This window comes from Stegodyphus dumicola, chromosome 4 (assembly GCF_044657685.1).
Source record: "Stegodyphus dumicola isolate Sdum_Otavi_A_Nest chromosome 4, ASM4465768v1".
In the NCBI taxonomy this organism is placed as follows: Eukaryota; Metazoa; Arthropoda; class Arachnida; order Araneae; family Eresidae; genus Stegodyphus; species Stegodyphus dumicola.
Genome location: NC_140771.1, coordinates 11,316,786 through 11,820,599, shown reverse-complemented (window position 1 = coordinate 11,820,599; position 503,814 = coordinate 11,316,786). Strand labels below are relative to the sequence as shown.

Here is a 503,814-nt window from a genome sequence, read left to right as displayed (position 1 = left end):
AAGATCTTTTACGTTGCCCAATAGCAATAGTGTGAGAACAGTCTAAATGTAAAGCCTCGTGGCAGATATATTAAAGAAGTTATGTAGCGCGAAACAGCAACGTTTTGCTAATTGGATGCTTCTAGAATCTTTATCCGTCATAATCTTTATCGTTTCTTATCCGTCAGTGTTGCTTATACAAGTTTTATTTGTGAAGAAAAACAATACGCCTTTCCGAAGATTAAAATTTATGCACAATTAAAATAATTTATGAAAATAGTTCATTAAGCTTTACACATCTTACGTATATTAAATGCATATCACTAGCTAAAGTGTATTTGGAGACCGAATTACCTTCATGTTTTTAGAAATAGTTTTTCTGATAAGTTTCAAAGAAATCTTCTTGTCAAATTTTCTTTGCATTATAACAGCAGAAGTAGAATAGCAATGTAAAAATTCATTTTTCGTTGGAAAGAGAAAATCAACGTTAAATTTCCTACAAAATAAGAGAGTTTTGCTTCTGAACTTAAGCTTTATATTTGCAAATCTTAATTATGATTGGTCATACGTGCCGTCCTCTCCGATCCGAGTAAATTGGTTACATAAAAGATGTATGTGATAAACGAGGTATGGGTATACACTGCACAGAAAAAAAAAAAGAGACAGTTCTATATCTTCCGTTCTACTGGGCTTATTGATGTAATTCAGCTTGCGTTTTTCATGTTTCGAAAGCACGACTTAGGATATGTATTCGATTTATATATAGCAATGTTCTAATATAGGTATTTTGATACAAAATCGGACTTTTCTGAAACGACATGCCGATTTGTTTTCCTTATTTTGATTCTACGACTCAAATTATGCCAAACTGCCAAGTTTTGCAAAAATCGAACGAGTAGTTTTTAAAAAATTAGCTCTCGAAATTTTAGCCCCTCATTGTTAATTGAATTTGATATATATTTATTAACATCTTTTTTTATTAAATTTGTAGGGATTTATATTTATTTTAAATAACCAATTTAATTTAATTTTATATTCTTTCCTATAAGTCTTCATTCCCCTAATTGTCAATGCCAGAATATTTAAATTTGGTAGCGTGCGTGAAGTAATGCCAATTTTACCTTGAGGAAAAAAGTTTAAATTCCGAGTTCTAGGGGGAAAGTTAGAGACCCACAGATGGCAACACGCAAAGAGATCACCACCTCGGCCGGCTTCTGAACTTTATTTTCTACTCCCTCACCAGTTTTCAAGGGACTTACTTGAGATATTCTTCTTCTTTTTCCTCCCTCTCCCTGTTCCCTCCATGGGATTCATCCAGGAACCTTTCAACACCATGCCCATTGTGGATTTCCTTCAGGTTTACAGAGAAGTACTGCGAACGCAGAAGAACCCCTGTATAATTACCTCTCTATCAACGTATCAAAGTTAGAGAGTTTTGGACAGTCGCTGTCTCCTCTGTAGAGTGAGCTTCTATCTCTGCATTAATTGTTAGTTCTTGCTATTTCAATTACTTCCCGAGTGAGGCGCAGTGTGTTAGCGTCAAATTGACGCACTGTGAATTTTAAAGAGTTTAATAAAGGGTACACTGTGTAGTATCTACACTCATTTACTACACGTACAGTTGTCACTTAGAAGATAAGCAAGTGAGTTCTTACAAACTTATTTGAGACTTCCTTTCATATTTCGAAATTAAGGTTCATTCCACATAAAACCTATTCATTTTTTATGATTTATTTTAAAATAATTTTTATAAATTTTTCGAAAACGTTTTGAATTATGACCTGTAAAAGTTTTGCCATCCTATTAAAATAGATGAATTTCAAACGATACCTGCAAAAAATGAGAGTTTCTTATTCAAAATTTCCTGAGATATATGTGAATTTACATTTTGACACGTTTTGAAATTTGGCGTTATTATAAGCGTTAATAACGAAAATGTGTTTTAAGCACATTGTTAAAATTATTTGAAAGTAAGAACGATGAATTTTTCCGCTCGTGGACAATGAAGAAAAAGGAAAGGAAAATAGGTTGCTATAAATTAAGAAGTTCGCCAAGTAAATTATTCTTGGCGCAAACTGAAAAAAATTCGCCAAGATAAGTTTTTAAATTTCTCCATAAATTTCTCACCAAATATTACAAAATTTAATATCTAGGCATAATTTGAGTCGTAGAATCAAAATGTGTGAAAAAATTTAGTATGTTATTTAAGAAAAAAGTCCGAATTCGTGTCAAAATACCTATGTTAGAACAAAGCTATATATAAATAAAAAATGAATATGAAAATCCTGTGGTACAGAACAGTGAGCAAGAGGATTCTTTACCTAGAAGACGAAAAGTGTCAGTGCGCGTTTTATTCTAATGGCAAAGATCGAAACAGGTTATCTAGCTCAACTTGCTGACATTTTAAAACACTATTCTTTCATTAACACAATGTATACATATGAACATTTAGCGACATGCTGAAAGAAAGATAAAATAAACCATTTTATGCATTCCCTACTTCTTACTGCTGAAGGACAACATTTATACAAATCTAGGAGAAGTCTTGTGAAGCAACACTGTGTTAAACAGAAGCATTCAACCTAACATATGGTAGCTAGCATCATTCGATGGTAAATATTTTCTTAAGCTAACAGAGTCACTCACTACGATAATTTCAAATAATATTTTGGAGATAAACTACTACTGAGATCAAGATTCCATCTGTGGCGTATTTTTAAAATACTGAAAGAACGGACTGCTTTTGAGAAGACAGTGACTAGTGGAGAAAATACACTCTGTCACCAAAAAATGTATGCACCGAGAAGAAATCGAGCCACGAAACTCGGCAGGTCTCAGAGAAGCAAGAAGTTTGTCGAACAGGCCACCACCTCTCGGAGCCATATGGTATTTGCTCCATGTTGGCCACAACTCAGTTTTAATTTTTAATTATTCTGCTTTCGATGTTCAAAAATTTCACAACGAAAACAAAAACTGGCATAAAAATAATGTACAGATAGAAATGCTTATGCTGCAGGCGAAAAAATTATAGCCTACGCAGAAAATCTAAATAAAAATGTATTAAGTTTTGAAACCTAAAAAATAGAAAACTGGACCATGTTTAGTATTTCGTAAAATGCTATTTTTACGAACTGCAGAAAGAAATAGATAAAACAAAATACAGAGGCTGTTCACACATATTTTACACGATGTATATTGTATTCAAAAAACTAAATTACATAAATTTCTTGTGTTTTAAATGTTCCATTTGACATCCCTTATTCTGAACTAGCTTTCGACACCGCAATTTCCAGGATAATAATGCCTTTTGAAGTAGCAGAAGAGGTATTCTATCCCATTCCTCCCGAACAGCTTTCCAGAGTCCTGTTAGGGTTTTGGGACAACGTTGGGATAATGCAGTTATTAAAAGTCCGAAAGCACAAAAATCTATAGGTGACACATCGGGAGATTAAGTAGGGATATCAGTGAAGGGTATGGCCTTGATACCAGTTTTTTGTTCCATTTCTTTTAGGAAATTTACAGTGGATTTTGATGTGTGACTGCTAGCTTTGTCCTGATGGAGTCTCACAGATGGATGGCACTGTGGGTAAAGCGATGGTATTTCATTCAGAAAAATTGCTATAAAATATATTCCTGATAGTATTTGGAGTTAATCTTGACATGTTTTTGCCCTCTCTTTATTTTTAACTTGCCATTATAAGAAAAACCAGCAACAATCAGGAATCCCTTAGAAAAACTTTCTTTCGATTCTCTGAACCATGTACTTAAATTTTTTCTCCCCTTTTATGATAATAAATGGCTCTTTTTTTGTTACAATCATTTAAATACACCCATGCTTCATCTATTGTGACAATTGTTTTCCATTTTTCTTTGGATGCGTGTTTCTCATATAGAAATTCTGCAGCGTGTCCTGCGTCGAGCGATATGCTTTGGAAGAAGACGATGCACATTGCGTTCTTTCGCTTTCTTAAGATTTAAATCAACGTTTATCATTTTGTTTACAGTGGACACCGAGCATTTTAATGGTTTTGCAACTGTCCTTTGACTAGGGGGATTTTCTTTTAACATTAAACAACGTACCTTTGCAATAGACGAAGATGTCCTTTTTTTCCTTGGATACTTGTTTGGAATTTTTGTCCCACTTGAGGCTCCAATTTGACGTTTTTTTTTCCTTTCTTGTTGATGATATTACCTATCGACGCTTTAGATATAACAAAACCATGACTCTCACATCGTTTCTGGATAACGGAGTATGCATATTTCTCTTCGGAAAGAGCGTAAATGTAGCCTTCGAACCACTGCTTTGTTAAATTCGCCGTTTTGAATAAAAACAAAACTTTCAAGCCACAGACGATAATTTTGAGTTTTAAAAACATAGTGCAATTGCAATTACTTCTTTTGCAGCAAACGATTTTTTATTACCGCTTACCAAAATCGTCTAAAAAATGTGCGAACAGCCTCTGTAAGACTATCGTTTGGACGATGTCTCGTCTCGAGAAAAGGGATGAGTGACGGAACTATTTCGAAAATGAAATGTCAACTGGCTTATGGTAAGTAACTTGTTCAACCTCTATAGCACTGAACTAAAGTGTCTTGAAGATTTACAATACATGCTCGAACAACATAACTTTCAGAATTAGTATTATTTACGTCTGCATGCCCAACACACAAGTCATTTATTGCATATTAGCTGACTGATACCACTGAGTTAGCATGAAAATCTCTTTTTAAGATATATGTTACAATGACTTCTTGAAAATGTCCTCTGTGGAAGATGACTAATTGCTCTCCGTCCCGTTAACACCATAACATAGTAGAAATACTCAGGTTAAACATAGCTTGAAGCTACTTCTATTAGACAGTACGACCACAGGGCAATTCGGTACGGTCTGCATAGCTATTTCTAATAAATTTTGGTGTGGAGAACATCGGAGTCTCGATATCAAGCCAGTAACATTCATAACGACAGAGTTTATAGTGACGGCGCTTTTCACTCTGATCTTCCCATCGCATAGGTTTTGGTACCTTCTGTGAAGTGGACTTTAGTGTGGGTTCAAAATGACATTCTTAATTAATTTACCTTTCCATTTTTTGCTGCCTTGCATAATAGCTTATTTTTATGGATTATAATATATTAATTCACAAAATTTACCTTCTACAGCACTTCTGATCTACTTTTTCGTGTCTGAACTCTGATATACTTTTTCGTGTCTGAACTCTGATATACTTCTTCGTGTGGAATAGTCATTGAGTTTCCTTAATTTCAAGTTCATGCTGAATATGTAATTTGCTCTAGCAGTGTTTGAGGGATGTTTATGACTTTGTCCGTACACTTGGACAACCTGCAATATATTTGTTACTTGGTTGTATCTATCCATCTGTCTACATCTGGAACTCCTGGACCGCTCAATGAAGAACACTGCGGGGAGAGAATTTTAAATTCTGTGCCTTAGTTGCCGAAGCAATTGATCAGCCATCCGCTCAGTACATGCAGCCGTAAGGCTGAGACCATTAACATTGATTAACCGCGCTCGACTGGATATTTGGCTAACCTCATTCATTCATGTAATATGATTAATTATTTGTAATCACCGTGACTTTATTTCCAAGTATGGACACACACTCTGCATTGTAGAATAAATCTTTCGCTGAAATTTTTGTTGCAAATCCTTAAAACGATTTGCTCTAATAATTGAAAGTAATGGACATTGCCAAATATAATGTTTAGCATCTGCTAGATGTGCTGGTGTATCACTAGATGGGCTGATGTATCATTAAGAGACTAATCTTATTGATAGTCAATTTTAGTGACAGTGATTAGTATAATCATTTTGAGATCTTGCATTTCTTCTTAAAAATCCCTGGAAATAAAATGAGAACGTTCCATGATTTCTTGCTAATTGTACTAGCAGGAAATTTCTTTTTATTCCTTTTAGGGATACTCGTGGGAAATATTCATGATTTAATCTTCCTATATCTGCCTCACCCCATCTTCTTTGCCGTTTTATTAAAACTTGTTCAGAAATTTTATTCTTGAAATATTATTCCTCTATTTTAATTTTACTTGATTGAATGTTGATCCGGATGCAGTCTCGTTGGACAGGATCTGTCTTTATCTTTAAAAGTTTTGCTACTCAGTACTAATCATTGTTTTGTTTGCATAAGTTGTTTAACTATTTATTATGCATTTTTTTGCCAGCCCATTAGAATGCTGGTAACTGATGAATCAACCCCCTTTCGAATCTTTGCCAACAGCCCAGCTACTTGAGTGTTCTTTGTTTTCTCTACGTGTAACTGAAAAATGAGGTAGTTTCTCTGTTTTAAAAAGGCTCTTAGGCAGATAACCTTCGTAGATATTATCATGCTTCAGCTTTTAAGATAAATGAACAAACTTCCTTGCTAATAATACATGTTGATATGTTTGATTATAAGAAACATCTTATATAAGCTTTTGCTTTTATCATAATTAATTATTTATATGCCTTACAACATGAGGGTAAATTGTTCTGTTATAATTTGCGTTTCATAATTTTGCTACCATAGGTTATTGATTCTAATGTTATAAAAGCCTTCTTGTAGTTTTTTAATTAAGTATCCTGACTTTTTAATGTAGGCTTATTTTACACTTATTAAAAGAAACCAATTTTTAACCCGTTTATTACTTTGGTTCACAAAAGTCAGTAAATGATTTTAGTGAATGCAGAAAAGAAAAGATAACTTGCTCAACTCACCCTGAAAAAAGGAAAATCTCAGTTGAGAAAGTTGCTTGCTGATTCTTTTAATTCCATTTCGAATTAAAGAATCAGCAAGCAAAATGTCATAAAGAAGGGATTTAAAATGTTCATAGAAAAGAATATTTCGAATTTCATCGGTTCTAAAATTATTTGAAGCACTTGTATTCAGCTTGTTAAGGCTGAGTTTAACTAGAGAATGTTTACAGAGCTTCATACGCATTTCTACTCACATTTTTCAACAGCGATAAGAAAACAAAGCACTAGTTTGTGCTTACGTCAGCCATTTTTTAAACCTTCTTAATTTGCCAACAGTTCGACAGATGGCGCGTGTCGAGAAAGAAGCAGCTGTCTGCTATTTTAAGCCTCATCTCGAAGGTCGCATAGAGGAATGATAGGAGGTTAATCTTCGCATATGGAAGAAGAAAAGAGTAAAACAGAAGAAATAGGAAGGAAGTAGTAAGTGAAGTCATTCCTTTACAAACTTTAAGGGTATTGCCAGGGAGAGGATGAAAAGAAGGAAAGAGAGAAAAAGCTCATTGTTTTTTGTTCGGAAGGTGGCCTGATGTTTCCCGCCCTTTCTAAATGGGAATATAATGGAGACATCTTGATTGGATAATATGTTTCTGTGTTTCTTAACTCATTCCGTCCTTGGCACAGTTACCCTTGCAAATAACGAATGGCACCATGCAATATGCGTCGAAAATTCCCTAACGAAAAATCCCTATTTCCAAAGCCTGAGCAGGGAAATACTCGAACTATTATTGACAGTAGCTCTGGGGAACACACAATCGACACTACAGAAAACTAATATTTAATTAATGACTGATCAAAATATATTTTCGAAAATGGCATCTATATGCAGAATATATAAAAAAAACTAATCTGGAAGATTTCAGATTTTAATGGTCACCCAAAAGGATTTGTTATAATCATTGTCATACTCTCGTTGAGGTCGCAGTCTACCAGTTTGCTGTTATACTCACTCCTACTAACCCATTTTATTTTTGCCTTTTTACCTTTATCATTAAGCGTAATTTTCTTCGCAGTTACGCCATATACAGCAAATTACAGAAAATTTAAAAGCAGCGTAACAGAATACTTTTAGAATTCCTGATGCAGCGTTAACTGTTACCATACACTTTTCTGTTATTTTCAGTTTTCTCTCATTTCAAGATATCAATGTTCAGTTTTCTCACTAAGATCGTTTTACAAAACTTATTTTAATCTAAAGGAGCTTTGTCCCTGAACGACTACTGTTTTCGTTTTGCGATTTTGCTTTGAATCACTATAAACGGCGAATCATTTTTCAAGCTGTTGCCACCGAATGTTAGAGTCCTGCATTATATTTGAAGAAATTAAATAATGAAAAATCTGCATAAATGTATGTATATTTTTGGTATTGTGATAAAACAACGGTACATAGAGCCATCGAAATTTGAATGACGTAATCCTACTGCGAATATGGGTGTGTGGGAGCCCAGACTTGAAATTTGGAATTTGTTTTATTACCGATTTCATATTTTGTAAAACTTTAACGAGTTTTTGATTAACAAACTCAAGGATTTCAAAGCGAGCAATGGCAACACTCTACGGGGGAAAAAATCCTTTTTATCTCCTGTGTATCGGAAATTCTAAAGATATGCTCATTCTAAAATTATTTTGCGACATTGCTATTGAACTGAAATGTATGTTTTAATTGCGAAGATCATGATATTTAATAAATAAAGGTAACACACAAAACCTTAAAAAAACGCCCTTTGGACGTAATTTAAAATCTGAAATCTTTCGGATTAAAAAAAAAAAAAAATTATTAACGTTATGTTTTCTTACTTTACACGTTCTTGGAGCTTACGCCACATAAAATTCGATTCAACAGCAAACTCATAAAATATTTAAAAACAGCATATCTTCAGAATTTCCGATAGACAGTCTCGCGTGCTGGATATAAAATTTTTTATTACGTACAATTTTGCCAATCCTCGCATTGAAATCATTGAGTTTGCAAAATCGAAAATTCGTTAAGTTCTACAAAATATGAAACAGATAATAAAACAAATTCGAAATTCAAAATTCGGTCTTCCAGGTAATGTTCGGGTGAAGGACTACGTTATTCAGAATTTGATGGCTGTAGGTATCGTTGTTTTTTTTTACAGTACGAGAAACATACGTACATTTGTAAGGATTATGTTAATTTTATTAACAGTTGAATTTTGAGTTAAACTTCCTTTCCTATCGCTTCTTAATTTCATCTTACCACTTCCGGCCAGAACGTAGGTTTAGAATTACGTCTGAGTGCTAATGAGGAAGAGCGGTATTGAGCCGCGAAGTTCTTCTGTCTTAGTGAGAGAGTACCAGATATTCTGCCTGCACGCGTCCGCCTTTTCAGGCTACGCTCAGCCGTACTTTAGGCCCTTGATAGCTTCGCAGTCAATTAGCGTTAAGGGGCCAACTCTGTTAGAATCTTGATTGCTTCGGCTAGATCTCTTTAGTTAATATTAGTTTAGTTTAATTCTTAGTTTCTCAAGTTGAAGCCTAAGGGTCGGCTTTATTGTACAACTCCAAGACGGAGTTCTGTTAAATCTTGATTGGAATAATAACGGGTTATTTTACCCTTCTATCTTGCTGTTTCCTGTTACACGAACTCAAGCGATTATTCGCTTATTAGTTCTTAAGATTCTTCACTTTCAACTGTAACTTAGGAATACACAGCGGAGAATCCTACACTTTCATACGCATTATTTATTATTTAATTTCTTTAAATATAACATAAGGTGATAATATTTGGTGGCAACAGTTTGAAAAGTGATATAACGCGTTTAAGTGTTTCGACACAAAATACCATTTTGAGAATAATATCCCGTTTGGGATTAACGTTTCTTTTGGGCTAATAAAATGCATAGATTACCTCTTTTATTAAGTAATGAACAATATGTATCCAATGTATGTATGTACGTATGTGAAAAATCAGCGGTTTCTGGAGCCAGCAAATGCTGAACACAACTAATCCTTTATCCGAACATGTGCATCTTGAAGCTAAAAGGAAAGCTCGGATAATGGCTGGAGCAGAACGGACGAACGACGACCTATAACATCCCAGATATGCTCAATCGCGAAAGATAATTGCAGGCAACGGTGGAAATGGGAATCAGTCTCCAGAATTAAACAAAAAAAAAAAAAAAAAAAAAACGAAAGTATTATTCGTTTATTTGTTTACACTGGTCATTCAAAAATTTTTGAGATAGAGCTAAATGGTAATGGTTAAACTAAGCAAATATTAGGTGCGTTCAAAGTGGTTTTCGCCAACATCAATGCACTTTGTTGGCGAATTTTCCGATGTTTAAGTGCTACCCATTTCCTTGACACCGACGAAAAAAATATGTTTTTATATCTACATTCGTCTTACCTACGGAATGCAAACGATGGTTTCGTAAATTTCGTTTTAGATTACAAAATAGCCAATGATCACGCGTAGCAAATCTCAGATGAATAGGGTAAAAGATTTTTTTCTGCTGTATTTCATGATGCAGACACCAAATTCTGTTAGTTTTAATTAGCTCGTTAAAAGAAGAAACGTGCAAAAAATCGTTTCAATATTGATTAAAAAAATTAAAATCGCATTTTGAAGACATATCGGTGCACCCCGTTGTGTTATCAGCCACAATTAATGTGCGTGCAAAATTTGAGATGGGTTGCGTTGTAGAGTCATTAGGATTTTTTTGAAGCCAGAGAGATGGAAAAGTAGCAACCGCCTTCGCCGGGAATCGAACCACGGACCTCTGGAATACCGGCCCAGCGTGCAGACCACTACACCACGAAGGCACGCTAGGAAGTGGGAGAAATACCTTATAGGGTGTCAGTAAAGAGTTTAAAAATTCGACGTCAAAGTTTTTGACCTTTGCTAATACGTCTTGTGTTAAAAAGTTTTTTTAAAAACGTCTAATTAACATTTTTTATCACTCTTGTTTTAAAAGAGAGGGACATTTGTTTTATAACATGTAAACATTTCAAATCGATACATTTTTGTATAGATAATATTGTTGCGTATTTCTCTTCTCTTCACGTTTGGACGGGTTTCGTGGATTTGCGGTGAATAACGACGACAGCACTTGATAAAGTATCAAAACACACTTTATTAGCCAGTATTATTCAAGACAGCTCCAAAACCCGGTTTTGCAGTTGTCGAAGAACTACTATAAATACGGTGAAACAATCAGCGACACAGCCTTCCCACTATCAGGCTATAACTGTGGAAAAAGCTTCACTGCAAAGCAGCAGAGTACAGCTCCCGACTCTACTCGATCGTTCTCGGAACTACACGTACTCTCGGGACTTTCCACGCTACAACTCGCGATGCACTCGACAACACACTAGAGTACAGCTCCCGACTCCTCGATTCAGTTGTTCCAGGAGCTCAGCACACTCTCTCGACGATGCACTAACCGCGATACACTAAGAGACTCTTTCGATGCATTCGACGACCAACTCGGCACTCGCTCGCTGACCGACTATCAACTCGATCGACTCCGCACGGACTAACTCTCTGCGTACCAGCAGGGTTTATATAGCTTTTGGCTTGTGTTCGAGAACATTCTGGGCTAAACCAGAAAGAATTCGTGTCAGAAGGTTCTCCATCCGTCTATGCCATATCGCCAATTTTGTTGCCAAATGTGGGAACCCTGCCTTCCCTTGCCGTTTTCTGGCAACCATAAACCTGCTTTACGGGGAAGCTAACTTACCGCGCCTGGACATTTCGTAACTATATGTTTGGATGCTAGAATTTAAGGTCCCATAAAAGAAAATAATACCCACGTACCACAATAAAATTAAGAAAATCATTTCGTTTTAAAGAGTAGCTTAAAAATGAAATGCGGAAAAATACATGTGGGATATCTTCCGATCCCATTTGAAAGATGGTGTTATCATCATCTTCTTGCTGAGACCACGTTTGCTGGGAACACATTCTCTGCCGTGGTTAGAGCCGTAGCTAAGGTCGCTCGTGAAGGAGTAAGATAGCAGGTTATGTGTAGATAGCCTCCGGTAATGCAGTCTCGTTTACAACTCAATTAGCTACTGCGAATAATTGTGCCACGAGAAGGTGTTAAATATTATAGAATTTAAATGTGCTTGTGGGCTTCAGTTATGATTGCATCTACTTTTTCTTCTATAAATCTGTAAGGTTTCAAACGCCCATTTTACATAAACTGTAATAAATCTACGTGTGGTTACAGGATGAATTTCGTCCTTAAGAATCTAAGAAGACACTCACATTTATGCAAATTTATGAAATGGAAAAAAAAAAAAATTGAAAACGAGAAGGTACATTTTATTGCGAGTAATTTTAATTGTAAATCATTCCTTAAACGGTATTGCTTTTGAGTTAGCAAATGCAGAAGTAATGAAAACCATGCGATGTAATGTCATCGTAATCTTGAAAAAGTTAAGTCTACAAGCAATTGGATGGCTGGAGAACCGATTTCCCCTCCTCTTCTACTGCTCCTCGCCCCTTCCCCTTCTCTTCTGCATTTTTTTTGTTTCGATGAAGATGCACTTCTACATTTTTTCTCCGTTATCTGAAATAGACTTCAATATGAACTGTTATTACCATGCACATAAAATCCGCCTCGTCAGTGAAGAAGAAACTTTCCATAAAATCTGGATCATGTTCCATGTGAGCAAAACACAGAATTTCATGCATCATTTTTGATAATTATCACTCTTTTCGCAATAAGTAAAATTTTAATGAATGCCACGTCCACATACTAAGAATGAGGTGAATTATAGTCTCACTAACTTAATTCGCATGATAGTGATTCAAATTTTCAGAGACTCTCTTCACTCATTATCAACACTATGAAAGTTTCAGTAATTCGCAGCACTTTATGATCCTTCATGGTGACTGTTTGCTTCAGCTTTTCAAATGATTTCAACAGAGACTGGGTCACTGTCTAGGTTGCTTCTGGTTAAATCTCTTTGTATTCTTTTTACTCATACAATTAGCAACTACCAGTATTAGCTTGCAATTGCTAGGCTGGCCGAAACGCGACGCTGATATCTCCGAGCTTAGACTGGGTTCGGTTGCTCGAGGCTCCAGAAAACAAAGGACATAATTTCTATCATCATTTTCAAGCAGAGCAGAAATAATAATGAATTTTGCTCTTTGAAGCCATTTGCCTGATAACACTGTAGGGTTTATATTTATTTTAACTAACATTTATTTTAAGTTTAAACTATCTTTCCTGTCAAGCCTTACTTTCCCCTGGAACTGCCAATGCCAGAGTATGTAAATTTTAGTAGAACGCGCAAGGATTCAAATTATCAGCGGAAGTATTCTGAGTTAAATAGAAAGGAAACGAGTTCGAGGAGTGCTGTTCTTACTTCACGAGCGCGGAGGTAGTTAGCCAGAAATTGAAGAACCCCGCGTTTCGGCCTGTGTGCTGGCCTGGAAGAATTGTTAATCGTTCAAGTGATCTTCAAGTTTGCTGAATTAGCAGCGGTATTGTAAAACGCGGTGAGGTTAGTTACTTTTAGAGAGCCTCGTAGTTAGAGTCTTGTCTTTAGTTTCTTTTCAGGTTATTATTTTTATTTGACCGCCGAGTTGGAGCAGTTTGTGAGCGTCAAGAGCACGCACTTGTAATTTATTACGTTGAATAAAAAGGGACTTAAACCCTTAACAAGACTCTGTCTTTTATCCAGTTTTCACAGTCACCTCTTGGTTGCGTGCAAGTGGGAGGCGCGCAACGCTACAACACTAATAACAACTCTAACATCGGTGTCTTCAAAAAATATCCGTTCTTTTTAACCAACAAAAATGGCTCTAATTTACCAACAAGGAAACTCGGCGTTGTGTCCTTACTCTCAATAAAGTCAATGAGATCAGTTTCTTTGATACTTTCTCTGCAAGTTGTTTTTTTTTTTTTGGAATAGCTGGTGTTTTAATTAATATGCCATAAACTTCTGAAAAGCTTATTATTATTAGTGATTTAATACAAAAATTAGTAAAATTAATAAAGTAAAGGAAATAATAAAATGCAAATGAATAATAACATTTTTGAGAATAACAAAACATTTATTTAATCGTCTGCCATTAAATAGAATTACTGACTATTATTTAAAGAATGGCTTTTGAAAATGGCAACGACGAGAGATCTGAATTCTAAAGCTGTAAAGATCAGTTGCGTTTACAGCATTTTTTCGTGTTGGCTCAAAATAAGATATTTGTGCTAATTTAAACGCATATATATTTTAGAAAAGGTTTGATAATTGAATTGGCTTGTAGGTATTTTTATTTATTTTAAATAATCATATAATTTTAATTTATGTTCTTTCCTATAAGCCTTCATTCCTCTAATTGTCAATGCCAGAATATTTAAATTTGGTAGCGCGCGTGAAGTAATGCAAATTCTACCTTGAGAAAAAATTTAAATACTGAGTATCTGCATCTTTTAATCAAGTTAGACATGGTGCAGACAATGAAAAAAACGACTGAACAGTAAAAATGGATTATAGATTCAGAAGCCACATCTCCCATTAAAAAAAGTAAAGAAATATTTACCAGTTTTAAAGACAGTTAACAAGAACAAATAATGGCAGCTGGAAAAGGAGCTATTATTAAGTCAACTGGTACAGGAGATATGAAAATGCAAACTGATGGAAATAGAGCATTTTAAGTGCAGAAAATCTTCTGCTAGTAACGAATCTAAACAGTGTCAGTACAAAAACAGTTAATCAGATTTAAAAATAATTTTTACCAGACTCAAACTGAAATGACACGAAATTCCTACAAAAGTGTGAAATTCAAAAAATCTGAAAAAAATTTAGAGTTATGGCGCATATAATTAGTTGGACCGATCGAGCAATCCGATCGATGTTGTGTTTTCTAAGAGTGGTAGATGATTACAATAAATTAATGTTTATTGTAATTAATGTTTGTGATTGCAAATGAGAAAAACAGTGAAACTGGACAGTCTTTCATATAGCTTATCGTTCAAGAATAACGACAAACGCGAAAAACTCAAAGAAATTTTCAGTGAAAACGATAATAAATTTTTTACTAAGATCACAAAAGAATTTTTTGAAAAAAAAAAAAAAAAGTGGGAATTAAACATGAATTTACAACAACTTACTCTTAGAGAAGAAATGGGAATGCTCTTTAATCGTACTATCATCAACACTGCTATAGTTTGCTCCATTTTGATTGATAGTTTGCTCCGTTAGGTGGCGCTCCGAACGTCTTGTCTCTGTTGATATTCTGTAACTTTAGTTTTGATGGAAGAACGAAGGTGTTAAGCCTAATAATGATGAAGGCGTGTGCTAAATAATAATGCTTGTAACTATTGTATTATATTGTAAATAAAACGTGTGTGTATTAATAACGAAACGGAATGATAACTTACCTCTGGAACTAATGCTCTCTGATAGTAATCGGAATTAGTTACTACAGCTATAGACTAAACATTTCGAAATTTGAACTTATGAGCATCACTAATGAGTCATAAACAACTAAAACAATTCACTTTTTAACCCTAACATATGCTGATGGTATTATAGGTTATAGATGTATTTTGATTCTCCATAGAAACCAAAATAACTGATACACCAAGCAAGAACTCGAATTTAATGCATCTTCTACGTACTTCCGGAATGTTACCATCGATTTCTTTAAACATTACTTATTGTAAACTGCGTATGGTGTGATCTTAGATGTAATTCTTTGCTCCATATATGTTCGTACAGACGATCTATTGACGTGAACTATAAATCTGATTAAGGATTAGGATAGCGCATTAAAATCTCCGTGTTGCTTTAAATTCTGAATTTTCGCAAAAAAATCTGAATAATTAATCTTAGCAGAGAGCATTATCTTGTTGAAAGAGGTAATTCTGATCTGAGAAAACTGTTCTTGTCCTCAAGGATGTTTATGCAGATGCTTCGCATGAAATTATGATTCATAAGAACAACTGGATTCAGAGTTAGCTGTACCCAAAATATACAAGTGTCTCAAATTCAATGTTAAAGGTGCTTTTCCGTGGTCGGATTGGTTATTGGGTGTCACATGACTTTATTCTTTATCGACATTAATATCCTATTGACCGAAGACAGTAACTAAATCTCTTATATTTTTATTTTACTATTTAATATTTCGATTTCATATTTTACAATTTAATATTTTGCAATTTAATATTTCAATTTCCAAAAACTAAGAAAGATTGGTAATTTTAAGAGCGACTACTTCGATCAGTCATCAAAATCAGAAGCTTGCTCACTAGAAGTAACAAATTTAATTGCCAGATTTTTACTATGTAACATATTTACAGTTAATTTTCAGATTGTTTCGATTACGATGTTATCCACGTTATACCATCGATTCAACATTTTATTTTTTTCTTCCAAAATAGTTACTATTTCTAATTACAATCAATTAGAAAAGAAGGAGTATAATTTTTTAAATATTTATGGGAGAATAAATATTTTGTTTTTACTCTCACTTTTGAACCTGCAATATCGTTTATTATTTTGAACCTAAAATATTGACCATTTTTAATTTTGACCTTCCCCCCCCACACCCATTTGAAAAACCTGTGTTCTTTCCTTCGTAAACCATTGTTCTTTCCTTCGTAATCTTTACTACTTTTACTTCCTTGTACGACTTAAAAAAAATATTTTAATTGCGAAAAATTTTGGGTTTCATATTTCAACGAATATATCCATTTTGACATTTCTCGAATACATTTAAAAGAAATTTTTGGCATGACATCTGTACGTACGGGCAGAATAAAAGATTTAATGGATTTAAAATGGATTCGGAAGGGTTTTTTGTGACGTCTGTACGTACGTGTATACATCTCGTGTAACTCGGAAACATTAGCCGTAGAACGTTGAAATTTTGTATATGGGAAACCTTAAACATCTTCTTGTGCACTTTATTACCAAACTTATATATATACCGAGCTCCTTACCTGGTTCGGTGAGCTCTGTATTTTTATTCTTATATGTTGGCAAATTATGCATTTTTTACTTTAAAAATGGTTGAATTATGTTCCGGTTCCGGTTTTTGTGCTTTTATTTAATCTGCATATAACAGTTATAGAATTATCACTAATTTAAAAGTGTAAGTAGTACTAAACCTAGCATGTCGACTATTTGTTTATATTTTGAAATTCTTAGTAGTACAGTGAATTAAGTTTGCAGTCGCACCATATTCAGTGTCTTTCTCCCCAGTGGCACCGGAAGTTAACTTAAACTATGGTGCATCGAAAATTTTATTTTTTTGCCCGATGTTCGAATTGCTTGCTTTTGGGTAGAAACTCTAATTTTAATTGGAAAAAAAAATAGCTGTTTTTAATTGTATACAGTGTTTTAGTTATTTTTGTATTTTACAATTTTTAATGAAGATGTTTTGAGTTTTTACGCATTTTTGCCTTTCCTCGGAGAAAGAGCTGAATTGGTTGAATGAAAAATATATCTCTGATGAAATTCGATGAAGTAAGTTTAAATAAAGTGCAGCGAAAAATGTGTGCAAGTTACTAGGCCGTTCTTCGTTTTTAAAATGTTATCCATTTTTAATTTACCTCAACTGAAGAAGAAGCAGTGTTCGTGAATGAATTTTGTGTACTGAGCAAAAATGCCAAATTGACTCCTAAGCGAAATTATTTATAGGGAAGTAAACTATTTGGAGATGCGAGGTAATAATCTTCAAGGTAAAAAAAAATTCTTGCTTATAATTGATTTTGGGGCTCCAGGATTCATTTTCTTTTCGTTTTGTTCTTCATATACTTCTGGGCTCCAGCCTAAAGAACTAATTTCCACCAGAAGGTGCAACAGACAGTTAAGTTTGGGTGAAAACACAGTGGCTATTTGAAATAATATGATAGAATTTTGTTTCCAGTTTTTGATTAAACTCTCGAATATTAAAATTGGTAGACCTGAAAAATTCATTGAGATTGATTGAAAGTCTATTCGTCACGAGAAAGGACAATGTAATTAAAGGTTTTTCGAAATAATGTGCTGTGCAAAGATAGAAATGTTACTTTGTGCAAATACTGCGCAGATGATCCAAATCTCTAATGGAGATGATAAAAGAATATGTATGTGTGAAGAAAGTATAACGTATTCGAATTGCTGGCGTACTTAGCGGGGTATATAAAAAAATTGAATTTCAACATTTTGCAGTGAATCCTTAATTCAGCTTTGTAGATCCAACACCTGGCACAAATATACGGAAAATCCAACGATCCTGGGGGATTGCCAAATATTTAAGATAATTTATTACCATTGGATTCATGTCTAGGTGAAATTATGCAGCGGCAATATGTGGGGCGAGAGAAAATATTTGATACTGTTGTAGTAGCATTTGCTGAATTACGGAATATGCAAAGATATATAAATGTATTCCCTCTACACATCAAGTTTGTAATGTATTTCTCCCTACTTCTTAGCATACCTTCGTGGTGTAATAATCAGCATGCTCGGCGCTTATTCGAGAGATTTGTAGTTCAAGTCCCGGCGAGGGGATTGCTCATTTTTTATCTCTCCTGCTTCAAGATAACCTAATGTATCTAAAAGTTTTTAATTTTTTTAAGTTTGCCATAGTGCTTTATAAATTTAACCAAACTTATTTTAAATATCACAATTGGTGGAGATTTTAATAAAAAAATGATTACTTTAGCTTCTTAATTGGTGCGTCTACAATTAATACCATCTCAAGTAAATCTAAAATATAATGATATAACTGATAAGACTAGCAAAGGATGATACTTCCATGCCTCAGGTTTATGCTTGAACCTTGACTTACCTTGAACTTTGTGTCTTTCGTTCGTATTGCGCGTAAGCTAATAGACCCAGGGCTACGAAATTTGGTATGTAGGTGCACCTAAATAACAGCCAGTGCACCTCGAAGCGATTTTTTTCAAAATTCGAATCAGGTTTTTTTTTATTTTATCTTTTCGATTTTATCGCATCATTTTAAATAATTTCATTCTTTTAGAAATGTGGTTTTGACAACAGGTTTTCATTAAATTGTATACTGGACTGCTGAAAATCAGCACTGTTGCGACTTAGAAAAATGAGAGAGATAATTCTGTGCAGTTTTTAAATTCAATGTTTCTCTTGGATACTGGACGTTTGTTGAGAGAAGGCAACGGGAAGTTGGTTAATTTATTTACTAGGATAATTAATATTTGTATTAAGGAATATTGCTTATTTCATTGTAATTTTGTTATATGTAATATATTTTTTTTGAAATTTGTGGGGTTTTTTTAGTCTAAGGGGGCTTTGTCCCTGAATGACTATTGTTTCCCTTTTGCGATTTTGCGTTGGTTCATTATAAATGTCCGTTTCACTTTTTAAACTCTTGCCACCAAATGTTATACTCCTGCATTATATTTTAAGAAATTAAATAATGAAAAATCTGCGTGAATGTATGTATATTTCTCGCATTGTGATAATACAACGGTACATAGAGCCATCGAATTTCGAGTGATGTAATCCTCCTACGAATATGGGCATGTGGAAGACCAAATTTGAAAGTTGGAATTTGTTTTATTGTCGATTTCATATTTTGTAAATCTTTAAAGAGTTTTTGATTAACGAATTCAAGGATTTCAAAGAGAGCAATGGCAACGTTGTTCATTTTTATCTCCAGCGCGTGTGACTGCGTATCTGAAATTCTAAGATACGCTCAATTTGAAACTATTTTGCGATATTGCTCTTGAACTGAATTTTATGATTTAAATTCGAAGAACGTGATATTTAATAAATAAAAGTAACTCACAAAATATTAAAAAAAACGCCCTTTTGGACGTAATTTAAAATCTAAAACCTTGTAGGGTTTATATTTATTTTAACTAGCATTTATTTTAAGTTTAAACTATCTTTCCTGTCAAGCCTTACTTTTCCCTGGAACTGCCAATGCCAGAATATGTAAATTTTAGTAGAACGCGCAAGGATTCAAATTATCAGCGGAAGTATTCTGATTTAAATAGAAGGAAACGAGTTCGGTGTGATATTCTTACTTCACGAGCACGGAGGTAGTTAGCGAGAAATTGAAGAACCCCGCGTTTCGGCCTATGTGCTTGGCGGGAAGTAGTGTTAATCGTTCAAGTGAGCTTCAAGTCTGCTGAATTAGCAGCGGTGTTGTAAAACGCGGTGAGTTAGTTATTTTAGAGAGCCTCGTAGTTAGAGTCTTGTCTTTAGTTTCTTTTCAGGTTATTATTTTTATTTGACCGCCGAGTTGGCGCCGTCTGTAAGCGTCAAGAGCACGCAATTGTAATTTATTACGTCGAATAAAAAGGGACTTAAACCCTTTACAAGACTCTGTGTTTTATCCTGTTTTCACAGTCACCCCTTCGTTGCGTGCAAGTTGGAGGCGCGCAACGTTACAACCTTTCAGATTTTTTTAAAACTGTCTTTATTGAGCATTTCTGGTGGAATTATTTTATCTGTAACGATGTTGAAAATTATAATTTTTTACTGTATATTACCGTTACCTCAAGGTCATCCGCAATACCTAGGGCGTATTCTTAAACAACTATAAAGCGAAATATTGCATGGTCAGCAATTCCCAACATAATCTTGAGCTGGCCTTTGTATGCACAGCAGTTGGCCATCTCTGAATTAAAGTACTCAGTCACTAAATTTGTGAAAAAGACTGATATTTTTTTCATTACGTTTGTTTATGTTTTTCTTGAAAGATATTCCACATTCTTGAAATCCTTCAAAAAATCCCTACCCCTCAGCGATGAAGAACAGAAAATCCCTCTTTAGCAAAAGACTTCATAACAGACGAGCAGTTCGTCTTCTTTTAACCCAGGTGAGAGGTGGCCGAAAGCAGTTGTTCTTGGATAAAGTTCAAAACGCATGGCTTCGAAAAGGTAGATACTAATCCTTATAACTTAAGAGTTCTCTTTGTACAGTAGAATATTCCGTTTAAGATGAACGTATTAAAAACAGAAATTTAGCTCTATATATCCTTTGTTCCCTTGCGACTTTTCAGCTCTTTAATGGAACACCTTAAGCATTATATGAATGTTTTTTTCTTTCCTTCTATTCACTTTAAACATTATGAAAGAAAATCCATTGATTTATCTCAGTTTTATTTACAGATTTAAAATGATTTTTGGAATCCCACGTGAGTTTAATAGACGGCAGTGTTTTAATACAGCTTGCTTAAATGCATATAACTTATGATTGTTGATGATTTAAGATCAAATAAAAAGGAATATGTTAATAATAAAGGACACTTATACAAACTGGAGTCAGTTGCTAAATATTGGTTTAAAAGGGGGCTCATACACCTTAAACCCTTATGATCATCGAATATTAGACTGTTGCAAGAACTGGGCTATTTTATTTTAAAAGCAATTACTTCCAACGTTTTACAGCTGACTAAATAATATAGCTGCTTCGGAAAGTAGTAGCCAGAAAGTTTGCGTTGCCACAAATATTTTTGTAATTTAATCCGCTTTGTGACAAATGTTTTTGTCATGTTTCGACCTTGCGCGCATAATATTTTAAAAATGGTTAAAGGTACATACTTGAAATTTGAGGAATTCTTTATATAGGCACTATTTTCTAATTGAACCACAAATTTTGATATTAAAAAATTTTATGAAAGAAAAAATTACAGATTTTTTTAATAAAATACATTTTGTAAACTCAACTCCAAATAAAACAAAAATTTAACATGAAATTTTTAGACTATTTGGTTCACAGCAGTTTCCAAAAATTATAAAAGCTATATATTAAGTATGGAATTAAATTATGCAACAGAATGTTTTAAACTGTGCGCGTAAGGTGGAAACATGACGAAACATTGTGCCACAAGGCGGATTAAATTATAAAAATACTTGTGGCAACACAAACTTTCTGATTACTATTTCAGAAAGCAGCTATATTATGTAGTCAGCTGTAAAAAGTTGGAGGTAATTGCTTTTAAAATAAATAAGTAATCTCAATTCTTGCAACAGTCACATATTTGAAGATGTTGTGGGTTTTAAGGCGTATGAGTCGCTTTAATTGTATATCGCGATTAATAGCTTTTTGGAAATCACAAATCATTTTCCTATTTTTAAAAGCGTATATGTAATCTTTATTATATTTGATAAGGTGTAAGTACTGTCTAACTTCAATACTGATTCCTTTGACATCATTTAATACGTATATTAACAGCATAGCTATAATTTGAAAACATATAAATTTATCCATAGGTAACACTATGATTTTTTTCAAATATCCCGATATTTGTTCTTCAAGTATTGGTCGAGCGTGGTCGATCTCATCGGTTATTTAGCCAATATATCATCGAGAATGTTGCCCAGGGTGGTGTGCAGGAGACAGATCGACCCTACACTCGAAAGAAGGGAGGAAGAACATTACAAACAGCCATGCCTTCTAAGGGATTTGAACCTGAGTCCAAGGTTATCCTATCAAAATGGCAATAGAATGGAATTTTAAATACATGATGCTGTGATTTTATTTTTTCATATATTGATATAGAAACGCAATATAATATATCAAGTTATCCTTATCGTAGAGATCATTACTGAAAGTAAATGATATATCTGAGAACATAATTGGAAATAGTAAAGGAGCATCATCAATAGTCGTATTTTTTAATGATATTACCTCCAAGACCAAAATTACTTGGAAACATCACTAGCCTGCTTAAGGAAGCTTCATTATACGTAGCATTGTATTAAGAGTAACATTATACATAACAAATTTAAAATACTTGGGGAATATTACTAGCATCATAACAGAATTATTTCTGAAAATGATTATGGCGAAGTATAGTATATAGCTAAAATTATAAGTTTTCTTCCTGATGTAACTAGTAGCACATCCGGCTAGCAAATAGATGATCCGAAGTTCAAATCTTGCAAAAGGCACAGATGATTTTCTAACTTTTCTCGCTCCAAAAATTCTAAAAGCCCTACAGTGACGTCTGAACTAAAACGATGTCTACGATAATTTATCGTGACATAGATGTGGTTAATTGACATGATAATGACATTGATGTTCGACTTGCTCTTCTCAGTCGCTTAAGTAGGAGAGAATATAAAGTATTACCCTTCGAAAAATCCCTACCCCTAAAAATCCCTATTCTTCCCTAAACTCCTCAGTGCATGCACTCGCGATATTACGTTGCTCTACATCATTATAAAGTGAAAGTTTACTGAAACCGTAAAGACAGTCAGAAGACGTATTCTCCCGTCTATTTTGTAACTGTTACTAAAATCACAATTGAAAGCAAAGTTTGAAATAAACCTCTTCATTAACGCCTCAATTTGATAGTTACACAACTTAGGAATGTAATGGAAACACAACCTTCGCAGCTTGCAGTGCAGAACAATGGTTCATGTCAATTTTAAATGTGAAATACACTTTAATATGCGCCAAAATAAGCCTTGTCTTAACCCTAAGAAATTGCAAAACAAGCACAACTTGCTGAAGCTGAATCCTTGTTGTAGATCATGGATTTTGAAATGGATGATCATGGATCATGTTGTGGATTTTGAAACCAAAATTAGTTTAAACAGCAGTGATACCGGTTACAGCCGAAAACGTCGCGGACGAAAACGTCGCAGAGAAAACAACGCAAGGCGAAAACGTCGTGCTACAAAAGGTCGTGGGAGAAAACATCGCAAAGAGAAAACATCGCAGTTCTAAAACATCGTGGCACAAAACATCGTCGTCGAAAATAAAGCGGTTCAAAAACTTCGCAGTTTGAAAACATCATCGTCGAAAATATCGTGGTAAAAAATAAAGTACCTACAAATCATCGCATGATGATAACATCGCAGATATGCGTTTTTCAGGCTTTAATAACTGTAAATAGATATACCCATAATGATTTGTGAGCGCAAGATGTAAAGAAGGATAATTTTTACTTTCACATTTTTTTTATTCACTAATAAATTTTTGCTGAAAACGTAAGAAGGAAACTTAAGCATAGAAAATTAAATGCAACTTATGGATTATACTTTATATGAACAATTACCAGTAAAAACTTTATAAAAAATGATTTATTAATGGTCTTTGTTGGTTAACTATGCCGGTTTAAAATTCTATTAAGTGCTATAAGTTGCATTAATTTTCTATGCTTAAGTTTCCTTCTTATTTTGTCAGCAAAAATTTATTAGTTAATATAAAATATGAAACACAATACTTGCGCTCACAAATTATTATGGGAATATCCATTTACAGTTATTAAAGTCTGAAAAAAGAATGTCTGCGATGCTATCGTCACGCGATGATTTGTAGATACTTTATTTTTTACCACGGTATTTTCGACGACGATGTTTTTAAACTGCGAAGTTTTTGAACCGCTTTATTTTCGACGACGATGTTTTGTACCACGATGTTTTAGAACTGCGATGTTTTCTCTTTGCGATGTTTTCTTCCACGATGTTTTGTAACACGACGTTTTCGCCTTGCGTTGTTTTCTCTGCGACGTTTTCGTCCGCGATGTTTTTGCCGCGATGTTATCGGCGGACACCGTGATACCAGATCTAACTCCACGGCTGTCTAACGCTGTAAACTCTGCTCTTTATTGCACTTTAAATCTGTTTCTCAACCTTTCAGTTTTGCGATCGAATGTTCAGCCATTATTTTCACCCCCCTAACACAATAACAGAGTATACAATAATAATGTATTTAGAGTATCTTGACGATAAACCAGCACTACTACCTTAACTACAACCTTACAAATAAACAAGAATCAATAAATTTATTAATGTTTGACAATACCCACTGCATTGGTAGAACCAGAACCTATGCCTCTGTATTTCTCTTTGTCTTACGTCCACCTGATCGAGTATTCTCACAGCTTCGCGAAAAATTCCGCTTTGTCTCGAACATTTTGGAACGCCTGCGGGACCGTGACGGAAACCTATGTAGTAGATACTGCACCTTATTCATTTCTAGCCAGTGTCAATTGAGTCAATTCTTTTGTCGAATTATCGTGAATGTATACATTGTAATTTGTTGTATTAATTAGAACTGATAGTATTAAATATTCATGGCAATAGATTTATACAATATCATGAACAAAGTTTTAAGTGGGATAAGCGAGTGATACTGAAGCCTCAACAATGCACAAACGAGCTTAGCTCTGTAAATGAAATCAAGAAAATATTCTCAAGAATACTTAAATTTTGGGTTTACCGGTGCTGAAGTTAATGAAGAATAAATACCCTTATCATTTGCTCAAACATTTCGCCAGGAAACAGCATGAAATCCACTAAACTACGTTCGGAAATGTTTCATAATGGGTGAGTTAACAAACCCCGAGAATTCTTCGAATTAAAATTTAAATCATATTTTTATGGATTTGGTATTTAAATATTTAATGTTAGTAGAATTATAAATAAAATTGTTTTATTCCCCTTGCAGTGTAGCGCGTGACGAATATTATGCGAAAACTAAGGCGGAAAAATTAAAAATACAAGAGCAAGTGCATTTACCATTTAATAAATGAATATATCTTTTTGATTTCGAGAAATTTCTAGAACAATCTCGCGCGTGATTTAAAAAGCTTATAAAAAGGAGGAAAACATCTCAGTTCACTTAGTTGCTGTTTTAAGAGTTTGTTGAGAAAACTGCTCTTGTTGACTGTATCGAATTCGCAGATTAGCTTTCTCTAGCGGTTTTAATTAAGTTCTATTAAACGTTTGAGTGGTTAAGAGATAACTACCGTGAGATATTGTAATACTGTAAGAATATCTGAGGAAATTTAAGCATTTAGTTTAATTTGTTGTAATAATAATAAATTTTTTCATTTTTCATCGGACTTGTGCATTCGATTCCTAACGAACTCGTACGCACGCAACAATATGAAAAGTAAAAAATCATTTAAAAAAAAAAAAATTGGTAAAAGTTTACACTTGGGTGCCCCTTGTTTTTTGGCGATTCTTTTTTCACGCCAAGATCGGCGCCAGGAAGGCACAATTTCAAGATGGCTGCTACACAAAACCAAAATAAGAAGTCAAAGAAATGCACAAACTCTGTGTCCATGTACACATCGATCTATTTTCACTTAAAAAAACATCCTAGAATTGCACAAACTAGGCATTGCGCACTGCCTTAAATTTGTCCATGTACACATCCATCTATTTTCATTTAAATAAAATCAGGAAGCTAAAACAAAGTTAAAACTATCATGGTAAACAGAAGTGAGGTTTCATCGCTACAATTTAAAAAAAAATTGTCGCTAATCGAAGGGGCACCCAATTCTACACTAGAGCCAAACATTTTTGTGAGTGAAAAAGTTTTATTTGCATCTTACAAAGTTTCATATAAAATAGCCAGATGTACAAAGTCTCATCATTGGGGATGAGCTTATGTTGCAAGCTGCAATTGAGATCACAGAAAGTATGTTTGGAAATAATTTTAATAGACAAATGCAGTTCATACCTCTGTCAAATGATACTATTGCCCATCGAATTCGTGACGGAAATGTACACCAGTAGCTTTAAGGGAAATTGCGTTAAAAATTGTTTTCAATTTAGCTTCATGATGCAACAGTTAACAATAAAAACCCTCATTTCACTGCCTATGTTCGATTTTGCAATTGTATGTCAGCAACAGAAGAACTATTTTTCTGCAAACTTGTAGATTTCTGAAAGTTAGTAGAATCCAAAACAACAGCATTCGCATTGTTTGCTATCTTGAAGGGTTTTATAAGCAACTCAAAGAAAGATTGGAAAAATTGCGTAGGCATATGCACGGATGGCACTCGTTAAATGTCTGGAAGATTCCAATGTATACAAAAGCACCTGTGAAACAAAAATCTCGACAGCGTGTCTGGGCACATGCTTGCGGAATCTCTAGCTTCCCAAGAAGTCATTTATGGTCTAAATATTTTGCTAACAATGGTTTTACTCATAGTAAATTATATGAACATGAGATCTCTAAAATAAAGAATCGTTTCTGTATTTCGAGTAATCGTTTCTGTATAACTCGATCCGAGGTTTGTGCTATGTCCACTAAGTATGATAAATGTTAGAGTGCAAAAAGGGTTTTGGCGGCGGCTCATGACTTCATTTCAATTTTCTTTGTGTGATGCATTTTACACACTTAGATGTTACACGTACATCACGAATTTATATTTATACAGAAATTCATTGTGACACATTCATTACCTTTAACTCTCCACTCTAATGCGCGTAACCTAATGTATCATTTAAGATAACTAAATATCAACGCAAAATGTTTATGGAGAGTTTACCCAATTTTCACTATATTTTTAATGCATTTCATGTGCACAATTCATTCATGTACAATAAGTTACCACTGTTTACAGTTCACATTACTTTAAGGTAGTCTGACTGTCAGCCTTATTAATATCACAGAAAAAAAACAGTTTTGTGGCCCCCAACATTTACACTAATACACAAAATGAACTTTCGCTTCATTTCGAAATGAAAGTTCTTCGAAGTGAAGAACTTCAGATTCGAATTCTTTAATCAAAGATATTAGATCCTACTTAAAATTAAAAAAAAACCTCTATTTGAAGTAAATCATCACTACTAGTAACTTCAATTACGCTCATAAAAATAAATGAAGACCCAAGTGAATAGAAAATAAATTTATTTATACTTAACCTTCAGTTTTTGCTTGCTCCTTCCTGTTACTGTAGTCAGCCATTTCTGTTAGTGACGAACTCGTCCCATGCTGGCCACGTCAACCTGTCTATACGGTTCTACTTGACTTCTCTTGTGGTTTAACATTGTTATCATTCTAGCGAGCCTTGTCCTCTATCTTTCCTTGTTGTTCTCATAATGTCTCGGATTGCAGCAGAATTTCCACGTCCTCTAGTCTTTGTTCCATCTTCTGGAAAATTGCCTAGGGATGTTGCCTTGCTATCCTCTGACTTCCTTCCACCTTAGAAGCGTACCACCCTCTAGTTTTAAGGAGGCTGTACGGCCTCCAGCAGGAGCAGATGAGGTTGTTCTAACCTGTACACTTAACGTGCATAAATCTGCCGGCATTTGGTTTTGCATGTCGGCCATTATTCGCCAAGGCAAAAGAGTGTCTTAACATAAAGGCACAAGAGAAGTACGTTGCACCGTTATTAAGTTCCAATTACATCTTGAACAAAGCAACTTTCATTAAGCTGGTAAAGTACCCAAGATATCGTCTTTACAGTAGCTGACTTGCACGAAAATGCCGGCATCCAGGTGACGGGGCGTGAAAGTTCCTCCTTTTATGCTATAAAATAAGGAATTAGAATAGGAATTTGCGAAGAGCCAACGACAACGTCTTCTTTATCCAGTTAACTGTGATTGACGAGTATACTCATTATGGAGAAGCGACACGATTTTGTGTATTGACGAGTATGCTCGTCATGCATATATTATGTTAATGAAATGGAAAGATAAGAGGGAGGTTTATTTAATAAGTACTGTACATAATGACAACGTAATAGAAACAGAGAAAAGAAAAATAATAACAAAGAAACCGGAGTTAGTGATTGATTATAATAAAAAAAAAATGGGTGGAGTGGATATGAGCGATGGAATTATCATAGCGTACTCCACGGCAAGAAAAGACTCAAAAAGTACTACAAAAAGATATTTCTCCATTTCTTAGACATTATGTGTCTGAATGCATTCATATTATATAAAAAAAATAATGGAACATTATCGCGTATCATCTTTTTGCTCAAATTCATTGAAGACACTTTTGCGACGTATCCAACTGAAAGAAATAAATCGACACAAACTCGGCCAAGATCAGGAAGGAATCGCGTTACTGGTGTTCAATTTGTAAGGAACCAGTGTGTATAGTACCCTGTTTCGCTGAATATCAGTCCACAGCAGGAATTTAAATTCTTACTTCTGTATGTATAACATTTAATTTAATTGATTGCGTTTTTAGTTTAATATGTATTTAATATATGCTTATGTTAACCAAATAAGTAAATCTTAGTAATAAAAGTTTCAATTTTATAAAATAAGCCCATCTTTTTCATCCAGTATCTTACCAACGCAACTTACTCTGTGATGGACGAATATACTCGTCATGGCTCGATTCTGGCGACACAAAACGGTGCGCACTCTTAAACGAGAGAGCCACAGTTAACTGGTTAAATGGTTACCGTCAGTTTCACTTCCGGTCAGGTTATCTGTCTTTCTTTAAAGTGATTTTTTTTCTTTCATTTTCATCGTTTTTTGCTGTATGAATTCTTGGACTTTGAGATTGAAATTGGTACTTCACTGCTATGTTTAAGCAGCACTTTCCAGCTATCTCAACTTACCCCTTGAACTGCAACCTATACATTGAAAAAACTCTTACATAAGCTCCCAAAGGAGGATCAAATGCTTGAAAAGAAAATTTGAGGCACATTGAATTCTGTGATTTGCAGAATCTTCACATGTGTAACAGAATGCTGATCCTAAGGAACTGGTTTAGCTCCCTTACTAGTTGAAAAAAGGCAGCAGCCTTCAGCAGGTAACTAAGCTTATCAGGTTCAATGCTCCTTCTAACCTTCCTCGGGAACATACAAGGACCTGACTCGGAACAGAGAGCTTACTAAAGCTATGTTCACTAATTGTGGTAAGTAGACAGGATACAGACGAAGGGTATACAAAACCCTTTATTTTTCTCTATATACAATAACTTCCGTACTTCGGAATACACTGACCCTCCACTCGGAGTCTAACGTAAAAAAGTATAAAAATAAAACTAAACTCTAATTTAACTTTAGAATAATACACGTGGAAGATTGGCCTTATAAACACAGGAAGCGTATGTAGCACAGAGACTGTGAACACTACAATACGTTTAATTTATCAAGAGGATTAAAACCTCTGGCCTGGAAGGCGAACAGAACTGCGTAACTTCTAAGGTAAGCGGCCTGCGTTGACTTACTGCTTCCTATCTTTCGCTTGGCAAAAAGGCCACACTTAAATACTTGGCGTTCGCCAGACAAACTTTGCATAAAAACCTTCACGCTTATAATTCTGGCCGGAAGTAGAAAATAAGAAATGATAGTAAAGATTTAAAATAAAATAAACGTTAGTAAAACTTAAGATCCTTACATACTTCCCGCCAGAGTTAATTAGTTTGAAACTGAGGTCTAAAACGACCTTGTTGAAAACTTTTAGCTCTAGAATCTAACGCGAGGCCAACCTTTTACAACCATAACTTAACTAGAAACTAGAAAATTTAAAAGAAAGAAATTTGTTACAATAGCAGCTCCCAGGATATACAACAATCTTTTTTTCATCTGTACTGCATCTAAACAGGAGCTTTATTCAATTCTGGTTCCTTCCAGAGATCTTTGTAATATTCGGACATCCTTTTCTGGGCCCAGTCTTTAAAGGTACTGCAAATAGTAGCTTGGTTTATCCTCCTTCTTGTACGGGCTCGCCCTTCAGTGTTTTCCTCTGGAAGCTTCCTTTTCTCACCAGTACGGCCACCCTTGAATACTTTCCTTTTCTCCTCTGCTTGTGGTCTTTGCCGTTTGATGGCAGCTGGTCTTGGCGGAACCGGGAAACTTCTGTCGTGATCCTGCTTGGACCTCGTTGTTGGCCGTTCAAATTTTTCTTGTACTTTTTCCTCCGCCGCTGATGGCCCTTCCGCAGTTCGGCGACTTTTGCTGCGGAGAGTTCTGTCGGATGAGTAGATCTTCCGTTTTAAAGCCGGGTTATAGTTGCCGTCATTTCTCCTGGTCCTCTTCACATACGTCGTCCTTCTCCCTTCTTCATTCTGGGGGTGTTCGTGAACTCTATTTTCTGGACGGTGGAACGGCTTCTTTTTCTTGTTACCTTCCATTTTTCTGCGGGGCAATTTTCTTTTCACTTGCTTCTGTCTCTCATTGGCTTGCCCTTGTACTTGTCGTTTTTTCACCTCAGGAACTTGTACCTGCGGTGTCTGCCGTGCCGGATCCTGCAAAAGATCTGAAACGATTTGCATTTTATTACGATCGAAGTAGGGCTTGATTTGATCAATGTTTGCGGAACAGGTTTCACCATTTCTGGCTTTTAACACTACAACAGCGTGAGTTATTTTTTCTATAACATATGGTCCTTCAAATCGTGGAAAAAATTTGCAGTTTTATCTTCTGGTGTTGAAGAAAGTGAATGCTTAATTTTTAAAACTTCATGCCCTACTTTATAAGTTACTCCCCGTCGTTTCAAATCATAATATAATTTCTGTTTTCTTTGTGCTACTTCCGTATTCTTTTTTGCTTCTTTTATTAGTTTTTCTATATCACCCATTTTAAATTCTGGGGCTCTTTGTTGCACATAAAATAGTTTATCTAACGGTGTTATAATCTTTCTGCCTAGAAATAACTCAGCAGGAGTTTTGCTCGTTGTATCATGTTTTGCGGTCCTAAGGGCGAAGGCAAATTCATTGACATAGTTATCCCAGCTTTTATGAAAATTTTTAACATAACTACGGATAATTTTCACTATATTTCTGTTGACGCGTTTCGCTATATTTGATTGCGGCCGATACGGGACCATTTTTAAATGACGTATGCCCAGTTTTTGGCATATGTCTTCAAATATATTACTTACAAATTGAGGACCATTATCCGATATAACTTTTAGGGGCGCCCCGTATTTTAAAATATATTTATTTAAAATAGAATCGGTAACCAATTTCGCGGAGGCTCGTTTTAAGGGAACAATTTCGGTCCATTTACTAAAATGATCAACCATAACAAGGAGATAGCGACTTTTATTTAACTGACTTTTTGGGAAAGGGCCCAATAAATCGATGCCAATTATTTCATTTGGAAATTCGGATTTAATACTATTTAGAAACCCGGCCGGGCGGAAATTAATATAATTAACGGCTTGACATGTTGGGCAGGACTGGACATACGCCCTTGTTAACTTTTGCAGTTCAGGAAAGTAGACTGCCTCGCGTACGCGTTGGATAGTTTTTCGAATACCAGCATGAGAAGCTAAAGGGCTGTCATGGAGCTCATGCAGGATATTTAATCTAAGACTAGCTGGGATAACAGGTCGAAATTCGTTGTTGGAATTCGCAGTTTTTGTGTAGAATAATAGACCATCTATTAGTTCGTAATGGGCCGCCCTATTTCTTATCGCCACAATATCTTGGTGGCTAAAATTTTCAGGATCCTTCAAATACTCATAAATACTTCCAAACTCAGGATCCTTACCCAGTTCGGTTATTACAGTTTCTCGGGAATTTATTGTACACGCTGTCAGCATTGCAACTTTTACGGTATTACCCTGTTCGTCTAATTTAATTCGTGATAGGGCATCTGCTACGATATTTTCCTTTCCGGGGGTATGCTTGATTACCAGATTATATTCTTGCAGCTTGAGTGCCCATCTTATTAACCTTGGGGATAAATTTTTCCCTGAGTACAATCTAGTTACCGCCGCATGATCAGAGTATACTGTTATCGGCGCCTTTCCAAAATAGACTCGGAACTTTTGCACTGCTAACAGAACTGCAAGTGCCTCTCTCTCGGTCGCGGAATAGTTTCTTTGTGTTTGATTTAAAGTTCGGCTAAAAAATGCCACGGGCTGCTGATTTTGCGAAAGTACCGCTCCTACCGCATAATCCGAAGCATCCGTGAAATTTCTAAATTTTCATCCTTTTCAGGAAATTTCAACACAGGGGCTTGCGTTAATGCTTGTTTTAATTTTTCGAAAGCACTATTGGCTTCGGCCGTCCACGAGAATCTTGCCTTTTTCCTTTTTAATTTTAACAATGGCTCAGCGATAGCCGCAAAATCTTTTATAAAGGACCTATAATATGAACAAAGTCCTAGAAAAGAAGAGAGCTTCTTTGCCGTGTTTGGAGTCGGATACTTTTGTACAGCGATTATTTTTGATTCATCTGTCTCGATCCCTTTTTGCGATATTTTGTAATCTAAATATTTTAATTCAGGGGCTGCAAATTTGCACTTTTCGATATTAACTTTTAGACCGGCCTCATTTAATAAAGAAAACACCTGTCTTAAATCCTGTATATGTTGGTCGAGATTATCACTAGTAATAATGATATCGTCTAAATAGATAAATGTAGACTTTCCAAGAACAGGTCTTAACACACTGTCCATGCATCGCTGAAATGTTGCCGGGGCGCCTGAAAGGCCAAACGGCATACGCAAAAATCCATAAGTGCCAGACTTGGTTATAAAAGCAGTCTTAGGCACGTCGTCAGGCCTCACCCCTATTTGAAAATAACCAGTCGTTAAGTCTAAAGTCGTCATAAATTTGGTTGATTTTATGTTCCTTAAAATTTCTTCTATGATCGGAAACGGATATACCGGATATTTCGTTATGGAATTTAATTTACGGTAATCAAGAGCGAATCTCCACCTTTTTGGATGCTCCAAAGGATAATCATTATTTTTCTTACATAAAACCACCGGGCTAGCATAACTACTTGAGATGGGCGTTATGATCTTTTTACGTAGCATATCGGTAATATGCCATTCTATAATTTTTTCCTTATTCTTATCATACCGGTATGGTTTTTGACGAACTGGCAATGCATCTCCGGTGTCAATACTATGGTTAGTAACCTGAGTAAATCCTGGAATATCACTAAATAACGAAGCAAATTCACTTACCACTTGTCGGATTCTAACTTGCTCGTCATTAGGCAGGTGGTCAAGATTTAACCTTGGCGGTTCAATCTTTTCTACACGCACTGGTTTCATTGTCAGCTTAAGGGACGCTTCATTAAAATCCAGTGTAGCTTGTGCGTCTGAAAGAAAATCTATTCCTAAGATTAAATGTACTTGCAAAATTCTTTACTATAAAAAACATCACCTTTACTTGTTCGTCCTTGATACGGATATACAAAGGTACTTTACCTACGCACTTACATTGTTCTCCTTGCGCCGCTAATACTGTCGTATTATCCGCATTATATATGCGGTATTTGCGAAAATACTTTCTAAAAAAGACTTCTGCCACACAGGAACACTGCGCGCCGGTATCCAGGAGTGCGGTGGCCGGGATATTATTCACCAAGACTTCAATCTTCGGAAGAGTCAAATTTTTCACCATTACTGTATTTAACTTGTAGGAAGAGGGGTTTTCGTGGCCTTCGGATTTCCGCACCCTCTCGTGAGCAGAAATCCGTTTTAGTTTAAATTATTTTTCCTTTCCGTGCTTTCCTTCTTTTTCCCCTGGCCTTGAGACTTTTTTCCTGGGTTGCTATTGAACTGTCGACGTTCGCCGGCTGTTTTTGAATGCTCGGATTTCCTTGCCCACTGATTCGCTTTTTCTCCGTAGCCATTTGCTTGAGTTTGCTGTAGTCTTGGCGTACCAAATTGGTTTCGCTGTTGATATTGGCGTCTTCTTTCGACGTCCGCCGTTCTTCTACTTTCAAACTGGATTGCTAGCTCAAATAACTTTTCCAGTGTAGTCGGATTTCTTAATTCAATAAAGTCTTGCACTTGGGGTAGTAACCTCGGCAAAATCACTTGAATTATTTCAGGATCCGGACGGTTTCCATACAAGAGCTTGAAAACGTGAATTTTCTTAAAATAAAGCTCGAGAGATTTTCGATTCTTTGTTGATATATACTAAAAAGTTCCGTTTCTAATTTCGCACGATCCCTTACAACAGGGAAGGCTTTTAGTAGGGCAGTCTTGAAATTTTCGTAAGTATAGGTGGGACTTCCTGCTTGACCCAAGAGACTTCTGCCGATACATTTGAACCAGTTAAGCGCTTGGCCCCTCAAAGCGCTGGTAGCTAAGGTAACTTTTTGAAACTCGTGCACGGGGTAGAGCATGAAGTGGTCATCCAATTTTTCCAAAAAACTGGTTACCGGTGAGTTTCCATTAAACGTTGCTTCTGGTTTCATCGAAGCGCGCATGGTCTGGACGATGTAACCGAATCCTTCCAGGGCGGCAGCTGGCATTTCTGGATTCTGAGCCGTTTCTGCAGGCAGCACAGGTTCTTCTTGAAACTCGGCCATGGTTATTCTTCTTCGTTGGGCGCCACTATCAGGTTCAATGCTCCTTCTAACCTTCCTCGGGAACATACAAGGACCTGACTCGGAACAGAGAGCTTACTAAAGCTATGTTCACTAATTGTGGTAAGTAGACAGGATACAGACGAAGGGTATACAAAACCCTTTATTTTTCTCTATATACAATAACTTCCGTACTTCGGAATACACTGACCCTCCACTCGGGGTCTAACGTAAAAAAGTATAAAAATAAAACTAAACTCTAATTTAACTTTAGAATAATACACGTGGAAGATTGGCCTTATAAACACAGGAAGCGTATGTAGCACAGAGACTGTGAACACTACAATACGTTTAATTTATCAAGAGGATTAAAACCTCTGGCCTGGAAGGCGAACAGAACTGCGTAACTTCTAAGGTAAGCGGCCTGCGTTGACTTACTGCTTCCTCTCTTTCGCTTGGCAAAAAGGCCACACTTAAATACTTGGCGTTCGCCAGACAAACTTTGCATAAAAACCTTCACGCTTATAATTCTGGCCGGAAGTAGAAAATAAGAAGTGATAGTAAAGATTTAAAATAAAATAAACATTAGTAAAACTTAAGATCCTTACAAGCTGGCTTCAAGGCTGGCGTTTAGTGCAAAGGGCCTGGCATCAAAAGAGAGCATAAGTTCAGACTTGCAAGCCAATCCCAGAAATAACAATATATCTTCCAAAATTTCAAAACTATGATACGAATCCTATCTTAAGGTTATGCGATGTATAGGTTGTAAGGAAATAACCATCTTGCATAACTTCATAATTTATAAAATGCTGAAAATTAGCTGTGTCATTTTTGTTGTGTTTTCCAAAAAAAAAAAAAAAAAAAAAAGGTTTTATTCATCCGGCCTAGGTAGTGACGTACGAGATCAGTTTTGAGGTTTCTGTGTATATTAACGTTTCTTATGTGCCATGGAACACCTTTGATGACGTGAAGAACTGTATTCTGTAGAATTTGAAATTTTAAAATATCTATGTCAGTTGTCGATGCGGAAGAAGCATACGCACAAATTGGACGGATGATTGCAATGTGGATTCCGTTTTCCTGCTAGATTGAGTTTCCAGTGGCTTAAGAGGAGATTTCAGGATAATATTCAACAGTTTTCCCTTTACTTGATTTACGTATTAATCTACCAGAATAGCTGTATCTTCAGCACAATACGCTAGCAATCCAATGTGGTCATGAGAAAACTTTTTAAAATCATGGAAATCAAATCTTTCATGATTATGATGTTAATATGTCCCCTACTTCTGATGACTTCTGTGCTTATATTATTATCATTTGCTGTTTGAAACGTTTAAGGATTTGTTTTGCAACAAAATCTATTCTGTCGTTTCAAGTTTTTTTTTTTCGTTTTATAAGTTTACATGTATTCTCAGCATTTCAGCTTAAAAGGAGATTTCTAAAATTTTATTCTTATCATGAAGGTGTTAAAAATTGAAGTATAAATTAAGATTTATATAATATGTTAAGATTTATATAATATGTAAAAATCTCCATGTACTTAGACTATTTTTCTTTGTGATCGTTATAGAATATTCACTGTAATCGAAATTATACTTTCTAGGGGATGTAAAGAATGGTTTCAGGAACGAACAAACTTCGAGAAAACTCTTCTATCGTTATCCAGTGTATTGTTACTCACCTTATGTTTAGTCATACTTTTTGGGATTGCTTATAAAGGTACGTAAGAAAGATTGTTTTTTATCATTCTCTCGCGTTTTGCAAATAACCAGAAGCTGCTATGCTTTTTATTAATAAATCTAAACATAAAAGTAATAGAATATTCTTTTATTATCATTTACCAAAGATAAGTAGTGAGTTTGCTAAAGCCATAAATTTTCTTTTCAATAGCAAAATGGATCTGGTTGTATATCTGGCTTTAGAGCTTTCCATAAGTACCATATAAAGACATAATTCAATTTAAATTTTTCCAAGTTTCATAAAGGCATATTTCCTTAGGTATGTAGCTCTAAAATACTTAATTTAATATATTATTGGTATGATGATATCATTAACCAGAGCATCTTAATCTACCTGATACTATTTCTGGTTCGCTTAGAGTGATAACACGTGCGTCTCAGTACATTCATTATTCCAATAAAGGTATGTAGATCATTTTATATAGTATGATAAATGACTTAAGTATTCCTATGTTTAAATGAATATACAAGTTTATCCCAAACGTGTGCGTAAGAATTAGAATTTTATTCATGGGACTAATTAAGCGCAAAACTTTTATCGCAGCATTTAACGATGAACTAACTGCTAATGTCCCATCATCTCCAATAAAACTATTAATTTAATGATTTTGTTTCAACACATGAAGAAAACTGCGAATAATAGTAAAACTATTATAAAATACAACACTTCCGGTGCTTGTTTAGGTTATAGTGGATATTCGTAAAATATTACAACCCCAAACTGCCTACTAAAAGATGCAGACTGTATTCAGAGTGTCGTTTTAAGGATGAATGGATCTGAGAGTATATCTTTCACAGTTGTAAATGATAAACTAGTGTTCTCGTCTGCATTGGAGCTGTAGCAGTCTTCAAAGAATATATTTCCTGTCATTGACATCAAAGCAGAAGAATCCCAATCGCAAAGCAAAATCCAACTTTTTTTTTGAAGGTAAAAAAGCAAAAAATCTTAGTAAAGAATTATCTGTTTGACAAATTTGTTTTAAGAAAGCATACAATATCCGGGAAACAACTACACATGCACATTACTTTATATCATGCACTATTGCTAAAAGTAATAAAGCTTTCAGTCATGAGGAGTTCGTTAAACAACGCATGCTGTAAGTTTAGGATGTTTTATGTCCAGGGAAAGGATTTTGAGAGTGTAAGCTTGTCTAAAAAAACGATGACTTCTAGGCCAGAAGCCATCAATAAAAATCTGACATTACAGTTAGAGTCAAACATTGACCATTCTGCTCTACAGGTATGGATGAAAGCACTGTTGTAAATGATACTGCTCAAGCAGTGCTATTTATAAGAGGTGTTGATGAAAATTTCTAATTACGGAGGAGCTGGCATGTTTACAGTCGTTAATGAAAAGCACAAGGGGGATTTCGAGAAAGAATATATTTTTTGTGAACTTCTGGAAAGGCTTTCAGATTTGAAAGTACCCATAAAAACATATATAATATTACTCACAGGCAATGTCCAAATTTTCTTCAGTGCATGCATTCTGAATACTCTGATGTGCTAAAGTCCGACGACTTAGTGCCCGATGTGTTTTAGAGTAAACCTGGCACCTTAAAGACGGCATTTTGTCATTTTGATGTGAGAAACTGTGTTCTATTGAGTGTGAAGATACGGTGTTGGAAGATACGGTATTTCGAACTTTGTATATTTTCACAGAATGGTTTTCCCATATGAACAACTTAGATGTCAATGGTCATTTTAAACCTTCTGATAAGGAATTGGAAGGTTAAACAGAAGATCTACATTAACCAATATCTTCGAATTCATGTAGTTTACTTACAAAACGTTTTCGAGAAATTTCGTGTTGTTTCTTGAGTCATGGGAACTAGACAATTACTAAATCATAAAATAAAGCTACAATATTATGTGCAACTTATAAAATGTTTCCGAGAAATTTCGTATTGTTTCTTGAGTCATTGGAACTAGAAAATTACTAAATCATAAATAAAGCTACAACATTATGTGCAACTTATACGTAGAATGTACGGAAGGATAAAAGAGTTTCGTTAGGTGCAAAATTTTTTACCAGATTTTTAAATATTGGGTAACCAACAAAGTTCTATATTTTTTCAGGAGTATTTGCGACCACAGACTAAAGGATTTTGCATGCCGTTAGTTGCGTTACGTAATTCACGAATAAGACTCACTATCCGGGGAATTTCAGAATTCAGTTCAACGTCTGCTGTTGGAAAGAGTGTTCAGACTTGTTATCTAAATGAATTGTTATTCGACAGATTTCATGAAACTTGTAAGATTAAGCATTTCATAATAAACTGCACATGTAAAAGATATATGAAAAAATTCCAATTTCAAATCGCTCGATAACAAGCCATGCTTCAGAAGGCTGTTATAAAGTAACGCTGAAGCATTACGGAGAAGGGTCTTTCCTTACACATCTGAAACTTTCGGAAGCAGGTATGAGTTTGTATCTGTAGTAGCTACAGCAAACAGAAGAAGACGGAGAGGTAAATATATGATGCACGATTTGACAGAAAAGAAGAAACATCATTACACTATCCGTCAACTCATCCCCATTGCAAATAGAAAAACTGCGTGTTTAGCTGATGTTTGATAAGGAATGGATGAATACACCATAAAAAAGGATAACGTATCATGGATTGCTGCGTATTGGTTTCTATTCACCGCCCGCCGGTAGTGGATAAAACTATTGAACGCTAACTGACAGGAACTTAAAAGTTGAATTTATCGGCTGACATATTTTGATTACCTCTCAGTGTTTTTTCAAAATCAAGAGCCCTAAGTTCAGAGAAATTCAGGATACTCATAATTTACATATTATCCTATTGAAAATCGAAGACCATCTTTCCCAATCCTGATTGCTTAACTTTACTTTCAGAGAACTAATGCTACCACCTTAAGGTGCATTGTAAGACATGAGAAAACCTCGCTATATTGCCGAATCTTTTGTCTATTCTCCGCACCGTAAAGCTTTCACTCCCTATCAAAAGGCGTATGGCATAGACAGCGGGAGACCATGAAGTCACCATTATGGACAAGGCTTACAATCGGTAACTCAAAGTGTTCAAGAACAATTTGCGGTAGACCATAAGGTCACCGTTATGGACAAGGCTTACAATCGTGATTCAAATGCGTTCAAGAACAATTAGTGGTAGACCATGAGGTCACCATTATGGACAAGGCTTACAATCGGTAACTCAAATGCGTTCAAGAACAATTAGCGGTAGACCATGAGGTCACCATTATGAACAAGGCTTACAATAGGTAACTCAAATGTGTTCAAGAGCAATTAGCTGTGGTGTACAGGAAACATATGCGATGCTTTCAGAGCAATGCCGAACCACAAACGACCTGTGATACAAATGTCGCTTTGTAAAATGTTCAGATATGCACTGCGTGTTAGGAATTATACTTTGTATAGAATATAAAGATCAATCAGGCAATGTATAAATTTTACTTACAGTTTCATCTGATATATGCTAATTGGCTAAAGTGGAAAATTACCCTATTTTTTAGAGAACCTATGGAGCGTATAATTAATTTTATTTCATACTGTGGTAACAATCGCTTAGATCTAAAATACTGCAAATTTCATTTTACAATGTATGAGCCTTCTGCTGAAAACAATTACACTTTTTATAAATTTTTATATTAGTAACTATGAGTAGGCATTCATTGCGAGTGCTCAGATACTATTGAGTAATGCATTTTGGTTCTCTGAATTATTTTGCCGAAATTTATTTCGGGCAGCAAGCAACGCTGGAAGAAATGTGACTATTTTGGTTTCGAAACCCCATTCGACTTCAAAGGGAAAGAGGCGGAGCATCTGGAACAATTTACAGATGAAGCATACGAGTCAAAACACTTCCGGTTTACCGACTATTTTGTAAAATCTTTCAAACTACATCACATAGCCAAGTACCTATGATAAGTGTCATAATGGTAACGACATTATGCAGGAACTGATATCTAAAATTTCATAAAAGATCTGTTTCGGTGCACTGAATGTAGAAAATTCTGCATTTAACAAAAATAAGGATATTTTCTCTGGGCATTAGGGTTTTCAAAATTCCAAAATGAATACCGACTGCTGATGAACGCGACAGTGGCATATCTTAATATGTTGAGCAGCAGACTATAGACAGTCTCCTACTCATCCCTGCACATAAAATTAAAAAATTAGATTCATGCTTCTCTTTACTATTCTACAACATTTCAATATTACGCATGCACACAATTCTCACATTAACTTTCACACAATCAGTGCTAAAATTTTGTATGGTGCTACATTTCGTATAAGGTCTTTTCATATTGAACACAGAGAAGTTTCCCAGCCTATGCTCAGTACGAACAGGACATCTTCCGTACTATCATTGCGTGACATAGAGATCTTACCTAATATTTGAACTTTAATTTCAACAAAGATGAGCCGATCACAATCACAACTCACATCAGTTGAATTTAAGTACGTATCTATCATTGCTGAAAATAATTGTTATGGGGAGAGAGCAAAGCAATGCTTTTGGATAATATCCTAATATCACAATAGTGCCTATAACTCAAACCTGTTTAATTGGACAATGAGATTTGTTTTATACCGAAACAACCCATTTATTCTTGCCCAGTCACATCGCATTTGGTATTTAAACATTCTAATGCTCTAGCATAATTCGGAAGAGAAGAAAATTCTATCGATTTCTGCTCTTTAATAACATTGTTTTGTTATGAAGAGTTTTACAAGCATTTATATGTTATTTTATTCATATATATACAACACCCAATAACTGAGTAAGAAGGATTTGGGCTTTTACTTCCTTGTACGAAGAAAAAGATATATTTCAACGAAAATACCCATTTTGGCAGCTATCAAATACAAATTAGCGATGTCTTTGCTTGACAGCTGTACGTAAGGACAGAACAAAGGATTCTTTTCCCGCAAAAAAATTATAAAACTGATTTAAAATGTATTCTAAAGAGAATTTTATTTTTCGTGGCGTCTGTGCGTACGTACGTACGTACGTATGTATGTATATATCTTACATAACTCAAAAACGAGTAGCCTCAGAACGTTGAAAGTTTGTATATAGGATTGCTATAACATGTAGATATGTACCTCACATTTTCGTTGTAATCGGCAGAACCAAAAATATATATACATGTAAAGAAAAATGAAGAACATATAAAAGATTAAATTAGCAACGTAAATTTCCCTTCTCTATTCTAAAAAAAAAAAAAAATCTGATACACCACATGACTTCCTTGTACGGAGTATTAAATTATACCCATTTTTTTCTTGCATTTCACTTAAACTTATTGGATTAATTCTACTTCGTCGATAACGCAAAAACCACAATAGAATAAATGCACGCTTTAAAATTCACTCTATTTGGTGCAATATTGTTGCAGTGATAATGATTTACGACCAATGGATAACATGTGCTTAATAGCATATTATAACGCTACAAATATTTTAGAAAGCTATGAGCTAAAAGTTGTCTAAAATCAAAAAACATAAATTGAAGAGTAATATTTTGAAAACTTTGTTGATTTAAATCACTTTGTCTAAATCCTCCCTTCTGCATGATTATGCGTCTATACTGTATTGTTATTTTACGCTTGAATGTGAAAAAAATATCGTTTTCAGATTAAATGTATGCTACATAAATGCTTTCTACTTTTTTCCTTCGCTAGAAATTGTTTAAGCTTGAAATATAAAAAGAATCAAATTCGATGTAAATTAAGGAAACTCAAATGTAAAAAAAGAAAAAAAAAAAAAATTGATGCTGGATTTTATTTTTATTTATTTCATTAATTACAATTTCCTTAACTTCCTTAACATAGTTTTAATTTTCATTCTTTTTATAATTTACTGAATTATACTTGATATCATTGAATATTAAAAAATACAATTTAAGATTCTAAACCTTCAGACATTTAAATTAGATGTGTTCGACAATTACTTTGAAAACTATGTTATATAAATTTTAAAAATCAATTTCAGTTACAAAATCAACGAACGTATTTTAAAAAGTGGGAAACGAGATGCATTTTACAATTTTAAGCATTATATTCCTTAACCTTGTGGCATCAAATGCTCAAATATATAAAAACATCCGAATATTTTCATTGTTCTTTCTTAGTTGAATAGTATTTATAAAATAATTTTATTTAAAATTTTAATGAAGAAAAAAATTGAAAATAATTCCGTTTTATAAAACAACAGTAAGAGCGTAATGTCACATTTTTTTCATAAATTATGATGGAAAGTTGTTCTGAGCTATATAATTATTATATGAAAGCAGTAAGAGCACTTTAAAATAATTTATTATTATTATAAAAATCTAGGTTCGAAAATGGAATGCTTTTCTGAGAAAGAAGACGTGGTGTGTAGAAGTAGAAACTGCATTATAACTGGTAAGAAAAGAAATTGATATTTTTCTATTTAAAACTGGCTACTCTGAGACGAAAATCATAATTTTTAGGCAAATGGTTCACTTATTCCTGAAAAATTGAAACATTATGAATTTTAAGAATGAGCTAATTGCACGGGTGTTTTAATGACGTTCCCTGTATATAATTGCTGAAAAGTGGTGGTTCCAGCAGGGCAAATATTGGCAAATTATTTAACTGCAAGATATTAATATTAACGGCAAAATAATTAACAAACAAGTTAATTAACTGCAGGATATTAATATTAACGGCAAATTAATTAACAAACAAATTAAATAATTAATTATTAAATTTCAAATTACTTAACTGCAAATTAAATAAGGAATTAACTGAAAATTAATTAACTAATTATTAAATTTCAAATTAATTAACAAATTAACTAACTAAATTAATTATTAAATTGCAAATGAATTAACTGCAAATTAAATAAGGAATTAACTAACTAAATTAATTATTAAATTGCAAATGAATTAACTGCAAATTAAATAAGGAATTAACTGCAAATTAATTAACTAATTATTAAATTTCAAATAAATTAACAAACAAATTAACTAAATTAAATGCAAATTAATTAATTAATTATTAAATTGCAAAATTATAAACTAATTATTAAACTGCAAATTAATTAACTGCAAATTAAATTAATTAAATTGCAAATTAATTAACTGCAAATTATATAACTAGATATAAAATATTTCCAGTTTTTCCCATGTGTATTATGAATATGAGCCAATTTCTCTCAAATATCATCTTTACTCTCAGGATGATGATTGTCGCTTTATTTGTCGAAATCCAAATAATCCAATCTCCAAGTATAAACGTAAATGCAAACTAGTTTTTCTTAGAATTTTCTCCACGAAGGCATTCCACTTTTAGGAAGATTCTTCACTGTGCCTGTAACAATTAACAGAAGAAACCATAGAAAGTTCTCTACAAATACATTCTCTTAAATGACAAAACCATCCAGTGCTTTGCCATAAATGAGTAACAAGACTCGAATTATGCATAAATGTAATAAAGGAATGAAATAAATTCAGATATATTTAGTGAATAACGGATAATTTTACTTTTGTGAGAAATTTGCTTTGAGTACTCAGTAAATATAAATATCAGTATATCGTTGTGTTTTAGGTTTTAGTTTGTTCGGAAAAAATGCATTCCTCTGTTGTGTTTTTGTGATTAGCACATGTAGTTGACGGTTAGGACAACGATGGTAGGCATACTAGAGGAGATATAATCATATTTCATTATTCTCAAGTACTATAAACAAACCTATTAGACTTCCAATTTTTCTTCTAAATGATGAATTAAATCAGCATTAAAAAAGTATTTCATTGCTGCAGATTCCATAAACGATTATGCTTGAAAGTATAATACGTAGAATTCATAAGAATGAATAAAATTAATGTTATCTTTTACAAAACACAAAGCAAAACCAGATACATGAATGAACGAAGGCAATGGAAAATACTCTTAATAAACTGAAAACTCTAAACATTGAAGTGTGTATTTACTCTGTTTCTGAATGGAGTTCAATGTTAAATTCCATAGCAGAAAGATCGCGCAGGATAATATTTCATTACATTCACCAGTGTCTAAACAGAAAAATTAATATATCATTATAAAATTTAAAGGAAATCACTATAATAAATTAACTATGCATTGACTATGCAGATCTAATTAATGTGAAGTGTTTCTGTAATACAAGTATATCAGAAATCTTAATACTATGTTACTTTTATTTACAATTATTTTTCTTTAAAAATCGGTAAATTTGATAAAGCTTAATATTGTTTGTAATGCATTATTTTCAAGATTCCAGTTTTGGAGTATTTTCTCGACATTGTTTGTATTCAAATTTTGCCAAGGTTTCAAGAAAGGACAAAGAACACAACAGATAGATTTTAATCTTAATAATAAAAGAACGATGATGGAAAATGATTCGGATCTCTCTTTCTCTGCATCACTGTATGGTATTTCTTGATAAAATGTCCTAAATTGAAAGTTGTCTTTACTTGTGAACCAAGTATTAATGATTAAAATATTTTATTGCTTTCATATTTCATAGGATAAAACATAATTTGTATTTTTTCAGCTTATTAAATCTTCTTCTTCTAATTTTATTACATTTTTGTCTTATAAGACTGATTTACTATGCTTTCAGCTGGACAGATACTTTCGAAAATGAATTACGATGTAGACCCTTGCTCCAACTTCTACAAATTTGCTTGTGGTAGATATGGAAGCGAAACAGGACAGGTAGATTCTGTAGCTCAGAGTTCTGTCGATTACGTTTACTTTGCGCTTAAAAGTAAGTAAATATCGGTAGTTTCAAATTTGTTTAAAATGATAACCTTTTAACCCATTTTCAGAGCTCAGTTTTGAAAAGAGAGTTAAATTTCAATTTTAAAGGGCTTAATATTATCATACACTATCAAACGATGATTTCCAAACTTGCCATATCACTTGGCTGTTGAGCCATTAGCCCTGATCTTGCTTTCCAATACTTAAGATCAATAGAGTTAAAGGACAGGTTAGCTTCGACAATGAAAAATAAGTCAGTGTCTTGAATGAGAGACTTTCATAATCTGGGTCTTCTTATTTTGAGAAAGACCACCGGCATTCCACTGCAAGTTTCGCAGCCCATTCTTGGCCATAATGAATTCAAATGCTCAAAAGAACAAGGAAGCGAGGTAACGCTGTGACAGATTTAGTTTTAACTAGAGTGCACCACGAGGAAACCTGTCACATTACACCTCTACTATATAATGTATGAAACTTATCTCTTTTATTTTACTTTCATTTTAAATTTGTTTTATACTTCCTTGTACGAAAAAGGAAGTATTGTAATCACGAAAAGTTTCAGACAGCATATTTCAACGAAAATATCCATTTTGACCGCTATCGAATACAATTTAACGATGTTTTCGTGTGATATCTGTACGTAAGGACAGAATAAAAGACTCGTTTCCTCCAAAAAAGTTATAAAACTGCTTTAAAATGAATTCTGAAGAAAATTTTTCGTGGCGTCTGTACGAACGTATGTACGTACGTACGTACGTATCTCGCATAACTCAAAAACGAGTAGCCTCAGAACGTTGAAATTTTGTATATAGGACTGCTGTAACATGTAGATGTGCACCTCGTATTTTGGTTGCAATCGGCCGCACCAAACGTATATAAATATATTTATATATATATATACACTCTGTAACCCAGCTCAGTGATCTCAGTTTCTTTACTCTTATATGTTTGTAAATTGTTTTGCTTTAAAAATGATTGAATTATGTTGTTCTTATCTTCCGGTTAAGGTTTTTATGCCTTTAGTAAATCTCTATGCAATATTTTTAGAATTATCAAGAATTTTAAAGTTGTTTAAGTGCCGCTAAGGCTTTTTTTTTTATGGCGGCCATTGATTGTTTACAATTGAAACAGTAGACTAGTGGTTTTGTTGCCAATCTAGAGAAACTCAGCTTCGCAACAACAAAGATAACGCCTTCGTTTATTATTGCCAATTAAATCAGGCTTAATCCTTTCTGGAATTTTTTCGAGGAAATAAGTTTTTAAGATTTACTTCGTAATTTTTAATATAGATATTTTGAGTTTTTATACATTTTTGCCTTTTCGCGAAGAGAGAACTGAATTAATTGAATGAGAAATACTGAATCGTCTGTGAAAAACTGTTTCTTTTTTGATTTATTTGCTTAATTTCTTTTATACATCATTCTAGCTTTATTATTTATTATAGTATTTGAATAGAACATGTGGCAACGATTATATAATTTTTCAAATGATATAAATTTTGTGCATTCTGAGTTATAATATGAACGAAATATAATACTGTTAAGTGAACCTAGCGCCAGAGTGTCGCTATGGTAAACAAATGGAATGAATTTTAAAGAATATATTTATTCAACTGTGGTTTATGCGCTGTCGGCGAAGTAGATTTAATTCAATCCAATACTTTTAAATGAAATGCAAGAAAAAATGCGTATAATTTAATATTCCGTACAAGGAAGTCATGTGGTGTACACACCAGATTTTTTTATTAGTTATGCTTTTTTGTGTGTTTATAGAGATTTTAAGCAGTTTTAATCTGTTATGCTGACGTTTAATATGATATATCAAGGTTAGTACACTTGGTTTCACTTAATGGCGTAAACTCGAAATTTTTATCCCTAAGCACGTTTACCTGTATCTGAGTCTTAAAATTATTGACAAACTTAAAAGACATAAATTGCAACACTCAAACAGAAATCTGTCTCCAGGAATTAATTCTGAGTTTATAAAAACTATTTAATATAAGGGATATAAACTATAAACCTTTTCATTATTTTGGAATACAATGAAAATAATTATATATTTATTATTTTTCTCCATATCGCCTTATGTAATTTTGCTGTTCATTTAAAATTTGTATAGCATTTGCTAATATATAACATATGATTTAGCTTTTCAATGTGTTAAGGTCACATTTTTTATTAGGACTCATGGAATCACCAGCTGTTACCGACGTAGAAGATTTCGATGCGGTAAAATCGCTGTATGACGTTTGCGTAAACTACAGTAACTATTTTAGCTTAATTACTCTGGTGATTTGGCTCATTATTTGGATCTAAATTAAAATGTCTTTTTTCTTTTAGGTGGTCTCAAAAATGAGTTTTCATATTCTATAGAAACAGTTCACTCTTTATTGTTACAATTTGGCATCGACACTTGGCCAGTGATAGATATTTTTTATGACGAAGATACAAATTTGTCAGTGGAGGAGAGATTGGTTGGTCTTAATTTAGTAGGAATTCCTGTTGTATTTCAGTTGGAAGTTATTACAGAAGACAACGTTCCAGACTCACACATTTTAAAGGTAAAATTTATCCTTATAGTTTGATTTCCACAATTACGCTCATTCAATATATGCGCTTATTGTAAATTTTAATTTGATGGTCTGTTATTTTATGCTGAGTCATATTTTGCAAATTTAATTTTCAATACGTTTCTTTTTATCTAATAGTTTAGAGATACTGAAGGAATTTTTCACTATGAATTCAATCAATTCTGAGAAAACTGCAATGCTTTAAAGGAAATAAAAATGAATTTCATTAACCTTTTACACGCCAATGTTCCATAAATGGAACATCGAATTTAATTCATTAACAATGACAAACAAATACCGTAAATGTCTCAATTTTATAGTTAACCAGGAAAACAGGGCAAATGTTAAAGTAAAATTCAACTATTAAATTTACACAGGTGGTGACAGACACACCGGAAGAAGGACCTCCGTCCCAGGTCCTCATTATGTGGAACCCATTCAGAGTTTGGAGTATCCAACGTCCGTGGGACTTCGTTCTAGCGGGTGCAACCCCCGCAGTCCCCGCCCGGCTTTTACTAAGCATTGGGCAGAACAGAAACGTTGCGAAATTAATACGTTGTCACATTGCCGCAGGGCACCCCTCCATCGGCAAAACCGTATTGTAAAAAGGTGCTCTGTCCGCTTTGTCAGTCCCCGCCACGAGAACTGAATGGGATCAAACCCCCGGGAACTCATTCGACAAATATACCATATAGCTCCTCCTCAGCCGAAGAAACAGACACGACAGTACCAGTACGGTTCCTGCCAAGCCTGAGCCAACCTGAGTACAATATTCGGGCTCTAGTCCTGTGAAATCAAATTATATACCCCCGTGGTTGAGACTGCCTAGGTACAAATCCTAACCAGTACTTCCCAGGCGTTCGTCTTAGTCAACCCCCGGGGGGGACATAGGTGGTGACAGATGAAAGCGAGTCCGGACACCCAGGCGGCTTATATATATTATTTAGGTGTTGTCTTGAGCCCACAACTGTCTAAGACAAGCAGCTCCTGATTCTGCAAGAGCACAACATCGGGAGTTCATTTAGAGATGTTCTAAAGCATACAATGCCACACAACGGCTAGATGCTAATAAATACAAAGGAATGGTATTTGTTTTATGCAGACAGATGGTATCTAAACAGGACATTTCAGGCATAGATATTGCAGGATGAACAAATAATACAGACACTTATGTTAACAGGCAGTATGTCACTAAGCATCAAATAATACAACTCCAGAGATAAATAATAAAACACTAAAATACTAATACAAACAAGCACTGTTACGAGAGGGACAAGCACTAATTATATAAATACTTTATGCATACTGTGGGCAAAGTGCGCTTATAATGTCTGGCGCAGGCCTTCTCACAAGTAATTATTGCTAACAAATTTAAACCCGCTTCAAGTAATTCACGCGCTGGGAGAGATTGTAGTGAGACGGTCACAATAGCTTTGAAAGTTAAAGTTCTCTCCCACATACGGATACGAATTGTGAAGTTACTTATCTGGCCCCAGAGGTGTGTTTAATATGCTACATAAGAAAATTAAGACTCTGAGGATACTGACGAGCTAGCAGATGAATCTCCGAGGACTGTCAAGAAAGTAATGCAAAGATGGGGAGATCATCTGTATTGCAAATGTGTACCAATCAGACGTAAAATGATGAGATACAAAAATCATGCGACTCAAGAAAATAAGTAAACGTCAGAAGTACATACCATATTGTGATACCTAAGTATGTGAGTAACTAATGGCCTTACCAAATTATCTCCTCGAGTGATTTGATAATTAAGGATTTCTGGAATTTTGTAGCATTACAGCTAGAGCTAGTTTTGAAGAAACAATTATTTAAAAAAAAAAATCTGAAATTTTTCAGATTTTAAATTACGTCCAAAGGGGCGTTTTTTTAACGTTTTAAGTGTTACCTTTATTTATTAAATATCATGTTCTTTGCACTTAAACCATAAAATTCAGTTCAAGAGCAATATCGCAAAATAATGTTAAATTAAGCATATCTTTAGAATTTCCGATATACACAGTCTCGCGAGCTGGAGATAAAAGTATTTTTTTTCTATATAACGATGCCATTTCTCGCTTTTAAAGCATTGAGTTTGTAAATCAAAAATTCGTTAAAGTTTTACAAAATATAAAATCTATTATGAAACAAATTCCAAATTTGGGATTTCAGATGCCCATATTCGCAGTAGGGTTTCGTCATTCAAAATTCGATGGCTCTATGTACCATTGTTTTATCACAATGCGAGAAATAGACAATCATTTATGCAGATTTTTCATTATTTAATTTCTTCAAATATAATGCAGGACTCTAACATTTTCTGGCAACAGTTTGAAAAGTGAACCGACGTTTCTGAGTCCGACGCAAAATGCCAAAACGAAAGCAATAGTCCTTCGGGACTGAAATCCCTTTGGACTAATAATGTGGTCCCTTATAGAATCGATTTTCAAGTCATTTCAGGTTCATTTTAAGTCTTCGAATCGGTTGTTTCTAGTTAGATAATGAAAATTTCCAGTTGCTCTCAGAATCTTATCCTGCACTACCTGAAGTTTGTGGAAGTCCGCATTTAAGGCTGAAGCCCGGGCTGGAAGTACGATGCATAGAACTGAGCTTATAATGTATAGGTAAATCCTACTCTTTTTGTTGAGATACAATATAGAGTAATTTCCAAGGAACACAGAGTGTTGGTTGGTGATACCACAAGGTTTTCCTATGACGTGCTTGATATGACAAGTCCATGTGAGCCTTTGATTAATGATAACTGCAGATAATTGACATTAATTATCAGCATACAAGTATTCATGATATACAAGTACAAGTATTCATGGTATACAAGTATCCTAGATAAGTAGAATTTATTTGGTGCTATTTGCGTAATCTAGCGCCTCCAACCAATAAGAGTTTAGACATTTAACTGATCTTCCATTTCCTGCACTAGACCTTAGTATTTAAAATAAATTTCCGAAATTTGGAGATGGCATTACTGAGTTAGATGGAGCTAATGGCTACCGGCGTAGCAAGCTAACATAGAATTATGATCCGGTTTGTCTCTCTCTCTAGCTTAAGTACTCTATGTTTAAATGCATTGGTTACAGGACATCGCAAACGAAAACGCCACGGAGAAGACATTGCAAGGGAAAACACCATTGTCTAAAACATAGTAAAAGAAAAGAAAGCAAGGGTAAAACATCACATTTCTAAAACGTGGTATGAGAAAGCATGTTGATCAAAAATAAAGCAATTAAATACATCGTCGTCGAAAAGACGTGGTAAAAAAAAGCCCTCACAAATTCTCGCATAACCAGAACATTGCAGATATGCATTTTTCAGACTTTAAAAGTTGGAAATGCTTAATTCGCATAATGATCTGCGAACGCAAGGTGGAATAAGAAATATCTTTATTTTTATATTTTTGAATTAACTAATAAATATTTGTTGTAAATTTAAGAAGGATCTTAAACATTGAAGAACTGAAAATGAATAAAAAGTTAATGCTACTTTCAGCAGTTAACAGAATTTTATAATTTTATAAATGATTACACAATTTTAAAAGAAGAATCACATACAGTTACTCTTCTTTTCTTTTCTACTCTTTTTTAGACTATATTTTTCATGAAAATTACCACTAATACTTTATAAAAGAGTTTAATTAATATTAACGACCTTTACTAGTTAATTATACGAATTTGAAATTATATTAACTGCTATACCCAGCATTATTTTTCTACTCATTTTCAGTTTTTGAATGCTTAAATTTACTTTCTTATTTCTTAAGCAAAATTTTATATGTTAATTCAAAAATATGAACTATAAAAGCAACAATATTCCTCATTCCTTCTTGCGCTCACAAATCATTACTCTTCACTAATTAATCATTACTTTAAAGCCTGAAAACGCAAGTCTGCGGTGTTATCGTGGTGCGATGATTTGCAGGTGCTTTAATTTTTACCTCGTTTTTTCGACGATGATGTTTTGAAACTGCGAATGTTTTCGAACCATTTTATTTTCGATGACAATGTTTTGCACCCCGATGTTTTCTCTTTGCTTGCTTTTTCACACGATGTTTTGTATGACGAGCATTCAGCCTTGCGTTCTTTTCTCCGAGACGGTTACGTGCATGATGCATTTTACGCGACTTTTACGACGGACACTAGTAATTTGCATTATGTCGATGTTTTGTATGACGAGCATTTAGCCTTGCGTTCTTTTCTCCGAGACGGTTACGTGCATGATGCATTTTACGCGACTTTTACGACGGACACTAGTAATTTGCATTATGTCGGGAACCGACGAAAGTAGAAATGAATGTGTAGGATTCTCCACTGTGTACTTCTAAGTTACTGTTCGAAGTGCAGAATCTTAAGAACTGATAAGCGAATAATCGCTTGAGTTCGTGTGACAGGAAACAACAAGATAGAAGGGTAAACTAACCCTTTATTATTCCAACTAAAGAATAACAAAACTCTGTCTTGGAGTATACAATAAAGTCCACACTTCGGCTTCAACTTAAGAGGCTAAGAATTAAACTAAACTAATCTTAACTAAAGAGATATAGCCGAAGCTATCAAAATTCTATCAAAGTTGGCCCCTTAAAGCTATTTGACTGCGAAGCTGTCAAGGGCCTAAAATACGGCCGAGCGTAATAATAGCTTAAGAGTATCCTGAAAGGTCATAGAAAACATCGCGTTGCTAATCAGAATATCTGGTGTCTCTCTAAGAGAGTAGAACTTCGCGGTTAAATACCGCTCTTCCTCACTTTGCATTCAAATGTGATTCTAAAACTACGTTCTGGCCAGAAATGATAAGTTGAAATTATAGGAAATGGAACTTTAACTCAAAATTTGACTGTTAATAAAATTAACATAATCCCTACAAATGTTAAGCAGAAATTATACGGAAATTCGTTAATAAGCATAAAATCTACAAATCAAAATGTTAACAATAATAATAATAAATTAATCAAATATATTCATTTCAGTATATATTTGTGTGCATTAATATAAAGCAACGACGCTTGTAAAGAATTAAATAATTTAATTTAAAATTTTTACCTTTTGCTATTTTTCTACAGATAAGGTATTTATTAAGGAATAAATTAAAATTATGACAATTTTTACGTAAACGTGTTCTTAGCTTTCATTCCATCCACTTTCAGCTCTCTCCGGGCGGTCCTCAAGACACAAGCCGTTCACCGGAGGACATACGTTCTGACCAAAGATTGAGATCTCGAATGATTTCTTTTTTCCTCTTCATCGGGGCTTCAGAATCAAGAGCACGAAAAGCTGCTTCTGATATCTTAGCCACTGAAAGTCACTTTGCTGATATTTATTGGGTAATGTAGATCTATGAGATCTGTACACATAAAAATATCATACTTTTTGTGTTTTTGCAGTTCATTTTGTACAACACAGTCATTATAGTGTACGTTTAAATTCGCTCATTATAGTGTACTTAGAACTGCAAGTATCCTGCGAATAGATGATGACTGATGACTGAGCAGAAAGAACAGCTCAGTCATCATCTATTCGCAGTGTTTACAGGAAAAAGCAAAATGTTCAAATTATCCATAGCTGGAATCATTTCTCTAGTTCAGAAGATAAACAAGTATCATAAATATTTACTGAGTAATACAAAAAGCAAAAAATTACTTTTCAAATTTACTAAAATTAAACAAGAGAACGAAAATAATTGCTCAAATAAACTTTGCTACGACCTTCAAAAGGGAACAATTGAGCATATTTCCAGTCCTTTTTTGTATTATTTAATAGGTTTTTATACCGTAATTGTTTTCTCTGCTTTTAATTAACAAGGGGAAAACACATAGAAATATTAATCGCTGTACGAAGAGGATCAGATACCTTTAGTTTCTGAAAACAACATAAAAAATTTATATAGCTTTATCATATATCTTTATCATATATGCGGCTTTATCATATATGCGGCTTAAGTGTCTGTTTGTCGCCGATACATTGTTCGTTGCTTGCGTAACTGTACTAGCCAATGGGGTGAAGTCGCCACGGCATTCAAATAGTCCATATACACTGATACCATACATGCAGTGGAGTTACGGGTTCAGTTAAACATTTTGTAAATGAATGTGATTTAACTTATGATATAAGACAAAAGTTTGGACATATTAATACATTTACTGGAAAAAACACTGAATTTGAATTTGCTAGGGAATTAATGAATTTTATTAATAATAATCATGTTAATGTCGGAATTTTGATTTAACATGTGTTTAGTGATTTTATGATAGAGCATGGTCTGTGTCTTGTGTTTTGTCCTTTTGTTTGGTTAGTTTCTAACTATTGTATTTATTTTAATTATTATTGTGCCGTTAAGGTCCATTAAGGTTATATCCTAATGGGCGTATTTTATTATGTGGTTTTTAACTTGGCGCCCCCCTGGAAAAGTCATAAAATCAAATCGATTAGGTGGATGGGGGGCTGCGCCTCTTTCTGTACCATACATGCAGTTATCATTGTTTTAATTAAATTATCATGGTATTTAAGAACATTTAAATATTTTAATTCATACAATTGTTGCTTATTATGCATTAAACTATATTTGCGTATGAATTACCTAGAAACTTGCAAACGATGAAAAAAAGGAGACGAAACCAACTAACGAGTTGTGCTTGGTACATCTCATCAGGTAGGTTTACCCAAACTCCTATGCTAAACATCATTTCGCGTAAAGAGTTTAAAATTTTGCCCGATTTTATTCCTACATTGTATTTTAAACTGAATTTTCAGCTGAACGCAAATTGAGTGTGTCAGGGGTAACGTGAACATTTGTTTGCATTTAGAAATCATCTGTTTATAATCAATTTATAATCATCGATTTATAATATCTAGAACAGCGGTCATTTCGTATGACCGCCGGCCTTTCTAGCATATAAATAATTGAACTACATGTTTGCTAAATCTCCTTTTTACATTGAATATTTTTGCAAAAATAAGAAAGCCTAACGCTAATACATACGCTTTTACTTTTAACATGTTTCAGTTCATGAATGTAATTTTTTCTTGAAGCCTCTTCATCATCTGAGTTCGTAACTGAAACTACACTGCTCAGAACAACTAGGGGATATTACGATTTTGGATTTAAACTGAGGATGGGGAAATGTTTTGGTGACCAATACATGATGCACATGTGTTGCAAGATATGAGAAAAGAAAAAGAAGTAACGAACAAGGAATAATTAAAATTTTATTAATAGTATTTATACGTGAATAAAAAATACAATTTGAGCATATTATACAAACAAACAAAAATCACAATCTCGGAAACACAAATATCTGGGGAAATGTTGTCCCCTGATCGAAAGCAATGTCACACACCTATAATCAATAAATGAGATTATCAATGAGGGACGGCTTTTTCTTTCCCACTCCTATGGAAGAAGGCTTTTGAATTGCTTAATAGTTTCTAGAGGTGATAAGCGACTAGAAACACTTTTTCCAAGAATGTCCCCATATATTCTATCATATCTGCAGAACGTGCTGGCCAATCCATTCGAAGGATTCCTTCGTCGAAAAGGAAATTGCGTACTAGCTGAGCACGATGTTCGCTGGCATTATCATCTATGAGAATAAATTCATCCCAGATTGCTGCAGCGTAAAGGATCACAATAGCTCTCAGGATCACCTATTGTCTCAGGATGACCATCCCTATACCTGGACCGCTAGTGCTCCATTCCTGATAATATGCAGGTCATTCGCCCATTGGAGAAATACCGAGCCAGACCATCACTTCGCTTCCGCTTAACCCTTTGCGGCACAGTGTGTCCGATCTGGACACTCCTAAAAATTTCCTTCTGTACGCACAGAAAAATTGAATGAAAAAGGATTTATAGGTTACTATAAGTTACTCTGAACCTTCTATATTTATAGTAGATGGCAGCTCGACACAAACCAGTCCATATATTTTAGCCATGTTTAGTTTTTCAAAACCCTCACTTTTCAAAGAAATCTTCCAGATTTTTTTTAGGGTATAAAAAGAATTCTTTGAAAAGAAATTTTTATGTTACTTTTTTGACTGTATGCTAATCTCCTTATTCTATATTAGTTTTAAATATTTACCTTGAAATCTTGCCTAAAATCAAACGGCGAACCGTAGGTCTGCCCAGACCGGGCTCACCGATAATCTAGGACAACTGAGAGTCTGTATTCTTTGTTTCTCCGCATCTCATCGGTCAGTTCATTGACAACAATATACGTTTCTGCACTCTTTTCGAAGCTCTATTCCAATCAGTGTGCCCACTTTGGGCACACCCACAGAATTAAAACGGTAAGTGCTATCCTCACAAAATTTTACTTGTGTATTCCTCTAGGCCTAATTAGACTGCCTAACTTTTTTTCAAAACCCCGAATTTAAAAGGTAGCGTGCCGGAAAAGGTTAACAAAAGGTTTAAATCTCTAATAAATCAGACTAGATCGGATTTAAAGTAATAAACAGAGAGTCTTATTCTATACAACTTTTTTTTTTTTTTTTCTTTTGTAAACACCAAAGGCAAACTACTACATTCCTAGATTCTTTTACAAATAAACACTACCGCCAGCATGAAACTCTAATTGACTAGTACGGACTAGCTGGTTATCATTCAGTGATCAAAAAAGTATATTTTACAGGGGTAAAGACATTTTCACCTTTTATCTAAAATGCCTTTAACCTTCCAGCACGCGCGTATGTGCAAAATTTACGAAAAATTGAGTGTTTAATGCACATTTTTCGCATATTGAAGCTGAGACGTCTGAAGGTCATTTCTCTTCCTCCTTTCTAGCCTTCCCCACATCATGAAATGTGCCAACAGCAAGTCATTTGACTTTTTTTTTAACTGGGCTTTTGTGCTACGTGGCAGCTTTTTCATAAAAGTTACGACACGCGCGTGGTCGTGTTTTAAAATTCGGAAAATATTTTTTTCCTCAAAGATTTTGTAATTTTGTGTTATTAATTGCCGTGTATTATTTTAATTTGAATACATTTGGCTCTGTAAATTTTATATCGGTTTTCATGGCAAAAAAGTATGTGCAACCAGCTGATTTTGCTCGGATTCTTCAAGAATTATCTCATGAAGAAAAGGAAGACAAGGAAACCTTTGGATGGGAGAACAATAGCGATTTCCATTCCTCATTTTCTTTCCATTCCTTATTTTCTTTTATTTCTATTTTTTAGAAACAAATAAAAACATTAAAGTTAGTTTAAAGTGCGTTTTTGTAACCAGTAAGAAGTAAATTTCCTTGCAAAAGTAAGTAATGCTGAACTTACATTTTTTCCTACCAAGGTTTTCCTTTTTTATTGTCTGTACTTGTCTTTGATGAATATTAAAATTATCTTCGATATTAAAATATAATTATTAAATAATAAATTAAAAATTTTCTATAATGGAATACATCATTGCATTTCCATCTCACTAACAGAAGAACTTAAAAATAATTTACTTATATTCGAATGCGATATCATTTGTATTTTGCAATAATAAGATTAATATTTTATTTCTTAACAAATTTATTATCAATATTCACTCATTTCTGTCGTTTTTCGTGCCAAAAACGGTAAAATAACGGATGTCGTAAAAAATACGATGCGCGTCTGCTCATGTAAAATTGCCAAGCGGCCGTGCTGGAAGGTTAAAGCGATTAAATGAGAACTGAATACAAAAAGAATTTAAAACGTGCATTGCATATTTATTGCTGAACCTAAGGTAACTTTATCATTATAGGAAAAAGATCAAAAGAGGTGCACCGGGTCGCATATTTTATCTTCTGAAGAATCTGTAAGTGAATTAAATAGATTCATACCTGAAGTAAGTGAATTTTAAAATGATTTACTTTAATTATTTATTTTTATTTTTCTCAGTTTCATCCCGTGTTAAAATCTGTAAGGTTGTAATTTATTAGAAATCTTATTTAGCTTAATAGTTAAAAAACCAAAAAATTGAAGAAAGCACTATTTTGGGGTGGTTAGGATAGATTCGAGATCTAAGATTTCGAAGTGAGGTATTTTCTGATATATATATATATATATATACTTTTGCTATTTCATTTAAAGTTTCAGTATTTTGGGAATTTTTACATGGAGAATCTTCAGTTTTGTGCGCAAAGAAGCTCACCACAGAAGAAAATATTATTAAAAATATTTTGTTATACATTTTGGAATACTAAATTGCGAAAACAAAAATTAGAGTAACCGAAACTTTATTGAGAAATAACATATTAAATTGAAGAATAACTTGTAAAATCGCAGATTGCTCTATAAATAGAAATATTTTGACGGACCTGTATTAAAAAATATGCTGTAAAACTATGTTATTTATATTTGAAAAATCGCTTTTACTCTTCATATTTTCCCTATAACATTTTTACGAATTTTCTACATAGATAGATAATTTTAGTGTAATTATATGTGAAATTTATTTATTTCTTTTGTATAATGTAACATCTTGCAAAAACATATTTGCGGAGCGAAGCTTGCGCAAAAAATTAGAATACAGAGAAAAGTTTATTTAACAATGAATAAATAGGTATCTCCGTAATTTGGCGCAAAATCGCCAAAAGTCGCCAAACTTGTCGCCCATTTGTTCCGATTTCTGTGTCACCGTCATTCTGTGTCATTCTGTGATGTATATTCTGTGCAGCTGTATATACTTTCCAGTAATTTCGAGAAGCAGAAAGTGCTAAAATATCTCGGCGATCAGGTAAAAACTGTATAAAGCCGGAGAAAGCATCAGCTCTCAACTGTTGTTAGCTACTAGTTCAGAGCGACTTAGGAGTATTGAAAGCTTCGCGTTTCAGGTGCGCTTTGCTTGCATTCTGTTGAACGTTCTTCGTAGTTTGAAGTTTGAACAACTGCCCTATGATACTGTGAACACATGTACCATTACTTCTGTGGAAAGTTCCAGAACTCTGAAGTGTTTCTTTTGATGAAATAAATTGTATCAACCTATCATCGGACCAGTGTGCATTCAATCTACTGTGAACCCATACGCAAGAAGTGTGATTTTGGTGTCAGAAGTGAGATTGAATGCCAGTGACAAGAGCGATGGATGAGCAATTAAGGCAGCTGGTGGCAGCCTTTGCTGCATTAAAAGAAGTGATGAAAGCTCTTTAAGAAGGGATGAAAGCGAGCCAAAAAGAGATGAATACGGGTCAACAAAAGATTGAAGCAGGTCAACAGGAAATGAAAAGAGAAATTACTGTCGAAATGGAAAGCACATTTGAAGCTATTAAAGAGAATAGACATGGTTGAAAACAGAGTTGGAAAAATTTAAGAAAGAATTTCTGCCTTCGAAGAAGAAATCAAACAAAAAATTGATGAGAGGGTTTCTTCTGCCGTCCTAAAGAAGTTGAGAAAGAAATGCTTAGCGACAGCAGAAAACAATTCTCGTGGTTTAAATTTTTAATCATACCTTCTCGTTTCTCTCCGAAGCTTTCCACATATAACGGTAAGACCTCCTGGTGAGTGTATAAAACACAATTGCCTATAGTGGCGGATGCAAATTGATGGATTCGCAAGCTAAGGCCTGTCATTTCGCCGCTTCTTTGCGAGCAGACGCAGCAGATATCTTTCAAAATTTTCCCCAAAACACAAGACTAGACTGCGAAGCTCTGTCCGGCGTGTTACAGCTGCGCTTTAGAATAAGGAGTTTAAAAGATTATAGAGGCTTCAATTTGTTGTATTTAAAGATTTGGTGTTTTTTGAAGAAACTCTGTCCGGCGCGTTAGAGCTGCGCTTTGGAAAGAAGGGTTTAAAAGATTATAGAGGCTTAAATTTGTTGTATTTAAACATTTGGTGTTCTTTGAAGAATCTCGAGAGTTACGCGTAGTGGTGATTGTAAAACCAAGGTTCTCTCCTACAGAAGTATAGACTGCACTACGTTGAAAAATTAAAAATAAAATTTAATCAGTGTCTTTCTATCCCTAAGATTTAACAACATAGATGAACAGACGTGTCAGATTATGACGCATTAATGAACTTATACGATGGATAACGTACGAATGTACTAGATTGGTACACTACGAATTGATCCAGCTGAACAGTCCTTTTCATATAGGCAGGTATATGGCGATGCAGATAGATAATCCAGAATGCTTGAGTAGATTCTTTTTCTCCACCGAACTATTCTATAGTAGGGCTTCTTGTATCACATTTCTGTGCCACGCTTAAGAGAATCACAGCGGATGGCCACGTCGGCAAACATCATCAGATAGACGTCGCAGGGAGGTCAGACATCAACACCATCAGAATCGGGAAGACAGACTACCCTTTCTCTGTTTGTTTCTCCTGATCGATAGAACCTTCCGCACAGCTATATAGTTCGTCTTTTCCGCTCAACGCAATCGCGGACGGGAGAAATGCGAATTTCTATCTCTGACACAATTAAAATTCCGTAAACAGAAGCCCACGAAAACACTCCACGAACTTGCTACCGGACTTCGAAAACCTGTCTCATCTTGCCCTATCAAAGTATCGCCAGAAACAACGGAAATCCTGTGCCTGCAGTACTTCCTTTTCCATTTGATTACATCAAATTAATGCATTACAAATGGCTGCTGAATTATGATGATTTGAAATCGTCACACTATGCATAATATTATATCATGTTAGAATATCTGCTATAATGAAAAGTGTTAATCTGCTTTATTTATTATACAGTAACTATATCTTATGCTATTAAGATCTTTATGATTTATTTAAATTTTATATTAACGATTCTATGGTAACTCTCTTCTCCGACACACATCAAAATATCATCTTTATAAAGTATTTTACTTTTTCGTATAGCTTACATTTATTGTTTCCTTTTTCAGGGCAGCAGAACATTTTTATGCTTCTGCAACATTCTACTTAGAAAAATATCCAGTTAATTATTTCTCATTTTAATTATTTCTATGTGATAGGAGTTATTAATTCACAAGCTCAAAGCATTAATGGTGACTGCTTTTATAATTAAAATGGGATAAATTCAATAAAAAAATTTAAATAGTAATAATCCTTACTAATATTAAAAATGCGAATGTGAGTTTATTTGTTTGTTTGTTTGTTACGCTTTCACGCCTTAATTACTTATCCGATCGTCATGAAATTTTCAAGAAATATTTTTGATATATTAGAAAAGTTTACAGGGTCATAAAATGTCTTCGTACGACTTTAATTTATCGCGATATTAATTCAAAACTACTTTTCCCCTTACTTTGATGTGTTTTTCCCTATAGGAAAGGGATTTGGCTATGCGCCAATTTATATTTTCACAAATATCTATGGAAGGGCGAATTGCGATAATTTTGAGACACATATCCCCTGATTCCAAAAATTCATCGGAATCCATCGATACCATTCTCATCTTCGTACGACTTTAATCAGCTGAGATAGTAAGTAAAAACTCTGAAAACACTAATTTGAATGCGACTTAACAGGGATATTAGGGATTTTTTCTTAGGTCTTCCCGTGTGGGTCCAATGAATTGGTGATACAAATTATAACTTTTGATCTAATTATCCAAATTTCTCGAAATTTTGAAACTTGTATTGCTCTCTGAATGATAGGAACAATGTTGGTGTAATGGTTTTTGTTGCTTAATTATTTCCAGCTTAATCACAGATGAAACAATACTTCGCTTGCTATTGTTAACAGGCTGCGATTGGAAAGCGACGGAGGGGTGGGGGTAGCTTGTATCCGGCCGACCGTTGGGTTGGCAAAAAGGTCAAAGTTCACGGATTTACACGTGGAAAATCATTTTAAAATTAATGACTTCTAATTCACTTACCGACTTGAAAAACTATTATCAACATTTCGACTTTTGTGAGATATTTAATGTTTTGTTTCGTATTTTTTAAAGATCTCTTCATTCGTGTTATATATTTCTGTTACTGTTGCTTGAAAAATTGCGTTTAAATTTTATATTTTTTACATTTTACTGTGTGTGATAAAAATATTTTTTAATCATATTAAGGGGCTCGAATGTTCTTTATTTCTAAAAATAACCCTTTGGTCAAGCGTAAATACAAAATATCCGCGGCCTATAGATATTGAAGAAGGGCAGTATTTACAGAAATTTTACGCTGAGTATATTTTTAAGATTCAAGCGGAGTTGAAACTTATTTAAGGATATCAACGCGAGCGAAACCGCGGGTAAAGCTAGTAAATAATATATTGTTACGAAATGTACAGGCGCGGTAAGATGGCTTCCCCGCAAAGCAGCTTTAGGGGTGCCATAAAATCACAATAAATGCAGGGTTGCCACATTTGGCAAGAAATCACCCATTTGGAGACAAAATTGGAGATATGCCATGGATGGATGGAGAACCTTCTGGAACGAATTCTTACCGGTTTAGTCCAGAATGTTTTGAGTTGACAGCCGGGCAGCGAGTGTCGAGTGTATCGAAGAGTCTCTTAGTGTACAGCGGTTAGTGCATCGTCGAGAGAGAGAGTGTTGAGCTCCGGGAACGACGGAACCAATGAGTAGAAAGCCGTGCTCTGTGTGTCGTCAAGTTCATCGCGAGTTGTAGCGTGGAGAATCTCGAGAGTACGTGGAGTTCCGAGAACAACCAAGCAGAGTCGGGAGCTGTACTCTGGTGCTTTGCAGTGAAGTTGTCTCCACCGTGATAGCTGGATAACCTGAAAGCTGTGTCGCTGATCGTGTCAGCGTGTTTATAACAGTTCGATGACTGTAAACGAGATTTTGTAGCTGTCCTGATTAATACGGGCCAATAAAGTGTGTTTCGATACTTCATCAAGTGTCGTCGTTATTCACTCCAAATCCACACGAACTCGTAACGAACATACCGAGTGAAGAAAATAACGTAACAATATTTGTATATCAATATCGTTTCCCTCATTTCTGGAGACAGTATTTCTATTTATTTCTTAAAATAAGCTTAACAGTCTATTGTGTATATTAGTGCCTTTTAAGCAATTAATGTTAATGGTTGAATTTTAAATGCGCAAAGTTGATCTGACCTTTTATTTTTAGTTGAACTGGACAAAAGTAATGAATGTCTTCTGGAAGGCTACGGGTATAGCAAGACCATACACGATGAAATTGTACTGCAAGGAAAAAATTCGGGATTACATGACACGTCTCCTCCAAAACCGAAACAGGTAGATTTTCACTTTGCAAAATTCGTAAAAGCGTATCTCTTTCGATGCATTAAGAGGATGCTAATATGTTTATACATTTTTTTTAAATATTAAAGTTTTGATGGAGGAATTTCAATTCCTTTTGGAGTGACGAAATTATGTAAGTTTCCTTTCATTCATTTGAATGTTTACGTAATTCTAAATATCGCTAATATCTTTCAACAGACCTTAAAAACTTTTCAATAATTTTAAAATTGATAAAACTAACACTTTTACTTTTTCACTTCGAAAACTCCTAAAGATAAGAAAATTATTCCCTTTAATGGAAGGTATTTTCCTTTATTTTACTTACACTATATATACCATTTCTGAAAAGGGAATGCTAACAATGACAACTTCGACGGGCTTTTCTATTTGCTATTGGTATTAGATTTTCACTGGTGATTAAAGCTTTCTTATACGTATGTTTATGCAATAAAGACAGTTTTTCACAAAAATGCTTTAATATTATCATGCTTTAGGTACTATCGGAAAACTTCATACATCAGAAAATATTGATTGAATGTTTTGCATCATGAAATGATTTCTTTCGAACAGAAGATTAAATATTTTCCATTTAAAAAACTTGATATTTTTCTTTCAATGGCCACATCGCCATTCTGAAAGGAAAGCTGATATGAATATAAAAGAAAAAATTAAAAGTTGTGTAGAATACATACAAGGAATAAGCTACGCTTTTGAAAAGCAAAAATTCATTTTTGAACAAACCGCCAATCTAGCGACAGCAGATTTTGTTACACGTTTCCATGATGCTGATTAGTAACAATTCATTTTCGAAAAAACCGTCAATCTAGCGACAGCAGATTTTGTTATACGTTTCCATGATGCTGAGTAGTTAATAGGTTTTTCGGAGCAAACCTAATCAAAAACTATTTTAAAGAACTCTTAAGATAAAGATAAGAAAGTTTTGAAGAATATGAAGTGATTCTGAAGATGAAAGCTACTTTCTCGAGACTTATAGAATGCATTTTTAGCTTCGACACTCTAGCCACAGCAGGACTATTAATTGTATCTGTTACCATCTAACACAACCTAGATAATTTAACAGTTTATAGGCAAGTCACTTTAAGGCACCATCGTCTGTGTCAAAACGTGTCCATCAACTGAAGAATAATAAGATTCATGACAATAGCAGTTCGACCCAGTTTCTAACACAGGCGATGGAGTTTTGGTGGCTTCTTCATGCGTAATACAAATATGAGCCAATTATCCTTTGTGCGATGTGGTGAGCGTTGTTTAGCGTAGTAAGAAATGAGATGCGTTATTAACAATATAATTTAATCATTTATTCTTAGCGAGAACAGAGACAGCGTTAATTCAGCGAATACATGTTGCGTGAGCGTTCTACTGCGTAGAAGAATAATATATCTCAGTTGCCAATTCTCAGAGACTAAACTTTACATTATTTCTCGTTGCCAGATGTAACAGATTAACATAACAAATGCACAATAGCAAAAATGCGACGGGAAAGTGCTCCGTTAGCCAAATGATAAAGTTACACGTACGGAACATCCTTAAAAGGCTATCGAGGAACTCATCACTTCCATCAGGCAGATAGCCTTATGTGCTTTGCCATGTACAGTTAATCTATACTGGTCAAACTTGTGTCCATAATTATACGCTCTTACTGCTATTCCTGTTTCTACTTCTGAAAAGGTGAACCTTTTCAAATTAATATTTTTATTCTTTGATTTTTAATGACAGGGAGGATAATAACAACAAGCAAAATTTATTTTTGGTATCATAAGTCATATAGATGTTCAAAATTACAACTGTTGCCAGTAATACATTGTATGCAGTGTTGTAAAACAGATTAGTAAATAGAAAATCTGATTTCAATGGAAAAATGTATTATCGATGGCATATGTCATGTCGGCCAGTGCCCATGGTTTCCTAGACGATTTTCTGAAAGTTGCCGAAGTCGCCTCCACAACGACTTATTATCTTCTTATTGTACGTTATTTTCTTCTTGTTGCCCTATCCTGCCATCTTTACATAACACACAAATTATTTGACCTCTTTATGATGGCGAAATTCTGTCCTCCATGGTCATTTCTGTAATTCATAAAACTTAAAATTTTAATCTCTCCATTGATAAAATTCTATTTTTCATCTGCTTTGTACCATATGCACTCTTAGTTTTCTAGTAACATTTTGGAAGTGCTCTTGTCTACTATTTCAAATGTAATAATGCCTGCAAGATGATGATGGAAAGTAATAATACTTACCTGCATCAGAATGCTTAACGTCCTTAACCACAATGTAGATATTTCACTTCAAATACTAAGCCCACTGGAAGCATTTTCCATCTCTTTCAAATGTTCAAAAGGAATATAGATTAATTTGGAACACTCTATATACGATACGTTTTCTTTCTCTCTTTTATAAGAGGTGCCTTAACCACATTATTTCTTTAATTAGATTTATTGCAGATTTTACATAATATTTGATATGACTTACTAGGGGTATTTTTGGATTGTAATATGCAGAACTCTTTTTCTTATATGTTTCTCATTTTACTTAAAAGTTCTATATACCTGCTACATATGTATACAGCTATCCATCCACATTTAATATGAAAAATATATCTGTAACCTAACGGTGAATGGCAACAGTCAGAAAAAGTTTAAAAAAAAACGGTTAAAAAAAAATACTAACAAGTCAACCCAGGACCGTTTCTATGCCTTTGCCTGCCTGCGTACTTTCCTGAGATTGACGCCTCCCAAATAAAAAAAAAAGGCTCGATTAATAAAATTTTTATTTCATATAGACAGTTTTCTCCATAAAGTACTTATATATGGCAAAGTGTATAAAAAGTACTTACATATTACAAGTACTTACAATGAATTTAAAACATTTAGGCGTGGTATCGCGAGAGTCCGGCCGCCCCTGATTTTGGTCGCCCGCGTACTTTTACGCGCTGCCCCCCCCCCCGCTAGGAAAGGCCCTGAGTCAACCGTTAGTTAGAGATTCGACGGATTTTTGCATGGACATAACTTTTCCTCTTGTCACAGAGTAAATTTCTTTATATTATTTTTTATTAATTTTGGCATGTAAGTTTCTTTATGAAGTGTTTGTGTTGAATCAAATTCCTTTTGTCAAATGTCCAAAGTTTGTTTCGGTTAAATTATTAACAGTTTTACAGCTAGCCGTGAATACAACGCCACAAATCTTATTTATTCCTAGTCTTTTACTCAGTATAATTAAATATTGCGATTTAAATCCCGTTTAATGCTGTTTAACTCCTTGTTTCGTAGGAATGACATTTGGGATAGGACTGTTGTAATCGTTCTAATTATTTTTAAAATAATATTAAAGGAGTTTTAAGTTTTAAAACTATAATGATTTTTAATATGGTAATTCTTTTACAGGTCGTGTTACAACTACCTTGGCTGGCGGTTTATAGCTCAGTTCTCCAGACATATTGAACCATCATTCCGCTTCAGACTGGACCCCGCCATTCCTAGATGGAAAGAATGCATTTCTTTATTGGAACAGTTTGCATCACCTTTTCTAGCAGAAGCACTGAAAAAAACAGAAATCAAACAAGAAATTCAGGATACGGTAATCAGTTTAAAATGTGTTCTGCCAGTGCCATTTAATGTTTCAGTTCTTATACCAAAATTAGCCTAAATGCTATATTTGTAAAAGCTTAACTTTGAGCCTATCAGGTGAAAAAACAAAAATCTACTATTGTGTTGACTGACAGTTAGTTCAGTGGTATGACATTTAGAAAATATACAGGAATTAATAAAATTAGGCAAGACAGCAATAACAGTTTACTCAAAATCTGATTAATAAGTTTCCATATTAACAAAATTGGTAAAAGAATGCTCCCTAAATGTTCATGAAGCGATGCACTTTGAGCATCGTATTCTGAAAAACATTTAGTTTCTGTTCAATGTTTGTATGTTCTTGTGCTTTAATTGTGTAGACTCTGTACTTGGTTTATTTCATGTGACAAATTAAAACCACAGAGTAAATGTATTCAATAAATTTACTTTTCTGTTATAATTCTAGTTCTTTTAAGTAAATCTGGGTTAGCCTTTTTATAGTTGCTTGCGTTCCAAAACCATTCTTTGGCAAATTTATATGGTAAATCACAAAAGGAACTTTTGACAATTTAAAGGAAATAAAAGAGAGGCGTTAAAAAAAAAGGCATCATTTCAGTCAGTGAAGTTCTATACAGCAATGTCGTTTTTGCTGTAAAGAAGCTAAATCATTCAATGCATTAATTTGAAATGTATTTTAAAATTCCTACTGAAAAACCTCTTCTAGCAATCCGATTTTTTTTATAACATTAGCAAGTAATTTTGGTTAAAATACACGCCGAATAATGATTATTGGAGAAGACAAACAACAAGAACCAGCGTTGTATTTGTAAATTTTGCAGGACAAGTTTCGATGGTTTAACTACAGAACCATCGTTCGTAGCTACCAAAGTGCAAATGAACGAGATAAGGTAGGGTGACTGGGCAGGATTTAAGATACTGGTACCATTTATTGATGAAAAAGAAAAACTAAAAAATAATTTCCTTAAAGGCTGAATGTAAATACGGGTTGGAGCTATGGTCGTTAACTAGAACAGAAAGATTTCTTTGAACGTGAAACACCTCTGGAAAATCTAATTCACCAATGGTAGATTTTTTAAAAAAAATAATTTTGGCTGCAGAAGAAAAGAAATGCGACTTTTGCTGTGCACTAGAGAACTTCTGCGGTTCCTTTTTCCTAAAATATGCCTTATGTTCTTAACCTCGAAATTTTAAGGATGTCTTAGTTTAACCAATGTAAATTAAACCACATTGACAAGGAATCCTGTAAATACCCCAGGAATTCGTATCCGGAATGGAGTCCTTAAGTATGGAACTGGGAATTTTATTGATGGGAGAATAAACGACCCGGAAGTTGAACTTCTGTAAAATACGCGCAATTTTACAGCTAATTGATGGAAAGAAAGGAATGACAAAAGAAGTTTTATAATCTCCTAAGAATAATTATAAAAGTGTGTCTTTTGGAACGTTGAGATGAGAATATTTTAACAATATTTTAACTAGTGGGTTAATAATGCTGAGTGAAAAGCCCCTGTCGGTAGCAACTGCTTTTAAATAATTTAGTTCTTAATTCAGATTAATAGAGGGGCAAACGTAAAGTGCATGTAAAGCAAAGGAATAAAATGAAGCTAGCTTCTGTTTAGTCGGATGACATGATTTGAAACATGGAAGGTAAACCGATGAAGGCTTATGGTAAACAGTGTTACAGAAACTGTATGTATTACGTGTGACCAAAATGTCGAAGAACGGAAGAGAACTGGATGTCTCAAGTTCAAAAGTGAAGTGAGCAGCAGGATCAGTGGAATTCATTATTGAAAGAATTTTATTTAAATCATCTTTATGACCGTCAAACAAGGTAAAAATATCGTCTACGTAGCGTAACCACACCGGGAAGTTTAAAGTTTCAAATCAATTTGATTAATAATAGTGCATGTGGATATCAGCCTGGATAGGACCAAGAGGGCTTCTCATGGCTAATCTCTCAGTTTGCTTGTAATACTAATTTTGAAAAACAAATTGTGTTTGTTTCAAACAGACTTGAGTAAGGGAAATTAGTTTATCAATTTCGATGCAGGAGAAATGAAATTCACCACTTTGGCTTCTAGATACCTTATTGCACCTTCCACTGGAACACTGGTGAATAATGATTTTACATCAAAAGATACCATGAGTAAATTTATAGGAGAAATGCTTTTTAACTTTTTAACAAACTCAATTGAATTTTTTATGATGTAAGTGTTATTAACTAAAAGAGTTGAAAATCTAGAAACTAAATATTTACCTAACGTGTACGAGGTAGTGCCTAAATTTGATATAATAGGGCGGAAAGGAATACCACACTTATGAATTTTGGCATGAAGACACTTATAAATTTTGGGCAGAGTATATGATCTGGCACAATTTGCAACAGATGGTATAAGCGATTGTTTTAAGTTGGTCGAATGGATTTATAAAGATATGATTTCGGTTTTTATTTTTGAGAGGTTCGAAGGTTGAAGTGTCCTTAGGGATCAGGTTATATGGTGCTTCGTTTAAAGGTTTACTGAAACCATCGATGTAAGTGTTTTTGTTCAAGACGACTATCTGGCTTTGAAATGATAATGGCTGAATTAGAATGAAGTTTGCCCATTGTAACTCTTTCTCAAGCGTTTATATTTAGTTTCAAAGGATTATTATTGAATTTCACATTATGGGCGATAAAACGCCTAATTATTTCTGAGTATTTGAAACTTTACTAAATTTGATTTTCGATAGAAGCCATAATCTTTGGAATCGAAGATTTTGAGGTTTGTGACAAGTTAAAATTATATTTCAGACGTCTCTCTTGTTCTTCTGATAAACTAACACTAGAAATACTAATTATTGGCTTAATGTTTACAATGGGAAGATTTTTTGAACTGTTTGAACTGGAAGACTGTAAAAGAGGTTTTTCGAATTTAACTGCAAGGGTGTTTTTATGACGGTTAACAACATTCTACGTTCTAGACCAAGACTTTTGTTCAATCTCAGTGAATTTTGGATATGAATTAGCGATATGAATGCAATTTTTGATATGAATGCAAGTGTGTTTTTATGACGGTGAACTGTATTCTTAGTTCAGTTCTCCAGTACTTAGTAAGTAAATTTAAATTTGCCTTATACAGCTGAGCTTCCAAAAGCCGAAATTAAAAGCTTTAGAGAAATATCTCGGATGTTTAAAAATTCGTATTAACAATAATTAATAAATAACTTAATTAATTAATAAAATCCTAACTAAATAATAAACCAATACTTTATAGTAATTATAGTGTGCATAAATGAGAAAACTAGTTTTATGAAGAAACTTAACATATTTAATATCAAGAATATCCAACATTTAATCATATATTTGCAATGGAAAAATATGACAGAAAAATTAGTATAGTGGCCTACAATCATATGGATCTGATGAGGAAACAATATGTTTTCTTGATACCCATGTAACAGAATTCCCTTTTAGTAGCATGAATGTCGAAGCACATTGATGTAATCAATGCAACAATAGTACATTTTTATAACATTACTTTTTATTTTCTTTTAGAAAATATTTAAACGTTTTAAAACATAGACAAAAAATGTAAACAATCAAAGAACATTAATGTGTTTTATTCTATTAAAAATGTAACCTGCTTTTCTTAAGATAATTTCAATCTTCTATTAAGTGCATTTTTAAGTACTTCCAAGAAAATGAGTACAGTAATAAGTTTGAATCGAGACGTTGCTAAGATCTTCCAAGGCCTTTACAACGTTAAAAAACACAGTGGTTACTTGGTTTAGCAGACTACAGGATATAATCTCATTAACTATGCAAAACTGATGTGCTGTTGAAGCTTTTCTCCGAAATTCGCATTTTTGAGTAATGAATATTCTTTTCAAGTTTAGATACTGAATATTTAATTCTTTGCCGAAAGGAAACCTTTAGTTCGATTTACGAAATTTTTGAATTATCGAAGCTAATGTTATTGAAATTCGACTATACGTAGAGGAAAGAAATATTTTACAGATCAATAATGTTTATTTAAGAGTATGCAATTAAATATTGCAGAGTAATAGTAAACGCTTAAAATTAATATTATAGAATAATGTTTATTTTAAGTGGATGAAAAATGGTGTGGTATAAATTATAATAAATATTCATTTCGTATTCTATATATCTCTTTCAACTTACACCTTTCTTGAAACTTGCATACACTGCTAACTTTCACATGCAACTTTTTTGTAGAAATTAAGACTTCGCACGAAATAGCTTTGATTCAAATAAACTTTTTTTTTATTTCCAAAGAATAGTCTTATAAACCAGTGTAATAAGTGAGTTTTGTAGTAGGCTTTTAACAGCACCTAGTTTTGAACATATTAATTACAAAATATATTAAGAAATAAGGGAACAGATTTTATTTCTGCTAAGAAATTGGTAATACAATTAGTATTACTAAATTTTATTGTGCTTGAATTATTAGTTGAATTGTGAATTTATACCATTATTATGTTTTTTATTTAAAAAAAAAACTCTCGAATATTAACTTTTAACACCGGAGAAGATCGAAAAAGTCTAGACAGTACAAGTACATAGCATTTCTTACTACTAAGTATATTTTTTAATTTTTCTGTCAGTATATTATCTGAGTTATTATTCTCTTTGCCGATCATGTATAAATACCATTAATAAAAACTACAAAACTATAGTCTCTTACATTAAAATAGTCATTTCAAGTCCGTTGCCCTCCCTATTTGCCATCGTAGCTCATGTCATTATCACAGCACAGCATTCATTTTCTCCACATCATTTGAGATTGTAGTTCGAGTCAGCTTTCATTCCCATACTTTCCATGAAGAAAACACACACTAAACGGATATGAAGTGAGGAAATAAAACTAACGAATCGATCTTTTCTCCCCAGCTGTTATTTACATGGTTGCGAGTCAAATAAGGCGACTGAAAATAACGAAGAATTTTCTATTTCAAGGTAAGAGACTGTTAGAGACAGCATTCTAGTTTTCCTTATAATTATGGTAAGTTTTTCGAGTTAATTATTTCGGGGAAAAGATTTTAAAAGTTTTTTTAAAGCAACTTTGACTGAGAACAATTATTGCACTACATAGGAATTATTGTTGGGGTACATAGGAATTATTGCTCTACATGGGAATTATTATTAGGGTACATAGGAATTATTGCTCTACATAGGAATTATTGTTGGCGTACATAGGAATTATTGCTCTACATAGGAAAAGTATTATTTGACTATACAGGAATTATTTTAGTGATGAAAAACAAGAATGAAACTTTTAAATTCATTCGTGCTAGGTTAGATATGAAAAGGCAAGTTTTTGAATTCTTAAGGTTTCTAGAACTGTATTGCCCTATACATAATTCTGTATTATCGTTCTTACTTTCATTACCAGGTTGAAAAGGTGTCTTCATCAATTTTTTCGAGCATAGATCGCTTGTTGTCCAAGACGAAGTGGATGAGTTCCAAGATAAAGAATCAGTTTCTTCAAAAGGTTTCTATTGTTTAATTATATACATACTTTCATATTTATAGTTCTCTGTATATTATTAATGTAACCAGTTTAAACTCAGGAATCAACTTTAAACAACCAGTTTAAACTCAGGCCCATTTTCAACTCTTCTAGGTAAACATGATGGATTTAAGATTCCCATTTAGGAAGGAGGAAAACATCAGCAGAACATTACTCTTTAAAACTTCCGAAGTAATTGTGTTTTTATTCTAGTCTTCTGAAGTGTAGTTTATAAATCATGTCTCTCCTTACATTATCTCTGTTTCTCTATATTTAGGGATAAAAAGCTGTAATGAGGAAAACAAAGTATGTTACCAGATCACTATAGTATATGCAAAAAATACGCAGAACGTGTTATTAAAAAAAATCTGAAAGTTTTCAGATTTTAAATTACGTCCAAAGGGGCTTTTTTTAACGTTTTGTGTGCTACCTTTATTTATTAAAAATCATGTTTTTTGCACTTAAATCATAAAATTCAGTTCAATAGCAATGTCGCAAAATAATTTTAAAATGAGCCTATCTTTAGAATTTCCGATACACAGTTCCGCGCCGCTGGAGATAAAAAGGTTTCCCTCCTTTTCCGTAGAATGTTGCCATTACTCACTTTTAAATCGTTGAGTTTGTTACTCAAAAATTTGTTAAAGTTTTACAAAATATGAAATCGATAATAAACTAAATTCCAAATTTCAAATTTGGTCTTCCACATGCCATATTCGTAGGAGGATTACGTTTTTCGAAATTCGATGGCTCTATGTAGCGTTGTTTTATCACAATGCTAGAATACACATACATTTATGCAGATTTTTCATTATTTAATTTCTTCAAATATAATGCAGGACTCTAACATTCGGTGGCAACAGTTTGAAAAGCGATTCGCCATTTATAATGATTCAACGCAAAATCACAAAACGAAAACAATAGTCCTTCAGGGACAAAGCCCCTTTGGACTAAAAAAAAAAAAAGAATAAAAAATAAGAGATAAATAAATATTAAATTGGAAAATTTATGCATCCATTATGTTGGTTATATCGAATAATTTCAGTATTCTCGTTATTTTCCCCATTGTGAAGGCTGTTAATAAGTAGATATGAGATAAAAGAATGACAGAATGCATAGTTTATGCATTAAAAAAATATGAATTAACAAAACAAACAGAAAGAAACGTAACTGAATTTAATAGAAAATTAAGAGAAAGAAATGTTATTGATCCTAAGTTAGGAGGTACTATTTTACAAATAAGATTTGCATAAATCTCTCTCAACTGTGCACATTATTTACACGAGAACTATTTATAAACCAAGGTTAAAAGTAAATATATAGTTAAGAAATGTGTAAATTAAAAATAATCTACAATACCAAAGCATAATTAAATAATAACGAGGATTGTATATAAATTGAAATTGAAGGCTATGTATTGCGTATTCAAACTATTTATCTGCAGCTTAACACACTTCTGTAAAGTACATTTTATATTCAAGAATATTTCACTATAAAATTCACTATTCTATGACTGAAAAGGTTTAGGTTTTATTTAACACGTTGATGGCGGCGCATATATTCATTGTTCTTATCGTGCGGCGACGCTTGAATTAGCAGTCCGTTTCATTATTCGTCCGTTTTGTGAATCCCCCTAGAGAAGTAATAATAACAAAAAAAGAAAAAATATTTTTTTAATTCGTACGAAGGCTCCGCGAGGAAAACGAGAAAGCGATGCAAAGAATGCTATAAACGCTTAGCAAGGCACTCAGTACGCTACAAATCAGAAAATAGCAGCATATTGTGATAATTGTAAGGGTAAGCTGGTACTTTGCTTAGCCTGCTTTAAAAAAATTGAATAGAAAATATCAATAATTATATTTAATTTAGAAGTTACATATTAAGTTATTTGTTTTGTATTGAATGTTTCATTATAATGTTGAAATGTTAATGTATAATGTTGAATAATTAAAATAAAATAAAATTTTGTACTACGTAGTTTTTGATATACAAGCATGACCCTTCGGTGAGCCAGCCCGCGGAACAATCAAGCATGACCCACCGGTGGGTCATGCTGTCCCTCGGAGCAGGCAAGTATGACCCACAGGTGGGTCAGGCCGGCTTCAACTTGTTAAGCTTCCTAGCACTCTTTTCACAAGTAAAGAAACGTTGTTAGGGTAGTCATAAGTGTTTTTTCTTTATAACTACTTTGTTTCTATCAGTACCTCAAAAGATATTAGTGGAGCTCCATTTGGTTGTTGTCGATCTATTCTATGACTGAAAAGGTTTAGGCAGATCTTATTATTCTGCTGCAATCATAAAACTCATACAGCGATAACTTCATCCGCTTTTCATTTTCGTTAACATTAGCTCGTAGATTTTAAACTATGATAGAGATAATCCGAATGATTCACTTCGGTAGAAAACAGGCAAACGTAATACCATCTTTACTGATAAGCTTCAAACATAACTTTTTTATCACATCACTGCGGGCTACAAGTGTGAAATGTTTGTTTTCAACGAGTACAGTCACAAAATACGTCTATTACTGACAAACTTGGTTTAGACAGTAATATTCAACACGCAAGTCAGGGACCTCTTTCCCTGATTTGTCTGTTGATTGATAAATGTCCCGTAATGATGAATGAAGCAGTTCGATGTGGGTGTTAGTCAAGAAATTGAATCTGAAATTTGAAAATCTCCATGGGGAAAATTCAGCTGCTACGTTTTTCTCTGTCCTCAGCAACAGAAAAATATCTTGGCGGTTTTTTTGCAGCAAAATCAAATCTGTGTATAATAAGAACTATATGTAATTCAGGCCGCCCAGACGGTATAGTGGTTAGGGAAGCCTGACTGCGATACCGAAGGGCCTGGGTTCCAATCCCGGAGAAGGCATGGTTGTAACTGTTCTTCCCCTTCATAGCAGGCGATGGTGGCCCACCTATTAGGTGCCTACGTAATAAAGAGACCACCACATCTGGCCTTGTATAGATTAATGGACTGGGTTACACTGTAACTGTTGACAATCTGCCATTGGAAAAAAATATGTAATTCAAAAATACCTCCCGGTTCTTTCTCTAACATTTTATAGTACAGCGTTCAGTTTTCAATTTTTTTTTCAAACCTCAGCGCTCAATTTTCACCTCAGTATACTCAGTAACTACTGCAATTTTTACTTTGTTAGGGGTTTGGCAGAAGTTTTGTATGAATGCTTTAGAAATAACATTTCATCTATGGGTATGATGACCGTTCTTACAGTGACCGCTATTTAGGGGGTTGCAGATCAATCTTTTTCGATAGAATTTATCGCGTTTTCTGTAAATGGGTGAAGTAGAAGATGACGAAAATTTATTTCATGGCTCACACTATACTTCCTAGCATCTAACGATTCTCAGTTTGCCAGTCTTATTTCACAATTCATTTCCAATGACAGCCAGTTAAATTACCAGCCATAAAATCAAGGGAATCTTAGTTCAAATTGCAATCATAAATTTTGCAAGAGAACAGTATTAAAACACCCTCTTTTACACCGATTGAAATGTTTAAAATTTGGTAAATGCGCACTTTTATTTATAAGGAAGAATTTCATTAAATCTGGTACTATTTGGTCCATTTCTTAGATATGCAGAAAGTGAGAACTGTGAATAATCTAAACAGTAATCTGAATTATCCTGCATTCGAACTCTATCTTTGGTAGTAAAAATAAGTTCAACTATAAAATTAGCATTTTTAGCCGTTAGGCTTTAATTTTAAACACGAAAATAATTGTCACGAAAATGCTTTGAATCAGCAATCAGATAAGGTATCGATGAAGTAAAATTCATGAAGTGTTCATACAGAAAAATAAAATTATTTGAAATGAAATTTGCCCTTGCTGCTTTATTAAGCTTTGCCCCAATTCATGAAATATCACATAAACCTGTGCATGTAATTTTAATTGTTTTAATTTCTAAAGTTATCAGTTTATCCTGTGTAAGCAAATGGATGTTATCCTTAATACAGATAGAACCTGAAAATTATTCTGGAATCGTCATTAATCTTTACAGACAGGTGATCATCGAAAAGTTGAAAAAACTCACGCCGACAAAGGATACAGTTGAAATAATTGAACCTGGGTAAGATAATATTTTTCTAGTCTAAAAAATAAACTTCTTTAAAATTATCACTATTATTTTATTTAAACAGCATCTGTTTGCTTACAATTATCAGAGGAAAATTTGAAACATGTCAAGTTATTATTTAATGATAGTTTGCTGCATTTCTAATGTTGAAAGCTGTGATCTGATTAGGAAACAGCAAAAAGGAAGCATTTCTTACTTTTACTCGCTTCCTGTTGAATTTTTAGATTTTTAATGAGAATGAAATGGTTAATTTTAAGAAATTTTCTCAAATATTCGAGGAATTATTTTCGATAGTTTTGTAGAATTACCGAAATAAACATTTTGTATATTTCATAAAATATATATTTTATTCAGTTTTTTAAACTTGTGGTCTTAATATTTTTAATTTTTAATTTAATGTACAAGCAGCCATCTTTGCGGTTCGAATTTTTATAAAATATAAAAAATTACCTGGAAACAGAAGGAAAATAAATGCTCTATAAAAGAATGATTTTGTTTTTAAAAATAATATAGCAATGAGCTAATGCTTTACATCTGATGTGTAAATGATCATTTGGAGTCAATCGAAAATTAACAGCACAGTTAACTAATTCTTAATGAAGATTACAGTTAAGTTATTATTTTACATGTTTTATAAGGATTTTCTAAAACACTGTAAATGTGTTTACTTTCATTCCTCAAAATTTTTACTACGATTTATATTTTCAAATCTAAACTTTCATTAATAGCTATAACAATAAACTCTTTGAAGTATTATTATTTTTAATTTCGATGAAATCCCGTCGGCAATAAATAGAAACCCTTGCGAAACCCACGGCAGGTAAGCTTCTTTTATGCCTAGTACTGTAAAAATGCAGTATTCACCGTAAAGTTAAGTTTATTGATTTTTTTCTGTATCTCTTTTAAACATTTTGCGTCAAGAATAATTTTATACCATTCGTATCATAAATAAAGTAGATTTATAACAACCTATAGATATTAGTTAAAATTGTTTTAATTTTTGTGCTGTAACATCTGCAAAGGTTAAGGTTGAGACGAATTTTGTTTAAGGTATAAATTCTCAGCCCTTGCAAATATTTTCGTATTTCGTCAATTTTATTTAAATGATAATATGCTTGTCTAACATTTTAATACCTTTCACATTATATCATTTTATACATTTTATATTTAAGAAAGGTACGCAAAATCAACCTCTGGAGCTTTTTTAATCTGAATTTTTTTTCGAGTGCCAAGCTTATTGAACAGTAAAGATTTAGTCTTGTCACTCTGTAATATTAGCTATTAAGCCTATTAAATTATCTTGAGACTATTATGCATAATTAAATAAATTCAATATCTACTGTAAATTAAGCATAATTAAAAAAGTTTAATATCTACTGTTTCTAACTGTTATTTATGTATAGTGTACGATATTGTATAAATAAGAGTGTTATTTATAGACAGTCTAAGATATCGTATAAAAGGAAATATTTGTGTTTGCCTTTATTTTAAAATTTTATGTTTCTTTAAGCATTTTATGATATATTCTTTTTTAAGATGTTAAACTGTAAGCTATAGTTTTCAGATTGCAAATTTTGAATTTCCTCTTTTTGCTGAATGTTAAACCAGAACGCAGGGAAGAATTAGTTTTTTCCTTATCCTTTTTTTAGCTACATTTTCTCACCCAATAAGAAGAACTTGAAGAACACAGGCATCTTGAACTGATTTTAAGAATTTTCAATAATAGCTCAATTTATTATATTTTAACATTGATTCATTATTTTCAATAATAATTCAGTTTTAGCATTTTGCGATATTAATTGAGTATTTTCATTAATAATTCGATCTTAGAATCTTATCATTTTAATTATTGGATATTTCAAAACTGCAATCTGATAATTATATGTGCTTTTACAATTATTAACAGCAACAAAAGGAAAAATATTTAGTTCAAATATGTTTTTGATTTCTAATTCTTTTCTGTTTAAGGGAATTTCAGCTAACATCAGAAATATCAGTTTCAGGAAATAGATCCGTAGTATTTGCCTTCTTTGACAAAATTCGGGAGCCTTATATTAGAATTTATGGACCGGAGTATGTATTTCCTTCTTTCATATACTTTCTATAAATAACATCTTTCCTTTTACTGAAACTGCAACTTTTACTTTTAACAGTATATCAGCATCTTCTGTATTTAAAAGACTTTCTTAACTGTGACCTTTTCCCCCTTAAGGGCGCTTAGTTACGGAGGCTTTGGCACATTTATTGCAAAGACAATTTCAAGAATACTAATCAGAGAAGGTAAAAAGCGTTTTTATTATATTTAATAGCGTAACAATTAGTTTTCAAATGATGAACTAATGAATATATTAAGCATGCAACTGCAAAACTAGCTTTTCAGTCCTTTGAGAAATAAATATCTGTTTTTACTCTGAACACAAATACGCATTTTAATGATTATACGCCGTGTCTGCAAAGCCCTCAGACCCTATTTTTGCTACCGTTGGTCGTAAACACTTATCTTCAATTACAGAAATGTTCTAAATTTGCATTACTGGAATTTTTTAATTTAAAAATATCAGTTTTGTAAAAATTATGGAATTTAACTTTTACGTATATTTCCGGTCCCTATATATATGTGTGTGATGTACCAGCTCTTGTTCGGAATAAATAGAGTGTTGAAGAAATATAGATGTAGTCGTAGCATAATTATCAGACGATAAGTTTAAAAAACAGGATCCATTTATTATTGGTCAGGAGAAATAGCAGTTACAAAAATCATATTTCCGGAGTAAATAAAAAAGAATTACTAATAACTTTTTGTATGAAGTTTACTGCATCGTTACATTAAAGAAAAGACCCCGATATTCATTTGCGAGTCCTTTTATAGCCTCTGGAAAGGCGGAGCTTCAAAGAAATGACGTCAGCCTCGTCAGCTATTCCAGTTCGCTTTAAATATCTCTAGAACATTCTATAACCGTACGTGTAGAAAAGGCGGGAAAAACAACTTGACTACGGGGCTGTGGATTTAATTCCACGTACTTTCAAATAAGAGAACGTCGCCATTAAAAATGAAAAGAACATACAGTTAGAATTTTAAGTGTATTCTTGACTATGGAATTTTATTATTACAAATATATATATATATATATTCCCAATCTCTTACCCTCTTACCTCGCTCTGTCAGCTTAGGTTTTTATTCTTATATGTTGGTAAACTGCGCATTGTTTACTTTAAAAGTGATTGGATTTCGTGGTTTTTATGATTCGAATAAGAATTTTATGCCTTTATTTAATCTGAATAGAACAGCTGTAGAAGTATCAATAATTTAAAAGTTTAAGTGATGAGGTAAGCCTGACGAACGGCCATTTGTTTACATTTGAAATGTAAGAGAGTAGTGAAATAAGTCAGTTTTTGCACTTTCAATGTCTTTTTGCCGAGTAGGATCAAAAGTAAACTTTCAGCTTAGTGCAACGAAAAATCTGCCTACATGCCTGCAGGCCAAACTGCTTGTCTCCGCGTAGAAACTCTAATTTTAATTGTAAAAATTGTTTTGTAGTCTAAAAGGGCAATTTGCCCAGAAGGACTATTAATTTCCTTTCGGCATTTTGCGTCAAAATATCGGTTCACTCTGCAAACTGTTGCCACAAAATATTACAGCCCTGTGCGAAATCGATAAATATGCGAACTTTTTTCAAAAATTGTTGTTTACGTCATAATCTATATATAAATGGGACGGAAGGTACAGCAATTTAAGAAATAAGGAAATTTTAATTAAAAAAATAGTTATGTAGATTAAAAAATAATAACGTAAGATATTAATTTTTTATTGTGGAAAATTAATGAAACTTATAATGGCATTTATTATTAAATTTTATTAATTTACTCTTTGTTGTACACTACGGATATTAATTAAAGAGTTAAATAAGAATCAAATACGTAATAAGATAGTATTAAAAATTAACTACATATTACATTTTGTGTGGCTTAGAAAGAAAAGACAAAAAATGTGAATAAATAGGTTCTGAATATTTGATAGCCGAAAATATCCAGAATTCTATTTTAAATAACAACCCATACTGTAAGTGCGCCTCGAGCGTCGGAATACATTTTAAATTGGTTAAAGAGATTGCACCATTCGGCTATACAGATATCTATAATAATAAAAGCAAGTGTAATGTGTCTGTCTGTCTGTCTGACCGAGCTCTCCAGCCAAATCTATCGCACGCAGGGACCTGGAATTTTTTATACGGAAGCACAAAGGGGCTGGCCACCAGACTTCGAAGCCCGATTTTCGATTTTTGAATTAGAAAAATTTAAAAAAAATTATTTATAATTAATTAATCACGGTTTTTTTGACTCACTGATATTATTATTTGTTTTCAAATAACGTTCGATTGTAACAATTGATTTCTTTATTCTAGCGTTAGTTTGCTGTTTTGACGATACATTAAATCGATTAATTACAATTCATTTCTTTTTTGTAGCTTGTGGGGGGGGGAAGAGAGAGAGACAGTCTACATGTCCTACACTACTATTCCTGCGCTATTCACTTATCTGCATTTTCTAAATGCACGGGCAACGCCGGGCGGGTACACCTAGTAAAACACTAAAGGAAACTTGAAAGATTCCTGGTTATGCATTTACAGAGGCTGTTCGCACATTTTTAGACGATTCTGGTAAGCGGTAATAAAAATTCGTTTGTTGCAATAAAAGTAATTGCAATTGTACTATGTTTTTAAAAGTCAAAATTATCCTCTGTGGCTTGAAAGTTTTGTTTTTATTCAAAATGGCTAATTTAACAAAGCAGTGGTTCGAAGGTTACATTTACGCTCTTTCCGAAGAGAAATATGCATACTCCGTTATCCAAAAACGATGTGAGAGTCATGGTTTTGTGATATCTAAAGCGTCGATAGGTAATATCCTCAACAAGAATGGACAAAAACGTCAAATCGGAGCCTCAAGTGGGACAAAAATTCCAAACATGTATCCAAGGAAAAAACGGACATCTTCGACTATTGCAAAGGTACGTTGTTTAATGTTAAAAGAAAATCCCCTCAAAGGACAGTTGCAAAATCATTAAAATGCTCGGTGTCCACTGTAAACAAAATGATAAATGTTGATTTAAATCTTAAGAAAGCGAAAAAACGCAATGTGCATCGTCTTCTTCCAAAGCATATCGCTCAACGCAGGACACGTTGCAGAATTCTATCTATATGAGAAACACTTATCCAAAGCAAAAATGGAAAACAATTTTCACAATAGATGAAGCATGGGTGTTTTTAAATGATTGTAACAAAAAAAAAAAAAAAAAGAGCCATTTATTATCATAAAAGGGGAGAAAAAAATTTAAGTGCATGGTTCAAAGAATCGAAAGAAAGTTTTTCTAAGGGATTCATGATTGTTGCTGGTTTTCCTTATAATTTCAAGTTAAAAATAAAAAGAGTGCAAAAAATGTCAAAATTAACTCCAAATACTATCAGGAACATATTTTATCGCCAATTTGTCTGAATGAAATACCATCGCTTCACCCACAGTGTCATCCATCTGTGAGACTCCAAAGCTAGCAGTCACACATCAAAATCCACTGTAAATTTCCTAAAAGAAATGGAACAAAAAACTGGTATCAAGGTCATACCCTTCACTGATATCCCTACTAAATCTCCCGATGTGTCACCTATGGATTTTTGTGCTTTCGGACTTTTAAAAACTGCATTATCCAAACGTTGTCCCCAAACCCTAACAGGACTCTGGAAAGCTGTTCGGGAGAAATGGGATAGAATACTTCTTCTGCCACTTCAAAAGGCATTATTATCCTGGAAATTGCGGTGTCGAAAGGTAGTTTAGAATAAGGGACGTCAAATAGAACATTTGAAACACAAGACGTTTATGTAATTTAGTTTTGGGAATATAATATACATCGTCTAAAAAATGTGTGAACAGCCTCTGTATAGGACAGCATTCTATTTTAAAATGGAATACTAGTATTTTAAGTATTTATAAGAAAGGTCGCGGTACATTTTAAATATTATAACTTTCATTTTTAGACCCGGCGACACACTTAAATGATGAAACGCACTTACTAGGCGTTTGGTCAAGCAATACAAATATCAGCAGCTGTCTAATCAACTTCATAGCTGATCGTTTACCTATCAGTGAGGAGGTAAGACATTATTAAAATGCATAAAATACAAAATAATATTTAAAATTTAAAAAAATAATATCCAAGAGCTATTGATATTGACTATTCACTACGCAATCTTTAAGTGTGTAATATCTATTCATTGACGGTTTCCCTTCTTAAATACTAAATTCTTCAGAAAAGTTTCATTTAATTCCTAATTATTAATTCCTAACAAAGTTATTAAGTTTTCGTAATAATCGTTGTGTAAGTCTAAAGCAATAATAATCAAGCGAGGTATTCTGTAGCAAAACAAATGTGCTAACATCAGTTAAATATCGGATTGAATCCAGACATCGATGCAGCCACATAATTAGACTTTATGAAAAAGGAGAAGAAGTATTTCTGTGGCACTCTAGAAAAATTCCTCTTAAGTCTTTAAAAATGCGTTTACTTCCAAAATATTACTAAGCTGGCAAAAAGTTACCAAAAGTCATGAGATTAACCGGAGAAATTGTTAAAGTCTATGGAAATGCTCTGAATTAAATTTCTTATTTTATTTAGGCCATTCCTTATAAGTTTAACATTAGTCAATTCTAAAACAGCTACAATATAATGCGTGAAATAAGTACTTATAAACACAATAAATGGCTGATAATTCAAGATTTAATAAAATATGCAACAAATAAAGTCATCATATAAAATGCTCTAAATACGTAAATAAGTAAAAACGTACAGTATATAAATATAAAGTATGAACAAACAAATGCAAAAGTTTACGAAATTTGCTACCAGTATCATCATTATTCTGCTGGGTCAGCAGCAAATGTAACTTATTTGGGAAGTTCGGAATTACAATAAGTGTTTTTGAGGAAGATCACGGTACTGAATACTTCTTCTGAACGGTCGCAGACTCACTCTGGTGTAAAATATTAATAAAATAAAATAGCCCTTAAAATTGTCACAATCTGATCGCGATACACTTATTAAATGATACAGAAAATTAAGAATTTTATGTGGATGATTGAAACATACAGGCTATTTCAATCACTAAATCATTTCTTATCTGCTATAAATTTCTTAAATGTCTCGCACACAATATGCAAATGACTGAAAAAGTTGGAAAAATTACATGTATCAATCACTTTTACAAAGAGATATAATGTTATTGAGTCTATAAAACTGCAGCTCATCAAAAGAAATTTCAAATTTTTGCATTTCTGTGAAAATCAGCTTGAAATTTCCGTTTCTGAATTGACATCTTTTCAATGCAATTTGTATTTCCTCGAAATTTGCATTTGGAAACTAAACAAGCATAGCTGTTTTTACAGAACTCATACGAAAGAAAGAAAATAAGCAAGTCAAAGATAATTACAAAATAGCCTAAGAGAAATTCATCTGAAATTTTTTCCATTATAATCGTCTTAATTATGTACTATATACTTGTCCATTGTTTTATTAGTGCTCCAATATCATTTGTATACATATCTTTCGATTGCTGTCCCAGCCACATACAGACTTTATCTTGAAATTTTCGTCATACGCAAAGCTTCTGCTTTCAAGATTTCTTTTATTGGAACAAACAGGCACTACTGTTGTTATTGTTGTGGTGTACATTTCATTTCTCGAGCCAGTTTCTCCAGCCTCTGCTCAATCTAAACAAAAGGCCTACTTTAGTTTTATCTCAGATTTTGTTCAATCTAAACAGAAGACCTACTTTAGATTTTCTCAAATTTTGCTCAATCTATACAGGTCTACTTTAGTTTTTTCCTCAAATTTTGCTCAATCTAAACAGAAGGCCTACTTTAGTTTTTTCCTAAAATTTTGCTCAATCTAAACAGGTCTACTTTAGTTTTTCCTCAAATTTTGCTCAATCTAAACAGATGGCCTACTTTAGTTTTTACTCAGATTTTGCTCAATCTAAACAGTAATCCTACTTTAGTTTTTTTCTTAAATTCTGCTCAGTCTAAAAAGAAGGCCTACTTTAGTTTTTTCTCAAATTTTGCTCAATCTAAACAGAAGGCTTACTTAGTTTTTTCCTCATATTTTGGAGCAGCCTTGAGAAATCATTTCACGTACTTATGCGTGGTTTTATGCTACAATTACTTTTCACCATGAGCAGAGAATATTTCTTTTATGAAAAATTTTTGCATGAAGTTCTTTTCCTACATCTCCCTTCAAAAAATGGTTAACAGACACTGCTGTCTCTTGTGCAGTCATCATCTACCAATAGCATTTTCAAACTGAACTACGCATGTGCGACTAGTAACTAAGGAAATAAATATCATGAAATAGGGCTGTTCTGCCGCCTATTAACACACATGAAAAGCACTAGCTGCTATTTCAAAATATATCATGCTAATTTTTGACTTACTTAATGACTTTTCCTGTGTTACTTAATGTCTTTCTCTCATGTTCTCTAAAAATTTTAATTCATGGCATCTAGAATCGTTTGTTATCGTATGAGAATATGTTTTTTCTGTTTAGTTTTATTAATTTGATTAAGAGAAACATTATCTCCACGATATTTTTCCTGTAAGGTGCTTTTCCTGATAAACTACGTATTTAGTTCGGTTCGTGGAAAACGTAAACTCACTTTTGGTTTCTTACAAACCTTTATTTTTTTATGAATGACCTGCGTTGGAAGAAAAGAAATATACGCTTCTTGAATAACTTAAATCGTAACATTTAGAGCCGCATAAATTGCGGCTCTAAAACAGGGACTTACATCATAATAATCCGTAAGTTTTTAATATTTCAATCTAGTTATAATACTCAGTTAGCTTACTGTGTTTATTTTAACTGTTTCCTCCTTGGCTAACGGAGCGTTTTATCTCAGACATGCCTTTAATGTCTTTATAGTCTTTATCCGATGTGAGGGAGCTCTTCCTTGATCAAAGTTCATTGGAGATAGCTTATGAGGTAAGGAATTAAGATTTAGAAGTCTTTTGGCATCTACGCGCAAGATATTATTATATACACTCGCGTGCAAAAGGAAGAGAATTTACAAATAATTGTTATTTTTACGAAGAGTATTGAACCAAAAGAACTAATTATGCTGCTGAAGAACTATGAAAATGTCTTGAATGTAGAAATAGTCGACTGCGGAGCTGTGATTGTAAAGGGGATACAAGAACTCTAGGGACTTTCGGCGATGTGTGCGTTCGTACTCCTTCACGATATTTTTATATTAGCTATCAAGTAAAGTGATTACTCACGAATGTATAGAGAACAGAATGAGACCGAGAACTATCCGCAGTTTGGAGGCAGATCAATCATAAGTGAAGGTGGCTACAGAGCTCAATATATCGTCTGTGATTTGTGGAAACAGTTTCAGCCCACTGGATCTGTATCTGGAAGACCTGGACGAGGTCGACCAAGATCCACAACGACGAATGAGGATCGTTATTTGGCACTTTCAGCTTATCGACACAGGACTGCTACAGCTACATAACTCTTCCGTGAGCTATATGCTACCACTAGAACCCGAGTTTTACTGTCTACAATTGCTCAAAAGCTTCATGAGATGTGGCTATATGCCAGAAGACTCGTTGTTTGCATCCCGCTCACTGCAGCTCACAAGAGAGCGCGCTTAACACTTTGCAGACAACAAGCCCCTTGAATCAGACTCAGTGGAGCACTGTCTGTTTTACAAATGAGTTAAGATTCACCTTGGACACTGATTCTCGGCGTACTTGTGTTTGGAGAGAGCCTGGAACACGATATCATATCTCCCTTATCAGGGAAAAGGATCATTACAGTGGTGGTGCAATGGTTTGGGAAGGCAACATGTTGGACAGCCGTACATCCCTCTTGTGTTTGATGAAAGCATTCTGACTCATGTGAAACATAGATAAAGATCTTAGTGTCCTATGTTCGACTTTTCAAGAGTTCAGCTTGTCCTGGGTTACTGTTAATGGACGACATCGCTTGTCGACATAGGGCTCAGCTGGTCCACGGTTACCTGGAAAGTAAGGCTATTCACCGCATGGATTGGTCAGCCAGATCTTATGACGTTAATCCTATTAAGAATATTTGGGACGCTCTTGAGAAAGCAATTTCATCTCCTCCTTTCCCTCCGAGAACCATCCCGGAGTTGAAATTTGCCTTGCTGCAGAAGTGGGATTGACTGCCACAAGGATTCTTCAGCTGCCTCCTGTTCAGTATGCCGACATACTGCGCGACGCATCTGGCTATGTGAGAGGACCATGCCATGTGTTAAACTCATTTTAGTTCGATACAACGTGACACAACGTGAATTACAACGTGAATTTTGCACATCGCTACACTGTGAGCTTTACTGATATTCATGCATATATAAAATGACATTTCAATGGTACCACAAGGTATTTCTCTCGCCTTCTTCGCATGCCTTCGTGGTGTGCTGGTCTGCACGCTCAGCACGTAATTGAGATGTCCGTGGTTAGATTTCCGGCGAAGGCGTTTCAAATTTTTCATTTCTCCTGCTTCCAAAAAATACCTAATGTCTCTACAGTGGCGCCCGACCTATAAGCGTGTTGGATGATGATTCTCCTCACCCAGGATTTGGCGGTTGTGTCTCCTAAACTCCCCAGTCGCCTTTAAAAGGGGGTGTATATAAGGTATTTCGCCCGCCTTCTTCGCGTGCCTTCGTGGTGTGGTGGTCTGCACGCTCAGCGCGTAATTGAGAGGTCCGTGGTTCGATTCCCGGCGAAGGCGTTGCAAATTTTTCATTTCTCCTGCTTCCAAAAAATACTTAATGCCTCTACAGCATATTTCTTTCTCTGTTGTAAATGTATATTCATACCTAATTTTGCTAAAATCTGTACATTAGTTTTTCAGAAATTCGACATGATATATAAATTCTCTTAATTTTGTACGTGAGTGTATATATTTATGTATATGTATATACATATACATATAAATTTATAAGTTTTTTCATATATTATTAAGTCTGTTCATCTATAATGTAGTATGATATAGCTATAAATTTATTTCTTATGTAAATAAAAGTCAGGTTTCTAAAATTAGGTTTATTTAGATCGAATCCCATATTAATTTTAGTCCGCAGAATTTCCTGTTGCTATGATATTATTTTAAAGCTGTTTTATCTCGAATCGTGTGATAAAATGAAAGAAAGCCAGTTGAATATCGGCTTTGGGGATATTTGATGACTGATTGGTGGGCACTAAATTTAAATTCGTGCATTTTTAAAAAGAAAAATGTATGAAGTCTTTCTCTTTCTTTTTTTTAAGAGTTTGAAAAGTAGAACAGAAGATGAAAAGAAAGCACTCCCAGGACTGGATATGAGTGAGGAACAGATGTTTTTCCTCGCCTACGCTCAGGTTAGTACTCTAGACCCCCTTGCGTCGTTCATAAAAATAGACTTGTGTTTATTATTCTCTAGGAGACTCGCTTTATATATGGGAATAATCCACTACCCAAAACGCTACTCCTTCAGAGAAATCTCAAATAAGTGTTATTTCAAAAAGTTAAATAAACTCAGTAATTTTACCGTATAAATAATATATAAAAGAATGAAAACGAATTTCTCTGCATGACTATTGAAAAGAACTGTAGTTGTGTTTCCTTTTAAGTCAATTAACATATCACATGTAATTAAGGACTTCATTTACAAAATTAGATGCATCGGAATCCTATGGAAAGCGTTAGGAACGGCAAATATAAGTTGATAAATAAAATAACAAGAAATAAAACAAAAGATAATGAATAAATTAAATTAAATACATTTTAATGAAATAAATAAAAATAATAATTTGAAATAAATCTCTACATATAATAAAACAAAGAGTATGTCTGTGTGTGTGTATGTGTGTGTCTTTCGTTCGCGCTGCGCGTAAGCTAATAGACCCACGGCTAAGAAATTTGGTACATAGGTGCATCTAGACAAGAGCCAATGCACCTCGAAGCGATTTTTTCGAAATTCGAATTCGAATTTTTTTATTTTATGTTTTGTGACGAAATCGCGTCATTTTGAGACATAATGGGCTATAGGAAAGCGAGATTTTACTCTACGCACTCCATTTTCACATCGTCATGAAACGTAGGCACTTAGCTATTTTACGAACTTAAAATAAATTTCGTGTTTCAATAAATCGATTCAATACGAATTTATTTAACAAAGTGAGCTTAGCACCTTTTCAACGGGATTTTTTCTTAAAAAGTTTATTTTTTAAAATGTACCGTTTATTTTTCTTTGATTTTTGGACACGTTAAACTTTTATCCTTGCGACTGCTTTTACAAAAGAATTTTGGAGAAATGATAATATTTTGTATTTTTTACAATTTTTTTAAATGAAGCTTCCGAGTACACTTCTCGCATCTCACATCTTTAAAAATGTGGTTTCGGCAACAATTTTCCTTTCTCATTGTTGTTGATAGATTTTTGATGAAATAGCATCATTTTGAATAGTTTCATTCTTTTAGAAATATGGGTTTGGCAACAATTTTTCATCGTATTTCTTATGTCACTGTTTTTAAGAGATTGGCATATTTCGTTGTTATTTTTTATACATATAATACATTTTTATTGATATTTTTTTTATGAGAATTGATTGAAGTTGCCCTGCAGAGTGAAATTCTGCGTGATTTTTTTTTTTTTTTTTTTTTTTTAAGTTTTTTTATGTTAATTTTTGCTTATTTCACTGTTTGTAAGATACTGAAAAGTTTTGCATGATTTGTTTTCTTCAACGGAAAGTTGGTTAATTTTTTTATTAGGATAATTAATATTTGTATTAAGGGATATAGCTTATTTCATTGTAACTTTTTTCTCTTGAAAATATAAGATAAAATATCATTAATTATACTTTAATTTTCAGAATTTTTTGTTTTTTGTATTCTTTTATGTTATTTATTGCTTATTTCACTGTTTTTAAGCTATTGAAAAGTTTTGAGTGATTTTTTTAGGAAACGAAGTTCTTAACCTCCTTTATACCATTTGAGTTCTTAAGATTTTGCAAAGGGAAGTTGGTTAATTTATTTGTTAGGATAATTAATATTTGTATTAAGGAATATTGCTTATTTCATTGTAATTTTGTTATACGTAATAACTTTTTTTATGAAGTTGTTCTGCAGAGTAAAATTCTACGCAGCTTTTAAATTTAACGTTAGGTTTCCCCTTCAGCCATTTTTCTGGTACATTTAAAAGCAAGATGAAGGCTGGCAGCGAAGCTGCTAGTTAACAATAAATTAAGGTACAGCAATTAACTTTAAAAATTAAATGATACAATATAACAGTGGAAAGTTTTATCATGCCTTGTAGAATTAATGATTACAAGGCTCATGCCTTGTAGAATTAATGATTACAAGGCATGGTACCGAAGATAAATGAAAGGTTGAACAAATTCTGAAAAACACTTTTCGCAATCAGATGAAAGTGCTTTCTAATTTATTTAAAGACGTGAACAATCTAATTTTATTGTGAAAAGGCGAATGAATATAAATATCCATATCACAGTACCCTAGTATTTCCTCTTCTTAATGAAATCATATTTCGTTGCGGAGAACGTTTTTCCCTGCGTGTTTTACTTTTCTGACGCCACACATTGAATAGATAGTGCGTCACTCAACTGCTGAAAGAAATGTTACTTTAAAAATAGAATTTTCCGTTAAATACTGGGATACAGTCACACAGTAAAATACCGAAGTTAATCTTATTTGGGTTTCTGTCTGAAACTATAATTTTACTCAAAAACTGAGAATTACCAGAGTCGGGTTTTGTTAGGTTCCAATTAAATTTAAGTTCTGAATAATTAAAAGACAGAAATGCTGTTTTAAAAGCAGGGAACAATATTCCTCTAAATTAGGGACCTTTCTAGCACGAGAGCCGCATCAATAAATTCGCAAAGATCCGCTAACCACTGTCAAAAAATAGTGTAGTCAGCAAATTTACATGAAAAAGGGAGGTTTGTTTTGCAAGACTACAATTGATTCCAAGCGAGGAGATAGTGTTACACATTTGTACATATAAATACAATTGGCTCCAGAAAGTCAAATGGAAATAGAATTAAAATCGATTGCAACATTTTTAACTATGAGAAAAAAGTATAAAGATGGTTTTACAGAACGATGTTACAAAATGCATTTGCAATAAAAATAATAATAATAATAATAATAATAATAATAATAAAATTAAAAAAAAAAAAAAAAACTTACATTATTGGAGGGAGATAGTTACTTTAGTTCTAATGTGAAATTTGACATTGTTTTTGCTTGATTAAAGCTTCAATATCATATTTAATCTGTGTTGTTGCAATTCGTAAAGTTTCCTCCGAATGTATGTCTGTCAGTCGTGTTCTTGTTTTCCATTTTAGGATTTTTCATTTTACTAAAACGTTGTTCACATATGTAGGTACTGCCAAAGTTAGAAAACATGAAGATTGCATGTTTACGAATTCCTTTATACCTGTCTTCGGTCACGTATTTCGAATAAAAATCAATTAATGTAGGATTTTGAAGAAACTTGCAAGTAACATTTTTGAAAAACTCGTTATTTTTAGAAAATTTTATCTCATTTTCGTTCATCATTAATATTAATATTTTCAGTTAGTTAATATTTCAATTAATATTTTTAGGGTATAAACGAAGGAAAATTTTTGCAACTTTGTCTATTGTTATTTGTAATCCAAAGAGCATATTCGAATTCTTGTTTCACAATAGATGCCTACATTACAATATATTCAAATTCCTATATATAATACAGGCTGAAGTATATTCCTTGTGTTTCAAACAGTGCATTTTGTAAATCATAATAACTTAAACTAATATTAGCAATAACATACTAGTTTCCATAATTTTACTAAAACATTACAACTAATTTTTCTTTTGTCTACCTTTGCAATTTTTGAAGCATTTGAAAATAATGTAAAAACTTAAAATCTATATTAGTTTAATAAATAAGAAAATAATAATTGATAATAAAAAAAAAAAAATACACAAGAACGCTGATTCGAAAAGCGAATCAATGTAAAGGAATGTATAATATTTTTTAACGATTTAAAAACTTGTTTTTTGTTATCAACTTAAGAACATTTTGGTTAAAAATTTGACAGTTTGTTAAAGAAACAATTTAACAAAATCAGTGTAAATAAATGCTAAGTACTTATTCAAAAAGTTTGACATATATCCAAAAGTACTACTTAAGTATTTCAAGAATTTAATGCGTATTAAGTACTTCATTTAAAACTAGATGGCGCCACACGCTTAATGCAATGTTTACAAAAATATTCCCACGCCCATAGATGAGACAAATCGAGTAGTGGAAAATATTTTTACTGTACAGCAGTTCCATATACACAAATATATTTTCAAAGATGGGAAATCAATAAAAAACCTTTCCCGAGCAAATTATTGAGCCTTAAAATGCTGATCGAAAATCGTATACTTTTGCTAAAAATCCGAATGCAGGAAAAAATAGCACCGAGCGTATTTTATCGGCTGAATTTTACCATTTTGTAGCCTACAAAGAACATTTAGATTTTCATTTAGATTTTAAGAATTACCAGCAGCTTGTTTTGTTCACTTTATTTCCTATCACGAAGATTTGCTGTAGCGTAAAAGTTGCATTCTTTGCTAACACATGTTTTGTGACATTCATTAACCGTTCATATTCATCGTACGCTGTTAATTTAAGTACTTTTAGATTACTATTTATAAGGTATTTCTCCCACCTCCTTGGCATGCCTTCGTGGTGTGGTGGTCTGCACGCTGTGCAGCGTATTCCAGAGGTCCGCGGTGCTCATTTTTCATCTCTCCGGCCTCGAAATAACCTAATGTCTAATAAAACAAAATTACATCTACTTCTGGTTGAGAGTCAAGGGTAAAAAGAAAATAGTAAGAAATACAATTAAATAAGAATACTATTGTACAATATATAGAAACACAATTAATATTCTAAATCTGTGACACTTAGTCTAGGGAAAAAATGGCCTTTTTTAGTTATATATATACATGCAATTTGACTTTAACAAATATTCTCTAATCCTAAAAAGCTAATATCAATTTAAAATTTAATTAAAAAATTTTAATTGCAAAAATAAAAAATTAATTATTGCTGCGAACTATTTTACACTATCATTTAAATTCTAAGAGCACATGTAAATTAAGTGCACCTATCTAAAACCATGAAAAAACATATAATATTAAAAAAAATTAATTTCAAAAAATTTTTAAGGAATTTTATAACCACATTAAACTGCACAAGTGAATAACTGTTCAGCAGATAGGAGACAGACTTATCAAGTGGAAGTTGCCTCCAAACCTAACTCTTCAATTACTCAATTCGTGTTTCGTCATCCATATAAGGAAGGTAAAAGTAAAATTCTAAACCAAATTTAGTTTCCCTTGGAAAGTCATCCACGAAGGCATCCCTCCCTTAGGCAGACAGCCCTCGTGTGCTTTGGCGCACTTAAATAAACCAAACCAAACCAATAAAAACCAAATTTTGTGAATTACTAAAAAAGAAATTTAAACTAGTAGGAATTTTGAGAAATTTAACAAGCAAAATATTAATTAAATAGAATAGAAGAGAAACACGTCAATGTGGTAATCAAAATCGCAATAACAACCTTGTATGTAGCGTACATATATTAAAACACTCAATCGATTTCGAGGGCAGCTAAAGCTCCCTCCTCATCAGGAGAACGAAATTACTAGAAAGGGTAAAAAGAAGAAAAATAAAGCATTGGCAAAAGAGTCTCAGAAACACGTGGTCGTTATCAGCACTGCACGTGGTCGTAATAGGATTTTGAATTAGATTTACACTGGCCGCCTACTTTTACTGAGCCAGGCCATCTGATCAAACATATAACACATAGACTATAACGCAAAAAAAAAATTAGCGAAGTCAAAAAAAGGGAGCGAGGGGCAACTGCACCTTCACGCACCAAATCTGAACCTCGGATAAAGCAAATTCTTTATTTTTTAGACCAAATTGTTTAGAAAACCAAAAAGTAATTTAAAAACTCTTGCCTACTGAAAAATTCCCCTATACGAATTATGCATGTAAACCTAAAATAAAGTATATACAATCTATCGAAATATAATAATAATAATAATAATAATAATAATAATAATAATAATAATAATAATAAGGCTAGTAAATAGCAGGTTTTAATTTAACTTACCTAGAACTACAATTTAACTTACCTTGTAAGGATTTTAAGTTTTACTAACGTTTATTTTATTTTAAAACTGTACTATCACTTCTTATTTTCTACTTCCGGCCAGAATTAAATGCTTTAACTTGTTTATGCAAATTGTCTTGCTAACGTCAAGTACTTAAGTTGTGGCTTTTTGCCAAGAGAGAGAGAGGAAGGAGTTATAGAAAGCAAGCCGCTTGCCACTGTAGTTTTACGAGTTTTCACTCTGTTGCTGGTTGCCTTTAAGGCCAGAGGTTTAACCCTCTCGTTATTTGCGAACGTTATTTCCAATTAAGCCAATTCCATCACGCGTTTCGCCGAAACAGACAATTGAAACTGTACGTGACACATTTTTCAATGAAATATCTATGTCAAAATCTTTAGTCACAATTCTCTGTTCCAATTTCCCGACGAGTCCGCTTACATAACACATTAAGGTGTAAAAAGGTAATAATTAAATAATGGAAAGGAAATGCCGATGTACAGAAAAAAAAATAATAATAAATAGCGATATGCTATTAGTCAAAATATACAAGATCTTATGGGGGGACCAGCGAGCTTAAAGAGTTAATACTTTGTAAAAGTACCGTAAATATATTTAAATCAAAACGGAAAAGATAAAATAACAGACGAATTGTAGCAAGGGTCTTGCCAAGACCTAGACATAATCATTTAGAGAAAAAAATTATTAAAACAGATCTGTACCATTGTCGTCTTCCTTGGCCAACGAGGAAACTCGAAAAGGGTGGGCAAACCTCGAGCTTTCCCACTGCTCTCCAACTTGCCGGATGACATAGAAAGGTGGGGGAAACAATGTCACTGGGAAATAGCCAATGTAAAGTGACTGACCGTTGGTAAGAAACCTGAGTCATTGAAAAGGGGGTTAAAATGTGTTGAAAAATGCGGAAAAAGTTCAAAATGGCGTCTTGTCAAGTAGTCTAAAGAAAATTGGACTGGGTAAAAGAGAAAATGGTTAATTCAACAAAATATTACCTAAAACGGCCTCTAAAGTAAGCAGAAATAATGAAAAAAATATTAATTTGTTAATTAAAGTCGTAATTCTTCAAGCTAGAGGGCGTTTAAGCTGCCAGAAACGAAATAGCCCATAAGTTAACAACAGAAATAGAATTGGCCAGCAAATGTTTAAAATCTATTAAAAATAGAATTAAAAGTATTGTGCCAAATTTTAAGAGGAAAAATAGACGTAGTGACAGGAATTATTTGTACATTTATACATTTGATCTTCAGAATTAGCCATCCACTTAGTACTGCTCAATTGATTAATATGAACATAAATTACAAGCTTTAGTATAAAATCTTATCTGGCTAGAAATATTGCAAAAAAATCACAAAATGCAAGTAGAATTTTTCTTTACCTGTTTTTGTTTTTTAAAATATGCTCAAAACAATTTTAGTGCATGAATTAATTATAATATATTTTCTAAAACGCTTATAATCATTATTAATATTAATTTGCCGTTTTATTCACTTTTTTAAAAATCAAAATTTGAAATTTTAACAGGCATAAAATATTTTATTTAAAACCACTCCAGCTTATGTGATTTCTTCTCTTATTTTAGCCATTTTTCTCGTATATAAATTGCATTTTAAATAATTTATGTGCATTTTAATTAATTAAAAAGTTTAATGTTTATTCCAGCACTAAATCAATAATGCTACAGTCAGAAATTTGATCACTTTCATTACATCACCTCTTTCTATTCGTGTCTAATCACAGATAATTTCAGTTTCTGAATAAGCATAGCAAAGTTGACTGGTAACACACATAAAATGATTTTCTGAGTTCAGTATAAATATATAAACCTGCCAGTAAAAATTTTTTTCCAACTTTAATTTGTATTTAAATAAATTAGTATATACACATAAACAGAGTTTTTTGATAGTTGGAGTCATATTTCATCACACTCCTTTTTATTTGCACTGATTTTTAGTAAGTTACTGAAAAAATTAAAAAGTAAAAAAAAAGAAAAAAATAAACACTGAGGGTTTGTGGCATTTAAAGGGGTGTCAAAATTTTTAAAAACCATTTTATGGCATTTATTATCGTCAGATCATTTCAAAATTTCTGTTCAGTGTAGTAAGGGTATTAAGGTACTTTTCCAGCAAAAAATTCAAAAATCGGTAATTTCATTGATTTTGAGGTACCAACTCCCCTTAAATTGCAATTTAACTTTTAATTTAAATTTGGGTTTTACTTTAGAAGTTTTTGATATTTTTTTAACTAAGGAATAATTCTTTCTCCTCTGTTTAGACGTTTCAAAGTATCAGTATGTATTTAAAAAAGTTTTTCGTTAAATGCAAAATTCTTTGCTATGTATCATTAAATTAACCTTTTGGGAGATGGCCTTCCCGACTACGGTTTTTAGTTTCGCCAAAGAGGCCAAACTGGCAACCCTAGGTGTCTCAGTTTCTAAAGGTTAATTTCATTGTTTCAAATTGACGTTTGAAAGGTTCTCTCAGTGTTATGTGTAAAAACAATTTTTGCTACAATGCAGTTTATTTTCAATTTAAAATTTGTTTACTGAAGGCATTTGTATTTTTATTATACGGATAAAAGGTAAGTTTTCAGTTTTGGAAATGGTTCATTTTTAATAGAGAAAATTATTATTAATGATTTTACTTTGTATTTTTGCCATTTTTCCTTGCTTCGATGAGGACAGAGTTCTCAAGTGAACTGTTAAGATTAAAAAAAATGTATTGGAGTGGTTCATCAGCTAATTCTGGATATTGAAAAACAGGAATTTTTATATGGAAGAGGAATTGTAATTAATTTCGACGTATCCTCCTCCTGAAGACGTTATGTCGGAGTTTATTGGATACCACTTCTGTTTTCTTTTACATCATTTATTTTCGGTCTTTTTTGAGTTGGTTTATTTTAATTTTCTTTTAACATTTTCAGAATTCTAATTCTTTATTAATAGGTTTATCGAAATTTATTTATTTGAATTTAAATTTTTGGTCGTTGTGAAAAGTTGGTTTTATATTTCTTTCTTTATGTATTTATTGATTAATTTTCAGCGGCATAATGCGCGAAAATTCTTGAAAGGATTTTATATTTTTCTTTATAATATTTCTTTATGTTAATGTAGTGTATATATATATGTATCAGCTTTTGTCCGGAATAAATAGATTGGTGAATAAATATAGATGTAGTCGTAGCTTAAATTATCAGACGATAAGTTTAAAAAACAGGATCAATTTATTATTGGTCAGGAGAAATAGCAGTTACAAAAATCATATTTCTGGAGTAAATAAAAAAGAATTACTAATAACTTTTTGTATGAAGTTTACTGCATCGTTACATTAAAGAAAAGACCCCGATATTCCTTTGCGAGTCCTTTTATAGCCTCTGGAAAGGCGGAGCTTCCAAGAAATGACGTTAGCATCGTCAGCCAATCCAGTTCGCTTTAAATATTTCCAGAATATTCTATAAATGTACGCGTAGAAAAGGCGGGAAAAACAACTTGACTACGGGGCTGTGGATTTAATTCCACGTACGTTCAAAAAGAGAACGTTGCCATTAAAAAATGAAAAGAACATACAGTTAGAATTTTAAATGTATTCTTGACTATGGAATTTTATTATTACACACACACACACATATATATATATATATATATAATTTTAACAAACATTCTCTATTCGTATAAAGCAAATTTAAAGTTAATTAAAATTTAAATTTTAAATTCTGAAATTTTAATTGTATATAAATAAATTATTAATTGTTGCTTCGAACTAATTTACAATATCATTTAAATTCTGAGAGTATATGTAAATTAAGTGTAAGTATCTAAAACCAAGAATAATATTCCAAAAAATTAATCCCAAAAAATTTTTCAAACAACTTTTTAAGACTAAATTAATTTGCATTAGTGAATAATTGTTGAGCAGACAGGAGACAGATCTTATCAAAGGGAAGTTGCCCCCAAACCTAACTCTTCAATTACTTAATTTGTGTTTCGTCATGCATATAGGTATGAGTATGGTAATATTCAAAACCAAAAGTAAATCAAATGTAGTGAATTTCTAAAAAATGCAAGCAAAAGGAATTTTGAGAAATTTAGAAAACAAATTGATTAAGAATCAAAATAATAATTAAATGTAAATTTCCCTTTGCCTATTTGAAAACTTCCCCGTCACGAATTATGCATTTAAATCAAAAATAAACTATATGGAATATATAAAAAACACATAAATAATACTAAATTGGCAAGTAAATAGTAACTTTTAATTATAGTTCAGTTTTAAAGCTTTAAAAAAACTCCTTCCAGATGTTTTTAAAAACAGATATCTGAAATTTAAGCAAAATGCGAAGCATATTTTCATTAATTTGCATGCAAATCATAATTTATCAATAATAGTCGTTTCTTTTGCAGACTATGTGTGGAGAAGAAAGTCAGTTAAATAAGAATCTGTACGTTCCAACAGAAGACAGGTAAGCATAAAATTAAGTAACTTAACTGAAAAGGGTAAAAGGGAAAAGTACTAAAATTATTCTTGATCTAGGATGTGTTATTATGCTTATTATGTTAAATTTTGAAAAGAAATATGACATTAAAATAAGCACAACACAAACATTCTTATAATCTCCGAAAATGAGAGGATGCTTTTGGATGTGTTGACACGAGAATATTTTAACTGCTTGGTCGAAGAAAATCTCTGTCACTAGCAACTGCTTTTAAGTAATTTAGCTCTTAATCAAGAGCTGATTTGGAAGAACCAACTTGAAATGCTTGTAAAATGTAGGAATAAAATGAAGTTAGCTTCTGTTAAGACGGTGTGGTGGAATGCAAACAGATGATTGTTTACGATAAGCTGAAGTTGACTGAAGTTGGACATGTTGCATGTGACGAAGATATCAAACGGAACAGAATTGGATGTCTAAATTTCGAAAGTGAACTGAATAGCACCATCAATGTAATTCCTTGTTGAAAGAACTTTATTTAAATCATCTTTAATACTGTGTAACATGGTAAAGGTGTCTTTAGCATAGCAGAATCTCATAGGGAAGTTTGAACTTTCAAATAACTTTTATTCGTACTAATGCATATATAAAGAGTGTCTCAGAAATGTAGCCACAAACTTTAGAAAAGGTAGGACCACACCTTAAGGATTGAGAATTGCATAGCTACCCATGATCGGAAACGTCGGGTGTAAGTAGTAGCAGAGGTAGAAGATCGGAAAGGACACAAGAAAGTGATTAATTTATTGGACATCAGGAGTACAAATGGCGTATGAGATGAATACAGCTCTGATGTTACAACAGATGCTAAAAGTTTGCACTGTCAGAAGTGCATGCCTGACCGCGACAAAACATTGATTACAGGATACGATCGAACACATCGTGAGTTTCTTTGATTGTAGCAGTAGCGCAGACACGTCTTGTCACGAGATCTATTTCAGACTCCACAGGATGGTCATACATAATAGCTATGAGGACTCTCCACAGAAGAAAACAAAGCATGATGAACCAGGTGAGCGTGGAAACTAGGGAACTGGTTCACCATGCCCAATCCATCGACTGACTTGTTCAAATTTCTACAGCCAGTCTAAAATGAGCAGGCTTTCATTAAGTCGGAACCACATGTTGCGCCTGACATTTGCTGGAACATCATCAAATAAGCCAGAAGAAACCTGCTCCATAAAAATTCGATAATTGGCGGCGGTCATGCGGGATAGTACGTCCCGACTAAGTAGTCGCCGACCAAACCTGCTCACATATTTACTGCTAAAGTGATGTTGTGACGCGTGGTGCCGCGCACCGTGGTGGCTCTCTATAGCCCATAATTACCCATTGAGCTGGTTGAATATGCCATCCTTATTGAATGTGATCTCATCAGTGAACAATACACAGGCTGAGAAATGTATATCTCGGTCACACTGTTTCAGATACTACTGTGCGAAATTAGTTGACATTAACAATAAAGACTGTAAATTATTCTTTGCCGATAATTGTATAGATCTATTCTCTACATATAATAAAAGAAAGAGTCTGTCTCTGTGTGTGTGTGTCTTTCGTTCGCGCAGCGCGTAAGCTAATAGAACCACGTCTACGAAATTTGGTACGTAGGTGCATCTAGACAAGAGCCAGTGCACCTCGAAGCGATTTTTTCGAAATTCGAATTCGAATTTTTTTTTATTTTATGTTTTGTGACGAAATCGCGTCATTTTGAGACATGGGCTATTTTGAGACATGGGACATTTTGAGATATGGGCTATAGGAAAGCGAGATTTTACTCCACACCATTTTCACATCGTCATGAAACGTAGACACTTAGCTTTTTACGAACATAAAATAAATTTCGTGTTTCAATAAATCGATTCAATACGAAGTTATTTAACAAAATGAGCGTAACCCCTTTTCAACAGGATTTTTTTCTAAAAACGTTCATTTTTAAAAATGTACAGTTTATTTTTCTTTGATTTTTGGACACGTTAAACTTTCATCCTTGCGACTGCTTTTACAAAAAGAATTTTGGAAAAATGATGATATTTTGTATTTTTAAAAATTTTTTTAAATGAAGCTTCCGAGTACACTTCTCACGTCTCACATCTTTAAAAATGTTATTTTGGCAACAATCTTCCTTTCTTATTGTTGTTGATAGATTTTTGATGAAATCGCATCATTTTGAATAGTTTCATTCTTTTAGAAATATGGGTTTGGCAACAATTTTTCATCGTATTTCTTATGCCACTGTTTTTAAGAGATTGGTATATTTCATTGTCATTTTTTATATATATAATATGTTTTTATTGATTTTTTTTTGATACATTTCTTCTGCCGAGTAAAATTCTGCGCGGAAGTTTTTTTTTTTTTTTTTTTTTTTTTTTTTTTTCCAGTTTCTTTCATGTTATTTTTTGCTTATTTCACTGTGTGTAAGATAGTGAAAAGTTTTGCATGATTTTTTTTCTTCAACGGAAAGTTGGTTAATTTTTTTATTATGATAATTAATATTTGTATTAAGGGATATAGCTTATTTCATTGTAATTTTGTTATACATAATAACTTTTTTTTTATGAAGTTATTCTGCAGAGTAAAATTCTACGCAGTTTTTAAATTTAAAGTTTGGTGTTCCCTTCAGCCATTTTTCCGGTACATTTAAAAGCCAGACGAAGGCTGGCAGCGAAGCTGCTAGTACAATATAAAGTAAAAAAATAATAAATAATATTTGTAATCTGTAATTATCGTGCAAATTATTAACCGCAGTCACAAAATATTAGAGCGACTCAGTTTGAATTGCTTTACGATGCACATTGGAATTTTGTGAGATGATTTCGGCTGCTAGGCGACAATTTCCACAATTGCAAGAGTTTTCTGAAAACCTCATATGCAGGCTATAGACGTTTTTGTTTGTAAGTGGTGCTTGATACACAGAAGTTTTCCCGAAGGCACACTAACTGCTATTCGACTGATGTTCGTGCTGGGACTTTGATCCTGGAAAACAGCACTGAGCATTCTTTCTTCTGCCAAGTGTATTCGCCCGTCATACTGCTTGCCTACGATTTATCCTGAGATTTCAAAGCAGCTCAATTCTCATAACCGCCAGTGAAGCCAATAAACCTGATTATTTTGCTACATATTTAGCTATTGTTTGAACAGTTGCTATATGTCCTGAATTCTCGACTGCTTATATGTAAATGAAAGACATCAGGAATTTTGGACAGAAAATTCTTAACTGATTATGCTTTCGGTAGGAATTTAACTAGTGCCTTCAGATTGCCATTGTAAGCCTTGCATATAGGAGAAATATTTTTCAATTCCTTATATTTCCCATTCTTAATTAAAGTGTGAATATCAGACAAAAAAACACACTCTAAAAATTCAAGGTTAACGAAGAATTATCGTCCATCGCTTTTAATTCAATAACACTTCAGAGATGAAAATTGAGAATTTTGGAGCAACAATAAATTGCGAGTAATTTATTATGTTTTCGCCACGAATCGAATCCGATCACATTAACGAAAAGAGTATGGTGACAACTATACCCAGAAATGCACAGTGAAAGAATGTCTTTAATTCTTTGCAATGGCATTTCGTATTTACGTAGTAAGGCAATTTCATCAGGTTAACATCATCCGTGCGGTTTATAGATCGTGCTCTTTGTTGCAGCTGTTATACGTAGTACTAACTAATAAAACTAATTGCAAAAAATATCTTGATTATGTGCTGACATATTTATTGTAGCTGGTATCCGTTCTGATTTGTTAATTCTCTTTTCTTCGAATTTTCGATTGCTAATCATTGTTGGACATTCAATCATAATTTTGACTTTTGGTCTTCAAAAAAGCTTCTTCAATTGCTGAATTGTATTTTCTTGAGGCTTTTCAGATTCACAAAAATTTATCTTGTTTAGTTAATGTCTCTAAGTCCAATTCTATCCTTCCTAATGCTTTTAAAATTCTGTAATTTAATATTTGAATTTCGTTAATTTTTGCCGATAGGTGGCACTGCTTTCTCCTTTCACTTTACTGTGGAGTGTAAATGCGACCGTTACGCTCACTTTTTTCCAGTTTAGCAGACTTCTTTGCTTCTGATGAAGAGGGACCTCTACCTGTCAGTCCTCGAAATCGATTGATATCTTGACTAAAATCTTTGCCAAACTCAAGGGTTGTTGTGTTACTAATTTTAGGTTTCTCTTATGCTTTAAAAAAGGACTGATTTCTAAGTTAGGTAGTTCTCTACCTCCCACACTTGTTTGATTAGGACGTGACACATTTTAGCTCTCGTTATTATGGATTTCAATGCCTTCAGTATGCTAAATATTGGCGTATATTTGCAACCATGTCTTCTTAATGTAGGTCATTTCACATTCATATAATTGGAGAAATATGAAAGCATGAAAATAAAGTATGAAAATAAAGCATGGAAATAAAGTATTAATGCTAAGTTTAATATTCTGAAGTTTTGCAAGCAGCATTCTTGAAATATAATGGGACAAAAGAAAAATATGAATTGTTATAATCTAATCTCTGAAACATTAGCAAAACATAAAAATAAAATAAAATAGAGCATCTTATCTTAATCAGTAGCACAAACTGATAGATATAAATTAGTAGTATCTTAATCAATAAATCAAACCTATACTTTATAAAGTCCTGATGATATTATACCAATAATGAATTTTTCATAAAAAATCAAATAAATTGCTCATTTAAAAAAACTTGAATTGTTTTTTTTCTTTTTCTTTTCAGGTTGAATGCAGTTGTCTACAATTCAAAGGCTTTCTCGGAAGCCTATAAATGTAATTCGTCCTTTAAGCAGTGTGAATTTTGGACATAATGTCTTCTTCCCTAAACTACTTTTTGTAAAACTCCATTTTTAAATAAAAGTGTGTACTAAAATAGTGGAATCATCAATAAAATCTTGACTTCCCTAATAATTTAAAAAAAAAAAAAAAATAAATAAATAAATAAAAAAAAAAATCTGAAATGTTTCAGATTTTAAATTACGTCCAAAGGGGCGTTTTTTTAACATTTTGTGTGTTACCTTTCTTTATTCAATATCATGTTCCTCGCACTTAAACCATAAGATCCAGTGCAACAGCAATATCGCAAAATAGTTTTAAAACGAGCATATCTTTAGAATTTCCGATACAGAGACTCACGCGCTGGAGATATAAATGTTTTTTCTGCACAACGTTGCCATTGCTCGCTTTTAAATAGTTGAGTTTGTTACTCAAAAATTCGTTCTTGCATCTCTATGGAAAGTTTGTGTAAGGTTTGTATGTTGTTTTTTTTTTTTTTTTTTTAATTTTAAGCATGATTGTAAGTTATCGTCAATAAGACGACTTCTCATTTTCCTCTATAGAGACATTAAGGTTTTTTTGGAAGCAGGCAAGAGGAAAAATAGCAACCGCCTTCGCCACCGGCCCAGCGTGCAGAACCACTACACCGCGAAGGCACGCTAGGAAGGCGGGAGATATACCTCATAACTCTTGATATGCTTCATGCTTGAAAATGATTATTTGCATGGATAATATAGACGCGAATAAGGAAAGAACAGCAAATGCTAGTTTTTCCAGATAGCTAAGACGTTCAAATTTCGAGCTCCATAATTCTCTGTTTTCTAAATCCAGAAATTGGATTTCAAAGTTGCCAGTGTCAATAGTAAAGGGGAAAAAACTTAATTCTGTTACAGAAGTATTAAAAAGTTTTTTTTAACAAAGACTAACTTCGCTTTGCGATTTTTAAAATTCTGAAATCTGCTGAGAAAAGTTTCTGTCATATTTAAAACTGTAGTTAAACTGTTGTTTTGAAATATCAAACACCGATATCGGAATTATTTTCTTAGCGATGTTTCAACAGGGTTGGAAAGTGAAGCAAAGTTTCTTTTTCAAAATTTTAAGCAGAAAGAGATAATTTGTTTTCGAATGAAAAACTTCTTCTAATATCGAAAAAATTGTGCTTTTTTTTTCCCTGTAGTCTTTGAGTACTCTGATTTAGATGAGACTTAACGTCTACCATGAAATAAAGTTTTGGACCCACTGATCGCTTATTAGTTCTGAATAATAAACACACTTTTCAAGGAGAAATGCTTTAATTCCTTTTAATAAGGTCGCAAAACGTTTCAAAAAGGTTTCGTCTTGATAACCAACGTACTTTGTTAGGCAGCAGAAAATCTGCACACTCAATCTCCATTTCAACTAAAAATTCTTAATTGGTTCTGGTGATGATTAAAAGCTTTAGCGATAATTAATAATATACCTTAATAATCAATTCCGTAAATTCGCAAATTTCTTTTGGAAATGTCTACCCACAAAGCGCTTCATGATGAATGATACAAAAGTAAGTAACTCGTAACTGATTTTTGATTGCTATCAGTATTATTCTTGTCGGTACAATTGTACTGAAATCAGTACGGCTCATTTATGAATACATAAGTAAAAATCTTACTACAATCAGTACAATGGCAATTTTAATTTGATGCACCAAATAACGTAAAAATGAAATTTCATATTAATTTTGAAGTCAAACAACAAAAATCGGTGTTATATATACTAATTTTCACAGGACCAGTTTCCATGGTTTCACGGAACCATCAGCCTCAGCTGCCAAAGCGCAAATGAACGAGATAAGATATAATGATTAGATAAGATAAGATAAGAAGGGCTGGACAGGAGTTAAGCTATCTCTTGAGAAAGAAGAAAACTAAAGCATAATTTTCTTAAAGGCTCATATATATAAGCATTAAAGATTTATTGAAATTTCATTATTATCTGGACGGACAGGATTTTACTGTGCAAACTGATCATTATGGGATCACTTGGTTACTATCTACCTAAAAGAAGGGATGATTTTATGGAGGACTTTTTAAGAGAAATTAGCTCTTGTGTATGTAATAGATAGGAATAACCACGAAAATTCTCATACAACCATCCCATTCACAAAGACTCGAACCTGAATCAAACTACTAATGTTCAGCAATTTTTTGGAGGGGGGGGGGAACTAAAATTAAAATAACGTGTCATTACCCTGCCCCTCCTTCCCAAAAAAGAAAAATAAATACATTCCTTTAAAAATTTATAAATTAATACAAAAATAAAAAAATTCATTAAGTAATAGTTATGCCAAAGTATTGAAATAAAAATGCCAAATTCCATCTCTTCACGTGTTGTTATATACCGTAAAGTAAACATTAAAATATTTCTGTATTCTCGTGTACTTCTATATAAAATACTTAATTTATAAACATCATGTTCAGACATAAAAAAATAAAATAAAATAGTGGTTTGAAAGGTGGATGAATTATTTCTAACCATGCAGTACTTTAATACACATTTCAACTTGTAACAGTACATTGTTTATTAGAGCAATCAATAGAGCTATTATACCTTTCAGTGGCAAAGAGGTTACCGATAAAATATCTGCAATTTGGATTGCAGCATCCGTGCAGCAAATTTGCTGTTATTTATAAATATCAGTACTATAATATACTACTAGTATAACAATGGGCAATTTAATGAAAAACCGTTGGCATTCTGGCAACACTGCATTATGCATCCGCAGCAAATGGAATATTGTAAAAAGGTACTTGATCGGAAACTCATCAAAACTTATACATCAAAGACATTGGAAGTTCTGATGGATATGACTAGAAATCTTGGTGCATTTGATCACGGCCAGATTGTCAGGGCTAGACATATGGCACACTTAGTCTGCACACTCATGCAGATACCAAGCCTTTAACAAGCCACCATGTTAATAATCTGCTGTGAATATATGGATTTTAATAAAACCGTCATTGCCAAAATAAATTGTCACGGCATAAAACCTGTGACGCTTTTGTGCGGCAGCTCAGATAGTAACAGCAAAGAGACAAGCCACAGTGCAGCAGATTCCTCAACAAATCAATGTTGAAGAACAATGAAGTGCGAGCAATCATAAAATCACCCACAATAAACTCCTCACTATGAGGTACCGTTATCTGTCTAAAAAAGAGAGAAAAAATACTGGACCGTAGCTTTGCTATTGCGGTAGATTCAAATATAATTCTAAGGAAGAAGATGATTTATTTTATAGTATAAGAATCTGCCAGTATTTTAGAGATTCTAGCAAATGTCTGTTTAAAGCTCCGAAACTTGTGCTACTAATTCAGGCGAATTCCACTGATACGTGTTTCAGTACCATTAACGTTTATTTTTCAGAGTGTAGTTCTAGCTAATATTGAGTTTGATAGTGTTTTTATTATTTTGAAAATCTATATGTACATTTTCATTCGAGCAAAGGTTTGTTGTTCTAAACTTAGATTATACACGTCTAATTATTGCTGTTTGTTTGTGTTATTGTGGGAACTGTAACTGTAACTAAGATTATGTAAGAGCGCCATCTAGATTAGGGTGTGGTCAGATGAGATGAGATGTGAACGATAGTGAGGACAGACGTGTCCAAAATGTTTTGACGATTATTCTTTTTACTTTTCTTTTCATTCTAATGTAAATAAATAAAGCTTAGTTTAATTTCATGAGTTGTAGTTATGTTTATCATCAATCCTTCCCCATATTATTATAAACGTAGAACAGTATTTCCGGAAAGGAATAATAAATACGTTTTCAATGTTAAACAATAAATTAAATGAAACTGCTCCTTGTGTGAAAAAGAAAAATGGACACGTATATATATATTTTTTATTACATTTTATACCTCAGACATTTAATCATAATTATAAATAACGTATCAACTGCAACCTTACAAACTTTTTATTAAAATTAAAATTATGCTACATATTTCCATGGTGGTAATCCGAGCTGAATGGCTTATTTTTCTATATTTCTAATATTTTTCTTATAGTTATATTGCATAGGCCTTTTAAGGAAAGACACTGCTTACTTTCATAACTAATATAATTTAACAGCTGATTGTTTTTATCATTTAATACTTCCAAACGTCTCCACCTTTCGAAGTAAGTTTCCCAATCTTGAATTCGTAAATTAGCACCGCAAATTATGAGTAAATCAACTATTCTCTGATTTAAATTTAAACACGCATAGTACAAAGGAGCATGTTAACTCTTTCGATGTCACTTCCAGAAATAAGGAGTTTTCGAACTAAAGTTTCGTGGTTTAATTCAACAGCAGCATACAGAGCAGTATGACCTTCAGGCCCAGGAATATTAACATCACATCCACGGTCTATCAAAATCATACATATAGATACTTTTGACCTGGATTGCAATGTGCTTCACTTCACAATTCCCGTTTACATCTTCCTATAGCATACAGCAGTGGCGTAACCTTAAATTCGTCGGCAGTATCAAGCTGACGAAGAAAGGTGTACATTAAAATATCATTTAAATTAAAATACTTGAATAAAAAAGTTTTAAAAAAATCTGAAAGGTTTCAGATTTTAAATTATGTCCAAAGGGGCGTTTTATTAACATTTTGTGTGTTACTTTTATTTATTAAATATCATGTTCTTCGCACTTGAACCGTAAAATTCTGTTCAACGGCAATACCGAAAAATAATTTTAAATTGAGCATATCTTTAGAATTTCCGATACACAGTCTCACGCGCTGGAGATAAAAATGTTCTTTCGGTACTTTTCCGTTTCGCCGGCGCAAATCTCGCCAAGCAGATTTTATTGGCGACAACATACAGTATACACATAAAAAATATTAAAAAATGTTAGTTATAAGAATTTTTTTGAAGGCCATAAACATTTTAATAAGGTTTAAAATTTTGTAAAAAGCCAATAAATAAAGACCAATAAATTTGTAAAAAGAATTAATTATGCTTTTAAGAATTTATTATGCTTTCATGGTTCAACATCCTGATTCACGGGTTCATATCACGTGACCCCAAGCGATCTGATCTCACGTAAACTACGCTACAAAAATCTAATTATCTCAGTAATTATCTACATTAATTTCAAGTTAAATCTTAATTTGGAATACAAGTTTTACTGCAAGAATTATTTCAATTCGTACGAATAGCTTACTCAGATATTATGTTAAACCACAGTGCTGTTTCGCTAGTGCATTCTCATTAGAATGGATGAATTTAACCCTTGACTTTGCCTTTTCTATATTTTTACCTTCGGGTGAGCGGCGTGATTACATCCTAATTGACTTAATGACCGCGAATGGCCTTAGGGCATAAAATTGAACTATCTGATAAAAATTCTATGTAATTGTATGCCAATATTGAAAGAATCAATCTGATAAGAAATGGCTGCAACTTGTTTTGAAAATGAGGAGTAAAAGGTTACCATTGTAAGAACCCAGCCTCAGTTGTTATTTTTCTTTTCATAGTTTGTCACTGTAAGAGTGGCAAAAATCTGATTTTTGTTGTAGTTTGTTGTAGTTTTAAGGATTTTGGTAATAAATATGACGCTTTGGAATTTTATATGTAAAGTTATTTTATTTTAAGTTTATTAGGAGAAAGGAGAAAGGTTCGTTCTTGCAAATCCCGAACAATTTTGGAGACAACGGAAGTGATCGGTAAAACAAGTCAAAGTAATTTTATTGGTTTTATCGAATTTAATTCTATTTGACTTGATTGAATTTATTTTTTATTGAAATGGAATCCTTAATTGAGAAACGAAAACCTGTCAGAGCGTCTTTTACGAGAACAATTACCGTATATACCCGCGTATAAGTCGACCCCGCCCCCACACTTCGACATAAAAAATTCGTAGAAAATAAGAAACCCGCGTATAAGTCGACCCCCCCACTTCCGAAATCGATTGAGAAACTTCGAAAAATTTTTTTAAGTACTACATTTATTCAAAATCATCTGAGAAAAAAAAGTAAATATACGATAAAAAATACCTTGGTAAATAAACAAAATCAAAATCCTTCAACTTCCGATTCATGGTCAGATTCGCCAAACATTTCATAGAAATCTTCTGTCGTCATTGGCTCGTCATCATACATATTTTCAGTCTCGAACTCTGTATTGTTACAATCACTACTAGAGCCTTCGTCGTCATTTTCACTTTCAAAAACAGTATCATATTCCGTGCCGTCTAGTTCGTTGCTAATACAACATTTTTTAAATGATTTTATAATCATTTCAGAGGGTATTTCGTTCCAAGCATCTTTAACCCACTGAGCAATTAATGTAATATCGGGGTATATTTATTATTGGGGGGCCGAAAATTCTTTGGTTTAATCGAAACTTACTCTAGTTAAAGTATGAAACTGTGATTAGTTCGCCACATAATTTAAGTCATGAAATTACTTCAAGTAAGTGACTTATTTGATAAGTCGTCCAATTTGAGTGCGAGAAGAAAACAACTGCATCATATAAAGAAATTTTTGAACTTCCGATTCTTTTAATTTTTTATGGCCCCGCGTATAAGTCGACCCCGCCACTTTGAAGTCTTTTTTTTGTCCAAAATATCTCGACTTATACCCGGGTATATACGGTAATGCAATTTTGCAGGAATTAGAAAAGGAAATTCCTCATGAAAAATCTCTAAAAACGAAACTTGTTACTTTAGAACGTTTATCTGTTTGTTGAACTTAATGCTTTTGATACTCAAATATTAAATTCGGAATTTTCGGTAGACGGTTGCACGGATTTTGGCGATTTTTTTTGGCGAGGGATACGACTTATGGTAAACCCTTATGGTTGTTGTCATTTTATTCAAAAAATAATGCCTTTTATGCATAAATTCCGTGTTTTTAAAATTATTTATGACTTCTAAATAATAAAAATGAATTTAATTTTGCTTTTTTTTAAATAAAAATTTTATTGTTTATGATATTTTATGGAATTTTATGTTGTGAATGATGTAATGTATGACGTCACATTATTTTAAAAGTAATTGCTTTAATATCTATAAATTTAATCTAATGTTTTAAACATTATTTATGGCTGGTAAATATTAAAATAAATTTAATCTTGCATTTTTTAAATATGATTTTATTATAAATGATTATTTAAATAATTTTAATTCTATGCATGATGTAATCAGCCTCTTCTTGATTGGTTACTGAATATTTGTGCATTACCGCGCCATTTTAAAATTTTATTTCTCATCTCTTCGAATTCCTCAGATTTCATTTTTCGATACTGTTAAAAATAACAAATGATTTTTAAACAAAGCGTAACCCGCATATGGTCATAGGGCAAACTTTGTTTTGCAAGGTGGACCGGGCTGCGCCCTAACAAAACAAAGTTCACACTAGTGTGAACACTAGACACTAATGAATAATATTGTTACGAATTGTCCAGGCGCGGTAAGATAGCTTCCCCGCAAAGCAGGTTTAGGGTTGCCAGAAAATCACAAGGAAAGGTATGGTTGCCAGGTTTGGCAAGAAATCGCCCATTTGGCGATATGCCATAGACGGATGGAGAACCTTCTGGAACAAATTCTTGCTGGTTTTTAGCCCAGAACAAAACACGCCTCGAATGGCGAATGATATCTCAAGTCAGGAAGACTCATGAAAGCGATAAATTATTTGTAAAAGTATTTAGAGGTAACACCCGACACAGAATTAACAGCCAGGGACATCTTGATACGCCCTTTTAATATTTTCTGTTATTTAACTCTCACTAACAAATCCTAAAATCAAATGACTTAAAAGGCCATGAATTCGGCTTGGATTAAATTACGAACAGATTGTGTTTTGAAGATAAAAGATTTTTAGGGCTTTGACACTGAGAATTTTTTGTTATCTGATATTAGGTGTCTAGGTGAATTCTTGGGCTTGCAAGTTAACAGTGAAAGCGTGTAGGAATTGAAGGGTCACAAAATTGACGTCAGCAAGAAACAGCTGAAGTACTTGCAGAAGGTGGCTACAAAAGATAGTTGAGGAAGTGTCTTCACGGAAAGGGGATCCGCAAAATTTCTGCAAATTGGGATAAGTGTAAACTTTCATGTAATGATATCACCTTGATAAATCAGTAGCAAGTTACAGCACAGCGTTTTCATTGACATGGTTTCCTTGAAAAATGCTTTAAATTGTAGCTAATAACAAATTATATTAAACAATTTCTGCGACGAAGTTCCGGTGAGGCTTGAGCAAATTTCAGTGTCATTAAGAAATAATAATTTAAAAAAAGATATAACAGAGTAGAGTTCAGACAAGTGTGAGGCAAATGAGGCACTTGCCACAAGTGAGACACTTCTGACGTATGCTGTCGCAAAGACTTGGCATAGTATTGGTGCCTGTGTCCCCCAGAAGAAGTGGTTAGTTTCAGTTTCAATGCATTTGATTGGATAATTAATAAAGCTGTAAAATTATTATTGGCTGTGTTAGTCCCATTTACGTCACCAGCGTTACGTAAAGGTTGCGTCACCAGCGTGATATGACTGATCTCGAAACGATGCAGTTCAGAAAAAGTTATTATATAATTTTCCCATTATTTTATATATTACATACATAATATTACATACATAATTTTATATATTACATACATATAGAGATAAGTATAAATTCACCAAAATTCTAAACATAACTATAAAATAACTTTCATGAGTTATGGTAGCGATTCGGATTTGTTTAATATTCACACATATTGATATATTTTTCCAAGTGCACTTATACGCTTTAAGCAGATACTTAAACGCACATTAAATTTAAATTCTTATTCTTTGATTCGACAGAAGATCCTTAAATCAAGTTTTATTAGCATCGCTTCTTTTCTATAAAAATTATCTAAATATTTTTCTGACATCGTGCCTCTTTTTTAAATATGCAACTTTGAAAAAAATCTTTGTATTTTTGTAAAATTATGAAACTTTTGAGCTTAAAATACAGTTTTAGTACTCCGAGTATCGAAGCTTTTAGCATCTGGTAATTCATTGAAGAAATTTTAGAAAAAATATCAAATCTTTCAGATTTTACATTATGCCCAAAGGGGCGTTTTTAACGTTTTGTGTGCTACCTTTATTTATTAAATATCATTTAAACCATAAAATTCAGTTCATCAGCAATGTCACAAGATATTTAAAAAGAGCATATCTTTAGAATTTCCAGTACACAGTCTTGCGCGCTGGAGATAAAAATGTTTTTTTTTTCGTACAGTGTTGCCATTGCTCGCTTTGTAATTATTGAATTTTTTAATCAAAATTTTGTTATAGCTTTGCACAATATGAATCCAAATTTGGGCTTCCAAATGTCCGTATTCCAGTGAAGGACTATCTTATTCAAAATTTGCTATCTCTAGGTACCGTCGTCTTTTCACAAGAGGACAAACATATCTACATTCGTGCAGATCCTTCATTATTGGATTTCTATAAATGTAATGCAGGGCTCTAATATTTGGTGGCAAAAATTTGAAAAGTAAACCACCGTTTTATAGTGGACGACGCAAATGCCAAAACGAAATTAATAGCCCTTCCGGACAAATTGCCCCTTTATGCTAAAAATAGATTAGCATAAATTGGATGTTGAAAAGGAGGATTTTTTGGGGCACCAGTCTAAAAGTTAGCTCCAAATTTTAAATGTGAATATCTCCGAAATGGCTTGTATAATTTTTACAGAATTTGGTTGTAATGCATAATTTTTTGAGGCGTGGAATCGAAGTAGGGAAATAAAACGCCATGGCATTCCAAAACGAAAAGTGTGATTATGTGTAAAAATACGCATGTTAGAGCAGTGCTATACATAAATTCAATATATGCTATGTGGCACTCTGAGGCATGAAATAATCGCAAGTTAAAATTCGTCAATCGACCTATTAAAAACGGTGCTGTAGACTCTTTTTTTCTTCTTTTTTTTTAGTTCATTGTACAGAAGTTAGCTATCTCTGCGCTATAACGTTCAATCATTTAATTTATTAAAGAATTCGGAAACTTTTATTTATCTTCTTTATTTGGAGCTTCCGCATTCCCAAAATCCCTTGAAAAATCCCTGTCGCTCTGATACGAAGCTCAGAAATCCCTCTCTAGCAGAGCGCTTCGTCGTGACAAGATCGCAGTTTGCCGTCTTTGATTGCATGTGAGACATCTCGGAATACGGCTGTTTTGGATAAATTCAAGACACATGGCGGCGATAAGGTAAATAGTAGTCCTTAAATGGTCTTAGATTTCTCTAAATGTACTATAGTAAAATCTTCAGTTTTCCACCAGCCTATTAGAGGAAGAATGTAACTCTTACCAATCTTCTCTAGCGAATCTATAACTCACCATTGCAATATATCAAATGTTTTAAGTGTTTGTCTCTACTATGTGATCCAAGTTGTGCTCTAGGCATAGGCCATATGGATAGTCACGTTTAGAGTGCGAAATTTCGAGAACACCATCTAAGTTGTTTTCTCGAACAATAAATATTCATAGGTATATTCCGTTTTCAGTTACAGACATGGTTAAATTGTATTTCGCGCCAAATCTATTGATTGCTTACGGTGACGAAAATACGAGACTCGTACATGATGTGATGTTTTGTATTTGCTCTTGTTCTAAAAAAAATCCAAAAGAATTTTACATCCAAACTTTGGTTGATTTTTTTTTTTTTTTCATTTGTGCTTAACAAGATAGTATTTTGTAAGCTGAGTTCGCCTTACTGAGGATACATTAACAGGTATTGCGGTAAATTTAAAATCAAATAAATAATAATAAGTTTAACATGAAAGATATCTCTTTGAGCTATAATAGTTGCTGAATATTGATTGCTTGTATATGAATATTATAATAACGTTTTAAAATAACGGATAATTTTTCAGTTTCTATGCGTGTGATTTTTCTTTTTTAATCTTATAATCTCACCTCAGTGCTGAGGTCTTCAATATCACTTCATATAACTTAACTATAAAGGCATAAAATTGTGTGTACGTGTAATATTTTCTTATATATGTTACTAGCATTTCACATATTCATAATAGGAGTACAATGTAACATCAAGCAGCGATCGCCTGCCGTAGACTATATTCTCTGAAACAGATCAGTGTTTCGGAGAATGTAATTAGGTAACGATATTGAGCATCACAGATAATCGTATTTTTAAGGATATTATTTTCCCAGCAGACCAAAATCTGTCGCAAACATGAATGATGTCTTAGGGGAGTTTCATTACGCTTTGTTTACAACGATTTACTGATAATTTTATTATAAATGCTAGTGTATTATAATGATGAACTGATAATTTTGTTACAAATGTTAATGGATTGTGATAATGTACTGATAATTTTATTATAAATGCTAGTGTATTATAATGATGAACTGATAATTTTATTATAAATGTTAATGGATTGTGATAATGTAGTGATAATTTTATTATGAATGATAGTGAATTATAATGATGTACTGATGCTTGTGGATACGCATAGTTTTGTTACAGAATTATTTTTATAAATAATCACGTCCAAATTTAATAATTTTTTGTTTTGTTTTTGCCATCATTTGTAAATTTTGATCAAATTATGAAACATTTTTAATATTTAATTACGTTTCACTTTTATTGATATGATGGATTTCAGAGAATTATTTTTTATAATAATAACAGGAAGTTCTCTTTCCGGTTTCTTACATTTAACAACAAAAAGGCCTGTTAATCAAATATGTTTAGGATTTTAACGGTGCTGGATTATTAAATATGCTGTATAGATAGCAATAAAATCCCATAACGCCGCAAAATGATTTTTTCCACGATACTTAATGCATTGAGGAAACGAAAGGCCTACAAACAGTAATTCTACAAGCATATTTAATGTGTAAAATTTACTATTATAAATAAACTTATTTATTTAATTGCATTTAATTAGTTCTTGTTTTGAAAGTAAGAATATATTTAGTGGCCTATTTGCTTCATGGATTCCGCTCTTTTTTCGATCGGGAAAAAAATACTTTTACAGAACATGAATATTTTCTATTTCTCTAATATAGATAGGTTAGACATTTTTGGCCATTTCGACAAATGTATCTGACGCTTTATGCCGAAAGATCTTGGTCGAATCTTCTTCTTCGTCATTAATCTTTCGCTTGTTACCTCAGAGGTCAATATATTTTGAATTAGCACGTAGTCAATTAACTTTCCCACAACGTAGCTAAAGGCGTAATAGTCAAGAATTTGGAATTCGCAAGCAATGCTCTTCTACAACTGTTTCATTTTTATCACCAGGAATTCAGGAATCTGGAAGGAGCAGGAGTAATGTATCGCTCGCTGTATGCCAGAATAACCAACAAAGTATCAAATTATCAAAGTTAGAGAGAGTTAGGCTATTGCCGTTAACTCTGTAGCGTGATTTTTTACTCCAGGAGTTATTGCTGGTTTACGTGGCATAGCAGTATTTATTTTGTTGCCACTAATTTCGGCGGTGGTTTAAAAAACAGGAAATATCTGAATCATGTAGTGAATTTCTACTACTTATGAATATCTGCGAATTTTTAGTTTAGTTTCTGGTTACTTCAGTTATCGCCCAAGGGATGCGTAGAGTGTTAGCATCGAGTTGACTCATTTTAAATTGTAAACAGTTAAATGAAAGGTACTTTTAACCCTTCTGTGTAGTTACTAACACGTACAATCAGGACCTAGAAAAGTTCTTTTTATCCCTAAGTACAATTGTCACTTAGAAGATGAGGAAGTGGACCCTACAAATTTATTGGAATGATAAACTCTTTAAGCTGAATAACTGAAGTTTCATAACGGTTTAGGCACATCCTCAAACATCTAACCTCGCAATAATAATAAAATATTTTACGACTTTTAAAATATAGCATAGACACAATAGTTAGTGTTGTGAAGACGTGTTTTATCTTCATCTTTGCTGTTACATTTGCGTTATATAAAATATAAAAGTGTTTGCCTTCTAACGTCTCTAACAGTTTAAATTTTTTTTATAAATCTAGTTTTGTCCGTTTTATGTTAAAGTTCCATTGAAAGATTCGGCTTGATTCGAATTGAATCTACTTACACAAATCTTACCTTTTTCTGATTCTTCACAATGAATGCTCATACTAGAACTTGTAAGGATAAAACTGAAAACTTTTATTGCTATGATTTGTTGACTTTATAAACGCAAATTCAATTTCATCCACTGCTTCCTGACAGGTATGACTAATACAAAATATTTTAAATTTAACAGTACATAATTATAAATAGAATTTAATCTATATTAACATCAAGTGTTATCCACGACAAGTTTAAAAAATGTATTTGAGCTTAAGTGGATAAATAAAAAGTATTTAATCAAAGATTGAAAATTAATTAATAAAGAATGAATTAAATAAAAAAAAATTAAAGTCAATTCCTACTTAGGTCAACAAAGAAAAATTTTAAAGGTACAAAAAATTTTTTAATTAAAAATTTTCAAAATGTTTAATATGTGAAAAAAATGTATTAGCGTAAAGTGTCATCCCCAACAAGTTTAAAAAATGTATTCGTACTTGAGTGAATGAACAAAAAGTATTTTATTAACGATTGAAAATTTGAACAAGATATAAGGAGAGCGTGAGCTAATAGTAGGAATTTAGAAAGAGGAAAAACACTAAATTTCTAGATACGAAAACTATGTGAAATGACTCTACGTCATCTGGTCAAAATAATAAGACAGTTTTCAAAATTTTTAAAAGCTATTTTACACAAATTCACCAGAAGAATAGTACGTACGAGAATTTTATTGGCAGTCAAGGGTCAAAATGCAATGGGAAAACTATTTCAGTAAAGGACTGTTGCTATTCTTAGAGCAAGAGGATCCATTTTCAGATGTTAAGGATAGTTTTTTTTTTCTTTTAAATCTGTAAAAGCTGTCATATTGTTGGTGTTAGATATGGTAACCCGTCTACTCAGAGCAACTCTCTCGTTTTCAGTTCGATTTAAATTAGGAGGTCGAGTTGTCCAATCTTTGTGCATATTGGTCTTTTCAAGATCAACCGATGATAATCCATTGCAGCTCATTCGACGAAAGTCTGTCTCGAGGTCATTCGTATAAAATGACAACAGCTTCGAATTGCCTTATTCACATTTAAAATAGGAAACCTCTGTATTTATGCTGCGATACATAGTTTGATTCAAGGTAGGTTAATTTGCAAGCGAAATGCTGACTATGCGTTACTTTGACGATTTTATTTCCAGTTTTGTCAAAACCACAGTATTTTGAGGTTATCTCAATTTACTTGATTTTTTTGCACGTTATTATAATTCATATATTAAAATTTGTACCTTCAGTTGCTTATTTCGAGTCTATTCCTTTATTTAGCTTCTGATCAATAATTTTTGGTTGCTTTTATTTAGAAATTTTCAGAGATTCTGATGTATAGTTCAGATTTTTTCTTCTATTTATAAACTTCGGTGGAGGGATTTGTTATTACACATGCATGCGCATTTTCCTCTAGAATAATTCCTCGCATCTGAATTTTCCAAGGCATGTAAACTATTTTTTTCAAATATTGTTAATTATATTTTATTTGTATCTACATGCTGCTGAACTTTAAACTATTATCTGATCATAGTCATTTTAAAGTATAATACACGTTACATATTAAAATGTTACCTAAAGTGCATTTAATTAGAGTGATCTTTTTCCTCTTGATTTTGTCACTGATTTTGAATATTCTACACACATTTAAAAATTTCGGACTTTCTGTTTGTTATTGTTGTTATTGTGACTTATCTCACTTGTTTGACAATAACAACAGAAAAAGGCCCACGAATTCAGCGGGGCAAGAAGTACAAGATTGCGTCTGACGTCAGCAAGAACCTTCAGCACGATACAGGTGACAGTACAACTTTGCTCAGCTTCGCCTCCAGTTTTGATGGATAGCATCGAAAATATCGGAGCCATGTTTGTTTGTTGTATTATACTCTAATTTCGAGTTCTTGGTATACACCCGGAGTTAATACTAATAATTTCTCCCACACTTGCAGGTTTCTGTTTGATTTCTTTTAATTATTCAAGCGAATATTATTCATTTTTTTTATTTTTTTATAATTTAGCTCTTTATTGATCTATAAGTTAAGAAGTTATTTTTGCATTTGTAATCACTTTCTTCCTGTATATGCGTGTGTGTTTGTGTATGTGGGTGTGTAGTGTAGTTTGATAAATACTATAAACACCGATAAGTGTAATTAATTTAACTGTCTCTTTTAAGAAGAAACTTTTCCTGACCAATTGATAGATCGAGATTTAATAATACCTTGAATGAAATTACTATGTGTATGAAATGACTTGACATTATCATTTGAATATTCTGGTTTAATTTAAGCTTTTAATGTATGTTGATAAACAAATTTGTTTTCAAATGCATACATTTGTTTTTATGATTTAGCTAATCATGTTGTCATTTTAAAAGCGATAGAAATCCCCTAAATTAATGGTTACTATTTTTAATAGTAGATGACAGCACCATTTACTTTAAGAGCGGAAATAAATTTTAATGACGAATTGACGAATTAAAAATATTTAACAATACTCCATACTAGAACATTTAAAAATATTTACAATCTTAATGAAAATATATGCGAATATATAAGATTTTAATTTAAATCCCTGCACGATAAAATAATATGGCTACTCTAGAAACATAAAAAGCAAAGTTAAATAAATTAAGAAATGCTAAATAATCCATAAATGCATCAGTTATATACTAAAGAATAAAATAGTGGAAGTGAAAAAAAATATTAACTATTTGCACATATTAAAATTTTAATAATAATAGTGAAAAAGCTTGTAATGCTTAAAGGTCAAATAAAAATAACGAAGCAATGTTAAAAGTAAATAGGGGATAGAAATATTTAGAAATCATTATTAATTGCAGGGTTACTAGTTGGAAATCATTTAAAAAATTATTTAGCTGAAAGCAAAAAATAAATTATAGATGATTCCGTGTTCGTTGATGGATCAAGTTTACTTTTCCGCAACCTATCCATCTGCAAACGTTTGGCACAAAGTGTGAGTGAGTTTAATGAGTCCAGTTTAATGAGTCCAGTTTAATGAGTGAGTTTAATGAGTCCAGTCAAAGTGTGAGTGAGTTTAATGAGTCACTTTTCAATGTGCAATGAGCTTAATGAGTCCAGTTTCCATTTTAAGTTGTTTTACAAATCGTTGCCATCCATAACTTTAAAATTAAGAATTATTAATTTAAATATTTTGACATTTTCAGTGTTTTCAAGCACTGAGTAAGTTTTTAAGTTAATAGTTCGTGTAAGTTTTATGAATAAACCTGCCAGAAGAGCAAAAAATTTAACCAAAAATGTGGAACCTTTTTCAAACTCCAAGCAATAACTATTTTTACAAGTAAAGATATCCGAAGCAAATCAGTTGGACACTTTACATCCATTTACATCCCAAATATAACTAGTATACCGAATACAAAAGTGTATGCCAACTCTTAACGTTCTGTGAAAGTGAACGACTTGCGCCCGTAACGCATATATTCGCCTTTTCGAATATAAGACTATTATGAAAATAGGCTTATGGGAACAATGATGAAATGCTATTGGTAACTAGTCGATGCTTAGTACGAGGGTGTGAGCTAATAATCAGAATTTATGCAATTTTCTGAATTCTTCTAAGCGAAAATAAATCTCTGTGTACATGGAGAGAAGAACAATACAAAAAAATTAAGGTTCTGTGAAAAATGTTTTATTTATTTATTTCAGCGTATAATTCTCATTTAATAATTTCCATTTTAAAATGGTAAAGCGCGCTTTCTTTTCGTATGTTGGTAACGTTTGCAAACTTATGATAAATATCGATAGTTTGGTAATCATTTTTAAAAAGTAGCAAATTCACCAACTTGCGCCAAGTAAATAATTTCATCAGTAAAATCCGCCAAATGGTACAAATATGATTGCTCTCATACATAAGTAACGATTTATATTCTTAAATGCGTACCCAATAATGTTTAGTAATATGCATTTTCCGAGACGACGTTTGGAAAAGGTATACTATTCCCTTAACAGCATATTAAATTCTTCTCTAAAATACATATTAAATTTCGTCATTTATAATTCCCGTAACTTTCTACGAATACCATGCTTGTTAGGCTAGTCAAATTCGTTTCTTCTTAATTTAATAAATACTGCATTAAATTCTTATATAAATACTATATTAATTCTTAAACACTGCATTAAATTCTTTTCTAAATTGCATATTAAATTTCGTTGATTAAAATTCCTATAACTTTCTACGAATACCATACTTATTATGCTAGTCAAATTTTTTTTCATCTGAAACTAATAAATGCTGCATTAAATTCTTATATAAATACTATATTAATTCTTAAATACTATAGTAAATTTTTCTCTAAAATACATAATACATAATTTCGTCATTCAGAATTCCTATCAGTTACTACAAATACCATGCTTGTTAGGTTAGTTAAATTCCTTTCACATGAAACTAATAAATACTGCATTAAATTCTTCTGTAAATGCCATATTAATTCTTAAATACTATAGCAAATTTTTCTCTAAAATACATATTAAATTTCGTCATTTAAACTTCCTATAACTTTCTGTGAACTATGCTTTTAAATTCTTTTCATCTGAAACTAATAAATACTACAATAATTCTTCTATAAATGCTATATTAATTCTTAAATATTATATTAAACTCTTCTTTAAAATACATATTAAATTTCGTCATTGAAAATTCTTTTAACTTTCTACGACTACCATACTTGTTAGGCTAGTCAAATTATTTTCATCTTAATTTAATAAATACTGCATTAAATTCTTCTATAAATACTATATTAAATTCTTCTCTAAAATACATATTAAATTTTGTCATTTAAAGTTCCTATAACTTTTTTGAAACTAATAAATACTTAATATTAAATCTATATGGTATCGGTTTATAGATTAATACATGTAAATGTAATAAATTTGAAAATGACCCCAATTATTATCATAAAAGGTTAAATATGCGAAACATTGGAAATTCTATGTGCATTTTGGAATGGTGATATTCAGCAGTTAGTTGTGCGCATAGGAACTAACTCAGCATCTTTGCAGAAATCAATGATCAATGTTTGACTGGGCAACTCAGAAGAATAACAAGATAATGAATTGGCAGAAATCAATAGAGGTGAATGGACAGTATTATTCCATTGCTACTATTTATATCCTGTACATAGTTTTGATTGCGTAGAATCGCAATCTCCTAATCTTTTAAGTACTTTTCGAAAAGACACTTTTCATGCTTCCCACATTAAGAACCATAGTATAATAATCTTGACTGATCTGAGATCTGAGATAGAGCAAATATATACTTCCTGAAGTCACTGTACTTGAAAGGATTTCAGGGTTCTAAGTTATTTGCCACCATTTTTCTTTATCAGTTTAATGGGTCATACTTTGGTTTCCCGCAAAGTTTGCCTACACAATTTTAATTCTGCATTCGAAGTTGAGAAGCGTTTTAATCAAGGTTTTCAGCGTTTGATTTTAAGTTGCTCAGCAACAGCGAAATACTTTATTCTCTTACTTAAGTATAATTCATCTTCATCACTCAGATCATATAGCTGCTTTCTTAATATGTTTTCTACCTTTGTATTTAGCTTATAAGGTATTTATCTTGCCTTCGTAGTGTAGTGGTTAGCACGCTCGGGGCATATTGGAGAGGTCAGTGGTTCGTGTCCCGGTGAGGGCATTGCTAATTTTTCTTCTCCCCAGCTTCGAAGTAATCTTGTAGAGACATTAGGATTTTTGGAAGCAAGATAGAGATGAAAAATTAGCAACCGCCTTCGCCGGGAGTCGAACCACGGGCCTCTGAAATACCGGCTCAGTGTGCTGACCACTGCACCACGAAGGCACGCTAGGAAAGCGGGAAAAATACCTTATATACTCCCCTTTGTAAAGGGCGACGACTGGGGTTTTTAGGTTACCCAATCGCCAAATGTTGGGTGTGGAGAGTCATCATCCACAACCCTTTTAGTTCGGGCGCCATTGTAGAGACATTAGGATTTTTGGAAGCAAGAGGGATGAAAAATTAGCAACCGCCTTCGCCGGGAATTGAACCACGGACCTCTGAAATACCGGCTCAGTGTGCTGACCACTACACCACGAAGGTACGCTAGGAAAGACCTTATAACCTAATGTCTCTGCAGTGGCGCCCGAACTAAAAGGCGGTGAATGATGATCCTTTATCACCAGGATTTGGCGACTGAGTCCCCTAAACCCCATTCGCCATTTAAAAGGGGGAGTATATAAGGTATTTCTCCCGCCTTCTTAGCATGCCTTCGTGGTTTAGTGGTCAGCACTCTCCAAGCGTATTCGAGAGGTCCATGGTTCGAGTCCCGGCGAGAGCATTGCTCATTTTTCTTCTCTCCTGCTTCCGAAATAACCTAATTTGTCTGCAAGTTATTAATTAAAGTACTGTGTGTACAATTGATTGCCAGTTGCTGGAAATTCTAATATTTTCAATAGTAAATGCATTAATATATCATCTGTTATTTTGCATTAAAGATTTTCTCCACGCAAAAGTTCAAGTTTCTGATATCTTCTGAGATTTTTGAAAGCATGTACATCTCTAAACTTTTAATTTAGCACGATTTTCAATAGACACGAAACCTCGTATTAATGATTTTTTCATTCATATGACTAATTAATGAGAAGAGTTCAGATTTAACAATTTCAGTATTAATATGACGGCAAAACTTGGCCCCTTTTCTAAGAATCAATTAAATCTGCTAATTCTGTTAAGAACGACATTTGAAATTGGTACATTAAATAATTGGTTTATTAAAACTTCTAAAATAGTTAATCAGCATGCCAAATTCTTAAAAGCGTTTGCACACATATCTACGTCTACAATCTCATAGACGAGAAAAATTTTAACTTCTGAAAATTCATCTAATGCTGTAACTGCTAATTTTCATTTTGGGGCATATGTTTTTACTTTATAGAATTAGAATTATATCTTAGTTGCAGTTATTTGTAATACTAAAAATCTAGATTTCAATTAGCTTTCACACTCCTGACCTCAGCATTTGAAAGCGAACATCATTTTTCATTGGACAAATCATGCTCTCAGAATGTTGCTCCTAGTAGCCAGTTCTTTACTAACGATTGTTTAAATATTCGTTGACTGGCTACATCTTCTCAGTGGTGCAGAAACGAATTCCAGTTTGTTATTTAATCATAATCTTTAATCGAAACCATGTTAAATTCCCCAGCTGTCGAAGCAGTATAAATGTGCCAACGTACTGATCTTCCTTCTAGTCTGTAAGAGACGATATACAGGGTGGTCATAACTGTCAACTGTATTTATACCACCGCCCGTGAACCCAGTCACATTCAGGGACTGACACAAAGTACCAGTTGAAGTCACACAAAGATGACAATAAACACGCCTGCTGGGCCTAGGGTCACACACCCCCGAGACACCAACAATTTTTTTAGGCTCCCTCTTTCCCACCGCTAAACACGGGCCAGTCAGAACCAACGTCCCAGCCAGAACGAGACCACGGTGGGGTGGGCTTGGAGCGATGACTGACCTTTCATAATGGCTACCTGCCAGCACTACACGGGATGCCCCTCTGATTAGGCTTTACATGGAATACCAAGGACAGCAGTGAATGAACGCTGAATGGCCAGGTGCTATTTGGCTACCAATACCCTGGTGGAGGGGACTAACACCTCCCGGCCCATGAAGAGTGAGTATAGAACCCACCCCATGGACCATCGGGAACCACCAAGTTCATAAATTTTATAACCCCGTGATCGAGACTGGTACACATCGTAGCCAGTACTTTGCAGAGTACTCTACGTCAGCCCCCCCCGGGGGGAAGGGTGGTCATAAAAACACTTCACCGGTAAATGAACTCCAAATAGCCTATTCACTCAACCAAACCAAAATTAAATTTCAGATTTGTTATTTGAAGGTATGCATTCTAGATTGAGATGATATAAAACAGTAGAGCCCTCATGGTTACAGTTACAATGAAAACATTTCGAACGGTAAAGCTCTCCTTTTTTTCTACGCAAATTGATCGGCGCATCGAAATTCCATAAATGGCATTGGAGAGATACACGTAAATGGCATTGGAGCGTATGGACGAAAACTGTCGGCGTAAAATATTTGCAAAGAACAGCGCTGTAAAGGACGGAGGACAACACAAGAGAGGAGATGAAAAAAGCTTTTATTAGAATTACGTGCTTTCAATATGCTCACCTTCGCGGACGATAATGCATTGCATGCGGGAGATTATTGACAACAATGACGATGGTAACATCGCTGAGGAATACGCAACTTCACAATTTATGGCATCTTTCGATCCTGACAAATCCCGTGGGTTTGATGCGTACACTTTAGATTTCAGATAACCCCAGAACCAGAAATCCATTGAAGTGATGTCGAGAACACCGGTGACCACGGAACTGAAAAGTTACGGGAGATGACTGTATTTTGAAACGTTGTACATGTTGAAAACTTAAAATCCCAATACCTTCTTTTCCCTCTCCTCTCTTGTGTTTTCATTGGCCTTTCACAAAGCTTTTCTTTGCAGACGTCTTACCTCGGCAGTTTTCGTTATACCTTGTATCGTTCCAACACCATTTACTTTTTTTCAATGGGCTGATCAGTTTGCACAAGAAAAAAAGGGGTGTTGCCTTTCGAACATGTTGAATTATGTGCACTGTAACCGCAACCGTGAGAGTTCTATTGTTTTAAATCATTGCAATCTCGAACACATACATTCAAAATAATAATATTTTAAATTTCCTTTCGATTTATTGAGCGGCTAGGTCACTAGGAGTTCATATGTCTGAGAAGTTTTCTTACCACCCTGTATTTAGGCAACGGTATTAGAAGGCTAGTTGTTGTAAGTACTGATGAGGCAATTTATAACAAATACTTACTCCTGCTTTGTTTCTATGGAATCAAATAAATCTTTGTATAATACTGAATTGTTGATGCAGGCACAAATAAAAATCCACTATCTACGCATTTCCTTTCTAGAAAATAAGAAATCATTGTTGATACCCCTAATAATTTTGAAAATTCCAAACATAATTTCGAACAGATATCAGCAGAGAAAAAATCTATTATTAAATTTAGGAAGTGGTTTTTAGTCCAAAGGGACTTTGTCCCTGAAGAACTATTGTTTTCGTTTTGCGATTTTGCGTTGAAAACTTTAAAAGGCTGCATCACTTTTCAAATCGTTGCCACCAAATACTATCGCCCTGTATTATATTTGAAGAAATAAAATAATGAAGAATCTGCATAAATGTATGTATGTTTCTCGCATTGTGAAAACACAACGGTACCTAGAGCCATCCAATTTTAAATGACGTAATCCTACTGCGAATATGGGCATCTGAAAGCCCAAATTTGGAAATTGTTTTATTATCGATTTCCTATTTTGTAAAACTTTAATGAATTTTTTATGAACAAACTTAACGATTTCAAATCGACCAACGGCAGCACTCTACGGGGAGAAAAAACCTTTTTATCTCCAGCTCCCCGCGGAACTGGTGTCGGAAATGCTAAAGATATACTCATTTTAAAATTATTTTGCGACATAGTTGTTAAACTTAATTTTATGGTTTAAGTGCAAAGAACATGATATTTAATAAATAAAGGTAACACACAAAACGTTAAAAAACGCCCATTTGGACGTAATTTTAAATATGAAACCTTTCAAATTTTTTCTTTTTATATCTTGACAGGAAAAGTAAATGTCATGGTAAATCGAGTATTTTTTGTAGATTTAAAGTTATCTTACATCATTTAATTCCAAGATCTACAAGTTCGCTCCTCAAAACTAATCCAAAGGTCTGCTCTCTATTCCTTTGCGCGTTTAAAATACTTAATATGAATTTTATGAATATTATTTCTAAGCAAATCAATATTTTTTTAATTTAAAAATTAAATTTAAAAATACGGTGCATTAATTAATGTAATACATTAGTTTTATGTAACCCGTGATATAATTATTTGAATTCATCTCTTCTTTTGAATATAAATATATATGCATCGTCAGCTCAGTTTAATATCTGAACTGAATTTTAATTCCATTATTATAGATTGTCATTTACAATTAAAATGCATAAAGTTGAAAAACGGAAATCACATTATTAGCCCAAAGAGCGTTAGGCCAGAAGGGCTATTAATTTCGTTTTGGAACTTTACGTCGAAATCTTCAAAAGTCTGAATCACTTTTCAAATTGTTGCCACCGAATAGCCTGTAATATCTGTAAAAAAATTAAATGATGAAGAATCTGCATAAATGTATGTCTATTTCTCGCATTGTGATAAAACAACGGTTCCTAGAGCCATCCAATTTTGAATAAGGTACGTCTCCTACCGAATACGGACTTCTGGAAGCCCAAATTTGGAATTTGTTTTATTATCTATTTCATATTGTCTAAAGCATTTATGAGTTTTTGATTAAGAAACTCAACAATTTCAAAGCGAGCCATGGCAACACTGTACGAGACAAAAGCAGCGCGCGAGACTGTGTATCGGGAATTCTAAAGATATGCTCTTTTCAAATTATTTTGTGATATTGTTGTTGAATTGAATTTTATGGTTTAAGTGCGATGAACATAATATTTATTAAATAAAGGTAACACATAAAGCGTTAAAAAAACGCCCGGCGCAATATAAAATCTGAAAACTTTCAGATTTAAAAAAAAATTAATTTACAAACACTTTATTAGAATGAAAGTACATTTTATGGAAATGGAGTGCTAGGCATTCTAACTTCTAGACTTTTCTTTAAAGCGTTGGTTCTCAGTTTCGTTTCATTTGTGAATTGGAGCAAAAAAAATGTTTAAGATCCTTTGCTTTAGGGGTTATTTTATTCTTATCATGAAGTAGTTAAGACTTGCTATATTATAAATAAACTTTTCAAGTCAATTTATAACCATTTTATTTTTGATTGATAAACAATATTCTCTAGTACGGAAGTTATATTTTTCAGGAGATGCAAAGAATGGCTTCAGGAAAGAACAAACTTCGAGAAAATTCTTCTGGCATTATCCAGTGCATTGTTACTCAGTTTTTGTTTAGCCATGTTGTTTGGGATCACTTACAAAGGTATGTAAGAAAGAATTCATCATTCTAATCTCTTTTTGAAAGCGTTTGATGATATGCTTTGTTTTCAGGAATCTAAATAACAGTAATACGTTCTTTTATCTACCAATCAAAAGTGCTCATTATGCTGATTGGTAATGCAAATTCTTGAATGTAAAATGGGTGGATTTCATAATAATTTTCATAACTTTCTGTAAGTGTCATGCAAAGATACGAGATATTATTTTCAAGAAGTTCATAAGAAATAAATCCTACATCATCGTAAGTCCTGTAACGTTAATGAATTTGACTTGGTCTTTGACTGGTATGATGGTCCCATGAACCAGGGCATCACGTTTTACTGTTATTTATTTTTAATTTTTTCATTTATATAAATGTCATATGCGTGTACGTACTTTCATGGTTTTCGGCGAACATATACTTTTTAGTGCACTTTATCATATGCTAATGACAAAATGATTAAGCATTCCTTTGAGTAATAGTTGAAACTATGTGTTTGACTGACCATACATTCCTATATAATTAACTATACATCTGAAACACGAGAATCAGAATTTTATTTTGGATTTAAATAGAAATCTTTCGTTATACCATTTAAAGACGAAGTCATTATTCATGTGTTTACATCTATCAAAAACAGCATTATTTGTTTTGGTTATCTGTTAGTATATCAAGAAAAAAATGTACACTGCAAAAAAAAAAAAAAAAAAAAAAAAAAAAAGATGAGACAGTTTTACACCTCCCGTTCTCCTGGGCGACTTGACGAAATTCAAATTGCGGTTTTCATGTCTCGAAAGTGTGACTTAGGATATATATAAGATTTATATATAGCATCATTCTAACATAAGTATTTTGACACAAAATCGGGCTTTTCTGAAATGGCATACCATTTTGTTTCCATATTTTGATTCAACGACTCAAATTACAGTAAGACCCCGCTTAACGCTGTTTCGGTTTAGCGCTCTTTTATTTCAACCCGGGGATTCTCCGAAATTGTGCGCAGCGCTAGGTTTCCAAATAACATATCCGAAACAGTGTAGTTGTGTTTCTTGCTTTTTAATCATTTGAAACAACATTTGTTGACATTATTGTAAGTTTAAATTTGCATAATACTATAACGATTAATTACAGTGACAAATAGTATGTATGATCTTTAGTTTTTATCATGGGTGATAATAAAAAACAAGAAAAGAAAGCAACCAGAAAAAGCATTTCACTGGAAACTCAAATGCAAGTGATTAGAAGATTAGATTCTGGTGAACGTCAATCTCAAATTAGTGCTGCATTGATTTTGGCAACTTCAACAATAAGGACAATTCTTAAGAATAAAGAAAAAATACTGTCATCGGCAACTGCAACTACGTCAAGCTCTGCAACTAGAATTACCCGTTCTAGAAATCACATTATAGAGGAAATGGAAAAACGACTGTCTATATGGATTGACGACGAAAGTGAACGCAATATGCCATTAAGCCAATCTATCATAATGCCTTCTTGACAAAAAGGCAGAAAATTGGAAACCCAGAATAGACTGAATGATCTGACTGAGAATTTTATTTGTTTTTAAAAGTATATGCGTTTATATTGTTTTTATTTTTGTAAGAAATAAATGCTTGATTTTATTTTTATTAAAAAAAACATTATTAAATTTAATGCCTAACCATTTTTCATCCGTCTTCCCCTAACCCCATTATTTACATGTTAAGACAGCCTCGCTTAGCGCTGTTTCGCATTACGCTCTACTTCGATGGAACGTATCCCCCGCGTTAAGCGGGGTCTTACTGTATGTCTAAATATAAAATTTTGTAAAATTTGGTGCGAAATTTACGGAGAAATCCAAAAATTAATCTTGCTGTATTTTTTTTAAGTTTCCGCCAAGAATAATTTTTTTGGCGAACTTCTTAATTGATAACAACCTATTTTCCTTTTCTTTTTTTCATTGTAGAACGAGGGGGGAGGGAAAGTCATCATTTGTACTTTCAAATAATTTTAAGAAAGAGCGTATTATCGTTTAGCGTTATTATCGCTCAAAAAAAATGAAGCCAAATTTCAAAACGCTCCAATATATAAATTCACGTATATGTTAGAAAATTTTGAATAAAAACACTAATTTTTTTAAAGGTGTATCTAGAAATACATCTACTTTAAGATGAGGTTAAAAATTTTATAGGTTATAATACAAAATGTTTTTCAAAAAAAATTATAAAAAATATTTTAAAATACAAATTTTAAAAATAAATCACAAAAAATGTGCGAATTGTATATGGATTAAACTTAAATTTCGAATTCTGGAAGAAGAAATCAAGCAAGTTTAATAAAAAAAAGAGATGTTAATAAATATATATCAAATTCAATTAACACCGGGGAGCTAAAATTTTGAGAGCTAAGATTTTAAAAACAACTCGTGCGATTTTTACGACACTTAGCTTGAGTCATAAAATCGAAATATAGAAAAAAATTGGCATGTTAATTCGAAAAAAGTCCGATTTTGAATTAAAATGCCTATATTAACACAACGCTATATATAAATCTAATACATATGCTAAGTCGCGCTTTCGAGACATGAAAAACGCAATTTGAATTTCGAATCGCCCCAGTAGAACGAGGTATAGAACTATCCCAATTTTTTTTTCTTTTTTTGTGTGTGTAGTGTACTTCTTTTCCTATATGTTCAATGCTGAACGCTTTACACTAGTAAAAAATTTATTATTGATTTATCTACATAATTACGAAGACGTTACAGTTGAATCTTTCTATAAAAGTCGATAACTCGATAAAACTTCGGTATGTTTTTAATAATTCAGGTTTAAAATTTGAGATATTTATGTATTGATTTTGAATAGCATTTTTTAGAGACATTCGGTATTATTTGGAAGCAGCAGAAGTGAAAAATTAGCAACGCCTTCGCCGGGAATCGAACCACAGACCTTTGGAATACGCGCCCAGCTTGCAGACCACTACACCACGACGGCACGCTAAGTTCCAGCTTTTTTTGTAGAGACATTAGGTTTTTTTTTTTTTTTTTTTTGGAAGCAGGAGTCATGAGAAATGTGCAACGCTTTTGCCAGGAATCGAACCACGGACCTCTGGAATACGCCCCCAGCGTGCAGAACCACCACAACCCGAAGGTACGCTAAGAAGGCGGGAGAAATACCTTATATACTCCCCTTTTAAAAGGCGACTGAGGTTTCTAGAGGACCCAACCGCCAACTCCTGTGTGTGGAGAGTCATCATCTACCACCCTTTTAGTTCGGCCGCCACTTGTAGAGACATTAGTTAATTTTTGGAGGCAGGAAAGGTGAAAAATTTGCAAGCGCCTTCGCCGGGACTCGAACCACGAACCTCTGGAATACGCCCCTAGTATACAGACCACTACACCACGCTAAGAGGTAGGCACGCTAAGAGGGCGGGAGAAATACCGTATAATTTATGCAGCTGAAACTCTTTCTTTACACTGTAAAAAGCAATGACGGCAGTCGTATACCTTTATCTCGAATAAAAATGCAATCGAACACTATTCGTTTAGTTCGGTAGCCTCTTAGTATAATATAGGGACTTTTATTAATATTTATGATATTGGTGATACGAATCGTGGCTAAGATTGATATTAAATTATGACCTAAATAATCAGGTCTTCATTTGACCTAAATAATCAGGTCAGTTGTAAATAACGCTGCGATTATGAATGAAACATTTTTAGACAGAAAAAAACTAGCATTCAGTTTATTTTAAGATTTAACTTAAGAATATTGTATGTTACTTAACAAAGGAAGCGATTAAATAAAGTTACTTTATTTACTTACCTTTAAATGTTTCTAAATTTTTCCCACTGAGGTTTGATCAGAAAGATGGTGAGCCATCTTACGGCAAATCGGGCTAGCTGTTGCTAGCGCTTTAATAAAAAGTGAACAAAAGGGAAGAACAAAAAAATACCATTTCATTGTGACAGTCTTGTCACATAAGAGGTATTTAACTTGATTAGATTCAAGGTCCCGCAAAATGTCATCTCATAATGAGCATTATCGTTTTATTATATAGTCTTGCATTGAAAGAAATCCGAATAAAACTTCCTCATTCCGCAACCACCGCAGCATTAGTTTCTAAGCAAACGGGGGTTTGCAAACAGTAGCAAAGAGATGTCTCCTGTGTTAGATCAATGTGTTTTACTTTTAATGGCTTAGATGCGACAAACTAAACATTACAGCTTTTATGAAAATATTTTATTTACAATCAATCTCCTTAACTGTAATGAGCGTCAAGCTGAGATTCCCGAAAGGTTATTCGTGATATTTTTATAGTAGTATGTTTAAGCAGTGCTCCTAGCGCTTTGTGCTTTAAGCTGAGTCACTTACCTTTCAGATATATGTATTAAATATATAGATAGATATATAATAATAGTAAGTTTTGTTTTCGGTTTGGTTTAGTAGATCATGGCAAAGCACACTAAGGTTATCTGCCTAAGGGGAAGGATGCCTTTGTGGTTAACTTTCTAAGGAAAACCTGCTGGTATACACGTTGCACATGGAAAAAAGCACGAAACCGCCCATGCAGCCAGCCTGTTAGTCTGGAATCGAAGCCAGGTCGGAACTATTAGTGTTCAGTGATTTTACCGCTGGTCGGTTGGTGGGTCATAACAGCTGTAAAATCACAGAACATTTTTTTCCAGTGGCAGGCACTTGCCTATAACGGCTTTGGACACTCCTAAGGCCAGAAGTGGAGGCCATTTTATCGTGTAGGCCCTTAATAGGCGGCCATCGCTACCACCTATAAAGGGACAGACAATTTTACATCCATGCCTTCTCCGGGATTTGAACCCGGGACCTTCGATATCGCAGTCATGCTCTCCTAACCACTATACCGTCTGGGCGGCCAGTGAGCATTGTTAATTTGACCCAAATTAGTAGAATAATGACAGTAAAGCTGGTTGTATACAGGGGGATTCTATGATCATTATAGATAGATGACACGATATGATCATCATTATAGATAGTCATGGGACAAAAGGGGTGGTTGAGCATACTAAAACCTGTATTATTTGTATAGCAATATAGAGTCTAATACACGAAGGCAAAAAACTACACGAGAGGAAAATTGAGTGTATTTACAAAATCAACGCAAAGCGCTTCTTTGCAGCAATACGGTATTCACAAGAAATGTTCAAAATTGTGATCATGAGCAGTAATATATGGTGGATAACGTCCAGAGGCTGTTCAGACATTTTTTAGACGATGTATATTGTATTCACAAAACTAAATGACATAAAATTCTTGTGTTTTAAATGTTCTATTTGTTATCCCTTATTCTGAACTATCTTTCGACACCGCAATTTCCAGGATAATAATGCCTTTTGAAGTGGCAGAAGAGGTATTCTATCGCATTCCTACCGAACAGCTTTCCAGAGTCCTGTTAGGGTTTGGGGACAACGTTTGGATAATGCAGTTTTTAATAAAAGTCCGAAAGTACAAAAATCCATAGGTGACACATCGGGAGATTTAGTAGGGATATCAGTGAAGCCTTGATACCAGTTTTTGTTCCATTTCTTTTAGGAAATTTACAGTGGATTTTGATGTGCGACTGCTAGCTTTGTCCTGATGGAGTCTCACAGATGGATGGCACTGTGGGTAAAGCGATGGTATTTCATTCGGAAAAATTGGCGATGAAATATGTTCCTGATAGTATTTGGAGTTAATCTTGACATTTTCTTGCACTCTCTTTATTTTTCACTTGCCATTATAAGAAAAACCAGCAACAATCATGAATCCTTTAGAGAAACTTTCTTTCGATTCTTTGAACCATGTACTTAAATTTTTTCTCCCCTTTTATGATAATAAATGGCTCTTTTTTTTTTTTTTTTTTTGTTACAATCATTTAAATACACCCATGCTTCCTCTATTGTGACAATTGTTTTCCAGTTTTCTTTGGATAAGTGTTTCTCATATAGAATTCTGCAGCGTGTCCTGCGTCGAGCGATATTCTTTGGAAGAAAACGATGCACATTGCGTTTTTTCGCTTTCTTAAGATTTAAATCAACGTTTATCATTTTGTTTACAGTGGACACCGAGCATTTTAATGATTTTGCAACAGTCCTTTGACTAGGGGCATTTTCTTTTAACATTAAACAACGTACCTTTGCAATAGCCGAAGATGTCCTTTTTTTCCTTGAATATTTGTTTGGAATTTTTGTCCCACCTGAGGCTCTAATTTGACTTTAATTCCTTTCTTGTTGATGATATTACCTATTGACGCTTTAGATATCACAAAACCATGTTTCTCGCGTCGTTTTTGGATAACGGAGTATGCATATTTCTCTTCGGAAAGAGCGTAAATGTAGCCTTCGAACCACTGCTTTGTTAAATTCGCCATTTTGAATAAAAACCAAAACTTTCAAGCCACAGATGATAATTTTGACTTTTAAAAACATAGTACAATTGCAATTACTTCTTTTGCAGCAAACGATGTTTTATTACCGCTTACCAAAATTGTCTAAAAAATGTGTGAACAGCCTCTGTACACCCATAGAAAAAAATCCACGCTGGATAAATCTGGCGAACCGGGTGGTCATCAGACTGGTCCTTTCCCGCCCCGTAAAATTTGCGCCCTAGTAATTCTTCCGTTGATGCAATCGAATCGCGGTTTGCGCTGCTTACTACAGCCCTCTACCTCCTTCATTGTTATCCGCCCACTACCGCCCTCATTGCCAGCCAGTCCCAGCTGTATTTCGTATTACTGTCGGTGGTCGTACATTTGAACATTTATTGTGAATACTGTAAAATTGCAAAGAAGCACTTTGCGTTGATTCCGTAAATAAACTCATTTTTTCCTCCCGTGTCATCTTTTGCGTTCGTGCCTTAACATGTCACTTTAGACCCTACATTTCTGTACACAAGATGCATAGTTTAGTATGCTCAACCACCCCTCCAAGTTTGTCTCATGATCATTGAATCACCCTGTATAATTTCACGAGTGTTCCTCTGTTTGGCATAAATACGAGCCAGTTTTCTACAATAGCTACTCCGCAAAGGCAGTTCCTAAAGTATCTTTACACTTAGGCAGATAAACCTCGTGTTTTTGCTGTATTTGTTAAATTTTTACCACTGATAGCATTCACAAAGAGGACTAAGCACAGAGAAAATACACTGTATAATTTTTATTTTTTACAATAATTCCTAGAAAGTTGCTCCTATATTCTTATTCAGAACCTGGAAGCACGAATACACACACTGTTTTTCATATCGATTCGCTTAGAAAATATGAACACTTGAACAACTCGTTAATAAGCGGAAGCTCAGAAACCCTGAAGATGTTCGATCGTGTGCTAACTAACAATATTTAATGCAAATGTAAATCTAGTTGCGACTTCCCCTGTAAGAGCTTCTCGCGTGAAAACAGAAATAATAAAAGTGATAAGTTCAAATACTATGAATCGCTGAAGCTGCAACTAATTAAACGAAATCTGAAACTATATGCATAAAGAACTATCCAAATTCTATATGTAATCTGTAGAAAAACTTTCTTTAGCATTGTGGCACACTTAAAAGAAATTAATATTTATATGGCAGACATTTTGAAATAGTTGAGGTTTGTTACAGTTAAATCTCACGGTCATTTAGATTTCAATATTACATCAAATTTATAAATATGCAAGCATTATTGAAATAAGCTGCATATTTCTTATAATATTTATAATATAAAAACATGATAAAATGTCGTAATATTTTAGTTTTAAACGATGCTCTAAATTCTTGTTTTAAAATGGTAGTTTTTACGTTAGAAGTAACCCTTGAAAGTTTTGATTTAAATATTTTAGTATAGACAACTTGTGAGGATCTTAAGTCTTACTAACGTTTATTTTATTTTAAATCTTTACTATCACTTCTTATTTTCTACTTCCGGCCAGAATTAAAAGCTTTAACTTATTTATGCAAATTTGTCTGGCGAACGCCAAGTACTTAAGTTGTGGCTTTTTGCCAAGCGAGCGAGAGGAAGGAGTTAGTAGAAGCAGGCCACTTGCCTTAGCAGTTTTACTCAGTTGCTGGTTGCCTTCCAGCAACTGAGTAAAACCAGTTCTCTGTACTACATACGGCTTCCTGTTAATATACGGCCAATCTTCTCGGAGGCCCTTGTTTGTTATTTCAAAGTTGAGTTTAGTTAATATTTTTATATTCTTACGTTCAGACCACAAGTGGTTGGTCTCTGTATTCCGAAGTCCGGAAATTATTGTAAAGAGTGAAAAAATAAAGGGTTTCGTATACCCTTCCTGTGTATCTTGTCTACTTCCCACATTTATTGAACATAGCTTTAGTAAGCCCCCTGTTCCGAGTCAGGTTTTTTGAATGTTCCCAAAGCAAGTAAGGCGGAACACCGAACCTGCCGAATTACGTCGTAGCAAATGACATAATTTTTTTTTCAATATGTTTTAACATTTAGCTATAATTCCTTTAATTTATTTCTTTAAATTAAGTTTCCTCATACTACCAGATTGATTCCTTAATTGCAGATCCAGAAATTTTTTTTATATATACTAGAGATTTCGGAAACAAATCAACTTCCTAATGGATATTTCAGAATAATGATTTTTCTCCTCAAGTATAACTCAGTATCTGTACATCAGTATAATATTTTGCTTGCAAAAATCAATCATTTAATTATTTCACTACGTTTATTGTCATGGTGGTTATAGTGAAAAACATCGCGGACAAAAAAAATGCAATGAGAAAATGTCGTGATACAAAACATCGTGGAGGTTGAGAAAAAAAGCAAAGAAGTTCTAACATAATCGTGGTACAAAATATCATCTTCGAAAATAAAGCAGTTGAAAAACTTCGTGGTTTAAAAACATCGTAGCCGGAAATATCGTGGTAAAAAATAAAGCACCTACAAATCATCGCATAACGGTAACATCGCACACATGCGTTTTTCCGGTTTTAAAAATTATAAATGCATATTCGCATAAATGTACTGATACACCTCTTCTCAGTATGACAGAGCACATTCAGTACTTACAACTTCAAATTACCAAAATGTTGAACACAAAGCAGTGCAAAGCGAAAGCTGGCTGCGACTACCGCAATGTGTCCTGCTGAATAAAAATGGTTCCCTAAAAGCAGTTCGCATAAAAATACATCAAGTGAGATTCTCAGAAAAGAAAATTTAACAAATGTGGAAGAGAGCAGAACATTTTCTACTAGGTTTGGGAGACCAAACAAAGGTCCTAATGAATTGGAATATGAGATTAAAGTCATAGTAAAGATGAAAATAGATACTCAAAATACAAACAGAGAATTCAAATAGAGACAAAAATATAGATATATATATACAAATACGCAATCTTTACAAATACCGACGTGCATGTATAGAGTTTACGTTGGAGAATTTAAATCTCTTAGGAGATGAGCAGAATAAGGACGTAATTCTTTATGCTCTTGTAGAATTTCATATTGAAACGTAAAACTCATTAGATGGTTACAAGTAATAGATTTCTTGTAAAAATTTCTATTGATTTCTTTAAGCTTTTAAGAAACTTATCAATAGTTTCAATGAAGTCTTCGTGCAATCATTGCTTCCGCACGTAGAAGTATGTGTTAGTATAGAACTACGCGTAGAAGTATGCACGTAGAAGTATGCGCAGATACTTATTTTGCACGTGTTGGAGTTTGAGCAGTCATTTTTGGTAAGCGTAGCCCAGCCGGTGAAGCATAGGTAAGGATTGGACGCACAACTGAGGCAATTTGGAATAATTGCAAATAATTAGAAAAAGGCAGTTGATCATTTTTATTGCATTGCTCCTAACATTTTCGATATGATCCTTCCAACTAAGTATGCTACGGAAAATGATACCAAGATTCGCGAACTTTTAGAATAATTTCATCAAAAAGAGTCAGATTTTTGTTAGGTAAAACATTCATGTGCTTTTTACGAATAATTAACAACTGAGATTTATGGTCATTGATGGATATTTTCCATTTTGTGCACCGGTCTTCAATTATTGGCATTATTTCTTGGTTTTCGTTTGCTGATTTGACTGCCAAGGCAGTATCATCGGCATAACAGCCCATAAAATAATTTAAACAACTTACTAGTTTGCGAAAGTCCATCACGTGGAAGAGGTAAAGGATAGGGCCTAAGATACAGCCCTGTGGAACTCCAGCTTTGATTTTTTTAAATCTTATTGTGCTTTACCAAAAGTAACTGTAAATGTCCTATTTGTAAGGAAGAACATAATTAAAAGTATGATTTCCCTAAGAAATCACGGTTAATTAATTTGTATATTAGTCCCTCATGGCGGACGCTGTCGAATGCATTCGCCACGAACAGCACGAGTAAGGCAACATTTTGACGATTATGAAGACTTGCGCCAGCAAACTCAACAAGTATTACGAATTGTTTAGAAGTATAAAGATTTTCTCCGAAGCTAAACTATTCAGGTGGTAGAAGTTCAAGATAAGGTTTCCTTCTGCACAGGATGATTCTTTCAAAAATTTTCCCTAAGCCTGATAATATGCTGATTGACCCGTAACCATCTGGCCTCGTTGTGTCTTTACCTGGTTTATGTAAAAGGATGATTTCGCACATTTCCACTCTTCAGGGAGGTAAGAATTATTCAGACAGGCATTAATTAAGCTAGTTAATTTGGTAATAACATTTTTTCGTAGGTTTTTGATTCCAACATTAGAAATATTGTCAAAGCCTGGTGCTTTTCGAAATTTTAATCTTTTAATGATATTGGTAATCTCGTTAGGGGTTGCAAAATCAGTTCGGTTTTTCACACTAGAAGCATTTAACCAGTCTCTTGCAAAGTAACTGACTTCGTATACAAACTTGACATCACAAGATGATACTTTTGAACTGATACTCTTTCCGGTCTTTATATAGTTTTCTCCCCGTCTGCGAAGAAATTTCGAGTACCTACGATTTGTTGAGATTTCTGAAATGCAGAGTTACAGTTACGTAAGGCCAGATACAGTTACAGTTACTTAGGGATCGCACCAAAATGTCATTCAGTGATCCCCAAGCTTGGGGATTTTTGGCGATTTCTCGTCTAATTTGGAGACAAAAAATAGACATTGATTAATTTTTATGACCTTCTGAAATTAATTTTTTCTTTCGCAATTTCATAAAAAATACCTGGTTAATGCTATTTAATAAATACAGGTAAACAGGATTTTTCATAAATATAGATAACACGCAAAAGGTTAAAAAAACGCGGCTTGGACGTAATATAAAATCTAAAACTTTCAGATTTTTTTTTCTTTCAAATTTAATCTGTCTGCTATTGACGAATAAACTAAGCTATTTAAATGCAACGGATGCAGTTTTTAAGAATATTATTTTTTTAAACTTTTCAATCTCATTCAGTTTTTTGAAAATGCGTTTAATTCATGATATACCTAATTAAGAATCTAATTAAGAACATTAAATACTTTTATAAAATTAAATTATATATTTTTCACTTTTCAAATGTAGAGAAGATAGAAAACGTTCCTATGCAAGTCTAAATGCATATTAATATTCTATCTTATGCCTCGCTATTTCACCCGGGCCATCTCTACTGATAAACCGCATAAAACTTTAAAAACAGCTCTTTTGTGGGGGAACTTTAAAATCTGAAAATTTTTTAGTTTTTGCTTTTTAATTATTGTTTTTTTTATTATTATTTTAAAGCTAGAATTGCAATAGATATTTTTGACTCTGCTAAGTCTTGCTTAAAGTTCAAAATTATTAAATCTTCTTTAACATTATGTACAAACATAAGCTATTTGTTATATTTAACTTTATGAACGAAAATAATGGAATGCATTTAAAAGATAAAGAGTGCTAAATTTCAGAGAGAAAGAACGAGAGTTTAATGGAGATAGGCAGTGAACAAAACAGGAAATTACAATTAATTTTGTCTGGAGTGTCTCCACTTCCAGCTATGTCGAGAGCGGTATTATTCTTTCCCGGAACTTAAGCCGTTGACGTTTTAGAGCTAAAATGAATAAAATCCATGACTTCATCAATAATTTGAGCAAGTCATACGAGCCGTCTTAAATTTATTGCTTCGATGTTTATTTGTTAGAATGGAAATTTTAAGGAAGATGAGTTCCACTCTGTGAATATGAAGTAGAACTGACACTACTCCCACGCGATTAATTCGTAATTGTGATTATTATATGTATATTCGATTTAATGTTAAATATAATTCTTTAATTTTGGCTGCTGTTTACAAAATAAATATTACTTCATACCTGAACAACTTTTGAAAAATGTTTAGCATTTTTGCTCGGCAATTTCGTTTAATTCGTAACTCAAATGTTTGTTTTTAGCTATTATATGTAACCTATATCCCAGAGAATAACACTCTGTGGGATACGTTTACGCCAGAAATTGAAAGTAGGATAAAATAAAATATAAGCTGATTTTTTTAAACAATTGAAACGAAATCCTTTCATATGTGATTATTGCTTTGTGTCTTGACCAAGTGAAAAGTATTGGCCACTTGAAAAAGTCATTTGTTGCAAGCCTTCTGCGGCAACGAATCATTGAAATAAATGTACAGCTAAATCTCCAGTAACGAATTCTTTCATTTGTTAATTAAGATCAGAAGTCTTCATGTTGCATATCGTTACGATGAAGGATCAAAGCAATTTCTTTCTGCCATTTTTTTAATTAAGAAAACAGATAAAAAAAAACTCTTCGTGTTCCACGAAGTATTCCACGAGGATTACAGATGCAAGTACGAATATATAGATCACAGTACAAGGAATTCAACAATAAAAACATAAAATCTAGGCCTGGAGAGATCAAAGAAAAAATATGTATATTAAATAAAAAGAAAATCTGAAAGGTTTCAGACTTTAACTTACGTCCAAAGGGGCGTTTTTTAACATTTTGTGTGCTACCTTTATTTATTAAATATCATGTTCTTCGCACTTAAACCATAAAATTCAGTTCAAGAGCAATATCACAAAATAATTTTAAAATGAGCATATCCTTTAGAACTTCGATACACAGCCTCACGCGCAGGAGATAAAAGTATTTTTCTGTAAAACGTTGCCATTGCTCGCTTTGAAATCCTTGAGTTTATTAATAAAAAATTCTTTAAAGTTTTACAAAATATGAAACCAAAAGTTTTTTTACCCCGTAGAGTGCTGCCGTTGCTCAATTTGAAATCGTTGAGTTTGTGAATCAAAAATTCATTAAAGTTTTACAAAATAGGAAATCGATAATAAAACAATTTCCAAATTTGGGCTTTCAGATGCCCATATTCGCAGTAGGATTACGTCATACAAAATTGGATGGCTCTAGGTACCGTTGTTTTATCACAAAGCGAGAAACATACATACATTTATGCAGATTCTTCATTGTTTAATTTCTTCAAATATAATAAAGGGCGGTAATATTTGGTGGCAACAGTTAACGAGCATTCAGAGTGATTCGACGCAAAATCACAAAACGAAAACAATAGTTCATCAGAGACAAAGTCTCTTTGGACTAAATACAAATACTATTATAGTAAAAATACTAAAATATACCATGAATAATTAAACTATGTTGATAATCATATGAAAGAAAATAAACCAACTTAAAAGAAGACAAATTAATAAAAATGAAATGATACTTAAAAATAATACTGATAGAAAGAAAAATAATTCTTCAATATTGCAAAACCATCATTGCATAACGTAATCTTACATAGACAATACGTAAAATAATACAATGAGACATAAAAGATAAAAATCCAATGATATAAATAATAATACTAAAATTTCAAAGAACAAATAATTTCTTGCAAGACTGCAAAGACCTTGAAACTCCTAACAAGATAATAGAAAATAGGTAGCCAGCAAACAGAGAGTTACCCTAAACTCGACTTTTAAATGCACTTCTGGCAGTCGCATGCAACCTACAATGCAATAAAATATGTTCCACTTCTTACACAGCATCACCGTAAGCACAGAATACACTAGTAACAATATTGAAACGAATTAAAAATTAAGTTCCAAAATTCCCATGAACGGTCAAAATTTGAGTAAGTTTTTAATTCGGTTGAAAATGCCTACGCTTAAGTCGTTGGAGAACACTTAAAAAAAATCTCTTTGCCCTCTGGGCCTTCAAAGAAGCAAGATATTCGGCATTCCAAGGATTTTGAATAGAGCGTTTTAAATATAAGATTGCACTTCTAGCCATTCATAAATGCTTAGCTTAAAATTGTTTCAGTTGTTTAACTAACACTCGCGTACAAAGATCAAATTGCAAGCGATTGCAAGTCTTGTAATTTCTATATTATTTAAGTATATTCGTTTAACAATAAATCGTTAGAGAAAACATAAATTATATCTGTTTCTGATCTTTTAATTAATAGTTTTAATTTAAAGTTGCAGCATTTGATAAGAACTTAAATTAAAATACCTAATAAGAACATTGAATTTCAAAAATTCAGTTATTACATAAAATATTAACAAAATTTAATCCATCGGCGTTCGTTTTTTTATAATTATATCATATTCAAAGCCTCATAAAATAGAATTCTTAATAATTAAATTAACTTCGAGAACAATGTGTATGGATTTTTGAAAAATCCATATAATTAATTTCTCTATAGGCCAAATACTGTTACATGTTTTGCTGTAAATGCAAATGAATTAACTTTCTTTTTTTTTTCTTTTTTTTATCTCAACGGATTTAGATAAAAATCACACATTCAGAATTATTCTTGTTTTCATTACACTTTCTTTTACACAGTGAAACAATGATATGGCTTTTGTTTACCTAAAGGTGAATACTGCATTAAAAATAAGATAATAAAATATTATTTGCATAAAACTAAAAGTATAACTTATTTTTATTAAAGAAAAATTCAACTGAAACTTGTTTTCTGTTGCAGAATTATGTACAGTACTTTTCGTTTATAATTAATTTGCGAATATTTTAAGTCTATCTACATGTCATATATTTTCATCTAAATTTATTTAATACTAAATATTCTTTTATTTTATGCTTATTTTATTTTATTTAAAAGGAAAAGAAAATTTTAAAAGTTTACAAATAAATTAACAACAATCTTAATTTTACTTGACTTAAAAAAAAGTCTATAAGGTTTCAGATTTTGACGGTCGCTCAAGAGGGTTTGTTAAGGTTTTTAAGCTTTCGTTGAGCTCGCAGTCTACCAGTCTGTTGTTGCACTCACTCCTACAACCAGCCCCCCTGTGTTTGCATTTTAGTTTTATTATTAAGCATCATTTTCTTCTCACGTACGCCATATACATTTCAATAGCAAAAGTACGAAAATTTTAAAAACAGCATAGCAATCAATATACGTTTAGAATTCCCAAGGCAGCGTTAAGTAATGGCATAAAATTTTCCTGTTATTTTCAGTCCTTTCTCGGTTTATCCTATCAATGTTCAGATTTCTTACTAAGATGGCTTGCAAAACTGTTATTTGTCCCAGTAAAGTTACAAAATATTTAAAAACTGCATACCTTTAGAATTTCCGATAGACAGTCACAAGCGCTGAAGATAAAAATGTTTTATTTTTCGTACAGTGTTGCCACTGCTCGCTTTGAAATCTTGAGTTCGACAGTCAAAAATGTGTTAAAATTTTACAAAATATAAAAGATAATAAAACAAATGTGAAATTTGAGCTTCCAGGAACCCATGTTCGGGTGGAGGACTAAGTTATTCAGAATTTGAAAGCTCTATTTACCTTTGTTTTTTCAAAATGCGAGAAACATTCAGATTCTTCATTTTTAATATCAAAATGTAACACGCAGCGATAACATTTGGTGGCAGCAACTTGAAAAGTAATACGCCGCTTATAGCGATTCAACGCAAAATACCGTTTCGAAACTAATATCTCATTCAGGACTAATGTAAAGTGGCCACATGTTCATTCAGACAAAGCGAGGCAAATGGAATGAAATGAAAATTGTAATTTAGTTATGAAAGCAGACAAATAATTCAAAAAAATATTTTTTATTTTATACATTCATGTACTTGTCTATAAATATACAAAAATAAATTTATTATTAACTATTGGTAACTATAAAAATATTTGCAAAAAACTATAATTTGAATACTATGCTTAATTAACTTAAAATTTTATTTAAAAAAAATTTTGATTTTCTTTCACGGTCATATTTTTATCCGAGTGAATACTTTGCAATAGATTCGGATCATTTATTAAAATGTCTTGAAATTTCTCACATGAATTGGTCAAATTATGTTTTACCCTTAATACAGATTTTAATGTTCAACTGCGGTTTTTCAATTATCCATATTTTATTGATACTAGAAAAAACACGTTTTGTTGCTGCATTTGTTCCTGGAAAGGAGAGCGCGTGTTCTACAATTTTCAAAATATTTTCATATGGAATATTATTCTGTTTAAAATGAAGGAATAACTCCGTCCATTTTTTACTTCCTCGTACGAAGTAAAAAGGAAGTATTGTAATCGCGAAAAGTTTCAGGCAGCATATTTCAACGAAAATATCCATTTTGACCGCTATCGAATGCAATTTAACGATGTTTTTCCGTGACATCTGTACGTAAGGACAGAATAAAAGACTCTTTTCTTCCAAAAAAATGATAAAACTGCTTTAAAATGAATTCCGAAGAGAATTTTTCGTGGCGCTGTACGAACGTATGTACGTATGTACGTACGTATCTCGCATAGCTCAAAAACGAGTAGCCTCAGAACGTTGCAATTTTGTATATAGGACTGCTATAACATGTAGATGTGCACCTCGTATTTGGGTTGCAATCGGCCGCACCAAACGTATATAAATATATTTATATATATATCCAGTCCGTTACCCGGCTCAGTGATCGCAGTTTCTTTCCTCTTATATGTTTGTAAATTGTATATTTTTTGCTTTAAAAATGATTGAATTGTGTTGTTCTTATCTTCCAGTTAAGGTTTTTATGCCTTTAGTAAATCTGTATGCAACATTTTTAGAACTATCAACAATTTTAAAACTAATTCAGAAGTCAAACAACAAAAATCAGCGTTATACCTACAAAACCATCGAAACTAGTCCTGTGAAAATTTTGTAGGTATAACGCTGATTTTTGTTGTTTGACTTCTGAATTAGTATTTATTTGGCGTGTTATTGTGTCTTAATTTTAAAACTGTTTAAGTGCCGCTAAGCTTAATAATGTTTTTGATGGCGGCCATTGATTGCTTACATTTGAAACAGCAGACTAGTGGATTTGTTGCCAATCTAGAGAAACTTAGCTTCGCAACAACAAAGATAACGCCTTCATTTATTATTGCGGATTAAATCATGCTTAATCCTTTTCGGAATTTTTTCGAGGAAATAAGTCTTAATTTAAAATTTACTTAAATTATTAAAAAATAAATTAAAATTTATTTCGTAATTTTTAATACATATATTTTGAGTTTTTATGTATTTTTGGCCTTGTCGCGAAGTGAGAACTGACTTAATCCAGGGATAAATACTGAATCGTCTGTGAAAAACTATTTCTCTTTTGTTTTGTTTGCTTAATTCCTTTTATACATCTTTCTATATTTATTGTAGTATCTGAATAGAACATGTGGCAACGATTAGATAATTCTTTAAATGATATAAATTTTGTGTATTCTGAGTCATAATATGAACGAAATATAATACTGTTAAGTGAACCTAGCGCCAGAGTGTCGCTATGGTAAACAAATAGAGTGAATTTTAAAGAATGCATTTATTCTATTGTGGTTTATGCTCTGTCGGCGAAGCAGATATTATTCAATCCAATAAGTTTAAATGAAATGCAAGAACAAATGCGTATAATTTAATATTCTGTACAAGGAAGTCATGTGGTGTACACATCAGATTTTTTTTGTCTGTTTCCACATTTGCAGATAACCAACATTTAATTTTTTCTTCAGTAACATATCTTTTTACCAATGACACCTCATCAAAAGGAAAATTTTTGCAAATATTATTTTTCGGAAAATGGTTACTACTAGTAAAAAGATTTTTCCATATATTTCCCAAAAAATCTCCTTTTTTAATGTCGCCTAATTCTTTTATTTTCGATTTCTGCGCTTTGACAAAAATTCTTCAAACTTTCAACACGCACAGTATATATATAAAAATACGAATAATTTTTTGCTATGATATTTTCAAGTTCCACTGGAAGTAAGCCAGATGCTGTTTGAATAGTACTGTGTAGAATGTGTGCTGGACAACCTACTCTAATAATTTATTGGTTCAAATGTTCGTTAAGTTTCGTAAAAACGTTATTGATGCCTCTTCTAGCTTTTTCACCAAAATTTGCTTCAGTGTTATCCTCACAATAGACAATAGTTTTATTGTTCAAATTATTCTTTTTTAAAATAGTACGCCCTCGGTAATGAAATAAAATAAAATCTAATATTCTAATTTTAATTCCTGTTTCTGGATCAAAAAGTCTAACAATTCTGGGAAATAATTTTAAATCTTTGTTGTTGGAAGCATCATAATATATGGATATAAATGTGCATTTATTCTAATTCTTTCTGCAATTGTGAAAACGAATATAGTGAAAAAACATTACAAAAAATTGCTTCGGTTTTTGTCCTTGCACGTGCATATTTTTTGTCGTACAATGTTTTGATCATTTACGACATACAATCTGAAACTTTGATTGTGGTTTAGGGTGTGGAAAGCAAATTAGCCCTTCAGCTAATGCTAGCTGTTCTTCCGTTAACAATACATATTCCTTGACGAGACGTAAAGACAATGATCGAACACCACCGAGTAAATCTAACTCGTTACATCGCCTAACTTAGTTTACTCTGCACGCATTTTATGTGTTTTTTTAAATTTATGTATTTTTTATTTCTTGTATGTAATTACTATACTAATTAATAAATAATAGGTAATATTTTTACAGTATATTTAAAATAAGAAATGCAGGTATTTTCTAAAAAGCTGGACATTTTTAAAAATCGGCGAGACGCGGGAGAGTCCTCTAAAAATCGGGATGTGTGGTCACTTTAGACTAATATCCCTTTTGGACTAAAAACGAATGTAACGAATGATCCGGGTAACTGAAGTTCCGAATATTACAGTCTACACAGCTGTGATTTTATTAGTTTTAGATTTCGCATTACTTATAACAAGAATGCAGCGTATTTTCCAAAGATATTGAACGATATGCTTTGAGTATATATAATTTTATCACATTTATTACTTAAGAACCTATATGCACTTCCCACGTAGCAGCAAACGGACATCATAATTTTTTTTCTTATAGTCCTTGAGCTTTGTCAAATGGCCTACTAAACCAATTCGTAAAATTACCTACTGAGCTAAGTCTGTGCGTCATTTTGGTTCTCTCAATTAGTTCAAGTACAATAAAATAACAGGATATTGTATTAAGACTTGCTTTGCTTGAATAAGAGAAGAAATTGAAGGAAGATTCCACGACATAATACAGATAATATTCTGTAATTCGAAACTATTCTGGGGTCGTGACCCTAAGATTCCTAGTTATGATTTGTGCAGCTGCGCCTCTTTTTCTTTCCTTCTCGTCTATTATCCTATTAAATAGTAATTCCTTACGAATCGGGCTTCAGAGATTGGACAGTTACGCATTGGGAGTGATCGAAAATTCTATCCTGCAATATCATTCTATCAAAATTTTATTCTATAAAATTTATTTATGTTTTGCATGGCTTTATGTACAGCATTCTTTAATCCAGTGTTGTAGAGAATTTTATGGAATCTCTTTTGGATGGTTGTATTTATTTACAACATATTATGAAATATAACACGCAATTCCATATGCTTATTTCTCTCTCTCTCTCTCTATATATATATATATATTTGTAATAATAAAATTCCATAGTCAAAATTACACTTAAAATTCTAACTGTATGTTCTTTTCACTTTTAATGGCGACGTTTTCTTATTTGAAAGTACGTGGAATTAAATCCACAGCCCCGTAGTCAAGTTGTTTTTCCCGCCTTTTCTACACGTACAGTTTTAGAATGTTCTGGAAATAGTTAAAGCGAACTGGATTGGCTGACGAAGCTGACGTCATTTCTTGGAAGCTCCGCCTTTCCAGAGGCTATAAAAGGACTCGCAAAAGAATATCGGCGGCTTTTTCTTAAATGTCACGATGCAGTAAACTTCATACAAAAAGTTATTTGTAATTCTTTTTATTTACTCCGGATATTTGTTTTTGTAACTGCTATTTCTCCTGAAATATAATAAATGGATCCTGTTTTTTAACCTTATCGTCTGATAATTTAAGCTACGACTACATCTATGATTCTTCAACAATCTATTTATTCTGGACAAAAGCTGCAACATCATATATATATATATATATATATAAATTTTAAATAAAAGTAATTAAAAGTAAATTAAAAAGCCTAAGACTTTCACTAAAGCTGCAAAGTAGTAAACCAATAATTCACAAAAATTTATAATAAGAAAACTTTCCATATACCATCTCCAAGGAACAGAAATTCAATTTAAAACCACGAATGAAAATGCTTTTTAGTCCGTATATTAATTTGTATTTTAAAGTAGTATTTTCTATACCTCTTTTGTTTTAAAATAAAAATCTGTCAAGAAAATTTTTGAATCGCAAGAATACCAAAATCAAAAGTAAAATTTTCAAGCATTGAAAATGTAGCTATTGTCATTGATCGTAGATTAATCGATTTGTCATGGGGATGAATCAATCTACCACCAATTAACAAAAACTAAATTAAGGGACAGTGTTTTATCTTACTTTCAAGTAAACATCAAATGTTTTGCTAGATTAAAATCATAAGCCACAATTAACACTCCATCGAAATAAAAACATTAGTCCATTAAGCCAAACGAATCCTGTCATGAACTCAATTTTAATTCCATTATTATAGATTCTCATTTACAATTAAAACGCATAAAGTTGGAAAACGAAAATCACAATATTAGTCCAAAGAGCGTTAGGACAGAGGGGCTCTTAATTTCGTTTTGGAACTTTGCGTCGAAATCTTCAAAAATCTGAATCAGTTTTCAAATTGTTGCCACCAAATAGCCTGTATTATATGTAAAGAAATTAAATGATGAAGAATCTGCATAAATATATCATTTCTCGCATTGTGATAAAACAACGGTACCTAGAGCCATCCAATTTTGAATAAGGTACGTCTCCACCCGAATATGAGCATCTGGAGTCCCAAATTTGGAATTCGTTTTATTATCTGTTTCATACTGTCTACAGCATTTATAAGTTTTTGATTAAGAAACTTAACAATTTCAAAGCTAGCCATGGCAATACTGTACGAAAAAAAAAAAAAAAAAAAAAAAAAAAAAAAAAACAGCGCGCGAGACTGTGTATCGGGAATTCTAAAGATATACTCTTTTTAAATTATTTTGGAATATTGCTGTTGAATTGAGTTTTATAGTTTAAGTGCGAAGAACATGATATTTAATAAATAAAGGTAACACACAAAGTGCTAAATATTTGCCCCTTTGGAAGGAATTTAAAATTTGAAAACTTTCAATTTTTTTAAAAAGTTTTTCTTCTTTTTAATTATATTATGCATTTTTTATCAGGCTAAGGAATGGAGAATAAGAAACATATGCTTTTAAATAATTTAAGTAAACAGCACTAAAAATTATTTATAAGTATATTTGTAGTGCGAGCCATATAATTAATTTAACTGGTAAATTTTCCAAATATTTACTTTACTAGAATACTTAATAAAATGCGTTATTTACGATGACCTACATTACGTAACTCTTCAACGAAATAAGTTTTATTTACATAAATAGTTTTTTTACTTCATTGTACGGAAGAAATAAAGGAAGTACTGTAATAGCAGAAAATTTCGGATATCATATTTCGACGAAAACAGCCATTTTGAATGTTCTCGGATCCATTTGAACGATTTTTTTGCGTAACATCTGTACATTCGGCCGAAATAAAGTAATTTTGTTTTGCCAAAAAGGATTGTAAAATAGATTTAAAATGGATTCAGAATATATTTTACGTACGGAAGTCAAGAAAATGTACGTATCCTAGCCTAACTCAAAAATGAGTGAATCTTGAAATTTTGTGTACGAAACTGTTTAATTGCGTACTTTCCTTTTTCATCGCAATCGGCCGCATCGAATGTACATATATGCATTCCCACTGTGCTATGTTCGTAAATCGTACTTTTTGGCTTTCAATCAAAGTGATTGAATTTTGTTGTCCTTATGCTCCGGTGAATGTTTTTGTGCCTTTATTTAATCTGCATGCAATGGTTATAGAATTGTCAACAACTTCAAAGTTTAAGTGATGCGTTAAATCTAATGAGGTCATCATTTGTTTACATTTGAAGCTCTTAGTAGAATAATGAATTAAGGCATTTGGTGCATCTGTGTTCCTTTGCCCGAAAGCATCAAAAGTGAACTCTCAGTTTTGTGCACAGAAAATTTTGTCTATCGGCTCAGGAACTCTAATTTTAATTGCAAAAATTGTATGTTAACTATTTAGTGTTTTGGGGGCTATAGCAAAAAAAAAAAAAAAAAAAAAAAAAAAAAAAAAAATGTACATAATTCAGTACGTCGTTCAAGGGAGTTATGTGATGTTCACATCAGATATTTTTTAATTTGGTAACATCTGCTAGAAAAATTTAATTATCTATAATTTTAATATGAACTTCATGCGTTTTGTGATTAATGTAGATTGAAAAACAACATTATTCATTTAGTCACATATAACAGAAATTGCTTGAGAAATTTCTGTTTAAAATAACTTTGTTTTCTAGAACATTCATAATCTGTCTGCACGCTAACGACTATGTAAAAGGTGCTTACGTATTATACCGTCAACCGTTAAAGATGGCCACCATTGAAGTAATTTTAGCCATTTTTGCGAGATCGTAAAGAAACTGACACCTGTTTAGACAATTAGTATTTGACAAGCTTTTTGCTTAAAACGGCTTTCGTAGATTTGTACTGTTTTATGAGGCCCTCATACTACTCTTTTGTACTGAAGAAAATCGTTACAAAAAAAGAACTGCTTTTAGATTTCTTGCTGATGAGTAATAAGGAGAGCTCGTTGATGACCATCGAAAGCTTAATGATAATGCTTAGCTCACTCAGCAGACACAAACGAACACAACTCGCATTATAAATTTACGACCGACATATGTGTGTATTTCGGAAGCAAGAATTGCTTAATCTGGCAACCGCAAAGTTAATGCGAAAGCTTCCTATTAGTCCCCTTTAATAGTAAGTTTAAATTAATTAATGTCTTGGGATTTTTAGTCCAAAGGGGCAATTTGCCCAGAAGACTATTAGTTTTGTTTTGGCATTTTGCACTGATTCACTACACGCGTTGTTTCACTTTTCAAACTGCTGCCACCAAATATTACAGTTTTATGTATTATATTTGAAGAAATTGAATAATGAAGAATCTGCATAAATATATGTATGTTTCTCGCACTGTGATAAAACAACGGTACCTAGAGCCATCCAATTTTGAAGTACGTAATCCTCCTGCGAATATGGGCATCTGGAAGCCCAAATACGAAATTTGGTATTTGTTTTATTATCGATTTTCTATTTTTTAAAACTTTAACGAATTTTTGATTAACAAACTTAAGTCTTTCAAAGTGAGCAATGGCAACGTTGTACAGAAAAACGTTGTTATCTCCAGCGCGTGTGTCTGTATCGGTAATTCTAAGGATATGCTCCTTTTAAAATTATTTTACAATATTGCTGTTGAACTCAATTTTATGGTTTAAATGCGAAGAACATGATATTTAATATATAAAGGTAACACATAAAATGTTTGGACGTAATTTAAAATCTGAAACCCTTCAGATTTTTTTGTTTTTGTTTCGTTTTTAATTATGTTTAATATTAGGATTAATCCAACACTCATTTAATGTATTTCATGATTTATAATGTATTTGCTCAAATTTCCTATTTACCTTTCTGTACCTGCATCTATATCATATCCTTAATATATCTGTATGTCTAACATGTACCATAATAGTGAAAAGTGTTCCTCTTAGTCCCCACCATGCACCTTCTTTCTATGTTCTGGTTCTTCTTTCTATGTTTTGGTCCTTCTTTCAATGTTTCTTGTCTAGCGTGGCCTATTCCCGGAGGACACAAAACTGAGGCCTAAATTTAATCAATTCCTGGAGGACATAACACTAAGCTCTAAATTTAATCAATTCCCGGAGGACATAACACTAAGCTCTAAATTTAATCAATTCCCGGAGGACACAGTACTAAGCTCTTTATTTTTTTATTTGTTTATTTATTTTTAATTCCATCGGCGGGATACAACAGGCTGAAAAGCAAGTAACCCAGTGGGCCGACCAACGAACGCTGGTTGTTCGACTTGGATTTGAATCCTGATAAAGGGGTTGTGTGCAAGTGCACTATTTTTGGTTTCCTATGTATAACGGCTCAACAGCGGCCGAGCCGTAAAGTCGCTGAACGCTGGTAGTTCGGTCCGAGGTTCGAATCCCGCGACGGGCTGGCTGCATGGGCGTTTTCGTGGTTTTCCCCGTGTGTAACGTAGAAACGAGCCAGTTTACCTTAGAACGTCCTCCACGAAGGCAACCCTCGCCTTAGGCAGATAGCCCTCGAGGCTTTGCCATAATCACACGCACCAAAAAATCTGATGTGTACACCAGATGACTTCCTTGTACGGAATATTTAATTATACTCATTTTTTCTTGCATTTCATTTAAACTTATTGGGATTGAATTAAATCTAATTCGTCGATAGCGCATAAACCACAATAGAATAAATGCACTCTTTAAAGCTCTATTTATTTACCATAGCGACACTCTGACGCTAGGTTCACTTAACAGCGTTACATTTCTCATATTATAATTCAGAATACACAAAATTTATATCATTTGAAGAATTATCGAATCGTTGCCGCATGTTCTATTCAAATACTATAATAAATCTCTAACAATGTATAAAAGAAATTAAGCAAACAAAACATAAACGAAACAGTTTTTCACAGACGATTCGGTATTTCTCTTGCAATTAATTCAGTTCTCACTTCGCGACAAGGCAAAAATAGGTAAAAATTCAAAATATCTATATAAAAAATTACGAAGTAAATCTTAAACATTTAATTCCTCGAAAACATTCCAGAAAGGATTAAGCATGATTTAATTCGCAATAATAAATGAAGGCGTTATCTTTGTTATTGCGAAGCTTAGTCTCTCTAGATTGGCAACAACTCTACTACTCTGCTGTTTCAAATGTAAACAAATATGTCCGCCAATATAAACAAATATATTATTTTAAAATTACACTTAAACGCATTGAAAACCTTAAACATATAAGGGTAAAGAACTGAGATCACTGAGCAGGGTAACAGATTGGATATATAATATAAATATATTCATATACGTTTGGTGCTGCCGATTGTGACCAAAATACGAGATGCACAGCTACATGTTACAGCAGTCCTATATACAAAATTTCATGGTTCTGAGGTTACTCGTTTTTGAATTATGCTTTCATACGTACGTACTCCCAGAACGCCATGAAAAATTCTCTTCAGAATTCCTTTTAAAGAAGTTTTATAATTTTTTTTGGAAGAAAAGAGTGTTTTATTCTGTCCTTACGTTCAGATATCACGCAAAAACATCGTTAAATTGCATTGGATAGCGGTCAAACTGGATATTTTCGTTGAAATATGCTGCCCGAAACTTTTCGCGTTTACAATACTTCCTTTTTACTTCGTAGAAGGAAGTAAAAAAAAAAGCACACAATGTAAAAAGCGAAAACATGACATTTTCCCACATAAAAGCGTTCCCGAAAGTATCCCGCATTTAGGCAGATAGATCTTGTGTACTTTGCTTTAATTGATTTTATATAAAATATAAACGTAAGTTCACTCCATGCACTACAGAGCCTCTAATCCTCACAATAAGCTTATGTTGCCCGCAGTGTGTGGTACAGGGCTTCATAAAGTCAAGTATTACAGAAGGAGGTTAATTCGAATGAGTTCATCTTTCCTTGCATAGGAAGCAATCAGCTCTGATAACAAGAAAAAGGGCACTTTTTTCAGAATAATGGAGAACTACATAGTGAAAAAAAAAATCCGTGAGACAATGGTCGCTTTGGAATGTATTGGAACATGCATTCTTCTTAGGAACTCTACACTATCTAGAACATAAAGATGGATGAAGCAAAGCTTGCATTTAACATGCAGTTTCAATGAAAACATATTAATTGGCAACAGTATAAAATTATCCTATTCTCAGAGGAGTCCCTGAGCAAATGATTTATTTTATTTCGTACCAGCAGCTACACAGCCAGCCTTCGTCTGGTTTTTAAATGTGCTGGAAAAGTACCTTTAGGGAACACCAAACGTTAAATTTAAATACTGCGCAGAATTTTACTCTGCAGTAACAACTTCATCAAAATGAAAATGTATAACATATAACAAAATTACACTGAAATAAGCAATATCTCTTAATACACATATTAATTATCCTCATAAATAAATTAACCAACTTTCCATTGCCTTCTCCAACAAGTGTCCAGTATCCAAGAGAAACATTAAATTTAAAAACTGCAAAGAATTATTCCCCTCATTTTTCCAAGTGGCAACAGTGCTGATTTTCAACAGTCAGCAGTCCAGTATAAAATTGAATGGAAAACAGTTGCCAAAACCACATTTCTAAAAGAATGAAACTAGTCGAAATGATGCGATAAAATCGAAAAGATAAAATAAAAGAAAAGAAAATCTTAAAGGTTTCAGATTTTAAATTACGTCCGAAGGAGCGTTTTTTTCAACGTTTTGTGTGTTACTTTTATTTATTAAATATCATGTCGTTCGTTCTTAAACCATAAATTTCAGTTCAAAAGCAATGTCGCAAAATAATTTTTAAATCAGCATATGTTTAGAATTCTCGAAACACATTTCCAAATTTCAGCAACATTCCACAGATTCCAAACAACTCCAAATTTCAAATTTGGGCTTCCACATGCCCGTATTCGCAGTAGGATACGTTATTCAAAATTCGATGGCTCTATGTGCCCTTGTTTTATCATAATGCGAGAAATTTACGTACATTTATGCAGATTTTTTGTTCTTTAATTTCTTCAAATATAATACAGGACTCTAACATTTGGTGGCAACCGTTTGAAAAGTGAAACGGAAATTTATAGTAATTGAACGCAAAATCGCGAAACGAAAACAATAGTTCTTCAGGGACAAAGCCCCTTTGGACTAAAAAAAATCTGATTCGAACTTTGAAAAAATCCCTTCGAGGTGCCCTGGCTGTTATCTGTATACCAAATTTCGAAGCCCTGGATCAATTAGCTTATCCGCAGCACGAACGAAATACACACTCTTTCTTTAATTATATGTACTCTTTCTTTAAATATATGTACTCTTTCTTTAATTATATGTACTCTTTATTTAATTATATGTAGAGATTATGGTAACCATCGCATCGATCAGTAATTCTGGAGTTTCTCATTTTACAATTTATGTATTTTAGACCGAAGAAAATTTCCTTTTAATAGACTTTTATCAGCTATTATTACGCATTCATTGAAAGCCAAATACGAGAGCTGAAATGCCTGTAGAATGATGAATATTTTGTCTTTCTTATTATTTTCTAGAATGCGATTGGGTTTACACTTTGTTTATTGTTTTCGATTTAGCACTTAATTATTAAGGGAGAATTTACTAATGCCTATTTTTTCTCATATTTTTGTAATTCACACATATTAATTCCTATAAATGTTTCGTTTAATTTTTTTTGTAAGCAAAACTAATGTACAACTCTGAATTCCTAACTCTATATTTCTGACTAAATAAAGATTACAATTATAAACAGAATTATAAACAGATGTTTTTCATTGTAATGTGTGGCTATGAAAGTCGCGATTTGTAATTACGAAATTGGGCATAAAATTGTCATAATTATCATTATTTTTTAAATTTCAATCACGGTTACGCTTGTTTCGAAGATACGTAATAAAGGTTTGCGATGTAACACATTTTTTTAGAGATATTTTATTGAACTGACATGACTAACTTCTTGGTCTTCATAGATTCATGTTGCAATAAAATCCCCTTTCTATAAATGAATAAACCCACCAGCAGCTGCTGAATACTGGTATTTCAGACAGGGGTTGGAATCTTGGCGAACGGTTGGCTGTATGGGCGTTTTTGTCGATTTTTTCATGAGTAAGTGCATATCAGCTAGTTTATCTTAGAACATTCTCCACGAAGGCATTCCTCCTCTTAGGCAGATAGCCTTCGGGTGCTTTGCGAGAGTCAAATAAACCAAACCAAACTAACGAATAAAAAAATCATCACCATCTCTACATGTCATAAAAGAAAGAGTCTGTCTGTGTGTGTGTGTGTCTTTCGTCCGTCCTGCGCGTAAGCTAATAGACCCAGGGCTACGAAATTTGGTACATAGGTGTATCTAGACAAGAGAACCTGAAGCGATTTTTTCAAAATTGGAATCAGATTTTTTTTATTTTATCTTTTTTTTTTTTTTTTTTTGATGAAATCGCATCATTTTGAATACTTTCATTCTTTTATTAATGTGGTTTTGGCAACAGTTTTTCATTAAATGCTTCGTATACTGGATTGCTGACTGTTGAAAATAGGAGATAAAATATTATTAATTATACACTCAACACGCACATTGCAATCTTCTTATTCTGACGCGCATGTGTCTCGCGAGGCACAGCAGAAAGAATTTCCTTTTTTTTTTCCCTCTCTCTCTTTATTAGCTAATGGCCAAGGGTTTTATATATTTTAAATTATGTCATTCACAAAGCACAATTTTGATTGGTTATTTATTTCTGACGATAGTTTCATTCTTTTAGAAATGTGGTTTTTGGCAACAGTTTTCATTCATTGCTTTGGATACTAGAATATGATACTGTTCTCTTGAAAATATGAGATTTATTGCTTATTTCATTGTAATTTTTATATTATGTTTTAATTATATATAATTTTAACTATATAAAAAGTTTTGCATGGTTCTTTTTAGGAAACAAAGTTTTTAACTTCCTTTATAGCATCTGAATTCTTAAGATTTTGCAACGGGAAGTTGGTTAGCTTTTTATTAGGACAGTTAATATTTGTGTTAAGGAATATTGCTTATTCTATTGTAATTTTTTTATAAATAATACATTTTTATTGAAATTTCTGTTTTTTCCTTTTTTTGTCGTTGTTTATATTTTTTGGTAAAGTTGTTCTGCAGAGTAAAATTCTGTGCAGTTTTTAAATTATTCCCTTTAGGCCCAATGTTTGGTGTTCCCTTTAGGCATTTTTCTGGTACATAGGCTGGCCGCGTGCACTTTGGTTCCGTAAAATTACAGCCTTTTGAACTTTGCACTTAAAATTAAAGATAATATTTTAGTATTTCTTTACTCCGTTTACACTTACTTTATGGCATGACAGTATTAAGCGCCTATAAAATTTGATATCATCTTTCACATATTAGTGTTAAGTTCTTCCAGAATGCTATATTTTTACAAGGTTTGTCCTGATGGAAGATAGGCAGCTTCTGCGCAGTACGAAAGGAATCGTCTTCCAAAAGTGTTTTCATCATTTCACCCATTGCTGTCGAGTAACACTGAGCCTTGACCTATCATTTGAGCTGTAATTGCTGCAAAGACAAGCCGCTCGCGAACAAAAAGCCCATCAATCGAATTTAGGTACCGCCGTCTGTCGCTGCTGAAGATAATTACTTTGGGCAGTGAAGAAAGAGAAGCGTTTCGACAGCGTTCTCATGCTACGACAGCGTCTCTAAATCTAGATCATTTAATCCGACAATGAGATTTGTTTTGCATAGAAACAACCCATTTATTCTTACCCATGTACATTGAATTTAGTACTAACGCTTTAACTCAAAAGAGATGAAATTTGTTTTTAATCCTGCTCTTCAGTACTATTGTTTTGATTCCGAACACTTTGTTTCAGCATTTGTGTTGTGTACTTTGCTTACGTTTTACGCGTACAATATGAATCATTAATAACAGTTAATTAGGGAGTCAGACTTCAGAATCATGGAGGCAGAGCCTAAAAGAACTGTAGGAGAGAAAGTTAAAGTTTTAAAGAAAAATACCTGAAAACATTTGTGAGTATGACAAAATTCATTAGTCTATCAACTTTAGGAGGTAATTTTCGTACTTTAGAATTCTTTTTAAAGAAAACTTAGCCTATTTAGATTAAGAAAACCACAAAACTGCCAGGTAACTAACTTGTTCGGGAAAACTGTTATTGCAAATGCCATACATTTACTTATTACAGCTGCAAATGATTAATTATGTAATTCATTATTTCTCTCTGAGCGGCCAGGGTTTTCGCTAAGAAAGCACAAATTTCCCGAAACTACTATGAGAACAAATTATTTTTTTTTATTTTAATGTAAAAGCTCTCCTGGTATTTTATACTTAGATTTGTGTACTTTTGATATACTGCCTTAATTTCTTTGACATATTTTAATACAGTCAAAAGTCTTTAATCCAGACTCGTCGGGACTTCGGCAATTCCGGATTATAGATCATCAGTTTAAATCTGGTAAGATGGCATGCAGAAATTATAAAATTAAAAATATGAAACCATGCTTTCTCTAAGATTCAAAGCCGGGCCCTACAGTATGGCAGCCACTAGCCACCATCCTGTTGAGTGGTGTTTATACACACACTGCCTTCCAAAAATTACAGAACAGCATGTTTTTCATAGCTCAGCACTACAAAAGTAAGTCTCAGTGAGATTTAAATTTCCAGTTTATAAGCCTGACAGTAATGAAGTTTAAGAAAGTATACGCAAAAACAATCGCTACCACTTTTATTTTACAGAAATGAATACTTTATGGGAGTTAGAGAAAAAATACAAAAACTGTAAGTTCCGTTCAATAGTGTTGATCATTAGTTGTTATTAGCAATTTTGTTGACAATTTCCAGGAGAGTCTATCAGTATCATTGAGAAGTCGTTTGCCCAACTGATTGAGGTGGCGGGCGATTGGATGGCTGGAAATGGGGATGTCACAAGCTGATGCTGCTAAACATCTAAATGTCTCTTGTAATGTGGTCCACTGACTATGGAATCAATCTGAATCCATGGATTCTGTGTCTAGAAGGTATGTTAAAGAAAAAACCACGAGTTACAACACCTGCGGGAGACCATTATTTAGCTCTTTCAGCTCGAAGGAGAAAAAAAAAATTACTGTGCCTCAGCTCATGGCAGATCATTTAGTAGCAACGGACTACAGTTGGCAAACACCTGCTCAATAAGGTCTGTATCAGGCAAGAAAATGCAAGTTGGCAAAAAAAGCTGAACAACGTGCGGACGCAAAATTACACAAAAACTAATTGTGCACGCGCGACCTCAAAAAAACACATTTTAATAAAATATCAACCTTTTAATATAAAAAGTATTAAACATGTACATATAATTAAACTAACATAATACTTGTACTTACTATTTTGCTATTAATTTTATCTTCCACTTGTAAAAAAAAATCAATAAATCACAAAGAGATTGTAATGAATTAACCTTCTTTAAGATGCTCTTTATGTAACTTAATTTAAAAGTTGATACCTGAATACTGAACACAACATTACAACACACTAATATATATATTTATGTTATATATTACTGCCCATTTTCAGGCAATGACAAGTTTTAGAGATAAAAAATATATATACAGTCAAAAGTCGTTAATCTGGACTCGTCGGGACTTCGGCGATTCCGGATTATCGATTTTTCCAGATTATAGATCATCAGTTTAAATATGGTAAGATGGCATGCAGAAATTATAAAATTAAAAATATGAAACCGTAATTTATGAAATAAAGAACAATTATGATCTAAAGGGTATCAAAATTTTAAAAAAAAACTTAATATTTATTTGTTTACTTTATTAAACATTTCTTTCAACGCGCGCATGCGTAAAGCGTACATTACGCGTAGTCGAAATTAGAAAATTGCAACCAGAAAACTATTTGATGTGTATTCGTGATATTTATAATGACGAGGAATTTGATTTAAATCATATCAAAGACGGAGTACATCGAAATGAAATACTACATGTAGTAAGGAATTATAAACCGAATAAAATAAAAACATCTGCCCTGAAGATAAGGATAGTGCTGATAGATCAACTTCCAGTTCATTGCGCGCCGCAACGTCCCCCCCCCTCGCCCAGAGCTGCGTGAAATTGATAAACAGATTTCGGAATGGTTAGAGAAACAAAGGAGCCTTTATCCATTTTTTGCAGCAATTCCACTTTTTGTTTGATGGGCATTCAAACATGTAATCCAGCATTGGAACTTCTATTTGACATAATCGAAAGTTTCAACTTACTTTTATAAAATTGCTCTAACAGTCTACAAAAAATAATAAGCCGGATCCAATTCGCTTATACCGTCCGTTATACATTAAACGCGCATGCGTAAACGTATTATGCGCATGCGTAAACGCATATGCGCATGCGTCAAGGCATTATGCGTTGACGCACGCGCAGAAAGTTTGTAGATTTGAGGTCCGGATTATAGATCATTTCGGATTAGTGCCTGCAGTTATCAGTATGTAAAAACTGCTATTAGTATGTAATATTCAACCTTACTTTGGAGTCTTCCCCGCCGTGATGGTATATAATTCCGTTTGGTTCATGTCCGTGGTCGGAAGCCATCGTAGGGGTGCACTCACTCACTCATTCACTCACTCACTCAAAATAAATTTCTATCAGTTTTGTACGGTGTTTCGGATTCAATCTCTCCATGAGATATCTCCCAATTGTACTTCTCAGTCCTGAAAAAAAAAAAAAAAAAAAAAAAAAAAAGAATTAAAGAAACAAATTTAAAAAATATTATAGATATTGCTACCTTTGCGGAACTTTTGCGCCACACTGTATAAACTCTTTGCAAAAATTAGTGAAGTCCGCTAAGAGGAAGCAGTTAAAATCAGGACAGCAGCAAGAACTAACTAGTTCTGTGTGTATTTATTTATGTTTGAAGAAGCTCATATTCTTCAGTTGTCATGAAATGCGGAATAATTTAATTTAATAATTATTTCACGAACACGTTTTTAAATTATATATATGGAAAGCTTCAATAAATCCATTGATTTCAATTAAGTCATTTGCTGTTTTAAGCGATAAAGTATTGCTTATTTTAGCTGCTTTAAAACCGAAAATTAATGAAGTCTTATGAATTTTTTTCGTCTTGTTTTATGGCCTAAAATTAGATTTCGGACACTGCTGCCACCGGAGATATAGATAAATTATTGTTTAGCGGCATTTGTTCTGAAGAAGTATTTGCTTTGTGGCTTTATAGAAAGTGAGTAGATTTAATCTTATTGCAACAAAAGCTGTCCTAATTCCAATTTTGGCTGCTGAAGAAAAGGCTGTTAATACCGTAGTAAATGAAACATGTTGAAAAATGCATATAATCTTTCAGAGAGGTAGAATAAACTTGAAATGACAGTGTAGAAAAGTTATATTTTATAAAATAATGCATAAAATATTAAAAAATACAGGCATAAAATATTTTGACACAAATCTACTTACAGATCAAATAATTATGAAGCTGTGAAGAATTACATTTTTCTCCCGCATATCCTTGCAAGGCTACTGGGCAAAAAACCAACTAGCAGTTGAAAATCTCGGGTTCCATTTCGCTTAGAAATATGAATTTTTCCATTGTTTTCTAGAACACGAATTCTATAAGATCCTAGAATAAGATTTCCATTTTGGAAAAGAATTATATTGATTAACACTTGTTACAATAATCTGCACAGAACTGTTTGTTACTTAATCTCTTAAGATCAGAACACTTTTCTTGACTAATATTTTATTTTAGTTACATGTACACGCAAACATTTCGCACTTCAGTTTGTGCACGGCTCCTAAAAGCTATTTTCGACTTTAATGCGAAATACTTCGAACAGTTATTTATAGTACTGCATAAAGCGTTTTGTGATGCGTGCTTTATTACGAATACAAAATTTTCCTAAATTTCCTAAACAACGGTACATAGAGCCACCGAATTTTGAACGACATACTCCTACTGCGAATATGGCCATGTGGGAGCCCAAATTTGAAATTTGGAATTTGTTTTATTAATTTCGTACTTTGTAAAGCTTTAACGAAATTTTGATTAACAAACTCAAGGATTTCAAAGCGAACAAGGGCAACACTGTGCGACCCCCCCCCAAAATTTAATCTCAAGCGCACGAGACTGTGTAACGGAAATTCTAAAGATATGCTCAATATAAATCTATTTTGAGATATTGTTCTTGAATTGAATTTTATGGTTTAAGTGCGAACAACGTGATATTTAATAAATAAATGCAACACGCAAAATGTTAAAAAAACGCCCCTTTGGACGTAATTTAAAATCTTCCAGAAACCTTTCAGATTTTTTTTTTTTTCATATATAGAAATATAACAGCTAATTTTATAGCTTTGCTTTTGAGATGTAGAGTCAACTATATCCTCCCCTCTCCGAAATTCAGTAATGTACTTCATATAAGTGCAGATTGCAGTTTTATTGGAATCTGATTAAAGATTTACGATGAAACATATCGAAAAACAGCAATACATACACACCAAAAAACCCCCAAAAAATATATTGCTAACTTGAAAGCACATGACTTTATAAAATGTTCATTTTTAAATCAATGTTAAATCGGCAACTGGAAATATATATTTATTATTATTATTATTATTTTGTGTTCCGTTCTAAGGCACTACACGGAAGGGAGGGATGACTTCGTAGAGGACTTTCTAAAGGTGTATTTTGGTGTATTTAATTATGGCAAAGCACACTAGGACTATCTGCCTAAGGGGAGGGATGCCTTCGTGGAGGACTTTTTAAGGGAAACTGGCTCGTATACACGTTACACATGTGGAAAACCACGAAAACACCCATGCAGCCAGCCCGTTCGCGGGATTCGAACCTCGGACCGAACTACCAGTGTTCAGCGACTTTACCGCTCGGCCGCTGGTGGGCCAACTTTCTCAAGGAAACTGGCTCGTATTAACCCGTTAAACATGGGGAAAACAACGAAAACGCTCATGGAGTCAACCCGTTCGCGGTATTCGAAACTCGGGTCGAAGTTGCGGTGTTCAGGGATTTTAGTTCGCTGGTACAGGGTGTTCTACAAAGGAGCCCCGTTTGTTTATTGAGACAGCTGTAAAAATCTAATACAAAAGTTTCACATTTAGCAGCAAAAGTTGCCAGTAGGTGGCGCTGTAAGATGTATTACCAAGAAGGAGTCCCTATAAAGAGTGATCTGAAGTCCAGAACGATCATTCTGTGGACAGTTCTACTGTTAAAACGTGGAAGGTTGTTGGGGTGTCGAAGCACGTGCATGAAATCATCTATTCCATGGAATAACGCGTATTTCTGGAAGTGGAATTTCACAGGTTAAATTACAGTCCTATGGCAACAAGGAGCAGTTTTCAACCCCGATTTAACGTTGCAAAAGATCCTGATTCGAAAACTATTCGTGTGCGTTTCGATAAATTTCAAAAAACAGGAAGCGAAGCTGATGAGTTAGTGGGGAATGTTGGTGCCCCGAATCTGCCTTAACCAGCGACCTTAACGCGATCCGATATGCCCAGAAACACGATACACTTGTTTTCGCTCAAGATCCAATGTCACCAAGACATTCCCGCTTCAGCCGTGCAACAGAGAGAAGACTTCGCGAACAAAATGCTCACATTGATAAACGGATTCGATGTTGGCTGCATATGGTTCCCAAATGAAGCACATTTTCACCTGAATGCTGTTGTAAACAAACAAAATTGGCGATTTTGGGGTGCTGAAAACCCCCATTTGTGTGAAGCACAGCCACTACATTACCCCCCCCCCCGAAAAGTTACTGCTTGGGCTGCTGTATCCAACAAAGGTGTTATCGGCCCCTTTTTCTTGAGAGAAACGATCACTTCTGACCGTTATGTTGAAATGTTTTAACAATTTGTCGCCACATTGTTAGCGTTGGAAATTGACCAGGCACTTTGTAGTTCATGCAAGAATGGGTGAACACACCGAACTGAACAGGTATTTCAGTTCCTTGAGGAATACTTCGGGGATAGAGTTATTGCTTTAGGCTATTCCAAATTTACTGGTATAGATTGGCATCCACACTCACCCGATCTTACCCCTTGTGACTACTTGTAGGGCACCTTGAAGAAGACTGCCTTTCAGAAGAAGCCTGCAACACTGGACGAGTTTGAAGAGTCGATCTGTGAGACATGTGCATCCATTTCTGTTGACACACTAAGGAAGAAGTGTGAAAATTTCGTTCTTCGCTTGCGCCACCTCTGTACTGCGAAACGTGGAAATTTTGATAACATTGTGAGGTAATTGTAACGACGGCTTGCAGAGGGCACGTTTGTTACATTTCTTTCTAGAATGTAATGTGCCTACAGCGCCACCTATTGGCAACTTTTGTAACTAAATGTGAAACTTCTGTATCAGATTTTTACATAGCTTCTGTTTCATTCTTCTATCAATCTTTGTTTTCGAGTTATTTAATTTGTTGGACACCCTGTAGAGAAGTCTACTAAATTTCTCATGCAGCGTTACTTTGGAGATTGCATGACATTTTAAGTAGTCGATAAGCTGCCGCGCGGTAAAGTCGCTAAACAGTGGTAGTTCGGGCCGGGGTTTGAATCTCAGCGAACGGGCTGAGTGAATGGGTGTTTTTGTGGTTTTCCCCATGTATAACGTGTATACAAGTCAGTTTGCGGTAGAAAGTACTCCATGAAGGCATCTCTTCTCTTAGGCGAGATAGTTCTCCAGTGCGTTGCCATAATTAAATATGCCATACCATGAAATTTTAAAATTTCGTCAGAAGGGTCGCCATAAGGGAACACATTCATCAAGTAGTTCACTATTGGTGATTGAAAAATTTCTGACATTTTATTTACAATGTTTTTTAATAGTCTATAGAATATAAGCTGTTTGATTTTCTTTTAAGTGGTTTTTTTTATTTTTTAATATTTTATTTTAAGTCATTTTTTCATCTAAGTGATTTTTTCCCCTTTTAAATATTTTTTTTTTCTTTTAAGTAATTTTTTTTTCTTCTAAGTGACTTTTTTTTTCTTTTAAGTGTTTTTTTTCCTTTTAAGCCACATTTTACTTCCTTGTACGAAGTAAAAAGGAAGTATTGTAATCGCGAAAAGTTTCAGGCAGCATATTTCCACAAAAATATCCATTTTGATCTTTATCGAATGCAATTTAACGATGTTTTTGCGTGATATCTGTAGGTAAAGACAGAATAAAATGCTGTTTTCCTTCAAAAAAATTATAAAACTGCTTTAAAATTAATTCTGAAGAGAATTTTTCATGTCGTCTGTACAAACGTATGTACGTACGTATCTCGCATAACTCAAAATTGAGTAGCCTCAGAACGTTAAAATTTTGTATATAGGACTGCTATAACATGTAGATGTGCACCTCGTATTTGGGTTGCAATCGGCCGCACCAAACGTATATAAATATATTTATATATATATCCACTCTGTTACCCGGCTGAGTGATCTCAGTTTCTTTACTCTTATATGTTTGTAAGTTGTACATTTTTTGCTTTAAAAATGATTGAATTATGTTGTTCTTATCTTCCGGTTAAGGTTTTTATGCCTTTAGTAAATCTGTATGCAATATTTTTAGAATTATCAACAATTTAAAGTTGTTTAAGTGCCGCTAGCCTTTTTTATGATGGCGGCCATTGATTGTTTACATTTGAAACAGCAGACTAGTGGATTTGTTGCCAATCTAGAGAAACTTAGCTTCGCAACAACAAGGATAACGCCTTCATTTATTATTGCCAATTAAATCATGCTTTTTTTTCGAGGAAATAAGTGTTTAAGATTTACTTCGTAATTTTTAATAGAGATATTTTGAGTTTTTATGTATTTTTGCCTTCTTCGCTAAGTGAAAACTGAATTAATTGAATGAAAAATACTCAATCGTCTGTGAAAAACTGTTTCTTTTTTGTTTGGTTTGCTTAATTTCTTTTATACATCATTATAGCTTTATTATAGTATTTGAATAGAACATGTGGCAACGATGAGATAATTCTATTCTTTAAATGATATAAATTTTGTGCATTATGAGTTATAATTTCCGTTATATAATTATTATATAAGTTAACTTTCATATAATTATTAATACTGTTAAGTGAATCTAGCGCCAAAGTTTCGCTATGGTGAACAAATACTAGAGTGAATTTTAAAGAATGCATTTATTCTATTGTGATTTATGCGCTGTCGGCGAAGTAGATTTAATTCAATCCAATAAGTTTAAATGAAATGCAAGAAAAAATGCGTATAATTTAATATTCCGTACAAGGAAGTCATGGGGTGTACACACCAGATTTTTTTTATTTTAAGATCAGCATATTCAAATATATTTCTTTGAGAAAAAATTGAGAATTCGAGGTTGGAAGACCTTTCTTATGAAGACTAGCATATGATTATGTGAAAGCAACAAAATCAATATTCAAAATAATTCATTGTTATTTTTTAATCTAGGTTCCAAATCGAGATGCAATTCTGAACAGGATGAATGTAGAAGCAAAAACTGCATCGAAACTGGTAAGAGAATAAATTAATATTTCTATCTTTAAAATTGTCAACTCGGAAATGAGAAATAATAACTAAATGGTTCGTTTATTTTTGAAAACTGAAATAAAAGCAAAAATTCTCATTGCTTAGGTGTTTTCGTGACTTTCGCAATGTATACCCGCTGAACAGTGGTATTTAGTTCGACTAGAGCTCATGTCTTGGCGAACTGCCTGGCTGCATGGGAGTTTTAGTAGTTTTTCTCCATGTACTCGTATAACGGGAATGGAAACCAATTTCCGTTAAATATTCTGCACTGGGGGTATCTTTCCTCCTAGCCAGACAGCTCTCGCGTTCATTGCCGAAATTAAAATAATACTATCCTGAAATGTAACGTAAATACAAATCAGCTTTTTTTTAGAAAGTCCTTTACGAAAGCACTGCAATTTTAGAAAAATTCTCCTTACATACTGTGGCTAAAACAATTTATAAAACTGCTCTGCGGGGAAGCCATCCTACCGCGCCTGCACATTTCGTAACAGTAATATTATACACATGTGTGCATACTTTTAACAAATATTTGCGTTGTTAAAAAGTATGTAACATTCTTCTTTTTCAAATGCATGTTTCTAATTTAAGACCATTTCATTACGCCCGTAAACAGACAAATTACATATGACATATTCAAAATTAAAAGGAAACCTCTATGAATTTTGTTGTTGTTGCTATTAATCTCCTCACTTGACTGACAATGGTCAGAACAAGCCCGTGACATTCATCATGGCAAGGAGTCAAATGCCCTTGTCATTGGCAGGAGGCTTGAGCACCATATAAGTAACAGTCCGACTTTAGCTCAGTTTTGTCCCTTCCCGGGGAGGACAGGTCAAAGGGCCTTCCACCCATCTTACCCTATCAGCAACCTCTTGAAAGGACATTAGGGTTGCTGCATATTTAGAATGCGCCGATGCCGCACAGACACTATACATTTACAAACATTCATGCCTTCACCGGGATTCAAACCTGGGCCCTTCGGTACGGCAGTCAAAGGTCAGGGTCACTAACCACTATGGCGGTTGGGTGGGTAATCTTCATGAATAAATTAACAATGCATTTTGCCCGCTAAGAAAACTGCAATTTTTCCATAATAAATCTATATTAGACGACTTTATACAAACTGAGCTATTTGATTTACAAATTGTTTCCTTAAGGGGACTCATACACCTTAAAACCCATAAGATGTTCGAATAGGTGAATGTTGCAAGAATTGGGATAACTTATTTATTTTAAAAGCAATTACTACTAACGTTTTACAGCTGACTACATAATATAGCTGCTTTTTGAAATAGCAATCATAAAGTTTGTGTTGCCACAAATATTTTTATAATTTAATCCGCTTTGTGACAACATTTTTCGTCATGTTTCCAACTTGCGCGCACAGTTTAAAACATTCTGTTTCATAATTTAATTCCATAATTAATATATAGCTTTTATAACATTTGGAAACTACTGTGAACCTAAAATTCTAAACATTTCATGTTAAATTTTTATTTTATTTTGAGTTTATAAAATGTATTTTATTAACAAAATTTGTAATGTTTTCGTCCATAAAATTTTTCAATAATGAAACATTCATCAGATTGTTGGTTCAGTTAGGAAATAGTGCCCATATAAAGAATTCCATCCAATTTCAAGTATGTACCATTAGCCATTTTTAAAATATCATGCGCGCAAGGTGGAAACATGGCGAAATATTTTGTCACAAAAAGGATTAAATTACAAAAATATTTGTGGCAACACAAACTTTCAAGTTACTAGTTGTCAAAGCAGCTATATTGTGTATTCAGCTGTAAAAAGTTGGAAGTAATTGCTTTTTAAATACATAAAATATCCCAATTCTTGCAACAGTCACATATTCGAAGATTATGAGGGTTTAAGGTGTATGAGTCCCCTCAAATCTCCTATAATTATATAAAGCTATGTATTATTTGAATGTATGACTTTCTAGATTCCAGTTTTGGAATAGTTTCTTAGATTGTGTTTGCTCAAATTCTGAACAGGCAGAGAATTTAGTCTTGAGAACAAATGAAAAGATGAACAAATGAAATTTAAAGAATTATTCCGACACTTTGTTTATTTCTTGACAAAAGTACTTAAGTTTGAGGAATGGTTTTACTCGTAAACTAAGTATCATGAATAAAGACTTTTTTATTTAGTGTTTTCATATTTTATAATATATATAATACGATTGGTATTTTTCCATCTTATAAAATGTTCCTCTTTTAATTTTACTGTACTTTCCGCGAATAAGAATCGCTTAGTATGCTTTCAGCTGGTCAGATACTCTCTAATGTGAAAGACGATGTCGATCCTTGCTCCAATTTCTATAAATTTGCCTGTGGTCAATACGGTATCGGAAGAGGACCCGTATCACCTGTAGCGCAGAACTCTCTCGATTATATTTACCTTTCACTTAAAAGTAAGTAGATATCTAAATTGTAAGAACTTGTTTTAAATAATAAACTTTTATCCAGTTTCTAAAACTAAATTTTTCAATTTGTTTCAATTTTGAAAAGAGTTTATCTTCAGATTTGAATGTTTGATATTCGGAAAACTTGCCAATAGTCTATTTCATTTTTTTACTATTTTAAATAATAATCGTATGTAATTTATAAATTGTAATTTTTCCCTAAGTAAGATATATGAAATTGGAATTCTGATCATTGATATGTCCGTATCATTCATTTTATTTCTCGCAGGTTAGTTCAACGTACGGTACTGAACAATGTATGAACTTCTATAAAGAGCTTATACAGTTTGACTTGCTTTTGTAGTATAAACTAATAGACTTAAAGCGAATTACGATTGTATCTGAAATTATCTGCAAACTGTTGCAAAGGCTCTAAAATAATCTTTTTTTTTAAATACAAAATTTGAACATAAAACTAACAAAATGCAGAAAATTACAAATCAACCACCAATTATGGTGATGTACTGCAAAAAATGACAATCAAATTCAAATAAACATGGACTAGTAGTCAAAGACTACACAAATAAATTTAAAGTGAAATCGGCACAAAACTCTAACCGCCATAATTTAAATGTCAGCAGCAAATAACGCAAAGCCGAAGAATTACAAACTTATCAGAGATGATAGAACTAAAACAACGTGGCTTCAAGAGGCAGAAACACGCTCTGTCTTGCAATCCAAAAACCTTGCATGAGTTCTAAACATTAGTCACACACGTAAAAGACTTGATGAGAGCTGCAACATTCAAACTGAAATCCGTATGCGGGAATTAATCTGAGTCGATATAAATATTTGAATGTTATGGATAGTATTATTATGAAAGATAACACATTCCAAATCAAACGTTGGGTGGATTATAAAATGAGTTGATTTCAGCTTGTGTTTTTTATATCTTGAAAGCAAGACTTAGGGTAAATGTTAAATTTACATAAACCATGGCCACTAAAGTCCTAATAGACCTTTAGTTTCAAAATCGTTGATCGCAAACCTATACTTTCAGTCGCAAAAGTGTTTCAAATGACGCCAATATTCTTGTTTTGGTATTATCAGTAACGCGGATCACCAGTGACAGAGCGGTAAAGATGCTGAACACTGGTAGTTTGACCTGAGTTCGATTCCAGGCAAACGGACTGGCTGCAAGAGGTTTCGTGATTTTCCCCATATGTGACGCGGATACGAGCTAGTTTGCCTTAGAAATTCTACCGTGAAAGTATCCTTCCCCTTAGGCAAATAGCCCTCGAGTGCTGAGCCATAATTACATAAACCAAAACAAAATTTTCCGTACCTAAAAGTGAACTATCGTTTAGAAAAATATTTCTGATAATAAGAGTTTACTTGGTGATAATTTTATACCAATTATTTTTAAGAATATTAATCGGTATTATTTTTTTTTCAAAATGGAGATCTTATTTATAGATTTCATAGAATATCAGTTCTAAAAATACTGGCACGTTTCAGTATTGGCATGCAGCCAACTCGTGATATCATTTGCATTATCTAAACATGAAAGATATTTCTACTTAAATGAATTTTTTTTAGTATGACCAGATTGAGATTCAAAAGTAATAAAACTGCATTAGAATATTAATAACATATTTTTAAACTTTGAAAGCTTTTAAATTACTTGCGTTAAAAGTTTTTGGCATAACAAATATAATAAAATTATAAATAAAGACACTAGTAAAATACAAAATAAATCCTTTAATGGCATTTAAAGAGGGGGGATTTATCCCAAATTATTCTAATTTATTTATCAACATACCCCTCGACTCAAACTCGAAATGACGTCAGACACCGCAAATTCTAAAATTAAATATCTCGGACAATTTTTGCCGTAGAGGACTAAATTTTTCTGTTTAATTTCCTAAATATTAGTATAGAGATAAGAGGAACGTATAAAAAATTATATTTCGTATTTTGTATACAATTATTTTTATTTTAATTTAAAAGTACGGAAACATAAATCTCTGTCATTTAAAACATTTCTATAGTTGGAAGTATATATTTGTGACCAACGACTGGCAGTATAAAGTCCTGACAAAGACTTTTGAGCACATGAGCGTATGACTCTGTTCTAACATGCAAAATCGGACTTCTCCTGAAACGAAATGAATTTTTTTTTTTTTTCATTATACTATTTTGCACGTAAATTTTTGTCTAAATAACATTTTTTTAAATATACTAGTTTTTTCGAAGTTTATTTTGTTTTAGCCGAAGCATTCTCAGCTATTAAACGCGCTCGCCTTTTTAAGTTGTAATTAAATGAAAGAGAAGTAAAACAAGTCCAAAACTGGAAGGAATTTCAAGGATGCTCTAGAAACTTGCAACGAGCCTTCTATAATAAAGACTGGAGAAAGAGGAAGAAGAAAACCAAGCAAAATCCTGTTTTTTTCTCGTAGTCAGTTACAAAACTGAGCGTATTTTACAGAAATTATGTTCCCTTTCCCTGTCCTCCTTTTAATAAAGTTTTTAGTTGTGTTCACTGACACGATTCTGAAATACGCAATTATGGTATGAATTCTTGGAGCATTCATGGTCTTCTTTGTTAGTGCGGTTTGATTAGCATTGGACAAACAGAAAAGATAAATCATCTAATGCCTACACTGTTGGACTACAAACCACAGATACAATTTTACTTCTGCCAAAAGCATCAAGGTAAATCTTCTTATGCCTACACTGTTGGACTAAAACCACAAATACAATTTTACTTCTGCCAAAAGCATCAAGGTAAATCTTCTAATGCCTACACTGTTGGACTACAAACCACAAATACAATTTTACTTCTGCCAAAAGCATCAAGGTAAATCTTCTAATGCCTACATTGTTGGATTACAAACCACAAATACAATTTTAGTTCTGCCAAAAGCATCAAGGTAAATCATCTAATGCCTACACTGTTGGTCTACAAGCCACAAATACAATTTTACTTCTGCCAAAAGCATCAAGGTAAATCATCTAATGCCTGCACTGTTGAACTACAAACCACAAATACAATTTTACTTTTGCCAAAACCATCCTCCAAACTCTCCTCATTTAGGAACTAAATTTCCTTCAGGATTTCAATATCCATAATAAGCTTTTTACACAGGCAAATGATTCAAGTACTAACCTAATTTTTCTCACCCATCTATAAAAAGAAAAATTTTTTGTTATGTTTTCCATTCTCAGATAAAAGCAATTGCTTAATTTCTCTTCTTGCCCTCTTTTAACCCTTTATTATAGAAAGCATTGTGGCCAGTTTCTAGCACTTTCATTAATCTTACTCAATTTGGTATTCTCCCTTCGTTTACTTTTACGGCTAAAGAACGTGATTGCATTATATCGGAAATATTTGACTTCGGTAAAATTTTGAAATATCGGAAAAATTTATCGCTAGAATTTCAATTGGTGCACTTCTAAATTACCTTAAATTTGAATTTTTTTTTAAAATCCGTCAGTGAATGAACACGTGATAAAATCTTTCAGAAACTTAAATCTCGGATTGTTATATGTATTTTAAACATCAAATTCTTATAATTTTCAAAAAACAAGTATTAGAATTATTTTAAACCACAAATTCATAAATACTTTGTAAGGATTATGTTAATTTTCTGAACAGTTAAATTTTAAGTTAAAGTTTCTTTCCTGTTAAATTCTTAACTTCAACTTACTACTTCCGGCCAGAACATAGTTTTGGAATCTAACCACGAAGTTACTTACAGAGGGAGAGAGAATCATAGTTTCTACGTGCGTCTGCCTTTTGGCCACTCTCTCTCTCTCAAAGCTGTTATTACGCTCGGCCGTATTCAGGCCCTTGCTAAGCTTCGTAGTCAAATAAGTTAAGGGGTCAACTCGATTTGAATCTTGATAGCTTCGGATATATTTCTTTAGTTAATCTTAGTTTTAGTTTAATTCTTAGTCTCTTAAGTTCAAGCCCAAGTGAGGGCTTTGTTTGTACACTCCCAGGCGGAGTTTTCTTAAATCTTATTGGAATAATAAAGGGTTAGTTACCCTTCTATCTTGTTGTTTCTTGTCACCCGAACTTAAGCGAATATTTACTTATCAGTTCTTAAGATTCTTCACTTCCAACATTTACTTAGAATTAAAAAGTGAGGAAATGTACAATTTAAGAAGCAAAAACGTAATATTTGGAGAAACTTGCAGAAAAGAAACTGTTCGAAATTCTATTTATTAGAGAAATTATTTTTTTTTATAATTATAGTGCTTCTATTTACCAGTACGTTTGCACTTAGATTTAAAAGGAAATATGCTTAAATATTATGTTAATCAGAAATATGTTTTTGTTTTGGAGGCGTATCCAAAATCCAGGAAATTAACGTAAGTGATTATTAAATTTAAATTATCCATGACAATTTTTGGTTTTTTACCATTTTGTCGATTACATTGAAATAATTATAAAATTATTAATAGTAATTACGTATTAATTATATGTTTTTCTTTTATTCACGTATCTTCCTATTCATTTGAAATTTGTGGAATACGTTCCTATATAATCTTATATATGTAATAAGTTGTTAATACGTAATTTAGATTTCTTTTTTGTAAAAGTTACTTTTTTAATTAGGACTATTGGAATCACCAGCAGTTACAGATGTAGAAGATTTCGATAAAGCAAAATCCTTATATAACGTGTGCTTACATTACGGTAATTAACACTTTTGGTTCATTTATTGTAACGATTTTGTTCATTTTTATTACCATTACATTTTAAGTGTCTTTTCCTTTAGGAGGTCTTAAACACGAATTTTCCAGGGGTAAATATACACTTCAATCTTTGTTGTCAATATATGGCGTCGATACATGGCCAGTGATAGACGATTTCTACGACAAAGATGCAAAATCGTCATTAGAGGAGAGATTAGCTAGTCTTAATCTAGTAGGCATTCCTGTTGTATTTAAGGCCGAAGTTATTCCAGATGACCGCATTCCACACTCGTATATTTTAAAGGTAAAACTCATTTGTCCTTAGCATTAAATTAAGAATATTGCGTTCTTTTAATTTATGTGCGATTGTAAATTGTAAATTTGACTATCATGCTCTGGTAATTTATATCCTACGATATTTTAGACATCTAGATTCTAATACCTAATTTAGAACTAACAATTTAGAGATTTTAAACAATGATGTCTCTGCGTATGAGTTGAAACTTCGGTAGCAGTTTTCTTCTAATTAAAACTTAATGAGTGTAAAAATACAAATTCTGGAAAATAAAGCACTTAGAGAAATAACCAACTTTCCTTAATTTACCAGTTGTACGAGACTATATAATATTCTTTAGCATATTAAAAAATAAAATGAATTTGTGTCATGAAGACAGGTATTAACTCCTTCACATCGAAGTCTCCAGAAACGCCCAACCGTTCAGACATCGGCCCTTCGCCTGAACGCACGAGTTCATTTTGTACCTCGTGCTTTCCCCCGTCAAGTTAGTGCATAACTCATTGCTTTCGGGAGTTGTTAAATGGCATGTCGGTCATTCTCTTTTGAAGCTACTAAAAGTAGTTCTGTTATTTGAACACACCTTCCCTCTCCATAGTTTAACTATTAATATTCGCGGTTGTAATCCTGTCCTAAGGGGAAGCTGCATACAGTTGGTGAAGCGGCATAAAGATCCCAAAAGAGAAGTAATCGCTTTACATAAGTAGGTTAATATTAACTCTGTACCATTCTACTTCGCATGTGGGAAGGATTTCCATCTCAAACATAATTCGTATTTACTGACGTTTCAGATGTTAGATAGAAACAGAATTTGGCCTCTACCGATGCGAGAGAGATGGCTGTTATTCGAAAAAAATAACGAAACGCAGTGAAAGTCCACATAGTCACCATCACTAAGTAGATGATTAAATCCGGGAAAGGGTGGACACAAGGATGGTCCAATAGCACTGATCGAAAAGCACAAGGACTCCAGATACGCCTCAAGAATCTCTGACAGTGAAGCACTGTAAAATCAAAGGTGTAAACTCAGCAATATTGAATACGTTAAAAAGTAGTTCGATTTTTGATTCGTTCCGGATTTCTACCCTCTTCTTTGACTCCATTTTCGTTTTTAAGCTTCATGACGTCATCCTCAGCTCTGCAGGAAATAGAAAATTCATATAACCTATGCAACAGGATGCAGATTTAAAGACTGAAATCCTTTGAAAATGAATTTTCCAAACTACGCATAACTTTCATGCATATGTAGCATCATAATTTCAGTTCAAAATCATAAACCATGAATGATCACAGCAAGGCCACGCTACCTAGACTTTACTCGTTTTCTATAACAAACAGTGTTGTCTTAAAGTTTCACCTTTCACATTTATAAAAGTTTAAATTCTTTTACCAGGTATACTTCTTTCCTACTCAAATAACTGCACCTGATTCCCGTTACTTGAATAGAAGCAAAAAGAGTTGCTTCCGAAATGTCAAAATGCTAATGTTCTTACAACTATTGTAAGTTTATCAAATGAAGCCCAGTGGCGCAGTGGCTAGAGCTTTGCGCAGAAGCACCACAGGTCCAGGGTTCGATCCCTGGGCTGGGCAAGTTGACTTCGCCTTTCCTCCCTTGAAACCAGTGGGTATCTTGGGGACTAAACACCGGGGGCCCTGCGACAAGCTGACCACTTGTTCAGGGAATATGCCCAAGCACCCCGGGGCCCACGGTCAGGAAAGCAAATTTCGGGCACTGAAGGCCTTAGCCCACTAGGGCTGTTTTGCCAGAGAGTTTAGTTAAAGTTTATCAAATAAGTAAATTTTTAAGACCTAATTTGCTTAATACTCAGTTCTCTCGGTGCCAGGTGCATAATATATGTCTTTAGTAACACTGTATGTAAGTATTTTAATTTACAGCAATGTATATAAGCAGTTGTAAATGTCAGTGTGTACTTATGAAAACAGAGTGACATGCAGTGATTAACGTAGTGATTACCTGATGCAGTGTATTAGACGTAATGTACATAAGCAGACGTAATTGTAAGCGTATATTGCAATAATAGTGTTCTGAATGTAAAAAATCTCATAAATGTAAATCAAGTGCTTTTTTTTTTTTTTTTTTTTTTTAAATTAAGGATAGTGTTTTAAAATATATTTTAATGTGTAATGTAATGTATATAAGCAGCTGGAAATGCAATAATTAATGTAGTGATTCGCTGAAGCAGTGTATTAGACGTAACGTACATAATCAGACGTAAATATAAGCATGTATTGCAATAATAGTGTCTTAAACGTAAAAGTGTTATAATTGTAAAACAAACAAGTAGATGTAAAAAAAAAGCAAGAGTGTTTCTAAAAATTAATGATTTTTTTTTTAATTTGTCATGTGTAATGTAATGTATGTATGCAGTAGTAAATGTAAGTGTGTACTCAAGCAATTAGATTGAAATGTAATAATTAATGCAGTGATTAACAGAAGCAGTGAAGTAAACATAATGTACATAAGCAGATAGCAGACGTAAAAGTAAATGTGTATTGCAATAATAGAATTCTAAACGTGAAAGTGTTATAAATGTAAAGCAAGAGCGTATTAGAAATTAATGATAGTGCTTTTAAAAAAGTTGTAATGTGTAACATAATGTATATAAGCAGTTGTAAAATGTATGTGTGTATTGCAGTAACAGTGTTCTAAACGTAATAGTGTTTTAAAGGTTAAACATGTATTGTCAAGTGCAGTAATACATTAAGCAAATAATGTCAATGCAGTTGTAATATGAATTACAAAATGTATCTCTAGATATAGGTGAACGTGGCGCTATACCAATTAACCTCAATGGTAGAGGCATGGTGCCCACGCCCTCCGTCGCATATCGCACTATGGCGATAAAAGCGTGATTGTAACAGCGTCTGAACAGTATGAAAGCTTAAGCGGAAATAGGAAGAGTGTCGCAGTACTTCAGAGGAAGAAGGAAAGAAGTCAAATAAGGTTTTGCTTTACAAATTACTTTGATTGGGCAAGAGATATCTGCATTAAGCATTACATAAGATCACATGATTAATTTGAATGACGCAGTTTAGACTTACAGCGCTATTTTTAGGTCAGAGATATGTGCTGTTGCTAATCCTCAAGTCCAGGTTCTGCTGGACGAGATTCACAAGTGTATTCACTTTCAAAAAGTCATAGACTACCACAGGAAACTTAACCAGGTCGTCGTAGGATAAACCCAGACACTTAAGGATGTGTACTGGAGAAGCCTGCTCATTGCAACATTTCGGAAAAATCGGGTGTGATTTTTTACCTCTCTGGAAGGCAAGGCTTCTTAAATGGCCTCTAAGAAAGCGGGAGAGTGCTGTCTGGATGCATCTGTCACAGTTCATAGCGAGGAATCCACCAGGGGATTCAACCCGGTACCAAGGTGTGCCGGAGGGTACAAGCCAAGTCATTTTTATTAGTACGTTTTCTGGAAGAATACAGCTCAAGGTATGTTATGAGGTCAGAGATATGAAATTCTCAAATGAAATAATAAACAAAAGAGGTTATTTTCTTCTACTTCTTCAATGGCCAGACAGCCCAGGATGGGCCCTTGCCTTTCTCAGAATCGAATTCCAAACTCTTCTATCCCTGGCCATGGACATCCAATTGGTTATTTTTAAAATTCTTAAGTCTTTTTCAAAACAGTCAAGCCACCTAAGTCTACAAGAAATTGCACTCCCCTACTATAGTACACTGTTCGGATATTCCAGGTTCCAAAGCGAAAGGTCCTTAGGCCATTTTCGTTTTGCAGTAGAAGCAGTCCGGCTACTTCTATCCTTGGATTTCTTAACAGTAAGATTTTTTACGGGATGGGGTAGTTGGCCCCACGCTCAACTCCCAACCTGGAGGACCAGTCCTATGATATAATCCCATGTTGCATGTTGCCCGGCTATACCCCCAGACGCTGGGTGCCCATTTTAGTCGCCTTTTACGACATGCATGAGCTACTTTGGGACTATTTTTTAACACCCGCTCACCAACGGGTGAATAAAAAAAAGAGGTTATAGCCAATTAAAATTAGAAGTTTTCTTTTATATTTTTTATCTTACACACACACATATATATAGATATAGATATAGATATAGATATCTTATATATAGAGAGAGAGATATATTTTGGTATATTAACATGCGCATGAAGTGGGCAATTCCATAAATCATACCTATGTAGTACCGGACAGCCCTTGCCATGTAAATAAACAGATATCATTCACATAAATCTAATAATATAATGTTTCTTTTGACTTGCAACATCGCACACATAAGCCTTCTTCATGACATCCCCTTCTTTGATATCTGTTCTGGCAGAGAGGCGTATAGGCTGTCCGCTTGAGCACATGCATGGTTTTCACCCGATTATGAAAAAGCTATTAAAAATGTGTATTCAAAGTTTTCATTCATTTTCAGCTCTCTCCTGGTGGTCCTGAAGAGGCAGGCCGTTCAGAAAGTGATATACGGGATGATCAACGAAGGAGATTCCAAATGATTTCTTTTTTCCTCTTCCTTGGAGCTTCAGAACCCAGAGCACGTGAAGCTGCTGACGATATCTTAGCTTTTGAAGCTGACATTGCTACTATTGATTTGGTAACGTATCGTGCAACAACATTTGTATATTTTTTTGGCAACACGTATTAGTACAAATTGTTTTGTTCGGATATTAAAAGCTCGCACTACATTCTGTACTTAAAGCTCCACTAATATAATATTATCTCCAACGCATAAGGTTAAATGCAAGTTTTAAATGCCTTTATTTTTATATTGCAAATAGGTGACGATAGAGTAGAAAGAAAAGTATTTCATCTTGGAGGTAAATGTAAATGGCATGATGTTCAGATTAGCCACATCTGCAAGTGCTTCTATGTTTAAAGATAATCAAGAAAATCTATTAATAAGAAACAGAGTCCGTTATTCTGTCCTTACGTAGAGATATCACACAAAAACATCGTTAAATTCTATTCGATAGCGGTCAAAATGCATATTTTTGTTGAAATATGATAGCTGAAATTTTTTCGCGATTGTATTACTTCCATTACTTCGTATGAGGAAGTAAAAATACGAAACGCCCAATTAGAATGGAGACAAGAAATCTTTGAGTGACGTGATTTAAAAATAAAGCATCTTTTTATGTTTGAAAATTTCATCAGTGTATCATGCGCAACTGTCACATTAATTAAAAATCAAGTTTTTGTGCAATTAAAATTTTATTTTGTTTCTGAAAGGTTGTTTGAATTTGTAATATTAATAATAATAATGATAAAAATTCTGAAAGGTTTCAGATTTTAAATTATATCCAAAGGGGCGTTTTCTTAACGTTATGTCTGTTATCTTTATTTATTAAAAATCATGTTCTTCGCATTTAAACCATAAAAATTCAGTTCAACAGCAATATCGCAAAATAATTTTAAAATGAGAATATGGTTTAGAATTTCCATTACAGAATTCCGGGCGCTGGAGATAAAAAGGTTTTTTTCCCCGTAGAGTGTTGCCATTGCTCGCTTTTAAATCGATGTGTCTGTTAATAAAAAATTCGTTAATGCTTTACAAAATATGTAACAGATAATAAAACAAATTCCAAATGTAGGTTTCCAGATGCCCATATTCGGGTGGAAACGTACGTTATTCACGACTGGATGGCTGTAGTACCGTTATTTTATCACAGTGCGAGAAACATACATACATTTATGCAGATTCTTCATTATTTAATTTCTTTAAATAAAATACAAGGCGAGAAATTTTGGTGGCAACAATTTAGTGCCACCAAATTGATGTCCAAAGTGATTCGGACATTTATGGTGAACAACGCAAAATGCCAAAAGGAAAATAACTAACCCTTTGGACTAATAAAGCGAAAGTTCCTTTTCAATGTTTCACTTAGAATACGGGGAAAAGAGAGAGGCAGAATGAAAATGATTACAAAATTTAGTTTAGTAGTAAACTTCAAAAAGAGAGTAATGAACCATGTTTCTCTTTTTTATTATTTTATAGTTATATATTATCTTTCATTAATAACCTATGTAGCACATGACGTAGCAAAGACGTTACCATGACAACTTTGCAACCTTTCGGACCCGTTTGCAACGTTTTTACTACGTCATGTGCTACTTGATAAAAGTCAGAACACCCTATACCGAAAATGCTTAAACTGACCATTTTCGATGCACCTTTCCTCAAAATATGCTACAGATATGCGTTTGAAATTTTATGTAATTAAAGCACACCTTTCCGATTACACTGAAATGAGCTTTTGAAAAATTTAATTTTACAGCAATTTATAGAATATTATATTAGGCATAGTAAAATTTAGCACATTTTTCACAAATGAAAATTGTAAACACTTTTTTTCTTAGTTTATCACATTTTAACAAACATTAGGAAACATAATAAGAAAGGCATAAAAAATTTACATCCGTGTGAACAGTAGTTTCTGAAAAAAGATACATCGAGTATAAAAAAATAACATTTGGAGAAAAAGCATTTTTATGTAAAAACATTTGATGATAAATTAAAACTAGAATTTTACAGTTTCTAATTTTCCTAGAGATTAAAGTATGGTATTTTTAGAAAGGTAAAAGTGTAGAGAATTTGAAAATGCAAAAATTTCAAAATATGAATTTTTGAAGATTTTTAGCTTCCAACACCCCTTAGCTTAATGACTCGTACAATAGGTAGTTTTCTTTGAAGCATGCTTTTCTTTAGTATTTTGTTTACGCTAATTACGTTTCCTGAACTAAACTAATGGGTCAAAAACTAATATTTTACCCCTTACGCAGGAAACCCTTGTCACAAAATTGATCGTTTATTTCTATCACAAAAGTGATCGTTTATGTCTATCAAAAAAATAATAACCGAAACAACTATTTAATTTTAAAAAAAATCTAAAAGCTTTCAGATTTTGTGTTAAGCCAAAAAGTATATTTTTTTTTTTTTTTTTTTTTTTTTTTTTTACTTACATACGCAAACACGAGCATTTGGGCTCCCGTTCCTTTGGGCTAAAAATATCTAAAAACTGCCTCATTTTAAAATTTTCAGTAGACAACCTCGTGCGCTGGAGATAAAAATGTTTTTTTCTGAAAAGTTTTGCCATTGCTCGCTTTGAAATCTTTAAGTTTGCTAATCAAAAATTCGCTAAAGTTTTATAAAATATGAAATACACTCTATAACAAAAAAAAAAAAAAAAAAAAAAAAAAAAAAAAAAAAAAAAATCGACGCACCAAGAAGGAACTGTCCGATGAAGACAAAAATTAGTAGATAGGAAGATTATGTACAGAATAAAAAATTTTTTAAATTTCAGAACAATTGAATGATTTATTTCAGAGTTACAGAGTTACAAAGTAACGAGCTAAATAAGGTGTTGACCTACCTGTAGCCTCGATGCAAGCTGCCACACAACGTGGCATAGACTGATAAAGCTGCTGAATGGTCTCCTGCGGTATTTCTCGCCAAATTTTCTCCAATTGACTGGCTAGGTCTGGAACATTCCCTGGTAGATGCAGTCGCCTTTCCATTATATTCCAGACATTCTCGATGGAAGAGAGATCAGGCGATCTGGCTGGACAAGGAAGTGTTTGACAAGCTGTAAGACAGTTCGTAGCAACACGTGCCGTATGTGATTTAGCATTATCTTGTTGAAAAATAAGGCCCGATCGTCGACATACAGCTGCGCTGTAAGTGTGCCTCTAATGATGACCAAAGGGGTCCAGCTGTCAAGAGAAATCGTACTCCAGACCATAACTTCTGGCTGAGAGCCTGTGTGGAGTGCAATAGTGAAAGCAGGATCGGCAAGTCGCTCTGAAGATCTCTGGAGATGCGCTGATCGTCACGACGCAGTTGGAAGCGAGATTCGTCGCTAAAGACTGTACGTCCCCGGTCAGCATCATTCCAACCTGATCAAGCCAAGCACCGCTGTAATCTTTCTCAACAATGTGCAGGCGTGAGTAGCAGGTGGCGTAATGGTCGGTACGAGAGTAGATTTCTCTCTATCAACCGTCTGTGAATGGTCACGGTGGACACTCGTGTGCGAGTCGCACAACCTGCCTCTTACGATCCAATGATATTACCTCTTTCAAACTGTGACAGTTGCTCGCAATGAGTGCAAATTCTGCGGCGAGACATTTTTTTTCAGTCGCTGAAAACTATCCTAAATCGCAATGCAACAGACTTTTTTAACAACAGTCTTATGTTAAGACAAAATAACACGCCGAACAAATACTAATTCAGAAGTCAAACAACAAAATTCAGCGTTATATTTTCAAATTTTCACAGGCCTAGTTTCGATGGTTTTACCGAACCACCACCCTCAGCTGCAAAAGCGCAAGTGAACAAAGTAGGATATAATGATTAAATAAGAAAGCCTGGACAAGAATTAGCAAGTGGCGCTATCTGTTGATGAAATCAGAACTAAAACATAATTTCTTTAAAGGCCGAAAGCAAAGATGGATTGAAATTAGGATAGTTAACTAGAACAGAAAGATTTCTTTGAATGTGAAATGCCTCTAGAAAATCCAGTTCTCCAATGGAAGATGTTTTTTGAAGAATTTTGGCAGCAGAGAAATTGAAAGTGTGATTTTCGGACCAACAATGTCGGGCACAGAAGACTTCTTTCTTTCCTTTTTTCTAACATATGCCTCATGTTCCTTGACGCGAAATTTTATGGCTCTTTTAGTTTGGCCAATATAAATTAAACCACACTGGCAAGGAATGCTATAATTACCCCAGGAATTTATATCCGGAATGGGGTCCTTGAGTATGAAACTCGAAATTTTATTGATGGGAGAATAAACAGACTTATGTCTTAACTTCGGGTAAGAAGCAATCGGCCTATTGCGGGCTTTACCAATATATTATTCTGACCTTTTTAAATCTTGAGAATCAAGGGAGTTGAATTCACTAGAATGGAAAGTACTTGTACACATGTGTTAGAAATCAGAGATTTTTAATGGAGGCTCCAGTGCCGCCATATGTTGAGATAAGTAAACTTAGAAGATACGAGGGTGCTCATGTGTCTCCATCTATTTTCGGAAATGAAAAGCTTCTTAGTAGGCTGGTGAACCGGTGGCGCCATCTCTTGTACGTTGCATCGTGAAGCATTTTTGAAAAATTTTTTAATACTATTCTTTGGATAAGCAATTATTGGCAAGTGATTATATGATGGAATAGCATAGTTTGTCACAGTAGAAAAAGGTTCACAAGAATAAAGCTATATACACACCATTAACAACAATCCAAGAATCTTATATACTGGATGAGCAGTTCCGATGCGCTGGATGCGAAACCGATGCATTATTCATTCATTGGACACTAAATTTAATCATTTCCATATTTGGTCAAAATATTTATCCATACGAAATTTCAAAGCAATTGGATGATTCCTTCCTGGCGCGTCGATTATTTTTTTTTAAATTGTTGTTATAGAGTGTAGATAATGAAGTAAATTCGAAATTCAAACTTCGGAAACTAAGGGCTCATGTTTGGATGAAGCATTACATTATTCATAATTTGATGGTTCTAGATACCGTTGTTTTTCACAAATGCGAAAAACATACATACATTCATACCGATTTTTCATTATTTAATTTCTTTAAATGTATTACAGGGCGATAATATTTGGTGGCAACAATTTAAAAAGTTGTTCGCCGTTTATAGTGAAATGCCACAAAATGTCGTTTTGAGACTAATAGCCCTCCTGGACCACCACCCCCCGTTTGGGCTAAAAAATTCTAATATTTTGTTTGATTAGTCGAACAATTAGAATTTGTCCGTTCTCAAAACATTTTTTATCGTTTCGGTGCTGATTAGTTGCATGCTTAATTATTCCTTCTTTCAAGTTCTTCAATTAGCCCAGCTTTGATAATTTCAGCTTTGTTTAAAAACACGTTGTCTTCTAATTTCATGTATATGCTTATGAAATATAACCGATGGTTTTTTTAATCTAGGTATTGAAATATTTTGAATAATTCAGTAAAATTAAACACTTTCTATATTCCCATATCTAGAGCAAAGTACTTGTGCTCTTGTAGAATTTGCAGCTATTATACAGACTAAAGTTTGTGGTGATGATATCAAACATCATTTTAAAATATAAGTATAATTTTACTGGTTCATTACATCAACAATAACCTTAAAATTACGGTTTCAGTGAACGACATGCCCTTGGATATCATAATTTTTCCTTTCGCCATATTTCATTGTTGAAATCATTTTCAGTTTCTGAGATTCTTCTTGAGGTGTTAGTTAGGCAACATCTGGGATTCAAAATTTTCTTTCATATAGATTCTAGGACACTTTGGATTATTATTGCCCTGTGATTACCAAGAGGAGATATACGAGAAATTTTGTGTAATGTTCCAGAACAACAAAGTGCTGCTTTTGGTAAAATAAATTTTATCACGCCATCACCAGTTTTGTGTGCACTCTATTTCTATTACAACCCCGTACCCGGGGAACCATATTTTATGCCACTTTACTCATTAAGTTAATCGTTTAAGTAGCGGAAGCAAATCAATGATAATAAAATAAAAAAGAAAGTCTGAAAGGTTTCAGATTTTAAATTACTTCCAAAGGAGTGTTTTGAACATTTTGTGTGTTACCTTTATTTATTAAATATCATAATCTTCTCACTTAAACCATAAAATTCAGTTCAAGAGCAGTATCGCAAAATAGTTGTAAATTGAGCCTATCTTTAGAATTTCCGATACAGTCTCCGGCGCTGGAGATGAAAACATTTTTTCTGTACAACGTTGCCATTGCTCGCTTAGAAATCCCTGAGTTTGTTAATCATAAATTCGTTAAAGTTTTACAAAATATAAAATCTATAATAAAAGAAATTCCAGATTTCAGGTTTGGGCTTCCAGATGCGCATATTCGCAGTTGGATTACGTCACTCAAAATTCGATGGCTCTATGTACCGTTGCTTTATCATATTGCAAGAAACATACATACATTTATGCAGATTCTTCATTATTTAATTTCTTTAAATATAATACAGGGTGATAATACTTGGTGGCAACTGTTTGAAAAGTGAAACAGACATTCGACGCAAAATCGCAAAACGAAAACAACAGTCCCTAAGGGACAAAGCCCCTTGGGACTAAAAAATACCAATAAATGTAATGATATCTAAACAATAAAATTTCTCTACAATTGTTACTTTCGTTTATATATTGGGTCAGTCCACAAATTGAGCATTTTTTGGTAAATTTTTAAATAATACAAAAAAACACAGGTTAACATTTTAATCAATTATATATTTTTCTCCATTATCTACAATGTCTCGCCATCTTACAGGCAGCATTTTTTATGCCATTGCTGTAGAAGGACTCTGGTTTTGATGCAAAAAACACCTGAAAGATCATTGTGTACATCCTGTTTAGAATTTAATTTTTTCCCAGTAAAATATTTTGTAAGGCACGAAATAAGTGAAAATCACTTGGGGCAATATCTGGGGAGTCAGCAGGATGCGGCGAAAACTTCGAATTAAATTCACTCATTTTTTGCAGCGTTGTTCGAGCCGTATGCGGTCTAGCGTTATCACGATGAAACAACACTCTTGATATTCACCCATCGTGGGCATTTTTTGATCCATTCTGAGTTTAGACGGCAAAGTTGTTCACTATAAACTTCTGAATGAATCGTTTGATTTGGTTCTAACAGTTCATAACGTCCCGAACGGGGTTCATCATCCATGCTGCTTTTTCCAACTTTAAATTTTTTAAACCATTTCTGGGCAGTCCTTACACTAATAGAGTGTTCATTATGTACACTATTAATTTTTATCGCTGCAAACCTTGCAGATTCACCGCACGAAAATAAAGAATGTAGCACAGCACGTTTGTACTGATTATCTATATTCTATGGCTACTAAAATGCGTTCGATATTTATAAAAGTTGGTGATGAACTGAATAATATGTTAGTCAAACGATGACAAGTTTCAACAGGTTCAAAATTGTATTGTTTTAGAAAATGCGTCATAGTGAACTCCACGCATACTCTTAATGCGCACGAATTCATGGACTGACGCAATATATATTTATTAACCTATAACCTAACTTATTTATCTTTATATGATGAGTTTAAATTATTTGCAGTTGTAATCAACAAACTGTTATTCTGCTTTGTGAAAAAGGTCTTTATCAACCTTCTTTGAAATGAGCTTATTTATAAAATCTGCTAAAATCTAAATTGAAATTTTACTTTGTTTTAAAACTCAAATTTATGTTCTTTTGTGCCAGCTAATTAATATGAACTAACTCGTATCATTAAAGGAAAAAATTACATATTTTACTGGGGAAAGGATCTTTTTTACATTTCATCCAAAACTCTCTTGAAAGCGGTCAAATTTTAACTAAACACAAATGATTTTGAAATTCAACTTATAACATCCGTTCCACATCATTGCTTAAAAGGTAACTGCTTTCTTCATTACAGAAAACAGATGAAAAGAAATGTACGGATTCCTATCTTTTATCTCCTCAAGAATCTCTGAGGGAATTAGATAAATTCATACCTCATGTAAGTGCATTTTAAAATGACTTATTTATTTACTAGCTGTTTTTCTCGGCTTCTTCGTGTAATAAAACTTGTAACGATGTGGTCTATTAAAAATCTCATTTAACTCGTCAGTTAAAAAATTTCCAGATCTGGAGCAGCCCGTTTTCTTTTCGGGTAGGTATTGAATCCTAAGATTTGGAAACACGTATTTCTTAAAGTATGCATACATTTTTCTCGTTTTATGACAGAAAGTGAGAAGTTCGCGAGTTTTGAGATTTTTACAGCAATAAAAACGCTTCAATTTTGTGCGGAAAGGAACTCAGCATAGTAGTTAATATGATAAAAAAAAATTTCATTTAATCGTTGTCGAAACGAACAGTGTTAAACTGCGAGTGAGAATGGTCAAAACTGCAATAAGAAATGACATAATTGAAGAAATATAATATTTCTTCAATTGAAGACATTATTATTAATTATTGAAGAAAAACTATTAATTATTGAAGAAAAACTATTAATTATTGAAGAAAAACTATTAATTATTGAAGAAAAACTATTAATTATTGAAAAAGAACTTAATATTGAAGAAAGTCTTATAAAATCGAAGATTACCAGATAAATAATCTTGAAGCCTTTCTTGATACATTGATGTATCAAGAAACATACATAATAATCTTGAAGTCTTTCTTGATATACGATGTTACATCGATATCCCATAATGTGTGTAAACACATATTTTTGTCCCAATATTTTCCTATGAAGTAAATAATCATATAATGGCGTAAATCGTTATGATTCAAGATATTCAAAATTACTGAATCGATTTATATTTAAATTTATAGAGTGAATAATGCGTGAAATGAAACCGTTTAATTAATTAAAACGCACTGACGATAATTCAATGTTTACGAAGTCTGCTTAATCATGTCTTTTATTAACTTTTTCACAGTGAAGGCGCCCGTAACACCCGTGCATTCAGACATCGGAAGGTCGCCGGAACGCCTGCGTTCATTTTCTACCTTGCGCTTTCCCCCATCACGTTAGTGCATGGTTTCGGGAATTGTTAAATAATGTGCCAATCATTTTTGAAGCGACTTCCCTGCCCCTTATTTAACATCAATGTTTAGCATTGATGTTCGCATTAGCAATGATATCCTAAAGGAAAACTGCACACAGTGGTTGAAACCGCACAAAGATCCCTAAGAGAGAAGTAATCACTTCACTTAAGTAGGCTATTGTTAACCCTATAACATTCTACTTGGTAGAGTGGGGGGGGGAGAAAATCCATCCCAACAGAAATTCGTACACACAGGCGTTTTAGATGTTTGAGGGGAACATATTTTGGCCCATTTCGATGCGAAAGAATTAATACCTTCAGAGCAGTAATAAAGCAGATTTTGAAGCCATTTTAACTTGTGGGGGAGGATTTAGAATCTCCTCGCACAAATGTTAATAGAAACAGGTTTAATTTCTATATAATACTGTTTCTTTATTTAAAATTTTTGAAGCCTTCCATGCGCTGAAGTTCCATATTACCAATCGATGCAGACCAATCATAATGTGATGAAATCTCAAAAACTATGGAACATCATTATGTATTTGGTTTCACAGACGACTTTATTGCTGTGCAGTAATGAATACTCGTGTATATATGTATAATTTACCTGTTGAAACTTCATGAGAATTTTAAATAGTTTTGCCTTTCTGATTTTCTTTTCTGCTCCTTATCATAATTAATTTTTTGCGTAATTGAAAGATGGCAATATGGGAAGTTAATACTATATTACGTATGTGTCGTAATGGTTTAGTTTTATTTAAAATTATATTTCCTAAAGTTAGTCGATGAGTACATATGTATGTTAATTTCTTTTAAACAATTAGTGAAACGTAATTATTGATAAATTTTTTCAGTTGAATTGGACAAAAGTAATGAATGTCTTCTGGAAGGCTGCGGGTACATCAAGACCATATGCGGTGAAATTACATTGCAAGGAAAAAATCCGGAAATATGCGGAACTTCTCACTTTAAGAACGATCAAGTAGATTTTGATTTTATAAAAGTTATTACTTATGTATATCTTTTGAAACATTAAATTAATGTATTTATATATTTCTAGAAATTATTTGAGTTTTGATAGAAAAATTTCAGTTCTGTTTCGGAAGAACGAAATGCTGTAGACTTTCTTTCAACCAGTTAAGCGATATTTAGATAGACCGCATTAAAATTAGATAGAATGCATATTTAGATGAATTGCATTAAAACATATCTCGAAACCATTTTTAATATTTTTTAAATTAAGACATTTTTTTATAACAATAAACTTGATTTTTCACTTCGCTAACTTATAAGGTATTTCTCCCACCTTCCTAGCGGGCCTTCGTGGTGTAGTGGTCAGCACACTGAGCTGGTATTTCAGAGGTCTGTGGTTCGATTCCCAGCGAAGGCGGTTGCTAATTTTTCATCATGCCTGCTTCCAAAAAAATTAACCTAATGACTCTACAGTGGTGCCCGAACTAAAAGGGTTGTGGATGAGGATTCTCCACACCCAGGATTTGGCGACTGGGCCTCTAAAAACCCCAGTCGCCCTTTAAAAAAAGGAGTATATAAGGTATTTCTCCCGTTTTCCTAACGTGCCTTCGTGGTGTAGTGGTTCTGCACGCTGGGCCGGTATTCCAGAGGCCCGTGGTCGATTCCCGACGAATGCGGTTGCTAATTTTTCATATCTCCGGCTTTTCCAATTAATCCTAATGTCTCAACAAACTTCTTAAGGAGAAGAAATTACCATCTTTTCTACCGTTTCTCGAAAGAATATGCTCATATGTTAACTGGAAGGGCTTTAAGTAGACTTCTTATTCGCTGTTAGTGTTCTGTTTTTATTTATACAATAAAGCGCTTATTTGGCATAATACCGTTTATTCTGAACCATAAAATTGCGCTAGATTTGCTTTGAACTGTAACCGTAGTCTCGCAAACTCCAGATAATGTAAACTGTGTGACTGTCGAGTTTCCGAAAAGTCGACTTTTACGGAATAAGACGTGGTTTTTTTCAGAAATCTTAATATTTAACTGAAAATTACTCTACGTATTTGTAGCATAATATTGGACACAGGAAAGTACAGCATACATTTAAATTAATGTTGCTTATTTTATGTCAACTTCTAGCACAATAAGAATAATAAAATCAACAAATATTCTAAGGTAATTGAATAAAAAAACTTACATACAAAAATGAAGAAAAATTATTAGTAGTTCTTGGTAGAAAAGAATCGTGTGATGGTAGATTATTTCTCGCACTCGTTAATATTACAACATATCTGGAAATTTCTTAGGCAGTTCCAAGAATTAATGGCACAATGCGAAAACGGCAAAAATTCAAGAAAAAGGACACTTAAATCTTTGAACAGAACAGGAAAGATATGCGTATAAATAATAATTATATGTGCTGTATGTAATATTTGCTCTTTGGCTTAGAGATATCTTAAAAGGGTTCCTAAGAAGTTGTCGAGTTATGTCGAGATATCGATATTATTAACAATGAATCAGTATGTTTATCTATTATGTATTATGTATGCTTATTATGAATCAGTATGTTTATCAATTATCATATGTATCATATATGTAAGTAAAGTATGAACTGTTCAGTTTGAACTAACACACGCCACGTCCAAATTACACACAATACAGATCATACTCAAAACACACTAAGCTTGATGTGTACAATTCAATATTTTTATGTAACTCAGAAATTGTGTAAAATAGTAAGTGTATGTATGGCACGGAACATTTCAGTAGTATGATTATGTGTCATGTATGCTCCTGTATTATGAATCAGTATCAGTAATCGTATGTATAGCATGCAGCAATTCATTTGAATGATTATGTATCATTTATATTTATCTATTATGAATCATTTTGTTTGTCGAGCTATAAGGTATTTTTTTAAAGCAGAAGTGAAAAATGAGGAAAGCTTTCGCCGAGAATCGAACCACGGACCTCTGGAATACGCGCCCAGCGTACAGACCACCACATCACGAAGGCACAATGCCTTATATGTTTACCTACAATTATCCTTCGTCTCATGTATGTAAGCAAGTATCAACAAAAAGTTTTCCACATACGACCAGCCCTTGTATGGCAATATTCAACCTTTCTGTTTTAGGGCGTTATTCTGGACAGTTGCGTGATTCGACAATACCCAACTTGTCTGTGTAAGCCGCCCGGCTGTCCGGATCCTGCTCTTAATTGTCAATTGTACTATTAACACTCTCAAGCAATTTCAGATACCAGAGAGTATTGATTGAAGTTTATTAACACTCTCAAGCACTTTCAGATACCAGAGAGTATTGATTGAAGTTTATTAATACTCTCAAGCAATTTCAGATACCAGAGAGTATTGATTGAAGTTCATTAACACTCTCAAGCAATTTCAGATTCCAAAGAGTATTGATTCAAGTTTATTAACACTCTCAAGCAATTTCAGATACCAGAGAGTATTGATTGAAGTTTATTAACACTCTCAAGCAATTTCAGATTCCAGAGAGTATTGATTGAAGTTTTGCACTATTTTATAATTCCTTTCTATTAAAAGATTAAATATGTTCCATGTAAATGTAACAGAAAAAGGCAAAAGTAGTGTAGAATACTAATAATATATACGTAGGATTACATTAGGCATCTGAAAAACAGCAACCCATTTATGAAGAAATTATCAATCTAGCCATAGCAGATTTTGTTATTAGTATCCATGATACTGTGGAGCTCTGAATACCGTGGAGTTCTTGAAACTGTGTTTCCGTGATACCGTGAAGTTCTTGACATTGTGGTTCCGTGACACTGTGGAGTTCTTAGCACTATGGTTCCGTGATACTGTGGAGTTCTTGACACTGTGGTTCCGTGATAATATGGAGTTCTTAGCAGTGTGGTTCCGTGATACTGTGGAGTTCTTGAATCTGTGGTTCTGTGATACTGTGGAGTTCTTGACACTGTGATTCGGTGATAGTGCAGAAGTTTCCTTGTTTTGAGCCGTATCAAAGATGACCTTTAAACCTCTCTTAGTGAGAAATTCTTGAAACATACTGTACATTATTTTCTCCCTCCTTTCCGCATGCCTTCGTGGTGTAATTGGAAGCATACTCGGCGCGTTCCAGAGCTCGAGTTCTATCATTGTTATAGTCTGCTTTGAATACTTAAAAGGAGTAAAATTACTTTTTGACATCCCATGCATTGTATTAGTCACTACTGCTTAAATTGGTTGACTTTATTATATGTATTATCCTTTATCTTAGAGTTCTTTTAGTTTTATTTATTACTTGGTGTAATTTATTAGTGGATTTTCTGGGGGCCTTGAAATTCTCAAAAATGCTGCCTATATTTATGTTTCTCGTTTACAAAAAGATTCAAAAAACCGTTCTGCTTTTATAAAGAAACTCTCCTACCTTTTTATGCAGCTATCCTTTGTTAACATGGAAAATAAACATTTTATTTCTATCTTTCATCCGCTATCATTACTTATTGTATTTTAAAAGGACCTCGTTTAGAAGTTGTTTGACTTAGGGCTTTGTTTTCCAAGAACGCGCTCTCAGCGTTAGATGAAAACAGCGGTATTAATTTTTAAAAGCACTATTAACGTCATTTGACTTAAAAAAAGACATAAAAAAGATTAACTATGGCTTTTTTTGTTAAAATTTTAACCATTGTTTGACGATAATTGTTTTACAGGTCCTGCTACCTCTATTTTGGTTGGCGCTTTATTTCTGCATTCTCCAGGCATATCGATCCATCATTCCACCTCAGATCAGGACAAGATCCCAACATTCCTAGGTGGAAAGAATGCATTTATCTATTGGAAGAGTTTTCATCCCCCCTGCTAGCAGAGGCACTGACAAAAGCAGAAATGAAGAGAGAAATTCAAGCTACGGTAGTCACTTTAAAATGCTTTGTGCAATATCGTTCAATGTTTTATTTCTTATTACAAAGTACGAGTACATTAAACTATTTATATTTAACAGCTTTCTGCGCTTCTCAAGTATGCAGACAGACACTAACATTGTATCGAATGTTAGTTCGTTCGGTGATACGACATTCAGAAAATACCTAAAGAATAATAAAATTATGTACTATAAGAATAGCAATTGCTTCAAAACCTAATTATTATGATTTCATATTACCATAATGGATGAAAAGAGAAAATTCCCTAAATGTTCATATTTGAGTAACATGTCGTGAAGACCTATTTCATTTAGCTTCTGTTCAATGTTTGCATTTTCTTGTTATTTTACTACGCAAATTCTTTATTTGGTTTATTTCGTATGACAACAACAAAACCCCGCAAATAATATATAAATATAAATATAATAATAATAATAATAATAATTTAATAAATTTATATTAATTTAACATTTATTTCGTTAAAATTTCAGCCATTTGTAATTAGGTATTACATATTCGAAGTAAGCCTTCTTATAATACTATGTTTTCCTAAAATATTATTTGCTAAATTCATGCGCTGAATCTAGAAGAAGTTTAGGTAGTTTAAAGAATATAAAAGATAGGCTTTCAAAACAAGACGTAATTTGATTTCTGTCAATGAGGCTCTAGTATTCATATAAATATATAACTCTGGAAAACCCAAAGTAACAAACCTGTATGTGAGGCCCTTCTGCCAATAAGAAAGCAATGTCAACTAAACAGGAGCTTTAGCAACATTCTGAAATATTGGCTTGTTTATCAAGTTACTGGAAATAAACTCCTGTAAAGCTGATATGCTGTTGAATATTCTTTCGCCGCCGCCCAAACGGGACAGTGGTTAGCGACTCTGACTGCTATATCGATCGGCCCGGGTTCGGATCCCGGAGAAAGCATGGATGCTTGTAAATATATAGTGTCTGTGCAGCATGGGGGCACTCTAAATATGCGACGAGCCGAAAGTAATCTAGAGAGGTTGATGGTAGGGAAAGTGGGGTTGGAGACCTTCGGATACGTCCGCCCCCCCGGGATACTCTCCATCGAAATTGAGAGGGGGGCGAAACTGACCACAGTCGTACTGTCACCTGCATGGAGTTCAAGAATCTTGCCAACGAAAGGAGCAATCTTGCACTCTTTACCACGATGAATTTTGTGGACTTGTTCTCATTCTGCTGTTAAACAAGTGAGGTAATTCAAACAGGCTTTTTCTCCGTCGTTGAGAAATGAATATTTTAGCTTTTGCGTAATACAGAGTATTTTGCGGATGTCAGACATTAGTTTGATATGTGAAAAGTTTGAATTTATAAATCTGGGTCATTATTACAGCTCTACTGTATGTAGATTGCAAAGTATTTAACTATATTAAGTGAATGAGCAGTGTTATGATGATATATAGAGATTGCAAAAAATATTTTTTTGCATTATGCAATATTTGTTTTATCTTTTTTTCTTAAATATATTCATTATGCATATTTGTTTTATCTTATTTTTTGTTGAATATATTCATTATGCATATTTGTTTTATCTTATTTTTTTGTTAAATATATTCATTATGCATATTAGTTTTATCTTATTTTTTCTTAAATATATTCATTATGCATATTTGTTTTATCTTATTTTGTTTCTTTATTTTTATTTTATCTTATTTTCTTTAGCCGTATATAGGCGTTGGCCACTAATGAGGTCAGAAACAGTGACCTCTTTATTATGGAGGAACTTAATAGGTGGGTCACCGTCGCCTTCTATAAAGGGACGGATATATTACATCCACGGCTCCTCCAGGATTTGAACACGGGTAATTCGTTATAGCTGTCAGAGTCACTAACCATTTTCCCGTCTACTCAGCTTATTTTATCTTTTAGGGTGATGAAAAATTCTATAAATTGCTTTTTTCACGCAAATGAGTATAGAATCTAAGCTATCGTATGAAATAGTTTAACTTGGAACACATTATATTGATTTTAACAACAGGATCTAAATATATCTAATTTTGAATATATTAATTATGAAATATGTTAAAAGTGGAGAAAATACTTTAAGTCTACCAAAAACTACCAATTCAAATTATAATTCCTTTTTGTATTTTGAAATAGTACTTTGAGTACTGATTTTTAATGGCAAGGCAAATAAAAAATAGCAGACAAGACATGTCTGCTACTTTTTATTTATTTATAATAATAAAGTGCTTAAATTTTCCATTAATTCTCTATCTGAATTAGCTTGCCATTGCCATTCATATATATCATAAATAAAAACTGCGAACTGGCAAATTATGCATTCTAATTTTTATTAAAATAATATTAACTATTTCGAGTCAACTACTTCGGTAAAATAATTTTGGTACGGTTTTTAAGCAATTTTAACTTGAACAGATTTCAAAATTTAAATTAAATAACAATCGAAAACTCGAATACTCAATTAATTTTGCATTAAACCCATTACGTATTATTTAATATAAAAAAATTCATTAAATCTATAATTACTAATAATCTAGGAAATTTATAGCACAAAATACACAATTGGTTGCAAATATACTTTTTAATAAATTTCCAATACGATTGTGTATTTAGCATAGTATTTTAAAAATTAGCATACAAAAATTATTCTATTGTTGAAAGAAATTGAAGAAATCCTTCATGGAGTTTTTAAACTTATTTGTATGTGTCTAGACACCTACTCAAGAATGAATCTGAGATTTCTAGAACTGCACATCCTTGTACTGAATTCTAAGTTAATGTTCTTTTCTTTATTATTAGGTAGAAAAAGTGTCTTCATCTGTACTTTCTAGCACAAATCGTTTGTTGTCCAAATCGAACTGGTTGAGTTCGGAGCTAAAGTATAGGCTTCTTCAACAGGTCTCTATCATTTTCTTTTACACACACTTTAATGTTTATACTTCTTTGTATAAATTACGACCGTTTGAAATCAGGCCCATTTTCAACTCTTCTAGGTAGAAATGATGGACTTAAGATTTCCATTCAAAATGGAAGGAAAGATCAGCAGAAAATTACTGTTTGGAACTTCTGAAGTAATAATCTTTCCATACTAGTCTTATACCTTATTCTATGCTAGTCTGAACTACGGCGTCTTTTAATATTTATGTTTAAATATATAAAGTATTAATTTTAAAATGCAAGAAATAACATTATGCATATTTGTATTATCTTATAAATTCTTAAATATATTCATTATGCATATTTGTTTTATCTTATTTTTTTCTTAGATATATTCACTATGCATATTTGTTTTATCTTATTTTTCTCTGAAAAAATAACGTACTAAATCAAACTAGAAAATGTATGCAGCTATTCTCTTAATTGCATAGACTGTTTTATGTATTATGTTTGATTTTTTTACTGCGAAGGTGGTTCGGAAGCAGAATTCAGATGTTTTAAATTAAATAAATGAAAGTAATCTAAATAATAATATAAAATTTATAGCTTGTAAAATAAAGAAAAATTAAAAGAAAGAAACGAAATAATGTTCCTCACTTAATTCAGAGAAGAAAAACTTGTGAGTTACTTAAATCTCTGCTGGAGCTTATAAATCAAAATATACTCAGTTGTATAAGTTGCCGTCTATTTATACACTGTGTGTGAAAGTAGGTACACAATTGCGAAACGTGTAATTTACAATATGAAAACTATACAGTTTTATTATACGAGACTGAATAGTTTGCAAAATAAAATTAATGAAATTTCATAAAAAATTGGAGTTAAGAACCCTCTCTTGCATGTTTTAACTATTTATTAGCACCATAAAGACCTTCTTATACTTTATAGTTTACGTTCAAGCATATTTTTCTGTAAATAGTTTTTATTGTTTTGATTACTTGGCACGAATCATGCGAAATGAAGCATGCCTGAAATCATGTCTTTTTTTATTCCAATATTTTGTTTCTAATAATACCTCAAAAAAAGAAATAGGTAGTGTTATAATAATAATTCGTTGTTTCCATCTTACTCTGAATACTTAAAGATACTACAAACGTTTCCAAATAAGTTAAGAGAATCGAAGAGTTTCAAGGGAGATTATCTCCAAAGGGATGGACACTATTCGGGTCCGAGCCTTGGGCAATCTCAAGCCGTAGCTAGAGATGGTCCTTTGACCATCTCGAAGCACCTCGGAAAATACTGAAATATCCAACTGAGGTATAATACTTGTCTTCAACGCTGTTCACCCGCAAGTATGATTATATAGTTACTAAGTTCGTACATGTTGCATACTCAAGGCAAAACTTTCAGAGAAAGAATCTCAGCCAGGGCAATAAACTACTCCGGGAAGGGCGAATCTGTAGTTGTAAGATTTATAGAACTGGATAGATGTTCAGTTGACTTTCGTCGACCTGATCGGCAATGACTGTGAAAATTTGGGGCATTGCGCAGTCCAGTAAATCTAGTACAAAGCTATCACTCAGTATATTAAGCTATAATATCAGTACTATCTTTATATCAATATTATTTTCTATATTAATACTATCTTCACTGAAGCATTTTCAAACCAGCTTGTTTTATAATGCAATCTGTAATGACTTCCTGGCTTAGAGTTTTGATATCAAGAAATGTAACATACAGCGCTGTAGATTTCCATTTGGGACGTTTTTGTTTATACCGAACGGGTTAATTAGGCCAATATAAAACCAACAGATAAATCAGGCACTTTCTTCCCTTCCCATGGAAGGACTTCGGATCTTAGAAGGCAGAATATGGAATTTGAAGGTACGTGCGGAGAATACTGCGTCCTTCATTCTCGTTTCCAACAGAGAGATTTCTTTGCTATAAAATAGATGCAAATATTTTCATACATAAAATAAAGCCACATGCAGCACACATTAATAACTTTCTCTTGCCTATTTTAACTATTTACTTGCACCATAAAGACCTTCTTATACTTTATAGTTTACATTCAAGCATATTTTTCTGTAAATATTTTTGATTGTTTCGATTACTTGGTACGAATCATGCGAATCGAAGCATGTCTGAAATCATGTCTTTTTTTATTCCGATATTTTGTTCCTAATAATACCTCAAAGAAAACGGTAGTGTTATAGTAATAATGCATTGTTTCCATTTTGTGCCATTTTGTTTCCTTCTTGAGCCAAAGATCAGTGCTAGTCACTTTGAATGAATGCCTGAGAAACTAACATTTACGCGTGTACTAGCAATAACAGGGCCCATTCTCTAGACCAGAGTTTCTTAAACTGGGGATCGCCAAAACTTTTAGCAGTTTTGATATTTCTTGAACCTATTATAATAATTTTGCAATTACCAAATATTTTTACACAATGTATCTGAAAATAGCTAAAGATAAGACGGTACAGACAAATAAAAAGCGAAAACGTTTCGACGCATTCTTTCTATAATATAAACGCTCATTTTACTTACATACTTAATATTTTCATATTGTTCTATGGCTTAAATTTATAAATTAAAGTTAATGACCTAAAACTGCAATAGTATATTACAGTACAAGTGAAAAAAATTGACGGTTTCACTCACACGTGTGTCTGATTTACACAATGCTTATGAGGTCCAGGGGTTGCGAAAAAAATCTCAATGATAAAAAGGGTTCGCGAATGAAAAACGTTTAGAAAGCCCCGTTCTAGGTGACTAACCTTTAAATGCATGTAGTTGCCGATTGGCAACATACTCGTATTTAGTCATGTAAATCAAATCTAAACACAAATTTTAGCTTACTGCATGGGGTAACGAATTGGATACATACTGATTACGTCTATATTTTTGAAAGTTTTAGTGTAATGGCACCACTGACTGTGTAACGGTCATTATTGTGAGTTGATGTGTCGGGCATAGACATCATTTGCATTTACGAATTTTTGATTTTGTGTTTGTTGTTATTTTGGTGTATTAAAAGTTTTAAAATTATTTGAACAAGTTTATAAAGTGTGTATAATTACATAAAATTGTTATCCCACATTTGCCAAGCATATTGTTTTTGCATAATATATTTGGCAACAATATTTTTTTCAAAACATTGCAATAAAAACTAAGTATTTTTTTTTTGGTATTTTTCCTATTTTAATCGATAACAGTTCTAATGTATTTTTGACTTAAATTTAAAAAAATAAAATAAAAATAAAAATGGATGCATTGAAGGGTTAATTGTCTGGCGCGTTACAGATCATCAGCCCTTTCTTATCGTTTCTTTTCTATAAACGGTTATCTCAGATGTTGGAAGCACGTCTAGTATCTCATGTCATTTCTGTTGACTTTCCCGATGCTTAGTTTACCAATATTACTTCAAAATTTCTTTACAGTGATTGCTGATTAAATTATCAGCTATGGTATCACAAGAATCAACTTGCAACTAACAGGAAAAAAAGAAAAACAGTAAGGAATATTGGTCACCACTTTCATCATAGAAGAAGTAGCATGTAGCAATTTATGAGTAGAAATTGCCCGTCCACATTTCTCTAGAGAAACACCTAAAATTTAACATACTCACCTTTCATATTGTAAGGTAGAGATTTACTAAAGAATACTTTTAAAATTTCTTCGAGGGTAAGAATTCCTGTTGTCGAAAAGGCTTACGGAACCTGAAACTCAAATGATTATATAAACCGTGTTAAAGAATGTGAAGCATTATTATGATCCACTAAGATCAAAAGCAAAAGTTTACGACGGCGCAGTCGTAAAGAAAACATTCATCAGCTCATACGTTGCTGTGAATGAATGATTATTAAGTCATATATTGAGTACAGAAAATAGAGTATAAAGATAAATTCAAACAAACGCTCTGCAATGGCATTCCATCCCTCCGAAATCGAGTACAAACAAGTACATGAATCCAAAATTGCAATGACCCAGAAAAATGATTGAAACAGAAAGATTTGAGAGATAAATATAATGTATCTACGCAAAAAAGTTAAACTCAGCTTAAAGGAACGCCTTTTCACACACCAGCCTTGTCTGCGAATTAAAAGCAAACAGCGTCTATCTGTGATTAGACTGGAATGTATAAATTTAACCTCAGCTGCCGAGCGGTAAAGTTGACTAAACGCACCGAGGACCGAGTTCGGACCGAGGTTCGAATCCCGCAAACGGGTTAGCTGCATAGACATTTTCGTGGTTCTCTCCATGCGTAACGTGTATACGAGCCAGTTTCCCTTAGAAAGTCCTCCATGAAGGCATCTGTCCCCCTTAAGGTAGATAACCTTCAAATGCTTTTCTGTAACGTAATACACCGCCTCAATTTGAGCCACGGCTGCAAATCATCTCAGGAAGAAGATTCAGTTGTGTTAGTAGGATGTCTTGAAGACAGTAATTAGCTATTAGTGATTCGTGTGGCAGTTATTCTGTATTTCGTTCTTGTACTGTTGCAAGCAGCTCTAAATTCAGGCAAAAGTAGTCCCATCATGATAGTAGCACTTAATGTCTTCTTTTGTGTATAAAATTCAAGATTTCGAGATATAAAGTTTAAAGCAGTAATGATCCTACATTTAAAATACGGGTACAAACGTGTACATACAGTACAAGATTTGGTAGCAGTTTCTCAGGGTCAGCACTTTGGCGGATAACCACTCACGTGACTGATCCCCGCGAATCAGAATCTGCTCTCCCGAAGTTTCTCTCTCTCCCTAATTGGCTCCCTTTTGTGCTACTCTTTTTAACTACACAACCACGCACTTTTTCCCCTCTTAGTTAAATGTAATTTCACTTCATACTCACCCGGGTCATCTCCTCACTCTTATCTTGCAGTTCCTAATTAAGGTTCTTCTATGATGTATGGTATTGTATATGTGTTTGCCCTAGCCGGGTTATTTGAGGTGCCAGTAACAGCTAGATAAAGTTCCAACTGAAACTGGAAAAAAGTATAGTATCATAGCAGTTTCCCATTTCTAAATTACAGGCATCAAATTCTATTATTGCAAAAATACTCCCTCAACCACTCAGCGGGTAAGGTCCACCAGCGGCCGAGCGGTAAAAGCCGCTGAACATTGGTAGTTCGGTGCGAGGTTCGAGTCCCGGCGAACGGGCTGGCTGCAGGGGTGTTTTCGTGGTTTTCCCCATGTGTAACGTGGATACGAGCCAGTTTCTCTTAAAACGACCTCCACGGGGCATCCCACCCTTTCCGTGTAGTGCCTAAGGGCGGAGCACGTAATAAATTTAAAAAAAAGCGGGTATAGAATAGCACATTTTATCGTACCATCTCGTTATCCCTTCGCATCACAGTGTGTCCGCTCTGGACACACCTAAAATTTTCTTTCTGTACGCACAGACAAATTGAATGAAAAAGGATTTATAAGTTACTATAGGTTACCCTGAACATTCTTTATTATAGTAGATGGCAGCTCAACACAAACCAGTCCATATATTTTAGCCATGTTTAGTTTTTTAAGACCCTCATTTTTTAAAGAAATCTTCCAGATTCTTTTAGGGTATAAAAGAAATTGTTTGAAAAGAAATTTCTATGTTATTTTTTAGGCTGTATACTAATCTCCTTATTCTATATTAGTTTTAAATTTTCACCTTGAAATCTTGCATAAAATCAAACGGCGAACCCTAGGTGCGCCCAGACCGGCTCACCGATAATCTAGGACAACTGAGAGTCTCCGCATCTTATCGGTCAGTTCATTGATAACAATGCTCGTTTCAGCACTCTTTTCGAAGCTCGATTCAATCAGTGTGCCACTTTGGGCACACCCACAGAATTAAAACGATAAGTGCTATCTTCACAAAATTTTACTTGTGTACTCCTCTAGGCCTAATCAGACTGCCTACCTTTTTTTCATTTTTTTTTATCAAAACTCCAACTTTAAAAGGTAGCGTGCCGGAAAAGGTTAACGTCCATTCAAAGGTAATCTAGGAGCACTCGAAACATATATCATAGCAACCAATCAAGTATTATTAAGTAGTATTTACCGGCATGTAAGATGACTTGTACAAAATTTAAACATCTTAGAAGCGGACACATTCAAAGAACTATTCTCAGAAGTAACAAGCAGGCATTTGATGCAAATAAAAGATTTAGATCTGAACTTTTGTGCACCATGTAAGGTGTTGACACAGGCTAACCATGCCTTTTCTTTCAAGCATTATTATTTGAACTGTGAGAATACAGCTACCGCTTTTGCGCATATTGTCTCCTCAAAACTTTGCTGTCATATGTCAGCACAGTCAAAGCAATGCATGCTTTTTTATATTCAGTTTCAAAAAATAATTTAATTAACTATACTATGAAACTAAGCTTATATGTCAAGTTTGAAAAACAGCCGCTTAATAAACAAAATGAAAATTTAAAATCCAAGAAGTGTTAGTGAAATTGCAACGGTCATAACTTTGTTTGGAAAATACTATGAAAAGCCAATAACTTAATAAGAAATACTGAAAATTATATATCGTGCAAAACATTAATGAGTCGTAGCAATTTTCCGGGAAAGCATGAAGACGAACATTTTCGACGTGTAAATCGTTCTGGAGTGAGAGTATGCATTTCTTTTAATCTGAGCGTTGTGAACACGAACAATGGTGCATCTGGTTCACTGCACATCAGCATGCCATGCAAAAATTATCTTCATAGTATAAGGTATTTCCCCCTCCTTCTTAGTATGCCTTTGTGGTGTAGTGGTCAGCACGCTCGGCACGTATTCGAGAGGTCTATCGTTCGAGTCCCGGCAACGAAATTTCTCATTTTTCATCTCTCACACTTTCAAAAAAATACCTAATGACTCAAGAAGTTCAACAGATACAAAAGACAGAAAATATAATTAGTCCAAAGAGACCATGTTCCTGAGAGAGTACAGTTTTCGTTTTACGATTTTGCGTCGAATCACACTGAATGTCCTTTTCACTTTTCAAACTGCTGCCACCAAATATTACAGTCTCCTGTATTATATTTGGGAAATTAAATAATGAAGAATCTGCATAAATATATGTCTATTTCTCGCATTGAGATAAAACAACGGTACCTAGAGCCATCCAACTTTGAATGACATAATCCTACTGCGAATATGGGCGTCCGAAAGCCCAAATTTGAAATTTGGAATTTGTTTTATGATCGATTTCCTATTTTATAAAGCTTTAACGAATTTTTTATTTACAAAATTAAGAATTTCAAAGCGAGCAATGGCAACGCTGTATAGACAAAAAACATTTTTATCTCCAGCGCGTGAGACTGTATCGAAAATTCTAAAGATAAGCTCAATTTAAAATTATTTTGCGATATTGCTCTTGAACTGAATTTTATGTTTTAAGTGACAAGAACATGATATTTAATAAATAACAGGTAACACACAAAATGTTAAAAACACCCCTTTGGACGTAATTTATCTTCCCCCCTTTTTTTATTTGTTTTACAATCGTGTTTCTAATTTGGTTCTTTTTCTTTGTGAAATACGATAAATTATTCTATTTATTTGCCGTCACAGGAGATCATCGAGAATTAGACTACTTATCCTTTGTTCTAATTTAGCCTGCCACAGCTTTCATTGTGCAAACTTTGCACATGAAACTAACGAATCAGTCATATTTTACATGATTCTAGAGGTTGCTTTAATGTGCAGTCTCTCGAATCGTGTAAAATACAGTGTATCGAGATGAGCTTTGTCATACACATTACTTTAGGATAACAATACTTGACTCTTGCTATAATATTATTTGATTCTTGAATTTTATCAGGTCTTTTGTGCTCCATCCCTGAAATTCTTTCACACAGCTCTGTCGCATTAACATATTTCATTATTTGCGTTTAAATATGACTAACTAATAAAACTGACGACATATAAAGCTATAATATTTGCTTCAAAATTATAATGATTTATAGCAACTATTTTTATCTTTAAAAATTTTAACTTTGCATCATTTCCCAGTGATCTCAAGCGTGAGACGTCTAATCTGATGACATGAAGCCCATTGATTATCTCTACAGAAAAAGGTGAAGAGTAGAAATAGTCTGAATTATTCTGTTTATACTCTTCCTTTTGATAGAGAAGCAAAATTTTTAATGAAGGGTGTGATAATTTTAAATGCGTTAGTGACTGTTGCAAAGAAGAGTACATTGCTAAAAAAGAATGGAACAGTTCCTATATCTCCCGTTCTACTGGGCTGATTGACAAAATTCAAATTATGTATTTCATATCTCGAAAGCGCGACTTAGGATATGTATTATATACATATATATAGCATTGCTCTTATATAGATATTTTGACACAAAATAGGACTTTTTCTGAAATGACATGGCAATGCTTTTCCATATTTCACTTCTACGACTCAAATTATGCTCAAATATTAAATTTTGTAAAATTTCGTGCGAAATTTATGGAGAAATTCGAAAATTTATGTTGGCATGTTTTTTCAGTTTGCGCCACTTAATGAATTTCTTAATTTGTAGCAACCGTTTTTCATTGTAAAAGAGCGGAAAACGTCACATCGTTCCTACTTTCAAATAATTTTAGCCTAAACCACATTTAATGATTTATCGCTTTCAACAAATATGCCGAATTTCAGAACGCACCAAGATACAAATTCCCATATATCTTCAGAAATTTCGAATACAAATATTTTGCAGGTTGGCTTAGAAATACATCTAATTTAAGAGGATGGTAAACATTTTATGGATTATGATTCAAAATTTTTTTCGAAAAATTTATAAAAATTATTTAAAAATACAAATTTTAAAAATAAATAAAAAAATGGGCGAATTTTATTTGGAATGAACCTAAATTTCGAAATATGAAAGGAAGAATCCAATAAGTTTAATAAAAAAAGAGGGATTAATAAATATATACTATATTCAATTAACAGGGAGGAGCTAAAACCTTGAGAGCTAATATTTTAAAAACTACTCGTGAAATTTTTACAAAACTTGGCAGTTTGCCATAATTTAAGTCGTAGAATCGAAATATGGAAAACAACCGGCATCTCATTTCAGAAAAAGTCCGATTTTGTGTCAAAATACCTATATTTGAACAATGCTATATATAAATCTAATACATATCCTAAGTCGCGCTATCGAGAGAAGAAAAATGGAAGTTGAATTTCGTCAATCGGCCCGGTAGAACGAGAGATATAGAGCTGTCCCCTCCTCTTTTCTTTTCTTCCCCACCGCAGTGAATAATCAGATTGTCCATATTGAACGAAATGTGTACTTCAGGGGAAATTCATATTTCCTGCATTTTTAGTCTCTGTTTTAATTCATAAAACATCCTACAAATCTGAAAACGCAATTTTAATTATCTTAATTTGTAAAGCTGTTTATTTATTTTGTGTAAACAAGTTGCTATTGTTCTTAATGCAGGTAAATACTGAATATTACTCTGGAATCGTCATTAATCTTTACAGACAAAGGGTCATTGAAAATTTAAAAAAGATATCTCCGACAAGAAAAGTAGTTGAAATAGTTGAACCTTGGTAAGAATACCTTATTTATTCTTTTAAAACATAAACTTCTAAATTCTTTATTATTATTGTTGTTTAGTTTAAGCAGTAATATTTTGATTACAATGCTAAAATTATGAGAGAAATTTGAAAGGTGAACCTTTATTACTTAATTGTCGTATTACTATAATTTAGAGTGTTAGTCCTCGCTCTAAGATCGAATACTGTGATTTAATTAGGAAAGGCCAATAGAACATTCGTAGCGTATTGAGAATATTCATTATTTTAACATGTTTCTTGTTAAATCTTTAGATTTTTAATAAGCTTTAAACAGTTGAAGAAATTTTTCCCAAAATTTTAAAACCTTACTTTCATTCGTTATATAAAAATATATATATAACTGTATTACGTAACTGTATAGGACTGTATTTTTATAAGGTGAGCTTTTTTATGTGGATAAGATTCTATATATAGCTCAAAGATTTTTAATGTTAATATCTGTGGTATTTTAAGAGATCATTTTACTTATAAGTAAACGGTTTCTCTGCTTTGAGTAATATCTATAAATACGAGACGAAAACTCAGTAAATAAAAATCTTTCCACAAATTTACTCTTAGTCGCATAATATCAAACGCTATAACGGAAATCTGGACTACAAAGTTAAAGGTATGAAAACTTTTATTTCTGAACTAAAATACGAAAGAAAAACTATTTGCAATAAAAGTCATCAAAGAAACAGCTTTGACGTTCTATCTTCTCAAGTAGCTCATCAGGAACTAGTTTCTACAAGGCAAGCAGGTATCAGCGGAAGCAAAAATTATCCGGCTCGCGGAAAATTATCTGGTTCGGAAGCAAAAATTATCCTGTTATACTCGCGCACTATGGTATATCCACGTCTAATCTTGTGACATTAAGGTTTGGGTAGAAAACACATTTCTGAACGTTCGTCATGTGGTTTTTTTTCTGAAACTATATAGAAGCTCCTAAGTCTAACTTCCCTCATGCATGCAGAACATGAAAAATTATTATCTTCACAGCATCTCCCCAGTGAGAAAAGTTTTCAGGGAAGCAGGGAAATTTCTCGGAACAATTCGTCTCAATCAAACGGAAACTTGTCACGATCAATCACATATAACCATGCAGTGCGTTAAGTCCCAATCACAAATGTTTAAGCGCCAGCTTAACCGCAGATACCTGCTTGCCTTGTGGAAACTAGTTCCTGATGAGCTACTTGAGAAAATAGAATGCCAAATGTTACGTCCAGTCCCGCTACGAGGGACTGGACGTAACGCAAGGAAGAATTCTTACAGCCTGCATATTTTCACGAGACTTACGTAGCTAGGTTAACTATTTCTACTTACTAAATAGACTTGAAAGCCAAAGAGAAATCGATTATCGCTCAGATTGGGATCACGTGATCCTACAGAAGCAGAATGTTCGTCTGATTGGTTAATCTCTACCCGGGACAGAGCTGCAGCCGAAACATTTTCATCGAGGTTTCAAAAAATCCCACGTAGCCGGTACATTGTTTCCGTAGCTAGACGGGACTTCGCTTCAGGCGGGGTTCTTTTTTCTAGGAATCCTCTCGTTTAAACCAATGCTACCAGAGTCTCGTTTCTCAGAAAAGTCCCGTCTAGTAGGGACCTTCGCTAGATGTGATAACCCCTTTAGAGTCTTCTTCCTTAAAGAGATTATCCCGCATGGCTACAGTAAACAGGATTATACGAAGAGGTACAATAGTAGATTGCGGATTCCCAGGCACTTGTCATGTCAGCGGTCACCCACCCACGTCCAGACCCCGGCAACTGCTTCTCGAAGATGTAGGTTTCAGACATGAAAGTAACATAGTTCTAATGATATAAAGTCTATAAACTTTATCACACGTAATTCAAAGTCTATAGTCCTGTTAATAATAACAGTATATAAGCACACCATGATTAGAATAAGGGAACCTGAATGCAGTATTTGTGATGTGGTGTAGTGGCCGAAACCGCTACGCAAACCCTGGGTTATGACACAGGGTTGGAATGAACTTCAAACTCAAGTTTTAACAATAACATGAATTTTAATAAAAATTAAAATGCTCTAACGTATTATGCACGAGGAATGATCGTTCTTGGAAGGCCAATATGCCCATAGCTCTAAACAGGAAATTTATTTCCTCCTCTCCATGATCCTTTCGCTCATACAAAACAAAGTGTGAATCTCTTGACCCTGCTGAAAAGACTTCTTTTATCTCTTTGTCCACTGGAGCGACCTTCGAGGCTGCAACCGGAATCATGAACAAAGGCACAGGATTTCACCACTGATCTGAAAATTATTGCACTTTGAAATCCCTCATCCTAGACAAAGAACCTTTATGCCACCTTATCACAGTGAATATAGGTAACACATTAGTAAACTGCGGATTAGCTGGCGCCTGTCGCATGAGTTTCCCCAACCCACGGTACAGACCCCAAAGATTGCTGCTTGAAAATGTATGTTTCCGAGGGCTTGAAAATGTATGTTTTTCTAATGATTCACAATCATGTGTTTGTTTTAACACATAATTTTAAATCTATAACCTTCTTGCGTATGAGCAAATAAGCACACTGACAGTTCATATATCTAAATATCGTTGTTGATAACAAGCATACAACTATGTTTGATAACAAGTTGATACAACTCTGGTCATGCATTTTCATTGACCTGCTTTTCCAGGTATCACGAGAATTCAAAGATTATATCCCGCTTTGCAAGGTGAAAATTAACTAATAATAAAATATTAACTCTGTTTACATTTAATAATATCATTGCTTGATTTGCTGTGTCGTAATTCACTCGGCCACGTCTAATTGTTTACACTTTGAAAAGATTACCAATTTAGATTGCCCATGCACAAGGAAATGTCCGCGTTTGATCTGCTGACATTAAAGCTTGGCTGGAAAGAATATTGCTGAACGTTCGCCATGTGACGTTTCTGAAGCTAAGTTAAGCCTAACTTTCCACATGCATGTAGAACATGAAAATTCGGCTGTTTTTACAGCAGAACTAAATTCTTATTTTATATATTTTAAAATTTTTTTCTTGAAACACTGTCCATATGCTTTCTTTCATTCTTCGATCTTTTTATTTACGCGATTTTATGTTTTCAAACATAAGCTTTTTTTAACACAAAGAAGAACTTCTTCAAACTGATATTACTTTTAATTTCAATGAAATCGTTAAAGAACATTCAATAGACATTCTTTGTCAGCTGATAACAAATCTCTTAATAGTATATTATAAATGATCTTTGTTATATACAACGTTGTTAATTATTTAAAAGGTAATATAATTATCTGCTTTTTAGCAACATTTTTCGATAAGTATTATTTTATGTGTCATAAACAAAATAGATTTTTAAGAACCCGTAAAGAAATTCTCATCTATATCCAGTAATATCTGGAAGTATCTTACCTTATGGCTGCGATGATATAAATTCTCCGACTTTGCATATATCTTTATTTAAAAAATAGACTATATTTGAAAATTATATTATGCTTTTTTATCCCATTTGATATTTATAAAATGAAAAATCAGCTTGAGTTGAATTTTAATTTTATTCAACGGTAACATTTTAGTTCTATCGTCTTTATAGATATTACTTTAATTACGTTAAGAATATGATGTACAAAATCGAAATTGAAATCGAGTGAATGGTTAGGCGGCATTTAGTAGCCTCTGCTACTTTAACCGTCTATGTTGGAGATATGCCCTAAGGCGTTGGGAAGAATTAAAAATTAAGGTGATTTACACCGCACCGACAAAGATGAAGCAGGGACATGTGTTAATGCACGTGAGTTGGTCAAGTAGACTTTGGAGAAGGAGGGTTCAAGCATCTGGCCGCCTTACAAGCTGTGATGTATCTTCACTAGTTGAAGAAAGATGATACGTCGACGCCAGTCACGTGGGTGGTCACCCACCCAAGTACTAACCCCGAGCTCTGCTGCTGTAAACAGGGGAACCTGTGTGTTGAAAAAGTGAAAGAAATCGTAAACATAATGAAATTCCCTCAAATGCTTCTAAGCTGGTGATTACTCTTCACTTTCAGCAAATCTCATCAGTGTCATGGCTGCTTTCAACCCGGCAGTAAACTTCTCAGCCGTGGTTTTTGCAGCGCGGATCTTCTCAACGTGCTCAACCATACTGTTCAGAATTTTTTTATTTTAGGATCTTGGATCCAGTTTATGATATCCTTGTACTCTGTGGGTGGGTTTTCCAATTTTTTCTTTACTCTATCACTGTAGAGAGGTTTCATCTGAGTTTTACTGCTGTCTTCCTCTGTTTCGATGAATTTCGGAAAATCTGCCGGCGTAGGGATCTTAGTTGCTGGCTTCGCCTGCTGCTTCTTTGCTTCATATCGCTTCTTGTACACGGGGCAACCCCTGTATGAACTTACATGCGGTAGTGAGCAGAAGATGCACTTAGGTTTTTCTTCTGGCTTTAGAGGGCATTCTTTACTTCTATGGTGCTGTCCACACTTGCAGCATCGCTCAGGATTTGAGCAAAGATGTTGCGAATGTCCATATTCTTGACATCTATAGCATTGAATTACGCGATTTTTCGGGGCAAACTTCTCGATCTTGACATTAACACTTAACATATTGTTGAGTCCATGAATTGCACGTCCTTCCTTCGTTTTCTTCAGCTCCAACAGGAAAATCGGAAGTTTCTCGATAGCGTCTCCTCTTCGTCTGGAAAACTGCTTGACTTTACTTATCGGGAATTTCCTTCTCTCCAGATCTGCCTGGATTATTTCTTCCTTCATCGTCGATGGGAGGCCCTTAAGAACAACCTTAATAGGTTTTTCGCTGAGTAACTGGAAAGTATGAAATGGTATATTTCTTCTCTGCAAAACCAGAGTTGCTTTTCTGTAATCGTCTACTGACTTTAAATTAACATATAGTAGTTTCATTTTCATATCGGCTTCGAATTCTTCACTGCAGGTATTGATAAGGATTCCATGAATTTTAGGCCAATCCACTTCGCTTTGCTGGAAAAAATATTAAGGGTGGAGTTTCCTCTTTTTCGGCTCCTCCTTCTTCTTCCATACCTTCTACTTCACTTAGCTGCTCAAATCGATTTTCCATCGTAACTTCCATTGGAGCTTCGTTTTCTGATACTTTCGCGGTTTTCTTAGGAGAAATCCATTCTTGTTCCCTTGCTGTCTGTTTCTCTTTCCGTTATCTGCCCTGGATAAAATTTTTTCGTGAATGTCTCTACATCCATCTCACCCTTAGTTCTTTTATGAAAGTAATTGTAAATTACGTCAAATCCAAATTTCGCAATCTGGTCCCGGATTCCTTCTTCAGAACATGACTTAAATTTTGGGATGTCCTCATCATTTCCCACTGATAAATCTTCTGGTGTCTGTTCATCAGTAGCTTCTCCATTCGGTGTTTGAATGTCTCTTTTTTCCTTACCAGGTTTAACATCTTTCTTCTTACTTGGTTGTTCTCTTTCCGTATCTGACATAGTTTTCGCTTTTTTTGCTTTACTTTTCTTTTCTTTGGCCATAAGTATGAAATCCTCTTTCTTCAGTGGATAGGTCTTGTTGGATTTGGACGAACGCTCGCTTCGGTAGTCCTCTTCATCAGAACTATTGAGTGGTGTCCTATAAAAGGACATTTTCTAGCCAAAGGTAATTAATCAGTCAAATAAACTTTTTCAAAAATCAAATTCTGATTATTCTTGATCAAATTCTTCAGAAAAAATCGTAACAACGAACTGAAAAGAACAAGCTCAAAACGTAAATATCTCATCGAATTCCACTATTCATACGACTTTCATATTATCTCATATTATAACTCAGAATGCGTGATGTACGATCCAGCTTAATTCAAAAAATACAACATCTACTGTTGCCAGGTAGTGTAATATATGTATATAATATGCGATATTGTATTAAGAGAAATATTTGTCTATTTCTTTGTATTATACTTTTTTATAAATATTTAAAGGTTTTGTAGTAAATTCTTCTTTAAGATAAGCTGAAGTATTTCCCAGTGAAAAGTTTAGCTCCCTTCCTATTAAATGTTAAAGTACCACTTAGACGAACACCAAAAGAAACTGGTTTTTTCTTATATTCTTTTGGCCTTTGCTTTCATATCCAATAGTTAAAATTGAATGATATAGGAGAGTTTTAACACATTTTTTTAAACGATTTCGATAAAGAATTAGAAAAAAAGCAAATACTTTACAATAAAAATTTTTGGCAACAGCTTATTATTTGAAGTATCGTCTATTACTTTTAAATTTATTCTTCTTTCAAAACGTCGTCACATGTAAACAAGCTGTGAATTAAAAGATATATTTTTGCGCTTTCCAAAGAGAATTTTTCCTGTTCCATAATTCATAAAAATTGCAAAATGCAACGTATTAAAATTCCCAAGTGCAAAATAAGCAACATTAATCGAAAAATACTTACATGGAAAGGAAGAAACCGTCAACCATTACTTCTACATAGAAAAGAAAACTCCAAACGAATATTCCAAAAGCTATGTTCTAATGTTTCTAAAGATTACTAATGTTTCGGCTGACGCAAAAATCAATCGAAAAGTCTTTAAACATATCTGTTGCAACAATAAATAAAATAATAAACTAACATTTGCGATTTAAAATAGCTAACAAACATAATATTCACTAGCTTTTGTTGAGACATGCGGCCAACGCAGATCAGTTTATAGAACAAAGTATGAAAATTATTTAGAGAGAGATAAATGGAAACACATTGTCACCCTTGAATAGGTTTAACTAAATTGCTGCAACCAAAAAAAGTATGTTATCAAAAACGAAGAGAAAAATATGTACAGAGCAGGTTCCGTCAACGCAAAAAAACTTTCAATAAGGAATTTATGATTGTGGCAGGAGTCCTTTGCAATAGGAAATTAAAAATATGAAAAATGGGAAAAAAGTGTTAAAATCAACTCGACGTACTGTCAAGTAATATTTTACATACGATATTTTGAGAAGAAATTATTTTTTTTATCCCAATGACTTTCATGTAATGAACGTTCTTCAAGAAATCATACTCCGAAAAGTACCACTGTATTCCTTGAAAAAATGAAGACTGATACAGGTATAATATATATGTACCTTTTCAATATATTCCTGAAAAGCCATTTCACCCATGGGTTGTTGCATCCTTGGTCGTTTGAAAAAAGCTCCTTCTAAGCGTAAATCCACCATGACGATAGAGTCTGAAGTAAAGAGGTATGGAAATGAGTAACCCTGGAAATTTTTCAAAAAGCCCTTCATAGAAATCACAACACAGACTTGTTCAAGGAAAATGGCTATGAGATCGAACACATAAAAAATACTGTACGTTTTAAATATCAATTAAACGACCCGAAATCGTTCTAAAAATGTGTAAAAACCCTCTATAATTCAAACTGCTCAGGTACTTTTGGATTTTTTTAATAATTGGAATAATTATTAAATGCTTATACTTTGTAATACTAATTCTGGGTGGCTGAGTATTTCAAGGCAACAAGAACTCTTATAATATGTGTTTCAATCAGCTTAGATAATAATATAAATAAAATTTAATTTATTTTAAACCTGTTTTTAATTTGAAATTATTTTATATTTAAGGGAATTTCAGCTAACTTCAGGTAGATCAGTTCCTGGAAGAGGATTGGTAGTTTCTGCCTTCTTTGACAAAATTCTTGAGCCTTACATCAGAATTTATGGACCGGAGTATGCATTTCTTACTTTTGTATGCTTTCTATGAAGTATATCTTTCCTTTTACTATCTAATTAGCACATTTTCTAAATACATTTTTAACTATATTAATGCATTTTCTTTCTTCAAGAGAGCTTAGTTATGGAGGTTTTGGTACATCTATTGCAAGAGAAGTTTCAAGAATACTTCTCAGGGAAGGTAAAAGCAGATTTTAATTTTATTTAACAACATTGTAATTAATATTCCGGCAATGAACGAAGAAATTGGGAATCTTAATCTATTTTCATTGTACATACTTCCCCATTTTCAGCATAAGTACAATACGAAAAAAAAAAAAAATCTGAAAGGTTTTAGATTTTAAATTACGTCCAAAGGAGCGTTTTTTTTAACGTTTAGTGTGTTACCTTTATTTATTAAATATCATGTGTTTTTCACTTAAACCATAAAATTCAATTCAATAGCAATGTCGCAAAATAATTTTAAAATGAGCATATCCTTAGAATTCCCGATATACAGTTCCGCGCGCCGGAGATAAAGAGATTCCCCCCCCCCGTAGAGTGTTGCCATTGCTCGCATTGAAATCGTTCAGTTTGTTACACAAAAATACGTTTAAAGTCTTACAAAATATGAAATCGATCATAAAACAAATTCCAAATTTTAAATTTGGTCTTTCACATGCCCATATTCGTAGAAATATTACGTGATTCATAATTCGATCGCCCTATGTACCGTTGTTTTATCACAATGCGAGAAATAGACATACATTTATGCAGATTTCATTATTTAATTTCTTCAAATATAATGCAGGAATCTAACATTGGGTGGCAACAGTTTGAAAAGTGAAACGGACATTTATAGTGGACCAACTCAAGATCGCAAAACGAAAACAATAGCCCTTCAGCGACAAAGCCTCTTTGGACATAAAAAGGGGGGCAGTTCTATACCTCCCATTCTACTGGGCGATTGACAAAATTCCAATTACGTTTTTCATGTCTCGAAAGCGCGACTTAGGGTATGAATTAGATTTATATATAGTATTATTATTATTATTTGTTATAGGTATTTTGACACAAAAGCGGACTTTTCCTGAAATGACATACCACTTTTTTTCTATATTTCGATTTTGCGACTCAAATTATGCCAATTTGCCAAGTTTTGTAAAACTCGTGAGAGTAGTTTTTAAAAAATTAGCTCTCAAAAGTTTAGCTCCTCAGTGTTAATTCAATTTGGTATGTATTTATTAATATATCTTTTTCATTACTCTTATTTGATTCCTTCTTTCACAGTTCGGCGCATACGAGCCAGTTGCCTTAGAAAGTCCTCCACGAAGGCGTCCCTCCGCTTAGGCAGATAGCCCTCGAGGCTTTGCCGTAATTAAATAACCTAACCTTTCACAGATCGAAATTTAGGTTCATTCCAAAAGCAATTATGCAATTATGAATGCAAAATGCAATTATGAAAACATTATGATAATGTTTAAAAGTAGAGTGTTATTTATTAACATTTCTAAAACTGTTGTAGTATAACTTTCTTTTAGACTCAGAGCTGCACATAAACGTTTTACTGGACGCTTGGGAAAGCAACATAGACGTCAGCAGTTGTCTAATCGATTTCCTCGATGATCGTTTATCTGAAGAGGTAAGACAAGGTTAAAATGCAATGTTACAAAGTAATTTTTGTGTTTTCAATTACGAATACTAAAAAACTGTCCATAGTATTTCTGATTATTCGCTATGCTGGATATAACCCTCTGAAATCCAGTCATTGTCTATTTCCAATCTTAAGACGTTCATTCCAAAAATTAAATTCGCTCTTTATAATTTTACATCGACCATTAAGCTGATTTCGTATCTCGACCAAGAAATCCCATTATGAGGATTATTTTATGAATCCGAACTGCGTGAATTTACGTCTGGGGCTGTATTTTAGCGTCATTACAAAGATGACAGCAAACCATTCAACGAGTCATATTTTTAACTCGAGGTCATATTTTTAACTTAATATTACTGCTAAGTGCTAAAACAGCTTGCAGATATTTTCGTGAGCCATGAAAGACCGATTTGGTGCTGAATGAATTTATCTTATGAAACGAAGAGTAATACAAGTAAGGAAAAGATAAAATAAGTAAAATAATATGAATATGATATTTATAAATAAGTTTTAATTAATTAATTAATTAATTAATTAAAAATAAATTTTAATTGCAACTCAGTGCGATACCTTAACTATTAATCTACATTAATAAATAAATTGAGAGCAAATTACTGTTCTGAGCAATATATTAACATAGATAATGCTATGTTAAGTACCAAATTAATGAAAAAAATTGCATACAATTTACGAAATATGTATTGGTACAAATAATTACCAGTTTAAACACTTTTTATACACGTGACAACTGATGGTGACTACGAAGCATTAGCAAGAATTGCCTCTACCCTATGTCAGGAGTTTATTATAACAAAACTAATTTGGACATGGGCAGCCAAGGGAGAGGTTGCATAAATGATACATTACAGATGATTATCTTTTCCTAACACATAATGAACACTTTGGTCATATAGGAGTTAAGCGTGTTTTCTAAACATGCAATTTTAAAGCATAACATACAAAATAACACTACTTAAACCAAAACTAATATTAAAATTAAACAAAAGTTATAGATTTACAATCACTAAATTACAGATTTACAATCACTAAAATTATAGATTTACAATCACTAAAATTATAGGTTTACAATCACTAAAATTAAAATTTGACAATCACTAAAATTAAAAATTAACTTAATAGTTAATAAAAAATACGAACCCATTTAAGCTTTTCAGGGCAAACTAGTCTTTCTCTTATACATTTAGAAGTAAAATTAAAAATTTACAATCACTAAAACTAAAAACTTATATTCACTAAAATTAAGAATTAACTTAATAGCTAAGACTAAATATGAATCCATTTAAACTTTTCAAAGCAAACGAGTCTTTCACTTATGCATTTATAAGTAAAACTGTACCTAAATATTTAAAATTATGTTCAGAGCGCACTTATAATAATAATTATAATCTAAGGTAAAATTGTAATTACTATGTTTAATAACTAAATGTCTATGTCAGTTCTTAGAATTTGATTGAAAGTTCTTTGGACAGTTATTTAGCACCTATTCTGTTGTAATTATCATTTCCTGATCAATATTATCTTCACTATTATCCTATCTTCACTGTTCACACATTTTATACAGCTGACGGTGAAAGCGGGTCCGGACTGTAGAGGTACGGACGGTAGCGGGTCCGGACGGTACTCCGGGCGGCTTACGTAGATTATTCGGGTACTGTCTTATGGCCAAAATAAATAACTATCCATAGCTCGAAAAAATTAGAGATAAAGCAAAATTCTTAATAAATATTGCAGCGATTATGGAACGAAGTATTCAATAGAAAAACAGTCGCACTACCCTGAATTAACGCAGTGGTCTGAAATAACTGACTATTCCAAGCTCCAATAGCAAGCCCATATATATTGTTTTCCACAAAGAAGATAATAAACACTTCTGGAACCTTCAAGGAAGTTCAGTTCTTAAGTCCTTAAGAATGCTTAGTCCGAAAACTACTAAAATGTGGCTGAGTTGGGGAAAACTCGCCAAATATTAAGTGTCGCCAAGTGTGTGGGGATGTTTCTTTTGATATCCCTGGTTTTAGTTGAGACATTCCCATTATTTCAATATCAGCCCACTCAGAATTAAAGAATCTGCATTATAATACACTTGCAAACAAAATATATGGCCATAAATTAAATATTAAATAAAATGAACATTTTAAAAATAAAATATGCAATTTTGATCATACTGCATTTATGTTAAAAAGTAGATGAAATTTAAATTTTCACATGAGCTTTCTTACATAGTGTATATCGATCAGTAAATCATTGAAATTTAAATTTCCACATGAGCTTCCTTACAAAGAAAGAAATGATTTGAAAAATGATTTACATCAATCAGTAAATCATTTCTTATCTACTGCAATGTATTTACAAAAAGTTTTCATAATATGCAAATAGAATCTGTACACATTAGCAAAATTATATGCTTAAATCGTTTTATTTAGAGAAAAAAAACTAATGTTAGTAGTTTTGTTGAACTGCCAAATCGTTAAATTCAGTATTTCGAATTCTATCATTTCTGTTAATAATAGTTTGAAATCTCCATTTCGAATTAAAAGCATTCTCAATAAAAATTATATTGTTCAAAATTTGAGTTAAAAAGTTTAATAGTATGGTTGTTTATAGCAGCAGTTAGGTATAGATGGTCTCAGTAAATTCTAATTGATTGTTGTCTCAAATACTTTTCATTATATGACAACAGATTTTCTTGTTTAATTCTATTTTATAGAAAGGGGTATTTTTCCTACATATTTTTTCTTTACTAGCTCCGTACTAAAATTCAAGAATCGTACTTTTGGTAAGTTTCATATGAAAACACCACCTCCAAAAAATTTTAATGCCAAACGATTTATTAAACTTATAAGGTATTTCTACCGCTTTCCTAGCATGCCTTCGCGGTGTAGTGGTTCTGCACACTGGGCAGGTATTCCAGAGGTCCGTGGTTCGATTCCCGGCGAAGGCGATTGCTAATTTTTCATCTTACCTGCTTCCAAAAAATACCTAATGTCTCTACGAAATATTTCACTAAATTACGTCAATCAAAATGAAACATCAACAAATAGAATGTTGATGATTTTCACTTCAAAAGAATGGTTACCGTTGAAGAAACCATAAGGTTATTTTAGAAGTAGGAAAGATGAAAATTGAGCAATGGCTTTGTCGAGACTCGAACTTGGACCTCTCGAATAAGAGCCGAGTGTGCTACCATTACACCACGAAGGCTTGCAGAAAGGAGGGACAAAATACCTTATATACTTCCCCTTTTTAAGGGCTACTGGGATTAGGGGACACTATCGCGAAATTCTGGTGGGGAAGAATCATAATCTACCATCTTTTTTCTAGTTCGGGCGCCACTGTAGAATGATTATGATTTTTGAAGTAGGAAACGCGAAGATTGATCAATGCTCTGGCCGGGACTCGAACCTGGACCTCTCGAATACGCGCCGAGTGTGCTACCGTTACACCACGAAGGCGTGCGGAAAAGAGGGAGAAAATACATTACGCCGTATGCTAATGAGTTGGCCTTTGGTAATTTGATGCTAATTCGTAAATAATGGCTACTAAGTATACTCTTTCGTACAGCATTTGACACCTATATTTAGTTACAATTTTACCAATATATGTGATATAATCTAAATTACTTATTACTCGGAAAGAAACTTAATACGTATGAAAGCTGGCCTTGTTTGATCCATTTTATGAACTGCAGTCATAAGAACTTAAACCAGAATCATTTAGATCGAGAATTCAATAAATCTTATTCGATTTGAATTAGGCACTTTTTCTAAAGCAGCCTTTATATTATGACTTAATGAGTGCTATAGAAACCGTGAGATTTAACTATATGTCTGTTATTATGAATTAGCAAAAAATTAAAATGTACAGTTAACAAATAAAGAATTAAGATAAAAAGAAAATGAAGTAAAATAGTGATGAATGAATAAATTGTTAAAGAAAATCAGGTTACTAAATAAAAGGTTCTATAGATATATTGTCATCATTTTGTTCAAATACACAAAAATATTTAATATGTCACTTCTATCAAAACGAAAACACAAGGAACATATTCTAAGACAAATATACCGAATTCCATACGATTTTAGACTTCTGTGGAGGGAATCATCTCAGAAAAGAGATTTTAAAAGTTAATATTACTTTTGTTCTCTGGAATAATGGTGACTTTCGAGGCGAAAAGCTGCCATGATCCCTCTTCTAATACGTTTTGTATAAGTCTCTGCAAAATATTTAAAAAGTAAAATACATAAATTTCGACTACTTCCTCACTATAATTGCAGCAATATTTTGGAGATCATGTTAAAGAAATTCTGACGGTTTCTTACGTTAGACTGAAACTTTCATTTATGTAGTTTCGTGTGAACATTTATGTAGTTTCGTTTGAACATTTATGTATTTTCATGTGAACACGTAGGCAAAATCCTGCGAAAATTATTAATGGAAATATCTATTCATGCATCGGTATATCTGTATGTTTATTATCAATGTACATGGCGCAAAAAAAAGGGGGGACAGTTCTATATATCTCGTTCTACTGGATCGATTGACGAAATTGAACTTGCGTTTTTCATGTCTCGAAAGTGCGACTTATGATATGTATTAGATTTATATGTATGATTGTTCTAATATTGTATTTTGACACAAAATCGGACTTTTTCTGAAATGACATGCCAGTTTTTTCCATATTTCGATTCGATTACTTAAAATATGCCAAATTACCAAGTTTTGTAAAAACCGCAAGAGGGGTTTTTAAAGAATTAACCTTTAAAATTTTAATCCTCAATGTTAATTGAATTTTATATATATATATTAATACCGCTTTTTTACTAAACTTATTTGATTCTTCCTTTCATAGTTCAAAATTTAGGTTTATTCCAAATAACATTCGCCCATTTTTTTATGATTTATTTTTAAAATTTGTATTTTTAAATAATTTTTATAAAAGAACTTTAAATTATAACACATAAAATTTTTGCCATCATCTTAAAGTGAATAGATCTATTTCTAAGCGTACCTGCAAAAAATTCCTAAATTTTTATTCAAAATTTCCTAATATATACTGAATTTACATTTTGGCGCGTTTTGAAATTTGGCATATTTATTATAAGCGCTAATAACGAAAATATGGTTTACACACTTTGTTAAAATTATTTGAATATATGAACGATGACCCTGAATTCGTGGACAATGAGAAAAGGAAAGTAAAATAGGTTGCTATGAATTACGAAGTGCACCAAGGGAATTATTCTTGGCTCAAACTTAAAAAAAGTGAGCTAAGATAAATTTCTAAATTTCTCACCCAAAATTACAAAATTTAATATCTAGGCGTGATTTGAGCCATAGAATCGAAATATGGAAAAACATTGGCATGTCATTTCAGAAAAACCTTTATTAGAACAATACTATACATAAATTTAATACATATCCTAAGTCGTGTTTCAGAGACATGAAAAACGCAATTTGAATTTCGGCAATCGGCCCAGTAGAACGGGAGGTATAGACCTGTCCCCCTTTTTCCCCACAGTGTACCTCTTAGCTTACTAGGTTCTCAGTAGCGCAAAATGTTTTACAAGTCCTAATTATTTCATAAAGTATTTGCTTTGCAAATAAAGAAATATACATTGATTAAACGACTGAATTCATAATATTTGATATTTATTTATTTCTAAATTTTACTAAATTATTATTCCAAAACTGAATTTCACATCATTGAAATTTAAAATGTTTGTATATTTGATGTTGTTTTTTTTTATTCTTCCACAATTGATACGTTTAATTTCAATCTTACTTTGAATATTTTACAGTCCTTAATATACAAGAAGGAGCTCTTCCTTGATCAAAGTTCATTGGAAATAGCTTATGAGGTAAGAATTTATAATGCACAGAGATGAAAAAGTCTTGCGGCATATATATTGTTACATTTTTTCCTGACACCAGTTGTTACGTTATTTTCTTCTTTTCACGATCGTACGGGGTTCGTGTGGATTTGGAAGGAATAACGGCGACACTTGATGAAGTATCGAAACACACTTTATTTACCAATATTAATCAGGACAGCTCCAGAACACTTTTACAGTCGTCGAAGATCTACTATACACACGCTGGAACAATCAGCGACACAGCCTTCTTACTCTCAGGCAATAACAGTGGAGACAGCTTCACTGGAAAGTACCAGAGTACAGCTCTCGACTCTGCTCGGTCGTTCTCGGAACTCCACGTACTCTCGAGACTCTCCATTCCACAACACGCGATGCTCTCGACGACACACAGAGCACAGCTCCCGACTCTTCGGTTCAGTCGTTGCCGGAGCTTAACACACTCTCTCGACGATGCTCAAACAGCGGTACACTAAGAGACTCTTCGATGCACTCGACGAACCACTCGGCACTCGCTGCCCGGCTGTCAAGCCGATCGACTCCGTACAGACTGACTAACTCGAGACACTAACTCGATACTCTAGACGAGGCACTCTCACTGACTGCGAAATAACAGGTTTTATATAGCTTTCGGCTTGTGTTCGAGAACATTCTGGGCTACACCGGTAAGAATTCGTTCCAGAAGGTTCTCCATCCGTCCATGGCATATCGCCAATTTTGTCGCCAAATGGACGATTTCTCGCCAAATGTGGGAGCACTGCCTTCCTTGTATTTTATGGCAACCCTAAGCTTGCTTTGCGGAGAAGCCATCTCACCGCGCCTATACATTTCGTAACAATATGTCAAGCTTCATATGTCTTCTCATACGCAGCTTGATTCTAAAACATACAGCAAAATGCAAAGGGGTCAGCATAAGATTTTCCAATTTTTGCAATAAATGCAAAGAAGTAAGCAGATTTTTTTAATAAAATGTGTGCCCGAAATGGCACGTTTAAGTGTTTGCCCGAAGGGTGGTATGAACAACACCATAGGTGAGACATATGAAGTGAAAAGCAACAAACATTTTAATTATTTAAAAAATCCTCTGATGGGCCACCATCGATAGTAACCCAGAATCCACAGTAGCGGCTTATGAATTCAAATACATTAGCCGATATCTCATACATCACACATACATTTCCAGTTTTAATTGGCAATTAAGGATTTAGGTCTTTACTGGATTCAGTGGATGTCTTGTAGGTGTCTTTTAATGCTGCTACCAGAAGATCTTTGTGAGACATGCATGCCTGATGCAAATTTTCCCCAGCTAATTTAGTAACCAAGGAACAGATCCTCACCGTACGACCAAGTGGAGGCCATTATTACCGTGAAGGTGATTTCTGACAATACTGTTGATGTTGTTTAATGTTCTGTTGTTCTGAAACCACATTCCTGTGCGAATTGCTGAGGAAACGTCGAAAAGAAGCACCTTTATACAGGACGCTAGAGAAGGATCTCCGTTCTAGTACTAGCCTTATCGGGGTTGAAATATCCAAACTCCAGAGACCCTTCAACTGGTCTTCGCAGACCCCACAGTCCCTGCCCGGCTTTATACATAGCCTCAGCAATAACGAAAACGTTGGAACGTAATACAAAAAAGAAGTCGTTTAATCATCTTTGCCTTGGGGCACCACTCCCTCACAATCGAATAGATTCGTTCTCGGTGCCTTGCCTTACTCTGTCAGTCCCCGTCAGTGCGACTCTGAGGGCCAAACCCCCATCGAAAAGGTCAAATCTATGTACGATATAGCTCCACCACAGCCAGTAGACTGACACGACAGTACCAATACGGTCCCTGCCAAGCTTGAACCAACCTGAGTACAATACTCGGTCTCTAGTCCTGTGAAGACAAATGATATACCCCCGTGGTTGAGACTGCCTAGGTACAGATCCTAACTAGTACTTCCCACGAATTCTCCCGGGGGGAAAGCATTTTTATGCAGTATCTTGCCGTACGTGCGGCAGTTCATGTGACGAGGACATGTATCGTGCCAGCTTAAAATTAAGAGAGCATTTTTCCCTGTGGGCATGGGATATCGCGCCATGTGGATTATCATCTGCTCAAAGGCTGAGAGCTGTGAGTGTTCAACATAATTGGACATAATGCCATCAGTGAATGAGACATTTTAGAAAGGGAAGTCATTTGTATAGCGCCCACCAGCGGCCGAGTGGTAAAATCGCTGAAGACTAGTAGTTCGGTCCGATGTTCAAATCCCGCGAACGGGCTGGCTGCATGGGTGTTGTCGTGGTTTTCCCCATGCGTAACGTGTATACGAGCCAGTTTCCCTTAAAACGTCCTCCACGGAGCCATCATTCCCATAAGGCAGATAGCCCTCGAGCGCTTTGCCGTAATCTAATAAACCAAACCAAACCAAACCATTTGTATAGCCTGTTATGAGTACCAGCAATAAAAATTGACGCGCAGTGTTTTATCAGCTGATTTCAAAGCCTGAACGCTCTGTAAATGATATAGATGCATTTCTTCTTTCTTTAAAGACCTGGAAACAGTTGGATGCCTCAAATCACGTCAATATCTATTGAGCTTATAGGAGGGTTATCCGTAAACACACCTATTTCAGCTTCTTCCCCTTGCAGGATATGCGATGATCCAACCTGCCCATACTTCGCCTACAAGTATAGAATGATCCCCTTCCACACAGCTCTCGGTTAATACATTCGAATGTTTGGATCTTCGGCGTCTATCTATTCGGGAATCGTTCTTTTTATATTCTCTGAGCATCTCATGACTTCAACGCATCATATATCCACACATTTTACTTCAAAATCTGCACGTTTCTGTCCCCTCTACTATCCTCTTTATATATTTGCCAGTTATTTTAGAATTAGGCTGTCTGTACCTCAAAACTGATAAATCATCTAGTAAATTCTATTGATATATTAGTATAGCGTAGTCATGAATTTTCACTTAACTTAATTACAAAGCATGATTAGGTTCATTTTAAATTGAATTCCAATTATATTTTAGTCATTAAAAATTATAGTTGGTCTTAATTTTCTCAATAATATATTGTTCTCTCGTAAAAGTTAAAGAACTCTAGTTAAACATTGGCTTCAGGTATTCTTGATGATTTCTTGATTAGAGTTAAAATTAAATTAAAATATCTGCAGTTTTAAAAAGAAAATATAAAGAATTTAATTTTTTCATAGAGTATGAAAACTAGAACAAAGAAAGAAGAGATAGGACTCCCAGGACCAGATATGAGCAAGGAACAGATGTTTTTCCTCGCCTACGCTCAAGTAAGTAAGCTAGATCTCCCTGCGTCATTCACAAAAAAATATATTTTGTAGTCTCTCAACCACAGATCACAGAAGTGCATCATCCTATACAGTATTACTTCGGTGAGATCTAATAATGTTTATTTCAAAACGTTAAATGAAATTAGTCATTTTAGTATGCACATATATCAAAGAATGAAAAGGAATTGCTTTACATGATTAGGAAAAAAATATTCGCATAGTTTACTTGTCGGTCAACTAAAAGGAGCCAAAGTTAAAGCTTGTCAAGTCAGTCGGTATTTTCACGGAGCAGGAAAGTTAGAAAAAATAAGCAGTGCCCTTTTCGCAATTCGAAGTCTTGCCAGCAGAAAGTGCTTCCAGTTGTAGGTACAGATGTAACTTAGGAGCACCTCTGTCGTATCTAAGGTAGTAAGGTATTAATTACTAAACCTAACTGACTGCTAAGATTTCGCATCAATTCTAGAGGGAGAGCACCTCCGGGAAGCCATCTGAACCATCAACTTCTCTTCCTTACCACTAGCCTCTCGAGAGGACTTTTGGCTAGCAGTGTATTTTGTGTTCCTAAACACACATGCCTTCTTATGGATATTCTCAGGCATTCTCCGGGGTTTGAACCGGGCCTTTAGGTATAGCAGTCAGCCTTACTAACCACTATCCTATCAGACTGGCTGTTTTTCTTCCTTATTTTTTCCCGTATCGATGCTAGGGATCGTACAGCACATCAAACACTCAGTACCAGGAAATTAGATGCACCTTACAAATTATATGCACATGCATTGTGACGTCATCTGCAATGTTTACGCTTGCAAAGCCACAATTGCTTTCTCTTTCCTTAACGCTGCAATACGATAATCAGAGGCTCATTGAAGAGCGCATAAGAAGCGTTAATTGAGCGACATTCTTTCTCTTATTTTTGTTTGCAATATCTCATGACCGTATCCACGCATGGAGGCATCGAGGAAGACGAAACTTCTTTCATTCTTTATCCTGACAGCAGCCCATCACCTGTATTGATGATATGGGGTGTTAATGGACGCCCATTTCACTCAGCTTTAGTTTGTATATATGGCACTTTAACCAACCACTGTTGCATCATTAATCAAAGTTTTAATGCCCACGTCTATGCCGTATCTTCGGGGTCTCCTAACCTCATCTTTCAACAGAATGTAAGCCAATGTAGGTAGAATATGAGATCCCTTGTTGCCTACTCTATTTTATGTTTCTTCAATACCTAAGGCGACTGTAGCCTTGACGGACGAGTTCTCCATATCTCTTACCAGTTGAAAACTTCTGGTCAGTGGTTGCAGAAACAGTGGTACGACAACAGAAAAATTCTGGCACATAATCGTAACCGCGTAAGCTGCAATACTCGTAACTGCCATCCAATGTTTGTTCAATGCCTTTCTCAAGTGTATAACAGCTCGTGTTATTCCATACCAGACGCTCGAATATTGCTATGTGCATTATCAGGGTCAATGTTCCTTCTTACCTTCTTCGGGAACATACAAGGACCTGACTCGGAACAGAGAGCTTACTAAAGCTATGTTCACTAATTGTGGTAAGTAGACAGGATACACATGAAGGGTATACAAAACCCTTTATTTTTCTCTATATAGAATAACTTCCGTACTTCGGAATACACTGACCCGCTACTCGGGGTCTAACGTAAAAGTATAAAAATAAAACTAAACTCTAATTTAACTTTAGAATAATAAACGTGGAAGATTGGCCTTATATTAACAGGAAGCGTATGTAGTACAGAGACTGTGAACACTACAATACGTTTAAATTTATCAAGAGGATTAAAACCTCTGGCCTGGATGGCAAACAGCAACTGCGTAACTTCTAAGGTAAGCGGCCTGCTTTGACTCAACTGCTTCCTCTCTCCCGCTTGGCAAAAAGCCACAACTTAAATACTTGGCGTTCGCCAGACAAACTTTGCATAAAAACCTTAACGCTTATAATTCTGGCCGGAAGTAGAAAATAAGAAGTGATAGTAAAGATTTAAAATAAAATAAACGTTAGTAAAACTTAAGATCCTTACATACTTCCCGCCAGAGTTAATTAGTTTGAAACTGAGGTCTAAAACGACCTTGTTGAAAACTTTTAGCTCTAGAATCTAACGCGAGGCCAATCTTTTACAAATATACTTCGCTAGAAACTAGAAATTTAAAAGAAAGAAATTTGTTTTTACACAAGCAGCTCCCAGGATATACAACAATTTTTTTTCATCTGTACTGCATCTAAACAGGAGCTTTTATTCAATTCTGGTTCCTTCTAGAGATCTGGAAGGAAAACTAGTTTAATGAAATGTTACACAATGAAATGGCAAGTAACATATACAATTATACTTCTCTTAACATTCTTATTTCATTCATGACTATTTTAATTATCTCTCCCCGTGCTCTCTGACATGTGTTGTAAAAGAACACCAAACACGAATGTGTTTCTGTCTACGTGTTCCACACTTCCTCCTACAATCAAAACACTAACGTGTTAAAATTCAACATAACAAGACCTCTTAACACACACTAATTTCAACTCTAAACCCTGAGGTACTATTCTAAAAGTGGCTAACTCTAAGGTGTAGCGTCAGAGAGCCTAACTACATCATTCAACCTTTAACACATATTCGCCATGCTTTATTCTTTTTACAGTCACACGAATAAAAAAAATTTTAACATTACTTTCACTTTTACCATATCACGGTATTTCTTAACATTTAAAATAACAGTTCACATTGTATATAAGAACATATTAACATGCCGTTAATTTTACACATTTGGAAACATACATTAGTAGTACATTGTTAACTTCTATTCTTTTCAAAGCAAGTGCCAATTCTTTCTACATTGAAATACTACATTTCAAAAAGTCTTTCAGACTAAAACTTCTCTCTTGCTAGAATGTTTTAAATAAAATTTATACAATAACTTTTTTTTTCAATATTTAAGTCTTTACACAACGCTATTATACATCAACTTTAGTTTTACGCGCGAGTAATTTAAAAACATAATACGAAAATCGCTAACAACTCATTTCTCGCCCTTTTGGCGATAAAGGTAGACCTCGCATGAGGTAAAACTTCTTGAAATCTGCCACTTGCAGTAAGAATGAAAGATTAACTTAAGTTTGCAAAGTAACATAAAATTTTACTTATCTTTGTGATATTCGGACATCCTTTTCTGGGCCCAGTCTTTAAATGTATTGCAAATAGTAGTTTGATTTATCCTCCTTCTTGTACGGGCTCGCCCTTCAGTGCTTTCCTCTGGAAGCTTCCTTTTTTCCCCAGTTCGGCCACCCTTGAATACCTTCTTTTTCTCCTCTGCTTGTGGTCTTGGGCGTTTGATGGCAGCTGGTCTTGGCGGAACCGGGAAACTTCTGTCGTGTTCCTGCTTGGACCTCGTTGTTGGCCGTTCAAATTTTCCTTGTAACTTTTCCTCCGCCGCTGATGGCCCTTCCGCAGTTCGGCTACATTTACTGCGGAGAGTCCTGTCGGATGAGTCGATCTTCCGTTTTAGAGCCGGGTTATAGTTGCCGTCATTTCTCCTGGTTCTCTTCACATACGTAGTCCTTCTCCTTTCTTCATTCTGGGGGTGTTCGTGAACTCTCTTTTCTGGACGGTGGAACGGCTTCTTTTTCTTGCTACCTTCAATTTTTCCGCGGGGCAATTTTCTTTTCACTTGCTCCTGCCTCTTATTGGCTTGCCCTTGTACTTGTCGTTTTTACACCTCTGGAGCTTGTGCCTGCGGTGTCTGCCGTGCCGGATCCTGCAAAAGATCTGAAAATATTTGCATTTTATTACGATCGAAGTAGGGCTTGATTTGATCAATGTTTGCGGAACAGGTTTCACCATTTCTGGCTTTTAACACTACTACAGCGTGAGTTATTTTTTCTATAACATATGGTCCTTCAAATCGTGGAAAAAAATTTGGCAGTCTTATCTTCTGGTGCTGAAGAAAGTGAATGCTTAATTTTTAAAACTTCATCCCCTACTTTATAAGTTACTCCCCGTCGTTTCAAATCATAATATAATTTCTGTTTTCTTTGTGCTACTTCCGTATTCTTTTTTGCTTCTTTTATTAGTTTTTCTATATCACCCATTTTAAATTCTGGGGCTCTTTGTTGCACATAAAATAACTTATCTAACGGTGTTATAATCTTTCTGCCTAGAAATAACTCAGCAGGAGTTTTGCCCGTTGTATCATGTTTTGCGGTCCTAAGGGCGAAAGCAAATTCATTGACATAGTTATCCCAGCTTTTATGAAAATTTTTAACATAACTACGGATACTTTTCACTATATTTCTATTGACCCGTTCCGCTATATTTGATTGCGGCCGATACGGGACCATTTTTAAATGACGTATGCCCAGTTTTTGGCACATGTCTTCAAATATATTACTTACAAATTGAGGACCATTATCCGATATAACTTTTAGGGGCGCCCCGTATTTTAAAATATACTTATTTAAAATAGAATCAGTAACTAATTTCGCGGAGGCTCGTTTTAAGGGAACAATTTCGGTCCACTTACTAAAATGATCAACCATAACAAGGAGATAGCGACTTTTATTTAACTGACTTTTTGGGAAAGGGCCCAATAAATCGATGCCAATTATTTCATTTGGAAATTCGGATTTAATACTATTTAGAAACCCGGCCGGGCGGAAATTAATATAATTAACTGCTTGACATGTTGGGCAGGACTGGACATACGCCCTTGTTAACTTTTGCAGTTCAGGAAAGTAGACTGCCTCGCGTACGCGTTGGATAGTTTTTCGAATACCAGCATGAGAAGCTAAAGGGCTGTCATGGAGCTCCTGCAGGATATTTAATCTAAGACTAGCTGGGATAACAGGTCGAAATTCGTTGTTGGAATTCGTAGTTTTTGTATAGAATAATAAACCATCTATTAGTTCGTAATGGGCCGCCCTATTTCTTATCGCCACAATATCTTGGTGGCTAAAATTTTCAGGATCCTTCAAATACTCATAAATGCTTCCAAACTCAGGATCCTTACCCAGTTCAGTTATTACAGTTTCTCGGGAATTTATTGTACATGCTGTGAGCATTGCCACCTTTACGGTATTCCCTTGTTCATCTATTTTAATTCTTGATAGGGCATCTGCTACGATATTTTCCTTACCGGGGGTATGCTTGATTACCAGATTATATTCTTGCAGCTTGAGTGCCCATCTTATTAACCTTGGGGATAAATTTTTCCCTGAGTACAATCTAGTTACCGCCGCATGATCAGAGTACACTGTTATCGGCGCCTTTCCAAAATAGACTCGGAACTTTTGCACTGCTAACAGAACTGCAAGTGCCTCTCTCTCGGTCGCGGAATAGTTTCTTTGTGTTTGATTTAAAGTTCGGCTAAAAAATGCCACGGGCTGCTGATTTTGCGAAAGTACCGCTCCTACCGCATAATCCGAAGCATCCGCTGAAATTTCTAAATTCTCATCCTTTTCAGGAAATTTCAACACAGGGGCTTGCGTTAATGCTTGTTTTAATTTTTCGAAAGCACTATTGGCTTCGGCCGTCCACGAGAATCTTGCCTTTTTCCTTTTTAATTTTAACAATGGCTCAGCAATAGCTGCAAAAATTTTTATAAAGGACCTATAATATGAACAAAGTCCTAGAAAAGAAGAGAGCTTCTTTGTCGTGTTTGGAGTCGGATACTTTTGTACAGCGATTATTTTTGATTCATCTGTCTCGATCCCTTTTTGAGATATTTTGTAACCTAAATATTTTAATTCAGGGGCTGCAAATTTGCACTTTTCGACATTAACTTTTAGACCGGCCTCATTTAATAAAGAAAACACCTGTCTTAAATCCTGGACATGTTGGTCGAGATTATCACTAGTAATAATGATATCGTCTAAATAGATAAATGTGGACTTTCCAAGAACAGGTCTTAACACAATGTCCATGCATCGCTGAAATGTTGCCGGGGCCCCTGAAAGGCCAAACGGCATACGCAAAAATGCATAAGTGCCAGACTTGGTTATAAAAGCAGTCTTAGGCACGTCCTCAGGCCTAACCCCTATTTGAAAATAACCAGTCGTTAAGTCTAAAGTCGTCATATATTTGGTGGATGTTATGTTCCTTAGAATTTCTTCAATAATAGGTAACGGATATACCGGATATTTAGTTATGGAGTTTAATTTACGGTAATCAATAGCGAATCTCCATCTTTTTGGATGCGTCAAAGGATAGTCATTATTTTTCTTACATAAAACCACCGGGCTAGCATAACTACTTGAGATGGGCGTTATGATCTTTTTACGTAGATTATCGGTAATATGTCATTCTATAAATTTTTCCTTATTCTTATCATACCGGTATGGTTTTTGACGAACTGGCATTGCATCTCCGGTGTCAATACTATGGTTAGTAACCTGAGTAAATCCTGGAATATCACTAAATAACGAAGCAAATTCACTTACCACTTGTCGGATTATTCCTTGCTCGTCATTAGGGAGGTGGTCAAGTTTTAACATCGGCGGTTCAGCGTTTTCTGTACGAACTGGTTTCATTGTCAGCTTAAGGGACACTTCATTCAAATCCAGCGTAGCTTGTGTTTCTGAAAGAAAATCTATTCCTAAAATTAAATGTGCTTGCAGACTCTTTACTATAAAAAACATCACCTTTACTTGTTCGTCCTTGATACGGATATACAAAGGTACTTTACCTACGCACTTACATTTTTCTCCTTGCGCCGCTAACACTGTCGTATTATCCGCATTATATATGCGGTATTTACGAAAATACTTCCTAAAAAACTCTTCTGCCACACAGGAACACTGCGCGCCGGTATCCAGGAGTGCGGTGGCTGGGATATTATTCACCAAGACTTCAATCTTCGGAAGATTCAAATTTTTCACCATTACTGTATTTAACTTGTAGGAAGAGGGCTTTTCGTGGCCTTCGGATTTCCGCACCCTCTCGTCAGCAGAAACCCGTTTTAGTTTAAATTATTTTTCCTTTCCGTGCTTTCCTTCTTTTTCCACTGGCCTTGAGACTTTTTTCCTGGGTTGCTATTGAACTGTCGACGTTCGCCGGCTGTTTTTGAATGCTCGGGTTTCCTTGCCCACTGATTCGCTTTTTTCCGTAGCCATGTGCTTGAGTTTGCTGTAGTCTTGGCGTACCAAATTGGTTTCGCTGTTGATACTGGCGTCTTCTTTCGACGTCCGCCGTTCTTCTACTTTCAAACTGGATTGCTAGCTCAAATAACTTTTCCAGTGTAGTCGGATTTCTTAATTCAATAAAGTCTTGCACTTGGGGCAGTAACCTCGGCAAAATCACTTGAATTATTTCAGGATCCGGACGGTTTCCATACAAGAGTTTGAAAACGTGAATTTTTCTTAAAATAAAGCTCGAGAGGTTTTCGATTCTTTGTTGATATATACTGAAAAGTTCCGTTTCTAATTTCGCACGATCCTTTACAACAGGGAAGGCTCTTAGTAGGGCAGTCTTGAAATTTTCGTAAGTATAGGTGGGACTTCCTGCTTGACCCAAGAGACTTCTGCCGATACATTTGAACCAGTTAAGCGCTTGGCCCCTCAAAGCGCTGGTAGCTAAGGTAACTTTTTGAAACTCGTGCACGGGGTAGAGCATGAAGTGGTCATCCAATTTTTCCAAAAAACTGGTTACCGGTGAGTTTCCATTAAATGATACTTCTGGTTTCATCGAAGCGCGCATGGTCTGGACGATGTAACCAAATCTTTCCAGGGCGGCAGCTGGCATTTCTGCATTCTGAGCCGTTTCTGCAGGCAGCACAGGTTCTTCTTGAAACTCGGCCATGGTTATTCTTCTTCGTTGGGCGCCACTATCAGGTTCAATGTTCCTTCTTACCTTCTTCGGGAACATACAAGGACCTGACTCGGAACAGAGAGCTTACTAAAGCTATGTTTACTAATTGTGGTAAGTAGACAGGATACACATGAAGGGTATACAAAACCCTTTATTTTTCTCTATATACAATAACTTCCGTACTTCGGAATACACTGACCCGCTACTCGGGGTCTAACGTAAAAGTATAAAAATAAAACTAAACTCTAATTTAACTTTAGAATAATAAACGTGGAAGATTGGCCTTATATTAACAGGAAGCGTATGTAGTACAGAGACTGTGAACACTACAATACGTTTAAATTTATCAAGAGGATTAAAACCTCTGGCCTGGAAGGCAAACAGCAACTGCGTAACTTCTAAGGTAAGCGGCCTTCTTTGACTCAACTGCTTCCTCTCTCCCGCTTGGCAAAAAGCCACAACTTAAATACTTGGCGTTCGCCAGACAAACTTTGCATAAAAAACTTAACGCTTATAATTCTGGCCGGAAGTAGAAAATAAGAAGTGATAGTAAAGATTTAAAATAAAATAAACGTTAGTAAAACTTAAGATCCTTACAGCATGACCTATACCTCAAAATTGCCTGAAATTTTAATTAGTTGACCATTGTATTAAACTATTGCTCATAGTATACCACAAGTGTATCAGTAACTTGCTTGATGTGTTGGTGGTGTATGGAAAATTATAGAAATAATCTTTAATTTAAATCCAAATTACTCAAAAGAGGTTAATTAGGTAACTTCACAAGATTTTTCGAGTTACTGGAAACCTACTTATGCCTGTCAACAGTAAAATAACCATCAGAATATGAAGTAAAGGACGTAATTTGATGAATTTAGATTTGTAAAAGAGAAAAATAGGTTAATTTATTGATTAATAGTAGAAATTAAACGTTATATTCTCTTAAGAAGAGACGCAATGCATGACAGTGCGTCAACTACTATTCTCAATCACGTTTCTGCGTATGCAATTTGAACCTTATATAGTTTAGGAAAGTAATTAGCACAGAAGAGGAAAGTAAAAGTTTTGCTTTAAAGTACATTTGATACTTCAGTTCCGGAATACACAAGTAAAAACAATATCATGTAAAAACAATAATACAATACTAAAGCAGTTAAAGTTTACGCGAAAACCTCCTGTAATAACTACTAAACAATATAATCTATAAAAACAAAATTGGAAATTAGAAAAGACTAAAAAAATTTTTTTAAACAACCTAAAAAACATCAATATTGTTCGCAAACAATCAAAAACATTTTAAAGACAAAGAAATTATATATACAAGGAATTGGAATAAATGGTCAGTTAGCCCAATTCGAGGTTTCACACAGACTTATCAAGGGAAAAGCATGAGAAAACTCCAATTTAGCCAATACCATGAGCACGTTTCGTCAAACGAAACAATTGAGACTGAAAGAGGTAATTCATTAATAAAGTTATTTAATTAAAAAAAATCTTATTTCAGTAATATCTCAATAGCTTCGTCTCTTTTCTCGACGTGCTTGCGATTTAAATTAAAATTGAGCTTAAATAACCAAAAATAGAAAACAAAAAATCTTTTTGAAAAAAAAATTAACTTAAAACGGACGAAAGAAAAACCAATACATGGTAGCCTGAGTTGGCAGATGTACAATTAAAATAAACAGCTAAAAAGCTATTAGTCAAAACTTACATTATTTTAAGGGTAAGCCCTATTAAATCGAAGAATAAAAACTTTGTTAAAAAGAAATAAAAATACGACACAAATGGGTCTTGCTAAAACCAAAGGTAAAGAAAACTAGAAGGAAAAAATACTGACATACATGCGTCCTCTGCGATTGCTTTTTCAGATTAAAGTGAGCAAATATCGCGAAAAAAGTAGATGAAGTCCTAACAAACGTTTCCAGAATTGCAAAGCAGTCAAATTTCACCAATTGGGTGAGATGACGTAGAAGGGGAAAACAAACGTTTTATTGCTGTAGCCAATGGTATTAAACGGTCTGTGGGGGGTAAGGAGCCAAAAGGGAGGGGTAAGGATGGTTGAAGAAGGATGCAACTCTTACAGAATGGCGTCTTGTTCAAGACTAAGTCGTTTTAAAAAGTGAACGCTATAACAAAATGGCGGCAATCAAAGAAAGTGCTAATCTGGCCAAAAGCATGTAGAAGTTGGAAAAAAATCAGCAATTTGTTAGTATAAAGTCGTAATTCTTCACGCTAGAGGACTAACAAGCGAGTTCGAAATGAAATTGGCCTTAAAATTAATGAAAGGATAGGGTTGGCCGGAAAATAGTGATATTAAATAATAAATTTAATAAACTAACTGAATTTCTGTGCCAATTCAAGAGATAGAAAAAAATGTTGATGCAGTATAAAGAAACTATGTTACATTTTTACATTAGATCACTTGATTTAGCAATCCATCATCTACCTTCCTATCAGATTTGGGTAAAAAATTTCATATCTCCAAACCAAATAATCTAAAATAAAAGGCAAATGCCAGCTTTTTTTAAGGAATTTTTAATGATTATTTCTGGAATAAGATTGCTTTGAAAGATTTTAATGAAGTAAAGTATTTCCTCTCGGAGAAGATCTGTGTTATTACAGATTCCTTTAATTTTAAGAAGTTGTGAATTAACAGTATCAATAATAACCCTTTTAGAAATGTTAGAATTCCATTTATTGCGTTTGAGTGTAAGAAAATTGAAATCTTTGCGTTTGTCAAAAATTCTAATAAGATTGTAATTTAGAATTTAAAGATATAGGTAAACGATATCATCTTGTATTGCGTTGGTATTATTAAGCCTAAGGCAACTGGAATAAATATTTGCATTTTCAAGTTTATTGAAGTTGTTAAAGGCAATAACGTCATCAATATATCGCAAGATGTGCTGGTAATATTTGTGTTCTTCATTCATTAAGTGAACTTATAAATTTAAATTCTTGAGTGAGAAGGAAGAGTCCACAGATTGCAGTCGAACTATTAGGCTTAGGAAAGTAAAATATAATTAACTAATAATAATCAGTGTAAGGTAAAAACTGTTCATCTCTTTCTTAATTGACTTACAAAGTAGCTAAAACTGAAGATAGATGCAGAAATGTGGATGAAATTATAGGTATAAAATGATGAAGTAATTGATATATATGAAAATTCGTAAATAGTTGTAAATTTTCTGTTTAATTAAAAAGTGCAAAATTTATGTGTAAGTTACATTTTTTTTTTCACATTTAAAGAATGACTGAGAAAGCATGAGAACCAGTCGACCAAATCTACGTGGTGATGAATTATCGTCCACATATTTTAGTTCTTGCTCTCTGCAGACGAGAATAAAATACTGGGAAATTTCGAATACGATGGCATTGGTCATACGAAATCATAGCGAATCGAAGCGATTTTTCTCCACAAAAATTAATGAAAAATGAATTAATTTACTTCTAGACCAAAAATAATTGCTTGTTTAAACTTTACAACAGTACTTTCTTTACAAAGTACTTTCAACAGTACTTTGTGCACAAGTTTGAACATAAGATCAATGGTACAGAATAACCGGCAAATCAAGTAGGCTAAAATTTAATTTAATTTTACCGCACCTCTATAAAGGAGAAATAAATTAGTTTTAGTTTGATTTTCGCTTTAAAACTCCTTCTGATAAGCTTTAGTTGTATCTTGGAAAGATCCATAAATATAAGAATCTTTTTAAACTTTATTAGTTTTAGGCAAACTATCTGGTTTTAATATTTGAGGGTACATAGTGAGCACTTTTTGTTTCAATATTCGGTTTTTCTGATAATAGTTACCAGAACCAGTTATTATTATTATTATTATTATTATTATTATTATTATTATTTTTTGGCCAGCAAAGAATGTGTCGCATTCCTGTCCCATTTCTCAGATTTTAACCAGCTATCACCTTCTTCTACTTACATATGACTGGTGTCATGTCTCGTACACAGTTCATGACACCCAGATAAACTTTTTCGTATATTTACAACATACTAAGTAACTCATATACGTTTTATATAAAAGGAAACTATATTAATAGAAACTGAGTTGCTAAACATATAATTTGCTCTACCAAAGTTTATCTGCCGCCGAAAGCCAATCTCCCACTATTTCTTATCTTCACCAAGCGGGAGCTACTCACATAGAACTAGTAACTAAATAGAGTGTGAAATACAGGGTGTTTATAAAGTCCCGGACCCATTTTGGTGTTTAATAACACATAAAATAATGAAGATATAAACAAACGTATGGCATTTATTGATAGAATTACTTATATATTTTCCTTTTGAAGTTTGAATATCTTTACTTTTGTAAATATCGTCTGCGCGTGTGGTTGATTTCAGATGATCTCATTTTCCAGTCTAAACATCTGTACTTTTCTAAATATCGTCTGCTTAGTAATTGCAGTTTTCTCTCTTTTGTTTTTTGACAACTATTGCAATGTTATGTTTACTTTTGATGTGTTTGTTCTAGTATTTTTGTATGTGATGTTTTATTAGACCGGATATTAAGGAGAATGCATACACCGCAACACATGCTTGCCGGTACCTGGCGTGAAATTGAATATCGATTTGATATTCTCCGTGTGACGAAGGAGGCACACGTGGAAGTTCATTGACAAGAGTCATGAAACTTTTTGAGTCTATCTAACCATTTATGTTATTAATTTTAATCTATTTTTATTATTTTATGAGTTATTAAACATCAAAATGGGTCCGGGACTTTATAAACACCCTGTACATTACAGATGCTATTTAGTTACAACGAACTCAATATGCTTTTCATGGAGTTTCAAATAGTACATTTTGCAAACAGTAACGGACTTGTATTTAGTACTTACACAGCAGTTTCCGTTCTTTTAACTAGACCTTCGCATAATATTATCTTTATTTATTTATTTATATGTTGGTTCCCTTATAACTTCTGAAGTACTTGAAAATAAGGCGAATACTAAATTTATTTTTATATTAATATATACAAAAATAATAAAGAATGCTGAATAAAAACACGAATCAGTATAAAATAATATGTAATACTTTTTTTAAGCATTTTTCCTGCAGAAAAGAATGTATAGTATTTTTTTTTTTTTTAAATATTTAAATAGTGCTTTGGTATAAATAAGTAGATTTTACAGAAATTTGTCGTAAAAAAGTGTACTTAGATAAAATATTTACAAAGATAAAATGTTTGTACAATATTCTTGACGTATTAAAAAAAAAAAAAAAAAAAAATTAGATATCACATTTCAAGAACTAGACGTATTTTAAATACTTCATTGAAAACCAGATGGCGCCATCCGCTTCGTATAATGCTTAAAATACTTCACTACCCGCGAGATTCTGTTAATGTATTAATTACTAACTGCATTTCCTGCACTGGTATTTTATATCTTTTCCATTCCAAAAATTCTGTGGTTTTAAACTTACGTTAGCTAGATGAATTGAGCAATAGAAAAATATTTTTACTCCTACTGTACTGCAATATCATGTACACTTTCCAAAAATGGATAACAATCATGCTTTCGTTCATATTATTGAACATGGAACACATATCCAAAATGAGAATATATATATGTTCCTGCAAGGGAAAAAAATTGCCGGTGATAAAATTTGTATTCCTAGAGCCGAGGATATGAAAAAGAGAAATATGGCTGTATTTATTTTATACTGAATTTAATTTACAATTGATTGCATCCCAAAGGAAGCTTTTTAAAAAATAAGCCAAAAATGTAAATGTAATGTGAAGCATCTTTTCCTAATTCACGTATAAATTACGATTTGTAAATAATTTTCTTTTCTTTTGCAGACTATGTGTGGAGAAGAAAGTCCATTAAATAAAACTCATTACATTCCAGTGGAAGACAGGTAAGATAACTGAAAAAAAAAAATAAAGGAAAAAAAGATTTTAATCCAAAGATCTACCGTTAATTAGTATTAAGTTAAATTTTGAAAAGAAATACGAAATTATCTGCACTTTTATCTTTTAGATTATCAGTGGAAATATTTTTAATTCTGATTGCTTGATTGATAATTGTCTTCATTATTCATTTTTTGAAATGCTGGAATGTCATTATATTAGTTTAATAATTGTAGAATTTAAGCCTCCTTTCGTCCACACATTTTATCTGATTTGATATAAACTTTAACGTATAAATAGTCTACTTCTGCATCTTTATCCGTCGTTTTATAATTATTTATTATCATTGGCTTAATTTCAATCTCCTTGTAATTATTAATTGCGGTAATGTCAACAGTATATCTAAACATGAGTTTAAATAAATCAGGAGACTCAAATTCTTAACAGAACTTTATTCCTTAACGAATGGCAGAATTCTTAGTTCCTTTTGAAATGCTTGAAAAAAAAAAAATTAATTAATTGTTAAAATTGTGCATTTTATTCAGCTTGTTATATATTTTTAATTAATTGTATTTTCATTTGCCAGAGAAACCAGATATACAGTTCAATGAAACGTTTGAAAATGTCATTAAGAAGGTATGCGAGGTTCTGAAACTATAACAATTAATATTTAAAATTTGATTTTTGGTAATGGCTTGAATAATTATATATACCTACCCTGCTAGGATGTATTCAGGCTAAGTCTAATACCCTGAAATTCTGCAAACACTATTCTTCAGCTATCAAGAAGGAAACAAAAATCCTGGAATGTTAAAACTAATCACAAAAATTCGGCAAGAAGTAAAATAAAATACTCATTTATATTAATGAATAAAGCGAAATGATTGTTTATAAATTCCTGGTAATATCTTAATCAATAAATCAAACCGATAATTTATCAGTTCTCATTCATATTATGGTACTCATAAGGAATTTTTACACAAGCAAGCAAATAAATTGTTCATAAGAGAAAATCTAAAATATATTTTGTTTTCTTTCAGGCTGAATGTCGCTGTCTCCAATTCAAAAGCTTTTGCAGAAGCTTTTAAATGTAATTCGATATTATCTTCTAAGCAGTGTCAATTTTGGACATAATTTTCTTCTTCCTTAAGCCATTTTTGTAAAATTCCATTTTTTAATAAAAGTATACACTAAAATAGAGAAATCATCAATAAAATCTTGGTTTCTATTGTGCCACAAGGTTTTTCCAAACAGGTCAGAGGGAACATGAGTTCAGACGAAGTACGACTCCGCAATGGCGTTCATATCCATCTTTCTCCAAGCCTTTAATTGATACTTCGCTGACAACTTTTAAAGAAACTCTATGTAAAATACAACAAGTCATTGCATTAAAAATTTAAAATGTACTTTAAATTACTCTAATCACATTCTCATATAAAACAAGAAGTCTACGGAATGTATGATTTCGGCTAAAAGATTACACATTCCTTTTCCTAAGTCCGAGATAAGGTGAAACATTGTTTCCATAAATCACAAAAACAAGTTGTTTTGAACATGCGATTTAATAAACTAACTTTTTTCTGAACTATTTGAAAATTTTACGTTTGATACGCGAGTTTAAAGTTAAGAAAAACACCGCTTTCTTTCTTGCGTGTTTTTATATTTTAATATTTCTTTAAGAAAATTTTACTTTTGTTAGTCACACCATCAAACTGCTAAAATTAGATCTGTGACTTTCAGTAATACACTATCATAATATGTCCCGTCTTAATTACGATTAGCTATGAAAATGTGTTACCGACTTCTAAACACACGTTCTGGTAATAAATTGTAAGCTGAAATTAGGATGAACAGGAAAGTAGTTTTAACTTAAAATAACTTGTTAAAAACTTAAGATAAACCTTACAAGCACGGAAATACATTATAACCGCTAGTAATCTTCAAGAATTTGGTTTCCATTCTTCATAACTGCTTACAAATATGTGTTCAGATGCTCTTAAATTTTTTCTAAAACATATGTGTTTCTAGACTTTGAATCTCTCCTTCTAATCATTATTAGAGTCATCTGAATGTCTCAAGTGTCTCCTCTAACCAAAGAAACTGTATTTCGAGACAAGAACTCTACATTTAAGCTGTTTTCTTTTCTCTTTTAGAAATAATAACAATACTGTGAATAATAAAAGGTTTTTCTACAATTTAACCAGATATTTTAACCAGACTTACATTTATCATAAATTTTGATGCAGAAAGAGACTCATAAAAGAATATATTGTGTGACCTCAGCTTATATTTCATTGTAAAGATTAAAATCATATGAAACGTGAAGAGATTGAAAATGGTGTTTAGACCAAGTTTAAAAACATTATATTGATTTCGAAGCTGTAGATATTACTGAATTCTACTGATTGAAAACTCGTTTACTTGTCCCCTCTTCTGACAAAAAGTTGCTTAGTTACTACTGGAATTTCTTCACATCCAGAATAAAGTTCAAAATAACAACTTTTTTTTATTATTATAATTATTTATTGCTGCAAAAGTTTCGGGCTAAGCAAGAACATTGCTATCCGTGCGTTTGAGGTAACCATGTTAGAGATATCGAATAGGTAAACTGTATTTGGAAGAAAAAAGTGTACTAGTTCTTTAATTTATAAATCAATATACATATTAATTATAGTGACAATATTAAATTATGTAACGTACTTTTTTATCACATAAGTTTACTTCGAATGACAAAGTTCGTTATTCAGCACTAGAGGATTTTTTATTGTATTACGAAAGTGTAATCGAGAGACAATTGATATTGTTTACTATGAATTATGTATGAATGTTTAACAAAACACGTAACTAAAAACTAGTAACAGGTTTAATCATTATCCAATAAATAATATACAAAAGCACTAAGTATTCTGATAATTATGATCACATATTATAGATTATATTGATGACATATTATGAAATAATGATCACATATTATGAAATAGGTATGATCACATATTGTGAAATAATTAAAATCACATATCATGAACCATTAATAATTAATAATTATATATTATAATAAATATGATCACATATTATGAAATATGTATGGTCACATATTGTGAAATAATTAAAATCACATATCATAACACCATTAATAATTAATAATTATATATTCAAATAAATATGATCACATATTTTGAAATATGTATTTATACGAAATTCGAATAAAGGACTAGAAAGATTTAAAAAACTGTTCTTCAAATAAAATTTAAGGGGCTTTTCTGTGTAGTAACAAAAAGAAGAAATAGAAATTCATAGCCGTTACTTAAATACATAATTACATATTAAATTATTTATAATTATACGTTAAAAATATTTCATGCACTATTGAAATTACATCAAATGATTAATTTATAAACTCTGCCGAAAAGTGCTATTCTTAAATTTGAATTAAACTAAATTGTAAAATGAGTTCAATTCAAATTCTGATCAAAAAAGCTATAGCTGTTAATATAGTTAAGAAATATTTAAAGCTGCGGAAGAGGTATGACTGAAAAAATAAATGATTTTTTTTAACTTATAATTTGGTTTAAGATAATACATCACACTCGAAATGACATCAGTCTGAAGATGATTTTTTTAATCATTAACTTCGATTTCTTGTTTGATTAACATGGTTATTGACTTACGTACAGTACATACTATACAACTAAGTGTATATTTAATCGTTATCTTTAAAATAGCATATAGTATAGTAATAATAATTTAAAATGTTATTTATGATTAGAAATGTCTGCATGAGTTTGAACGAATAATCTGTGCTCTATACATTAATAATGCCCATTTTACACAGTTACTCATAAATAATATCTCGCATGTGTCAAGGAATATGAAATTTGTTTGAGTCTTAGTAATAGCTTTCTTTAAGAAGCCATCTGTCTAATTATCCAGGGTAAAAACTCTGAAACCCTTGTGAATACTGTATATCTACCAGGCAATCCGCATTGTCCACTTACACCGAAACTCACAAGTCCTTCAATAATGTACCTTGTGCTTCTTCCGTCATAAAATACCATTGGAGATCCACTGTCTCCTGTACAGACACTTGAACGACCTTCTTCGAATCCTGCGCAGAACATGCCATTTCGGATCTGTACAGGAAGATTTTGATTTGCATAGGCGTCCATACAAGCATCATTGGAAAGTACGGGCAGATTAGCCATTAAAAGCTCATCAGAGGGAAGGAATTTTTCGGTAAGTCCCCAACCTGTCACCTGAAAATAAAAACATGGCAGCTTACTTAATTTTTAACAAAATCAAATTACAGCAAACTACTTTCAGAACACTCTATTTTTAAGATTACTTTTCCTGTCTGATGTCAAAGCAGCAAAATATAACAAGAAAGATCTTTTGACGTTTGCTTCAACGTTTAATTTTTTTGAACAGTGAGACGAATCAAATATAAACAAGATAGTTTGATAATTTGAAATTTAAGGAATTAATAGTAAATAAAAAGAGTTATTGCTCTCAATGTTAAATCTAGAAATGAATTGCCAAGTGTACTTAGAGAGTTACTTGGCAGCATACTTAGATTAAAATGATGTTTCATCAAATCAAATGCCTTTTCAGTTTGTTTGACGTCTACACTGAAATCTCTCATCATAATAACAGGAACATCTACATCTACAATAAACTCTTCATTGATCAATAATGTAGTCATAGAATATTTCATCAATGCGCTAAACAAGAACTTTTTCAAATCTCATGAATTGACAGTTGGATAAACATGTACGAATGCTAGGATAAATCTTGGCTGTCCATTAACAGTTATCCATCAACCATCAACCATACAAATCATACAACAACCGTACAAATCCATCAATCATGCAAATATCCATCAACCATACAAATATCGCCTGCTTCTGGATCCTGAATTCTCTTACGCTGCTTAACAGTGAATTCTGCTGGTACAGAATCTGCTACACTCGACAAATTTCTATAAATCGCAATACCACTAGCTTGGCAAAATAAAATAAAATACAGCAAATACCACAACACATCAAGTGTCTGCGCGCAACTGTCTACCAGACGAAATTGCCACTCACACGCGGTCGCGCATGCGCACGGAGCTCTGACTTCACCAAAATTTCCCTATTTTTAAAGAGTTACTATGCGTATATCCTTTGTCCTATTTTGTGTGTTTGCTAATGTGCTCTTTCACCTGTATAATGATTTAGATTGATTGTACCATTAGTAGTTGATATAAACATTCGCGCGCAACTCAAATAGAGTCTTAATTTTTAATCGTTGAATTGCATTCGACAGCGGTCAAAATGGATATTTTCGTTGGGATATGCTGCCTGAAACTTTTCGCGATTACAATACAAGGAAGTAAAAAGTGAACAAATAAATAAGTAAAATAGCAAAATTTTCATTTATCGGTAATGATATTTTCAGTATTATTAATTGCAAAATAATGGAGTTTATTATCACAAAACAACACCCTCCCCGGAACAAAAACTCATAATATTAATTCTGGAGATCTTGTACGTCGATGTCCATTGGGAAACGTTCTGTTTTGGACACGTAATTGCTCCTTCTTAATTGAAACAAAGACCACGTGAAAAGCTGCACCAATCTCGTTGAAATTATGATTATTTGAAGTCTACTTTAAATCGTTATAAGTTGTTAGTTTCATTAGTTAAAATGTTATATGTGAATTCATTAAACAGCCTTGTACGTAACATTTTACTGCATTTTGTATGCAACATAATCTCATCAGATCTTGCATACTAATTATAAGAATTTCATCGGATAACATTTACATGCTAAACACACGTTTTATATATATATATATATATATACAGAGGCTGTTCACAAATTTTTTAGACGATGTATATTGTATTCACAAAACTAAATTACATAAAATTCTTGTGTTTTAAATGTTCTATTTGACATCCCTTATTCTGAACTATCTTTCGACACCGCAATTTCCAGGATAATAATGCCTTTTGAAGTGGCAGAAGAGGTATTCTATCCCATTCCTCCCGAACAGCTTTCTAGAGTCCTGTTAGGGTTTGGGGACAACGTTTGGACAATGCAGTTTTTAAAAGTCCGAAAGCACAAAAATCCATAGGTGACACATCGGAAGATTAAGTAGGGATATCAGTGAAGGGTATGGCCTTGATACCAGTTGTTTGTTCCATTTCTTTTCGGAAATTTACAGTGCATTTTGATGTGTGACTGCTAGCTTTGTCCTGATGGAGTCTCACAGTGGGTAAAGCGATGTTATTTCATTCAGAAAAATTGGAGATAAAATATGTTTCTGATAGTATCTGGAGTTAATCTTGACATTTTTTTGCACTCTCTTTATTTTTAACTTGCCATTATAAGAAAAACCAGCAACAATCATGAATCCCTTAGAAAACCTTTCTTTCGATTCTTTGAACCACGTACTTAAATTTTTTTCTCCCCTTTTATGATAATAAATGGCTCCTTTTTTTTTTTTTTTTTTTTTTTTTTTTTTGTTACAGTCATTTAAATACACCCATGCTTCATCTATTGTGACAATTGTTTTCCATTTTTCTTTGGATAAGTGTTTCTCATACAGAATTCTGCAGCGTGTCCTGCGTCGAGCGATATGCTTTGGAAGAAGACGATGCACATTGCGTTTTTTCGCTTTCTTAAGATTTAAATCAACGTTTATCATTTTATTTACAGTGGACACCGAGCATTTTAATGATTTTGCAACTGTCCTTTGACTAGGGGGATTTTCTTTTAACATTAAAACGTACCTTTAATAAACGTACCTTAAAATAGTCGAAGATGTCCGTTTTTTCCTTGGATACTTGTTTGGAATTTTTGTCCCACTTGAGGCTCCAATTTGACGCTTTTTCCTTTCTTGTTGATGATATTAATTACCTATCGACGAGATATCAGAAAAACCATGACTCTCACATCGTTTTTGGATAACGGAGTATGCATATTTCTCTTCGGAAAGAGGATAAATGTAGCCTTCGAACCACTGCTTTGTCAAATTCGCCATTTTGAATTAAAACAAAACTTTCAAGCCACAGACGATAATTTTGACTTTTTAAAACATAGTACAATTGCAATTACTTCTTTTCCAGCAAACGATGTTTTATTATAGCTTACCAAAATAGTCTAAAAAATGTGCGACCAGCCTCTGTATTAATACTACAGTATCTGAAAAAATACGTAATGAAAAATACTTACAAATCCTCTTTTTCCACTAACTAAATTAGCTGCTGTACTTTCCGGTGTAGGAAGGCAGATAGGCTGGATTCTGTCCGTAAAAGCAATGCTGGGATTAAATCTTATAACTGCAATGTCCGAGTCATAAGTCTCATTATCGTAGTTAGGATGAATGATTACTTGGGTACTCTACACAGATTAAAAATAGGATTCTCGCTTTATTTAGTTGAAATGAATTTACATGGTTAAAACTTAGAAAATTATATTAAGTGCTACATTAAAAAATAAATTATAGCATTAAAATATAATATTATATGCGGAAAAAACATAAAATATTATAAAAATATTTTAATAACTGTTATTATAATTACAAATAATGTTTGTATGTCATATAGTAATGATAACCTCAATGATATAAAATTTTTGCTGAAACGTTTACAATAGTCTTGCTTTGTTATAGCAGATTAGTTGACGTATTCTAATTAAACATGATGGCATATGATGAATTGAGTTTAATATGAATAATGTCTCCCTTTGCAGTCAGTCCTACAGTTTCAGTTTAATTAAAGCTGGGGTAAAAAAAGAAGAAACTCTTTGTTTATGTTCTCACTACTTCTGTTAGTTGATCAAAATCCTTCTTAGTTAATTTGCAGTTGCAGTCTTCTTAGTTAATTAAATTAATAATCGTTTGTTTGCATTTTGATGTATTTTATTTTTCATTTAAATAAGTATCTTTTTGAAGTCTTAATTAATTTTTATAATGTGTTGGATGTGTTTGAAATAAACTAGGGCCAAGTAACAGGCAGCTTCTAGTTTTGGATGGTTGATTCATCCCGTTAATAGATGCAACAGTAATCATTATGAATCCTAAGTATAAAAGTATTATGAATCTTAAGTAATCATGCTCGATATCATCATTTGACGCATACATGGAGCTGCAGGCATATATTTAGCACTCAGAAAGGTAAAACTCACTACACTAGAACGGGCAATGTCTTTTCTGTATCACAGGTAACAGCAGCGACTGTGCACTGGAAATATGTCTATTACAAAAAAAAATTGATGCCTCATAGAAAATGCAAGCTTCTATAAATGTTGCTAAAAAGAGCATTGACTCAAGGTTAGTAATTGTAAAAAAAAAGTAAAAGCTTACATTCAGTTACATCGCAGTTCACTTTGGGTATTGCTCATGTTATCTTTTATAGCTCTACACATTGTACGCCGATGAAGCTTGCGATTAAACTATATTATCTTGGTCCTCAACCCATTCAATCAATTTTACTAATGACAAAGGTAATGCCTGGATGAAAGAACAGCATCTACAGGACCGCTACAAAAAGAAACGGTGCCCGTAACTGGATGAACCATGTTCTTCCTGTTTCCAAATACGTATGGCTTCGTGAAAATGGGAGTATGTGAAAATATCTTTGGTCCTCAACCAATTGAATCAATTTTACTAATGGCAAAGGTAATACTTGGATCAAAAAACAGCATCTACAGAACCACTGTAAAAAGAAACGGTGTGCTTAAATGGGTGAATCAAATTTTCCTGTTTCCATGTCCGTATGGTTTCGTGAAAAGATGAGTATGTGAAAATACCTTCGTAATGAATGCTTTGGGCAAAGCACATTAAGAAGCCACGTCTCTTTGATCAAATATACCAGAGTTCAATGAATAATTCGTTCTTTGATTATCATTAGGAAGAGCTGTACTAAAATAGTTCCATGCAGACATTTCTTAGGGATGGGGACTTGGAAATGCAACACTGCGAACTTCATTTGCTTCTGCAAGTTTTAATTTGTTCTGTCGCTTTTCTCAAGCTGGGCAGGACATCTAAGCCAGAACAGCAAAAACGATCAACGAAAAGGAAATACCACAAATGAAAGATCTCGTTATGATTGTCATAATTTCTTCTTTACTGGCGAAAAGAAATGATTTGCCTGATGGAGAAAAGAACCCGTTCCAATCTTCCTAGAATCCATAGAAAATTTTTATGTAAACATTATCTATTAAGATTAAACTGATATTAATTTTACGTTTCAAATCAGTTAGCAAGATTAGTTAGCTATCCTATAATCATGAATCTTGGAGAAGAATTCGAGATTAATAAATGAAATGGAGAATTAAGAATTCTGCTGTAATCAAAAGAGTTCACCTAATAACACACTTCAAGTTACTTTAAACTTCTGAAGATCTGAACAAATGCAAATGAAAAACTCGATATTATAACTAAACGTGAAAAAAAATCTCAAAAAATATTTTAAGCATGCCATTTACAATTTCTCACTTTAAATTTCCTTGGCTTGATTTAGAGTTTTTAGAATATTCATTATACATGCAAGGTATGAAAGCAAATTTTGATACTCATGATACTAAATAAAGACCTTGTATAACAGTAGTCAGTAATGTTTCAAGTTATATTTGTATTACATCTTTGAATTTGCTGAGGAAGGTTTTAATATCGTACTCATTGGGGACTAACTCACCGTTCTGTTGACAACTTCAGGATCATCTTCACTATTTCTGCGATAGTATTTGCCGAAGTACAGAATGAATCGCCTTGAGCTATCCAAACAGTGGGCTGCTGTTAGAACTGTTCTTCTATTTAACAGAGCGCCCCCGCAAATTAACAGAGGAGCACCATTCCTTTCAGCCGCAACAGCTACCGTCCAGGGCCATTCTCCTGCAACTGTCTTTGTACCGTGGAGGATGCGACGAGTAGTTTCTAGAAAATTACGCCCACAGTCTGAAAATAAAAGTAAATCTAAATGCAGCGTTTACAATGTACAGAATTAAATAAAAGTATTAGGGGTATTGAATGGTATCTAGTTCCAGATTATTTTCAATAATCACAGAAGGCTTTTTTATTTTTAATTTTGTTAAAATTATGGTTATTAAGCTACATAAAGGTTTCTAAAACTTCCAAAATTTCCTTTTAGGAAATCTCTAGCTTAAATCTTTCAGTTAATTATAATATTCTGATCTAGGCAATTAAACTTTGCATCAGAAATCTTTTCGTATAAAAGAGAGGCGATTTTGTTCCCAGTAACTTACAAAGTCACTCCAAATGCTTGAATTCCAAATTAAGTCTACGAAATTATTGGTACCAGGTGTGCTATTAGTCTCAAACCTGAATTTTCTGTCTGTTTCACTTTTCAAATGTTATCGACATGTATTATTTTTTAAGAAATAATGTGATAAATATATATAAAAAAGTTTGATAATTCTTAAAGCTTTCTGAGTAATTATAAAGATATCGATATATCCAGTCAGGATTATCCTTGATATCAGTTGCCATATCACATCAGATAAAGCAGCCTTTATTACTGACAGGCTGAAATACACCAGAGCTCCAAAGAGCACTAGAGACATCATCCCAATGATACACACTCGGTTAATAACATTTAAAGTTTAATTAAAGTTTTTGCAGATGATATTATCTCTAGGACGAAAAATAAGAAGGATGCAGCTGGCAAATCAACAGGGAGTAAACGAAATGTCCACTCGACCTCATGGACTTCATTAAAAAGCGTAATGCAGCTGGAAGAAAATATCAGCGAACTAAAAACCTAAACCTAACCTAAACCTATCAGCGAACTAAACAAATAAGCAAGCCAAACTCGACTGGTCTAATTATATCGTTTCTCTTTCAGCTGATCACAACTCTCCGTGGAGAGCTCTGTCTCGATATAAGAAATGCAACAACTCCATTCCACCACTTATAGACCTCCAAAGGATCCACTAAGTCGAAACTGAGAAAGCAGAACTTTTAACACAGCAAATGGAGTCTCAGTTCTCCACGAGCAATATCATTGACGCAACAGCAGAACGTTCAGTTTCCGTTTTCCTCTCCTACCCCCACATTCTCAGTCACAGACAATATTACTGCAGTCTCACTGTCAGTATTAAGAATCCTCGAGACAAAAAATCCCTGGGATTAATAGAATCAAGAATGAGATGATTAAAAAACTTCCGCCCTTAAAGAACGTCTACTTAAGTCGATTTTCATGCTAATCAAGATCATAAACATTGTTTTTCAGAGTTAATCTTATGCTAAAAATTCCACCAGAATCTTAGAGACCAATTAGTCTATCAGCTTCCTTAAGTTAGATCTCTAAAGCTGTAATACTAGATAGAATTGATTCATTTATGAACAAAAATAATATCCTTCTCCCTAACCAGTTTGCTTTCTGATGCGAGCTTTCTACTTCACACCGCTGGTGCAAAGTTTGGGAGTATATTTCAAATGAAATACGGAATAAGAACACTACTATAGGACTCTTTCTAGATATAGCAAAAGCTTTTGGTAGCGTCTGGCTGGACGCACTTATGTACAACATGCACAGCTTCGGTTTCCCTGGTTACATCAGAAGCATTAATAAATCCTACCTAATTGGTAGATACTTTGCAAGTTTGCATTTCTAATACACATTCTATACTTCGTGCTATTCAAGACTTCATTGCAAGGGGTTCTCTCCTCAGGTGCACGTTATATAACATTTATGTGAAACACATTCCACTGACACCAAACAACACACTAGCAATGTACGCCGATGATACAGCGATTCTTGCACAAGATACATTTCTAGGGATAGAGCATGCAACATTTACAAAATCACATACATGAACGCACTTACGGCTTGGCTAATCAAGGGCAAAATATAAATAAATCCTGGAAGGTCACCTGTTCGAAAGGAGAAGAAAGAGAAACTGGAATCTACATTTTTATGGGAATACTTTCGCGTAGAATAAGCAAGTTCCTTTTTTTGGGGTGATCCTCGCTAATACTTTCAGATGGACACCATACACTACACCTATTATTCAGAAATTTCGAAAGCGTAAAGCTAGCCGCTTTCCCCTAGCCTAGCCGCTTGCTTGAAACAGCCTTATACAGTTCCAACATGGCCTTGAACAACATGCTAACAACTCGTTTGCAAAACCATTTTGCGTCCTATGTTATGATATACTTGCCGTGTCTAGGCGTATTTATGTCCTGCCACCGAGAAGCAACTAGAGAATCAAATTTGCAACACTCCACGATAAGTGTTGAGCAACAAAATCCATGAATAGCTCAACACGGTTCAAATCTGAAGTAGTTAGGCTAAACAATTTAATGAAAATTTATGGAAATCTTTTTTAATTGACAATAAATGCATTAATGCATTTGATTACAATGCATATGATTTAAATAATGCAAAAAGGCAGGATAATTCTAAATGAGCATATTATTTAAGGATAGTAACATTAGTTTGTCTTGCTTGCCTTCTATGAATGTTTACTGTTCAGTTATGAATTTTCGTCTCCTAGCCTAAGGAACATTTTATGAATATTCTTTTGGACATTTTACGGAGTTCTAGCAACGAACATTCTTTTAACAGACATAATTCGGAACGGCAGTTTTATTTATTCGACAGGGATAGTGTGCACGTAGACAGGAACAGTGTGCACTAAATCGTGGACGTCGCACCATTCTACTCCGATGGAAAAAAAAAGACATCTGATATAAAAACACTTTTAATTTCCCTTCTCCGGTTTGTTGCTATTTGTCGAAATGTCAGATATTAAATTTTTACTTTAGATTTAATCTGCTTGTTATCGATTAACAAATGAAATTATTTAAGAGCAATAAATGCAGTTCTTTATCTTTCTTATTAATTATCAGCTAGACCAGCGAAGTTACATTAGATGGGATTATTAAAAGTATTATATACTTTTTTAATAGTTACTATATTAGGCGACTGGCTGAGCCAGCAGCTATTTATTTGAAAAGTGGAACGGGCAACAAAAGAGATTTGCACAAAATTTAGGTTGAACAATAACAGCTATTCTTGGCTAAATATATATGGCAACGTTTAAAACTCGAGAATTTTAAAGGTATGCTTTTTTAAAAAATTTGGGATTTGCTTCTGAATTTTATAAGGCATAAGTGTGAAAAGGTGGTGTTTAATATTAAAGTTAACAGTCAAAATATGTTGTGTCAACAGAAGTGAATCCAAGAGCAGATAGATGAAGAGCGAGTTCAAAAAGAGCACAAAATCTATATCAAACTCTTTGGTGCGACGTTAAAATCTAAATCCCCTCAGATTTCTTTCCTTTTTTTTAGTAATTCATTTAGTTATTTGCCTTATTGGACGAATGAACATGCTGTTGATGCCATTGTCTTGAGGAGTCGGATACCTTCAAAAAGTCAAAATCAAATGAATTTAAGCATTTACAGAAATTTGTATCACACTATCCTTACATAATCCAACACTGGCGAAGTTAACCGTCATTATCAAAACAAGATGTAAGTCTATTGCTATGCACTTTAGGTTTAGAAGAAGTTCCTTGAATACGCACCACGAGTTTCTTAATCACATGAATTGATCCCAGTTTTGATATTTGCAGCTCGATGAAGCTTAGGGTTCCACAACCAGACTAGATCTCCCTTTTTGAATTCGCTCTTCATCGTCTTGGTATCACATCTCACCCGAAAGTTTCATCATCCGAAAGTTGAGCTGAGTGCATTCACTGCCGAAGCGATGAATGTCTTCTAAACGATCTGCAGATCTTCTAGATAGTGCTCAGGCGAAAAAGGCATGCCCGGCGGCAGTGCGAAGAGCATGTCACACAGCAGACAAAGATTACGGCCAAAAATCATTTGCGATGTACACCCAGTGCTGTCTTCAATGACATATTGATACACCAGCAGGATTAAGAACACTTTCTGATTTCAATCCTGCTGGTTCCAGGATAAGAATCCAGGATTCCAATCCAGGATACGAACAGAGAATTATGAGTCAATATTGTTCATTTAAATTTCGCCGTCATGCTATCTCACTGTGGATGTGAAGGAGAGAGAGACTTCTCCCTATCGAAAATTCTACATTTTCCTTTAAATATGACAGATATGAATTTTAATCCTTAATCAGAATGAATAAGAAGAGGCCTATTAAATCGTGAAAACTATTTTTCTACTAAGACTTCTGCAACGGTTGACGCTACTTTAACAGGGATGGCATAAGATCTCGGCCACCTGTTAAAGTAAGCTGCGACAACTAAAATGCAGTTGTTATGCTTACAAATCCAGATCGATCCTTTCGAACGCTAATTCTACATCACATCGCTGTAATCCTTTTCGTGCATGTGATGCGGCTCTTTTCGCCCACTACGTGTATCACAGGATTTACCCCCGTTTTTGCATCTGCTTTAGTCTTGCCCTAGAAGAAATATTCACAGATTTTATGGTGTGTCTTCATAATACTAAAATGACTTGCAGTATGGCTACTGTAATGCACTGACAGAACTACGGACTCTAGATCTCGGTAAGATAATTTGTCATTTCAAAGCCGTCAACTTCGTTTTTGTGAACTCCATCTCGCAGGGGCAGACAATATCATAAATCTCAGTATCTTTCTATTGTCGGCAAAGGTATTAGATAGAATCATTAACTGGTTAAATGAGCACAAACTAATCAAATCAGACTCCCAAACAATAGTAATGCTAATATTTCCAGGCAAAATGCTCAAGCGTACCTCTTATGCCCGTCTACAAGACATGAATATACAAGTAGTCAGGCAACTTAAGTATCTGGGTGCCATCATGGATGCTGTAGGCACTAATGTACACCAATCTAAGAGACAAATGGCGCTAGCTACGCATCTAACTGAGTATTTAACTATGAATATAAATCCACATCCAAATTTCTATAAGTGGTGGTTCAGTTATGATTCTATGATCAAAGTACTCAATATAGTTTTAAAAGGGATTTATTAAAATACTAAACAAATTAATCTAATCTAATTTTACATCTCATCAGCAGCGTTTAAGCTGCCTCAAACGAATCGAAAGTCAAGTTCTGACTGTTGCCATTACGAGGCAGAGAAAAGTTTCTAATCAAACCGGAACATCGGCAGAGAAAGGTTTCTAATCAAACCGGAAGATCCCGGCCCCCGTTAAACGATTGTCCAACATCATTTGGAAATGGGAGTGGACTGATATTACAGACGGCTCGACGAAAGATTCCATTTGAAGTCCTGAGGTCTACGACTCTTACTAGTCCATCTGGACCAGGAAAGGTCTCTAGTGCGAGCTAGTGTCCACTTCATGGGTGTCTTCTTTTTATCCTTATAACAAGACTAGTTGTCCTGCCTTGAGATTAGATTTCACTTGATTCCATTTTGAATGGGTCTGCAAATGATTAAGATAGTCCCCGCTCCAACGGTTCCAGAAACTAATTCTAAGTTTTTGAATTAAGGTCCATTAGAAGATAAGGACAAAGAATCTACAGAATAATTTGGTTCTGGTATCGACAAAAGTAGAGCTTCCATCAGGAAATGACCTGGAGTCAAAGGCTGATGATCCGTTGAATCAGAGGAAATAGGTGACAGAGGTTGAGAGTTCAAACAAGCTTCTATTTGTGTAATTAATGTATACAGCTCTTCAAAGTTGTAATGTTGCGCGCTCCCAACCTGCACGCAACAATAGTGGTGACTGCTATGAACTGGAAATTACACAAAGTCTTGAGAAGGGTTTAAATCCCTTTTTATTCAACTTTAGAAATTACAGATGCGTGCTCTTGACGCTCACAAACTACGCCGACCCGGCGGTAAAATAAAAATAAGAAACTAAAAATGAATAATAACAAGTGACTACCTACGAGGCTCTCTAAAACGTAACTAACCTAACCGCGTTCTAAGATACCGCTGACAATTCAGCAAACTTCTGAATATTAGGTTGGAAGATTTAACTATCTGCCGAGGTAAGCACACAGGCCGAAACGCGTGGTTCTTCAATTTCTAACTAGCCACCTCCACGCTCGTGAAGCAAGAAAGCACACTTTCGAACTCGTTTCCCTTCTATTTAACTCAGATTACTTCCGCTGACAATTTTGAATACTTTGCACGTTCTACTAAAATTTACATACTCTGGCATTGGCAATTCCAGGGGAAAGTAAGGCTTGACAGGAAAGATAGTTTAAACTTAGAATAAATGTTAGTTAAAATAAATATAAACCCTACAAAATTTAAAACTGTTGTTTTCGCGACCTTTGTCAAAATTATCTTCATTAACTTTATATTAGCCTTCCATATTCCGCCAAATGCGGAGAAGAAGGAGGAATAAATTTCCATATTCTACCTTCTTCGGAGCTAAAGCGTTGAATAGGATCCGATCTACAAATTCTAAGGAATTTATCAAGAATATTCTTTGTTCTCTTGAAATTCGCAGTATTATCACTTGAAACAATGGATGGTTTGGATCGCCTGGCAATAAACCTTCTAAGACATGCTATAAATGCTTCAATAGACATATCCGATACTATTTCTAAACGAATAGCCTTTGTACTTAAGCTGGACCTGCAAAGTTCAGTCCTATTTTTTCGAATGGTATAGTTATTACAACTCTACCTCTAGGTAAGTCTCCCATCATTTTGGTTTGTGGTTTGGTTTCTTGTCCGAAAGCAAGTAATGCATTTATTTATAATATGTCTAATTCTATCTTCTTCGGAAGGTATCCAGGATAATTGTCTAATAAGAGAAAGTGTTGTTTGAACTCCCAAATGAAAAGATCTTTTTATGATAATAATGAGTAATTCAGTGAAATGATGTCTTTGGGGTAAAAGAAGTTGCTGTTTCTGGACTTCTAAAAGATTGGAGAGACTCAATCTCCCACCAACTTGTAAAAGTTTTATTTTCATGAAGAAATACATTTAAGGATAAAACCTTACTATTACTTGGAACTGATCGTTTCGACTGCAGAAACTTAATTTCAGGTTGAAATTCAGAATGTTGTACACATTTGACTAGCACCTTTGTTGCATTCTGTAATTCGGAAGCACTCAAAATCTTTCTGTCCTTAATGGTGGATTAGTTCTACAGTTGTTCACAAACCGTAAACACCATGCAATAGATCTAATCAATTTGCTAAATGATGAATACCTTTTAATGAATTCGTTCTCAACGGAATTTTCACCTATAACTGTTGAGTTCACCACAGCTCCCTTTTGAAGTTCAAGCTCTTCATTATCTTTGAAATTTTCTACTGATTCTGCAAGTTTAGGTCACGAATCGATGCTCTGAAATAGCCACTTAGATCCATGTCACCACATGTCACTATTTCGTAGTTCAGCTAACGTTATTCCTTTCGTGGAATTTGTCTTCGTTCCTCTGGTGAGCCGGATTTTTATCTCCAGGGCAGAACACCATGACCAGGACCCTCGTTCCGGAGTAGTGAAACTGCCATACAAGGTTGAAAAATCCGAGCCACGGTGGACCCCTCAGTGACGGCGCAGGCCCCACAGTCCCTGCCCGGGTTTATTCACAGGCTTGGCAGGACGAAGAAGAAGAAAATCACTATGATGAGAAAAAATGCTATGACTACCATTGCTTCGGGGCACCACTCCCTCAGCGCCGTTCGTCGCTTGGTGCCCTGCCTTACCATGTCAGTCCCCGTCACTGGGACTCTGAGGGCTGAACATCCATCGAGAAGGCCACTTATATCTACGAACCATATAGCTCCACCACAGCCGAAGGAACAGACACGACAGTACCAGTACTGTCCCTGCCAAGCCTGAACCTACCTGAGCACAATACTCGGGTTCTAGTTCATGAAGACTGTTTGTATACCCTCGTGGTTGAGACTGCCTAGGTACAGATCCTAACCAGTACTTCCCAGGAATTCTCCTGAGGCAACCCCCGGGGGGTATCTCCAGGGCAATAATTCCAGTACTCGGGTGATGTTTTCTCTCGTATTTCCATTACTCGATGTTGGCTGAATGGCTTCCCTTTATTTAAATCTCCCGTTGTCCAATGTAAGTCATAGAAGGGTCTGACAAAAAATATACATTCATCTGGAGCTTTTTCTCTGTTCTTTCACGTTTGAGGCTAATCATGCTCCGATGAGTGCCCCCATCACCTCTAGTCTTGCTAGGGACAGCTTCTTCAGTGGAGCTGCTCTGGTTTTGGAAATGACAAAACTACTTCCTATTTCACTGTCTTTCGTGACGTATCGCAGGTATATCACAGCTCCATATGCCTTATGACTCGCGTCAGTAAAGCAATGCATTTGGATATCTCTCAATTCAGACTTCTTGTATTTCGAGAGTAATGTCGCGGAATGTTTAAATCCTGAATCGCTGACAGTTCATTAGACCACTTTTTCATTCTGTTTTCAAAGTCCAATGGTAGCGGATCATCCCAATCTATCCCAAGTTGCCAAATTTCCTGCATTAGTATTTTTGCCCTAATAGTGAATGAACTTACAAATCCAATGGGATTGCAGTAATAGTGAATGAACTTACAAATCCAATGGGATCGCAAAGCTTTTCAATGGTTTTAAGTACTTTCTCTTTTTGTCATTAGCTTTATTTACCCTTGAGCTTGTTTAGTTAGATTTTGTGAGTCTATCTTCAAAAGATTTTCCTTGTAATACCATTTATATACCAATACCTTCTGTTTCAGAACTTTCTGGATTTCACCATTTTCGTATTCGTCAAAACCTTCCTGCAGATTCGTACAATTTGTTTTCCATTTTCGCATGTTAAAACAAGCAGCCTTCAATATATATCTACTATCTTAATGTATGAGTTTAGCTTCGTTTTCGTCTTCATCCCCACCTATTAAATCGATTAATTTCTTCAGCTATACCCACTTTTAAATGTTGTTGTTGTATAACTGAGTGATACTACTGATGAAGCAGTGGATCATTTCTCAGCCTTTTAACCAGTTTATTAAAGCGAGCTTCTGCATTTAAGTAATTCGTTTTTAACTCAGACGAATTTTCATTCCAAAGAAATTTAACCTCGTAACCTCTTTTCTTTAAATTTGATAGTACTGTTAAAAATTCTCTAAAATGTCATTATCTATTTTAGTATTTCCTTCCCTTGTTCAATTCCCCAAACTACTTTAACTGTATTGAAATCAATTTATCGTCAACAATAATGTCCATGTTTAACAATTTACCTTTAGAATCAGTCCGGCCTTGAAGGCATCATCCAAATATTGTTTCAAAATCTATAAGTTTATTTTTAAAACGTTTAAGTCTGCCTGTTATTAATTGATGATAGTAATCTACTCCGATCAAAACAGCAATGTTTTTGTCACTCTATTCATAACAACCAGCTAACTGCAATCCTATTATATTTGATGATTGGAATGTCTTTTACAATCCAATTTAATCTGAATCGTTTTATTCCTCATGATATGAATTCCTTTCCGAATTCACAGCTTTGATTTTCTATTCATTTTGCGAGAGTTTCACAATTTCTGAAACATTGAAATAATATTTTTCCTCAAAATTCTTAAAGGTTATATGAATAAAGAGGTTATCATATATGGCTAAAGTTCCTGCTAGATGGGATTCTTCTGAGAGACGAGATTCTGGTAGCACTGGTTTAAACGGGAGAATTCCTAGAAAAAAGAGCCCCGCTGGAGGTGATTCTTCCTTGGTGGCGCTCACTCACTGCCTAGTTACGGAAGCAATGTTGCGGCTACACGGGATTTTTTCAAACCTCACCGAAAACATCTCGGGTCACGGATAGAGACAACCAACTAGACGAAAGTTCTGCTTCTGAAGGATCACGTGATCTCAATTTGAAAGATAATCGATTACTGTTTGGGGTTCAAATCTTTGTAGTAAGTAAGAATGGTAACCTAGCTACGTGTGTTTCCTGGAACCGTGCGGGTCTTAGAATTGTCCCTTTCGACGTCCGAAGTCCCGCGTAGCCGAAACTCATAATGTGATTGAGACCTAAAAGTTTTAAAATATGTGATGATATGTCCTACACATGCGTGATTATTATCAAACTCTTATTAATACAGTTTCATATAATATGTAAAACAAATATAAAAGAAAAATATTTTATTGAAGCCCATATCTACATTTTAAACAAAAATCTTCTTATCCAATGTTTAATGAATTATTAAGTCACAAAGTTATCTATTTAAATTAATTGTAAAAATTGAGAATTAATAAGGAGGTTTATAATTATGACATTAAATATTATTGTTGAGATCAGTTATGAAAAGTAAAACTTATTTATGTTAGAATTCTAGTTGGAACAGTTTAAAAAATCATCAATTCACAAGAAAGGATTGCCCAAAGCGAACACCTGTTAGTTTGAAAGTATCAGTAGGAAAAAAAAAATTTTAAAAACCCTATGCTTGAAACGCTGATATGACCGCAGTGACTTAAATGAAATTATCATTTCAGAATCCTTATTTTATGCATGAGGCTTGCTTCAACTAATTACATTTCACAAGAATCTTTTGATTTCGATTGCTAAAATAAAGGTAACTATCCTTTGTTGATTCCAGTTGCTAAAATAAAGTCTGTGAAATCTCAACGAATATTACTATGAATTAGGTAATAAATGCTTAGATGTTGACTTTGGATCTTAGACCTCCTCTCATATTTCTTGCTATAATTATTCCTGGTATTACTTCGGAACAAAAAGTGTGGCGTTTAAAAGGTACCTCCAAAGCAGGAAGGAGGGTCCGCAGACCAAAATCCAGTGTCTTCACATAGCAGAGTAGATGCTCCTCGCAGAAGAAATCCTTCTTCGCAGGAATATCTGATGCGAGTTCCTTCTGGATATTCTGGATCAGTCAATTCTTCTGGTCTTTGGCGTGCGTCTAGATCAGAGAACATAACCGCACGTCCATTGGAAATTGGGCCAGGATTTTCACAGTATACCAATTCACCATCGGAACCTGAAATATTCAATTCCATATCACAAAATAATAGGCAACAGCGCAAAAACTCAGAATTATCACTGAAGACAAAGCATTTTACTTAAAAGCATTTTAGACAAAGCATTAACTACCATGCATTTGTATTTACTGTTTTGCATATCAATGGATTTGAAAATATAGTTTGTTAAGACACATATTTCTGAGTTTTGCTTTTACAGTGTCTCAAATATGTCTCAAATTGCTTTTACAGGGTCTGTTTCTTTAAATATTAAAGTTAGTTAGACAAGAACTTTCATTTCAAGGCTTGACTTCTAAAATAAGAGTCCTGAAGCTCTATCGAAGATCGTCAGCAGATAAAGATAAATAAATGAATTTACAAAAAATAAAATTAACAATGGGTAGTTGTATTTAAATAAAATTAAACTGAGATAAATAAAAGATTGGTAAGTTATTCAAATTAATGATATGAAATACATGTGATACACACATATATATAACCATAGAGAGAAAGAGAAAAAAAGACTCAAATAAGTGAAATTCAATAGCAATAAATTTCAACATAAATATACAAAATAAAAACTAAAGAAATGTGAAATATCAATGAAGCCAAACTGGCAATCCTTGGCTTCTGATATGAATCTAACGGTTCTGATTAGTGTTTCGAAATTTTTACCTTGTTTACGGTGTTCTTTCTTCATTTTTTGTAGATTCTATTTCTAATTATAGATTTTAATAAAAAATTTTAAATTTTAATCTTACATAGCGTAAACCTGATTCACTATTTAATTTATTCAAATTTGGAATTTTCTTCAATTGGCTGTGTTTACTATTTTTCACTAACGGATTGCTATTTCGTCCTCTAAGTAAGTTTTTATTCAAATTCAGTGAAAAGGTCTAATTTTATTTTTTTACTTGATATGACATTGAATTTACCTTACGTCGAGGAGGACTTCAAAATTTTTGGATGAACTGTTACCAAGTAAAAAACTTTAGAATGGATCAATCAGTTGATTTTGGATATAGAAACGCAACGGTTTACAGTGGAAGGGAAATTACAATTGAGTCTGATGTATCCTCCTCTTGATAACGTTACATCAGATTTAATTGAGTTCCTCTTTTTTATTTATTTTTCTGGTTTTGGTATATTTTTAGGTTTTTATAATGCTTAGGTTTTAATTTCATATTTATTTAGTTTTTATTTTGCATATTTATAGGATCTTTTGAAATTTATCGGTATTGAATTTCACTTATTTGAGTTTTTGTGTAAAACGGGTTCTAAATGTCTTACCTTTCGCTACACTGATCAATTATCAGTATAGACAAAACGTAAGACTGATAATTATCAGTATAGACAAAAAGTATTCATCAGTATAGACAAAAAGACGTACGTGTACGTGCCTATACTGATCAATTTTCAGCAGCATATTTCGCAAAAATACTTTAAATAATCATGTTTTTATAAAAAATATTTTTTGATATTATATATATATATATATATATATATATATATATATATAATAAATTAAATTATAATAAATGTATCATAAAATTTAAATGAAGCAAACAAAAAGTGAGTATATTAACGATAGTAAGAGATGTTACGAAGGATTAAAAAAAAGAGAAGGAAAATGTCTTGAGCAATTTTTTTTTTTGGTTCATTAAATAAGTCATTTAAAACGTGACTGGATGGGTATGTTTTGTAAATATTCTACCTTTTGAAGGTATTGAATTTCGATATGAGAATTTTTTTATTCTTAAATACTGAGTATCTCTCACGTATTTTGCTAAGAAAGTTAACATATATTCAGTAGTTAATATCACTATTAGTTTCACCAAGTGTGAAAAACGTTGCATTGTAAGATATTTATGCACCAAAGTGCCAAACGTAGGCTGAATCACTTAGATTATAATAAAGAACGTGAGAGTTATCTGTCTATAGTAAGAGATGTCTTCGTGGCGGGATATAAAAAAACTATTTGGTATTCATTTAGACATGGAAAAAAGAATGAAATTTACTGTGAAGGTAACAATGTAGTCAAGTCGTGTTATTTGTAGTTTAGACAATAAATATGTCTGGAACATATTGAATCTAACTTAAAATGCTAATGAATAAAAGATAGAAAAACAGAAGATACAAATCATTTTGTTACACAGGTACAGTACATTTCTACGATAGAGCTGTTATTACTTTAAGCAAAATGCTTCAATAGAATTACGTTTTGAATACTTGACAATTATCAAATGATTAAAACTGAAATTATATTAATTATTTTAGTTTATGATGCAAGTATCCATTCTTTAAATAATAACTACATTAAATCTATATTGATTCAAACGCTATCGAATGTAACTTTATTTTTAAACTAACCTGATGAACGAGGTATCTGCTCACATGTTGGAGCGGAAGAAGACCATTCTCCAGTCAGTAAACAGAACAGAAATTCTTCCCCTTGTAATTCGTAACCATCTTTGCAGGAATAACTGAGCTGGCTGCCTTGGGGAAAAGTATTTGTTCGGCGATCCACAGATACAGGAATCTCTCGTTCCCCATTAGGATCTGTCCCAGGATCGGGGCAGAAAACTAAATCAGATCTGGGGCTCTCTGTAAAATAGAAATTGTCATAAAAACGTGTTTATGCAACAATATACAGGATCTGTCCTAGGATTGGGGCAGAAAACTAAGTCTGACCTGGGGCTTTTTGTAAAATAGGAATTGTCATGAAAACGTGTCTATGCAACAATATACAGGATCTGTCCTAGGTTTGGGCCAGAAAACTAAATCAGATCCGGGGCTCTCTGTAAAATAGGAATTGTCGTGAAAAACCTGTCCATACAACAATATACAGGATCTGTCCTAGGATTGGGGCAGAAAACTAAATCAGATCCGGGGGTGTCCGCCGATAACATCGTGGCAAAATCATCGCGGACGAAAACGTCGCGGAGAAAACAACGCAAGGAGAAAACGTCGTGCTACAAAACATCGTGGGAGAAAACATCGCAGTTCTAAAACATCGTGGAACAAAACATCGTCGTCGAAAATAAAGCGGTTCAAAAACTTCGCAGTTTAAAAACATCGTCGTCGAAAATATCGCGGTAAAAAATAAAGTGTCTACAAATCATCGCATGACGATAACATCGCAGACATACTTTTTTAAGGTTTTAATAATTGTAAATGGATATTCCCGTAATGATTTGTGAGCGCAAGATGTAAAAAAGGATAATTTTTACTTTCACATTTTTTAAATAACTAATAAATTTTTGCTGATAAAGTAAGAAGGAAATTTAAGCATAAATAATTAAATGCAACTTATAGCTTATACTTTTCATGAAAAATTACCAGTAAAAGCATTACAAAAATTATTTATTCATGGCCTTTGTTAGTTAACTATGTCGGTTTAAAATTCCATTAAGTGCTATAAGTTGCATTAATTTTCTATGCTTAAGTTTCCTTCTTATTTTCTCAGCAAAAATTTATTAGTTAATAAAAAAATATGAAAGTAAAAATTATCCTTCTTTCCATCTTGCGCTCACAAATCATTATGGGAATATCCATTTACAGTTATTAAAGAATGTCTCCGAAAAGCATGTCTGAAAAAAGCATATCTGCGATGTTATCGTCATGCGATGATTTGTAGATACTTTATTTTTTACCACGATATTTTCGACGACGATGTTTTTAAACTGCGAAGTTTTTGAACAGCTTTATTTTCGACGACGATGTTTTGTACCACGATGTTTTAGAACTGCGATGTTTTCTCGTTGCGATGTTATCTCCCACGATGTTTTGTAGCACGACTTTTTCGCCTTGCGTTGTTTTCTCCGCGACGTTTTCGTCCGCGATGTTTTTGCCGCGATGTTTTCGGCTGTAACCGATCCGGGGCTCTCTGTAAAATAGAAATTGTCATGAAGGCGTGTTTATGCAACAATATACAGGATCTGTCCCAGGATCGGGGCAGAAAACTAAATTAGATCCGGGGCTCGCTGTAAAAGTGGAATTATCGTGAAAACATGTGTATGCAATAATATATACTGGGAATTTGCATAACCGAATAATCCTTAAAAGATTGAACAGAAAGGAAAGTAAATTAGGAATTTTAAGGCTCGATTCACAGCACAGCAAAATGTTTTTAAAAAGCCCATTTTGAAATAACATGCAGTGAGTATTGCATCATTTAAAATAAGCCATACTCTAGTAAAAAACGAAGGCCTTTTTTTTTTGACGCAAAATTTATAGAAAAAACTTTCTGAGAAATGTTAGATTAATTTTTTTAATGATTTTAAAAACAAGACAATTTATTTGTCTTTATTTTTTGTCTGCTGCGAATAGAGATCTATATTTGTCTCGAAGTAGTTGGATGCAGCGAACTGAGATCAAAAAATTGAAAATATAGGAGCACAATTACATAATGACATTAATGAATGTTCTGGCTTGCTTCATCAGACATTAATGAATGTTCCGACAGATATAAGTTATACGGCACAATCGCGTATTTTTATTCGTATGTTTATTTAAGGATTAAATATCTAACTAAGAATTGTTGGGTATGATTTCTTTGAAAAGAATAACTACCAGTTTAAATACATTCAGCTGTTTTTGAAACTTCCTCACTACCACTTAGTAAATTAGTTTCAATAACAACAAATGGAATCGAAGCAGTGACAGGTTGTAAAGAAGAATTTGTAATTTTATGCCAAAACGATGATAAACCTTTAACATTTTTAACTACCACTTCATAATTCACCAAGAAATATAACTATCAAAAGATTATATAAATGAAATAATGGATACAGGGGTCAAAACTGTTAATTCCATTCGGGAAAAATTGAAGGAAGTTTCCTCAAATGGTGTTCCTACCAACTGCAACATGCCGAAAGATAGTCGTCACTATTATTACATATCGATGTAAAGTGGCTAAGTAGAAGTAAATTTCTGGAATTATTTCGTGATTTATTAATTTATAAATATTCTTGGAAGAGCAAAGATGTGCAAATTGAAAGGATAAAAGTAGGATAGCGTTTCTTAAAGATTTTATCATCGAATTACTAGAATTGTAAAGAAAAAGCAAGAAAATAATAGAAATGATCATTAGTGCATATAAAGCAAAATCTAATATGCTAATATATAATAAATTATTTTGCAGTTATAACACTGTAAAGTTTGTTGAAGAAATTTAAAAGTTGATTAAAGACTTCAAATTTCACGATTCAAATATTTTAAAGATCAGATTTCACGATTTTAAAAAAGTTAAATTTATTGTGTAGTACCTGTATTTTCCTTTAAAAAGGGTGTAAAAAACATTATGGGAAATATTTCTAACACATTCAGTAGTAAAAAATGGCATTAGAAAACAAAATTATAGCACTCCAACTGATCTCAAACTCGTCTATCGAGAAAATGGCTCCAAATCATCAAATTTATCAAACATATCTATTCCTCTTTTGGATCTACATACTTATGTTAATTAGTGTTTTCCTACGGAAATTAGTAAATAAGGAGCAATATTTAGCTCGCGGAGGCTAAATATTGTTCCTTATTTACTAATTTCCGTGCTGAAGATTCATTACCATTATCTTTGTCTGGATATACATAAAATGACGAACACATGGTTGGAACCCAAATGTAGACTCACCATTAATGATAAGATTATAAAATAAAATTTAATCTGTCAACAAATGTCATTAATCAAGTATCATGCTGGTTAAATAATTCCTACCTTTTTGTCAGTTATTGGTATACAAAATACAAATTAGAATTCAGTGTTAAACGTCAAGATTTTAGTAGGTACACATTTACATTTAAACGTTACTACACATTTAAAACAAATTGATGATATACATACAGAATGTTGGCCACCTCTGTACTAGAGGAAAACTTTCAACGAGAAATTGCTTCTTATCATGAAACTACTTATTATCTTTAGATTTAGTAAGTAAAGCTTAATGCTATCAAAAGCTCCAGAACCTTATTTCATGTGTTTCGATATTTTGTCCCTAATATATTCCATTCATTTTTTACACGAATTTAAAATTAAAATCTTCATAATAACTGTTAGTTGCTTCTATTGAAGCAGCAAAAAATTAGATTGTTTGCGGTAAATCACTCATTAGTTGTCTTCCTTTGAAGGAATGCATTCGTGGACAGAAAGTGCCTCCTCTTCACAGTAATTTTCGGAAAAAAAAAATCTGATGTGGACATCACATGACTTCCTTGAATGCTTATTAAATTATTGACAATTTTTGTTACACTTCGTTTAAACTCATTTTGATTGAAAGTGAGATACAATGTTCCAATTAAAAGTGCCCTTTTGAAAGCGTACTACTGACTGCAATAAAAAAAAAAACATACAAAAAGGTGCGCAGTTAAAAGTTACAACAGTCCCTTATACAAAATTTCAACATTCTACTGCTAATCGTTTTTGATAATATACGTATATACGTATATACGTACGTATGTATCTAAGTACAGACGTCAGACCGAAGTAGTAAAAAAGCCCAAATACAAAACTTCAACAACTTACGTCTAACCATTTTTGAGCAATGCGACATATGTACATATATATCTCAAGATGGAGCATGTCAAATCAGATATTTCCATTAAAATCTGAAAACCCAAGTGTTCCGCGATTACAGCACATCGTCCAAATGACGCATAAAATACACAGATCCTATGGAGGTAGCTTGTTTAGTCCCTTTGAACCAAAATTGAAGTGAACTACCCTCCATTTGGTCCCATCAGCGGCCGAGCGGTAAAGACGCTGAACACTGGTAGTCCGCTCCGAGGTCCAAATCCCGCGAATGAGCTGGCTGCATGGGCGTTTTCATATTTTCCCCGTGTGTAACGTGTATACGAGCCAGTTTCACTTAGAAATACCTTTACGAAGGCATCGCTTCCCTTAGGCAGATAACTCTCGAGGCTTTGCCATAATCAGGCAAACCAAACCAAACTTTCCATTTGGTCAATTTTAGGCTATACTTTTACATGGTTATTAATGCTAAAAATTTGGAAAAATAGTGATAAATTTAAAATTGAAATTCTGAATAACCAGGATAAATTATTAAATTCATTTAATCTGTAAGGTATTTTATGATTTTATGATGGTTCATTTTTCATGTAATTCTGAACTTGCAAAATAGCTGTGGACTCTGCATAATCAAAAGTACAAAATTCTGTACTCTAATAAATTATGCATTACATTCCAAAATTAGATGTTTGGAAATAATGATAAAGTAAACAGTAGAACTTTCAAAGACACCTAAGCATTAATGATCACAATTTCCATTATTTCACTGCTCTTAGGTGTAGGCGAATGCATTCAATGAAAATACTTTATTCAATCGATTTATCGAATCGTCTTTAACGAGTTAATAACTGCAGAAAAATAAATAGTTATTCAGTTGACAAAATGCTTTAGGAAATGCAATTATAATTTTCATAATTATTTGTCACTTAACGACAATAACATATTTCTTTGTTTTAATATAAATAATATATTTAATAGTTCAGAAATCCTTCCTTACCAGTACTGGTCGTAGTAGGAGGGCTGCTAATGAGTCTGCAATAAGGCCTGGCACTAGACCACTGTCCAGACGACAAACAAGACAGTATACTGGATCCTTCAAGGGCATATCCAGAAAAACAAGTGTATACTACAGACTGTCCAGAGTTATACCTTTCTGTCCCGACAGAGGGACTGCCATCAGTATTTAGTCGCTGACCATTGGATATGGTTCCTGGATTACGGCACATATTTTGCCCGACTACTTGAAAAAAAAGTCTAAGAGTTAATTTGTGTGCATGTATACATGTTATCATAAGACATACAGATGAAGGTTAAGCTCGATGACATAGATGAATAAAATAAAGCATAGTTTACTCGTCTTTCATGAGACAATCTAAATACGAAGTACATTTGAAAAAGACGAAATCCAGAATGGCAGTGCAACATATAATAAATGTATTTTAGCTGTGCAGAATACTAGAACTATGAATCAGAAAAAAATCAGAGCTCTTTAGCTCTAATGAGCTCTAGCTCAAGTTTAGCTTTCAGTCAGTCAGTAAGCGATAGTCTGATTATGGAAGAAACGTTTTTATTAGTTAATCTTCTTTTAGCCCATTTCTTGAACCATTCTGTAGAAATATTCACTAATATTTGTTCTGTAAAAACAAATTCAAATATTTATTCACTCCGTATAAGCTTTGAACCCTTTTGAAGTGTCTTGATTTCAATTGTTTCCTGTTATTCAAGGTGTGATCTTTTCTGTTCTGCCGACGTATGCACAAAATGAAATAGTAAGCCGATCATTATTTGGGGGGAGGGACATTTCATTAATCGTCTTTAATAGCTGCATTTCTCATAGCATGTGGTGGAATATGTGATTGGTTTCATTAATGTTAAAAATATCTTTAATCGAATATTTACCCCTTTTGTCCGAAGCACATGTTAAACTACATTAACCATTTCCGCCACAGTGTGTCCATACTGGACACATACTGGACTGGCCTAACAATTTCCATCCGTACGCACAGAAAAATTGAATAAAAAAGGATTTATAGGTTAAATTTCTATGTTATTTTCTTGGTTGTATGCTAATTTCCTTATTCTATATTAGTTTTAAATTTTTACCTTGAAATCTTGCCTAAAATCAAACGGCGAACCCTAGGTGCGCCCAGGCCGGGCTCACCGATCATCTAGGACAACTGAGAGTCTATATTCTTTGTTTCTCCGCATCTCGTCGGTCAGTTCATTGACAACAATGCTCGTTTCAGCACTCTTTTTGAAGCTCTATTCAATCAGTGTGCCCACTTTGGGCACACCCACAGAATTGAAAGATAAGTGCTATCTTTACAAAATTTACTTGCGTACTCCTCTAGGCCTAATTAGACTGCCTACCTTTTTTTTTTTTTTTTTTTTTTTTTTTTAATCAAAACTCTAACTTTAAAAGGTAGCGTGCCGGAAAGGGTTAAAGAAATTCTGGAATATTACCATCTTACCACCTTTAAATATCTTGCCTTTTTTCAAGATATTGCCGTCTCCTAATATATTTTGCCTTCTCCATTATCATGCGCCTGTTTAGTAGAATAGTTGATGCGCGGCACTGTGTGAAAAACTTCAGGAAATATCCTTAACTTTGGTGGTTTTCCTCTTGGATATGCATCTTCTTTAAAAATGACTTTTTGCTAACCACAGCTACAAACCTAATTGGTGTAATGGTTAGCCATACTGACTGCCATATCTGTGGGCAAAGGTTGGAATCCCAGCGAAGGCACTCGATATTTGTCCGTGTATTCTGCGCTCTATGGAGGACGTAAAATACTGATGAGCCAAAAGTTGTCTAGAGTGGTTTTATTGTAAAAAACGAGAGAAGGGAGAGTCATTTTATCATCCCACGGGTTCGGATCTCCTCGAGTTTCCCGGGATGTTCTTCATCAAAACTGGGCAGAACTGCACAGTTAGCTCTGTGGGACACAATCAGTTGTGAAATTCTGGTATTCGCCAAGTTCTAACTGTACTTGCACAATCATCTGCTAATTCTTTTATTTTCCTTCTTCCAGAAACAGTAGTTTCCAGTGCCGACAAGGGAATAAAATACTTTCATCCGAATATTCAGTTTTTATCAATCCTGTATTCTTGTCATTCTTTTGAAATTTTCCTTTTTAATAACAGCACTTTTCATTCTCGGAACAAGTTAATAATGAAGAGAACACTACAAAGGAGAAACAGCTGTATGATTAAATGCAGTTGATGTGGGGCCTCAATATTGAGACTCAACCTATAAGCAAAACTGCCTTTCAATCGACTGTCTTGTTTATTTTACTTATTCCTGCAAGCGAATAACGACTCATCTATTTATTAATTGGATTTTCAGTCTTTTAGAGATTTGAGATACCTCACAGCTAGTTTCCTCCTTTATGCTCACATACAACTTTCTAAAGACTGCCGGAGAGTCTGTTAAAATTGTATAAAGAAATATATGGGAAAGAATTAATGGCAAAATGTATAACTGAAATTACGTGTCGTATAAATGAAATATTTGGTTATGACCATGAATAAGAAAAACTCACAGATGAAACGTTAACTAAATGAGAAATGTATAAGTGACACTTCAATTAGGAAACAAATTAAATATTTCAGTTATAGCGAAAATTTATATCAATTGGTAATAGAATGACGTCATTCTTTCTTTACTTTTTCTTTCTTTCTTTTAAATACTGTACTACGTGCATTTCTCATTAAGGAAAGATATAAATACATATTTTTAACTACAACTAAATCAAAGGGAAAAAAGGAAATGGATTGCTAATCAGCATCCATAACATCTATCTGGACATTAAACTGAAATTTATTTGTCGAGTAATGATACAAATTTACCGAATTAAGGTTTAAAGGAAAATAAAGAAAAGTTAAAATTTTTAATGTTAACTAATTAAAAGTATTTTTTTATTTTAGAGAAATGATAGCCAATTTTATCTCTTTTTTTTCTCCCAATATTTATGCTTTATTAAAAATTTTCTTTTAGCATTCTTGCGTGTGTGTAATATTCAATATAGAAAATGTAAATAAAAAGCATGCTTCTAATGTGATATATTTATTCGTTGTCAGCTTTATGCTATTTGAATAATTAAAAAGTAGAATCACGGTGCTCGAATTAGCAGTTAAATGAAAAAGTAGAACATCATCAAACCACTGTCAGTTTAGTTGATTATCTGATAAAGGGAAGATATTTAAAGTTTACTATAAGAGTTCTATCTTTTGAGACCATTACACATATAGAAGAAATATGATCTACTGAGCAGAAGAAAGGGTTTAACTTAGTTGGCTTAACTCATTTAACTCATCTTGGGGATGTTCAAGTCAAGGCGAGCAAATGCAATTGCATAGATTTAAGATGATATACATTTAACTAACTATTTGCAGACAGAGAGGGAAATAAATTTAAATCGAGGTAAGTGATTAATTTTAAAAATATAAAAAATTAAAAATAAAATAACCTGAAGGACGTACGCAGCGAGGTCGTGAAGCAGACCACGTGCCATCTGACAGACAAGTCAAAAGACTGGAACCTTGGAGAGCATATCCTGGCCGATTGCAAGAGTAGACAACCGACTCCCCTTCCCGGAAACTTCTGGCATAAGCTGCTGGAGTTCCATCACTGTTCATTCTGTCCCCTTCAGAAACAAATCCAGGATCCGGACATGACTGTCTTTCTCGCACTACTACAAGAATGAAATGCATCGAAAATCAAATACTTCAAGAATACTTTTACGCGTAATCAAACATCTAATAAAATCTCGGTCAATAGAACAATGCTTGGCTCTGCCTTACTTAATTATTTGTACAGAAAATGTTGGTCGCCAGTAAAAGGAAAAATAAAATTCACTATATATTGTTGCGTGTTTCTTTTCTCGCGTCAGTTGTTACGATATTTTTCTTTCTTCACATTCGTACGAGGTTCGTGAGTATTTGGAGTGAATAATGACAATACTACTTGATGAAGTATCGAAACACACTTTATTTAGCCAACGTTAATCAGGGAAGCTCCAATAATACTTTTTACAGTCGTCGATGAACTACTGACGCTGACACGATCAGCGACATAGCCTCCAGGTTAACAGGCTATCACGGTGGAGACAGCTTCACGGCAAAGCACTAGAGTACAACTCCAGACTCTGCTCGGTCGTTCTCGGAACTCCACGTACTCTCGAGACTCTCCACGCTAAAGCTCGCGATGCACTCGACGACACTCAGAGCACAGCTTTCGACTTTTCGGTTCAGTCGTTTCTGGAGCTCAACACGCTCTCTCGACGATGCACTAACCGCGATACACTACGAGACTCTTTTGGTGTACTCAACGACCCACTCGGCACTCGCTGCCCAACTGTCAACTCGATCGACTCCGCAGGGGTTGACTCGCTAGACAAGACACCAACTCGATACTAACTATCTCGCACTCTATGCGAGACACACACTGACTCGCCCTCTCGACAAGGCACTCGCTCTCGTCCTCTCGACAAGGCACTCTCCCTGACTGCGGACCAGCAGGTTTTATACAGCTTTCGGCTTGTGTTTTTGCGTATTCTGGGCTAAACCGGTAAGAATTCGTTCCAGAAGGTTCTCCATCCGTCCATGGGGTATCGCCAATTTTGTCGCCAAATATCGCCAAAAGGGCGATTTTTCGCCAAATGTGGAAACCATGTCTTTTCTTGCTATTTTATGGCAACCCTAAAACTGCTTTGCGGGGAAGCCATCTTAGCGTGTCTGTACATTTCGTAACAATATTAAATTGCGTTGCATATTTAAATTTTATTAGGCTATTTCATAATTATTGACGGTTTTGACAGAAGTAAACAAACATTAATAACAAGCGAAGAAACGAATTTTATTTATAAAATTATGTCTTGTCGAGAACAAGAGACTGTAACCAACAAGCTTTCAGTGAGGCTAACCAACAAGCTTCAGTGAGGAAATTCCACTGTGGAAGAATGCACGTATTGGTTTGAAAAAAGCTTGAATAACAACATTCTAATCGCCAAAGCGTTTGCTTTAAAAAAAATAGTCTAAATATCAAAGCATACGATCTACTTAGCACTAATATGATGTGCTAAAGTACGAATTACTATGATGGAGCCAAGTCTGTTGAATATGCAAGGTAAAAGAGGATCTCTATCCTAAGGCTTATTTTTACCCTTATTTTTACCCCTTTAGAAAAATACATATGGTTATTCTCTACTTTGCGAAAATGTGGAGCGCTAAACTATTGACAAGTGATAGTTGTTTGATATACAGTTTCTGGTATTAGTTGATGACAATGCATATCAGTTGTAAATGTTTCACCATGTCACAAATCTCATTAATGTTCCACAGTTTCACCAGTCCACCACACGAAGATCAGAAGCTTTTCTGGATGAAACTCAGGTACATACAATCGTTTCGGCTTTCCCCTTTTATTAAGATAGTATGGTATCAACTTTCTATTCTCACTTTCTACAAGTATGATCCGTGAGTTCGAGTAGAACCCAGGTATCCAATTTTAAACTTTTCCATAACTGCAACCAGCTGTTGTCGCTTATGAAACCATAATTAAACACATTGAACTCTTACATGCTTTTGCTGTAATATGTCACACCCAATCAGATACTGTTTCCAGACTTGGTGGGTGTCAGCCACCCGTAGCGAACTTCGAAAACGCTATACAGAAAACCAAATAGTAGAGAAACGTACCAACGTAAAATTTACGGTTACGCTAAACTAAGGTCGCTTTTCTTCTACTTTTAAAATAGTACGTGTATCGATACTCATGATGTCGATACATTCATCTGATGATACATCATTCCCTTCTTTATGATGTTGTTACGATATTAGCAGCCGTTTCCAATACACTACATTCATTTGAATTCATGCAAAATCCCTAATCTCACATTTGTTGCTCTATGATGTTTCTTTGCTATTATCTGAAGTAATTTTTTAATGTGTGGGGTAAATCCATTCACTTTACAGAAGCATATGATCATTCATACTGCAATGCGCCAGAAAATTAGCAGTAAAAATAACCCAGTGGTAATAATAACTAAAAAAGGCTAATTGTTCATCTATATGTCTGCAATATGTAATCTTAAATTATACATTTGAAAACTCTAAATCAGGGGTTTTAAACCAGCGGGGATTTCATAGTTTCAGGAGGGGAATGCAATCAGCCTCTTATTTAACTTTTAAATATTTAATTTTATTTTATGAATATAAAAAATTACTTCTATTCGAATTAACATTTTCTATCTTTTCCTCAAATGATTTATAAAACACATTAAAAAATAAACTAAACCTAAATTACTGTTCATGCATTTTTCGAGTTTTGGAAAGGAGGAGAAAATGAATGTCTAGCAATAATTAAAGGGGTGTATCGTGCATGAGGCAAAAGAGGTTCATAACCCCTGCTCTAAATTAACTTCGACTTCTTTCATTATAGCTCTGTGCATTAACTATTATCACTTGCATTAATTATTTCATAACTTTTATTCCTTGATTTTTATAACGCAGCTTCTAGCCTTTAGCATAAGTATTATACACTCGAGTGCAAAATTAAGAGCATTTGCACATTATGGATATTTTTACAAAATGTATTGAACTAAAGGAACTAATTATGCTGCCAATAAATTATACAAATATTCCCAGTCGAATGCATAAGCGTATACGTGCCCGTGATTGTGAAGGGAGTTGTGAAGCTCCGAGGGGTTTTCCGAGAATTTCTGTGCTCATAGTCCACTACGACATTCGCCGTGTTTCTCGCAAGAGTTGAGTGAATATTATAAGGTATCAGGTTAAATGATGAATCATGAACGGATGGATGACCGAATGAGATGGAGAATTGCCAGTAGATTGGTGACAAGCCATTCACACGCGTAGATGGTTGCAGAGTTCAATGAAATGCTCCCACTGTCGTTTAGAATTTCTGTAAACACTTTCAGGACACTGGATCCATATAGAGAAGACCTGGACGATATTGACCAAGACCCACAGTGATGAAAGAGGATCGTTATTTGGCACTTTCTGCTCCTCGACACAGTACTTCTACAGCTTCATACTTCTCACATAAGCTGTATGCTGCCACTGGAGCCCAAGTTTCACGGTCTACAGTTACTCGAAGGTTTCATGAGACAGGGTTGTATGCTAGAAGATTCGATGTTTGAGTCCCGCTTACTGCAGCAGACAAGACAGCGCTTTTAGCATGATGCACAGATGAGCCTAGATTCAACCTGGACACTGATTCTCGGTTTCTGTATCTGGAGAAAGTGTGGAACACAGCATCATCACTCCTTCATCAGATAAAAGTATCATTACAGTGTTAGAGTTGTAATGATTTGGGCAAACATTATGTTGGACGGTCGTACATCCCTGCATGTGTTCCTCCATGATTGTTATAATGGCTTTAGTGTAGAAGTGGGTGCCCCTTCGATTAGAGACAAATTTTGTTCCGTTTTGGCGATGAAACCCAATTTCTGGTTACCATGGTAGTTTTTAGCTTCCTGATTTTTTTAAGTGAAAATAGATCAGGATGTACGAGCATGGACAAAGTCAAAACAGTGCGCAATATGTAGTTTGTGCAATAATTTTTTTAAGTGAAAATAGATCGATATGTACAAAGACACCGAGTTTGTGCAATTCTTTAGCTTCTTATTTGGGTTTTGTGTAGCGGCCATCTTGAAATTGTGCCTTTCTGACGCCGATCTTAGCATCAAAAATGAATTGGAAAAAAAAAAAAAAAAAAAAAAAAAGAAAACAAGGAGCACCCAACTGTAAACTTTTACCGCTATGATTTATAGAGAGCAGATCTTACAGCCCTATGATTCGACTTTTCAGGGGTGCAGATGGTCATGATCTCTTCTAATGGATGACGACACACCCTATAGATTCCACATTCTTACAGAATATGCCTTGGAAACTCTTGGGAGGGCAAATTCATTTCGCTATTTCCCTTCAAAAAGCATCCCGTAATTGTAAGCTGCCTTGCTGCAGAAATGGGACAGACTGTCACAAGGAAGTCTCAGCTGCCTCTATCTAATATGCTGTGGTATTTCGTGACATGTCTGCTGTTGTGAGAGGGGACCACACCCCATATTAGAGTCATTTGCAGTTCGATATCCCAACGTAGATTTTGGACGTCCCTGCACTGTAAGCTTTACTGATAGTCATGTGCAAATATAATGACTTTTGAATTGTTACATCTCTTTTTCCTGTTATCTATGTATATTCATACTAAATTTCCTTAAAATCTCTCCATTAGGTTTTCAGAAATCCGATACAATATGCAAATTCTCTTAATCTTGCACACAAGTATACATGCAAAAATTGAGAATATACGTAATTAGGAATAAAAATAATATAAAAAGTTTTAAGAAGAGCTAATTTTGTTACAATTCCATGAATAATTTCAGCTCGAAGTTGATGAAAGAGGAAAAGCTCATATTTCCCAGTATTACTAATTTAAACAATATTTATTAGAATCGCTTAATTAAATTCGATATTTCTCAAACAAAATTTGTTTTTTCTCATTCACACATCAAGTTGACAAATTAATCCAATGTTAAAATGAGTGGCGAAGAAGATTTTCTTCGTATTTAAATTAAAAAAATTCCTGTTCCCTCACATTGTTATTTCGATGAAAGATGCACAATCTTTCCTCAAAGCAATGCGTTGTAAATGATTATTACAGTTATAAAATATTAATATTCAGATCATCTATAAAAGTATTTTCTTAACATAAATTATATTTTATGGAATGGGAACATTAATGCGAGTCAAAAAACACTTTGACAGTTACTAATTTAAATTAATGACAGTTAATGAAGTATTTTTCAAGAAATAATTAAAAACACAATCAGTCACTTAAAAATGATGAGAGGAAATTAGTTTCAAAATATGTTGCTAAGCAAACATTTAGTTAACTCTAGAGTGGATATGGAATTTTGACACTCAAGAGTAGATACATGAGGAAGTTGGCTACTTCATTTTAAAAGCAGTTATATCATAATGTAAGTATTTAAAAAATTCTTTTCAAAAGATGTGAAAATGTTTTCAAAAGATGTTTGGTTCTACCTAACTTTGAATGATAAGACAAATGCCAAATTAAAAAAATATTGGGGTAATAGACAACCTCTGTAATGCATTCTAGGGTTAATTTACAATGCGTTTCAGCATTCTAAATAACTGAAAATACTGAAATGCATTCTAAATAAATTTACAATGCATTTCAGTATTCTTTAACAAAACCAAGAATAAGGTAAATGACATTTTTAGAATTAAATAGTAAGTTTTATTACTGGTTTCGCAGTAAATTCCTGTCCTTCGTGGAGGGCATATGCAGTTTCCACGCTCGTCACAGCTGCCACCATTTTGGCAACGACAGGTTTCTGGAAAAAAGGAAAATAGATTATTCTAAGAAAATATAGAATCGCAATAATATGTGGTTTAGGAATATTAGGTTAGTGCAAACTACTTATTTGAAAGGGCTGCCTACGTCATCGCTCTCGTTCTCTTAGATAACATTCAGACAGCAATCTGAATCCAAACCATTGCTGAACATATTAATGTTTGCATATTAATTAATGCACAGTTGGAAGTAAAAGATGCACACACGAAATTTAATTTTATTGCATGTAATGTACATACAAGACCGCAGTCACGTGATAGAAATATGAAAGTTAGTTCATGCCAAAATTACCTTACTGCGTAGAACGTTTTAGTAGAAATTTGCTATGAGATATAATATTAGTTGAAGGCTTCAGATGTAATTCTTAAATGAGTATGTAATGTATTATAAAGTGTGCAAATGAAAGTCTTAACGCAGCCTTTATTTTCGCAACCGTTGGTAGCAGACGATTGTTTCCAGTAGCAAAAATACTTTAAATAAGAAAAATATGAATGTTATGGTATTTTTAAATTTTAAACATGAATTTTATAAAATTTGTGAACCCTAAATTTTTATACCATCTCCTGGTCCATATAATGTACGTAATGAAGCAAAAATGCTCACTCATTTAAAAAATGAAACTCAAGAAGTTTGACTTACGATAAGAAATGACTAAGTAGTTGTGAAGCTATAGTAAATATAATTTTACTGAAAATTCAGGGGTCTGAAGCAAATTGAAAAAAATAAACTTAAAGTTTGTGCATAACTAACAAAAATATCGGTTGAAAAAAAGTCTTTGATGTTAACAGATTAAGTGAGAAGTACTGATATGTAGACAGTCGTGAAAAAGTTTTGATCGGTATATATATATATATATTTCAAAAACGAGATTTAATTACAGAATCTTATCGAGTTCGCGTTTTAGAAAACAATGACAAGCATTAGTGCTGGCACAGTGCCAACCAATAACACTATTTGCATAAATTAAAAATGAAAAAATGAAAATTATTTCTAGCTTCCCTCACCTTTCTTTTTCTTTCCTTTTTATCTTGTGTGATTATCAAATAATGATCCTAATGTAATAAAACTTCGTGCGAATATTATTAAATGTATTTTTCATATTTTAAAATTTATAAATTACTTATATGAAAGCGCTTTCAGTACACCGAATGTAACAGAACTATAAATTAAGGCACGTGACACATTCGTAAATCACAAAAGAATATCACTAAAGGGCAACAAAAGGAGAAAACCGAAACCTCGAATTATTCTAATTTAATTTTAAACCCACCTGTGAAGAAGAGCTAAAAAAAGCAAAAGAAAATATACAGCTAAATTTTCCAAGGTTTTAAATTAAATATCTTGGACAGTTTTTTTTTTTTTTTTTTTTTTTCCCGTGCTTGTTAAGTAGTAAAATTGAACTTAAAAGAAATAATTAAATATGAATATAAAAAAAATATAAAACTACTTCCGGTGACGGTGTAGGATTCTCCACTGTGTAATTCTAAGTTACCGTTGAAAGTGAAGAATCTTAAGAACTGATAAGCGAATAATCACTTGAATTTGTGTAACAGGAAACAACAAGATAGAACGGTAAATAACCCTTTATTATTCCAATCAAGATTTAACAGAACTCCGTCTTGGAGTTGTACAATAAAGCCAACACTTGGGCTTCAACTTAAGAAACTAAGAATTAAACTAAACTAATCTTAACTAAAGAGATATAGCCGAAGCTATCAAAATTCTAACAGAGTTGGCCCCTTAACGCTAACTGACTGCGAAGCTATCAAACGCCTAAAGTACGGTCAAGCGTAATAATAGCTTACGAAAGAGTAGCCTAAAAAGGCGGAAGCGTGCAACCAGAATATCTGGTATCTCTCTTACTAAGACAATAGAACTTCGCGGTTAAATACCGCTCATTAGCATTCAGACGTGATTCTAAAACTACGTTCTGGCCGGAAGTGGTAAGTTGGAATTAAGAAGCGATAGGAAAGGAAGTTTAACTTAAAATTTAACTGTTAATAAAATTTACATAATCCTTACAACGGATTAATTAAAATCGCATTCTTGCCATCGATCTCTAAACTAATTAACTTTAAAATTTGTAAAGTACTAATAAGTGTAGTCCTCTCTGGTGTCTTTGATATATCAAAATACCTTTACCGATTAATTCCCCTTTCACTCAAAATCTTAAATGGGTATCTTTATATTTTGTGAAATAACTGTATTACATACTTAGTGAGAATATTTATCACATAAATACAGTTCCCAAGGTTTTCTAAAATGTAACGTAATGTAATGAATTTATCATTACATTTCGAAGAAGAAACATTTCCGTTTTTAATGCAACGGATAAAAATGCGTCTTTTAAAAGAAAGTTGATATTCTGAATTTCTTGATTTAAAAAGAACAAATTTAATTGTTTTCTTATGTTAGACAACTTTTAAGTGAAAAGAATTTAAATTCGGCAGTGAAGTTTACAACAAAGTCTTGCAATATTTGCATGCCTTGCAATTAAATCTTGATCAACATTTCCCACAATACGATGATGATAGTTCTTAGATTCGAAATTCCTTCACAACCAGAGCTAAGTCGACAGATATGACCACAGCTGATTTCGAAAAATTAATCGATTTGACAGCTGATTCCAGTATAAGAAATTTTTTTAAAATCCGTTAAAGGAATTGTGAATAACTTTTTTAGAAGAACATCGAAGCTTATCAAAATAGGCTACTCATATTTACTCCAATTTTCAACAATATATTACTAAGATTCAGGTTTTCACTTTAAATAAAATCCAAATGTAGAAAACTGAAACTGTTTCCTCTTTTTAATACTATTTTTGTTTCACTGAAAAGTTTTATGAGGCGTTGTTTTTCCAAAATTAACCTGAAAAACATTTTTTGTCATAGGTATGATATGAAAAATTATAACCAATGTTTATTTTGTTATTTTGTTTAACTAATATATTTGTATCATCATTTATTATAACTAAAAACCGAAATTTACTCAAGCGTTTCTTAAAATTTTTAGAACTTAAAAAGCGTTCCACAATGAGAAAAGTTTGGGAATTAACTGGTACAGATTCCGAGAAAAACACCATGGCATGCTGACATGCAACGAAGATTCTGCGATGAATTATCTAAAAATGCGAGTGTTTTTTTAACCGACACTGCTTACCAAAAGGTAATAAGAAAATAGAAAACATGACTACCAAAAACGAACCACAGAACTATCGGCTGCTGAATCATTATGATGTGATATTAATGCAAGCAGACATCTTTGTTGAGAATAAAATTAAGTCATTTTTAAGGCAAGCACTTCTAGTTCAACAACATTATTGTTAAGTTTTGAATGAGTTACTTTTGTAATATTATTTCCTTATTCATAGTCAAAATGAAAAGACTAAAGAAACGTTTCCTTCTCGAAATACTGAGGCTTTTGATCTTAAATAAAGAATTTTGTAATGTGTGGTCAGTGATATACCCATGAATAACCATGGGCGAACAAAAGAAGCATAGTATCCTTAGTCAAAGACTTTGAACAACATTGGTGGCAACATGTTTTTATTCATTACTATCTGGATCTAAAGACAACTTAAGAGAAGAATGAGACTATATGGTATGATGATATACAAGGATCTTGTAGCTTTGTTCTTCTACCAGCAATGACTCGCAAAGGCTTGCCAACGAATTTTACGTACTTTTCCATCAAGTAAACGCAAAAGTCCAAAAACGTCCATGTTTTATCTGGGATTCGAACTTTGGAATTTGTTTCAAAATTATTTTAGACAACTTAGATTTTAAGTAATAACATATTAATCGCATAATAACGGATAACGAACTTGTGTGCACTATCTATATCTAAATTCTGCTTAGAAACTGCAGAATTAGGAACATAAAATCTCTGTTAAAAATAGCTAAAACTGAAATATACCTGAAGGTCTCACACAACGAGGGAGTGGGAATGACCATGAACCATCTGGCAAGCAAGTCAGCATAGGGCGGCCTTCAAGAAATGTACCACGTCGAGTACAAGAGTAGACGACTGTTGATCCTTCTTGAAAAGTTTCAGGATAAGATGCTGAGGATCCATCACCATGCGCCCTTTCCCCATCAGAAATAAATCCTGGATCCGGGCACGATTGCCTTTCCCTGACAGCTAAAAATAAAATAATATCAGCTTGTTATTTTTGGAAACGAAGAAAATTTGAGTGCAATATTTAGTTTAAATTCAAACCGAGAAGTAAGACAGTTACTTCTAGGTTTATTAGTTTCAGGTTGTTAAAGTTATTAGTTTCAGGCAGACATGAAAGATTTCGTAAGCAGCTTTCTCATCTGTGCTGACATTGACTACTTCTGATGTATTCTAATTCTAATTTTATGTATTCATTTATGTAATCTGATTTATATTTTAAATACTCACTGAGAATGATATTATCTATTTTTCCTGCTATAAATGACTATTATAGCTAACCAGTCGTGATAATATCTTATACATTATAAAAATATATAAAAGAGATTTTGGATGTAAAAACAAAGACGCAAAATGTTTTCTTTGTGATAATTACTGTATCTTCAGAAAAAATGGATACATTTAAAATAAATGTTCATGAATTCATGTAGTTTGCATTAAAAAAAAAACCTTATATATTCAGCATTTTCTTCAGAAAAGAAAATAACTGTAGCAAAATTATTAATATTCTACTTTTCTGTAATAATTTTGACATATATTATGATTTATTTGGAAATGAATTGCATGGAGTCAGTTTGGGTAGGAAAACATTATATTTATACCTCTGTGTGCAATAGTTCGCTATGAAATTACAGAAACAACTTGCAAATTAAAGAAAACTCTGCGTCAATGAAATGCATAACACGAAAGGAAAAACATAAGTGAGTAGTAAGAACAAAAACTGCATTCATTTTCAAACTTTTAACGTGCGTAAATTAACGTAAAATGTGTGAAACGTGCAAACTGATGTAATACAGGGTAAAGGTAAAGGTAAAAGTATGGGGGACACCAACGATGTACCATAGGTCAACTGATAATGCCTTCCCATACTAACTCTTTGAGAAAAAAAAAAAAAAAGGAGGGGGTAATTGCAAGTTTTATAAGAATTTGTATAAACTGAAGCTTTTCAAAAGGTCTAAAGTTTGCCTATTATGGTACATCGTGCAATTCCACAGTACGCCCCGCATCCAGTATTTATTAAAAATAATGGTGTAGGGCATAAGTAGATTACAAAATAGTAGGAATACAATTTGAGATTCACAAGATAAATTGAACATCTGATTTGGTGCAACAAAAATAGGAGATAAACATAATTAATAAACAAATAAACATAATGAGATAATTATAATTAGTACTGGCAACACAATGTTAAATGAATTGTTATAATAATGCTAAAGAGGTAGGTGTCCATGGGTTATTTCAGATATATTGGTATATTGCAGTTTATAAAGTTCAGTTCACGAGCGGATCCATTTTGTCCATAATTACAGCATGTAAAAGTTCACTAAGTTTAAACTGTATGTGGATTTACACTTGACAGAGATCTACGCCGTAGGAAGAGAGTCGTTGCATAATTTTCTGAAACTTTGGATATTGATGTTTATCTTTAATTAAAAATCTTTGGAATGCCAGGAGGTCAGTTCTTGGGAATTTTATGTGAATATCCTCAGTTAAGGGGCATGAGAAAACGTAGTGATCAGGAGTTCCCTGTTCCCCACATATGCAGATGTCAGAGTTTGCCAAATTTCTTGCGTAGAAATATGTGGGGAAGGGTCCATGTCCTGTTATAAAGTAATTTAGGGAAGGATTCGAGTTCAGAGATGCTAAGCTTACATTGGGCATCAAGTTATATGTGCGTCTTCCCTGTGGAGCATTGTTCCACAAATCTTGCCAAGATTTTGAAGCAAGTTGTTTTAGTTGGTACTTGAAATTCGAGCGAGGCCACGGAATGATGATTTCAGTACTATCTTGATTAATAGCTGCTTCTTTGGCTAATTCATCTGCCTGATCATTACCAAAATGGCCACTATGTCCTTTGATCCATGAGATTTGAATTTTGTAGTATGGGATTTTTCCAAGAAGAGAATTTATGTCGGATATCAATGGAGAGGAAGGTAAGGGATTTTTAATAGCTAGAATAGCTGCTTGGGAGTCAGATTTTATGCTAAATTCGTTGAGATTTTTGAGAATGGCTATTTCAATCGCTGCTTTTATAGCTGACAATTCTGCTTGGAAAACACTATTATTATTATGGAGATGGCCTTTCCATTTGATGATATTTGAGGGGGTAATTTGAAAAAAGACTGCGGAACCAACCTTTCCTTCAATTTTTGATCCATCAGTATAAGCAATTGGAGATGAACTTGAATTTTCTTCAGACGTGGTGAATATTATTTTGCTGAAGCGAAGCGCTGGATGGATAAGATTGGGGTTAATTTTCTTTTCATAGTTGGATGGCCAAAAGGTTTGGTTGTTGAATTCTGCGGCTTGGTTAAGTTGGAGAACTTTCGTATAGGTGCATTCCATTTCTGCACTGATTGATAACGGAAGAGTACCAGCTAGAGTATCAAGTGCTATATTTGAAGTTGTGCGATACGCCCGAGTAATGCAAAGAGTAAAAGGCCTTTGAATTGAATTTAAACATTTAATCTTTCTTACTGTCATTGGTTGTGCCCAAATTCCGGCTCCGTAATTTACCATTTTTGAGATGACTGTTTTTAGAAGAATACGTGTTATATGCGGATTTAAGCCCCAGTTATATCCATGCATACGTCGTAGGCAGTTATCTATTGATGTTGTACGAAGTTTAATATTTTGTAGATGAGAAATCCAGGAGAATTTCTTGTCGATTGTTAAACCGAGGTACTTGATTGTGTTCACAGATTTGATCTTTTGATTGTCAATTTTTAGAGCTAAAGCTTTAGTTATATTTTGTCCTGGTTTATGGATCACTAAGACTTGGGGCTTACTATGTGAAATTTGTAGTTTTTGAATTTTGCAAAGTTGGTTAAATAACTGGAGTGTTTCGTTGCAATTATTCTGTAAAATGTCTCTGGTACGGCCACTTGTAATAAAAGCTACATCATCTGCAAAAGCTACAATTTTTGAGTGATCTGGCCATGGATAGGCAATGATATTGTTGAAGCTAATATTCCAGAGATCTGTACTCATGCAAGACCCCTGAGGACATCCTCGGACTTGATTACGCACAATTTCAGTGTTGTTGTAAAGAATCATACTTTTTCTGTTTCTGAAGTAATCTTGAATAATTAGAAATAAATTTTGAGGGCACTTAAAGGAACGCAGCGCATGTAAAACTGCTGGCCACCATAAAGAATCAAAAGCTGATTTTAAGTCGAGACATATTATTGCAGAATGAAGTTGGTTGATTTTATTGTTTCTGACTTGTTCAAGAGCTGCATTAATTGCATGACTTGTTGAAAGTAGGCTTCGAAATCCAAACTGGTTATTGCTTATTAATTTTTTGCTGTAAACATGAAATTTTAGACGACCAATAAGACATCTTTCCAAAACTTTTCCCAGGGCTGGGAGAAGATTTACCGGACGATAAGATTTAGGTTCATCGGAGCTTTTATTCTTCTTATTGAAGAGTATTATATTACCAATTTTCAGGCAATCAGGAAAGGTAGAGAGTTCTATACATCGATTGCAAAAGCTACAGATTATGTCAGGATGGGCTTGATGGATTAATTTTATAATGTGGTTATCGATGCCATCTGGGCCTGGTGCCTTTTTTAAAGTTAGGTTTTTAATTATTTGCTTTATTTCTTGTTTTGAGAACGGAATATCGTTGTCTGTTTGTGGAATGTCATCGCAGTTACGGATTCTGGTTTGAGTAGGCGAATCTTCAGCTGGATCATCTTTTAGAAAGACAGAGTCAAGAATCTCATTTAGGGTTGAGAGAGTGGCATCCTGAATTTCAGCAGAACTTGAAAGCAAATTTGAGGGAAGTTGGATTTGTGACGGTTTAAATATTTTACTACTGGCGATCTTGTATAAGGTGCCATAAATTTCTTTATTGTTTGAACAATATTTGTGCCAGCTTTTTAATTTAGATTCGAGAATCATCTTTTTGTAGTTTGCATTTTCTTTTTTGAATTTGAGCCAGGCTTGGTGTCTTAATTCATCGTCAGTAATCGATTTCATTTTCCGTTTCAATGCTCTCGCCTTATGCTTTTGAGCGCGTAACTCTTTAGTCCACCAATTTATATGAAAGTAAGGTTTTGCAGATCGTATTGGAAAGGTATTTTCACATATTTCTTGGATTTTTTTTATAAAATCTTCTGTAGCTTTATTTAGATCTTCTTTTGTTGCACTTAGTTGGAAGGAAGAAGTCATTGGAAATGCGGATTGTTGAATTTGCTTAATAAAGTTCTTTTCTTTCGTTTTAGTAATTTTAAAACGTTTCATTAAAACTGATTCTGAGTTCTCTTTGATTTCAAAAGTAATATATTTATGATCTGAGTGAGAGTTGTCTTCTTCAATTTTGCGATTTGAAATCGAATTAATTAGGTGATGGGAAGTAACTACGAGATCTGGCCACCCTCTCCCATACATTGTTCCGAAAGAAGGTAAATCCGAGGCTTGGTTATGAATGACAAGATTATGCGAATTGAAGAATTCCTCAAGGGACCTTCCTCTTGGACTTGTGGAATTGTAGCCCCAAAGCTGGTTGTGTGAGTTGAAATCTCCACAAATTATGTGTGGACTTCGGAAGGAAAACAAGATGGATTCTAAATCATGAAGCAAAGGAGAAATATCCTCGGAGGGAGATGCATAAATACTTGAAATAAGAAGTTGAGAGTTGGAACTATTAAGACTGATTGTAACTAGGTCTCTTTTGGCTGTAATTAGAATTGGGTGCCAGCTATGATTAAAACTGATGATAGCTGCTCTGGGATGTTGATTGGGCGACTGAGGAGAATATTGAAAGACATTCCAAGACGTTGGAATGCTACTTACTTTCCCTTCGATACAATAGGGTTCTTGGATTAAAACAAAGTCTTTATGGTTATGAGTTAAGAATTCTGCTAGATGAGCAGAAGCCGTTTTTGCTCTTTGTAAATTGATTTGGAGAAAACGAATTGAAGAAAATGGAATCGAGTTTTTTAGCAAGGTTGGGGGTAGATTATTTTGTACATCACTGTCCACGTTATAATCTTGAGTTGAAGCGTTATTCTTTAAATTGCGCTCTTGCATGTTAATATCAACTGAAGAATTATTAGTTATGGATGATGGCAACATGTGAGGTTGTGGCTTTGTCCGGGTACAATAATTTGTTGAGCTGACTCCTGTACGTCTGGCATGTTCTTTCATGAGCACCGTGATCAGTTGGTAACGAAGAACCAGTTTCTTGGTTACTTCGCACACAATTTACACAGAGTTTTACGTTTGAGGTACACTCTCTATGGGAATGTTGTTTTGCGCAGATGGAACAGCAGGGAGGATTTTGACAGCTTCGACTATTATGTCCAAGACCCTGGCAATGAACGCAACGGGGAAGTGAAATGTAGGGACGGAAGGAACACGAGTTGAATCCAATGAAGACTCTTGACGAAGCAAAACAGTCACTAGAATCTGAAGAAATTTCTACAATCCAATTATTTGTATTTTCAGATCGGTGAACTGGAGAACACGAAATATCAAGATTCTTATTTGATGTAATTTTCAGAAAAGCCGATTTGATATCTTCAGCAGCCACTGAAGATGGTACATTAAACACTATGAGTTAGGTACTTTTGGGTTTTGAAGTACGAATAGTTACGGAGGCTTGTAGTTGTGAATTTTCAACGATTGAGCGGTGTAAGTGTTCTAAGTCTGCTTTCTTTTCGACACCGATTAAAAGCTCATTAGACTTAGTAGTACGAATATTATTGATATGAATACCCAGTTTTTGTGGATTAAGTGTCGAACTTAGTTGGTGTCTGATATCTTCAGGTGTTCTCTCTGAATCTTTAGGTTTCAGGAGTAGAATATGATCTCTGAATTGACTTTTTGGAGTCTGTTTCAAAGAAATGTTTTTGGCGGCAGCAACGGCGTAGGAATTTGGGGTTTGTTCTAGAAACTTTGTTTCGAATAATTTTTTAACTTTGTGTTGTTGTTGCTGCAAATGTTCCTTCACTTCAGAGATAACTGTAGTATTTGAACGCTGAAGGGACAGTTGCTCTCTCAGTTCCGAAATTGTATCTTCGTGCTTCGCTAGAGTAAGTTCTTGGTCTGCCACTATTTGACGAAGAGCTGTTAAATGGACAGAAATATCTTTATGTTCTTGGGTATTAAGTTTTCCATTTTTTCCGATGTTTAGAATATCTTTAATTTTATCAGTAATTCGTAGAATATCATTCAATCTGGAGGAGTCAGCATTTTCAGAATTGCTAGTTAAAGAATGGGAGATGTTTAATAATGATGGTGAGGAAGACCTATCTTTAGAAGCCATCGATAATAGTTTACAATTTCATAGCTCACATAAAACAAAAATGACAAAAATTAGAAATTATTCATAAGCAGAGCAGAAAATTACTAGTACATGAAGTTAACAAAAATAAATAAATAAGTAAATAGTAGTGAATAATTGCTTATTAGAATAAATGCTATTACTCACATAAATTCTGACAAAAATAATTATAAATTCAGGTGTTATGCAGTTCCAATGTTTCTTAGGAAAAAGAATATATATATAAAGAAAGAATCTCAAATTAAATAAAAATACAGAATTATCTGTTGGTAATACTATATTATGTCAAGTCTTAACCAAAGGTTAATTAATTAGATAACTGTGAGTTGTCAGACGTACATTATATTAAGTCGTTAAGAGGAGTTCTAAACCTTATTCAGACAGGTATTTCTGCAAGTGAGTGTTAAGTAATCAGTATTATACTTAGAAAACAGATACAACAGTATGTAAAAACTTTCCAGAGTTAGGCAAAACACACAAAACACAATGTGATAGGATAGGGGAGTATAAATAAGTATGAAAAGATACACTAGTTACATTAACACATGTACATACGATTCTAAATACCAGATAATAATAATAAGAATAATTGTAATGAAAATAAAATAATATTAAAATGAATTTTAGAAAAAAGTATATTTTTTCTTAAAGTACTAGACTGCAGGAGTTAATAAATAAACCGTGAAAACTGGTAAACTGTGCAGAGTTCTGCTTACAAGTGAATAAAAATAGTAATTCAATAATTAATTAACTAAAAGATAAGCGCATGGTATCAAATTGATAATGTGATGATCTGTGAAGATGCAGTGACTGACTTATTTGATACCTGAATATTGTGTTAGTTTGTTATGGCTGGCAGCAAGGAAAACGATGGAAGAAGTTGCCCTTTCATACAGTCAGTTGCAATGGACTATTGGTGAGGTCCTATTAGGCCTTCTTAACTAGGACCTACAGAGTTTGCAGTGATAGATATAAACGGAAGTTATGTTTGATATAATTTTCAAAAAATATGCTTGCAGTATGTGAATAATAAATAGCATATTCAGCCGTAGATGGTTTCTCTCTTGTTTTGTGCATTACCTATAACCATTTAAAATGTGTCAATCGGTTCTGTTTCTTCTAAACAATTACAAGAACTTTATTTTTAAATGTTTATTTATCCATAGCATGGCAAGTTCCTACATTCCTCCAAGTGTTTGGCAATATTGATTAACAGTGCAGAAATCAAATCATCAAATAAGCATATATTATGAAACTATTTCTTAAATGAACAAAAGTAAGGGATTTTTATGGAGATAAAAGCGGGAGTCTCGACTACCCACCACGCCTTGAAGGAGGAAATTGAGTACTGTATCAACAAAATTAAGCCATATTTACGCAAAAGGGTCATCAAAATTTAAACAGTGCAAGAGTGCGTATATGCCAGCAAAGTTGTAGAGGCCATTTATCCGATATACATAACCCTACACTGTGTACTTCATTAATCAATAACAAATTTACAATTTTTAATAATAAACCTCAGTTTTCTATATAATTGTTTCTTGAGTGAATTTCGAAACACCCTTTGTAAGAGAAAATTTCATCTAAAATTTGTTAAAAAAAAAGGGGGGGATAAAAAACAAATTAAAAAAATCTGAAATCTTTCAGATTTTACATTACGCCCAAAAGGTCGTTTTTTATATTTCCACATATATACACGTTTCGAGTGCATTTGGGGTAAAAATATTTAAACGGAGTATACCTTTAGAATTTCCGGTAGACAGTCTCGCGCGCTGGGGATAAAAATGTTCTATTCCCTGCGGTGCTGCCACTGCTCCCTTTGAAATAATTGAGTTTGCTAATCAAAAATTCCTTAAAATTAAAAAAAATATATAAAACAGATATTAAAATAAATTCCAAATTACGGCTTCCAGATACTCATATTCGGGTGGAGGACTACGTTATTCAAAATTTGATGGCTGTAAGTATCTTTGCTTTTTCACTGTGCGAGAAACATGCATACATTAATGCAAATTCTTCATTATTTAATTTCGTTAACTATAATACAGGGGGATAATATTTTAAGGGAACAATTTGAAAAGTGATACAGCCTTTTATAGTGATTCGACGCAAAATACCGTTTCAAGAGTAAAACCCAGCTGGGATAACGCCACTTTGGGCAAACAGTAAATTTTGCGCTGCAATAATAATTGTAAACAATGGTGATAATTTGTATTCTAAATTCTGAAATTACATCTTTGAATTTTAAAAAGAATTTATTACAAATGGAGAGGTTTCGAATATCTGGAAATTTCCATGCACTAAAAGTGTAATTCTCAGTTTACATTTGAAATAACTTTTACTATTAAATGACTCGCCTCTGTTAAATACTGAAGTTGGAAGATTATATAAGCTATTTTTTAGAAAATATGTGCATACAAATTTAATATCTTCATTAAAGGATGAAATTCAGGAATCCGTTGAAGGCCTAAAATAGAAGAAATGTTAGATAACGGTGTAAGTGATCATTATTTTGTAACTCACCAGTTTCGCAAGAATTTCCTGTCCAGCCGTCAGGACAGACACAATAACCATCTTGGTCACAACTGCCGCCATTTTCGCATCGACAAGGATTACGGCTGTCAGCAGTAATTTCTAAAAATCAAATATAGATTTTTTTATACACATTTCCAAACTTTCATTTGTTTTAATGACGAATGAAATTAATATTTCTTAATTCTATAATACAATGCGCTCGTTGATTTGAGCATGCTAATTACAATACTTTACAACAGAAATATTTTACGGTTTTCAATTTGCCTAATTTTGAGGTAGATGCATTTGAGGAGGGCTATATAAGGAACTCTGGCTCGTGTTCACGCTATATGTGGTGGGAAAAGGTAAGCTAACCGAATCGCGTATAGCTAACCAGTCGTGATAAAAGAGCAACGCAGAATCTGTTTGAGTTCGCCGATCTTACCCATTAAATCAATGATAGGCCTGAAACTTAGAATTAACTTTAACAAAATTTTACAGACCTTAGTTCTCACATTCAACCACTAGAGCAGTTATGTTAGTTTAAAAATGCAGAAATTAGCTTTTCCTTTCCCTGCGAAGCTAATATATTTTTAGCAGCCCAAAATTAAATCATCATATAAGGGCATACACTGACTACCAATAAGTATTTGGACACCTGTGATAGAAAAGAAAAACTAACTTTATTCAAAATCAATAGTTGGTAGAGCTTCCACGAGAGGTGTTACAGCGTGGACCCTCCGGGGCATACTTTCCACAAGTCTTTGTATGACAGCTAATGGTATTTTCTTCCACTCGGCCTGGAGAAGACATAGATGTTCCTTCATCGATTTTGCACGGGTAGTGCACCCCTGAATTCGGCGATGCAACTCGTCCCAGAGGTTCTCGATAGGGTTCAGGTCTGAACTCTGGGCAGGGCAGTCCATTCGATGAACTCCATTGGCAACATACCAAGCTTTGGTTAACGCCGAAACATGACAACTGTATTGTCGTCCAAGTAACAGGGGTCCAACCCGTGCCCCAACGTAGGAAGCACATTGTCATCCAAAATAGTGCAGTAGGCATCGGAGTTGAGCTTACTATGAATGGGGACCAAGGGTCCCAGCCCATACCAGGAGAAACACCCCCAGACCATAATTCCACTTCCGCCGAACTTGACTGTTGGCACAATGCATTCTGGTAGGAGACGTTCTCCAGGTAGACGCCAGACCCAGACCCTGGCCATCCGAACGGTAAAGGGTGAACCTTGATTCGTCACTCCAAAGAACCCGTTTCCACTGATCTACGGTCCAATTTCGATGTGCTTTGCACCACATTAACCGAGCAGCGCAGTTGGATTTTGTGATCAAAGGCTTATGGGCAGCAGCACGACCATGAAAACCAAGCAGATGTGCTTCCTTACGAATGGTATTCATTGAAACAATACTCCCGGATGCCTGTTGAAACTTTTCGCGGATGAGGGCCATCGGTTGGGTGCGGTTCTTCCGAATTTCTCTGGACAGCACTCGTCGGTCTCTATCTCCCAGTTTCGTTGGCCTGCCGACTCGGGGCACATTCCGACAATCACCGCTCACCTTCCACTTTTTAATCACATAGGCCACTGTCGATTTTGGGTACTTCAGATCGCTAGATATGTCCCTTAAGGATCGGTCACATTTGTAATGCCCGATAATTATAGGTATAGGTAACGGGGAGCACGGGCACTGTCCCTTTACCATAATGGTTAATCGGTATTGCACCGTGCCCACCACTGTCTAGAGCCAATGTGTAGGAGCCACATTTGCGCCCAGCACCAAAAGCCGAGGCCCAACGCTCGGACCATCCAGAGGGCAGTCAAACGGACCAAAAACGCCCTCCACACAACGCTCACCCAACCGTCCAGGCATTAGTACATATGATAGCAAATACTGAGATTCTCTGACGATTATAATACAATGTGCAATTGGTACATAATGAAATTGCAATTATAAATATACTGCATAATACAAGTCCAATAGTACAATATCAATGTAAAAAGTAAGATATAATTACAAATGCAAATATTTCGTGAACCATAAGTGCAAAATAATAGTAAGTTAAAGGACTACTGCTACAAATATTAGTACATATGATAACAATACTGAAATTCTCTGACAATTATAATACAATGATCAATTGCTACATAATGAGATTGTAAATATAAATAGACTGTATAATACAATACAAGTCCAACAGTACAATATATATATATAAACATTCTTATTGAACAAAATTCAACGAAGATTCGATGAGACAAATACCTATCCAAGCATGTGATAAGTTGACATATGGAAATAGTAGATTAACACTAACATTCAAAACCGTGAAAAACAACCTTATATTTAGCGTAGGTATAATGAAACACTCAATCGATTTCGAGGGCAGCTAAAGGTCCCTCATACCTACGCTAAATATAAGGTTGTTTTTCACGGTTTTGATTGTCACATTAGCGTGTTTCTCTTCTAGTCTAACACTAACATGTATGCGTACAATATACTAAAATTGTAAATTATGTTACCAAGCACAAGTCAGTACCATAGGAATGAAGTATTTCCATAATTTTGATCAGTTTTTTAACTAAGTATTTTTGTTTAATTAAAAACTTACAAAATGCACGAGTGTTAGTATTTGGTATGGGAATGTGATAATCTTGTGTAATAGGACACTGAGTCACATAATGTTCAGGATTTCCAAGTTCACCACATACACACATATCAGTATTTGAAATCCCATGTCGATAATAGTAAACTGGATAGGGTCCATGCCCTGTAATATAACGTACCAAATGATGATTGGTAACCTGTCTATGTATATCAACATATGAAATATGAAAATAAGTACGACGACCTGTGTCGGAGTCATCCCAGTTTGTTTGCCACGCAGAAATAGTCTTGAGTAAAATTTCCTTTTTAAAATACGAAATTGGCCATTTTACCATTAGATTTTCAATTTCACCAATATGATCAATACTTTTTTGGGCAGCTATTTTTGCAAACAAGTCTGCTTGGATATTGCCAATGTTATCTGCATGACCTTTTGTCCAGGCCATCAGTATTTTAGAATTTCCGGACATGTGCAATTCCTGCTGAATGGCAGAGATAATAGGTGAAGAATGCCTTGGATTTTTAATTGCAAAAAGAGATGAAAGGCTATCCGTTATTATTATACCTTCCATCTCGCCGGTTTGTTTAAAATATTGAACAGCTTTAAGAATAGCCATCGCTTCTACTTGAAAAACGCTGTTTTCAGCAGTAAGATGTCCTAACCATTTAAATATTTGGTCTTCATTGTGATAAGCCACAAGGGCACAACCAGTTTGTTGCTCAATTTTCGAACCATCAGTGAATATCTGTAAGTGAGGTAGTTGTGGCAAATTGTCACATTTCAAAAAGACATTGAGTCCATATCCTTGTTGAGCAGGATGATTATCCAAATGCTGTGTTTGCTTTTCATAGTTGGTTGGAAGAAATATGTCATCATGAAAATTTACAGATTGCTGCAATTGGCGAACTGTTTGATAAGCTGCCTCCTGTAGAGTGCGTAAAGGCAATGGAATAATGCCTGCAAGCACAGTCAAGGCATTAGAAGAAGTTGTACAAAAAGCGCGGGTAATCTGTAATACAAAGGGTCGTTGTAAGCTTTGCAATAGTCTGGCCTTACGACCCTGCATAGGGTCGGCCCAGACTGCAGCTGCATAACCATCTTCTCGATTACAGTTTGATATAATATTTTTTGTATGTACGGGCTAATACCCCAATTGTGTCCATACATACGGCGAAGATTAGTTGCAATGATAGTTGTTCTTCTTTTCAATTCCTGCAGATGCAAAATCCAATTTAATTTCTCATCAAATACTATACTGAGAAATTTGAGCTGCCTTTTAATACCAATTCTGGTACCATTTATTGTAATTCTTGGTCGTCGATTTAAAGATTTTCCTTTCTTTGGGACAAGGAGAATGGTTGACTTTGAAGAGGAAATTGTAAGTTTGATATTATTACATAATTCATAAAAAAGATTACAAGTTTCTGTGGAGTTAATTTGCAGTTCATCTCTTGTTCGCCCTGTGACAACAAAAGCTGTGTCATCAGCATAAGCATATAAACGGGTATGTGCTGGCCAAGTGGAGGATAGAACATAATTAAATGTTACATTCCACAAATTAGGGCCAGCACAGGAACCCTGGGGACAGCCACGATTTTGTATCTTGGTTATTACTTCCCGGTTAGTTAAATACATTAATTTTCGTTCAGATAGATAACTTCTAAATACCAAGAATATATTCTTAGGGCAATGAGCTTTTCTTAATGATTCCAGAATTGCTGGCCACCACAGCGTATCAAAAGCATTTTGAAGATCAATACTAATGAAAGCGCTGTGGTGACCACTGATTCTATTAGATTGCATTAAAAGGGTCTCGACCCTGTTTTAGGAATAAGACCACTCTGCCAATTTTAAAAGCCCTAGGAAAAAGTCCTAAATGGAAAAGTTTGTTGAAGAAGTCCTTGAAGAAATAAGGATGAGAATTAATAGTTGCTCGGATGATAACATAATAAATTCCATCTGGCCCTGGCGCTCGTTTTTTAGGAAGATTTCGTATTGTAGTTTTAATTTCGTCTAAAGTTATATCTTGATCGTCTGCAGTATCAGGAACTGTTAAGTTACTTCTAATTTCTGTCTGGAACTGAGAATCTGTGGAAGGATCATCAGATGGAAACACGGTGGTTAAAATTGATTCTATTGTGTCTTGTGTTGGGTGCTCAGTCGAAGTAGAAGATGCTATTAGATGAGTTTGCGAAGGTTGAAAAATTTTTGTCCTTGCAATTTTGTAAGGAAGTCCATATGGATCATGATTTTGAGTGCAATATTGCTTCCATGCTGTTAATTTAGATTGAATAATCATACGTTTATAAATTGCTTTTTCTGTTTGATAATGTTGCAAAGTATTTGAGGTGATACCATTTCGACGGTCAGATTTTAATTTTCTTCTAAGCGCTCGACATTTCTGTTGTTGAGTTCTTAATTCACCGTTCCACCAATGGAGAGCTGAAAGTTTTTTATTTGTTTTCCTTGGAAGAAGATCTTGACAAATATCTTGGATTGTAGTTAAAACCAAGTCCGTAAATTGTTCCAAGGCAGCTGGAGTTGTTTGCAAAGATAGTTGTCTTCTCAGTTGGTTCAATTTTCCTCTAATTTTTCTCGTAAATTGACGATGTTTACGACCTGGGAGATTATACCTAATGAGAATAGGAACTGAGCCATTGTTGGTTATTTCAAACGTAATGAATTTATGGTCCGATAAACCTATTTCATCATGAATAGTCCAATTATGAACCAAATGTGCAGTATTTGCTTTAGTAAAAGTTAAGTCAGGCCATCCAATAGCATATGTTCTATCAAAGGTAGTCTGGTGAGTTAAAAAGCACATAATTTTTTGAAGATATAAAATCCTCCAATAGGCGACCCTTAGGATCAGTTGTTGTATAACCCCATGCTATTGAATGGGCATTAAAGTCCCCACTGATGATTTGGTGTTTATTACCAATAATGCTATGATTCTCTTCTAAAAAGGCAATAACTGGGGTAATGTCATCCGTAGGAGGAGAATAAATTGAATAAATAACAACTATTAAATTTCGAATTTCTAAAACTACAGCAACTTGATCTCTATTAATTGATAAAATTGAGGGAGAAATTTGTGTATTACAGTTAATAATGGCTGCACGTGGAGGTGCTAAAGTGTCTGCCTTGGAGAAGGTTGTACAAAGAAGAGGAAAACCAGCAACTTGACCGTCTCTAGTATACGGCTCCTGGGCCAATATGAGATCAATGTGATTTCTTAATGCAAATTCTATTGTCTGTGCTGTAGCTGCCCGAGATCTCTGCATGTTTATTTGTAAGCATCTAAATGATTGCAAAGCACTCTGTGATACATGAATCGCACCTTTAGATATATGTGGTATTCTGGCGCATTCGTTCGACTTGTTTCTGATAGCAAAAGCATGCGTTGGAGTTGGCGGTATGATCAACTGGGACTGGGTTTCTGGAATTCTTGTTTGCGTCGAGACAATTGATGCAGGCTGCAAAATCCGAGGAACAGTCTTGGGAGTCGTGTTCACCGGCACAGTATGTGCAGTAGAAGTTGCTGCGATATTCCCGCTGCAAATGTCCAAATTGTTAACATTTATAACATCTCTTGATGTTAAAATGTTCTGTGATTTTGTGAGACTGCCATCCAATATGGAGTTTGGGGTATCGCATAATTGTATTGAAAGCTGCGGGCTTACATTGGAAGATCCACTTAACATTTTTCTTTTCTTTTAATAGAAAAAGAGGTTTTATGTCCTCTGTGTCTAAACCAAATTCAGTAAGAAATGCTTCCCCTAAATCCTCTTGAGGAAGATCTGTAGGAATGTTATGAATGGCTAGTAAAGGATTTTTTAATGTTGGTTGCTTGATAATAACTAGTGAGGAAGCTCTCTCAGATGTTAAGGTATCTTTTAGTTTCTTCTTATCTGACTCTGTTGAACAAACAACAGCAAGACCACCCTTTTTAATTGAACGTATAGCAGTTACCTGAGCTCCAATTTTTGGAAGTGGGAACTCCTTAGCAAGTTTATCCTTCAATTTACGACTAGTTGTCGTATCTTTTGGATATATTAGCAACGTCGGTTGAGGAGCTGCTGGAAGGATGGAATGCTGCACTGCAGCAGCGTAAGAATAGCCTGCGAGTGGAGGTGGCAAATTTACTGTATCTTGCACAGGAAATGAGATATCTGAAGCCTGTTTATGATAGGCAAGTTCACAACAAATAACAGTCGAGGTATTGCTACCAGTATCAGTTGTGGGAGGCTTAGGTACAAAATCTGGGCCTTCTTCAGCTAATTGTTTGAAGGCGTCTAAGGATTTACAAAGAGGTTCTCTTAAATTTGAGGGAAGGACAAATTTGCTTCCTTTATATGTTACTGCTATAGTATGGATAGTTTCATATAATACCTTTATTTTTTCATGATAAGAAATGTCTGAATGTATCAATGTAAATGGATCCAAATCACTTATTGAAGGAGTTTGATTACTATCAACAGGTATTACAGAAGGGCGAGACATTTTACAAAAAGTAATGTAGCATAAACACCATTAAACATATATATTAATCAGCTGTATAATGAGTAAAGATAAAATTGTACCACAGAATTATGCAATTTAACAAGAAGTATAAAGAGCAAAATAATATAATACAAGTAAATTTACCAATACTGCATAATAACAACAATATTTAAACATAAAGTATATTAAAACATCAATTAAAATGATTTAAAACAGTTTAAACATTAATTACTGTTACAATAATACATATAGATAGTATTCAACACTTATCGAAATAAGAGTGAAAGTGTCGTAATAACACTCGTCATCGAGTTCAAATAACGACGAAATATAGGGCAATTCAACAGAGTCAAAATTATTGTAATTTCAAAGAGTCTAAGTCAGAAGGACGAACCCTTTGGCACTATTAAATATTTAGCTTGAGAATATGGGTTTCATAGTAAAATGATTGCAAACCAATTAATAGAACAATAGAAATTTCAGTTAAAAGATCAAGTCCGAAGATACAATAGTTAGCAATAAAAGAACTGTACAGAATAATAGATCATGAAAATAATACCTTTTTCCCGGAAACCAGGTAAGCCTAGGTGCAACTGGAGGTAAGATATGATTTTTTCAAAATTACACACCAATTTCGGGACTTAGAAAAAATTGAGCACTTTTCTTAGCCCTACCAGGGCACCACGTGGTAAGCTGGCGGAAGGCGACCGTAGCAATGGTGGCATCACACATGAACAAAAGTCCGGCACTTTTGCAGCGGCCTAGAATTCTTTGTTTTCGGCACTAAAACACTAATAACTAGAGAAATACTTGGCGCACACGCAAAAATGATATATCCTCGGATGCAGCGTATATTCACACACAATTTAAAATAAACAACACACTTCCGGCGGCACTTTTTCCACCAAAAATCTCAAAAATACAGGAGCGAATCGAAACGACGTCTGCCCTCGATGACGGTCCACACGGCTCACATCCTGGGTGGATAGACCTTTCTCGAAATCAGACAGCTCCGAACTGCGAGGTATCCTGCATGCGACTAAAGCTGATGCTATTTCCTACACGATATATACCGGCGGAGTCCGTGGCGTACCTTAGGACCACAGATATCGTCATTTATTTGCATAGGTGTCCAAATACTTATTGGTAGTCAGTGTATAACAAGCATATACTCATATAGTCAAAACTGTTATATTTTCAAAAGTGCCCCTTTCTCATCTCTTTAAAAGTTAAAGAGAAATTTCACTTTTATAATGGGAATATTATATTCGGACAACTGAGCACAGAAAAATAGAAACAAAAATATTATTTTGATATTTAAGTCAATAAAATCTATGAAGTATAACTACATTTAATAATCTACCAAATCTATCTAATCATTGAATAATCTATTTTAAATCTATAAACTATATTTAATAAATTTATTCCAATCAACACAAAGAAACTAACGCTCATTTTTTCCAGCAAGGCACATAAGAAAAGGTAGAAAATGTGCTCCAAATTATGTTCATGTCTAATATGCAAAATAAAACAAAAACAATTAAATAAATTTGATCGAAGTACTTCTAGAGCGTAATAGTAAGATCATTGAAACACTAATAATTAAAGTTTTAAGTTTTCTGACATTAAGATTTTAAAAATTAAGTGAAATTAAAGTGGACAAACTGTATAAAAATGTAAATATATATTATTTCATAAGGCATTTTTCCCACCTTCTTAGCATGCCTTCGTAACGTAGTGGTCTGCACGCTGGGCGCGTATTCCAAAGGTCCGTGTTCGACTCCCGGCGAAGGTGTTGCTCATTTTTCACATCTCCTGCATCAAAAAAATCCCAATGTCGCTACAATTTATTCAAGCCCAGCAAAGCAGGTGGATATAAGCTAGTATATATATATAGAGGAAATTCTGGCATTGTTATTGCAGAGCTCCTTCAAAATACTAAATTATTTACTTTTTCCAGTATTGTCAGCTCTAGTTTACACTATGGAACATCAAGTGAATTGAGTAGCTGATAACGTCTATCTTAATTAAATTTTAGTACAGATTTAAAAAACAGAAAGTGCACATTGTGGTGTAGTGGCCGAAACCGCTATGCAAACCCTGTGCTGTGACACAGGGTTGAAATGAACTTCTAACTCAAGTTTTAACCATAACATGAATTTTAATAAGATGAAAACCTTAACAGTTGCATATCTTGACAGTATAGCACTTGGATATCTTTAGTCCCTTGATTTCAGAATTTTGTTATAAGAAAAATGCTCTAATGCATTATGCTCGAGGAATGCTCGTTCTTAGCAGGCCAACATGCCCATAGCTCTAAACAGGAATGTCTTTTCTGTCTTCTCAGGAAACCACCTTATATATCTCCCTGTGTTTACTTGCGCTGAACTTTCTCATATTTTTTCACTCATACATAACAAAATGTCCACCTCGTGACCCTGATGGAAAGACTTCTTTTACCTGTTTGTCCACTGGAGTGACCTTCGAGTCTGCAACCGGAATCATTAACAAAGGTACAGAATTTCACCACTGATGTGAAAACTATTGCACTCTGAAACCACTCATCCTAGACAAAGAACCTTTATGCCGCCTTATCACAACATAATTATGATAAAACCTACTGCTGGATGCAAAGTAATTAAATTTTATGTAAAGTATATATCAAAGAATAAATATAGTACTTTTCATCCGCCCCGGGGGTCGACGTAGAGAACTCTGCGAAGCTACTGGCTAGGATCTGTACCTAGGCAGTCTCGGCCACGGTGGTATAAAATTTATGAACTTGGTGGTTCTGAAGGCTCTGGGAAAGGTCACTTATTGGCCGGCCTCGGAGTCTGGCACGTCCTAGCGCGGCGTGGTGCTAGTAACCCGGGGGGATTTCCCCCGGGGTCGCTGGGTAATGTCCCGCCGCGACGGGCTCCCCGGGCGACTGGCAGGAGCAATTGACGACCGGTGCTGCCCGGTGACGTATCCAGGTGGTGCGCGGCTCTGCTGGAGGGTAATAGTGGAGGTTGAACCTCCACGACGTGCCCGAAGGCAGAGTCGACCTGTAGTGAGCTAGTTCTCGGAACAGGGAAGCCCAAAACCTATAGTACTTTTCATTCTTTTGAAATTTTTGGCAAAGAATTTAATCTGAAATAGCACCGAAGAAAATTAGGTACATGAAATTTTATAAAAAGAAAAAGCAGTAGATCATAAACGAATTTTAACGAATAAAAAAGCTGATAATCAAACATACTTATATTTTTTTTTTCTGATTTTGTTTTAAATATTGTACAATTTTTCTGCATTATATAATTAAATGCTACATTATAATTAAGAGCATATAATACATCAGAAAATATGATATATATAAAACAACTTAAAGTTCACGATAAACAATCTGAAACAAACTGAAAACAAAACAAAGCAAAACGATCTCCCTCCCGCTTTTTAGCTATCACAAGCTGACGCTTCTTAAAAGAGTTCAAGCGAGTATCAAGTCAAGGCGCTAGATCAGTTAGATCAAAATCCCGTACATAGATCAGCTCCGCTGATGCCATTGAGAATAAAGTAAACGGACCTTAAAGATAGAACGGTAAAAGTAAACGGACCTTAAATATTCTTCTATAGAAGAGCGTTCTCTGGTTATAATGCTGTGACGTTATTAGAAATTTACTAACTTATTTGTAAATTTGTTCTTAATTCTCTATTATAATTATAAGTTTCTGACTAAGGAAAGAAATCATAATAATAACCAGAAACGGATACTATATCACTTTCATGAAAGTAAAAATTCGGTGCTATGTCTTGTTTTTGTAAATGAAACTCATTACCCATGAATTTTCACTAAATTGTTAAATAATTTACAAGAATCTAATGTAGTTATTTTATGTAAATTATAAAGGTTAAAATACGCATGCCTTTTTACCCTAATGATTTATGTACAAGTACGTGTATTTTAATCACTATAACCTGTAAGCGTATTTATATGCATTTTAATACTTATAATTTACAAACACATTTAGATAGATTTTAATCCCTTAATTTTGGTGAGATATTTGGGAAGCGATTAAATATAACTATAAGTATTTAATGATTAAATATAATTATAAGTATTTAATGATTAAATATAATTATAAAAGATAACACTCTTACAAGAATTTAAAATGGGATGCATAATATTAACCATTTGTGATTCGAGAGAAATTTTAAATTATTATTATTATTATTATTATTATTTTTTTTTTTTTTTTTTTTTTTTTTTTTTTTTTTTTTTTTTTGGTAGGGATCCAGAATAGTGAAAAAGCTTTTTCTGAAATTTTCGTGAGATGATTACCCTTTGTTTCAGATGATTTTGATCTTACACAGAGCTCAGTATCTTATAAACTTTATCATATCTAACGATATTTATTTCTATTTTCAGAAATATTAGTCATTTTAAGAAATGACTGTATCAGAGAGAGTCGTTAGGAAGAGTTGCAACTTCCACGCGTATATTTTTTCTCAAGCATATGGTGATATGAACTATGTATGCGGGATTTTACAGTGTCAGTATTATTTGTATGGATATTCATGACTGCGAGATGCTTTCTCATTTCTTGTGAATGCTGATTAATGTCGCCTCTACGTATACATATATGGCGAGTCACAGAGAGAGAAAGATGACTTAATAAAATGCCATCTACACGGTAAATCGCTAAACTGATAAATGTAATTATATTTCGACATGCATATCGTAATACCTCTTGAAGTTATGCAGTATTGCAAAACATAATTTGAAGCCATTAATTTTAATACTTACATTCATGAAAATTTTAAAGAGTTTGAAATATAACTCTAATAACTAAAGAATATATAGGAGGTATTTGTTTATATTAGTAAGGTTATCTCTATAATACATCTCTCTTTGAAGTCATTGAAAAAATGTTTTAATAAAAACTAAACTGGAAAATTGCATTAATAAATAAACAGGAAGTTACACATGAGACTTTTGAAAGCAAATCTCTAGAAAAAGAAGAACAACTAATGTAAAATGTCTATTCAAATTTATTCTATTAAAAAAAAAATTCGAAAAGTAAATGAGGGCCTAGCTGATAATTAGGATTAGAAATGCGCTAATATTCTTGGCTGAAATCAAATCATCAACTAATTAAAGAATGGTAAGCTGATCCAAAAGAATACCTTTAGGACGAATGCAATATGGTAATGGAGGTTCCCAGTTCCTTCCAGGGTAACAGAAGTGTCTTCTAATTTGCCGTCCACTGCAGATGACATCGCAGCGAGTTCCTGTTACACCAGCAGTACAATTGAAAGAACCGCCGCCAGACAATTCAAGATCACAATATCCTTCGCCTATTAGAAGACACAAATATTTAATTAAAGAGGAACACCAGCTTCTCACACCGTTAAACACTGCACTCCAGAACATTTTCCTGTAATCACCATTTTTCCTTTTCAAACTTAGTAACAAAAAATTGAAATCGTACAAGACAGATAGATGACAGACGTGCATGGCGCGGTAAATAACTCTGTACCAAAGTACAAAAAAACTCTGCTATCGGCATTTTTTTCTAAGGAAAATTATTTCTTATTTATTCGACACTGGAGAAACTCTAAACATTAGCCAGAAACTCGTACAAAGGCCGAGCGTGGTTAGGTTAATATACAAAAGTTCCAAAGGGCTATCTGCCTAAAGATAGAAATGCCTTCGTAGAGGACTTTCTGAGGGAAACTGGTACGTATTCGCCTTGCACATTGGGAAAAACATGAAAATCAACCATGCAGCAAGCCCTTTCGAATGGAATCGAAAGCAGGTTGGAACTCCCAATACCCTCAACGGTCTTAATCTATGACCGCACTTCCACTGATGGAACTAACGAGATGAAAATCATTAGCAGTAGGGAACGAAAGAAACACTAAACAAGATAAAAATCCGAAGTTTTATTTATGGGGTTTTCATTTCTTATCTTTCCACAGAATGAAGATATAAATTTTTCCAGGTCATTTTATTTGAAAAGTTGAGTTAGCTATTACTAGGTAATTTTTTGATATTCAACAGATACTTGACCTTCATTTCTACGATGGGATCACAAACTAGTACAAAGTTAATACCTTGAACACAATTTCGTTAAGTGTTCCTACACGTATTCTTGATTTATTAATAACGTAAACTTAACAATCTCTTAATGGCATTTGTGTCTGCTTCAAAATACAGGTATGTAAATATCATACATATCTCGAAATACTTAAATCCTCTTAAATCCTTATGTGTTGTCTGAATATAAGCATTTAATGCATATAAATTAGAAAACAGATAAATTGTCTCATACGATGTGAAATATTCTTGCTAATATTCAAAAGATATAAACAATGGAATCACCATAATATCATACGAATTTTTTTCAATTACTAAAATGCAACAAGCATTTGTTTTCATGTTTTTCATAAAATCATTCTGGTGCAGAAACATAACAAAACTAATACTGTAAATTAGGAGGAATACTCCATTACTGTTAACATTGCAGAAAATAATAATGTCTCACGTGCAGATATATGTATGTCATATTACGATGAAAGTAAATCATACTGTCTGCTTGGTATTTTAATTTTCCACTTACTTATCCATTGAGAGGAAACTTTGCACAGACCTTCTAAAAATGGCAAATGTAGATCGCTAAAATATATATCAGCGTTTCAGTTGCCAAAAGCTTTGTAAAATATACAACAGTGTCTTTTTAAACACTCAAAAATAACAACTAGTACTATTGCTATCAAAACATATGAAACATGGATAGAGGAGTGGTATGGAATAGCATCATCAACTCTACTCTGTTTTCAAGCTACATATTTAGACTACATATTTAGATAGATTTAGGTTTTTTCTATGTCACACATCGAGTGTATGTATATATGCTATATTACATTTTCAGCTGTTTTCATTTATCATATTATGTACAGATATTATTTATACTATCGGAAATGAACACACCAGGAAAATTCTCAAATTAAGACCCCGTTCTCCAAAATTCATGAAAATTGCTTTATTTTATTAGTCCAAAGGGGCTTTATCCCTGAAGGACTATTGTTTTCGTTTTGCGATTTTGCGTTGATTCATTATAAATGTCCGTTTCACTTTTCAAACTGTTGCCACCCAATGTTAGAGTCCTGCATTCTATTTGAAAAAATTAAATAAGGTAAAATTTGCATAAATGTATGTATATTTCTCGCATTGTGACAAAACAAAGGTACATAGAGCCATCGAATTTTGAATGACGTAATCCTACTGCGAATATGGCCCAAATTTGAAATTTGGAATTTGTTTTGTTATCGATTTCGTATTTTGTAAAACTTTAACGAATTTTTGGTTAACAAACTCAATGATTTCAAAGCGAGCAATGGCAACGTTGTACAGAAAAAACATTTTTATTTCCAGCGCGTGAGACCGTGTATCGGAAATTCTAAAGATATGCTCAATTTAAAACTATTTTGCGATATTTCTCTTGAACTGAATTTTATGGTTTAAGTGCAAAGAACGTGATATTTAATAAATAAAAGTAACAGACAAAATGTTAAAAAAAAAAAAAACGCTTCTTTGCACGTCATTTAAAATCTGAAACATTTCAGATTTTTTTGTTTTTTCTTTCCTTTATTATTATTTATTATTATATTATTATTGCTACATGAGAAGTGATGTTACAAAATATTTTCGATTCTAGGCAAGTCGAGAAGGATATACTTATAGAATTCCTTTACGCAGAAAGAACTGAAGGTTTTATATGATAAATAATGATTCGATTCCGAAAAAAAAAGAGTTAGTTGAAGAAAGTTTGCATGTCAAGTGAATACAATTGATGAAATGCATTTGATACCAAAACCTGAATACATACTAAAAGCAGTAAATCAATTTCAATGGGCAGCAACAGGACCTCGCGGATTTCAGTAAAGGAATTTTCCAGATAATTGAATATATATTTATATGTTACTTCCTCTCTCCATTCCAATTTTCTTCATGGTGTAAATAGATAGCACGTTCGGCTAGCAGTCGGGAGGCCTGGTGTTCGAATCCCAGCGAAAGCAGTGTGGATTTCTTCATATTTCTCAGTCAAAACATTCCGCAAAGATTCTACAAATGGCGCCTTAACTAAAAGGCGGTAGACGACAATCTGCCACCACCAGGACTTGGCTACTAGATAACTTTCTCACCAGTTGGCTTTTAAAATCGAAAGCATACAAGTATTTTCTCCCTCCTTATCAAGGGCCTTCGTGGTGCAAAGTGGATAGCACACAGAGCTTAAATTGTGCCGGTACTTATTAGTTTTTCGGATAAATCACAATTCTAGACGGAGAGCACCGGAGCTCTAAATAAGAAGGCTCCGGCACTTCTTTTATGTAACCATGTAGAAACATTAGGTATTTTTTGGTAGTAGGAGGGACGAAAATGAGCAACGCCTTCACCGGGAATTGAAACACGGACCTCTGGAATACGCGCCCAACGTGCGGACCACCACACCATTAAGGCATGCTAGGAAGGCGGGAGAAATACCTTATAACGGAACAAAAATTTCAGTAGAAATCGGATCTTGAAAATTTTATTTTTATTAATAAAACTAGCAGCTTCGGTGCCAGCCTTCGTCTTTTCAATGTAACGGGAAAATGGCTGAAGGGAACACCAAACGTTAAATTTAAAAACTGCGTAGAATTTTACTTTGCAAAACAACCTCATAAAAAAGTTATTACGTATAATAAAATTACAATGAAATAAGCAATATCCCTTAATACAAATATTAATTATCCTAATAAATAAATTAACCAATTTCCCTTTGGAAAATCTTAAGAACTCAAATGGTATAAATGAGGTTAAAAACTTTGTTTCCTAAAAAAATCACTCGAAACTTTTCAATATCTTAAAAACAGTGAAATGTGCAATAAGTAACATAAAAGAATGCAAAAAATAAAAAATTCTGAAAAACAAAGTATAATTAATGATATTTTATCTTATATTTTCAAGAGAAAAAATTTAAGCTATATCCTTTAACACAAATATTAATTATCCTAATTAAAAAATTAACGAACTTTCTGTTGAAGAAAAAAAATCATGCAAAACTTTTCAATATCTTACAAACAGTGAAATAAGCAAAAAATAATATGAAAGCAACTCAACATAAAATTTCGCGCAGAATTTTAATATGCAGAACACCTTTATATAAAAAAATCAATAAAAATGTATTCTATATATATATATATAAATGGCAATGAAATATGCCAATCTCTTAAAAACAGTGACATAAGAAATACGATGAAAAAGTGTTGCCAAACCCATATTTCTAAAAGAATGAAACTATTCAAAATGATGCGATTTCATCACAAATCTATCAACAACAATAAGAAAGGAAAATTGTTGCCAAAATCACATTTTTAAAGATTTGAGATGTGAGAAGTGTACTCGAAAGCTTCATTTAAAAAATTTTTAAAAATACAAAACATAATCATTTTTCCAAAATTCTTTTTGTAAAAGCAGTCGCAAGGATGAAAGTTTAACGTGTCCAAAAATCAAAATAAATAAATAAACCGTACTTTTTAAAAAATAAACCTTTTTAGAAAAAATCCCGTTGAAAAGGTTTTAAGCTTCCTTTGTTAAATAAATTCGTATTTAATCGATTTACTGAAACACGAAATTTATTTTAAGTTCGTAAAATAGCTAAGTGCCTACGTTTCATGACGATGTGAAAATGGAGTGTGTAGAGTAAAATCTCGCTTTCCTATAGCCCAATATGTCTCAAAATGACACGATTTCGTCACAAAACATAAAATAAAAGAAATTCTAATTCGAATTTCAAAAAATCGTTTCAAGGTGCACTGGCTCTTGTCTAGATGCACCTATGTACCAAATTTTGTAGCCGCGGGTCTATTAGCTTACGCGCAGCGCAAACGAAAGACACACACACAGACAGACTCTTTGTTTTATTATATTGTTGCGTGCGTACGGGTTCGTTATGAAATGAATGCACAAGTCCGATGAAAAATGAACAAAAATTTATTATTATCACAACAAAAATGCTTAAATTTTCTCAAATTATCATGCAGTATTACAATATCTCACAGTAGTTATCTTTTAACTACTCAAATGTCCAATAGAACGTAATTCAAAACAGCTAAAGAACGCTAATCCGCGAATTCGCTATAATCAACAACGGCAGTTTTCTAAACAACAACAAACTAAGCAACTACTACAAACTGAGATGTTTTCCTCCTTTTATAAGATTTTAAAATCACGCGCCAGAATTTTCCAGCACTTTCTCGAAATCAAAAAGAGATATTTATTTATTTAACGCACGCGCTCTTGTATTTTTAATTTTTCCGGCTTAGCTTTCTTTTAATATTCGTCACGCGCTGCACTGCGCGAGAAATAAAATCATTTAATTTATAATTGAACTAACATTAGCTTTTTAAATACCAAATTCGTAACACTGCCCCCTTCCCAAGGACTGCACGTCCCGGGCAGTACAATCCCTGGACAGGAAGCTAAACTTACAACTGTGGCATAAATGCAACTGAGGCATAAACATTACATTACAATATCAAACAATATAAACAATAAATGCAATAACTAACTTAAACAAATCAAATGCTATCAAATACTAAATACAAAACAAATACTAAATACAAATCAAATACTAAATGCAAATCAAATACTAAATACAAATCAAATACTAAATGCAAATCAAATACTAAATACAAATCAAATCAAATACACATTTATAAACAAAAAGGACCATGGTCTGATACTATTTACAATTATTTACATTACGTATTATGGCCATAGTAATGAGCTAACCTGTCGTAATGAACGACTTTAGGTTTAGAGTTCGAAGACTTACGAATCCGAACCACGACGTCATTCAGCCTTTTTAGGACTGTATACGGGCCATCCCAAGGTGACTGTAATTTCGGACAAAGTCCTTTCCGTCGAGTCGGATTCCACAACCACACCTTGTCTCCTTCGTGGAACTGATGTTCAGTAGCTCTTGTGTCGTAGCGGGTCTTCATCTTCTCCGTCGCCAAGTTGACTCGCTCTCGTGCAAAGTTGTGCATCACTTCAAACTTGAATATATTCCTCAGACGATGAAGGAGCATCCGGAGGGCGGCCAAACAATAGATCACAAGGCAGACGAAGGTCACGACCGAAGAGCATCTGTGATGGAGAATAGCCGGTAGTCTCGTGGACAGCACTGCGGTAAGCCAGTAAAAAGAGTGGTAATTTCTTGTCCCAGTCCTGTTGGTTTCTGGAAACCACTAATGAGAGGTTATTAAGGATGGTTCGATTGAACCTCTCTACCATGCCGTCCGACTGGGGATGCAATGGCGTCGTTTGAGTTTTGTCAATGCCGAGTAGTTTGCATAGTTCTTTGATTACTGCCGAGGCAAAATTCCTTCCCTGATCGGAATGTAACTGAAGAGGCACTCCGAACCTGGAAATCCAGTGCTGTATCATTACCTCAGTTACTGTGACAGCCTCTTGATCAGGAATAGGATAAGCTTCAGGCCACTTGGTGAAGTAATCAATGACAACGAGTATGTATTTGTTGCCATCAGCAGTTCGTGGCAGAGGTCCCAGGATGTCAAAGGCGATACGTTTAAAAGGCGCCCCTACGTTGTAACGTTGCAGCTTGCCTCGGCTGCGTCTCCTCGGTCCTTTCCGACCTGCACAGGCATCGCAAGATCGGCACCACTTTTGCACGTCATCCTTTGCATTATTCCAGTAAAAGCGCTCACGAACTCTCTGCAAAGTCTTCGTTATTCCAAAGTGACCTCCAGTAGGGGTGCTATGTAACTCTTTAAGGACATCAGGAATGCGGGATCTTGGAAGTATAAGTTGCCATCGGAACGTCTTCCCATCATCCGATTCGAATTTCCGGTATAAGACGCCGTTTCGAATGTGAAGTGAATCCCAGAGTGCCCAATATTGTTTGGTTGTAGGACTACAGATAGAAATGTCCTGCCAGGTAGGTTTTCTGTTTGATGACTCCATTAAATCAATTATGGGTTTAATGTCGCGGTCTTCCAGCTGGTCTTTCCTGATTTCATCATCACTCCAAGATCCATCATCCGGTTCTCGATCAGCCGATGTTGATGTTGTAATTTGACTTGCGACCGGAGTCAGCAGCTCGTATTTCGCTTCCACCCTGGAACAATATCGGCAGCTTTCTTGGCAAGGTCTTCTAGACAGGGCGCCGGCGTTTCCGTGTGATGATCCCTTACGATGACGGATAGTGATGTCATATTCTTGGAGTCTCTGTATCCACCTGGCTATTTGACCCTCAGGATTCTTGAAATTTAAAAGCCAGGTCAATGATGCATGATCGGTGCGGAGCAGGAATTTTCTGCCGTATAGATAGTGATGGAACTGTTCTACAGCTTTGACTATGGCGAGCAACTCTTTCCTGGTGACACAATAATTCCTCTCCGGTTTAGACAGGCACTTGCTCCAGTATGCCACTACACGTTCTTGGCCGTCTATTTCTTGGGACAAAACAGCACCAACACTTTCATTACTCGCGTCGGTGTCGAGAATAAATGGTCGGTCAAGCTGAGGATACGTCAGGATTGGAGCAGATGTTAAAGCCTCCTTTAAGTTGTTAAATGCATCCTCGCATTCTTTTGTCCACAAGAACTTTTGGTTGCTCTCTGTCAGCTTGTGTAGGGGTCTTGCAATGGAAGAAAAGTCCTTCACGAATCTCCTATAGTAGGTGCAAAGCCCTAGGAAGCTTCTCAGCTGATGGACATTTTCGGGACGTTTCCAGGATTTAACGGCTGATACCTTTTCAGGATCCGTGCGCACACCTTCTTCAGAGATGACATGTCCCAGGTAAGTCACTTCCTTTCGGAACAATTTGCATTTAGCGGGACTCTGCTTCAGATTGGCTTCTTTCAGTTTCTGAAGCACATTCCTAAGATTTTCTAAATGTTCTTCAAAACTCTTTCCGACGATGATGATGTCGTCCAGGTACATCAGGCAGGCTTCGTAGGAAAGGCCTTTCAAAACAGTTTCCATAAGACGTTCGAATGTTGCCGGCGCATTACACAGTCCAAACGGCATCACCTTGAATTGCCAAAGCCCTTGTCCCGTAGTAAATGCCGTCTTTTCTCGGTCTTCAGGCTGTATTTCTACCTGCCAATACCCACTCTTTAAATCAAGTGTTGAGAACCACTTGCTGCCAGAAAGAGTGTCTAGAATGTCGTCAATTCTAGGAAGAGGGTAACCGTCTTTCTTCGTAGCCTCATTCAACCGGCGATAGTCGACGCAAAATCTTGTTGATCCGTCTTTCTTTCTGACTAGGACGATGGGAGATGCCCATGGACTTACTGAAGGCTCGATGACATCGCTTTCTTCCATATCTTTTAACAGTGTTCGCACCTCTTCCTGTTTAGCAAACGGTAGACGTCTTGGATGTTGCTTGATCGGGGGATGATCGCCGGTATCTATTCTATGTTGTGTCAAACTAGCTCGACCCACGCAGAAGACGAGCGGGAGAAAACAACTTGAAGATCTTTAATGACGCGATCGGCAGCATTCCTCTCTTTATCGTTTAATTGTGCATTCTGCAATAACTCCGATGTAATTCTCTCTGAGGACACGGATTCTTGGATGTTACTCTTTCTTTCAACGGTGGTTACTGGAGTACATGCTGCAACCACTTTACCTTTCTTAATAATTCTCCCCTTCTCAGTTACATTGGCGACTCTCACCGGGATAACCATTCTCGATAGGTCGACGAGTGTTGAGGCTACTAGTACTCCTTTCGGGCTATTACAGTTATTGGGATATTCTATGATGCCGTAGCGGAAATTTCTGTTTTCGGCTATGGATCCAGGAAGTAAAATTTCTGTTCTTGCCGGTATTGTGATATTGTCTTGTGCTATGATTTTATGGACAGATTTAACTTCATCATTGACTCCAAATAACACTATGTCCTCAGATGTAGAATGCAATTCGTTATTTTTAAAAGTCCAAGGAAAAATTGTATTTCCTTAGAAAGTCCAATCCGAGTATGCAAGAATCAGTGATCTCTGCTACATATGCTGTGTGATGGTAAGCGGCACTTCCAAACGTGATGTTAGCATTTACTTTTCCATCGATGTTGATCTTCTCACCGGACACAGTCTGTAGGGTAACGCAGGGCGGCGTCCAGATAAGTTTGCTTCCCAGTTGTTGAGCCAAATCTTTTCGGATGATGGTAACGTTGGCTCCTGTATCTATCGTCATATTGCAGGGAACTCCATTAATATGTCCTATTATGAAAAGTCCATTACTGCCGCCTGTCACTACAGAAATCTGAAGCGCTTTAAACTGGGCTTTTCATGATCTGGCAACCTCCGCCCCGCGAGATGGCCACTAATTAGTTTCCCTGCTGTTTGTTAGGAGCGGTCTTAGCATCCGTGCCCTGGGGTGTTCTGCAGTTTCTTCGGATGTGTCCTTCAGCACCGCAGTTCCAGCACTTTACGGTCGGTTTCTTCTCACCAATATTCCGTCTCAAGGCGTTCAGTTGTCTAGTTAAATCGTCAAGTCGAGCGGTGACTTGATCCCCTGGCTCCTGGACTTGAGCAGCTCTGACTGGGTGGCGGTCTCGACGAGTGGCTTGCTGGGCTGCCTCAAATTTCATGGCGTACACTAGAGCACTTTTTAAATCTTTTACATCCGCCATTCGTAGAGCTTTCTGTATTTCAGTATCTCGGATGCCGTCGATAAAGTATTGCAAGGACAGGATTTCCCTTGTTTCTGTCGGGCATTCCGAAAAGGCGTGATGTGACAGCCTTTCAACATCCGTGGCGAGTTCCTGAAGTGTTTCGGTGAGCTTCTGTTGACGGGATTTTAATTGGAGCCTGCTGTAGTCTTTTAAACATTTCTCCCCGAAGCGCAGCTCCAAGGCGCCGGACAGAGCTTCGAATTCTAACCTTTTGTTTTCGGGAAGAGTCTGAAGGATATCCGCTGCGTCGGCTCTTAAAGAAGCGGCGAGATGACAGGCCTTAGCTTGGGAATCCCATCCATTCGCATCCGCCACGATAGAAAATTGTGTCTTATACACCTGCCAGGAGGTCTTCCCATCATATGTCGATAGCTTTAGAGAGGGACCAGCAGGCATGGGTAGAAATTTTAAACCATCCGAAGTGCTCCCTGCCGTCGCTACGAATTTCTTTAATGTGTCAACTTCTTTGGCGACGACAGCAGAAATTCTGTCTTCGATTTGTTGTTCAATATGTCCTTGGACGGCAGAAACTCTTTCTTCAATTTGTTGTTGGAAGGCCGAAACTCTTCCTTCGACTTGTCGCTCCACAGCCGACACTCTATCTTCTATTTCATCTTTGACAGAAGAAACCTTTTCTTCAATTTGCCCAACTTTATTTTCAACCACATCTATTCTACCTTCCATAGCATCGAATTTGGTTTCTATTATGCAGGCAATTTCTCTTTTCATTTCGTATTGACTTTCTTCAATCTTTACTTGTACGGCTTTTATTTCGTCTTTAAAAGTTCATTGACCAGCTTGAATGGCCTTCATCTCTTCCTTAACGCATTCTTGGCCCAGTTTCATCTCGCCTTTAATTTTTTCTTTAACGGAGTTGACGGCTCCTTCCATCTTTTCTTGGAAAGCAGCAAATGCAGTCATCATTTGCCTGAATTGTTCTTCTATCGCTCTTGTTATTGGCATTCAAATCCCACTTCTGACACCAAAAATTGTTGCGTGCGTACGGGTTCGTTATGAAATTAATGCACAAGTCCGATGGAAAATGAACAAAAATTTATTATTATCACAACAAAAATGCTTAAATTTTCTCAAATTATCATGCAGTATTACAATATCTCACAGTAGTTATCTTTTAACTACTCACATGTCCAATAGAACGTCATTCAAAACAGCTAAAGAACGCTAATCCGCGAATTCGCTACAATCAACAAGAGCAGTTTTCTAAACAACAACAAACTAAGCAACTCTACAAACTGAGATGTTTTCCTCCTTTTATAAGATTTTAAAATCACGCGCTAGAATTTTCCAGCACTTTCTCGAAATCAAAAAGAGATATTTATTTATTTAACGCACGCGCTCTTGTATTTTTAATTTTTCCGGCTTAGCTTTCTTTTAATATTCGTCACGCGCTGCACTGCGCGAGAAATAAAACCATTTAATTTATAATTGAACTAACATTAGCTTTTTAAATACCAAATTCGTAACAATATGTAGAGATTATAATAAAATCGCTTATTAAATTTTAATTTATCTCTGTACAATTAATTTTACCACTTTAATCTTTAATTATTTAATTATTTTAATGACTAATAATTAATTAGTTATTATTTAACAATTAATAATTAAGTAACAATGTAAGTGTTAATTATTAATATTAATAATTATTAATTGATTTATTAATAATTAACTATTTAATTTTTTACATTATTAATGATTTTAATGGCCCTTTTAATTATTTATTCACTCTTGTTCCTCTTCCCTGACGGTCTTGCATAGGGGTCCAGCACTTCCGGTGCCGGGCACTTTTAGAAATTAAGCCGTCCGTGTAGCAAATCGGGAGGTCCGGTATTCGAAAGCTGGCGAGGGCATAGTACATTTTTCATGTCTTCTACATCGATAAATCTGATGATTCTACGTATTTCTGGAACTTGTTTATGCTTTATGATACCATCTGTAAAAACTGCAACATGCGAAGTCAGCCTGCCATGTTTTTTATCTACCGGCCACAATTAAATAAATAATTTGGAAAATCGTACAGATTGTTTAAAATTAAAATACAAAGATATGATTTCATACTTCAAGAAAGCAAAACTAAACAACATTTTAAAATTACTATATTTATTGTCACATGAAACTTATGAATTTCTTAGTGTCATAGCTTATAACTTCGAATGCCTGCCTGACTAAAATCTCATCAGCGTAATTTTAAAAATTTGCTCTTTGTACAATGAAGTTCATAACATCATGTGCTGACAGAGATGAAGATTTTTCGGCAAATCTGAAGAAAGCCTACAATCCTTCATCAGCTTTCTTCCAAGTAACTTTCTTGCTCTAATTTTCTACTTCATTTTGCTTCATTCGCTTCCGAGCTCCAATTCTTTGAAGCTCTTTATGCTTCATTTTCATACACTTGCTACTACTCATCATTTAACTTCTTTCCCAGTACATGACCGATTTATTCATCGTCATCTTGAAAGGATGTGACGGAAACCGTATTGTCTCCATTCACCTAATCCTGCGCTTCCTCTTCACTAATACTAACTTTCCCTGAAAATGTAACTAAATCCAAGATGTCATCCATGGGTACTAAGTGTGTTTATACACGGCCAACTGGATTTCTCTATTCACGAAGGTCATGGTTTATGTCACAAGGCACTATTCGAGTGCATTGTGACATAAACACATCAACGTAAATTGCAGCAACGTAAATTCACATAATTCAGCAATGTAAAATCACAGCAGCAAACAGGAATAGGTTTTTAAGGCCTTTATTCCTCTATTTCATACATTTTCATAATTTAACATAAATTACCCTAATTATATTATAAATGTTGTTGAATTAAATAAAATTCAGTATTTATATATCTTAAAATAATTCTCTTTGCAAGAAATGTTATTTTAATTAATTGAATTATTTAATTATTGCCTAATCCATTGTGATTAAAATAACACATTGTTTCAGCAAATTTGTTAAAACATCTGCGTAAAACATATAGTATTTCACTCGGTTTTAGTTTTCAAATTACTCACTTTCACATGCAGGGAAAGAGGAAAGAGGCCTCCATCTTCCACGTTGACAAGTTAGCACAATATCATCTCTTTCACCATTTTCAAAACGATAACCCGGCAAGCATGTTCCTCGACACGTTCTGCGATAAATAACAGTTCATTAGACAACTACGTATAGATCTAACAGAATAACGATATACAACCATTATTATTAGTCTCAAAATGGCATTTTGCGTCGAATTACGTTTCAAGTTCTTGCCACTAAAATATTATCGCCCTGTATTATATTTAAAGAAACTAAATATTGAAGAATCTGCATGAATGTATATAAGTTTCTCTAAGTGTTGCCAATAAAATATTCTCATCCTGTATTATATTTAAAGAAATTAAATATTGAAGAATCTACATGAATGTATATAAGTTTCTCTCACTGTGAAAAAACAGCGGCACCTAGATTCATCCAGTTTTGAATAACATAGTCCTCCACCCGAACATGGGCACCTGGAAGCCGGAATGTGTAATTTGTTTTACTATTTCATATTTTGTAAAACTTTAACGTATTTTTCATTCAAAAACTGAACGATTTCAATATTTTATTTTACTTTATTTTGACCTAATTACCTTTAAATAAGATGCCTTTAAAAATCGTATATTTAACGGTTTTTAAGTTACTCAAAAGCTTCAAAGGATTTTAGAAGGCCGGTGGGGTATCTCAAAAGTCACAAATAAATTATTACGGTTGGCCCGCATTTTTTCATCAGAAATTATATTGGGTCAGTCCATAAATTCGTGCGCATTTTTTGGTAAATTTTTAAATAATATAAAAAACACAGGTTAACATTTTAATCAATTATATATTTTCCTCCATTATCTACAATGTCTCGCCATCCTACAAGCAGGTTTATTATGCCATAGCTGTAGAAAGACTCTGGTTTTGATGAAAAACTTAAAGTTCATTGTGTACATCCTGTTTAGAATTTCTTTTTTTGCCAGTAAAAAAGGCACGAAATAAGTGAAAATCACTCGGGGCAATATCTGGGGAGTCAGCAGGATGTTGCAAAAGCTCCCAACTAAATTCACTCATTTTTTGCAGCGTTGTTCGAGCCGTATGCGGTTTAGCGTTATCACGATGAAACAACGCTTTCTTGATATTCACCCATCGTAGGCGTTTTTTCATCCATTCTGAGTTTAGACGGCAAAATTGTTCACTATAAACTTCCGAATGAACCGTTTAATTTGGTTCTAACAGTTCTGAACGGGTTCATCATCCGTACTGCTTTTTCCCAACTTTAAATTTTTTAAACCATTTCTGGGCAGTCCTTACACTAATAGTGTGTTCACCATGTACACTATTAATTTTTATCGCTGCCAACCTGGCAGATTCACCACACGAAAATAAAAAATGTAGCCCAGCACGTTTGTACTGATTATCTATATTCATCTTCTATGGGTACTAAAATGCGTTCGATATTTACGAAAGTTGGTAATGAACTGAATAATATGTTAGTCAAACGATGACAAGTTTCAACAGGCTAGAAACTGTATTGTTTTAGTAAATGCTTCATAGTGAATTCCGGGCATACTCTTAATGCGCACGAACTTATAAACTGACCCGATAATTTGACTATTGTCTGTATTAATTGGGGAAAACTAACCACGGACGTGAAGATTTACATTGTGTCTTTTCTACACTTTTCATAATTGTTGTGTATCTTTGATTATATGCTTTACTTAAAGCATTTAAGGTCTTCGTGGTAACTCGCTGAAATAATATTCTTTAAAAATTATCACCTGAGAAAGTATGAGAAAATGATTTCAAGAGAATATAAAACCATTTATTGCAGTTTTGGAATTTCTATATCGCTTAAGATTTTTATCTCTTCTGGTAAACACTACCGATCAAATTGGTTAATGCAAACTGTTACAGCTGAGACATTTATTACCCTTTCGCATTTCACCGCATTCAAAACATTTAGATTGCATCGCAGAAGTTTTGAATGCATTATTTTGATTGTGTTAAGGCTTGTGACACGATTCAGATCTCGGTGGAATTGTAAGGAACGAGTTAGCTTATGAACGTGCTTAACATACTCTATTTCAAGGACAGCGAAAGAAGTGGAAATTCCTTCGCTACCATCATCCTGTTGATTTTCATAGTTTACGAGACATGAAGAAAAGTTAAGAAGCTCTTTTAACTTATCGCTAATCATTTTATTTAACGTAACTGGTTTAGAGAAATAATATTACTCCTACATTTATATTTTTCTTAGATTTATTTTTCTTCATTTTAACTTAACACAATTAATCTTTGTTACCTTGACTTAACTTGAATCTTGAAACAACTGTTATTATTATTTGCATTATGACCACTAGCTTTCCGGCATGTCTCCTCGTTCACTCGACTTAAATCTCTATAATTTCTGGTTGTGAGGATTCCTAAAAGACAGTGTTTATGGAGGAGGAATTAACACTTTACCTGAGTTAAAAGCAAGCATTACACGCCATCTTGCTGGTATCCCTCCAGAGTCACTTCGCGCTACCACTGAACACGCTATAATGCGCTTTCAACACGTAACTGATGTCAATGGAGCTCACATTGAGCACATTTTGTAACTCTACTGGTCAAAATTTGAACTATTTTTACTTCCTTGTACGAAGCGAAAAGGAAGAATTGTAATCGCAAAAAGTTTCAGGCATTATTTTTCAACGCAAATATCCATTTTCAACACTATCGAAAGCAATTTAACGATGATTTTGGGTGACATCTGTACGTAAGGACAGGATAAAGGACTCTTTTGCCCCAAAAAAATTGTAAAACCAATTTAAAATGAATTCTGAAGAGAATTTTTCGTGGCGTCTGTGCGTATGTATCTCGCATAACTCAAAAACGAGTAGCCTCAGAACGTTAAAATTTTGTATATAGGACTGCTACAATATGCAGATGTGCACCTCGTATTTGGGTTGCAATTGGCCGCACCAAAAGTATATAAATATATGTATATATATATATCCACTCCGTTACTCGGCTCAGTGATCTCAGTTTCCTTACTCTTATATGTTTGTGAATTGTGCATTTTTTGCTTTAGAAAAAATGATTGAATTGTGTTGTTCTTATCTTCCGGTTAAGGTTTTTACGCCTTTAGTAAATTTGTATGCAATATTTTTAGAATTACCAACAATTTAAAAGTTCTTAAGAGCCGCTAAGCCTAATAATATTTTCCATGGTAGCCATTGCTTGTTTACATTTGAAACAGCAGAATAGTAGATTTGTTGCCAATCTAGAGAAAGTAAACTTCACAATAACAAAGATAACGCCTTCTTTTATTATTGCGAATAAAATCTTGCTCAATCCATTCTGGAATTTATTCGACCAAATAAGTGTTTAAGATTTACTTCATAATTTTCAATACAGACATCATAAGTTTTAATGTATTTTTGCCTTGTCGCAAAGTGAGAATTGAATTAATTGAAGGAGAAAAACTCAATCGTTTGTGAAAAACTGTTTCTTTTTGTTGTTGTTGTTCTTTGCTTAATTTCTTTTACACACTGCACTATATTTATTATAATATTTGAATAGGATATGTGGCAACGATTATCTAATTCTTAAGATGATATAAATTTTGTGCATTCTGAGTTAAATAATGAACGAAATATAACGCTGTTAAGTGAACCGAGCGCCAGAGTGTTGGTATGGTAAACAAATATAGTGAATTTTAAAGAGTGCATTTATTGTATTGTGGTTTATGCGCTATCGACAAAGTAGATTTAATTTAATCCAATAAGTTTAAATGACATGCAAGAAAAAATGGGTATAATTTAATATTCCGTACAAGGAAGTCATGTGGTACACACATCAGATTTTTTATTGCAGAAATTGTATAACATAGTAGTAAGTAGAACGGGTTCTAGTGTGATCTGAATAAACTAAACTAAACTCTGTGGCGTAACAGCCCTAGTGGGCCAAGGCCTGCAGTGCCCCGGACCTGTAATGCTGCTGCGCATACCGTTAGCCACTGTGCCACCGGGCTTTCAATGTGGTCTGACTAGGGTCACTTAATTCTAACCACCCTGTATTTGGGAAAATCTTGGATTCATCTCTATTTTCCAGCAATACTAGCTGTTACTGGAGCATTATTTTGTTTATTTTTTCCTTGTGGTTTTAAGGCGTGAAAGAAATCACGGTTTCTACAACTAAAACAAACCGCATCGCTAGTAAAATAACGATAAATGGAAATCTGAAATATATCGTAAGAAAGCTAAAATTTCATGTATCTCATAAGAAAACGAAAATAATTCCTCTTTTATGAAAAAACAAACAAACAAATACAGGTCCTGGACCTGGGGATCATTAGGCGAAAAAGGAAAGTGGTAGTCATTGTAATAGATTTAACGCTACCCAGGCTGCCCCAGGAGAAAACGTGCTACCTAACATCCGGCTACCTGCATCAATTCTTTTCCAGAGATTCAATTTCCAGAGATTTTTCAGGACCATCCGTACAGCATTCAGCGTCGCCAACCACTATATGTGCTGAACCACTAGTTCCTCTTTTATGGATCTCATTAAGTAAAGAAATAACGAATGGAATTTTCTGCACCTTAAAAAGAAATTTCATGCACAACCTTTCGTTTATATTTCCTCTCTTGATAAATACTTTAAAATCCATCATTCATTTTTTTTTTTAATTTTAAAAATTAAGCTTTGAGATTTCACTCAGAATGTAAGCTTTAATTTCATGCATTTCACTGTTGTTGTCTTGTCCATGTATTTCATGGAAGAATGGTTGCCAGAGCATCAAGGAAGTTGGACTTCTACCCCAATTTTCAGAAACCATCCCGGGGGATGGTCCGAAGGTTTGCAATCTCTCTCCCCTACCACCAACGACACGAGAGGACTTTCGGCTCGCATTATATTCCCCATGCCGCATAGACACTATACATTTACAAACATCCATGCCTTCTCCGGAATGGGAACTCGGCCCTTATCTACTGCAGTAGGCTCCCCTAACCTATAAGTGAGAGTATATATACTTTTATTTGTTTCGGAATATATATGTATGTAAGTGTGTATATATCTATATCAGAGTTGGTATTTATGTATATATACATATATTTTGATTGTACTCTTCTTCAAGTGCTTTGTATGCACATGTATATTTCTTTTTTGCATTTTATAAAGGTCGTCTGCTCAGTCGGAGCTGCCCAGGGCTGCGGCCTGGCAGCTAGTTGACTCCTGAGTTGGTAACCAATTCTGCATGGATATATCTATACCTGGGTCGGAAGCCAACTCAGCGGTTTACTCCCCTAACCACTAAACCGTCTGGGTGGCCATGCACGTTTTAATTACATTATTATTATATTATCTGAAAACAATAGCAAGTTTTCAGCAGTAACATTACTGTCTGGCTACCACGAGCGCTACTTTTTCGAGTATGACTGGAGGCCTTCGCTATAGTTAAGGTTCTTAAAGATTTCAAGCAGAGGTTTTGGTGTATGTAATTACGGCAAAGCCTCGAGGGTTATCTGCCTAAGGGAAAGATGCCTTCATGGAGAACTTTCTAAAAGAAACTGGCTCGTATACACAGTATGCATAAGGAAAACTACGAAAGCGCCCATGCAGCCAGCCCATTCGCGAGATTTGAACCTCGAACCGAACTACCAGAGTTTAGCGACGTTACCTCTCCGCCGCTGGTGACCTTTCAAGCACAGGTGAAACAAGCGAATGTCTAATTGTTATTTTGTTTTGGAAGAATTGCTAGTCATGGGAACTAACATATTTGAAGCAAAAAGGATAAAAACGTATATGGCAAATTGATCACTTAAATTCATTTTTGCAAGACGCCGCGACGAAAAATGCATCAGAGCTAGTTTTACAGAAATACACAGCAGTAGACATTCTATGAGGAAGTTTTCTTGGGGTAGACAATTATTTATAACAGAGTTTCATAATATGCTCAATCAATAATTTACTATAATAAAAATTAAATTAGCAATTTAACTTTTTTTCTTGTTTAAACAGAGAAATTTTAGGCACATAATCTATGGTAATAAAATATTCAACTATATAAACAGTTTTACCGTATGTTTCTTTCTTGGTTACATCTTATGGATCCTAACTTTGGACTTCCTAACTCTGGACATGGATATCCTAAAAGAATAGAAAAACATCGTTTACTGTAATTGACTGAAATCTTAAAAATATTCCAAAAGTACTTGTACATTTGCCTTTTTAATGGTTCAGTAACATGGCAGCTTTATTGTCTGATCTTTGTAGGTACACAGCGAAAAAAAAGGAGGAAACAGTTCTATATCTCCCATTTTAATGGATCGATTAACGAAACTCATTTTGCCTTTTTCATGTCTCGAAAGCAAGGCTAAGGATATGTATTAGATTTATATATAGCATTGATCTAATAAAGGTATTTTTGACATAAAATCGGACTTTTCTGAAATGACATGGCATTTTTTTTCCATATTTCGAATTTACGCCTCAAATTATGCCAAACTTTCAAGTTTTGTAAAAAATCGCACGAGTAGTTTTTTTAAAAAAATTAGTTTTCAAAATTTTTACTCCTCCATGTTAATTAAATTTGGTATATATTTATTAATATCTCATATTTTATTAAACATATTTGATTCTTTTTCTTTCACATTTAGAAATTTAGGTACATTCCAAAAAAATTCCTCCATTTTTTTATATATTTTTTTAAAATTTGTATTTTAAAAACGTTTTTGTAAATTTTTCGACAAAAATCGAATTAAAAGCGTATAATATTTTCACCATCATCTTAAAATAGATGTATTTCTAAGCATATCTGCAAAAAATTAGAGTTTTTTTATTTAAAATTTTCTAAGATATACGTAAATTTGCATATTCGCGCGTTTTGAAATTTGGCATATTTGTTATAAGCGATAATAACGCCAAATGTGGTTTATGCACTTTGTTAAAATTTTTTGAAAGTAAGAACGATGACGGGGAAAAAGGAGAGGAAAATAGGCTGCTATAAAAATCAGGCACAAACTGAAAAAAAAAAAAAAAAAAAAAAAAAAAAAAATGCAATATTTTTTTTAATTTCCCCATAAATTTGTCGCCAAAAATTGCAAAATTTAATATCTAAGCATAATTTGAGTCGTAGAATCCAAATATGGAAATAAAATTGGTATGTTATTTGAGAAAAAGTCCGATTTTGTGTCAAAATACCTATATTAGAACAATGCTATATATAAATCTAATACATATCCTAAGTAGCGCTTTCGAGACATGAAAAAGAGAAGTTGAATTTCGTCAATCGGCCCAGTAGAACAGGAGATATAGAAATGCCCCCCCCCTTTTTTTTTATTTGCGCGGTGTACATATTTTAGTTCTTAATAATGCAGAGTTAGTGATCTAGTGTGTAGACATTTAAAAATATGAAGAAACATGGATAATTTCATTCAGGCGGAGAGAAGACGGAGTGACATTACAGTCACTAAATTTAAATTTTTAAATACCGCTAGTAATTTTCCATCACTGCCAATATTTTACAATTTAAATTTTCTGATATCTCATTTCCTTAAGAGAAGTGTTTCATTTGCATCTGTAGATAATAAACAGCAATTATTCACTTTGCCGTAGTTTGGAAAAGGACGGGTAAATGACTTTCTAGAGATTGGAAAAGGGGTGCATGGAGAAAAATACTTTTGAATAGATATAAAATGCGTTAGCCTAGCTTTCTTAAGTAAAGAATGACTTTGGAAAGAATTACTCTCAATGGAAGTGTCAACGATTAGAAATACGATTATCCGTTTTTTAAAAAAAAGTTGAAATTTTTGATTTATTGGAATACAAATTATAACTATCATGTTCTATGCGGAAAAGATGCTGAACTAATTCTGATACAGTTTCCTCAAAATATCAGTTTGCATAAGAGAAACAAATTAAATAATGGGAAAAAACTGTAGTTGCTGATTAAAACTGTCATGTTCTATGCGGAAAGGATGCTGAACTAGTTCTGATACAGTTTTCTCAAAATGTCAGTTTGCATAAGAGAAACAAATTAAATAATGGGAAAAGAAAACTGTAGTTGCTGATTAAAACTATCATGTTCTATGCGGAAAAGATGCTGAACTAATTCTGATACAGTTTTCTCAAAGTTTCAGTTTGCATAAAATAAACAAATTAAATAATGGGAAAAGAAAACTGTAGTTGCTGATTAAAACTATCATGTTCTATGCGGAAAAGATGCTGAACTAATTCTGATACAGTTTTCTCAAAATGTCAGTTTGCATAAGAGAAACAAATTAAATAATGGGAAAAGAAAACTGTAGTTGCTGATTAAAACTGTCATGTTCTATGCGGAAAAGATGCTGAACTAGTTCTGATACAGTTTTCTCAAAATGTCAGTTTGCATAAGAGAAACAAATTAAATAATGGGAAAAGAAAACTGTAGTCGCCAATCTCCTCTATGTTTTTCTTTCCATATTTCGTAACTCATTTTTCTGTATAGAATGGTCGAAAAAGGTGGCTGCCGATTTTATCCTGCAATAGACGATTTTATTTCCTTATATAAATATGTGAGACGTCTACTTCCAGTTCTAAAATTTTTCAAATATAGATAAAGAATTTCTGAAATATTCTGGCAGTACTGCTGAGGGGAAAATTATGTGAACACAAAAATCTAACAGTTTTATATCGCCCAAGCAGAGCAAATATTTCAGCTAATAAAATATCCCTTACGTTTTCATACGCTGTGAAAACATACACTCAATATTCGCAAATATATTCCCAATTAATGTCGTTACAAAATGTCCAGCCTCGGTAAGATAGCTTCCCAGCAAAGCAGGTTAAGGGTTGCCATAAAATGGTAAGGGAAGGCCTGGTTGCCATATTTGGCGATAAATCGCCCATTTAGCGACACTTGGCCATATGCCTAGACAGATGGAGGACCTTCTGGAGGGAATTCTTACAGGTATGGCCCAGAATGTTCTGGAACACAGGCCACAAGCTATATAAACCCTGCTGGTATGCGGAAAGTCATTCAGTGTCTTGTTTAGCGAGTCGATCGCGAGTCTTAACTGAACCGAGTAGTCGAGTCAGCTAATAGTCAGTGAGCGAGAGGGTCAGCGAGTGAGCGAGTCAGTAAGTGAGTGCTGCGGCATCTTGAATAATATTGGCTAACAAATTGCGTTATAGTGAATAACGACGACACATGATGAAGTATTCATCAAGTGTCGTTGTTATTCACTATAAATGCATGAACAAGTGCGTACCTAAAGGAAAACGTAACAATATTTTGCTGGGGCAAATAATAACACACGCAAATAATAATTTCGCAAATAATAATTTCACAAATAAAAATTTCACAATAATCTGCAATAACGAAAATATTTATTTTTGCAATTGCTTCTTAAGTTTGGTCGAATAATCTTAAACTGCTATTTATAACAATATTTAAAAGAGATTTAAATCAACAAATTCACTCTGTAAATTTCTCTTAAAATTTTATATGCGAACGGCATGAATACTCATTAATTTAATACGAATTTTTAAAGGAAACATTTTAATATTTTGGTTACTTCTAATAAAGCATACTGCATGCTTTAGTGATTGGGAATTCTGCTGTATGGGAAACGTAAATATAAACAGATTTTGAATTTGTAGTAACTTCATTTCAGTTCTAGAGTTAAAACTTTTTTCATAAAATTCTTTAATTTATTTTGAGAAAACAAGTTAGAGGTATAGATTTTATTTTCTTAAATATTTCTTTCACGATTTAAAAACTAAAACTTTTACTACCTTTTCGACTTTTCTGTGCGACATAGTCTAAACATTTTCTTTATCTAATTATTTCCTTTTTTTCCTAAGTTTATTATTCCTTTCATTAGCTAATTCGTATTTATACTGAAGACCAAAAGTGATCTTTTAACACAAATTTTTTAAACACCTTTAATTAAAATTTGAAGTTTCATACAGATTTTATAAAAATTAAATAAATAAAACAATAAAAATTTCATTTGGTATTAATCACGGAAAAATACCAAATAATTTAATTTTAAAAGGTTAAGTAAAATAAAATACAGAGCTTTAAAAAACATTAATTTAAGAATGAAATTAATTACCAGGATATCTCTGTCTGGCATTCGTAACGCTATATTGCCGTTTTGTGCGAAGTAATCTTTTCTCTGCATTCTCTGTAAAAAAATAAATAAAATGAAATAAAATATTTTTTTTTTTAATCTTAAAGCTTTCGGATTTTACATTACGCCCAAGGAGACGTTCTTTTTGATTTATACACACATATACGTTTCAAGAGCATTTAGGCTAACGCCACATCGTGCTAAAAATATTTAAAAACAGAATTCTTAGAGTTTCTGATAGTCTTGCGCGCTGGAGATAAAAAAATATTTAATTTCCTACGGCGTTGCCACTGCTTGCTTCGAAATTGTTGAGTTTCTTGATGAAAATTCGTTAAAGTTTTACAAAATATGAAATAAAAAATAAAATAAATTCGAAATTCAAAATTCTGGCTTCCAGGTGTGCATATTCCGATGGAAGACTGTGTTATTCAACATTTGATGACTCTAACTACGCTGTTTATTTGCGATGCGAAAAACATGCATACATTTATGCAAATTATAATGCAGAACGATAATATTCGATGGCAACACTTTGAAAAGTGATTCAGACTTTTATAGTGATTCAACGCAGAATCCTGTTTTGAGACTAATAACCCTTTTGTCTAACGCTCGTTTGGGGGAAAAAAAAAAAAGTTGAACTAAAGGCACATTTAGAAACTGAAGGGACATAAGAGGCAATCCTTTACCGATGAAGATTTAGATTAAGTTTTAATTAAATAAAAGTAAATTATGCATTTTGTCTTATTATTTAATACAAATGCAAATAATGCAAAAACAATAGAAATGATAATAAAACAAATAATAAATAAAATAAATAATAGAAATAATAATAAAATAAATAATGAATAAAATAAATAATAAAGCAATAATAAATAATAAAAATAATAAAATACAAAAAATAAAAAATATACAAATACAACGGAAATTCCTTATTTAATTTTAATACAATAAAAATAAAAAAAAGATTATGAGCTTAGTTTTAGGGCTTACTTAAATGAAAATAAATTTCATTGCTTTGTTTTAATTACGATGAAAATGCGTTATGTATTTAAATAAAAAAGAAATAATTTCAATCCTTCATTGTGCCGAAAAAATTCAAATTCATATTTCGTTTTACAAACGTAGAAATGTTTATTATTTAATAACATTTATTCCCTTTTATTATCGTAAATACACACGTGACCTTTAAAAAAATTTAGTTATCAAAATAACCTATTATTAGTCTGTGCTTGCAATAAATTCGAATATCTGAAATTCTTTCATATAAATAAAAAAGCCAGTGAATTTTTTAGCGACGGCAAGCCATCTATAAATTTGCTTATTCTTAATAATACCATTTACTGGTGAATAAATTAATATTAAAAAGAGAGAAAAATTATTTTACCTTCATTTATGCAATCAAACTTATTTCTGCAGATTTCGCAATGAGTTAAGTGTGCTTTGCATTTTTCACAAACAGAGTAAGTTTGACAGAAATGTTCTTCATCTGTTAAAGTGGCTGCACAAAACCTAAATAACAAATTTTTTAAAAAAATTATAAAGTGCAAAAGCTTACTTAGATTAAAATATTTCCTTGATGTTTGTTAGATAATTTTAAGTTAAAAAAAAGCTCAAATATCATCATCATCATAGAGGTCAACATAATAGTGCTAACTAATAAACTGGTTATGAGTAATACCGTGTGCCGTTATAAGACTAATACCATTCATTCACCACTAGATATCTGATAAGGGACGTTTTTTAACATCTTAAAAACATTTTTTTATTAAATAAACAAACTTTTTAACATTGTTACCTTTATTTATTAAATAGCATGTTCTCCGCACTTAAACCATAAAATTCAGTTCAACAGCAAAATTGCAAAATAATTGTAAATTGAATTATCTCTAGAATTAAATTATCTTTAGAATTTCTGATACACAGTTTCACGCGCTAGAAATAAAAATGCTTTTTCTGTGCAACGTTGCCATTCTCGCTTTGAAATCCTTGAGTTTGTTAACCAAAAATTCGTTAAAGCTTTACAAAGTATGAAATCGATAATAAAAAAATTCCAAATTTGGGCTTCTAGATGCCTATTCACGTCATTCAAAATTGGATGGCTCTAGATACCGTTGTTTTATCACAATGCGAGAAACATACATGCGTTTATGCAGATTCTTCGTTATTCAATTTCTTCAAATATATTACAGGGCGATAATATTGGGTGGCAACAGTTTGAAAAGTGAAACAGACATTCAGAATGATTCGATGAAGAACGGCAAAACGAAAACAATAGTCCCTCAGAGACAAAGCTCCTTTGGACTAAAAATAAAAGTATTTATTTTTATCCTTTATTATCAGTTTGGAACTTGGCAAAATGTCATTGGCGGTGTACCATAATATAGAATGAATTACAGAAGTATTAAATTAGTTTGTAATTTGCGTATGTATCTGCATGATAATTGCATAAGATGTTTAAGCAATCAGCGTAAAAACTTCTGAGAATTCCATCGCCGTGTATAATTCATTACAGTTTCCAAAATATTTCCGGTTTTATGCAATGATATTCCGCATGCGGATATGTGCTAATAATTTGATATTTCTGGTTAATGACACTGAAAAAATAAAATATGTTCCTTTTAGGATGATTTTAAAAAATTGTGTTATGAAGAAAATTAATCAAATTGTGAAATATTTCAGCTTTTTAAGTAAAGCCACTTTAATTTAATTCATTTATTTGTTCGCTCATTTTTCTTAACTGCCATTTCACTGGTATTAAAATATTCATAAGGAAAAAGAAAGCTGCTTCAGAAATAACAAAAATTTCTTTAAATCTGCAAAGATGAACACTGTAAATAATTATCACACTTGTTTAGCTTTTGTGAAACACATGAGCAACCTTTTTGTATAAGACCTATGCAGGCTTATTTTAAATAAAGTGGTCTGATTTTATTCGTATTAAACTGCCATAGTATTTAATACCACCATTTTAAAAATATTTACAAAGAAGTAATCAATGAAATAAATATATCTTCTTTTTAACAGATTAACAATATATCTCTAAACATTAAATATGAAACATTTTAATCTTAAAATTTATGTTTACTAAAATCAAGTGCTTCTGAAATATTTACGAAAAAGTAGTCGTAGTATGAAATAAATATATCTTCTTTTCACGGATTAAGAATATATTTCTAAATCTAAAATAGCATTTTAATCTTATAATTTATGTTTCTTGAAAGCGCATGTTTCTAAAATATTTAGGAAGAAGTAGTCGTTGAATGAAATAAACATATCTTCTTTTCGCCAAATAAAAATATATTTTTAAACCTTAAATATGAAGCATTTTAATCTTATAATTTATGTTTACTGGTATCATGGACTTCTAAAATATTTACAAAGAAGTAGTGGTAGAATGAAATATATCTTCTTTTTGCAGATATATTTCTAAACCTTAAATATGAAGCGTTTTATGTTATAATTTATGTTTACTGATATATTTATGTTTACTTCTAAAATATTTACAAAGAAGTAATTGTAGAATGAAATAAACATGTTCTTTTCATAGATTAACAATATATTTTTAAATTTTAAATATGAAGCATTTTGATCTTAAAATTTATGTTTACTGATATCACGTACTTTTGAAACAGCTAAGAAAATTAAATTAAATATAATACTAGTATAGATGTACTGAATTAAAGAAATTTACTAATGTATAACCAGTGCTTACCAGTAAGCATTATTTGTTTCAGGCAATGTATTTTAAACTGTGTACCCTATTTTAGTTGACTGTATTACAATATAGTGAGGAATGTGATGGTTTTTTTTCTGCTGAAGCAAGTGCGTATATAATATTTAAGAGCTGCATACTTTCTTAAACAACAAAAACTATTCATGAGGTGAGAAAAAATATCTGAAAATATAATTTTATTTAAAAAACCGTGTTGACTTCTAACATGTTATAATTTAAGAGATAAGATCGTTATTTACTTACGTGAAGTTCCTCTTTGGTGAATCGCATGAGCATGTCACTGAATATGGACAAAGAAAAGTTGAATCAACGATTAAAGCTGCTGATAGGCCATAAAAAAGAAGAGCTAAAGAAAAGATAAAATTAGCAACATTTAAATTACATACTACTTTGGCAATATATGTGATTACCCAACCTATATCAATAACAAATGCAGTTTGTAATAACGTTACTTTCGTTTAATCTCTTTTAAGATAAAAAAAATAAAGATAAATAAGAGATAAGTCTTTAAGATAAATCTTTTAAGATAAATTTTCTCTTAAACTATGCTTTAAAATGCCCAACTTATTTAAAACGGGTAAAGAAAATGCAGAATAATGCTGTATAAAGTCAGAACCCCCAAAAGTTGATAAAATTGAAAAAGAATAGAAATATTTCTGAAGTTCTAATTAGTAATCTTATTTAAAGGGAAGTAGTTACGAATACAATTCACTAAAAAGTTTCACAAACATGTTTCTAGAAATAACAGAAGTCATTCTTAAAAAGTTAATTAAATTAAGAAACTGTGGAATGAAGATGTAAAAGAGACGTCGTCTTGCCATTTAAACAAAAATTATCAAAAAGCAAACGAATATCACAAAAATTGTTCGGCAAATAATTATCACCAAGAGTTCTTATATTATTACAATAATTAAAATGATATCGATAATTTAGATTCGGTAAATGTGTTGGTCATAGCACTGTTATTATTTACATTATTACTATGTATCATCATTATAATTTGCCTGTTTTTAATAGTAACACATTTCTTCTTTGATTTTCTTACTCACGTACATAGCATAAGATTTTAACAACTCCTAAAATTTTGTAAACATGGTTGTTTGTGTGTAATCACAAATGTTTTGAGTCAACAGCTTTTACGCAAGCTTAAAAATTCAACGTTGTCCTAACAGGTAAATAGACAACTAGAGCTGGATTGTCGTGATGACTACATCTGGAACCATTATGTGAAGAAATCTTCTAATTTCTTGTGTTTTCTACATAGAATCAACTTCCTGAATATTATTATTTAAAAATTAATTAAAAAAACTTTCAGTTATTCTATTTATTAACTTCAAATATTCCGTATAATTCTGAAAACAAGCATTTTAATAGTATTATGCAAAAAAACGAATATTTTTATTTTAGATATCCATATATAAATTTCTACGAACTGATTTTGTGTAATTTACTTTTAAGTATTGTACAGCCGAATATTACATTTGAAAATGAAATTTTTCAAATGATATCCTTTAAGATGCAAAGATAGTCGGTGCTGACTTACCTGCTGAAAATGACATATTCCTTTGTTTACTAAGAATTCATAAGGAAGGAATCTAGGCTGAAGATCCGCTTCAAGATCAAAGCATCTACTGCTAATAGAATTTTTACTCAAGACGACAGTAACCGCTACGTCATTTCCGAATGCTGATAGCGAATCAAGGAAGTTTAAAATCCGTTCTAGCAAAATACTAGACCCAACCTCCTAACTGGTCATGCCGGTGCTCAATCGTTTACCCACCGCATGCTCAGAGCTTCTGTCGCCAAATGGCCAAAGGTCGTGCAATGGCCGTGACCTTCAGACCCTGCGGCTTTGGGGGGGGGGGGGAAGAACAAATCACAGTCCTTTTGTTTGTTATCTTTTCTAACAATTGGTGATGGATAACATGCAAACGTAGAACATTTTAAATAAACTTTATGAATAAAGATGTTCGCCTGCGAGGTAGCGTGTAGAGTCGTTCTTTAAGAACATTCATGGTAATAGTTTGGTAGAAGGTAAATTTTTTTACGGGAAAGAGAATAATTGCTCTATATTATCTACAGATGCAAATGAAACACTTCTCTTAAGAAAATGAGATATCAGAAAATTTAAATTGTAAAATATTGGCAGTGACGGAAAATTACTAGCGGTATTTAAAAATTTAAATTTAGTGAATGTAATGTCACCCCGTCTTCTCTCCGTCTCAAAGAAATTATCCATGCTTTCCCATATTTCTAAATGTTTTTTACACACTAGATCAGTGGGCAGAATACTTAATTTGTAGAAACTGTACACGAAAGTAAAATTAGAAATGCAAAATTAAGAACTTCGAGAGAAGACAAAGTTAAAAATTTTGTATTCTCTTAAGCTGTCTTAAGTATCGCCAAACAGACATATTGAAGAAGTAAAACATCTTGATAAAATTTCGTTACCCTTTAAAATGGAATGTGGAAATTCAGAAATATGAAATTTTATGGTAATTTGCTTAACACATTTTACACGCGCTTCTTTCGCTTTAATACGTTTGCAATGTTGCAAACCCTCGAAAAAGGAATAATCAAAGAGATGAATTAAACTGAACTTTCATTAAAAACATTAGAAAGAAATTTTAATTTTTCTTCAGCATGAATGACAGTATATTTCGACGAACATAACAACAGCATTGAAAAGAAACTAATAATTTAAATTTAAATTTCGTACTTACGGATTGCATTTATGAACTTCATTCACTTGTTGAATCAAAGGTTGAATATGATTGATGATGATTACAGGTAATACCGAAAAATTCCATCATTGTTCTCTGCAATAACCGAAACTCTTTATATATGATAATGAAGTCTATAGAAGTTATTGTTGAATTTCTGAGAGCGGATTTTACGAATGACAGCAAAACAGCTAATTCTACTGGACATCATTAGTTGATTCTACATTGTTGCACGAAATTATGCAAGAAAGGAAAAGCGTGACGGGAAATTTCCTGTGAAATGGAGAATATTGTAGCGCTATATTTCGAATCATTTTTAGTTACTAAGCACTTTTCTCCATCAAGGGAAAAATTTATAAAAACGATTTATAGAATTTCCCCAAAATTTGCCTGGTGTACACTATACTATATTATAATACTACACTGATTATCATAAATTAAGGAAAAAACATGCATGACAGCGTGTAACTGTAATGCGAAGCTGCCAGAAGCTCTAATTTTAAAACCCGGGTCTGTTTTAATAAACGGATAATGTTTTTAGAGGCATTTCTAAATTTTTGGATTAGAAAGAATTAAATATATCTAAAGAGTTTACAAAACAGAAAAAAGAAAGAAAAGAAACCCTATAAACCTGTAACAAATGGGCAGAGAAAACAAAAAACACAATAGCAGTATCAGAAAACGCATAACAAAACGTTGATTCTAGCTCGGTGCTGCCATCTATGTATTTTTTTAAGCAAAAGTTCAGTATCTGAAAAAGAAAAATTGCTGTAGCTCAGAAGCTGAGCGTCATTCGGACTTTCTAATCCTAAAAGTGAAAGTGTTAAACAACTCATTTGTTATAAATCCAAACTGACATTAAAACCATATTGACACAAACTATTACTGATTATAATTTCTGCCTGAATAAACAGAAAAGTGTTAAAAACGTCAGATTGAGAAAAATTGTATTTATTAATTTCTCCTTTGGGGGGGCAGGAGATTCTTGATTGTATCCCGGGCAACTACGCTTGTTGCCTGGGATACTTTTTCGTTTTCATCTGCGATCAGGGCATGGCTCATTCCAGACCTACTTACATAGATTTGGATTTCTGGACAGCGAATTATGTGAATGTGGGGCAGTGGGTTCACCGGACCACCTTGCCTTCGACTGCCCGTTAACTAAATGCCACCACCTAAAAAGACCCTCAGAGGGTTACTGAAGGAATGGACACTTCATATCGTGACATACCCAGCAACACGCACAAAACTCATCAAGATGCTACAAATTTGCACTGAAATAGAATGTCATCCACTTAGCATTTAATCTGCATTGTAACAATATTTCACCTCTGGTAAACATTTGCTTAATTAGAAGAACTTCCTGTTTGTCCAAAGACTAATTGTCAGTTAGAACTTTGAGGAAAGGTGTTACGGAAATCCCCTGGTGCAGTTTCCGGACATAAAGGATGTAGTAAATGGCCTCCTCCTAAAGCATTTCCTCCTAAAGACCTTTTAACAAAAGGGAAAGAAAGGGGCTTTTGTGTGAGATTTTTATGCAGTGAGGGACTTGAGAGAAGACGCAACCAGCGTCGTAAGCCGCATCCAGCGGCCATTGTTTTGCATTAGGCTGTAATGTGTTGATTATTTTACTTAGGATTATTCAAGAAATTCTTATTAATTTTTTAAATACATATTTAAAAGACAACTGCTCTTTCCCTTTTCATCCATCACGGGTGTTCAGACGTTACAGCATAAAGTATGTGTAAATTCTATTCTATTTTAGTCCGTCTTCTAATCTGCAAATGTATGCAGTATCCTACTATGTTTTCTCATTTGAACAGTATGCATTCTATCTGTATAGAACAGTATGTATCTCTCTGTATCACGTAGTAAATGTACGTTACCTCGATATTGCTCTTCCTTGTATATACTCATGTCATTTCTTCAACTATTCTAAGTAATCTCTGACAGCGCATGTTGAATCTGTACTCGCTGATATTAATGTATCTTATACCGTACGGTATACTCAAGCAATGTAATTTATTCTTTACTGTATCGTTTCCTCATTTGCATATTTTAAATGTAATGTAAACTTCACATGTCAAACTGTAAACTGCACACTAATCAATGTATTGTACACCGCACTGTATCCTCATGTGTAATGTAATGTATCGTATTCTGTACTGTTTTATCATCTGTATAATTTAAATGTAATGTAAGTGCAGTGTTATGTAATGTAACTTCGCTGTCTAGGCAACGCAATTTTATTTTGTGCAACATAACATCAGCGAATTGTACGCAGCATCAATATGCAAGACGTTTACGGTACTCAAAGAGACAACAGTTACCTCGGTCTAAGCTACAAACATCCGGTCGGCCAGGTTCTCTCGAATTTCCTTCTGAGTTAGCGTTACTCCGCATGGTTTGTCCTTAGGACGGAGGGCCTACTCAGAGGGCCTACCCTTTACCCCTTCCCTCCCCTCGGGGTGCTCTCCATCAAAACTGGGTAGCTGAAAATTTGTTGGGATACAGAACACTCATTTTCATGTTTGCTCATTAGAATGAGGAACAGCACGCGAGGGTTTCGCTTAAAGGAAGGAATATGTTTATATGTAACATTATACGAGGGTTGCTATTTATATTTCTGGCCTAATAATGAAAAAATAAATAGCCACTTCTTCGGGTGTCGCAGATCCTTGACCACGTAATTTATTTTTGATGTGCGGGAATAAAAAGTCATTGGGTTTCAAATCAGGGTTGTACGGCGGATGAACCGTCAGTTTGATGTTTTGACCCGTCAAAAATTCCTTTGTTTGAGCCGATGTGTGAGAGCCCGCATTTTCATGATGAAGGATGGTTCGCATCTTCTGCTTTTCCGAATATCTCCGATGACAAACAAATGGTCGTATACCATTCGAAATCGATCGCCATGAGTTGCTCTAACGCCACTGTAACCACGTGACTGGTAATGCCGAAGAAACAGGCAACCATTTGCTTGGATGTGCTTCTTCCGCAAACAGCTTTAACTAGAGTCGGCTTGTTTTGGAAGATTTATGCAGTTAACTGCTGTTTTCTTTCGCGCTCATATGCATGGATCCATGATTCGTCACCTAACACAGTACACAGCCTTTGATGCACCTTGAATGTATATTTCCCCCATTTCTTTGCACCAGTCGGCAAGAGCCTTCTTTTGAGCGTTTGTCAGATTACAAATGTTCATGTAATATCAATGCTTGTCATAACAATGTCCAAAGATGCCTCAATCTCAAGGTATGTCACATGACGATCTTGCTTTATCAGTTCATGCACAGCATCGATAGTTTTTGGCACAACAACCAATTTTGGACGACCTTCACGGAATTCGTCCTAGAGCGAACTTCGATCGCAATTGAATTCGTTATACAGTTTTTTACAGTGCTGTAGGATGGTGCTTTATCGCTGTATTAAGAATTCAGTTCGTCGGAGTACTCTTGTATTGATAATCCACGTCGAAATTTATGAAAAAAAACCGCAGGAAAATGTTCCCGAGTCCATTCCATTTTTTGCCGGAGATAAATTTTTCATTTTACTGTAAACAGCACAAATCACGCTAAAATGGCAAAACGTTCTAAAGACGTTATGGTTAAAAATATCAAACTTTCGATTGGAATCGCTTACGTTCACCTAGTCACACTTAGTATTGCCAATGCCACAAATATAAATAACAACCTTCGTGTAAGACATTTCAAGGAAAATTTATATTCTCTATTGTTCCACATACACTAGAATAGACCCTATAATGACCTGGCGAATTCTAGCATAGGCGTGAATGAAATTACTTACTCAGACGAAGGGTAAAAATAAACCTTTATTAATTCAAAATAGTTAACAGAAAGGCACGGACTTTGTGCGCTACCAAAACCCCATCAATTTCCAGTGAAACACTAAACGTAGAATATGATGTAAGTCAAACCTAAAATAAATAGGGCAAAATAGCACTTAAGTTACGCTTAAGAGGTGGACTCACAGAAACCTAACCGGCGTGATACTAAAATCTGATAAGACTAAAAGGCTTACTAGCGTAGCAACAAAATGAGCGCTTGGCTAGAGAAACACCCTCTGAAAAACTCAGATATTCACCCGTTTAAATAAGCACTTCACTTAACTTTAAATTGACATCCTGGCGAGAGAATGTGAGGGGAAGTTGAGAAGTCTAGAATAGTCAAACTAGAAGTCAAACTTAAAATAAATTTGTTATGCAAAATAAGGAAAACCTTACAAACTGGCTAATATATAATTAAACGTGCATCTCATGTAGGAAAAAAAAATGGAAAAGGACATGCCAAATTTCGAATTCGAATCTAAATATCAGTGCTCTTAATGGACTGAGGTATATTTAGTTAGAATACCTGTGACACTAATCTCTTTCTACCGTTTTGTAAGTGGCGATAAAATTAATACAATAAAGATTTTCAAGAAAATTAGTAATCTTTAGATAGTTAAGATAACTAGTAACAATTTATGAAGTAATATTTTGCATCATCTTACCGCCATGTTGTTCAGAATCTATAACTGCAAATTTAGAGTAAAAATGAAACTTCCAAAATTAAATTTTTGCTAAAAGATAAATTATAAAAGACATTTAATTGCTTGCTAAAAGATTACCATTATGTAACTAAAACGCAGTGAGCTAAGGGAGTATAAAGAATATCTTTTGAATGTAACTATGGTGCTAAAGTTTTTAACTAGAGCAGTTGAGCTTAAATAGCAGTAACTTTCTGTTACACAATTGACATCTAGTTTTTAATTACCTAAAAGCTAACCAAAATTTCTTTGTAACTAATTAATGTAGGTTATATCACACATTAAAATTTCTTTTTTACGTATTTCAGATTTGGAGTTTAAAATACTTTTATTCGTTTCTCTAAAATACAGAGAATCTGAAACATTAACACATCAAGCAACAAATAGCTTTAAGGAATTTAAGTAAGTCAGAAGAATTCAATGATTTTTTTTTTTTTTTTCCACTTTTTCGATTTAGATGTACATGATTCTTCCTACCTTTGTACATTTCGGTGATATATGAGAAAGCGGAATTGAATCTGTAAAGTTTCATCTCAGAAGAGTTACAAGGAAGACGGGCGCTCACAATTGAAGAGCCGGTTATTTTGCTTGCGGAAGTAGACTGTTTTAAATACCAGGCCTCTAATTTCCATGACTTCAAATATACAGTAGAACCTCGAGATACGAGTTCAATTGGTTCCAGCATTGAGCTTGTATAGCGAATTTCTCGTATTTAGAAACAAACTTCCCTATTCCCCAAAAATCTCATTAGTCGACGAATCTTCAGTCGACGTATCTGAGGATCAGATACGTCTTCAGTTGTTCTCCGAACAGTTCAGTTCCGAACAGTTCTTCAGTTCGGAGAAGAGTTCATGTATAGATTCATAGCCTTAGCGGAAATGATAGCTTCTAACACCGAATCGCTTTTTAAATGCCATCTATTGTGGGTGTGGATCTATCTACTAGCTTTTGTTGGTGTGGATTAACAATCTATTACTAGCTTTTGTTGGTGTGGATTGTTGTTAATCCACACCAACAATAGCTTTTCAACATCTTCTAGAAGTTTTGGACGGTGCTTGGAAATAACGGTAACTCCTTTGGCCACTTCAAGTTTCTTAATTTCTTCCTTCTTCTTCAGAAAAGTGCAAGTTGTCTATGTCGAACGGCCGTAAATCTTCGCCAATTCCTTCAATCTTACGCCACGATTATGTTTATCTATGATTCCTTTCTGATTTTCAACGGCATGGCTTCCTTCTTTTTCTTCGCAACACTATCTGAGGAAACAATCTTTTTGGGAGGCATCGTGAAATAATTACTTTTACGTTAAATGTAAAAGACAATTAACTCACAAGCGCGCAAACACGTACATCAAAGAATAGTGAGTAATCTGACGAAGGCAGTCCTTGAGTTGAGCCGGATCGGGAAACGCACCACGCACAACCACAGCCTGGTTCGTTGGTCGTTACTCGAGTCAATGCTCGTATTTAGAGACGAATGCTCTCCTCGTATCTGGAATTTCTCGTATATAGAGGTGCTCGTATCTGAAGGTTCCACTGCGTCTAGATGTACTAACCCCTTCTTTCCTTTTAGGAGAAACTATTATAGGTGTTCCAGAATATAGCTGCACCACTCTTCAAGATCTTTGTTCCAGTTGCAATCTAGTGCAAAAAAATTGAACAGGGATTCTGGATGAGATGGTTCAGAGTGCACCTACCGGCCATATTAACATCACAGGTAATGAGAACGCAGATAAACTGGCAAAGGAGGCTCGAAATCTCAAGGATAATAATAACGTAAATGTCACACTCTCGGGCGTAAATGCCATATGGCCAAATACAGACTGAAGAAATATTTAGTCCCAATAAAGCACTCCATAACATCATGGAGACCGACTTAGAACTAAAACCGTAGTCATGCTTAGAACTAGCCATTACAGAGGATTGAAAATTGACAGTGGGGGAGGGTAACCTACAGAAGCTGTGATAACTGCTTGGACACAGTTGAATTGACAAGAATTGACAATTGCGCACTTTTTTGACTATCCAGTCTTCTTTGTTGAATTAATAAAAATTAGGGTCTTGTTTAAGAGAATAAACCTCTACGATGATAACATGTTGCAGATTGCCGGGACACTCCATCTTCACCCATAGCAGTATTTGGAGAGGCTTCATCATCGAGGCGAAAACAACAGCAACGTCAGTTCTTATTAACAAAACTGATTTTAATCAGCACATACATAAAATTATAATACGAAATAGGCTTTACAAAACACAAGATACAATTTAAAGAACTGACGAAATTCTAGTCAAATGGTCAGCGGCATAGCTGGAGAGGTTGTGAAGATGCGACCAGCTCCGTTACATAATTTGGTTCGCCCTATTTTGCGTGTGAAATATAGTGGCGTAGCTTTAGTTTTTACCACCCCGGGCGGTTCATTTGCCGTTCTTCTCAATGTACAGTGAAAAATCAAATTTACCAAATGTCGAAATGACATCTAGGGAAATAAATAAATGCTCTGTGTTAATTTTTTAAATAAAGCTTTAATTCCAACATTATAAAGTTCTGTTTTGCTTGTTTCTCTGTAAGCAAAAGCGTCTATGACGTTCTATAAATTTGTTTCATGACTCCAGTTGCTTTCCAGTAGAGAGTATACTTTTATTAAATACTTTTACGTTTTAGATGTTTCTTAACCAAATTTAATCTAGATAAACTCTCCTTAAAACAAATAATACATATAGCAATTGGGAAGAAAATTCGAAATAAAATTTCTGCGTTTAGAATTTCTTTTAAAAGACTATATTTCGGAATAACTTGTAAAATTTCAAAGCGAGAGCTCTTCCATTTCTCCGTTTTCCTCTCCAAGTAACAAAAATAAAATTCTGATAGATTTTTTTCTCAGTGAGAAGCTTTTCCTTCTCTTCGTCGTTAGGATTAAAATTTATTTGTCTTTTGAATTTTCCGTTCAAACATTTTGATGGAGTAAAGAAGGTATATAAAAAAAGTGAAACTATTGAAATCTCTTCCCAATTCCTTTCAGCATTCTATCTAGTGTAAAAGCAATTCGCCATCTCATGATTCCTCACCTTATCAATGACCGAGTGGGAAGGTAGCTGAATACTGGTACTTTGACCCTGGCACAAATACCAAACAACAGTTTGGTTACTTTACGGGGTTTACCTTAGCTGTAACTTAGGGCATGAAACCTTGCATTCACATGACTACAAAATAGCGCCCTTTTCATAAAGTAAATATGAGCCAATTCCTATCTTTTACAGCCTTCTCAGAGAGGTATAGTTCTCCACGAAAGCACACCGCCCGCCAGGATAGATTATATTAGTGAACTTTTCTGTAATGCAATAAATCTCAATTAGTCTTCCTACTCACAAGATCCATGTAGTTAACTCTTATAACATGTTTCGCATGAAAAACACTGCCTCAAAATATATGAACCCTCCTTCCATCCCTCCTTAGCTACGCCCACTGGTGGATCGTCTAGTAAGGTGTAGAATAACGGTATTCTGAATTGTACTATGGAAATAAACCGGAAAAAAAAACTGAGTTTGACACTACAATAAAGTATTCAAACAAATCACTGCTAGATTTCAAAAACTACATACTCTTATTTTACCTTTTTACTCTGCCCAAACTTTTAAATGAAAAATAGGATAGCTGATGCTTTAAGGGGTTATCACATCTAGCGACAGTCCCTGCCAGACTGGAATTTTCTGCGAAACGAGATTCTGGTATAACTGGTTTAAACGGAAGGATTCCTAGAAAAAAAAGCTCCGCTGGAAGCGAAGTCTCGCCTAGCTACGGAAACGATGTACCGGCTACGTGGGATTTTTTGAAACCTCGCCGAAAATGTTTCGGCTGCAGTTCTGTCCCGGGTAGAGATCAACCAATCAGACGAAAGTTTTGCTTCTGAAGGATCACGTGATCCCAAACTGAGCGATAATCGATTAGTGTTTGGTGTTCAATTCTTTGTAGTAAGTGAAAATGGTAACCTGTGGGTTTCGTGGAAATGTGCGGTTTCTGAGAATGTGCGGTTTCTTTCTTCCTTTCGACGTTCAAGCCTTCGTAGCGGAAACATATGTGATTGGGACTTATGAATACAGTGACATTAAAAAGAAAAGAAAAAAAAAAAAAAATACCCTTGTTAGAAAGAGAGTCGTTCAGATTTTATTTCTATTATTGCTAGAGGAAACAAAATGCGGATGCTGAAAGGTGTCCTTTTGAACTTTTGCGGTTTTTTCTAAAATGTAAACTCCAGCAATTGCTTGAAATATTGTAATACTGCTGCTAAGATTCCTTACAGTTCCTGTACGTATTCTCAAGTGAAAGAGAAGGTTTCTAAATAAAAAATCAATTAAGAAGTATTTAAGACATACAAATGTATATTTTGCATTAAAAAATATATTTCGATGCTGTTTACGTAACAGGCAACTGGAACAGACTTCCACAATTCCATCCTGGTTTTGGCAACATAAAAACAAATAAATTAATAACGCATTATTAAAATGCTGAAATCAAAGTTCTAAATAAACGTAGAATTTTAATTCATTTTTGTCCATGTCATTTTTGCCATTTTTTTTATTACTTTGCTCATACATTCAGAAGGGCAGCATAAGCTTTGGCTCCATTACCACTGTATTAATGATACAGAAGTAATCGAAGGAAAAAAAATATATATATATTTATCAGCTTTTTTTAATCATTCTACTTCAGACTCAGTTATTTGTATTTTCTTCATTAAGTTACTCGAATATGAAATATATAGAACTGTAATATGGACTGTGATTAAAAGCGTGGTAAATTACGTATTAAAACGTATTAAAGATTTTAATGAAATGAAAAATCTGAAATTTGGTGGCGCCATCTATACTAAACTTTCGGTACTAAATTGAATATTTTAAATTTAGACAGAGCAAATAAAACGGCACTTTAGCATTGATTAATCGATATTCATTCAAAGCATGTGAATTTAAAATATTATTAGTATTAACATCTTAAATACACATTTGTTTCTTCTACAAGCCTCATACTTGTATTTTACTGCAGGAGACTTAATGACGTTAAAAATAGTTAATAAGTATTCTTGCTTTTCAATTATGTTTAGTGTTGTCCTCTTTAGTAAACTACTACGCATGCATAGAGAAAAATATAGTAAGTTCCGTTTGTCCATGGTTGTTTTGATAATGAATAATAACCGAAGGATTGAAATAAATGAAGAAAGAAATATAATCATTAAAAAAATCTGAAAGCTTTCCGATTTTATATTATGCCCAAAAGGGCGTTTTTTCTAGAGATTTGTGTGCTAACTTTATTTAGTAAATATCATGCTTTTGGCACTTAAACCATAAAATTCAATTCAACAGCAATATCACAAAGTATTTCAAAGAAGATAACTTTAGAATTTCTGATACACAATCTCGCGTGCTGGACATAAAAAATCGTTTTTCTTATTTTGTTTTCTTTTGGAGCAATGGCAGCACTGTACTCAAGGAGCAATGGCAACACTGTATAGAAAAGTACAGTGTTGCCATTGCTCCTTGAGTTTCTTAGAAATAGATAATAAAAAATTTACAAATTTCGAATTTGGGCTTCCAGATGTCCATATTCGGGTTGAGACGTATGTTATTCGGAATTTGATGGTTCTAGGTACTGTTGTTTTATCACAGGGCGAGAATATAAAACAGGGCTGTAATATTTGGCGGCAAAAATTTAAAAAGCGATTCACCGTTTACAGTGAATCAATGCAAAATGCCAAAACGAAATGAATTGGGCAAATTCGGATAAAAATGCGATGGAAATTTAACTGATTTAGTAGATATGTGCTAGAAATGCGTAAATATGTAGTTTTATGTAATAATTATTGTGTAAAAAATTAATTGATTGATTAAAATTAAAATATTAAGTGAAAATAATGCGCCACATAAATTTCAATTCAGTAGCAAAATCACGATATATTTAAAAACAGCATATCTTCAGAATTCCCGGTTCCCGTACATATTTTCATATTCGCTGTATTATTTCTTTAAAAACTAGCTACTCAGGCGGCTGGCAACCTAAAACAGTTTTCATAAAGAAAATTAAATAATGATTTTAATTAATACAGTTAGTGTAATTTCATAAAGTATTGAATATTTCTAATTAAACATCTTATGATGTTAATACACGTTTACGTAGTTCAATCACGTTAAGAAGTAAAGAAAAATATTAAGAATTGTGTTTATTGCTTTTAAATCGTTTAAATTATTATTCAGTAACTTTCCAGATCAAATATGAAGGTATTTTAAGCTTTATCGAATGTCAACACGCTGTCGCGTGAAAGATAAAAAACATTTTATTTTCGGTGGTGGCAACACATTTTCCTAGAGCTGAATAAGTTGTTGAAGGGTAAATATTAAAATTATATTGGTAAATTTAAATTGAATCTTATATTTTTCCGAATGGCAATAGTCTCGCATAGAGACTTTTATTGTTGGAGATAAACATGTTTTATTTCGAACAGTATTGGCACTGCTCGCTTTCAGATCATTGTGTTTCTTAATCAAAAATTCATTAAAATTTTACAAATATGAAATAAAAAATGATAAAACAAATCTGAAATTCAATATTCGGGCTTCCAAGCGCACAGGGTCGGGTGGAGGACTACGTTATTGAAAATTTAATGGCTCAAGATTACGTCGTTTTTACTTCCTTGTACGAAGTAAAAAGGAAGTATTGTAATCACGAAAAGTTTCAGGCAGCATATTTCTGCGAAAATATCCATTTTGACCGCTATCGAATGCAATTTAACGATGTTTCTGCGTGATATCTGTACGTAAAGACAGAATAAAAGACTCGTTTCCTCCAAAAAATTATAAAACTGCTTTAAAATTCATTCTGAAGAGAATTTTTCGTGGCGTCTGTACGAACGTATGTACGTACGTATCTCGCATAACTCAAAAACGAGTAGACCTAGAACGTTGAAATTTTGTATATAAGACTGCTATAACATGTGGATGTGCACCTCGTATTTGGGTTGCAATCGGCCGCACCAAACGTATATAAATATATTTATATATATCCACTTTGTTACCCGGCAAAGTGATTTCAGTTTCTTTACTCTTATATGTTTGTGAATTGTGCATTTTTTGCTTTAAAAATGATTGAATTGTGTTGTTCTTATCTTCTGGTTAAGGTTTTTACGCCTTTAGTAAATTTGTATGCAATATTTTTAGAATTACCAACAATTTAAAAGTTGTTTAAGTGCCGCTAAGCCTTTTTTTATGGCAGCCATTGATCGTTTACATTTGAAACATTTGACTAGTGGATTTGTTGCCAATCCAGAGAAACTTAGCTTCGCAACAACAAAGATAACGCCTTCATTTATTATTGCGAATTAAATCATGCTTAATCCTTTCTGGAATTTTTTCGAGGAAATAAGTGTTTGAGATTTACTTCGTAATTTTTAAAGATATTTTGAGTTTTTATGTATTTTTGCCTTCTCGCGAAGTGAGAACTGAATTAATTGAATGAGAAATACTCAATCGTCTGTGAAAAACTGTTTCTTTTTTGTTTTCTTTGCTTAATTTCTTTTATACATCTTTCTAGTTTTATTATAGTATTTGAATAGAACATGTGGCAACGATTCGATAATTTTATTCTTTAAATAATATAAATTTTGTGCATTATGAGTTATAATATGAACGAAATATAATACTGTTAAGTGAATCTAGCGCCAGAGTGTCGCTGTGGTAAACAAATACCAGTGTGAATTTTAAAGAATACCATATTTATTCTATTGTGGTTTATGCGCTGTCGGCGAAGTAGATTTAATTCAATCCAATAAGTTTAAATGAAATGCAAGAAAAAATGCGTAAAATTTAATATTGCGTACAAGGAAGTCATGTGGTGTACGCATGAGATTTTTTTTAATAGTACAGGGAACGTGCATGCATACATGGAGATTCTTCATCGTTTAATTTCTTTAAAAATAATACAGGTTATGGTGTTTAGTGACAGCAATTATAAATGTGAAACGCACGTTCATAGTGAACCAAAGCAAAAAAAAAAAAAAAAAAAAATCTTTTATATCTCAAAAGCTCTATTTGGGCTAATAATTAATTGGCAATGGATTGCTAGCAACTATTATACAATATAAAATTCGTCATAAAGAACAACTGTTCATTTGCCTATGCTGCTGTGATTCATGGTGTACTTAATTTTGATGTGGTAGACTCACGTTTCTTATCAAATTCCAGTGTATGTCCAACACATTCTTACAGATTATATTATTTACATTCAAATGCTTATGCGTAATTTAATTTTATGCCTATTTTTGCAGCCAGTACGATTTTGTGAGATTGACAGTCCACTGCATGCGGAATTCTTCTTCGGGTACGCTTCATCAACTGCAAAAAGAACAAGCGAAAGAGGGCAAAGTTTCCAAAGCAACAGGCAAATCATTCACTAGTGAATCATACAGGAAACCCAATTAAATTAAAAAAAATCTTATATTCATACAATAAATTCACAAAGGAGCGGTGGCCCAGAAGAATTTAGTCACCAAACGTCATTTTGCGACGTTTCGCTATAAATGGCAAACCACTTCTTAAGTTGTTACCACCGGAATTAAATAATGAAGAATCTACATGAATGTATGTATGTATGTTTCTCGCACTGTGAAAAAGCGACGGTACGTAGAGCCATCTAATTTTGAATAACGTACGTCTCCGTACGAATATGGGCATCTGGAAGCTCGAATTTTGAATTTAGAATTTGTTTTATTCATTAATGTTATTGCCCGAATTTTGAATTTAGAATTTAGAATTTGTTTTATTCATTATTGTTATTGCCCGAATTTTGAATTTTGAATTTGTTTTATTCATTATTGTTATTGCCCGAATTTTGAATTTAGAAATTCTTAATTTAGAATTTGTTTTGAATTTAGAACTTATTTTATGTTTATAATTTGAAATTTGTTTATTATTATTTCCTATTTTGTAAAACTTTAACGAATTTTTGACTAACAAACTCAACGATTTCAAAGTGAGCAATGGCAACACTGTACCGAAAAAAAAAAAAAAAAAAAATATCTCCAGCGAATGAAATTGTCTATCGAAATTTCTAAAGATATACTGTTTTTAAATATTTGCTAATATTGCTGTTGAATTGAATTTTATGGTTTAAGTGCAAAGAACATGATGTTTAATAAATAAAGGTAACACACAAAACGTTAAAAAACGTTCCTTTCGGCGTAATATACAATCATTTTTCTGAGACAAAAATTAGAAATGGCAAACTTCCTTTGTTTACAAAATAACAAAAAATTAGAGTATTAAGTGTAATTTTTTACTGAACAATTGTATAGTAAAGAAAAGTAAAAAGAAATTAAAACACATCTGGAAACTTTAAACGAAAAGTGATGTTTTTATTTTGACTAACTTCTTTTTTAAATCCACATCCTTAACTGCTCATTTAACTGTTGCGATACAGTTATCTTGAATTAGGAAAGATTATATCCTGAATTGAACGGCCTGTGGCTAAAGCAAACTGAATGTTCTAATAAGAACGAATTATTTTATTTTTAAAATGATAATTTTAAATGAATTATTTTATTTTTACTTTTAAATTTATTTAGTTCGTTTAATTTTATTTAATTTTCATTTCGATTAAAACTAAATTATGGTAAAAATTTTAATTCTTAATTATTATATAACTAAGAATTTTTTAAATGTTTATATCCCAAAATCTTTTCTTATTATTAAACTCTAAAATTTTTGCAATTCAATATGTTAAAATTATGATTATTGTTAGTCTAATATATAGTGCTTAAAGTACTAGATATAACATGTAAATAAATAATAAAAATACAAATGTTAAGTTTTATTTATATGCTAGCAACTTAATTTATTTATATGCACAAAATAATTTAAAAAGAGCCTATTTTTAGAATTTCTGATATGTTGGCCAAAATTGTGGACACTTTTGGAAATTTTTATGTTTTTGAACTTTGTATGCTTATAGAAAATCATCACTATCTAATGTATATCGATAACTATTATCGTTTAACTTTTCTTTGTATTGTAAATGATTTAATTTTATGTTTTGTATTGAATTCAGTAATAAATTCTCTTTAAAATGATATATACAAGTTTGCATTTCGTGAAACGTAACTTATAGAAAAAATAAGCATACAAAGTCAAAACCATAAAAATTTCAAAAAGTGTCCACAATTTTGGCCACCACAGTATAGTCTCGCCTACTGGAGGTTAAATGTTCCCGCCCCCTTTGCAGTATTGCCACTGCTCGCTTTGAAATCGCTGAGTTTGTTAATCAAAAATTCGTTTAAGTTTTATAAAATATGAAATAATATTAAAAGGAATTCTAAATTTCAAATTTGGGCTTGCAGATGCTCATGCCTGAGTGGAGGACTATGTTATTCAAATTTTGATGTCTCTAGGTACCGCAGTTTTTTCTCAGTGCGAGAAGCATTGCATATATACATTCACGCAGATTCTTCATTATTTAATTTCTTTAAATATAGCGCATGGTTCTAATATTTGGCGACAGCAGTGTGAAAACTGAAACGTGGCTTATAGTGAACGAACCCAAAATGGGAAAACGAAATTAATAGCCATTCTGGGCTGTAACGCCCTCTGGGTTAATCATTAAAATAAGCATTTCTTATCAAATAACATTAAGCTCATTATAACTAAGGTAGATTTATAACAGGAAAACGAATAGTAATAACCTAAAAATAGAACAATATTTAAAAATAAGATATAGAATCAAACTGAAAAAAAAACCTTGAGTAAAAATTTGGATAGTCATAATTAGTAAGCAGTAAATAACGACGAAGAATCTGATGACAAATTAATCGGAAAGTATATAAAAACACTTTGATGAACACGAAAAGCGTACTAAAAGTTTAATCCAGAGTCAATAATAAATTCTATTCTAGTACATCTCAAAAATACATCCAAAAATTAAATGCATTTGTGTGGCTAATTTATGTTGTTAATGAAGCAATAATGTGTAATTAATTCTAATTTCAGTTCCTCGTGTCTCACAAAGTATACCACTAGGCTTACACAAGTGTTGTCACTCGTCTCGTTGTCTGATATCACAGCAAGCCTACGAAATTCATCGTGGCGCAAACACCAGACGTCGTTGCCAAGGGCCATGGACACCACACAGATGACAGCGACTTTGCTCAGTTCTTCCCCCAGTGTTGAAGGAAAGCAATCCGTGTGGACAGGTCCGAATAGTCTCCTACCACTTTCTTCCCTGCCATCAATCTCTCGAGAAGACTTTCGGTTCGGCGCATATTTAGAGTGCCTATATCCAAATTCCAAATTTGGGCTTCCACATGCCCACATTCAGGTGAAGACGTAGATTGCGGAGGAAAAAAAAAAGAATAGTTCTTTATCTCCTGTTCTACTCAGCCAATTGACAAAATTCAAATTGAGTTTTTCATGTCTCAAAAGCGCGGCTTAGGATGTGTATTAGATTTATATATAGTATTGTTCTAACATAGGTATTTTGACACAAAATGGGACTTTTTCTGAAATAAAATACCAATTTTTTTTCATATTTCGATTCTACGAATCAAATTATGCTTACGCATTAAATTTTGTAAAATTTGGTGCAAAATTCTCGGAGAAATTTAAAAATTGAACTTGTCGAATTTTTTTCAGTTTGCATCAAGAATGGCGGCGAAGTTCTTAATATATGGTAAAATATTTTCCTTTCCCTTCCATTGTGCAGGAGCGGGAAAAAATTCACATTCTTTCGCATATTACTTTCGAAAAACATGCCAAGTTTCAAAAGACGCAAATATGTACATTCGGGTATATCTTTGGAAATCGAATAAAAATCTGTAATCTTTTGCAAGTATGCTTAGAAATACATCTACTTTAAGGTGATGGTAAAAATTTTAATTCAAATGTTTTTTCAAAAAATTTATAAAAAAAAATATTTAAAAATACAAATAAAAAAAAAAGTCATAAAAAATTTGCGAATTGTTTTTGGATTAAGCCTAAATTTCGAATTCTGAAAGAAGAAATCAAGTACGTAAGTTTAATAAAAAAAAGGGATGTTAATGAATATATATATTGTTACGAAATGTCTAGGCGCAGTAAAATAGCTTCCTCTCTCTTTTTTTTTTTTTTTTTTTTTTCCCCGTGCAGTATTGGCATTGCTCGATTTGAAATTGTTGAGTTTCTTAATCAAAAACTCATAAATGCTTTACAAAATATGAAATAGATAATAAAGCAAATTCCAATTTTGAGCTTCCAGATGCCCACATTACGGTGGAGACGTATGTTATTCAAAATTTGATGGCTCTAGGTACCTTTGTTTTATCACAATTGGAGAAACATACTTACATTTATGCAGATTCTTCATTATTTCATTCCTTAAAATATAATACAGGGCTCTAATATTTGGTGGCAACAATTTAAATAGTTATTCGCCGTTTATAGTGAATCAACGCAAAATGCCTAAACGAAATTAATGGGTAATAAAATAAAGAGAACTCGGTATTCTAAATTCAGAATGAAATTCCGGAAAGTAGAAATTGTCTCTTTTGTCCGTAAAAGTTCAGAAAAATTGGTGGCCAAGGTACAGACATGCGTATGAAGCAACAGAAGCAATGCAGCCAGATCTGTTTAGTTTCTTTCGTATGTCTTGATCACATGGTATGATTCAACTAGAAGTTTAATAATAAAATTATTTAAATTAAACGGAGTTTGGCATTAATTTAATTATTAATTATGTGTATATATAAATAGCATTTTTTAATTTCAATAAAAAGAATTATACCTAATACCCATTTATAACAAGCAAAAAAAGTCTATTTGCAAGCATAAATAAACAAGCACCTATATATTGTTTTTGGCTAATAACACATATGAATAAAATATTTGACAAAACTGGTAAAGTTTAGTAAATGGTTATAAATTCAGAAATTTTGCTTTTATTCTAAGATTTTAAATAATTTTTGTCATTTAAAAGCATTCAGTTTTGGAAACCAAGATTTTAATTTATAAATCTAAAAATTTCAACCACTAATATATTTCTAAAATTATTTAGGGAGGTATCTCTGGGGCAATATAAGTAATTTCAAATTATTAAAATTATTAATATCCTACAATTATACAGTACAAGATTATGTTTATACTAGATATTAGTTCAGATTTATCCCATACAAGAAAATTCCCCATTCCTCCTTAAGATGTCCAAACTTCAACAATTTGCTAGCGGGCTGTGGCCAAAGCAAAATTTATAAGTTCTATGTACAGCTGGGAAGAAAATGCATAAAAAAATTCAATATGAATGAAATCAGTTCATTCCTTCCAAGCAACAAACAATCTGCAAATAATTTTTCGTTGCCAAACCAGGAAATAATAACTTTTGATACTTTTCAGGTTAATAAGTAGGACACCAAGATTTAAGTTTAATGTAATATAATAACATTTTCTCAAAATCAATAAAAGAATTAACATGGATCTAACATACCGTATCAGTTATTATAACCTGAAACAAAAAAATTGCCAACAGTTGTTATTTATTTAAAATGCTCATATTAACGAAAAATTTTCGACATACAATGACGTCACATGCAATTCGCGTGCTTTTTTCAGTGTCAGAATATGGCCTTATATAATAATAATATAATTAATGTTTGGCAATACTATTTTCATTTCATATTTGGTAAAACTTAAAAAAAATTTTCATTAAGAAACTCTACGATTTGAAAGCGAGCAGTGGCAACACTTTTCGAAATAAAGCAGATTTTTATCTCCAGCGAGCGAAACTGTTGCCACTCGGAAAAATGAGAGCGAAAATAAGCGTTTTTAGAGTTTTTAATTTATATCTCGGCTAATCAAAGTCGTACGAAGATGAGAATGGTAGAAATGGCTTCCCGCGAATTTTTGGAATCGGGTGTAGTAACATATTTAATGTTTGGGTAATGCTATTTTTATTTCCGAATTTTTTTTTAAGGAACTGTAGTAATTGAAAACGAGCAGTGGCAACACTTTTCGAAATAAAGCGGATTTTTATCTTATCTTCAGCGTTCCAGACTGTTGCCACTCGGAAAAAATGAGTGGAAAATTAGCGTTTTCAGAGTTTTTAATTAACATCTCGGTTAATTAAAGTTGTACGGAAATGAGAATTGTCGAAATGGCTTCCCACGAATTTTTTGGAATCCAGAGGTATCTTTCCCGAAACTCAACTCCCTGCCGTTCCGGATGAGATAATGTCGCAAACAAGCAAACAAACAGAGGTACGTAGATTTTTATAGTATAGATTACTAATTCCAGTAATCATATTCTAATACCCTCATGTGCTTTAAATATAGCCGATGACGGATAATTTCAGCAAATTTACATTAGAAGATAGGAGAATTGACATGAGCCCTTCTAGCTAATCAACTCCATAAATTTTTCTTTATGTAATTTTTTTAAGAGAACGGGAGATGACACGTCCGAGAATTCATCCTTGGACGAACAAGTTTCGGTCTCCTCAGTTCGTCGACTCAAGTGAACTTTGAAACGATCAACAAACGAATTTCTACTGAAAGAACAACTTCTTTCGGGACATTTCAAGTCGCTGCCCTGTCTGAACTGCATCCCCGGGGCTGGGTTTCGAAATTTTCAAACTGGATTAAGTCTCACTTATCAGATCGGAAGGCACGTCCTGTTCATCGGTCACTGCGGAAATCTGTTGCAAATGATTGGTGTTGGATACTTAATTTCAGATACGGTTGCGAAATTTTCGAAGACTTCCAATACATTCACCAGGCTTGCAAACTTGATCTATGCAGACCACGTAAAGGTTTCCAACTTCCGGATGCTTTTTAAATCAACAAATATTGTGATATATTGCACTTAAAACTAATGTTTCTTTTTTTTTTTTTTTTTTTGTTGTTGTTGTTGTTGTTGTTGCAAAAAAAATTTCAGAAAAATAAAGTAAAGATTTTGAGATTCTATAATAAATAACTTGTTCCGCGTGGTCCAGTTTGACGTAGAAGGGGAAAAAATAGGCGATAGGTATGAACAAGCAATTTTCCAATTTCGTGAAGCTACCCGCACGCAAAATATTTTTCTTCTCTTTCAGACTTCACAAAGTTCTCAGTTTCTGACAGGACATTTAATAATTCCCCTCCAATCTTTTCTAATGTTGAGAGATTATTGATAAATTTTATTATAATTTTAATCATCAGAAAAATTGTTAATATTTAATTTTTAAGGTTCTGAAGTGCATTTTTGATATTCTTTGGCATACAAATGACGCTTATAGAAATCGAGAGAAAGAGAAAATATTTTAACCAAGGCAATATTTGAATAGTTTCCTTCCTGAAATTTGGAAGATTTGCATAGTATAACATCGGCTAAAGACACGTTAAAGGCATATAACGCCAGAAAAAAAAGTTAACAATGTGCCAAAGAGTGAGAAAAGAAAAGTTTTCGTTGAATAAAATAAAAGCAAGAAGAAATCGTGTAGTCAGCTAATAACTACAAATTTTAATTTTCGAAATATTGTTTAGTTGATCTAAATATTGTATGTTAACAATGTACTATGTAAATTAACAAAGTGAAAATGTTAGTAACAGGAAAAAATAGCTTTACCAGAATAAAAATAAATAAATAAACATACTAACAAAATAAAAAATAAAAACAATCCGGAAGGGTTCAGATTTTATATTATTACGTCTAAATGGGCGTTTTTTTAACGTTTTTTGTGTTACCTTTATTTATTAAATATCATGTTTTATATACTCAAACCATAAAATTCAATCCAATAGCAATATCGTATAATAATTTTAAAATGAGCAAATCTTTAGAATTTTTGATACAGAGTCTCGCGCGCTGAGGATATTTTTTTTTTTTTTTTGCTTCCAAGTACAGTGCTGCCTGCCATTGCTCGCTTTGAAATCGCTGAGTTTGTTAATCAAAAATTCCTTGAAGTGTTACAAAATACGAAATCGATAATAAAACAAATTTCAAATTCAAATTAGGGCTTCCACGTATCCATAATCTATGGAAGACTACGTTACTCACATTTTGATGGCTCTAGGTATCGTTGTTTTATCACAATGCGAGAAACATACATACATTCATGCAGATTCTTCATTATTTAATTTCTTTAAATATAATACAGGGTGAAAATATTCGGTGGCAACAATAGTCCTTCTGGGAAAATTTTCTCTTTGAGCAAAAAATCTGAAAGCTTTCAGATTTTATATTACTCCCAAAGGGGTGTTTTCGTTTTTCATTTACACACATATACTCATTTCGAAAGCATTTGTGCTAACACCATTTTGGGCTAAAAGTGTTTAAAAAGAGCACAGCTTTAGAATTTCCTATAGTCAGTCTTGCGCGTTGGAAATAAAATATTTTGTTCCGTATGATGTTGCCAATGCTCCTTTTGAAATCGATGAGTTTTTTCAATCAAAAATTCGTTAACATTCTACAAAATATGTAATAGATATTAAAAAAATTCTCAATTCAAATTTCTGGCTTCCAGGTGTCCATATTCGTGTGGAAGACTACGTTATTCAAAATTTAATTGCTCTGGGTACCGTTGTTTTTTCACAGTGCGAGAAACTACATACATTTATGGAGATTTTTCATTATTTGATTTCTTTAAATTAATACAGGACGAATATTTGGCGGGGACAATCTTAAAAGTCATTAAACGCATTTACTAATTTGATGCAAAATGCCATTTTGAGACAAATAGCCCTTGTGAGCTAACTCTCTTTTGTGTTAATTATAAAGAGTTAGAAATCAGATAAGAACTATATATATAAATTTACGAAATACTCTTGAAATACGGTTAATCTAAATGTTCTTTCAGGGAGATTTTAGTAAAATCAAATATAATAAGAATTCACGTAAAAATATACAGATAATAACACATTTAAACAGTGATGCAGAAATGAACGAAAATCGGTAAAATATTAAAGACTGCACAATAGTAATTAGAACACACAATTTCTTGAATGGAAGTGAAAGGATCCAACTTATTAGTTTACGATAGCTTTGAATACAGATCATACTGCTAACAGTGCTGAATGTCGTTCTGTATAAGATAAATGTAACTTACAAAGTAATAGCAGATTGAGCTTTATTCCACGTGATGAAATTCATCACAGGTTAAAAGGTGAGAATTTTGGTCTGATTGGTACAAAAAATTCTAAAATGTACAACCAAATTTTAGACATTGGTCCTTTTCTTGCCATGGTACATACAACTAACCAACTGAAAATAGTCAAACACATGCATTTTCTCAGAAATTTTTTCTTTGATCTCGCAAAATATGTTTAAAATCCTCCCCTCCCCACAGTTCTGGCGTTTAAAATCATGTGCAGAATAACAAAATACCCTTTTAATTAAAAAAATTTGAAATTAAATCATTATTCAATCAGCAATTAAAAAATGAGATTTTAAAATAGGTTTTTATTTAATTTGCAAAAGAAAACCTCATTTATTAAGACAGGATTATCTCATAATCGTATTACAATTTCATTAGTTTTAAAACGCTGCATTTTTCTTGATAGAATTAACAAGTGGTTATACTTTTCAGAAGTTCTTTATGTTTTGAAACATTTAAATGTAGTTAATTTATAATAAAAAAATTATGTATGTTTATATTTTTCACATCGTTTTTATGTGCAATTGTAATAGTAGCGAGCAGTTTAATCAAAGTTTTCAAACAACAATTTAATCGGGTTACGAAGACCAACAAGCGGCTGAGAGGTTTTAAGACCCTGAACACTGGTAATTTGGTCCGGGATTTAAGTTTCGGCGAACGGGCTGGATGCATGGACGTTTTCGTGGTTTTCCCAATGTGTAACGTAGATACGAGCCGACCTCCGTGAGGCAACCAACCCTCCGTTCCATGTAGTGCTTAATGACGGAGCAGGTCGTAAATAAATATATAAATTTGTTAATAAATAATGTCTAGATTTAACCCGGTCTTTTGTTTTTAGTGTCATTTTTACTATTATGTGCAACTGCTCATAGATCTTCGTGTGTGGTGCAGGCTTCGAAATAACGGATTTAATATTTTATTGAACATGTATACATATATATATATAAAATTAAAAGCTTAATGACACGTGTGAAAGGAATGAGAGTAACAAGAAGAAACAAACTCAGACTTGAATGCATTTACATAACAGGAATTTATTGACTTGGCCTTGTCCTTACATACCCTTGAAGAGTTCTAGCCGTCAGAATTCTGGGGTACCTGCCAATAACAAAACTGAAACATAAGGAATGTCACATATTCTTGTTTCGTACGGTATTTGCAGAAGGACGTTGCAAGGACGTAATCTATATTTTACATATGGCAGAGAACGAAGTCTAATCGTACACAAAAAACATTTTAGATTTAAACATACTGTAATTTATATTTAACATACTGTATTTAATATTAAAACACACTGCGACAATATTATTCTGGCCAATAAAAGGGTTTCTAGTTTAAAAGATGCATATGTTACCGTGAAAGACCGAAATTGGAGAATGTCGACTTTCACCGGAGAATATCAACATTCACCAAATACGTCGGTGAAAGACCGAATATTTCACTACATTCTTGTATATTCGGACCCTCACCTGTGTATGTCGACAATCACAGATATGCTCTGGTGAAAGTCGAAAAGAGGGGTCATAAAGTGCCATAATAGTTTAAGTTGTTGCAATAAATAAGATTTGAATCACATAATTTAGTAAGTTTTTTATGACTGTTATTTTATTTTCTCATTTAGAACGTACTGTATAATTAAGTAAGTTTTCAACTTTCTCATTTTGAATTTTTTTTTTATTATTTTCCTTTCTCATTTTGAATGTATTGTGTGTTTTAGGTTCTCATGTTCTTAAGTTCTTATTTCAAGTTTCAAGTGCGTTTATTCGCGACTGAATTACGGAGAAGAAAATATAATATTGTTATATGTTTAACATTCACCATTAGTACATGGTGAATGTCGACATTGACCGGTGTAAGTCAGAAATAAGAGTATTTGGAAAATATTTCGGACATACACCAAGAGACTATGTGAATGTTGACATTCACCGGTGAAAGTCGACATTCTCCAGATTTCGGTGTTTCACCGTAACACATATACGACACATACGACTTCTGACAGTCAGTGGTCGATATTAATAATACAAAGTGGACAGCCTACAGAAAGCTTTAATGGACTTGTTTTATAAGAATCGTGTTACTTTACATCTGTAAACCTTGTGCAGTGGCGTAGCTAGGGTGGGGCAAGGGGTGCATCCGTCCCCGGGCGCAGCATCGAAGGGGCGCCAAATTGATGATACACCTTTCAGAATGAAATGTTTTCCATTCTTGGAACACAGAAAGGGGCGCAAAAGCTTTAGGTGTCCCCGGACGCTTGAAATCTTAGCTACGCCTCTGGCTTTGTGACAGATTTTTCCCCCTTATCTTATAGATTTAAAAATTCTGTTTTATTTAAATATATGAATTTGTATAAATAATCAGTTGAAAACCTTTCAGACAAGTATGATATTTGATGTATGGCTAAAGTTCTGCCTCAAAGTCGGATCAGTCTAAAACGTAACAATGTAAATGTCACACGGATACGTTTGCCAGATCGATTCATCAGTGAATGTTCCACATTCTACATTTACTTCAAACTGCTTCGTCACAGGTCGCGAAGCATCGAAACTAACGTTGTACCTCAACTGAACTATTTGAAATAAATTTGATTTGTAAGGTCACCTAACTAAAATATTTACAAATATTCCGAGTAAACTACTCTTTGCTCGGATATTGAGCACTGCGGTCCAGACTCACTTTCAGTGCTTTTGTCACATCTAAAGAGTTTTCTTTGTGCTCTGGAAATGTCACTTTCAGACACACGCCCGCGCTGGTCCACCTTCTGCCTAATGATAACACTCTGAATGCTATCGGCGTCGGAAGATTCGGAGGAAGAGGAATCAAAGGATTCTTCATGATTTGCAGTGCTGTCAGAAGTATCCAACTCAGACGTTCCATCCGGAGTGGCAGAGCCGTTTTCATAGGCTAGAATGATATTAATCATATTTTTGTTGATCACGGCTCTTGCTGAAGGTTTCTCGTCGTCTTCTAGCTCACACTGGCAAAGATCCAAATCTTCGTCACGACAGTTAATGAAGGGAGTTGGCGTATCGCAGCGACGACCTCTGGTTTCCTCCTCTTTGGGACAAGGTGGATCAAACAGAGCAAGAACTGATGGACGGCGAAATACAAAATCATCCACAGCGTTCGTCGTTACTGAATTCAGAGATTGTCCAGTTGAAGAGTAGGATGAAAAAGGACTTGAAAAAGAGGTAGTTGACGAAGGTAAGCTAAGAAGAGTAGTGTAACCTGCACTGCCATATCCCTTTCGCAGTGAATCCACTTCGAGGGGCTGCAATGATTGAAGGCTAGGGAGATTTGCGGGACTCCAACGCAGGCGCTGTGGAAATGGAGGCGCTCTGAAAGGAGGAAACGGAGGATATCCAACTTTTGCAATATTTGACTCGCCAATCTGCATGCGGAAGCCTCCATGATCTGCAAGAAAAATTATCCAAGTATTAAAATCATTAATATACTGGTATAGGTGAAAAGCAAATTTGCAGATAATTTTAAGAATCATAAACTTCATCAGTAACAAAGCTAATAGTTTGTACCAAGTTATAAACTGTATCTCATGAAAAAGAAGGCACAAAAAACTACATTTAGTAAATGCCATGTAGTTTCCAACAAAAATGCTCAAACTTTCAAATTCGGACCAAACTGATATTTTCATAATTAAAAATTAAAACTGCATAAATAAAGGTGATTGGAAGTCGTCCTCTCCTCTCAGTTACTTTAAGTCAGGAGAATGCTCTGTTAGGAATTTTTTATATTTGTGTGAAATTAACGTATAGACGATATACGTATAACGTATAGACGACTTCTAACATATAGACGATGTACGTATAACGTATAGACGAATTTTTTATATTTGCGCGAAATTATACGTAAAATTGCAGTATCTTTTGTATAATGTAACATGAAAATCTGAAGACGCGAATCTTTGCTTGAAAAATAAGAATATAAAAGCAAGTCTATTTACCATTGAGTAAATGGCTATCTTGCTAAATTGGCTAGATGTCGCCAGGCTGGCGACGATTTTTTAGACTAATTTCTGTCTCTGAATTTGGCGAGAAAACGTCAAAAATTACCAAACTTGGCGATAATTTGGAGACATTTTGGTACGGTACCTGTATAACTGTAACTGTTACTGTAACTGAATACAGTTACAGTTACTGTATATGTAACTGTCAATTACTGTATGTAAATGTAACCGCATCTGGACTGTATTCTATATAATTTTTACCATCACTTTAAAGTAGATGCATTTCCAGGCATAGTTGCAAAAACTTAGTTTCTGTTCAAAAGTTCCAAAGATATAGTGAATTTATATATTAATTCGCTTTGAAACTTGGTATATTTACTATAAGCGATAATAACGCTAAATGTGCTTTACGCCCTTTGTTAAAATTATTTCAAAGAATGAACGAAGTATCTCTTTTTCTGCTCATGCACAATGAAAAAAGGGGAAAGGAAAATAGGTTCCTATAAGTTATGAATTTATCCAAGTGAATTAATTATTCTTGGCCCAAACTGAGAAAACTGCTGAAAGATAAATTTTTAAACTTCTCTGTAAAATTCTCACCAAATTTTACAAAAATCTAATATTTAGGGATAATTTGAGTCGTAGAATCGAAATATGGAAAAGAAAATCTGCATGCCATTTCGAAAAGCTTCCGATTTTGTTTCGAAATACCTGTGTTAGAACAATGTTATATATAACACTAATATATAACTATAGTCGTGCTTTCGAGACACGAAAAACATAATTTCGTCAATCGGCTCATTAGAATAGGAGTCCCTTTTTAGTCCAAAGGAGCAGTTTGCCCAGAGGAACTATTACTTTTGTTTTGGCATTTTGTGGCGTTTCACTACAAACGGCGTTTTTTCAAATTGTTGCCACCAAATATTATTTTGAATAACATAATCGTCCTGCGAATATAGGAAGGAAGACCAAATTTGAAATTTGGAATTTGTTTTATTACCGATTTCATATTTTGTAAAACTTTAATACATTTTGATTAACGAACTCAAGGATTTCAAAGCGATTAATGGCAACGTTGTACAGAAAAACATTTTTATCTCCAGCGCACGAGACTGTGTACCGGAAATTCCAAAAATATGCTCAGTTTAAAATTATTTTGCGATATTGCTGTTGAACTGAATATTATGGTTTAAGTGCAAAGAACATGATATCTAATAAATAAAGGTACACACAAAATGTTAAAACAAAACGCCCCTTTGGATGTAATTTAAAATCTGAAACTCTTCAGATTAAAAAAAAAAAAATTATTTATTTATTTATTTTTATGGAGAGTGTACATATAGCTGGCATCCTGATGTTGTTCTCCAATAAAATTATATATTCCTGACTAAGTTCCTAAATAACTTAGCCTTGGCTAAGTTTCCACTAAATTTAGAACAACATTAACAAAGAATTAAATGGATGAAGGGTTGGCATTCTGAAAATAGTTTTAATGACTGTTAAAACTAAAAAAGAATCAAACAAGAAGGTCGAATTCTTTTTCAGTTACTATAAGTAATGCACAATTAAATTAATGAGCAGTTTTTATTAAATCGTTCAGCTTCACCGAGTCCCACTCATTATGGTGTACGTTCACGTTTTTCACGGTATGACTGTAAACGTTTTACATACATGGTTAAAAGTTTTACATTACATTAGATTAAATTCTGTTATCAAAAAAGAACAAGTGAAAATATCACGTAAACCCTGGTAGTTTCTTCCAGGTTTCTATCTGGCTGCTAAGCTGGTTAACTAAGTAAAATTTTCATGATTTTCCCTGTATAGTTAATTTTGTAAGGAAAATCCAACATTAATTCCTGCGCTCCTAGGCAAGTTGCCTTCGTGTCTTTTGCCGTAATTAACAAAACTTTTACGGTGATGAGACGTTTTCCGTTAATAAGCATAAACTGGTACTAATGATGTATTAGAATTTGTGTTCGTAAATTTTCCACTTGTCGCTCAGATGGGAAAGTGGTTAGTGAATCTGACTGCCCTACCGAATGGCCCGGGTTCGAATCACGGAGAAGGCATCAAAGTAAATTGTCAGTGCCTTTATAGAAGGTAACTTTGACCCAAATATTATGTGCTTCTATAATAAAGTGACCACCGTAATAAAGTAGTGGCCAGTGCCTGAAACGGTTAGTAACCGCCATTGGAAATAAATTTTCCGCATTCAGTCCGTTTTTTCGTGGGACATAAAGATGTATAATAAAACACCCAAAATTCATATCATTTAGCATTTAATTATTTTGTTCAGCTCCATGTGTTCACTGGATTGTATTATCAAACTTGTCAAATTAAACTTAATGTTTATTCCTACTTCATTGTTAAATAAAGCAGGTGTTTAATTTGATTTTGTTTATTTGCTTATTCATTAAAAAAATTCTTTTTATTAAATTCCTACTATTAGCTCACACTGTCCCTATATCCTTTTTCAAATTTTCAATAGTTAATAAAATATTTTTTATTCATCCACTCAAGTTCAAATACATTTTTTGAACTTGTAGTGGATGACGCTTGATGTTAATATAGTTTTTTTTTCACATATTAAAGCCAATTCCTACTTATTTATTCCTGTTTATCGGAACTAAAGATATGCTGTTTTTATCAAATATATTATAAGACAATTATTACAAATACTGAGCGTTTATTAGGAATTCTCACGTGCTGTAAAAATTAATTTTATAACAACTTCTAAATAAAAGTGCATGACTGTGATTAATGGGATTGTAATATGTTAAAAAAAATGGGCGTAATTTAAAATCTGAAACCTTTCATATTTTATTTTCCAGGTATTTTCTAGTACTTTTCTTATCACTCTCTTTTCACGCACACTTTTCATGCCATAATGTAAATCAGATATAGAGCGTTTATTCAGATTAAGGTAGAAAAAAATGCTGTTTAAGGAAAAGTTTCGGAAGTTAGTGTTGGAACGTGTCTGCCTATTTCAGGCCACGTTGTGCCGTGATTATTAGCGGTTTGATTCTGTGCCGTTGAATGCTTCTAGCCATTTAGCCCTTCTCGCCGGTTTTCTACAAACCAGTGCCTTTCCTGAGCGTCAGATTATTCTGCGAGTCATTAGGCTAATCTACCACATTTGAATTTGTTCAGCGTTATGTATTTCTGCTATGCCAGAAGTGCTTGAAGCTTGTGTAACCCAAGTTGAATCTTTGTTAATTTTTGTGTTCGAATGAAAGGGTTTTATACACCCTTCTTCTGACATTTTTTTTGTTTTACAAGCCTAGAAGATAATTAATTTTTCAATAGTCTTTTAAAGTCTGTAGTAATTATTAATTCTTAGTGAAATTATATTAGTTCTAAAACTTATTCTGTAAGTATCGCGGTATATTTTATGGAGGAGGAGACAGATTCAAAAAAAGGCAGACTTTTTTGACTTAGTTTATGTCTTTTATTTATTAGCCCAGAAGGGATACTCATTTTGTTTTGGCATTTTGCGTTGGTTCAGTATAAATGTCGGTTCACTTTTCAAATTGTTGCCATCAAGTATTACAGCCCTGTTTCAAAGAAATTAAATAATGAAGAATCTGCATAAATGTATGCATTTTTCTCGCATTGTAATAAAACAACGGTGCATAGAACCACCCAATTTTGAAAAACGTGATCTTCCATTGAATATGGGCTTCTGGAAGCCTGAATTTGGAATTTAAAATTTGTTTTATGATCGATTTCATATTTTGTAACACTTTAACGAATTTTTGATTAACAAGTTCAAGGATTTCAAAGCGAGTCATGGCAACGTTGTACAGAAAAAAACATTTTTATCCCCAGCGCGCGAGTCTGTGTATCGGAAATTCTAAAGATATGCTCATTTTAAAATTATTTTGCGATATTGATGTTAAATTGAATTTTATGGTTTAAGTGCGAATAACATGATATTTAATAAATAAAGGCAGCACGCAAAACATTAAATACGCCACTTTGGGCTTAATGTAAAATCTGAAAGCTGTCAGATTTCAGATTGCAGCCCAAGAGGTAGAGTGGTTAGGGGTGTCTAATGCGGTACCGAATGTTCCCGGTTCGAATCCTGTAGGAGGCATGGTTGTAACTATCCGTTCTTTCATAGGCCGCCTAAAATGGGCCTCCAATAATAAAATGGCCACCATTTCTGGTCTTAGGAGTGGTCAATGGTTATTAGGAAGATGCCCGACATTGGAAAAAGAAATGTGTTTTTTAATTCACAAAGTTCAAACTAAATTACTGTATAGAATACGTTAACGCGTTAAATAAAGTTACTGCATAAAAGTTTGATAAAAATGAAATAAAATTAAAATATTTTAAGAATCCTGCATTTAACAGATAACTCCACTCTAAACATAATTTCAAAGAGAGTAGAATAATTCATTTTCGGTTTTTTACTTCCTTGTACGAAGTAAAATGGAAGTATTGTAATCGCGAAAAGTTTCAGGCAGCATATTTCAACGAAAATATCTATTTTGACCGCTATCAAATGCAATTTAACGATGTTTTTGCGTGATATCTGTACGTAAGGACAGAATAAAAGACTCTTTTCCTCCAAAAAATTATAAAACTGCTTTGAAATGAATTCTGAAGAGAATTTTTCATGGCGTCTGTACGAACGTATGTACGTAGGTACGTACGTACGTATCTCGCATAACTCAAAAACAAATAGCCTCAGAACGTTGAAATTTTGTATATAGCACTGCTATAACATGTAGATGTGCACCTCCTATTTTGGTTGCAATCGACCTCACCAAACGTATATAAATATATTTATGTATATTCAATATCTCAATCGCTGCTGACCGTGGATTTTCTCCCGTGATTATTGATAAAGCCGTCAAAAAATTTTCAGATTCCCATCAAAGAAGACATTCCACTGTTAGAAATAATATCAATGACCTTGTAGTGCTTCCATTTTATCCTTCTTTTAGCTATAAAATTGCACGGATTCTCCAGAAATTCAATTTTCAAGTCGGTTTCTCCCCTATTAATAAAATTCACCCTTCGATTCTAAAAGATTGCGTTTCTGTCTTGAATTCTTGGGGAATTTATAGTATATCATGTCAGTGTGGTTTAAGATATATTGGCCAAACAAAAAGAGCGTTGAAGTTTCGTATCAAGGAACATGAATCTTATGTCAAAAAAGGGGAAATTAACAAGTCTTCAATAGCGTATCATAGCTGGACTTTTAACCATAATTTTGATTTTGGGTCTGCAAAAATCATCCAAAAGGCTTCTTCCATAGGCGAATTGGATTTTCTTGAGGTTTTTCACATTCACAAAGATTTAGAAAGTTTAGTTAATGATTTGAAGTCCAATCCAGTCCTTCCTAATGCCTTTAAAATTCTACTGTCTTAATTCAATTATTTTTGCCGATAGATGGCGTTACCTCCTCGCACTTGGTACTACCAGAGGGTATAAAAATCCGTTCAGTGGTTGCTTTCCATTATTTGAAGTTCAGATTTTGAGCGTAATGTGCATTTGCCCCTCGCTCCCTATTTTAACTTCGCTAATATTTCTTTATGCTTGATCAGACAGCCTGGCTGAGTAAAAGTAGGCGGCCAGTGAAACTCTGATTAAAAATCTAGTTATAACCACGTGCAGTGCTGATAAGCACCACGTGTTTCTGTGATTCCTATTTTCTTCTTTCTATGTATTTCTTTCTCCTGATGAGGAGGGACCTTTAGCTGCCCTCGAAATCGATTGAGTGTTTCATTATACCTACGCTAAATATAAGGTTGTTTGTTACGATTTTGATTGTCACATTAGCGTGTTTCTCTTCTAGTCTATTCTACAGTTATCTACAGACATCATTCGCTTGTTATTAATTAAATCATCTTCAAACACGAAACAAACAAATTTCTGTAAGAAGTTTGGCGATGCTGTGAGCTGTTGTTACTATGAAACAATACGAAGATAACATTCTGTAATAGATTTCGTGTCACAGTTGCATCACAAGAATATGTTTGCTCGCTTTGTTACTGAACCCTAGAAAAACTTGACCAGAAAACAGATTCTAACTAGGTTACGCCCATCTCATTTACCATTCCGGCGACCTATAGTTTATGTTTCTATTATTGAAACACAAAACTGACCTTAAAAGATCGAAAGTTTTAGAGCACACAAGAGGGTTCAAGGAGAAATATATCAACGTTAAAGGCAATGTAACAAAACACAGTCTTTTTTTCTCTAATACGATCGTTAGACTAAGCTTTCAAGCCAATCGAGGGTGTGATTATTTAACAATTACGAATTACTTGAAAAAGATGTAGATTTGCATTAGCACTGTATTTTGTATAAATCTTTTTAATTTTTTATACAGTTCGGGATTTTTTTATTTTTTAAATAATAGATGGGATGAGTAAAACTGAAAGAAATTATAGTTATATGATACATGCTTAGTGAAGCAAAAGGTAAAAGAAAAAATCTGATGCGTACACCACATGACTTCCTTGTACGGAATATTAAATTATACGCATTTTTTGTTTACATTTCATTTACACTTATTGGATTAAATTAAATCTACTTCGCCGACAGCGTATAAACCACAATAGAATAAATGCATTCTTTAAAATTCACTCTATTTGTTTACCATAGCGTCACTCTGGCGCTAGATTCACTTAACAGTATTATATTTCGTTTATATTTTAATTCAGAATGCACAAAATTTTTATCATTTAAAGAATTATCTAATCGTTGCCACATGTTCTATTCAAATACTACAATAAAGCTAGAGCGATGTATGAAAGAAATTAAGCAAACAAAACAAAAAAAGAAACAGTTTTCACAGACAATTCATTATTTCTCATTCAATTAATTCAGTTCTCACTTCGCGACAAAGCAAAAATACATAAAACTCAAATAAAAATTACGAAGTAAATCTTAAACACTTATTTCATCGAAAATATTCCAAAACAGGATTAAGCATGACGCGTTATCTTTGTTGTTGCGGAGCTAAGTTTCTCTAGATTGGCAACAAATCCACTAGTCTGCTGTTTCAAATGTAAACAAACAATGGCCGCCATAAAAAAAAATATTAGGCTTAGTGGCACTTAAACAGCTTTAAAATTGTTGATAATTCAAAAAATATTGCATACAGATTTACTAAAGGCATAGAAAACTTAACCGGAAGACAAGAACAACATAATTCATTCATTTTTAAAGCAAAGAGTGTAAAATTTACAAACATATACGAGTAAAGAAATTGAGATCACTGAGCCGGGTAACTGAGTGGATATATACATAAATATATTTATATACGTTTGGTGAGGTCGATTGCAACCAAAATAGGAGGTGCACATCTACATGTTATAGCAGTGCTATATACAAAATTTCAACGTTCTGAGGCTATTTGTTTTTGAGTTATGCGAGATACGTACGTACGTACCTACGTACATACGTTCGTACAGACGCCATGAAAAATTCTCTTCAGAATTCATTTCAAAGCAGTTTTATAATTTTTTGGAGGAAAAGAGTCTTTTATTCTGTCCTTACGTACAGATATCACGCAAAAACATCGTTAAATTGCATTTGATAGCGGTCAAAATAGATATTTTCGTTGAAATATGCTGCCTGAAACTTTTCGCGATTACAATACTTCCATTTTACTTCGTACAAGGAAGTAAAAAACCGAAAATGAATTATTCTACTCTCTTTGAAATTATGTTTAGAGTGGAGTTATCTGTTAAATGCAGGATTCTTAAAATATTTTAATTTTATTTCATTTTTATCAAACTTTTATGCAGTAACTTTATTTAACGCGTTAACGTATTCTATACAGTAATTTAGTTTGAACTTTGTGAATTAAAAAACACATTTCTTTTTCCAATGTCGGGCATCTTCCTAATAACCATTGACCACTCCTAAGACCAGAAATGGTGGCCATTTTATTATTGGAGGCCCATTTTAGGCGGCCTATGAAAGAACGGATAGTTACAACCATGCCTCCTACAGGATTCGAACCGGGAACATTCGGTACCGCATTAGACACCCCTAACCACTCTACCTCTTGGGCTGCAATCTGAAATCTGACAGCTTTCAGATTTTACATTAAGCCCAAAGTGGCGTATTTAATGTTTTGCGTGCTGCCTTTATTTATTAAATATCATGTTATTCGCACTTAAACCATAAAATTCAATTTAACATCAATATCGCAAAATAATTTTAAAATGAGCATATCTTTAGAATTTCCGATACACAGACTCGTGCGCTGGGGATAAAAATGTTTTTTTCTGTACAACGTTGCCATGACTCGCTTTGAAATCCTTGAACTTGTTAATCAAAATTTCGTTAAAGTGTTACAAAATATGAAATCGATCATAAAACAAATTTTAAATTCCAAATTCAGGCTTCCAGAAGCCCATATTCAATGGAAGATCACGTTTTTCAAAATTGGGTGGTTCTATGCACCGTTGTTTTATTACAATGCGAGAAAAATGCATACATTTATGCAGATTCTTCATTATTTAATTTCTTTGAAACAGGGCTGTAATACTTGATGGCAACAATTTGAAAAGTGAACCGACATTTATACTGAACCAACGCAAAATGCCAAAACAAAATGAGTATTCCTTCTGGGCTAATAAATAAAAGACATAAACTAAGTCAAAAAAGTCTGCCTTTTTTTGAATCTGTCTCCTCCTCCATAAAATATACCGCGATACTTACAGAATAAGTTTTAGAACTAATATAATTTCACTAAGAATTAATAATTACTACAGACTTTAAAAGACTATTGAAAAATTAATTATCTTCTAGGCTTGTAAAACAAAACAAATGTCAGAAGAAGGGTGTATAAAACCCTTTCATTCGAACACAAAAATTAACAAAGATTCAACTTGGGTTACACAAGCTTCAAGCACTTCTGGCATAGCAGAAATACATAACGCTGAACAAATTCAAATGTGGTAGATTAGCCTAATGACTCGCAGAATAATCTGACGCTCAGGAAAGGCACTGGTTTGTAGAAAACCGGCGAGAAGGGCTAAATGGCTAGAAGCATTCAACGGCACAGAATCAAACCGCTAATAATCACGGCACAACGTGGCCTGAAATAGGCAGACACGTTCCAACACTAACTTCCGAAACTTTTCCTTAAACAGCATTTTTTTCTACCTTAATCTGAATAAACGCTCTATATCTGATTTACATTATGGCATGAAAAGTGTGCGTGAAAAGAGAGTGATAAGAAAAGTACTAGAAAATACCTGGAAAATAAAATATGAAAGGTTTCAGATTTTAAATTACGCCCATTTTTTTTAACATTTTGTGTCTTATCTTTTTTTATTAAATATCATGTTCTTCGCACTTAAACCATAAAATTCAGTTCACAAACCATAAAATATCGCAAAATAATTTTAAACTGAGCATATTTTTAGAATTTCCGATACACAGTCTCGCGCGCTGGAGATAAACATGCTGTTCCTGTACAACGTTGCCATTGCTTGCATTGAAATTCTTGAGTTTGATAATCAAAAACTGGCTAAAGTTTTTCAAAATATAAAATCGATAATAAAACAAATTCCAAATTTCAGATTTGGGCTTAGAGAGGCCCATAATCGCAGCCGGATTACGTCATTCAAAATTGGCTGGCTCTAGGTACCGTTGTGTTATCAGAGTGCGAGAAACATACATGCATTTATGCAGATTCTTCATTAGTTAATTTCTTCAAATTTCAGGGCGATAATATTTGGTGGCAATAGTTTGAAAAGTGAAACCGACATTCAGAGTGATTCGACGCAAAACGAAAGCAATAGTCCGTCTGGGACAAAGCCCCTTTGGACTAATTAATTAGTTAACAATAAATAGATAAACCTCACACTATGACTCCAAAAAATAAGGTAATGGAAGAAAAGAAAGAAATTGAAAAATATTTAGTTATTTTTAAAATAAATTAATATTAATAAAAGATAAGTGCTTAAAAATTTATGTGTAGAATAAAATTCCTGAAAGCAAAAAGGTTTCTTTAATTCTAAATCTTTAGAAGCATTGGTGGCGAAGATACAGAATGGTTCTTTAAATTAACTTAAAATATCTTCCTTAGCTTGGAACTACTAAAAATGCTCATGGTGAATATGATTGGCATTTTCATCGCCGCTACAGCAGTTTCAAAACAGATTTAGAGAAAGTTTAAATCACTTTAAATAATGCTATAAATTGCCGTGTTCAAAAAACATTCACGTTAATTTAAAATTTGGTGAAACTGGTTCATTTTTTACTCTGAGAATTAACTGCAGAGAAAACGCTTTTGTCCATTTCCGCTTTTAGTTAAGCAAGTCAGTACCTGTTATAAATGTAGGCAGCATCTTTCGCATAAACGCACTTCCAACGAGCGAAAAATTAATCATTAACAGACAAATTTGGCAGTTATTTAATTGATTACATCTTTCTAATTTGTACATCTTGCACTAAGAGAAATGAGACAGCTATCGGGTCAGTCCATAAGTTCGTGCGCATTAAGAGTATGCGTGGAATTCACTATGACGCATTTACTAAAACAATACAATTTTGAACCTGTTGAAACTTGTCATCGTTTGACTAACATATCATTCAGTTCATTACCAACTTTTGTAAATATTGAACGAATTTTAGTACACATAGCATACACAACAAACAAACGTGTGTCAGTACAAAAGTGTTGTGCTACATTTTTAATTTTCGTGTGGTGAATCTGCTAGGTTAGCAGCGATAAAAATTAATAGTGTACGTGGTAAACACACTATAAGTGTAAGGACTGCCCAGAAATGGCTTAAAAAATTTAAAGTTAGAAAATGCAGCATGGCTAATGTACCCCGTTCAGGACGTTTTGAACTGCTAGAACCAAATCATACGATTCATTCAGAGGTTTATAGTGAACAATTTAGCCGTCTAAACTAAGAATGGATCCAAAAACGCCCACGATGAGTGAATATCGAGAAAGTGTTGTTTCATCGTGATAACGCTAGACCGCATACGCTTCTAAACAACGCTGCAAAAAATGAGTGAAATTAACTAGGAGCTTTTGCCACATTCTACTTACTCCCCAGATATTGCCCCGAGGGATTTTCACTTATTTCGTGCCTTACAAATTTTTTTACTGGGAAAAAAATTAAATTCTAAACAGGATGTACACAATGAAATTTCAAATTGTTTTACATCAAAATCAGAGTCTTTCTACAGCAATGGTATAAAAAAGCTGCCTGTAAGATGGCGAGACATTGTAGATAATGGAGGAAAATGTTAAATTGCGTTTTATTATATTATTTAAAAATTTACCAAAGAATGCGCACGAATTTATGGACTGATCCAATATATATCTCCCTTTCTACTGGGCTGATTGACAAAATTTAACTTGCAAAATTTGCATTTTTCATGCCTTGAAAGCTCGACTTAAGCTATATATTATATTTATATATACAGCATTGTTCTAACATAGATATTTCGACACAAAATCGAACTTTTCCTGAAATAGCATACTTTTGTTTTTCCATATTTCGATTCTATGACTAAAATGAAGCCAAAGTGCCAAGTTTTGCAAAAATTGCAAGAGTAATTTTCAAAAAATTAGCTCTCGAAACTATAGCTCTTCATTGTTAATTGAATTTGGTATATATCTATTAATATCTCTTTTTTATTCTACTGACTTGATTCCTTCTTTCAAAATTCGAAATTTAGGCCCATTCGATATAAAATTCACAGCTATTTTCTGCTTTGTTTTAAAATTTGTATTGTTTAGTAATATTTATAAATTTTTCGAAAAAATATTTTAATTATAACTTATAAAATTTTTGCCATCACCTTAAAGCATAACTAGTTCTAGCCATGCCTGCAAAAAATTAGAATTTTTTAAGCAAAATTTCCGAAGATATAGCATATACGTTGGCGCGTTTTGAAATCTGGCATAATTTTATAAGCGATAAAAATAACGCCAAATATCGTTTTCGCACTTTGGTAAAATAATTTGAAAACATGAACGATGCATCTTTCATTCTGCGCGTGCGCGATGGAAGGGAAAATGAAAGTATATCCATTCTATTGCGGGCAAAGGGCTTTTTAAAATCAAGATCCAAAACCCTGCGTCAGACAATTTCTTCTCGTGCATCACTTTTGAAAGCTTTGATATAGATTGCATGATTTACTCCATGACCTGACTGGGTGCGTCGCTCAAAGTGACATACTTCCGTTTTAACCTAATTTCAATTTTAATGAGGTAATTGGTTCTAATACTCCAGGAAAAGCCATTGCTTTATTGCTTTTGAAACACAAGTAGACTGCATTCTTTTGAGCTCTGTAGATGAATATTTCTTTTTTCATGAAATGCGATTGATATTGATTTCAGTGAGTATAATGGAAGATAATAAGACATCTTAGATGCCTCGAAATAAGCTACATGTTGGCTTTTAAGTAGGTTTCGAAGGAAAGTAAAGCAAGAGTTTTAAAATGTATATATATATGTATGTAATATTTTTGAAGCATAGAAGAGGAATCAGCTTGCAGTCGCTGTGGCTAAGGGTGAAGGCTTGAAGATGAAGATAAGAAAACATGAACCTGAAGAATTCACAGTCTTTATTTCCACGCATATAAAATCATCTCAGTAGATATTTATTATCCAATCATAATGAAATCCGATACATTTTTAAAATTCAATCATAATGAAATATGATCGATTTCTATGTCCATTTTAAAAAAATGAAGCAGGCATTTTAAAGAAGCGAAGAGAGAAGCTATTAGCAATGTAAAGCTTGAGTGGCCAGCAAAAATTTTTGAGAAAATGGAAACATTTAAACTGTGGAATTAAAATACCATTTGATTGATAATTATTGAGCTTAAATAAAAGTAAAAAAAAGTAGAAAAATTATTTTTCAAATATTTTATTATTAGAAAATATTGCAGAACACACAGATGAATATTTGAGCCTGAGTAAACACTTTAAGGCCAACATAGAAAATAACATATAAGAAAAAGATTGCAAATTCTTAGAAGGTTGTGTAGGAGCCATTTCTTCGAATTACTTCAAATATTCTTGTTTTCATGGATGAAACGAAATTTTGACAAAGGGTGGGGTCGGTTTTATACCAGTCATCTTCGATAGTAGATTTCAGCTCTGTTGTTGATGTAAAATGTCTCCCATTTGCATAAACGCTTCTTGCTAAGTCACCCCAAAGGTTCTCGATTGGGTTGAGGTCAGGTGATCTAGCTGGCCATTTCACAGTTTCAACATTGTTGACTTGGAACCAATTTTTTGTGCTGTTACTCGAATGGATCGAGGCATTGTCTTGCTGATATTTCCAATTTTCTCCAACAAGACATTCAGCATTTGGAAAAAGATAATTTGTTAGGACATTTTGGTATCCTTGTGAATTCATTCTACCTGAAACGAATGCAATTGAGCCCACACCATGGTAAGCAAACAGCCCCAAGTCACGACAGACCCTCCACCTAGTTGAAGCTTGGAAAATATTTCTTTTTCATTTCTTATATCATGTCAGTAGAAATTCCAGCCATCTGGTCCATACAAATTCCATTTTTTTTTTTTTTCGTCAGAAAAAATAATTTCTGTCCATTGGTTGTCCCAGGTCATGACTTTCTGGCCAAAGTTCAAACGCTTTATTTTGTGTCTCTGCAGTAACTGAGGCTTAGTCAATTTTGCTGTATAAGTGAATCTTCCAGACCTCCTAATTGTGTTATAAATCGTTTTTTGACAAACTTATAAACCTGTCGTCGGAATCAGTTTCATGGTTGAGTACTTTCCAGTAGATACAAGTTGGCAAACTCTTCTTTCATCACGCGAGGACAGGGCTTTAGGTCATCCCCCAGTATTCTTTTATTCTTTTTACCATAATTTTCTTTCAATTTAAAAAAAAAATGTTGACTACAGTCTTTGATCTTCTTATCTTTATCGCAATAGCACGATTACTCCTTCCTGTTGAAGACAAAGCTACGATCTCTCTTCTTTCACGATCAGTTAACTTTTTACCCTTCGCCATCTTCACAAAGATCACCAATACTTCAAAGAAACGTATGACAAATATGAAAATTGCATTGTTGTCACAAGCTAGTAGTTGCAATGGTAATTACACGATTATATTATATTTATTTTTTAAAAAATGACTGGTGGCCTTAAAGTTTTTATTCAGGCAGAAAGACTAACTTTGTAAATAACCACGTTTCTCATAATTATGTATTTACAAATTATGTTTATAGCATTTATTTCTTATCAATGAACTTTAATAATTAATTTTATTTGAATCCCTTTTATTTCATTTTACACTTTCTGAACAATTTTTACTGGCCTTAAAGTTTTTACTCAGGCTGTAGAAACTACCAGAATAATGACGTAATTGACTCGCTAATAGGTAGGAGTAGGTACCAAAGTAGGTGCGATTCTAGAGACAAGGTATGATTGGTTAATATTAGTTTTAGTTGCTCTTTTCCAGTTTTTCTTCGCCGACTGATGTCGGCTAAAGGTAAAGGTAAAGGTAAAAGTATGGGGGACACCAGCGATGTACCATAGGTCAACTGGTAATGCCTTCCCGTACTAACTCTTTGAGAGAAAAAAAAAGGGGGGGTAATTGCAAGTTTTATAAGAATGATGTCGGCTAAGTGAAATATCCCATTCTACCATCTCGCTTCTTCTTATTTTTCTTTTGTTGTTCCAGACATTCTTTTATCTGAAGCAGAATGACAGCGCGCTGTTGCGTGCTGTCACTCTCTTTCCATTCGACGCAAGTTTTCCAGTAGTTGCACTTGACTGATTGGAATAATGTGAGGGATAGTACAGGTGCAGACATCCTCAAAAAACTAAAACAACTTTCCCTTTCTCATCGGATCCACTTTCAGTGGATTCCATCCCATTTCGACGTTGCTGGAAATGAAATTACGGACAGCTTGGCTGGAACTGGCGCTAGCGAGACCACAACGCCTGCCGCTCCTATTACTAATATGGAACTATTTTCTAAATGTAAGGCAAAGAATAAGGCCATTTGGATGGTCCCACCAGTGCACCCATGGTATTAGAGTAAGTGCCCTGGTGGATCTTTGGTTCAGAGCAGCAATAGACAAAATCAAACTGGATTCCTTAGTGGCCATCTGTTATCAACGACTTTTGTCGGTGGTCATAAACACTTTGAAATATGCATTAAGTATTCTACCGCACAGGCCTCTCCTGATCACATTTTATCTTGTCTGGGGCCTACCAGACAGGATCTGGTTCAAGACCCCCTTTTTGTACTGGACCCTTTAAGGGTGAATGGGCTCATGGACATGATCTAGTTCTGCTGGTCACGGGGATGAGAAACAACAACAACATGAAGCTAGTTCCTCACTTAAAAGCTAATCGACAAACTATATTCTGCTTGCTCGGTATTTCGAAGCGAGCTTATTGCAGTTCTGGAAGGTCTGGACTCCATAATGTGGCTTCCTCAGTTAAAAGATATCTGGGTCTTTTTGTATAGTAGAAGTGGCGTCCAGCACTTGGCTGACTGGCATAATGTGAGGGATAGTACAAATGCAGACATCCTCAGGAAACTAAAACAGCTTTCCTTTTCTCATCGATCCACTTTCAGTGGATTCATTCCCATGTCGACGTTGTTGGAAATGAAAATGCGGACAGTTTGGCTGGAGCTGGTGCTAGCGAGACCACAACGCCTGTCTCTCCTCTTACTTATAGGGAACTATTTCCTAAATGTAAGGCAAAGATTAAGGCCGTTTGGATGGTCCCAGCAGTAAACCAATGGTATCAGAGTAAGTGCCCTGGTGGATCCTTGGTTCAGAGCAGCAATAGACGAGATCAAACTTCACTTATTAGATTCCTTAGTGGCCATCTCTTATCAATGACTTTTGTCGGTGGTAATAAACATTTTTAAATATGCACTAAGTGTTCTACCTCACAGGCCTCTCCTGATCACATCTTCTGTTGTCTGGGGCTTACTAGACAGGATCTGGTTCAAGACCCCCTTTTTGTACTGGACTCTTTCAGGGTGAATGGGCTCATGGACCTGATCTAGCTCTGCTGGTCACGGGGATGAGAAACAACAACAACAACAGCGATCTCGAATTTGGGAGAACAGATTAATTTAGGGGCATAGCGCCAAATCTAGAATGTTAATTTTGAAGTAGTCAATTATTTTTAAAGCAGTTATCATATTTTGCTATATCTTATATATATATATCAATTAATGAATCTTAAAAACATATTAACAAGAGTATCCAGTTGTGTAAGCAAATCGTAATACAGAAATCTTACATTAAAATATATTATCTAATGTTCTGAGATTTTATTCTTCTGCCTGTACAGCAAAGAGATATGTGATACACAGCATGAGATTAATTTATCATTTGAAATAGCTAAGTAGTAACTTTACTTTGCTGGCCATATCTTTACTTGAATTGTGAAACAACTATTTGTTAAGTTCAGACTGTATCAATGACAAGACTCACGAAGGGTGAAAAGACTTTTTATTCGACTCACAAAAGGTTTATAAACGGTACTCCTAAATATAAATATAAAATTAAGTCCAAGTTAAATAATCAATCGAAGCTGCACGGAGATAATTAACGCAAGTTAGCTCTTAGCCTTACTACCGACGTACACAAACCGCAATCAAAATGCACGGCCGCAAAATAGCAAGCTTAAATATCAGCGAAACAACGTGGTCAAACGACAGAATAAGTTCTGTATGAAAAGTAACTCAAGACACCCGCTCAAATAGAGTTTTCCTATCCTACACTGCACATTACGGGAAAATGAAATATCTTTCCGGCAGGAAATGGAAACGAGGGAAGATAGAAAAGCTAAGTAACTGAAGAAAACTGGTTAGTTTAAAACTAAAATAACACTTCTACAATATTATAAATTCTCTTGAATTTCAAAACACCAGTGAAATCTGATTTGCTTCATTGCAGTCTGTAGTAATTACTCAAGAGATAATAAAGGAAAAATTAAAGGAAAGTGGCTTCATATTTGATCAACATGCGTGATTTAATCGAAATTGTGCAATCACCTGAAAACGTTTTCTCTAGGAAACATCCCATTAACGGGTTTTCTACCGATCGTGAGAAAGTATCGTTTTGTTAGATTAACCTCATTCTAAGATGTCCACATATTTGTTGTTATTTAAAATACAATGGAAATATAAAAAACTGTATTATTATTAAAAATGTTTGAAGAATGACATTCTACTAAAAAATCTATTTTTTTTAAATTAGTTCACGATTAAATTTGGATGTATTACACTAATTCCGCTATTAACTTTCTTTATTAGAAGTCCGTTGGTTCGGTTTAGCTTATATTGTAATAACTACTTTTCATACCTTATTCTAAGATTTCTACATATTTTCTATTACTTAAAATACAATGGAAATATAAAAAGAGTGTATTATTATTAACCTTTTTTTTAAGAAAAACGTTTGTCAATGACATTATGCTAAAAAATATAAATTTTCTGAATAAGGTCCGAATTAAATTGGATGTATTACACTAATTCTGCAAATAAGTTCGTTCGGTTTAGTTTATACCGTAATAACTACTTTCCATACCTTATTCTAAGATTTCCACACATTTTCTGTTATTTAAAATACAATAGAAATATAAAAAGAGTGTATTTTTATTAACCGTTTTTTGAAGAAAAACGTTTGCCAATGACATTTTGCTGAAAAAATTAAAACTTTTCGAATAAGATCACAATTAATTTGGATGTATTACGCTAATTCCGCAGCTAATGTTCTTTATTAGAAGACCGTTGGTCCGTTTTAACTTGTACTGCAATAGCTACATTTTCGTACACTTATTGCAAAATATACAATGTTGATACTTTCGTTTCAGTCCGGAAACGATACAAGGAAAACAATCGCCATTTCAGAAAGGGCGTCAGAAACAATTGAAATCTTCAGAGCTCAAAAAATAAAAAAATAAAAAAATTGCCAAACACAATAGCTACAAACCCTGACACGAAAGCCATTCTTGTCTTACTTCAAGACAACATTCCTTCCAGAATGTATTTAACAGCGGAAAACGTTACATAACGGGATGGATGTAAATGGAAAAATAGGACAAATACGGCCGTAAAACTGACGAAAATAAATAAAACCTTTTAATTAGACAGATGATCGTTCTATAACGAAATCCCAGGATTACCCTGAATTTAGCTTTTTTATAACGTTAATCTCCACCTTTTTTAAATGCACCACTTAAAATATATATTGCATAACTAAATAATATTCCTGTATTGTGCAATTTTTTTATCCTCGACTTCTGAGAACTCAGAATAATATGGCCTACATGAGAATGGTTTAAGAGCAGTAGTAATGATTATGTTTCTACTACAAACAATTACTTTTGTAAATATTTATAAAGAGTTTGTAATAGATTTGTTTCCTTATCTGCAACTTTATTTCCGCTTTCATACATAATACAAGCATCAATATGAAGGAGAGATGCCTTCGTGGAGGACTTTCTAAGCGAAACCGGCTCGTATCGACACGTTACACATGGGTAAAACCATGAAAAGGTCCATGCAGCCAGCCTGTTCGCTGGATTCGAACCTCGGACCGAACTACCAGCGTTCACGGACTTAACCTTCGGCCACTTTGTGGGCCTTGCCAATATTTTGACATTTTAAATACGAGTAGGTTTAACGTGATACATGACGCTGCGATGACTGGAATTTTCGGGCAATGAACGTGAGGCAAACAGCATATATAGGAAATACGTTTGTAAGAGTAAATCATTTATAAAATACTCAAAAGATATAAAATGGCAAAGGATAAAGAGCATGACAGACATTATTTGTTGTATGAAGTTGGTAGATGCACTACTGCAGCATGCAGAAACTTTCGTCAAGAGTACAAAGAAGATGCATTTGATGATAGCCTATGTGGTAAATGATTTCGGAAGTTCATACATAGAAGGAAGGAGAAGCTGCAAAGATCAACTGCTTCTGGACGTCTATTAAAAAGCCCAGCATATAACTGTTGAAGAATTAGCAGACCCGCACATGGAATGATAGTTGAAAGATGAATGCATGCTCTCGAGTTCATCACAAAGGTGAATCAGTGAGTTCCACATCAATTCTCCGGAAAACAACGGCAAGGGAAATCAAGTAGCTAAATTTTCTTTGTATTCTTTTCCACAAGTGGGCCATTTTTGTAAAAAAAAAAATATAACGGATGATGAAATACGCACTCTACCGTAATGTCAAACACGAAGGAAGTGTGTGCCGCGTAGTAAATCCTATACAACTCATTTCAAGAAAAAACATTGCATCCCAAAAAGGTTTTAAACGTAAAAAAATGAGATATGAAAGCAATATTCTTCTGAGAACGACTCCCACATAATTGAGTTATTAATACTGACATAGACTGCCATGTAATCGCAAAAAATTTAGGGCATTATATTTCAACAAAAATATCCGTTTTTACCGCTATCATATACAATTTAACGATGCTTTTAAGTGACATCTGTACGGAAAGACAGAATAAAGGACACTTTTTCCCCAAAAGGATTGCAAGAGAGATCAAAAATGGTTCAGAAGAGATTTTTTTACGTGACTTATGTCATTTCACTCAAAAACCAGTACCCTCAGAACGTTGACATTTTGTATATAGGACTGCTATAACATGTAGTTGTGCGCCTCCCTTTTTGTTTGCAATCGTCTGCATCTCGTCTATATATATGTAATATTCTGCCAGCCAGGCACTGGAAATGATGTAGCTTAACAATCCGGTCACTTCAGAGTCTGAGTGTGGTCGTGGCAAAAGTGGAAAACATCAGAATTGAAGACAGGGAAGAATTTAACTTTTTACTTCATCTCTTTATTCAATGTAAATGGCAAATCACTCAGAGATTACATATGCGATAGTAATTTGAACTAAATAGGATTAACTTTAAATTTACAGCCTCATACTATTCGAACAAAGGGAGACAGATGGGAAGAGCCGCAGCAAAGGTCTAATAGCAGCAGGAGGAGAAAACAGTCTCCTGACGCAAGATGGCGCGAATTCCTCATTTATAGCAGCGGTTACGTAATATACTCGAATGTTCTCGAAAGAACTGGTCTAGGGGGAAGATCCTGAAATTGCGGAAAGTTAATTAGAGGTTGCTTGTTCGCATAGAGCAAAGCCATTGTATTTTTTATATTTTACATATATATATATATACTCTTTTGTTACTCGGCTAGGTGAGCTCAGTTTTTTTATTCTTATATGTTAGTAAATTGTACATTTTTTGCTTTAAAAATGATTGAATTACGTTGTTCTTATGATCCGGTTAAGGTTTCTATGTCTTTAATTAATCTGCATGCAATATCTGTAGAATTATTAATAATTTAAACGTTGTTTAAGTGCGGCTAAGTCTAACTTAGCAGCCATATTTGTTTACATTTCAAACTTAGTAGATAGTGAATTCAGTTTCTGCACCTTCAATGTCTTTTTACCGAGTGGGACTAAAAGTAAATTTTCAGTTCTGTGCACCGAAAAATCTGCCTTTCTGCCCACTGGCAGAATTGCTTGTTTTTGCGTAGAAACTCTGATTTAAATTTTTAAATTGTTTTCATTGTTTTAATGTTTTTTGTGTTTTATGTTTTTCAATTTTTACTGAAGCTATTTTAACGTTTCATATATTTTTTCCTTGCCGCGAAGTGAAAAGCGAATTAACCGAATGAGAAATGTATCTAGAATAAAATTCGTGGGAATATGTTTAAATGAAATGCAGCAAAAGATGCAATTTAATAGGCCGTACAAGGAAGTCATGTGGCGTCCGTATCAGATTTTTTAAAATCTTAACTAAAAGATGTATATATCGTCGAGGAATTAATCGAGTGGAAAGCATGTGGAAAAAGACCGAATTAAGTGATGACAGCTACGTACATGCATTGAAATGCTTTTTAGAACAATTTACTATTTATAAATTGGGAGAAAAAATAGCAGAATAGAGCTATAAAAAATCAGTCAAACAGTTAGACGAGGTTGCCATTAATATTTCAAAAAGTTAAAAAGTATTTACAAAATTAAATATTATAAAATTTATAAGGTTAAAAAACAATTGCGATATAATCTTAGTACACGGATTTCAGTTTAAGCCAAATCGTTAAGACAGACTTATAATTTAAGAATTAATCTGTTGCAAATTAACATTAGGAACGTAAATTGTTATGTTTAAATTAAGGTGTCTAAAATAGCAATGCCAAATTATAGGTAAAAAAGAACTGCAATGCTATTTCGTTGTAAGTTATAGGTATAATTTACGATGAAATACTACTGTAAGTGAAATTATTAGGATGATATACTGTAACTCTGTATTTACTTTCTTGAATCACTACGCACAAGGGCTTGCAGCAAATCTTTTCACCCTCTTTTGCCTGGCCATGAAATCCGCGAAATGAAATCAGCAAACTCTTTGAAGAAATTTCCTTGGAGGTATTTAATGAAAAGAAATAAAATCTGTTTAAATTATTTAATCAATAAATTATCCGTTAAAAATTTTGCCAATTAATTTACGCTTGTCTCTTCAGTTGCAAAATCTTAGATCATGAATAAAGCTGTGATTTTGTATCTGAAGGAGCATTTTTTTTTACAGATAAAGTTTTCTCAATTATCAAATTCCTAATTTCTTACATCTAAAGATGTTTTCTTGAAGCATCTAATACAGTGTGATCAATACTAAACTAGCCTGCAAAAGTGTTTTCGGCATTTCGTCAAAACGAAATTGCGAAGAAATGATGTTCAATAATAAACCTAAAAAGACAAAAAAAAAATTAATGAGTCAGCAGACTGGCAAACTGGGATTTCAACGAGAGCGTAAACAACCTTAACAAACCCTTATTAGCGACGTTAAAATCTGGAACCTTTGAGTTCCTTTTTTTTTTTTTTTTTTTTTTTTTTTGTCTTCTTTTTTAATCAAACTGTTCGATGAGTATTTTCCACAAACACAAATGTATCAGATTCAGCTTGAAGGCAAACTGATTTTCTGTATCCAACCCTAAGCTGCAATTACAGACTTTTTGCAAGACTAGTTAAATGTCATAATTACATTGTATTAAAAGATTCTTGATTGGGTTTAGAGACCTTTCGGGGACTTAATAGAAAGTAAACGACTATATTTCATAAAGTCTATTTTGTCTAACGAGACAGATTTAGACATGACGAAGCAAAAATCGTACTAAGGTAAAATTTAAATTGAAATATAGATCAAGAGTAAAGAATTTTCAGGTAGTATATTGCAGCAAGTCATCGTATTCATATCAGTGGCGTCCTTTAACATCCTTTAACATTCCTATGAGTATGATTTTTCGTATTAATAACAATTTGAATTGTGTAACTATATTTTTCTACTTTAAACTCTGAATCTGGATGCTTTCCACAGTGTACGTTCTTTGCATTCTAGCACAATAAAATTTCTTCTCGTTTTTGTTTAAAATTAGAGCGCATAAACAAAAATGGTTAAATATATTTCCTAAAATATACAAACAACTATACAACAAAATTATACTTTTATTTATATAAAAATATATTTCTTTATATAAAAATACAGTTTGGTTGGTGTCACAAAATCCTTCATTGTTTTATAAAATTCTTAAAATTTATGCTTTTGGAAACTATCTTTTTCACACTTTTATTTTAAAAAGTATTTTCTCTTGAGATCTCTCAGAAAATAGCTGGAAATAATGCCAAATTCTGAAAAATGGTGTGGTGTTTTTTTTTTTTTTTTTTTTTTTTTTTTTTAAATTTCAAATTTTGGAATCATTACATTGTAGAGAGATCAGTTATTTTTGGAAAAGCCAGAGAGATGAAAAATGAGCAACGCCTTGGCCGGGAATCGAACCACGGACCTTTGAATACGCGTCTAGCATGCAGACCACCACACCACGAAGGCACACTAAGAAGGCGGAAGAAAGACCTTATATACTCCCCCTTTTAAAGGGCGACTGGGATTTGTTTTTAAGGGGACCCAATCACCAAATCCTGGGTGAGGAGAATCATCATCTAAAACCCTTTTAGTTCGGGCGCCACTGTAGAGACATTAGGTATATTTTTGGAAGCAAGAGGAATTGAAAAATTAGCAACGCCTTCGCCGGGAATCGAACCGCGGACCTTTGGAATACGCGCCAAGCTTGCAGACCACCCCACCACGAAGGCATGGCCAGAAGGCGGGAGAAATACCTTATTACATTAATCAGACTATGAAACCAAAAGTTAATAACTGACTTTTTATTCTTTAAACAAATGTCATTAATATAATCATTTTAAGCTTAAACATCGTGAAATATTTTAATTAATATTCTCTTAAAAATTAGAGAAAACAGGAATTTATTGCTTCATGCATGTAATAAACGAGGCATTTTCAAGCTCCACGATACTTTCGCAAAGCTCGACACTTTCGTATTCTCTCCACGATACTTGAGTATTAATTACACGAAAGCAAAACCCAAAATTAATGCGAGATGCCAAAACCCCCGTTTCGTTATTGTTCTCATCTTTTTTCCAAATTAAAATTAAATGAGGTTACGAAGATGGAAAAGAAAATACAAAACTTAATGAAGATTACTCCTTTTTTTATGAATTCACGTCGAATTTGAGGAGATAAATGTGCTCTACTTTTACTTAGAATGTCTAGACTTTAATTTCAAGGCCGTGGTGTTCTTATGTTCAGATGCTGAGCAGTCAAGGTAACGTAAAGTAAGGGTTGTCGAGAAATTTAAAAAGCACACTACGTCTGCTTCTTGATTTTCCGGACATTTTTAAGTGATTCCGTGCGTAGCAGAAGATAAATAACTTATCCGGTATTTTCTCCCACCTTCTAGCATGCCTCTGTGGTATACTTGGAAGCATACTCGACCCGAACTCGAGTCCTGCGAGAGCAATGCACATTTTTCAAAAGTATCCTGTTTCATTAAAAATAAATAAATAAATAAATAAATAATAAATAAAAACTCTACAAATGCTTCCCAAACTAAAAGGTTGCGGTCGATAATTCATCAACACCAGAATTTGGCGAATGGTTTTCCTCATCTCCAATAGGCCTTTAAAAAAGGGAGAGCATATAGGGTATTTTCTCCCTCCCTTCCGTAAGCCTTTGTGACGTAACTAAAAGTATACTCAACGCGTATTTGAGAGGTCCATGGATCGAGTCCCGGTGAGGGTGTAGAGACATTAGGTATTTTTGGAAGCTGGAAAGATGAAAAATATTCAACGCCTTCACCGGGAATCGAGCCACGGACGTCTGGAATACGCGCCCAGCGTGCAGATCACCACACCACGAAGGCATGCCAAGAAGGCGGGAGAAATACTTTCTTTATAAGGGCGCTGCACATTTTTCATATCTCTCCTTCAAAACAACCTACTGATTTCACAGGATGACGACGGTTAAGAAATCTCCTGAAGATAACTTTTAAAATGTTTAACGAAGCAAGAAAGTATATTAATCCAATAAGGCACAATTCTCAATTACTTTAAAGAAACAAAATACAGATATAAAATACAATGTTGGAAAGCAGACTTGCATTACTCAAGCGAACATAATATAAGTTAACAATGGGCAAGAAATCTTTTCGAGATAACTTTTAAAAATGTTTAACTAAGTAAGAAAGCATATGAAGGCAATAAGGCATAATTCTAAAATACTTTAAAGAATTAAAATACAGATACTAACCTGATAGATGTCTGTAAATGCGTCCTGGCTGTCGCAGCATGTTACGTAGTGCACTCCTGTGGGGCATATCTGCCAGCAATAAAACACAAGGTACCAAGAGACCCTGAACTAAACGCAACCATACGATACTGTTATCCAACCAAGGAGACCAAAATGTTGGAACTGCCATTCCAAGAGAATTTAGAACCTGAAAAATTCATATTTAAAGTGAGTAGTTCAAAGACAAAATAGTCTATTAGATCACCATCTATTAAATGTTTTCCGATTATATATTTTCATTATCAAACCTTTATACCCATGAAATCAGCACCTATAGAAAGCTAGTATAGCAGTATAAGTTATAACAAAGAATATAATTAACTATTTCAACAAATCCTTGGTAATTCTTCCAAACTAACGTTAGTAGCTTTCTATTTCTACCTCTGTAATATAAAAATTATATTAAATCTGTAATAATGTTTGGCATATTTCGGTCAAATTCAAAGAAGTGTGAAAATAATTATTTATTATTCTTAGAAAGCACAAGCAAAGCTGCTGAAATGAGTTTTAAGCAAATTAAATAAAATTTGCCATTTTGCTATCTGTGTTCGCTTATAAGAACAGCAATCGATTTTTATTATCTGGTACATTAATTTTTGTTAAAGTTATGTTCCAGAAATGTGTACATTCTTAAACTGTTACTTCTCAATCATTTGAACGCAACTACTATTAGGTATCACTGTATTTTTAAATAGGTCAAAATAGGCTCTTTGAAAGTCAAAACGCCCGAAATAGCCTTTTATTCAAACGACCGCAACCGCCCAAAACGGCCGAGATTAAGATGTTTTTTTCCCTTTCCTCTAAGCTATACAGTAGCAGGTTCAGTTTCCCTTATTACATTGCATCAGTTTATTACAGGCAGCTTGTCCTAAAAGGCTAACGAAAGCTTCTTTGTTAGGAAGTAGAAGGGATGTCATTTGGAATTTTCACACCTTTTTGTGCGTTAACGGACGGAGAGGGGAGGAAATGAACGGGATAGGTAATGGACGAAGATAGACATTTCGATATTTTAAGCATATAAATTAGTGAAGGCTTCGCTTTTCTAAGAGTTAATACAAATGAAGCAATTAATGTAAAACCTTTATTGTACAATTCTAAAATGGTGTATTGTAAAATAATTAGTCGAGTTATTTTAAATGGGCAAGCTATGAATGTTTTGTTTAAGTTAAGAAGTATATTGCAGCACCGGTAGTTAATATAGTAAACAATTTCTTTTTTTTAAAAAGGCATTTAATAATCTATTGAAGTAGTTTATAAAACTCTGTAGAAGCCAAAAATTCAAAAATTATTTTATTAATTGTTCTAAAAATGGCAAATTTTATTTTATCATGACTGACAATCGCTAAATTTCCTTAATATAACGTTTTAAGGAATAGTACGTGTTTCTGAACTCAGCAGTTTTGCATGCGCTTTATTATAGCATTATTGAGCAAGTAACATTTCTTACCTCGTGAGAATTCTGTCCGAAAACGGATATGATTTTGATCAAATCAAAAGTTTATTTGATTAATTTGACTATATTTTCAAAAATTCGAACCTTTCAAAGTGAATATTTCCATAAAATTAAACTTGTCCATTTAAAAATAACAAATTTTAATCCCTAATGAACTTCATTACTACATCATTAAAACAAAAAATTACTGTCATTCATAAAATTATGTAAAACGAGTAACTTTTAGAAGTCACACGTTTAGAATTGCTTCAGATGTGCAGCAAACTACATCTATAAAAGCTATTCATTGTAATGGGTTGGCAAGGAAATAATTTTTGTTTGCACAAACAGATGGTGTTATTTTCGTTCTGTTATTCTTCTCTCAAATCATATATTTTTCCCCGCTTTTGAGATTTGGCGGGAATATAGTGCATATTTATTGACATTTATAGTCATTCGCCTTTATAATTATTCACGTGGACATTTGGATGGATATTTGGAAAATGGATATTTCTGTTGAAATCTGATAACCAAAATTTTTCGCGGTTACTATATTTCCTTTATTTCATACAAGGAAAGAGAGAAAAATAATTTATTTTCAAAAGTAATTTGTATTAAAGTCACATGCATTGGCAGTTGATTTTAATTTCTAGTTTTTAAATCAGGTCATTAACTCCAGACCGATGAGAAATTGCGACAAAAACTGATAGGTGCATGTGCGTGAGATTTAATATCTTCTTTCATTTACATTCTACCCTTTTAGTACATTTACAAAGAAGCATTGTCACAATGCATCAATCGTAACTTAAATGAGCTGAAAAAAGGATAATAGGTCAAGATGTTATTAACTCATACTTATTCTTTTAGCGCAGTTGGAGTTTTAAATAATAACCATGCTTAATTGTAACCTCTTCCCAGCAGAAATAAGGACTTTGTAAACAAATAAATAAAGATCTTTTTAAATGCTTTTTATTAGCCCTGAAGGGCTATTACTCCCGAAACGGCATTTTGCGCTGAATCACTTTTCAAATTGTTGCCACCAATATTATCACCCTGTATTGTATTTAAAGATATTAAATAATGAAGAAACTGTATGAATATACGAACGCATCTCGCATTCTGAAAAAACAGCTGAGCCAAAAGCCATCAAATTTTCAATAGCGTAGTCGTTCACCCGCATATGGATGCCTAGTAGCCCGAACTTTGTATTTGGAATTTATTTTATTAACTATTTCATATTTTGTAAAACTTTAACGATTTTTTAATTGACAAACTCGACGATTTCAAAGCAAGCAATGGCAACACTCTACGAAATAAATAAATAAATAAATAAATAAATAAATAAAAAAAAAAAAAAAAAAACATTTTTACCTCCAGCGCGTGAGACTGTGTATCGGAAATTCTTAAGTTGTGCTCATTGCGAAGAACCGGATATTTCCTAAATGAAATGTAACAACAAAACGTTATAAAAAGTCCCTTTTGGGCGTAATATAAAATCTGAAAACTTTCAGATTTTTTTTTTAATTTAAAATTCTTCTAAATTTTTTGTTCAGTGAGTAAGGAAGAACGCCCACACCTTTCTTGTGCGTAGATTTCTCTACGTTTTATTTTTATTTATTTAATTTTTTTAAAGAAACTTTTTATTAAAATCAACACTTTTCGTGGGAATGCATAATGCCTCTTTCTTTAATTTATCTTTAGTGCATTTTCTAATTTACGACAATAAATAATATACATCATTAAAAATGGCATGCAACTGCTAGTTGAGTATAAATTGAGTTAAGGTCAAAGGAGCTACTTTATCTACGCCTTAAAAGCCGCCTGTAAAAATACACGACCTACGTAGGTGGACATTACATATCTGAGTAGAAGCCTCAGATCGTTTAGATGTGGTAGATCCTAAAACGTTCAACAATTCCCCGATCCTCGTAACAAATTATTGAAAGGCAGAAACTTTCAAAATTCATAAACAATAGTCAAACTCCTACACTATTTTAGAAGCAGTTGACCCGGTACGACCTTAGCCGAATACTTCACGGCAACTCTTTGCCTGCTCCACGTGCTTTTATAAAAAAGACACATACTGTCATGTATCTGTCTTGGTTCCTCTGAGCTTTTGTAGAATAAAAAAGACATTTTTGGTGTCTTGTCTTTTAAAATGATATTCAAATAGTAATCAATGCACACTTCTAGCATACCTTTATGGAAAATCCAGCTGATGGTCTGTTTCATTCATGATCAGGCTTTCAATATTACCGAGGTGATTTCATTAGGGCTGTGTAATATTTTGCATCTGAATTAAGTTCTTGCGTAAGTATGAGAATGCAGTACCATGTTTTATAAGAACTTGCATCTTAACATGGAAATTTTTTCAGTTACCCGTTTGATGCTGTGATTCAAACCATCAAAGATTTGCCTATATAACCAATAATTCTGAACGTTATTAGAAGTTCAACCAACGGCAATCAGCGTTAAATTGCATAAATTTGCAATATTAGTTTTGAAAGTTTTACTACAGATCATTCTTCTGCAGTTGCAGGAGTGAAAACGACGGTCGGTGATATTCAGTTTCATTGGTATCGCGTGAGTACAAGCTAGTCTTTTATCAGTTTCATTCTTGCAGCAGAAGAAGCTTCCGCAGTAAAACTTTTAAACTAGACCCTGAAAATTTATGAAAACTAACGCTGATTGCTGTTGTTTGAACTTCTAATATTCAGAGTGTAAATCTTAATTTAACTTACAATACGTATAACATGTACACTTTCTACTGCAGTAGACTTGTAGAGAACTTAGGTTATTTTTGAAACAGCAAGAAGTGAAAAATGAGCAACTCCTTGGCCGTGAATCGAAACACCTGGATACGCGACCAGCATGCAGGCCCCTACACCAGGAAGGCACGCTAAGAAGGCGTGAGAAATACCTTATATACTCCCCCTTTTAAAGGGCGACTGGGCTTTTTTTAGGGAACACAATCGCCAAATCCTGGGTGTGGAGAATCATCATCCAACACCCTTTTAGTTCGGGCGCCACTGTAGAGATATTAGGTTATTTTTAAACAGATAGAATGAAAATTAAACAATGCCTTCGCCTGGAATCGAGCCACGGACCTCTGGATACTTGCCCAGCATGCAGACTACTACACCACGAAGGCACGTTAAGAACGCGGGAGAAATACCTTATAGACTGACAATGCTTAATACAGCATTTCGGTAACATTTCATGTCTCTTGCATCTGATGACAACTTGCTTTGTTAAAGAGATCTTAGAAAAATTTTAAAAATTGAAAACCATTCATGGAACCAATTTAACAAGAATTTTTGGACTTAATTATCAGTGAAATAAAATGTAAGCTGATCTTACTCTGTTCATTCTAATTATCATCTGATTGTGCAATTGAGAAGTAAAAGAAATTGAAGTTAAATTCTCTAAAACTTGTAATAAATTAGTGAACTATTAACCAATCTTTCTTTAGAATTATAAAAACCGGGAGCCACCCAAATTGGAGAGTAGTTAGTGATACTCATTACCGTACCGAAGGCCCGAGGTTTGTATCCCAGAGAAGGCATGGATGTTTGCATAGTGTCTGTGCGGCACAGGAGGTGCTCTAAATATGCGGCGAGCCGAATGTTCTTTCGAGAGGTTGATGGTAGGGTAAAAGGAATGGGAGTTTCTCGAACCCGTACCCGAGGATTCTCTCAATCAAAAGTGGGGGCGACCCGAGCGAAGTCGTACTGTACCTGTATGGTGCTCAAGTCGTTCACCAACGACAGGTGCAGTCTTGCACTCCTTACCACGACGAATTTCGTGGGCTTGTTCTGATATTAGAAAAGTGACATAAGTCCCAATAACACAACAACGAACTGGGAAGAAAGAGGTAAAACTGATTTATCTTTTATAAGAAATGTTCAAGACCTGTTATATAGCGTGGACTGCATTACGAAAGTCCTCCGCCAGATTTTGAAGAACATCAGACGTAAGGTAGAATGATTGGTTAGCCATCTTGTTTGGTTATTTCTTTATTTAATAATTTATTAAAGCGCCGTCCAGTCGGTATGGTGGTCAGGGAAGCTGACAGCGACGCCAAAGGGCCTGCGTTCGAATCCCGGAGAAGGCATGGATGTAACTGTCCGTCCCTTCATAGGAAAGGCGACGGTGGCACACCTATTAGGTGCCTCCATAATAAAAAAGACTACCACATCCGGTCTTGTAAAGATTAATGGACTGGGTTACATTTGTAATTCTTCCGAATCAGCCATTGGAAAAAAAAATTATTAAAACTTTATTTAATTTTGTGCCATGGTGTATGGAGCAAGCAATACAAGTTGGAAGTGCGTAAGCAGAATACTAACAGCATTTATGTAATGCCTATGGTTTTTAAATTCCCCTGAACTACCTAACTTGCATATATCGGAATTGTTGTTGTTGTTACTTATCTCCCTTTAGTAACACGAGAAATTCATCGTGGCAAAAAGTACAAGACTGCACTTGTCGTCGACGAGAGCCTTGAGCATTATGCAGATGACAGCTGATGACAGCATTATGCTCAGTTCCGCCAGCCAGTTTTGATGGAAAGCCCTTCGAGGAGGGGACGTGTCCGAGTGTCACCCAATCCTCTTCCCATACCACCAACCTGTCGAGAGACTTTCGGCTCGCCGCATATTTAGAGTGCCCCCATGCCGCGCAGACACTATATATTTGCAAACATTCATGCCTTCTCGGGATTCGAACCCGGTCTCTTTGGGGCAACAGTCAGCATCGCTAATCGCTATCCGGTTGAGCGGCTGTCTTGGATAATAAAAGATGCTGCTTTATTACTTTTACATGTTTTGTTCTTTAAAAGCAATAGTGAAGTAATGCATCAAAATCCGTGGAAAATTCATTCCTAGATCTGCCGCTTCCATGTTAAGTCCTGCTCCTTCCTGTAAAAAAAAAGCTGACTAAATGGCCCTAATACATAAACAATTGAATTGGTCTCTATAGCCCACGGAAAATGTTAAAGGATTCTGATAGCTTAGCTAATAACCTTGTAGAGCCATTAGGTTATTTTGAAGCAGGGTATGTGAAAAATGTGCAATGCCCTCGTCGAGAATCGAACCTAGACACCTCGAATATGCACCGAGCGTGCAATCGCTACACCACGAAGAAACGCTGGACGGATGGAGAAAATACTTAAGATACTCTCCCTTCTTAAAGGGTGACTGGGAAAGAGGTAACCCTATAAGGTATTTCCCTCGCCTTTTTTAATGAGCCTTCGTGGTGTAGTGGTCTGCACGCTCAGCGCGTAATTGAGAGATTCGCGGTTCAATTCCCCGCGGAGGCGTTGCTAACTTTTCATCTTGCCTGCTTCCAAAAATGCCTAATGTCTCTACAGTGGTGCTCGAACTAAAAGGGTGTTAGTGATGATTCGGATTTGCCGATTGGGTCTTCTAAAAAATTCCAGTAGCTCATTAAAAGGGGCATTATATAAGGTATTTCTCCCGCCTCCTTAATGAGCCTTCGTGGTGTAGTGGTCTGCACGCTCAGCGCGAAATCGAGAAGTCCGCGGTTCCTTTCCCGGCGAAGGCGTTGCTAATTTTTCATCTTGCCTGCTTCCAAAAATACTTAATGTCTCCACAACTCTACCGCCAAATCTTAGTGGTAACGAATTATCGTCCACCACCTTTTTGTTTGGGTGCCACTACAGAGTCACTAGGTTATTCTGAAGTAGGGGATTGGAAAAGTATGCAACGGCCTTGCCGGCACTGGAGCCTGAACCTCTCGAATATGCGAAGGCATGCTGGACGGAGGGAGAAAATACAGTATAAGCTTTAAAGAAAGGCCGAAAAAAGGAAAAAGTACTGTAATTAAATTTTGTAGTGTCATACAAAATTTCAAGAGAATGCAAAGTCAAGTCATAAAAATCATGTTTTTCCATCGCAGTGCTCCATACGAAGCGAAACATCGATCTGAATCGCGAACATGTATCTGTGCTTATGGTGGAATTTCCGTGGAAAGGCAACATTAAATACATTTGTGGTGTTGCATTTTTTCATATTACAATATTTTTATACCTTTAAATAACGTATTCATTTAATTTTCAAACTTTTTTTTAAGTGACTTTAGCAGCATAAATGTGCTTTTAATTGCTTATATACTGAAGACACAGAAAAATGTAAGAATATTCGCATAAACTCGCTTTGCTTATGGTTAACAATCGGCAAGGCCTGATATTATATATGGAGTCTTTGAAACAGAATTCGACCTCGCATTCAATTTCTTCACTATTCAAAATCGAAAGGGCTAAGACCTTGCAAAGGAATGATTTTGAAAGGAAAACATCTTCCAGAGTTTCTTCGTCGGAATGTTTTTGTTTTTTTAGCGCCCGAATGCTTTTCGGCGATTTCGAATTTTAGGTCATGCATGCTTCGAGAAACATTGTTGCCTCCGGCAACATTGTTGCTCTAAAGCAAGGGTTGAACAAGGATTGTTGAAAGCAAAAGTGTTGGTTTTTCAAATTATGAAATTTCCACCATTGAATGTAATAACTGAATGTTCAGTATTCGTTCTTAATTTTACTTCACGTTTTAAGAGCAAATTGGTCCTTCGAAGACCCCTTTTTTTTATTTTTATTTTTTTTTCTACAAGCCGACTTACGCTTGGCCGCTACTAAGGCCGGATGTAGTGGCCATTTTATTGTGAAATCACCTAATAGGTGGGCTACCGTTACCCTCTATGAAAGGACAGACAAATACAGCCATTTAATAAGTAAAGGTAACGTAGGTTAAGAAAAGTCCCTATGGACGTAAGGTAAAATCTGAAAGCTATCAGATTTTTTGAAATTATTATTTTTTATTTTTTATTTATTTCATTCTTGAAACTATTTGTTTATTTCTGTTGTATTTGCCTATCTGCCTTTTCGACCCTTATGTGTAAAAAATTTGTCATAATCGAGTTCTGTCGTGTATTCTACCTTCGTCAGTTGAAGTGTAATTACATCAGTGGGGTTTTCGTCTGATATTTTCTACCAAAAATGTTATTTTAATAATAGACAAACCTCAAGAAACCATTCTAACTTCTGAAAGCATGTTTCTCTTTGCCTAACATACAAACTCTTCAACAGAGGTTTGATCCTCTTAAAGGAAATAAATGATTTATATGAATGCAATGATTTAGAAGAACGAGAAAAGTTTTCATTTCCAAAAATGCAGGGGAAGTGATCATGTCCAACACTAGTGACTTGCAACGGAAAAACAAAACGCTTGAAAACATTTTAGAACTATAATCAAATATGGAGAACGAAAACTGTCACCTGCTCAGAACCATACATTTGTTCTCAGATTCGGAGGAATTTTTCCCTCTCTCACATTCTGCTTCAGAATTAGAATTATATCGGATGTGCACCGTGGTTTGAAAGTGTTCGATTTTTTTCCCTCCTTCTTTTCATACCCACACATCTTTAAAGTTTTCTTCAATAATCTCCTGTTATTCTTTACTCTTTTGTTGTTCACTTTTCATTTAAGTTATTTTTTATTTTTGCAATGAAATTTTATTTTAGCCAGTGCCTCAAATATGACGATATTCGACATTTTGTGTTGCTATTTAACTATTTCTCAATAATTTAATAACTTATTAAATTTTTATCTCTTAGCCCAGAACGGTTATTGATTTCGTTTTGACATTTTTCATAAAAAAATTTAAAAGTCTGAATCACTTATAAATGTGTCTATATTTCTCGCATTGTGATAAAACAACAGTAGCTACTGCCATTAAATTTTGAATAACGCACATCTCCACCCGAATATGGGCATCTGGAAGCTTAAGTGTGGAATTTGGAATTTGTTCTATTACCTGCTTCATATTCTGCAAAGCAGTTATGAATTCTTGATTAAGAAACTCAGCGATTTCAAAGCGAGCAATGGCAACACTGCATCGGAAGAAGAAGATTTTTATCTCCAGCGCGTGAGAATGTGCATCGGAAATTCTAAAGATATGCTATTTTAAAATTATTTTGTAGAGACATTATTATTTTTTTTTTTTAAGCAGGAAAGGTGAAAAATGAGCAACACCTTCCTCGGAATCGAACCACGGACCTCTGAAATACCGGCTCAGTGTGCTGACCACTACACCACGAAGGCACGCTAGGAAGGCGGGAGAAACACCTTACAAATTTTATTGTCCCTTCCTAGCGGCCTTCCATAAGGCTCCGTCACTTCCAATTTAAGAAATTCTATTTTAGAAACTAAACCCTGCTATAATCTCTACGATTATAGAAAGATTTAATTACATGTTATAGGTTATTCCTATAAGAGAAATAAGAAATTAAACTCTTGTCATCTGATACGAAACTTAGAGTAGGGTTTAAAAAAACTGAACATTTCTTAAATAACATTAGTATTATTTTCCCGTGCTCACAAATTATTCAAGGATAATTTTAGATTTCCCGCACTGCTTTGTTAAATTATAGATTACTTAAGATAGACACCCAGCTATTTTACATCAAAGAACTCGAAGTTCGTCTGCAAAGGGGTGCCTTCTTGGAAGAGTTTCAAAAGAGCGTTGCAAGGGAATCACATTATACCCGAAGAAAACCACGAAAATGAGATCATGGAATAAATTGTACGATAATCTGTTAAGGCTTTAAGTAAAAGAAATCCCTTCGTGTTCATTAAGCATCATTTAAGCCTTAGTTCACACAATACACTAGTCTTCCTAACAAACCTTTCAAAAATGATTTACCTTAATATTTTGTTCGTTCCCAATTCAAAGCGTTTTATCGTGCATATGTTTTGTAACAAGTCTGATGTTTTCGAGTTTATTATTGGACTATTTTGCTCCTCTGTATCTATCACTCGTCATAAGATTGTTCACATGTACTGTTCATACATGTTTGTGTTGTTTTGTCAGCCGCAATAAGCGATACAGACGCCTTGTCTTATCTCCAGCTCCATTCTCTTCTCTCGTTAACCCGTATTGTCTTAGAACCTTTATCAATTTTCAGAGCTACTGAAGCGGTAGATCTGAATGCAGAACCATTTTTTCTTTTCCTGAAAGCCCCCTCGGGCGGCGTCGGGGATGTTCGGATGCCAAAGCACAATGGGAGCAGATACGATCTCTTGACGATTGTTTCTGAAGAAGATGACCGGAAATGCGGGCTTCGTTGGTGGATCAGAAATAAATGTGTGTGTCTTTTTCTCGCCGGAGAGCAATTAATCGTTATTTTCGGGGACTCTAACTCTCGGCCTTGCACCATTTTTATTCCACGCTAGCTGATGAAGCCGAAATGATATCATGTTGTTGGGTATTGAGGAATGATATCCTGTATCAATTGAGCATGATAACCGTAATACGTGTGGCGGGAGGAATTAATTTTCTGTAGCAAAGACTTATCGTTGCAATAAAAAGAACATTTTTAGACTATGTTACCTCCGAAACAATTATTCTTCGTTAGCAAAAATATTTTAATGATCTGTAGCTATTTAATTAAAGTATTTATTGTTACTGATATATTTTTTGCTTTAAATAGATTTGAGATATCCGTCGTTATTGTAATACAGAATCCAATTTCACAATGGCTTTGGAACAGAAAACGAAATGAATGCTAAATTTTGTTTCGGCTACTAATAAGTGCCTTAAAACTATGAGATTTATAATCGCAGCAAAACATTCTGCGTATTGGTAACAAACGCAAAAATGCACAAACGCAGAACGCAGTGTTACGTATCTGTTACTAAATCGACGGTTTGGTTTGATTTGTTTGATTATGGTAAAGCACTCGAGAGCTATCTGCTTTAATCCTTCCCGGCACGCTACCTTTTAAAGTTGGAGTTTTGATAAAAAAAAATAATAAAAAAGTAGGCAGTCTAATTAGGCCTAGAGGAGTACACAAGTAAAATTTTGCGAAGATAGCACTTATCGTTTTAATTCTGTGGGTGTGCCCAAAGTGGCACATTGAATAGAGCTTCGAAAAGAGTGATGAAACGAGCATTGTTGTCAATGAACTGACTGACGAGATGCGGAGAAACAAATAATACAAACTCTCAGTTGTCCTAGATTATTGGTGTGCTCGGTCTGGGCACAACTAGGGTTCGCCGTTTGATTTTAGGCAAGATTTCAAGGTAAAAATTTAAAACTAATATAGAAAACGGAGATTAGCATACAGCCCAAAAACATAGAAATTTCTTTTCAAAAAATTCCTTTTATATCCTTAAAAAAAAAAAAAAAAAAAAAAAAAAAAATCTGGAAGATTTCTTTGAAAAATGAGGGTCTTAAAAAACTAAACATCGCTAAAATATATGAAGTGGTTTGTGTTGAGCTGCCATCTACTATAAATAAAGAAGGTTCAGAGTAACCTATAGTAACCTATAAATCCTTTTTAATTCAATTTTTCTGTGCGTACAGAAGGAAGTTTTTAGGCGTGTCCAGACCGGACACACTGTGCCGCAAAGGGTTAAGGGAAGGATGTCTTTGTGGAGGACTTTCTAAGGGAAACTGATTCTACACAGGAACCCTCTACGCAGAGGAAAAAAACACGAAAACGCCTATGTACCCAGCCGTTCGCGGGAATCGAACTTCAGACCCAACTCCCAGAGTTCAGCGACTTTGCCGTTCGGCCACTGGCAGGTCTACTAAATCCACGGAATAGTTAGTAAAATAAAGTAGTTTCATATTCCTAATTTAAATTATGAATTCACGAATTATTTTCAAGTCTTTTGCATTTTCTTTTAGAGGGATTTATAAAAGATCTTTTCCTGGGCATATTTTGAGTAAAACGTTTTGCATTTAAACTCAAATATAAACCTGGGGTAGAAGAAAATTACCAACTTGAAGCATGCATGATCTTCAGAGATTCTTATTTTTTATTATTATTTCATCAGGGATTTATAGAAGTAAAAAATGAGAAATGAAATTTTTTTCACATCATGCTAAAATTTGACGCCTATGAAACACATGCCTTGCAGTTAAGACAAATTATAATTAAATTAAAACCGTATTGAAGCTAGAAAATAATGAAGCTAATTTTGCGATTTTCAACAAGTAAATATTATAAGAAAAAACTTAAAACAGGGAAGAGTTTTATTTTAAAGAATTTACATATAGAAAATTTGTAAAGTTTAAGAATTAGATGAAATATTTATGCCGTTAGAATTTATGCCGTTAGAAGTAAATTTACTTTCGATTTTTTTCTTCTTTCTTATTTAGATAATGCATTTCGGAGTGATTATATTTTGTTATCAGAGAAAAGCAGTCACAGTTTTCGTCATAACAACACTCATATTTGGAATAATTTTTGCATAAGATCTCAAGCCTCATCTTAGTAAGAATAGAATATAAGGTATTTTCTCTCTCCTTTCTGCATGCCTTCGTGGTGTAGTGGTCAGCACACACGGCGCGTATTCGAGAGGTCCAGGTTCGAGTCCCGGCGAAGGCATTTCGCGTTTTCCATGTCTCTTTGCATTAAGATAACCTAATGACTCCGCAAGAGTTCTTAATTAAATGGATAGTGATAAATAGGTTAGGATGTGGAAAAAAGAAATATTCTTCATAAAAGTAAAACCAAGCAGTATAGTGGTTAGGGGAGCCTACCGTGGTACCGAAAGATCCGGGTTCGAATCCCAAAGACATGGATGTTTGTAAGCGTATGGTGTCTTTGCGGCATGAGGGCACCCTAAATATATGGCCAGCCGAAAGTGTTCTAGTATGGATTAATGTTAAGGGAGAGATGTGGAAGACCCTCGGACCATCCATTGGGGTACTCTCCCTCAAAACTGGGGTGGAAATAGCATCGAATCACCTTGAGGCTCTGGCAACCCTTCTTCCAGAAAATTCATGGACTAGAAAACAGCAACATGTATTTATTTACAGAAAATGCAGGTTCGTTATTTAGTTACGGTTTCACAGACCGCTATCTTACGAGAGAAGAAGAAGACTCTGTTACCAATCCGTTACAGCCAAGTAAGGGCATTAAAGGTTGTGGCTCACGAATAAGTCAAGTTTCATTGATTATTATAAGTAAGAGTCAAAAGTTACCCCGCTTCTATTTTCCCAACAGTTGGTCGTAAACATATACTTCTATTTGAAAAAATAAACAATTTGAACATGCAGTTAGAAGAGAAGAGAGAATTTTTAATGGTTGCATCAGTTTGAAATTTTAATCTTCATTAATTTTATGAAGTTTGCTTCCGAAATAAAGATTGAAAGGTGAAGGTGCCGCCCAACGGGCGACGCTGACTGCCATATGGAAGAGCTTGGATTCGAATCCCACAGAAGGCATGGATGTTTGTAAATGTATAATGTCTGTGAGGCGTGGGGGTGCTCAAAACATGCGGCGAGCCGAAAGTCTCTCGACAGGTGGGTTGTACGGGAAGAGGGGTGGGTGACCCTCGGACTCGTCCCCTCCTTGAGGTGCTTTCCATCAAAATTAGCAAGCCCTAAGTGCTCTCGAGAAGTTGGTGGAAGGGAAAGAGAAGTAGACCCCCCAGGCCCATTCCACCCGAGGTGCTCTCCGCCAAATCTGGAGACGGAACTGTCAACTGCAGGGTCATACTGAAGTCGTACTGTCAACTGCAGGATGCTCAAGGGTCTTGCCAACGACAGGCGTAGTCTTGCACTCCTTGCCACGACAAATTTCGTCGGCTTGTTCTGATGTTAATGTCAAGCAAGTGAGATAAGTCACAACAACAACAGCCACAAAGATAAAAAATGGTTCAAAATGAAAAGTGCTTGAAAGACGTCGCTATTATAATACACATTTTGGTAATTGCTGTTACTAATCTCATCTACCTGACAATGGTCAGCAAAAGTCCATGACACTCATCGTGGCAAGGAGTCAAATACGTCTGTCGTTTCCATGAGCCTTGAGCACCATATGTGCGACAGCACGGCTCCGTTACGCCCCAAATTTTGACGGAGAGCACCTGGGGGAGAGGGAGGACCAGGTTGAGGTCTCCTACCCTTCTTTCCTTACTACCAATTTCTCTAGAGAAATTTCTTTAAGCTCGCCGCATATTTGGAGTATCCCCATGACGCATAGACAATACACATTTACAAACCTCATGCCCAAGGTCCGTACAGTGAAACGTACGGACCTTGCCTCATGCCATCTTCAGCATTCGAACTCGGGCTCTTCGGTACGGTAATCATAGTCACTAAAGACTACACTAGTTCGACGGCATGCACAATTTTTCAATGAAATGACTAGCGCTGCAGCCTATTTTTAGTCCAAATGGATTTGAATCCCGAAGGACTATTAGTTTCGCTTTGGCATTTTGCGTCGGACTCATAAATGTCGGTTCACTTTTCAAACTGTTGCCACAAAATATTAGAGTCCTGCATTATATTTGAAGAAATTAAATAATGAAAAATCTGCATAAATGTATGTATATTTCTCGCATTTCGCATTGTGATAAAGCAAAGGTACATAGAGACATGGAATTTTGAATGACGTAATCCTCCTACGAATATGGGCATGTGGAAGACCCAATTTGAAATTTGGAATTTGTTTTATAATCGATTTCATATTTGTAAAACCTTAACGAATTTTTGAATAACAAACTCAACGATTTGTAATCGAGCAACGGCAACACTCTGCGGAGGAAAAAAAAGCCCTTTTATCTCCACCGCGCAGAACTGTGTATCGGAAATTCTAAAGATAGGCTCATTTTTTTAAAATTATTTTGCGACATTGCTAGTGAACTGAATTTCATGGTTTAAGTGCAAAACACATGATATTTAATAAATAAAGGTAACACACACACAAAACGTTAAAAAATGCCCCTTCGGACGTAATTTAATATCTGAAACATTTCAAATTTTTTTTTTCGCAAAAAATTTATACGCGTTACTTATCAACTCATTTTCTGTATAACGATTTGCTGCTCGATCAGTTACAGAAAGAGGAGAAAAATGACATATATAATGTACTCGGTTGTACGATGTACTTGACAAGGCCTGCGTGGACCTTTAATATACAGATATACAGAATCCTGCTTGTGATTAAAAATTGGACCTACATACATTCATATTTGTGCTAGGAAGACGAAGAGAGAAAGCATCAAAATGTTCAGCAAAGCGTTGGATTTTGACTTGTGGGAACCATTGCGTAAGGTGAATCGACTATGCAGTGAAGGATTTCGATGTATTTATCTCACAGAGTTTTTTCTAACCGGTAATGAAGAAAGAAAGGGATTAGAATTCTTCAAACCACGGCCTCGAAATACCAGAAGGCTTGAGAATTGAGGCGATATGCTTCAGAGAGCATTCGAATGAAACGACTTCATCGAATGGGGTTAAATATCTCACACCACGCTCGTCGGAAAAACACTTTTATATTTCTCGAAATTCTGTGATGTCAGAATTGACCCCTTTCTTCCATTTCGATCATTGAACAACAAAGTCCTCTCAATAATAACAGTAAAGTAAGAAAGCAATCTGAAGTTTTCAAAAGTTGTAAACAAGTTTCGCTTTCAATCGGAAGAGAAGCTCTTCAGCGTATAATTTAAAATTAGGAAAAAAAAAGTAACCGTACTGGCGTATGTTTTGAATAAACTCTGTCAATTTTAAAGGCAAACAGATGTGGGTCTCTCTGCTTCATAAGCAGATATGAGGGAGATATCTCACAGCTCCTCGGAAATCAACAAAATTTTACTCAAAATGTACATTTGTAGAGACATTAGGTAATTTTTGAAAGCAAGAGAGATGAAAAATGAACAATCGCCTTCGCCGGGAATCGAACCGCGTACCTCTGAAGTACGCGTCCAGCGTGCAGACCACCACACCACGAAGGCATGCTTAGAGGGTGGGAGAAATACCTTATATATTCCCCCTTTTAAAGGGCGACTAGGGTTTTTAGGAGAACCAATCGCCAAATCCTGGGTGAGGAGAATCATTATCCACAACCTTTCTAGTTCGGGCGCCACTGTAGAGACATTAGGTAATTTTTGGAATCAAAAGAGATGAAAAATTAGCAACGCCTTCGCCTCAATCGAACCGCGGACTTCTGGAATACGTCCCCAGCGTGCAGACCACCACACCAGGAAGGCATGCCAAGAAGGCGGGAGAAATACCTTAAAGTTATTTTTTCTCCTAAGTTTACATTTATACGTCTATGAATTTGGAAAGTAATACGTCTATGAATTTGAAAAGTAACGTAACATTAAGTTCAGCATGAAAAAGAAATCGGGATTTTTTTACCATTCTTTTATCTTCCTAGACATCATTTAAGAATTCTTTCAAAGCAAAAAAAAAAACTTTTTTTTTTTTTTTTTCCGTTGGCAGAGAGATTATTACTGGCATATCATGCAAAAGAAGTCTTATATATGGCATGTTTAATATATCTCTATTGCACTTTTTTCCAATAAAATTATTTACAGTAGTGTTTTCTTTAGTAAAAATCAGTACTTTTTTAACCCTTTTTTGCTTTTTTTCTTCCACGTACCTCTAAATACAGTGGCTTCCAGAAGTGTTCGGACACTTTAAGTATTTGTAGAAAAGCACTGTAACCCGGAATTGAATTGGAATATAAAGCTCATTATTTTTACTTAATTGTACGAAGTAAAAAGGAAGTATTGTAATCGCGAAAAGTTTCAGGCAGCATATTTCAACGAAAATATCCATTTTAACCTCTTTCGAATGCAATTTAACGATGTATTTCCGTGATATCTGTACGTAAGGACAGAATAAAACACTCTTTTCCTCCAAAAAAATTATAAAACTGCTTTAAAATTAATTCTGAAGAGAATTTTTCGTGGCGTCTGTACGAACGTATGTACGTACGTATCTCGCATAATTCAAAAACGAGTAGCCTCAGAACGTTGAAATTTTGTATATAGGACTGCTATAATATGTAGATGTGCACCTCGTATTTTGGTTGCAATCGGCCCCACCAAACGTATATAAATATATTTATATATATATCCAGTCTGTTACCCGGCTCAGTGATCTCAGTTTCTTTACTCTTATATGTTTGTAAATTGTACATTTTTTGCTTTAAAAATGAATGAATTATGTTGTTTTTATCTTCCGGTTAAGGATTTTATGCCTTTAGTAAATCTGTATGCAATATTTTTAGAATTATCAACAATTTTAAAGTTGTTTAAGTGCCGCTAAGCCTTTTTTTATGGCGGCCATTGATCGTTTACATTTGAAACAGCAGACTAGTGGATTTGTTGCCAATGCAGAGAAACTTAGCTTCGCAACAACAAAGATAACGCTTTCATTTATTATTGCGAATTAAATCATGCTTAATCCTTTCTTGAATTTTTTCGAGGAAATAAGTGTTTAAGATTTATTTCGTAATTTTTAATATAGATATTTTGAGTTTTTATGTATTTTTGCCTTCTCGCGAAGTGAGAACTGAGTTTATTGAATGAGAAATACTCAATCGTCTGTGAAAAACTGTTTCTTTTTTGTTTTATTTGCTTAATTTCTTTTATACATCTTTCGAGCTTTATTATAGTATTTGAAAAGAACATGTGGCAACGATTAGATAATTCTATTCTTTAAATGATATAAATTTTGTGCATTATGAGTTATAATATGAATGAAATATAATACTGTTAAGTGAATCTAGCGCGAGGGTGTTGCTATGGTAAATAAATACTAGAGTGAATTTTAAAGAGTGCATTTATTCTATTGTGGTTTATGCGCTATCGGCGAAGTAGATTTAATTCAATCCAATAAGTTTAAATGAAATGCAAGAAAAAATGCGTATAATTTAATATTCCGTACAAGGAAGTCATGTGGTGTACACATCTGATTTTTTCATACCATTTCCATGCGATTTTGAATAATCAAACTTTTATTTTTTTTTTTAAGGCAGACCTTTTTTTTTTCTACAATGAAATGTAAGTACGCATAGATAAGACACACGACAAAAGGGATCGTACACCAAAACATTTTTGTAAAATTTTATAAATAAAATATTATGAAACGATTTTTTTTCATTTTGATAACGTTTACAAATTCGTTTGCCTTTATTCTTTGCTTATTTTGTTATAATTTAATTCATATTTAAAAATTTTTCGTAGTCGTAAGAAATGCTCTGACGAAGAAAATCGGAGGAAAACTGAAGTAAGAAAACGTCGTAATTATCCCCAAGTTTTAAAAACACCATCTCACTCACTAAATTAATACCGATAAAACGCATTTAGAGAAGATACAGGTTAGAGTACGAAGATGCGACATAAAATCATAAACCGAACTAAAAACACGAATAACAGGAAAATGGGGAAACATTGATGAAGATATTATAAAAAAAAATTCTGGTGAATTATATTCGACGATAGGCTTGTATCGTAAACTTCATTAAGACTTTTATACATAAAATATTATTAATCATGAAAAGTAAAAAAATTGCATAGATTTCGAAAACAGTAGAAATGAATCTGATATTATAAAACTTCAAACTCGGTGTGAAGTAATTAACAGTTTACCCTTACTCAAGGTTTAGCAAGCAACAATAAATAAATCATAAATGAGTTAATAATAGAAACAGTAAGGAAAGTAGGAAAATAATCAATTGACAATTCCCACGTAACTTTCAGACAAACGCGTCACGCGCTACTTCTTAAGAAGCTTTCTATATAAAATATAAAAACTGAATAACTAACAAAACAATGGCTAATACAATATAACCTACTATTAAAAGAGAAGCAAAAATATATTACTTTACAAAATAAAAATAATATTATTACGTGCGTACGCCTTTGTAATAGACTGAATGCACACAGGTCCGATGATAGGAATGATAAAATTTATTTTATCAAAGGCAACACTTCATAGTGCTGGAACTTTCCATGAAATTAATCGCATAACTCTTCACAGCATCACAAAGTACAATCAGTAGTTACACTTCAAACTACTAAGAAGGTTAAACACAAGGGGATGCAAAGCGCATCTAAAGAACGAAACTAACCCGCAGGTATCTTAATACTCCGAAGTCAACTTTGAACTAAACAACTCATAGCTACTATTCAAAAAGCAATACTTCCTCCGGTCTTATTTAGTTTCTCCCCGTCTGCCGAGATATTTCTAGTATTTTCTGCTTCTCAAAATTATTGGAAGGCATATGAGAGTCGAATACGGTTACAGTTACACAGAACATCAATCACAATTATTCAGTTACGATGCCCATTACAGATAAATAACGATCGGAACAAAATGTCGCCAAATGGTACCGACGTTTGGAGACTTTTGCGAACTGTCGCCAAATTTGGCGACAAAAATTAGTCACAGAAACCTTTGCCAGTTTAGCGATATGTCGCCAGATTACAGAGATAGCCATTTAATCAATGTTAATAGGCTTTCACTAAAATTACCCCTATATGTACGAAATTCGTAACAATATTAAGATTTTTGTACATAAATTATTCTTTACATTCAAAGCACACACTGAAAGATCAAAAGATATGCGATAGGTATGTAATAAAGGTTAGCTCTCTTTTAGTTTTCCCGCGAAGAAGAAGAAAGTCAATTGCATTCAAGTATTGAAAATTAAGTTGCCGGTACCTTTCCCTAGGGATAGCTGTCAATATGCATTCGCTATAACTGTACCATATCGCTTGTAAAATGAAAGCAATTTGAGGGACGCAGAATATCACAATAGATTTTATTAACCGCATTACTACACACAGTTTTGCTCACTTTCACATTTTTATAACTACACGCACACTTTTGTAACTTTTCACTTTTATAACTACACACAATTTTTCTCCCTTTCACACTATTTTGCTATTCATAGCGTCCCTCCCCTTAGGCAGATAGCCCTCGATATAGCATTTGCCATAATCACAAACACACACACGCTATTCATATCGTTTTGGAAACGGTAGATGACGAATTATCTCCTGGTTTTTCTTAATTAATTGGGCCTTTTTTTGAATACAATTATTAAAAATAGGCATTTTTTTAAATACAATTATTAAAAATAGGCATTTTCTTAAATGCGATATGGTTAATTGCAATAAAGCGATGATATTCTGAAATGTAACTCTGTAACTCTGGTTTCCTAGATCATATACTTGCTTTAATATATCCTATACTTTTTTTTTTCCATTTTACCCTGCAAAAATTTTCAAAGGATAGGTTATAACTTTACGGAATAAAATCTTGATAATGTAATGCGATCCATTGCTGGATAGCGAAAGCAGTGGATCTCATTATCTTGTTAAAGTACGCCTTTGTCATCAAGATCGTTGAGAGTACATGTAGGTATTCTGATGAGTGTTGATTCATCTCAGAGCAACGTACATTCAGAAAAATAAATTGCAGAGAAGTGTTCATAGATTCATGAGCCTACCTCCGTATTTAAAGCACTACTAATTACGAAACAACTATAGCTTCGATTAAACAGACCATAATGCTCAGCCACTTTTCTCTAGTATATCTATGATACTTTCGAAACTCGATTTCAGTCATGAATTTGTGTGATATTATGCTAGCAATAAGATACGATCTTCCAGATCTAAAGCAGGTATAAGCGCTTATGTGTAAATGCTATCAATATAAGTATAAAGTATTTCCCCCTTCCTTTTTCTGCATGCCTTCGTGGTGCAACGGTAGCACACTCGGTACATATTCGAGAGTCCCAGGTTCGAGTCCCGGCGAGGGCATTGCTCATTATTCAGGTCTCCCACATGCAAAAAACCTAAGGTTTCTACAGTGGCACCCGAACAAAAAGGCGGTGGATGATAATTCTTCACCCCTTAGGATTTGGCGTTTAGGTTCCCCAATCCCCGGTCGCCCTTTAAAAGGGGGAGTATATAAAGTATTTACTCCCTCTTTCCTGCATGCTCTCGTGGTGTAATAGTTAGCACGCTCTTCGCGTATTCGAGAGGTCCAGGTAGAGACCCGGCGTAAGCATTGCTCATTTTTCACGTCTCCTACTCCAAAATAAATAAATAATTAATTAAAAATAAATAATCTGAAAGGTTTCAAATTTTAAAATTACGTCCAAAGGGGCGTTTTTCTTAACGTTTTGCGTTTTACTTTTATTGATTAAATGTCATTTTCTTCGCACTTGAACCATAAAATTCCGTTCCACAGCAATATGGCAAAATAATTTTAAAATGAGCATAACTTAAGAATTTCCGATACACAGTCTCGCGCGCTGGAGCTAAAAATGTTTTTTTTTATTTCGTAGGGTGTTGCCATTGCTTGCTTTGAAATCGTTGAGTTTGCCAATCAAAAATTCGTTAAAGGTTTACAAAGTATGAAATCGATAATAAAACAAATTCCAAATTTGGGCTTCCAGATGCCCATATTCGGGTGGAAGCGTACGTTATTCAAAATTTGATGGTTCTATGTATCTTTGTTTTATCACAATGCGAGAAACATAATACATTTACGCAGATTTTTCATTAGTTTCTTTAAATATAATACAGGGTGTAATATTTGATGGCAACAATTTGAAAAGTGAATCGGATATTTATAGTGAACCAACGCAAAATGCCAAAACGAAAATAGAGCTAGGAAATAACATAGTCTGCGCATGGCTTCCTGTCCTGCAAAATCATTATATCTGGTCATATAGCTTTCATATATCATACAGCTTTCATAATAAGTTAAAAAGCTATAAGTTAAAAATTCATAGCATAAAGCTACACTTTATGAACAATTAGTCGGAAATTAACGTTAGGCTTTATTCTCTCAAGTATTTCATCAAGTATATCAATTCTATTTAAAGTAAGAATCTCTTATTTTCTACTTTCCAAAATTTGTTTTACAAAACTTTTGGCCTTCTGTTACTATTTGCTATAATTTTGAACTTAAAAACCATTTTTAGTAATTTTAAAGTCGTCGTAATAAAAATCTTCTAAATCGTTCTTCTTGCAGTTACGTAGGCTATTTAAGGCGGTTTTATGGTATCTGACCCTTGCAACAAATCCTGAAGCCATCACAGTAAATTTAACATTCTGTCACTGTATTCCTTCTTCTAGATTTGCAATATTTTGTTGTCCAAGAGTGTCACAGAAGGAAATAAAGACACCAATTTGCTCCATTTGTACAAATCCTGCAATTTATAACAGTTTATGACGGAGCGGTTATTTTTCACGCATCAGTGCGTTAGATATGTTGCAACATTGCTTTAGAAAATAGTAGATTCATTTTAAAGGAAAAACTTAAATTCTTGTTCTTACAAGTTAATAAATCTAAACCAAGAAAGGAAATCTAAAGAATTAGAACAGAGTTGCTAGTTACAAAATATTTTAATATTCCTGCTGGCAGTTTCCATTTACCATTGTGAAGATAGATAGTCAAAGACACGTGTACATCAAGCAGTTAAAGAGAAATTTTGCTTTAAAAGATAAATTTTGCTTAGTGTGAAAGAACATATTTTCGTATCTTTCTTTGGCAATATAATTCCTCACCGATTCTTCGCTTCCTCTCCATTGCACGGGTACAGAATGACAAATAGGGCAACTCCATTCATGCGACATAATTATCCAGCAAAACCACACTCTGACACTATCTCAGTTAAAATGCAGCTTCACTTTTTAACAATTGTTTTAAATCAACAGCCTTTTCATACACCTTTATTATCCTCTTGCGTGTCATGAGCCTTTCGTTCATACCCTGAGGTTATAGCATACGAAGTCATTTCAAAAGTCTACGTTTAAGCTTTGAAATAATCTTTAGCGCAAAGTGTAAGCAAATATAATTCTGTAAACACATTTTACATTTTAAAAATACACAGCTATTTAACACTTTGCGGCACAGTGTGTCCGGTCTGGACACACCTAAAAATTTCCTTCTGTACGCACAGAAAAATTGAATGGAAAAGGATTTATACATTACTATAGGTTACTCTGAACCTTCTTTATTTATACTAGATGGCAGCTCAACACAAACCACTCCATATATTTTAGCCATGTTTAGATTTTAAGACCTTCATTTTTCAAAGAAATCTTTCAGGTCTTTTTTAGGGTATAAAAGGAATGGTTTGAAAAGAAATTTCTGTGTTATTTTTTGGCTGTATGCTAATCTCCTTATTCTATATTAGTTTTAAATTTTTACCTTGAAATCTTGCCTAAAATAAAACGGCGAACCCTAGGTGTGCCCAGACCGGGCTCACCGACAATCTAGAACAACTGAGAGTCTGTATTCTTTGTTTCTCTGCATCTCATCGGTCAGTTCATTGACAAGAATGCTCGTTTCAGCACTTTTTTCGAACCTCTATTCAATCAGTGTGCCACTTTGGGCACACCCACACAATTAAAACGATAAGTGCTATCTTCACAAAATTTTACTTGTGTACTCCTCTAGGCATAATAAAACTGCCTACTTTTTTTTTTTTTTTTTTTTTTTTTTTTTTTTTTTTTTTTTTTTAAATCAAAACTTTGACTTTATAAGGTAGCGTGCTACATATAATAAAAGAAAGAGTGCGTGTGTCTTTCGTGCTGCGCGTAAGCTAATAGACCCAGGGCTACGAAATTTAATACATAGGTGCACCTAGACAAGAGCCATTGCACCTCGAAGAGAGTTTTTCAAAATTCAAATCAGATTTTTTCTTATTTGATCTCTTTTGATGAAATCGAATCATTTTGAATAGTTTCATTCTCTTAGAAATGGGGTTTTGGCAACAGTTTTTCATTCAATGCTTTGTATACTGGACTGCTGACTGTTGAAAATATGAGATAAAATTCTGCTTTTTTTCTTTCGATTTTTGGACACGCACATCGCAATCTGCTTATTCTGACGCGCATGTGTCTCGCTAGGCAGAATAGAAAGAATTTCCCTTTTACCCCCTCTCTCTCTCCTTATTAGGCAATGGCAAAGAGGTTTGTATATTTTGAATTATGTCATCCACAAAGCATAATTTTGATTGGTTATTGCTTTCTGACGATAGTTTCATTCTTTTAGAAATATGGTTTTGGCAACAGTTTTCATTCATTGCTTTGGATACTGGACTGCTGACTGTTTTCTCTTGAAAATATAAGATTTATTAATTATTTCATTGTAATTTTTATATTATGCTTTAATTATATATAATTTTACATATGTAAATGTTTTGCATGATTTTTTAGAAAACAGAGTTCTTTACTTCCTTTATAACAGTTGAACTCTTAAGATTTTGCAACGGGAAGTTGAGTAATTTATTTATTAGGATAATTAATATTTGTATTAAGGGATATTGCTTATTTCAATGTAATTTTGTTATATGTAATACTTTTTTTATATTTTTTTTATAGTCCAAAGGGGCTTTGTTCCGGAAGGACTATTGTTTTCGTTTTGAGATTTTGCGTTGAATCACTATAAATGTCCGTTTCGCTTTTCAAACTGTTGCCGCCAAATGCTAGAGTCCTGCATTATATTTGAAGAATTTAAATAATGAAAAATCCGCATAAATGTATGTCTATTTCTCGCATTGTGATAAAACAACGTAAATAGAGCCATCGAATTTTGAAAGACTTTATCATTCTACGAATATGGGCCTCTGGAAGCCCAAATTTGAAATTTGGAATTTGTTTTATGATCGATTTCATATTTTGTAAACCTTTAACGAATTTTTGATTAACAAACTCAAGGATTTCAAAGCGAGCAATGGCAACACTCTACGGGAGAAAAAATCATTTTTATCTTCAGCTCGCGGAACTGTGTATCGGAAATTCTGAAGATATGTTCATTTTAAAATTATTTTGCGACATTGCTATTGAAAAATTGTAGGTTTAAGTGTAAAGAACATGATATTTAATAAATAAAGGTAACACACAAAACGTTAAAAAAACGTCCCTTTGGACGTAATTGAAAATCTGAAACCTTTCAGATTTTTTTTTTAATACGAAGTTGTTCTGCAAAGTAAATTTCAATTTTTTAAATTTAACGATTGGTGTTCCCTTTACGCATTTTTACGGTACATTTAAAAGCCAGACGAAGGCTGGCCGCGTAGTTGGTAGTTGCATATAAATGGAAATATTTCTCGAAGTTTTTTTTGGTGCAGCAAATAATGAGGATTATTTGAAAAGTAGAATTAAATTTTCAACATTTATTAAGTGATGAAACAATTATGGTTAAGACTGAAAAGAATCTACAGAAACCATAATCATTGAAATGTTAAACAGTTGCAGTTTACTTGTGTCCCTAATTTATATATCGATATCATGAGATAATATCTTACAAGCATAACAAGGAAGAGACCTGTGATAACAAGAAATTTCTTCCCAGTAAGAAGACAGTACTTAGCCCAACATTATCCAATCTTCATATCAAATACAAAGGAAGGACGTCATTAAAATACATACATTAAAATTTATCATATTGATGTAACTTAGTAAACATTTCAACTTAAACTGCACTCTCTATTATTTGCAGAAAATATTTGAAGAAAATATCTCCCAAATTTCATGCAAATATTTTTTCTGGAATTAGTAACATGAAAGGCTGAGTCAACCTTGCCCGGGGATCGTGTCCCGGACCTGTGGTGCAGCTGCGCGACATGCTAACCACTTCGCCACCGGGCGGTCTTCAAATGTATATATTAATGGATAATTTTCCAGTAAATATTGTTAAAAATCTTTAACGATGGGAAATATTCTCAAAAAAATTATCATAAAAAAACTAAATTCACGATTATTAAAACTGAAATTCCCAACTAAATAAATAAAAGATTACAAAAATTGTCCATGATGATAATTTATGGACTGTATTCCTCTGATTTAATTTTAAGATGATTATTAAAAGATTTTAAATTCTAGGTATCCGTTCTTCAAGAGGGCAAAGAAAGTGATCTCTTAACGAACAAGTGGCAGCACGTAGTAGTATTCATGTCTCAACTGTCACGTTTAGTTAAATACGGGGTGGTCGAAGGGTGACAGGCACCCGTTTCAGAGATGGAGGTCACGTCCAGAGATTACCTAAGGCGGTAGCCATGAACGAGACCTTCCTGTTGGGCAACTTGCATCTTTCAAAAACATTCTGCCGTGGCCTGTTATTAACTTCGGAACCTAGGGGACAATTTTTATTTTCAAATTCTGCAAAGAGACTTCGTAATTTGCTCTTCAGAGATTAAGAGATTCAAATGAAGCAGTTTTTGTAAGAAGATCATGCTTAGAAACCAGACTGAAAATGTGAGTTTTCTTTCTCCTCTTCTTCCCCTTGGGGTTATTACGAGTAACTGCAGCCAAGAAGGTTATAACACGTCGCTTCTTCTTTCTTGGTTTAAATATAAAGGACTGAGACATCGCAGTTGATGTACAACGAAAGCGACTAAAAGACATATGTTTACTCTGACGGGTAGTTTCTTTTCAGTTTGAATAATTTAAACGCTAGCAGAAAATGAAAATCAAAACCCAGAAACCCAAACAGTTTACAGCAAATGCAAAGTAATGATCTTTCCTTTAAATAATATAACTCTAATAATTTTCACTCTGAGTTAAAATGAGTCAAAATTCAGAGCGGCGGTTTAAAAATAAATGAATTCTTTGCTAGTAGTTTACCTTTATTACTTATTACTTCCGGGAAATTCATCAAGTGACTTTCATGAATGTAAAATGAGCAAAAACTGAGTAGTTTCATTTTCAAAACAGCCGACTGGTTATTTTGAAAATGAAATCCCGTCATGTTTTTCTTTGTTCGTCGAGTTACTAAACTAGAAGGTCGTTATTATTTTAATAATTAATATGAAGTTCTAAGAAATCAGATTTCATAATGAAACTTAAATACAGTGGCAAATCATGTTCGGCTTGCAAAAAAAGAAAAACGGAAAATGTTCAAACTGCCAAAAGATGTTCTCGAAAATACGGTTTTTCATGAATGTTTTTAATGACTTCACCGTTTTTCACAAGAGAGACTCATCGATTCAAAAATTATTAGAGTTAACGACGTCACACACTCATTCATAGTTAAATGTGGCCTGGATCGTTATCCCCGAGAGACACTCGTCACTTGGTGTTTTCCAATTCCCCAGAAAGCAGCAAAAAGAGACGATTTATGGCTTAATTGTCACGATCTGTCCACAGCGGGGCAGATCGTACAAGTGTCAGTTCACTTATAAAAATGGAAAATAGAAATGGAGTTCCGTTTTCTACTTCAGCTGGTAATGCAATGGAAATACTACTCATTTAAAAGCGTGCTTTTAAAGGATCGGTTTGGTTAATTTTCAAATAAGAGCCTAAAGAACACAAAAGAAATTTTTCTCCTGGGTAGGCAGGCGAGTAGGTAGTTTTCAAATAGGATCTGGCAGCTTGTGAAAGTGGGAGAAAATATTTCTGAGTCCTGTTTCGGGGGCAAAAAGGTTTACCTGTGGAGGAAAACAAAAGAAGAAAATATTTGAGATTCATAAGACTGTGAAGTGGTTAAAGCGAATTTAACCCTCCTTCCAAAGAAAAAATAAAATGAGATATTTCCCAAATGTATAGAAAAACAGTTAGGGTTAAGGGAACAAACCATGTACCATTCTCAATTCCTAACTTTTGTTTCAAAAAAGATGTAATATTCCGTATCTAAAAAAAACTTTCAGGCATTAAGCATTCGTTCAAACATCAGAGATATTAATTCGTTACTAACTGATTCATTATTAACTTACTGATTATTCATTTTCTAAATTCTACTCTGTACTTTTCTTTCTAAATTCTAGTTTGTACTTAAACTACCTTGTGAAAAGTCAAATTGAGTTTCTTTATCATTCAAGCAACACAGTTTTTTTTAAGCAGCTGATAGAAATTATGAAATTAGAATAAAAAAAACAGAACTCAGATATTTCAGATCCTTTTACTCACATCTATTGGAATTAATGATTTCATATGGATATATACAATATATTGATTACAATATCTTTACAAGGTATTAGTAGCAGTAACTTCTTCTACACTTAGAAATTACATATGTTTTTCGAGTCATTTGCACTGCAAAGTAAAATCTTTAAAGTATTTTACGCTAAGTACACATATTGTGACAAAATCAATTTTAAACGATAAAGTATTTCTCCCGCTAGGAAGCGGGAGAAATACTTTATCGTTTAGTGATATAGTGGTTCTGCACCCTGGGCCGGTATCCAAAGGTCCGCGGCTCGATTCCCGACGAAGGCGTTATTAATTTTTCATCTTTCCTGCTTCCAAAAATATACCTAATGTCTCTACAGTGGCGGCCGAACTAAAAGGGTGTTGGATGATGATACTCCTCACCCAGCATTTGGCAATTGGGTTAGCTAAAAACCCCAGTCGTCCTTTAAGTCCAGTTTTCTCTCGCTTCCTAGCGTGCCTTCGTAGTGTAGTGGTTCTGCACACTGGGCCGGTATCCAGAGGTCCGCGGTTTGATTCCCGGTGAAGGCTTTGTTAATTTTTCATCTTTCCTGCTTCCAAAAGTATACTTAATGTCTCTACAAAATGTTTACTTTCATGCAAGCACGCACAAAGGGATAATATGAATGCAATCTGTTTTCCGCTTTTAATAAAAAAAAAAAAAGAAAGCCGCTCAACCAAGGTAATGGTTAGTGATTCTGACTGTCGTACCGAAGGGTCCGGCTTCGAATCCCGGAGAAGACATTTTTGTTTGCAAATCGTCTGTGCGACATGGGGCATTATAAATATGCAGCGAGCCGAAAGTCTTTTCAAGAGGTTGGTTGTAGGGAAAGAAGAGTATGAGACCGTTAGACCTCGGGCTGTTATATTTATGATGCTCAAGGATCTTTCTCACGACACGCGCATTTGGCTCATGTCGTGGGCTTGTGCTGACCATTATCAGATAAAAGAAATTTTTAACAGCAACATTAAAGAAAGAAAAGGGAAAAATCCTTTTGTTCTAATTAATTATTTATTTATTTTTTAAATTGAAATTGAAATATAGCATGGAATAACTCACACATTATATAAAAAGTAATCAACTAATAACCCCATAAAAATAGTTCCTATTTGATAGCAAGTTCGTCCTTTAAAGCATTTTATAACACACCTTATTTTCGATTAGATTAAATTCAGAAGATTTACTTTTAAATAACAAATTCTAATTTCTCTGACTTCTACTGTTTTAGTCACCAAAATTATTTTCAACAGAAGCAGTATGATGATCAGTATTTTGCATTCAGCAAATTTGCATGTATAGTAAGGTAATTTAAAACATTGTGTCCTAAATTTTTCGAAGACGGTTTAATTAATTTAAATTTTCCACTAAAAATAATTACTCCAAAACTGGGTACTGTAAAAATCTCATCATGTATGCATATAACGATAGATTTTTCAGGCCCTGCACTGCACCCACACACTTTTGGTTACATGAAGCTTTTCGAGAGTATCACATATGAATGAATGTTTCAATTTTTGAAACATGAAACGCAATAGTAATAAAGTATGGAGCACTTAATTCGAAATAAAGAAATATCTTAAAATATAAACTATACAGCCGTCATCAAAACTTGAGAATAACCTTCAGAGGCTTTTCACTGCATAAAGCTTAAAAGAGTTACCAAATAAGACTAAAAGACTATTAAAAGAAATAATAAAAGAAATCAGTCACTTTAATATAGATACATTAGGTTATTTCAAAGACCAAAAGTGAAAAATGAGCAATGCCCTCGCAGGGATTCGAACCACGGACCTCTCGAATACGCACCGAGTGTGCTGACCACTACACCATGAAGGTATGCTAAGAAAGCGGGAGAGAAATACCTTATATACTCCCCCTTTTAACTCTCTGACGGCTCAATTTGCGGACCGAAATCGCTTCCAAAATTGTGTAGTGTTTTCTTCTTCCTCTTTTTTTTTTTTTTTTTTTTTTTTTTATCATATTTTAAATTTATATATATTGGACAATTGAAAAATGCACTTTTTCTTTCTAGAAAATATTTTTTATATAGATTTTTATCATGAGAAACTAAGTTGCCAGAAAAACCAATTTCAGATGTTATCACCAAAAAAATCTTTTTTAAAAAATAAATTTTAGTCTAATTACAGTTAATTTCTATTTATTGCATAATATAAAAAATTAAAATGTATAAAATTTAAGAAAATATAAAGCGCTGAGTGTAAAATACCTTAGAAATGCAGTTTAGTATGATAGACTTCAAAACAGGATTCAAGTCAAGTTAAACTTCCAGTTTTTGCACCAGATACAATAAATCTAATTAATAATTCAACAATTTAATTAAATAATCAAGATAATCGCTGAATGCTTTCTAGCAGCCATTTCTGTAAGAAACAAATGGCAAAAAGTGAAGTTTGAGCGCTAATACCAGGTGCCTTCAAATGCCGCAATTTAGTGGACTATTAACGATATGTGTTGTCCTAAATGTAAACTAAACGCCTAGGCCTATTGTAAACGCCTATTAGGCGTTTAGTTACCAATAATTTAGAACAACCAATACTAAACGTATTGGTTTATTTAGAATAAACCAATAATTTAGAACAACCAATACTAAACGTATTGGTTGTTCTAAATTATTGGTTTATTCTAAATTAGAAAAATATTTATAATTTTCAGTTAATACTACAAGCAGAAAAAAAAACAAAATCTTATTTTGAGATTATAATTGAACTTATGAGTTAAGTGAGGGTTTCGTAATGATGGGTTTTGCTGCTAATCCTGGTATTCAAAGGTTCCTTAGGTCAACTTCCCAAGAACTTAAACCTAATCGGCTATTGCGTAACAATATGTTAGAAAACTTCTTCCTAAGAAAACCGTCTATCTGATATCACCAAAACTGCTCTTTTTGCGTGGCGAAATCAGGTCATAACAAAACAAAACCTTTCCACTTTTCCATGGCTAAGTAATTGCTAGATACCATCGTGAGATTACTAATCTTCGTTGCTATTGTGAAGACCGTTGATTAATTTCTCATTGTAAAATGGAATGGATGTCCCAAACCTTTTGTTTCGAGAGTGAGAGAACATTTATCCTTTATCATGCTATCAAAGTAACACATACTTTGAACTCACAAATGTGCATTGTTGAAAAATGTTTGGTCAACATTTTAGACCCATATCAATTTTTTAGGGCGTAAAGAATAAAAAAAAATTACATCCATCGATTTTCGTTTTATTTTTTTCTCTCTCTTTATTTTTTAGGCATTCATTAATATTGTTACAAATTTAATACATATGTAAATAATATTAGTAAAATTATATGTAATACCGTAGTTTTTTTTTAATCTAAAGATGCGAAGCTATGCTCAAAAGTAATAATACATTGACAAGTCTATTTAACATTGAGTAAATGGCTATATCACTAAATTAGCGAGATATCACCAAGCTGGTGACGGTTTTGGCGGCCAACATTCGTCCTCAAATTTGGCGTGAAATTGCCAAAAATTGGCAAACTTAGCAACCATTTGGAGACATTTTTGTCCCCTCTATGTATAATTGCAAATGGTATTGTGATTGAACAAATGTAATTAATCTAAATGTGCAATTGTAACCTTGTCATGCCCTCATATGCCTTCGAGTAATTTCAAGAAATGCAAGGCATTAGAGATTTCTCGGCGGCCGGGAAAAACAATATAAGAGCTGTCACTACAAACCTAGATGCCTAACATGGGCACAATTCACGAAACGTATACATGTACGGAAATGAAAGAAGATAATAAACCTGCTACCTGTGCCTTATGTGGCGAAGCACACGTTTCATCCTACAAAGGTTGTGCAAAAAGCTACTGAAGCTGCAAGAAACCAAAAAGAATTCTTAAGATCAGGAAACCAAAATAATTTTACATTATCAAACGAAGAATTCCCTTCTCTACCAAACACCAAAGAACAAAATTGCTGTGAAAAAGCTTCAGCCTGGTTTAGAAAGAAAACCCAGTAAGTCATCAAAGAAAATGAATTATCCTTTTTTGAATGGGTAAAAATTCATTTACAGAAATTTAAAGAATTCTTTGCGAAATTCAAAGCTGCCAAATCTATTTATTATGAATAAACCTAAAGTAGGAATTTCTGCAGTAGACTATTTTTCAAACGTTAGTTTAAATTTCTAGTCTATTAACTTTATGGTGACAACTTAATTCGCTTCAACTGCGGTATTTTATCCTCATCATCATCTCTTTTGAAAGGACTTTTTATTTTATCTTTTAATATTTTGTAACGTTGCGCGCCTCCAACTTGCACGCAACCAAGAGGTGACTGTGACAACTGGATAAAATACAGAATCTTGTGAAGGGTTTAAGTCCCTTTTTATTCAACGTAATAAATTACAATTGTGTGCTCTTGACGCTCACAGACTGCGCCTACTTGGCGGTCAAATAAAAATAATAACCTGAAAAGAAACTAAAGACAAGACTCTAACTACGAGGCTCTCTAAAATAACTAACTCACCGCGTTTTACAATACCGCTGCTAATTCAGCAGACTTGAAGCTCACTTGAACGATTAACACTACTTCCCGCCAAGCACATAGGCCGAAACGCGGGGTCCTTCAAATTCTCGCTAACTACCTCCGCGCTCGCTAAGTAAGAATATCACACACCGAACTCGTTTCCTTGCTATTTAAATCATAATACTTCCGCTGATAATTTGAATCCTTGCGTGTTCTACTAAAATTTACATATTCTGACATTGGCAGTTCCAGGGGAAAGTAAGGCTTGACAGGAAAGATAGTTTAAACTTAAAATAAATGTTAGTTAAAATAAATATAAACCCTACAATTTACTTTGTGTATTTAAACTTATCATTTTTCATTTTGTATTAACGCCTCTGTGCGATGATGCACTTTATAAATAGTGCATCTTATTTTTGAAAGCAAATGTTAATGTGATACAATTATTTATATACTGGTCAAAGCTCTTAGAAGTTGTATGCCAGCAGTAAAGTGATGATACCTGATACATAGTTTCAGAGTTGTTTAGTTCAGCGTGAGTTTGGAGTACTGAGAGTTCTCCGGAAAAGGTTCGCCTTTCTAGATGCGCTTTGCATTGCTTTGTGTTTAACATTTTCTAAGTAGTTTGAAATGCAGCTTCTTATTATGCTATGTGATACTGAGAAGAGTCATATTAGTATTTTTGTGGAAAGTTCCAGAAAAGTAAAGTGTTCCTTTCTGGAAAATAATTTTCATCAAGCTGCAATTTGTTCTGTGTGCATTCAATCTATTAAAAACACATACATGCTACAATATGTTTTTATCTTTCAAAATTTTCAAATGAAAACAAAGGTTACACTATCTTTCAGATATGATGGTTACTTTGAAGCAATAATTTAGAAATTCAAGGACCACGTAGCTTTATTTAATGCACATAAAATTATAAAATAGTTTCAATGAGAGAAATAACTTACGAGGAAAGGACCATGATTAACCATGTAAGATAACCAGCAAATGCAAGCAACGACAGCCCATTCGAGATCACGTGCTCCGTCGCTCGAAGCACCACTGCTGCTTGTTGCTGAATCTCTTGACCAAGATGTCCTGTAGCTGCTTCGAGAGCGGAAACGTCCAGCATGTACTGTCACACAGCATGCAAAACCTGCGTAAATAAAAAAGGAAAAAAACTCTTACATGTATCGAAATTGATTTTTAATATGAATAAGTTAATCTTCCATCTAAAAAAATCCACTAAAACATATCGCCATCCTCTTGGCATTTTCACGTAAAGAGCCAAATTTTCTTCAGTTCTTCAACGTGTCTCTTGCATACTTTCAACAAAACGTATGCAAACGCCGGTATTTTAGCCCAAAGGAACGTTAATTCGGAAGGGCTATTACTCTTGAAACGGAATTTCTGGTTCAATCGCTATAAACGAATGAATTAATGTTCAGCTTCCCACCAAATATTATCGCCTTGTATTATGTTTAAAGAAATTACACAATGAAGAATTTACATGCATGTATGTATGTTTCTAGCATTGTGAAAACGTGACGATACATAGAGCAATCAAATTCTGAATAACGTAATCCTTTACCCAAACATGGCCACCTGGGAGCCCGAATTTGATTTATTATGTATTTCGTAATTTGTAAAAATTTCTGATAAACAAACGCAACGATTTCAAAGCGAGAAATTATAACACTGTGCAGGAAAAAAACATTTTTATCTCCAGCGCGCGAGACTGTTTATTGGAAATTCTAAAGATGTGCTGTTTTTAAATATTTTGGAATATTGCTGTTGAATTGAATTTTATCTGGTTTAAGAGCGAAGAACATAATATTAATAAATTAAGTTAACACACGAAACGTTAAAAAAAAAAGCCTCTTTGGGGTAATACAATATCTGACAGCTTTCAAGTTTTTCCTCCAAAGGGGCAATTTGCCCAGAACTATTAATTTCATTTTGCCATTTTGCGTCGATTCACGATAAGCGTTGTTTAACTTTTCAAATTGTTGCCAACAAATATTATCGCTCTGTATTACATTTAAACAAATTAAATAATGAAGGTATGTATGTTTCTCCATTGTGATAAAACAACGGTACCTAATGCCATCAAATTTTGAATAACGAACGTCTAGTCCCGAATTTGGGCATCTGGAAGCCCGGATTTGGAATTTGAAATTTGTTTTATGATCGATTTCATATTTTGTAATACTTTAATAACAAATTTTTTATTGGCAAACTGAACGATTCCAAAAGCGAGCAATGGCAACACTGTACGGATTTTTATTTCCAGAGCGCGAGACTGTTTATCCGAAATTCTAAAGATATGCTCATTTTAAAATATTTTGCGATATTGCTGTTGAATTGAATTTTATCGTTTAAGTGCAAAGAACATTAATTTAATAAACAAAGGTAACACACAAAATGTTAAAAAACGCCCCTTTGAGCGTAATATAAAATCTGGAAGCTTTCAGAATTTATTTTATTTTTTTTAATTATATTCTGTAGTTGCTTTAATTTTACTTTACTTAATATTTTTGAATGATCATGATCAGTGTTTTCAAACCAAACGTATATTCTAAATAGAGTGAACCCTTTGTTGGTTGTCGATTCTAAATAGAGCAAACGTGTTAGACAAAGCCTTAAAAAAGTTACCATTGTGTCTGTCAATGTACATAAATATCGTCACTGATAGAGTAATACTATTTACGAATATAAGCATTCCTATAAAATATGTAATATAGCCATTACTGAAATATTTAATTTTCTATGAGATTAAAATATTTTACTAAATGAAACAAGAAATTATCAAGTTCTAGAACTTTATATGTAAAAGCAAAATTACATTTATAGAAAACAATAAATAAGCATTTTTAACAATTAATTTTACGCTTTTCTAGCGTAATAAAATTTGTCGTAAGACTTGTTTGTGACGTAGTATACTTTAAATGCTATCGTGTTCTTAAATTGTTAATACTGATTCTTTTTTTTATTTCCTGTATGCACTACTAGTGACATACGACAAATTAATGTTCATGTGGGTACCTAAGTTCAATCTTGTTTTCCACGAATTTGCTATCAATCATGATCATTTGGATTTCGATAGCTCATGTATTAGCATCGTATTCAGAGTTTAATTTCGTAAATTTTAAGTCGTTAAAATTAGCTTAAGATATTTCAACGACCTTAGATAAAAATTCGTTTTAAATACAATGTAAAAGCATTAAACTTAGAAGGGAAGTGTGAAAGTTGTTGAAGTGGCGGTCTACCACAAAGAACGTTGTTAGAAAAGCATGGTTGTTAGAATTAACGAAGTATTTTATTTCTGAAGCTTTCTCTGATTGTTTTAAAATAGAATGTGATTGACAAGAACAGGAAATTTAGTAAGCAAACTACATTCAGTATACACTGTTGGCCATTCAAAATGCTGTACTATGAATGAATCGCCGAAGAATTAAAGAATGAAAAATCTGCGTAAATGTATGTATATTTCTCGCATTTTTATAAAACAACGGTGCATGGGGCCGTCGAATTTTGAATGACGTAATCTTCCTACGAATATGGGCATGTGGAAGATCAAATTTGAAATTTGGAATTTGTTTTATTAGCGATTTCATATTTTGTAAAACTTTGACAAAATTTTGATAAACAAACTCAAGGATTTCAAAGCGAGCCATGGCAACGTTGTACAAAAAAGCATTTTTATCTCCATCGCGTGAGACTGTGTATCGGAAATTCTAAAGATAGGCTCATTTGAAAATTATTTTGCGATATTGCTACTGAACTGAATTTTACGGTTTAAGTGCAAAGAACATGGTATTTAATAAATAAAGGTAACACAGAAAATGTTAAAAAACGCCCCTTTGGACGTAGTTTAAAATCTGAAACCTTTCAATTTTTTTTGGGGGGGATAAGGCAGTAATGCCACTTAGATGTACCATAAAAAGAGAGAACAGCAGATGATTCTAAGTAATGGAGTTGGAGTAGTGCGATTTTCAGCTTTGAAACTTCAGTATGCCTCATAAAAAAATCTAATGCGGATACCACATGACTTCTTTTTTGCGGCCAATTATATTATACTCATTTTTTTTATTCACTTCATTTAAACTTATTTCCTCGAATTATTCTACAACAGATTAGATAGTTAACAGATCCCTCAGGGCAAGATTAAAATGACATCAAAAATTACAAACTTTAAAATCAAATATCCCGGTTAATATTCTTCGTAAGGGAGTCAAACTTCTTAAATTATTATTTTCTCATAACGAGTGTAAAACATTGCCAAAACATAAGGGTAGGAAACGGGAGACCGCATTAAAAGAGACATTTCGTTACTTGTCGAAAATTAATTTATTTTTAAATTTCACATTCCCACAACGTGAATATTTTCGCCATTTAAGACACTTCTGTAACTGGAAGTATGTGACTATGACCAAATAAAGGTCGGGTAAAGACATTTAAGCCGGGTAAAGGGGTATGTGTGTTTAAGTACTTTTGGTAGTACCGATTGTAATGAAAACGAAGGAGCTGCACAGATGTCTTATCAGTCCCATACAGAAAATTTCAACACTCTACGGCTAATCTTTTTGAATTTTGTGAGGTACGTACTTACGTACAGATGTCATTATAGAGTTCTCCACTTTGTAAATGCTAAGTTACTGTTTAACGTGAAGAATCTTAAACGAATAATCGCTTGAGTTCGTGTGACAAGAAACAACAAGATGGAAGGGTAAATAACCCTTTATTATTTAAATAAGATTAACAGAACTCCGTCTTGGAGTGTACAATAAAAGTCGACACTTGGGCATGAACTTAAGAGGCTGAGAAGTAAACTAAAACAAATCTAAACTAAAGAGATATAGCCGAAGATATCAAGATTCTAATCGAGTTGGCCCCTTAACGCTAATTGACTGCGAAGCTATCAAAAGCCTAAGTACGGCCGACCGTAATAATAGCTTACGAGAGAGAAGCCTAAAAAAGGTGGACGCGTTAAGACAGAATATCTGGTAACTCTCTCTAAGACCGAAGAACTTCGTGGTTTAAATACCGCTCCTCCTTATTATGTATTAAGACGTGATTATAAAACTATGTTCTGGCCTGAAGTAGTAAGTTGAAGTAAAGAATTGGACAGGAAAGAAGTTTAACTCAAAATTTAACTGTTAATAAAAGTAACATAATCCTAACATCATTAAAAAATCGTTTTTGAATCTATTTTAAGTTGATTTGGAAAAAAAAAAAAAAGATCCCTTATTACGTCCGTACATACAGACGTCATGCAAAAACATCTTTTAAAAGTATTCGGGTACGGTCACACTGGATATTTCAGTTGTAATAGGATACCCGAAATTTTGCGATTACAGTATTTCCTTTGCTTCGCACAAGGAAGTAAAAAGACAGTCATTTCAAGCAAAATTCGGAATTTAACATGGCAAGAAAATTATCTTACAGTGACGGGGAGCTATCCTTGCGAAAACTGCTGCACATGTTGAATGAAATCAAGTAAAGCGCATGTGACCCGATGAGCGGATGGATGAGAATTGTAATATTTTGTTATTTAACAAAGAACTATATTTATTATAGGAGTGGCAACGCCATATTTGTAACATGCAACCGTTGCTCAGCAACGTAAGAAATTGTTAAAATTGTTATTCTAAACGTTTTACCAGCTAGTAGATGTATGACAATTTTTTACACTTAAGATTTGTATCCAAATTATCTATCTCTGTAAACTAAAAATAAAATTTATGTTTTACTAAAAAGATTATCTGTTTTGTCAATTTCTGCAAAATACATTACAGAATATTAGAATGAGCCTCGTTACACCACTGAATAAAAGAACAAGCTTGATATGATCATGGCAATGACGGATAGCGCAGCAGCGACAGGATCCCTCGCATAAGAATTAGGATCTCTTCCACAACAGCCTGCATCAAGGCGTTCCATTCAACATTTTCTGCAGAGGACGAGAACGACTGCGATGCGCCCATTGCTGCGATTACCGTTGACCTTGCCACAGGCATATGCGGCTAGAATAGTTTGTTGAACTCAGTATAAGAATTTGAAAACATCGTCAAGAAGTTGATTTTTGAATCGAATTTCGATTCTGCCTGAAATCCTGTGATGGAGGGACTCCATCACGGCTCCTGCAATCCACGGTATCCGCCGATAACATCGCGGCAAAAACATCGCGGACGAAAACGTCGCAGAGAAAACAACGCAAGGCGAAAACGTCGCGCTACAAAACATCGTGGGAGAAAACATCGCAAAGAGAAAACATCGCAGTTCTAAAACATCGTGGTACAAAACATCGTCGTCGAAAATAAAGCGGTTCAAAAACTTCGCAGTTTGAAAACATCGTCGTCGAAAATATCGTGGTAAAAAATAAAGCATCTACAAATCATCGCGTGACGATAACATCGCAGACATGCTTTTTTCAGGCTTTAATAACTGTAAATAGACATTCCCATAATAATTTGTGAGCGCAAGATAGAAAGAAGGATAATTTGGTTTTCATATTTTATATTAGCTAATAAATTTTTGGTGAGAAAATAAGAAGGAAATTTAAGCATAGAAAATTAATGCAACTTATAGCACTTAATAGAATTTTAAACCGACATAGTTAGCTAACAATGACCATTAATAAATCATTTTCTATAAGGTTTTTACTGGTAATTTTTCATAAAAAGTATAATATATAAGTTGCATTTAATTTTCTATGCTTAAGTTTCCTTCTTACTTTTTCAGCAAAAATTTATTAGTTAATAAAAAAATGTGAAAGTAAAAATTATCCTTCTTTACATCTTGCGCTCACAAATTATTATGGGAATGTCTATTTACAGTTATTAAAGCCTGAAAAAAAACATATCTGCGATGTTATCGTCATGTGATGATTTGTAGATACTTTATTTTTTACCACGATATTTTCGACGACGATGTTTTCAAACTGCGAAGTTTTTGAACCGCTTTATTTTCGACGATGATGTTTTGTACCACGATGTTTTAGAACTGCGATGTTTTCTCTTTGCGATGTTTTCTCCCACGATGTTTTGTAGCACGACGTTTTCGCCTTGCGTTGTTTTCTCTGCGACGTTTTCGTCCGCGATGTTTTCGGCTGTAACCGCAATCCACATACCGGTCAATACCCTGTAGTTATGGCTTGGGGTGCCAACGGATTGTATTTCCGCTCCTGCCTAATACGAATTGCTGATACACTCAACAGCCACAACTACATACCTGAAGTTTTGATATCTGTTGTAATTCTTTATTTCAAAGGCTTACCATAGGCTAAGTTTCAAAAAGACACCGTACGACAACACATAGCGCGAAATGTTGAAAAATGAATCTTTGTCCACCAAACTGGCTTGCTGTCTTGTCTCTTGCGTTCACTCAGTATGACATCGTTCAACATGATTAATAGATGATTGGCGAAAGAGTTGCTCAACATAAACCAAACTTGGCTGCGTTAGGGCAACTTATGCAACGCATACAAATAGCGTGGAATAACATAGCCCAAAGTACATATTGTCAGCTACATAAAATACTGATTTCTTTGTGTTCTGCAAATCGTATGGTGTTGCAGTTTTAATCACTTTTCTCTTGTACCTTATATGATTTGTTTAGTAAATATGGCACTGATATATTTTGTTTTCAGTAATTCCGCGTTTTAGATTATCAATAGCTATTTTAATAAACAGAGATTTTTTTTATAGTGCTTAAGATTATTATTCAAGTTGTAAGGATCCTAAGTTTTACTAACGTTTATTTTATTTTAAAACTGTACTATCACTTCTTATTTTCTACTTCCGGCCAGAATTAAATACTTTAACTTGTTTATGCAAATTGTCTTGCTAACGCCCAAGTACTTAAGTTGTGACTTTTTGCCAGGAGTTAAGGAGAGAGAACGAGATTTAGGAAGCAAGCCGCTTGCCACTGCAGTCCTACGAGTTTTCACTCTGTTGCTGGTTGCCTTTAAGACCAGAGGTTTAGCCCTCTTGATATTTGCAAACGCATTGTAGTTTCAACAGCTGGGCGTACTACATACGTACCTTTCTTTAAATAAAGGCCAATCTTAGTGCTAGGCACTTGTACACTAATTCAAAGTTAGTTTTAGTTAGTAGTTTTTATATTCTTATGTTCAGACCACAAGTGGTTGGTCTCTGTATTCCGAAGTTCGTAAGTGCCTGTAAATAGTATTGAAAATAAAGGGTTTCGTATACCGTTTCTGCTTGTGTCGTCTGTTATACACAAATCTTGAACATAGCTTGAGTAAGCTCCATATTCTTATTCAGGGCATTCCATGTTTCCAAAGCAAATCAAGAGAAACACAAGTCCTGACAAAGTGTTTACCTTCCCATATAACAATTCAAAAATTATTTGCTTATTGCCTTTTATTACATTATTTACTTCCGATTTTCATAAGTAGTGTATAATTTTATGAATATAGCCGTAAAAAACAATTTTTAGAATTTACATTAGAGTTTCTACGGAGGGAAGAAAAAAAAAAAAAAAAAGAAAGAAAGAAAGAAAGCAGTTCCGCCAACGAGCAGGAAGACCAAACTTTCGATTCACCGAATTTAAAGTTAACTTTCGCTGTGCTGAAGACACTGTGCTAAAAGACAGTTGAAAGACATTTCAGTTGGTGCTCCAACTGACTTAATTCACTTTTCTAATAAGGGTTTTAAATGTAAACAAACGGCGACCTTGTTAGGCCTAGCGTCGCTTAAATTTTTAAATTTTTTATAATTCTATAATTATCCCACGCTTATTAACGAAAGGCATAAAAACCTTTACCGGAACATAATAGCAACATAATTCAACCACTTTTAAAACAAAAAAAAAAACAAACAAAAAAAATCACAATTTATCGACATATAAGAATAAAAATACTGAGTTAACCGAGCTGGATAAAAAGGCGGAAATAGATATACATATACGTTTGATCCATCCGATTGCAACAAAAAGGGGAGGTGCAGAACTGCATGTTATAATAGTCCCACATACAAAATTTCAACGTTCTACAGCTAATCGTTTTCAAATTCTGCGATATACACACACATACGTGCGTAAGTATAAATGTCACGAAAAATTCTTCTGAATCCATTTTAAATCCCTTCTAGAATTCGTTTTGGTGAAAAGTATTTCTTATTCTGTCCGTACGTGTTGATGTTACACAAAAAATCATTCAAATGAATTCAAGAGCTGTCAAAATGGTTATTTTCTTTGAAATGTGATACCCAAAATTTTTTGCGATTACAATACTTCCTTTAGTTCTTACAAGGAAGTAAAAACAAGGTTTAGAAAATGTATGGAAGTTAGTTGGACTCGACAAAGTTTCTTTCAACAGAAGACTTTAGTTTTCCATGATATCTTTCAGTTTTAATAATTGTGGATTATTAGGATCTAAAAAGAAAGTATTTCTTGGGATACATTCCAAGGGAAATCGGCTCATATTCACATTACACATGAGAAAAATCACAGAATGGCTCATGCAGATAGCCTGTCCGCAGGATTTAAGCGTAGGTATTGTTACGAATTTGGTATTTAAAAAGCTAATATTAGTTCAATTATAAATTAATTGGTTTTATTTCTCGCGCAGTGCAGCGCGTGACGAATATTAAAAGAAAGCTAAGCCGGAAAATTGAAAATACAAGAGCGCGTGCATTAAATAAATAAATATCTCTTTTTGATTTCGAGAAAGTACTGGAAAATTCTAGCGCGTGATTTTAAAATCTTATAAAAGGAGGAAAACATCTCAGTTTGTAGTAGTTGCTTTGCTGTTGTTTAGAAAACTGCTGTTGTTGATTATAGCGAATTCGCGGATTAGCGTTCTTTAGCTGTTTTGAATTACGTTCTATTGTACATTTGAGTAGTTAAAAGATAACTACTGTGAGATATTGTAATACTGCATGATAATTTGAGAAAATTTAAGCATTTTTGTTGTGATAATAATAAATTTTTGTTCATTTTTCATCGGACTTGTGCATTCATTTCATAACGAACCCGTACGCACGCAACAATTTTTGGTGTCAGAAGTGGGATTTGAATGCCAATAACAAGAGCGATGGAAGAGCAATTAAGGCAGTTAATATCAGCCTTTGCCTCATTTAAAGAAGAAATGAAATTGGGCCAGGAATCCGTTAAGGACGAAATGAAAGCCGTTCAAGCTGGTCAAGAAAAGATTGAAGCATGTCAAGAAGAAATGAAAAGAGAAATCACCTACATAATAGAAAATAAATTTGAAGCTATGGAAGGCAGAATTGACACAGTTGAAAATAAAGTTGGACAAATTGAAGAAAAAGTTTCTTTCGTAAAAGATCAAATTGAAGAAAGAGTTTCTTCGGTGAAAGAAGAAATAGAAAAAAAAGTTTCTTCTGTAAAAGAACATATAGAAGGGAGAGTTTCGGCTGTGGAGGAACGAATTGAAGGAAGAGTTTGTGCCGTCCAACACCAAGTCGAACAACAAATTGATGAGAGAGTTTCTGCAGTTGCCAAAGAAATGGAAACGTTAAAGAAATTCGTAGCGACGGCAGGGAGCAAGAATGATGATTTTAAATTTTTACCGATGCCTGCTCGTCCATTTCTGAAGCTATCCACATATGATGGGAAGACATCCTGGCAAGTGTACAAGACCCAGTTTTCTATCGTTGCGGATGCGAATGGATGGGATTCTTAAGCTAAGGCCTGTCATCTCGCCGCTTCTTTAAGAGCCGACGCAGCGGATATCCTTCAGACTCTTCCCGAAAACAAAAGGTTAGATTTCGAAGCTCTGTCCGGTGCTTTGGAGCTGCGCTTTGGCGAGAAATGTTTAAAAGACTACAGCAGGCTTCAATTAAAATCCCGTCAACAGAAGCCCACTGAATAACTTCAGGAGCTCGCCACGGATGTTGAAAGGCTGTCACATCACGCCTTTTCGGAGTGCCCGACAGAAACAAAGGAAATCCTGTCCCTGCAATATTTCATCGATGGCATCCGGGATACTGAAATACAAAAAGCTCTACGAATGGCGGATGTAAAAGATTTAAAAAGGGCTCTAGTGTACGCCATGAAATTCGAGGCAGCCCAGCAAGCCACTCGTCGAAACCGCCACCCAGTCAGAGCTGCTCAAGTCCAGGAGCCAGGGGATCAAGTCACCGCTCGTCTAGACGATTTAACTAGACAACTGAACGCCTTGAGACGGAATATTGGTGAGAAGAAACCGACCGTTAAGTGCTGGAACTGCGGTGCTGAAGGACACATACGACGAAACTGCAGAATACCCCAGGGTACGGATGTTAAGACCGCTTCTAACAAGCAGCAGGGAAACTAATTAGTGGCCATCTCGCGGGGCGGAGGTTGCCAGATGATGAAAAGCCCCAGTTTAAAGCGCTTCAGATTTCTGCAGTGAGAGGCGGCAGTAATGGACTTTTCATAATAGGACATATTAACGGAGTCCCCTGCAATATGACGATAGACACAGGAGCCAACGTTACCATCATCCGAAAAGATTTGGCTCAACAACTGGAAAGCAAACTTATCTGGACGCCGCCCTGCGTTACCCTACAGACTGTGTCCGGTGAGAAGATCGACATCAATGGGAAAGTAGATGTTAACATCACGTTTGGAAGTGCCGCTTACCATCACACGGCATATGTAGCAGAGATCACTGATTCTTGCATACTCGGATTGGACTTTCTAAGGAAATACAATTTTTCCTTGGACTTTAAAAATAACGAATTGCATTCTGCGTCTGAGGACATAACGTTATTTGGAATTAATAATGAAGAAGTTAAATCTGTCCACAGAATCATAGCACAAGACAATATCACAATACCGGCAAGAACAGAAATTTTACTCCCTGGATCTATAGCCGAAAACAGAGATTTCCGCTACGGCATCATAGAATATCCCAATAACTGTAATAGCCCGAAAGGAGTACTAGTAGCCTCAACACTCGTCGACCTATCGAGAATGGTTATCCCGGTGAGAGTTGCCAATGTAACTGAGAAGGCGAGAGTTATTAAGAAAGGCGACGTGGTTGCAGCATGTACTCCAGTAACCAGCGTTGAAAGAAAGAGCAATATCCAAGAATCCGTGTCCTCATCAGAGAGCATTACGTCGGAGTTATTGCAGAATGCGCAATTGAACGATGAAGAGAAGAATGCTGCCGATCGCGTCATCAAAGATTTCATGTTGTTTTCTCCCGCTCGTCTTCTGACGTGGGTCGAACTAGTTTGACACAACATAGAATAGATACCGGCGATCATCCCCCGATCAAGCAACATCCAAGACGTCTACCGTTTGCTAAACAGGAAGAGGTGCGAACACTGTTAAAAGATATGGAAGAAGGCGATGTCATCGAGCCTTCAGCGAGTCCATGGGCATCTCCCATCGTTCTCGTCAGAAAGAAAGACGGCTCAACAAGATTTTGCGTTGACTATCGCCGGTTGAATGAGGTTACGAAGAAAGACAGTTACCCTCTTCCTAGAATTGACGACATTCTAGACACTCTTTCTGGAAGCAAGTGGTTCTCAACACTTGATTTAAAGAGTGGGTATTGGCAGGTAGAAATACAGCCTGAAGACCGAGAAAAGACGGCATTTACTACGGGACAAGGGCTTTGGCAATTCAAGGTGATGCCGTTTGGACTGTGTAATGCGCCGGCAACATTCGAACGTCTTATGGAGACTGTTTTGAAAGGTCTTTCCTACGAAGCCTGCCTGATATACCTGGACGACATCATCATCGTCGGAAAGAGTTTTGAAGAACATTTAGAAAATCTTAGGAAGGTGCTTCAGAAACTGAAAGAAGCCAATCTGAAGCTGAGTCCCGCTAAATGCAAATTGTTCCGAAAGGAAGTGACTTACCTGGGACATGTCATCTCTGCAGAAGGTGTGCGCACGGATCCTGAAAAGGTATCAGCGGTTAAATCCTGGAAACGTCCTGAAAATGTCCATCAGCTGAGAAGCTTCCTAGGGCTTTGCACCTACTATAGGAGATTCGTGAAGGACTTTTCTTCCATCGCAAGACCCCTTCACAAGCTGACAGAGAACAAGCAAAGATTCTTGTGGACAAAAGAATGCGAGGATGCATTTAACAACTTAAAGGAGGCTTTAACATCTGCTCCAATCCTGACGTATCCTCAGCTCGACCGACCATTTATTCTTGACACCGACGCGAGCAATGAAAGTGTCGGTGCTGTTTTGTCCCAAGAAATAGACGGCCAAGAACGTGTAGTGGCGTACTGGAGCAAGTGCCTGTCTAAACCGGAGAGGAATTATTGTGTCACCAGGAAAGAGTTGCTCGCCATAGTCAAAGCCGTAGAACAGTTCCATCACTATCTATATGGCAGAAAATTCCTGCTCCGCACCGATCATGCATCATTGACCTGGTTTTTAAATTTCAAGAATCCTGAGGGTCAAATAGCCAGGTGGATACAGAGACTCCAAGAATATGACATCACTATCCGTCATCGTAAGGGATCATCACACGGAAACGCCGACGCCCTGTCTAGAAGACCTTGCCAAGAATGCTGCTGATATTGTTCCAGGGTGGAAGCGAAGTACGAGCTGCTGACTCCGGTCGCAAGACAAATTACAAGATCAACATCGGCTGATCGAGAACCGTGGAGTGATGATGAAGTCAGGAAAGGCCAGCTGGAAGACCGCGACCTTAAACCCATAATTGATTTAATGGAGTCATCAACCAGAAAACCTACCTGGCAGGACATTTCTATCTGTAGTCCTACAACCAAACAGTATTGGGCACTCTGGGATTCACTTCACATTCGAAACGGCGTCTTATACCGGATATTTGAATCCGATGATGGGAAGACGTTCCGATGGCAGCTGATAATTCCAAGATCCCGCATTCCTGATGTCCTTAAAGAACTACATAACAGCCCTACGGGAGGCTACTTTGGAATAATGAAGACCTTACAGAGAGTTCGTGAGCGCTTTTACTGGAATAATGCAAAGGATGACGTGCAAAAGTGGTGCCGATCCTGCGATGCCTGTGCAGGTCGGAAAGGACCGAAGAGACGCAGCCGAGGCAAGCTGCAACGTTACAACGTAGGGGCGCCTTTTGAACGTATCGCCTTTGACATCTTAGAACCTCTGCCACGAACTGCTGATGGCAACAAATACATACTCGTTGTCATTGATTACTTCACCAAGTGGCCTGAAGCGTACCCTGTTCCTGATCAAGAGGCTGTCACAGTAGCTGAGGTAATGATACAGCACTGGATTTCCAGGTTCGGAGTGCCTCTTCAGTTACATTCCGATCAGGGAAGGAATTTTGCCTCGGCAGTAATCAAAGAACTATGCAAACTACTCGGCATTGACAAAACTCAAACGACGCCATTGCATCCCCAGTCGGACGGCATGGTAGAGAGGTTCAATCGAACCATCCTTAATAACCTCTCATTAGTGGTTTCCAGAAACCAACAGGACTGGGACAAGAAATTACCACTCTTTTTACTGGCTTACCGCAGTGCTGTCCACGAGACTACCGGCTATTCTCCATCACAAATGCTCTTCGGTCGTGATCTTCGTCTGCCTTGTGATCTATTGTTTGGCCGCCCTCCGGATGCTCCTTCATCGTCTGAGGAATATATTCAAGATCTCCAGGCCCGGTTTGAAGTGATGCACAACTTTGCACGAGAGCGAGTCAACTTGGCGACGGAGAAGATGAAGACCCGATACGACACAAGAGCTACTGAACATCAATTCCACGAAGGAGACAAGGTGTGGTTGTGGAATCCGACTCGACGGAAAGGACTTTGTCCGAAATTACAGTCACCTTGGGATGGCCCGTACACAGTCCTAAACAGGCTGAATGACGTCGTGGTTCGGATTCGTAAGTCTTCGAACTCTAAAGTTCGTTCATTACGACAGGTTAGCACATTACTATGGCCATAGTACATAATGCAAATAATTGTAAATAGTATAAGACCATGGTCCATTTTGTTTTTAAATGTGTCTTTGATTTGATTTGTATTTAGCATTTGATTTGCATTTAGTATTTGATTTGAATTTGATAGCATTTGATTTGTTTTATGTATTGCATTTATTGCTCATGTTGTTTATTATTGTAATGTAATGCTTATTAATGCATTTATGCCACAGTTGTAAATTTAGCTTCCTGTCCAGGGATTGTACTGCCCGGGACGTGCAGTCCTTGGGAAGGGGGCAGTGTTACGAATTTGGTATTTAAAAAGCTAATATTAGTTCAATTATTAATTAATTGGTTTTATTTCTCGCGCAGTGCAGCGCGTGACGAATATTAAAAGAAAGCTAAGCCGGAAAATTGAAAATACAAGAGCGCGTGCATTAAATAAATAAATATCTCTTTTTGATTTCGAGAAAGTACTGGAAAATTCTAGTGCGTGATTTTAAAATCTTATAAAAGGAGGAAAACATCTCAGTTTGTAGTAGTTGCTTTGCTGTTGTTTAGAAAACTGCTGTTGTTGATTATAGCGAATTCGCGGATTAGCGTTCTTTAGCTGTTTTGAATTACGTTCTATTGTACATTTGAGTAGTTAAAAGATAACTACTGTGAGATATTGTAATACTGCATGATAATTTGAGAAAATTTAAGCATTTTTGTTGTGATAATAATAAATTTTTGTTCATTTTTCATCGGACTTGTGCATTCATTTCATAACGAACCCGTACGCAATTTTTACTAGGAAAGGGAAAAACAAAGTTTCCCTTTGCGTTTCGTTTCTCTCTATATATTCTGAGAACCTTCACTTTGTTATTATCAACTAACACCGAAAGCGTCTTTAGATGTTCCTCTTTTTAATCCATATTTGCAGTTTTCCTTCGTTCATTATTTTTTAAGTCAAAACTTGCGTTCATCATAGTCCTTCAGCTTCATTTTCCGGTAGCTAGATCTTCAGGTTCAGCACTGACCTTTTATCTTTTCGACCTCCATTCTACTATTTTCCATTTCTGTGTCACAATGTAACTTTTCTAACGTCATACATAGGGTTCACCTGTTTTTTTTTTTTTCATTCTTTTTTATTTTATTTCTTTTTTCTGCGCAAATAAGCACTTTGGGGTGTAATACAAGAAGGTAGTTATGCATGTTTTCCCCAACATGATTTTTTCTTGCTGTCCTTATCATGTTGCATTCTATATAATTGATTATCTTAAGAAGTTGAATTTTATTATATAATTTTATTTGTAATATAATCTATGCCAGTATATTTTTTTTAACTTTTTTTGTGTGTGCGTATGTGTGATTTTTCCTTATCATGTTGCAGTCTGTATACCTGTTATTTTTTAGCTAAATTGACTACTTTAAGAGGCTGAAGTTTAAGATAAAATAACACACCGAACAAGTATTAATTTAGAAATCAAGCAAAGAAAAAAAATCAGCGTTATATTTGCAAATTTTCACATTACTAGTTTCATCTAAACTACTCAAACCATCATCCTCAGCTTCCAAAGTGCAAATGAACGAGTTAAGATGTAGTGATTAGATAAGATAAGATAAGTAGCAAAGCCGTAGCTATTAACAGGGGCTTTTCATCCAACATTATTAATCTAGCAGTTAAAAAATTCTCATGTCAACACACCAAAAGGCACACTCTTGTCTTTAGGAGTTTGTAACATTTCTGTTGTCATTCCTTTCTTTCCATGAATTAGCAATAAATTTGCACATATTTTGCAGAAATTTAACTTTCGGTTCGTTTATTCTCCTATCAATAAAATTCCAAGTTCCATACAGAACAACTCCATTCCGTATATGAATTCCTGGGGTATTTACAGGATTCCTTACAATGTGGTTTAATTTACATAGGCCAAACTAAGAGAGGCTTAAAATTTCTTGTTCAGGGACATGAAGCATATGTTAGAAAAAAGGAAACACAAAAGTCCTCTTTTTATCTTATTATTATTTTCAAAATATCGCTTGTTTCGTTCTTTTCTTTCAACAGCTTTGTAACTGTTCCTTTTTACAGCATTTCATTATCTTCTTTCAATAAATCGTTCTTTAAATTTTCTGCTTGTCTCTCGCTCTGTATTCTTAGTGCATCTTTATTTGTTGACATTTTATATTTATTTTTCTACAAATAAAATCAATATATCGCTCCCACGGCCGCTCACCATAGATTCAACATGAAATTGAACGGTGTCGTAACCTAATTCAAGGGCGCGAATTTATTACGTCATTAAAATATTGCGTATTTTCGCCTAACTTTGAAACTCTACTGTGTTAGCCACAGTAGAGATATAATTTTTAACCCAAAGAGCTCAGGAGTGCTATTAATTTCGTTTTCGCATTTTGCATTGATTCACTATAAATGGCGAATCACTTTTTAAATTGTTGCCACCAAATACTAGAGCCCTGTATTACATTTAAAGAAATTAAATAATGAAAAATCTGCATAAATGTATGCACGTTTCTCGCGTTGTGATAAAACAACGGTATCTAGAGCCATCCAATTTTGAATAAAGTAATCCTCCACCGAATATAGGTATCTGGAAGCTCTAATTTGAAATTTTTTTTATTATCCATTTCATATTTGGTAATACTTTAACGAATTTTTGATTAACGGAATCAAAAAGCGAGCAATAACATTATTGTACGGAGGGGAAAAAATTATCTCCATAGCGCCGAGAGCGTGTATCGGAAATCCTAAAGCTCATTTTAAAATTATTTTGTGATATTGCTGTTGAATTGAATTTTATGGTTTATGTGCGAAGAACATCATATTTAATAAATAAGGGTAACAGACAAAACGTTAAAAAAACGCCACTTCGGGCGAAATCTAAAATCTGAAACCTTTCAGATTTTTTTTGAGGGGGGGCGGGGGGAGAATCCTTTGAAACCGTCACTGAGAAACGTAGTCCTTCATTAAAAAAAAAAAAAAAAAAAAGAAAAAGAAAAAGAAAGAGGCGAAGGAAAGAGAAATGAACCCAGCTATAATTTACAAGAAACTAATATTAACCATGTACACTGCTCAAAAAAAAATTTGAATAATATCATCTGTAATTTTTAAAAAAATAGCTTTTCATATAGTATTAATAAATATTTATTACGTATCATTGAGGGAAAATATTTCATACAATTAATTCTCCGTAAAATTTTACTTGAAATTTAAGGTTAAAAATAGCTGTGGCAATTCACTGTAGCAAAAATCCATAAACCACATTTGGCGTTATTATCGCTCAAAAAAAAAGATGCCAAATTTCAGAACGCGAAAATATGTAAATTTGTGTATATCGTAGAAAATTTTGAATAAAAAAGTATAATTTTTTGCAGATATGCTTAAAAATACACCTACTTTAAGATGATGGTAAAAATTTTATAGTCAAAATTGTTTTCGAAAAATTTATAAAAATTATTTAAAAATAGAAATTTAAAAAATAAAACACAAAAAAATGGGTAAATTTTATTTGGAATGAACCTAAATTTCGAAATGTGAAAGGAAAAATAATAAAAGTTTAATAAAAAAAGTGATATTAATAATTATTTACTAAATTCAATTAACATTGAGGAGCTAAAATTTTGAGAGCTGATATTTTAAAAACTACTCGTACGATTTTTACAAAATACGTACGATTTTTAAAAAATATTGATGAGTTATTTCAGAAAAAGTCCTATTTTGTGTCAAAATACCTATGTTAGAATAGTGCTATATATAAATATAATATATATCCTAAGTCGCGCTTTCGAGACATGAAAAACGCACTTTGAATTTTGTCAATCGGCCCAGTAGAACCGGAGATATAGCACTGTCCCCTTTTTTTTGTTTTTTTTTTTTTTTTTTTTTTTTTTTTTTTGAGCTGTGTACATGCATTTTCAAAATGTTTTAAAAGAAGAATAAATTCATTTGGTGGTGTAAATTAAATCAGTATAGAAAATAAAAGAGTACCTGAAATTCATAGAAAAAATAATGCCTCAGAATTTTATTAAAAAGAAAATTAATTGAGATGAAGAATACTAAGTTATAAATTGCATTACTTAACAAGATTTAGTAACAGAGCTTAAAGAGCAAGTATTATTAATAATGTTTAACAATACAATAAAATTGTGCACTATTATTTTATAAAACAGCTTCCAGATATTTAGACAATTATCTGTTTAAATGTTGCTATCTCAAGCCATGACAGCAGACGATTTTATTTTTATACTTTCCGTTGAACCAGAGAGTAGAGAACTGCACGTTTGTCAGCTAAAATGTTTCATAGAAAATTTTGTTTATACCCTGATGATTTTTGACAGTAAATTTTACATGCTTTCATGATTATTTTAACTTTTTTTAGATAGCGTCCGATTTATAGGAAATTGAGTTATATCGAACCTAGTTTAGAGAAGGGAAAATGCATTTTAAGAAGCTGAAGCTGTTTCATTTTAATGACCCTAGAGATTTTCTTTTCGCTACATTTATAATAATCATGTTATTCCTTCAATCAGTGTTAATCGCCTTCTTCGGTAATACAAACACTGACGTTAAACAAAATTATGAAACGAAAATTCCTGTTCACGCAGTTGTTATGGAAAGTGAAACAAATTGACATCAGGAAGTTCACGAAAGTTACCGAGAATACATTTAACCGAATTCCTTTTTTTCTTTCCCATTCGCCAAGCCCATCTCTTAGCACATTAGGAAAAACGTTCTTCCTCAAGGGAAGAATTTCATGTTTGCAAAACAGAGCTACAGGCATTTCTTGTTCGCTGTGGACTCATCTAATAACTTAAAAGCACGTTTCTAGGATATGTGAATGAAAAGTTCTTAATTCTAAAATCGTGCTTTTCTGCAAAACGACTAAATATTGGATAAGGAAATGTAAGAGGAAATGAAAGCTTTGATTTTGTTGCTTCGGAAATTATATTAAAACATTGAGGTAAATTTTTGAAATATTTGCCAGATTTGTGTTGTAAAATAAAACACAATGGGATTAGTTCTCAAATGAAATCTGTTAAGGATTACTATTGAAAAAAAATTTTGATACTTTTTGTTCTACAACTCGGGAAGATATTCGATTATACCATATTTTCCTGGCAGAATTGGAAGTTATTAGTCGCCATTCAAATCAATAAGCGATCGTTAAAAAATTGCAGCAAATTTAACTGGAGATATCCTATGTTTCCAGACGATGTAAATATCTCTTTCATTGCTAATAATGAGTTTTAAAAAGTAGGGTTCTGTGATGTTTCCTATGCCGATTATACACAGCACTAATGTAAAATAAATCTGTAAATGAAATTCAAATGTTATATTCCGTTCTAAAGAGGTTTTATTTCTCCAGGTATGAATTATGTTATTCAAAAATGAAATATAGTCAACAGATCTTCTAAACATGACAGAACATCCGTTTTCAATAACATCTTATGAGTTAAATTTTAAAAACCAGTTGTTTAATTTATTGAAGTTTGTAAGATCGTAACTTTGAGATGAAATAATCTATATATATATGCAATAATAAAATCATAGTCAAGAATACACTTAAAATTAACTGTATGTTCTTTTCATTTTTAATGGCGGCGGTCTCTTATTTTTGAAAGTACGTGAAATTAAATCCACAGCCCCGCAGTCAAGTTGTTTTTCCCACCTTTTCTACACGTACAGTTATAGAATGTTCTGGAAATATTTAAAGCGAACTGGATTGGCTGACGTCATTTCTTGGAAGCTCCGCCTTTCCACAGGCTATAAAAGGACTAGCAAAAGAATATCGGGAGACTTTTTCTTAAATGTCACGATGCAGTAAACTTCATATAAAAAGTTATTAGTAATTCTTTTTATTTACTCAATATCTGATTTTGTAACTGCTATTTCTCCTGAATAGTAATAAATGGATCCTGCTTCTTAAACTTATCGTCTGATAATTTAAGCTACGACAAAAGCTGGTACATCATATATATATATATATATATATATATATACATATATGTATGTATGTATATTGTAGGATTCCCCACTGTGTAATTCTAAGTTACAGTAGAAAGTGAAGAATCTTGAATCGCTTGACTTCGTTAGACTATAAATAAACTTGGAAAGGGTTAAAAGATCTTTTATTATTCAAATAAGATTTAACAGAACTCCGTCTTGGAGTTGTACAATAAAGCCGACACCTGGAGTTGAACTTTAAAAACTAAGAATTAAATAAAACTAATTTTAGCTAAGATATAGCCGAAGCTATCAAGATTCTAACGGAGTTGGCCCCTTAACGTTAATTGACTGCGAAGCTATCGAGGGCCTAACGTACGGCCGATTGTAATAATAGCTTACGAGAGAGTAGTTTAAAAAGGCGGACGCGTGCAGCCAGAATATCTGGTATCTCTCTGACTAAAACAGCAGAACTTCGCGGTTAAATACCGCTCTTCCTCATTAGCATTCAGACGTGATTCTAAAACTACGTTCTGGCCGGAAGTGGTAAGTTGAAATTAAGAAGCGATAGGAAAGGGAATTTAACTCAAAACTTAACTGTTAATAAAAATTAACATAATCTTTACAATATATATAAAGAAAAATGTCTAATTTTTTGCGTGTAATTCATACAAATCTAAAATTTTATTCCTATGTCGAGGAAATTTTCCACACTTGACCTTCAAAACATTAGGAATGTCAAAACACATGACCTTCAGACAAGGGAAAGACCACACTCTACGTGCGATTTCGAAAAATCTCCCCAAGGGGTTCACATTTAGGTCATTTATATTATAACACTGTGCTCACTATACCAGTCTTTAGTTTTAGGCCGCCGTTGTTGTGTTCCTTTGTTAGTGGAAGTCATACTACAATTATCAGTAGAAGTCATACAACAATTATCAGTGGAAAATCATACAACAGTTATCAGTGGAAAGTCGTACAACTGTCGTTCCTGCTATCAATGGAGTTCATACATACTAAACAAGGAATTTATAATTTTTTTACTTCCTTGTATAGAGTAAAAAGGAAGTCACGAAAAATTTCCGGTATAGTTTTTTTCAACGAAAATATCCATTTTGACCGCTATCCAATGCAATTTAATGACATTTTTGCTTGACATCTGTACGTAAGGACAGAATAAAGGACTCTTTTCCCCCAAAAAAAATTATAAAATTGATTTAAAATGGATTCTGAAGACATTTTTCTCGTGCCATCTATACATACATACGTTACGTATGTGTGTATGTATCTCTCATAACTCAAAAACGAATAGCCTTAGAAATTGAAATTTTGTGTAGACTGTTATAACATGTAGATGTGCACCTTCTATTTTGGTTGCAATTGGTCGCACCAAAAGTATATAAATCTATGCATGTATATATATATCCACTTTGTAACTCAACTCAGCTCAGTTTCTTTATTCTTATATGTTTGTAAATTGTGCATTTTTTGCTTTAAAAAGGATTGAATTATGTTGTTCTTATCTTCCGGTTAATGATTTTATGCCTTTAACTAACCTGCATATTATAGTTGTAGAATTATCAACAGTTTAAAAGATTTTAAGCGCGGCTAAGCCTAATTTTTCCCCCATAGCCGCCATATTTGTTTACATTTGAATCTTAGCAGAATAGTGGATTTGTTGCCAATCTAAAAAAAAGCTAAGCTTCGCAACAATAAAGTAACGTCCTCTTTTATTATTGCGAATTAAATTATGGTTAATCCATTCTGGAATTATCATTGAAGTTATTAAATTATTCCATATATTGACTCAGTATAGCGTTCTCAACAAATTAAGTCAGTTCCTACGCCTTCAGTGCCTTTTTGCCGAGTGAGACCAAAAGTAAACTTTCATTTTGTGCACCGAAAAGTATATTTTCTTTCTGTCTTTCTGAGTCTCTGATCTTTCCGTCATTCTGAGTTATGAATTAGAAGCAACGCTGTTAAGTGAGCTTAGCGCCAGAGTGTCGCTATGGAAAATAAATATAGTGAGTTTTAAAGCGTGCATTTATTCTACTATGGTTTAAGCGCTATCGCCCAAGTAGAATTCAATAAGTTTAAATAAAATGCAGGGAACAAATGCGTATAATTTAGTATTCCGTATAAAAAAAAAAAAAAACATGCTGTGTACACATTCACGTCACTCGTCTTAGATTCACATTGGCGTTGTTGCGATCTTTGCAAAATGATTACAAGTTACAATATGATTTACCTAAAAGTCATTTCCTAAAAATGATATAATAAATAACAAAGCAAGTATCAATTCTTATTAAAACCATTGCATGGAGCCGTGTTAATTAATTCTACACCGCACTACAGTTTTATTCCAGCATGGTAAATTTATACACAATTCACTTTAAATGAAAGTAAGAGGAAAATCACTGTCTATATGAGATTTCGAAGGAACTACTCCCATCCGTCCAACTGTCTGCGTAAAGCCCGGATGAAGCCGGGTACTTCAGCTTGGCACAAATAAAATTTCATCACAGAATTATGTTTTACTATTTCCCGTACTTATGAAATCTCATCTAGATGTGCGTATAAAAAGACGGAGAAATAATTAATGTTAAAACAGCTGTGTTCTAAAGTATTATTTGTTGTTAATTAAAATATTTCTAGAATTAAAATACATGTGCATATCAATGACTACTTGTTATAATTTTAGTGTTGCCAACGTGAGCTACTATAATTAACTAGCGACCAGATGCTATAAAGTATATTAACACTTTTAAAATTTTAAATTATTTAACTAGTTGCTTGCCTATTTAATCATTTTATTATGTATGTATTATCATTCTTAAGATTACAATATATATATATATATATATATATATATATATAATGTATTATATATATATATATAATGTAAGAAAAGCTTATGAACTAAACAAAAAGGACTTGTGAGGTCAAGAATTTTGCGCATGGAGTTCCAAAATTTGAAAATAAAATTAAAACGTAATTCTTCAAGCTATGGCCTACGTGTAAAGTGATACTTCGTTCCTATGCAAATAAGTATAAACACATAGTAAATATCTGCAATATAAGTTGTAAAACATAGAATGTATGAAAAAATAAGAAAGAAAAATCTAAAGATGAATGCTTAACTTGATTGGAATTTAAAAGTTAAAAACGTAAGTAAAATAAAGTGTAAGCTATCTCATTACATATTAGAAAAAATGCAACAAAATATCATATTAAAAATAATAAGAACCACAAGCAGCGGTAAACGGAATAATTAGTCTAATTCGAACATCATCATGGACTTTTCAAGGGAAATGCATATTGATATTCGAACTCTGCTAAATTCCAGAGCGCGTTCCGTCGAACAGGCATTGAAACTGATAGCCAACAAATTACTTATTATAAAAAGTCCCAATATAAATTTAAAACAGTTCTCAATCCCTGTTCCATTCTAAAATTTAAATTAAATACATATTTTAATTTTAACTAAAGAGTTAGCAATAATAAAATTGTTCTGCAAAAGCAGTAAACTGTTGTGAATATAGAAAATGAGTCCAGTTTTGAAATTTGCAGAATCATTAGGTTATTTTCATGCTGGAGACGTGAAAAAATCATATCCGTCACGATCCAGACCATGAATTTGATATTTAAAAGATGTCATAAAAATTAAATCAAGCAAAGTAATTCATTAAAGAAAATCTCTAAAAATACTATGATTAATCTAAATAGTAAAAAATTGCAATCTCAGGATAGTCATCCTTCAATAAGTGTTTATAGCTGGAAACAAAAATTAAATATCTAACTAAAAGAATTGTGTCAATTATTAATAACTCGAATAAATTAACTATAGTAAATAAACTATATAAGAACATATGAACAAAATTAAATACATTTGAGTTCGAAGAACTGCAATAAGCTAACTCTTACATGTGCATTGATGCAAAAGCGTTTTGGCTAGGTGTTTTAGACTGTCCTTTGAAATCAACAGTGGTATACTTGGTATATAAGTATTTTAGCAATTTTTAACTGTCTTTTAATGGATCACTAGCGATCTCACACTCTGAAGCACGTAAGATTATAATTTTTTAATTTATTGATATAGTTTATTATATTCGTGTAGCAATTAATAAAAATTAGTTTTATTGAAATTTTATTATAGTATCCGAAGGTATTTTATTTTATTTTATGTGCTGGCAAACACTTCATAAGTACGATCTGCATTTTTTACCTTTTACGATTCTCCCTTCTTTCAATAAAATGAGGGCGCGTTAGCCCAAAAGGGGCATTAGCCCCTTTAAGCCAAAGGGGCATTAGCCCAAAAGGGCTTTTATTCACGAAACGGCATTTCGAGTCGAATCATTAAAAAGGTTGTATCACTTTTCAGATTGTTGTCACCAAATATTATCGCCCTGTATTATATTTAAAGAAATAAAATAATGAAGAATCTGCATGGATGTATATATGTTTCTCGCATTTTGAGAATACGACGGTACATAGAGCATATCAAATTTTGAATAACGTAGTCCTCCATCCGAATATAGGTACCTGAAAGGCCAAATTTGTTTTATCATACATTTCAAATTTGGTTAACAAACTCAACAATTTCAATGCGATCAATGGCAACAATGTAAGAAAACAACATTTTTATCTCCATCGCGAGAGACTATCGGAAAATCTAAAGATATGCTGTTTTTAAATATTTTTAGCCCAAATGCTCTCGAAACGTGTATGTGTGTTTAAATGTAAAACACGGTCATTTGGGCTTAATATATAATCTGAAAGTTTTCAGATTTTTTTAAAAATTTAAATTGAATCCGGAAACAAAATTTAGTAAGACAACTGTATCCAAATTTCAAAAATCGGTTTCCGTAAGTCAGCAGATACATAGAAATTAGTAAAACGCAAAGATTAAAAAATAATCTTTGATAAATCATTTTAAAGGACAAGAAATTGCAGTACGACATCTAGCATAATGTACTTGTACTCACCTGTTAAAAGTAGAAGGCCATAAACACAAGCCAGGAATACCGAGAATTTTATGTCCCATTCTAAGGGGTGGAGAGAACAGTTGCTCGTAGAAGATGGCAGACGAGCAAAGACAGACGTCACTCCAACAAACACAGAGATGACCGCCAGAACAACGATATGATATCTCACCTGTAAAGGAAAAGAAAAATGTAATCATAGAACACTACAGTTCGCATAACGCATAATATAAATATGAAAAATTTCCAGAATGCTTATTTCATTTTCATTTTCTATTTATTTATTAACTATTTATTTTCTATTTACTTATTAACTGACGAGCCTTAGGAACTTGAAACATTTTATAGAATGGAGTTATAATATACCAGAGTATTTCCTAGCATATAAGACATAACTGGAAAGTTGAGAGAGCAACGAGTGTTTCTTAATAGAAGGGAGTGTAATAACCAGACTGGTAGACTGCGACACTAGCGAGAGCATGAAAAGCCTTAATAAACCCTTTTGGATGATCGTTAAAATCTGAAAACTTTCAGATTTAAAATTATTTTTATTTTTATATGTATTTATTTTTATAATTTTTTAACTTATTAATTCTTGGTGTGGTTTTTGGTTTGAAATAAAATTAAAAAAATCTAAGAGAGCTTCACTTTATTTTCTCTTGGATGGATCAACATGATTCTTCAATACACTAAATTTCATTTTTATTGAAATTACTGCAAAAATTTTAAAAAATTTGATGTGAACACATGGCTTCCTTGTACGGAATAGTAAATTGTACCCATTTTTCTTGCATTTTATTTAAACTCATTAGATTGAATTAAATTTACTTCGTCGATAGCGCATAAACTACAATAGAATAAATGCACTCTTTAAAATTGTATATATTTGTTTACCCTAGATACTTTGGCGTTAGTTTCACTTAACAGCGTTACATTTCATTCATTTTAAAACTCAAAATGTACAAAATGTATATCATGTGAAGAATTATCTAATTGTTGCCACATGTTCTCTTCAAATACTAGAATAAATCTAAAGCGATGTATAAAAGAAATTAATAAAAAACAAACAAAAAAGAAACTGTTTTTCACAGACGGTTTAGTATTTCTCATTCAATTAATTCAGTTCTCACTTCGCACTTTCACAAGGCAAAAATACATGAATACTCAAAATATCTATATTAAAAATTACGAAGTAAATCTTAAACACTTATTTCCTCGAATAAATTCCAGAATGGTTTAAGCTTGATTTAATTCGCAATACTAAAAGAATGCGTTATCATTGTTGTTGCGCAGCTTTGTTTCTCTAGATTGGCAATAAATCCACTATTCTTCTAAGTTCCAAATGTAAACAAATATGGCCGCTATGGTAAAAATAATTAGGTTTAGCCTCACTTAAACAACTCTTAAATTGTTGATAGTTCTACAAATATTGCATGCAGATTTATTAAAGGCATGAAAACCTTAACAGGAAGATAAGAACAATATAATTCAATCATTTAAAGCAAAAAAATGCGCAATTTGCAAACATATAAAAATAAAGAAACCGAAATTACTGAGCCGAGTAACAGAGTGGACACATATATATTCAGAATTCATTTTAAATCAGTTTTACAATTTTTTGAGGGGGAAAAAATAGTCCTTTATTCTGTCTTTACGTAGAGACGTCACACAAAAGACGTAGTTGAATTGCATTCGATAGCGGTCAAAATGGATAGTTTCGTTGAAATAGGATACCCGAAATTTTTCGGGATTACAATACTTCCTTTTCACTTCGTACAAGAAAGTGAAACGGAATTAATTACTCATTATAATCCAAATAGGTATTTAATAGAAAAAAAATTTCTGTATTCATTAAGACTAAACTATTTTGTTAAAAATAAGCACTGTCTAAAAGTACATTTTTGAAACTACCTTAATTTTTCTAATATAATTTCGAAAGCAAAATTTTGTATTTAATTTAAAATGAAGTAGAATGAAAATTGAGCACTCTGATGTCATATTTAGAATGCGCTGACAATGAGATAGGTATGCCTAAGTTCTTGTTACATTTTGAGCCCTTAAGTTTTGTGTGAGAGAGATGGAGATGAAAGAACGAGAATAAGATTTTAATCAAATGCCGTAGAAAAGCAGAGATAAAAATGAGATAAAATGCTTCAGCAATGTAAAGTGCGTAAAAAAGTTACCTTGTATCCGGTTTAAATGCTATCTATCTATTCCTAACAATTTACAAATAAAAGCATCACTTGTTTTGATTTTAAAGAAAGTTTTGTTTCTCAAAAAAGAATTATCAAGAAGTTCCTTTTCATAAATCCTTGAATGAGAGCCACGACTATGAATTAGTTGCAAATGGAAAAGAAAAATACTGCAGAATATCTCAAGGTCACCCGTCATGTAATCTGTATTCTTTATACATATTGATTTTCTCCACATTATCTACCATCTAGGCTTTCTTTGAAACGCGTTTGATGCTATTCAAATGATAACACATTTTCTCACCCATTCAAAACTGCTTGTTGCAAAGTCCTTCACATTATTTTGTTTTGCAACGTTTTTTAATCCTCAAAAGCGTGTGATCGAGAGGGGGGAAACTCTTAATATGCATTTCTTCGCAGTCCCAAATTTCCTTTTATTAAATTATTAAGTTTATTACTTTTTTAACTTACATTTTTAGAGGTATATATTTTTTTCAAGTGTATATTTCATTGATTAAAATAAAAGTTAAACAACTTAAGTTGGGATTATTTAGTAGGTGAGGATAATCTAGTGTGGGATAATATTTTTAATCTATTTTTTTTTTAAATTAGTTTTTCTTTTGGTGCTCCATTTGAATAACAAATAATAGAAACAGAATAATTTAATGGGTAATGAACAGAAATATATGTTTTCAGTTTTTTAATTCTGTGTTTTACTTTTCGTATATTAATACAGATGAACCTTTAGTTTGACAGTCATTTTAAACGAAAGCGTTCTGGGAAATTAAAATTCAAATCGTATACCAAATTAAAATTAAATCCGAGAAATTTAAAAGAAAATTAGTGAAAAAAGGTTATTCTTATATTTTACCTGAAACTAACAATGAAGTGAAGAGATACATGAAATACTACCGTTTATTGGGATGAAAACAATGCAGATTAATAATTAAAGCTACTTTACTAAGTTTGCTTCTAAATATTATCTGTTAATTTTCTAGTTTGTAAAGAATGCTTTGTACACTCTGCACAAAAAAAGGGGGGACGGTTCTATATCTCCCGCTCTACTGGATCGGTTGACAAGATTTAATTGGGGATTTTCATGTCTCGAGAGCGCGACTTAGAGTATATATTAGAATGAAATGCGGCTTTTCTTCTAGATTTCAATTTTAAATCTCAAATTATGCCTAAATATTAAATTTTGTAAAATTTCCTGAAAAACTCAAAAGGAAATTTAAAAATTTATCTTCGATCATTTTTTTAACTTTCGCCAAGAATAATTTATGACAACCTATTTTCCTTTCTTTTTCACTATGAACGAGCGGAAAAAAAGGCGCATCATTCGTTCTTTCAAATAATTTTAACAAAGTATGCAAACCAGGCTTTATTATCGCTTCTAACAAATGTGGCAAATTTCGAAACGCGATAGTATATAAATTCCCATATATCTTGTGAAATTTTCAATTAAAAAAAAACTCTAATTTTTTGCAGGTATGCCTGGAAATAAACCTTTCGGGCACGGTAACAAGTTTGTAAGTTATAACTCAAAACATTTTTCAAAAAATTTATAAAAATTACTGAAAAATACAAATTTTAAAATTTAATCAGAAAATATCTACGAATTTTATTTGGACTGAATCTAAATTTTGAAATGTGGAAGAAGGAATCAAATAAATTTAATAAAAAAAGAGATATTAGTATATATAATAAATTCAATTAATATTGAGAAGCTAAGGTTTGGAAAGCTTATAAAAAACTAGTCTTGCGATTTTTACGAATCATGACACTTTGGTACAATTTGAGTAGTAAAATCGAAATATGGAAAATAATCAGAAAACGTCCAATTTTGTATCAGAATACCGATGTTTGAAAAACATAATATATAAATTTAATATATATCCTATGTCGCGGTTTCAAGACATAAAAAATGCAAGTTAAATTTTGTCAATCGACTTAGCAGAATGGGTATTATATTACTGTCTCCATTTTTGGGGGGGGGGGTGCATAACAAATAATTTATTCATTCCAATTTCCTAAAAGAACAAAAAAAAATAATAATAATAATAATAAATAAATTAACATTTGGAGTAGATATTACTTTAAACTCATGCCTCAAAAACTTTATCTTCTTCTTTTGATATCCTAAACATATGTTAAATTTGTTCTCAAATAACCATAAAAGTAAATTATAGAACTGATTAAAATTTATGCAAAAATTCAGAGCATGCTTACTGCACAACTGAAGAATGTTTTCTTAAACTTGAGATAAAAAATATAATTATAATTTAAAATCCAACTCATAGCAACATATGTTTTCAGAATAATAGCTTTCATTAAAGCATATTTTACTAACAAATTACATTAACCTTCTTTGATATTAATGTTAAAGAAATCACCGTGTAATCATCTTATGTATGCTTCATAAGAGGAGGAAATAATGAAAAATAAATAAGGAAAAAATGGAGTAAATAAACATTGCTATTAGAAAGTTTACTTTCTTCAGTTCACTTGTTCGGGTAAGGGGTCAGAATGTAAATATTTAATTTGAAGCACTAAGACTGGAATACTGGGAAATGGGAAAAGTGGCATGTTAATAATGATTGCTTTCGCTTTAGATTTAAAAAAGTATTCGCCGCTTTGTTCGATAATCTTCTGGAAAAAAAAAATCCGACGCAAATATTATTTAAGGATTTTGGTTTTTAAAATATCAAAACCGTAACTGAAATTTAAATCATAAATTATATTTGATTACACTAATATTTAAACTTCGATGCTTAAAAAAGCCAGCGTCCGAGAGGTAAAGTCGCTGAACAAGGATAGCTCGAATCGAAATTCGAATTATGCGAACGGTCTGGCTCCATGGGCGTTTTCGTGATTTTCGCCATGTGTATACGAGTTGGTTTCCCTTCACGAAGGCCAACCTCCTTTTAGATAGCCCTCGAGTGCTTCCGCATAGTAAAATAAACAAAATCAAACTAGATAATTTTCTGTTAGTAATATAGTAATATGTTGATATCCCAACTCCTCTGTCACCAGCCGCCAAGCGATAAAGGCGTTGAACAATGGTAGTTCGGTCCGAGGTTCGAATCCCGCGAACGGGCTGACTGCATGGGCGTTTTCGTGGTTTTCCCCATGTATAACGTGTATACGAGCCAGTTTCCCTTAGAAAGTCCTCTACGAAGGCATTCCTCCCCTTAGGCAGATAGCCCTCGTGTGCTTTGCCATAATTCAATAATCCAATCCAATCCAATTCTGTATTTAAATAAAGTGTTGGGAGTTTGGTGGCAACAGTGTACTGACATCTGTTTGGTGATAATAGCTTGATGATATTCCTAGAGTTTAACTCTTTTATTACATGAGGTACTACTCCCGCCTTCCTAGCGTGGCTTCGCGGTTCTGCAAGTTGGGCCGATTCCAAAGGTCCGTGGTTCGATTCCCGGCGAAGGCATTTGCTAATTTTTCCTCTTACCTGCTTCCAAAAAAATACCTAATGTCTCTACAGTTATTTAGAACAGGGTTTCTTAAACTTTTTTCAGTCGCGACCCCTTTTTTATCACTGAGATTTTTTCTCGACACCCAGGACCTCATAATATTTATAAAAATTTTGCGGGATCCCCATAAGTATTGCGCAAATCCGACACACGCGTGAGTGAAACTGTCAATTTTTTTCACTTGTACTGTAATATACTGTTGCAGGTTTGGGTCATTAACTTTAATTTCTAATTTTAAGACATAGAACAATGTGAATATTTTAAATAAGTAACAGACGAAATGACAGCGTCATGCGCAAAGCAAGGAAAATGAACGTTTATTTCCGTTCCTTGTTATTTATAACAAGAATGCATCGAAACGTTTTCGTTTTTTTCCTTTGTCTGTATTGTCTTATCTCTATCTATTTTCAGATACATTGTGTAAAAATATTTGGTAATTATAAAATTATTATAATAAGTTAAAGAAATATCAAAACTGCTAAAATTTTTGGCAACCCCCTGCTGCAGGTCCCGCGATCCCCTTGGGGGTTGCTACCCACAGTTTAAGAAACCCTGATTTAGAACATTATTTAACAAGTTATGAAAATATAAACTGTTTCTAAAACATTTTTATAACGATAAGCGTAGTCACACACAATATATTTCGCTCACAGATTGCTAAATAATCAAAAACTTACCGCTGATTTTAGAACCATTTTTAGAAAGTTGTTATTGCTTCAAATGGTTCAACGCTTGCAATTTGCATTGGTCAAAACATATTGAGGATTTAATCGTCTCATCAGCGAGTAGCTTACCGTGGGTCCACGACAACGCGACGACCAATTTGCGTTTGCTAAGAAGGGAAAATTATGTCCCAGTTTTGATGAATATCATCCCGAGAGTTTCCTGAGGGTCTTCTGCTCCTGTTCATCAACCATTTGAGAGATTTTTGAGTCACAACAATTTAAAAGTCTCTATGCCACAAAGACGCTATAAATGGTCATACTTTCTCCAAGACCCAAGGTTATAGCAGCCGGCTATCTTACCCCCAGAACAATATTGCGACGTTTTTAAATATTCATGTATCATTGTTTTAATTTATTGCTTTAGACAAAACTTTTCTTGCCTTGAATTTTTTGTTATGGATTGCGACATTTGGCTAAATTTATTCGTTTATCTTTAAAAACCGTTACGTTAAAGAAAAAGCCTTTGAAAAAATGCATTGTTATAATTTTGTTAATTCTGAATGGCCATTTATTATATATACTATACTATATATATATATATGTAGATGTATATTTAACTTTGTAACACATTCTTAAGTTGTATTCATTAACAGGGACAGGGAAACAGAGAAATTAAGTTTTCTGTACTTTCCCGCAATTATGCATTTACTGCGATAAAGACTATCTGAGATCTAACATCAGCAGAAATATATACATTTATTATCTGTAAACAGTATTATCTAAAACGTCCACTTTAATAGTTTGAAATAAAAGCTCTTGCTATTATATTACATTGCAAATTACTTTAACACACAGTTTGAAGACTTTAATGAAAAACGTTTCAATAAAATTCCCTTCTTACGATAAATAATAAAGAAAACATATTATTTGTAAACTAGTATTGTAAAGTGATATATTTGAATTTTATGTCAATTTTTTTTTATTTCTAAAGCGAATAAAAGTGATTTCTATATTAAGAAAAGCTGTTTTTATCATATAGCACGATTATTACTCAGGCATATGGATTGTAAAACGAAACCCACTTGTCTATTAGTCAAATTTGATCTACCAAAAAAAATTAAAAACAATGTCATTAATTACCATTTTCAGAGACTAGCCGTTAACGAATAATTTGAGGATTCTTCTCACTGACCTAAAGGAACTATGAAAGTATTCACACAGTGTCAAAGTACTCTCACAGCACCTAACGGAACTGTGAAAGTATCGCGCAGGATTAAAGTACATTTACAACGCCTAACAGAACTGTGAAAGTATAATACAGTATTAACGTACTTTCACAGCATCTAAGGTGAATGTGAAGGTATCACAGAGTATCAAAGTACTTTCAACTTTGAAAACAAAACAACAACAAAAAAAGTACTTTCAACTGTGAAAGTACTTTTAACTATGAAAGTATCACACAGTCTCAAAGTACTTTCACAGAACCCAAAGAAACTGTGTCAGTATCACACAGTATAAAGTACTTTCAGAACACATGGCGTAATTGTGAGAGTATATTACAGTATCAAAGTACTTGTATAGCAATGGAACTGTGAAAGTATCACACAGTATCAAAGTACTTTCAACTGTGAAAGCATCACACACTACCAAAGTACTTTCACAGTACCTAGCGGAGATGTGAAAGAACACACAATATCAAAGTACGTTTATAACATTTAATACAGTATCAAATTACAGAAATTAATACAGAATGTGTAATACAGTATCAAAGTACTTTCCCACTATCTAAGGGAACTGTGAAAGTATCATACAATACCAACGTACTTTCAACTGTGAAAGTACTTCTGGCTATAAAAGTATAACACAATAGCAAAGCACTTTCATAGCACCGGACGGAACTGTGAAAGTACCACACAGTATAAAGTACTTTCGCAACACATAACTTACACATATTTTCACAACACATAACGAAACTGTGAAAGTATAATACAGTATCAAAATACTTTCCCAACACATAACGTAACTGTGAAAGTATAATACAGCATCAACGTACTTTCACAGCATCTAACGGAACTGTGAAAGTCTCACACAGTGTCAAAGTGGTTTCACAGCACCTAACGGAACTGTACGATATCAAAGTACTTTCACAGCACCTAACGTTAACACTGAAAGCATCGCACAATATCGAAGTACTTTCACAGCACCTAAGTGAACTGTATATCATACACAATTACCTACAATAAAAGCACTTTCACAGCACCTAATAGAATTCCGAAAGCACCACACAATATCAAAGTACTTTCACAGTTCTTAACGGACCTGCACAGTATCAAAGTACTTTCACAGCATCTAACGGAACTGCGAAAGTATCCTACAGTGTCAAAGTGCTTTCACAGCATCTAACATAACTGTACAATATCAAAGTACTTTCACAGTACCTAACGTTAACATTGAAAGCATCACACAGTACCGAAGGACTTTCACAGCACCTAATGGAATTAAGAAAGCATCACACGATATCAAGTACTTTCACAGTTCTTAACGGAACTGCACAGTATCAAAGTACTTTTACAGCATCTAACGGAACTGTGAAAGTATTAGTGATCGATGAAGTCCGTTAATAATCAAGTTATGATAACTGACAAATTTTACCCCTTGAACCTTGTACATATGATTTGGCAGGTATGCAGTAGATAGCAATAACTCTGTAATAAATAACGTAATAAGTAATCCTTACAGATATCCAGCAAAAATATGCATACAGTTTATGTAGGGAAGATTGCGTAAGTCACAATCCACTGAGAAAAAATAGGTATAAATCTTAGGATCTATGAAAAAAAAAAAAAACTTATGTGGGGTAGTAAATGTAAATAACTTTTTAAAAAATAGTTTAATCCTCCAATAAGAAATGGCTGTATTAGGATGTTGCAGTAAACTGGCACTTCGTTTTTGCAAGGAAGACCCAAAAACCACAATGGCCAGGCACCCACTGGAGAACGATTTGTTTCCCCTTTAAAGAGAGAGTTCTGAGGAATTCTTGACATTGCAAAATTTCAGGTCTTGGGTGTTCAACAGAGTTAATCGACTGAAAGGATGCGTGAGAATCAGAAACAATGACTGCATTTGCAAACTTGTAATGGATAGCTAATAATTGCTTTAGGGATATACATATGGCTACAATTTCATCATCGAAGAAGGTACCAATGCAGGGGCGTAAAAAAAAAAAAAAAAAAAAAAAAAAAAAGATCCGAAAACACACCAGCCCCATTTTTAAAAAGGCAGTCAAACTGGGAATCATCGGTAAAAATATGCAGCTTCTGAGTAGGATATTCTTATGAATGAAAATACATATATTTCAAATTTTATAGACGAAGAGTAGGAAGACTGGATACCTTAATAACTGGATAAATATAAAATATATCAGATAAACATAGAATTGGATTTTTAGCGATTAGTGCAAAACCCTGTGAATTGCAAAAACTTTTGCAGCATTTTATGGTTTTGCATTATTTCATTTAACGGAATACGTCATTTCCAAACTTTGCAAACAAAAGCCCATTACGTAATCCTGTCGTCTTGGGAAGAAAACCTGAAGTAACGTAATTTCATTGGTAATTACGACTTCAGAAAGGCTATTGTTTTTAAAACAATAATGCATGTTAGGCTCGGTTATTTGAGTATGACAAAGCCCACGGGGGCTCCTTTCCTAAGGGGCAGGATGCCTTCGTGGAGAACTTGCTAATAGAAAATGGTCTCTTATTTACGTTGTACATGGGAAAATTCATATTGCCAGCCCATTTGCTTGCGTTTGAAGAGGAATTATATCTTAGTTTAAACAACCATTCGTTTTATAGACAGTTTAAAACGTCATTTCTCAAGAATTTTGTAAACTTATTACAAACTGAGATAATTTCATGTATTTAATACAAAAATTCCTCATCTTCATCTCAGATAAAGAAATCTCATTAAAGTCCTTGTAAGTATTATAATTTTGAGTTAAACTAATAAATTTTGAGTTAAACTTCCTTTCCTACCGCTTCTTAATTTCAACTTACCACTTCCAGCCAGAACATAGTTTTAGAATCACGTCTGAATGCTAATGAGGAAGAGCGGTATTTAACCGCGAAGTTCTACTGTCTTAGTGAGAGAGATACCAGATATTTTAATAAATTTTGAGTTAAACTTCCTTTCCTACCGCTTCTTAATTTCAACTTACCACTTCCAGCCAGAACATAGTTTTAGAATCACGTCTGAATGCTAATGAGGAAGAGCGGTATTTAACCGCGAAGTTCTACTGTCTTAGTGAGAGAGATACCAGATATTCTGGCTAGTACGCGTTCGCCTTTTTAGGCAACTCTTTCGTAAGCTATTATTACGTTCGGCCGTACTTTAGGTCTTTGATAGCTTCGCAGTCAATTAGCGTTAAGGGGCCAACTCTGTTAAAATTTTGATAGCTTCGGCTATATCTCTTTAGTTTAGATTAGTTTAGTTTGATTCTTAATCTCTTAAGTTCAAGCCCAAGTGTCGGTTTTATTGTACAACTCCAAGACGGAGTTCTGTTAAATCTTATTTGAATAATAAAGGGTCTTTTGACTCTTTCCAAGTTTACTTATTGTCTCATGAACTCAATTGATTATTCGCTTAATAGTTCTTAAGATTCTTCACTTTTAACTGTAACTTAGAATTACACAGTGGACAATCCTACATCCTTTAGAATATTAGGTCTTGGAAATCTGCGTTTCTACGCAGATTTCCAAGAGTCTTCAAGAGATTCAGTCTTCTCTTTGGGAAAAAAGTGTTGATCTGAAAAATGAAATTGTCTAGCCTCTGATAAATTTCAGTTTTGTGCCTGAAATTTCATTTAGGCTTTGAAAGCACAAAATATGTTGGAAATAGTTTTAAAACAAGTTTACGTTAAAATGTGATTTAACTAAAACTATACTGAATTTTGTAAAAGAAAAATAGAATAGAAATTAAATTAAAATGAGATACAAATTAATTACATTCACAGAAGAAGTAAAACACGATTATAATTTAATAATTATTTGAAAAACCAAGCATTCGATATTTCTAGAAACTTCTTTTTTTTTTAAATTACCTACATTAAATATTAATTAGCTATATTAAAAAAAAAGATTTAATTTATCAGTTTGGTTGCAATATTAAAATGAGCACATAAACAATAACAAGCGATAATTCTATAGCGCAAATTCTCTAATAGTTTACCGCTAAAATTTCGAAAGATAATAAAAAAACGCTTAAAAAATTAAAAAATATGAAAATCATAAGATCAAAAATAAACTATGATTTTGGAATACATATGTCAATTTAAATACGGAGTCACTAAATTACGATAAGCTTGCAAGTAAAGAATTACTCCACCAGAAATTAAAGAAATTTTATATTTAAATTAATATTAAATTTTTTAAATTTATTAATTACTTATTAATTATTAATTATTTCTTAATTTATTAATTTATTTAATTTATTCTATTCATTTTAAATATAAAATTTTATATTTAAAATGAACTTTACAAAATGGCAAAGCCAAATGGTGGAAAAAATTTATATTATTATTTCGTCGTAAATTAATACCATGCGGAGACTTATAAACTTAAAACGCTTAATTATTCAAGACATAATTGTGTGTTTATTTCACTGCATCGCTTGTGCACAGTATTTGCAGCAAATATTTCCCTCAGCTGACAATTTTTTTAATATTTTTTTAAGTTTCGAACTTCTCAAAATGAAAGCAATAACCATATATCTAAGAGGTTTTCTTTGAGATCCTTAATAATGGCACATTAAAATGAATGAACGTAGATAAATGCTTTTTTTTTCTTACCTGACTGTGTCGCACTGTGGACCTATATGCACGTGGCCATCTGGCTGCAAAAGCTCTGTCTAACAGCAGTGATGTAACTGCCGAAAGATGGAACGTTCGGGTGGACGTCAGCCCCCAGACTATAAAACGGCATGGAGCTTCTAATGCAGGCCTTATCACACCCAGAACAGCATATCCAAAACTGAAAAGGGCCGACACCACTTCTAAACAAGTCAACGCGAACAAGAAGATGTCCAAAAGTCGCCACTCGGACCGATAACTCCTAAAGATGACCAATGTCCAGCAGGATAGGAGCGTTACAAACGGGGCCACCGCTGCAGCGGCCAGCCAGCTGTAAAGAACTGAATCCATGACTCACTGCATAGTATCCTTAGATCCAAATATGCTTGGTGGAACTTCTATCCTTTTCAATGAAGCTTTTACGTGGTAAACTGGTTTTTGATGTGTAAGAGATATCCAACTATTTAGTGCTTGTCTTCAGGAAGTTTCACATATGAAACAATCCCATACACTGACATTTGCCTGAGAGATTGTACAAATTAAGAAAGTTACGCATCAGAGAAAGCTTAATATCGGTTTAGAAACAGTATTTCACGCATATCATCTCTTCTCAGAATCAACAAATCATTTGTGACGTGAAAATGTTAAGACGTAACTGAGATAACGCTACTGTATACATTCCAGCTTATTTACATGTGACTGCCTGGCGAACGCTTCAAGAATGAGTGTGACAGTATGTGACATTGAATGCCATTCATCCGGTGACAGCTACGCATAATCTAACAGTAACGGCGGGTTACGCGTCACAACACTGCACGCGCAAGGCGTGCATAAACAAGTGGACAGCATTCTCCGTAATCCAAAATCATTCTCTGGGCATCGCCAAAACAAATCGCGCTCACTATAAAAGTTTCCCAGTCTGTGTGTCCGAGACAAGGAACGGGTTCCGGACCACGTGACTTCCTCTTCTATTTTCCCCTCCTTCTTTCTGAAGCTGAGAAACGGGTTGCTGGTTTCGAAATTAGATTCCAGCGCTGGTTTCGTATTTGAAGTGGAATTTTAATCTAATAATTCGAGTTAGTTATGTTTTCCGGTTATGGCTCTAAGTTGTTTTAGGTTGTAAGAGGAATAACTTCTTTGTATATATGAGCGCCGCATTTGGATGCTATCACTATCAACATAAAGGACAGCGCAAAAGAGAAGTGACATTTCGTCTTAAAATTGCTTGAAATTATTACAGCATATTAATTTATTTCAATTGTAATAAAAGATATAAATTTAATTACAGTTAGCTTGTATTATGGATGTTAGGAAGCTGAGGTTTTCGGCAGTCAAAATTTGTATTGTAACGTCCTAAAAGTCATTTTCTGCTTAAGAGGAGTTGGAACTCCAAAATCTTCAAAAAATTATTTTGATTTCGGATTTTTTCATTTTCAAATTCTCTACACTTTTATCTTTCTAAAAATACCATTTTTTAATCTCTATGAATATTAGAACTGTAAAAAAATCTAGTTATAATTTGTCATCTACTGCTTTGATCAATGAGGATTTTTACATAAAAATGCGTTTTTCTCCAAACGTAATTTTTTTATACTCGGTGTACCTTTTCTCAGGAAATACTGCTCACAGGTATCTAGACTTTTTATGGCTTATTTATTAGGTTCCCTAATATTTACTGAAATGAGCTTTATATAATAAAATTTTTAAAAATTTTTTTTGTGTGAGAAAAGTGCTAAATTTTACTATGCCTAACAAAATATCCTGTAATTTACTCTAAAATTCAAAATGTTTCAAAAGCTCATTTCAGTATAATCAGATAGGTATACTTTAATTACAGAAAAAATTTCCAGCTTGTATCTACAGCAGATTTTGAGAAAAGATACATCAAAAATGGGCAATTTAACATTGTCGGTATAGGGGTTTCTGATACCTCTTAATCAAAATGTGGAAATTTTTCTTTATAAATCTTAACATTTAACTACCTTTTAACTGATTTTTTAACTTTTTTTACATTTATGATGTAATTTTCTTTAAAAAGATTTATCACATTTTTATTTCCTTGTAAGAAGTAAAAGAAGTATTGTAATCTCAAAAAACTTCGTGTATCATATTTCAATGAAAATATCTATTTTCACCACTCCCGAATCCATCTGTATGACGTTTTTGTCTGACCTCTGTAAGTGCACAGTGTGGCAACATTCTGTGGGATAAGATATTTTTATTTCCTGTGCAAAAGACTGTCTGTAGGAAATTATTAAGATATGCTGTTTTTAAATATTTTAGCCCAAAAAGGCGTTAGACCAAATGCTCTGGAAACGTGTATTTATGTGGAAATGGAAAAAAAAGGGGGTGACCCTTTAACGTGATACAAAATCTGAAAGCTTTCAGATTTAAAAAAAAAAAAAAAAAAAATTTCTTTTCAAACTTTTTTTCATATAATTTCAAACGGAGAGTTAAATCATGTAAGGAATATGAATCTTCATAAACGGCATGCGTTTAGTAATGTAACTGGAGAATATTTCACCAATTTTCTTAAAATATAAAATATTTCTGGCGTTCATTAAAGCAATATAGCGTTTTTGCTTCGAGTAGATATTGCATACACGAATCTACATACAAATAACAACATTTACATGCACGAAAATCTTCATTCTTAAAAAAAGAGGGTTGAAGGGGGAAAAAATCTGGAATTTTTCAGGTTTTATAATACCCCCAAAAGGGCCTTTTTTTAACGGTTAGTGTGTTACCTTTATTTATTAAATATCATGTTCTTCGCGCTTAAACGATAAAACTCAATTCAACAGTAATCTCGCAAAATAATTTAATCTTCAGAATTTCCGATACACAGTCTCGCTCACTGGAGATAAAAATGTTTTTTTTTAGGGGGGGAATACCGTGTTGCCATTGCTCGCTTTAAAATCGTTGAGTTTGTTATTCAAAAATTCGTTCAAGTTTTAAAAAATATGAAATAGATAATAAAACCAATTCCAAATTCGGGCTTCCCGATGCCCATATTCGTGTGGAGGACTACGTTATTCAAAATTTGATGTCTCTAAATACCTTTGCTCTTTCACAGTGCGAAAAAACTACATACATATATACAGATTTTTCATTATTTAATTTCTTTAAGTATTATGCAGGGCACTAATATTGGGTGGCAACAATTTGAAAAGTGAAACACCGTTTATAGCGAACCAACACAAAATGCCCAAACGAAATTAATAGCCCTTCTCGGCAAATTGACCCTTTGGCCTAAAAAGATTAAATTCCTATTTTTCGTCATAATAAAAAGTTCGTAGGACAATCTTCGAATAAAACGAGTATTTTTTTCTTACAGGAGTGATGTTTCTTGAACGGGCAACTGTATATTACCTTCACAAGAATTAAATTCATTCAAAATTTGCGTAGAAGCTTTCCGAATAGCATTACTTATATGAGGAAACGGAGAACTTGTTTACAAAAACCATAGTTTATAATGAAATATGTAGTTAAAATGAAAGTAAATCGTTGTTATAAATTTTAAAGCATAGAGCTTAATTTTTAAGCGCGTTTTTGATTTCGAACATCACTACATAATTGTTCCTATTTCCAGTCTTTGCAATTTGCAGTCTACACGTCTGGTAAATAGAACATCGAATAAGAAATTATTTTTAATCCAAAGGGGCAATTTTCCCTGAAGGACGATTAATTTTGTTTTGGCATTTTGCGTCGAAACCTTTAAAAAAAAGCTGTAGCACTTTCCAAATCGTTGCCACTAAGTATTATCTCCCCGTATTATATTTGAAGAAATTAAATAATGAAGAATCTGCATAAATGTATGTATGTTTCTCTCATTGTGATAAAACAACGCTATTACAGCCATCCAGTTTTGAATGACGTAATCCTACTGAGAATATGGGCATCTGAGAGCCCAAATTTTAAATTTGGAATTTGTTTTATAATCGATTTCATATTTTGTAAAATTTTAACGAAATTTTGATAAACAAGCTCAAGGATTTCAAAGCGAGCCATGGCAACGTTGTGCAGAAAAAACATTTTTATCTCCAGCGCGTGACTGTGTATCGGAAATTCTAAAGATAGGCTCATTTTAAAATTATTTTGCGATATTGCTCTCGAAGACTCGGGTGTTAGAAACACTTGTCAGCAGGCACCCGGGTTATAAAACCACATCCTGTGTTGAACACGTACGAAAATAGTATATCTTTTCTATCCTAACGTGACAAAGTTCTTAGTTTTAGAGATGAAAATCTCGTGAAAGTGCGATACTGAATTTTACGGTTTAAGTGCGAAGAACATGATATTTAATGAATAAAGGTAACACACAAAATGTTAAAAAAATGCTCCTTTGGACGTAATTTAAAATCTCAAACCTTTCAGATTTTTTTAATATTATTTTATTTTTTCAAAGCCACTCAGTAATATTTTATAGAATGAATTATGAATTATCACTTAAATTTTAATACATGATTATTTGTTCACTCTGTCTTACATCTTTCAATTTAATCATTTCTCGCATACAGCGAAATATGATATTATCTTAGATAATGGTTGAAACCGTCTGTAAAAAAACTAAAGAGAAAACTGACGCTAATGATAAAAATTTTTCTAAATAAGTTTAAACTTCGTTTTCAGTTTTATTGCAGCGCCATCTATCCACTGAAACTGGAAATAAAAAGTAATCGTGCGTTTCTTTAGTTAAAAGCCAAAGATTTCTTTTCAACACTCAGAACCGGATTTAGACTTGATAATACTGATAAGGCCCTAAGCTATTTCAGATATGGGGCCCTTTATAAGTTTGTTATACTATATTTTAATACTATATTTGTTCTATATTTTAATTTTTTTGGAGGGGGGCTAAGCTTTAGAGTGATGACAATTAGAGTGAATCTCTAAAACTAAAAGAATTTAAATATCTTAGAAAACACATTGCATGAATAAGAACGTTTTCCTTAACAAAACATTATAAAGATAATTATTGTATTTTTAAGTAAAATTTTTCTTTGAATCAAGTAAGAGTAACCAGATTTGCATAACTTGATGAATCTACCAGTCTTAAATGAACAGTAGTAAATATAAAGCCGAAAAGACTTTTTTCTCCTAATTTATGTTCTTCTTTTTCTTTTAAACCACTAAAGCAAATAGTTTCTTTTCTCTAGGTTTACCAACTGTACAATTTTGCAAGAAATTAAAACAAAGAAAAAGAAAAAAAAAAAAAAATCTATCAAAATGCATAAATACATAGCTGCGTAGTGGTCTTAATGAGGAAGTCTAAGCTAAGAGCAGCCATTGGATTCCCCAGCTTCCGTATGCAGCTAAAATCAATTAAATGCAGATAAATTTCATTTTTCAGTTTGATTTCACAGTTCCGAAATATCTCCAGATTCGTAGAAGTATCTTATCACTGAAATTGATTCTTGTTAATTAATTGCAAACAAACTTCCTTTAAAAAAATAATTAGAAAATGCAATTTCTTCCAGAAAGGGGATAAGTTGCAACCTATCAAGGAGTAATGAAAAGAACAATGACGCAGTTTCTGTCCAAAAGTGATGTTTTTCATGCTTGGATATGCTGGTAGAAACTTCAAATATCCATCTTCCTTTGCATCAAAAAGCAGGAAATATGACTTGTTGTTTATATGTTCTTAAAAATATGTTTTATTCTTAAAAATGTCATCACCTTTTAGATTGCCTTGAATTAGTTACCTGCTATTTAAGTCGGCATGTGCATGTGCAAGCATGTGATTAACTGTTCTAACTCAAAAATAGTCCATTTATGCTCTTTGGTGTCCGCAGCTTAAGTAGTCAGGGTTCAAGGCAACAGAGAAAAATATATCACCGTATAAAATTCTCATCAGTTTTCGAAATTGCGAAATGCAATCGCAGTGACAACAATCTGTAGAGTGGCTGAAATATAGAACTTCAAAAATGTTCAACGCTGTCTATTCACGTATCTCATTTTGGCACATGTAATTTACAAGGTGAACAAAAATACTTACTGCAGAATCTCATGTGTATTTTCAAGTTGCACGAAACTCCTCAAATTCTGAGCTCGTATCCCAGATGGCCATAAATATATTGGTAAAGAATCTGGGCTGTCAATGGTCGGAAGTTTGGTTTATCGACTTTTAGCAAAACACTTGAGAGCTGTTCTAACGGAAGAGATGCCCTCATAGGAGACTTTCCATGGAAAACTGGCTCGTATCCACGTCACACATAGGGAAATTCCCGAAAACGCCCATGAAGCCTGCCCATTCTCCGGGATACGAGCCCTGGACCAAACTACCAATGTTCAACGACTGTATACAGGGTAATTCAAAATTCGTCATCAATATTTGGTTGGGAGGTAGGGAATAGGAAAAGAAGGAGATTTCACACAGGAACGTATGGGCGCAGACGAACGCATGGTGGTGTAGAGGGCGCTGTTTGTACACAACTTCCATACATAAGCACAGCTGTTTGTCCCACAGAGGAACATGTAGTAAAAAGACCGCGAAGTATCCATCATAATGCATTATGGTGGTAGTGTACAGTGTATATATTTTATTCTACTTATTTCACGTATTTTAATACTCTTCATTTAGTCAAGTTTTGCTTACGTTTTGCACTATGCTCTGACAAAGCTTATGGTCTTTGATTGCAAATTATATTACTTACTTATTTTACTCATTATTTCTATTTAACCAAGAATTTATTGAGTGCTGTGTAGTGTCTTATAGCAAAGATTTTGCTTACAGTGAAAAAATTTCAGTTCGCGGTTTTATGACTCCTTCACTCGCTACTGGCCACCTCGCATCACGTGGTGTTTTTCTAGCACGATTAATTAATTAATTGTATTGTACCCGAATTGTGTTTCTGAAGAATAAGGACATTATTATCTCTTCAAATTCGCCTTTTTGAACTTCTACTGTCTTCTTTTATGTTTTATTCTGCAATTTTATGAAACTTAGGACTTATTTTGCACCGACCCATCCCATAGCTCACTCGAGCACTTTCATTCACTGATGCCTAGTATTACTATTTACTATTACTAAATTACTATTTACTGTTGCCTACTATTACTAAATTACTATTTACTGAGTTTATCTCATGATATCGATCTCGCCTTCGGGTGTGGTGTATTTTTCAATACACCTCTTATTTTATTATGATTACTAATGGCCTTTGGGTAAAATGTTCAATTACGGGTTAAAACTCTTAGAAGTTGATGCCAGAAGAAAAGATACGATCCTATCCTAGTGTGCAGTCAGTCGTCATTCGACTAGGTGACTTTGCAGAAGTAACATGAACCAGTATACGTGGAATGAGCTTGCAGATATGCATGCAAATGCCAGGCGTATTCCAGAAAGTCCGGTTGTCCATGCAACGCAGTTGTGAGTCATGCATTCTAGCACATGGTCAGCAGTTCGAGCACCTCTTGTAAGTCTGTAAAACCGATGCAAAGAAATGTTACTGTAAGATAATAAATGTTTTTTTTCCTTACTATTTCCTTCTTACGTATTCTTTCCATCATTGAACTGTGGTCATTTTGCCCTACTACATGGCATATGCGCCCATGCATTCCTATGGGAAATCTTCTTTTCCTATTGCCTACCACCCCACCAGATAATGATGATGAATTCTGAATCCCCTGTATATGGTCAAAGAATACTGGGCTTATCCGTAACCGAAGGTAATATTTTCGTCCCATAAGTGGCCGAACTGTCAGGATCACGGAGGTTACAGAGTAATGCTAAATATTCTAATTTCAGTTTATTTACGCGATGCATTATGGTTTCGTTTGGTTGATGTGATTACGGTAAAGCCTCGAGGGCTATCTGCCTAAGGGGAGAGATGCCTTCGTGGATGACGTTCTAAGGGAAACTGGCTCGTGTACGCGTTACACATGGGGAAAACCACGGAAACGCCCATGCAGCCAGCCTATTCGCTGGATTCGAACTTCAGGCTGAACTACCAGCGTTCAGCCACTTTTCCGCTCGGCCGCTGCTGGAGGGATTATAGAAAATACTGAGCAAGAGTTATTAGCCTAAAAGGAGAGATGCTTTCGTTGGAAATTTTCTAATGGAAGTTGCTTAGCATATACAATACAATGAGTAAAATTGCGAAAATAGTCATTCTCGAGAATACAAACATGAAAGGAAATATCGATATCGATTTTTTCTAATCTGTCGGTCATTGGTGGACTTTAATATACTTAAGACTAATAATATCTGGAATAATAATTCTAATTCAACTCTAATAGGAAGCAGAAGACTTGAAATTTGTGGCTAAGAAAACGCAAAACTTAGTCAAGTTAGATTAATTTCAAGAATAAATAATATTAAAATCAAAACAGCTTGCAAAAGTAATTAGTAAATAACAGACATATTCTTAATTCTGTGAAATTAAGAACCAAATAAATATTAAAATTCAAATTTAATAACTATAGCATATTATAATTTAATATTTATAATTAGTCTAAAAGGGACGTTAGGTACCGAATAATAAAGATATTAGTTTCGAAACGGCATTTTCCGTTGAATCAGTTGAATCACTTTTCAAATTGTTGCCACAAAATATTATCGCCCTGTATTATATTTAACGAAATTAAGTAATGAAAAATCTACATGAATGTATTTATGTTTCTTGCACTGTGAAAAACAACGGTAACGAGATCCATGAAATTCTTAATAACATAGTCCTCCACCCACACATGGGCACCTGAAAACCAGAATTTTAAATTGCCAATTTGTTTTATACCTGTTTCTTATTTTGTAAAATTTAACTTCATTTTAGATTAACTAAATGATTTCAAAGCGAGCAGTGGCAACACTGTATGGAATAAAACATTTTTATTTCCGACGCGCGAGACTGTCTAACGGAAATTCTGATGTTATGCTGTTTTTAAATGTTTTCTAATTTTGCCGTTAAATCAAATTTTATGTGGTGTAAGTGTGAAGAACACATGATATGTGATACATAAAATAAACACATAAAAAGTTAATAATAAAAAGACAAAAGAACGTGTTTTGTAAAGCTATATTAGTAAGAAAAACTTAACATGAACTGGGGGAAAAAAAAAAAAAAAAAAGCAAATCTTAAAGGTTTTAGATATTAAATTACGTCCAAATGGGCTTTTTTTTAACATTTTGTCTGTTACCTTCATTAATTAAATATCAGGTTCTTCGCACTTAAACCATAAATTCAGTTCAAGAGCAATATGGCAAAATAGTTTTAAATTGAGCATATCTTTAGAATTTCTGATGTATACTGCTATGCTACTTTTAACGTTTTTGTAATTTTGCTGTTGAATTGTATGCGGCGTAAGTGCGAAGAAATTAATAAAGCTAAAAAGACAAAAAATTATTAGTAGGAGTGAGTCTAACAGCTGATTGGTAGACTGCAAACTCAGCGAGAGAGTAAAGAGCCTTAACAAAACCCTTTCGGGCGACCTTTAAAATCTGAAACCCTTCAGATTTTTAATTTAATTTAATAATTATCTTGTTCAAATTAAATACTTCTTAACACAGATTTATTTTATGAGAATGTTTAACAAATCCATTTTTATGAAGGCATTTTTAACCTATGAAACATTTAAACAAATTTAAATATTTGTGTGTGGTTGATTGTATTTCAGAGTATAGAGAAATACTACTGTGATTCATTAACACGCTTATTTGACACTGAAATTTTTATCTCAGTAATTAACAATAAAACCCAGTTTTTACGATGAATACTTTATTCACCATTTTTTTAGACATCGAATTCAAGTACGCAGAAGATAAACAATTAAAGTTAAAAATGCATCGAAGTGATTAAGAAGGTTGCACTTTCGAATACCTTTGATTTTATTATTTATTATCTAGTTGTTGGAGATTATACCTCAAGCATTTGTAATCTCAAATTCTAATATTGCAAGGTGTTTAGCCTTGTGAAACGTCCTTTGAATGTTTAATTTTGTTTCTTCTCAGGATTAAATGATTAGAGAAGCTGATAAAAAAATCTTTCAGAAACAAGATTCTTCAAATCGAGTTATATTTGGGAATGAGATGAATCATACATTAAGTCATGCGGAAAAGGAAAACTGGAGTAAATTTCGTATTTTTAATTAGTTTGCTATAAAATTTGAGAATTAAGGCGTAATTTTGTCATCGTAAACTTACGTCTGCTAAAAAAAAAAAAAAAAAAAAAAAAAAAAAAATGTGATGTGGACATCACGACTTCCTTTTACGGCCTATTAAATTATATGCAGATTTCTTTGTTGCATTTCACTTAAACTTACTTATTTGCCCAATTTCATTAGAGATATATTTCTCATTCAATCAACACAGCTCTCCCTTCGCGGCAAGGGGGAAAAATACCTAATATCTCAAAACATCTTCATTAGAAATCGTAAAACACAGAAAAACCTAAAACACCATATAGAGATAAAAACACAAGTTTTACAATTAAGATTAGAGTTTAAATTAATTAAAATGAGGCCAGAAAGAGAAATTTTCCATTGCACAAACTTTCGATCCCACTCGGCAAAAAGGCACTGAAGTTGGGGCAGAAACTGGCCTAATTCACTATGCTACTGTTTCAAATCTAATCAAATAACGGCGTCGTTAGGCTTAGTGGAACTTGAACAACTTTTAAATTGTTGATAATTCTACAACTATTGCATACAGATTAACTAAAGGCATAAAAACCTTAAGGAGAACGTAAGAACAATATAATTCAATCATTTTTAAAGCAAAAAGTGCACAATATACCAACCAACATATAAGAATAAAAATGCTCAAGACATATAAGAATTTTTTAAAAAAAAAATCAACTTTCGAGGCTGCTCGTTGAGTTATGCGAGATAACATGCATAACGTGTATACGAGCCATTCTCCCTCGCAAAGTTCTCCACGAAGGCATCCCTCCCCTCACGCCAAATAAACAAATGAATTCTATTTTATAAAGGAGAGTGAAATATTTACATTTTTGTGCGTTTCTCGAGTATTATTTTATTTATTTACTTTTCCAATTTTAATCATAAACTCTTCTCTGTGGTTTTATATTACAATACCAAACTTATAGAGTACAGACTTTTTAAAACGCTTGTAATATACAAATTAGCTTTGGAAAAAATCTGTCAAATTAAAGCTATGTTAAAAGGTTTTATAGGAAACGTAAATTGGAAAATATTGATTTCAAGAAATATAATAAAATTGAATTAATTTTATATGAAAATTTTACAGTTTTAAGCTCTCTATATCTGTGAATTCTAAAACTTGCTCATATACCTGAATGCTACCTGATTGAAACGCTATCGCTATCTGTATCTGTCGTGTTTAACGTTTGCTTACTTGTCCTTATCAGTAATTGTATACAGTCCATCAGAATGTTAATAAATAGTATTTAAGCCAATTTTCATCATATGTGAATGGAAATTTTGAATGTTTTAGCTACTTATTCAAATTATTTGTTAAAAAACATTTACCCGCTGGCAGTTCTTTTTTTTCCCCATAACGTTGCATAATATTTAAAATGTCGTTTATTTTTACAAAAACGAATTAAGTTTTAATATTCTGAAAGACAGTTTTATTTGTATTATTTTTTCTTCTTCTTTAAAATTGGAACCGTTAATCTAGGACTTGTACATTAAGAGTTGCTTAGTCGTGCATTTTCTTTACCCCGCATAGACAAGTTATCGCGAGCAACTCAATAGTTGTGTGAACGTAAATTCCCTAAAATTTATTTTTCATAGTTTGGCAACACGGTATTTTTACCTGAATATACGAAATAAAGGAAGTATTGTTATCGCGAAGAATTTTGGGTATCACATTTCATCAGAAGAGATTTTTTTTCTTGCCGTCTGTACGTACCTTTGTACGTACGCTCGTACGCATATCTCGCATAACTCAAGAACGAGTAGTTGAAAAACGTTGAAATTTTGTACATGGGACTGCTATAACATGTAGTCGTGAACCTCCTTTTTTTCCTTTTCGTTGTATTCTACTGTACCAATCGCACATGACTGTATATATATATATATATATATATATATATGCATATTCCCATTCTGTTACCTGCTTCGGTGAGCCTCGTTTTTTATTCTTATACGTCAGTAACCTGTGCATTCTTTGCCTTAAAAGTGACTGAATTGCAAGGTTTTTATGTTCCGTCTCAGGTTTTTATGCCTTTAGTGAATCTGCATGCAATATTTGTAGAATTATCAACAATTTAAAAGTTTAAGGGACGAGTTAAGCATGACAAACCGCCATTTGTTTACATTTTAAAGTCAGTAGGATAATGGATTAAGACAGTTTCTGCATCTTAATGTCTTTTTGCCGAGTGGAACCAAACGTAAACTTTAAGTTTTGTGCACCGAAAAAGTTGCCTCGTTGGTCGAGTTGCTTGTTTTTGCGTAGAAACCCTAATTTTTACAGTAAAAAATTGTTTTTTTTTAAACTATTTTAACTGCATTTGGTATTTTATGTTTTTCTGTGTTTTGAAAATTTTAATGAGTGTGTTTTGAGATTTCGTATGCTTTTGCTTTGCCGCGAAGCGAGAACTGAATTAATTGAATGAGAAATATATCTCTAATGAAATTTGAGGAAACAAGTTTAAATGAAATGCAGCAAAAAGTGTGTATAGTTTAATATGACGTACAAGGAAGTCATGCGGCGACCCCATCAGATTTTTTAATGCATGTTTAGAATATTAAAAATAAAGGCGAAAATGCGCCACCTTTCCATACTGAAGTGGATTGCCAGTTTTATTTAATTATACAGATGGGACTGCCTACTTATTTTGATTACTGATTAGTTTTAAATTTAATTAATTTAAATTGAATTGAAATTTAGTTAGAGTCTACCAATCCAAGTTTCATATAATACCTAACTCAACCTTACACCTAAAGAACTTGAAATTTTACAAAAATACATAATCGCACATATAAATTCATATAAGTTATTAATAGCTTAAAAGTCCGTACAATTATTTTTGAAGTTAAAAGGCTACCTTATAGAAGCTTCTGTAATTTATATAGCGCATATAACTACTTATTAAACTCGTAAAGAAACCGTTTTAATGTTAATCATACTTTTTTTTTTTTTTACTTGAAATGAAATTTCTTCTCGCACTAATTTTAAAGGCCCAAGGCCAGTTTCATCAGGCACATTTAAAAGTAACTTAAAGAAAATGCAAATTAATTTTAATATTTGAATTCTTTAGTCCCTCAATTCGGTTGTACATATGTATGCGAAATAAATAAAAAAATTCATTTTAATATTATATACTGATATCAAATTAGTCAAAAGAATTATTTCGGGCACGTTTCCTTTTACGATTCTTCAAAAATGATTCGATTTTGTACTTTTATAAAGGTTATCTTAACCTATTATCAGAAATTTCATTAAACTTAATGTAGTTCATTAAATATCTTACTTCATTTTTTTTTATTTCTTCTGAATAATCTATTCGTATTATTGCAGACGAATCGAATTAAAATAATTTTATCTAGATTTCTTAGATAAGCTTTTAAATCGGAAAGAATGTTCATTATAATGTGTTAATAGACGTGATATTTATATTTCTCTATACATGGGCGCTGAAGCTTCAATAATTCAAGATTTTCGGTAAGTCGAAATACATATTTCTCGAATAGGAAATATGCTAAAACCATGTGTTACCTTTTGTCTAAATTAGTAACCATTGGGCATAGTTTAAATTCTTTAAGTGCTTTGCAAACCCAGAATTCTAAAACACAGAATTCTAAAAAGCTCGAAATTTCGTGTGGAATTGCAAATTTCTTTCTCTCTTCTTCATGAGCAAACAAAACAATTTTATATTTTCAAACGATATCGCTATGAGTTTACGCAAAAAAAATTTTCTTACCTCCCAAAGTCATCGAAAAAAATTAGAAAGCATTTTTCTAAACTGATTTCAAGATAAAACCGCAAAACGAGCTTAAAAAACAAAACAGAAAAAAAGGTTTCAGATTTTAAATTACGTTCAAAAGGGCGTTTTTTAAGCATTTTGAGTGCTACCTTTATTTATTAAATATCATATTCTATGCACTTAACCCATAAAATTCAGTCCAACAGCAATATCAAAAAATAATTTTAAAACGAACATCTTTTTAGAATTTCCGATACAGAGCCTCGCGCGCTGGAGATAATTATTTTTTCGTACAGTGTTGCCATTGCTCGCTTTGAAATAGTTTAGTTTTTTTAATCAAAAATTCGTTGAAGTATTACAAAATCTGAAATCGGTAATAAACAAATTTCAAATTCAAATTAAAAAAACATGCCCATATTCTATGGAAGATTACGTTATTCAAATTTTCATGGCTCTAGGTAACGTTGTTTTATCACAGAGCGCGAAATATACATACATTCATGCAGGTTCTTCATTATTTAAATTCTTTAAATATAATACATGGCGATTATATTGGGTGGCAACAATTTGAAAAGTGAAACAACGCTTATCGTGAATCGATGCAAAATGTCAAAACGAAATTAATAGTCCTTCTCGAAAAATTGACCCTTTGGACTAAAAATCCTTTCGGAACAAAGAGGAAATGCTGTTTACAGCTTAATATTAGTTGTAAATCCCCCCCCCCCAATTAATTGACTGGAATTGGATTTAAAACCAATTCTACAGTTATATATATCCTTCATGTTAAATGACAAAGGCTGTTTCAATCTTGGCCCGGCGGCCAGTTCGTAGTTGGCTGCGTCCCTTAACAGTGGTTTGATAAGTTGAACTTCTCTTTACCCTATTTCCGAATGACTCCGAAATTATTTTTACAATTTTGGAGAAATTATCCCCAAACCTCGGAGGCAAATTCCCGAAATTTCCATTTTTTAACCCCCTGAAAGAGAAATAATTTGCCCTCCTTGAACGTTCTAATTGATTTATTAATCTTCTTAAACAACTACGACCCACCAGCAGCCGAGCGGGAAAAGTGGCAGAACACTGGTGGTTCGGTCCGAGGTTCGAATCCCGCGAAAGAGATTTCTGCATGGAGCTTAATATTAGTTGTAAATCTCCCAATTAATTGCGTGATTTCCTCCATGTGTAACGTGTATACGAGCCAGTTTTCCTTAGAAAGTCCTCCACGAGGCCTCTCACCCCTTAGGCAGACAGCCCTCGAGGCTCTGCGATAATCACATAAACCAAACCAAACCATACCTTAAGCAACTGACCTGTTTCCCATGAAATTAAAAAGAAAATGTATTCTGAAGCAAATATAATTAACTTAAACACTTAACTTTAACTGATTTGTCTTAAAAAAATGCTTTATTTTCCATTATATAATAAATAGACATTATTAAAACCTTTTTGAAATGAATTCATCATTAATATATAAAATTGTCATACCAGTACAGTGATAATTTGTTTTTTATATTAGAAATTATTTAAAAATAATTTGCTTTTTAGATTAGATTTCGTGGTTTAAAAGAGTTAAACGTCTTTCTCGAGGCTCTCAATGTCTTGCGTGGTGGCTCCATCTGTTAGCGCAAAATTCAACTATAGTGAAATCCTGTAATGTAACACGAAATATGAAACTTTATATTTTATAGTATTTAAATTTAAAAAAAGGAAAATTTTGAAAAATTTGTTTAAAATAGGAAATAATTTGGAAAAAGGAAATAAAATTGGAAATAATTTGTTTCAGAACCGCAATGTACCGTACTTTTATTCTGAACAACACAAAACTAACCGCTTGACACTTTTATTATATATTTCAAAATATTTAATATATTTTATTTATGGAATCAAAATTTAGCTTCTTTGAAATAATCCACCCTACACTGTGATGAGTTCAATGTAACATTTCTGCTGTTTAAATATCAGAAATGCAGTTGGCATTCCTAAACTTTCCCTGTGGCTGGGAGGACATCGAGATGAAATTCTCTGTCCAAAGTTTGTTTACCCTTAAAATGAAGTTTTAACCTGTGCTGGTCTTGATATGCAATTAATGAAAAATACAAAATTTTCTTTATTATATTATCATTGAATGCAAATTAGAAACAGAACTTTATCCTAAAAACAAGAAACTATGAATTTGTACAGATGCGTTACAAATTTGTTTATTTTACCCTTTTAGTTCACGGGAATGTAATTATTAGTTAATCACTATAAACTTGAAAATTGAGTAACTAAGAAAATTTAGGTACGACACCGCAGAAACTTTTAGGCTTTTATTGGAGCAGGAAACATGAAAATATGAGCCGTGTTCTTGCCGAGATTCGAATTCCAGACCTCCCGATTGCTAACCAGACGTGCTTCTAGTGACATCACGAATACAAACAGTAAGAAAGAAAAGTTTTATGCTTTTAGAAGAGTACCATTCCCTTATTTTCTTCTAGCTTTTTGTTCCTGAATTGTTGTCTATCTCTTTATTGAAAACTTGGGCAATCAACTATTTGGCTTAACGCTTCGAGTACCAACTTGTTTAACTTCGTATTCTATGTATTCATCAATAAGAAGGATTAAATAATTTGAATCGTTAAATCGATAGCCAAGCGATTAAATAATTTGAATCGTAAAAATTTCTTTAAATAATTTTAAATGTCAATAATTTAAATAGCTATGGCTTGAGTACTTTTCGCAAATGTATACTGATTTTATGCTAATTTTTAAAAAAATTCTCTACCATTTTAAAATCTTTTTTAAAATATACATCTGAAATCATAGCAAGTATAAGATTTGAAATAATTGATGTCGTAAAACAATGCTTTATTTTCCATTATATAATAAATAGACATTATTAAAACCTTTTTGAAATGAATTCATCATTAATATATAAAATTATCATACCAGTACAGTGATAATTTTGAATGGCAGTGGATACTTTTTAATGCAATAGTTAAATAGATATTCCTTTGCGTGAATTATATTTTGTGAAATATTTGTGAGATTTTTATTGCAGTACAAAATACAGAATAGTATTTCTTGATTTACTTTTTAGCTCGTTATGCTCGCAGCTAAGATTTAAATACTATAAAATACATAGTTTCATATTTCGTGTTACATTACAGGATTTCACAACAGTTGAATTTTGCGCTAACAGATGGCGCCACCACGCAAGACACTGAGAGCCTCGAGAAAGATGTTTAACTCTCTTTTAAATCACGAAATCTAATCTAAAAAGCAAATTATTTTCATATAGTTTAGAAAATCACATGTCATATTTTGAAATTCTAGTAGAATGTTACGGTCTTAAGAGGAATTATGTTTCTTTTCCTTAATTTTTTAAAAGCTGTCAACATTCAATTTATTCATGTAACACAAAAATTTAAATAGAAAGCTACTTTCAGTGACATTCTCACTTTATAAGTATGTCATTCTTCTGAATCATTTACCTTTGGTTTAAGAAATACTTTTCTGTTGGTACGGCTTCTTATATACTTGAAAAATATGCAATGAGTGAAGTCATGTCAAGCGTTTACATGGTCGTTTACATTTTCAAGTTGCTCAAGTTCTTAACTGTTAAATGCATTCAAATGATGTGTACATTATATTAATTTTTGTCATAAAATGCGATTTTTAAGTTTAAAGAAATTAATGTGCTATGCAAGCATACGAAAGAGAAATTTTAATGTTTATTTCATTATTATTTATTTATTTATTTTCTTCCTTTACCTTTCTAACTCTTTGGTACTCTGATAAATATATTTCTGAATTTAAAAAAAATCCTCTGTTTAATATTTAATACATAAGGAAGGAGAAATAGAGTTTACAGGATACATTACCACAAAGAAGATATACAATATTGCATTCTTAAAGTGAAATCAGCTTTCGTTCCTTAAAATAAGATATTGGGGTAAAAAAACTAAAGAGCTAAGAACAAACAAAATAAGCAATCTTTCTGAATATTTAATATCAAAAATTTTTATTAAATTACACAAAAATTAATTACAAATCTACATTTAAGGAATTCGTTCCGTCTAACACCTACACTAAAATGATGCAAGCTATTAAGCAGCTTCATGTAAATAGAAAGAAATTAAAAGTTATTTAACCGAAATAGTTTTCATTTGCAGACTATGCACCACATTCTTGGCTGAAACATCTACAGCTTTCACCGCAAGGGCATAATGTTACAGCCCCACAGCTCTCTCCACACTGGCAGTTTTCGCCACAGGAGCAGGAATCTTTAAATTTGCAAATTTTACTATTGCAGCATTGGCACTTGTCTCCACAAGAGCAGGTGCTACCAGCGAGGCACATTTTGCTGTCGCAGCATTTGCATTCATCACCACAAGGGCAGGATGCATTGGTCTCACCTTCATTGCACTTGCATTCTTTCTCACCGGAAGGGGATGCAACAGTCTTGCATGTAGAAGTATTACAGCATTTGCATTCATCACCGCAAGAACAGGCAGAATGACTCTTACAAGTATCGTCGGGACAACATTTGCACTCATCTTCACAGGGACAAGCAGATTTCGCCTTGCAAGATACGCTATCACAGCATTTGCATTCTTCACCACAGGAACATGTAGTCTGACTCTTGCAGGTTTTGCTATTGCAGCATTCGCATGCATCTCCACATGAGCAGGCAACTCCGATCTTGCAAGTATCACTATCGCAACATTTACATTCGTCTCCACAGCAACAGGAGCTGTCACTCTTACATGCATCGCCGTGGCAGCATTTGCATTCATCTCCGCAGGAGCAAGTAGCTAACTCCTTACAGGATTCGCTACGGCAGCATTTACATTCATCTCCGCAGGAACAGACAGTCCGAGCCTTACACGACTCGCTATGGCAGCACTTGTATTCGTCTCCGCATGAGCAAGGAGCTTTGGACTTGCAGGTGACGCTATCGCAGCATTTACAATCATTTCCACAAGAGCAACCACTCTCAGTCTGACAGGTTTCACTGTGGCAGCATTTGCATTCATCTCCGCATGAGCAAGCATTTCTCGTCTTACAAGCTTCGCTATCACAGCATTTACATTCATCTCCACATGAACAGGCAACCTGAACTTTACAAGCCTTACTGTGGCAACACTTGCATTCTTGTCCGCAAGAGCAAGCAGCTGTAGATTTGCAGGTTTTACTATCACAACATTTACATTCATCTCCACAGGAACAGGCACTCTGACTTTTGCAAGTTTCACTGTGGCAGCATTTGCATTTATCTTCGCACGAGCAGGTAGCCCCGGTCTTGCAGGTTTCACTTTGACAGCATTTACACTCATCTTCGCATGAACAAGCAGCTTGAACTTTACAGTTTTCAGCATGGCAACACTGGCATTTGTCTTCGCAAGAACAACTACTCTGTGTCTTGCAGGTTCCGCTGTTACAGCATTTGCATTCATCTCCACAGGAACAACTACTCTGGGTCTTGCAGGTTCCGCTACTGCAGCATTTGCATTCCTCTCCACAGGAACAACTACTCTGGGCCTTGCAGGTTTCGCTGCTGCAACATTTGCATTCTTCTCCACAGGAACAGCTACTCTGGGTCTTGCAGGTTCCGCTACTGCAACATTTGCATTCGTCTCCACAGGAACAGCTTCTCTGGGCCTTGCAGGTTTCGCTGCCGCAACATTTGCATTCGTCTCCACAGGAACAGCTACTCTGGGCCTTGCAGGTTTCGCTACTGCAACATTTGCATTCGTCTCCACAGGAACAGCTACTCTGGGCCTTGCAGGTTTCGCTGCCGCAACATTTGCATTCGTCTCCACAGGAACAGCTACTCTGGGCCTTGCAGGTTTCGCTGCCGCAACATTTGCATTCGTCTCCACAGGAACAGCTTCTCTGGGCCTTGCAGGTTTCGCTGCCGCAACATTTGCATTCGTCTCCACAGGAACAGCTTCTCTGGGCCTTGCAGGTTTCGCTGCCGCAACATTTGCATTCGTCTCCACAGGAACAGCTTCTCTGGGCCTTGCAGGTTTCGCTGCCGCAACATTTGCATTCGTCTCCACAGGAACAGCTACTCTGGGCCTTGCAGGTTTCGCTACTGCAACATTTGCATTCGTCTCCACAGGAACAGCTACTCTGGGCCTTGCAGGTTTCGCTGCCGCAACATTTGCATTCGTCTCCACAGGAACAGCTACTCTGGGCCTTGCAGGTTTCGCTGCCGCAACATTTGCATTCGTCTCCACAGGAACAGCTTCTCTGGGCCTTGCAGGTTTCGCTGCCGCAACATTTGCATTCGTCTCCACAGGAACAGCTACTCTGGGCCTTGCAGTTTTCGCTACTGCAACATTTGCATTCGGCTCCACAGGAACAGCTACTCTGGGTCTTGCAGGTTTTGCTATTGCAACATTTGCATTCGTCTCCACAGGAACAACTGCTCTGGGTCTTGCAGGTTTCAGAGTCACAGCATTTACATTTGTCACCACAGGCACAAGAGTTTTGGCTCTTGCAGGTCTTGCTATGACAGCATTTGCAATCTTCACATGAGCAGAATGTACTCTCAGTTTTGCATTTCATACCCCTACAGCATGGACAAATTTCTCCGCAGGCACACATAACTCCTTCTTTGCACGTCTTCGATTCCATTGTTTTCTGAAATGGAAAAATTAATAATTATATCTCTGCATTTAAAATTCCTGCAACAACATATATTCCAGTCATTTCCCAATTTTTATAAACGCATAAGAGAGTAAGAAAAACTTTTACTTCGCAAAAAAATTATCTTCAAAATTCATAATAATCAAACTTAGGAGATCTTTCTAAACATTTTTTAAGCAATTTTGTTTATGCATAAAGCGATATTATTAAATGGATGCCGGGAAATTTTTAACTTAAAAAGATTTTCTAAAGGCATACATTGACTAGGATGTTGCTGACAGTTTAATCATTAGCGGAGACTGGCTGGTATTCCAAGCTCCACGATGCGGTTCGAATCCCGCGTAAAGCTAAGGTGTGTGTGTATCCTTCCACTCCCTTTCTTACAATCCATAATACAGGTCTAATACCTGTAATGCACCCTAGGCAAAGTTTCTGACTAAATAACCGATGGCTCTGGGCGATTTCCGATAAATGCTTGAGAAACAAATGTTTAGGCATTTCGGGAAAGAAGAAATTACAAGGTATTGTTATTATTTCTAAAACAAATGTAACGAATATCATATTATTAAATTCTTCCTATTCATAACGGCCTTATATACTCATCATGATCGCTCTATTCACTGTAATGCATAATGCAGTTAAATCCGCACATTTCAGCGTTTTTACTTCCAATATTGTAATGGCAAAATGATCTTATTTTCAACTAGTTTTACAATAGAATTAAACCATAGCATTAAAAAGTTAATGCACGTTAACTAAAAATTTATATGCATAGAGTTATAAACAAAAATTATTTAAAAAATGTTTTATCTAAGGACTTTTCAAGGGAAATTGGCTTGTATTCACACATGGGGAAAGCACGAAAACACCCATGCAGTCAGCCCGTTCGCCAGAACTCGAAGCCCGAACCGAACTACCAGTGTTCAACTCTTTTTACCGCTCAGCAGCTAGTGTTCTCTTTTGACATTTGACGTTGGATATTCTACATATATGCATATACACATAGTTTCATGACTACAGTATAGCTCACGATATCTTTGCATTCACTGTACTATACAAACTGCTCATTTTAAGATATTTGTAATTGCATTTTCTAGTACATTTTCAGAGCATTTTTAAGCCTTCCAAAACTTTTCAACCCATTAAAATGTTTGGGTACTTCGTTTCAAATAGAAGGATTCGTAGAATGGGATCACTACTCAAATTTACAAAGCAGTAAATTCTCCTACCTAAGTTTATAAACGGGAAAAAGATACTACAAAAAAAAATTTGAATTATTTAATTTTATTTTCATTTCCATCTTTTTCAGAATGACTAGCTTTTACACAGCGAATCACCAAAACGCAGTTGAAGAATTTTAGTGATTATTTTATGATATTTATACATTAGAATTAGAATTTTAGTGATTATTTTATGATATTTATAAATTAGAATTTTAGCGATTATTTTATAATATTTATAAATTAGAATTTTAGAGATTATTTTATGAAATTTATAAATTATTAGAATTTTAGTGATTATTTTATGAAATTTATAAATTAGAATTTTAGTGATTATTTTATGAAATTTATAAATTATTGGAATTTTAGTGATTATTTTATGAAATTTATAAATAAAGAATTAGAATTTTAGTGATTTTTTTAATTTATTTATTTTTGTCTACTTTTTATAACTCCTACAGACTTTATTTCGGTGTCAAATAGAGCTGTTTCTCAAAAATAAATAAAAACTTATTTTAATTATTAAATCCTTCTTTGTAAAAAGTAAAATATAATTAAACTCTTCTTTATCAGATTTAAGATTGGATTTTTAGAAATTTTAAAAACTGGAATAATTTTATTTCATCGAAGTACGATGTTCAGTATTTAGAACATAATGCAAACATTTCTAGTAAAATGTTCAACTCATTGCTTTTTTCCAAGTATTACAATCACATTTTCGATCTGTTCATGTTCTTCCTTCTCCATAATTTATCTCTTGCTCGAAATATCATGATGGAAATAAGGTTATCTATAAACACATATTTTGTTATTTCTAGCAACTTTGTATGATAGAGCATCATTTTAATGAAACGTTGATTTTTAATGAATAGGCAAGGTTTTTCAGAGTCGATAATTAGTTACTTAGTCTGATTCTTTTAGTATATTTTATAACCGAATGCCTTTTTGATACATCACAGAATGAGAAATATTTTAAGACTTATTTAACAAAACTGAATTACGAGCGCAGGAAAACATTTTTTCAAAACATATATTTCATACTATATTTTAAAAATTTATACACACGATACCAGTTACATTTTTAATTAAAAGAAAACATTTTACTTAAAAATACATTTATTTAAAAGTAAACATTTAATTAGATGATGAAATTCAATCGTGAAATTGAAAATAATCAAATCATTCTTCCATAATTAACATGAATAGAAAATGTCCATTCTTACGAGCTGCTTATTAAACATGTGCAAAAATCTATAATTAGTAATTCTAATGATAATCTTATTCTCTATTTCGAAGTTGAATAACTTTATTAGAACAAAATAATCCATTGAATATAGTTAAAGACTTGCTTATAAAAAAAAGGATACACCATTATTATACATACATTTGTTGAAAAAAATTTATTATTATTATTTCTATTATTATTGTTATCGTTATTTATTTCTAATTATTTTAAAGTTTATGTGAATGTTTTGTAACGTTTAGAGCTCTATTTACTCAATGAATATTTTTGAAAAAACAATCATTTTGCTTCTGCTAACAGATAATAATTCAGTATTGTGAGCAGTTTGGCGATTTTTTGAAGAAAAAGAATGGCAATTTCAAAACGGAGAAAGCTATTTATTCCATATTACCAAGTACATATTTTAATTTAGTACAATATTTATCATGGAAAACAACTACTTACAAATAGTATCACCCACATGTAATTATTCCAGTCTACCATAGATTTACTCTGTCCCTAGTAGGCCATAGGCTTATTTCTATCTCTTGCAAGCAAAATTTAACACTCTAAATTACCAAATGAACATCGCAATTTGTCTTTAAAACTTCTCTAATACAACCAAAATAGCTTGTACGAAAATGGCGACTTTGCCATTTTCAAACTTACAGTTATCGGCATGGTTACCTGAAGCATTGTTGCCACAGTTCGGCAAGTTCTGAAAATTTGGCGATTTCTACCAAGGTGGTTGCGATAATACCAAAGTACCAATAATTCTACTAACAGATAAAATTAATCAAAAATTTCAAGCACTCATTTGCCTCATCTAAAGAAGCTTTATTTTAAACCTTGGAAGAAATACTTTTAACAAGACTTATGAGTTTTTGGCACTGTCAAGGAGGCAACATCATTAAATAAAAAGCATGTCTGACAGAATATCAAATTTCAAAATTAAAAACTCAGATATGCATGTAATAGCGTGTGATTTCCTATATTCAAATAACCTAACCTATGTATGCAGTAGATAGTAAATGTAAAATCATATGGGCATCAGTCATTTTTGTCCATGACTTATTCACAGTTGCTAATGGCTAACAGGAAATCAAGGAAAAATCTATCACAACATTAAAGAGCAAGCCAAATTCCAGCTGTTTTTCGTCGCATTTTTATCCGAATTTACTGCATAAAACCGTTGAAGAAATCCACTTTTCCATTAAGTGATTACGAATCGGGAAAAACTACGCGTTATCTCAATCGAAACGGTGGCAATCAACCGTTTACTCTAGTTACTGTTATCAATCTAATCGTCTAGAGGTCACGCAAGATAAAACGCATTCGAAGACGTTAAGATGACGAAAACGTGAAGCAGAAGTATCTGATAACGACAGTTTATCTTATGGATGCCCTTTTGTAGCTTCATGAAGCTGCCGAAACAACGCAATAACTGAATGAATTGTATAATGAAACATGGCCGTTTTCAGCGAACTTTTTATTGGTACACTATTAGCATTTCGATTACATGAAATCTTTCAGATCATTTGAAGTATCAGACAGGGCTTAACAGAAATTAGGCTATTTTTTATATACTGTTAAGCTACAGTAAATGTTTTATTATAGAATGAGAACTGCAGGTTTATTACAGACATTTCTAAGATTGTAATAATAGTTACCGATTTTATGATTAGACTATTTGTGAAGGAGAGTTATTATTTCCGCTGATATCTGTAAATACTGTTGCTAATTATGGATACTTTAGCGTATAGCCTAAATAAAACAGAGCTTTTCCATTTAAGAAGTCCTTGAGTTATGACAGAATCGACAACATATATTGAAATCAGGTCAATATATACGCTAATAACAAAAACCTTGGAGTTTATGCTTCAAATTCGCACACATACGAAAAACTGGTACTGTTCTTTTATAAGGATCGGATTCAGAAATATATGTATGGATGTATGTGTTCAAGGTTTGCATGTACGAATGCGTGTGTCTGTATGCATATACACATATATGCACATATATACATGCGTGCCTGCACACGTGCATATATTCATACATTTCTGAATCCGATTTCGATAACAGAAAAGTACCAAAAAATTTTCAATTTCTGAATAAATTTTGTAAAGTTCCATAGCATACATAGAGTTCTGCAAATCACATATATTAATAATAACCATATAAAAGTAACTATAAATCAATTTTTAAAGTAAATTTCTCAGTTTTTGATCTACCTGATAATGTTTTATCACAAAAAATGCATATATTATTATTGTAAGAAACTAATTTTCTTTCATTCTCAATTTAAAATCTCGATACATTACATATAGTAAATATATATTTTTTCTTCTGTTCCTTCTTAGGAAAGCAGTTTTTGAGGTAAGACAAAATCGATAACATAACTTGGAATCAGGTCAGTATGTGCACTAATAAGCAGATACCTTGGATTGTACTCTACAGATTCGCATTATTACAAAAAAATTTCAATTCTGAATACATTTTTTAAAGATGTATAGCATACATTAAATTCAACGAATCATATGTTAGCCACTCTATAAAAGTAACTATAAATACATTTTCAAAATAAAACTCTCAATTTTTCATCTACTTCCTAATGCTTTACGAAAAATGCATATATTAAAATGGTAAGACCTAATTTTCTTTCATTCTCAATGAATGCTCAAAAAAAAAAAAAAAAAAAAAAGTAGCACATTTGGAATTTACTTATTAGCATCAGTATATTAATTTTCAGTATTATTATTACATATACAAGTTAGTTCATAAACAACGTACTGAAATGAAATATTTTTAATTTCACTGGCACTATTCTTGTTGTAAAACTTACAAATTTTTTATTAACAAACTCTACGATTTGAAAGCGAGTAGTAGCAACACTTTTCCAAACAAAGCATTTTTATCTCCAACGTGTGAGACTGTTGCCACTCGGAAAAATGAGTGCGAAAATTAATGTTTTCAAAATTTTTAATTAATATCTCGGCTGATTAAAGTCATACGAAGATAGGAATAGTTGAAATGGCTTCCCATGAATTTTTTAATTCGGGATTAATGTATTTAATTTTTGGCGATGCTATTTTTATTTCATCGTAAAACCTAGAAATTTTTTATTAACAAACTCTAGGATTTGAAAGCGATTAGTGGCAACAACTTTCGAAATAAAGCAGATTTTCATCTTCAGCTTGCGAGACTGTTGCCACTCGGAAAAATGAGGGCGGAAATAATCGTTTTTTCGAGTTTTTAATTAATATCTCTGATTTTTATTTATTAATTTATAGAAAAAGGTGGACGTTAACATTTTCCAGGGCCCAGAAAAGAATTGTGGAAAGTTTGGTGACGATAGCTATAGTACTGATTGAGTTATTAGAGGACAAGCAGACTTTCTTCTTTATATATTTAGGTTGAAAAACAGTTCATAAATAAAAGTGAATTAATATGGTTTAACAAGCACATAATACTGAAACTGTTCCATTTCACTAATTATTCTTTGGGAAATTAAAATCAAAATTCAAAAATACTGTTGTCAGTTAACATTTAAAATCATTTCCTTTTGGCACTTATTTCTATAGGCATTTAAGAAAAATCAATGAGATTTTTCCTTTATTTTAAGTAAGAAAATCCTATATATTTAAAAAAACAAAAATTTAGCTGCGCTTCGAATTTGAACAGATATACTCCGTGTTCACTTACAAATTACAATTCAGTTTGCACGGAAATCATACATACGTTTGAGATTTCTAGATAATTCAATGAAAAACGAAGAAACAGCAAAGAAATATAAGAAACAATTAACTTACCAATAAAAAGCAGGATTTCGTAGTTCTTCTAGAAAGCGGCACTCTTCGTACTAGATGTCAAGGTCATTTATAGTAGACTCGATCAATGAATTAACTTCTGGAAGCTCCGCCCCTCCTTTTTATTTTCCCATTCAGTGTGCCGTTACGAAAAATGAGGGTGCCGTGTGCAAAAATTGCAGTCATTACTCAAGAGTGCCGGGCAATATTTTGCACACGTAACTGACTATTATCCAATTAAACTGCACTTGCATTCGCAACTCTGTAGTATCGTAACCAATCGCAAGTAGGACTATGACGTCAAAGAAGGCCGTCTGCAAAAGGGAGTTACTGTAAAAAAATTTTTTGGGAAGGTATGACGCAATTAGCGATAAGACGGAAAGGATATGGAATGTTCCAGGCGCATTGCATCATCCTTGATTCATCACTGGAAATTGGCTGCCTGCCAGGCGGGGGTGGGGGGGAAGAGAATTCAGGTCAGAAACGCTGCTAATAATGAGAAAGTATTATTATTTTTGTAAACTTGGCGAGTTTACATTTTTTAAATGCATTTTTTAAATAATAATTCATTAAGTAAATTTAATTATAATAAATAAGAGAAATTAATTTATTCAAAGAAGTGATTACAACGGTTCTCGTTAGTGATTATGTAAATGTTTCCTTGAATTAATTCAACTAATTAGTTTTCGGGTACTGCAGTTATAGTAAAGTCAGTTACATTTATGATCGAATCATCGTAATTATAATACACTTTAAGATTATAATTAATAAACAAAGACGAGGAAGATTAAAGTGGTATTAAAGACTGCTCAGGTCTCTTTCAATTATACTAAAGTCAATTTTGTGTTAAAAGTTGAGTCAGAATCTAGTTCGAAATAGAGTAAATTAAAATCCTAAAAAAATTACTTATATACAATGGTTTTCTTTTAGTAAAGTTTTCCACAGAATTTAGAGACTTCGGTATTCCACAATTTTTCTAAAAGCAGGTATTTCTTTTAATTATCGATTTTTAAAATAACCATATGCAAAATACGTAAAATCGTATACGAGAAAAAAAGCACAGTCGAAAGCCAAGCAATGCAAAGATGGCAGATGTCTTGAAAAGGGAGTTGCACTCCAAAAACTTCGAACTAAATCATAATTGGAAAGCTGAGCATTTATTTTGTCCATGCAATAAATAATCAAGCGCATCTAACGTAAGGATGAAAAACAAATTTCATCCTTGCGTCAAATAAAAAAATACTTGGTGCTTTAGTTAAAATTTACTATAAAAAATAAAAAATTTCATCAGAATCTCAGATTTTTAATTCTATATTACTATTTACGTGTTTCGCCCTGAGGTACTATACGGAAGGGAGGATGCCTTCGTGGAGGGCTTTCTAAGGGGAATTAGCTCGTATTAACATGTTACACATGTGGAAAACCACGAAAACGCACATGCAGCCAGCCCGTTCACCGGATTTGAACCTCGGATCGAACTACCAGTGTTCAGGGACTTTACCGCTCGGCTGCTGGGTGGGCCTAGATTTTTTAATGTGCCCTCTTTCCTAAAGGGTTGAAATATTTCAGTTTGCTACTTTTTAAAAGTTTTGAGCTAAAGAATCGACAAGAAACTGTCACTTTTGTTAACACCAACCTGCTTTTTCAACATCCAAAACTGAGAAAGACTTCAGTGATTCTGTTAAAAAGATACTACAATCGAACAAAAATTTATTATACGTTACACTTTTATTACATTTTATTATAGTTTAAAGATTACGGGATATAACACGAAAAATAATAATAATTCTAAATAGCTGACATTAAATTAACATCATGAAAAAGGAATATAATACATGAGTAAGACTTCCAAAGCTAAGTACCGTTCCTCGTATTTAGTCTTAACTCTCAAGGAACAATTTGGCAACAATTCAGAAACATTCCTTTGTTATTATAACTCCCTCAGTTCGTTTGCAAAGTAAACGCTAGATGGCACCACATATCCAAGTCTCGGAAATAATACAGACGCATGATGAATGAGAGGAATAGCTTCATTTATCTTCCGTCATCTGCATTTGACTCGTTAATTTCTAAATACTAAGTAAGTATTTCAATTAAAAATTAAAAATGCATGAAATATAAATTAACCTTTATTACATATTCATAACCAGGATTAATGTTTTGTCTTTCAAAACACTTAAAATTTTGGATTAAATTTCATTAAGTTCTTGTGGTTGTTTCTGTTTCATTGATTTTTATTAAATACATTCATATATACAAATCTATGTAAATAAAATGTACTCTAATAATTTTTTTTTTTTTTTTTTTTTTTTTTTTTTTTAATATCCTGTAACACGAAATTCTTTAACCATGAACAAATTTTTCAGTTTCGTGTTAAACTATTTTCACTTTAGTTTAATTTTTTAATACAAATAGAATTTTAAATAGAAATCATGCAGAGCCAAGTTTCTTTTTAATAGCTAATTTAATTTCTGATATTATGTACACTGGTTATCATAAATTAAGGAAAAATCACGATTACTGAAAACGTTACATGTAGAATTTTATAAAACTTACGCACAATATACAACACATAGTAAGGTATCAAATAACATAAAAAGAAACTACCAGACAATTATGGTAGTATAGAAATTAGCACATGTATAAAACGAACAAATCGAAGATGCGAGTTTGCTATAGTAAAAGTACCTTCAATATGGAATATAATCGCCTCTAGAAGCAATACAGCACATTCACCGATGTGTGATGCTTTCAATTATGCGTTCTATCAGTTCCATAGGAAGCGAAAGCCGTTGCTCTTGCAAAGCAGTTGCAAAGGTCCAAGGGGGCGGATTGAGAGCAGCTAAACGTCTCCCTAAAACATCCCAAACGTGCTCGATAGGATTCAAGTCCGGGGATCGAGCTGGCCACTCCATGCGCATAATTGTTTCCTGTTGAAGATAATCATTTACGATGCGAGCCCTGTGTGGTCTTGCATTGTCGTCCTGTAACAGGAAAGCATCACCTGCCACGGCATATGGGCGCACATAAGCATCAAAAATGTCATCTCTATAAACATGAGCATTCACAGTTCCCCTTGGAAAAACATGTAGGTCTGTGCGTCTACCCAAAGAAATGCCACCCCAAACACAGACACCGCCTCTTCCGTTTGTATCTCTTTCACAGATGTTTGACGGATGATAACGGATTCTAGGTTCTCTCCATATCAAATAATGCCTACTATCGCGTTCTAGACTAAACCTGGACTCATCCGTAAAGAGAATAGCCTTCCATTGCTCAGGCGTCCAGTGGACACGTTGTCGTGCCCACTGTAAACGGTCCCTCCTATGGCGTGACTTGAGCAGCACGCAAGTGGTTGTTCGCCTCGCATATAGACCACCTTCGTGAAGCCTTCTACGCACAGTTGACGTTGACACCAACCTTCCAGTGGCTGCAGCAAGGGAGGATCTAAGAAGAGTCGGAGTAACGGTTCTATTCCTGAGTGCACATAATGTCAAATATCGGTCATCGGCGCTCGTCGTAGCAGTTGGCCGTCCTTGGCTGAACCTCCAAGGTGCCGAATCTGTGATTTGAAATTGCCTCCAAAGTCTATGAACCGCAGAAGGACTCGCATTTAGCCATCTGGCCAGTTCTGTTTGACTTTGTCCTGCCTATAGTCTCCCAATGGCTTTCTATCGTAGTTCTGCAGGCTAATGATGCCAGGAGATCATTGTTACAAATTGGCTATCTCAGATTTCTGATGTCACTATGAACAGTGAAATATGTGGGCTTGCTCTCAAACATGGACTTTATGCTCCTCGCAGATCACGTATTCCGAGTGCAGCGCCACTAATTTGCATATTAGAGTTTTACTCAGCTACTCTTACTTGGCAACATACTTGGCAACTCTTACTTGGCAATTTTCAAATTTTACACGGTTTGGCTTATTTTTGGGGGAGTTATCACTATTTTTGTGATTTTTTTCTTAATTTTTGATAACCAGTGTATGTAAAAATTTGATATATTTCAAATTATCCACTGATGGCTTATCGTCAAAGCAACATATAAGTAAAATTACAATTAATTCCATGTCTGGTAATTACTATTCCTGTTATGTTACATTTTGAACAGGTAATAGTCATCGGAATACACTAATATGAAGTTAATCTGAAACGCAATGCTAATATTATAACTATTCTTCTTAATGTTATTTTTCTAAAGTTAATTTTACTTCAGGATCTGCTTACATTTTTATGTGATCCCATTGTTCGCAACAGTTCTGATCCACCTGGAAGATTTGCTGTTCATTGTAGAATACTAATTTTATTCAGTCCTTGAATGGTGTGGGTAACTGCTAAAGAAACCTGTTTTGCCTTATACACAGGGTGTATCAGTACAGCGGTGACAAACTTTCAGGAGCGATAGAGTACTCAAAATTCTCTTAGAGAATAAAACACTTCTATTCAAAATTTCTATAACTCTGAAGAAAGCTGGTATTAACTACCTATTTAAATTTCCTCATCTGTAGTGATATGATAATTATTATTTAAACCTTATTCGCAGGTAATAGTTCGATAGCTACGATAAGAAATTTAATGTAAATATGTACAAAAAATTTGTTTCTTTTCCCTTTCAGTTTTTAAATATTATTTCTTTCTACTATTTTATTAATTTATTACTGGCAAATTTTCTTGCTTTTACTAAAAAAAAATTGGGTCTTTTAGTTTCAAAGACGTTTTGTAGCCTGATTACGTGAAGACGTTTTATCTTTTATAACATATATTTTCCTTTTCCTCAACTCTGAGCTAGTTCTACTTTCACGTTTTAAGATTTTACAGAAGAGAGCATCTTTTAGAGTTTCTTAAATACCACCCTGGGCTTAATTTCTAAAAGTGTCGAAGCCCTATGAAAGACCGTCATAAAGAGAGTGTAATAAATAAATAAAATGACTAATAATTTTTAAATTAAGTAGTTAATGTGTATCAAATTAATGAATTAATATTTGATTAATATGAATAAATATTACTTATAATTCCTAATTAATTTGTTATTATTTATTAAAATGATTAAAATAATTAAAATTAAATAAAATGTAAAGAGATAAAATTTAATAAGCGATTTTATATATAATTTTATTGCTAAAAATAAAATTTTCTAGATCAAATTTCTACGGAAACAATTGTTCCTTCTTGGCGCAATTTAAGCTCTGGTACCGCCATTTTGAAATTCAACGATTACCCTCTCCTGTGGTGATAATTTTCAGAACCGCAACCACATCTAACAACCCCCGCACACAAAATTTAACAGGATAGGAGTTTTTTAATGCATATTTAAGTACTTTGTTCTGCTATTGGACACATTGAACCTTATCGCCTACTTTTTCCATACCATCTTCGGCTTCTTCAGAGACACTATGAATTCTACAAGAAAATCTATTTGGTCATCTGAAAAATTAAATAAATTTTCTTTTGATGGACGTCTTGATTTCAGTAAGTTTGCGTTTTTTCAATTTTGTGTCTAATAGGTACAAAATTGTTCAATTTTGTGTTTTCATATTTTGTGTTTTCAGTTTTGTGTTTTCAGTTTTGTTTCTATTATGCTTTCAGTTTTTTTTTTTTTTTTTTTTTTTTTTTTTTTTTTTTGCCGAAGTAGGATTTGATTTCATTATTTCATTACTTTTATATTATGGAAAGTTATTCGTTTGGGAGCTTTGGGAGTACTGTTTAAAGACCATTCTATCTTTATATCTAAATATGAATTGCGGATTTGCATATAACGATTTTCGACCAATTTGTTTATTTTTTTCCCCCTCGAATGGTCATTTTACAATATGCAAAGTTTTTTTAGTGCAAAGGGGCTTTGTCCCTGAAGGACTATTGTTTCCGTTTTGCGATTTTGCATTGAATCACTCACTATATGCCCGTTTCACTTTTCAAACGGTTGCCACCAAGTGTTAAAGTCCTGCATTATATTTGAAGAAATTAAATAAGGAAAAATCTGCATAAATGTATGTATATTTCTCGCATTGTGATAGAACAACGTTACATAGAGCCATCAAATTTTAAATGACGTAATCCTCCTACAAATATGGGCATGTGGAACACCAAATTTGAAATTTGGAATTTGTTTTATGATCAATTTCCTATTTTGTAAAACTTTAACGAAATTTTGATTAACAAACTCAAGGATTTCAAAGCGAGCAATGACAACACTCTACGAAAAAAAAAAAAAAAAAAAAAAAAAACTTTTTCTCTCCAGCGCTAGGAAGTATGTATCGAAAATTCTAAAGATAGTCTCATTTTAAAATTATTTTGCGACATTGCTATTGAACTGAATTTTATGGTTACGTGCAAAGAACATGATATTCAATAAATAAAGGTATCACATAAAACGTTAAAAAATGCCTCAAGTGTTTCGAAGTCGTGTAGGGAAAATCCTGGTACACTTTTTTTGGCTTTATGAGTTTTTATGTAAGGTAAATTTGTTTCTTTTTTCGGTTTTTGATCTCATATTTACCGGGAGAACGAAACACGTTTTCGAAGCATATTAATCAACTTCTATGAAGCTATAATTCATTTTCCCCTGATGAGTTCTCAATTGGAATTTCAATAAAGGGAAATAAATTTTTATTATCTTGCATATATTTTATCTTTTTGTATTTTTAGTTTTCGAGTTTGTACTACTATGTACTACTACGATCATTTTTATTTTGAATTGTTTTGATTTAATGTTTAACCCCTTCACTAGTCTGCAATTATTATTGTTGACAAATTGCCTTGCTTTGAGTCCAATTTACTTTTAACTTTAGATGCTTTAAGATTATATGAAGAAACTTAATAAGAGGCAAAAATTAAAAACAAATTTTCCTTCGCTATAGCTGCAGGATTGAAGTAAAATAAACTTAAAGCATCTAAAGTTAAAAGTAAATTGGAGTCAAAGCAAGGCGAGTTCTCAACAACATTAGATTGCGAAAATAAAAGCCGGGTAAGGATTTTTTAGCCGGCTAAGGGGGTGAGTATATAGGGATATAATTTTGACACTTTTACTTTACTGCCAATCGCAGTAAAAAGGGAGGTGAGCAACTAGAACTTAAAGCAGTCCCATCCCTTAACTTACGAACTTAAAGCAGTTCATAAAATATCAACGTTTCTACGACTAATCGTTAATACATCTGGATATACGTACGTAAAGACGTCACGTAAAAAAAATAGTCAAAATAGATGCTTCCGCTGAAATCTGAGAGCTGAAATTTTTCGCTATTGCAATACTTTCTTTACTTATACAGGTAAAAATAACGAAGAGAAAGAAGAAAAGAAAAAAAGAAAGAAAATATAATATCCTTAACACAACCAATTAAAATATTACCAAAAATTCAAATCCCAGTAAAAAAAAAAAAACCAATTTAAACTCATGAACTAAATAAACATGTACATCTCTATTTCTCTGTATATATAGTATAAATAATATAAATCATTTCTTAGACTCATCATTTTTATTATAAAAATTTTGCGTTGATGTAACTAATATTTTGTCACTTCTGCGTTTTCAAGGAATTATAATTAAACAAAAGGGATAATAACTAATTACACTTGATTTAGAGTGCAATTATAATTAATAATATTGCAAATATTTTAATAAAATAATTGTCTTTAATATTTTATCTTTTTTCTCTTGAAAATAAGTGTTTATAAAGCATGGAATTTTCATATCTAAGCTTTAGTCTCTCAAATGTGCACTAGATGGCGCAACTGATCTAGCAAAACTTGTTTGGAAAGAAGCGAATATTCTTGCCCATGCTCTTTGTATAAATTTTCTGTCAGAATCACAGAAATTGAGTTGAAGTGAACAAGATAATTAAGACCAAAAAATAAAGATGATGATAAATTAAAGGAACTGCTTGCCTAAAATTGCGAATGGTAAAGGTCTTAATAATGTTAAAATTTTAAATGTTAGTATTTAAATAATCTCGCGTAGAGAAGACGCTGTAGTACTACTGATTTCTAGAGCTTTTGATTTGATAACCCTTCGAGACAGCATTGAGTGGTGGAATTTGATGATAAAAAATATGCTGGAACACCCGAACATATTAGTTTAATGATGCACTGGATCCACGACTTAATTTCTAAAATTAGAAGTGCTTCCGGCATATTTCACAAGTGCACATCAGCGTAGCCACTGGGGTTCGAAAACGGACCAATGAGTTGCTATTGCTCTTGTGACGCTAAATCTTCGTGCATGTGAGCGTATGTTGTTTACGTTTTAATTTGCATTTGTTTCGCCGTTATAAATATATGAATGACGTAATAGTAGAAATCTTGTGCTTTCGTCTTCTGAGTTAGGTTAATCGCTGGCATTTCACTTTTTTATCACGCATTAATGTTTGGATTGATGTTCACGGCATATTATGTGGATTAAGAGAATTCAAGTGTATATTCTTTTAAATTCAGCTGAGAGTGAATGAAAGTGTTTACAATGAATATAGTGCTTTCTTATTTCAGTGTTTGTATTCTTTTGATTTTAAAGTGTAAGATTCAGAATACATATGATCTGATTATATCCATTGCTAATATTAAAAATTATATGTGAATAAATTGAATATATTCGTTGTGAATAAGATAAATTCACTCTGTTTGATGAGTATTTCTTGTGTAGATAGTACATTTAAGAGTGAGCAGTTATTAAATGTGAAATTTAACACACTAAATGTCTAAGAATGCAAATTAGTAAAGTTCACTCTGAATAAAATTCTGCATTGGTTATTATTATAGAAAATTTTTTTCTTATAAACTGCAATAAAATGTGCTGACTTCTATATCCATGTATAATTGGTGTAAATATTTTCCTCACACGCATACTTTTATGTAAAAACTGCATTTGGGCTCAGATATTTATCACATATTTGTTTCTTCATCTTATTTACTACTTACTAAGTAATATTTCACATCGATATTTTTGCGAAGTATCCAACATGTGTTTGTATTTATTTCAACCAGGTAGTGAAATCTTCATAATTGCCTATATTTGATCTAACTTCGCAATGAAAAGTTTCAGAAGCAATCCACGATGCTTTAATTATTTTGTACAGAAAATTGCGGGGCAGAATATTTTCCAACGTCTTACTTAAATCTTAAAGCACGCGAAAGGTCATGTGGCATGACAGTAATATTACTGGATGCTCATTGGTCCATCCTAGAAGCCACTCCCTCGGTGGCTACACAAATGTGCACTTGTGAAATATGCGTGCCGGAGCCCTATGGAAGACCGTCAGGAAAGAGAGACAAGAATAAATAAGTAAATAAAATGACTAATAAAATCATTAATAATTAAAACATTAAATAATTAATTATTAAAATAATTGAATAATTAACGATTAAAGTAATTAAATAATTTAAATTAAAATGTAATAAAATGTGAAAAGCTAAGCTAAAAGTTAATTAGAGTGTTTTAATTAGCCCTTTTGGGCTATTAGTCTCGAACCCCTGAATCACTTTTCATATCGTCGGCACCAAATATTACATTTAAAGAAAGTAATTAATGAAGAATCTACAAGAATATATGTAAGTTTCTCGCACTGTGAATAAACAACGCTACCTAGCGTTATCAAATTTTGAGTAACATAGTCCTCCACCGGAACATGGTCACTTGGAAACCCGAATTTGGAATTTGTTTTTGTGTCTGTTTCATATTTTATAAAACTTTAACAAATTTTTCATTAAAAAACTCAACAATTTCAAATCGAGCAGTGGCAACACTGTAGGGAAAAAAAAATATTTCATCTCCAGTCCATGAGACTGTGTATCGGAAATTCTAAAGATATATTTTTAAACATTTTTGGAGCAATGTGGCGTAAGTCCAAATGCTCTCGAAACGTGTATATGTCTAGAAAAAAAAAAAAAAGGGTGTAATATAAAATCTGAAAGATTTCAGATTTTGTTTTATTACTAAAAATAAAATTTTCGAGATTAAATTTCTACTGAAATTTTTTTTTAGTTACATAAAAGGAAGTGGTGGAGCCTTCTTATTTAGGGCTCCGGTGCGCTTGCTCCGATTAGAATTATGATTTATACCCAAATGCATAGAAGAAGTACCGGAGCCAGGCTCCGGTGAGCTCCGGCGCCGATTAAGTTCTGATCGGACCTGTAGTAAAGAATGTGTTTCTATTTAAAAACGCAAGCGGCTTTCAAAAATAAAACTACTGCGAGTAGCATTTAAGATTTAAAAAGACTCATTCGATTTGTGAGCTAGTGTTAAGGGAACTGACAGCGTGCGGTTTGCGACTTTGGATGTGCGTAGTTACGTATCCTTAACTATAGAAAGTACGGTACGGTGATGAGCAATCAAAAGAAATCCACCTACTTTCAAGGTTAATGAAAGATGTACACATAAGTAGACAAAAGACCATAATGCATTACTTATTATGCGCAGTAAAAGAGGCAATATGATCACAATGCGTATTATTTTGCATTATTAAATGATGCAGAGAACAATATGAATCCCCGGATGTCGTATGCTAGGTTCCGCGTGACATTCTTCAAAGTAAGTTCTCATATTGCGGACCGTTGTCGTCGATGGAAGCAGCACTACACGTTGAATTACAGACGGCCAGAGTCGTAGCTAGGGTTTTCAGCGCCCAGGGACAACTGAAGATTTCGCGCCCCCTACTGCTTGCCAAGGATGGAAAACATTTAATTCTAAAATGCCATAACATCAATTTGGCGCCCCTTGGATTCTGCGCCCGCGGGCAGATGCCTCCCTTGCCCCCCTCTAGCTATGCCCCTGCAGACGGCAGAAATATTCCAAGATGCGTGAGGTTATCCGAATGTTGTCGAAGGCTGACTGATATTTTTGCGAAGTATCCAACATGTGTTTGTATTTATTTCAACCAGGTAGTGAAATCTTCATAATTGCCTATATTTGATCTAACTTCGCAATGAAAAGTTTCAGAAGCAATCCACGATGCTTTAATTATTTTGTACAGAAAATTGCGGGGCAGAATATTTTCCAACGTCTTGCTTAAATCTTAAAGCACGCGAAAGGTCATGTGGCATGACAGTAATATTACTGGATGCTCATTGGTCCATCCTAGAAGCCACTCCCTCGGTGGCTACACAGATGTGCACTTGTGAAATATGCGTGCCGGAGCCCTATGGAAGACCGTCAGGAAAGAGAGACAAGAATAAATAAGTAAATAAAATGACTAATAAAATCATTAATAATTAAAACATTAAATAATTAATTATTAAAATAATTGAATAATTAACGATTAAAGTAATTAAATAATTTAAATTAAAATGTAATAAAATGTGAAAAGCTAAGCTAAAAGTTAATTAGAGTGTTTTAATTAGCCCTTTTGGGCTATTAGTCTCGAACCCCTGAATCACTTTTCATATCGTCGGCACCAAATATTACATTTAAAGAAAGTAATTAATGAAGAATCTACAAGAATATATGTAAGTTTCTCGCACTGTGAATAAACAACGCTACCTAGCGTTATCAAATTTTGAGTAACATAGTCCTCCACCGGAACATGGTCACTTGGAAACCCGAATTTGGAATTTGTTTTTGTGTCTGTTTCATATTTTATAAAACTTTAACAAATTTTTCATTAAAAAACTCAACAATTTCAAATCGAGCAGTGGCAACACTGTAGGGAAAAAAAAATATTTCATCTCCAGTCCATGAGACTGTGTATCGGAAATTCTAAAGATATATTTTTAAACATTTTTGGAGCAATGTGGCGTAAGTCCAAATGCTCTCGAAACGTGTATATGGCTAGAAAAAAAAAAAAAAAAAAAAAAAAAAAAAAGGGTGTAATATAAAATCTGAAAGATTTCAGATTTTGTTTTATTACTAAAAATAAAATTTTCGAGATTAAATTTCTACTGAAATTTTTTTTTAGTTACATAAAAGGAAGTGGTGGAGCCTTCTTATTTAGGGCTCCGGTGCGCTTGCTCCGATTAGAATTATGATTTATACCCAAATGCATAGAAGAAGTACCGGAGCCAGGCTCCGGTGAGCTCCGGCGCCGATTAAGTTCTGATCGGACCTGTAGTAAAGAATGTGTTTCTATTTAAAAACGCAAGCGGCTTTCAAAAATAAAACTACTGCGAGTAGCATTTAAGATTTAAAAAGACTCATTCGATTTGTGAGCTAGTGTTAAGGGAACTGACAGCGTGCGGTTTGAGACTTTGGATGTGCGTAGTTACGTATCCTTAACTATAGAAAGTACGGTACGGTGATGAGCAATCAAAAGAAATCCACCTACTTTCAAGGTTAATGAAAGATGTACACATAAGTAGACAAAAGACCATAATGCATTACTTATTATGCGCAGTAAAAGAGGCAATATGATCACAATGCGTATTATTTTGCATTATTAAATGATGCAGAGAACAATATGAATCCCCGGATGTCGTATGCTAGGTTCCGCGTGACATTCTTCAAAGTAAGTTCTCATATTGCGGACCGTTGTCGTCGATGGAAGCAGCACTACACGTTGAATTACAGACGGCCAGAGTCGTAGCTAGGGTTTTCAGCGCCCAGGGACAACTGAAGATTTCGCGCCCCCTACTGCTTGCCAAGGATGGAAAACATTTAATTCTAAAATGCCATAACATCAATTTGGCGCCCCTTGGATTCTGCGCCCGCGGGCAGATGCCTCCCTTGCCCCCCTCTAGCTATGCCCCTGCAGACGGCAGAAATATTCCAAGATGCGTGAGGTTATCCGAATGTTGTCGAAGGCTGACTGATATTTTTGCGAAGTATCCAACATGTGTTTGTATTTATTTCAACCAGGTAGTGAAATCTTCATAATTGCCTATATTTGATCTAACTTCGCAATGAAAAGTTTCAGAAGCAATCCACGATGCTTTAATTATTTTGTACAGAAAATTGCGGGGCAGAATATTTTCCAACGTCTTGCTTAAATCTTAAAGCACGCGAAAGGTCATGTGGCATGACAGTAATATTACTGGATGCTCATTGGTCCATCCTAGAAGCCACTCCCTCGGTGGCTACACAGATGTGCACTTGTGAAATATGCGTGCCGGAGCCCTATGGAAGACCGTCAGGAAAGAGAGACAAGAATAAATAAGTAAATAAAATGACTAATAAAATCATTAATAATTAAAACATTAAATAATTAATTATTAAAATAATTGAATAATTAACGATTAAAGTAATTAAATAATTTAAATTAAAATGTAATAAAATGTGAAAAGCTAAGCTAAAAGTTAATTAGAGTGTTTTAATTAGCCCTTTTGGGCTATTAGTCTCGAACCCCTGAATCACTTTTCATATCGTCGGCACCAAATATTACATTTAAAGAAAGTAATTAATGAAGAATCTACAAGAATATATGTAAGTTTCTCGCACTGTGAATAAACAACGCTACCTAGCGTTATCAAATTTTGAGTAACATAGTCCTCCACCGGAACATGGTCACTTGGAAACCCGAATTTGGAATTTGTTTTTGTGTCTGTTTCATATTTTATAAAACTTTAACAAATTTTTCATTAAAAAACTCAACAATTTCAAATCGAGCAGTGGCAACACTGTAGGGAAAAAAAAATATTTCATCTCCAGTCCATGAGACTGTGTATCGGAAATTCTAAAGATATATTTTTAAACATTTTTGGAGCAATGTGGCGTAAGTCCAAATGCTCTCGAAACGTGTATATGTCTAGAAAAAAAAAAAAAAAAAAAAAAAAAAAAAAAAAAAAGGTGTAATATAAAATCTGAAAGATTTCAGATTTTGTTTTATTACTAAAAATAAAATTTTCGAGATTAAATTTCTACTGAAATTTTTTTTTAGTTACATAAAAGGAAGTGGTGGAGCCTTCTTATTTAGGGCTCCGGTGCGCTTGCTCCGATTAGAATTATGATTTATACCCAAATGCATAGAAGAAGTACCGGAGCCAGGCTCCGGTGAGCTCCGGCGCCGATTAAGTTCTGATCGGACCTGTAGTAAAGAATGTGTTTCTATTTAAAAACGCAAGCGGCTTTCAAAAATAAAACTACTGCGAGTAGCATTTAAGATTTAAAAAGACTCATTCGATTTGTGAGCTAGTGTTAAGGGAACTGACAGCGTGCGGTTTGCGACTTTGGATGTGCGTAGTTACGTATCCTTAACTATAGAAAGTACGGTACGGTGATGAGCAATCAAAAGAAATCCACCTACTTTCAAGGTTAATGAAAGATGTACACATAAGTAGACAAAAGACCATAATGCATTACTTATTATGCGCAGTAAAAGAGGCAATATGATCACAATGCGTATTATTTTGCATTATTAAATGATGCAGAGAACAATATGAATCCCCGGATGTCGTATGCTAGGTTCCGCGTGACATTCTTCAAAGTAAGTTCTCATATTGCGGACCGTTGTCGTCGATGGAAGCAGCACTACACGTTGAATTACAGACGGCCAGAGTCGTAGCTAGGGTTTTCAGCGCCCAGGGACAACTGAAGATTTCGCGCCCCCTACTGCTTGCCAAGGATGGAAAACATTTAATTCTAAAATGCCATAACATCAATTTGGCGCCCCTTGGATTCTGCGCCCGGGGGCAGATGCCTCCCTTGCCCCCCTCTAGCTATGCCCCTGCAGACGGCAGAAATATTCCAAGATGCGTGAGGTTATCCGAATGTTGTCGAAGGCTGACTGAGATTGCGCAATGAGCCCTTCAGAAGTTTTTAAGAACGTTTTATTCATAGGTGATTTCACACATTCCCGTAAGCAGAAACTGTCGAATTTTATCTTTGGTGGTCTGTAGGTAGAAAGGACTCCTCCGAGAGTAAATCATCGCTGTCTCTCCATTGTCCAGACGGTAATATGGGCCGCTCAACTGGTAAAGTAGTTAGCGAAGCCCGGTTCGAATCTCGGAGATGGCATGGATGTTTGTAAATGTATAGAGTCGGTGCGGTATGGCGGCCCTCTAAATATGCGGCGAGCCGAAAGTCCTCTCGTGGGGTTTGGTGCAAAGGAAGAGAGGAGTGGGAGACTCTCGGACCCGTCCCCCCCCGGGGGGTGCTGTCCATCAAAATTGGGGGCGGAACCGAACCAAATCGCACTGTTATCTGTCAGGTGCTCAAGGCTGTTGCTAACGGCAGGGGTAATCTAGAGCTCCTTGCCACGAGCAGATTCGTGGGCTTGGGCTGACTACGTCAGAAAAGTAAGCATAAGCAACAACACCAATAAGACGGAAGTAACGTCCCGGTTCTTACACGGTTTAAAGTCGCGTATCTCCTGTGCAGAAATCAGTTCTTCACTTACTAAAAAAGCTACATATGCGGGAATTTTCACTTGGTTTGCTTGAATTTGGTTTACTTAATTAGGCAAAGCACTCAAGAGGAAGAGGTGCCTTCGTGGAGGACGTACTAAGGAAAACTATCTCGTATACACATTTACACATTTTCGCTTGGAATTTTGCTATTTATAGATAAAAAGAAAAATTAAAGAAATAAAAGAAGAGTGAAAAGAAGACGACAATGAAAAATAATAAAAAAAAAAAAAATATTAATTTTATTTGAAGTCTTTTGCCATGGGGGTTCAGAGAAACCACTTACTAGGACCGTACGGTTATCGGCCGTTTTCTTGAGTTAAAATGTGATCTATTAAAAAATCAACAAATTTATAAAAAAAAAATTGTATTTTAATAAACCATTAAAAGACATCTTTCATAAATATTATTCATATATGACGGAAACTGTATTAAAACTTTACAAGAAAAAGCCATGGGACCTTGTAAGGTATTTCCCTCGCCTTCTTAGTATGCCTTCGTGGTGTAATGGGCAGCACACTCGGCGCGTAGTCGAGAGATCCGAGGTTCGAATCCCAGCGAAGGCACTGCTAATTTTTCAAGTCTTCTTCTTCGAAATAACTTAATGTCTCTACAGTGGCGCCCGAACTAAAAAAGGTGGTGGATTATGGTTCTCCATCAGGATTTGGCGAATGGGACCCCGAATGAGTCATAGCATGTCTTCGTGGTGTAGCACACTCAGCTCGTATTAAAAAAGTATGAGATTCATCCCGGAGAGGACATTGCTCATTTTTCAAACTACTATTAGAAGTATGTATACTACTAGTTGTATAGTATAGAGAAAATCGCTAGCTACCTAATAATTCACCAAAGATAAAATTTTGAATTACTAAATTTTCTATTCTCAAATTTCGTGCGAACCATAATCTATTTGCTTTATATCAGTGACGAGAGGACCGGTGCCAGAGTGTCACGTGTGTATCTTGCATAACTCAAAAACGAGTAGCCGTAGGACGTTGAAATTTTGTTGCACCTTCCATTTTCTTTGCAACCGGCCGCACTAAACGCATGTATACACATGTATAGTATTAAATTGTTGCCTTTTTTGCTTTAAAAGTAATTGAGTTATCTTTTTCTTATGTTCCGTTTAAGGTGGCACTGCCTTTAATTAATTAGCATACAGTAGTGGCAAAATTATCAGCTATTTAAAAGTAGTGTTAAGTCTAACGAGGCCTTCATTCGTTTACGCTTGAAAGTGTTATTAAAATAGTGGATTAAGTCAGTTGGTGCACCAAATGACTTTTCGTCTTTTTGCCCAGTGGAAACTTTTAGTTTTGCGCACAGAAAATGCTGTCTTCTTGCCGCTGGCCGCACTGCTTGTTTTGGGGGTAGAAACTGTAATTTTAATTATAAAAATTACTTTTTACCAGTATCTGGTGTTTCAGTTGTTTTCTGGATTTTACAACTTTTAATGAAGATTTGAGTTTTTATGCATTTTTTCCTTGCCGCAAAGTGAGAACTGAATTGACTGAATTAGAAATATAGCTCTAATGAAATTCGAGGAAATGAGCTTAAATTAAGTGCAGCAAAAAATGTGCATAATTTAATAGGCATGTACAGGAAGTCACGGGGTGCTACATCAGCTATTTGAATAAAAGTGAAGCCTTTCTATATATATTGCTTGTTTTTTGCTGTAATTTCTAATGTTTTTTAGATGTGTTATTTTATCTCTCTTTCTTTTTCCTAATGTTTTTTAGATGTGTTGTTTTATCTTTTATGTGTTATTTTTTTCAGTGCACAGAATCATCTTATTTAACAATTAAGTTGAAAGATGGCGTATCAGTTTAAATGCCGTTATCACTTTTCAAACTGTTGCCATGAAATATTGCCGTCCTGAGTTATTTTTAAAGAAATAAAATAATGAAGAATCTGAGCTCATTGAAAAAACGACGGTACCTAGATATTTTGAATAACGTAGACTTTCACCAAAATATGTGCATCTGGAAATTTGAATTTTGAATTTCAAATTTTATATTTCATATTTTGTAAAACGTAAATGAATTTTTAACAAACTCAGCGATTTAAAACATTATTATCTCCAGCGGAGTAGACAGTATATCAGACAGATATTCTGTGTTTAAATAGTTTGTGATTTTGCTATTCAACTGATTTTTATGTGGCGTAAGTGCGAAGGATATGACATTTAATGAATAAATTTAACACACACAACGTTAATAATGAAAAGACAAAAAAGTGTTTCCAAGACATTAAGAAAACTGTATACATTGATATGATATAATAAACTGAAAAAAGACTTAAAAAATATAAAAATATTATACCAACACTTAACACTCAATTCTAAACACATGCTGCTTTTAAAATTTTTTGTAATTTTGGTCTTGAATTCGACATGGCGTAAGTGAGAAGAAAATGATACTTTATTAAGCATCATTTTAAAGCTAAAAAGTCAAAATAAAATGGGTTAGCAGGAGTGCGACAGCGAACTGGTAGACTACGAGCTCAACAAGACTGTGAAAAAACCTTAACAAACCCTTTTGGGTGACCGTTAAAATCTGAACCCTTTCAGACCTTTCTTTTTGCAGTTTAAAATTGGTTTTATACATGCATTAGGAAGGTAAAAAAAATTAATTTATATATCAATATAGAACGTAAATTATTCATCATACTTGAGATATTACACAGGTAAACATTTAAACTAGCTCACTGTTTTTACTTCCTTGTACCAAGTAAAATAAGTATTATAATCGCGAAAATGTTCGTGTACCATATTTCAACGAAAAATTCCAATTTGACTCCTGTCTAATTAATCGAAACAATTTTGTCCGTACATCTGTACGTACGGACAAAATAAAGGGCTCTTTTCCCCAAAACGTAAATTGTAAAATGGAGTGAGAACCGAATTGATTGAATGAGAAATATATCTCTGACGAAATTCGAGGAAATAAGTATAATGAAATGCTAAAAGAAATGTGTGTAATTTAATTGGCCCTAAAAGGAAGTCATATGGCCACCACATCAGATTTAGTACATGATTGCAGTACTGATGTTAGCTTAAATATGGATTGTTTACTTTCTTTTTGATTTTGATTTTATAAAAGAATTTGATGGCGGGGAGGACAATAATCATTTTATTGCAATTATTATGCATATTGTGTAATAAAATTCTTTCCGCTTTCCCATTTTAGATATATACAACAAAATGGTCCTCAAAGAACATCGAGAAAGAAGCCTAACGATAATATAACAAAATATATAACAGGATTATACGGATTAAACATAATGAATACTGTATAATTTTCATGCTAATTATCTGCATAAGGCAAAATTAATAATTAAACCAAACAAAATAAAAGTATAAAAGCTACGTAATACACATACGAAAATGTTACAGTAACATAAATGATAATTAATAAGAACATACGAGTGACCTGTCATTTGAACTGTTTTTGAAAAGAATTATATATATATATATATGACACTCTACCTTGTGACACGCAGTGATTCCGAATTAGTAAGAGAATGGGTTTTAAGTTTAGCCCGTATCGAGTACATTCCGAACCTGTACATTGCACGGCTCAAATATTTTGAAAAATAATGAGCATTGTTCTTTTCGAAATCTGTAGTTATTATTACCGTGCTTTCATATTTCAGTTGATGTACATATCTGCGGGCTACTTTTACTCCTGGAAGGCAGAATGTTTTTTCAAGAAGAAATATGTAGCCGACGCCCATGCCTAGGGATAAATCTTTTTTCACACGCAAAGCCAAAGATTCTTTCCGGGAGAAAACAATTTACTTTTTCTGCTGTAGCTTTTAAGCAAGCATTTGTCAACATGATTTATAGCGAAATTACTCTAGAAAGAAACATTTCTCAGCCGAAAAGATTACCTGTATGGATGAACTTTAGTTAGAAAAAGTGCCTAAATTAAATCATTATTTTTCCGTACGCTCTCCTTTCTGCTGTTGTTTTCACTGCTCGCAAATGAGTTGTGCAGTGCCTTCGTTCAGCTTTTCTTTGGACCTGATTAGTTGGATGAAAAAACTATTTAGACATTGATGAGCGATTGATCATTGATTTTCAAATACTGCTTCAAATGAGAGAAACCAAATGTATGTCTAAAAAGTGATGAAACCTAATTTGAAATAACTACATATTTCTAATAATTGTGCAGTTAAAGTAGCCATAGTAAATTGAATTAAAGTCGCCTTAGTAAATTTTTCTCTGTGATTTGGGTTTCCTAATTTAAATACAAAACTTAATGTTTCATGACTTACTCACTGGGATTTAATCTTAAACAAGTAGGACTAATTTCTAAACTTCTTAGCTTAAAATTGTATCAGCTGTTTAAACTGAAGATTGTAACCAAAATCAGATTACAAATTCTTTTTATTCTTGTTATGAATACAATTCTTTCCAATTACGAAACTTTTATTACTTCCTTGCACGAAGTAAAAAGGAAATATTGTAATCGCGAAAAGTTTCAGGCAGCATATTTCAAAGAAAATATCCATTTTGACCGCTTTCGAATGCAATTTAACGATGTTTTTGCGTGATATCTGTACGTAAGGACAGAATAAAATACTCTTTTCCTTCAAAAAAATTATAAAACTGCTTTAAAATGAATTCTGAAGAGAATTTTTCGTGGCGTCTGTACGAACGTATCTACGTACGTATCTCGCATAACTCAAAAACGAGTAGCCTCAGAACGTTGAAATTTTGTACATAGGACTGCTATAACATGTAGATGTGCACCTCGTATTTTGGTTGCAATCGGCCGCACCAAACGTATATCCTCCTCGGTTCCCTTTCACATGTGATACAAAAGTTTCATAATTTTTTGGGAAGGCTGAGCTGCAAAAACAAATTTGGAACCGGTTGTATCACATAAGATACAAAGTGAAATACCTCATATATTTTCCTCGTTTAGTCAACAGATGGCAGTACTTGTCCATGATAGCGATTTCTAGTAGCATCTCTGAATCAAAACAAAATGTCTGCACGTCGTCGAAGTAAGTATTTTTTTCTTGTTTATATACAAATATTAAACTATTTTTAAAATATGCTTTCTCTTTGTATATGTACTTTTTACTAGTTAACAGCAAAAAAAGAAATTTTTACTGAAATATTAAAGTATAATGACTTGTGAAATTTGTTTGTATCACTTGTGATGCAATGGGACCCAATCACTTATGAACACACTTTTTAAGTCAATTTTGTTTTAATTTTTAGTTATATTTTGGGGGAATTTGAAGATTGATAGAAGTATTTCTTGAATTCAAATCTTTAGTTGAGGTGTTTGCATTCCATTTTTACCCATTTTTTCTGGATAATGTTTTATTTAATAAATATTTTTTTCAGTGAAATATTTGACACCAGATGAAATTTTAGAGCTGATGAATCGCGATGATTCTGATTTGAGTTCACTGTCAGATGAAGATGATTATCAAAGCGATAATGGATGTGAGATGGATGATGTTGATGAAGATCAGGATGTAACTTTTGACTTTTCTGCTCCAACTCAATGGGGAATACATACAGATAAGTTCAATCCAGTTTCATTTGATTTTCAGGAGGTAGGATGCTTTGAATATCAAAGTACTGCACCCATTGAATATTTTATGGAATATTTAGATGAATGCTTTTTTGAAGATTTGACAAATTTCAGTAACATTCGATCCGTAACACGTACTGGCAAGAGTATTAATGCATCAAAAGAGGAAATGATGACATTCATAGGCTGCAGTCTTCTTTTGTCCTGCTATGGGTATCCCAGGATAAAAATGATATGGGAAAGGTCCACACGGATACCCATTATAGCTGACAATATTTCTAGGGATAGGTTTTTTCAAATTCGCAACAATTTGAAAGTTTTAAATGATAATGATGTCGCAAAGGAAATAAAGGAAAAAGATAAATTTTGGAAAGTCAGGCCAATGCTAAATAAAATACGAGAACGTTGCTTAAAGCAAAAAAGGCCAAAAATTGTTTCAATTGATGAACAGATTATCCCTTTTCATGCGACAGTATGTCTGAGGAAAGCCAGACCCAGTAGGAATAAAAGTTTTTGTAATGTGCTCTTCGTACGGTTTGCCTTTAGATTTCATCTTTTATGAAGGAAAGGGAACTGATGTTACATCTCCAGAGGATACAAGTTTTCTTGACTTGGGAGGAAAAGTTGTTCTGAAGCTTTCGGACTCATTATTTCCCAGCTCCTCGATATATGTGGACCGGTATTTCACTTCAGAATTGCTTCTTGACTTCCTCCTGAATAGAGAATTGCATTTAACTGGCACTCTTATGAAAAATAAAGTTCCGAAATTGACACAACTAAAGTCAGATTCAGAAATGAGACGAGAAGGCCGAGGGTCAATAGATCAAGTTGTGAGAGTGGATCAAAAAATTTCCCTTGTGAAATGGTTCGATAATAAAAGTGTTTTGCTGATGTCCAGTGAGCATGGAAAAACTCCCATCACAAAATGCAAAAGATGGTCGAAAACAGACAAGTCATACCTAGAAGTTGATTGCCCTCATATTGTAAAAAATTACAATGATTACATGGGGGGCGTCGATCATCTGGACCGTACCATTAGTTTCTACAGAATGAAGCACCGAACCAAGAAATGGACAGTACGAGTCATTCTGCATATGATCGACTTTACCATGTCGAGTGCATGGCTCGCGTACAGAAATACTATGACAGAATTAGGGGAACCTAAGAAGAACATTCTGGACTATTTTGCGTTTAGACTCAGTATTGCAAATACACTCATCCACGGCTTACTGAAGAAGCCATCTCCCACTCCTTCGCTAGCCGAAGATGAAAATGATGAACCCCCTCCAAAACGCAGAGTTACAACTTGCATTCCACATCAAGCAGCTCGTAACAATGAAGCTAGGCACATGCCTGAAATGGTTGGGGATAGAACTCATCGAAGTAGGTGCAGGAATGAGAACTGCTCGGCCTTAACAAATGTAAAATGTACAGACTGCAAGGTTTTTCTATGCTTTACAACTAGTAGAAATTGTTTCAAGGCATTTCACGAATATAAATAATAATAATAATATGTACCTACAACGCCAATAAAACTTAATTTTCGTGTTGAATTTATAAATTGTATGTATTGTGTGATTAAAGACTAAGATTAAATTAATTACTTCAATCGTGCTTAATACTTAAGAAAATTCTGATTGTAGTGCCTTGTTCCTAATGTATCACATGTCATACATCCCCCCCTAGGTTTCATAAACTAAAAAAAAAATTTTTATTGCACTTTTCTACGTCAAAGTGATCGAAACAACTATTTAAATACCTCTTACAAAATATCAAGCTTTTATTTTTGTCTCGGGTCTGAGGAGGATATAAATATATTTATATATATATCCACTCTGTTACCCGGTTCAGTGATCTCAGTTTCTTTACTCTTATATGTTTGTAAATTGTACATTTTTTGCTTTAAAAATGATTGTATTATGTTGTTTTTATCTTTTGGTTAAGGTTTTTATGCCTTTAGTAAATCTGTATGCAATACTTTTAGAATTATCAACAATTTTAAAGTTGTCTAAGTGCCGCTAAGCCTCTTTTTTATGGCAGCCATTGATGTTTACATTTGAAACAAGAGACTAGTGGATTTGTTGCCAATCTAGAGAAACTTAGCTTCGCAACAACAAAGATAACGCCTTCATTTATTATTGCGGATTAAATCATGCTTAATCCTTTCTGGAATTTTTTCGAGGAAATAAGTGTTTAAAATTTATTTCGTAATTTTTAATACATATATTTTGAGTTTTTATGTATTTTTTGCCTTGTCGCGAAGTGAGAACCGAATTAATTGAATGAGAAATACTGTATCATCTGTGAAAAACTGTTTCTTTTTTGTTTTGTTTGCTTAATTTCTTTTATACATCATTCTAGCTTTATTATAGTATTTGAACAGACGATTGTGGCAACGATTAGATAATTCTATTCTTTAAATGATATAAATTTTGTGCATTATGAGTTATAATATGAACGAAATATATAAGTTAACTGTTATTTAATTATTGGATTATATAACAGTTAACTTAGTTTCCGTTATGTAATTATTATATAAGTTAACTGTTATATAATTATTAACACTGTTAAGTGAATCTTGTGCATGAGCGAAAAAAAATTACCTCGTTTCTACTTCCCAATAATTTTAGCAAAGTGTCTAAATCACATTTGATGTTTTATCTCTTTCAACAAATATGCCAAATTTCAAAACACCCCAGTTTATAAATTCACGTATATCTTCGGAAATTTTCAATAAAAAATCTGATGTGTACACCACATGACTTCCTTGTACGGAATATTAAATTATACGCATTTTTCCTTGCATTTTATTTAAACTTATTAGATTGAATTAAACCTACTTCGCCGACAGCGCATAAACCACAATAGAATAAATGCATTCTTTAAAATTCACTTTGTTTACCATAGCGACATTCTGGCGCTAGGTTTACTTAACAGTATTATATTTCATTCATATTATAACTCAGAATGCACAAAATGTATATCATTTAAAGAATTATCTAATCGTGGCCACATGTTCTATTCAAATACTATAATAAAGCTAGAACTATGTATAAAAGAAATTAAGCAAACAAAACAAAAAAGAAACAGATTTTCACAGACGATTGAGTATTTCTCATTTAATTAATTCAGTTCTCACTTCGCGAGAAGGAAAAAATACATAAAAACCCAAAATATCTGTATTAAAAATTAGGAAGTAAATCTCAAACGCTTATTTCCTCGAAAAAATTCCAGAAAGAATTAAGCATAATTTAATTGGCAATAATAAATGAGGTAAGGTAAAGGTAAAGGTAAAAGTATGGGGGACACCAGCGATGTACCATAGGTCAACTGGTAATGCCTTCCCATACTAACTCTTTGAGAGAAAAAAAAAAGGGGGGGTAATTGCAAGTTTTATAAGAATTTGCATTGACTGAAGCTTTTCAAAAGGTCTAAAGTTTGCCTATTATGGTACATCGTGCAATTCCACAGTACGCCCCTCATCCAGTATTTATTAAAAATAATGGTGTAGGGCATAAGTAGATTACAAAATAGTAGGAATACAATTTGAGTTTCACAAGATAAATTGAACATCTGATTTAGTGCAACAAAAATAGGAGATAAACATAATTAATAAACAAATAAACATAATGAGATAATTGTAATTAGTACTGGCAACACAATGTTAAATGAATTGTTATAATAATGCTAAAGAGGTAGGTGTCCATGGGTTATTTCAGATATATTGGTTTATTGCAGTTTATAAAGTTCAGTTCACGAGCGGATCTATTTTGTCCATAATTACAGCATGTAAAAGTTCACTAAGTTTAAACTGTATGTGGACTTACACTTGACAGAGATCTAGGCCGTAGGAAGAGAGCCGTTACATAATTTTCTGAAACTTTGGATATTGATGTTTATCTTTAATTAAAAATCTTTGGAATGCCAGGAGGTCAGTTCTTGGGAATTTTATGTGAATATCCTCAGTTAAGAGGCATGAGAAAACGTAGTGATCAGGAGTTCCCTGTTCCCCACATATGCAGATGTCAGAATTTGCCAAATTTCTTGCGTAGAAATATGTGGGGAAGGGTCCATGTCCTGTTATAAAGTAATTTAGGGAAGGATTCGAGTTCAGAGATGCTAAGCTTACATTGGGCATCAAGTTATATGTGCGTCTTCCCTGTGGAGCATTGTTCCACAAATCTTGCCAAGATTTTGAAGCAAGTTGTTTTAGTTGGTACTTGAAATTCGAGCGAGGCCACGGAATGATGATTTCAGTACCATCTTGATTAATAGCTGCTTCTTTGGCTAGTTCATCTTCCTGATCATTACCAAAATGGCCACTAAGTCCTTTGATCCATGAAATTTGAATTTTGTAGTTTGGGATTTTTCCAAGAAGAGAATTTATGTCGGATATCAATGGAGAGGAAGGTAAGGGATTTTTAATAGCTAGAATAGCTGCTTGGGAGTTAGATTTTATGCTAAATTCGTTGAGATTTTTGAGAATGGCTATTTCAATCGCTAGGGCATTATCTTTGTTGTTGCGAAGCTAAGTTTCTCTAGATTGGCAACAAATCCACTAGTCTCCTGTTTCAAATGTAAACATCAATGGCTGCCATTAAAAACAGGCTTAGCGGCAATTAAACAACTTTAAAATTGCTGATAATTCTAAAAATATTGCACACAGATTTACTAAAGGCATAAAATCCTTAACCGGAAGATAAAAACAACATAATTAAATCATTTTTAAAGCAAAAAATGCACAATTTACAAACATATAAGAGTAAAGAAACTGAGATCACTGAGCCGGGTAATAGAGTGGATATATATATAAATATATTTATATACGTTTGGTGCGGCCGATTGCAACCAAAATACGAGGTGCACATCTACATGTTATAGCAGTCCTATATACCAAATTTCAACGTTCTGAGGCTACTCGTTTTTGAGTTATGCGAGATACGTACGTATGTACGTACATACGTTCGTACAGACACCACGAAAAATTCTCTTCAGAATTAATTTTAAAGCACTTTTATAATTTTTTTGAGGGGAAAGAGTATTTTATTGTTGTCTTACGTACAAATATCACGCAAAAACATCGTTAAATTACATTCGGTAGCGGTCAAAATGGATATTTTCGTTGAAATATGCTGCCTGAAACTTTTCGCGATTACAATACTTCCTTTTTACTTCGTACAAGGAAGTAAAAACTGTAATGTTTTGCAGGTTTGCTTAGAAATACGTCTACTTTAAGATGATGGGGAAAATTTTATAGATTATAATTCAGAATGTTTTTGAAAAACGTATAAAAACTATTTAAAAACATAAATTTTTAAAATAAATAATAAAAAATGGAGGAATTTATTTGGAATGAACCTGTATTTCGAAATACAAAAGGAAGAATTAAATAAGGCTAATAAAAAAAAGAGATATTCATAAATAGATACCAAATTCAATTAACATTGAGGATCTAAAATTTTGACAGCTATTTTTTTAAAAACTACTGGTGCGATTTTTACAAAACTTGGTAGTTTGGTGTAATTTGAGACGTAGAATGGATATATGAAAAGAAAAAAGTTAGGTACGTTATTTCAGAGAAAGTCCGATTTTAGTATCATAATACCTGTATTAGAACAATGCTATATATAAATCCAATACGAATCCTAAGTCACGCTTTCGAGACATAAAAAACGCAAGCAGAATTTCCCCAATCGGCCCAGTAGAACGGGAGATATAGAACTGTCTCATTTTTAGTCCAAAGCGGCTTTGTCCCTGAAGGACTATTGTTTTCGTTTTGCGATTTTGCGTTGGTTCACTATAAATGTCCGTTTCACTTTTCAAACGGTTGCCACCTAGTGTTAGAGTCCTGCATTATATTTGAAGAAATTAAATAATGAAGAATCTGCGTAAATGTATGTATATTTCTCGCATTGTGATAAAACAACGGTACATAGAGCCATCGAATTTTGAATGACGTCATTCTCCTGCGAATATGGGCATGTAGAAGACCAAATTTGAAATTTGGAATCTGTTTCATGATCAATTTCATATTTTGTAAGACTTTAACGAATTTTTGATTAACAAACTCAAGGATTTCAAAGCGAGCAATGGCAACATTGTACAGAAAAAACATTTTTATGTCCAGCGCGCGAGTCTCTGTATCGGAAATTCTAAAGATATGCTCATTTTAAAATATTTTGCGATATTGCTGTTGAACTGAATTTTATGGTTTAAGTGCGAAGAACATAATATTTAATAAAGAAATGTAACACACAAAATGTTAAAAAATCGCCCCTTTGGACGTTATTTAAAATCTTAAACATTTCAGATTTTCTTTTTTTTTTTTTTTTTTTTCTTTCCCACATTGTTCCATTAGACACCATATTATGGGCTTAAACGGAAACTTCCGCTTGACAGCAGAGAACAAGAACAGCCATAATTCTGTTTCGAAAGACGCGAGAGAAAAAATAAAAGTTATTGGATGTTTGATATATAAGCTTTAAAATAAAGTAATAATTTCTTTTTTTTTTTAAATTTCATCAAAATTGACGATTAGAACGTAGTCCGGAATACCTTAATACAGGAAAAGGCCACAAGACGGGAGACGGGTTAAATGTTAGAGCTATTAACGATCGTAAATTTGACACAACTCATGTGAGGTGAGTGTGTTCCTTTCACTGCTGGACTTCAAATGTTTATCAATTAGAGTTGAGTGACACAGATTGAAAATTCTTGATGTATCGTCCTCCTTTCGAATGGCGCTTATGTGTCATGTAGGTTACCCATATATTTACCTAAGTTCCACTTTAGAATTAAAGACATAAGCACGATGAAGTGTTCTCGAACTCTCACCTTTCATTGCAACTGAAGGATCAGTTCCGGGAACGTTTTGTCCTTAATACAAAGTTTTATTGCCTGCCTTAAACTCGGAAGGATTATGTACATCAGTAAAACAAACATGGAACGGAATCGGATTCTCTCGCGATAACACACTCAAATTAGGTTAAAAAAACACTTTCTTGCCTCAAAAAATGTGCTTTTAATTGACGAGCAAAACACGTCAAATGAATACGGAATTTTAATGAATTTGCATAAACTGTTACTGAAAGCAAAGCTGTATAGGATGTATAATTGAGCAAAAATGCAACTTCAGACTGGTGTAAGATTTTACGTAAAATATATTACTTGATTTCTTAAGGCTTCCTGATATTGGTCCTTCTTTTAAGTAGGGGAAAAATTGCTGAAGGAATAAAACTTTTATTTTCCCTTATAAAGAAGAAAGACTTATATCAAACTATTCTCGGAAGAGAGAATTTTTATTTAAAATTTCTACCAATCTGAAGTAGCTTTTCTCACTAACTTTATGTTTTATGTTATTGTTTCTTTACCAATCAGACTGTATAAGATGTTTCAAAAAGATACTTGAGGCTTTGTATGTATCGAAGCATGTTTCTAATTGCAAAGTTTCTTAAAATAAAGTGAAGGATTTTTAAGAGAGCATTGTCGGCCGGAGAGTAGGGAAGTTATGTAAAAGAAAAAATCAAACTT

At 33.7% G+C, this 503,814-nt stretch overlaps 4 protein-coding genes across 10 annotated transcripts; 2 read left to right on the top strand and 2 right to left on the bottom strand.

Annotated features, from left to right (window-relative positions):
- Nucleotides 1-20,476: 20,476 nt before the first annotated feature.
- On the top strand, nucleotides 20,477-102,643 carry LOC118204547 (neprilysin-2-like). Of its 5 annotated transcripts, XM_035376858.2 has the most exons (20): nucleotides 20,477-20,581; nucleotides 36,238-36,353; nucleotides 42,704-42,772; nucleotides 44,973-45,119; nucleotides 47,294-47,374; nucleotides 47,452-47,672; nucleotides 52,834-53,010; nucleotides 57,405-57,488; nucleotides 62,655-62,782; nucleotides 66,193-66,385; nucleotides 71,790-71,888; nucleotides 72,021-72,098; nucleotides 75,885-75,997; nucleotides 77,972-78,076; nucleotides 78,216-78,283; nucleotides 82,030-82,145; nucleotides 84,966-85,025; nucleotides 87,338-87,427; nucleotides 97,639-97,697; nucleotides 102,455-102,643. In XM_035376858.2, exons 1-20 carry the CDS (start codon nucleotides 20,568-20,570, stop codon nucleotides 102,540-102,542), a joined length of 2,106 nt encoding a protein of 701 aa, XP_035232749.1. In that variant the 5' UTR covers nucleotides 20,477-20,567; the 3' UTR covers nucleotides 102,543-102,643. The 5 variants fall into 5 exon arrangements, 3 of the variants coding, with proteins under 3 accessions (XP_035232749.1, XP_035232756.1, XP_085670684.1); XM_035376865.2 differs by lacking the exon at nucleotides 47,294-47,374; XM_085814558.1 differs by lacking the exons at nucleotides 20,477-20,581; nucleotides 36,238-36,353 and adding an exon at nucleotides 36,536-36,632.
- Nucleotides 102,644-112,584: 9,941 nt separating this feature from the next.
- LOC118204566 (neprilysin-2-like) lies at nucleotides 112,585-236,817 on the top strand. The gene is made up of 20 exons (XM_035376876.2): nucleotides 112,585-112,709; nucleotides 126,513-126,628; nucleotides 165,087-165,149; nucleotides 167,446-167,592; nucleotides 172,208-172,288; nucleotides 172,371-172,591; nucleotides 177,002-177,178; nucleotides 185,019-185,102; nucleotides 186,990-187,117; nucleotides 190,798-190,996; nucleotides 193,800-193,898; nucleotides 193,994-194,071; nucleotides 203,299-203,411; nucleotides 210,994-211,098; nucleotides 211,215-211,282; nucleotides 212,622-212,722; nucleotides 218,554-218,613; nucleotides 221,833-221,922; nucleotides 235,563-235,621; nucleotides 236,654-236,817. The coding sequence occupies exons 1-20, from the start codon at nucleotides 112,696-112,698 to the stop codon at nucleotides 236,745-236,747; spliced, it is 2,097 nt and encodes a 698-aa protein (XP_035232767.1). The 5' UTR covers nucleotides 112,585-112,695; the 3' UTR covers nucleotides 236,748-236,817.
- A 1,660-nt stretch (nucleotides 236,818-238,477) lies between these two features.
- LOC118204575 (clotting factor C-like) lies at nucleotides 238,478-326,874 on the bottom strand. 3 transcript variants are annotated; one of them, XM_085814555.1, is made up of 17 exons: nucleotides 326,632-326,874; nucleotides 325,332-325,434; nucleotides 322,740-322,864; nucleotides 321,338-321,409; nucleotides 317,318-317,387; nucleotides 311,264-311,382; nucleotides 298,671-298,841; nucleotides 286,392-286,502; nucleotides 277,316-277,540; nucleotides 273,291-273,380; nucleotides 267,468-267,692; nucleotides 263,996-264,238; nucleotides 258,846-259,079; nucleotides 256,259-256,495; nucleotides 245,294-245,553; nucleotides 242,829-242,996; nucleotides 238,479-239,866 (listed from the first exon to the last, which is right to left on the bottom strand). In XM_085814555.1, exons 1-17 carry the CDS (start codon nucleotides 326,645-326,647, stop codon nucleotides 239,516-239,518), a joined length of 2,820 nt encoding a protein of 939 aa, XP_085670681.1. In that variant the 5' UTR covers nucleotides 326,648-326,874; the 3' UTR covers nucleotides 238,479-239,515. The 3 variants fall into 3 exon arrangements, with proteins under 3 accessions (XP_085670683.1, XP_085670681.1, XP_085670682.1); XM_085814556.1 differs by having other exon boundaries at nucleotides 238,481-239,866; nucleotides 263,996-264,235; nucleotides 326,632-326,872; XM_085814557.1 differs by lacking the exon at nucleotides 298,671-298,841 and having other exon boundaries at nucleotides 238,478-239,866.
- A 23,623-nt stretch (nucleotides 326,875-350,497) lies between these two features.
- LOC118197197 (uncharacterized) lies at nucleotides 350,498-449,654 on the bottom strand. Its single transcript, XM_035368705.2, has 5 exons — nucleotides 448,745-449,654; nucleotides 436,558-436,726; nucleotides 411,723-411,910; nucleotides 378,088-378,274; nucleotides 350,498-352,894 (listed from the first exon to the last, which is right to left on the bottom strand). The coding sequence occupies exons 1-5, from the start codon at nucleotides 449,093-449,095 to the stop codon at nucleotides 352,095-352,097; spliced, it is 1,695 nt and encodes a 564-aa protein (XP_035224596.1). The 5' UTR covers nucleotides 449,096-449,654; the 3' UTR covers nucleotides 350,498-352,094.
- Between the last annotated feature and the right edge of the window lie 54,160 nt (nucleotides 449,655-503,814).

Bases quoted from the DNA above. Each gene is read 5' to 3' on its own strand.
- LOC118204547 (XM_035376858.2), top strand. The intron at 71,889-72,020 runs GTTTCTATTGTT...CAACTCTTCTAG, and splicing joins AGAATCAGTTTCTTCAAAAG to GTAAACATGATGGATTTAAG. The intron at 97,698-102,454 runs GTAAGCATAAAA...TTTTCTTTTCAG, and splicing joins TACGTTCCAACAGAAGACAG to GTTGAATGCAGTTGTCTACA.
- LOC118204566 (XM_035376876.2), top strand. The intron at 172,592-177,001 runs GTAAAACTCATT...ATTCATTTTCAG, and splicing joins CACACTCGTATATTTTAAAG to CTCTCTCCTGGTGGTCCTGA. The intron at 218,614-221,832 runs GTAAGAATTTAT...ATTTTTTCATAG, and splicing joins CATTGGAAATAGCTTATGAG to AGTATGAAAACTAGAACAAA.
- LOC118204575 (XM_085814555.1), bottom strand. The intron at 277,541-286,391 runs GTGAGTTACAAA...TTTTATTTTTAG, and splicing joins AGGAAATTCTTGCGAAACTG to CTGTCAGGGAAAGGCAATCG. The intron at 242,997-245,293 runs GTGAGTTAGTCC...TAATCTGTGTAG, and splicing joins CTGAAGTTGTCAACAGAACG to AGTACCCAAGTAATCATTCA.
- LOC118197197 (XM_035368705.2), bottom strand. From the start codon at position 449,095: ATGGATTCAGTTCTTTACAGCTGGCTGGCCGCTGCAGCGGTGGCCCCG. The intron at 378,275-411,722 runs GTAAGTTATTTC...TGAATTTTTCAG, and splicing joins TTAATCATGGTCCTTTCCTC to GTTCTAAATTCTCTTGGAAT. The intron at 352,895-378,087 runs GTTAGTATCTGT...TTTTTCTTGCAG, and splicing joins CATTTACAGACATCTATCAG to ATCATGGAGGCTTCCGCATG.